Source organism: Agelaius tricolor, unplaced genomic scaffold (genome assembly GCF_023055355.1).
Source record: "Agelaius tricolor isolate 1412-34295 unplaced genomic scaffold, bAgeTri1.0.p SCAF_25, whole genome shotgun sequence".
Classification (NCBI taxonomy): Eukaryota; Metazoa; Chordata; class Aves; order Passeriformes; family Icteridae; genus Agelaius; species Agelaius tricolor.
In genome coordinates, this window is record NW_027269285.1 from 6262642 (window position 1) to 6829940 (window position 567299).

The 567299-nt window shown below is 45.7% G+C and overlaps 10 protein-coding genes across 28 annotated transcripts; 5 read left to right on the forward strand and 5 right to left on the reverse strand.

Moving 5' to 3' along the window:
* Nucleotides 1–446: 446 nt before the first annotated feature.
* LOC139599846 (uncharacterized) lies at nt 447–4564 on the forward strand. The gene is made up of 12 exons (XM_071447517.1): nt 447–501; nt 757–906; nt 1005–1224; nt 1317–1393; nt 1554–1683; nt 1909–2065; nt 2465–2663; nt 3244–3387; nt 3495–3726; nt 3815–3891; nt 4162–4291; nt 4402–4564. The coding sequence occupies exons 1-12, from the start codon at nt 447–449 to the stop codon at nt 4502–4504; spliced, it is 1674 nt and encodes a 557-aa protein (XP_071303618.1). The 3' UTR covers nt 4505–4564.
* A 2315-nt stretch (nt 4565–6879) lies between these two features.
* Nucleotides 6880–17156, forward strand: LOC139600040 (ras GTPase-activating protein 4-like). 3 transcript variants are annotated; one of them, XR_011682400.1, is made up of 20 exons: nt 6880–7008; nt 11338–11394; nt 11800–11913; nt 12268–12329; nt 12439–12568; nt 12829–12910; nt 13068–13199; nt 13279–13370; nt 13621–13744; nt 13839–13992; nt 14545–14609; nt 14805–14917; nt 14988–15174; nt 15347–15484; nt 15582–15896; nt 15983–16120; nt 16205–16340; nt 16408–16528; nt 16611–16757; nt 16813–16946. XR_011682400.1 is itself a non-coding variant. In XM_071447899.1 (20 exons), exons 1-20 carry the CDS (start codon nt 6944–6946, stop codon nt 17108–17110), a joined length of 2406 nt encoding a protein of 801 aa, XP_071304000.1. In that variant the 5' UTR covers nt 6880–6943; the 3' UTR covers nt 17111–17156. The 3 variants fall into 3 exon arrangements, 1 of the variants encoding a protein (XP_071304000.1); XR_011682399.1 differs by having other exon boundaries at nt 16842–16937; XM_071447899.1 differs by lacking the exon at nt 16813–16946 and adding an exon at nt 16989–17156 and having other exon boundaries at nt 16611–16669.
* Nucleotides 17157–17662: 506 nt separating this feature from the next.
* POLR2J (RNA polymerase II subunit J) lies at nt 17663–19378 on the forward strand. The gene is made up of 4 exons (XM_071447909.1): nt 17663–17819; nt 17999–18088; nt 18178–18352; nt 18859–19378. The coding sequence occupies exons 1-4, from the start codon at nt 17767–17769 to the stop codon at nt 18892–18894; spliced, it is 354 nt and encodes a 117-aa protein (XP_071304010.1). The 5' UTR covers nt 17663–17766; the 3' UTR covers nt 18895–19378.
* Nucleotides 19260–34737, reverse strand: LRWD1 (leucine rich repeats and WD repeat domain containing 1). Of its 2 annotated transcripts, none has more exons than XM_071447900.1 (16): nt 34599–34737; nt 32674–32816; nt 31387–31621; nt 30064–30183; nt 28674–28826; nt 27868–28008; nt 26885–27226; nt 26132–26258; nt 25776–25885; nt 25118–25325; nt 23579–23651; nt 23350–23490; nt 22594–22688; nt 21882–22043; nt 21119–21243; nt 19260–19660 (listed from the first exon to the last, which is right to left on the reverse strand). In XM_071447900.1, the coding sequence occupies exons 2-16, from the start codon at nt 32751–32753 to the stop codon at nt 19520–19522; spliced, it is 2253 nt and encodes a 750-aa protein (XP_071304001.1). In that variant the 5' UTR covers nt 32754–32816; nt 34599–34737; the 3' UTR covers nt 19260–19519. The 2 variants fall into 2 exon arrangements, with proteins under 2 accessions (XP_071304001.1, XP_071304002.1); XM_071447901.1 differs by lacking the exon at nt 34599–34737 and adding an exon at nt 34170–34306.
* On the forward strand, nt 34673–36859 carry ALKBH4 (alkB homolog 4, lysine demethylase). The gene is made up of 3 exons (XM_071447902.1): nt 34673–34798; nt 35447–35644; nt 36083–36859. Exons 1-3 carry the CDS (start codon nt 34697–34699, stop codon nt 36716–36718), a joined length of 936 nt encoding a protein of 311 aa, XP_071304003.1. The 5' UTR covers nt 34673–34696; the 3' UTR covers nt 36719–36859.
* A 1082-nt stretch (nt 36860–37941) lies between these two features.
* Nucleotides 37942–58178, reverse strand: ORAI2 (ORAI calcium release-activated calcium modulator 2). 4 transcript variants are annotated; one of them, XR_011682401.1, is made up of 6 exons: nt 55556–55727; nt 53779–53824; nt 50699–50939; nt 43628–44695; nt 38917–39031; nt 37942–38230 (listed from the first exon to the last, which is right to left on the reverse strand). XR_011682401.1 is itself a non-coding variant. In XM_071447905.1 (4 exons), the coding sequence occupies exons 3-4, from the start codon at nt 50924–50926 to the stop codon at nt 44150–44152; spliced, it is 774 nt and encodes a 257-aa protein (XP_071304006.1). In that variant the 5' UTR covers nt 50927–50939; nt 53779–53824; nt 56194–58178; the 3' UTR covers nt 39683–44149. The 4 variants fall into 4 exon arrangements, 3 of the variants coding, with proteins under 3 accessions (XP_071304006.1, XP_071304004.1, XP_071304007.1); XM_071447905.1 differs by lacking the exons at nt 37942–38230; nt 38917–39031; nt 55556–55727 and adding an exon at nt 56194–58178 and having other exon boundaries at nt 39683–44695; XM_071447903.1 differs by lacking the exons at nt 37942–38230; nt 38917–39031 and having other exon boundaries at nt 39683–44695.
* A 140-nt stretch (nt 58179–58318) lies between these two features.
* PRKRIP1 (PRKR interacting protein 1) lies at nt 58319–66789 on the reverse strand. Of its 2 annotated transcripts, XM_071447907.1 has the most exons (6): nt 66627–66786; nt 65359–65437; nt 63861–63961; nt 63032–63117; nt 61311–61378; nt 58319–59057 (listed from the first exon to the last, which is right to left on the reverse strand). In XM_071447907.1, the coding sequence occupies exons 1-6, from the start codon at nt 66744–66746 to the stop codon at nt 58942–58944; spliced, it is 570 nt and encodes a 189-aa protein (XP_071304008.1). In that variant the 5' UTR covers nt 66747–66786; the 3' UTR covers nt 58319–58941. The 2 variants fall into 2 exon arrangements, with proteins under 2 accessions (XP_071304008.1, XP_071304009.1); XM_071447908.1 differs by lacking the exon at nt 63032–63117 and having other exon boundaries at nt 65330–65437; nt 66627–66789.
* Nucleotides 66790–71754: 4965 nt separating this feature from the next.
* SH2B2 (SH2B adaptor protein 2) lies at nt 71755–96657 on the reverse strand. Of its 4 annotated transcripts, none has more exons than XM_071447695.1 (10): nt 96560–96657; nt 95405–95534; nt 85304–86191; nt 82957–83058; nt 78961–79052; nt 76754–76848; nt 76395–76577; nt 76089–76282; nt 74557–74728; nt 71755–74092 (listed from the first exon to the last, which is right to left on the reverse strand). In XM_071447695.1, exons 3-10 carry the CDS (start codon nt 86162–86164, stop codon nt 73776–73778), a joined length of 2016 nt encoding a protein of 671 aa, XP_071303796.1. In that variant the 5' UTR covers nt 86165–86191; nt 95405–95534; nt 96560–96657; the 3' UTR covers nt 71755–73775. The 4 variants fall into 4 exon arrangements, with proteins under 4 accessions (XP_071303796.1, XP_071303797.1, XP_071303799.1 ...); XM_071447696.1 differs by lacking the exon at nt 96560–96657 and adding an exon at nt 96340–96508; XM_071447698.1 differs by lacking the exon at nt 96560–96657 and having other exon boundaries at nt 95405–96015.
* Nucleotides 96658–105516: 8859 nt separating this feature from the next.
* CUX1 (cut like homeobox 1) lies at nt 105517–382249 on the reverse strand. 9 transcript variants are annotated; one of them, XR_011682422.1, is made up of 25 exons: nt 382107–382249; nt 331653–331763; nt 275307–275354; nt 261352–261430; nt 247039–247176; nt 243505–243628; nt 241575–241651; nt 240775–240841; nt 210932–210980; nt 196007–196111; nt 193370–193558; nt 187741–187799; nt 182625–182673; nt 181492–181588; nt 179738–180409; nt 178722–178787; nt 177262–177363; nt 174237–175063; nt 172681–172846; nt 171961–172017; nt 154606–154908; nt 150163–150351; nt 144175–144439; nt 128258–138558; nt 126860–128055 (listed from the first exon to the last, which is right to left on the reverse strand). XR_011682422.1 is itself a non-coding variant. In XM_071448036.1 (24 exons), exons 1-24 carry the CDS (start codon nt 382167–382169, stop codon nt 137856–137858), a joined length of 4299 nt encoding a protein of 1432 aa, XP_071304137.1. In that variant the 5' UTR covers nt 382170–382249; the 3' UTR covers nt 126860–137855. The 9 variants fall into 9 exon arrangements, 6 of the variants coding, with proteins under 6 accessions (XP_071304140.1, XP_071304137.1, XP_071304135.1 ...); XR_011682420.1 differs by having other exon boundaries at nt 126860–128206; XR_011682421.1 differs by having other exon boundaries at nt 128208–138558.
* Nucleotides 382250–499435: 117186 nt separating this feature from the next.
* Nucleotides 499436–513049, forward strand: MYL10 (myosin light chain 10). The gene is made up of 6 exons (XM_071447680.1): nt 499436–499517; nt 502200–502275; nt 503632–503736; nt 507195–507273; nt 512173–512221; nt 512951–513049. The coding sequence occupies exons 1-6, from the start codon at nt 499482–499484 to the stop codon at nt 513047–513049; spliced, it is 444 nt and encodes a 147-aa protein (XP_071303781.1). The 5' UTR covers nt 499436–499481.
* The last annotated feature ends 54250 nt before the right edge of the window (nt 513050–567299 follow it).

Genomic DNA, 567299 nt, shown 5'->3' on the forward strand with positions numbered 1-567299 from the left:
GGCACACGGCGTCCGCAGGGAGCTGAGTGTTGGTGGGGCGAGTGGGGGTCCAGGGTGACTCCGGGCCTGGCTGCCCCCATAGCGCCAACAAAGACTGTGAGTCCTGCCAGTCCATCCTGGAACATCGCCCCAGTGCCTCCTCTGCCTCAGTTTCCCCTTTCACATGACTGTCCTGTGCCCTGACTCCCCGCAGGTGCCTCGGGGGTCCCGCAGGACGGTTCCCAGCGGGGTTGGGACCAGCGGGTGACTCGGGGTGCTCAGCTGTCCCCTCTGCCCGCGGGCTCTGGCCGGGCCGGCAGAGCCGGTGCAGGAATGCGGGGCTGGGAGGGTCCGGCTCCGGGACAGGCGGTCCCTGCTGCGGGGGCACTGGGGGCAGCTCGTCCCCTCGGCAGTGGGACGGGGTGAGCCGAGCGGGACAGCGCATCCAGCAGCACCAGGAGGACGCCATGGAGCTGCCGTGGGTGCTGCTGGCGCTGGCTGGGACGGCAGCCGCGGACCTGGGTGACTCCCTGGGGACAGGGCAGAGGGGGACCGGGACCTGGGGGGGCTGCGAGGGGTTTGTGCCAGGGAGGGGTTATGGGGCTGGGCATGGCTGGGGGGTCCCAACCAGTGCTGGCACCTTGTGACATTCCCGTGCGCCAGCACCAGTGTGGATGCGGGCTCGGGCACTTGAGCAGTGCAGAACGGGGGTTTAGGATCCCCTTTTGGGGTATCACCCCTTGGGGCGTTCCCCTCGCTAACTGCCCCCTTCCCCAGCCCGGCTGCCCTACGTGCCCCAAGTGCCCCCCATGGCCCTGCTGGGCAAGGTCACCGCCACCACCTTCGCCCTGGAGAGGCCCCGCTGCGTCTTCGACGGCCACGCCGATGCTTCCGACGCCGTTTGGCTGGCGGTGGCCTTTGCCAACGGTGAGCACTCTCTGCTCCGGCCTCCGGCACGTCCCCCCCATGGCAGGGGACACGGGGACCCTCCCCGCAGCCGCTCACCCATCACCTGTGCCACACAGCCTCAGCCACCTTCAGAAACCCGCAGTGCCGGGCTGAGGTGCCCCCGTACCAGCAGCTGCTCGCTGCCCGCTCCTACATGACCCTGGAGACGGCGGCGGCCGCGTATTCGTGCTCGGCAGCGAGCCCGGCCGTGCTGCGGGTCGGGGGTGACACGGCGTGCAGGGACCAGCACAGACAGGACCCCTGCAATGGGCCCCTGCCCTCCCCGGGACCCTACAGGTAAGGCCAGGAGCCCCAAATCCCGGCTGGGGAGACTCGCCTGGAGCCGGGGATTGTTCGCCCCCCCGGTATCAGCCCCGTCCCCACGGCAGGGTGAAGTTCCTGCTGATGGGCTGCCGCGGCCCCAAAGCGGAGACGCGCTGGTCCGAGCCCATCCTCCTGCGCACAGGTACTGCTGGCGCTGCCACCCCCGCGCCGCGGGTCCCCTGCACCTCCTGGCTGGGGTGGTGGCACCAGCATCAGCCCTGTGCCATCACCCCAAAAGCTGCGGGGAGAAGCGATCCCCGAGCCCGCATCCACCCCACATCCCTCATCCCGCCTCCTCCCAGCCCTCAGCCCGAGCACCATCGAGGCTGCTCCCGCTCGCCGTGGCAGCGCCCTGGTGGTGATCGCCTCCATCCTGGCCAGCCTGGGGGCCGCGCTGGCCGCCGCCGTGCTCGGAGCCCTGGGGTACGGGGGGTACGGGGGGTACAGGGGGTGGGAGTGTCCGCAGGGGCCTCAGGAGAAGACCCAAAATCGGCAACCCCATCAGCAATGGAATGATGATCTTTTTAACGTTGAAAAAGCCTTTTTATTCCTAAATTGGGGCTTTGCCGTAGTTTGCAGGAGAAAAGGCTCCTTGGGGGTGGCTGGTGCAGAGCCCCACAGACCCCAGTTGATGCCTCTGTTTCTGTGTCCCCGCAGGGCCAAGGTGTGGGGCTCCCTGTGCCACCGGGGCTTGGGGAGCGGCGCCTTCATCCGCAGATCCTACAGGACCCACCACATCCCCCCGGCCCTGCCCCAGCCCCCGGCCCCCGGCTGCAGCCCCCCGGGGCTGGGCCCCTCTGCCCCCCAGCCCCCGGCTCCGTGTCAGAGAACCATGGAACAGTTTGGGTTGGACGGGACCATGAAGGGACCACCTCGTTCCAACCCCCCTGCCACAGGCGGGGACAGCTTCCACTAGACATGAGCTGTCCTGACAAGTAAAATCTGATTTTCCATCTGCAGCTGTGTCCTCCTGATCTTTGGCCACGCGGGGTGGGACTGTGAAGGTGGGGGACCTCAAAGACCACTTGGGGCTCTGGCTTGGTGGCACTTGGCGTCAGTTTGGGTGACATTTGCTGCCACGGGTGGGTCCGGATGCCACGGGCGCATCCCCACGGGACATCCCCTCCAGCCGGGTGACGCCGTCACCCACCCATGCCACAAACGCAGCGGTTCTCAGCACGCCTCACCGGCGGGCGCTCAAACATAACAAAAGCTGCCGGGGAAACGAGCCCAACCTGTTTGCCACGGGGCTGCGGCCGCTGCAGGAATGTGGGCGGATGGTGACCACAGGCGGCTCCCAGGGGACGCGGAGCCGCAGCAGCTCCCGCACTCCCGCCCTCGGCACCGCGGCGCCCGCACCATGATCCCGCTGCTGCTCCTGCTCCTGCTCCTGCCCGCCGCACACGGCATCGGTGAGTCCGGCAACAGCACCGGGACGGGCTCGGGACTGCCCTGGGCACCGCGGGGATCCCCCGTGCTCAGGCACCAGAACCCGATGAGCCTGGAGGTGTGGGGCAGCTGGTGCCCCCTTTTCTGGGTCCTGTTCTGGGTGCCGGTCTCTGGTGTCTGATGTTGGTTGACTGGCACAGTGTGGGCTCCCACTTGAGGCCACCAGGGCTCCCCTGAAGCTGAAGGCATAGGGCAGCTGATGCCCCCCGCTCTGGGTGCCATCCCAAGTGTCCCTGGTGTCACCCACTCTGCTCCTCCGGGTGTTCCCCCGCGGCCGGGAGCACGGAGTGGTTTTGCTTCCTCTTTTAATGCAACACGTGTCTGAGCCCACACTGGGGGTGCGAGGTGAGGGGGGGCCCCACTGCCGAGATCCCAGGTCTCAGCTGCCTCCTGCCCCTGTCCCTGCCCCTGTGCCTGTCCCCCTGTCCCTGCTCCTGTCCCCACCCCAAGCCCGGCACCGCCGCTGCCGGTCAGAGCCTCGGTGCCGGGGCTGCAGCGGGGGATCCACGCCCTCCACCGCAACCCCTCGGCTTCCCCCCGCAGTCGAGGTGGGGCCCAGGCCAGCCCTGACCCTGGAGAAGCTGGAGGGGGTGACAACCGCCTCCACCTTCGTGCTGGACCAGCCCCGCTGCACCTTCGAAAGCTACGGCAATGCCGTCATCTGGCTTGTGGTGGCCCTGGACAAGGGTAGGTGGGAGCAGCCCAGGGCAGGGGGCGTGTGGGGGTCCCTGTACCCCCCACCAAGTCCCTCCTCACCCCCATCCCCATCCCCATCTCCATCCCCAACCCTGCAGAAATATCCAACTTCAACAACAGCGCGGGGCCGGGGACTCCCGAGACCGCATTCCAGAGCTTCCCTGGGTCCGTCAGTGCCTACATGACCCTCAACGCCACCCTGGACAGCTACCCCTGCCCCAAACCCGCCGGGGACATCACGGTGCTGCGGGTGGGCAGCGAGACCAGCTGTGCCAAGGATGCATCGAGACCCACGTGCAATGGGCCCCTGCCCGGCCCCGGGCCCTACCGGTGAGCCTGCCCTGGGACCTGCCCCCCTCCAGGGCTGCCGGCAGCCCCCGGCCCACGGCACCGTGGCCAACCTCCCTTTCCATCTCAGGGTGAAGTTCCTCGCCCTGGAGGGCTCTGTGCCCGTGGCCGAGACACCCTGGTCGAAGCCAATCATGCTGAGGACAGGTACTGGAGCTTGTCCTGCCCCCACAGGGGGGATATGGGGCGCTCCTGGGCCTGTGGGGCGCTCCCAGGGGGCTGAATGCTGAGCAGCAGTGGTTTGGGGTGAGGGGAAACTGAGGCAGGGCTCTGCCGCGGGTGTCACCCGTGCACGGTGTGATGGCACGTGGGGTGGACACCCACGAGCACACGGTCACCCAGCCAGACCCCTGAGCCCCTCCGGGCTGTGTGTCCCTCCATCCCGCCATCCTGCTCCCTCTCCTGCTCTCTCCCCAGCCAAATCCCCCAGCAGCATCCCCACGGCAGGCAGCGGGCACAGCGCGGGCATGATCGCCATCACCGCCATCCTCTCCATCCTGCTCGCCATCCTCCTGGCCGCGCTGGTGGCCACGCTCGTCTTCTGCGGGTGAGTGCCACCCCCTGGGCGCGCTGGGCAGGGTGACACCGGGTGTCAGAGGGTGACACCGCCATCCCTCGGTCCCCACCCTCACCCCTCACCCCGCCTTCCCTCCCCAGCTCGGACTCGTGCGGCAGCAGCACCTTCAGCAAGCCGGAGTCGGTGACGGTGCGGCGCTACAACACCCACCACGTCTATGACCAGCCGGCCGCCCGGCTCTGAGCCCCCGCCGCCCCTCCCGCGTGTCCCCGTGCGGGGTAAATGTCACCCGCAGCTCCCTCCCCGTGCTGACACCGGCCCGCCGCCCTGGGGACACCCGCAGCGGGACATTAAAGGCTTTTCCCGTGCTTTGTGCCCGGCTATGCCGCCTGTTTGTGACCCTCGGAAAGCCCCAGGGTCCCCCGTGCCCCACTGTGAGCCCCAGCGCTCACAGAGCTCCTGCGCAGAGCAGGGCGCGGCCGGGGATGCTCACAGTGGAGCCGCTGCCACACCCAGCTGGGCCATCGGTGCCACCTGTGCCCCCTTGGGATGGGGGAAATTCCCCTGGGTGCAGGGCAGCGAGGGGAGCCCGACCCCAGCCCTGGTGCTGGGGTGAGGGGCACGGAAATGCCCCGGGAGGGAGGGGCGGCTGTGGGGGGTGCTCCTCCAACCCCTTTAATCCCACAATGATCTTCCCTGACCGAGCCCAGAGCAGGGGCTCCTGCAGCCCGAAACGACCCAACCCAGCCCGGGTGCAGCTCGGGGTCCTCTGGGAGCCAGGAGAGCCCAAAAGGGAAGCGGCACCCCGGGGTGTCTGATCCTGCACCGGGGGTGGTTCTGAGCCCGATCTGGGGGACGTGGGGCTGATCCTACCCCGGGGATGTCCCTAATCCCGATCTGGGGATGTGGGGCTGATCCTGCACTGGTTAGGGGCGGGCTGGGGTGGGGAGGGGAGGCTGATCCTGTACCAGGGCTGGAAGGGACCAGATCCATCATTCCAGCGGGATTTGGGTCTCTGGTGCTGATCTCAGGGCTGGGAGTGCCCTGATCCTGCAGCCCGGGCAGGATGAGACCCCGCTGGGGCTGGAGATGATCCCGTGGTGGGTGGAGCCGGGGCAGGTGTGTGTGAATACACCTGTACACATCATGTGCAAGGCCAGGTGTGTGTGTGAATACACCTGTACACATCGTATACCGGGCCAGGTGTGTGTGAATACATCATACACATCATGTACAAGGCCAGGTGTGTGTGAATACACCTGTGCACATCACACACAAACATTACCAGCCCCGTTTCTCCCCGCAGGCGCCACGCCAAGGGCAGCATCACCCTGACCCCCCCGGCCGGTCACAGCGCCCTTCGGGGCTGTGCTTGTGCTGCCCGGGGGGGGTGTTAGCAACCTGCCCCCCCCGCTGCCGGAGCCGCCTCCGTGGAGCCCGGCCAAGGGAAATCGAGCAAATCCAGCGATTAACTCCTGCCGAGAGCAGCGTGGGAGCAGCGGAGCGATGGTTCCATCCGGCAATCGCGGGTCCTCTCCGCCCCACACCCCGTAAATAAAACAATGCTTCACCTGCAAAGGGCTCCGGGGGGTGTCACCTGTGTCACCTGCCACCCGTGTGTCTCTGGAGGTGGCACATGCGTCCCCCACCGCCTGTGGGGCTGGGGATGGCGCATGGAGAGGCTCGTGGGGTGGTGGCGGGGACGGCACCTTGTCCCCTTGCTGTCCCCTGTGCGGGGGAGGCAGAGGGGCAGCGCGGCAGGAACAGAGCGGTGTGTTCACAGCGTGTTCCCAGCGTGTCCCCGCAGCGTCCCCACAATGTCCCCGCGGCGGAAATGCCAAGGACCCTCTCGGCCGGCACAGCCCTGAGCCCCAGCTGTGGGTGCCGGCCGAGTCCCCGAGCCCGGGTGGGTCTCGCCATGGGGGGGTTCCCCGGCCCTCCGCTGCTCTTTAGGGAGCCAAGCGCCCAGAAATGCCGCCTGTCCTCGGGTGCTCTGCAGTACTTTAAAAACAAACAAAAACCGGGTTAAAAATCAGTAAAACGTTGGAGGCTTGGGGTGCAGAGCAGCACTGCACCCCCCGAGTTCGGGGGTACGGAGGGGTCCGGTGTGGGTTTGGTCCTATCCAGGCGGGCGCTGGGCTGGGCAGGCTGGGGCTGAACTGCCCTGGAGCTGCGGGCGGTGCCGGGGGCTGACAGGACCGAGGGGGCCGAGGGGACAGCGGGGACACAGCGAGGGGACAGAGCGGGGGCACAGCGGGGACTCGGCGGGTGGACCGAGGGGACAGCGGGGACACAGAGGGGGGACAGCGGGGACAGCGGGGACACAGAGCAGGTACAGAGCGGGGGGGCCGAGGGGACACAGCGGGGACAGAGCGGGACCGAGGGGGCCGAGGGGACACAGCGGGGACACACCGGGGGGACCCCGCGGGACCCCGGCAGCGCGGGGAACCCGGCCCCGCCCACCTGCGCAGGCCACACCCCCTGGCCGACAGCCGATAGCATCACCCAATGGGCGCGGCGGATGCGCCCCAGGCAACGCCCCTTTCCCCGCCCCCGCGCGCTGATTGGTGGCCGCCGGCGCCGGCCCGCACATGGGCGCTGTGCGCGGGGCCGCGGGTTCGAGGCCGCGCTCGGCGCCGTTTGGCTCCGCTCGGCTCCGCTCGGCTCCGCTGCCCGCCCGCCATGGCCCGGCGCAGCGCCCTCTCCATCCGCATCGTGGAGGGCAGGAACCTGCCCGCCAAGGACATGTGAGTGTCCCCGCGGAGGCCGGGAGAGCTTCGGGGCGGGGGCATCCCCAGGGACTCGCCGCTTTCCCAGGGGGGCTGCGGGGTGTCCCCCCAACAGGTCCCTGATGGGGACACCACCCTCGGGGTGGCCTTGGAGCCTCCTCCCTGCTTCGGGGGCTTGCCCAGAATGGTTTGGGGGCCCCCCAGCCATGCATGAGGTTTAGGGGCTCAGCCCCAGGTGGGTTTAGGATCCCCTTTTGGGGTGTCACCCCTTGGGGTGTTCCCTCCGGGGTGGCTTTGGAGTCGCCCTGCATTGAGGATTCCCCCCAGGGTGGCTTTAGGGTCCCCCCCAGCAGTGTGTTTACTTTGGGGGTTCCCTTCAGGGTGGATTTGGGGTACCCCTCCAGCAGTGCACCTACTTTGGAGGTTCCCCATAGGGTGGCTTTGGAATCCCCCTTGCTTTGGAGGTTCCTCCAGGATGGCTTTGCTGTTTCCTTGCTTTGGGGGTTCCCCCAGTGCTGCTTTGGGGGTTCCCTTCAGGACATTTTTGTGTGCCCCCAGCAGTTCTTGGCGCTTTGGGGGCTCCCTCAGCAGGGCTGTGATTTGGGGACACCCCCCGGGATGGGGTTGAGGTTTCCCCCCGTGCTGTGGGATGCCCCCAGCCGTGTTTTGGGTACCCCAAGCAGCGCTCCCACTTTGGGGGCTCCCCCTGGGGTGCCACGGGGCAGGGCTGTCCCCACCAAGAGGGACCCTCGCAGGGACCCCCGGACGCGCAGCAGGACTCGTTACATCCGTCCCCAAAGGAGCAGGGGCTGCCCCAGGGCTGTGTCCCCGACCCCGGCTCCATCGCACCTGGCTGAGGTCCGGGGGCAACCCTTGGCTCGGGATTTCCCTCCCAGAAATTCCCGGTGCTCGCTCTCCTCATCGCTCTGGTCCTTATGGGGCGGGATGTGGGGACAGCACCGGGGTGGCCCCAGCCGCCACCAAGGCAGCGGGAAGCTGCTGAGGAGCGCTCGACAGCCGGAAAACCAGCAAAAATCCCTGCAGCCGTCATGGAAAAAGAGGATAAACAAGGAAAGAAACATGACTTTTTTTTTTTTTTTTTCTTTTTTTAAATCCCGTGTGTCAGGGCCTGATTTTTAAATCCCTTGGCACAACTCCCGCCGGAGCTTGACCCAGCACGGGCGGGCTCTGGGTTTTGGGAGGTTCTGGCTTTTGGGAGCGCCTGGAGCGGAGCTTTCCGGACCGGTGCCTTTGGGACGTGGCGCTGGGCTGGGACAGCGGGGAGGGAAACCCGAGCGCGACCTTGGCCGTGGCTGCCCCGGCCCCCTCCCCGCTGCCCCGGGGGATCCGGTTCCCTGCCCTGGCACCGCTCTTGGGATCGCTGCTTTCCTCCGGGGAGTTCCCTCCGCGGGGTGTCCCCAGCTCAGAGCCTGCTGGCAGCAGCCAGGGGTGATGGAGCACCCCCAAATCCCCGGGGGGAACCCCCAGATCCCACAGGATTTGTCTTAGGGAGTTACGGGAGCCCCCCCAGCTGAGGCTCCCAAATCTTCCCCCTGTCTTTATCCCAGGAAAGCAAGGGAAAGGGTCTGCCTGATTTTTTTGAGTGGCTTTTAATTTTTAAATTTGCTTTATTTAGTATCGAATTTTTATTGTGACGTTTACTTTCTTTTATTTGAATTTCTGCTTTATTATTTATTTATTTTATTGGATTATTTTAATGTTACGATAATAAATAACGCAAACATTTTTTAATCTTTAATTTATTCAATCTATTCTATTTTTATTTCAGTATTTTCACTTAACTTTTTATTTCATTATTTTTAAAATTATTTTTTATTTCATTTTTGCCCTTTTTCCTTTTTTTTTCACTTATTTGTTATTAATTTCTTCAGTTACTATTCCTTGTTTTATTTTATTTTATTCTTTTATTTTATTCTTTTATTTTATTCTTTTATTTTATTCTTTTATTTTATTCTTTTATTTTATTCTTTTATTTTATTCTTTTATTTTATTCTTTTATTTTATTCTTTTATTTTTTCTTTTATTTTTTCTTTTAATTTTTCTTTTAATTTTTCTTTTAATTTTTCTTTTATTTTTCCTTATTTTTTAAATTTTTTATTCATTTTTTCTTTTTAAATTTTTTTTCTACTTTAATTCTCTTTGATGTTTATTTCTATTTTTCTTTTCTTTTTTTCTTCTATTTTCCTTCAATTCCTCATTCTATTTTTTCTTTCAGTTTTAGTTCTTTTTTTTTTTTTTAATTTATTTATTCTCACCACCCCTCAGGGCAGACCAGCTCTGCTGCCTCCACCAGTTAATTTTTAATTCCATGCCTCCGCGGCTCTGCTGCCGGAGGGGTGGCTGCGGGTTCCTTCCCCCTTCTCCCAGTCCTGTCTGGGCTCATTTCCTCTTTCCAAAGCCCTTCCCCTTTCCAGCTCCTTCCCCGCACGCAGCGCGGTGCCCCAGCCAGCCCCGCACCCACCGCGCCACCAATCCCTCGGTGACATCCCGGGACAGGGATGCTGCGCGGGCGGAGCCTTTGGAGAGGGGATTTCTCCTCACTCGGGCACCTCCCGCAGCCCATCCTGTGTTTGGATGCCTGGAACACGCCGTGCCCGGGTGGCTTCCCGGCGCTCTGGATGTCGCCACGGTGGGGACAAGGGTTTGCCGCTGTCACCGCTGTCACCGCGCGTTGCCGGGCGCAGCTGGAGCGGGCAGCAGCTGCTGCCTTTCCGCCTGCCCGCTCCCGGCATCGCCCGTGGTTTGCACAAGGCAGGAAATGTCAGCGAGGGGCTCTGCTGGATGGCATTTCACCCGCGGCTCTCCTTAGAAATCCTCTCCTTAAAAATCCTCTCTTTAAAAACCCTCTCGGCAGGGCTGGCATGGAGCGGGAGCGGCTCTTGGCACCCTGCTGCATTCCAGCCCCGCGGGGCCGCAGGGGTGGAAGCGCCTGGGAGCGGGGATGTTGTTGTGGTACCCGGGATGCACAGCCCGGAGAAATCCCTGCTGCAGTGTTAGCGGGGCAGGGAGCCCCACAAAGCCTTCCAGCTCCCTCCAGCCTCTTTGGAACCCCCCAAAACCCCTTTCAGTCCCCTTCCAATTCCTTTTGATTTCCCCAAAACCCCTTTTGATTCCCCTCAAAACTATTTCATTTCCCTCCAACCCTTTTTGAATCCCCCAAAACCCCTTTTAGTCCCCTTCAAAACCCTTTCGGTCCCTTCCAACTCCTTTTGAACCCCCCAAAACCCCTTTCAGTCCCCTTCAAAGCCCTTTCAGTCCCCTCCAATTCCTTTTGATTCCCCCCAAACCCCTTTCAGTCCCCCAAAACCCTTCCAGTCCCCTCCACCCCTTTTTGATTCCCCCAAAACCCCTTTCAGTCCCCCCAAACCCTTTCAGTCCCTTCCAACTCCTTCAGTCCCCCCAAAAACCCTTTGGATTCCAAAGAAAATTCTTTCAGTTTTCCCCAAAGCCCTTTCAATCCCCCCCAGCAGCTGCCTCTCAGCCTCCCTGGATTTGGGATGTGGAAATCACTCGATGCCTGGGGTCCCCCCAGCTGTGCACCCTCCCTTTCCCCAGGACACTGCCTGAAGGTGCCCCTGGAGTTGGTGTTGATGAGTTCTCCATGCTCCAAGCTGCTCTGTGCCAGTGGGATGGGAGCCACAACCTTTCCATGACCTTGGCCACCCCCCAGGTCCTGGCTCCTCTGTCCCTGGCTGGAGTCCCCACCCCTGACTCTCTTTCTGATGAAGCATGGCAATAAGCTGTAAAACTGTGATTATTTTTTGGCAAGCATGACTCAGGTTGTCCCCAGGGAGGAAGCACGGTCAAAGCATGGTGGTGGCTGCCCTTCACACCCTCTGCATCCCCGGGGGTGTCCCTAGGGTTGTCCCCATCCCTGTGGGAGTGTTGGGGGTCTGGTGACACCCTGGGGCTGGAGGAGGCTGCTGTGGCCTCACTCCTGGTGGGTGAAATTTGGCTGCAGGTGCCTGAAGCTGTTTTGGGGAAAGGGTGGGGTTTGTTTGCTCCTTGCCTTCCTGCGTGGAAGAGGAAAAGCCACTTCTGGCACCGGTGGGACACAGCGGCCGGACATGGTCAGGGAGGAGTGTCCCCGGTCTGGAGGCCAGGCCAGGGTCACCCTGTGCAGGCAGCTGTGGCCAAGTGCCCCCGTGGAAGCCTCTGGCAGCCTCTGCTCCCCAGCCTCACCCTCAGGGCTTGGGCTCTGCAAGGCTCTGTGGGGGCTGCCAGGGCTGGAGGCTTTGGTCACCCACGGCCAGGAGAGTCCTGTGGGCTGGGTGGTGGCCAGGCTGTGGCTGGTGGCACTGACAGAGCTGTCCCTTGTCCTTCCAGCACAGGGAGCAGTGACCCCTACTGCATCGTGAAGATCGACGATGAGGCCATCATCAGGTGGGTGGCCCAGCTCCCTGGCTGTCCCTAAAACTGCTGGAGCCCCAAACCTTGCTCCTGGCAGGTGTCTCCATCTGCTGCAGGCACATTATTGTTATGATTATTGTTAAGATCATTATTTATTATTATTTATCATTCATTATTATTATTCCCTGCTTTGGGCTGAGGTGCTCCTGCAGACACAGCAGTGTCAGCAGCTCATGGCCCCCTCCCCTCTACCCCACCCCTGTGTCACAAGACAGGACAAGGACAGGGACAGAGACTCATATCTGCCCCAGCCAGGTTCCAAACTCTGGGTGCTGCCCCTAGCCGTGTGTCCCCAAAAGCTGGGAAGGTCCTAGGGCTAGAGAGTACCCCTGAGAGGGAGCCCTATCCCCCATGTCACCAGTGCCACCTGCCCCACAGGACTGCCACGGTGTGGAAGACACTGTCCCCGTTCTGGGGGGAGGAATATGAGGTGCAGCTCCAGCCTGGCTTCCACAGCATCTCCATCTACGTCATGGATGAGGATGCCCTCAGGTGTGCTGGGGGCTGGGCTTGGGGACTCTGTTGGTGGCTGTGGCTCCCTGCATGCCCTCAGGTGTGCTGGGGGCTCTGCCTGGGGGCTCCGTTGGTGGCTTTGGCTCCCTGCATGCTCAGCCTGGTGCTAACACCAGAGAATCCACACCTGGCCATGCTGCCCTGGCCTTTGGGACACAGATGGGTGAAGTTATCTCCCAAGGATATTGTCCAGCTGGCAGCAGAGGGTGGCTGATGTGCTCCATGGGGACAGACACACCATGGTGGCCCCTGTCCAGGATCCCCCAAAGTGGGGGCTGTCCTACCTGGGGACCAATCCCATGCCATGTCCTGCTTCCCACTTTTGTTTTCCAGCCGTGATGACATCATTGGGAAGGTCTGCATCACCCGGGACATGCTGGCAGAGCACCCCAAGGGTAGGGGAAAGGTGGCTGGGGGGTCCCAGGAGGGACCCACCCTTTGGACAGGCTGGTCCTGAGGGGTTCCCCAATGACCCCTTTGTGGGGATTGCCCCTTTTCCCACAGGATACAGCGGCTGGATGAGCCTCAGCGAGGTGGACCCTGATGAGGAGGTGCAGGGGGAGATCCACCTGCGGGTGGAGGTGCTGGGCAGCCAGGGCAGCCGGCGGCTGCGCTGCTCCGTGCTGGAGGCCAGGTGAGAGGGGACACGAGGGTGACAGAGCTGTGTGTGCAGCTAGGACATGCGTGCTGCTCCATGACTCAGTTTCCCTGATGTATCTGGTCCTTTGGGTGCAGAGCACCCTCCTCATCACCCAGCAGGTGCTGGGGCAGCGTCTACCTCATCTGCAGGTTTTTGGGACATATATCTTGAGATTCCCTGAGAGGGGAGGGGGTGTCATGGGTGCATGTAGGTATTTTGGGAGGTTGCTGGTAAATTCCCCCTCTTCTTGGCAGGGATTTGGCCAGGAAGGACCGGAATGGTGCCTCCGACCCCTTTGTCCGCCTGCGCTACAATGGGAAGACACAGGAGAGCACCGTGAGTGCGGCTGCGGCCATGCCCAGCCTGCCAGGGCTGCAGAGGGAATCCACCCACGGGGAAACCTGGAGCCATCCCTGTCCCCCAGCGTCCCCAGCCTGGTGTCCCTGAGGGACAGACCCACCCAGCAAAAGGGACAAAGCTGTTGCCTTTGCAGGTGGTCAAGAAATCCTGTTACCCTCGCTGGAACGAGACCTTTGAGTTTGAGCTGGCCGAGCCTGCTGGGGAGAAGCTCTGTGTGGAGGTGTGGGACTGGGACCTCGTCGGCAGGAATGACTTCTTGGGCAAGGTGAGCCCCAAACCCTTCCAGTGCTGCCAAGGATCCTGCCCAGCTGCACACCCAGCCCTCTCCTGCCTTCCCCTCCCAGGTGGTGTTCAGCGTGCAGGGGCTGGAGGCGGCCGGGCAGGAGGAGGGGTGGTTCAGGCTGTGGCCAGACAAATCCAAGCCGATAGAGGATGAGTGAGTTTTGGCACAGGGTGTTGGGGTGGGCTCAGGGTGGCCCCAGTGCCCTCAGGGGCATTAAGGAGGGGGACTTTCCTGGGAGCATCATCACTTTGGAGGGGTAGCCTGGGGTGTTGGGCCACCTCCTGCTGGGTGAAGTATCCATCCATCCATCCATCCATCCATCCATCCATCTGTATGTCCATCCATCCATCATCCATCCCTCCATCCATGCCCCCACCCACGCACCCTCCCTGTGCTCCTGCAGGCGCCGGGGCAGCCTGGGCTCGCTGCAGCTGCAGGTGAAGCTTCGGGATGAGACGGTTCTTCCCTCCCACTGCTACCAGCCCCTGGTGCAGCTCCTGTGCCAGGAGGTGAAGTCGGGGCGCCAGGTGAGGGGTCCATGCCCAGCCCTGCTGGAGCACCCACATTTCCCAGCTCTGTGCCTGCCTTGGGCTGCCACGTTATGGTGCCTCTTCCCTCCAGGATGGCCAAGTGCACCTGGTCACCCTCCTGGACGAAACCACCACGGCCGAGTGCCGGCAGGAGGTCGCCATCAACTTGGTCAAACTCTTCCTGGGCCAGGGGCTGGTCAAGGAGTTCCTGGACCTGCTCTTTGAGCTGGAGTTGGCCAAGCCCTGTAAGGCTGGAATGGGAAGTGGACCTGGAGGCTTCCTTATCATCTCCTGGGGCTGCAAAACCTCCAGGGCTTTTTGTGGGGAATTTTTGGGAGTGATGGTTGAGACTCAGCCATCACAATGTGGAATCTGTTGGGCTCATGCCAGCAGTTCATGGGCTGAGGTTGGTGGAGGAGCAGGTGGTCTGAGGTTAGGAAATCCCCATGAGCCCCATGGAAATGGCCAGGGGGGCAGGGCACAGCCTCTGGGAATGACCCCCATGACTGCAGCTGCGGGTGCTGCCCCGTGGGGTGCCAAGTGACAGGGAAAGGAGAAACCAGAGGAAGTTGTGACACCAAGTGCATGGGGGAGTCTGTTTTTCCCTTTGGGACGGCTAACTCTATGGTAAGCAGTTAATGTTTCCTGGGGAGGGAATCCCCAGGAAACATCCCTGGAAACATCCCTGAGGGCTTGGGGATTGACCAAAGAGAGAGAGTTCATGGGATGCTACATGCAGCTGCCCAGGGCTGACCTGTGGCCATCCCCCAGGCCATGGCCCCTCTCCTGTTTTGCAGGTGAGCCGAACACTCTGTTCCGGAGCAACTCTCTGGCCTCGAAGTCCATGGAGTCCTTCCTCAAGGTGCCACACCACCCAAAACCTGCTCTTCCCAGGTCATCCTGCCCCTGGGCTGTTCCAGGGGAAGAACTGGGAGGGCTGCTGTGCCTGTGCCTTCCCCTGGGGGTGGGATGCTGGACAAAACCCACTGGGTGACCCCGGGGGTGTCGGGTGCCAAATCTGCAGCCCACCCCTGTCCCCTGTGTGGTCCCTCGGCAGGTGACAGGGATGCCATACCTGCACTTTGTCCTGGGCCCCATCATCACCCGCGTGTTCGAGGAGAAGAAATACGTGGAGCTGGACCCCGGCAAGGTGGAGATCAAAGACGTCGGGTAAGGGGCTCGTGGGGTGGCAGGGCAGGGCTGGCCCCAGCGCTGGGGGTGACAGTGGCGGTGCCCGCAGGTGCTCGGGGCTGCACCGGGTGCAGACGGAGGGCGAGGTGATAGAGCAGGGCCGACAGCACCTCCAGTCCTACCTGGGCGAGCTCCTGGACGCCATCGTCAGGTCGGCCCCGGCGTGTCCGCCCCTGATCCGCGCCGCGTTCCGCCAGCTCTTCCAGCGCGTCGGGGAGCGCTTCCCGGAGCACCAGGTGGGGATGGAGCGGGGTCAAACAGGGACATCCCCAAGGGACAGCGCTCTCTGGGTGTGGTGCCCCTCTTGGGCAAGCAGCAGCCCCGGCCACCGGTGCATCGCTGTTTGTGGGGCTGTCCCACGCTGGGAGAGACCCTCACGTGTGTTCCGCACCCCCTCGGTGGTCACAGCACGCCAAATTTGTGGCTGTCACCAGCTTCCTGTGCCTGCGCTTCTTCTCGCCGGCCGTGATGACCCCCAAGCTGTTCCAGCTGAGGGCCACACACGCGGACGCTCGGACCAGCCGCACGCTGCTGCTGCTGGCCAAGGTGCGACACCGGGGCTGGGCTTTGGGGTGCCCGGCTGGCTCTCGCTGGGGCCAGCCGGGTGTCCCGGGGGTGACGCTGCCACTGCCGGGGTCCCCAGGCCATCCAGCTGGTCGGGAACATGGAGCCGGCGGCCGGGCGCGCCAAAGAGACGTGGCTGTCGCCGCTGCTGCCCGCCCTGCAGCAGGGCACCGCCCGCATGAGGGACTTCATCACCCGCCTGGTGGGCACGGAGGAGGAGCAGGGCGAGGAAGAGGGTGAGGGGCGGCCCCCGCCGGCCGTGCTGAAGGAGGGGCTGCTCCTTGTGCACAAGACACGGGGCAAGGGGCCGCTGCTCGCTGCTGCCGCCGGTAAGAAGCTCCATTTCTGCCTCACCGGAGAGTCCCTGAGCTTCGGCAAGAGCCCCGGAGCGGAGGTACGGGCATGCTGGGGGGGCGGGGGGCGGCAGCAGGGTGGCGCTGACCCCCTGTGTCCCCTGTGTGTGTGTGTCTCTTCCATCAGCGTATCGGTGCCATCGCCCTGGGCGACATCCTGGCGGCCGAGAAGGTGGAGGAGAAGAGCTTCGGCAGCTCGCACGTCATGCAGGTGGTCTACCTGGCCTCGGGCGGGCAGCAGGAGACGGCCTACCTGCAGTGCAAGGTGCGGCGGGGACAGCCCGAGCGGTGGGGACAGCCCGGGCGCTGGCACTGCCCGGGGTCGCTCTGAGTGTCCCCAACCCCGCAGTGTGTCAACGAGCTGAACCAGTGGCTGTCAGCCCTGCGCAAGGTGTGCGGCAACAACCCCCGGGTGCTCCGCTCCTACCACCCCGGTGTGTTCCGCGGGGACAAGTGGAGCTGCTGCCACCAGCGCGACAGGACAGGTACAGGGAGGTGGCCCCGGGGGCGTGCTGGGGTGTCCCCACGTGCGGTGACACTGCTGTTCCGCAGGGCTGGGATGCGACCGGACCCGGCACGGCGTCACCCTGCAGGACTGGAGTGACCCGCTGGAGCCCGCGGTGGAGGCTCAGCGCCTCTTCCAGCACCTGCAGGGCCTCCGGAACACCCTCAGGTGAGCCCTGCCCCGGGACCCCCACACGGCCCCGGCAGCCCCTTCCCCTCCTGCCACGGGCCCGGCCCTCTCCTCTCCCCAGGGACAAATACTGGGAGCTGCTGGAGCCGGAGCACGGCCAGAACGGACCCCGGGGTGAAGGTGGGTGAGGCTTTGGGGTCCTGCTGGGGATGGGAGCTGTCCCCAGGGGTCACAGGGGGCTGTGGTGGCTGGGGTGACCCCAGGGACTGTGGTGATTCGAGGTGACCCCAGGGGCTGTGGTGGCTGGGGTGACCCCAGAGGAGCTGTGGTGGTAGGGATGACCCCAGGGAAGCTGTGGTGGCTGGAGTGACCCCACAGGAGCTGTGGTGGTTGGGGTGACCCCAGGGGTTGTGGTGGCTGGGGTGACCCCAGGGGAACTGTGGTGGCGGGGGTGGCCCCAGGGCACTGCGGGCTGTCACTGTCGCTCCGTGTCCCGCAGACGCTGCCCTGCCTGAGGGGCTGAGCCGGCTGCTGGCGGTGCTGGCGGAGCTGGAGCGCTGCCACGGGCGGGCGCAGCCCCCGCGGTCCCCGGCCCCGGTGCTGCTGCAGCTGCAGACGTGAGGGCCCGGCCGCGGGAGCCCTGGCAATAAAGGCACTTTGTACCCACCCTCAGCCTGTCCGTGTGTCTGCTGGCCGTGGGGACGGGCCGGGCACTGCCCAGAGCCCTGCTGGTGGCACTGGTGCAGTTACACTGGGGACAGCTCTCAGGGGCCTACTGGTGCCATTTCGGGTGGCATCACTGGCGGCTAGCACTGATGACAGCACTGAGGGCTCTCTTGGTGGTGCTGCTGATGGTGGCACTGCTGCCATTGCTGATGTCCCTGCTGTGCCATTTCTGATGGCCCTGCTGCTGCTGGTTCTGTTGGTGCCATCACTGGTGGCTCTCCTGGTGGCCTGTTGCTGGCAATGGTGGCATCCCTGGACTCTCTGCCCATGATCCCAGCTGGTCAGCGTGGTGGTGTCTCCAGCGGGGACACGGCTGATGGTGTCGCTGGTGTGTGTTCTCCTCCCGGCCCCGCCGCTGGCCGCAGCGGTGGCTCTGAGGCGGGAGCCGCCCGTGTCTGTGCCGCTGTCCCCAGCCCCGCTGTCCCCGGTGCCGCTATTGCCCTCAGCGGGTCCTCCCGCCCGCCGGGGGGCGCTGTGGGGCCGCCAGGAGCACCGAGAGGGCGGAAGTGACGTAGCGGAAGCGAAGCGGCGGCCGCCATAGCAACGGCGGGATGAACGCGCCTCCGGCCTTCGAGTCCTTCCTGCTCTTCGAGGGCGAGAAAAAGTGAGGGGATACCCGGGGGGCGGCTAATTAAACCCGGGGGGCGGCTCATTAAACCCGGGAGGCGACGAATTAACCCCTAATCAGAGCGCGGGGAGCTGGGAGGGGGGAGCCCCGGCCTTTCCCCGCTGTTCCCTTGCGCGCACGGATCGCTGACATCCATGTATCCTATAATACCCCAGGATCACCATCAACAAGGACACCAAGGTGCCCAACGCCTGCCTCTTCACCATCAACAAGGAGGACCACACGCTCGGCAACATCATCAAGTCGTAAGTTCAGGCGGGGAGGAAATTTCTGGGGAGGTTTGGGGCTTTCCCGCCCTTCATTTCACTCTTTGGGGTTTTTATTCCCCTTCCAGGCAGCTGCTCAAAGACCCCCAGGTGCTGTTTGCAGGGTATAAGGTCCCACACCCTCTGGAACATAAAATCATCATCCGTGTCCAAACCACCCCAGATTACAGCCCCCAGGAAGCTTTCACCAATGCCATCACAGACCTGATCAGTGAGCTCTCCCTCCTCGAGGAGAGGTTCAGGGTAAGGGGATTCTTTTCCTTTTGGAAAACGCTTTGGGCTTGTTGTAATGTTGGTGTGTGTCTTAAAGCTGCTGGGGTTTAGGTTTATGAATTAATTCAAGCCACCCTCTTTGTGTTGTTCAGCAGCTGTCAAAGCCTGGCTGCTCTTGAGTGCATTTTATTTTAGTTTTTTACTTCTCCTGACAAAACTCTGGGCCTGTGTTTTCACTTCTCATTACTTCTGCTCAGTTTATTTATTGATTTAGCCCCTGAATGCTGAGATTTAATCTTACTCAGACAAAATCAGGGAGGCTGTGACTGAGATAGTACCTCTGATGTGCTGGGAAAAGGCACCAATTTGTAAATAAGTTTTGATTTTAATTCCAGTATTATTTTTCTGGTTGCTGTAGAGATTTCCACTGTGGGTTGATGTGAATAACAGAAGATTCACAGGAATGATTAAACACCAACATCCAGCCCAGTAAGAACTCCTGTCTAAGCATGTGTATTTTTGCTTTTGCTTTACAGGTTGCTATTAAGGACAAACAAGAAGGAATTGAATAAAATGGAGCAGACTGTTACTTCTGAGGCAGAATGACGTGTCTGTTAGTGGATGAAATATTTAAACCTCCACTCATGGCAAATATTTTCCCTCTTGTCCCACTTCTGTTTAATTTTTGACAGCAATATTCTCAATTTTTTTTTTCATAGCAGACAGGCACTTTGCCAAGAGGATAAATGTCGTGTTGGATTTAGTGGATAAGTCATTAAAGTGATTTTTAGTTTTCTAATTGGAGCCTTAAGGCAAATATTTGTCCTGTGCTGCTGGGGAGATTGTTGTGGGTAGGATTCCAGCATGAGAAGCTGCTCAGTGACAACTGGAGATGAACTCTCTGCTTTTCCTGCCAAAAAGTCCAGGCACTGCCAGCTGAACTGGTATTTTGTTTTATTAAGTGTCATTTCTATAAAGCAAATGCACAAATTGTGAAAACTTACAGTAAAAGGAACCGGATGTTTACAATGAACTGATGAGTTTAACAAACTCTTACCTTGTTTGTTTTGTTTGTTTTGTTTTTTTTTCTCCATCTGGCACATAAAGCTGCTCTAGAAAACGTTCATGGGCACATGGGGAACAGTCACTAATACTGCACTAGGTCAAAGCACGGGGGTGGAGCTGTGGCACAGGGCACTAGGATTTCTTCCAGATGGCTGTAATGTTCACACTGGTCAGCACAACAAGGTAGGTGAAAGCAGGGTCTGCCACCACGTTGTTCACCAGGATCTCATGGGGCTGCTCCCCGTTCACCCGCAGCTCCGGCCACGTCAGGATCTGTGGGAGAGCACAGGGGTGGGGACATGGGCACCTGGGGCACAGGCTCTTCCTGCTCCTGAGGAGCTGTGGGATATTCCTAAGGGCCAGGGTTTAGTGCACAAGTGAAATCAGCTGCACCTCAGTCCCAGAGGATCTGTGGAAGGATCTGTGGGAGTGCAGAAGGGTGGGGACGTGGCTGAGGGGGACATGGGAGCCTGAGGCGCAGGCTGTTCCTGCTCCTGAGGGTGCTGGAGCTGTGGGATATTCCTAAAGGGGCAGGGTTTAGTGCACAAGTGAAATCTGCACCTCAGCCCCAGAGGATCTGTGGGAGAGCACAGGGGGTGGGGATGTGGCTGAGGGGGACATGGGAGCCTGAGGCACAAGTTTTCCTTCTGAGGGTGGTGGAGCTGTGGGATATTCCTAAAGGGGCAGGGTTTGGTGCACAAGTGAAATCAGCTGCATTTCAGCCCCAGAGGAATTATTGGTGGCTGGGCAATGCATTTCCAAAGAACCTGAGGAATTATAGAATTGTTGAGGTTGGAAAATACCACCTTTCCTGAAGGTGGTGGAGCTGTAGGATATTCCTAAGGGGCCAGGGTTTAGTGCACAAGTTAAATCAGCTGCACTTTAGCCCCAGAGGATCTGTGGGAGAGCACAGGGATGGGGATGTGGCTGAGGGGACATGGGGGCCTTGGGCATCCTGAGGCACAGGCTCTTCCTTCTCCTGAGGAGTTGTGGGATATTCCTAAAGGGCCAGGGTTTCATGCACAAGTGAAATCACCTCAGCCCCAGAGGAATTACTGGTGGCTTGGCAATGCATTTTCAGAAAACCTGAGGAATTACAGAATTGTTGAGGTTGGAAAAGACCTCCCAGAGCATTGAGTCCAGCCTGTGACTGAGCAGCTCCTTGTGACCCAGAGCAGAGCTCAGAGTGCCGCCTCCAGGGATGGTGACTCCCTTCCCATACCTGAATACCTTTTCAGGGAAGAAATAATGGAACACTCTGCCTAATGTAGCTCCAGTGGCTGAGAGCCTTTGGAGTGTTTGATTGTCCTTTCAGAGGGACAGGCAAGGGGACAGTGACTGCCCAAAAGAGAACTGTCTCCAGAGGGAATACTGGGCAGAAAAAGGGTGAGTGAGTATAGGGAAGCAATGAGGCCTTTCCTATCAGGGAATGTTCACTCTGGCTTCCCTCCCCTCATTGGGGATGTGGTGCCTGCACGGCTGTGCCTTTGTGCTCCTCACCACTTTTTTAGGGCTGTTTTGGGAAGAGCTGCAGGGGGTGACAGATTTGCTTTGCAGCTCCTCCTTCCTGTCCCCAGTAAATGGCCTTGGCCACGCTCTGAAGATTGCTTGTAATTGTTTGTGAGGGTCAACTGTGGAAACACAAGGCATGCTCTGGGACAGGCCTGCTCAGGAGACTGGGATCAGCTGCCCTGGGGTGGAGGGGAGGTGCAGAGAGCAGCTCAGCCCTACCTGAGTGGGGGAGATCCTCTGCTCCGAGCGCTTTCCCTTCGGAGAGCCCCAGCTCGTGGTGTAGGTGGAGAGGTTGTACATCCACACACTGCCCTTCTCATCCCCACAGAACATGTATTCTTTTGCTGTGAGAGCAGAAGAAAAAGCTGGGAAACAGGTGTGGAGCTGGGAGTCTGTTCTGCTGTAAAGGACAGCTGCAGGATCCCAATGGAGGGTGTCATATTTCAGCAAAATTCCCTTACTGGCACAAGAATATAAATCTACCTTACTCTGAAATAATTCATTTGAAGATAAACCAGCTCTCTTTAGTGTAGAAAAGCTAGTGCTAAATGCTTTGGGATTTCTCCTGACTTTGTTTTGGGAAGTGCTGACTGGATCAGGTTTGTTTGTTCCTTGTCAGTCTCCAAACCCAGCTGCCCAGTGTGTGACATCCCTGATGCATCCCCCAGATGCACTCAGAATCCCAGTGGCTCCACAGGGCCCAGCCCTGAGCTCTGTGCTTTGAAAACCAGTGCAAGAAAGACCCCCCAGCCTCGACTGTCCCCCCTGATCAGGCAGATGGTGCAGCTGTAATTATTTATTACTGCTGTTATTCCACCCAGCTGCTGCTGGAGCTGCGCTGCAGAGCTGCAGGTGGGAGAGCAGAGCTCTGAAATCTTCTGAATTCCCAGGCCTCTGCCTCCAGCTCCAGGCTGCTCCCATGGATCAAAGGAGAACCATGGACCACTGGGCAAAGCATTTCCCAGGAAATGAGGGCTCCTACCTGGGCAAGTGCTGAGTGTCAGGTAGGACATGTCTGTTGTGGACCACTCCAGCTCAGCCAGGATAACTGCAGACATTGTCCTCTGGCATCCTTTTCCCTTGGCATCAAAAGACTTGCTCCAGCTCCACAAGTATATGCATCCTGGTTTGGAGCTCTTGGAAACTAGGGAAGAAAGGAAGGGAGAGGCTGTGGCAGCTGCTGGGAAGCAAAGTGCATTGAGACAGAGGTGCTCCATCCAGAATATGGATTTCAAGCCATGGGATCTGATCCAGCAGCAACTGTGCACCTGTTTTACCTTATTTCAGGATAATTGGAGGTTGCAGAGAGATTTTCAGTGCTATGCTTATGTTCCTGAGCTGCAGAACAAGCACAAGCTCTTCAGAAAGAGCCAGCCCATGATGTAAAACCCAGTTCCCCTGAAATGGTTGCACCAGCCCTTGAGCAGAAAGAGACTCTTCCCCCCTTCCACATTAGCACTGCTTGGCCATGTGTACTCTCAGGGATGTGTCCAGCTGATTTCTGGTCCTGTCCAAGCATGGGTTTGCACTCTAGGCCACATTTTTGAGAAAGACAAGTGACTCTGGGAGACAGCTCCATCCTGTGCAGCCCCCCAGAAGCTAAAGCAGCCCCTCTGCTTGTCATGCTGGCTTCACCCTGCACATGCTGAAGTGCCCCACTGTTTTTGGGATTGTGCTGTTGTGTTTATACTCACCAACAACATCATCATTGAGAAAGGCCAAACCATCAACCCTGTGAGATGTTGTCAAGCTCTCCTCACCAGGAAACTGGAATATGGCTTCAAAAGGCCTAGAGCAGGGGCGAAGGGTGAAATCAGCCAAGTCCTGAACAACCAGCAGTGAAAGGGCACCTGGCTGCAGAGCCCAGAAGGAAATCTGTGTGTTTGTGAGTTTCTTGCCAAGCTCAGGTGAATTCCCAGTTGAATTTACACTTTTGGTCACTTGAGTTTACTAATACAGCAGAAGCTTGTTTGCTCAAGAGATTGCTGCACTCCATCAGCAGCAGGATATTTGTCAGCAGGGCATGACTTTACTTGCTTCTTCCTCATAATTTTGTCCTGAGCTCCCACAGGGTCCCAGTTTCCTGGGTTACCTCACGTACCAGGAGCAGGGGAGGCCTCACTGTGAGACTGGAAATGGATCCAAAAGTTTACACTCCGTTACACTGCCTGGAGATGACACACCCTTAAGTTTTGGGGTATTGGATTACACTCCTGCCAGCCTTCCTGCAAAGCAGCCTGCAACACATGCAGCCTTAATACAAGCTCTGAACAGTCCTTGAGTATCATGCTCCTATTTTTTCTGGCCACTCTGGAAAGGGGAGGATGTTTTAAGTTTGGTAGGACGTGCTGCTTTTGCTCAGACCTCCTCAGTTAAAAATCAAACCTTTGCTAGGACTATCCCTTCTTGTTCTGCAAAGCAAGTGCACACCCCCAGCTTGTGGTTCTCACCTGCTTTTTTGCCCCTTATCCAGTTTTATGTTCCAGGCAAAACAGCCATCTTCACAGCCTGCCAGCAGGTACTGCTCTGGGCAGGTGGGGACCAGGGCAATCCGGAGGGGGATAGAGGCTGTTTCCAGCACCAGCAGCTGGCTAAAAAAAAGCAGAGAACAAGCAGCTAAGTGGTGCTGTGATAGTTACAGGCTCTTGGACTGGCCACATCTGGTTTTTTAACCTTTACCTTGCTTTGAAATTGTAGTCACAGTCTGGAATCCCAATATCCCAGAGTACAATTCGCTTGTCATAGGATGCAGCTGTGGGAGACAGAAGAGAAGCAGGTAGTGACACCACTGCTTATCTGGCTCTTCTCGTGCTAGCTGGCAATTCTGCCTGAGTCACAGTCACCCTCTAAGGCTCCAGAGAGCTCATTAAAGCACAGCAGCAGTCCCTGAGGCTCCTGGCCCAGCATTTCCCAGACACTGTCACACATGCACAGTCAGTGTTTAGTGTTCTTATCCTGTGCTCTAAGAGGGGCTGATAAAACACTTTGTTTCCTGGTGTCCATTACTGAGCTGTGGCTTCACGAGGTCTTTAGTTAGTGGCCCTCTGAGCCTGTTTCTGGTCAGGGCTTCTAGTGGAATCTAAAATACCAGCTCCAACCTCTACTCTCAGGCAGACATCACTTTATGGCACATATCCATGGCTTACTGTGTTCACATCCACAGCAGCTCCCACTGGGAAAGTTAGGCACTCACAGAGGGTGAGAAACATGTCACCAAGCTGATACACTGGAAGCAGAAACAGTTCTAATAGATTACTCTGAGTAACCTGGACCCTCATCAGATGGCAGCCCTCAAACTCAGAGTTTGTTGGTGTCCCCTCCTCCAAAAGGATGCAAAGAATCTCCCTTAATTACTCTAATTTTTTCTATTAAATACAACGAGTCTTGCTGTCCACACCATTATATGGCTGTGCTACCAACCTCCTTAGCCTTCCATCACCCTCCTTATCCTTTCCTCTGCTTCTGCTTTTGGTACTCCTGAGCTTCTTCTTGAAAAGTATCCCCTATTCTAAAAAAAAATTCCACTTTCAATGGTTCATGTAGCACTTTAACCACTCCAGGATGTGGGTAATTGTAGGCAAGAGAAACAATGTGCTGTGGGGTGCAGGTGTGGCCTGAATGGCTCTGTACCAGCTCACTGTACAGCCTGACAATGCAGTTACAATTTGTAACATGATGGTTCATTACCAGTCCATGAGCCACAGCCTCTGTGGGCCCTACTGTGTGTGGCAAAGCTCTCCTTGACATCAGGACCTGAATAGAAATCTCTGTCGAGGCATAGAACTCACATTTAAAAAATCAAAGTCAATTAAGCACATTGTTGGATAAAATGAAACCCAACAGCCCATAATAGGCTGCTGTGCTGCAGTAGAGCCCTGCCACTGCCTGGCTCCCAGCTGCCTGCTCTGCCATTCTTCTTACTCATCCCTGTGGAACAGATCCACTACTGGGCTTGTTTGTGGCTAATGTGTGTGTGACAGCCACCCTGAGAGCCACCAAGGGAGAAACAGGAGCTGCTGCACCTCAGCTAAAGAGGCAGGCTCTGGCTGAAACAAGCTGTTCCTGCTGTCACAGGAGAGTCACAATGTTCTCTCCCTAATGCCTGTCCGTGCCTTTTGTTCGTGTGTCCCTGCCTGCCCTGGTGACAATTCCCCTTGTTAAGGAAGCCCTGACTTTTCCACATGAGAACTAAAGCCAGGGATTCTGAGGCAGACTTACTGAAGAGGTGGGTCTCCTGGGTTGGGCTGAAGCAGACAGTGGCAATGGGCTTTTTGTGAGCTTTTATCTCTCCATAGCAGAAGTCAGCTGCCACGTGGATGAGTTTGACAATCCCTCTCCTCCCTGCAGCTGCCAGGATGTTGTGAGCTTTCTTGCGGCTGTCGCTGATCACCATTGTGAGGGTTGTCCATGCAACGCTGAAGAACTCCTGGGACACAAGGAAAACAAGGCTGGGGTGACAGAGAACAGAGAACAGCCAGCAGGGTGCTGGCTGTTAGCTCAGAGAAAAGACAACTGTCACAAGTGCTACTCAGGTGGAATGGCACCACTATTTAAGATGGAGCATTAAAACTCAAAACAGCTCTCAGAAGAGTATAAACTACAGAAAGAGGATGTTTATTCCTCTGTGCTGTCAAGGAGGCTCAGCAGCCACACACAACTCTGTGAGGACTGGCAGGCTAATCTCCTAAACCAATAAAAAAATAAAACCAAACCAGGCTAAAAGGACAAACAAGCAATGTTTATTATCTATCTTCATCTTAACACCTGTCCATACTAACACTTTCAGACCTCTTTGTAATATGTATTATCACTGATTGTAATTATTACAGGTTCTGGTATTCCCATTCAATGCTCACTCTTCCCACTTGCAACCCACCTCTGTAGCCACTTTATACTTTTTCAGCACTGTCCCTGTCTCACAATCAATCAGACAGACAGATTCTCCTCCGCAGGTTGCCACAGTTCTGGAGGAGCTCACAATGGGATCTGAAAGAAGGAAATAATGGGTAAGAAATTTCCAGGTTCAGGGATAACACACAAAGACTGCAGCTTATCACTGCCTGGTGCTCTCCCAGTCTCCTGTTTTCAAAGGCAAAGGAGAAATATGTAAGCAAGTCTCTTCCTGACAACGGAGACTACAGCTTGAAGGAGCAGGGGTCTAAGGCATGGATTCCGCTGGGATTCCAGAGCCAGGTGGTTCTGGGAATCCTGCAAACCTCTTTAAGAGCTCACCTTTCCTGGCTCCAGAGTCTAGCACTGGCTCGAAGACACAGGACCAGAGCTGCGTTTTAAAATCCTCGCGGCTGTTGCCTTTACTGTGACACTGAAGAAAATGCAATGGCTCTGCACTGACATCCTCCTACAATAAACCATCCACATTTAGAAAATTCATTCCCCTGACACGGTTTGCCTGTGATTGCCTTGACAGAACCCTCTGCTGAACACAGCAATCTGAGTTAAACTCAAGTATTTTTCAGCCCGTCTGTGCTATGGAGAACAGGAGAGACCGAGGTGCCACAATGCTCAAGACTCCTAAAGCAGCAGAGAACTGTTTAGCAAAGATGTGCCCAGCAGACCCCAGCAGAGAACCCCGTTTCCTACAGCAGAGAAACATGGAAAACCCTTTAGATCCCCACTGGCCTGAGCTGAGGGGGAAACACCTTTCCCCATGCAGCCCCTGAGTTGAGAGCAAGGCTTGCCAGTCCCAGTTCTAAGCACAGGTTTGCAGTGCACCACCTTGGAGTGCTGGTCCATCCATCCCCCAGAGGGGATCCACTGGGCTCTCCTGGGGGGTTCCTTCTCTCCCTTGATGCCTCTGAGAGATTTAAAACAATGACAAAAAAAAAAAACCAAACCAAAACTCACAATATATTTGGCCAACTATGAGCTCCAAGCTGTGCAGAGCTCTGAAGAAACCTGAAGGCAGCTCCTCCCACTCTAAACCAAGAGGCCCAAAGCCAGTCCCCAGGGGGCTGTTGGATGTACCTTGCGCTTGGAGTTCTTCACAGGGGTCAAGGTAACCACACTGTTGTCCTGCTCCTGGCTTTTCTGTTCCCCTGCCATCTGACTGGATCTTCTGTTGCTTTGCCCCTTGGGAAACTGCTCTCCATTCTTCTGTGTCCCTTCAGCTCCCTCCTCAGGGGTTGCCTCCTTGGCTGGTTGGTTTGATGTTCTTGGTTTATCAGGAGCTGGGTCATTCTTCACATGACTGGATTTTCTGGGATTAACTTCAGCTTCCTCCTCGGTGTTTGCCTGGGTCTTGGGCCTCTTGTTTCCAGGGCTTGATTTTGAACGATTTCTTTTCCTCTTGCTGGGTGTTACTGTGACCTGTAAAGCATGTTGTCATGTTGTCAGGTTCTGCAGAAGGTTTTTAGCTTTCCCAAGATGTGCAGATAATTTGTAAGTCAAAGACATTAATTATTCAAATGCAAGTATCCTCCCACAGTTACAGACTGGGTTCCAGGAATCAGACAGCCCAGAGCTGCAGTGTTCCTAGAGGCAGAAGCTAATGAAAACCACACATCCAGCCTCCTTTTCAGCTCCCTTCCCCCTGTCTCAGTTATTTGCAATTTACATTCAATGTGGAAAAACAAATCTGGTCTATGAACCACAGGGGTTCAGTCTGCAACCTTTTCCAAGCAAGCAAACACCAGCAGAGCCTGGCCAGGCATCAGCCCAGGTCTCTAATTAAAATATCTCTTCCTAGAGGAGAGGTGGAGTGAGTAGGACCACACTCATGAAATGTTTTTGGTCCCCTATGAGAATGGAAGGTCTCTCAGGGAGCAACTCGACCTTCACATTTCTGGGAAAGCTTCAATCTGGCTGTAAAGAAGAACCTGAGCTGTTGGATACAGGCTGGAGCCTGAGACTGCCCCTGTGGTTACCAAAGGGTCATAAATGTGAACTGACAAGAGCTGCTGAATCCCAGGAAACAGAACATTGCTAATGTAACTGGAAAAATCACCTACCGGAGCCACTTCTTCTGCAGCTTCCCTGGGGCTTTCTGTGCTTTCTTCCTCATTCTCATCTGTCTTTTCCTCTGGTTCAGTATCAGAATTTAACTCCAGACCTAGTGAGTTTGCCAGAAACTCTTCTGCAATCATTTTCACCTGAGAAGCAAATATGTGGATATGTTAAAAGAGAAAAAGACGATGACAAAAGAGCCATAGCATGTCAAGCTCTGATGTGTCATGGCACAAAGAGCTGCTTTGCTGAGGTTTTAATAACTGCTCCCACTATTCTGTGTGAATTTCACAAGTGGTGGAGGAGTCCCCAGCTGAGATTACATGACCCAAGAACTTCACTTTGTCATGGGCATTCAGAGTACACAGCTGTGGAAACAACAGCACAGCAATAAAACAACACAAAGGAGAGATGGAAGCCTCAATTGTATGTGTGAACAAACAAATAAAACAAATGTTATAAACTAAATGGTAACTAAACATCTGTCATTATCTTTACTCTTTCATCAAGAATAAAAGTTACTATTAAACTAATTTGCAAATAATTAAGTATTAAGGATACTGCAGTCTGATTAATTAGTACATGTATCATTATTGCTTATGAATTAAAAAGTAATATTTAATGACAGCCATTTCAACTTGGTGCACGTTTAGTCCTGGTAACTGCTTAAGAAAGCAGTGAAGAAAGAGAAAAATGATACCACTTGTCAGCAAGAGCACCCAAATCCATGGAGTGTTTTACTGCAGCCCTTGCAGAAGCAGGGGCGGGGTCCTTGCCTGGAGAACAGGGGGGTGGGTGGGACGTGACCTACCCGCCAGCGGGTGAACTCGCTGAGTGAGCTGGGCCCATACACCACGTTGGTCTGTACTGACTTCAGGAACTTCTTCTTGATGGACTTCACCTGCTCTGCTGTGTATTTCTCAGGGAGTTGGTCACTGAAGAATTTTTTCCAGTGAGCAGTAACCTAGGCAGAAAGACTGAGTTTATTCAACAGAAAAGCACAAGAGAACTTGTGAAAGCATTTAAGAAGTGGCCAACCCTATGTGATGGAACCACTTTAATTTATTTATTCATGTTCAAATGACCACTTCAGCTAAGGAGAAAGTCAGTTCCTCTGTAGCAAGCTGGAGTGAGTGTGGCTAAGCAGACACTGTCAGTATGGGCCCATTTAGAGAGACAGCTGGACTCCAAAAGGCTGCTGATACAGGATGCTCACCTGCCAGCACAGTTTCCCATGGGAGTTTCTGGTGGGCAGTAACACATCCACCAGCATTCAGACCCAACAGACATTTTTACATTGACACAGGACTAAGAACTGGGCAGGCAGGTACAAATAACATCAGGGCAGAGACATCACAAAAAGAACAGCACAGGGGAGTGTTTGATGTCTCATTAAACAGCCAGCCATGATCAGTTGTCTGGGACAAGAGGCTGAGCAGCTCTCACAGAGACCCTTGGAGATTCACGGGTTTTATGCAGACAACACTCAGCACAACTCATCCCGGTTTTCAGCATCTGAGTTTTCCCCACTGTTACACAGAAGGAATTAAGAAGATCAATTAACTAGAATACAAATGGTAAGAGCAGTAATACACAAGAACAGCCAGCCAATCAAATCTTTTTCATAATTGAACAATAATTTTGCTCAAGATCACAATGATGCCTTGTGGAGACAATCTGTCAGGAGCTAAATTGTGTAGACAAATGAGTGAAAATAGAGTTCTAAACATTCACAACTGAAGAAGAAAGAACAAATCCATCTTCCTGGTGAATGCTGGAAAAAGCAGGATTATCCAGAGGCTGGTTTTGTGCTCCCATTCCTGGGGCCTGGACAGTAACTTAAATTAGATGGGGAGGTGTTTGTAGCTGTTCTGGCAGCACCAGGCTTCTCCCATTCCTGAATGATGATCAGAGTGACCTGAAAAACTACAGGCTCAGACACAGACCTGGTTAGCTCTGCTCCTGTCACTTAAACCAAAGGCAAATTGCCTGCACAGAGCAGGTAGAGCAGATGCCAGCAGTGACCAGAGAAACCAGCTGTGAGATATTTCCTGGGTGGCCCATTCTGCAGGCTGGGCTCAGATCATACCACAGGTATTGCAAACCACTTGAAGCTTGTTTGCAGCTCTGTCACTACACTGAGCACAGGATTTAGTTATTTTTGAGGTGTTTAGAGGTTAAGGAAATATCCCACACCTTACCTTGCTGGTGAGCTTGTTGCTGTTGACACGCCTCACATGGTTGGCCAGTTTGGTTATGTCCTTGCCATTGAGCAGACGAAGATTTTGCAAAAGAAACATTACTTTATAGTCATCATTGAGCTAGAAAGAGAAAAAACATTGGAGTTACAAAATTTGTACATGTGGTACATGCTTTATCTTTAGTCCTTGATTAAAATACAGCCTATATAAGAATGATATATTTAGTAAGGAAAAGCCATTTCATAAAATCTCCTCAGGATTTTCAACTTGAATTTCACATTTTAGGTGTGAATTAATGTTCTCTGTGAGTTGGAATCTTAAACTGCAGACAGAGCTGCCCAGCCCTCAGGCAGTGCTAACATCCAGCACAAGGTGGGGGCTGTGTGACTGCTCATCTGCTGGGCCTGAGTGCAAGGCTGGGAGCTCTGTTCATATCCCTGAACTCTAACACAGGGGAAGGCCTGTCCTGCCTCCAGTCAAGGAATTCCAGCATGAATTCCTTGGGTCAGATAGTTCACCATAGAGCCACACACATACTAACAGTGTGCAACAACAAATAAGCATGTGGGGATGGTGAGTGGCTGATGCCAGCTTACAGCACAAGTAAAATCAGTTTTGGATGTTTGACTTGTACAGTCACCAGATCCTCTTGGGAGAAGTCAAAACCTAAACCAGACTAATCACCAAGTTTAAACCCTCATCTGAGGCCCCAGTCTGCTTTTCCAGAGCACAGAGGGCACTAAAACTAACACAGATATTAGGAAATAAAACTAGCATTAGATATTAGGAAAAAACTCTTTACTGTGGGGGTGGTGATGCACTGGCACAGGTTGTCCAGAGAAGCTGTGGCTGCTCCATCCCTGGGAGTGTTTAAGACCAGACTGGATGGGGTTCTGAGCAACCTGGTGTTATGGAAGGTGTCCCTGCCCATGGCAGGGGGTGGAACAAGATGAGCATTAAGGTCCCTTCCAATCCAAACCATTCTGTGATTCTGTGTTTCTGCAAGGACATCTCTAACACAGTCATTCCTGTATTTTACACTAGTAAAATTTTTAGTATGAGCATGAGGTACTGTACCTGATAAGGCACCTAAGACAGGACTTTGGCCTAGAGAATCAAGACACAGATTTTAATGTCTGAGTTGTTTTAAGCAAATCACTTCTGCAGATTGAGAAACAGTGGCACAAAGTGGTTAAATGTCACACAAAGGCTGGCTGCTTTCTCAAATGCCCTCGCACTTGCTGCCCAAGAACAATAAATAAGAACTTTGCACAAGTGCTGTTTGTTTTCCTCTCTGTTTAATGGAAGGAGGGGGTAACTCACTGTCAAGTACACATTGTTCTCATAGGTCAGCTCCTCGAGCAGAGGGAACTGTTTCAGAGCAGTCACATCTTCCAGCTTGTTATTGTTGCAGTTCAGGACACGCAGATCAGGGAGGGTGAGGCTGTTGGGAAATTTGTCCAGTAAATTATCAGAGAGATCAAGTTTCTGCAGGTGTCTCAGGCGGGAAAACAAGCGCGGGTCTAAATCTCCAGTCTTCAATTGCAGCTTGGACAGGCTGAAAACAAAACAAAAACCAAAAAACCAACCATGAACTATCTGTAGCTCACTGGAAGAACAAATGCTGATTTCATAGCACAGATAGTCCCACCTGGTGGCACCTCAGTCCAACACAACACATCACAGTACAAAGCTGCATGGAGAAGACCACACTCCAAAAACCCACAGCTTCAAACATCTCCCCACCACTCTGTTATTCAGATTATTGCAGCTGATTCAGAGGAACTGCAGAAATTCAAGCACACACCAATCAAGGACATCATTTCCTCATCAAGGAAAAAAAAAATCAGAGTTCTCTGTCTTGTTGGTCATTAACTGATGTTTCTCACTAAAAATAATTACTTTATCACAGGGCAAACTGAAAGAAATAACTTTAAGGAGTACATGTGAAACCCAAACCCCCTGACTTTAGCAATAAAAACAACAAAGGTGCCAGCCAGAAACTGGCCAGCTGAGCCACTTGGATTGGCCAGCTCTGTGTTAACTATTTGGAAGGACACATTTTTGCAATGACCTCTGTTAAGGACCTGAGTGACAAAACTGTTTTTAGTGGTTTTTAAGTGATTTAGAGTTTATTTTCTCCCCCTGCAATGTTTGAGGTAGTAGGATAACTGGGTTTAGAAGAGATGGAACGTAATGGAGGGAAAGAAAAATGGATGGGAAATAATGCCAAAAATACTTAAAAAACCCTCTGAAATCCATGCTGGAAGATTCTATTATTCACATTAAGCAATTGCTAGAAAAAATGCAAGGGCTTTGGGGGTAGGGATGATACCTTGGGGTTAGGAAATTGGGATCCAGCCGTGAAAAAATGGCAGCAAATACACAATAGAAATGGCAAAAAAAGGTGACATCTGCCAATAACCAATTAGTGAAAGCAGCAGCACCACTGCTCACTGATCCTGCACTGGGAATGCCCTCTCAGCTCTGTGCTTTGATGCTCTCTTCTTTTAAGTAAAAAAGATGTTTAGGGGAAGAAAGACACACAGATAAAAAGCCATTGCCAGGTTGAATTAATCTGGAATTTTCCAGGGGCCTGTCTCCACTTACTTGAGTGTCTCAATCTTTCGGAGCCTCGTAGATCTTGGAACTGCTCTTTCCAAAAGAAGTTCTGTGGTGATTTTGGACATTTTTAACCTCCACCTCTTTGCTGGAATCACCAATCAGTCAGCTGTAGGATGTCTTCTGGTTACCTTGATAAAACAAATGGGAATAAGAGAAAATTTTTCAACAGCTCCAAGAGAGGGGAAAAAAAAAATTATGAGGCTATCTACTGTTTTTGCTGCTGTGTTGGAAGTCACCTTTTTTACTTGGTTAAAATGAACATGGCAGAGATTATTATTGGATTGGGCACAGGCTCCCAGCACACTGATCCAATCCATCTCCAAAACAACAGGGATACATCCTGTGGCTGTTGGAGTGACAGACTTGCTGCAGGTGAAAGCTGTCCATGAGTGATGGCACTCAGGACCAGGACAGCATCACAGGTACCTGCTTGTGCCTCTCACGGGCTCTGCTCCAGGAATTCCAACATTTTTTCAAACAAAAAGCAGCAGTCAACACACCTGCTGTGAATGGTTTTCTCCCAAAAAAGTGACACTGAGCTCACTGGTCTGGCCAGCTGGACAGACTCTTGCCTGATGACTTCTAAGTTCTCAAAAATTTTGGAAAACTGAATTAACCAGCAGAAATTCAAGCACACACCAGTCAAGGACATCATTCCCTCATTAAGGAAAAAAATAAGAATCAACAGAGTTGTCTGTCTTGTTGGTGATTAACTGATGTTTCAGTAGACACACACACACACAGAGGGATATGCTGATATTTGGAATAACAGTGCTGACAGGGCCAAAAGAGCTCCATGAAATGACTGGTCCAGGGCTTCCCATTCTTTCTGACACAGATTCCAAGAGAGGGAAATAAAAGAGAACAGAGCTCCAAGGCCAGGCTCGTTTCTGTCTTTCTGTGTTAGATCAGTGCTGCCTAAATGCCACTCCAGCACATCGTGAGGGGCACACGGGGCATTGAGCTGTGCTTGGGCTTGGTTTCAGCAGCAGCACACACCTACAGCACCTGCAACATTGTGTCATGAGGGAGGGGCACAATAGTGTATACACTGAAATATCGTATACACTGAAATATCGTATACACTGAAATATCGTATACAAGCACAAAGAGCTGAACTGAAAACCAGCTCAAACAGCAGCTCTTTGGGATTTGATCCTTCAAACGACAGAGCTCTCCCTGAGAGTCCAAGCACAGGTCAGGTCAAACCTCCCTCAGGTCCTGTGTCTACAATAAAAATGTGACACCAGTGACTGAACGTTGCCATGGCCCTCTCTTTGGCACACTGGCACAGCCGTGACAGGGCAGGAGCTGCAGGGAAGGCCAGACACGGCAAGTCCCATGCCACAGCCCCGGGGATGCTGCAGAGGCACATTCCGTTACCGGGGGGTGCCGAACGCCGGGGTTATTGCACAGGGAACGGGCCCCTCCTGCCCCCCGCAGCTCTCGGGATGGAGCCCCAGGACCGGGCATCCCCTGACCTGAACATGTTCGCGTGGAGCTGCCCCGGGACGCGATGCCGCGGCGGTAACAAGGCCACGGATGTCGAGCTGTCTGCGCCCGCCGGGCGGCCTCCGGGCCGCGGGGTATCCCCGGCCGCAGGCCGCGGCTCCGCCCGTGGGCAGGGCCGGACCGGGCCGGGCGGGGCAGGTGCGGCTCCGGCCAAGGCCTCGCCCGTCACTGCCGCCTCCGGACACCGGGCACCGCGAGGAGCTGGCGCCGGCCGCGGCCTGAGGCGCCCCCGCGGGGTGTGCGCCGCGCCTACAACTCCCAGCGTCCCCCGCGGCGCCGAACAGCGGCGCGGAGCCCGGGCGCGCCGCGGGGGCTGCTGGGAGCGCGAGTCCGCCCGCACCCCCCTTCCACCCCCTCTGCCCGACCGCGCGGCCTGCGCCCAGCCCCGCTGGCCTCACCTGGAAGCGGCCGAGGAGGAGGAAGGGGAGCCGGGGAGGAAGGAAGGGCGGGAGGAGGAGCGGGAGCGGGGAGGGGGGTGCAGGCGGGAGCCAGCGGGATGCAGGCGGCGGGCGGCGGCGGAGGGCCGGGCTGCGGCTGCAAGGGGATCCGCTCCTGCCTGCTCTGCGAGGGGGCCACGCCGACCGCTCCGCCCCCGCAGGTACCGGGGAGGGGGCGGGCGGCGGGGCGGGGAGGGGCGGGCGGCAGGGAGGGGCGGGCAGGAGGGCGGGAGGAGCCGGGGGGCGGCGGGACCCCCGTGCCCGGAGCGGGGCCGGGACCCCGGGGCCGCAGGGTCACAGGATGGGGCCGGGGCAGAGCCCCCCCGGCGGCCGCCCCCCTGCTCGGGTATTATGAATTGTTCGCCTCAACAACGCTCAGAGTCGGAGCTCACCTGAGCCTCACGTGTTACGTTCACATTCGTTTGTTACAGCTCAGCCTTGTGGCCTGCGCGATTTTCATCAACTTTCCTCATTCAGCATTTATTGCTATGATAAACCATATCTCTGCAGCAATACCCACCATTAATCTCCTTATACCTGTGGCCCTAGGGATCATTGGTTCTTCCCTGCCTTTCCAGGATAAAGACATCACTAGGAAAAAAAAAAAAAAAGTGGCTTCAAACAAGCAGCACATTGATGCTGCAGCTGGAAAAAAAGAGCAGGGAATAGCTGTTCTCCAAAAGCAGCTGTAAAATTTCTCTGTCTGCAAGAATACTGTGCAGTTTTCATGCTGCAATAGCAAGGTTGTCGGGGTAAATAATGGAAATATCTTATTGCTTCTTTTTCCTTTTCCGTTGATATTTCCACAGGGAGAAGATAATTTCACTTACTGTCCAGCAACAGGCCTAGCTAAAGGAAATGAGCACTCGGAATTTGCTGGCTGGGCATTTCCCTTTCCAGGGGTGTTCCTGGTGGAGGAGTTCATTAGTGAAGATGAAGAGTGTGAGATAGTGGAACTGATGGATCGAGATGACTGGAAACCATCACAGTCTGGCCGAAAGAAACAGGTTGGACTTTGGAAGCACATCTGATCTTAGATCCCTCTGGAAAAGGAAAGCTGTTTTCAGTTAAAACCCACAATATTGAGATGTTTCATGAAGTGTTTTCCTTTGAAAGCTTTTCCTGAAATCAATGGCAAGAATTATCTGTAATTAAAATCAACTTCTTGCAAAAATACATGATAGTTACAATAAACAGTATTTGATGGTGTGTGTTCAAGCATTAAAGTTCACACAATCTCCAAGGGAAAGAAGTGGGTGTTCAGATTTGGTTTTACTTTACAAATCCAGAGAGATTAATGTAGATTCACCAAGTCCTTTTGCAACCTGGCAACCAGGTCACTGGAAGAGATGAGAACAGAACTCTGCAGGAACAGCCTCTCCAAAAAGACTTGTCCTAGATTTTTCCTTTACACTAGCTTTCCCCTCCTTCTTCTTTTCCAACAGGACTACGGACCCAAAGTGAACTTCAAGAAACAAAGGCTGAAAGCTGGCAGCTTTACTGGCTTGCCAAGTTTCAGCAGGAAGATTGTGGCACAGATGAAGGCCTGTGCTTTGCTCAGTGGTTTCTCACCTGTGGAACAGTGTAACCTGGACTACAGACCAGAGAGAGGCTCTGCCATCGACCCCCACTTTGATGACTGGTGGCTCTGGGGGGAGCGCCTGGTCAGCCTGAACCTGCTCTCAAAAACTGTGCTCTCCATGTCCTGCGACTCAGAGGACACCATCCAATTATTTCCTATTTCCAATAAGGAGGGATTAACCCCCCCTGCACCTTCCACGCAGACATCAGCGTGCAGAAGCCCAGGAGAAGAGGGAACCGAGTGTTTTTTGTCGCCAAGGCTGGTTCCGGGGAAGGAGGTGAGCGTGGCCATCCTCTTGCCCCAGAGGTCGCTGGTGGTGCTGCACGGGGACGCGCGGTACAAGTGGAAGCACGGCATCCGCCGCAGGCACATCCAGCACCGCCGCGTCTGCATCACCTTCAGGGAGCTCTCAGCCGAGTTCTGCGCCGGGGGCAGGCACGAGGAGCTGGGCAAAGAACTGCTGCAAATTGCTCTTTCCTTCCAAGGGAGACCCGTGTGACCGAGAGGTTGCGTTTGGTTGGGAGAGGTGTAAAATGAGGTACAGAATTTGTATGACGAGGTTTATTTCTGAGGTGGGGTAAGGAATCAGGTGTGTGCAAAGATAAGCTCAATAAAATCAAGATTTAACAAACAAGTAAAAGGGGTGAGCTTCGAAACCTCCTGAGCAATGGAAGCTTTTAAGCCAAAGTCAGAAATTATAGGTTGTATCCATTACCTGTTTTGTAACAAAAAAGCAAACAACCAGTTCCTAAACACTTAAATGAACCCAAGAAAGTTAGAAACATTAAACAGTGTATCAAACAGCCCTTGACACAGTTTCAGCCCAAGCCCTGGCACAGATTTTAAGTTTTCCTGGCCCATACTCGATACTGTCAGAGTGGTTTGAATGTTGCATCCAGCCCTGGGGGTACAAATATCCCCTCACCCACCTCAGCCAGGTCCTGTAGAGACCAGGTCTTGGGGGAGGAAGGTAAGCAGGTATCTCTCCACAGACAGTACAAAACACTGAGAACTAATTAAAGCAATTATCCTTTGCTGAAGATTCATGCTCTAACAATGAGGATTAATCATAAATTCCATGTGTGACCTGTATCTTCTGGGACCAAAGAGCAGCTTTTGCAGAGGACCAGTGCTGACTCTTCGGGCTTGGACAGAGATCAGACCAAAGGCCTGCACAGACTGTGTTATTTTCTGATCATTTGTCATCTCTGAACCCTGCTGTCAGCTCTCAGTAGCAGGAGTGAGATTTTGGGAATTAGCTGGGCAACAGACTGCAACCCTGGCAGCTATCATTTATTTTCCTGGCACCCCCAGCAGTCAGGTTTGAATCATGCCTCGTACCTAAGATTCAAGCAGTCATTTGCAGCAGAAGCTGATCTGAGGCCATCTGTCTGCTCTGAACAAACTTCTGTGCTCTTGAAAATGAAGTTGTGCTGTGGAAGAAGTGTGATCCTTTAATAAACACGGTGCTGCCATGGCAGCCCTTCAGCACAGTCTCACCTGCAGCAGGAAAACACCACCTTGCCACCAGCAGGCAGTGCTGCCTGGCTTTGGTTGGCAAGGAGAGGGACAGACAGATCTCAGCGCCCCTGCACTGCTGGGCTCTGCCCCAAAGTGCTTCCTTGGCACTGACTGCACAGGATTTGCTGCACAGTAAAGCACTCCTCTGCTTTTCTGCAGGGGAGGGAGCTCTTCACCCAGGACAGATACCAGGAATCAGGATATTTTTCATCAGTTTAAGCCAACAGATACAAGCAGACCCCTTTGTGGGCTGCAATGAGACAGGTTCAGTTTAGTGCTAATTCCAGCAGGGCTCCCATGGGCAGTCCCAAACTCCAAACCTCCATCCAGGTGGGCTGGTGAGTGTCCTCAAGGAGCTCCAGCAGCAGTTCCAGCAGTCACAGCACATCCCCTCTGATGGAAGCTCTTCACTGCAAACACAGACACACAACAGGCAGGCCACACCTGCTCACAGTGAGCTCTGTCCCAGGAAATTCCTCATAGGCTGCAACTGGAAGAGGGTAGATCTAGATTAGGTATTTGGAAGAAATTCTTCCCTGTGAGGGTGGGGAGGCCCTGGCACAGGGTGCCCAGAGCAGCTGTGGCTGCCCCTGGATCCCTGGGAGTGTCCAAGGCCAGGTTGGAGCAACCTGGACTAGTGGAAGGTGTCCCTGCCCATGGCAGGGGGTAGGAACTGCATGATCATTAAAGTCCCTTCCAAGCCAACCCATTCTGTGATGTGTCCAGCTCTCTCCCCAAAGCAGGCAGTGTGCTGAGAGCAGCAGTTCCTCCCTTTTTCTGCAGCCTGGCATCCACAGGGCTCAGCAGCACTGGGAGTGGAATATCCCCAGGACAGCACCTGGAGCAGAGGGGCTTTGTCCAAGCAGGAGGAGGAGCCTGGCACAGACACACAGGGAGGAAACCCAGCCCAGGCTGTCACAGAGAGAGCAAACACTGCACCTGGATCCCCCTCACCCTGCAGTTCCAAGCCTCTCCATGGATCTGCTCTCTGCTCAGCACACTGCAGCAAAGTGTTGCCATTAATGCTTGGCCCGAATTTCCAGTGCTCCAATTCTACATTTATATTGTGCTCTCAGGCTGCTAAAACACTTTCTGTGTGCATCCCTGCTGCTCCATTCTCTCCACAGTGAAAGCAGATGATGGATTCTGATGAATCAGATTGCCACAATAACTTACACAGTGTCAGTTCATCTTGTGCTCTGCATTTGCTGGCTGGATTTTTCTGCCTTGATTGAACTATACAGGAAGCTGCTGTTCTTGCCAGAAGATTCCAGCTCTTCCTAGCTGATATCTTAAATGTGAAAAAATGCAAATAATTAAATACTGAGCCAAAAAGTGAGGGCTTTTTCTTGGTGTTTTTGAATTCCAAAACTTAATCTAGTCACTACACAGGCATTGCTGTGCCAGTCTTTTGACATTTTTCACCTGTTAAACAGCCTCTTGGGCATCATCCTTAGATCAAAATGCACACCCATCTGTTCAGTATTACTCCTTAAAACTTCATGTACATTCTCTCCTAAAAAGCCAAAAAACAAAACAAAACAAAAAAGCCAGAAAATCCTGTTTTGCAGTGTCACAAAACATTAACAATTTACTGTCAAGTACCATAGAAATCTGAGAAAGGTATGAAGATGTTTTAATCTTAATGAGCTCTTTAAAATAATTTTGTCCACTAAGCTCATATTATAATTAACAGAAGACAAACTTTAATGTTCTTCCTGTTATAGGAGTTTCTTGTCTCCTTAACCTCCTTGTAAATGCCGTGCCAAGACCCAGACCCTCATTAAAAGGAAGTACATCTAATTGTTATCTCCTTGTGCATTGCAAAGGGAGAATGATCATATCTGACCAAACTTTTTTCAAAAAAGCAGAACCCAAGTTAACCCATAAGATGCTGGAGGACTTGAGCTGCCTTTCAAGAAATCAGTCTGAAATCACCAAGAAGCATAAAACTGAGCGAGTTTATCCAGTTTCTCTCACACAGCTGGACAATAACTGAGATACATTCGTTGTTCTACATTAAATATTGTTCATGCAGAGGTAAAACAAGAATAGGCAAAGCTAAAACACATTTTTTTTTCTTTTTCTTTTAGCACTTATGGCTGTTACACCTCTGGGCAGAAAGCAAGCTCCCAGCTGGACACACAGGGATTCGGGGAAATGCTGTCCAAATCCAGCCAGTCAATTTTAATTACTGAAACTGCTTTGAAATGGCTGTAGGGGAAAGAACCTGTGAGTTAACCAGAAAATATCCCCTCTGGCCCAGCTGAACTGCAGCTTGAGGGGGCGTTGAGGAAGCTGCCTTGGCAGATGATGCAATGAGATTTGAAAGATAAGGAATCTACAGCAGCAGGGAAACTCCAAGGCCTTCTTGTTTGTTAGAAGGCAAGAAAAGGAAAAGAGGGAGAGGGAAGGAAAAGGAAAAGGAAAAGGAAAAGGAAAAGGAAAAGGAAAAGGAAAAGGAAAAAGAAAAGGAGCACATTGTGAAAGGCAGGAGGAGCACCTCCACCCCCAGCCCAGCACAGGTAACCTCGAGGCAATTTGGGATTGCCCATCCCCACATCCCAGAGGAAGGATGTGGGAGGGAAGGATGTGGAGGGAGGTGGAAGGATGTGGAGGGAGGTTCTCTCTGCAGCTGCAGCCACCCCGGTGCTCTCCAGAAACACTTCCAGCCCTCCCTCTGCCCGGGGCTCTCGCACGGTGTCACTTTCATCCCTCACATGCTCAAATCCAACACGACTCCACCTCTCACGGTCACAAATTCTCCCCGAGAGCCTCCTCTCCACTGCAACAGGGAGCCAGCCCGGCCCCGGGGCGATGTTAAAAATAGGGAGACCACAGAGTGAGAGCTGCCACTGAATACTGCAAAGGGAGAACCCGATCCTGCTCCCTCCAGCTCGCGGTCGTGTCCCTTCTTTACTCCTGCCAGGACAGAAAGGGAGGGAGGAATTGCCTCCCAACCAAGGCTGGTGCATGGGAATGATACAAAGAATTGTTGTTCTCCTGTCCTTGAGAGCTCCTTCCCTGCTCCAGGGTGGGCAGGCAGGGTCTCTGCACCGCTGGTGCCTGCAGAGGCATTTTCCTGCTGAGCAAAAACTGGCCAAAACAAAATAAATCTGAAGCAAGATCATGGCTGTCCCTAGATCATGGCTGTCCCTGTGCTAAGCTCCACTGCAAAAATTGGAGAAATAGCTCAGACAAGGCAATAGCTGGTCCAGAGAGCCACAAACCAAGGGGGCTGAGAATTAGGACAGCAGTCCAGAGCCCAAAGCTGGGACAGAAAGCCAACAAACACCACAGGAGATCCTCAGCACTCATCCCCAGCTGAGAGTGGAACCCTTGGGAGAAGCATCTCCATGCAGGCATGGCAGGATTGCAGCCACACAAACCTGGGACATTCCAAGAACGACAGACACCCCAGGGACGACAGAGAGGTGACAGCACAGGACAGACGTGGCCAGGCAAACCCAGACGTGCCACAGAGAGCTGGCAGCCCTGTTGGGACAGCAGTGACAGTGTGGAAAGGCTGGCTTGACTGATGGGAATCCTGCTGACAGCCACAGGAACAGGGAGGATTTTGTGGTGCTGGAGCACAGAAACACCCAGCTGGACAAGTACAACATCCCCACTTCTTCCTTTATGGATGAACTCCTCTGCCTGGAACCATAGGTAACATATCTGCAACACAAGTCTGGACCCAACAGTGGTGAAAATGTAAATAAATTGCAGGAAGAGAGGCAGGAGCAAGAAAAGCAAGTGCTGTTGTTGTGAAGGGAGAGGAGTTACAGCATGAAGGTGGATGGGGGTAATCTTGAGCATCAAAGAGCAAAAATACCCCCATGAGCTTCTCATGGAAGGGAGAACTCAGTGCCTAGAGAGACACAAGAAACAGAGCTGCAAGCAAAGACAGGGAAGCAAGTTATTACTCTGTTTTAGGAGTATTTGTCCCTGGGACACTATCCCAAGCTGCACCTCTGATTCACCCCTGGAGCAAGGTGGTCCCACTCCAGTCACAGATGCACTGACTTGAGTCTGATCTTGAATGCAATCCCACCCAAGCCTGAATGAGTTATTCTACAAAATCAAAGCAGTTTTCTACAAAAATCAAAGTAGTATTCTACAAAATCAAAGTTCTTTTCTTAATTTGCTGTTGCAAAAAATTAAATGAATGATCTGGCTGTTTCCAGACAAGCTGAATTGCTTTTGCAGCACTGTATGCACAGGGTGAAGCTTTTTAAAAAGATATTGCAAAAATGGTACAATACTTTCCTTGACAGCCTTCTGAGCCCCTCAGCACACAAGGTCCTGCTATTACTGATATTAAAGGAGAGTGCAAAGTACAGATGAGAGATTCATCCCATCTGGTCTGGCTCTGGCCTCTCAACAGAAATTCTGTTGGTAGAGGAGCTGACACGTGTAGCACTTGGCAGAAAACCCAACTCTGATTCTGTTGTATAAACCTTTCAATTTTTATTATGGTAAAAAGAGGAGGGAGAAAGGGGAGAGTCCTGGGGAGTTCATATGAATTTCACGACCACCCCACTTCCTGGAGGACACTCCTTGTTTTTGCATATGCACATGAGTACAGATTAGTCATTTAGCACACAAAGACTATTTTCTTTGCTGCACATCAGCCAATATGGTACATGCCAACTGCAGCAAGAACAGCAGATGAAAGCCACAGACACAGTGCTAAGCAACTTGTTCAGCAGTGCTCACATTCCCATGTAAACAAGAGAGATGAGAGGTGGTTTCCCAAGGCCCCTGACAGAGAGGAATATTGGGATAGGCTCACCCTGCTCCCCTGGGGTTTGCATGTACTGTCCCTTCTGGGAAGCTCACATGCATTACACTGCCTCATATCCCAGTGGAATAAGAGCCCAGGGTTAAATGGAACATTAGAAACATCCTTAATGATTTGAGAAACCTATAAGGCCTCGGAGACTCTGAAACTGCAGTTTTGGAGTGAAGAGGAGGAAACTAGCACAGGATCAGGGCCAAGAAAATGTGCTTATGCTTCTTGCAGCCCTGTGTGTCAGAAAGCCTGACTTTCCCTTAAAAGAGCTGATGATTGCAAAACACTCTTTTCTCTCCACAAAGTTACCAAAAATAATAAAATCAGTTTTCTTTTTCACAGAAGTTTTCACCCACGAGGATGCTCTGGAATTTACAAGCTTCCCTTGCAAAGCAACACAGACATGCAAGTATCATTGTCTCAGCTGCTGAAAAAAGAAATGAGCTCAAAGGAAAGGGATAGCTCTTTAATGGCACACAGCATTCCTGCCAGATCCAGCTCCATCAGGCTCGCCAGGACAGCTCCAGGTTCCACCAGAGGAGTTGTCTGCTTTGGTGAAGGGAGAAGGAAGCATTCATTTCTGACAGAAAAATGCTACAGCCAATTAAAAAAAGAAAAAAACCAAACCCCCAAATGATGAAATAACACAGGACTGGGCTTGCTCTCTCTAGCAAACCGGGCAAAAGGCATCACAGCAATGCACAAACGAAGAAGACACAGTGGCAGATTTCTACAGTACTTGCTGTCACTCCTCTACCTCCTTGAAACTTGCTTTGTTAGTCCTTCAAAGTCTTGTCTCATTAAATTCCCTGGCACTGTTCTGTTTTAAGAATGTCCTTGTTAAATCTAAAACACCTGTAAGCCTTCCCTGGGCACTCTTGCCTGTTATTGGGAAAAACACGATCTTGGCACTTACTCAACCTAAGGTGACAGATGCCACTGAAGAAAGTGTGAGAGAACTTCCCAGCCTCCTGCAATTCAAAATTCTACATCCCAAGCTGTAAAAATACAGTAAAGGACGGCAAAAAAAAAAAAAAGAACATAAAAGCTAAGGCTGTTTTCTTTCTGGTTATGTATTTATGGAATACTTGCTTTGGAACAATGGTGATCAACATTCTCAGTTTCTGTTGTGCTTTCCTGGATGTCCTTGAGTCAGCTGCAGGTACCCACATTAATCAGCTCTGCTCTAGCAACGAGCTGCCAGTTAATTGTGGCTCACTGACAGCCAGGGAGTTCTGACAGGTAAGACAGGTCCTACACACACAAATACACGCAGAGAGGCCTTTGGGACAGCCGGTGCAGTTTCACTTTTGGCAATGGAATATTGCATTTGTAAAAAATACAGATTTTTGGCTACCAATATTAAGGTAGATAAAGTTTTGACCTTGAACACCACGGCAGTGTCGACTTAAGTACCAAGTGTGTGGGACCAGAACCAGGGCAGAGCCCCCAGCATGTGGAACAGCACAAGAACCCACAGCTAGAAATGGCAGGCAAGTAGCATTTACAGATTTAAGCCTCAAGAAAATCCATCCCTGGTGCGTCTCACCAAGCAGCAGACCAGGTATTTTGACCAGGTATTTTGCTCTCAGCCCTGGCTGAGCTGTGTGCAGGTCACACCACCTGCATGCCTCTGTCATGCCCATCCAGCTGCACTTTCAGTTTGTGGAGCTCCTCGATCTCCCGGTTGTGCCGCTCCGTTTTGTGCCGCACCAAGGAGCGGTAGAAATGGATGGTGAAGACGACAAAAATCAGACCCACGGGGACCATGATGATGGTGGACACCAGTGCTGACTGCCACCCTGCGTGGCTGCTGGGCTTCTCCACGTTGGTGGTCTCATTTTTCAGGATGGAGCCCACAGGCAGGAATTTTATCCAGCACAGGAGCACGACTTCAGCAAGGAACAGGAGGATCCCCAGGACGGTGGAGAAGCCCCAGGCCAGCTCGATGTAGGGGTGCATGCGCTCGTGGGGGGACTCACTGATGGAGTTCAGGTTGTGGATGTTGCTCACAGCCTCCACGTTGGGCAGGATGCAGGTGCTGATGAGGAGGGCGAAGAGGTGAACGGCCACCAGCACCGTGGTGCAGGCGCTGAAGGCGATCAGCAGCATCTGGGGGTACTTGTACTGCACCTCCAGCTGCACCTCCACCATGGCCACCTGGGGAAGGAACAAAGAGCTTGTCAACACCTGCTGGCTTTCCTCTTTTCAAGGCTTTCAGCCAGAAAAGCATCTTGATTCAGGAAGAACAACTAAGGTCAAGTACACACTCCAGAGCTTTTTGGAATGGCAGCCCAGATGGATCACTGCTGTCACCCACTGCTGTGGCCCTTCTGAGATCATGGTTTTCTCAAACAACACATCTCTCCTTGCCACCACAGCCACAGGAACAGCCCCAAACCCAGCACACAACACAAGGAGCTCATTAGATGCCACGTGGGGCTGAGAGGCAGCTAACAGCCTGCTATAAGCCACCATCACGGCCTCCAGTGCCACTCCCTCCTTGCAGCTGCAGCACAGGAAGTTTCAACTTCAGGCGTGTAAAGAAAAGCAAAACCAAGCAGCTCCTTGTGGCCAGCCACGTTTCACTGCCCACCATGGGAAGCACACAAGCTACTTTACAGCTTAAGTTAGCCCATAGTTAAAATAACTGCCTTCTACTCTCTGGACAGTTTACATTTGTTTTTATTACAAATATTCCCAGATAAATAACTTCTAAGTTATTTATATCCTCAGATTTCTCCCTTGAGAGGTAATAACTTGGTGATACACCCAGCAGAAGTGGACAGCTACTGGCTTATGGGTGTGCTCAGCAACTCAGGAGTCTCCTTCCCAAAACAAGAGATATCACACAGCAGGTCTCTAGAGCTATTTTTACTTTAATCAAATAAAGCTTAAGAAGCAGAATATGTGCAAGAGAGCAGGAGGCTCTTTTGAGATCAGAAGTGGAGTCCTGTTAACTGGTTTAGCTTAAGAATTTTTACAATTAAGCTACCTGTGAAGCAAAACAGTACTTCTGTGTGGTGGCATCCCTGAAAGGACAGTACAAACTTTCTGCTAAGAAAAGACCCAAAAGCAGTGGACAAGATTATCAAACATTTCTCTCTAGCAGCTGGCTTGCATCTGTAGCTGCACTTCATGATTGCAGAGAAGTTAACTTTCTTGGCAGCAAGGAAAACCGCTGGTGATCCCAGCTGACCTGCTGCTCCAGCACAGCACAGCTTGCTGGAAAGAAGCCCCTCTAAAGAACATCATGAGAAGGCAAAGTTTCAAATATGCACTTGATTCTGGGACACAGAAGGATTTTGTAGAACTGACTCACGATAATGTTATCCAGACTTCACATGAGACTTCCCTGAGCAGCCATTTCAGGCTCTATATAATCACCTGCACCACTTGCTCTGGCATTACTTGTTCATAATATTATTTAAGCACTTGAAGATTAGGGGTATGGTCATGTTGTCCCTGCTGGAAGCCCTGAAAAGGATTAAAGGGAATGGAAACCAGCTGGCATGACTGCTGCCTTACCTACATTTACTCTGAAAACCATCAGATCACAGTCAAGTCTGAACACATTTACCAGCAAGCAAGATACAACATGTGTGGAAAATGGTCAATCTCTACAAGTCTGGATTTTATAGCTACATCAAGTATTTAAGACATTAAAGACAGCAAAAATACTGTGACAGCCCTTGGGCATTCCCAGCCTTCTGTTCTGACCATGAGCATGTTGGGGTTTTACCTTTGTTTGTTTTTATCAGCTCCTGGTTGCAGTTTACAGTAGTAAACAGTACAGCAGTTCTTGTTGTGTAGCAGAGAAAACCCTAACACAGGAATCCTTCACTATCAATTGCAAGGTCAATTTAAACAGAACAGATTTCACGTTCCCTTGTGTATGTTCCCTTTGCAGTTCCCCTTGTATTGATTTGAGAGGGAGGAGATCAGACTCATTCTCTGCTTCACTGTACAGTGAATTTGTCCAGCACTGTGGTTGCCAGTCACGCCCCATCAGCCAGGAAAACCTGCAGGTACATTGTTCATTATGGGGTGCTGTAACACCCAGAGACACAGCTGAATGGGAATTGTACCTGCATGTCCAATTTATAGCTTTATATTAAAGCTGAAAGCCTGGCTGATGTCAACATATCAATTTCTGCTTGTTATCCTTCACATGAGCAGCACTTTTCAGCTAATTGGATGTTTCCTCCCAGACTAACCTATTCCCCAGGGCGAGCTTCAGCTGTGCAATGTGATGAATTTTTAACACTGACTGATGGCTCAGTAAGAGGTATTTCAGTGAAAAACACCAACAATCCAGATAGGGCAGCAAGGCAGAAAAGCAGTTCATTTAACCCAAACAAGTACTGAAAAGGTGAGTGAGCTCTTATTGCTCTACCCAGCACAGGCTGTCATGTCATTCCCTGACCGGGATAAGAGAAAGAGGACAAGCTGACATAACCCATTTAAAAAATCATTAAATAAGCTGTCTAGCCTGTAAAACTATTAATATGTCATGTTTGATACAATTATACTCTTCCATGTAATAGCCCCCTTTGTTTTAACCTCTTCCCAGAAGCAACTTTGCAAGGCTGAGCTCTCTGCCAAACTATGGAATATTTCAGCACAGACTTAATTTAAAGCTTGAGAATAACCCAGCTGAACTCCAGAATTACAGGATCAAGGGCTCACAACATTTTAGAATTAAACTGCAGTTAAATTAATGCAATGATTCTGGGGTTTAGACCAGTATAGCTGAGACTGTCCACAACAAGGATGTTATTCATTTTGAGAAATTTAGACCAAGACAGATAATATCAAGCAAAAGGATGACAAATGGCTTAACATAAACCATGACACATTCACACAGATGGTTTGGCAGACTGTAAAAACAACCACTCCAGTATATCTGTCAGGGTTTTTGTTTTGGTTTTTTTTTTTAATCAAACACATATCCTGTAGCAATTGGATAAGTATTGAGAAGATGGATTAGCAGTAATAGCTCTTATTTCCATGAGGAAAATTATTAAGCTCCTCTAAATTTCCTTTATTTGCAGCCTCCTTGGGGCAGCTGCCTTACAGCCCACCTCCAAGCAGAGCTGGCACTGGAATGACCCACATCCTCCTGACCTGCCCCAGGGCTCTGCCAGAAATCCCAGAGATGGTAACGAGGAAGGTTTGCATTATTCTGCAGCCTGTCCAGAAGGAGTTGGATCAGAGCCATGGCCTGTTGATCAAATATCCATCAGCTCACAATAATTTCAGCCAATATGAAGCTAGCTTGCATCAAACACACCGACAGGGAAGTAAATAAAGCAATAGCCAAGCCCTGGGTGACATTTGTTTACGTAGTCAAATGCACTCGAGGCTTTGGGGAAGTTGTTTAATAGGATCACGGAATGGTTCAGACTGGAAAACACCTTTTTAAGATCACAGAGTCCAACCATCACATCAACACTGCCAAGTCCACCACCAAACCATGTCCCTAAGTGCCATGTCTACACATATTTATCTCTAAGTAATTTCTTTCATCAATTGCCAGAGGTGTTCTTATTAGAGAGTAAACATCCGTGTACTAAACTCCTGCATACCCGTGGAGAAATAACCCAGGAGGAACAAACACCTCAGCTTTCCAATCAGCTGGGGAAAAAGCTAATAAAGAGAATTCCTTATTACAAGAGATTTTATTTCTTAGTTACTGATTTTTATTTCTTACATTAGGCTGGTGAGCATAATTAACACTACTTACACCTGTGTATATTCAACTGCACTTTAAAGAGATCAAAGAGAATGTAAAACCAGTGGTTAATTTTGTGTGTTTGCCAAGGACTTTCAGTAACTTTCTGCTGTAAGAGCTGAGAAAGCATGATTTGTTTTCAGAGATGTGGTTCAGCCCTGCAGTGTGGGTGGGCTGCAAGCCCTGAGTCCCAGTGGTGCCAGTGACAGCACACCCCAGCAGGGACACTTTGTGGGACCACGCTGGTAGATCAGTCCCCAACAATACCAAATGTTAATTTATTAATTGTATTAAAGACAACAGTCACAACAGAACTCCAGTAACCAGAGGCACACAGAGCATGCAGGTGAGAGGCTGTTTAGAGTAAGAAAACTCCTGCATGAGAGAAGTCTACAGGAGAGCACCCAGCATTCTCCAAAAGAGGAGGGACCTTCTGTCCCTGCAGCACACAAGTTTGGTTACAAACCAACACTTTGTGAAAAGCTTTTAAGAGCACCTTTTGCACACAGCCAGTGAGTGGAGAGCAATGACAAAGCAACTGAGCACCCTGTCCCCACTCCAGCCTGCTCCCACTGAAACCCCCGCCTGCAGCTTTCCAGCTTCACTTTGGGTGACCAACTTGTAATGTTATGGATGATTCATGGGCTGGGGGGCTGGGGGAGGAAAAAGCAGTGGAAGAAGCTAAAATAAAACAAGAAAGGCAATCTGGGAAGTTCCTGAGATCTGTCTTTCCCTCCCAGCTTCTGAGCTGCAGGATGAAACATCTTCACCTCAGGTCCCACAGCACCCAGACACTGCCCCTCTGCTGACAGACCTCGGGAACAGCCAGACCTGCCCACTTCCTGAACAGGAAACCTCCCCCAAACTGGTTCCAACTCTCACTCACTGTAAGCAAAAGCTGAGGGGAAATAAAGGGGCTCACACAGCATGGTGGTGTTTTAACACACAGCTCAGACAGGCCTGAGCACTGGACCACTGACTGTCTCAGTCTTGTTTATTTGCTCACCCCTGCCATGGTTCTGACCTATGCAAATCACTTCCAAATAACACCCAAGTGCTGCACAGCGGAGAGCAAGCACCAGGGATCACTTCCAATAGGCAGCACTGACAAAAATACACCAGGTTTGGCTCCCTGCAGGCTGCAGAGCCCTCTGACACCAGGTCTGAGGCTCAGGGCCTCTTCTCACACCTCAGTGGCAGAACACGATCTCCCTGATCACGCTATGCAAACTTCACTTTGGCAGACTGTGACCAACCTCCACCTTATTTTAGACACTGTGACCTGAGAAAACACGCAGAGAAATTAAAATAACGTTCAGGACCACAGCAACCACAGGGGCCTGAAAGTGCTCCACACCCAAGAGCAGCCTTGCATGCATGAGGGCAGCCAGCCTCGGGGCCAAAGGAGGTCCTGGATTGTTTAGCAATGCTGCTGGAGCCCTTAGGATCACTTGCAGTAGGGGATCAGTATTTTTAAAGGGCTGACTTGGGAGTGTGTGGGTTGGCTGTTAGACAGCTCATGTATCCCTGCTGCAGTGAGAGAGCCAGCCTCAAACTTTGCAGCAGCAGCCAAACAGAAGCCCCCAGGCAGATGCCTCCTGTTTCTTCAGGAAACAACTCCCTGCTCCTTCCCAGGAAGAAAACACTGATTAATAGTTGATTTGAGGCAACCCAAAAACCTTCACCATTCAAAAAGCTATAAAACACACATTACCTATGAAACATGCGTATTTTATGATTGGCTTTTCACAAATATTAAAATGAATATTATATGTGTTGTGTTAGAAATTAATGCTGTATTAATTCTCTTAAGTAGTGTGGTAAATACAGTTTTAGGTTATAACATAATGTTAAAATAAAAACTGCTATGTAGGATGCTTTTTTTTTCTAAAGAAAGGACTCACACCAAGATAGCAGCCACAGGACACCTAAATCTTTCAGAGAAAGAGAATTTATTGCACCATTATCAGAAGAAATTAACTTCTTCCTGCCTCACTCAGGTTTGAAGGCACCGTTTAGGATTCAGAGGAAGAAGTTGATGAATTTATTGCCCCATTATCAGGAGAAACGAACTTCTTCCTGCCTTGAAGGCGCTGTTAGGACTCAGAGGAAGAAGTTGATGATGACCAGACAGAATCCTGTGTTTGAATGGAATTCATGCATCATGTATGAGATGTATGAATATGCAACAGGCTATTGCTTTTAAGGGTTAATCCTCTGTTAAGGGGTGTCCTTTTTCGGGCTTATGCTGTCAAGAAAAAGGTACCTGGATGTCCATAATTCTTTGTTTCTATTGTCTCATATTATCCTAATTCAAATTAGGACAATATGAGACAATTACTCTAATTGTATTACTATTTTTATAACCATTTTATTACTTTTAAACTTTTAAAAGTTTGAAAACAAGTGATTGGCGTTTTTCACATTACCATTGCAAATCCAGAGAGCAGAGCAGAGGTTCTGCTGGAGGCTTTCAGTTTGGCTCGGCTCAGGTACAGTTTTCTCCAGGAAAGGGCTTGCACAGAGTGGTGGTTGGACGTGACCAGTTCCAGGTAGCTCCGTCGGACCCAGTCCCGATAATCCATGCCCTTGGTGCCAGGCTCAGAGCAGCAGGCAGGAGTGGAAGGATCCACCGGAACGTTTAATTCAGTACTCATGATGAGAGAAGTGCTGAGGGAACAAAACAGTCATGTTCAAGACAGGATGAGCATTAACTACTGGAAAAGCTGCAGCTGAACAAAGTTGCCCTTGGTCAGTGGAAAATGATGGACCAAATAACATCACACTTGGAATTCAGAACTGCAAAGGACCGTCCATAACTGCCAAAAATGACCATGAAAACTAGGAAGGATTACAAAGGTACACTCGGCAACTATGTCAGCAGGAATTCAGGAAGGCTGCACACCATCTGGATTTTCATTTCAGAGTAGGCACCTCAACTTTGCCCTTTAATTCCTTCTTGCTCATAAAAAATTGTTTTATATAAATACGCTTCACCTCCATCTTATCTTTGTTTTGGTTGGACAGTTCATGTCCCAGTGCACCACGGGCTGGCTCCAAATGCACCTCCTTAGAGCATCAAACACCACTTGAGGGAGTCACTTTTTGCTCCTTCTTTGGAAACCATTCCTCTGGGTTACAATGTGGGGTGTAACCAAACTGAGTGTTCTACTCCCATCTCCATTATTCCTGATGAACTGCTAATGGCCGCTTGCAGGAGCTGCAGGGTGCACACCCGACCCCCCAGGCTGCGAGCTGGCTGTTAGATAAGGGAAGGAGGCAAACCCTGCATTGCAGGGTGGTGTTTTATTGTGTTCATAAATTGCTTCACTCAGCCGTGATAGCTACACCCAGCCCAGGGCTCATCCCTGCCAACGGGCCATAATGGCACCAATGGGCAGCTGTAACGACCTCGGCCATAAAGGACTCCCCAGAATATCCCCTGACTCATAGGATCACATCATTCCATTGTGAAATTCCTCGCTCCGGGGGAGGTGCTGAGCCTTCCTGCCTGCATCTGACCGCATGTTATCTGGGGATACGAGCACCACCACCACTGGACATGCAGGGGAGGATCTGAACTTCCACAGGAGAGCCAGACCATCCACAGCACCACTGCATGTGAGAGGACTGCAACCATCACTTCAACAGCACTGCAGCCACAACCCTGACCAACACGGGCCAGGCTGTACTCCGACTTTGTGGGTTTAAGCCAGTTTTTCTGTAAAATTCCAATTCTGCATAATTAATCTACTGTAATCTTCCTATTAAACTGTAACTCCGACCTGAAGCCTGTCTCAAGGTATTTGTGTGGGGTTAATCTCTCCCCCTGGTTTACTTTCAAACCAGCACATCAGTTTTTCTCAACCATAACTCATCAAAGCTCAGTTTAGATGGGCACAGTTCTCCCCCAATAATCACAGAGCTGAATGCTGTGTAGGGTTAACAAATGAACTACCCAAGCTTTTGCAGTGGGAAGTTAAATTTCCTGAGCTGCTCACACTCCATTTATCAGCCACATCTGACCAAGAATCCTGTTCCCCCCTTACTTCCACCGGTGGCTCTGAGCAGAGGGCAAGGAAAAGGCAATTCCAAAGGGGAAAGCAAAATGCTTCCAGGAAATGTCATCATCTTCAGATTGAAGGGATTACACTGAGAGATGCATGAAAGCAGCAAGAGTACTTCAGGTGGTGGAAGATTACAGCACCACATCCCCAGGCTGCTGGCAAATGGCTCTGGTGATCCCCAGGCATAAAACAACATCCATGGAATGTTTTGTGCAAAAATTTCTCAACTCTGACACACATCTGAAACTAACTCAGCCTTCCAAAAAATGGAAATACAATTCCTTGTTTAATCCCCTCACTCACAACTCGGCCACTGAGGACTGTGGAGGTGGCAGACACCAGAGCTGCACCTTCTGGTTATAAAACACTCACCAGCTCCCAGGAGGAGGAGATGCTGCCCAGAATCACACCTGGTGTGGCATTAATTAGTCCCAGCACCACCTCTCAAGGTCACAGGCACCTTTCAGCCCTGCCTTCATCCCCCCAGCTCCCCATGTACAGGGGCCACGTGGGGACAGCTAATAAAGCCATGACTGCTGGGAGACTTGCAGAAGTGGCAAAGATCAAAAGACATCAACTGCCCACAACTCTGAATGCTGTTACTAAAAGGGAAGGAAGCTGTTTCAGGCACAATAACAAAGAATAGCAAATAAAGCACTGCAGGTTCAAGATTGTCCCTCCTGAACCTGGGGGGGCTTTTAGGTTCCAGTCCCCTCAGACACAACAAGGATGGCAGCACAGGATGATTCCTGGGCAGGTTTGACAAGGCCGTTATTACAGTCCCTGCAACACTCCAGGAAGGCTCCTGACCTGCTCAGGAATTTTCAAAATATTTAAAAGTAACAAAAAGAACCCAAAAAAACCCAAACAAACAAAAAAGAAAGGCCCACTAGAATATTCATGCCATAATAAAAACAAGAGAAACAATAACAGGGACAAACCTTCCTGCTTGATCTGTGTTTCCAGAAAAGGCAAGAATCACCTATTTTACAGATTAAAAAAACCTCCTGGGAGGATTGGAGGAAGAAACAAGTCTGTGAGCAGCAAAATTGTAAAGCTGTTTCCTGTGACAACATCCTGTGTGGGTCCTGCAATGTATAGTGTGGAGTGAATTCACTCCCTTTGTCCCCAGCTGGGACAGTGATGGCCTCTGCTCTGCCATTTAATTTCATAAAATACTTAGGAACTTTCTATGTAGGAAACTTGACCCCTGGGACAAATTCCATTAAAAAGACAAATGAATTCAGAGGTTACAGAGAGAGGGCAAGAGAACCCAATCACATCTGTTTCTTCCCTTAGAAAAATAAGCTAAAAATACCACAAGGCTGAATTTTCTCTCTGGAGCAGCTCAAGAGATGTTCTCAAATAAGTAAACAGCTTCAGAACGAAATCCATAAACACAAATGTAACCCAAACAAGCAGTGCCAGGAAGTCAAACTCACCTTGCTGGCTATGGACATGGAGGGACTGGGTGGAGGGCTCCAAGGGCTGAAACACAAGACCAAAGAAGAATTTTACATGCGCTGTAGCTGGAGCAGTTTTACTCTGCAAATACTTTTCAGCCTGTCATCTGCATCAGGGGAGGCTTATTCTGGAGATTTCACCTTCCTGCCTTGCAAAGTTAAAGGTTTAGGACACTTGTTCTTACAGAAATAACTATCCTACAGGGTTTGACTGCACAGGGCTGCTGAGCTCTGGATGGGCAATGAGGAATTCTCCAGACCTTTTCCTCAGGCAGCCCTGGCAAAGTCCATCCCAGCTGTGTCTTCACTGCACCACCGACGCATCTGACCCCACTTCATCTCGCACTGGGAGGACAGAAAGCTCTCTGTGATTGCTCCCTTATGTGGATTTTCTTAACCTGCCAAGTGCTGTCCTTTGGAAAAGGGAAAGCCTTTGCCTCCTCCCATCTCAGTGCATGTGTGGGGATTTCTCCACAGCTGGGGATGAAGCCGACAGAGCAGGTCCCCCTCCCACCACTGCCGTGCTCAGGCACCCACAGAGCGCTGTCTCTGCAGCACTGGCAGCTCCTCTGCCTGGTTTCAGATGCCAGCCCCCTCCTCAGTCCCAGGTTTCTGCCCCACACCCCCAGACTTATCTGTCGGTTTGTGCCAGTTCCTTCCCTCCCATTGTTCAAGCCCCTGCAGGCCATGGCTAAGCCCAATCCCGAGCCCTGTTACTCCACTCGGATGAGTTCCAGCCATCTTTGCTATGGGAAACCCCTTCCTATGTTCTCTTCTGGCTTGGGACTCCTCCAAGCAGCCCTCCTGGGGTGCCAGAGTAGCCAGGCAGGGTGTGAACACCACCCTTGTGGCAGCAGGGGATCACTTCCCAGGCAGGATGGGACCCCCTGGTCCCATGGCCACAGCTGGCATCCTCCTCACAGGGCACCTCCTTCCCCGCCACCGTCGGCACACCCTGGGCAGGAGGCGATCCCACACTGCCAGGATCTCCCCTCCAAAGCAGCCTCAGACAGGGCATCCCTCAAGCCAGGATGAGACCCACTCCCAACGAGGACCTTTCCCTCCAAAGCCAACCTGGACAGAGGATCTTTCCTAGGCAGGACGCAACCTCCTACCACTGCATCCTGATCCAGCATCCCAAGGATCCTCCCCAACTCCTCAGGCAGGATGGGACCCAACCTCTCGATCCGGTCTTCCAAAATCAGCCTGGGCCAGGCTCTTCCCTGCACCGTGTGCTGGAGATGTCCCCGCACAGCGCTCCAGCGAGAACATCCCTGTCCGGACATATCCCATGGGAGCCTTCTGCATCCCACGGCACCTCCGAAGCACGGCCGGACAGGACGGGACCCCCTTCTCTGCCCAGAGCGGACCCTCCCCATTCACCCCGTCCCTCCAGGTGCAGGGGACTGCCCCCAGCTCGGCGGGACGAGGCGCCCATCCCACCACCAGCACCCCGGCACGGCATTCCCCCCGCCCGGGCAGGACGAGGCGCGTCCCCCCACGCCGGCCCGGGCAGGGGAATCCCTGCTCAGGCAGGATCAAATCAACTTCCCCCAGCAGCCCGGGCAGGACGAGACCCCCTCCTCCCGGAGCCCCGCGGGCAGGACGCGCTCCCACCTCTGCAGGACGAGCCCGCCACCTCCCGAACGCGCCTGAGGGGAAGCCGCCCGCTGCCCCAGAGCGCGGGCCCCGCTGGGGATGAGCCCCCTGCGGGCGGGATGCGGCCCCGGAGGGGTGGAGGCGGGCTGTGTCTCACCGCAATGCTGTCCGGGGGCCGTGCCGGGAGCCCCGGGAGAGGGACCGGGAGCGGAGCCGGGGCAGGATCGGGAGCGGGATCGGGAGCCGGAGCCGCCTCCGCCGCTGCCACGGCAACGCCGGGCACCGGCCACGTGACCCGCAGGAAACGGGGGGGCAGCGCCGCCACGCCCCCGCACGTGACCACTCACTCATTGGCCCGCGGTCGGGCTGGCCACGCCCCCTCAGCGACGGGGGCGGGGCCTGGGGACGCGACCCCCGCCCTGCCGCAGCCGGCGCCCCCCGCCCCGCCCGCGGAACCGGGGCCGCTCTCGCCCCCTGCGCCCACCGGGGAGCCCTTTGGGGGTCTCACGAAACGGGGATGGACTCAGGGGTTACAGGGAAAGAACATCCCTCCGGCACGGAGCCGTTCCCGCAGCACTCGGGGGTCCCGCTGTGAGCATGCATCTGTAGGGGTAAAAAATGTCTGCGGTTCCCTAAGGTCGCAGTCGGGCTGAAAGCCACCCACCGGTAAAGATGTTAGTGGGTCTGGACCTTGCGTTATCCCTAAATCTTGCCACAGAGAAGGTATTGGTGCAATGGGATGCAAATGTGCTTTTATTACAATTATTAATTATACAGCAAAAAGTCGCCACTTACATAAGTCAAAAGGCAGCGCTGCTCTGCCTCCGCCGGGCTGAGGCTCCTCCGGCTGAGCACAGGCTCCCTGCGAATCCCGACTGCTATCTCCCTGCACTCCTCCGCTATTGACTCAGCAGGAAATCCTGTATAAACCCATCAAAAGGATAGGGACAGCCTTATGGGAAAGAGAGGGAGTTCCTGCCCTGGAAATGAGATAAAGAAAATGCTGAAAGGCAGCACAATGGGTCAGCTTTATAACAGGGTAATCCCATCTTCCTGAATTCCATTCTGCCTGGGGGAGGGAACAAAGGAAAACAATTCTTAAGTACCTAATAAAGAGACAGATACAAGTTATCCTGAGTGTGCTTTTCACCTCTGAGAGCAGGAACACCCCTGGCTCGGTTTCAGCCCAAACACTGCTGTCTCTCAGGCTCCCACAATTTGCACAAACACACGTACAGAGCAACTTTAGCCCTTGAGGGTTAATCTCTATCAGAGAAAGGAGAGAGACTCCTCTAGAAAAGAACCCAGAGCACGAATTTAGTGTAAGCAGGTCAAACTCCTTGGCAGTTTCAAGCCTGTAAGTTATTACTGCTTTCTTGGTGCCCTATTTGGAATAGCAATCAGTTGTAGAGCTGTTCCTATTTTACTATGCACAGGAGCACTTCCTCTTTTCTACTCCACGGATGAGGTTTTCCCCGTTTTGAGGTCACATAGTATTTGCATTTTATTCTAAACGAAGAAACATCCCTTGAAACCTCCCTTTGAAGTGCTTTGTATTCTCAAACAAGCTCGTACTGCCACGAACAACCACAACAGAGTGTTTATGGGAATTCACAGCTACACCTACCAAATGCAGCTCCTACTGCTACACTCAGCCACCCCAGCGAGACAGAGCGTGAGGCAGATGCCACCTTCACCAACATGCTCTCTTTGCTGTTTATGGATTTCAAACTCAGCATTCCCAGAAAAAACAGCATGAATAACTCAGCACGGGCATCTTAGGGACACAGGATGAGGCCACACAACCTGAATTTGTTCAATCACCAAGACAAACTGGAGTTCACCTTCCTGGTGGCTGAGGGAAATGTGTCCTCACTCTGCTTAATGCAGAGCAGCACTCAGCTCAAAGGCAGAACATTATTTGTGAGACTCTCAGTTCTTTGCCCATAAAAAAACCCTCATGTTTTTGTGGCTCATCCTACAATATCCACAGGGTTTGTCTGCCCTAAGGGGGATTTGTGTGAAGCAATGCTCATAACTAATCTCTCCACAGGGAAAATGGATCCTGCATCTGAATGAAACACTGCCACAACTTGCAGCACCTGCCTCCGTGGAGACTGAGCAGAAAACATGCAGATCTCTATCCTGGGGGGCAGTGGGGATATGGACCTGGCAGGTCAGAAGTTATCAAGCTCTGAAGCCCTTGGATATGTATGTACAGAGGAACTAAAGGCAAACATCACTTGCACTTGGTCACATCTGCTTCCCAGCCACCATGGTAATACCATGGAGAAGCCATTACATAAAGCCAGCTCAGACAAAATGCAGGATTTCTGGCAGCAATATCCAACAAAGGCGAAATCTAAAAAGAGATTCTCCCTTTTTACTGTTTTTGCTTAAAATAATTTGGCATTAACCAAGGCTTGAGAAGAAGTAGCACCGCATTCTGGATGCAAGGCTCTGGGATGAGCATGTCTGAAAGCCAGCAGGCACTTCTAATTAAAGATACACTGAAGAGACAAAAACCAGAGTTACAAGTAAAACCACCACTGCATATGCTTTAAGCACCAATAAGTAAATATATAGAGAGATGTTAAGATTCCTACCGGGGAATCCAAGGTGCAAAGCAGAGCGCTCAAGCAGAGAGAAAGGCAGGTGTCATCACAGGAAGCTGAGCACAAGCAAAATGATTCCATTCCAAGCCTTTCTGCCACAGGATTCGGAGGCTTTACACACAATCTTTGGGAAAAGGTATTGTTCCAATTCAAAAGCAAAAAGGAAGTGACATGCAGCTTACACCTTTTTCCATATTTTCGTGTGTGCCACATCACTTGATCTCTTTGTCCCTTCCTGCAGCACTGCAGCATCTCTTTATTTTACTGAAATCCTCTTCCAAAAAGAAAAATAGAAGACAGAACAATCCAACACATCCCTTTTATTAATTTAGAAAACATGGAAGAAAAGCAATAGGGAAAGTTTTAGCATTAAAAAAGGGATCCAGATTAAAAATCTATAGAACTTGTCTAGCAACATAAACTGATTTCTTTGGGTTAGAGATGACCCCATACAAAACCCCAAATGCAGAACACTCACAGTGCAGGAGAGTCTGGCTACAGACCACTTTTCTACTTCAGGTTAAACTCTTCCCCTAGATTCATGTATCCCACTGCTACCAGCTTCAAGATAAGTAGAATACGTAGCCTTCACAGTAATATTTCCCTTAAATGGTAATAGTTATGTTTTAGCTTTCAGACAGAAAAACACTCTGGGCCATTTTAGAAAGAACTCTAGGGTCATAGAGACTTATGGCTGACTCTTTAGAGCAAACTTAGAGCAGACTGCACAGCAGTTATACAAGCAATTAAGAAAAAATCTCTTATTTGGCATTTCTCTATCATTTTCTCTCAGGCCTGTGACGTGAAGGCCATGCCCCGTTAAGCAGATGTAACGTACGCCAATGGGTTCTGCTTGGCTGAGATGAAAGACTTTCATGCTCCTGAATATAAAGCAATGAACAGTGTTTCCAGCTGTCCCTGGAAGGCCTCATCCTCTTCCCATCACAAAACTTGGCTCTTCAGCATCATCTTCCTTCTCTTCCTCCTCCTTGCTATCCTCTTCGTCATCCTCGCTGCTGCCTTGCTCTTGGGATTGCCCGGGTTCTACAAACACAAACAGGATGAATGGATGAGGTGTTCCCACCTGGCTTCCCTGTCAAGCATTTCACAGCAAAACACTCTCAGGGTGGTCAGCAAATGTTGATTAGGTCAGGCTAATTAGCACAGAGGGTAACATATTCCCCTGTGTCTTCTTTGTTAAGCATCTCACAGCTAAGCAGTCCCAGATACTCAGGGAACAGCAATCAGGTTCTATTAATTCTACCAGGTGATGAGGAGCTCAGAATATCAAATTCTCCCTCGGGGAATTCCCTTATCTCCAATACCAAGTCCATCATTAAACAGCTCCACCTCCTCTGGAACATTATTTCTTTCTAACAGAGACAGTCAAACACTGAGGTGACATTATCTCATTCCCAGTCTTACCTCTGCAGGCTGGGATGAACTTTGAAGGATCACACACAGCACTGGGAAGGCACAGGCAAGACTCAGTGTATTCCTACAACCTATCCAAGTTCACAGAAACTCCATGAGGTGCCATAAACTTTTACAGACTGTTTGCTATACTGGCAGTACAAGAACTCATGAAGATATGCCTAAGGTTAACAAGGGTCACAGAAATCTTGTGAAATCTGCTAAAAAACCAGGATACATCTACTAACCGATAACAAAAATGAGGTATGGCACAAAAGGCCATTTTTCTGCTCTCTCCTGTTCCTCAGGCCCAGTCACACTCTGTGTCCTGACCAGTTCATGCAGGATTTAGGATCAGTGGTCTGATGCCACCGCGTGGTGAAGTGCTGAACTTTGAGCGTTAACTGGGAGTTTGCTCATCAACAGCTGACCTCATTCAGTGCCAACCCTTATTCTTTATGTTTTTACTGTAACAAAGATGAAACATGGCAATTCAGAGGTTTAATTTATTCATTCAAAAAGGAAGACAAATGTTTGCCTGCCGTATCCAACAAACACACTTTAATCATTTTGAAAAAAACTCTCAGATCACAACCCAGGGCACACAAAACTAAAAAAAAGCTGTTCCCAGTTGACTAAAAATGGCTAAAGAGGGACTTCACTCCCCCTTGATATTATTATTTTACATAGAGAACTCTTACACAGACTGCAAAGAGTTAAGAACTGTTACAAAGTCCAGGAGTTTGGATTCTGTCTTTCAGGAACTTGTGCCAAACAAAACCACTCCTGCCCCAGAATGGGTACAGGGCAATCCCATACCTCAGTGCCAGTCCCTGATCCAGCTCTCCTCTCTCCCAGCCACTCCCTAAGGGATGGGTATTCTGTTTGTTCACTCAAAATGAACAAATGTTGACTCATGCTTAAATTCTCCTCCCAGTTACAATTCATAAACGAGTAGCTTAAAAAAATAAAATAAAATAACAAGACCAAAACAAAACACCCAAAAAATTCACTCTGCTACATTCACTTGCTGTCACAAGTAAAATTAACCCAACAATTTGTCCTCCCATGTTTACATGGGAGGCTGGCAGTGGTTCAGCTGAAACAGATCCAATTCTGAAAAGCAAAGCACAAATAAGGTAGAACTGTCAGACAAGCCACTGTTCCAGCAGAATTACCAGAAACTGCTGTAACTTTAAGATTAACCATTTGTGTGCTAATTCACATTGAAAGAGGAAGCCAAAATATACTCACTGAAAAGAAGCAACAAGTATGCAAAAGTTTGAGCAAACAGTTACACTGACATTGCTGAACATTAATTTTCAAGAGAGAAATTAATGTTGCAGGAGAACAGAGGCAGTCAGGGTTTTCACCTTTATTTCTATGAAATAAAATAGTCCTGTGGAACAGATGGTACCAAGGTGGCTCAATTTCTTACACACAAAATTGTAACTCTGTTTCTTGCTGCCCAAGCTGTGCATTTTTTTTCCACCTGTTTTCCCATACACATTCAAAATACACTTTAAAAAAGCACAGCCTTGAACAATCCTGCCTTTCTAAACCTCAGGCGAGGCTCTGAATCTGCAGTTCATCAGAATAGTTGGGGCAAAATATCCCCAAACTCAGATTCCAGAGTTTGCTGTCCAAAATCCCCCCTAATAAATGGAAAATATTCACAAACAGCCAAGTTATTTGTAAGATTAAATCTCAACATAGATGGCTTTCAAAGAGGATTTTGAAACATCAGCTAAAATAACAAGCTTAAGGCTCAGGCTTTAATCCATGTATTGAGAATGCTTGGGATGGGGGGTGGGACAAAACCTTCTAAGCTTCAATGAGGGAACAGAACCAAGTCCTGAGAAAAATACACTAAATTTCACTGACCTTTTTCCTGCTTCTTTTGTTCAAGTTTATTTTTCTTAGCTTGCAGTTTCTTCTCTTTTAACTTCTGGCTATAAAGCAAAGAAAAAAGAATCTCTGGCAAATCCAGTGTTGTAAAGCTTCTGCACATTCATGCACTGATAAAGGACATATTACAGACATCTTGGAAAAGCTGATTTCAGAAGAGAAGTTCAATTTAAATTTGGCCTCAACTGAAAATTCAGCAAGACCAAACTTAGCATGTGATCAAGAGAAACTTCTATGCTGTTTTCAGATTAATGAATTTTTAAAAAGTCTTTCATGACTCCACTGCAACCAGAACTATGATACACAAGAATCTCCAAGAAACAGATGGAACAAGAATGAAACTGCCCTCGCATTTTATCTACCTAGGCTAATAAACACAGAAAGAAAATGGTGTTAAAACCCAGACTGCAGAAACTGAACACTGGGGGAAGAAACACCAGTAATATATCCTACAATTGAAGAAAATCAAAATAGTGCAGTATGCTCTGACCTTCCTCTTTGGCTGTACTTTCTCAGGATGTCAGGCCCTAGGAGTAGCACTGGGGGTAAGAGGGAATTTCAATTCATACAATCCAGCTCTCTTTGCCCAGCAAAGGCAACCAGGTAAGTTAATGGCAGATACAGGTAGAGTAGCCTGGCATTCACATGCTCCTCTCTCAACAGCAAAAGTGAATTCTCTTGAAACAGAGAGCCAGGAACTGAACCTGTTGGGTCAGGACAGAGAAGGGTGGTGAGGGAAATTAGAGGGGCTCCTGCAGGGCAAAGTCACACCATTAGAGCATAGCAGGGGGACATGGAAGTGTTGGTGTTTAGGCAGCATCTGCTGTTGGAACAGTTGTTTTCCATCTCAGCCAGGGAAGAGGCAGCAGGCCAGATCTGACTTGCTGGCCATCTGTTGGACCACATTAAATTAAACTAAGATGGCAACAGTGTTTGTGTTGTGCACTTTAGTGTTAACATGGCAGTGAGCCACTTTGCACAGGCCTTTCCACAGCAACTCTCAGCCACAGCATGCAAAACAGCAAGGGAGAGGCTGCTCAGAGTCAGAGCAGAGGCACAATTCTCTGCTTTTTCTGAAACCTATCCTGGACACAGGGAGTGGGATTTCAATTCTTGTGTCACTGCACTAAAATGGCCAGTCTATTTCTTGAGAGCATCAATCTTGTAGAGTGTTTGATTTTGTCTAAAATTTAGGCGAAATATGGATTTAATATTTTTTTAGTATTTCCACCTAACTTATTAGACTTCACCTGCCAGACATTTCAATGGGGTAGGCAGAAGCAGCCTACCCATGAAGCAGCACCCAGTTTTGCACTGAAACTGCTTGGTACCAAATGATTCAGACATAAACTCAAGCCAGATATAGACACAAACCTTTCCTGACACTGTTAAAACAAATATGCAGCAAGGCATGTTGCAGTCAAGACCACAGTGTCAGCAAAAGCAGCTCAACCGGTCCAAAGTTATCCTGCAAGCAATGGCACGGAAAAGAAACCACCCCAGCAAAGCCTGTCAGGTCTACAGCTACCTTTGGAAACCAAACATTGACATTGACAAATTTAATTTCCACAGCCAGACTTCCCAGCTGATAGATGCAGACACAGAATGACAGTGTTTATCCAGAGCATGCAGCTACAGATGAGGCACAGGGAGTGAGGGTTTCCATGTCAAGCCTCCTGGGAAAAATCTGCCCTTACCGCTTCCTTCTGCGTTTTGCTGTTTGCTCTTCTGCAATCATCTTATTCCTCTCCAGTTTCTTCTGGAATTCCTCATCTAGTCTTTGCTGTAATTGATCACATGTCATACTTTGGTCACAATCTAAATTAAAATACTTATTTTAAAAGTCATGTCCTTTTAGGGAGAAGTCTTTTAGCAAAATACAGAAGGGAGCTCTGCCAGATTTTGCCTGGCTTCTTTATACAAAGCGACGTTCCTAGGGATGGCTCCTGTACAGACAGCATTTTTAACCTGCAACCTGAGCCAAACATTGGAACCTTCTGAGGGAGGAATCCTCACCAGAGCAGATGAGGGAGGCTGGGCTTCTGCCCTAATTAACGTTTCAGTAAAAACAAATGAATAACTGGAGACACAAACATTAACATACGGGCTCATCTCGGCCAAGAGAGAGTATATCAATAGTGTTTTCTAAAAGAGGGGGCATTCTACTCAATCAGGACTTAAAAGAAACATCTGAACTCTGTGCACAGGCACTCACTTTGTTTCTGTTTGTGCAAGGCAGTGTTATCAAGGATTTCTAGCTTTTAAAGCATTTTCAAGTCAGCCTGAGAACACACACATTCCCATGAGGCCTTACAGCGTGCTAGGACCCCAGGGAACACAGGAGATGGAGCACGTCTGACACAAAGCACCAAATGTTTCAGTACTGACACAGACACCACGGATCACACACTCCTACAGACTCCTCTGACAAGGGAATTATTTGTACATGACTTTCAAAGAAAACACAGATTTGCAAAGAGCAACAAACAGCTGGGGTAGGGGGGAGTCATAAAGGGCTGTGCTGACCTTCTCAGCCATGGCATCCATGAAATCTTGCCTCTGGTACTCTCGCCGACGGAGGTGCCGGTACACGTGGAACTCCCCGCTCCCAGCCCCAGCACTGGAACCTGCAACAAGGGAGAGCTCAGTCTGCTAGGAAAGGAGGGAAATAGATGTTCACAAATCACTGCAGCTGGACACTGAGGGATGGGACACAGGAAAGGGCACTGTCAGATGAAAATCTACCAACAGCACACAGAGTGTGTCACCATTTTAAACTCAGCTCACAAGCAAAAGCAGAGTGAGCTGCAAACCCACACATTTTTGGGTCACTGCAGGTCCTACAATTACGCCCCTGCAGAGCCCACCCTTAGCTGCACAACAAGGCAGGCAAAAAACTGGAGATGAAATGCACTCCACAATTTCTTACAGGCAGAGGTGAGCTACAATACCCTGCTGATGTTGCTTCCAACTAATTTTCAGCATTTCTCAAATATAAAATAAAGGTCAACGGAAAGGTGGTAAAAGGTGATCTTGTACTTTCCCATGCAAAACAGATCCTCTGACAGTTTTCAACTGTTTCTTCATAAATTAAACTCCTACAGCTCTCTCTTCCTGGCATCAGCCTGCATGCTGAAGCCTTGCAGGAGCTTTAGGCATCGTGCTCCACTCTCTTCCCCTGCCTCCCAAGCCCTTTCTCAAGGGAAAGCACAGGAATACAAACCTCAAAGAAAACACCTAATTAAAACCCAGCAGCTGGGACTGCAACAGGGGTGCTCTTGATACCAACAGAGTCCTAGCATGTCAGGTACCCCCAGAAAAATAAGACCATTCACTCAAGCACATAGCAGACCTATTTGAAAAAGCCATGGGAGAATTACTATAAGCAGACTTTATTCAGAAGCATATAAAAACTTGAGTCCAAGATCAATTATTCTGAAATAAGAACAGGTCAACCTCTAGAAAGGATGGAGGTCTCAAAGAAAGACAGAACTTCTACATGCAGTTTATACCACAGCAGCTCCATTTAATCCCTGCAGGTAGAAGTAAAGTGTACACAGAGTACTTGGGTCAGGGTCCTGGCACAGCTGCCAGCTCCCTACCTGAGCACACACATTCACACCTGCTGCATGTGTCTGCTTCTCACAGCCTGAGGTGCAGGCTCAAAGCAGTCAAAAGAAGGACTTCACACTGCCAATCTTCCAGAGCACTCTCAGATCCATGGAGAGGACAGATTTACTCATCATCATTTACTTGTCATCACCAGAGCAGCAGCTTATTGCACTGCAGGCAGCCCACGTGCTGCAGTGCCACAGGCTTTGTTCTCTCTGCATTCTGACAGCCAGCAAAAAAGTGGAATCAGAGAACCAAATAAAACTTGAAAAATCAACTCTCAAAGCACATTTCACACCTCTCTTCTCCAGCAAAATGAGCAGCAGAAAACCACCTCTGTCCTTCCCTGCTAAACATTTTTTAAAGTTAATTGTGACTGATACCAGAGTTATCTGAAGAACAGAATCTTTACCCATGACATCTCTAACGAACTCCGGGGGAGGTCGAGGTGCCCATTCATTCAGTTTTTCAGGAATTGGTACAGTCTTTTCCTGCAAGAACAAACCAAGCAGCCATCAGTATCTTCCAGGAGCAAAGTCTGCAATTTTAACACTTTGTTGAAAGGCGGGATACGTCTGACAACAGCCTCTTCCACCAACTGACAGATCTCAGAAGGAGCACAGCTGCAGCAATTTCTTCATGCACAGGGATCAGGAGCAGGCAGAAGAGGAGAATCAGAAGGGATCCTCTCTGTCCCTCACATTCAGGCCTGCAGGTCAACAAACCCCAGGAGGATTAGGAGTGTCTGTGCCTCTTTTCAGCATAGGAGCTAGAAGGAAGCATGTCAGCACCTCCAAGCACTCGCAGGAACTGGTATAATTCCACTACCAGGTCTGGGAAATGATGAAAGGTGTTTGAGCACCTCCCATGCCAGAGCTAGAGGACAGGGAAGAGCAGGGGAGGGAGAACACATGGTGCAAGGTCAGAGGAAGAATGTGCTGCAGGGAGTCTCAGCCTGCTCCAGCACACACAGAGCGGGGGCTGAGTCTCCTCCTGGCAAAAAGCTCCTCAGGAAAGGAACAGAACACCCAGTTAGAGGACCAGGGTCATGCTCCTGCACGTTAAAAGCGGTGGACAGAGGAAAAAGCAGAGGGTAGAACACTGAGGGGCCCCTGGGTTCCCAGAGAAGCGTGTTTCCCCTCACAGCATCCGAGAAAAGACGGGTCCTTCTCCCCTCACAGCAATACAGTGTGGGGGGGGTCGGTCCCGCTCCCCTTGGGGACCCGGCAAGGAGGAGGGGGGCGTGTGTCGATCCCATCATGGAATCGGGAAGGAAAAGGGGGGATTGGCTGGTCCCTCTCTCTTCACAGACCCCCGGGAGGGGGTGTCGGTTCCTCTTCCCTCACGGACACGGAGAGGAGAGAGGGGAGGTTGGTCCCTCTCCCCTCACGGACCCCGGAGGAAGGGAAAGGGGGTGTTAGTCCCTCTTCTCTCACAGAGCCAGAGGTGGGGTGTCCCGGCGTCCTTCTCCCCCTCACAGACACCGAGAGGGTACCAGTGTCCCTCTCACCTCACAAACACCGAGGGTGGGGGGCTCGGTGTCCCTCTGCCCTCACAGACCCAGGGGGTGGTTGGGGTGGGGGGTCTCGGCTTCCCTCTACCCCTCACGGATCCCGCGGGGATCTCAGCGTCCCTCTCCTCTCCCGCCGCCCCGGGCCGTGCCCCGGAGGGTGCCCTCACCGGGTTCCTCATGAGGCGCTCGAGGCGGAGGCGCTGCTCCTCGGCCGCGCTCCTGGGGATGACGAGCGGCTGCGGCTCCTTGCGGGGCCGGGGCGGCCGCGGGGCCGAGGGCGCCGCCATGTTCCGGCCCTGGCCGCGCCCCGCCCCTCCCGTGACGTCACGGCGCGCGACGCGGGCGGCCCCGTCATGGCGGGTGCGGTGAGGGCCGGGCAGAGGCGGGAGCTGTGTGAGGGACTCCCGTGTGAGGGAGCCACGGAATTGAGTCCGTGAGGGGGCAGGGACACCGAGGAAACCCCTCTGGGGTCATCGAACCCAACTTCTGCCCTGTCACCACTCTGTCATCCAGAGCACTGAGTGCTACAAGTCGTTTCTTGAACATCTCCACGGACAATGACTCCACCACCTCACTGGGCAGCCTGTGCCAATATCTAATCACCCTTTCTGTGAAGAAATTCCCCCTCCTAATGTCCGTACCCTGCAGCCTGGACGGAGGCTGAAGGCAGAGTCACCAAACTGTGTAGTTGGAAGGGCCCTCTGTAGATCAGCCAACCCAAACCCCCTGGCAAGGCAGGTGACACAGGAATGTGTCCAGGTGGGTTTGGAATATCTCCAGATAGGGACACTCCACCGCCTTCCTGGGCAGCTTGTCCCAGCGCTCTGCCACCCTCAGTGGGATTCTTTGAAGGCACAGAGTCACAGAACAATGGTTCAGGTTGGCAAGGACCATTGGGGTCACCCAGTCCACCTCCCCCTAATCCAGCACAATCCCCTGAGCATGGCACTCGGGACTGTGTCCAGAGGACTTTTGGGGACACCCCACACCCTGTCTGTGCAGCCTGTGCCAGTGCTTGATCCCCCACACAGTGAAGAAGTTCTTCCTCATAGAATCACAGGATGGTTTGGGTTGAAAGGGACCTTAAAGATCTTCCTATTCCAACCCCCTGATGTGGGCAGGGATGCCACCCACTAGACCAGGCTGCTCAGAATTCTCTCCTACCTGGCCTTGGGCATTTCCAGGGATGCAGCAGTCAAAGAGTTTCTGGGCTATCTGTGCTGGAGCTGCACCACCTTCACAGCAAAGAATTTAATCCTAATACCTCATCTAAACCCACCCTTTCCATTTGAAGCAGTTTCCCCATTTGTCAGTACAAGTTTGTGTTCAAAGTCCTTCTGCATCCTTCTGTCCATTTGGGCACTAAAAGGCCACAATTAGATCACCCTGAAGCCTTCTCTTTTCCAGGCTGAACAATCCCAGTTCTCTCAGCCTTTCCTTGTAGGAGAGGTGCTCCACCCTGCCAATCCTCTGGTCTTCTCTGGGCTCACTCCAACAGGCCCCTGTCTCATTTTTGGGTGGAACTGCCTGTGCTCCAGCCTCTCATGCCATGGCTCAGCACCACTGAGGAGGGCCTGGCTCCAGCCTACCTCAGACACTCAAAAACTCAGATACAGCTTGTTCCCTGCGTCACTGCTCCCATGTCCCAGCTGTGGCCGTGCATCCTGCTCCTGCCCAGGCTGCGTTTGCTGAGCTCTGATGTCCCCTGTCCCCTCACACAGCTTCTCAGGGCTGCAGGCTGTCCCCAGCAGGCCGCATTAGCGAGGCAGCTCCGGCATCTGCCGCGCTCTGTCCAGCAGAGCCTGAGCAGGGTGAAAATTCAGTGTGTTTTTCACTGGTGCCCTCAGCCCTGCCAAATCCCTTCCCTGTGAGGGTGTAAGCGATACAGCACTTCCTGGTGCCCCCGTGGCAGGCTGCCTGCGCCATCTGTTCGTGTCACTTTGGTCATTAACCAGCGTGGCCCGTGGTCTTTGTCTGCTGACAGTGATGAACGGCAGCAGCGCTCCCCACAGCACCGTGTGGGCAGGTAGCAGGGGGGGAGATGCTGTGCTGTTTGTGAGAGGAATAGAGGATTTGTCTTTACAAACAAGCTGTGGGTCTGCTGGTAGATAAAACTAGCTCTGGGAGATAAAAGAAACAATGGGAAGGATTCCATTCCAAAAAGATATTTGCTTTTACAAATAAACTTTAGGTTTGCCGATAAATGAAATTAGACGTTGAGAGATGAAAGAAACAATGGGGAAGAAAAAGCCCTAAATTCCATAAGAATTAAAAATTAAAAGGGAGGGTTATGCATTAGAGGGAAATCTTTGGTATCAGGCATATTGGGAAGTCTGTACCTCTCAAGTACCTGAGCCAATGGGGAAAGAAAGAAGGGAAATGTGGCTGGGAAATGAGGATAAAAAGGAGGCTGCCTCCTCCAAAAATTTGAGAGATCCCAGAGGAATGCCCCATGGCCTCTCCCTTTATTGGAATAAAGTAAAAGGACTCCTCTGTCTCTTTTTTGGACATAAACCTCTGGTGTTTGTCGATTAATTTTCCTAACATTTGCATCCATATTCACACCTGGGGTTTGCAGGAACAGCACTTGGATGAGCTGAGGGCTGCTACACCCAAATCCAGGCTTGCCTGACGGAGCTGGAGGAAGCCATGGTGGGGAAGAGGAGCCAGAGCTGGCTGCAGTACAGGCCTCCACTGCAAGCCAAATTTCATTTCAAGTCGCTGTGGCCCTACAGAAATGGCATGGCATGTGCTGGGGCTGTGTGTGCGTCACAGAATTAGCCAGTAAAGGTCAGCTGCAATGGAAGAGGGGCATAAGCCTTTGTGCAGTTTATGGAGATAAGCCAGAGCCGGGAAGTTGGGCTCTGGGTTTCAGACAGCTTCGTGCTGTGCATGTGGAGAGGGTGACAGAAAGGGGAACAGAGAGGTTGGGAATGGCTCCTTCTGAGATTTATAGTGCATTTGTATGGCCTGAATTTATTAAGCCTCCATTCTCTTCCCCTTTCTGTGGAGAAAATCGGAGCTGATCCTCAGGTTCAGCCCTATGTTTACAAAAGACTTTTCAACCTCCGCTGAGGTTGCTATGGAAATCACACTAGTTTGTGTCTCGTGTTTTTCTTACCAACCTGATTTGTAAAAGAATGGTGTGAATTTAGTGCTGGCTGAGTTCCCAGCTGGCCGCTGGTCCTGGAAGGCATCCTTGCAGTCTCAGCCCTGGCTGGAGCAATGCAAACAGCTTCTTCCACGCTGTCTGCCAGCTCCCCAGCTCCTGTGCCTGCGGCTCTCCCAGCCTTGGGTCGTCTTCAGCACACCAGGACAGAAACCATCCAGTGCCAGGCTGGACTCAGCCCTGCCAGGGAGACACCAGCTCTGTTGCAGAGGCCACGGCAGGTCCCCTGTCCCCTCTCTGTCACCACAGACTGTTTCACAAAGCAGAATTGCTGCAAACCGACTGAGTTTCCTCTGCTGAGTCCTAAGCACATCTAATCCCTAACATTTCACTCTGTTTCTTCCTCACAGCCACTTCTGCAAACACCCATCTTCCCACAGCAGGGCTGTGAATGATGAGCTGCCAGGACTTGGCCCTCCCGTGCCAGTCCCCATGGGAGGAAGGCAGAATGGCAGCCTGAGGACTGCAGGGAGCAGCTGGACTCACTTGCCCAGAACGTGGCTTGTTCCAGCCACAGCTCACAGCCCCAGGAAACAAACAGGCAGCTGCTGTCATCAGGCAGAGCCCCTGCAAACTGTGGGGCAAGAGACCTGGGAACATCTCACTCTCAAACTACAGTTGAGGGAGTTGGTGCAGACTCTTGGTGTATTCTGCACGATTTACTTAGAAAAAATCTGGGGAGGGGGGGGCAAGACAGTTACTTAAGTCATATAAAAATAGAAAGTATTTCATCAAAACACAAAGCCCACAAAATCAAAGTGCTGGGCTGGGATCTGGGCAGGACTGGGCTTAGTGGGGTCAGCAGATTTGCATTAGAACAGGCCTGTGTTTTCATAGGTCAGTGCTAACAAAACTCAGCTCCCTGATCTTTATCAAAGAAGCTCATTTGTGTTTCTGAGGAGTTCTCCTACCAAAGGGATCCTTCTGGAAGCACTGCAATCCTTTGCTGAGACAGAACCTGCACGTCAGGCAGGAGCAGCCGTGGAGCTCCAACACCCACGAGAAACGTGGGCAGCTGCACTGCTGAAATCCCTTTGCATTTTTGTCCTGTTCATGGTGTGTGCCAGGGCACAGCTCAGCACCAGCATCCCTGCAGCCCAGTCCAGCATCCCTGCAGCCCAGTCCTTCTCCAGCCCTGGGCAGAGGGCACTGCTGGCATGGAATCCAGCCCACACGCTGCCAAGGCTGCTTTCCCCTTGTTTCACCATCAAATCTCTGCATTCGATGCTGCTTTGTCCTCCCCCTGCCCTTCCAGACACCCTGTGAAAGGAAAGGGATGTTTTCCAGCTAGACTGATGCTGTAATTAGTCAATTTGCTAATAAGCTGAGGTGTGAATGGCTTTCTGTGAGGCAGGAGGAGCAGCTGTCCCCAGGCACAGCCCTCAGTGTCACCTCCCCAGCTGCCCAGCTCCTGATGGATGAGCTCTCCAGGAGCGGTGAAAAGGCTCTGGTGACTTTTGGGGAGGGAATGTTTTTGTGAATGGATCATGACACAACCATGGCCTGATTACCGAGCTGAGCAGCTCCCTCCACCCCCCCAAAAGCCATGTGTTAGCTGCGTCTGTCACTGCTTAGCTGTCACAGTACAGTCTGGGACAATGCTCCAGTTTTCCCAGGGGATTCTCAGCAGAAAAGAGCACACTAGAAAGACATACAACGTCAGAACATGAGGCACAGTCTCCCAGGAGAAATGGAGGCAGAGGAGGAGGAATGACAGGCCATGGGAGATGCTAGCACAGGCCTTTAGCGAGGGAGGGGCATCTTCACAGCCCAGGGCTGCTCATTCCCCATTATGCTGCTGCTTGGGGGATGGACCATTCTGACTTGCACTACTGACTAACCAGACAAAGTAAATAACAGGCTGGAAGGAGAGGAAACCCTGTCCTCTACAGCCTGGACCCGCCCTCCTCCTCCCTCTGCTCAGCAGAGAAAAGAACTCTCCTCTCCCTCCTCTCTTCTCAGTGCACTCCAGCAGGCAGAGACAGACCCAGCCTGGCTCCAACTGCCCAGAGATACCGATGAGGTCTGCACACATGAGACATGACAGCATCCTCCCTCTGTTTTTCCTTTTTTTTTTTTTTTTTGTAGCAAATCCAGCAAAGCCCCAAGCTCTTGCTCACATGCTGTTGTTTTTGCAAGTGATTTTATTTTAAAACCGGAACTCGAGTTCTCCATTTTTTTAACAAGTCCCCCCCCTCCCCTTTCTTTTTTTAAATAAAATTAATTTATTCTACACAACAGTAAACTCTTCCAGACTCTTCCCTATTTACAAATTAACATTTTTTGCTTGCAGATCATCGCTTCCCCCTCATTTTCCTATCCTGTGACACAGAAAGTGAGAAACAAAGCCAAAATCTGAAGGTCTATAAGGCAGTGCTCCCATCCAGCCTTCTGGATCCCACCCTTGGGGCCTCAGGGCAGAACCAGAGTGATGATGTTTATGTCAGATCTGGACATCTCCCCTCATCCACCATGTGTGTTAAACCCATCAATCCAGAGCATCCAGCCTCTCCCTGCTCCTCTGAGCTGTGCTGTAGCTGGGCTGAGGAAGGAGAAATTCCCTCAACAGAGCAACCTGCTCCTGCTGCCCTCTGAAGGGAGGTGTGTTTGGGGAGAAGGTGGCATTTGCTGCAGGAATGGGATCCACCAGGATCATCTCACACATCCAAGGGCCAGAGAGGCAGCTCTCACATCACAGGAGGAGCCTTGGAGACACCTCCCCTCTCCTCCTGTGAGTCAAGCACTGGGGACATGCTTTGCTAGCTCAGGAAAGAAGGCACCTAATAAATAAAAATTTGGCCCAACCCAATTCCAGGCAAATTCAAGGGTTTTTTTTGAGGTTGTGGCTTGGCTTGTACCTCTTTGAACTAAGTGATAACTTCTAGCAGCAGGTGTCCTGGTGCTGGGTAACACAAGCTGTGTCAGCCAAACCAAGGTGATGTGCAAACACTGTGTCTGCAAGCAAAGCTGCCCTTCTGAAGCATCTCCCAACTCCCATGAGGCACAAACCCTGGCCTGTAAAACCATCCTCAGGGCTTCCCTGGCCTGTTGGAAAAGAATCAATGTAGTGTTTTTATTGCTGGGAGCCCAGCCAGGCAGGAATACCTGCTTTTACCTGCAAAGCAAAGCTGTCCCTCACCTCTGGACACAGCCCCTGGTCTCTGCCTGACCCCCCAAAACATCCCAAATGACCAAAACTGATGTAAAGAGGAAGTGTTGTCATGTTTCCCAAGGTTTGCCTTGAGCAATGGAAAATATTGCCCAGCTATGGCAGAGAGCAGGCAGAAGGCTGATGCCCTTGTGGAGAGCTTAGGTTTTGAAAAATCAAGGAAGAAAGGGAGGATGAAAGGGTATCCAGGGATTCTCTGTTACTACAGCAAGGAGAGAAAGGAAACAAAGGGACAGAAAAAGCAGGACAGCAGGAAAACCCTTCCTTGAATGCAATTCATTAAGCTTTGAGCTTTGGACAAAAACCTTCTTCTGTCAGAGGGTAGGAAACACCTAGAGGGAGCCCAAAAGCCAGCCCAGAAAAACCCTCAGGCCCTCTGAGTGCTCCATGTGTGTGAGAAGAGTTTCTGCATGGACATCTGACACACTTCCATGCTCATCCCAGCATGCCAGAGTCCCTTGGCAGCTGGTTTGCAGGGCACTGGTGCCAGAAGGATGTTGGCCATGCTGGGCTCTGGCCCCAGAGGGGACACAGTGCTTTGGCTGGAGGATGGAGCCTGTCACAGCTTCGGGTGCCATCCCACAATGGTCACACCCAGGAGGAGATGCAGGGAGCCCAGCTCAGCCCTGGGAAAGAAAGCTCTTGGTCCGGAGGGAAGGAGAAGAGGCTGCAAGCTCCAAAATGGCACTGACTCTGAATTTCAGCCTCCCACACCGCCAGCACTGCCCCAGCCGTGGGCTGGCACCAGGTCCAGCAGGGACATTGCCCAGCACTGACACAGGGCATTGCCCAGCACTGCAATTGCTCAGCACTGACACAGCTCAGGACATTGCCCAGCACTGACACAGCTCCCACAAGCCCCAGGGAGTGAGGAGCACATCCCATCCCGGCTGGGTGGCTGGTGGTGCAGGAGGAGGTGGCGAGGCCGGTGCAGGGTGAGGGGCACGGCTGCCCCGCAGCCCCCCATGCACGGGGGGCTCAGTAGAAGGAGTACTGGTTTTCCACGGCCCGGGTGCGGCTCCGGGCGCTGTCAGCCTCGTGGTAGTCCTCGGCACCGGCGGCAGAGGGCTCCGGCCGGCGCTCGGCGCTGTCGCTGCGGCTCCGGGGGCCCAGGGCACCCTCCAGGCGGTGGTAGGATGCGGGGACCGGGACAGCGGGGGCCACGGGCACCCCGCCCTCGGCGGGCGGCGGCACCGGCGGGCCCGGAGGGGCTGTGCTGCAGAAGTAGTGTGGAGGTGGCAGGTCGACCCGGCAGCCCGGGGGCTGTGACACCAGCGGTGGCGGGGGACCGGTGTCTGCAAAGGAAACAGGAGCTTGATCCCTCCTGTGCTGCCTGCGGGCTCGGCCCCCTCCCTCTCGGGTACCTTCCCACACCCCCTCTCCATCCCTGACCCTTTTCTTCTCCAGTTCTCCTTCCTGCTCTCTGCTGGCATAGCAGGATGCTCTGAGCCTGCAGACATCTCTGCTCCTGTCCTGTCCGAGCCAGGGCACTGTCACCCACAGCCAGGGATGGGTCACAGGGCACTGACACCCACAGCCAGGGGTCACAGGGCACTGACACCCAGACTGGCACAGGGGTCACACCAACACAGCCCTGCTGCTGCCTGGGCCTCAATGCCCACCCTCCAGTGGGTGACACCCACCCTGGCACACCTCCAGAGCCACACACATCAGCAGGGCACTGCTTTAAGGAGGGAATCCCACGGATCTGTCCCTTTTCAGGCACAATATCCCAGTCCCCGCCCCGCCTGGCACCCACCTGGCTGCGGGCTCTGTGCCACCACGTAGCTGCGCAGGGTGATGTCGGCGGCGCCGCCCGACTCCAGCGGGATGGGGTGCGTGTGGAAGTGGCGCAGCATGTCAAAGATGGTCTGGAACCAGAGGTGCTGCACGTGGCACTGCCCGCTCTCGTTCAGCGACAGCCGCAGGTGCTGCAAGTGCAGGGGGCACGGGGTGAGCTGGGGGTGGGAGGGTGAGACTCACCCTTGCAATCTGCACCTCCATCAGCCAAGGGAGGTTTGCTCCAAACAGGGTTGTTATGTTTACCCTGCTGCAGGGTGTTTCCTGTAAAACCTCACTTTTACCTCACTGAAGCCCCAGGAGGAGTTTGACCCCTCCTGGGGATGAACACCATAAAGAAACACACAGAGAAGGGTGTCTGGGTATAACCAGGGACAGCTGAAGCTCTGATTCTGGGGTCACAGACAGCCTGGGGAAGCCTCCAGCCCACCTGAACTACTTCTTGCAAGGTGACAAGAACAGGCAATCTCTGCTGGAAAAGGGACCCAGCAAAAACCTGCTTGTGGTTGGTTTTTCATAGGGCATCTGTGTATTTCAGGACGTGGAACAGACAAGGAGAGGGCAGGGGAACAGGCTACACTGAGCCCCCATGGGTATTTATCCATATGCTCACATGACAGGCACTGATCCAGTTGGGAAAGTGTAGAAGGGGCTGGCCAGGATGCAGAGGGGTCTTGGGGCACAAGGGCAGGTGGTCCTGAGGGAGGGGTGCAGCTCCCTGCAGAGCTGCTGCATTTGGGGTCACCCACAGAGCAAGAAGGAATCTGAGGTGCTGGGCAGGGCTGGCACTAACATGTTGGGGAAGATGAAACAGGAAAGCCTTATAAATATGATTGTCTGGCAAAAGATTTTGAGAATATAGAAACTATAAGTGAGATTGAAATGAAAGCAAGCTTTGAGATCCCTTAGTTACTGAACAACTGGAAAACAATGGTGTGGCCAGCTGAATGTAATCCCCTTTTGATGAAACAATACCCTCTGCTTGCAGACAGGCCCAAGGGTCAGAGCCTACAGCTTGGCAGAAGGGGTCCAAAGAGGAGTTTTTAGGGTTTAAAGTGTTACACAGTATGGTAATGTAATGATTCTTACAGGCTGTATGTAAATGCTATAGGGTTTGTATCTTGTACTAGATTGGTTAGTGAGAATTAGAATATTCAACACAGAAGGATTTATTGTATTGTAATGAGAACTTCGCTCTCTTACCCTTTTACTCTCTTATGTTCTTACTCTCTTACCCTCTCATCCTCTCTACCCCTCTCTTCTCTCAGGCCTGCTCTGAGCTGTGGCTGGCAGCTCCCAGCAGGGCCCTGCACCCAGGCCCTTTGCAATAAACCCCAAGTTCCTGACCTGGCTGCAGAGATCTCTCATCTCCGTCCATCCCCACCATCCTACCCCCGTCGCTCCTACACTAACATTCACAGAGAAGCAGAGGACAGGGAGGAGCAGAGGACAGGGAGGAGCAGAGGACAGGGAGGAGCAGAGGACACCCACCTTGGCTTTGCCCTGGAAGTTGAAGGTCAGCACGTACTCCCCCGGCCGTGTCTCGCTCTGCCGGATGACGAACAGGCCGTGGCTGCGGGTGCCCCCGAACAGCACCAGCTGGGCTGCCTTGATCCGGGACAGAGTCCCGTGGAACCAGGGGAAGTCAGACAGGTTGATCTCAGCCTCGGCCTCGCTGTCCTCCCCTGCCCACAGGGACAGCAGGTTTTTAGGGAGCACCTGAACATCACCCCCCCTCCTCCTCTCCCTCTGCGCACCCTCCAGAGTGAGATGGGTGCTGATCCTGCATGCCAGTACCTGTGAGGTGCCCACCAGCGGAGGGGGAGGACTCCAGAGTCTGCAGGAAGTTCTCCAGTGGGACGTGAGTGAGGAGCTCCCCCAGGGAGTCCCTGCCCCGGCCTGGGGGCACAGGGACAGAGGTGGCCATGGCAGCGTTGTGAGAGCTGGGCAGGGCACATCTGTCTGGTGGCCTGGGTACCTCTGGAAGGGAGATTGCAGAGGGATGAGTGCATGGCTTAGCATCACTGGGCAAAGCTGGGGGCCGTCCTGCTCTGCCGGCAACTGTGCTGGATTCTCCTGGAATTCTCCAGGAGACACCTGAGGGCTAAGTGATGGCTCTGAGGGAGTCCCAGACTTTCCCAGATGTAGTTCCTTACCATCATTCAGGAACTCGCAGCTGGACGAGGTTGTCCTGCCTGGCAGACAGGGCCCCTGTGCACAGGACACCAGCTCAATGTCATCCCCACTGTCCCTGGAGGAGAGCACAGAGACACACACATGTGGCACCTCCATTCACTGGCATGGAATGGGGATTACACCAAACAAAATTCTAGTGTGATCCAAGAGCACATCCTATTGCCCCTGAATTACTCCCAAGGGGTTGCCACTGCACCAACAGCATTGAGAGACAGAGCAGCCACCAAACATGACTTTTTGGGAGTGAGAAACCAGCGTGGGAAGGATGAAACCCTTGAAAGCCCACACTGCACAGGTCACCCTGGTCAGTTCCAGCTGCAGGATTTTGCTGCAGGATTTTGTGGGTTTGGAAGGAAAGCTGTTACCTTGACTCAGTGCTTTGCTTTGCACCCACACACCTTCCCACCCGAGGGCGCTTTCACTCTGACCCTCTGCAAAGGGAATTACCCACCCACAGGAATTACATCCCTACAAGACATAAACCACTAAGTCAGGAGGCCTGGAGCAAGGCAGCAAGTGGGAATAGAGCCAGGGAGCCACTCAGAACATCCCTGTTGCCAGCCCTCCCCGTGCACTTCAGCACCCTTCTTGCACAAGCATCCAACTTGCTCCACATCCTATTTTTATCCCAGCCACCAGCAAGAGCCCAGAGCTGCCCACAGCACTCGGCAGCTCTTGCTTCACACGGGCCACGTGGGCACAGGCAGCAGGGGAAGATGCTGAATTATTTAGTGGCCAGCGAGTGAATCAGCCATTGGGAGTCATTCAGCTGCAGCCAGTTAAAAACAAGAAGGGAGGAAGGAAACCAAAACCAACAGAACTCTGCAGAAAAGCCGTGGCTGGGCGCTCAGGCAGCGGCTCCAGCACGCAGCCCTTGGCAGGAGCATCGGGAGCTGATTGAGAATTCGCTCTTGGCGCCCGGCGTGTGTGGCGGTGTATTAAACAGCTCATTATTATTTGCTCTGCAGTTCATTATTATTTGCTTTACAGTCACGTCTGGGGGCCAGAGCGGGCTGGTGCTGGGTGCTAAGCAAACAGAGAGGCTGGGAGGCTGCCAGGGCCAGAGCCAGGGCCAGGGGCAGGCATGGGGACATCGGCGGCTCCTGCGGTGCAGCACAGCCATGGTGCTCAGCTCCAGCTGGGAAACCAGCACTGAAACAGGGACTGAGGGGAAAAAAAGGCCTTTTCCCAGCCTCACATCAGCAGCCCAGCCTCAGCAGTGCTTCTTCAGTAACAGAATCAGAATGGTTTGGGTTGGAAGGGAATTTAAAGCTCATCTTGTTCTATCCCCTGCCATGGGCAGGGATGCCTTTCACCAGCCCAGGTTGCTCCAAGACCTGTCCAGCCTGGCCTTGGGTGCTTCCAGGGATGGGGCAGCCACAGCTGCTCTGGGCAATCCATGCCAATGAATTACAGATTTCTGAAAACAGCAAAAGGAGCAAAGACCTGGAGTGCACCAGTGCATCCTCCACGGTGACCAAGTGCCTCTCGCTAGCAGGAGGGGCCAAAGGCAGCCTGGAGGGAGCAGGAGCCTCTCCAAGCCTCTGTTCCACATTTGAGTGATGTTTTCATTGCTACAAGCATAAGCACCTGGATTTTCCAAAACTGTGCCAAGAAAGGCAGTGCCAGGGTTTCCCCAAGGCTGGGGCTGTCTGAGCCAACTGAAGGGCAGCAGCACCAGGCACACAAACCTCCCTGACACAGCTTGCTGCACGTGCTGGTGAAACAGCAGATGAGAAGTTTTGGCTGAGTTATGACTCCAATGACAACACTGATGCCACTGTGATAGAAATACAAACAAATCAATTCAATCAGCAGAATCTTAAATATATCATGGATGATAAGCTGGAAAAAAACATGGAAAATAGCTCAAATATGGTATAAAAGATTCAGAAGGTGGGTGTTAGGAGCTTCCTGCTTTGAGGCTGTGTTTCCAGGTCACTGGCCTCTGCCAGGCTGAGGGGACATGGGGCAGAGAAGGGTGAACAAGTGGCCAGTGCTCTGCATCCCTGGCAGACACAGGCTGCTAACTCTGCCTCCAGACCTCTGCTGCTGTGAGCTGGGCACTTCCTGTGACAACCCAAGCGGCAAAAGTTGCATCTGGGTAAGAGCCCGTGCTCAGGCACCAGAGCTCAGCCCCACAGAGCCCCTCCCCAGCAATCCTTACCCAGGGTCGATGCAGTCCTGGATATCAGCCACCCACGAGTGCTTCTGCAGGGAGTCGATGGTCTCCAGGATGTACTCAGCCCCATTCTCCACCTGCAGGCCATGTGGGATGGAGTCAGCTGTGCCAGGCTGCTGCTCCCCACCCCTAGGCAAAACACACCCCAGAGCCCAGCCAGACCCCCTGAACAGCACCTCAGCTCAGCACGACAGGATTGGTGTCCATCCCAGCATAGGGGTGACCCAGGGGATCAGTGTCCCACCCCAATCCAGCACAGGGGTGACCCAGGGGATCAGTGTCCCACCCCATCCCAGCACAGGGGTGACCTAGGGGATCAGTGTCCCACCCCATCCCAGCACAGGGGTGACAAGGAGTGACCCAGAGGATCAGTGTCCCATCCCAGCACAGGGGTGACCCAGAGGATCAGTGTCCCACCCCATCCCAGCACAGGGGTGACCCAGAGGATCAGTGTCCCACCCCATCCCAGCACAGGGGTGCCAAAGGGTGACTCAGAAAGATGCATCCAAGATGACCCCTGACCAAATCTAGGGCTCAGAGGAAAACCCCACTGCACCATATCAGCAAAATACAAGTTTTTTACAAGGTTTTTACAGCCTCCATGGAAAAAACACACCTGGCTGGCAGCATTAGGGTACGTGGCACTATGCCCAAGCACAGACAGCATCCCTCACTCCTGGGGCACCTCTGTGTCCCCCCAAAACTACCTCTGCACAGGTATAGCAGAAGCCACACTGCTCTCTGCACCACAACCCTGTCAGACCCCAGGAGTTTTAAGCCTCTCCTCCATTATCTTTTCTGCCTGCTGGTCCATGAGGCTTCTGACTTCTGATTGCAACAGAGTGGGAGAGAAACCCCCTTTCACAGGGAAAAAATAATAAATAACAATTTAGGACACAAAAGAGCCTCCAAACTGTCCAGCCCAAAGGAACTGTGCCATTCTGGGGCCAGGCAGAACCAGAAGCTCCACATCAGTGGACTCAGATGCCATGGGATGCTTTGTGCCTCTGGCAGGTTTCCCTGCATCCCTCATGGAGCCTTAAACATCGTGTTCCCGAGGTGGCAGAGCAGCCCTGACTCTGGGAGAGTGTCACATTGCCAGCTGAGACACCCTCCAAGCAAATTCAATTAATCACAAACAACTGAATCACCATCCTGAAAATAAGCAGGGAGGGCAGGGAGCAGAGCTCTGGCTGGGGCTGAGCAGTGACCTGGACCCTGTCCCCAGCAGAGGTGGAGGGGAGTAGCAAAGATCCCCCTCCCCAGTTTGTTTAACTTCAGAAAGGATCTTCTCTGGCTTTTTGAGGGCAAGGCATGAAGCTGACGTGGGAGATGGGGCTGCTCACTCATGCAGAGCATGACAGCAAGCAAAGCACGTGCAGGGCTTGGGTATTTTGCAAGCACCTGCTTGTGCAATGGAAAAAACTGCATGTGCTTGGTGTCTGATGGGCTCTGGGGACACACTGGCTGCTCATTTTTAGGCAATCTGGCAGGAACTATTTCAGTGTGGCCTCCCCAAACAAGGCAAGGGCTTTTCCAGCCATAGTAACATCCCTAAATGAGGCAGAGGCTTTTCCACCCATCAAAACCTGTGCGTTGTGTGTGAAGGTTGAGATTGGGCTCCACATCACACAGAAAGGGAAACCACAGCACCCAGCTTGCCCACCTAACCTGCACCCCAGCACTGAGGGTGCTTCACCCCCTCTGCAAGTCCAGCCAGCAAAGGGGGAAAAGGGGGAGCAAAAAGATGTCCCAGCAAGAAGGACCCAGGCAGAACATGAACCACAATTAGTGGATGTGAGAAAAGAGGAGCAGCATCCTGTGCCAGCAGCTGGGAAGGGAGAGCAAAGCCTGTCTGGGGGGCTCCATGCTGTGCTTGCTGGCTCTGCTCACTCAAAGGATCAATTGTGATCAATTCCCCCATGGCAGGGTGAGAGCCAGGACAGGGCAGGAGCAGGAGGTACCTGGTAAAGCAGGTATTTTCCAGCTGGCAGGGTTTGGAGCATTCCAAAGTGCATTAAAGGAATGGCTGGAGCAGTCACCAAGCTGTTAGCAGTGGGAATGGAGAGAGCATGTCCCATCTTCAGAAGATGGGAACAGGGCAAGTGCAGGATTTTTCTCCAGCAGCCAGAGAAACCAACCCTCACAGGCACCCAGGAGGCATCCCAGAGCTGAAATCCCCAGAAGGGATCTGTCATGACCAAGCCCATCTGCTCATGCTTGTGACAGCTCCAGGGATAGGGAGAAGCCGTGGCACATCCTGGGTATTGAACATGCTTTGGACAATGATGTGACACATTTGAGGTGGGGCTTGTAAGGGCATCTAGAAAATGTGACAAGAACATGATGAGCCATGTTCCAAGAGCAGAGATTGGTGGCTGATGGGTTGTCAATGGCCAGTGGTCAAAGCTGAGGGATGTGCTCCTTCCTATCAAAGGCTCTCTGTGCCTGCTCCTCAGTGATGAGCACAAAAGGATGCGAGGATACCTCATCAATTCATGGATGACATCACACTGAAAATGTGTTGGAGGACCAGGCAAGAATTCAAATGAACTTGTCAAAGCTGAAGTGGAAGAAGAAGCTGAAACCAGCCTCCAGCTCAAGGACAGGGTGAGCCCTGGGCTCAGAGCGATCGCTGTGGGTGTGCAGGCTGGGGAACCACGGCCTGGGAGCAGTTCTGCAGAAACCATCCCAGAGTTACACCAGCCCACAGGCTGCATGTGAGTCAACATCATCATCATCATGGCATGAGGAAAGCACTGCATCTGCTTGGGCTGGACAGAGAGGAAGAAGAAAGGAGAAGCAATCCTTCCCATCTGCTCTGGGCCATGGCTCCATGTACACTTTGGGGCATTACATCTGTGGAGCCTGCAAGGAAAGCAAGGAGGACCTTGGGCTGGTCAGTCTGGAAAATAGGAGACACTTGAGGTTGGCCTTTGAGGCACAGAAAACAACAGCTGAATGAGCCTCTGTGCCCATGGTGGACACTGACCACTGCTGAGGCTGAACAGCAGGAAGTCCTTGGAGAAGGGAAGGTGCCAGGAGAAGTTCTGTGACCTTGAAAAGGAGCAGGATTTGATGGAAAGAAATTTCTCCTGGGAATGTGTGCAGGGGCCACGTGGATTTCAAGGCTTGGGAGCTTTCGCAAAGCCAGGCTCAATTTCCCCCCTCTTTTCCTTTCATAGTTTTCTAAGCTTTCAAGCAGGTTCATGCAGCTGGGAGGCCTGGCCCCTCTTTTCTGCTTTGCCACACACTCTGGGGGAGAAGCATCAGGGAGAGAGGTGTTTGTTTAGAAAAGGTAGAACACAAAGATGCTCAAAATCTAGTGGTCCATCACTGTCATGGTGTCCATGCAAAAGTCAGCCCTGATCTGCCATGACAGGCTGTTGTCTTCCAGCAGAGCAGGAGGCAGCATTGAGCTAATTAATTGCACGATATGGAAAATTCTGAAGAGACTCACTCTCTGCTCATGCTCCCCGACTCATGTGTGGTTGATCCCCAGGGTCTCATTTGCCCCACAGAGCTGCTCCCATAGAATCACTAAGGCTGGAAAAGACCTCCAAGGTCATCAAGTCCAACCTTTGACCAGATGCCACCTCATCAACCAGACCACAGCACTAAGGGCTATCACACTGTCAATGAAACAGCCACCACACGTCACTGATCTGGCTCAGCAGCAGCCACAAAACCACAAGCAGCTGCACCAAGGAGCATTTTCCCTTGCAGGTTGTCTCAGGTCACTGATTTAACCCATCTCCTGGTGACACAGAGAAGCCAAACCCCATGGTGAAAGCCAAACAACTTGATCCCAAAACACCCTGGTGTCAGCTGCAGCAGGCAGGGATCCTCTGGGGAGCATTTGTGCTGTTGGCATCTCAGCTCTGAAAGCCAAGGTAATGATCCCTTTGGGGTCTGAGCCTCCTGCACTGCAGGGTTCAGGTGCAGAGGGGGTTCCTGTAGGGATCCACACTCTGCTCTCACCTTTAGGACAAAGGTGTTGTCTTTGTCAGGCATCTCCAGGGGCATGGTGGTGCGCACCTCGATGATGGCCGACAGTGGGATGCTCACCTTGGGTTTGGAAGCCTGAGAAAAGGAAAAAAAAAATAGCAAAGAAAACAAATGAAAAGAAATCAATGAATTAAAAAAAAAAAAAAGTCACTCAATTGAATCAAACTGTCCCTGGGGACAATGCAGCAGGGCTCTCAGAGGCAAGATCAGCTCAGCCTGTGTGGTTATTACAGAGGGGGAATAAACAGCATTGATTTCCCTCCCGTGCCTGATAACTCTGTGCTCTGTGAATTAAACCAAGAGGAGGCCCAGTGGAAGACAGGGAGGTGCTTTTAACTGCCAAACCACCCTTCTTGCTCCAGCGCAGGCTGATGTGCCAGCTCTGCCAACACCACTTAATTTCTCTCCATTTTCCACCCTCTCCCGATGGAGAGAGCTGTGCTATCTGATGGGGGATGCTTCCCATGCAGAAAGCAGCCCTGTTTCTCCAGCACAGGAGCAGCATTTCAACTGAGCAGCTACAACACAGCAGCCTCAGCCATGCAGGGAATTTTAATTACATTAAAATCAAGAAAAATGAATTTCCCCCAGGGCCCCTGGCACCCGCCGGAGCCTCGGTGGGGAGGCAAGACCCGGTACCTCCCACTCCAAGTGTTTGCTGAGCAACAAATTCCCCAGATATTTGTTTTAATTATAACAAATCCCCACAAAGGAGCTTGTGGAGCTCCTCTCCAGGGCTGGTCCCCTCCAGGGCTCTGGGATTTGGAGCACTGCAGCTGCAGGAAGCAGAGATGAGATTTAGTCACCAAAACCTGCGCCTGGTGCCGTGGATGCAGTGGGTGGGATGAGGCCAGCAAGGAGCTCCAGGCTGCAAGTTACCAATAACGGGCTCAGTTCCCATTTTTATTGGGAAATAAAAATAAATAAATCCAAGACAGAACAGAAACTGCTTTTTCCCTTTCAGGATGTTTCGTTTCTGCCAGCCCCAGAGCCCCAGTGCTGCCTGCAGACACGTCTCAGCCGTGCAAGGCTCTGCCCATCCCTGGGGAATTTTTCCATCTCGGTGTTTGCACAGGAGAAGGTCAGAAAGGAAGCAGCAGCTGCTTCGAAAGGAAAGGAAACAAGGTGATAATTCACCCCTGAGCCAGAGAAGGGTCTTAGAATCACAGGATGGTTTGGGTTGGAAGGGACCTTGAAGATCATCTCATTCCAACCCCTCCTCTCCAGGAGGGTTCTTCCCTTTAAAGGTTTACAGACATGGCCATAGTTTTTGTAGGGTCTATGTAAAAACAAAGCTGTGGGCTGCTGAAGCAAAAAGCAGTTTTCTTCCAGCTGTGCCAGACTGGTGCCACTTTTACATTTGCCAGATGGAAAGCAAGATGGGATGAGAGGAGAAAGCTGTAAACCAAAGTGGGGTGTGATTATAACAGAAGAGCAGACAATGTTCATAAAAGTTGCCATAAAATAATTTCAAAATTGATTTTTAGAGGCAAATCAAGATACACTAAAAAAGGAATCCCTCTATGAGCTCTCTCTTAAATGTTTTAAGAGCAGCAGTTGTTCCATTTTAACCCAAGTTTATTTTCTCTTTGGTGCAGCTGACACACCAGGCTTCATCAGATCCTCCATCCACAGAATCACAGAATGGGTTTAAAGGAATCCTTTTCCACCCCCTGCCATGGGCAAGGACACCTTCCACTAGCCCAGGTTGCTCCAAGCCCCATCCAAGCTTGCCTTGGGCACTTCCAGGGATAGGGCAGCCACAGCTTCTCTGGGTGTACCAGGGTCTCATCACCCTCACAGGGAAGAATTTCTCCCCAATGTCCCACCTATCCCTACTCTCTTTCAATTTAAAGCCATTCCCCCCTGCCCTGTCACTCTCTCCAGTTCTCCCACAGGCTCCCTAGTGGGCACCATGGACATTGGGGTTGTTTCCTTCCAGCCAGACCCCATTCCTGGGTTGGGGAAGTTCCCAGTCCAGTCCAGAGCAATGCCCACCATCCTTACCCATGCTGAGCTGCTCTCCAGAGAGATGCATTTGAGTTCAAACTCCTGTTTTATATTTTCTCAGAAGGTGAGAGGCACAGACCAACACCAAGAGTGCAAGGTTCATTTTGGCCTGCAGGTTGGATGGGTTTCAAGCACATTTTCCAATCCATTTGCACCTCAGCCACACAGCACCAGATCTCCCTCTGGACCACAGCTGGATTTCAGCCCAGCTCAGCAGTGGAAACAAAAAAAAAAAACAACCCCAAAAGCAAAGCCCAAGAACTGCTTGAATTCCTCATAAAAACAACAGTGGGCAAAAACCAGGGCTTACCTTTGGAGGGACATAAAACTCCAGGAGGAACCTCTCCCCTTCCACCTTCACCGCTTTGCGGAGCAGGAGGCGGCACTTCTGCCACTGCGAGCTGCCCACACAGTTCGTGTCATCGGCCACCATGTAGCGCAGCGTCCCCTCCCTCTGGATGTCCACCAGCTCCACCTTGGACGAGGGCACCTTGGACAGGCGCAGCTTGTGCGTCCATTTCTCCCGAGGGTCCCCAGGCTCCTTGCCCCCGGCCGGCCACGGCTCCCTCTCGGCCCTGCGCCCGCCCAGGGCGGCCTCGGCGCCCGGCTCCGGGGAGGATTTGCGGTGCCACATCTCCTTCATGCCATCCACCACGCACAGGCTCATGTTCCTCAGGGAGAAACCTTTCTTGAACTTGGGCTTGGCAGCAGCGTGGATGGAGACATCCTCCGAGCTGCGGGACTGCCCGTAGGAGGAGACCTTGTGAGCCTGCACCTGCTGGGCCGGGGTCAGGTAGCGGCTGGCACCCAGCGGGGCGTCCATGCTGTCCAGAGACTCCGTGGACGTCTCCTCCTTCCTCGGGGTGACCTCCCGCCCGTAGGGCACGTGGCAGTTCTGCAGCCCCACGAAGGGCACGATGTTGTACTTGGTGGGCGAGTCAGACACGAACACCCTGCTGACCTCCAGGCTGAAGATGTCCAGGAAGTTGGCGGTGAAATGGTGGGAGAAGGAGGTCTCTGCCCCGGGGGTGTCGTAGTGGGGGTTCTCCTTCAGGAACTGGCAGAACTTCTGGGCGAAGTCCACGGCGGCTGCCTGGGCGTGCAGCTTGCAGAACTCCCTCCAGTCGGGGAGCGGGGAGGAGGGCTCCTGGCACAGGGCATCGCCGTTCATGGCTGCCCCATTCCACCTGCCGGCGGGCTGCAGGCGAGGACACGGCCTGAGTGAGGCATGGACAGGGACACAGACAGTGCCCCAAAAACAGGGACATGGCCAACCCACCCTGTGCCCCAAAAACATGGACATGGACACAGACTGTCCCCCAAAAACAGGGACATAGCCAACCCACCCTGTCCCCCAAAAACAAGGACACAGACAACCCATCCTGTTCCCAAAAACAGGGACATGGACAATCCAGCCTGTCCCCCAAAAACAGGGACATGGATATCCCACCCTGTCCCACAAAAACAGAGACATGGACAACCTACCCTGTCCCCCAAAAACAGAGACATGGACAACCCATCCTGTCCCCCAAAAACAGAGACATGGACAACCCATCCTGTCCCCCAAAAACAGAGACATGGACAACCCATCCTCTCCCCCAAAAACAGAGACATGGACAACCCACTCTGTCTTACCTCAAATGGGGACATGGACAACGACAACCCACCCTGCACCCCCAAACAAGGGCATGGACATGGACAACAACCCTGACCCTCAAAATGGAGGTCACCCCTTGCCATGATGCCAGAGCTGATCTGCAGCTCCAGTGCAAAGGAAAATGCTGTGGCAAAGTGTCTGTATGTTGCTCTCTCTCCACCTCATCCACTAGGAAAAAATCTTGGCCCCGGCAGCAGCCATAAATTGTACTTATTTTACGATTATGACCATGCAAAAGCATTATTGATTTCTCATGAAACCGCTAAGGAGTCCCCGAGCGGAAGAGCCCAGGGGCGTTTGCCTGCAGGATTCCTCTCACTCTGTGTCTGCCTGGGCATGGCACAGCTCTCCACAGGGGGAGGGAGCATTGGGAGTCCTGGAAGTATCCACCCAGGGCAGCACCCTCCCCTCTGCACCCCACGGCTGGTCCTTCTCTTTCTCTCCATGTCTCTATTTCAGCTCTCATCCTTTGCCACATCAATTTTGGGATTTTGCTCTCCCTGCTGTGCATCAGCTGAGAGAACCCAGGACAGGTCCTCAGCAGAGGCCCATGAGTAGGTAGGGTGCAGGGGGAAAAGGAACAGAAGCCAGACCCAGGAGCACACCAGAAGTTGACAGGAGCTGCAGAGCAGACCTGTGAGCCCTTGGGGAGAAGCATCACTTTGCCCAACCTCCACACTGGTCCTTCTCCCAGTGGCTGTGAGACTGGCAGGGCCTGTGTACAGTCCAGCTTGGTGCTCATATTGCACTTCCCAAATCTCTACCTGACGCTGGGCAGCATGAACAGCCTCCCCTGGGGAACCCCAGCAGTGACTGAGTGACTGCATCTCAAAAATCACCTCTCAGTGCCAAAACTGCCCATGGCTGCTGGTGGGCCTCGGCTGGGGCACTGCTGAGCCCATGACCCCAAACATCTGGTCCCTGTGTCCAGACACCCTCCTTCCTCCACTCCAAGGGCAGCAGTTTGGCAAATCCACCTCAGCTGCTCAAACACTGGGTGCCTGTGGCTGCTCTGCTCCAGGGGCAGGGATTGTGCCTGTGGGATCCATTTCTGGAAGGGCAGGACAGTTCCCCTGGGTTTTGCTGCTCTCCATTCACAGAGCAGCCCTTTCCCTGGGTTTTGCTGCTCTCCATTCACAGAGCAGCTCTTTCCCTGGGTTTTGCTGCTCTCCATTCACAGAGCAGCTCTTTCCCTGGGTTTTGTTGCTCTCCATTCACAGAGCAGCTCTTTTGCTGGTGAGGGATTACTCCTGCTAATAAATCACGCGCCGGATCCCGCCAGCAGCTTACAGGGCCAGTAATTAATTACTGCTCTGATGAACAGCACCAGCCATGGATCAGGGCGGGCACTGGGGACTGGCATAACCCACTCCTTATCCTCCAGACCCCAGCCATGTCAGTGCCCAGACCCCAGGCAGGGCTGAGCCCTGCAGGCTGGGATTCAGAGCAGCAGCTGTAGCCAGGAGCTGGTTGCCATATTCCCAGCACATCCCTAAGGAGATGAGCTCTCTGGGAGCACCTCCATCCCAGGAAGGGGCTCTCAACTGCCCCCAAACACTGAGAAACCCACACAGGCAACAAAATCCCACCAGAAACATGATACATGTGGCATTTCCTCAAAGATGCTTCACAGAGCCCTGGCTGTGCCAAGGAGGCACTGAGGACAGGCTACACATGGGCCTGTACTGGCTCCTCACATCCCACAACACAGCAGAGCTCCAGCTCCTGCAGAAATCCCTGGCAAAGCTCTCCCCAGCATCACAGGGATTTCCTGGAGACCTGAGCAGGGAACCATGCCAGCTGGGAAAAAACCCATCCCTGCAGTTTAGGAGCAGCCTCTGAATTTCCCCAAGAGACATCAGCAAAGCAGCAGAAAACGCAAAGCTGTTTGTTACCCGCCCAGCAAATGAAATTCCTAATTATCCATCCATCACCAAGCAGAGGATTTAAAGACTCTGCCCTTTGAATTGAAAATTCACAACCCCAGCTCTGCCATGGCCCAGGAGCTGCCCTGGCACCAAGCCATGGGCCAGGAGTATTTGGGCTCAGGGAGAAAACAGAGATTAAAAGGAATCTCCTGCTGCCAATCCAAGCAGTCACAGCCAGAGCAAGGGAAAGGGTGCAAAGGGAAAAGAGCAGAAAGGGGCTTGTGGGGGAAAGAGAAAGCCCCTTGGTGATGGGTTTATTTGCATCTGCCCAAGGGCTCTTCTGGTTTCCCTCCCATGAATTTGGGGGAAAACCCATCTCCCCATCCCTCCCTCCAGGAGGGACTGGTGCTCAGAGCCTGCCTGTTTGAAACCAAGGAATGGCAAGCTAACAGATTCCCAAGGGGTTAAGGGGAAAAAAAAGAAGAAGAAGGAGGAAAAAAAAGGCACTTCAAAAAAGATAAAGCCCCAAACAAAAAGCCTCAAGGAGATCCAGGGATGGCAGCCGGGCTCCGGCTCAGAGACGCGCACGCAGAGGCATCACAGCATCTTCCTTTCATCTGCATGGGGATGACAGACTTTAAAAGGCCAATTTATAAAAATGAAGCCTAGAGGAGAGACATCTGGCAGGTCTGAGGAGGCGGTGGCGGGGATTACTAACCCTGTGTCACATATCCAGGATATCCAACCGTCCCTGCCCAGAGCACAGCCAGGAGCCCCCAGCACAGGCTGGGACTCAGTGGGGTGGTTTAAGGGCAGACCCTGGGACTGCAGAGCCATCCCCGCCCTTGATTCACCTGATTTCTGCAGGAAGCAGGCTCCCAATTATCTGTGTAGATTTACCTTTAATCTGGATGCCTGCACTCCCCTCCATACCAACAGCTCTGCCCCACTTCTTGAAATAACTTATCATGCCACAGACAGCATCCCCGGGCAGAGCGGTGGAAGCGGAGACCAAAATAAGCTCAGAATGAAAATAAGCAGCAAATCTGCAATTGCTTTTTGGGAAGGGCCATCCCCTGCCAGCCCAGCTTCCTGAGGGCTGCAACACACTCCAGGCACCTTTCTAAAGAGCCAGATCCCATGTAAGTACCCTCAGCCCACTCCAGAAGTGGCTCAGGGGCCACAGCCTTGAGTCCTTGAGTCCCTGGCCTGGGTGACACATGAGAACAGAAAAATAAATATATAAAATGGGGTGGTTTGTTGTCATGAAGAAGCCATGGAGTGGCAACCACAGCATCAGGCTGGTGACAGGCTCCTAAACCCACCTGCACAAGTCCCCATCTCCTCCCAGGGCAGAGCTGTGCCTGCTGCCTCTGTCATTTGGGAAACTGAGTCAAAACTTAAGAAAAGAAGACAAAAATAAAGAACTTCTGGGGCTTGCCAAGTGGAAACCCAGGCTGGGATGATAGGTGAGAGCCAGCTGCTGGCAGTGATTTGGGACCCCTCTCCCACCAAGGTGTGCTGAGACATCCCCTGCTCCGGAGTGGGGGAGACACAGAGAATACTCTGGAAGTGGAAGCAAAGCTACTGACCTCAAGAAGAAATGAAAGTTAAACTGTCAGCAGAAGCGCAGGAGACCATAAAAAAACAACTCCCCGGTGAAGCAGGAGTCAGGGAGCAACAACAAAGCCACTGGGATTTGCTGAACCAGAGGCGTGGGGAGGAACCAGCATCTAATGAGGTGTTAATAACCCGAATGCGCCACACCGGTCATGGGATGGCCAGCACAGCCTGCCCAGCACGGCTGGCTCTGATGGCTTTATTTAAGGAAACAACCCTAATAAAGAGATGTTTCCCTTCCGCCCAGCACAGCGCAGCCAGGCTGGGACAAAGTAATCCGAAACTGAGAGGGGGAAAAAGTACTGTGTGCTGGAGGCTGTGAGCAGCAAACTGAACCCCTCCATCCCTCCCTCCACCTCCAAGCTGAATCCCTCCATCCATCCATCCCTCCAGCTGTGCAGGGAAACCGCCAGAGAGCGACGGGAAAGGAAAAGGCAGCGCAGGAGGCAAAGGAGATGCCAGCCCAGCCCCGGCTGTCCTGCTCCTGCAGGGCTGCTCGGTTTCCAGCAAGATCGATGCCACTCAAAGCCCCAGCTGGCCATGGCGATCCCGCGGGAATGACATGAGGAAACCCAGGCACCTGCTCCCCCAGAAAAGCGCCTGACCTAAGCGTGCCATGCCAGAGGAGATCCCCGAGTCACGAGCAGGTCGCAGAGCAAGGCGATACCCCCGGCCCCCCCAGGGGATGCTGCTGGCAGCGGCTCCTGACACACGGGCAGCTCCCGGGGGAGCCTGGAGCCCGCCTGCACAAAGCCCAGGCACTGCCTGCCCTGGGCACACGGGACAACGAGGGCCATTTCTTGCCCGTTTGCTCTTTTGAAGACGTGTCCCATCAGCATCTCCACCCCAAAACCTTGTCCTGGGGAAGGAGACAGTGGGGCAGAACGAGCAGGCTCAGCCTGATGGCAGGATATCACACAGAGCTGTGAGAACACCCTTATGTGCAAGAGGAGGAAAGGGTCATTTCTTGCCCATTTTCTCTTTTGAAGATGTTGTTGTCCCATCAGCACCTCCACCCCAAAACCTCATCCTGGCCACCCAGCACTACTGAGTGCTTTGGGGCATCCTTTTTGAGAGCTGGCCTGGCCAGTGGGGACCCCTCACTGGGCAGCAGAAAAAGGCACAAGGAGCCTTTTCACTCCAGAAAAATCTTTTTTCTGGGGTGAGGGATGAGGGATGCTAGGAGCTGATCTCCCCCCATTCTGCTGCTGAGACCTGAAGCCTGTGACCAAGTGACCTCCTCCCTTTGTCACCTCGAGGACCCTTCCCAGCCCTCGAGACCCACCAGAGCTTTAATGGCATGCAGAGGCTGAGCTGAGGAGGAGAAAACCATAAGGGACAAAAGCAGAAATCACCTGCCCTGTGCCTTTCACTCTCCCCAGACCCCTGACCACAGCCCTGGCATGGGAGAAGCTGATTTCCCTCCATCCTCCTCAGTACTCCATGCACTATTTATACTATTGTGATCTTAAATCAGACTGCCTGTCTGAACCAGACAGAAATGGAAACATTCCTTGTTCCTCTCATTTACTGGCCATCCCACTAAAATATTAATTGAACAGCATTTTGGCCTTAAATTTTATAGTCAAACCACCTGCCTTGAACCAATCCCTCAGCAGGAGCATGCTTTAACTCCCTGCCCAGATGCACTTCAGGGTCCACCTGTCACCTGCAGCTTAGAAAAGATTTTTTTGGAGTGAAAAGGCTCCTTGTGCCTTTTTCTGCTGCCCAGCCCAGCTCTCACAAAGGATGCCCCAAAGCACTCAGTAGTGCTGGGTGGCCAGGATGAGGTTTTGGGGTGGAGGTGCTGATGGGACAACATCTTCAAAAGAGAAAATGGGCAAGAAATGACCCTTCCCTTCTCTTGCACATAAGGGTGTCCCCCACAGCTGTGTGTGATATCCTGATTCAAGCCCCACAGGAACCAATGCTCCTGCAAATGAGCAGATGGGCCCATGAGAGCACCCAGTAAAATCTGAGATTTTCTCCATCTCCCACTGCTCTGACCATGCCACAGGGTTGTTCCTCTCCCTCCCCTCCAAAATCCCCCGCAGTGGATGCCGCACTTCCTGTGCTGACAGCTGCTGGAAAATAAAGACAAGTTCATAGATAAGATCCACTGGATCTTAGATAATCTTTTCTCTGGGTAATTCCATCCAGCTTGCAGGGAGCCACTCTGCCACAGGACTGGAGCATCACCCAAGCCACCCAACCTGCTGGTGTTGTGGGACCTGGGGGACACCTCAGCCATGGGGACAGAGTCCCCAGGGTGCAGTGACAATGATCAGCAAAGCTTTGGTGCATCATAAATGCAGCTTGGGGCTTGGAGGCTGTGTCTGGGAGTAAAGCAGAGACACCCCCTCAATGCCCCAAAGGAAAAGCTATTGGAAAAACAAAATAAATGAAAATCCCAGAGCTTTGGGTGAAGGAGGTCAGAGGCTGTTGTCCATTCCCCCTCATTGGGTGCCACCTCACGTGCCTGTCTCCAGCCAGAGAGCTTCCCACAGAAAACTATCCAGTCCAAAGTCTATTTTTAACCACCACAATAGCAGAGCCTCCCCCGAGGAGCAGCAGAAGCCCTGTCCCCAACCAAGCAATCTCACATTTCCCTCGCTAAGCCTCGATTTCCTTCCGCCCCTCAGCCCACAACAAAACCCTTCTCCTCCTCCTCCTCTTGCCTTCCCATCCTCAGAAAACTATTTGCACATCCATCCATGCCCCTCCAGGCTGGTGTGCTGTGGGTGCAGAGTGTCCTGCACACCTGTTACACATTAACCACTGACCTGGCACCTGTGGGCAGACCCTTCCTGCACTCAGGAATGCCAAGCAGCAGCAGCTTCATCTGCTCAGCCCCCTCCCCTGGATGCACCCCAAACTCTGGGGGTTTAAAGAAAAAGCCCTGCAACATCAACCCAGCTGCACTTTCCAAAGCAGGTGCAAACTCTTTAAAAGAGATTACTCTTGCCCTGGGGATTGCTGTGCCAAGGAGGAGCTCTTTGGGGGTTTTTGGGGAGAGAGCTGAGTGGGTGCTCAACAAAGCAAATCCTGATGGATACAGCACAGTCATCACTGGGGATTCCCCACCATTAGGTCAGAGAAACCCCTAAGATTGTTTTTCAATTACAGCACATAATAAACATGAGATAAAGTTACACAGTTCTGTAGGAAATTTTCTTATTATGTTTTTTTTTTATGTTGCAGATCTAATTCCCCACACGCATCACTGTCTCATACCCGCCTGCAAACAGCCTTAAACTGCTGCCTAATGGTATCTGAGCTGGGGAAATTCAATTCTACCCAGCGCCTCACCCAGGACTGCTACAATCACTGCTAATTGCTTAAGTGGTGTATTAAGCAAAATAAAAATTCCAGTGGGCTTTGAACCCCCCCCCTCCTCAACCAGATGATGCCAAAACACCCTGTTACAGCTGCCAACCCTGGCTGGAGAGCCAACCTCAAATATCCCTTTTCTTTTCCCTGTGCAGGGATGCCCCTGGGCAGGCAGAGCTTCGTACCCAGCATGGCCATGGCCACACCAGCGGGATCCACAGGCTGTGTCTGACTTTGCCATCCCTCTTGCCAGGGTTGTGGGTGCCATTGCAGCCCCTCTCCTACCCCAGGGTCCAAATGCTGCCAGGACCCAGTGAACAGGGCACAAACATCTGCCCAGTGGGACCCTGGGGTGGATGCACACTGGGTCCTCTCCTGTCCCCCACCTGTGGGTGTGGATGGATGTGGGGCTCCTGTCAAGTCTCGTCCCAAATCCAAACCCTGCACAAGACCAAGCAGATTCTCCAAGCCCTTCTGGTTTTCCCTTTAGCAAAAATCAGGTGTGGGATGTAGTTTTAGGCATGTTCTCTCCTCCTCTCCACCATGATGGAGCCAGCTGGGATTGAATTTCTGGGAGCAGGGTCCCCAGGTTCCCTCTGCCTGCACAAGGATGTGGATCACTGAACCAGGGACAGGTCTCCAACCCTATCCCAGCACCTCACTGGCATCCACGGGCAGGGGAAGCAGCTGAGGTCAAGTGAGGGCAGCCTCAGGCAGAAGGGGAATGATGCAGGAACCTCAGGGCTGGAAGGACTGCCCTGGGGCATCCCAGCCAGCCTGAGTCAGCAGGGCCAGCAGATGTGCAACCATCATCTGGTTTCTCTGCTTCTGTTAGGAAGAAGAGGAGGAAGAGGAAAGGCATCAGCCAGCAACATCCTCATCCTGAGGAGATGGGTGTTCTGCCTCCAAGGAGGAAGGACAAGAGGAGGCTGGACAAGACCACACTGTGCTCAGGACTGTGCTCACAGTCCAGGAGAAGAGGGGAGAGACCTCAGATCAGCCAGAAGAGGTGGCCCTGCAGTCAAGCAGCCACTGCAGCCCTGAACCAGCTGAGGAACGAGAGGATTTTAACCCCAAAGCCTTGACCAGGCAGGGCTGACTCACCCTCCTCAATGGCACAGGGCTCTGGGCACTGAGCTGGCTGAGACACCAGGCAGGGCTGGCAAACCTGGGTGCTCCCCAAGCTGGAGCAGAGAGGATTATGCAGCTTTTTTAAGGAAACACTCAGTGGTTGATACAGTGATGGTGAGACACTGGGAAATACCACAGAAGGACACAGAGAGAAGGTCCAAGGGCACTTGCCATCCCATCTGAGCAGATCTCCTGGCAGCACACACCCACCTGTCTGTACAAATGTGCCCTCCCCCAGGGAAGGGGGGCTGAGCACATTTCAGGACAGTCTGTGTTGGTTTAGGAGGATAATTCCTATTTAGAAAGGCATCCCCAGAAATCCATGGTCCTTCTCCACTCTCCCAACAAACCAAACCAAAAATCCTCATGGAGGGGAGCTCTGAGTAATCATAGAATTGTTTAGTTTGGAAAAGACATGCAAGATCACCCAGTCCAACCATTCCCCAGCACTGCCCAGGCCACCTCTAACCCATGTCCCCTAGTGCCACATCCACACCTTTGCTAAATCCTCCAGGGATGGTGACTCCACCAATGCCCTGGGCAGCCTGACAACCCTTTCAGCAGAGATTTTTCCTAATATCCAACTAAACCTCCCCTGGCACAACTTGAGGCCATTTCCTCTTGTCTAGTCAGCTGTACCTGGCTACAGTTTCCTTTCAGGCAGTTGTAGAAAGAGAGAAGTTCCCCCCGAGCCTCCTTTTCTGCGGGCTGAGCTCCCCCAGCTGCTCCTCATCCACTCAAAGCCACAGGAGCAGGGCCTGTGAGGGGTTTGGGGCAGGGTGCTGGGGGGACAGGGAGGTTTTACCTCCTTTCCCGTTCCAGTTCACAAGATCCCCGAAGCACCGGCAGCGTGGCTCCTGCAGGTCAAACGCATAACTCCAACCGATCAATTTCCACACTGGAAGGAAGTACCAGACAGACTGGGAGGGAGGGACCTGGAAGGCAAAGGTTTAGGCTGTCAATCCCTGGAGCCACAGCAAAATCCCCAGGCACATCTCACCTCCCCCAAGCCACAGTCCAGCAGGGCTCCGGCCTGACTTCACCAAAAGCAGAAAGAAGCAGAAGGGCCGGGCAGAAACTCCCCGAAGCCTCCCAGGGGCCTTCCCGCGGTGCTGCCCAGGCTCGGCAGGGCAGGGCTGGCCGGAGGCAGCAGCTGCCCCTCGCTGGCCCGGGGGCCCCGCGGCGATGCAGGGCTGAGCCCTCGGGGGAGCCCCTGCACCCCTCACGGAACGCCAGGCAGACAATACCGACCGAAAATAAGGGAGCATCCGTGCGGGGGGCTGCGCGTTGTGTGTGCCCCCCTTCGGGTCTGCCACCCCCAAACCCCGGGGGAAACCAACCCATGGCTGCAGCCCCGGGGGAAACCCCCATCCCCAGAGCAGCCCCCATTCCCGGAGCAGCCCCTGGGGCCGGGGGAGTCCAAACCAAGGCTGCAGCCCCGCTCCCCCGGGGCAGCCCCCAGGGCCAGGAGCAGCCCCCATCCCCGGAGCAGCCCAAACCAAGGCTGCAGCCCCGCTCCCCCTGAGCAGCCCCCAGGGCAGAGAGCAGCCCCCATCCCCGGAGCAGCCCAAACCAAGGCTGAGCCCCGCTCCCCCGGGGCAGCCCCCAGGGCGGAGAGCAGCCCCCATCCCCGGAGCAGCCCCAGCCAAGGCAGCAGCCCCCGCTCCCCCCCGGGCCGAGCCGGCTCTGCCCCATCACCGCCCCCCGCCCCCGCGGGCCCGGGGCCGCCCCGATGCTCACCGGGGAGCGGGGCTGGCCCGGCCCCGCCGTGCGAGGGGAGGGGGCGGCTCGGGGACCCTCCCGAACGCACCGCGCCGCAGCGGCGGGGGGCGGGAGCCTCCCCCGGCCGGGGGAGCCGCTGCTGAACGGGGGAGCGGGGGGGAAGAGCCGCCAATAAATCCCCGCCTAAATCCCCGCCCGCCGCTGCGGTGCCGGTGCCGGTACCGGAGGATGCGCTCACCCGGCCCCGCTCGCTGCTCGGTTCGCGGCGCGGCTCGGCTCGGCTCGGCTCGGCTCGGCTCCGGCCGGCCCGGCCGCCCCCCGCCCCGCCGGCAGCGCCGCCCCCCGCACCGCCCCCGCCGCCTTAAAGGGCCCCGCCCGGCCCCGCCGCCCCCGCCCGGCGCTCTGCGAGGGGCCCCGGGGACACCGAGCCACCCCCGCCCAGCGATGGGACCCCGGGGACACCGAGCCACCCCCGCCCAGCACGGGCCGGCCTGGGGCCGTGCCTGCGAGAGCGCCCCGGATAGCGCGGGGCACCCCAAATCCTCAGGAAAAGCCCCTAATCCTCGGACGGGCCCCCCAGCCCTCCTGGGAGCGCTGCAAATCTTTGGGCAGCACCCTAAATATTCAAGGTGCCAAGTGTTCGGGTCCCCGAGATCCTCGAGATGCACAAATGGTGGCAGGGCTCCCCCGTGCTCTGAAGAGGGGCTGCAGCCTTTGCTCACTGCTCACCTCATCTATCACCCAGCATTTGTCCTTGCAGCGCCCAGGGGAGGGCATTGGGGTGATCCCCCCACACCCGCATTCCCAGGGGGTGAGACTGGAGTGGCTCCAGGGGGAGTTTTGGGGTCTGGACCCATTGCCCACCTTTGTCATCCTGCTGATGCATTTTGGGCACATCCCAGAGCACTTTCCCTGCCAGGGGATTCAGGACAGACTGAACCCCAGGACAGGGTGGGTCAGGATGACCAAGCCCCAGGACAGGGGAACTGAAGCCCAGAGAGGTTTAAGGGATGGATTTGGGGGTCACAGTGCCTCTGGGACCCTGCACAGCCCCCCAGCCTCCCCATGGCGTGTCCATGCATGGATAGGGATGAGTCACCATTAAAAAAAAAAAAAAAGGAAAAAAAAGGATTTGCAGGAGGAACAAATCCCTTTTACTTCTGTGAAGCACCTGTAGGATTAAGACAATGCTGGTTATATAAGAGGTGGAGAAGGGTGGATTTCAGCATTATTGATATTATTAATATTTATTTATTATGCTTCCTCATCATCCCATCACCCTGACAGGTGTATTCTGGGGAGATTTGGGGAGAGGCTGGTTTGGGGGAGAAGAAGCAGATTTGTTGTAGGGCTGGTGCAGAGTGATGCATCATTTGCTTTTTCTTCCCCCACAGCAGCAGGGGCCAAAGTAGACAGTGCAAAAGCACTGCTGAGGAGGCACAACTGGGACAGGGATGGTTGATTTTCTCCGTTATGGCTCATTTGTGATGATTTTGGGTGGATTCTCTCCCTCCTGCTTCTGGCTGGTCACATTTTCAAGGCCAGGTTGGGCAGGGCTGGGAGCAATCAGGTCTGGTAGAAGGTTCCCTGCCCAGCAGGGGCTGGAATGAGATGAGCTTTAAGTTTCCTTCCAACCCAAACCATGAAACGTTTCTGCCATTCTGTGATTCCCTTCCCAGGGGCATTCTGGGGGTGAATGGATGCTCACAGAGGGGCTGGATCCCTCTGCTGAGTGCAGGTGACCCTGGGCCACCCACCTTCACCCACCTCCCACAGCAGCTGACAACGTGTTTCCACTCCCCCCCCTTCCCCTGCCTCCTCCTCTGAAAAGCCTCTCTCCCATTCATATCCATTTTTAAAGAAAACACACAATCAATAGTCTCTCAGGCTGGAATTTCATTAAGGTTTTCATTGCACTCGCTATCGATTGGCAGCAGGGCTGGGAGCTGCACGGGGCTGATGCTGAGCCCTGCCTGCTCTGGGACCCCCCAGACCATCCTAAAGGGACAGGGCAGTGCAGAGGGTCTGGCTGCTCCCATGCAGGGGGCAGAAAGCCCAGCATCCCAGATTTTACTGCATTTTACCATCACTCACAGCAAAACCAGGAGCCCGGGGAAGGGCTGGGATGCTGGGGTTTCTTTTATGAACCTAAACAAAGGCTTTGGTTCACAACAGGCTCACTCCTGCCTTCCATCCGTGGGATGCTGCTTGTTCCAGGATGTGTAAAACCAGGCTGGAATGCTTGGCCTTGCTTCCAGCAAACACGGGGGCTGCAAGAACACCCAGAGCTCAGAGTGTGGAAGGACACGCTTTGCTCCGCTGCTGGTCGGTCACTTGGAAAATCAAGTGAAAAATCCCAACCTCTAAAAAGGCTCTGTGGGCTAATTTTAGGTCTGGGCCTTGACCAGAGAGATTTACAATAATTGCCAGGGTGAAAGTTTAACTTCTCCCGCGACTTTTCTCAGCAATCCCCAAGGAACCACGTTCTGCTGTGCAAGGAGCATCCCCAGGCCAGCTCCCCAAATTGCCTTTTTAAGGCTTTATTTTTAAGCCAAACCCACAGGCTGCCTTCAACGGGACAAAAATCCTTCACGAGTCCCAGTCTAGAACTGGTGGGAGCTCCTGTGGATGGGGATGAGCTTTGGCTCAAATCCTTGTCCCCATTTTTTGGCCATGCTCACCCCTCAGACACAGAGCACAGCCCCCATGGCCACCCCTGTTCCCTGTTCCCACTCAGCCCTAAACCTTTTCAACAGGACCCACAACAGGAGCAAAGCTCGTAGAACCACGGCCTTCCTGCTGTGCTAAATGATTTAAAACTGGTGATGAATAAACCTAATATCTGCCCGCTCCTGCCAATTCTCATTACTCCGGGACTCCCTTGGAGCGATTAGCTGCCTTTAAAAAAATTTAAAAAAAAAATCGCTGGAAGGAATCAAGCGAGTGGCTCAGCCAGCGCTGGGGAGGGCTGCTGACAGCATCCCGGCTGGAGCCAGACGTGCCCTTGAAATCCTGTGCCCGGAGGCATCCGGCAGCCAAGCCCCGGCAGAGCCAGCCCGGAGCTCCGGCTCCATCCTCACCAGTCCCGGGGGGCTGGGGAGGGGATCCGGGGAGCTGGGACCGCCGTGCTGTGCCTGATTATCCAGCAAAACCCTCGTGCTGCGAGGCCACAACACCCTGGTGGAGAGGGGTTTGTGAGCATCCCGGGAAGAGCCTGGAGGGCAGTGCCAGCCCAGCCATGAAGCCATTCCAGGCACGGCAAAGCCGGGTGTGTGTGTGAGCTGTCAGCCAGGCAGACAGCCCCCAGGCACCTCCCGGGCTGTCACAGCTGCAAATTGTCCAGGAGCAGTCCCTAATGGGATGTAAGGGGAGGATTTTGTTGGAGGAAGATGTCACAGGGATGAAAGGGGGAAAGAGAGGAAACCTGGAAAAATAGCGGTTTGGGTTTGTGTTTATTTGTGGAGGAGAAACTGTTTTAAAATGTCCTTTGGTGTGTTGGAGAAGGCAAACAGGCAGTGACAGCCCAGCCACGGGGCTGGAGGAGCCTTCACTGATGGGAAGACCTTGATGTGCAAATTCCCTGCTCCTCCTCACCCTGCATCTCAGGATTTACCTGTGAGAGGGAGCAAAGCCCTTTCCATTCAACACAAAAACTGTGTTTAATATTTCCTCTGTGACCTGAGCTTTTTCTTCCCCAGGGTGTTTGTGCAGCCCTGGCTGAGTGGTGCTCTCCCAGGATGACCTCAGAGATGGACAAGCCCAACCACAGACCAGAGCAAAGCCAGACCAGCTGCAATTCCCTGGGGGAGGATGTACAAACTGAAAGGGATACAAAACCAGGACCAAAACCCATCCTCATCTTTCTGTGGGATCACCAGTGGAGTTTGGATGGAGGTAGAGAGCACCAGCTGAGGCAGGAGAGTGGTCAGCCAGCTCTCTGCATCAGTTCACCCCACACCCTTTCTGTGTGCACACAGCCTGTCCCTCACCACATGACAGCTCCTGTGTGCTCCAAAATCTGTCCAGGGTTGTGTTCAGCGACCTCTCAGTGTCTGGCTCAGATGGGAGGGAGAAATATTTGGGGTTGATGAGTGGGGAGGGAGTGCAATCCTACTGTCAGGTGGAAAAGGGTTCAGGGCTTGATCCTTCTGCATCCCTGATGGTGCTGGGAGAAGAATCAGGAGCAAAAAGGGGGTGTTCAGCTCTGTATCAGCAGACACAATTCAACATTTCCCATCTTACAGCGGTTTGTTCTGCCTGATCTTGGTGCCTCCAAGAAGGACAAGTCTCTCCTGCTGCTGGGATGGAGCTCTCTGGGCCCCTCAGAATGCACCAGCAGGATCTGTTTGTGCTCTCTCTGTGTCTCCTGGGAGCATGTCTGAAGGGAGATGGGTGCATCCCAACTTTCTCAACTGACCCCGTGTTGTCCTGTAATTCTATTTTATTTATCCTTTTTTCCTGCTACAAAATCCCAGAAAAAGCTGAGCTGGGAGGGACCCACGGGGACCCACATCGAGTCCAACTCCTACCCTTGCACAGCACCATCCCCAAGAGTCCCCTCCCTGTACCTGAGAGAGGATTGTCCAAACAGGCACCACCTCCGAGGACACCTCCTGCCCTCCCTCGGGGGAAGGCACCGGGGTCTGGCTCTGCTGCTGCTGCTGCTCTTCCTCCTCCTGCTGCCGATGCAAATGACAGGCGAGGCTGCGGCTGAGCTCCAGCCCCCTCCCGGCACCTGCTGGCAGAGCTCAGGTGCGGAGCTGGCCGAGCGTGCGGCGCCGAGAGCAGAGCCCCGTGTCGGGGCAGGCACTCCCACACCATTCCCTGTGCTGGGGGGATGTCAACTGGGGCTGCAGAACTGAAACTGCAGCAAAAAACCCCCCAAAACCCCAAACTACAGCGTGTTTGCTCCAGTCTCACCCCAGGGCTCTGCTCCCCACGGCTGTGCTGGCCCTGCTGGGGTCACCAGGGCTGTGCCTGTCCCAGGGGAACTGGCACCGTCTGCACCTCCTGCACCTCCTGCACCTCCTGTTCCTGCAGGCAGAGGTCAGGGGCTATCAGCTGCTCGTGGGTTGTCTCTTGAATGTCCTTTTCTTTGTGCTGCTCTGCTCTGCTGGGGCTGTGCCTGAGAAATGCTGTCACAGGCTTTGTTCTGCCTGCACAGAGAACATGGAGGGAAAGGCTTCCAAAACCTCCCCAGACCCCTCCGTGGCTGTGCTGCCCTGGCCAGGGGGGTTCCCAGGAGCATCATTCACCTCCTGCAGCTGCTCCTGTTTGTCCCCCTGCCTGGGGACAGCCTGGGGACAGCCTGGGGACAGCCTGGGGACAGCCTGGCACTCCTGTCCTGTCCCACAGCCAGCGTGGTGGAGCTGGGCACCTCAGGACCACATCCCTGGGGCTGTGCCAGGTCAGATCCTTCCCCTTTGCTCTTTCTGGGTGTCACAGAGCTGTGCACTCCCTCGATGCTGCTGCTGCTCCAGGATCCCATTGTGCCAGAGGCCCCTCTGCAGCCTCCAGCCAGCAGGAGCCAAACCCCTGGAGATTTCAGGCACAGAGAAAGGGATTCCACCTTTCCCACGTGCAAACACTCCAGCAACAGCAGCTCCTTGCACCTGGAAACCTTGGGGAAAACTGTGCTGCTCCTGCTGGCAAAGGGCTGATCTTTGCTGTGCAGGGTCCTCTCCCCAGCATTTCTTACTGTGCTGGTCCGAGTGGCTTTTTCATTGCAGTTTTCCAGGGTTTTGCTTTTCCTACAGGCTGGAAAATGCCCTTCTGGCAACCTTGGCTTTGAAGCAGCCCCACGCTGCTGGGTCAGGCTGGCCATGGTGCTCCTGCAGTGCCCAGCTCCCTGCAGCAGCTCTGAATGCTCCCTTGCACGTGTGTTCAATAAAAAAAAGGAGGAAAAAAAAAAGCATTAAATATTAAAGGAAAAACCATCGTTGCCTGGACTCAGAGCAGCTCTTAAAAATGTTAGCAGCTCCAAAATCCCAACCTTCCCTTGGCTTTGAAAGCTTCCATCTTTGCAGCAGCCTGTGGGGAGCTGGGCAAGGTGTGAGAGGCAAAGTGCCCCTAAAGAAGTTCCCAAAATGAAGCCACAAGGCCCAAAGCAGCAGCCAGGGAAATTCCATAACCCTGTGAACCCGCAGGGGCTGGTGTGTGGAGGGGAACTGGGAAAAAGCCCTGGAAAATCCCAGTTCAGCGCCAGTGAGGGCAGATTGTGCCACCCCAGAGGAGGGGACACCATGCAGGGATGATCCCTCCCTTCCCTTCCCCTGGGAGCTGGAAGAGCCTGAGCATCTCCAGGGAGACTCTGTAAACAAGGAGCAGGGGGAGGGAGCAGGGGGGCTCCATCTGCTGCACCAGCTCTCGGCCCCAGCCTGCCCTCAGATGTCTCACACAACAGGAAGCAATAAAACACAAATTACCAGCACGGGGGCGCCTCTTTCCCCTGCTGCAGAGTGGGGTTTTGCCCAGAATCCCACTTAGGAGTGGCTGTTAACAGGGTTAGGAGGCTCGGGTGTTATCAGAGCTCGTGGCAGAGGTGCCCAGCTCTGCTGCAGCAGGGGATGGGGCCAGCCCCTCGCTGGGATAGCCCCACGGTGATTCCCACATTGCCCCCATCCCTCTGCTGGCTGCTGTCCCCTCTCACACGGGACCGGGTGTCCCAGCTCCTATTGAATCCCACAGGAGCTGTGTCCATGGAGATACTCAAACTTATTCTATCCCATCCTGCATGGGCTGTGTCTGTGCCTTTGTGGAGATACCCAAACTGCTTCTGTTTCATCCTGTGTGGGCTGTGTCCATGCTTTTATGGAGATACCCAAACTGCCAGGCCTTTAATTTCACAGGTGGGAGTTGGGGGGATCATTGCCTTCATCCTACAAACCCCTTCTATCCCACCCTGCACGGGCTGTGCCCATGCTCTGCCCCTGCCCACGCTCTGTTTACCCACCAGGCTCACTGGGTCCCCGTGAGCTGGAATGCCCCGGGCTGGCTCTGCCGTGTCCCAGCTCTTTCCTGCCGGGTCTCTCTGGATGCTGCGCTGGCTCCGCAGCCCCGCTCGGAGCCATCGATCTCCCCTCCCACCCCCGCCCCGGTGCCTGCCCTGCCACAGCGGCAGGAAACCTTTAGGAAATGGCATTATTGCTTTTTTATAGCGCTGCAATAATTGCCGCTGCAGCTCGCTCTGCGCACTGAGCGCCTTCCTGCAACTGCCAGGGCGTTCAGCATCCTGAACCCAACCCCGGAGCGGGATCAGCCCCCCCAGCCCCAGATCACCACAGATTGGCCGCATCCTGGCAGGGATTTCTCTCTCTCGTCTCCTTTGCCCACGGCAAAAACTGAACTTGTGACCCAGATGTGAGCAGCCTGTTATCTCGTTAGCCAGCCCAGCTTCCCCAGCAGCCTTTTATCAGCAGATAAACCCCCGAAATTCAGGCTGGGTCTCTGAGATGGGCTGGGAGATTCGCCGGTTAAACAGATATAAGAAGCACAGGTTTGCCCATAATCATTTTCCTGAATATCTGTCGATACTAATTAAAATTGTTTCCCATAATTAAATTTAAAACAGCAAGGGAGAGCAAGGGGTGGCTGAAATCCTTTTCTTTTGAGTCACTCAGGGATAAAAGGGGTTTTCAAATCAAATTAGTAAAAAAAAAAAACAATTCCCATTTCCTCCCCCTGCCTCCAAGAGAGGGACAGATTGTGGGGTGCTTTGGGGCTGCCCCCTGAGCCTGGCTGGAAATGGGGTTTAGAGGCTCAGGGCTGTGCCTCTGTAGGTGGCTGTAAGGAGAATTCAGTGTGTCCCCAAACCCCAGCAGAGCCAGTGACACCCCCGAGCTGGATCAGGCAGGGAATGGGGAACTGGCTGTGCCCTAAATCCCACAGGTGCCAGGACAGCAAGGACAGTGCTGCTCCCCTCCAGGCAAACCCTGCCCAGGCTGAGCTGGTTTGGGGCTCTTACCTGAAGCTCCTGATTGCTTTAATTGATGCACAATGCCATTTTTCTGGAGGAAAGGGGTTTGGATACAGCACTTCCAGGCTTGGCTGGGGGCTGGAGGAGCCATCCCCCTGTGCCTGGTCACCCCAGGACACCCCTCCCATGCAGGGCATCTCCCAAGGCACCAAAACTGCAGGGTTTTGTTTTGTCCTGAGCAGGAACATCCCACTGTCCTGGCACACTCTGCTCTGCCTGGAATCACCTGCATCCCCTGGAGCCCAGCACCTCCAGCACAGCTCTGGGAAGCAGCTCTGAAGCCTTGGCTGAGGCTCTGGGCAGTGACCTGAGAGCCCTGCCCAGCTCAGGCTTTCCCTGCTCAGGGCAGGGTTTGGCAGAGCTGGGCTCTGGGAGTGGCTCTGGGGACATCCCTGGGCTGCTGCAAGGTCACCAGGGCTGGGGTGAGCCAGCTGAGGGGAGCAGGGCCATGCCATGGCAGTGGGAGCTGCTGGGAGCTGCAAAACTGAGAGATCAGGAGAGAAAACAACAACCCACATCCAACTCCTGCCCTCCCTGGGAGGGATTTTGGGACAAATCAGTGAGCTTGTCATTGTTATTTTGGACGGAAGGAGGTGACAGCTGTGCCTGAGGGACAAGATTCAGCAGCTCCAGGGGACTGGCAAGACCCAGGTAAAAAAACCTCTGGCACAGAGGCCTCTCGTGGTGGGGGAACAGCTCCTGGCCCTGCCCTGCCCTTCTTGCACAAAGGAAGCTGTGCCTAAAGCCCAAAGCAGCCCAGCTCTGCCAGCCTGGGGCTGCTGGCATCTCCCAGGGCTGGAAAAGCCAGGAAAAAGGAGGCTGAGGAAGAGGGGGATCGTGAGCAGCTCACCAAGATTAGCCAGGCAAACTGACCCCGTCCAGCTGGAGCGGCTGTGCCAGCAGCCACGTGGGGATATCCAGAATATCTCAGGGTTTGGAGCTGCCTGGGCTCAATTCCCGTGGTCCCTCCATCCCCAGGGGCTCCCTCAGGCCCCTGGGATGCTGGTGTTGATGGCAGCTGGGACGAGGCTGCAGCACACGGGGACAGAGGTCCTGCCCTCCGCGGCGCTGCGGGACAGCGCTGCCTTTAGCTGCTGTAATGGGTTTCTAAAATTAGCTGCACACTCTGCCCTTGGACTCGAGCAGGACATTTCTCAGTTGTTTAATATCAAAAGTCCAAAAAAAAAAAAAAAAGGAAACAGAGCACAAAAGCCAGCCAGTCAATGCATGGCTAAGTTTATTTTATCACTTGTCCAACAGAACTCGACATCTATTTTAAGTCATTTATGAGGAGTACAAGTGTGAATAGCTGCAGAAGTTTTGCAATTCCAAGACACCACATACAGCTGCTAAAAAAAGCAATTTTAACCTTCCCAACAAAGCCTCAAAAAGCAGCCCACCCTTCCCTAGATCATGTTTCCCATCTACTGATTTCAGGCAGCTAAAGCTCATCTCCCCCAGACCTGAAGTTGATTGGTTTGTGCAGAGAGCCCCAGCCATGGCAGCATCACCCCCTCACTGCTTCCCTTCCACTTGGGCTCATTTTCCCTGTGCTGAGCAGGACAGGTGCAGGTTGGTCCCTCAGGGTTTAGCCCTCCCTTCAATTTAGGAGTATTTTTCATTTTGCCATTGGCCACAGCTCCTATAAATAAACCCTGGCTGCCCGTGGCAGATGTGAGGCCTTTCCCTGCCTGCACGCTCTGTTAGAGGCTCTGGCTCCCAGCAACTGGAATGGGGATGGATGGGAGTCTGCAATGAAATATTAATTGGGAGAAATGCTGCTCTCCTGTCTACAGAGGGGAATTTTAATTGAGGGCCACGTTAACAAGACAATACCTACCCTCACCATGTGGTCACAGCAGGAAGGAGAGATTGCTGAGACCTGGTCTTTTTAATTGGAGCTTCTCTGATCACCTCTGTCTCCCCAGATCAACCCAAATTAGCAGCCCAGGGTTCATCACCCAGCAAACCCAATCACCAGCAATGGCTTGATTTGACTTGTGGTTTCCTAAGAGGCAGAAACATCTCAGCAAGGAGACCTCACAGCGTCCCTGTGAGGTCAGGTCTGACCAGCAGCACCTCCCTTCATGCCCTTTAAGTCCTAGATATTCCTAATTATTCCTAAACTGAGGGCTCCAGGTCAAGAAGGGCATCCGTGAGTGCCCAGCAGAATGGGCAGGAGATGCCCAGAGCTGGAGCAAAGCAGGAATTCTCAAACAGCACAACACATGACAATGCAAGTTCAGGAGGTTGCTTTTCCTCCCCATTTCTGGCTGGATTTAGCCCACCCAGTGCTGCACTGGACTTCAAACAGGATGGAGAGAGATGTGGCTCTGGCAGGAGGGGAACCCCTGATCTTGCATTTTCCATGTGTTCTGCTAAGGACTGAGCTCTCTGAGGAAAACATGGGAACTGCTGCAGCTCTCAGGGCTGGAAAATGATTCTCCTTTAGCTGAGGCTTTTAATTTCACAGGTGGGAGTGGGGGGGATCACTGCCTTCATCCTACAGAGCAGAAAGCAAAGCACAGCAAAGCAGCGGGGCCAGCTCTGGCTGCGGGGCCGTGTCCAGCTGTCACTGCCACATCCCAGCCACGTCCCCGTTGCCGTGGAACTCGTGGAGGTGGTCAGCATACCTGGGGAGAGGCCAGAGCCACGTTAACCCTCAGCCAGCCCCAGGGTGCGCGGGCACCGATTCCGAGGGGTTCCTTGAGGATAAGCGCTGTGCTCTGCTCCAGCCATGGCCAGCAGGGAACTGGAGCCATGGCACGGGTCTGCTGACACCCCCCAGGTCTCCAGGGTCATATTTATAAACCTTTATTATAAACCTTTACCAGGATTCCTCCTGGGCAGGAGAGGCTTTGGAGAACACCCAACCCAACACAAGTGGTTGCCCCGTTCCGTGAGCTTTTTCTCCCCCCCTCCTTCACTGGGTTTAAAGCCCAATTAACTGGCTTTGTTTCCAGCACTGGGGTGTCCAAAAAAATCTGCTGCAGACCACCAAGCCCCCCACCAACCAAGCCCTGAGGCCGGGCTGGCCCAGCCTGTCCTCACTCACTTCTTAGCACAGAAGGCAGAGCAGTCCCGGCCCACGCTCTCGCTCCAGGCGGTTTTGTAGAGCACCTGCAAGGGGAGGAATGGGATCAGCTCTGCTCCCATCTCCATCCCAGCCCCTCCTCACTGCAGCCTGTGCCAGCCCAGCCCTGCCATCCCATCCTGAGAGGCACTTGTGACATGGGTGTGCAGTGACAGGACAAAGGAATGGCGTCAAACTTAAAGCAAGTTTAGATGGGATGTCAGGGAGGAATTCTTCCCAGGTTTAGATGGGATGTCAGGGAGGAATTCCTCCTTGGGAGGGTGGGCAGGCCCTAGCAACCCAACCCCTGCAAGTGTCCAAGGCCAGGCTGGACAGGGTTTGGAGCAGCCTGGGACAGTGGAAGGTGTCCCTGCCATGGCACTGGAGGGTTTTTAAGGTCCCTGCCCATGGCACTGGAGGGTCTTTAAGGTCCCTTCCCACCCACACTGTGACTCTGTGGTCTCCAGCATGGGGAACCCCAGGCTGCTGCAGGGGTTGCCCTCAGGATGGTCAGGATGACCTTTCCCAGTGGGTTATTTTTACTGGGACAGTGCTGCTGTGGCTGGGGTGGTTTGGGATAAGGCTCAGGGCTGCACAGGATGGAGATGTATTTTTGGAACAGGCTTAAGGAAGGTCAGTGCTTGGCTTGGCTCCTTTTTACCTTGGTGCCTCCGTGTTCCCATTGCAGAACTGAGGTCTGAGGAGGCAGAGCTGGGGTTTGGGAAGAGGGAGAAGCTCTCCCATCCCCAGCTGATGGGCACAAACCCTGGGGATTTGTAAGCTGTTATCACCAGGGAATCACCCTAACCACACAAACACCACCAGCAAACCCAAACCAGGGTTAATTGAAATCTCCAGGATCAGTGGCAGAGATGTCACTCCTGCTGTGGGGATGGAGGAGCAGGGGCTTCCTCCAGTCCCCTGTGGCACACACAGTTCATCCCCAGCCAGGCACTGCTGGGTGCTGGATTTCAGGCTCTTTTGTGTCTAGATGATGTAAGATCATTCCAGCCATGTAATATTTATGAATTTTCCTTTTTTTTTTTTTTTTTGGGTTAGAGCTTTAAAGTTTAATGATGTTTAACTTTTTATTTCCTTTGCTCCTTTCCTCACCAAAATAACTTTGAGAGCAGGACAGAAATATTGTTCTGATTTGGCTTTCATCTCACTTCCTCGTTTAATTATTGATGATTTGTTTGGCTTTTTTTCCCCTCCCTGAAATGACAAACTCCCAGAAACTGTGCAAGGATACAGGAGGAGTTTGCACCATGACAAACTCCCAGGAGATTTGGGCTGACTAAAGCCTCCATTCCTCCCAAACCTCTGCTTCTCTACTTCCAACCCTAATGGGAAAACTTGAAAACCACAGAAAAATGGAGCCACAGGGCATGTCAGGGGCATGGGGAGAGCCAGAGCTCATCCCTGGAGAGGCAGCAAATGAATTCCACTGGGCAGGAGGTTAAGGATGCACTCAGGAATAGGATCCACGTGGTCTAGAACCAGGTAGTGTGGGCTCAGAGCCATGTATTTTATTCCTAAAATCACCTATGGGATTAGATTCATAATAATTAACCCAAATTTTGCTCCCCACTGAGCAGAGGCTTGCTTGGGAACACACTAAACTCAGTGTGAGCTCCTGGCATGGCACCACCACGACCCCAGGAACAACATGGGCACACAGACAGCTCCCAGCTCCTGCCCTTGGACAAGCCTGTGCCCACCCAGGGTGGGATTTCCACCCTGTGAGGCCGAGGGGACATCCCTTGGCATGTCCCTGTCCCCTCTGTGCTGCAGAGCCACCAACGCAGCAGCTGCAGCGCTCTGGCTTGGCACAGCATCTCAAACCAGCCCAAACCCCCCTGGAGGGGAGGGCAGGGTGTTTTATCTCAGTGCCCACCCCCGTGGGCAGCCCCTCACCAGGAAGACGAGGCAGTGCAGGAGCAGGGTGTAGAAGAAGGCCACGGTCCGAGCGGTTTTGTTGGACAGGATGAGCCGCCCCTGCAGGAGAGCAGAATGGAAAACCCCAGTTTAATGTGGAACTGGAACCAGCTCCATCAAACAGCCTTGGAGAGACCCTGGGCAGGCCTGGGAGCCTGTTCCTGCCAGACCCTGCAGGGAGGTGGTGTTTCCCACCCACCTGTGCCAGCTCTGAGCAGTGATGCTCCTTCAGAGTGGCTGCACAAGTGCCTCAGCTCTCAGCCCAAACGTGCCCAAACCAAGGTGGATTCAGTGTGGGCTTTCCCCCACTGAAAACCCTTCTGGGGACTGATTCTGAGCTGCTTCAGCCCAGCTCTCCCTGCTGCTGCTGTGCCAGCCCTGCCTCGGTGCCTGCTCCTCAGAGAAGCCTTGGCAGTAATTAAGCTTTGCACATTTTTAATTCCTGAGCTCAAACAACTTCGTGATTTGCAGCATCCCCTCGTTGCCTCCTGAGCAGGGCACTGGAGCCAAGGCTGTGCTGGTGCTCCCAGAGCTGGGCCCTGCTGTCCCCTTGCTGGGGCTCTGCAAGCTCTGTCCCCAAAGCTTTGTTCTTCACCCTTGCAGTGCCACCCCACGGGCTGGAAACCTGTGGGGTCAGGATGAATCTCCCTCCACCCCTCATTTTGGAGAGGCCACTGAGCCACAGCCAGACCCTGATGATGCCTGAGCCCTTTTGGCACACCACACCAAGATCCCAGTGGGAAAACCTTCGTGCCCATCCCTCCAAAAGCACGAAAATCAGCAGCAGCAGAGGAGTGGCTGGCACAGGATGGGCCCTGCCCTCCTTCACAGCCTCTCTTTATTCCTGCTGTAACCCAGGGACTCATTATGGACATAAGCACATTCCCCAAACACCAGGCAGGCTTTCCAGAGCTGGCATTAAAACCCACAGATCTCCCACCAAACCCATTCCGGGCTGAAATCGTCTTTGCTATTCACGGCCACGGCGGAGGCTGCTGTAACAAACAAGATTATGTTCTTAAATATTCCCAAGGAAGAACTCCCCTAAGTCAGTTTTTTTTTTTTTTTTGTGAATGCCTTTCATTAATTCTCCATGGTGCTGGCACGCCACACAATCCATATTCATGTTGGCATTTGCTTGGTTTTTATGCAAATGACAGCTCTGCCTTTATTACAGGATATCTCTGTGTTCTCTGCAGCCCCACGTTCACCTCCCTTGTGCTGGAGAGCTGGGGGTTAACTCAGCCAAAACCCCATCCTGAGCCTGCTGCTAATGCCACAAATTCCACTCTAAGTCAGATTTCCTCAATAATTTCCCCATTTTTAGCTCAGAAAGTTCTACCCTAAGAGATGGCAGCCCAAGCTTGCAGTGGCAGCAGTCACCTCTGTGGCTCAGGCAAGGACCCTCTGCTGCTGCAGACACCACGGCTCCCCCAGGATTTCCCCTGATGCTTTTTTGGAAGGAAGGGCCAGAGCAGGAAGGATCAGGGCTTGGGAAGGGGTTTTTAAGGAGAATGCAATGAGAAGCCAATGTGTGGAGCAGAGATCTTCCCTGGAGTGCTGGACCCCGTGCAGCCCCTCACACTCCTCCTCCCCACACGTGTGGGGTGCTGGGGCTCTCTGGGGGTGTCTCCTATGCAGGAGGCTTTGCCCCTGGCTGGGGGTGCAGCCCTGAGCCCCACAGCTTGTCACAAACCAGAGGAGAGGTGCTTGGAATCATAGAATAGAATCAGAATTGTCTAAGTTGGAAAAGACCTCAGAAATCCTTGAGTCCAACCAGCACTGCCAAGCCCAGCACTGCACCACATCCCCAGGTGCCACATGTCCCTGTCCTTGGAATGCCTCTGGGATGGTGAGGCCACCACTGCCCTGGGCAGCAAGGGAGGGAAGGGATTGCTCCTAACCCAAATTTCAGCATGGCCATTGTGCTCTGCACCCTGCCCAGGACAGCAGGGATGCTTCCCCTGCCCCAGAGCCCCATTCCCCTGCAGGCACTGGGCTGAAATCCCCTCAGCTCCCACAGTGCTGGCCCAGCAGCCACTCACCATGCTCAGCGTGGCTTTATCCCAGGGACTGAGGCTCAGGTACTTCCTCTGGCGTTCCTACAAGGAAACCATACAAGATTTTGAGGCTCAGAGGGCGAATTTGGGGTTTGCAAAACATGGAAGGAACTGTGTGCCACAGGATGGTCCTATTTTCCCCTTACCCCCATGTCGCAGACATCTGTTATGAAAAATCCTTTCCTTAGGATTTTTCCTCCTGAGAAGCTGAGAGGCCTCAGGAACAAAATGTAACCAATGGTTATCTGCTGCTGTGGAATGCAACAGGTGCATCTGGGATTGGTCTCATGTGGTTGTTTCTAATTAATGGCCAATCACAGCCCAGCTGGCTCGGACAGAGAGCCACAAACCTTTGTTATCATTCCTTCTTTTTCTATTCTTAGCCAGCCTTCTGATGAAATTCTTTCTTCTATTCTTTTAGTATAGTTTTAATATAATATATATAATAAAATAATAAATCAGCCTTCTGAAACATGGAGTCAGATCCTGGTCTCTTCCCTCATCCTCAGACCCCTGTGAACACCGTGACACCCCCAGCCATCACTGGGGCACAGTGACTTTTATTTATTTGTTTTTGCTTTTGAAAGCAAAGCATATTTGAGTGCTTTTCATTCTATCAGAGCTCCCTGGAGTTCATCTGGGCAGGAAAGAGGGGCTGATGCAGAGGGAGGTGCTGGGGAGCCTTTCTTACCTTCCTGCTGAAGGAGGAGAAGGGGTCCAGGCGCTCCTCGTACTGGGAGGAGTAGCGCTGCTCTGTGTCATCCCTGCTGCTGCCCTGGGGGAGCAAAGGCAGGGTCAGAGCCACAGGGACACCCAGCACAAGGACAGAGCCCTGAGCTCCCCCATCTGGGAGAAAACACCCCCAAAGGATGGAGCAGCACAGAGCTGACCCACAGGGCTGACAGCACCTGTCCCCTTCAGAAGGGAGAAGCACGACAGGAGCTGTGGAATAAAGTCCTTTCTTCACAGAACTGCGGAATGGTTTGGGGTTGGTTTGTCTCAGTATTTTGGGCCCTTTCCATGAGGTAATTGTCACCTGTGTCATCCTCACAGAGCTCACCTGGGCTACTGCAAATCCCACCCTGAATTTCTCTGCTGCTGGGCCAGGCAGGAGGGAGACAGAGGTTGAGGAAATCATTGTTCAAACACAGAGCTGGTATAGGCCGGGAAAAGGGCAAGGAAAATGAAGAAAACCCCTTGAAAGAAGGGAAATATTTGGGTGGGTGCAGACAGGATGGATTTCATACTTCTCCTGTATAATTCCCCTTACACAGCCTTGGCTGCAGTGAGCCCTGAGGATGCTCCTGCAGCTTCCCTGCTCCTCCTTCCTCCACCTCTGCAGGAGCTGCAGATTCCACATCATTCCTGCCCAAATCCAGCCTGGGATAAGCCCATGCTGTCACCAGCCCCGGGCACAGCCTGCTGCAGACTCTGGCTCCTTGTTCCAGTGCTGGTTCCCTGTGCCCTGTCCCAGCACGGCTCCGCTCGCTCTGCCCAGTGCTCGCCCTCCCCGAGGCCTTTCTGGACCTGCTCCTACTGCAGAGGGCCCTGCCTGCTCCCATGGCTGGCGTTACACCTCTGTGTAAACCTTTAGTAAGGCCTCACACACTGCAACCCGACCCTGGGGTCACTGTGATGAGCCCAGAGCCCGATTTAGGGGCGAGGAGCTGCCCCAGCCTGGCCAGTGCAGTGATCTTTGCTGGGTATTTTTAACACGTCACATGTACCATTAGGGGGTGAATTATGCAATCCCCTGTGCTGCTGCCACGGAGGGTTTTGCTCTTTAGCTCATGGCAATGGCATTCAGGGGTTGCCTTGTGGCAGAGGATAAACATGGAGATGATATTCCACAGGAGAAAGGGGAAAAAATGTCAGAGGGGATGACCTGGCGTCATCACGGGGACATAAAGAGAGGCACCAAATAAGGTCCCTCAAGCTGCAGGAGTTTCCCACCACCAAATGCTATTAAAATATCCCTCAACAAAACAGACTCGGTGCAGGCAGCACGGAGAGGCAGCAGCCAGGGGGAAGGGTGGCAGGGAATGGGTGTCCCCTCTGTGAGTGGCATTTCTAAGGAAAGCCCGAGGTCAGCAGAGCCTGGCTCTGACAGGGAAGTGCTGGCAGTGGAAATGAGCCTGAGCCTCCTGCAAAGCCCCAGGGAGGAACCCCTGAGGGACACAGCACGAGCAGAGCAGGCTGCAGCAAAGTCTGGTTCCCCTTCCCAGCCTTCTCCTGGCATTACTGGGATTATTTTGGGCTGGTTTCTTCTGTCTTCTGACTGCTCAGGGAGCAGCTCTCTGCTGGATACAACAAGTTCAGGAATGAGCTCAAGTGGGACAGGATGAATTATTTTCCAGGCTCTGCTGCAGGGGTTTGTTGCAGGAGGTTCCAAATTTAACCTCTGGCAGCCTGGTCAGGCAGAATTATCCCCACTTGCTGGCAGAGAGCATCAGAGGGGGGTGTAGCAGCTCTGTTAGGGAGGAAATTTGGTTTTCTGGCTTTGAAGATGCCAAAGATGCCTCAGCACTGCTCTAAACTGCCCTCCTGGCAGGGAGAACCTTTCCCACCCCAGTTATCTCCAACTCCCATGCGAGCTGCACATTGGAAATGTGCAATTTCTGTGTCTGGGAGCTGCCTGCTGTGTGAGCCCAGCCCGAGGAGGGGCAGACAGACAGACAGACGGACAGGCGGACACTCACCCGGCCAGGGTAGCTCTGCAGGAACTTGATCTTCTCGTAGAGCTTGATGTTGTCAGCTCTGAGGGTGTCCAGCTCGCTCTGCAGGGCGTGCACCATGTGCTGCAGCATCCTGTTCTCCTGCAGGGGTGGGGGACAATGGCATCCAGCCAGGGGGACCTGGGCCACCCTGACAGGGCCCAGTCCCCTTCACCCCGGGAATTAAACCCCCCTGGCCTTGAACTCAAACTGCTCCCTAATGAAAACTGTCCCAGCTGTGGCACAAGGGGGCTCCCAGTCCTGACCAAGAAGCCCAAGAAGGGCTGGGGTAGCCAAGGTGGCTGAGGGGGGCTTTGGGATGGGCTGTGGCTCCCACAGGAGGTGCAGGCACAACCAGACAGCTTGGAAAAGGTTATTTTGTGCTCTGCTTCAATTCATTACCCCAGAATGTATTCTCTGTGTGGTTTTTCCATGGCACCCCCAAACACTGTGCCAGGGACAGAGGGGCTCAGGGACAGAGGGGTTTGGAGCTGTCCTGGAGCTGCAGCAGCAGGGATGGGCTGGGGCAGGCTTTGCACAGGGACACAGGGACAGAGGGGTTTGGAGCTGTCCTGGAGCTGCAGGAGCAGGGATGGGCTGGGGCAGGCTTTGCTCCTGCCCACAGCAGGATGTGTTTTCCTTTTGTCTGGCACAGAGCTCCCTGCAGGCCAGCAGAGCATCCAGCCCAGGTCCCCAGCAGGCTCCTCACCCCCTCCAGCTCCTGGTTCTTGGCCCTGAAGCGTTCCCTCTGGCTGGAGATGATGGAGAGCAGTGAGTCCACCTGGCCCTCAGGGAATGGGGTGCCAGGGGGTGCACAGTGACCTGTGAACAAGGTTTGGTGTGAGACATGACCTGGCAGATGCCCACCACCCACCCCAGGGTGTGCTCTAGGTCCTCCTGCTGTGGGACCTTGGGGGCACCCAAATCAACCCCAGTTATTACAACATGGACTACTATTTATCTATATATTATTTTTTAAATTTATTTTTGAGGACTCATCCTCAAAGTGAACAGGAAAACCAACTGCATTGTTTGGTGCAACCCATGGCTGCCTTTCCCTGCCAGACTCTCTCCTCTGGCCTCTGCAGCAGCTGCAGCATTAAAGCAAAGCCCCAGAGCCACAATCCTCTCTCCCCTACCCCAACCCCTCATCCAGCTTGCTATGCCCAGGACCCCATTTTTTGGGTGTTCCACATGGGTTGCCCCCCTTGATGTGGCTCTGTGGGCGCCTGGGGGGCTGTGGCCATCCCTCCCTGCTCTTCCTTCCTGGCAGTGGCATTCACAGCCAAGCAGAAACGTGTCCCCAAGGCCATGACTCAACCAGCTGCACTGAGCAGTTATTCAGAGAGCAGGATGGGTGGCTGCAGGTTGTTTAGCTTGGTGGGACTGTTGCTGTGATAATGTTTATCCTGTGTTTTCAAAACCTTTCAAAACAAACAAAAAAAACCAAGCAAAAAATAGGGGAAAAAAGGAAAGGATTTTTTTTCCCCCAGAGGAGCAAGAAGTTGTTTGGTTTTCTTTTTTTTTTGATTCATTTTCTGCTGCAGACCTCAGCACAGGGGCTGATGCACAGGAAATGTTTCACTCTCTGGCTCTGGAGGGGTTTGGTGTGGAAGCACAGGAGCACAGAGCGTTGGGTTCAGCCTGGGTTCACCAGGCCTGGCACCTGCCTGCTGCACCCCCTGGCAGGACCAAAAGATGGGCAAACCCTGCCCAGCATGGAGAACTGTCCCAGTGGGAGCCACCCTGGGCAGGGATGGCTCAGGAGCTGCCATCCCTGGGGGGTGTCCCTGTTGTCATTATATTGCAAAGGTTCCATGCTGTTGTCTCCTCATCATAAAAGTTTCTCACCTCTTTGGTGTTTCCCATGGGCAGCTCCTCCCAGCACTGACTCTTTCTTCTTCACAAAGCAGCCAAATGACTCCAGTTCCCTTCCCAACCAGCCACCCCACTCTTTTATAGCATCTTCTTCTCATTGCTTACAGCTGTGGCCTGCTCAAGTCAGGCCTGCTCCTAATCTTTGCTAACTGACCCAGCTGCAGCTCCTTAGGGGTAAGATTACTTTCTACACCATCTTTATTTCCTTATATTCTATCCCTCAGGTGTCCCAGCCCAGCCTGGCTCCCCCCTCACCGTAGAACTGCGCCGTGGCCTCCTTGATGGGCTCGGGGATCCTCTCCAGCCCGGGGGTTGGGGCACCCTGGGCAGCACAAACAGGAGAAATCAAACATTTCCCACCCACCCAAAGGGGCCTGGCCAGAGCAGCCCCTCCTGGCTCCTGCAGCCTCATCCCTGCTGGACAGGCTCTGTGCAGGGATGAGGATTGACCCAGCTCCACCTCAAACCCCAGCCCTGGGAAGGGCTGGATGGTCCCTGGGTGCCCCTGGTACCACCCCCTCCCATGCCAGCACCTCCTCATGGCACCCATCTCTGCTGGGTGAATTGTCAGAAAGAAAAGGAATATAATAATAATAATAATAATAATAATAATAATAATAATAATAATAATAATAATAATAATAATAATAATAATAATAATAATAATAATAATAATATTAATAATGAGAAATAATAAGAAGAAATCGATAATGATAATAATAAATATTATTATAATACTATAATATAATATAATATAAAATAATACTATTTTAAAAATAACTAATTAATAATGAAATTATACTATAATAATAATAATCCAACAACTATTAATAATGATAAATAATAAGAAGAAATCGATAATGATAATAATAAATATTAATAATGTATGAATAATACTATTTTAAAAATAACTAATTAATAATGAAATTATATAATAATAATAATAATAATAATAATAATAATAATAATAATAATAATAATAGCCAGCCCAAAAACTGAAAGCAAGATGAGGTGAACACTCTCCCATTCCACCATGGTGAGGGGAAAATGCACCCATCTCTGCTGGATGAATTATCAGAAAGAAAAGGAAGGAAATTATTAATAATTTTAATAATTATTAATAATTAATAATAAAAATAAATAATAAATAATAATTAACAATATTAAAATTAGAAATAAAGAAGAAATAATGATTATAAGAAATATTAATAATTAATTATAGTGATAAATAAATAATAAATATATTATCGATTAAGAAATAATAATAATAATGATGACGATGATGATGATGATAATAATAATAATAACCACCACCCCCCAAAAACTGAGACCAAGAGGAGGTGGACAGTGTCCCCTGCCCCTGGGGGAGCTCAGAGCCCTCTGCCAGCTCTGGGAGCCAGCCCAGGCCCGTGGTACCTCTGCCTCGGGGCGTGGCACAGCAGACAGGGCCTGGATGGTGCTCAGGTCGTGCTCCAGCTTGGCCACGAGCTCCTTCTGGGCAGCCAGGGTGGCCACGGCCTCGCTCAGCTGGATCTGCAGCTCGGCACAGCGCACTGCAAAACAGAGCCAGGGCTGTCACCACCCCCTGACTGTGCCAGGGGACACCAATGGCCTGAGCAGCCCCACCTGGAGCGCCAGAGCAGCTCAGGGCAGCACCCCTGCTCTCTGCTCATGTCTGGGACCACAGCAGCAGTCCCTGCTCACACATGAGTTTTATTGTTTGGTCCCATTTTTTAGGGGTATTTTGCTTTTAAAGGACTTGTTTATTAAGGCTTAGGGTGGTGTTATGGGTTGCAGGATGAGATACAGGGTAGGTTTTTAACTATCTTGTGGTGGCTTTTACTGTTGTGAGCACGTAGGGCTTGCCTGTGTCAACAGTTGGACTAGTTATTAAAGAGAAGGGGAAAAAATAAAAAGTGTTAAACCATGAACCTTTCCATCCCGTGGAACAACCTGTCAGATGCTTCAAAATGAGAAAATGCACATTTGTCATGAAATGAAGGCATTCAGTAGCATTTTTAATAAGTGTCTGGGGTAGTGTGATGTTGTTAATTTAATTTGGGGATGCCCAGGGTGGGCACAGTCCCAGTGCCACCTCCCAGTGCCAGAGGCAGCTGCCAGCACTGGCACAGCTGCTTCAAAGGCATCATCACCCAGGGATTTTGGTGCCCCAGGGGTACCTGGCAGGATCCTGGCAGGCAGAGCAGGGGCACCCGGAGAGGGTTAAGGGAGCTGAGCCCATGAGCTGAGCCCAGGTCTGGTGTGCCCAGGAAAGGGGATGGCAGAGGCTGCCCTGGCTGTGGGGCTGGGAGAGGCTCTCAGAGGGCAGATGCTGGAGTGGGGGCCTGGGGCAGGGTGGGGGACACCCCGGGAGGGGCTCAGGGGGGACCAGTCCTGCCCCGGGCCCGGGCTGGGCTCTGCAGCCCCCGGCGTTCCCACCCTGCCAAGTTTGTACAAAGGATCCCTCTCTGTTCCCAGCTGCCCCCCAGAGTAAAACCCACACCCTAAACCACAACAGGCACTGCTGGAATGCTCCAGGAGCAAAACAAAAACCTCTTGTTCCCCTCACATAACCCCAGAGGAGCCCAGATGTGGAGCAGTGAAGCTGCAGCTCCAGCGAGAGACACGGGAGCAGCCCCGCAGGGCAGGCCCCGTGTTCCATTGGCAAATCCATCCCAAAACTGTCCTGCAGCAGAAATCGACCTGGTTCACCTTTCTCCCTGGCTGCCAGCAGTGTCTGGGCCTCTCCCTGGCTGGAAAACCTGCTCAGCTCCAGGTTCAGAGCTGGTGTTTTGCTCTGCCAGCACCTCCACTGCGGGGATGCAGGATCTGTCCCTCTGTGCCTGGATTTCCAGGTGGGTCAGAGCTCAGGTCCCATCTGTTCCAGTCCCTCCCTGATAATTCCTGTTGTAATTATTCCCCTAATTTCCAGACAGCTGGAAGGCAAAAAGATTTCCTCATTTACCAACAGCCAGGGAGCAAGAAGTGCAGGGGTTGCCTGGGGAGCAGCAAGGGCAGCCTCTCCTCAGGGCTCCTGCCCTCTCTGAGCCTTCAGACAAGGGGTGCAACATGTGCACAGCTCAATTCCAGCTCTCCCAGCCCTGCCAGGCTGGGAAATGCTCCCCACACCCAGAAACAGCTGTGGAGGGAGCTCCTTGCACAGGGAGGGATCCCTGGCCACAGGGCTGGGCTAAGAGCAGCAGTGATGGAGGCTCAAAGTGATGCCCAAAGTGACACTGCTTTCCCAGGAATCAGGGTCCTGGCTGGTGCAAATTCCCCTTTTTTTGGTAGATGTGGCACTTGAGGACATGGCAGTGATGGAGTAAGGATGATCTTAAAAGTCTTTTTCAACCTAAACAATAAGAAAGACAATTGCTGTGTTGGTGTAAGGGATCTCAGAGTGGTTTGGGTTGGGAACAAACTTAAAGCCCATCTCATTTCACCCCCTGCCATGGGCTGGGACAACATCCACTGTCCCAGGCTGCTCCCAGCCCTGTCCAGCCTGGCCTTGGGCACTGCCAGGGATCCAGGGGCAGCCACAGCTGCTTTGGGCCTCCCCACCCTCACAGGGAAGAATTCCTTCCCAATTTCCAACCTGAACTTAGATTGAATAAACTTCTTTCAGTTTAAAGCCATTCCCCTTCCCATGTTATTCAGAAGGACCAAGCCTCACTGCAGGGAAAGGGAGGTGGCATTTGCTTTGAACACAACACATGGATTTATTTTTTCCCCCCTCAGCATATTTACATTTTAGAGCCCCCAATAAGAGACTCAGGATCGAGCAGGAGTTGTGCTAAAGGCACATCCCACTGGAGGTCAGTGTTTCTCCAGGAATGGGGAATCCCTGCCTGCTCCAAAACATGGGTGGCCTGATGCAAAATATTTGCATCAACAAGATTTGGAAAGAAGAAAACCTCTTCCCTACGGTTAATTATTCAATTGGCTGTCTTTTAAAATTGCATTAAAATGTAATTGGGAAGCTATTGCTGGCCAAACGTGGGCTGGGGGGCCAATTCTGCACGAGGCATTGCTGAGCATCCTGTTCAAGGTTCACCCCACCAGGAGGTTACCTGGGGCAGGAATTGTTCCCTGGCCTCCCCCCCTGCCCAAAAATCCTCTGCAGAGCTGAGCTCTGGAGCCTGCAGGAGGAGACCCAGCTCCTGCATCTCTCTCTTCAATGAGCCTTTTAGCTTCTGAGTTACAGGGACTGAGTTTTTTCCATTTAAGAGAAAAAAGGGTCAGCAAAGCTCTCAGTTTTAAAGGGATCTGCATCCTTCCTTCCTTCCCTGAGGTTTCACTCGGCCTTGGCCATGAAACCATCCATGGAAACAGAAAAGGCTGGAACCGTGTCTGACACTGACATCAACCAAACACACAGAGCTTCCCTCTCATCCCCCTGTCAGTGTCACTCCTCACAGTTGGTTTTTGGGTTTTTTTTTTTAATCATAACTTTCCCTTTTCACAGGGGCCACGGCCACCCGCGGGCTTGGCACTTCTGTGCCAGAGACTCTTCACCTGCAGCAGCAGGAGCAGGGCTCTGCCAGAGCAGGGCAGCTCAGGCACTGGATCCAGCAAAAGGAATTGGCCTTTGTGCTCCCTGAGCTGCTGAGCCCTGCTCTGACCCCTCAGATGTGCAAATACCTCAAAGAGAAGAGAACAGCTACTGCACAAGGTAATGGGACAAAGAAGGTGAAGTCCTGGGGAAAATGGGTTTTAAAGCAAGTATCTTTAGCCTCAAACTCTGCCAGCTCTGGGTTTTAAAGAGCCAGGCCTGGCATTGCCATGGCCTTGTGGAGCAAAGAGCAGAAGTGCAGGGACGGGCAGCCCCACTCTGGCAGAAGCTCTGGTGCCACCCTGGCACAGACAGGGCTGGTTCCCCTTTCTGATGCACAGAAAATCAGAAGCTGGGACTGGACTATTCCCATTCCTGGAAGTGCTCAGGGCCAGGCTGGATGGGGCTCTGAGCAACCTGGTCCAGTGGGAGCTGTCCCTGCCCAGGGCAAGGGGTTGGACCTGGTGATGGTGAAAGTTCCCTTCCAACCCAAACCATTTAATAATTCTATGATACCCTGCCAAACACTGAATGAATCCTCAGAAAGAGGCTCTGCTCAAAGAAAATGCTCTATAGAAATGCCTTTTCTGGGAATTCTGTGTGCCCAAGGGGGGATGAGTATTTCAGGAAATAACATCAAGGACCTGTATGGACAGGCCACGTGGTGGGACACACAGTGAAGAAACAAAACCCAAAATGAGAATAAAACATTGACACAAGTCTTATACTTGTGAACAGCCCAGTCAGTCCCTTGCCATTCCAAAGCTGCAGGTTAAACCCTTGAAGTGATTATTGAAGAGAACATTGCTGGAGCCCCAGTGGCCAGGCTGGTGGGGCAGAGCCTGGCAGATGCAGGGGCTCATCAGGAGTGCCCCTGAGCCAGGAGCCCAGAGCTGCCACACAGCAACAGCAACTCTGACTCCTGGAACAAGCCCCAGCAACTGGGCTCCCTTGGCAAATCATCCAAAATAAACAGCATCTGTTTTCACAGATGGAGAAAATTAAGACATACTAGCAACTTGGTTTGAAGTTATAAGGCCAGACATAAATAAATGAGAGGCAATCTTTCCATAAGATGGTGGCTTGATTACTGAGGATACAGACAGATGAATAAATCACCTTGGGGTGAGATAGGCTGTGACTTGCTGCACATCCATGGGACCAGGGTAACTGCTCATGTGGATCCTCAGAGCCCTGAGGAGATGAGAGGTGAGTGCTGTAGCTGAAGGGATAGGGGTAGGAGCACACACATGGGCAGCTATGGCAAATTAGCTGATGCTCTGCAAGTTCACACCCTGATTTGCCTTGTGGAAATTTTTAATCTCCCTCCATTTACTGTCTGGCCTCCCTGAATTTACATAACTGTAAAAAAAAAAAAAGAAAACAAGCTGAGAAGTGATGTGGCACGCTCTCTTTGAAAAGTCAACTGAAGTGCATTGAAAGCCACTACTTCAAAGGTTTGAAGTCTATTTTATTGACTGGAAGGAAGATGATGGTGAGATAAGTAAACCTTGGAGTGCCTTGGCAGCAAGGCTCAAAGCTGGAAACTCACTCAACACAAACAGGGGTGTCTGAGAGTGCCAGGGCACGGAGCAGAAGCCAAAGGAAGAAGCAGGAAACTGGGTCTGCCACGGACCCTTTGCTTTTTCCAGCTCTTTCACCTTTCCCCATGCTGGGCCACTCCACTTCATGACTGGACAGTTACATCTGAGTTGAAATCATTGCTCTTCCCCATGAAAAGAACGAGCCAAGACTTCTTGGCAGGGCTCTGCAGGAGCCTTTCCAAGCCAACAAAGTCTTACCTCCGGCTCTGCCTGATGCCAGAGCTCCCAAGGTTTACACATAAACTCAGGCCCAATTTCAGGCTCTTGAAACACTTGGCATTTGGCTTTTAAGGAAGTCTGGAAAAGGCTGTTATTGCCCAAAGCCCTGCTCCCTTTCCAGGAGAATCAAGGGAGATGACTCGACCTTGACCCCTTGCTTTGTGGCTGGAGGGATGAGGAGCACTCGATCCAAAGGCTGCAGATTCAGCCCTGCATGCGCAAGATGATTTTCTCTGCCTTCTTTTTTTGGTCTGTGAAGATGCCAAGGCAGAAAGATCTGAGCCAAAAACCTTCCTGCAACAGGAAGGTTGTCAGAGGCCTTTCACCATTGCACAGCTTGATGGTTCCAGTTCTGTCTTGACCTTTTCATGGTGAGGGACAACATTTCTGCCTGGCCAGAGTGGGTGGGAGTCACTCAATCCACCTCAGCTTCATGCAAAGCCTTTTCCTTGGGGCCACCGCTGCTGGGAGCTGTCAGCAGGCTGAGGGACAGGACAAGGAGGCAGGGAATGATGGAAGATTTCTTTCTACAAGTCACCAAAACCATGTCTGTGGGCTCTGAGGTGCAAAGCTGCTCAGAAGGAAAGGCTGAAGAGGAGGTTGTAGTGCAATAGCCCAGCTGAGCATCTCCCTTCCCATCAGGCAATGAAAAATCAGTGTCATTCAAAGGGACTGTATTGCTCCAAAAATGTCCCCAGAGTAAATAAAGATCAAGTGCTCCAGAGATCTCACCAATGAAACAAACACAAAGGAATTGGGATTTTGGGACTTTTTAAAGCAACTTTTGTAGAAATCTCCAGGGAGGGAGGAGAGGTCAGGCAGCTCCAAGAGTTCCTGAGTAGCCAGAATTCCTGGATTATTAACCTGGGAATCATCTCAGGCTGCAATGCTTGCTTCTGGGCTGTCCTGGTCCATCTGTACCTGCCACAAGGGCATTCCCTGATCAGACCCTCTGCAGGGCTTCTGGAAGGGCAGAAAAAGCAAGGAGAGGATGAAAAGAAAGGAATGATGACAACTCTAAAAGCCATCTGTACGTTCTAGCACAATCTCCCTGTCTCCAGGCACAGGAATCAGGCCTGGAAAAGCTGCAGGAGTGCAGAGATGAGGTTCCTCTGCAGATACAGAGCTGTAAGAGAAGACATCAAGACCATCAGTGAGGTCCTTCAGGGATGAAGGAAGGACCTTGAGAAGATGAGCAGCTCCAGCCAGCAAGGGATGGCACTGGCACCAGGGAGGGCAGCAAGAACAGCCCTGCTCAGTTTTACTTTCATGTGCTGCCAAAGAGACAAGAGAAAACAGGGACAAGGAGAGAGCAGATCATGTCCAGCACCCTGAGAACATTTGACACTTACCTGCCCAAGTGGCAAAGGAAGCACAGGGAAAAGCCCCAGCTGCCAAGCTCATCCCAACATCAGCACCATTCTGAGCTCCAGCTGCCCTCTCCTCAGGGCCAGCTTGGAAAATGGCCTTGGGGAAGAGAGGAGGAGCCACCAAAGTGCAGCATGGCAGGACAAGGGGGGATGGTTTTCAGCTACAAGAAGGTGACTCAGGTGAGTTCTAAGGAAGTTGTTATTTTTATGATGAGGGTGGTGAGCTCCTGGCACAGAGCAGCTGTGGCTGCCCCTGGATCCCTGCAATGTCCAAGGCCAGGCTGGATGGGGTTTGCAGCAGCCTGGGGCAGTGGAAGGTGTCCTTTAAAGGTCCCTTTAAACCCTAAACCCAAACCTTTCCATGACTCTCTGGGGGCTCCCTCCTGTCACAGGCATCTTTTATGGAAAATCCTTTCCTTAGGACTTTTCCTCCTGAGAAGCTGAGAGGCCTCAGGAACAAAATGTAACCAATGGTTATCTGCTGCTGTGGAATGCAACAGGTGCATCTGGGATTGGGCTCATGGGGTTGTTTCTAATTAAAGCCCAATCACAGTCAGCTGGCTCAGACTCTCTGTCCAAGCCACAAGCCTTTGTTATCATTCTTTGCTATTCTATTCTTAGCCAGCCTTCTGATGAAATCCTTTCTTCTATTCTTTTAGTATAGTTTTAATATAATATATATCATAAAATAATAAATCAGCCTTCTGAAACATGGAGTCAGATCCTCATCTCTTCCCTCAGACCCCTGTGAACACCATCACCCCCTCCCACCTCTCTGGCTTTCTCTGCCAGAAGAGCTGCAGGTGAGATTTCTTCTCCCTCCCCTGCTTTTCTCCCTTTCTTTTCACATTTTGAGGGCCTGATGGGAAGGGAAGGTTTGAAGGATTTCTCCTTCCCCTTCCTCCTGGCCCAGCCACTCCAAAATAAACAGCCCCCAGCAAAGAAACCCAGCACTGCTTAATAAATTCACCCTGTAAGGAGAGAGATTTCATACAAGAAGGGATTATTTCCAAGGGTACTAAGATAATTACATGGGTAACTTGGAAGAGTTCAAGAAAACAGTTTGAATTTTCTTATCAGTTTCCCATAGCTTGGAGCAAAAAGAAAATAAAATGCTGTGCTGTAATCAAATCATGTTTTCTGAAGCCCTCTGTTGGCAAGTACACAATTCCTTCACCACTTCCATTAAAACAGAAATACTGAGGAGAAAACGACAGCATTTCCAGATGGAAAGAAGTGGGGCTCAGAAGCCCATGTCAGCCTCTCCCAGCTCCTTTCCTGGTGGGAACATGTGAAAAAATTTCCCTTTTCCCACTGAAACTCAACCTGGCTCTCACTGATGGTGGAGCAGAAGCACAGGCAGGGCCTTGGCACTGGGGTGTGAACTTCCTCCTGCACCCAAGGATGCCACAAACAAGGACTCTTCCCATCAGTCCAGCAAATCCCTGTAACATTTCCTATGCAAACCTCACCCATCCAGCCCCAGCAGCAGCTCTGTCCCAGCAGGAACTCCCAGTGATGTCCCAGTTCAAACCAGTAAAGGTCTATGGGAACACACAACATAAATTTTTTCCAAAAAAGAGAATTTTGACATCCTTTTGAAGGCTCAAGTTATGGTGGGAGATCCAACTATCTCAATGGAAGGCCATAAATATCTGCTCCTGTCCTCTCAATGCTTCCTTGTGTTTCCTTCCTGACTTCCCAGAATTAACTTTGTGAGATTTAGGCTTGAGAGAACCACCTGGCTTTATCCCAGGATGCAAAATTCTGAGCTACTGTGAGCCTTCTCCAGGTCAGTGCTTTCTCAAGTTTGACACAGCCTTTGCCTATGACCACGTGTGGCATTTTTGGAGTTTCATGCTGATACCACCTGAAGAAAAGTGCAGGTTACAAATACACAAATTAACCTACCTGAGGCATGGCATTTTAAAAGTCTAGCTGTTTAGCATCAGGCTTAAAAAAAATTATGGTCAAATTATACACAATAATACCATTTATAGCAATCAACAGTTGGACTAGTTATTAAAGAGAAGGGGAAAAAATAAAAAGTGTTAAACCATGAACCTTTCCATCTTGTGGAACAACCTGTCAGATGCTTCAAAATGAGAAAATGCACATTTGTCATGAAATGAAGGCATTCAGTAGCATTTTTAATACATTTTGAGGAGAATTCCCCCACAACTGAAGAACTAAAGATGGCAAAGACACAGCTGGACACCAACATGGAGCTGCACAAAGTGGGGTGGGAAATCCCAGCCTGGCTCCCTGCTCTCCAGCACAGAACCACAGCAAATACCCAGCCTGGCCCTCCAAAACTCCTGTTCCACAGGAAACTCCAAATGGGGGCTCATGAGAGCCTGGGAGGAGAAATGTGTGAGAGATGTTCTGCAGGAGATTGGGGAAACCAAGGCAGGTCCCCCAAAACAAACTTCAATCCACAAAAACCAGACATGAGCAGGGGAAAGAGAGCACCCAGGTAAGCACAGACACACACACACATCCTCTACCTGACACCCAGAGCACCCAAAAAATGATTTCTTCCACTACTTTTGAAAACAAAATCCCACTGACAGATTCCAGCATCTGCTCCTTACCAAGCTCCTCGCTCTGTAAATACTGAGAGTATTTATAGGAACATCCCATAAGGCACTAAATGAGGAATTTATTTTCCTGTAAAGGAGCTGTAAAAATAAACAGTGAGTCAAATATCTGGGAAAATTCTTTGACATTTTCATTTCTGAATCTAAAGCATTTCCAACCTCAGGTAACTGACATTTTTTTTTCCTTTTTAATTAGTTGATATGTTGCTGTGGTGCTCCAAACAATTCCCCTTGGCAGTCTCAGACCCCAAATATGTATTTTCTGTCTGTGAAGCTGGGTGCCCACCTCACACTGACTGCAGCTGGAATGGCCACTCTTGGATTTCACTGAGCATTTTGCACATCTAACAGTTCAATATTTGAGATACTGGAAACACACACACACTCTCCATAGGAACTGATATACAAAAAGTAAATTTTCCTCCCCTGGCCAAACACAAATCCCACCAAACCATCCCTGTGATCCCTGTGGGCATCACCAAAACCAGAAGCACAATGTAAATGTTTGCTGCTTGGACTCAGGTCTCACCTCAATAAAAGACAGCCCACACGGAATTGTGTTTGTATAAAAGATATTTACTTCAATTATCACACCTAGGGTGCTAGTGAATAATAATAATAATACATCGTGTGAGTTTCATACAGTGATATTGCTTCTCCATATCATATAGGGACCGTTGTACAGTGCTGAGAACAAACATTTTATGGCTAAACCAAACAAAGACAGAAACAATGCCTCTGCTGACGAGGGAGCGCTGCCCTGCACTGCCAGCCAGATAAACTCTTACTTTTTATGTTTAAACAAATACCAAGAAATAAAATGTTACAAAAGATGAGTCACAGCAACACAATGTGGGCTTCTCAAAGCTACTTGTACAAAAAAAATGACACTTTTTTTTCTTTTTTGGTCAATTGGGTCTTTGTGAGGATCTTTTTTTTTTTTTTTTTTCTTTTTTAAAATCCGTGATTGTGAATATAACAAACAAGCTCTAAAAACATCTAAGACTTAGTGCGTTACAGAAAAAAATATAAAATACTGCTAAAAATGTAAGACACCACAATACACTGGGGTAAAAACTGAGCTTATTATTTAAAAAAAAAAAAAAAAAAAAGTTCTCAGGAAAAAGTACACCACTTTCTGTTCGAGTTCATCTTGTGCTGTGTTAGTAGTCGGGGCATTTCCAAGGTCTGCCCATTCTCATGGCAAGTAGTTATTGCACAAATGCAAAGAGTTAATTTTTTAATTAAAAAAAATAAAAATGAAAAGGGACATGAGGGAAACAATTAAAAAAAAAAAAAAAAAAGAAAAAAAAAGAACATCCCCCCCTCCCCAGCCTCCATCTGCTTTGGGATCAACGTCCAAATTTGTATGTGTGACATTCTCACAGCATTTCCAGCAAGGAATGGGAGAAAATGCTTTTCACCACAGAAATGCATAGAGTATTCCAAGAGGAACAACCTTTTGTTTGGCAGAGCTGATCCAACACTTCCACTAGGGCTTTCTTTACTCTCATTTGCAGTTTCTTTTTGGACTACACCAGAAGGAAAAAGAACCTGATATAAGAAATTCGCCGGATGGTTTTTTCTTTTAAGTGCGACACCCTCGAAAGGCAAAGTGCAAATTTGCTTCCCAAGCCACAGAAGTGGCTGCTGTGCCCTGCAGCTGGCCCAGCACCTTCCCTCTGCCCATGCCAGGGGGGATTGGCACAGCTGGAGCTGCCCATCCCTTCCCTCTGCCCATGCCAGGGGCACTGGCACAGCTGGAGCTGCCCATCCCTCCCCTCTGCCCATGCCAGGGGCACTGGCACAGCTGGAGCTGCCCATCCCTTCCCTCTGCCCATGCCAGGGGGGAATGGCACAGCTGGAGCTGCCCATCCCTTCTCTGTGCCCATGCCAGGGGCACTGGCACAGCTGGAGCTGCCCATCCCTTCTCTCTGCCCATGCCAGGGGCACAGGCACAGCTGGAGCTGCCCATCCCTCCCTGGGCTCCTGCCTGCCTTTGGGGCTGCTCTGCTGCTCCCCAGGGCCACCTGGCCAGGGAAAAGCCTGTCTGAACACAGCAGCACAACTGAACAACCCCACACATAAAGCACAAGGTGGATTTCCAGAGCTCACACCAGGAAAAGCTGCTGCTGCACAAGGTGAATTATTATTTTTTGCCTTTTCTTCTCTTAATCAGTTTTTTTTTTTTCCCTTGACCAACTTTTGAATGAGAAGGAAATCAGCTCTGAATTCAGAAAGTCAAACATATGCCAACAAAGATGAACATCACAGGAAACCAGTCTCTCATTTTAAATGAACACTTGTGAGTTAATTGCAATGTGCTCTGACCAGGGGCTCTGTGTCTTTAGCAAATTCTCAGTAGAGGCTCTAGGAGGCTCAGGGTATTTTCTCTCTCTGTATATTTTAAGTCTCTTCTCTCACAACTGAGGCTTCTTATTCTCAGTCCTAAATTATTTTAAAAACTATTTAAATAATATTATTTATTAGGCATTTAGATAAAATACTTTTTTTTTTTCTTAAAAAAAAAAAAGGATTGCTCTAGAAAACACAACTGGGGCACAATGATATGGATACTATGAGCCAACACCACCTGCTCCATCTCTAGGGTATCCCAAGCTTTCTCCAACATCCATTTAGGGGACAGCAACCTGGTCTAGTGGGAGAATCCCTGCCCATGGCAGGGGGTTGGAACAGGATGAGCTTTAAGTTCCCTTCCAACCCAAACCAATGATATGTAAATACTCCTGCTGTGGTTCTATCCAACAAAAAAACCAAACCTCAAAAAAGAAACTGTTACAAATTAATCTCATCAATAGGAAATACTGGATTGTTGTCCTAATCACAAAGCACCCCTGTGTATTTCACCTTCTGATGCTGCAGAGAGAGCGAGCTCGGGGAGGGAGGGAGGGCTGGGGGTGCCTGCTGTGCACAAACCCAAACAAATCCCAGCTGGAATGACTGGACAGGGCCCCAGCCCCAGAGCCAGCAGGGCCCTGGGAGTGGCAGTGGGGACAGCAGCTGTGACTGATGGCACAAAGGAGCTGCCACGGGGGGTTCTTGGGCACTCACAGATCTGTGAGAGCACAGGCTGAGACTGAGCCCTGCGAGCACCAACTGCTGGGTGACAGCTCAGTCCTGGAACTGCTGGAAGGAACCCACAGGGATTTCCTCTTCCCCCAGGAGAGTGAATTCCCCTGAAGGAGAGCTCCCCCTCACTGGCTGTGGGACAGGAACCCCCCAGGCACGGCCCCAGAGTTTCTATTGCACAAAGACTCCTCACACAGTGCTGGATGTGCCTGGGGGCCAAGCCCCTGCCTGTGCTGGGACACTGGGATGCTCCATCAGTGTTTGCTCCCCCCCAAAAAAGAAATGAAAAGAGTCTGGGAATGCTGCAAGCCAGATCACTGTGCTTTAGATTATTCTCCACGAAGAGATTAGGAAATAAGGCACATAGCTTTCCAAGTAGAGAAAGTGAAAGAGTCCATTCCAGGAAGCAAATCCTAAAGACTTAATGGGAAATGTGGCAACATACAGGACTTTGATGATATGCCTATGGAGTGAAAATAAAATCATTTCAAACTCGACTAAAATCTTTCTCCCACAGAAAAAAAAGGAATGACCCATGAACTCCATCTCTCTAGAGAAGGTGAGAAGGAAATGGAAGCCCTGATCAAGGAAAAGGAAAAGTACAATGCAGATGTGACCTTGCTTATTCCCCACGCTCCTCCTTTCCAAACCAGATGCTCAAGTACTCCCTGTATCACCTGCACCAGCATCCAGAGGTAACCAGGTCCTTTGGAAACACTTTTAAAGCTAGTAATAACTTACCCACATATAAATAACACATCAAAACAGCACAAAGGGTCCAACACAAGCTAATAAAAGCCAGGGAAGTCTGATTGAAAGACTGATTGCAAAAATATTTTTCCTAGTTACTTGGAGACAAGATTGTACTTCAGAGCAAGTCAAGTGCCAAGTTTATTTATTCTCTTGAAAGCACAGACACTCACCTTCCAAGAGGAGCTGCCTAACAGAAAATTTCTACCTCATTCCTACAAATACTTGAATTTTCAGCTAAGGGAGAGCAAGGCTGAGCTGCTTGCTTTAATTCCATACTTGACTTGAATTCATTTCATCAGCTGGTTTTGTGATTGTTTTAAAAATGTCTTTACTGTCCACTGTACATTGCTAAAGGAGAGAGCACGACGTGTGTGCAAATATCTGGGATATGAACTTCCTGCAGGAGGCCAAACCTACAGACAAGGTTTGACCCCTCCTTTCCCATTCCTTGGCTCTTGCACATCTCAGGCCCTTGGGATGATTTTTATGTATTCTGAGCATGATCTTCCCCGTCCTCATTAGCTAAACCCATGCATCTCCAGCAGCCTGGCCTCTCCAGTGGCTAATCCCCTCTTTACAGCAGGGAATGGATCTGACAAGTGGGGAATGGCATCCTCTGCCCATTAAAATACATCTTGGTTTTAAGCCTTTGCTCACCTACATCCCAAATGATTTCACAAATTTGGCTGCAGCAATTCTGCTGCACCATTAAGACCAAGCACGCAAATGTTAAATACACAGAGGGGCTTTTCCATCCTGGAATGATGCACAGAGACACATTTCACAACTCCCAAAAATGCATATTAATTATCCTCACAGACAGAAGAGAACACAACTCTTCTTCTTGCTGCCAAGACAGAGGCTGTGCTGTTGTGACACTACCAGAATTACACAGGAACTGTGCAAAAATCAGGTGTGGCACCACAACAGCAGGAAATTCCGGGCATGATTCTCCATTTCCAAAGAACTTTGGATGAAGATTGTACCATGTATTACAAATATCTCTGGAATTCAAACAGAAGGCCAAAGACATCACAGGGGTATTCACTTTGCTGCACTGTTTTGTTATGGTAAAGGATTCAGCTGCTCTCTGCACTCAGCTGCTTCAAAGTCCAAAGGAACTGAACTGATGTGATCAAACCAACAGATTTAATAAAAGGAAATCTACAGAACTGTGGCTAAAATCTCCCAACACCACTGTGAGTAAAGCAAGCTTGAAACTGGCAGAATTGACCTTTATAGAAGAGCTGGACAAGGACAAAATACAATAATCTTAGTTTTTTAAAAGGAGGCTTTTCCTTTTAATGCACTTAGTGCCAGAAGATGTTTGTGAATAGCAATGAAAACGAAGTCCAGGAATCCCATCAGGGTTTTTTCTATTCACAAGAGTTGTAGAAACACAGATTTCACAGAGAGCTATGGATTTTGGGATAGATATGGATGCCCAGGCTTGGGAAAAGCAGGTCCTGGATTGTACCAGAGGATGCTGGCCAGGGACTCACCAATAAAGTTCAATGAATGACTTTCTTCCACTGGAAAATGACCTTATAACTAATAACTGCTATTAAATATGCCACAGTACCACTTGGCTGGGGGGAAATCGTCCCTGAGGACAGAGATGGCACCACTTACACACCTGTTTTTAAGGCTTTCTGAAAACTTAAGTGCACAGGCCTAACGCTAATCTTCTCCAAAAGGATAAATTTCACGTTCAGAGCATAAAACCATTTCATCCTTGCATATTAATAGGGAAGGGTATAGTCCATGACCTGGTCATGTAGGACAAATCCGTCCCTAGGCATGGTTTAAAGAGCTTTTCTTGCTATAAAGTCCATTATTAACTATACTTTATATATGGCATAGTCAATATATCCTATAAAAGAGATGGGGAGGAAAGAAGAAATTGGTGAAATTATATTTCTACATTTTAGAGCTCAAATATATGTGAAGGAGACAGGGACTGTTACATCCCTTTTGAACTACAAAGGTTACATCAGAAAAGAAATTCAGATCTTGTACTTCTCATGCCAGTGATTCTCCTTACAATTTAAAACCAGACTTTAAACTGCTGGGGGGAGTGGTTGGGGGAAGTTCTTCCTTTGTACAGAATTTTTAAATTCTCAGAAAAGTTGATTGTATATGCAACACAAAGAAAATGTTGATGTTCACAGAGCAGAAAGGGGAAGGCAGAACAAGACAGGAATCAACCCAGTCCAATGTTTTATATGAGTTAAATTTAGGGATAAGAGGCTACAACCAGCTGGTCACACCAGGGCCAGAACTGCCACACACTCACAGGAAAGCCTTGACTTGGTTTAGGGAATGTTCCATCCAGTCCCCACCTAAGAACCAACTCTCCTCCTCCTCCTCCTTTTGTTTCTGAGTCTCCAAGAGGAGCTCAGCCACGCTCGTGGCCAAAGACAGAGAACATCCACTGGGTGAAGAGGAAATCAGAGAGAATTTCAGGAACTCCTTTGTAGGAAGAGACACAAATGGAGCAGAATTAGTGCCCTCCATGTCCAGGTTAAAAATGTCAACACTTCACTTTCAGTCTGCAACAAACTGCCAAGCTACTGATCTCTCACAACCCTGCTAAAGGCACAGATTACTGTGGCATTTCAACTGAAATAAAACATTTTGGATCCAAGTGCAAAGTGTCCAAACCCAATTGCTTTTTTTTGTGTATTCTCATAATTTCTATATGGCCAAAATGTGATTTTTTCCCTTATTTCTAACCTGCCCTGTTTTTGCCAGGAGCATTCTTATTCATAAAAGCTTTAAGAATACTGGAAATTGTTAATTTTAAAATGGAAGATTACAGACTTCTGACAGCAGCTGTGCTTGTAGGGACTGCAACCACTGGTAGCATTTTCCATTATTTCATCACATTAATTTGTCACATTTCCCTCAATTCTATTTTATGTCAATTTATCAGCTTTGCAGTTTGAATTACCACCAGCATGATGAACTTCTCTAACTTACTATTTCTCCTGTTAAAGGATTGAAAAATAGGGACTTTTAAGTAATTGGATTGGAAAATATTGCATAGAATTCTGTGGTGGTCATGGTCCCCCTGCTCTACACCAATCCCATATCAACAAGTTACTTAAAAATAATGCAGAGATCTTTTAGCTAATGAGAAAGGCACATACTTTTTTTTCTTTTTAACTGTACTGTAATATAGATCTTTCCTATTACAGCAAGGAGTTTATTACTAAAGGACTCACTAATTCATGATATGGGCAGAGTGCACTGATATGGATTCCTTTAAAGGGTGGCTCTATTCATAGGCATTTCACTGATGAATAAATAAAATGGTCAAATTTTATGGCATCAAAAGCAACTGTAATTAAATGCATTTCTGCCAATAAACATCTACAATGCTGTTGTCTGAAATCTGTATCCTGAAAAATGGAAGTGTATTGACAATTCCACTGCATGACCCTTCTGCCAGGGGATACTCTCTCCTGGCTTTTAGCAAACAAAGCACTGCACTCTTTTTCCTTCTCTAATCATCCAGAGAGAAAAATCAACAATTTAACTGCAGTATAAACGTATTTCTATTCAAACAGCCCTGGCCCTTCATGCACAGCATTGGTAAGAGCATGGAACTGGAAACAGAGAGAGAAAATAAAATGCTTTTAAAGAACCTCAGGAAAAACAGAATCTGGCACGATGGATTTCCTGAAAACTGCCTGTGCTTTTATCCATCAGGAAAAGAAACGTCAGCAACGAGGGCTCTGCTGCCCTGGGAGATGAGCCCCATGCCACACCTTTCACACATTCCCTTCCCCTGGAATCAGCACCCAAGGGATGACAGCCACTGTGCTGCTCTTTGGCATTTCTTCTCCTTCAACTTTTTATCCTTTGAATCAAATTAAAAAAAAAAAAAAGTTATTCCAAAGCACATTTTCCTCCTAAAGGTGAGTTCCAAATTGATCCCAACTATCTCTCACACCCTGCAGTGTAAGTTCAGCCTCTAAACTGGGGGGCCTTGGCCAGAAACACCAGCAGGTAACTCATGTCCAACCCGAGAACATCAGCAGTAGTTCAACTAATCCATCCTACTTTCCACTGGAACAGAAAAGCAGCTGTGACCTTGGCTAAACACTGGGACAAAGCCCAGGAGCATCTCTGAGCTCCAGGTCTGAGGGTGCTCCTCGGCCCAGGGGGTCACCAAGCAACCCACAGGGACCCTGGGCAGGAGATCACCCCAACAGCATCTCAGCAGGCTAATCCACATTCAACACAGATCATTAAATATGAAACAGCAAAAGGAGCTAAGCCATTAATAAAGTGCCAAAAATATAGGAAATACTGACAGCATTTTATTTGATTAATTTTATAATAGATCCCAATGATAACGCTTGGCAGGATGGAGTGACTTCTGACTTGTGAACGCTGTCTTTAACCAGCAAAATTACATGACTCAAATGGAATAATGGAGCTTAGAATTAACAGTTAGTGTTATGAAAGAAAGATTTCCTCTAGGGCAAGCTACAGATATGCTTTTTAAAAATCATTACAGCATTAAAAACCGGGCAGACACTAAAGAATCCTAAAGAACTAGTGGAAACCTGAAAAGCATACCAAAAATAAACAGGAAAAAGAAAAAAAAAAGAAGATATGTTTCAAGGCACTTACGTATTGCTTATTAAGAAGAGAGATTGACCTTAAGTGCTGCATTTGTGTGCGACCTGTGAATACAGTTCTGCTGTCATACAATGCAGCCAGAGCTCTCAGTAAGCATCATGGAATGCAATCAGATAGACACAGGCACAAGAACAGTTTGGGGAATATTAACTTAAAAAACAAAATAAATCGTCAAACAGAAAAAAACCCCCTCACTATGGAGAAAGCTGAGAGTAACCACTTGACTGCATCCAGCACCTGGGTCTCAAATCAGCAGACAAGGACAGTAGGAACAGACTGGCAAATGTATTGCCTAGAATTAATCAAAAAACCCAACCTGAACCAAACAACAACGAAGAAAAAAAAAATAAAAACAATCCAAGAACCTAAGAAAATATCTGCGTCTTCTGGGCAGAAGTTTTGCTCTTGGCTGGAGACGCAGCTCGTTGTGACTTGTACTAAGGTATGTGAACTCCTACCAGGACGTGCTTCTCCACGGAGCTGTGCTTTGCAAGTCAGACCAGGACACTGGACAGGTACAGAGAGGTCACCCTTGGCTTCAGCCCGTCCCCAGGCACTGGCCACGCTCCCAGCAGTGCTGCCACTCCCTGGTGTCTGTCACTGCCACTGTCCCTCAGCTCAGCACAGAAAGGGGCAGCTGCTCTCTCTCCCTTCCTCAGCTTCAGTTTCGCACCACGAGTCCCCAGTTACCCAAGGAGGAATCCTGAAACAGCTAGCAGTGAAAATCAGAAATAAATCCCTGCCTTTCAGCCTCCTAGAGCCTTCTTTCCTTAGTCATGAGAAGGATGGATTTTAGTGTACTGATTCTTAAATTTGTGAAAACTTGCGCTAAGTGCTGCTGTCGCATGTTAAGAGACTGTAAATGAAATACGTAAGTTCTAAAACATCATGCAAGAAATGTGGTTTCACATCTTACAGTCAAAAATCCTACTAATGAATTAATACAAGCACACTGAGGTGTAATATTGGGAACATACCTTTAAAGTCGGAACTCCTCTCCCCCATCCCTCCCTCCCCCAAAATCAGAAAAGTAATATTAATTAAACTTAAGAAGTAATGAATGCACCATTAAAGTGTCATCAAAAAGATGCTGACCTAAGACAAAAGTTCAATGATACACAATACGGTCAAAAAAGTCTTCAATCAATAATATACAGTATGACAACTACATCTTGTAAATTATACCCAATACTGCCGGCAGTCTATCCCTCTAAAGAATATTTGCCCCCTTTCATCCCTTCCTAACAATCAGATAATAAAATACAGCACCTATAAATAAGCAAAAAAAAATTATATATATATATATTTATATATATATATATATTCCGAAATCATCTATTGTTAGTTTTAAAGATATGGCAATAAAGGAGTCTAAATTAGCAAACTTGTAGAAGCCATAACTGATAAAACAGCTTATTGAAAAAAGGTGGCAGTAATGCACTCTATGTGTGCACAAGTACGTAAGAAAATACACAGACGTATAAAATTGCACGCACACACCCACGCACACACATCCTTCCACGCACCTCTATGCTCACGCATATACATATAGACAACAGGAGGAGTTAGAGACAAGTTAGAATTGGATTTGTACTTTGATCAGCCCTAACCTGTGCATAAAATAATGGGAAAAGGCTGTATTTCTGCAGGGCAGAACGGGCTGCACTGGGACTCGAGAGCACGAAGGTTTTGGTTTCGAGCTTGGGCTGCTTCCACCCCGGTGAGAGCCTGTCTGGTCATTGCCATGTACTCTTTATCCACGCAAAAAAAGGAGCTTCCCACAACTAAAACATATTTAAAATCAGTGCTCGTGGTGGGAAGAGAGTCAGTAAATGGCCACCAACAGCAGGAAAAGGGCTGGGTCTGCGGCAGCTCCAGTCCCTCTTAGTGGTGTGTGACAGCGATCGGACACGTGAACTGCATTCCCAAGGATTCCAGGTAAGCTGAATGCTGGGGATACAGGCTGGGCCCCCAAGTAGCAGGCTGAAATGTTACTGGCCAACGTTTTTGGAGCGATCTGTCTTTGCTGAAAGGAAATCCTGTACACTACGAACCAAGTGAAATGATCAAGTACATGCTGCTTCTAAGTTGTCTCCTAAACCTCCCAGATATGAGGTCTGATCAGCGTGCTCTGTGGTTAGAGGTTAAAAAGCAGATTATAAAATACCTAGATTCAGATTTTTTTTTTGTCCTGATTTGGCCTAAAATGGAGTGTATTAAACAAATTCTGGGCTGCAAAAGACCAGAATCAGTTAAAGCTATGAAACAATGTGCACTACGTGTCAATATTCTATTTCACTTACAAGAAAACACTAAGTCAGCTACCACAAATTAAGATATTTTCCTGATGTGACTTTTTTTTTTGTTTTGTTAAAAAATATGTGGAGTAAATGTGTTTTTTTTTTTAATTCAAAGTTTCAAACAACAAGATTCTTTTCTTTTCTTGAAAATATGTAGGAATCCAAACTAGTGTGTTTAGAGTCGGTTGACTGTGCAATCTCTTAGTGGCAACTGAACAGCTACAAAAAACTTTCTTTTTTTTTCTTTTTCTTGAAAAATCTCCCCTTTTTTCCTGGTTTAAGAAGATAATAGTGTATTATCGCTCTGTAGCCATTAGATGGCAGATAAAAAGCCCCCTTTTAATATGTGGGTTTGATTTTTTTTTAAGATTTTTTTTTTTAAGGTTTTTTTTTTTCCTGTTTTTCATTTTTTTAAAGCCCCACACCAAAGAGGAGGGCACAAGGCAAAGCTGTATGAGTTATTCCAGAAATTGTGGAAATCACTTAGGGCAATAATAAAAACACTTCAGGGTACAAAAAAGCTTGACTACACATTTCAGTTTTCTTCCTCGAAAACACAAACATAAATTGGGCTTAACGCTCCTTTTTTTTCTTTTTTTTTCTTTTTTTTTTTCTTTTTTTTTTTGATTTCTATATGCACCTTGGCCTATGGCGTTTTTGCCCTGTGGCCCGCAGGGCGGTTAAGTGCGAACACAATAAAACCAGTAGAGGTCCAGTTTGACTTCCCAGCTCTCCCGAGTTGGGCCAGTTTAATCTCAAAACTCCCACTCGACGGCCTCTTCCCGACTGGCGGCCTTCTCCAAGCGATGGATGATGTTGTTCAAGTTGGCCGCTTTCTTTTTCCTCAGGGAGCTGTCTCGCGTGTTCCTGGAGCTCGCCGCCTCCGAGAAGCCGAACAAGCTCTGCAGAGAGTTGGATTTCTGCGAGCCTGCGCCCGGCGTCGAGCTCGTACTTGGCACACTGGAGATTTTCTCTGAACTTTCTTTTGACTTGTAGGAGCTCTCCCCCGTAAGGACTGAGGTGGAGGCAGCTGAGGTAGAGGCATCCCCTTCCGTGGCAGAGTTTGGCAGTGTCTCCAGAGCGTCTCCCGGGCGCTGTGGTGCCGCCGGGGAGCCCTGGCGCGGCGCTCTGGGCCGGCCCTCGTCGTCGGTGTCCTCCAGGCTCTCGGGCTCCGCTCTCTCCGAGGGCCTGGCTCCCCGCAGTGCCTCTTCCCCCGCCTCGAAAGCCGCCTCGGCGGGCCCTCCCTGAGACTTGGCGGCCGCATTGCTGAACTCGTCCGCCTCCGGGCCGCTCGGCTTCCCCTCGGGAGGGCCCTCCGCGTCCACGCCGTCGCAGCTGTCCCCCTCGGAGCTGTGGGCCGCCCTGCTGCTTCGGGCCGAAGGGGAATCGCTCGACCCGGCCTGGCTCTGGCTCCCGGCTTGGATCTCCTCGATGAACAGCTCCCGGCGGATGCGGGACCTGCGAGAGAGGGGACAGGGGGTGACTTAGAGGAGGCAGCGAGGCTGTTTTGGCCAGCTGGGGGCTGAGTACAAATCATAAATACTATGGGACTGCTGGGAACGTGCCTTGAGCTGTTTGATTTTCCAGCATCAGCCTCATTACATGGTTATGACAATGGGAAGATGCCATCAGCTCACATCCCAGGCAGCAACAAAGAATTCAATGTTACAACTCACTTTAAAAGTTTTTTGACCAATCACACAAAGCAAAAGCAGATTGACAGTAGTTCTATCTTTAACCTTTGGTTAAAACAATGCTTGCTTATTTCAAATACAATACCTGTTTGTAAGCCTTCAAACACAACGCACAGAGCTCCATTATTAAGCCTAGAACTCCCTAATATCTCACTAGATAAACTTTTCTGCAGCTTAGGGAGTTATTCTAGACAAGCGTTAACACACGGACCATTGTTCTATTTGTCCTTTTCTACTTTTTACATAATTTTTCTGCTGACTTATCTCATGGCTACTCTTAGCTCTAATCACAGTTCTGCTGTCTCTGAGGCCTGCCTTCTGCAGCTTTCCCAAAACCCTCTGATTTTATGGATTCCCACAGCTGGTGAGGGGCTGGGAACACAAACCCTGTGAGGAGCCACTGAGGGAGCTGGGGGTGCTCAGCCTGGAGAAAAGGAGACTCAGGGGTGACCTTGTCACTCTACAACTCCCTGAAAGGTGCCTGTGCTCAGCTGGGGCTGGGCTCTTTCTCCAGGCAGCACTGACAGAACCAGAGCACACAGCCTCAAGGGAAATACAGGTTGGATATTAGGAAAAAGTTTTTAATGGAGAGAGTGATAAAGTTCTGGAATGGCTGCCCAGGGAGGTGGTGGAGTCCCCATCCCTGGGTGTGTTTAACAAAGCCTGGATGTGGCACTGGGTGCCAGGGTTTAGTTGAGGTGCTGGGGCTGGGTTGGACTCAATCTTGAAAGTCTCTTCCAACCTGGTCATTCTGTGAATTCTCTGAGTCTGCCAGGGTGGCAAGGAGACACCCACCTCCACTAAAAATGCCTTCCCACGCCCCTTGTCCCTTTCCACATTCCCTTTTGTGGAATCATTCAGGCTGAAAAAGACTCCTGAGACTACTGAGTCCAATTTCCAACCAAGTCCCACCAAACCCTACTGCCAAGTGCTGCATTGACCCATTGTTTGAACACTTCCAGGGGTGGGGACTCCACCTGGTGAGAAGTTAGTATTTTTAACAAAAAATATGAATACAGTTTTAGGAGATCCAGAATGAAGTGGATTGTAAACACAAAACAATTCAGATTTCTACTAGAAATAAGCCAGTCTTCCTAAACAAAAAAAACAACAAAACCACAACAGGAAAAAGCTGGACAAGCCCCTTGGTGTTCTCCTGGACAGTGAGGAGAAATGAAGATGAAACCAAGCCTGTTGTGCTGAAAGCACTGTGAGATAGCCCAGCCTGTGACAGGCTGCCAGTCTGGAGCTAGTCTGACTTCTGCCTCATTTTTTATTTAAAAAATCAATTTCAGAACATGAATAGTGACAAACCAAGCAGTGCCTTCCATAGGAATGACTGCACTCCATGTGCAGGCAGAATTGCCTGGTGTGCAAGGACACCCCAACACACCACCCCTGCCATTTAACTCAGGCCTTCCTCCCTCTTCCTTCTCTGTTCAGGAGTTCCCAAAATCCTCACAAGTACAGAAAAAATTTATAGAAAAACCTTAGAGTCTGGGCTAACCCTTTCTCTGTCCTGCTGCATCCATGGGAGAAGTGATGAACACCATTTAATTCCTAATTTAAAACCAAGAGGGAGCCCCAATGATCCATGGTCAGGGATGATGGGACCACAGGCCTGGGGAGAGTTTACCAGAACTTACTATTTTTCACAGTGAAGATAAAAACCTCTTGGTTTCAGGCCCAGGGAACTGCCAAGGGGCTGCAAACCACAAGTGACACGCTGTCCCAGCACTGATGGCTGTAAGGATTTTCTATTTTCCCTTAACTGTGCTGTGGAAGACAGCACAGAATGGAAAAACATTCAGCTAAATGGAGAACAGCACCTGAATACTGCTTTTGAAGCTATTGATCTTATTGACTTACTTGAAATGCAACAGAGTATTTCAGCAGTACTCGCTGACTCCACACTTTGGAAGGATTTAGGGGGTCTGTAATTTTCCCTAGGAGAATATTACTCACCTAAAAGAAGCCCACAGGTGCTAACATTAATTTTCTATTACCATTAACTGCAGGCATCCTGCTACATTGATTATCAGGCTCTATTTATGCCTAAAATCTCCCTGCATGGACATTGATCCAGAACATGGTGCTTCTGTAACATTCCCCAAGTCAGGAAAGGAGGCTGGTAAGAGCTCTGTGCCTGCATGGCATTTAAAATACCTCAGCTCCAGCAGGTGCTGGAGCTCACTGAGAATCTGACCACAGCCCTACAAACATCAAACCCATGTCTGTGGAAATCCCTGGAATTCACACCCAATATATTGCTGCTGGAATCTGGTCTGGCTCCTGATTAACGTGGTAATTAAATTCTTATGGCAAAGAAGACCTGGTGACAGCAGCTGGAGGATTGCAGAGAGCATTCCTCTTGGGAAGGTGTTGGCCTTGACATCCACACACCCAGCTGGATTTCACCAGTGGAACAAAAAACATCAGAGATCTCCTGGGTGTTTGCTGCAGCTCCTCAGACAAGCCTTCATGCAACATCAAAACCAGCACTATGTAGAGTTCATTGAAAAATACACTCAGAATTTAGAGTCCAAGAGTGCTGGATTACAATTCTAGAAAGTCTGGTTTCATTCCTGATGTGTCTATAGTGTAATTTCTGTGGCATACTGAATTGATGTGCCAGTTTCCACAGGTGAAGTGGGATAGAAATTCCTCCCTCCTGCTTTTTTGTACCATTCTTAAGACATCAGAGCCTCAAACTCTGATGTGTCCTGTATGTGCTTCACTAGTGCAAAGCAAGGGATATTCATTGTATATTCTGAGAGCTCTGTGACTGGTATGAATGCAAAGCCATAGATTTGGAGAAGCTTGCAGACATGTCAAAATCCTTTATACCCATTTATATTCTGAAGTGAATTATTTCTTTGCCTGCTGAGGATATTTTTTTCCAGCGTTTCTTTTTGCTGTAGGAAATAAATGCTAATGCTGACTTCCCATCTGGTGGATATAAAGGTAGATCCTGCTGTAGCAACCACCTTTGGAAAGTGAGATTTGGGCTGAATCCGAAAGGAAAAGCATCACTAGAGCAGGATTCCCAAGAGACAGCAAGACAAACTTGTCCAAATCTGTGCCCTCCCTTATCTAAAGATACAGAAAAATGAGTATTAAAGCACAAGCAGATGGTCAGAGATGTGGAACTGCTTCTGTATAAAAAGTCTTCAGTTTGGAAAAGAAATGGCTGAGGGAGAGTATGAAAGAGATAAATAAAGTGTGGCCTAGAGAAGACTGAAAGAAGGACCACTCATTTCTTATAACATATGATCAGCAGAACTGTCAGACCCTGCTCCCCTCACAGAACATGGAACCTGTCCCTTTTCTGCAACACCCTCCATGTGATTTAAGAGAAATTCATGCATGACAGCTAACAAAGTTATTGTCAAGGGGAACAAAAACCAGGTTTGTGTTTTGATTTTTCAGTGCTCAGCGCACACAGGGCTCCAAACAATCTTGAAACAGCTTTTGAAAGTCCTGGAGTCCCAGCAGCACATCTGGGAGAGGCCCAGACCACTCAAAGCTCAGCCTTGTGCTGCCCCCAGCCCCCAGTGTGTGCAGGGCTGGATTTTGTGTCCAGCTGTCAGCACCTCCTCCCCGGGAAGGTGGGGCTGGAGGCACCCATCACACGCCCAGGCAGGGCTGGATCTCCTGCTAACGAGGGAGGTGACACCTGCCACCAGGGGGAGGTGACACCTGCCACCAGGGGGAGGTGACACCTGCCACCAGGGGGAGGTGACACCTGCCACCAGCGCTCCCGCTCGTCTGCCCAAGTGAGAACAGCACATTTTGCTGTCAGGCCGAAGGGAACATATTTTCATAGGCATCCCTCCAACTCGTGTATAATTGCCTGCAAGTGGGAATTGGAAGAGGCCTGCATTTGGAGAACTCTGAGCAGTGAAAAGAGGCTGCATCTGTACTGAATTCAAGGCAGTGAAATCCAGTGTAAATATGATTACTTGATTTTTTAAAATTTTGTATTGTTTACTATAAACATTATTTAACTATTGTGCATAGTATTTCTGAGATAGCTCATTAAACTCTGCTGCTTTTGCTTCAGTAACTTCCCTGGTAAAAGCTGAGAAGGGCTAAAGTGAAAAACTACCCTTTAAATGTTAGCAGTTTTTAAAAACAAACAAGTTTAGCAATCTGGACTAATTAGGAACATTACTGGCTCCGAGTGAAGGAGCAGAATAGTATTAAATCTGGTAGCTTAACTGTACCTGTTCAATATTCATTAGCACAAATTTCTTGGAGAAAAGTCTGCTGCATTAATTAGGACTTCCAATCCCAAGCACAGTTGATAATATGTTTATTCAAATCCCTATAATTCTTATGTGCTATTCCAGCATTGTCTCTTTTTATCACTGTCTCTAGGCCAAAACCTCCTTCAGGGGCTCAAATGTGGAGAAGGTTCCTCCTCAAATGAGAGACCAACATTTTATTTCAGTAGGACTCAGTGATTTAATCATACCAATGAAATAAATCATAGAATTTTGGAATGGTTTGGGTTGGAAGGGACCTAAAAGCTCACCTTGTTCCATCCCCTGCCATGGCAGGGACACCTTCTACTGTCCCAGGCTGCTCCAAGCCCGGTTCAACCTGGCCTTGGGCACTGCCAGGGATCCAGGGGCAGCCACAGCTGCTCTGAGCACCCTGTGCCAGGGCCTGCTCACCCTCACAGGGAACAATTCCTTCCCAATATCCCATCTATCCCTGCCCTCTGGCTGTTTAAAGCCATTCCCCCTTGTCTTGGCACTCCAGGCCCTTGTAAGAAGCCCCTCTCTGTGGCCACATCTGACTTCAGGGTTATTGGCTCTGCGTCCCTCAGGACTCCATGAAACTTCCCAGAAACACAGCACACTGTGCCTATTTTCAGAGCTTGGTGACTCAAGACCTAAAAGAAAATCCTTTTTTTCTTCTGATGCAGAAAAATGACACAATGAAAGCAGGGCAATTCTGATGGCATCCAATGAAGGACATTTCCAAGTACCCCCCACCCAGTGACCCAGGGACAACACCCACCACACACCCCACACGTGTCAGTGTGTGTGCACATGTGAGTCAGGCAGAGCAGCCTGGCCTGCTGCAGTGCCCTTATAAATATTCATCAGTGGACATCTCTACATCCACGCCCACCCCAAAAGCCAGACTTTCTGTTTAAAAGCACTACTCACATCAATATGTGAGTACAGCTGCTCCTCAGGGATGACTTAAAATTAGTCTGGAGCATTAGCACTGTGTTAGTGAGAACCTCCCTGCTGTCAAAGCTGCTTGTTTTGCACAACCATCCCACACAGTGTGCTGAGGCAGAGCAGCACTGCCAAAGCCAAGCCAAGCCAAGCCAAGCCCTCCCTGAGGAGCAGAGGTCACTCACCTGTAATTGTGGAACCAGTTGATCACGGTGCTGGTTTTCAAGTTGAGCTGCGTGGCGAGTTCCTCAATGGTTTTTGGTGATGGGTATGGCTTTTGCTGGTAGGCTCGTTTGAGAGCTTCTTTCTCCTCTGGTGCCAGCACCACCCGGGGCTTCTTGAGCTGGTGCTGGGGCTGGGGGCTGGCACCCTGGCTGTAGTCGATGCCAGCGGACGAGGACTCGCAGGACTGGCTGTCGCTGACGGAGCTGTGCCGCCGTTTCATGTAGGCTGCAAGAGAGGGACACTGGGTCAGCCCAGGATGAGTACAAATGTACAGTCAAAGGATTCTTATCTATCAGGGTCTTTGTAACTTGGGTGTAAACTTGCTGCTGAGAAGGAAGGATGGGGAAAGCGTAGGGATAAACATGGAGATGGCAGGTGGGTGTCACAGACATATTTTATGAAAAATGCCTTTGTTAGGATCTTTTCTCCTGAGAAGCTGAGAGGCCTCAGAAACAAAATGTAAACAATAATTATCTGCTGCTGTGGAATGCAACAAGTGCATCTGTGATTGGTCTCATGTGATTGTTTTTAATTAATGGCCAATCATAGTCCAGCTTAACTCCAAGATTAACTTAACACTTAACTCCAAGATTCCCCTCCTCTTTCTCTTTAAAAACATCCCAAGATTTTTGCCCTGGTGGGGTTTTATTTTTGCCTGTATGGGGAGAAGAGGGAATATGGGACCAGTCAGAAGCTGCAGAACATCCCACTCAGGTGTGTGGGGCAGGTAGGTCTGCAAAGCTTTCAGAGGAAGCAGCTGTCTTGGACTCTCTGCTCAGTCACAAGATTTTATTATCATTCTTTTCTATTTCTTGCTAGCCTTCTGATGAAATCCTTTCTCTATTCTTTTAGTATAGTTTTTAATATATCATTTTCTTTTAATATAATATATATCATAAAACAATAAATCAGCCTTCTGAACATGGAGTCAAGATTCTCATCTCTTCCCTTGTCCTGGGACCCCTGCAAACACTGCCACAGGTGGGGATGCAGGGATGGGCTGCTGGGAGGGGATGGGAAGGATGAGAGACCAAATGAAGGGAGGATGCAAGAGGCAGAAAGAGAAGAAAAGAGGGTAAAGTCAGCTGGAAACCTGCCAGAGTTTGCTGCCTTTACAATGAACGTGGGACACGAATGACAGGGTTCAGTTCACACGACTCATTTCACATTCACTCCTTCAGGAGGAGCGAGCTCCCACGCAGGGCCCTGACTGGGACAGTTGTGCTTCGTTTTGACTGAAAGGGGTTTGGTGGTTAAAACACTTCAGGTGTACATGGAGGTGTCTCTGACATGAAGGCAAACATGACTGTGGAAGTGGAGCTGCAGCATTCCCAGCCTTCCCCAGCCATCTCCAACACACGATGGCGCCTGGAGCTCGGAGATGCCAGGGATGGGCTGAACAACCATCGGGCGTTTGCTGCCTTTCCCTACAGCTCTCTGCTGAGGTGGTGACAGGTTAGGAAAGAAAAGCAGCCCCCAGCACCCTCCTCCCCTACACAAAGCTCCTTCCAAAACACAGACACTTTGAAGAAAGCTCTCCCTGCACTGATGGGCTCGGTGAGGCCGATGGCAGGAGCCTGTGATCCTGCCACTGACCTTCCTCCCTGATTGGGAATGAATTATCCTGGCAAATTCCACAAGGAAGGAGTCCCAGCAAAGGCTGTCACTGACTTGATTGATTTACACTGGGCATGGAGAGGTGGGATTTACTGCACCTGGCAGTATCATGCACAAGCATTGCTAATGAGGGGGCTGAAAACAGCAAATATAGATGAATCTTGTCAATAAAATATTTAATGGCTGTTAAATACCTTCTAGATATTAAAGAGTTTATGTATTCAAGAGCTAAAATTTGATAACCTCGGGTATTAAGTTGCAGATTACACCAGCCTGACATCAATCCAGCAGGCATTAAATCTCCAGAAGCCAGGAGCTCTGGTTGGAGCCAGGGACACTGTGGGGCCAGTCACACTGGTCAGCAACCAAATTCTTCAAAAATTCAATTTTTCTCTCCCCCCAGCTCTGCCTTCAGGCTGAGGCTGCACAGTGGATAAAAAAATCAGTGCAATCAAATCAACTGCAGTGTTCAAACCCCAGCCAGTGCCTCCTGGCAGGGCTCCCTCCAGGACTGGCTGGGTTTGCTGGCTCCAGAGGGTTCCAGCCCCTGCCCTCTCCATGGTGCCTCCAGTGGGACCTTTGGCTTGACTATCATGGCAGTGAATTCTGAACACACTCTGTAACCTTTGGGGGTATCTGCATGGCCCACATTTTGTTTTTCCTGAATATGACAGATTACCTGAGGATTGCCTACTGTGTAAGATCACTGATATGGAACACAACGTGAGTTGCTCATGATCCATCACTCTGACGTGATACAGTCCTGCACACGTTTGAAATAACCATAAAAAACAAAGTGGTTTTTTTTTTTTTCAAATAAATCTCCTTTAAAAATACACCTATTTAAGTTGTTCCAACCGGATGTAAAACTGCAAAAAAAATGCATTATTTCAAGATGACCCATTGGCCTTATTTTTGCAGTCTTCAAGGAACTGTTACAACCTTCAACCATGGAATTAATCATTCCAGCAAGATAATCTCATATTCCTATAAGGTGTTTCATCTCAAAACTCCTTCCTGGGTGTTATTTCCAACTTGCATTGACCTGCAAACTACAGCCAAAGCTCCCTTGTTTCCTTGCACAGCAGAACCAAGAGGCTGGAGGATAACATCCATCACCTCAGCAATGGGCAGCAGCTTCAAGGAGGCCCAAGACAAACCAGAACCTGGCATGGGAGATGTGACAGGGGCTCAGATCACCTCTGACTGGAGTTTCTGGAATTTGGCCAGGTCACTGAGTCAGCATGAGACACACAGGGATCAGGATGGGCTGGATCTCCCTTTGTCTGCTCTCCACAGGATGGGATTTCTGGCAGGGCAGAGCTCCTGTCCTTAAGCAGCAAAGGACAATGTGGAGCTGTGAGAGCTTGGGAAAAATGTCATTCCTTCCTCTGCTCCTGTAATCTCACACTGGGATCACAAAAGGTGCACTGGCTGAGCTGGGATGCTCTCATGAGAATGGAACAAATGATATAAAAGCACATTATTTCATTAAAATACAAAAAAAGAGGAGGATGTCCCACTGTTCTGTCAGAGCAATTGTTTTCTGGAGGACAATCTGCTATCAGGACAAATTTCCACTGGGCCAAAGGCAGAACTAGGACTCAGACTTCTGGCTTTAATGCTGGTCACTGGAAACTTAGATGACGTTTTTAAAAGCTTTTCCATTTTTATTTTTATTTTTAAACATATGTGCTGTGTGCAGACAACGTAAGGAGATCATTCAGCACATTTGCAGTGACAGCAAGGCTCAAACTGGAATCCAAGTTACAAACACACTTTATTTTTGGAGAAGTTTGATTTTTGTCTGTGACCAGTCTCCATTTCTCAGGAGATATATGAAAAAAAAGGAAACCCAGCTGTAATTTGGGCAAAAGTCTGGATCTGGGTCTGAGGCTGGCTGAGTTCCACCTTTCCCCCCCAATCCATGTGTGCCCAGCTATGGATGCCACAGACACCACTGCACAGCTGCCCACTGAGATAAAACAGAGCCCCTTTTAATATAATTTTTACCTTATGTGGTATTGAACAAGATTATTAAAAAGTGAAATAATGGGGAAATAAAGGGAATTCAATTTTCTCCTGACAGCAGTGCTGTTCTGTGAGGAGTGTGATGCTCCAGCAGCCCAACACCCCAGAGGTTATGAGAGGAATGGACATTTCCAAGGCAGGAAAGGTGTGCAAATGTCTCAGCCTGGTGAGCATGAAGCCCCAGCTCCCTCCAAAGAGGTTGGTCAGTGTACATGGCAAATTTTCAGAACCTCTTAAAAGGGACATTTATAGCACAAACTTCAGACTGGTGGAACAGAAAAAAAAAAAAAAAAAGAGATATGCAGTTCACCTTTATCATAATTATTAATTTACTCCCTTAATAAAATGTGGCAGAGAAATAATTGATAATAATGTTTCACTGGAAGCAGACCCAGTTGCATTGTTCTTTAACTGACATTAGCTGAAGGGAAAGTTAAATTCTTAATGTGGCTCTGGAGCAATTTAAAAGGTTAAATCACAGGATCCTTACCTGCATGAAAGGATTTTGCAGAAAATACAGGGCAGAATTCACTTTAGACTGTTCTGAGGACAGCACTTGCACAGTTCAGGAGCTCAGAGCAGAGTCTCAATGATTTATGGCCTTATCTCTATTCAGATGCCATCTACAGACCATATGTATTGCTCACTATTTGATAAGAATCCAGTTTAGAAAATCGTTTTGAAAGGATATTGTCAGTAGTACTTTTAAATTATTTTTATTTTATTTTGCTGCATTATGGGCAATATTCTCTGTGAGGCTATAAAAATCCAGCTAGTTGACAATTTTATTCCTGCCATGTTTCTAATACAGCAAAACTCCTCATGATTCCCTTTGGTTTACAGTTGTTAGTGGGAAACCCAAGTGGATTTTTCTCCCCATGGAAGATCATACATGTGCTAAGATACTGCACTGCTTTATTTTATACTGGTTACTGTGACAAGGACTTGAATTTCTTCTTAAAAGCCTGCAAGACTATCATTTTCCCAGAAGCTCCCTCACTGCAATTTTAAATATAATCACCAAGTTCTTGATCAAATGTGTAAATGCTTTCAGAACATCAGTCAACAGCAGAGCTTGCAGTGTACACGATTAATGATGTCTGAGCTAATATCATTAAGGGGTAGCTCCAGAGATGTATATATCATTAATTAGTTAACTGCTGATAATGGCAGCCCACGAGTCTCTCTTGTAAAATCACATGAACATACTAAAAACAGGGCTCTGCATAACCACTGGGTTTTAGTTATGAATTTAAAATGGAGAGACTTGGATAAATTTGCAGGATGTACTTCCTGCTAAGATACCCAGTAACAACTCAGAGCACTCACAGGTCCACCCCCATGACCCTGTTTTATGTGAGCATGACACAAATTTTATTTTATTAACACAATCACCTTACCCCTCCCTATAAAGGCTTCAAATATCATTATTCTGCAATAGCCTTTCATAAAGGCTGCATTTTTCTCTCCTCCCAGCAGTCATCAGTGCAGGACTGGCAAGGAGCTTTCCCAGGAATCAATGCACAGTTCTTCCAGCCCAACATCTGTGACCAGCTGCAGCACTATTAACTAATAACCCAAACCCACATTTCTCATTTAGTAAGGTAAGTTATCAGTGATACACCAGGGCCTCAGTAATTATCTATAGGAGAAAACAGCAATGATTCCCCAGCAGCTGGTGAATATTTAGGGTTTGGGGTTGGCTTTTTGTTGTGTGTCACAGACATCTTTTATGAAAAATCTTTTCCTTAAGATTTTTTCTCCTGAGAAGCTGAGATGCTTCAAGAACAAAATATAAACAATGGTTATCTGCTGCTGTGGAATGCAACAGGTAGATTTTTGATTAACTCATGTTGGTTGTTGCTAATTAATGGCCAATCACAGCCCAGCTGGCTCGGACAGAGAGTCTGAGCCAAAGCCTTTGTTATCATTCTTTCTTTTTCTATTCTTAGCCAGCCTTCTGATGAAATCCTTTCTTCTATTCTTTTAGTATAGTTTTCATATAATATATATCATAAAATAATAAATCAGCCTTCTGAAACATGGAGTCAGATCCTCATCTCTTCCCTCATCCTCAGACCCCTGTGAACACGGTCACAGTTGTGTGTTTGTTTTCCTTTTATTTTGAGACGTATCTGCTTGAGCAAGCATCAAATAAAAGCTCCAAAAAAAACCTGTGGTGAAGTCTTTTTGCACAAGCCTCATAACAGTGGATCAATGCTGCCTCTCCACTATTTCTGGAGGGTTCTAAAGCCAGGCTGAGGAGTGCAAGGTGTGAGTCAGCACTCTGCTCCTGTTACCTTTTTTCTCCATGCGCTTCATATCCATCAGCTTCTCCACGTTGTTGGGATCGTTGAGCCACAGCTGCATACGGACAAAGGGCTCCCTTCCCTTCAGACTCAGCTTGTGCCAGGGCTTGGGGCGAGCCAGCAGGTCTGAGACAGAGCCTTGGGTCAGCCCCAGGATTGTCTCCCCAAACAAACGCTGACCTGATGGGAAATTGAGAAGAGCATGAATTCACTCAGCTGAGACACGGCAAAGAACACGAGATCATTCCTCAATTATTCTGATTTCACAACTGCTTCAAAAACCCAGAAGAAACATTTAGGAGAATAAATGCTCTGCCCCCCACTAGAAGGGTAAATATTGAGCTTTGGTTTAATCCTCAGGATCTGCCTGGGATAAAGGGAGGAGCTCGACACGTTTGGGGAGCGGGACCTTACAGTGAAACAGTGTGCAAAAAATAAAATTAGGAGAGGAAAAATAAACTGAACTTCTAGCTAAGCAGGCCAACTAGTGAGAGCAGTGAGGCTACTTAGCTCTTATGCAGGAGGGCAGTGCCACAGCTTTGTTCCAACAGGGCAATCCAAACATTTCCAGCACTCAGTGAACCAAGAGCAATGCAACCTCCCCCTTCAGCAATGGCCATATAAATGTCCCCACAGAAACATGTATGGAATTTCTGTGCTGTGCTATCTGGGGGGATCTAACTGTGCCTTACTCACTAGAGATAATCAGAATTTGCAATACAATTTTTGTTTTACAATCTCCACAGTATTTCTAATTAAGAATAGTTAATTTTAGTTCTCTTACAAAATGCTGTCATCTGGCAGGGTAAAATCTGCAAATGCTTGACAGTGTACAGTGTTCATATGTGCACTGCTGACAATGATTTTATATGGGGAAGATCTAACTTATTAAGGACTAGGGAAAATGCCTGTGCAGCTCAAACCCAACCACAGAGCTGATTTTCTAACCCCCTTCAGTTCAGTGCTCTTCCTCAGCTGCACTGCCTTGATACCAACTTCTGCTGCAGGAGAGCCTGGAGTCATCTGAGTCATCAGGATTTAAGATAACAAATGCTGCTGCCATGGCATTTCAAGATAACCCAAAGATCTTTCCATAACCCCCAAATGTGGGGCTCAGGGTCCTATGTCTGATCTGCAGCTGCTGAGTGCCCTCACTAACACACAACTGAACATTCTCCCTCCACATCCCAGCACTTGTAGCCAGTGGTAACCAACAGATCCCTAAGGGACAATGGGGTGAGGGGGAGTTCTGACCCCACAGCTCTGCAGGAGAATCCCAAGCCTGCAAAAGCACCACCAGCTCTTCACAGCCTTCCCTGATCCTGACACAGACAGCTCATGGCAAAGATCTGCTCTACAGACTCATCCCCTGCACTTAACTCCAAGATTCCCCTCCTCTTTCTCTTTAAAAACATCCCAAGATTTTTGCCCTGGTGGTTTTTTTTTTGCCTGTATGGGGAGAGGAGGGAATATGGGACCAGTCAGAAGCTGCAGAACATCCCACTCAGGTGTGTGGGGCAGGTGGGTCTGCAAAACTTTCAGAGGAAGCAGCTGAGATATTGAGAGGCAGAGAGGTGAAAGGAGAACAGGGCTTAACATGACACACTGCTAATCAGCTCCAAAACTAGCCCTGAAAACAGCTCCTACAGACTGAACAGAAACCTACATTCAGAATTCACTCAAGTTCCTGAGTAATAAGTGATTTCCTACTACCCTCAGTATCAGGAAAATCAGACAAAAGAGGTAATTCAGAGGAAATGTTATCAATTTTATCTTTATGTTTTTATCACATGTCTTGCTGGGGTAACCTGCTCCCTATTTGTATTTAAAAACATCAGCAAGGCCTCATCCATTTCCCTCTAAACCTGCCAGCTAGTAACAAGATAACACAGCCACTTAAAAAATCTGCTATTGTGTTGCCACATGAACAGGAATATGGGCACAGATTTGCAAAAGGGTTGGGAATGAGCAGTGCTGGCAGTGCTGTTGAAGGAAATGAACCTTTAAACTACAGCCTAAAAATTAAAAATGCAAATGTGGAAGGAGGTAACATCATGTTCTCTAGGTGTTAAGAACAAAGCTAAAGATGTTTGTGTTGTTTATTTCATGTCAGGATATGGCAGGACAGGAGAAAACACCTGAAAGCCTCCCAAGCTAAGGGGGAAGGTGTCAGAAATCATCCCTGGGAGGGAGCAGGTGTAACATGCTCCATCTTCAGCAGAGCACCAGCAATAACAGCAATATTTTTAAGCACAGGTTTCCTAAACCTCCTCCCCACCCTTCATGCCTGTTCCCACTGATGTAGATCCTACTGGATCTCTCATGGAAAGTCTTGACCCTTCCTACAAAGTGCCCCATATGCCCTATCCTCAAACAGCTGAGTGCATCATCTTCCCTCTGTGAGCTCCTGCAGCCCAGCAGGGAATCCCTGAGCATACTCTGACTTTTGGAGCACATCTCAGTGTGAACAGTGTGATGAAGGCACAGAACCTTCAGAGGATGCTTTGGGTTGGAAAGGAACTTTAAGATCACCCAGTTCCAGCTCCTAGTAAAAGGAAAACCTTCCACTGGCCCAGGCTGCTCCAAGCCTTGTCCAAACTGGCCTTGGGCACTTCCAGGGATGGGGCAGCTGCTCTGGGCACCCTGTGCTGGGACCTCCCCACCCTCAGAGGGAAGAATTCCATCCTAACATCCCACCTGAACCTGCTCTGCTTCAGTTTGAAGCCATTCCCCTGACTGGTGAGGGGAGGAGAGACCCACCCAGCTCAGTCTGAACTGTTCTGTGCAACTGTGGCCTTTACTGGCTGGTGACACTGGGACACCTCAGCCACCACCAGCTGCCTGTGACAGGTTCACAAGGCCCCGTGGCCTAAAGCAGAGAAACCTGTGCACCAGAAAAGCTGGTGCAGCAGCACACTGAGGGCACAAAAGGAGACATTGAAACTGGTTCCACACCTAATGCAGAGTTTGGGGCACATTTCCTGGCTCTTCTGCTGCTTTTTAGGCTTGTCAGCCACACTGTAGGAAAACAAAATCATGGGAAATTAAAAAGACTAAGTAAAAATGGCATCAAAGCAAATGTAGACAAAAATATGTTTTTTTCCAAGCCTCTCTGGAACACCAGAGCAGGTACAGCACTCAATAGCATTTTGCCCAAAAACCAGGGGCTTGGATCTGCAAACCCTTACCATGATTTGGGGCTTTATCTCTACCTTATCTCCACTGAACAAGCAACCACCATCTGCCCCAGCTAAGGGCATGGGCAAGGAATTCTGCTGGGCTCAGTGGAACACAATCTCATTCATGCTCTGTCAGTCATCAGGGCCATTTCCTTTTTTTCCTCCCAAATGATGTTAAATGAGAACTTGGACCTCCCCCATCCCAGTATTTTTTCCCCTTAAAAAATATTTTAAGGAAATAACACATTCTTCTGTGTCTAGATGAAAAGAGGCTTCCTCACATACTAAAATAGAGGAGATTTTACTTTCACAGTCATCACGTTCAGATGATATGGATAAAATTCTTCTCTCATAAGTAACACCACCAGTCTAAATCTAAACTTTTGGTCCTATTTGTAGTGAAGGAAGAGGAGCTGGTACTTCTGGGGAGCACCAGCCATTCCCCTGAACACCTGATGCAGGTGGGCTGGATCCCTTGCTCAGACCCAGAAGCAGGAGCAGGTAACACTGGCACAGCCTTACTGCCCTCCTCCAGAGCCCTCAAAGGACCCACAAACACTCCCCAAAGCCTTGGGGGGGGGGAAAGAAGGGTTAAAAACATGAAGAACCAGTGATTTAGAGGCACAGTGACAGATTTCCCATACTCACATCAGGTTATTCCCTGTGACCATTCCAAACAGTCATGGCAATAAAGGCAACAGCCAAAAACCCATCTGTAGGCAAAAGCAGCCTGAGTTTTGCACACCTCTAAGCAGAAGAACTGAGTGGCCCTGCACATTTATCTCAGGCTCCTCTAAACCTCAGCTGAGTGTGGATTTTCCCTCCCAGCTCTGCAGGACACTGCTCCTCCTGATTGTGGTGCACCTTCCTCTCCAACCATGCTGGGCTTCTCTACTTCACCCAAAATGGGCCTGGAATTTACAAGTGTGGGGGAAAAAGCCTTTCCCAAGGGGAGATCTCCCTGGCTCTGGGGTTCTGGGGGTGCTGACAGCCTGCTGGACTCTGCTTTGGGAGGTGGGAGCAGTACCTGGCTGCTGAGCCAAGAAGAACAAGGGTGTGATGGGATCTGAAGTAGAGTGTGACAATCTGAAAGGAGTTTTCCACCAGTTTAAAAAGATTTTGTATCTTTTTAGCAAGTTAAAGCTTAGGCCAGAGTCAAAGCCAGGCATTCTCATTGACATCCACTGGAGCTAACAATAAAAACATGAACACTTACACATGATTTTGGTCAAGAAATGAGAATAAAGAGATTTACCAAGATTGTTGTCCGTGAGCACTTCCTTGACCCTCTTGGTGATGCCATAGGTGTCCAGCTCAGGGGACATGGCCACCAGTTCTTGGATGCTGAGTGCAGAGTGGCCTGAGAGTGGCAGAGGGGTTGTGGATTGGGATTCAGATGCAGGTGGCTCACTGGATTCCTGGGATTTGCCATCCTTACTCGTCTCTATGGCAGGGCAGGGCTGCTGTACCAACTCAGTCAGGCTTTTCACTGATTCACTGGAACTCATGGGAGATTCAGGAGCAGGACTGCAACTGGCAGAAGTCTTTGGAGTACTTTCTGTAAGTAAAAAAAAGAGAAAAAAGTCCCCACTTTAGCATAATTGTAATGTTTTGATTGCAGGATATTTAACTTTCCTCCTCATTTATATTCTACCTACTTAAAGAAATGCCTAAGTATGCAAAATGGTATTTGCTATGACTTGGGTACTAAAAAGCCTCTTTTTAAAAACAAGAATTATTTTCTAATTTTATCTTGAGTCGTCTCTGATTTCTTCTAAAGACAAGATGTACAAATACAAATAAAAATCAGGAAAAACTGAAGTGCAATAGTCTGTAAGTTTGCATGCAATTTCCTTGGTCAGGAAATCTCAGTTTTGCTTGTCACAACATTTTTATATAAGGATGGTTTTAAAGCTACCATTCTAGACTGGTTTAAACTTCCTTCTGTGACTTGTCAGAAACTCACTCAGCCACTATTTTGTTCTGTCAATGAGGGATTTTCTACAACTGATACAACTCTCTGTCTTGAGAGTGTTATTGATTTCATTTTGTTTCTTATCACACACATCACATTTCTGCAATTCTCTTTGTCCAGAAATAACAAGATTAAAATACAGTTTGTAATTATGCTGTATTAATTAAAGAATTTGAAAATCCAACATAAAGATATTGAGTGGGTCAGGAGACACCCAAATCTGTTATTGTGACACTTGGTTTAAAGGAAAGCTTTCCCAATCTGTTAATTTGCCAACAACAATAGGTTCTGTACAAACTGTTTCCCCCCAATAAATTTATCTCTCACAGAATGTACTGACTGAGCTTATTCAGAGATTCCAGACATCTGAGGGTACAGGCTGAACCTTTTTTAAAGCAACATCACAGAGGCACTGTGGTTTACAAGAACCACTGAGGAGATAAGGAGCACGGGCGATTTCTCCATCCACAGCTTTTCCCATTTCTGTGGGGCTGCTTCCTCCTCCTTGCTGCCTCCCACCCATTACCAGGGTTTATGGCTTGGATTCCAGCCTCACACATCCCTGGCTTTGGCTCCAGCTGCCTGCAGGAGGCTGACAGAGCCCTCAGCTGCACAAGGAGGAGCCCAGAGCCCATCTAAACCCAAGAGAGCCCAGAGTTTTCTCTGTGGTGCTACCACAGAGGTCCTATCAGGCAGTGGCTGCCAGCAAACCTCACTGTTTTTTGAATTTGTTATCCAGAATATTGTCAGATCATTCCAGAGCATGCAGCCTGTGCAGCATGGAAACATATCCCAAATGCTGAAGGGAAAGTCAGGCCCAGGAGGAGCAGAGTGCAGAGGATAATGGTGTTTGCTGTTCAGGGTCCTGGGAGCTTCCCCATGCTGCATTCAAGAGCTTCCCTGACACTTGAAGTTGCTCTCTCAAACCTAAAAATCTGACTTTTTCCTTAGTGCTTTATGTGAGATGCAAAAGAGGAAGACAACAACTGAGGTGCATGTAAATCTTTAAGGCAAAGGGGATCCTACAAATCCTATTTCTTCTCTCTGCTCACCCTGGGTCATCATACAACTGAACAGAAACCCTGGGAAATGTTATTTCTGTATCAGGAGCAGCAGAGGAATTGTACTGTAAATTTGCCCTGATTCACCCATGCGAGGGACCAATTTGGCAGCTCATCCATCTTGTTCACTGTACACTGTCAGGGATGGCATGAATTCCCCACATGATAAACAGATTTCTTCTCAGGTCTGTGTCCTTTAACCCACAGCAAGGTCAAAATTATGGCTGCCTAGCTAATAAACTGCACAGCACTCGTTCAACTTCCCTCTAATTTTGTCCCTTGTGCCAGCTTATACAAATCTTACTGAATAACTGGAGCAGCTGCAAATTTCCTATACAATTCCTCATCTGTGCACGGTGAGCCACACACACACACACACACAGGGGGAAATAAAGGACAAAATAATAAAAAAAAAACAAACCCAAAAACCAAACCAAACCCAACCACACAGGACTAAACAAAAGCATTTCCTAATGCCTCCTTCTCCCTCTCCTTTCCCTGCCCAGCCTAATTATGAACACAACAAAGGTAATCTGTGTTATCATCTATCACTGAGATGCTCTCTATTGCTCACATATTAGCTTATTTATTTTTTATATCACTCACCAAGAGCTTACTTGAATTTCATTTTTAAGACCAATCTGCTGCTCATTTACTCCAAAAGGTGGGATTATCTGAATCTAATTTTGGAAGGCAGTACAGATGACAAACTGCTTTTTTTCCCCACCAAAAGGCAAGTGTACAGTGATTTCAGGCGAGGCATTATGTACATGTACTACAAATAACTCAAAATATGTTCCCTATTCATTTTTAGCATTTTTCCCTTCTGGAAAAACATTTTCAAGATCACATAAATATTTGAGGGAAAGATCCATTATTTGGGACAGTAAATTCAATAATCAAATAATGCAAACATTTCCCGTTAATCTACTTAAAAAATTAAATAGACATTTAGAGTACAAGTGACTGCTGACAGAACAAAGGGGAAAATTGACTGTATTCACTATTCCAGATTTAACTGTCAATCCACAGCCATTTCACATGGTTTATGAAATAATTTGTCTGTATTCATTTCTCTCAAGTTCCTCACAAGACAAAGACACAAATTCAGGATATCTGAAAAATATACATTAAGATTTCCAAAGCAGCAATTGAACATTTCCAATGAAAACAATACATTGAAAGCTTATTTCTTTAAAACTTGCTCTGCTTTTTTAACCCCAGACTGCTCTGAAGAATAACACTAACTTAAAAGCAATCAATTTCCTTAAAAGTAATATTCAATGGATGTTTTCACATTTATGTTTAAGGAGGAAAGGACCATTTTGTCCATATAAATATAAAACTGTATTACAGAACAACCTGCAAACTCCATGGCCTCCATTTATTGATGAAATTATTTCAATAAATTCCAGGTAAACTTTGCTATACCAAAGAGGTTTGTTTACCAACAGCCTGCATCCAATATAAGATGTGAAGTAAAAGCTCCAAAGCTTCAAAAATGAAGTGATGGAAGAGCTGGAGAGATCAAGAGCATCACCAGTGACAAGGTCATTGCAGAACCTGGGAAATTTTTAAGTTTCAGTAGCCAAAGACATCAGTGGTGCCCTGAGTTTTACTGGGGGAAACAGAGTGTCCCCAAAAATGACTTCATGGGAAGATGGTGACCATCAGACCCTGCATGTGATGAAGACACAGCTTAACATGACATTTTAAATGATAAAAAACCCCATGTAACTTCTGCACAGTTACAGGCTGGTGTTGACAAATGCCATTAAAGATGCAAAGACAGCAGAAATGCACTTAAATCATCCAAACTTTTGAGGATGTAAGTAAAACTGAGCCATGAAAGGGCAAAGGTTCTGCCAGCACTTTTTACATTATTAATTCAAAATACAGTCTGGGGTATAGGGAAGTTAAACCCTTCCAAGTGATTTTAAGGAGCACATTCAAATACGCAGCATTAAAAATAATGATCAAAAATGTAAATCAAGTGATGTCTGCAGAAATGGGGCAGCAAGCTGAAATGTTTGGCAAGTGGAACTGGGCCCCATTCATGGCCAAGATGTGCAGAGAACCAAAGAGCAAGAGTGGCTATTTCAGAGCTGATAACACAGCTCAGACAGAGCCCCTGCACTGAAGGGGAGCTGCCAGACTTTGGAGGGAAATGCCTCTGAATAATACACCTGATTCAGTCTGCCAGCACAGATACTCTGCACATGTCACTCCTGGAAGAGCACACAGGACTTATTCTTAAGTCAGGAAATTCTTCCCTTCTGTTTTTTTCCTATAATACTAGAGATTATTATAGGAAAAACCAGAAAAAACAGTATAATACTGTGCATACTTTAGATGCACTCTAAAATGAAGATGTATAAAAGAGTGGAAGCAAAGTCAACTTACACAAATATCTCCTGTTTTCTTTTAAAACACTATTTTCTCTCTATCTCTCTCAAAATATTAAAAAATATAAATATATAAATATATAAAATATATAAAATTGCTGCTGGAATGACCATCTAACTGCAACAAAACCCCAAACCATCATCACAGCCTGCCCTTTCCCTCCCCATCCCTTAGTAGCTATCTGGTAAGAAACTAACTTTGCAAACAATTCAGCAAATAGGTCTGAGTATTTTACAAACCTGGTTGAGAACCATACTAAATTAACCCTGCCTTAATTACACAAACACAGAAAATCTTTAGTGGTCCTGCATTCCTTGGCACAATGGATGAATCCAAATGCTGCTCTGGTCCCAACCATCCCCTGCACCTTCCCCACAGCATCTGCCATGACAGTGTTTTGGAAAATGTGAGGAAATCTGAAATCAGAGTTCTTGTCTCAGTTCATTGATCACAGGTGGTTTTCCTGAACTCCAGATCTTCTTATTCTTCTCCAAGACTTCCCCATCACCATCTTCCCTTCACCATGTTGGGATGAGATCCCCAGTACTGGATCCTGGGGTCTCAGCTGCTTGGCCATCCCACTGATAGTCTGCAAATCAGCTGGAAACACTTACAAAGGTTTCCAGCACAGTCTCAGCCTGACACCTCCCTCTGCTCTGCTCTGCCATGGTCATGGGCAGATTCCCTGCAGAGTGTGAGGAACCCCAGCCTGACACCTCCCTCTGCTCTGCTCTGCCATGGTCATGAGTGTAAGGAACATGGTCATGAGTGTAAGGAACCCCAGCCTGACACCTCCCTCTGCTCTGCCATGGTCATGGGCAGGGTCCCTGCAGAGTGTGAGGAACCCCAGGCAGTGCAGGCTCCTCTCCTGAGCATCACCAGGTCTGCAGGAGTCAGGGACATTTAGAGCTGCAGGGCACTGCTCAAGGGGGACCATTTCTGTGGTGGCCAGGAGCTCTTCCCAAGCCCACAGGACGCATCCAACGGGTGAAGCACAGCTCAGATCCACAGCACCCTTCGGCTGGAGGCTCCTTCTGAAGCTCAGGACGTCTCAGATGCAAAGACCTGCAGGTGCCACCTGCTCCAAGCTCCCCAGAAGATCTGAGACATCTACAGGACGTGACACCAGTGCTGCTGTATCCCCTCCAAGGAGGCATCAGTGACAGAGCAGTGCTGAGACACAGATAAGGTTTCACCAGTCCCAGAGGCATCACATCTGCCAGCACACACAGATTCCTTCACTGCAACTTCTCCTGTGCATTTTGAGAGCTGCAGGTTTGCTGCTTTTGCTCAGACCCTGCCTCACCTCTGACAGCAAACTGGCTTTGCATCCAAATCCAAAGTTCAGAGATTTGAACTAGAGCATCTGGATCTGTGAGCAGAAAGCACAAGCCCACTCTCAGTCTGTCCTCCCAGCACATCTGTCCATCCACAGAGACACCCTGTACTCCTGGAGCTGCTGGGAGAGTAACCTGTCCAACCTTTGCTGATAACACAGGCTCAGCTAATAAACTGCAAAAGGAGTCATGGGGAATGAGGTACAGAACATGGTGAAGTTGAGGAAGACCATGCAAAACACAGAAGGTATTCAGGGCCCTCTAAAAGGATTATGAAAAATACTATATTCCAAAGACAGCAGGCAGACAACAGCTGCCTTAAGTTTCAGAGGGAAGTGGATTGAAAAAATGGATCCACTATAATTTTCAGAGACAAATCTCTGTAGTTTATCTGATCCACTATTTAAATTTCAATACACAGTCCTCTATCTGCAGTAATAATAACCAAAATTCCATTTAGTGTTCATTTGAGCAGTCAGGATAAAGTCATTTCTTATTATCTCCCCACTGTGTAAAAAACAGCTTGAAGGTAGGAAGTCAGCAAGCATTTTCACCAAAAAGTAATTATTGTAAGTGACATTTTTACTGCTGGCATGCCATAAGGCGAACTGCGCATTTGGAAGGACAAGTTGCTAAAACAAAATGACAGGGAACTCTGTGACATTCCAACGAGAACCCAAACATGACTGCACTGGGGCTTGCTTTGATGCACCACTTTTCCCACTGTCCAAAGCTCAGGTTTGTGCCAGCCCAGTCCCAGCTGGCTCCTGAGGGGCTGGGGGAACGGGCACATCCCATGGGACTGGGGGCATCCCGGGCTCTGCTTGCTCCCAAATCAGCACATCAGTGGGCAAGATAAAAGCAGACAAATGTGGACAGGAGATTTCTCAGCAACCTCTTAAAAGAGCATTTGCTACTTCAGGGCTGCATTTACCTCCTCATGCAGATGAGTTAATGGACAACAACAGGCCTGGCAGGTTGCCTGAGATCAAAGTGTCTCACACTGGGACTGGATTAGTTTCTGTTTCCCAATGATGAGGCTGCCCATTCTATCCAAGTTGTGGACCAAAACCTGGTGAATGCTGCCCTGAGAATCAGGGCCTGGTCACACACAGCTGGGCAACACCCCCAGGACAACCCTGGTACTCAGCTTCCCAGGGTGTGAGAATTTCAGGGAGAGATTTCTTCCCTCCAACCTTCTGTTTGATTTTACCTTCAGCTATGTCTGCCTTTGCAGGGTCTTATCAAAGAATCACAGAATGATTTGGGTTGGGAGAGACCTTAAATCTCATCTGGCTCCACACCCTACCATGGGCAGGGACACCTTCCACTACCCCAGGTTGCTCCAAGCCCTATCCAACCTCCTTGGACACCTCCAGGGATGAGAAGAAATTAGCATTCTAAAGTTAATCTTTTAAAGCACCATAACAGCAACTCTCCTCACTAACAGTGGGTGCAGCACAAGCCTGAACTAGGTCATAAAGCTGAGCAGCACTTGTGGGAGAGCACTGCAACACATCCCTCTTCTGACTAATTAAAGAAAATACCCGTGAAAGCGCCTTCTCCCAGGTAGTGCTTTTGGTGGATTTACTCTGAGTGAGTGAACCTTGCCTAGTCACAATTTGCAAATTGATTTGGCTCATGAAAATATGATCCTCCCTACAGTTATAAACTCCCCCAGTTCTGTGTAGGGAGTGCACAAAGCTCCCTGCAGTTTGCATCTCTAATGATGTCAAATATGGTGCAGTTAGAGTTGTGAGCACTCACTGGAGTTGCCACCACTCTGACTGTGGAGAATTTGTTTGTTTGTTTGCTTCATAAATGTTGTAACTTTGGGGAAAATGTTATTTTGGGTCCTGGCTCAGAGGGAAATTTTATGCAGATGGGGGGAGGGATCAAAGGAAAATCCCCTTTAGGAAAGTGTGCAGATGTATGTGTGTGTGCACGGAAAGGGGAGGAACCAGCCTTGGTTAACTCTGCAATTACTGGGGCAATATAAAAATAAAGGTTCCCACTCTGCATAGATGTTAAGTGTCAGGAGCACATAAAACTGAATAATCAGGATAGATGTTAGAATTACCTGAAAAAACCTGCTTTTGAGTATTGCTGAAGGACTGCTGCAATTTAAGTTGTAGTTTCAATAACTGTTTTAGCTTTGTGCCTCTATTAGAAAAATGTGTTTTCAGCTCTGGGAAGCAGAAGGAGCTGGAGAAAGCAGATGAAGTTGAGAAAAGACTCACGTAAGATGGGAGCTGGTGATGGACTCATGAGGAGAGATTTACAGCTGGATGTTTAAAACTTGGAGAAGTTGGGCAACCAATTCTCCCTTCAACAAACCTGCAGCCACAAACGCCTCTGAGCTTTAGAAATCCCACTGCTGTGCCCAAAGCTACACCAAGACCTATTTTAATGCTACATAAAGTGGAACCATCAGACTTCTACTGAGTCAGGAGGAGTGGGGAGCACAGATTGCTCTGAAGGATGTCTGGAATCTTGGGCAGGAAGATACAACTGGGGTCAGTCAGCTCCAGTGAAATTTATCCTGAGATCTGACTTTGGAGCAGGCACACCAAGCCCTGACACAACAACACCCCAGGAGAAAACCCTCAGAGGAGAAGAATTAAAGGACATTTTTTGCAATAGCCTGGGGGGAAGATGAGGCCTCTGTAACCCTAAGCATTACTTTACAAAAAAACACAGGGGAAAAAAAAAAAGGGGAAACCTAAGAATTTTTTAGCTAGATTTAGACAGACAGTTGAAAACATCACAGCAATGCCCAGGTCAGGCCAACAGCCCCAAATTATCCTATGATTCTGTGATTCCTGAGCAAAAAGTGGGATCTTGGCATTGAAAAGTGAATTATAATTTTTTGGCTTTACAGGTTACCCTTAACCAATAAAAAAACCCTTTCTAAAAAGACACTTTATTTTAAATTAGATGATTAATGGCAGAATCATGGCTGCTTTAAAAGACATTGCTCTACTCTGCCAACCTTTACTTAATATTCAGATTTTTCTGGTTTTCTGTAACTTAGCTAGAAATCAATATTTAGAAATAACTGCTAGAAAATATTTTCAATAACCTTATTATTAAAGCAGCTTGTGTGCAGATGCTTTATTAAGGATTTTCTGAATGCTAAAACAAATATGTCATGGAAGCAATCAATCAAGATGCCACAACCCCACAGTGTTATATTTTTAGTATCAAGACAAACGTGTGCACAATACCTTTTGGAAAACAGAGGGAGAGCCTCCATGAGGAGGTTCTGCTGCATTTTATGCTGCCTTTGCTGACCTTGTGATTTGATGTGTTAAACCAACTTGCTTGAATGTGGCACCAATTTTATGACTGTTTGTTGTCCTCCTGTGTCAGGAGCCTGAGTGTGAAGGTATTTCCACACCCTCCCCTGAGATCTGAGCCTCGTGTGTGCTCTGGAGCAGAGGCTGCAGCAGGATGTGCACATATGTGCACTGTGCACTGCATTTAGAGAGATCTCCCCCACTAAACAATGTGGACATTCCCTTGCCACAGGCACTGTCCACATGGGATGGATCCCAGGCTAATGACTGCCCTCCCTCCTTCCTTCCTTCCTTCTTTTCCTTCCTTCTTTTCCTTCCTTCTTTTCCTTCCTTCCTTCCTTCCTTCCTTCCTTCCTTCCTTCCTTCCTTCCTTCCTTCCTTCCTTCCTTCCTTCCTTCCTTCCTTCCTTCCTTCCTTCCTTCCTTCCTTCCTTCCTTCCTTCCTTCCTTCCTCCCTCCCTCCCTTCCCTCCCTTCCCTCCCTTTCTTCCTTCCCTTCCTTTCCTTCCATCTCTCACCATCAGCACAGAGTCCCTGCACTCAAGACTCTCCTTTTTTGGAGGAGTGCTGGGGAAAGTGCTGAAACAAAATGACATTTACATTGCACACAACAATATTATAAAAGCTATTAAGGTACATTATTTTACACATCCTCATAATCTCTCCATACTGCTTTACTTAATTTGTGATAAAATTGTTGAGAAAGGGTACTTAATGTAGGACAGTCAGTAAAAGTAATTTATCATCTTCCCGCTTCGGTGCTCACGTTATCAGTGAACTCATTTTCTGCATTCATCATGCAATCAGCCTATTATTTGCATATTAATCAGGCAGTGGACCATGAAAGAGCTGCATCCCAGCCAAATGCTGCACTATCTCAGGAGGAACACTCAGTAATTATCATACATCAGTGTTATGATGTGGTAATTGATTATAACATCTTTCTGTTGCCCCTGGGGAGTCCCACTGCTAACCCAGCTTCAGGCATTCTGTGCAGATTTTTCTCTGAAAATTACAGAAACCATTGCTGTCCTTTTATTAATGTTTTTTACCTTTACAATAGACAGCTCTCTGAGCAGTTCCAAGGTACTTTTGCCTTTTTCTTTCTTTTTATTTAATGAAACCTTCATTAGGGAAAACACCTGTCTTGGATAAAAAAAAGTTAAAAAAACCCCCAGAAACAACCAATCATCCCAATCAGTCCCCCCCCAGAAAACCCAGTTGGGCTCCTTCATATTTGTCCTCTCTCTTTCAAGGTCTGGTGGCTTTTTAGGTGCTGGTGTTGCTTATATAATGCCCTTCCCCATCAAACACAACAAAACGTTGCAACTTCAATAGACAGTAATTGCAAAGTTCGCATAAAGGCAGTTAAGTTGCTTTATTTAGGTGCCAAATGAGAGGCTAATTTTGGTCCTCTCATAAAGGACAAATGAAACATCTGCCAGTTCAAACTTGTACTATTTTTAGGACCCGAGTTCCAGAGGGGTAAAGCAGAGAAACAAGCACTAACCACAGCTGTGGTTACACCGTGGTCAGTCTCACACCTCCTTGGTGTGGGAACCCATCCCAGGATCCCTTGGAAAGCAGCAAGAAAAGGGGAGATGGCTCTCAGAAGGGACCAGATCATGCCAGAAAACAGAGAAGGATGCTTTGACAAGGGCATGGAGGGACAGAACAACAGAGGAATGGCTTCCCACTGCCAGAGGGCAGGGATGGATGGGATATTGGGGAGGAATTCTTCCTGTGAGGGTGGGAAGGGCCTGGCACAGGGTGCTCAGAGCAGCTGGGGCTGCCCCTGGATCCCTGGAAATGCTCCAGGTCAGGCTGGATGGGGGTTGGAGCAACCTGGGCTGGTGGAAGGTGTCCCTGCCATGGTAGGGGTGGGACTGGATGGGCTTTAAGGTCCCTCTCAACCCAAATAATTCAGTGATTCTGTGACAAGTTACCATCAGCAATAGCTTTAACAAGTATAAATACTGAACACATGTACTATTAGGCCTTTTTTACATTTCTTGTTGTAATTGTATTTTCTCCTTTCATTGGCTTTTTAATTGGCTGTCTTTCTCTTTTCACTTTTATTTAAATTTGATCTCAAATCCACTTTGCTTTGTTTTCAATGCAAGTTGCATTTCTCATCAGATTTAAAATAATCACTGGATTCTTTCATTTGCTGTTTCTCTGGAAGGTTGTTGGCAAGTTAAAAAACCCTACAACCCTACATGCATCAAATGAGGTGAGACAAATTCCTAAGTTTCTCTCACACCCTTAATGTAAAGGACAGGCTGGAAGGGAACTTAGAAGACATTAATTTTCTGGTAATATCCTTTTTTTTTTTTCATCTTGGGAATGATTTGCTATCAAGCAATATGTAACTCTGTAATCAGAACAGGCTGTTTATTTCCCTGTTTCAGAGCTGCTGGGTGAGGAGGATTTCCATCCCCATTAGAAGATGGAAATAACAACCCGCACATTTGGTGCTCACACACCTTTTCCCCAGTATTTTGGGAAGAAAATAGCCCATTATCTGTTCTTTGAATTGAAAGCAAGGTAATTTTCATCCAGTGGAGGAGCATTTGGTAATTTGCTGAGCAGCTGCTGCCCAGGGAGGGCCGAGGGTACCGTGGCCATCTCCACCCCACCGGTGGCCACAGGGCTGGACCTGCAGCCCCCCTCCTTTCACCACCAGCAGCCAAAAGACCAACATGAACTTCTGCCAGCTGCCAGAGTCTTCTATCCCCACCAGAAAATCATCTGCTCCCTTTGGAGAAGTGCCTTTCCCAGCTCTTGTGCAGCTGCCAGCCCAGGGGGGACAGAGCGCGGCCGTCACCGCGGCTCCTGACCCCGCCTGGAGCTGCACAGCCCCGGCCTCTCTGGGTGTCTGTGCTGCTCCAGTTGGGCTGAATTTGCTTTTCCAATCTCTCAGCTCCTCGTTTTCCACCCAGCCCCTCTGTGGCTTGCAGCTGGCAGTGGGGAGGGGGTGTGGGTCCCTCCCCAGGGGAGGCCGCGCGCCTCCGAATGCGCACGCAGAGGGGAAGGAAAATGCTGGTAATTAATGAAGTGAAGTAATAAGTAATGAAATTAACAACAGTGGAAGTTACAGAGCTCGACTACTCAATGGCCATGGTTTCTCTCCCTAACTACATCTCCTTTTTAGCAGCTCTCATGCTAACTGCTACTCTGTGAACTACCTGAGAAGCCTGAGGCAATAATGGTCAGGAAAGTTTCTTTTTTTTCACACAGCTTAAAAAACATCTTCACTTATTAATTCTGCTCTTTGAAAATAAAGACTTTAAGGATAAGGCATTGCTGTGCCTGGCTCAGTGCTGCTGCAGAGCCACACTTGAACTCCTTGCTTGGGGATCTCACACTAAGGGGGAGTGAGTGTCAAGGACCCACATTCCCAAATTAACTACAGAAATAAACCTAGCTGCAACCTGACTGGGTAACTTCTCCAAAACAAATGCTAGGAGTCCATAACTGCACTTAGGAGTGAATTAAATTTGCCTTTAGAATCCAGCACAGGTCTCCTCTTTGCTGTATTAACAGGAACATTGTAATTGAGTCACAAGGACTATCAGCCTAGAAAACAGTGTTCACTCTCTGATTTTGTGTTTTATTTTAGCCCTTCTAAAAGCCCTTTAGCCCTTTTCACAGCAAAGCTGTGACCACAGTGAGGACTGAGTTGTCTTCTGCAAATTTAACCACTGGGTGGTTCCATGGACAGAGAAGAATACAACCAGGAGAGGAATTTCTCCACCAATACTGACTATTTGCAAACATCACTGATGGAAAAGGAGCAGGGCTGTGGGAGGCAGCCTGGGCAGGACAGGTTTCAGAAGGAAGCAGGAATGCCCAGCTGATGGCCAGGAATTGGAGCCAATCCTGTACTCAGAATCAACTCGAGGCACTGACTTCTTGCTGCATTCCCAGGTCCCAGTGAGGTGCCTTGACAGCAATTCTCCTGGTTTTACTGATACCAGAAAGGCTGCCAGGGAGCTTTTCATGGTCCAAATGTCAGGGAAGTGGCACAGAAGATGATCACACACATTACAGACAGACTACAGCAGCTGCCCTTATGAGGAGCCAACTGATACCCTATGGTTTGAAATCAACACAGCCACAGACAACTGCTCCTGAGCCCAATCCCACACCACACAGAAAGAATGTGGAAACTTCACCAGGATGTGCTGCAGGGATAAGCATGAAGGTAACTCTTTGGCTGACATTGGAATTCAGCTCTGAACTTTAAACCACAGTTGCACCTAGCACAAAAGGCCACAACTTTCCCAAGTCCAAGACTTGGGAATTGGTCATCAAACACAAAACATCTCTGCAAGGAATTCCTGCAGTCTGCTGTCTGAGCCATGTGATCTCCCTTCTCTTCCATTTCACAGACTACATTAACCACAAACATTTCATGTCATACATTTTTATTAACCTGGAATGCCAGCAAATGACTGCAAAACCATTTTTCTCTCTTTTTTTTTTTTTTTTTGATTCAACAACAAAAACCAGCTCCAATTTGGGAAGGTCTGTCAGCATCACTGCACCAATCACTTTGGTGATGTCACAGTGAAAGGATTCAGCTCTTGCTGTTCTAATCCCAACTGTGCTCTGGAGCACCATTGCACAGCTCTGCCCACCCAAACAAACCAGAACAACGCAAGAAAAGATGATAAAACACAAGGAGGTGGCTTCTACTTTGCCACCACAAGGCTACTGAGCTCTTCTCAGGAGTACATCAGGATGGTGTTCCCAAATTTGGGCTCTCAGCCTGAAACACACTCTCTCCCTACTTTGTTTCTCCAATGTGACAGAATTCTCCTGGTACCAGGAAAATGGGAATGCCCACCCAGCACACAGTTAACTACCTGCCCACTAAGCAGCTCTGTACTGGCCAATGTTACAGGAATCTGTGTTACATAAATGAAAATACAATGGATACCTGGCTCTGCCATCACACCCTGATCTCTCTGTTAATATCATAACAACACAAAATCATCCTGAGGTTTTTCTGATTTGTGTTCCCAAGGGGTGATAAGAAGTAATCTCCCCGTTGTTATTTTGAAAAGAAAGCTTTTATGCATATTTTAGTTGATCTAAATACAGTAGATCTCGGGTTTTTAAATCACCAGATAATACGCAATTATCTCCAGCTAGATTCTGATTTTGAAACAAGCTCTAATTAGCTCCCCATTTTATGCTGCTATAATCCTTTCTTCAACTCCCATGAGTGTTACTATTGCTAAGCAGCATGAGGTTAGGAATGATGGATGATACCCAGAAAGGAAGACAAACAAAAGGGAAATTCAAAATCCCCTGAGATCACCCGCAGCTGTATCGGCAAATGAAGATTTCCACATTAGGTCATAAGACGACCCTTACAGAAACACACACCAAAAAGGCACGTCCTCTTCCCACTGAGTATTTGCAGCCCTTTCATGTAGTATAGAGAGAGTATATGTCCTTCACAGAGGATAAAGCAAAAAGTGAATGTAAAAATTCAGCTTTCCTGAGAGCAGCCACGGACGGAATCAACAGCACCAAAAAGGAAACTCTGTCTCAATCTCCTATAGATACGCAGCACAAACCCCCAAAATAAAACCAACTAATAAAAGCTGTGCACAGTACAAGCATTTAGAGAAATATCTGAGCCTTCTCCTGGCACATGGCAACTGTTCAAACCCACCCCGGCTCCCATCAGCAGTAATGCAACTAAATAAGGGCCAAATTCATCAGGAAAAAATGCTGATGCAGTTGGGTGACACTAATTCAACTTTTTTTTCCATGTGATTTGGTCCATGCTTTTGACACATAAATCATTAAAAAGGCAGATTTACCCAAGGGCATTAGAGCATTTAGGTGGAAAAAAATACACAGAAAAAATGTTAGAAAAGGCACAACAATACTATTTTTGACCACCTAGGGTACAGACACCATTTTTGTGTAAAACATGTTCCCTGAAACTTGCACAAAATCACCAAGCCTTGAGGGAAGCTCACAGGGAGGAAATACAGGTATATACCTGGCTGTCATTTTGGTATAGGCTGTTTTTTATGAAATCCAGCAATACAGCTTCCAAAGAAGAAAACCAAGCTTGGCTTCCCTTTGCCATCTCAACATATATATAAATATATAAGATATATGTATGTTTATCCATTCATTATAGGAAACACTGATGGGCCCATCTGTCTACACGTGAAAATGGAAAATTACTGGACAAAAGGTGAGATTTTCATGAATGAGGTGTTAATCAAAACTTCATGATGTAGAAGTGCAACTAACTGGGCCAGAAATCCAGAAAATCTTGTTAGTTTGATAGAATAGAGCCAAACAGTAATGAAAATATCCCAGCTAATGAAAGTTTGAGTCGTTACTATGCATGTTGACACTCTGTACACTGAAGACCTTCTTGGCAAAGCACTCAGGAGCCACTGAGTGTATTAGTTTAATTTCACTTCTTTTCCTTCATGCATTCAACAAGTTCCCAGCCAATTATATTACATGGAAAAGGCTCCAGACCTTTCCTCGTTTCAAAATTGTTCTGATTAATTTCTGTTTTAAAATTACAAGTATGCAACCTTCTCTGCCTTGATTTTCCTGGGAAACGTCTCAGAAGACCAGAAAATTGGAGCTCCCTCTCTCTCTTTTTTTTTTTCCTCCCTGCCCTGGAGTGATGGATCTTTCACAAATGCATAATTATTATTACCTTTTCCAAACTGTTTGCTGCATTTTTAATTACAGAACAGCTGCTAATAAAAGGAAATTACCAAACTGCCCTTCCTCACTCAAATAACTTGGTCTTTTTTGCTCTTTTGTTCTGCCTGGTGTCACAACCTTCCTTATGCCTTTGCACGGAGAAAGGCACCAAGAAAAGAACATTTTGTACAACAATTCTATTTTTAATCCTCCGAGAGGAGGTAGAAAAGGGCACGAGCCCATTTTCTCATTTGTAAGTCGGCTTTAAGGAATGAAGGAGGACAATCATCAATAACATGATTTTATTAGCTGATAGGAACGTGTCACCTCACAAAATATTAGCTCAAGGGCAGGAACTGACAAATGACACTGGGAGTGTGGGAGGGAACAAAATATCCCAGCAGCAAAACTGAACTTCCTGAAGGAAATCACTTTCAGCTCCCAGCGATCCCCCCGGGAATCCAGAGGGTGGCTGGATTTTAATACTATGGGCTTGTCTTTCCATCTTTTATAATTAGAGCTAGTCATAAATATGAAGATTAGCAATAACAATGCAGCATTTCCCAGCTCCTCTGATTTCAAATTCCCCCTAAAATGGCTACAATTAATTACTCATATTTTCCACGCCGTCTCAGGCGTTTGTAACTGTGACACTCTTGCACGGCATTGATGCCACAAAAAAAGTACTCAATGGCATGTTTTTAATGAACCATCACAGGAAATTTCCATGTTCCTTAAATGCTTGGCTATAAGTAACAATAGCCCTATGATTGCAAATAATTTTCTCCCATTTTGGTTTTGTTTTCATGGCTTGTTTTTACTGGGGGCATTTTTTTTTTCCCTTTCTTTTATGTATTTATTTTCAACTGTTCTCCTTAAGAAAAACGTGGACTGAATATCATCACAAATTTTCTTCAAGTAAAATCTTTTAGAATGCAAAATAGTTTCTCCAGTAGAGAGAAAAAAACCACTTTAGCTGGGATATTTAGAGTAAAGCCAGCAAGCTGCAGAAAAAAAGGAGTATTTCAGAATAGCAGAAAGGTGGAAGAAGAACACAACCCTTCCCTGTCTGTGCCCTGAAATGCAGCAGTTCTCCAGCACAGGGCACTGGCTGTAAGCAGAGAGCAGGGCACGGGTATTTTTCTGGAGTGTTTTACGTCAGTGAAGCATTTCATTGGTAAGAGGCTGTGTGGGTAGAGTTTGGTATCTAACAGCAGGAACACAGCTGTTCTCTCCTGTCCCAGCCTCCCTCCTATCCTGTGACCATCTCTAAAGCCTTCAGCCACTCACTTCCCTGACACTCAGCTTTGCTGCATCTGCTTTTTTATTTATTTTTATTTTTTGAAAATGGAAAGGAGAAAAAAATAAAGTCAGCTGGGAATATTTAACGAAGCTCGAAACAGACGTAACGTGGTCTGTTCCCCACCTTTGGATTAACAAAGCAGATTTTGTGCAAAGGAGAGTGGAAAAAAACCTACCAACAAGTGAGGCAGCTGCAGTATGTGGATCACATTACAAACCAAGGGCTTGTTTTACAGCCATTGTCACATGTCACATTGATAAGCTGAACTATGGCAAAAAAACACCCCTTACAGAGCCAATGATCTCTAAGATCAGACAGAGTCTCTTTACCTAATATATGCAGCTAAATATGTGTGCTCCCTACATCTGCCATAGCAACAAGGAGAGAAGGAGGAATTAACTGCATTAATAAAAAAAACTGAAGGGACTCCTGTATGATACAACAAAATGTGAGAAACCTCTCAGCATCAAAGCAAACGCAACAAAAGCACAGAGAATTATTTCAGAGCAAATCATTGAAACCAGCTGATTACCTGAGCTTGCACATCCCTGCTGTAGGGAATCCTGTAATGATGTCACAGAGTGAAGGACTAGATAAGAGAGGAGAGGAAAATCAGGGAACAATAAAAGGAGATGCCAAACCACAAACTAAACAGTAAGCAGGCTCAACAAATAGCAAAGTGCTGATCTCGGCAAGGGCTCGCTGCTCAGTTAACTCATGGCACAGAAAGGTGCAGCCAGGCCAGGCTCCAGCCTGGCTTTTCTGTGTCAATAGGTACTAGGGGAAGAGACAGCCACAATAAAAGTGTCATTGCAACCCAGCATTCCCCCTTTAAAGCTCAGTTTTCCAGCTCACCTCCTGAGACAGCAATCGATATTCTCCCTGGAACAATCCAAATCCCCTGTGCAACCCTAGGAAACAGCGCACAGCATTTTCCAGCTCTTTGGCCAAAATTTTTGGGATTGTGTGTCATATTCATGCCTAGATAATATCACCCTAATGAGGAACTTGATAACTGCTGCTTATCAATTACACATAAATGTTCATAAACATTCCCAGCACATCCCCTTAGGGACTGGCCGGGCTGCCAGGGTGGGATGGTGCCACTTCCATAACGCCTGGACCAGCACTGGTGCAAGGCTGGCTTACTGCAAATTTAAAAAAAATTAAAAAATACAGAAAATAGAAAAAGAAAAAAAAATAAAAAATCTCCTCCTCCTCAACTCAAACAACATAGTGGAATTTTAATTACCTTGTCCTTGTTGCTGCCCTTGTGCAGGCAGGACACACTGTCCCAGCTCACCATTCAACCAGAGCTGCATACGAATAAATGGTTCTCGGCCTTTTTGGGTCAATTTGCTCCATGGCTTTGGCCTGGAGAGCATGTCACTGACACTTCCTTGGGACAGCCCCAATACCTGAAGTGAAGCAACCAAGAATGGCACGTTAACACACTGGCAGTGGAAACGGGGGGAATTTAAATCATTTTGGTTTCCTTTACTGTATCGCTCAAATTGTTTGTATATGGGCAATTATAAAAGCTGTAAAAATTGGACAATTATAAAAACTGTATTCTGTGGATACTCAGATGGAAATGCTTTTCTTCCTGCCGTGTTGCCTTCTGAAGGAAGGTGGGTTTTTCCTGTAGGATCTGGGTGGCAGCAGCCTGGTGAGGGATTTGCATGCTTTTCATATTTTGTGTCAAACAGTTTCATCAGTTTTAACAGGAAAAACACCGAGTCCAGGCACACACAGGCAGATGAAACAGGCAATGACTGGCATGTATTTTGTTCTCAAACAAAAATAATTGGGACTTTTGAGACTAGGCCTATATTTGGTTGATTTTTGGGGGATGAATTATAACGATGTGTGTTTTCACCTGTAGCAGCGGCTGCTCCACATAAGTAAATATTTAAGAATACAGCTGAATGCAGGGGGGAGGGGGGAGAATTTCAGACAGGCAGAATGCAATTACTTGCCTGGTATTCAGCACAGGTACAAGAGTTAAAAATCATACTTAATGAAAGCTGCCATGGGATCTTTAATGACCCCGAGAGGTCAGACTTTTCATTTTACATCTTAGTGAGAAGGTAATAGTGCGATGCCAGCTCCTATTACACTTTTATATTGATTCAATTCTTTATAGGGAGAAGAAACAACAAATGTCCAACACTTTTTACAGCCTGGGAGGGGTTTTCTGGTGGTTAGGGACCCTCAAAATCCCACGTGCTCAGTGCTTAGGGCTCACAACGTGAGAACTTCAGGGAGCCTTATCTGTAATCAAACATTGCCCTAAAACATCTCAGAGCACACTGAGGTACTGAGCACCAGGTATTAGAAACGACTTGGAATTCTTGACTTCAGACTAAGGAGAGTTAGGGGATTTTCCATGTGTTTGTTTTAATGCCCTTGTGCACATTTCCAAATAATAACGAAAGAGGAAAAATGCTCTTGTGTCCATAATCTTTGCTTATAACAAAGTTAAGACTCTCCAGTCATGACAATGGCATTACTCAAATATTCCACGAATTCATTACATTAAGCATGAAATATTGAGTCTCAGCAACGTCTGCTTCAGCTTTCAAGCTTTCTAAACTCGGGGCCCCATTCCTAATTCCAAGTGGCTGAAGCCCATCCCTGTATAAAAACCCTTGCAATTCCTACCACAGAGGGAAACTAACACTTTGTAAGTTTTGAAATACTTCAAACACGGGGCAAAACCATTTTTCCACAGGACCCCTCTGGCTCTGTAAGGAGCAGAGGGCACAATCACAAGACTGGTGAAACAAGAGAGAACCACTTCTTTACCTTTTCCCCAAAGATCCTTTGGCAGATGCCATTCTTTGCTAGCTTTTCCTTGACCTGCCGCGTTAGCTCTATGGTATCCACCTCCTGGTACATATAAATCTCATACTGCTCGGGTGTCAGTGGAGGAACCGAAGGTTTGGATGGCTTGGACAAGGACACGATAGGGGATGAAGGGAGGGGGCTATTCTGTGGTGTCTCACTGCGACTCGCCCCAGTCATGCTCAATTCAGAACTCTGCGAGTACGGAGATTCCGCGTTTGGCCACTCTTTCCAATACTCGGAAGAAGACGGTCCTTGGAGCTGGCTACGATCTGGCCTAGTCTGATTGCTGACCTTTTCTTTTCCACCACTGGCTTCCTCAACTTTTATATCTTCAGGAAGAGCTGCATTTCTTCTCTCATGCTGCACAGTATTCCACCAATGGTCCTTCCAAACACCACCACGTCCCAACTCATTTTTAACATGCCTCAACATACCCTGGGCAGAATCACTTATTCCATGAAGCTCTAAAACAGGTGCCTCCTGAGGCTCCTTTTTGAGCCCAGAGAGGTTCTGCAATGCAGAGATACTGGAATCAGTGACAGATGAATGTTTCTTCAGGGATATGGCCAAAGGAGAATAGCTGGAAACCGAAGACATTGCAGGTGTAGACACTAGTTTGGGGGACAGGATAGAAATGTCAGCTTGAGATAGAGGTGGTGTTTTTAAGGCAGGTTCAAGGGCAGCCTGCTGTGCCTCCATTTCCCGTCGGGCTTGTTGCAGAATGGATCGAATTGCATCATCAGAATTGCCACTGCTAGAGGCAGAAGGCGGCTGAGCCGGCTCAGCTATGAAAAACAACCAAAAGACTAAATGCAACAGAGGAAAATGCTTTATATTCAACACGTGCTACTGTAAACATTTCCCTGACAGGGAAAGAAAAAAAAAAAAAACAAAACCAAAACGGGGCTGAAATACATTTCTGGATGGGAGGGAGGAGTTTTCACTAAGCAAAGATTTGCACTTTTCAAAATAATGTAAGATTTCCAAAGTCCTTCACTGGAAAATTTTGAGAGTTGCCAAAGTGCTGGATGTTTGCACGCACAGACTCAGCTGCACAAGTCTGGGATCACTTGCCCTTCCACCATTGTAAAAATTTTCAAATAAATGCCTTTGAAAATCAACCCTTCACTTCTTCTTCCCCCACCCCCATGTGGTCAATAACATTTTATAGCTGCATTTACAAAGTTATTTAAGCTTTCACTTCACTCTTTTCTCCACAAATGAATTTAACACGCGCTCAGAACTGAACACAGCTGCATTCACCTGGACAGACTATTACAGTATAAATAACCTGAGACCTTTTAACTTCAAAAACACAACACACACATCACAACAAAGACAGAACTTAAGGAAGACATGATCATCATTATTTCACTTGACAAACTAAATATGCTCCTGCTTCCTGATTTCTTGTACCATGGTCCCAACCACTGAAATAAACAGCTCTACCAGAGCCAGGCTGACACCTGGCCATCCCCCTCTCCCTTATCTGAAGCTCTAGGAAGGAGTCACAGGTGCTTTCAGCAGAGATAACCCCCAAATGCAGCACTCCAGTGGGGAACCAGGATTTGGGTGGCTGTGCTGCAGCAGTTGGGGATGAGCAGAGACTGGAACGTGGGTGGGGAATTATCTCTGCAGAGCCAGGAGGTTTTGCAATGGCATCTGCTTCTATTTCAGTCTCCACTGAGGTCCCCAGTGCTTGGAAACAAGTTCCTCTGAAAGCTGCTCTGCAGAGAACAGGCAAAGTGAGGCACCAGGTGGGAGCAGGGAAACCCACACTGCAAGGAGTGGCCCCAAAGTGAAATAAGATTTCCAACACTCTGTGTATCACTCCAGTAATACTCAAACTCATCTGAATGCACTTCTGAATTTGCCTCCCTACATTCCTTCCTGTCACACTCTGCAAAATACATGAAAAGCTAAGAAATAGGAAAAAAAGACAGTGAGACTATCTCTGCTGTTTTATCTGCTGGTTTCACAGGGAGTTTTGAGGCCAAATTAATATTTGAAAGGAAGTCTGAGACTCTCAGATGAAACATGCTACTGAGTAACATTCTTGCAGTTCCCTGTACAAAGCCCATATTTTTCTCTATGTAATAATTTCCTGCATAAAATCATATTATTTAGATCATATATTAACTAGTGTTTTCTACTCTGCCATGAGATTAACTTAGTTTTCATTTGAAAGACAACTATCCAAAACTGTAAACCAGTATTTACTTTAAAAAATGAAACAAGTATTGCACAGTAATTTCTACTTCAGCCCAATAGCACTACTGGGATCTCTTAAAACTGAGAGGGCCATGGACTAGACAGAAATGTTAATTACATGACAGCATATAATGAGAAATTAGACTTATCTCAGGCTAAGAGGGATTTTTTGGGAAAAGGAATATGTTTAGGATTTGCCAGCTCATTCACTGAATACGTTCTGTAACCAAAAATAAAATCATCTAAGAGCCAGGACTGAGTGTGCCTATATGAGTACAGGATGTACCATGGTGCTGGGACTGGTAATTGCTGCCTGGAGTGTGACCTTCACCCCAGCAAATCCATCCAGCCCCTCTCCCATGCAGTTGTGTCCCTGGGGCCTGAGTGAGACAGAAGAGAAGAGAAAGCAGGAGCTGTTCCCTTCCAAGGAGCAAACTGGGAGAAGAAAGGATTCTGTAGGTTCCCCTCAGTGACTCCTGCAGGTCTGGAGGGCAGGAGGAGCTCAGAGCTCTCTTTATCACAGGGATAAAGGTGTTCAGAAATCCCACAGGGAGCAGGGCAGAGCAGAGACCCCACCACGCCGTGTGTGACCTTAACTTGGGACGTCTCAGAGACAGAAACAACTCCGCTAAATAACAACAAAAACCTCCAAAAAACTCTTCAAACCTACACTGAATCTTTTAAGAATATAATTAACTGGCCAGAAAGCTCATGGCAATTGTTTTAATTAAATTCTGCAGTAAAAGCAGGCAGAGACAAAATGAGGCTGTACCTGTTTTCTGGACTTGCAGCTCCCTTTTGGCTTGTTCGAGGATGGATTTGATGGCTTCATCAGAGCCAGACTCTGCGGTTCGGATTCGTGTGGTTATGTTACCTGGGGAGGAAAACACAACTAATGACACCAGGGAAACTCTTATTTGGCTGTTTTTGTAACACAAACACATACTGTATGGGATACATGGCCAGCACAACCTGAGGACAACTTGCACAGGACCTTTACCAACATTTACATCACATAAAAAATGTACTTAACATAATAAAAGCAAAATATCCTTGTTGTGCCTGTCTCTAGCTGCCCCAGAATGGTGAGAACACCAGAGGAAGAACTAGGTGGTCATATATTCCTTTTCTATGATAACATATCTAGATCTATTCTTTTTCCTTTTCTTTTTGGTATTTTTTTTGGAGGGGAAGAGGAAATAGAAAGGGAAAAGAACTGGAGGGGAAAGGAAGAAAGCTAAAAAAAAATAAGCCCAGGAATCAACTTTAAAATGGCATCAGCTGCTAGGCAAAGTAGGATGAGTATACATTCAGCCCAAAACAGAATTAAAAAGTAACTGGATAAAAATAATTTTTAACTTTCTAGAGGTTAATACAGTAAGAGAAAGAGTAATTTAAATGCAGATACCACTTGAAGTACTCTCCAGTTAAGAGCTATTACTTGGTTGTTTGGTTTTGCTTCTTTTTTTTGTTTTGTTTTTTGTTTTTTAACCTCTAAGGGGAAGAAAAGGAGGGAAAACTGTGAATGCTACTGCACTTAACTGCATTTTCCATTATGAGATTACTGTTTGTAAGCAATTGAGGTAATTTGTGACTGGAGTCAAAATAACTACAGACTTTTGATGTACCTGCCTTTGTTTTTCCTTCTTTCTGGTTTCACTAAAAGAAAATTTCTGGAACTAATCTATAACAAAAATGTGCAGACTTCCTGTTCAGTGGTAATTTATGGATCTGATGTTCACTTATCTTGTTGCCTTTTTCATATATAATACAGAACTAAGCATCACACTAATTTAGCAGTGTATTAAAGTGGAATTTGTCAGCATAAGCCCCATGAGAAGAAAGAAGTAAGCCTAGAGCAGAAGCAGTATGCAATTGATGTTATAACTGTGCATCTTTCTCCCTCCAAAACCATAAAAATAGCAAAGAGAGCATTTCAATAAATCTGATGACTTTATAAAGCCACTTCCATCACTTCTCTCTCTTTATCTGTTTTGCAGGGGGGATGGGAGTGGAAGAACTATCCAAACAGGGTTACGTTAGTACAGCAGCAGCAGAATTAGAAAAAGCAAAGTGTTCATCTAACCCATGGTTTGTTTTATACTTACTGTCTGTTTTTCTATCAGATTCCAGGCCAGAATCAAACTGCACAGTTTTAAGGAAACACACAGCTAAAGCACACTCCACTTCCTAGGGATTGACTGCAAAGAAAAACACCTGCCTGTGACGTACCTTCAGCCCCATTTCTTCGTTTCGGTACTTCCTGAAATAGTCTGTTCAGGTTCTGGCCTGGATTCTCTGTTGAAAAACAAGTTTGGTAAGAACAAAACAATCAGGGGATGGTTGCTCTGACATCACGGGCTGTGTGACATGAGGAGCTGGCAGCCTGGCCCTGAGCTCTCCTGGCCCCTCGGGCCCCTGAGCAGGAGGAACTGGCTACTTGGGAAGAAGCAAGGCTGGCTGATTTGTTAATAAAGATTACAGCTATGTTCGGAAAGGAGATTAGACAGATATAAATAAATGTCTAGAGATACCAAAAATGAAGAGGTTAAAGATGGGCAGATAATCCCCTCAAGTACAATCATCAAAAGGAAGAACAGATTATAAATCTAACAGTGTGTGCTTCCAATTAAACAAAATCTAGGAAAACCCTGCCTGTCCTTTCCAATATTTCTTGACTGTAAACAACTTACTTTTCAGTTTCTCTAAATGTAAATCTCAGCCTTAAGATGAATCACAATGAAATGCATGTTACTTCTTAAAATCGCTGCCTTAAATATGCAAAGCTGCTTTAAACTGGGATTGTGTTTTAATTACTCATCTCATGCATCACCTACCCTATTTTGTCAGAACACTTTGGGGAAAAAACATAATCACACAAGACACAACAGAAGCCTGGTCTCAGTAAATAACCTCAAATAAAAACCCCCAAGTTTTTCTGAGGGCTGATACCCCGAGTAGCTGCTGACCCTTTTGGCTCCGTGCTGAGCTGTGGCACGGAGGGGTTGGCAAGTGAGGGCTGTGAGTGTCCCTGCTGCTCACTCCTGCTGACAGGCACCAACCAGTGGCTAAAAAAAGCACAAGCACAGATACGAACCTGCCTGAGTGCTGCAGAGCTGAACTTGCTGCACCTGGCACCTGACCTGGGTGAGAGCAGCAGCAGCAGTGCACAAACAGCCCCGGATGGAGAAGCTCCTGGTTTGGAATGTTTGGAACTAAGAGGAGCAGGGGGGCTGGGGAGCTCTTACCTCTTTGTCTGCCCTGGATGCTGCGAAGAGCCAGGATGTTCTGCTCGTCCGACAGGAACTGCTTCATCTTATGAAATGGCTCCTTGCCTCTCACAGTCAGTTTATTCCATGGCTTTGGCCGGGCCAGGATCTCACTCACAGACCCTTGGGACAGTCCCAACACATAATGTCCAAATATCCGCTGTCCAATATTGTGCTTGATCAACTGCTCTTTCACCTGACGTGCAATTTCGGCCGTGTCTATCTCCTCGCCTTCGGAGATGCTCCCAGCACTTTCTGACTGGCTGGGAGATGGGGCCATGCCATTTACATCCGGGCTTTGTTGTAATGGACTTTGGGAAGATATGGAGTTTGTGCTGTATGGACCTGTTGGAAAAATCATGCTTGTGCTTCCTGCTTCCTGCATTGCCTTGGAGTAGAAGGACTGCATTAGCTGTCGCTGGAGGAGAGAGTTTAGTGCAAATTTTCCTGTGGAGGCCAGGGGTAAGCTGGGGCTCGCCAGGGATGAGCTGAAAAAGTCTTGACTTAAACCCGTTGGTGAGAACTGGTGTGTACCATTAGTATTGGAAGCCTGCTCCCCCGCGTTGCGGAGCAACTGGGAAGGAGGGGAGGCCGGCAAGGTTGCAGGACGCTGACTCTCAGGCTGGTCTTTCCCTTTTCTCCTGGCTGACCCTACAAGGAAGGTCAAACATAATGCATTATGGGGGGTCAAAGAGGGAAAAACCAAGATAAAAAAATGCAAAGTTTGCCCCGCAAAGGGAAAAAGTGCAGATTGACATGGGCCAATGGAGTGGCGGTGGGAGTTTTGGTTTTGTTTGTTTTTGGTTTGTTTTCATTTGTTGGGTTATTTTTTTTTTTATTTTAATTTTAAATTTTTTTTTCCATGATTGAAAATTTTTAAGCCAAACAAGGCCCCCAAAACAAACAACATGCATTTCATGTTTGCACCTTTCTTGTATGTTGCAGCCTGGAGAATCCCCCTTACAGACATTAACACTAGAACAGTTACATGAAGTGCAGTGATACAGTTAAATAAATCCAGTTACAGACAGCAAGTCTCTCTGTTGTCTCTCATTCAAGATATGACTCATTGGACCTGACTGAACCCAAATGCAGCAAACATTTACATTTTGGAACAAACCAATTTGAATAAAGGAATAACCATTAGGTGGATGCACCAAGATCGCTCAGTTAAAAGTCATAAAACACTCAGAATTCAGTAATCCCAGGGCCAGTGGCAACTTTTAACTTTGTTCCAGCTGCAAAAACCATCATTCGAGAATCTGCAAATTCCATGACTTGCCATTTAAAAAATGTGCACACAAGATGTAAAAGCCCACATTAGGAAAGCCAAACAGCAAACACACTTCACTGGGAAGAAAGGATTTTGCTTTCCCAAGCTGACCTGCTGGTGGTAAATCCAAGTGTATCAGACAGGGACACTGTGATCTACATGCAAACACTTTGCATAACACTGTGTGTGGGGGAAAGAGATGGATTTGTTCCCAAACCAGAAGACAGCCTCAAACACTGGTACAGCCTGTAATGCCTCTTCCTTAACCTCTACAGACTCTCTAACTTTTACTTCATTATCCAGCCTATGAAACTACAGAAATCCAACGTTACGCAGTGCTCCTGTTGCTTCTCAATCCTCCTGCCGTGCATGAGCTCAGACACTCAGCTCTCACTCAGCCCTCCCTCCCATCACAGGCCAGCAGAGGCACCCAGAAGAGCCAAAATTTGGGTGGACCTACCGCTCAGGTCGCTGTTGGTGATGCGCAGCGTGGCGTTCTCCGACTGCAGCGAGCGGTTCTTCTCCAGCAGCAGCACCTCCAGCGGCTTGGATGCATCCTAAAGGAAACCAAAGGGGGAGGTTTGTTTCTCAAAGCACTGAGGATATCACTCAGGCACTAAAAAGGATTTCAGAGGGAAGAAAGTTTTTAAAAAACCAAGTGCTTGACTGGTCTGTGAGGGGAGTGAGGGAATTTGCTGGGCACAGAGCAGCAGGAATCACTCCGGGCTCTGGTGGGAGCCATGGAACAGATTCACTGTTTAATTTTCATTGTAAATCATTCATCAATTCTGCATTATTTTGAGATGTGTAACGGAATGTTTTCTTAATCCTACTTATTTTTAAATGGTCCTGGCACGCTTTCCGTTTAAAAGCTGTGGACTTCTTTTAATCTGATTAAAACAGGAGTTAAGATTATATTATTCCTTCTAGGTCAACTGACCCAAGCTAAGCATTTCCTTGACATGCTGCATTTCAGCAGAAACAGTTTGTTCAAAGTAACATCAGTCAGAGAAAACTGCTATTTACTCTCCCCTAAATATCTAACCCTTGATCATTAAAAAACCCATTGAAAATTAATCCCAGGATATCAATATTCAGTTTGGATTTCAGAAACAGGAATTTAATTCATAACCTTTAAACTGAAGTAAGATTAATTTGCTGGAACAGCAGAGCTTTCTCACTACTCCAAGGTTTGTTTTCTTTTGTGAAAAGAAATTTTCAAGGCTAACAAATACTTAAAAATGCTGCAGTCCTTGCACAGTGTGCTGCCTGTACAACAACTCCAATATCTTTAAATGACTCAACTTCACAACATTCTGGTTTACCCACTCCAGCACAGCTGAAATGTCACTTTGTCCTTGACCACTTAAATGAAATTAACAGGCAAAAAAAAAAAAAAAAAAAAAAAAAAAAAAAAAAAAAAGTCCAGTTCAGCTTTTTACATAAGAAAACATCAGAAAAAACAAGGATGGACCCAGAAACCTCAACATCAACAGGAAACTGTCAATGTCAACAACAAGGAATTGCAAGACAAAATTTTTGTTAATCAACTGAGCTACTGAATAAGTAAGAAAACAAAAGTAAGTTCAGTACCTGCGCACCAGAGCTTTCAGATGGTGCAAACTCCATGGATTTCAATATACTGTGGAAGGCAGAAAAAAGAAATTATTTTCTATTTCTCCCTTTTCATAACAACTCCACTAATGAGCATTAACATTATCATGTCCTGCTCTCCAGTAACACCACAAGTGATGACAACTTTCCTTGCAGTAACACAGTCTCCTAATGAATACAGAATAACTCCTCAAACCAGTTATTGGATAAGAAAATTTTCTCGAGCATCATCTAAATCATTCCATATGCAATCCCACCAGGCCAGTTTAAAGTGTAAATTTAAAGGTTAATAAGGATATAACATTTTAAGCTGTCAGAAACAATATAAATTTGTCTGTGAAGCTGGAAGGGAATGAGGAAGTTGTAGCAAAGCAGCAAAACAGGGGAATCACCACTACAGCACAGCACTTTACAGAATATACACCAGCTCACCAGCAAGGAAAATATGCACAAATAATCCTCCCAACCAAGGCACTACAGGCTAAAAGGCAGTTTTTCATTTTAATAACCCCCTCATTCTGTGGCAAAGGGAAGACAAAATGGCCCAATATTTCTTAAGAAATATGAAAGATCCAAATATTTATAAGTACATTAGGAGCAGAATCTGATAGTCTCATTGTCAATATTTTATACAAACAGCGAGCGGTCAGAGGATGTCTCCTTTCAGAGGCTCTCAGTTAGAGCTGTGTCATCTGGCAAACCAGAATCTTACAGGAATCCAGACTTATTACTGTACTTTGTTGGATAATTTTTTTAAAACCAGCCTGCTGCAGGCAGGACATGAACTTTCTCAGACTGAAGCAATAAATGATTTCAGCTTCTTACTGTACAAAGACAACATTCATTTGGTGAAGAAAAACACATAAACACATAGAGATGGTGTTTACACAGCATTTGTCATGTGTAAAACACCAAGAACTCTGTGAGCAGGAACAATCTGGTTAATCATGTATTAAATTGCATTAAACGCTGTGGATTATGTATTAAAGGTTTTGGAATTGCCCCTGGATCTCTGGAAGTGTCCAAGGCCAGGCTGGATGGAGCTGGGAGTAACCTGGGGTAGTGAAGGTGTCCCTGCCCATGGCAGGGGTGACACTGGATGAGCTTTAAGGTCCCTTCCAGCCCAAAACATTCAGTGATTCATGAAATGTGGAAAGTGAGAGGGGAAAAAAGGCAGAAGTCTAGGATTAAGACACAGGAACTAGTTCTGGATGCCATGAGGAGTTAGCCAGGCACCCATTAACTGCCTGAACCTGTTCCTGGATTAATCCAGAGTTAGATGTGCATTAAGTGACACTCTGGAAATCAGGTCTCTGGGCCATTCAAGATCACTCAAAGTCATAGCAAACCCAAAGGAAAAAAAGTCATTCTGAGAAAGAGACCTGATGTATCTTGCATCTGTGTATATTCATTGCACACAGGGTTAATTCTGCCAGCATCCCTAAAATACAGTAATTAATGAAACCACACATTTCTGGCAATCACTTTCATCACATGGCATCACTCAGTGTCACCTCCTGCCTGGCTGTAGGGTGGAGCCACCACCCCACATGGAACATAAAGTGATGTTGTGAAGACTGTGTGGGCACAACAGCTCAGCCACATGCAAAATCAACTTTTTTGTGCTATCAGTGGACTTGTGCCAGTCAAGGGGACAGGATGTGGACTAATGGCTCGAGTTGTCAGAGACCCTGACACCACTTTGACATCCCAGGTGTGTGACTCAGGTGGCAAATCCCCAAAAGCCAAAGTGTTTCTAGGCACAGCTCTGCATCCCAGGACCCCAAGGTGCTGGGGGAGATAAATGCACAGAGACTCATCCAGGGAAAACCCCAGCCAGGTCTCTGCTCCTATGAATTCTGCAGGGAATAACCTCTGCAGGGACAGCCAGTCCTAATGCACATCCTCATGATGCCCAAATGAGGGGACTCATTTGAATTTTAAACCCAGTTTGAACAGTAAATTATCACGTGGCAAATGTCCCATGGGAAATCCCATTTCAGCTCAGAGCAGTTGTGACCCCACTTACCACAGGTGGGTTTGCCATGGGGAGCAATCCAGCAGCATTCCAAACACCTTCCTTCCTCCTGGGTGAGGCCAAACCAGAAAAAGCTCCTCTCTCCCAAAAGGAGCAGGTGTGAGAGGTGCCCTGACCACACAGTGCTGCCCCCAGAACCAGGCTGACAATGGTTGGAAGCATGAACCTGGTTATGGTTATATTTGGTTCTCCACACCAAAAATCTGCCTCTAAAGCCCTGATCCTGTCATCCCTCTCCTTGCACAGATGATGCATTTTGGTTCTGAGCACCTGCTGCCAGCTGGGACCTTCAGGGAGGATCCTGAGCCTTGCAGCAGCTGTGTTTGCAGTGAGATTGGTGCTGGCAATGTGTATTCAAACCTTGGCTGGAAACCTACTGACCTCTGCCTACCTGAAGGGGATTCTTTGCTAACTGAATTAACTTTCTGACAATTTCACAGGTAATTTCCTACACAGTTGAAACACAAAATATACTAAAAATCAAGCTGATGGCACCTCTAATTGCCCTAAGAGGAATATTCACTCCAGCAGGTTCATTTTAAAAAGAATGTAAAAGTTAAACATGTCAAAAATGACTCTCCAAATGTGTCACAAAAGACACATTCTCCTCAGGTATATGAGGAAGCACAACATTTCTTCTTTGGATTCCAGGAATATCTTTGCCCATGAGATCTTGACTCAATCTGTGGCTCAAGATCAGTTACCTGCTTTTTAAAGAAATGATCTTGTGACTTGAATCTGCACATCTAAGAAGACTTGAAAGATCTGACTGTAAAGCAAAGTGTGCATTGGGACAGCTTGACTTTCTGTTCATCTGATCCCAGCTGCAAAGGCAGCAGGGTCAGCCCTGTCGTGCTACTTGAGAGGGAGCTGAAGGCACAGAGAGCTCTCAGATCTCAAAAATAGGTTTAGAAGCCATTGGGCACAAAAGCCAAGGCAGAAAGTGAAGAATTCTCCCATCCCAGATCTTGACATGGGCCCCCTAAGTTCCTCCAGGCAGGGCAGGGGTTGGCTGATATTGAGACCCTCAGTCCAGCTTGCCTCTAACATCCAGGAAGGGTTAAAGGAAATTTATCAGTGCCAAAACACCTTAAAAAATCATTCTATTCCTGCTCTACTGACAAGATCTCTTTTCTCTAGGTGCAAATGTTACGAGCAGCTCATTTCTGTCAGTGTTCCAGGGCACAAGGCAGGTGCAGCAAGATTCAGTGTGAGGGCTGCAGATTTACAGCAACAGGCTTCTGCAGCCTCATTTACAGCAAGTCTCAGCTCAGATCAGACTGTCACTGCCAGGGGATGCACACTGAGCCCTCAGCACACCACCTGGGTTAGATGGAGCATGGGAATGCTGTGAAGCAGCTGCTTGGAGGATGCAGCATTTTGAGATCCTCAGTGCTCTCTCGGAGGGTCTCAACCCTCAGACCAGCCCACAGGATGATGATGGACCCCAGGGCCTTTACAAGCCAGCTATCAATCCACAAATTAGGGATATAAAAGCTGGAACAGCTGGGAAAAAACAGGGTTAATTTACTGGCACCCAACCAGGGCCACTTCCAGCAGAGTCTCCCCTTTATTTCTCTGCAGGCTCACCCTGAGCAGAAGCACCATATGAAGCCTCCTGTGTCATAGCTTCTCTGATCTGCCTTTCCACCCCTGCCCTCATGTAAGTCAGTGTTGTAAAAAAAAAAAAAAAATTAAAACATTGGTATTATCACCAGGAATACAGGGTTTGTATTTATATAAAGTACATTATATTTGTACATTATTATATAAAGTACAAATGCAAAGTAAGCTTAAATGACTACATTCAATGAGTATATTGGGTTCTTGGCACCTTAAGTCTGGCTTTAAAGTCCTGGTGCTGTTGTATTAAAACTTTGCAATAAAGCAGGTAGGATTCAAAACTCATTTGTTGTTTCAGCACATTTACATTTAATATCTTATGCAAGAAGCTGGAAGGTTGTAGCCTCATTCCCATTCACTGCTTTACACATGAGGACATAAACTGGCTAAAACCTGAAGCTGTTCCCTTAACTCAGGAGAGGGAGTGGATGTATTTACCCCTAATCACTACATGATGATGCTATTTTGAGCCCAGGTAATAATCAGGTAAAATGACCAAATAAATGGTCAATTCATTTAATTCTAGTGAAAATTATACCCCTACATCAGGGTGTGCTGCAGCTGGTGGTGAACCAGAACCTCAGCCAGCGTGGCTTGAATAAATCAGCACCAGGGGCTGGGCAGTTGTGGGGCTTGCAAATCCAAATCTGCTTTCCATATTCTCCAGGGAGGTGTAAACAAAAGCACATGACTACCAGCCTCATCTGAAATACCTCATTAAACCAGGGAATGGGTTATTTCAGCCTTTTTAAAACACACACAGAAATGCCAGAATGATGAAAGAAGAGATGGGAGTTTCTCGCAGTTATTTAAACCTTGACACTAAACATATTTCCAGTCAGAAAAGTTCTCTTCTGAACCTGACAGCTTAACTTGTTATAGTTTAAAATGAGGCTCTTTTAAGTCTCTTAAGAAAATCCCTTGAAATAGGAAGAGGCTGTTTGTGGCTTTAGTTTAAAACCACAATATATTAGCAAAAATATACAGTGAAACAAGCCCAGCATTAAACTGGTAAGTGCTGAGCACTGGCAGGCAGGAGCAGAGAAAAGGTACCATGGCCAAAGGCTCTGCATGTCATTTTTGGTCCACTTTACCCTCAGCTGTTGGCTGGAGATTTTTAAAGAGTGGTCCACCTAAAACACCACAGATTTTGAAACTTTTTTTCCCTTTGTGGACAATAGTTTCAGTGGCTTTTCTTCGTGGACATGTGTTTTATTTGCTATTGTGATTCTCTGCTGCAACAAAAAGGAGCACTCTCAGATATAGCAGTTCCACTGTTTCTGGATGCAATTTCTGCCAATATTCCCAATTTCCTCGTCTTTGTGGTTTTGACTGAATTTTTTATTGTTCCAAGAACACAGATTTGTGGCTTCATTTAACAAGCACTGTTCAACCAGAGTTTGTGAAAAAATTATGTAAGCATTTAACACTTACTTTAATTCTTTCTTAACCTCTTCATAATCAGCCTGTCCTTTCAGTTTTTCTTCCAGTTGCTTTAAAAGAGAGAACATGGATTTAATTATTTACATTGTTTTTTTTTTCTGCAGGCTTTGAAAATCATCTTCAAATTATTCCATATATACAGCAGTGCACAAGTGAGGGTTAATGACTCATCCCTAATTTACATATATTAGAAAACAAACTATAACCAATTAAACGTAAACACAATTATACCTCGCTCATCCTTTGTTTACAGAGTGCCAAGAATGACAGAATTCAGTGGGTCCCAATTTGGCTGCTTGCAATGTCACTGTCATGTGCTCAGGGAAGAGATTGGGGGATGAAGGTATTAAAAAAAAACCAAAAAAATGGGGCAGCTGAAATTTTCAGGGAGATTGAGTAAACAAGCAGGATGCTTTGGCACACACTGTATTCTTAATAGGACAGTTCTTGATAACCTTATCTACATGATAAAAAGAGCAGACTGAAGAAGCTGCTGTTGACTGGAATGCTTTAGGCTTGGAAGGCTCCTACAGCACCTCAACAGCTGTACCAGGGGTTTTTTACAAGCATTACTGACCAGAGAGGGAGCACTGAGGCCACCCCAGCAGCTCTGCCCCACCCAGGGTGGCCTCAAAGGCTTCTCCTGGCTCTGAGGATGCCCCAAAGGCTGAACCAAACCCCCTGCCACCATCCAGAAGGCAATGGCACACACTTGGGCCTTACCCAGCTCCCACCAAAGTGCTCATCACTATGGGGTAAATGCTTCAGGAGGCCTAAAACATATTGATACATAATTGATGCAGTTCTGTTGCTTGCAGAAGCCACATTAATTCCAATAATTTCTTTGCTTAGTGCAGGCACACCTGATCTAAGCAAAGAACAGAACTTACTGGCTTGCAACTTCCATGGATAAATTCAGGCTAGCTCTGCTTCAGTTCATTTTTGGTGTTAAAATTGGCACAGAATCCCAAAGGTCACGGGAAACAGAAATAACACAAGGACATATCACCTCAAAGACAGAGAATCTACTTTGAAAAGGAAAGGAATATATGACATGAAAAAGAAAAATAGGACTTTATGTCCGAGAGAGGCTGCCTTCAGGGGAGAAGGGAATTCAAGATCCTCCACCCACTCTAGGGCTGCTCTTTGCATGCAGGAGGAGGGCAGGGGAGGGTTGTTGGAACTTGGATAATTTTAGCAAAGCTGTTTAAAATGCAGCCCCACACAGCTGTGCAGCAGCCCAGTTATGGGGCATGGAGGCAGGGCTGGGGAAACAGAATTGGGAGCCTGCTCCCTGTGCTGTCTTCCCTACAAAGTCAGAGAGTGGGTATCACAAAGCTGTACAAACCCCAAAATGATGCAGCACAGCAAATCCATGGGCTGAGTCATCTCAGTCATTTAAATGAGGCTTCTGCAGATGCCAACAGGAGCATGGTGGGGCTTTGTGGGACCTCCAGCTATTCTGCCATTTTTAAAGGATTTCCTACCCAGCCCTGTGCAGCTCTCACACTGCTGACAGGTCTGCCCTGCCATCAGCACAGCTGTTAAGGAGCAGTGACAAAGTGGACAGCAAGGTTACCAATCCACAGCCCTCTCAAGGCCCTGTTCCTGCTGTTTGCCACCACAGCCCAGCATCCTCAGCACTGCTGAGAGAGGAATCTCCTGCATGAAGAGCCAGGCTCAAGGAGCAGCTCTTAATGGATCCCAGGAGCTGCTGCTCAGTGTGGAATTTGCACTCTCTGGGACAGTGATGGAACGAGTGGCCTCTTAGAAAGGTCTTGTGTCTTTTGTCATCAGTGGCTGTGCAGTCAGTCAGTTGTGTTAAAAATAAAAATGAAGTGTCTGTTTTAGCTACAACCATTTTTTTTTCACCTGGAATAAATACAGGGCAAGTTTTAGTAGTTTTGTCTGGCGTGTCCTGCTTTGCCAAATTCCAGTTATTGTCTGGAACTATAGGAAGCACTGACTTTGCTTTAGATAGCAGACACAGTGCTTCAGGAAAATCCTGCTTGATGTGACCAGGAAAATCCTACAAAAAATAAAGATGTTGGAGGTTTTGACAATTTACAACACGTGTTGAAATCTCATTATGGGGATGTACTACACAGTCCCAGGGCCTGAGGTCTCACATTTTGAGGAGGGTCAGCTACAACAGGCCATGAGTTCAAGCAGCTTTTCAAGCTGCAGCTCAACACTGAGCAAAACACAGTGACTTCAACAAAGCATCCAGGTGGAGTTTGTAGTGCATCAGGTCAGGCTGGAGAGGGATCTTTAAATTAAACCAGTGAGCCAAAGAGCCCTTGGTACTGGGAGGAGACTCAGCATCAGAGCTGAGAGTTTTCCAAGTGGTCACAGGCAAGGGGAGGACCTGCCAAACCCCAAGAGATCCTTCTGCTCTCCTTGGTCTTGTCACTCTGTCCTTCTGTCTCTGTAAATCCACTGCAATTCACCCTTTCCTTAACTCTGTGACTGGTAACATTTTGGGTCTGGAGCAGAGGAACTTTTACAGCAGGAATAACTGGAAATATATACTAGTTCTCAGTATAAAAAGGACCAGAAGAAATTTAAAACAAGCAATACCCTGGATTAATATGTTAGTTACTTAGGCAAGGGTATGCTAAGAAAACAGCCTTTTGTAGAAACAGAGATAAACCACAAAAAAGCTAAAGATTCCCATTTAATTGGAATCTGTATTAAATGTAATTCTGTGCTGGGAAGTGCTATACTGTGCCAGAGTATTTCTGGAATATTTAGGTACAAAACACAGGTAGAAAAATAAAGAAAAAGAAGAGATATTGACAAAATGCAGCTGTTTTGGACTCTCAGGTACTTGCTACAGCAATATGACAACCAGCAGTATTTTACTTTGGATTGTATAAAAAACACAGACATCCATCATTCCCAAGTACCTAATACAGAGATTGTTGCCATGGAAAACCTGCACCTAAACATCTACTTTAGTAAACAATATAAACTAACAACTGAGGATGCAGTGCCTGTGTAGAAACAGAACATTTAGGCACTTGGCATCTTCCCAGTCAATGACTGTTTTAAAATGTATTAGTATGGTAATTGTCTCCAAGAACCCTGTAAAATGCACAGAACATGGGACAACAAAGGTTCAAGCTGTGAGACAATCTGGAGGAACTAATATCTTGCACTAAATATCAACCTGGTTAATTCAGACAAAATATATTCCAATGACCTCCAACACACAAAAATGCAGGAGCCAGAGGGCAGAAGGAATGGACTGGTGGCTTTTCTGCATATTAAATTTGCAAATATCCCACGTTAAAGAATCATCTTGCATCTGTGGTGTGAATAAACACATGTCAGAGCATGCAGGGATTGGGTCCCTCCTCATGTTATTTAGAAAATACAATCACTACTGTATTATTAACTGAACTGGCATAGGTAAATAGCAGGGGCTGTATTGAGGGGCTTAAAACATTTCAATAACCATTAGATTAACATTGTAGTTCAATTTAGAGTGATCAACTCACATTACTGAATTTTAACTGGGTAGCAGAGACATTCTAGCACCCAGCCACAAAGGGTTAATACAGTTAGAGTGAGAAAAGCCTTGTTACTAGAGGACATATTTTGATTATTAGATCAGATGAAGATAAAGAAGCAATAATTTTGAAAGTATTTCTGTATTGTTTCATTAAGTCATAGAGTATTAAACAATTCCCCCAAGATACAGGTTGAGAACATTGCTTTAATTTGTGAAACTGTGAGTTGTTTTCTGTGGAGGCAACCATTAAAATCTCTGTTATTTCAGAAGCAATTCCTCCATAATCAAACAGGAGATCAGCACATTATGACTGAGATTTGGTACTTTGTACAACCTGTGCCTGGCACAGGCTTTCCCCCAGCACTTTGGGGTGAAAGTAAGTATTTGGAAATATTTTTATAGCTGCAATAAATAAGGTTAAAGAGGGTTGAAATGCCTAAAACTTTATCAATAGAGGCACTACATCAGCCACTATCAACAGAAAGCTAAATACAGAGCATTAGCCAGGCAAGGCTATGAGAAAATGGAAGGAGATTACTGAAATGAAAATCAAAGACTTGCTCTGTCATTTCTATGATCCTACTCCCTTTGAAGTTAATGGCTAAACTAATACTGACCTCACCAGGAACATGCTTTATTCCAAGAAAATCTGTCAAGTGCAAGGATTCAAGATATTTTCTATCAGGCTTTATGAAAAAGTAAAATAAAAAAATCCCCTGAACATGGGTGCAGCCAGCAGAATGTGTCCCTCAAAACCAGGGCAGCTCCTTTTTCCCTCACTAAAAGTGGTGCCCACATGGTGCCAGGTGGGCAGAGACTGATACTGTCAATGGAGTTACATAATAAGTGTCCTTTGCTCCACTGAATTTTCATAAAAATTCTGCAAAGCCAGCTTAAAGCATGCAGAAAACACTGACTGCAACACTTCAGCTTTCATTCCTAACAGGTCTCTCTCCATGTGAATTATGCTCCACCACAGCAAAACCAGTAACTGCTAAAAAATGTCAGAATTAGAGCAATTTGTAAGAGTTTCAATTGAACATTAAATCATTCTGATAGAGCAAAGCTGCCCACGCCACAGTCAGAGCTGAGTGGGAACTATCAGCCTCCTGCTCTCAGAAAACTCTCAGACTATCAAACCTGCAGAACTACCAAGTCTTTAATGGAAGAGATAAATTTATCTTGTTTACACTTTGGAGCTCATAGATGGTGGAACAATGAAGGAGACAGGAGTTACAGGAAACTGATTCATACCCCACGTCAGGAATCATTTCTCATGCTCACTCAGACATCAGAACTGTGTGGGCTCAGCACAGGGAAAGTGAAACTGCCCAAGAGAGAGGTAAAAGGGTCATTCAGAGAATTCTTAGCTGTTCCTTCTGGTTCTAGTGCAGTGCTGCTCCCATGTAAATGAGTAGGGCCAGACTGCTAATTGTAAATGGGAATTATTGTGCAGCAAATACACAGTTAAAAAAAGAATTAAATGGTTATTTGTAATAATAAATAAATAAATTGTTATTATTTAAATAATTAAATGGTTATTATATAAATATATTCTTCATGTCCTGATTTTACTTGTTTCTATGCCCTAAATGATAAACTAAAATCTAAATGATACACCTCCCATTTCCAGTGGAGAGAACTGGAGGGGGTAGCAGGGACATTGAAAGATAAACCAATTCCTTGCAAATCTTCATTATGTATAACTGGAATGGGAATTAAAAGTTTGAAAATCTAAGAGGGATTTTTCTGTGCTTTTTCAGTTTGACTGTTTCATTGCATATCCATGCTCAGTGTCTGTTGGGGTTTGGTGGTGGTTTTAATCCTAAAGGTAGCCTTGTCCAATGTGCAAAAATACATTTCAAAACAGTAAGGACTGGGCCATTTAGAACTTAAAGAACCTGTGATCCCTTAAAAACCAAATATCCAGGGGTGGAATGGGGTGGGTTTGAAGGTCCCTTCTCACTCAAACCATTCAGTGATTCCATGAATGCCACAGAAACCAGAACTCAGACACACCCTGAAGAATCCAATGGCTCAGGACCACAGGAAACCCCAATATCAACATCTCTGAGACATCCTTTGGGCAGAACCAAGCCTTACTTTGAGTGTGCTGTTCTTGGCTGTCAGCTGCTGCTCCAGCTGGGAGATTTGGCTGCTGGAGTTCTCCCTCAGCTTGGTGAGGCTGCCCTGGAGCCTCTGCACATCCTCGACGAGCTGCGCGATCTCGCGCTCCTTCGCCGCCAGCTCCACTTCCAGGCTGGAGCGGGTCAGCACCTCGATGGCCTGCTCCTGCAGGGAAAACACCATCAGGGCACACAGGAAGGAAGGAAACTGGCAATTCCTAAATCTGGGACTCCTCTGATTGACATTGGGAATGTGGAAGATGGAATTTCCTCCACCCCAGGACAGCTCTCTGGGAAAGCAGGGATAACAGAGGGAATAAATTTCTCTATTTCGTAAGTGCACTGGAAAGATGCAGCAGTGAAAGTCAAAGGATTCTATTTAGATCTATTTATTATTAATAGCCCAAGTGCTTTGACAACTATGAAAATCTGTGCTTACAAAATACTAATCAGATAAAATATTCTGAAGTAATGGAGCAGAATTTCTTAATCAGGAACGGCAGAGCCATGTGCCTGTGGCTCTCTGCATGCACACTGCACGTTTCAGGCAAAATTGTCAAAAATTGCCCCAAACTGCTACTTCCAATGAACTTGATCCTTGCATGAAAATTGTTCATGTTAACATTATTGCAAGCATCCCTCCATGGGGAAGAAGAGAGATGTGACAGCTCTAAGACAAGGCCATTCTCCCTTTGGTCATCATTTTCAGAAATTCTCTTTCCTAAATCTTCCTTCTTCCAGTTTCCCACAGCTGTAAAATCTGTCCTCAAGTCTGAAACTTCCTCTCTGGACTGACTTCCTGGGAGGACAAGGAATCAGAGAGGTCCAGAAGGAGGCAGATCCATTCAGAAAAGATAATAGAGACTAATTGCACCATCTCTGTCTCCTTCTGTGCTGGGAGATTACAGCTGTGATGCACTGGGGAGCTCTGAGCCTCCTCCATGGATAAAGTGAGGAAAGCCTTGGGCCTGTGTGGGGGGCAGATGCAGCCCAAGGAGGGGCACACATTCCATTAAAGAGCCCAAAATGCATCTGACAAAGGTTAATGGCTGTTCCTCAGAAGCACCAGTGAAGGAGGAGAGAATCCATTCAGCAAGAGGCAGATGAAGATGGTGAGCACTAAACCAAAGATCTGTGGTGAAAGAGAGAATTCACCCCAGTGACACCCTGACAGCTGAAGGTGACACTGCAGCAGATTGAAATATACTCCATACCCTCTTTTCTGGGAATGCAGGAACAACAAAATCCCCTTTTCCATATCTTCTAAACATTCAGCTTGATTCTCAGTGACTACACCCCGCTGCACTCACAGAAAGCTGCATGTACTAACAGCAGTTAACAACACTCTCCTATTACACTGAATTATACTTTTAACTTGAAAAAACCTCTAATTTGCTTGCATGAAACATCACAAGTTGTATAATCATCTGCTGCTTGTGCCTATTGAGACTAGAACGTAGAGTCTGAAATAAGATAGATAATGATCATTTTCATCCTGCAGTAGTTGTCATATTAAATATAAATGAAGTGCAGAAGTACTATTAAATACAAGAAAGACCTAATGTTAAAATAATGATAAGACTAGGACACGAGATAGGAAGAGGCAGGTAATTCAGAGTTACAAGTGATATTCAGGCGCTTTATTTTCTGTTTTGCAGCCTACTTGCCTATCTTTTGACTTCTCTGAGAAAATACTGGGTTGTATTAATAGACAACCAAACAGATCTGGAGGACTTATGGTTTGTTACTCATTCTCTGCAAATGATTTTTAAAGGCAGCCATGTGTTCCTCTGCTATCAGTGTCAAGCATGTATAAGGCTTGCAAAGAAAAAAAAAAAAGCAATGATTTCTTTTGTTTCTTAAATCTGCTGCTTAGAAGTAGACTAAATTTCACTTAATTGCATCTTTACATTTAAATACTCCTATTTCTCCTTTGGCAAACAAAAATCAAAATAATCTGGCTGCTCATCTGTGATACCTGCTCCAGCTGGAGCCCTGGAACAGCCCCCTGTGCCTGCAGGTCCCATCAGCAGCCTTGGCTTTATTCACAACCACACAGAGGAGGCAACAAGCAGGAGTACAGGGGATCTTCTCAATTCTCCAGGTATTTCTAGGTGTAATTCTCAGTTTAGATACAGCCAGTGAAAACTGCAGTGGTATCAAGTTCATTTCCAGTTTTTCTGACAGCACAGACGTGGAGTTAGGAGGGGCAGGGAGCTCTGGGTGCCCTTGGGATGGAGCCACACCTCAGGGCCCCATGTGCTGATGGCCACCAAGGCTCTCTTGCTGCCTCCATTTCTCCTCTCAGCCATGTGAAATGGCTGATGCTGATGCTCTCAGCCCTGTGAAATGATTTCTGAAGGCTGTGCTGTCCATCTGGAGCAGGGAGTGATGGATCACCCCAGAGCCAAGTCACCTCTGTCCTTCCCGTGGTCTCCTCCAGCCACCAACCCCCTCAGAAGCTGAACCCCACCACAATCCCAAAGGAACACCATTCCCTTCCAGTTAAAATATGACTTCAAACAGCTGTTTTTATAGCTGTGGGCATAAATTGAAGGAGCTGTAGTGCAGGAATGTCAGAAACCTGTAAGAGTCAGTAAATATTTTCTCTCACCACATCAGGTGCCTTCTGGATCTGTGTAGCAAGTTGGAGAGATTTGTTAGCTGATGAGAGCTGCTCCCTTAAGGTCTCTGCCTCTCTCTGAGCCACCTCTGCCCTCTGAAGGAAATGAAAAGGGGTGAAAAGAGAAAGTACATTCAGTTTAACAACTGACAATTATTACAAGAACATTCATCAATTCATGCCTGACTGAATATAATTGATTTTCCTAAACACTCAACCTAATAAATGTTAGAAAAAAACATAGAATGTGATGGATTTTTATTTTAAACAGTACAAGGAAGAAATAATTGAGCGATTATGACAGTAATTTAACGCTAGGAGCAAGGAATCCCCTGCTGATACTAATGCTGCAGCCCACTGAATTTCCCAGACTGAATAAATACAAGTGGAAATGGAGTCTTTTTATTCAATTTCTTTCTATTCTCATAGACCAAGTAGATTTTATTGCAAGACTCCTCATGGGAATAATTCTCATGGGTAAATGCTGAATTAAAAGATATTCTGACCACTCTCTCAAACACACATACAATGTTGTGGGCTGTCTTTCTGCAGTAATTATTCCCTAAAACATGAATTCTTAGATTCTTTTCTTTCAGCAGGTCTATTTATTCAACAATATTTAACCCTAAAGTGACAATTTTGCACAGCTCAGGTACCAGCTGCTGAGGATTTATGTAATAGCTGATAAGCCTCTGATTTGGCCACTGGTCAAAATTCCCATCTAAATATTGAATAGTGATAGAAAGGAGAAAGACAGAATGATGAGAGAAAATTGTCTGTATGAGAGTTTGGGTAGAGACAGATGGATCAGTAACTTCAGGCAATAAATAGCAGCAAAGTCCTTTTCATAACTGTCTGTAAGCTTCTGTTAGAAATGGAACAAAACCTGGTTCTTTTACAATATACACTCCTCCTGGCAAGACTGTCTTCTCTCTTTTTAAAAAATGTATTTTATTGTTATAAAACCACACTGCTTTCCTCCTTGAGTAATCACTGCTTTTTGCCTGGGCTACTCCATGCAAATCATGCTGTGCTTTCAGAAAATAGCCAAAAATAATTTTCTATCTCCACTTCCAAGACCTATCCCCAATTCTACCAAATCCATCAGCTGCCACCAGTGAAGGTCACAACTTTTCTTGACCAGCTGATGGATCCCTTCCTTCATGGAATGATAAATTCCTACTGCCATTTTTGAGCCACTCAATCTTCCACTGACTCCTGGCTAATCCTTTGGAAAACCTAGGTCTAAAATCTAAATATAAATCTAAAATAATGAATATAGAACATAGAACAAATACAAAACCTGTAGTGAATATAAAATTACAGTGAATATAGAAGCTATAGCAAATATACAACTTATAGTAATATAAAACATATAATGAATATAAAATCTATAGCAAATATAAAATCTATAGCAAATATGAATCCTACAGTCAATATAAGCCCTGTGTGTGTGTGGTCTCTGACTTCCTCCCCAGTCAAAGCACTCTCTGCATGTTTAATCAATGAGTAAACTAACAGCAATCAAATACTAAATGCATCATCTGCGCTATTTGCTCACAACATTGTATTAAATGATTTTGCTTAGGTTCTACAGCTGTAATTAAAATGTGATTGTAAAAAGTACAGTGACGTGGCTCCAATAATCAGAGCAGGGGACACAGCCTATTGTGTGCTGAGAAAACGTGGAAACAGCAGCAAAAAAAAGGCACAAAAAGAGGGATTTATGTTGTTTATGTGGCTGATAATATTAGGATAAATACTGAGCTAACAATACACATTGAGATAAATTATTTTCTGGTGTTTTATTAGACGTGCAGCTACATATATTGATCTAATAACTGCAGAACAACTCCAGCAAAGCAGGACAAGTTACTACACTGTGGCACTTGCTCTTCCATCTACTGCTGGATAAGTAATGGGTTTTGCAGCCTTGAGCAATTCTGCTGATGGCTTCCATTCAGTGCAGCATTGTTTGGAGAATCTATTCAGCTCGCATGCAAGCAAACCACAGAGGATATTGCTAATAGGTGCTACATCTGCATATACAGTGAGCTGTCAGCTGCCCTTTCTGCACAGCCTCCCCAGCCAATTCCCAACACCTGTTGTGATCCTCAGAATAATACCAGACAAGATTTCATACCAGGCATTGTTAAAAATACATCAGCACAAACTCTGGGCAGTTCTATTTGGGCAATACTGGCCAATTCCCCCCCTCTCAGAGAATGGAAGCTTTTTAGAGGCAGAATTACAGATGTGCTCAGTGTCTGGAAAGCACTTTTGGGTGCTATTGCAGTATAAATTATAAATAACTCACAAAACCCTGTTAAAAGAATGCTAGCTCCAAATTTGAGCACTTACAAGTTTGGAAAAGCCAAGCCCAAAGCTGGTGCTCAGCCACCCTGTGTGAGGGTTCAGGAGTGGGATGGCATCACACAGGACCTGCTGTGGCTTTTCCAATGAGATTTCCCCAATGAGATGCCCTGCTCCACCAGCTCTGAGAGGAACAGGGCTTGCTGAGTGATCTTCTCTTTGTCCTCTTATTCCCTGTGTGATCTTCATTGGCTCTGGCATTAACCCCTTCCTCATGGGAGCTCTGCTGCACCACCAGAGTGCCTCAGGACATGAAGGACTGCACTGGCTCAAGCCCTGTGTGGGTTCCTGGACCCCTGGCACATCTCCCTGCACAGCAGCCCTGGCTGGAGGCTCCCAGCCTGGCAGGAGCTGCCCCTGCCCAGTGGCTGTGGAGCTGCTCCCCTGCCAGACCCTCTGGGTTTGTCTCTTCCACTGCCACCCCTCTCTGCTTGTCACTCTGTCCCCTTCCTAATTCATTTAGGAGCACCCTCTCTGTCCCCTCTGTGCTCCAGGCAGGCAAACCCAGATCGTACCTCACACCACCTAAAGAGCATCCACAAACTTCCAGAATGAGCCTTACCCCCACGATTTCCTCCTTCCTCTTTTCTTCCTTCCTCTTTTCTTCCTTCCTCTCCTTGTTGCTTCTTCAAATGTCCTCACAAAAGGTCCTCCAAGTGTCCCTGTCCTGCTGTCTGTCCCCATTCCCTGCTCACCAGGAGCCCCTCTCCCTGTCCTGCTCCCATGCTGATGTCTCCAGTCATGGCAGGGGCAGCCTGGGGAGTGTCTCCCCTCCTTGTGCTCCCACAAAATCTCACATCACACCCAGAGAAAGCAGAACCTGCCTGGTGGATGCTCACCCAGCCAGAGCAGTGACTGCAGTGTGCCTGGGACAGGCACCAGCAGCAAAGCCTGAACAAATTCAAACCAGATTCTGCTGAGTTTCTGTGAACTCTTTTTTCCAGACTCTTATAGGCTGGCCAAACTTGAGGCTGTTTTTTAATTATTATTATTTTTTTTATTTGTCTACTTGAAGCAACAGAAGATACAACCCTGAGAAAAAAGGGAACCATCCCTCATCAAACCCCTTCTATTAAATCTGGGCACAGCAGGCTCCTCACCAAAACAGCAAGAAAAACTTGTAACATCTGAGAGAAAATGGTTTCTTTTTTTCCTAATCTTGTTCTTAAAAATGGTTGAACAATTTTTCCTGAAGTAAGAAAAAAGAGAGCAGCCAGAGACAGGCGCCCAGTATGGAAAATGGCTAAATCTGAGGAATCTTGCACAACTTGGAGCCACTGCAAAGTTCACAAAACCTTCTGTTTGTGTGAAACTGTCCCACTTCAGCTGAGAAATACAGAGAGATTCATAGAATTACAGAAAGGGTTTGGAGGGGAGCTTAAAGCCCATCCAATCCCACCCCCTGACGCCTTCCCCTGTCCCAGGCTGCTCCAAGCCCTGCCCAGCCTGGCCTTGGGCACTGCCAGGGATGCAGGGGCAGCCCCAGCTGCTCTGGGCACCTGTGCCAGGGCCTGCCCACCCTCACAGCCAAAAATTCCTTCCCAATATCCCATCCATCCCTGCCCTCTGGCAGTGGGAAGTCATTCCCCCCTGTCCAGAAATTCCAGCCCTTGTCCCAGGTCCCTCTCCAGCTCTCCTGGAGCCCCTTTAGGAACTGGATATTCCACAGCACAGTTGCTTTTCACCAGTCAGTGCTAAAACTCTTGGTTTCCTGCTCCCAAATCCTATGCACAGCCTAAAAAAACCCCTCAATGACCAGTGACAGCCACACAATGGCCTTGATGAAGCTCATGCAAATCTAACGTTGCCCAAAATCCTATTTTTCAGCACAGTTCAATTGTACAATTCCTCCACCACTGTTTTCTAGTACAGAACTACCTCCCTGGTAACAAAATATTTCCAAATAGTTCCATTTTCCTTCATAGAGCAGGTAAATATTGTACTGCTCACAGTGGAGCCACGAGGTCACGATTGTAACGCTGCCATGTGCTTTCCAATTAAAAATAGAAAAAATAAAAAGCCTTACACAATATATCCAGTTTAAATTATTCTCCTTGTTTCCTGACAAGATAATGAATAGCATGAACTGAGTGCTCTTCTACTTACAGTAAAATGTTAATTTGATCAAAGACCAGTGGTGTGAACAGCAAAATGAGATACTAATGTGAAAAAAAATGTATAACCTTTCCCTTAAAGTTCCACCAGCCCAACTCTATTTCCTTATTCCATGCTAAATTCAGTGCTGGATGTGGGAAAATCTTCCTATGGGCGAGGAGGGGGTATTATCACAAGTAATTCTGCTGCAGTTAATGAGCCTGGTTATGGCAGCAATCACCACGCTTGGAGCTGACATTCAGACTTGCAAGCTGCTGCAAAAGCTGTGTTTCTTGGACTACAACATCAATTAAAACACACTGGTTCAATGTGCTTTAATTTCCTAACTTTTCAGATATAAAAATTTGCTATAAAACCTTTAGATAGCCCTAACTTCCACAGACCAGCAGCAAGGTTAGCAGAACATCAGGGACATGAAAGATTTTTCAGGGCTCTGGCACCTATTTTTTCCAACAATGGAGAAATACACGAAAAAAAAAAAAGAAATAACTCCACCAACCAGAAGAGAAGAGGTTGGGCTGTCTTCATTCTTGTCTTCAGGCTATTGCACTTTCCTCTGTGTGCTGAAAGGCTGCCAGATAAATGTATTCCCAACTGATAGCCAGGCATTTGCAGGAAACCCATGTTTGCATGAAAATAATATTAACCATATTTTGCCTTTATACAGAACTTCTCCGTGCAAGGATCTCAAATGCCCTTTGCAAAGGAAACGTTTTTATTCCCATTTTACAGACAGTGAAATCCCAGGATTAAGTGAATGCCTTCATCTGCCATGAAGCAGTGTAACTTAACTGGATCCATGGATTTGGGCTGGGAGGGACCTTAAATCTCATCTCATTCCACCCCCTGCCAGGGCAGGGACACCTTCATTACTCCAGGGTGCTCCAAGCCCTGTCCAGCCTGGACTGGGGCAATTCCAGGGATGGGGCAATTCCAAGGATGGAGCAATTCCCCAGGGATGGGACATTCCAGGAATGGGGCAATTCCTCGGGGATGGGGCACTTCCAGGGATGGGGCACTTCCAGGGGTGGAGCAATTCCAAGGATGGGGCAATTCCCCAGGGATGGGGCATTCCAGGGATGGGGCACTTCCAGGGATGGGGCATTCCAGGGATGGGGCACTTCCAAGGAGGGAGCAATTCCCCAGGGATGGAGCAATTCCCCAGGGATGGGGCAATTCCAGGGATGGGGCACTTCCAAGGAGGGAGAAATTCCCCAGGGATGGGGCAATTCCCCAGGGATAGGGCAATTCCCAGGAATGGGGCATTTCCAAGGAGGGAGCGATTCCAGGGATGGAGCAATTCCCCAGGGATGGGGCAATTCCCAGGAATGGGGCATTTCCAAGGAGGGAGCGATTCCAGGGATGGAGCAATTCCCCAGGAATGGGGCATTTCCAGAGATGGGGCACTTTGAAGGATGGGGCAATTCCAGGGATGGGGCAATTCCCAGGAATGGGGCACTTCCAAGGAGGGAGCGATTCCAGGGATGGAGCAATTCCCCAGGGATGGGGCAATTCCAGGGATGGGGCACTTTGAAGGATGAGGCAATTCCAGGGATGGGGCAGTTCCCCAGGGATGGGGCACTTTGAAGGATGGGGCAATTCCAGGGATGGAGCAATTCCCCAGGGATGGGGCAATTCCCCAGGGATGGGGCATTTCCAGGGATGGGGCACTTCCAAGGAGGGTGCAATTCCAGGGGATGGGGCATTTCCAGGGATGGGGCAATTCCTCAGGGAGGGGGCAATTCCAAGGATGTAGCAATTCCAAGGATGGGGCACTTCCAGGGATGGGGCAATTCCCCAGGGATGGGGCATTCCAGGGATGGGGCACTTCCAGGGATGAAGCAATTCCCCAGGGATGGGGCAATTCCAAGGAGGAAGCAATTCCAGGGATGGGGCAATTCCAGGGATGGGGCAATTCCAGGGATGGGGCAATTCCCAGGAATGGGGCACTTCCAAGGAGGGAGCAATTCCCCAGGGATGGGGCAATTCCCCAGGGATAGGGCAATTCCCAGGAATGGGGCATTTCCAAGGAGGGTGCAATTCCAGGGATGGAGCAATTCCCCAGGGATGGGGAAATTCCAGGGATGGAGCAATTCGAAGGATGGGGCAATTCCTCAGGGATGGGGCACTTCCAAGGAGGGAGCGATTCCAGGGATGGGGCAGTTCCCCAGGGATGGGGCACTTTGAAGGATGAGGCAATTCCAGGGATGAGTCAATTCCAGGGATGGGGCAATTCCCCCGGGATGGGGCACTTTGAAGGATGGGGCAATTCCCCAGGGGATGGCACACAAAGAAAGCCCCAGGCACTGCCAAGGGAGTCAGAAATCCAAGCCAATCCTGGGGCAGGGTCTGTGGCAGCCTTGGTGCAGTGCAGGAGTGGAGGCAGGATGAATTCCTGTGGGAACCCAGGACACTCCTCTGGCTGCCCTGGAGGACTCAAGACCCTGCCAGGGGGCTCAGAGACCTTGGCCCAGAGCCCAAGACCCCTTTGCCTTGGATTTTGACCCATGGAGCAAATTACCACCTTTATATGAGGAATTACAAGTCAAGAGAGTTTAAGCAGAATAACAGTTAGTTTGTCATGGGGTGAAAAATAGATTTTTGGGGTTTTAGAATGGAGGCTCGGGGTCCCAAGATGGAGGAATTTGGGTGTATCCTGTCCTTCTTCTTTCTTCTTCCTAACCTCCATGTTCTGGGTGATGCTGGCACTTTTGGATTGGTTTAAGGTAGGAACTCACTGTCTAACATAGGTGATAGGTGTTGGGAAGTTATTGTAAATAATGTGCAGGTAGTTTTTAGTGTAAAAGATAACACCAGTGTGCCTCATCCCGACCTGGCAGACAGACCTCAGTGGGTCAGAGAAAGAATTTTATAGATAAGAAACAATAAACAACCTTGAGAATGAGACCAGAAGAGCTCTGACTCCTTCTTTGACAGACAGGCTGGGAAAAGAGACTTGGACCTATCTCAGAGTGACTGTGACCAGCAGAGATTCTGAGAAATTCCCTTCCTGATGGAAGTGCAGAGCCAAGGATGCCTCATCAGGGCTGTGGTGGCCACAGCAAACCCTCCCCCTGAGCATCAGCACCACCTGTATTGTGCTGCACTTGTGCTGCTGAGCGAAAAGGGGAATTTATTCCATCTGCTGCTCAAAACCATACATATTTTATGGCAATCTCACTTAGCAGGAATATCTTTTCGAACCATTTTCCAATGTGATTTGTTGGAGACAGGAAGGTGCCACACACAAGGAAATAAAAAATAATCTTGAGAGCAGCATTTCTGCTAAAACACCCTGGTGAGGTTTTCTTTCTCCTTTTATAGCAGACACAGTTTTATGTATTTTAGTGGCAGTTTGGCTCCAAAAACTGCTTAAATTCACCAACTCTTCCTCTACAGACTTTAAAACCCAACACTACATTTCTGTGGAATAAATGATATTGATCCAGTCTAGATTCTTTAATAAAAGCTGCTATATTTTAGAAAGTACACTTTTCTTGATTTATTGGTATTAGAAGTTTCTATATTTGACTTTCTTTCCCCAGAAAAAAATAAGAACTAGAAATCTGGGAGCACTATCAGCACTGTGAAGATGGAAAGAAAACCAATGGAAACATCTGGCTTTTCCAAAGGGATAACAGAAGAAAAAATAAATTCATTCTTCTTCTATAGCTTACACAACATAGTCCACACACACACACAAAAAAGTCTCATGATTTCTTTCACTTACCACTCTCAGAATCTAAGGGCACCTATACTTGAGTCTGCTTTTCAAATCAATTTCCTCCTCTTTCAGATTAAAATAAAATAACCCAGGAGCAAACAGCCCTAACCAAAGTTCTTCTCTTTTTGTTTTAAAAGTGAAAAAGCACCTTCTTCTCTGCAGGAAGCTCAAATTACAAAGCCCATTAGATTTTAATTATTTTAAACTATGTGATCAATGTATAAAGGCAGAAAAGAGTTCTGGACACATCAGTGACTCAAAGCCACAAATTCAGACTCAGTATTAAAACCTTAAAACGAGCCCAGCTGTAATTAAAAAAATTAAATATATTTATATTAAATATATTTAAATATTCAAATATATTTAAATATTTCTGTTTTCACAACCTAGGAATTATTCTTCCCAAAAAAACCCTCTGTTTTTCTCAGGCACAACTGGATGATTCCAGGTTTCTGGATGAAGTACAGAAACAGAACAATAATTCATTTGAATAAATTTTTTGTCCCAAAAGATTCGTGACTTTGCTGCCATAAACACTGGGAAGGTGTAAACTTGAAAAGGTACAGGAAAGTGCTAACCATAAATATTTGTCTAAAATAAACATTCACACAACTGTAACTGCTGTGAATGCAGAAATGTATACTGGAGCTTCATTAACTTCCCCTGATTGGAAATTAGAATATTCTGGGAATCAAACAATAAAAAATTCAAAGATGCTGTATCCCAAACTATGATAAATCATTTATTTTGACAAGTACGGGTAGTTTAGTTTTAATTATTTATTCTTATACTTCGTAGCATATCAGAAAATATGCAGTGATTTATTGTGCAAAATGAAATCTTAATAAAACTAGTCCCTTCACCAAACTACAGCATTATTAAATCTTCATGGAAAAGCAGGGGGAACTCTGGGTTATGTTATCAAGTTTTGTCATTGAGCTGCTGGGTTAATAAAGTGAAAAGGAGCCCTTCCTATTGTATTGGATTTATTGTGCCCTCAGTAGGAACTGAGCCCCAGAGTTCCACAGGCCTGGGCATGAGCAGAGGATGGAGCAGGGCATGGACAGGGATGGACAGGGATGGACAGGGATGGACAGGCATGGACAGGGATGGACAGGGATGGACAGGGATGGAGCAGGGCATGGACAGGCATGGACAGGGATGGACAGGGATGGACAGGGATGGAGCAGGGATGGAGCAGGGATGGAGCAGGGATGGACAGGGCATGGACAGGGATGGACAGGGATGGACAGGGATGGAGCAGGCATGGACAGGGATGGACAGGGATGGAGCAGAGCATGGACAGGGATGGACAGGGATGGAGCAGGGATGGACAGGGATGGACAGGGATGGACAGGGATGGACAGGGATGGACAGGGATGGAGCAGGGATGGACAGGGATGGACAGGGATGGAGCAGGGCATGGACAGGGATGGACAGGGCATGGACAGGGATGGACAGGGATGGACAGGCATGGACAGGGATGGAGCAGGGATGGACAGGGATGGACAGGGATGGAGCAGGGATGGACAGGGATGGACAGGGATGGACAGGGATGGAGCAGGGATGGACAGGGATGGACAGGGATGGAGCAGGGATGGACAGGGATGGACAGGGATGGAGCAGGGATGGACAGGGATGGACAGGGATGGACAGGGATGGGCATGGACAGGGATGGACACAGATGGAGCAGGGATGGAGCAGGGCATGGACAGGGATGGACAGGGATGGACAGGGATGGACAGGGATGGAGCAGGGCATGGACAGGGATGGACAGGGATGGAGCAGGGATGGAGCAGGGCATGGACAGGGATGGACAGGGATGGAGCAGGGATGGACAGGGATGGAGCAGGGATGGAGCAGGGCATGGACAGGGATGGACAGGGATGGACAGGGATGGACAGGGATGGAGCAGGGATGGACAGGGATGGAGCAGGGATGGAGCAGGGATGGACAGGGATGGAGCAGGGATGGAGCAGGGATGGACAGGGATGGACAGGGATGGACAGGGATGGACAGGGATGGAGCAGGGATGGAGCAGGGCATGGACAGGGATGGACAGGGATGGACAGGGATGGAGCAGAGCATGGACAGGGATGGACAGGGATGGACAGGGATGGACAGGGATGGACAGGGATGGAGCAGGGATGGAGCAGGGCATGGACAGGGATGGACAGGGATGGAGCAGAGCATGGACAGGCATGGACAGGGATGGACAGGGATGGAGCAGAGCATGGACAGGGATGGAGCAGGGATGGAGCAGGGCATGGACAGGGATGGACAGGGATGGACAGGGAAGGACAGGGATGGACAGGGATGGACAGGGATGGAGCAGGGATGGACAGGGATGGACAGGGATGGACAGGGATGGAGCAGGGATGGAGCAGGGATGGAGCAGGGCATGGACAGGGATGGAGCAGGGCATGGACAGGGATGGACAGGCATGGACAGGGATGGACAGGGATTCTGCACCATGGCTCTCCTGAGCCTGGACATGATGGAATTGCACCTTTCACCCTCCAAAGGGGGTGGCTTCAGACCCTACACCCCTCCTAAAGCCCCATGGCAGGAGCCAACAGCTCCCCTCCAGGCAGCTGCAGCTGGACCAGACATTTAATGCACTATTCTTGTCTTTTTTTATATAAAAAACCCTCTCAAGACTTTCTAAGGGAAGGGTTCCACCCACATCACCCTCACAGGGGGTGTATCTTGGTGTACTCTGATCCCTGCCAGCCAGAATGGAGCAGCCCTGCCACAAAACCCCACTCAAGATCGTGGATTAATGGCACTGAGCACCTGGATGAGCAGCTGGGAAAAAAGGAGCTGTCACCTCCCCTCATCTGCAGCACCCAGTGAGGGATTAATTTCTCTCACTGTTGTGTTTTGTGGGAAAATTCAGTTTACACCTTGTGTTAATGACACAATGGAGAGGGAGGGAGCTTTGTGGTCACTACACCTCCCTCTCTCTGAGCAGAAAATTGCAAAGCTCACTGGCATTTAAAGGCAATTATTCTGATGAGGCACTAATTTGTTCTGGGGTTGGTATGAAGCAAAGTAGCCCAGAAAGCTCCTGCATGAAAAAACTTGAGGATCCAAGTGAGAAAAAAAACATTGGGAGAAGAAAGGAGATGGAGCTGAAGATAAGAATGGTCCCTGCTTCACCCCACAAGACACAGGGCTGGGGGCCACAACATCAGCTCTGTCCCTGTGGGTTTGATCATTTTTATGGACACCTGGCCCAAAGTCAGGGGGCACATCCACCCCCCTGTTCCCTGGGGAGGGAAGGGAAGCCAGAGAGGAACAGCAAGGGAAGCTCTGAAGTGCCAGCTCTGGATTTAAAAAGGGAGATAACTGGGAAAGGCATTTTCAAGAAATGTCAGATATATAAAAATTTACACCAATTTCTTTTTCTCATTATTTTTTAGTGGAAATATGTAAATCTGTGCTCTGAATCTCAGTCATTTGGGTCAGTGCTAATTCCAGAGCAGCAAAACATCACATCCACATCAGCAAGGCAGTCCCTGAGCAAAGCAGGAGTCGTGCTGAGCACTACTCTTTAAAGGTAGCCTTAATAATGGGGAATGAGCACTTACTGAAATGGTAAAAGGAAATGTTAATTTAACTATTAAATACATAATTAGGTTAAGTACTTGTTTCTGCAATTGTAACACTTCAGCCTGATGCAAACTCACTTTCTGGCCTGTGCAATAGATTTAATTTCTTCCAGTAATTTTTTTTTTATCAGCTATGAAGAGGTAAAACACAGGAATTGCTGCTAGAAAGATTAGATAGAATTCATCCAAGTGCTTTATAAAGGTAAAGCATCACACAAGGCAAAGACTCTGTGGGCAGCAAATGAGCTGAGGCACTGCAGCAGCTCCTGCTCCTCTCCAGGTGAACCTGCCCTTCCCTTCTGCAGCTCCTACATGGCCACAGGGTCCCTTGTGTCCCTTTGTGTCCCTCCTGGGGACACCAAGACAGCACAACAAAGACATGGAACTGTTGGAGCAATTCCAGAGGAATTCCATGGAGCTGCTCCAGGGCTGGGAGAGCTGGGGGTGCTCCCCTGGAGAAGAGAAGCTCCAGGAAACCTCAGAGTCCCTTGCAGGGCCTGAAGGGGCTCCAGGAGAGCTGGAGAGGGACTGGGGACAAGGATGGAGGGACAGGACCCAGGGAATGGCTCCCACTGCCAGGGAACAGGGATGGATGGGATATTGGGAAGGAATTTTTGGCTGGGAGGGTGGGGAGGGCTGGCACAGGGTGCCCAGAGCAGCTGGGGCTGTCCCTAAGGCCAGGCTGGACAGGGCTTGGAGCAGCCTGGGACAGTGGGAGGTGTCCCTGCCATGGCAGGGCATGGGACTGGATGAGCTTTAAGGTCCCTTCCAACCCAAACCATTCCATGATTCTGTGATTTGGGTGCTGTGGCTTCTCCTATGGTTTTTTGGGTTTTTTTGAGCTGCCTCAAGCTGCTAAACCCACAGGGAACAAACCCTTCATCCCAAATCCCAGGATTTCCTGCACTTGCTGAGCTCAGTGAACCCCCAGTGAAGGACCCCCAGGTGCCAGAGCTGCTGCTTGGGAGGGGATGGAACTACAGCAGCCAGAGGGGGAGGAGGAGGAGAGGAAGATGAGGAAAAATGAGACAGAATCCCCTCCTCTGGCCTTCCAACAGCTCAGATGAACAGCATGCTGGTTTTATGTACAGGCAGATTTTGCAGAATAATAACCAAACTAGGGGTTATGCACATCAGCAGTTGTAAATTTTACCTAATTACAAGAAAAGCACCACAATGAAGTAAAAAAAAAACCCCCAACCTCCATGGCAGCTTTGTATCAGTTAGATAGAAAAATAGCATTTCTAGATAAATAGGTATAATCCATTTTTGGAGACAACAAGGAATTTAGAAATACTGTTCTTTAACTATAGCCCCCTTTAGACTGAGGGAAAAAAAACCAACTGCTGGGTAAATCATTGCAAAATGTACTGCCTTTACAAAAATCACAAAATAATTCTACCAAAACATTTTTAACACCTACATAATTTCTAAAAAGTCTACATATTTCCAAATAATTACTAGCACTTTCATAAATATTTAATGCTGTCTACAAAAGTTCTTTGACAGAACTAAAAACCCACTGTACAAACACCAGTTTGCTTTTACTGACTAAATAATCAACTCGACAACTTACAAATATGATTTTGGCTTCATTAAAACATTAAAATGCTGGAATGTGTCCAGGGAAGGGAATGGAGCTGGGGAAGGGTCTGGGGTACCAGGAGTGACTGAGGGAGCTCAGCCTGGGGATAAAGAGGCTCAGGGGGGACCTTCTCCCTTCCCAAAACTCCCCTTTAGGTGAGGGCTGGGCTCTGCTCCCAGGTTACAAGTGATAAGACCAACGAGCAAACAGCCTCAGGATGCTCCAAGGGAGGTTTAGGTTGGATATCAGGGAAAATCTTTTCACTGAAGGGGTTGTTCTGCCCAGGGCACTGGTGGAGTCCCCATGCCTTGAGGGATTTCAGTCCCTGGGGATGTGGGTCAGTGATGGCCTTGGCAGTGCTGGGTGATGGTTGGACTGGGTGATCTTGGAGGGCTTTTCCAGTGGAAATGATTCTGTGATTTGTATTTTTCCAGTTTTCCAAGAACTAATATAAAAGCCAACAGCACTTGCTGCAGCCTTGACAGCTGCAGCAGGGGAGTGTGGGGGCTGAAAGCTGATCTGGCAAAAGGGAAAAGACAAAACAAAACAGCAGCTGGAGCAGGGGGTACATTTTCAACAGGATCAGTGACCTGGTCTGGCTCACACCACCACTGCTGACAGCAGGAGCCAGGCAGGGGAAGGAGCTGCCACTATTCCCCCTGGAAGGAGGGAGCTGCTCCAAGGCAAACTCCTTGTGGATTATAAATCCACAGCCTGGGAGATTGGAGATTGCAATCTCTGGTGGTACCTGGCAGAGAGATTAGTGAAGCTCACTGATAAGCAAATCCTGGCTGAGGTTTCCCTCAGTGGAACCAGCAGCCAGTGGCCTGTGGAATTTCCATTCTCATGGAATCCATAGACATCTCCTCCACCACCTCACTCACTCAGAAGGGTTCTCTGCATGGCTGCTGGGTTTGGGTTTGTTAAAACTCAGTGTTTCTGCCACTTGTGTCAGGAGTGTGTGCACTGAGAGGGGTGGCCAGAGAGACATTTCACAGCCCCAATTAATATCTACAGGAACAAATGGCAATTTCTTTGTGGTCCTACATAGAAAGAACAGTCTGATCCAACCCTTGCTAAAAATTAACATGCCAATAAAACATAGCAGAAAAGGAAGGGGGAAAAGAAGTCTGGAGAAGTCCCCACACCTGCAGTCCTGCCACAGCCACAGAGGACAGAGGTCCTTTAATTTGGACCTGCATGTCTGAGTAGGGGCCAACATGATGGATTTAGAAACATAAAGCCAAGAATAACTACAGTGGAAAACTTAAGTTTAAATTATTAGAAGGTAAATATATGGCAAGCACTGCTCTACTGTGCACACAATCCTTACAGAGCATCCCTAAAGAGCTGTATTTTGCTCAAAATTTGCATATTTTCTTACTCCACACAGTTATGGCTGCAAAATGAATATAAAAGAACTGTCGTGAAATCCAAAAGAGAATGAAAAAAGAATAATCAAAGTCACACTTAGAATTTTATGGAGGATTCATTTAAAATCCTACCTGATTTGCTCTTTCAAGGTCTGTCATGATCATCTCGATTTCATCAGCCCTGGGAGAAGAAGAGAGCAGAAGTTTTGTTATCACACAGAGAATGGCTGCTGCACGAGCTCAGGCACAGCAACAGGCACACAAACACCAATATTTATTGTCAATATTGATTTGTAAAAGGACACAGTAACACTGAGCTCATTTCCTGACTAGGGAGACCCTCTGGAGTTTTCTGGACCACTCTGAAAATCCTTTGCCTGTCCCCCTTTTTGCAATGAAATAGGAAAATTGATATTTGAGCATTTTCATTGGATCTTTGAAGGTCTTGCTCCCCAAAATTCCAGGCAGTGTCATCTTTCCTACATGTAAAGGTGCTTCCCAAGTGATAATTATGGAGAAATCAAAGACTGCAGTTCTTCAGTCAACTCCCCACATATACAAAAGCAACCAGCTACTCTTCTGTTTCAATGTGCCCAGAAGTTTGGTTCTTAATTTGGCTAAAAAAAAAAAAAAAAAAAGAATATCAAGAGGTCAAAGAGACCAAGAAATTCAATTTTACATTACGTGGAAAGGAGGGGTTTTTTGACATGAATTTATCAAACTCTAAATTTAAACCCCTAATGCACTTTGCAAAGCTGAATTGGAAAGTCAAAGGGTTGAGAATTATAGAAATATTCAAGCAAAAAAAGAGATCCTTCAGATCCCTGTGTTAGGGAGCAGCTCCCAGACCTGCCCCTTTAAAAATCAGCATTTTCTAATACTTCACTCACACAAATGGAGCCAATCCTTAAGCAATCTTTTCTTATCTTCATGTTCAATCATGGGCAAATATTTCCCACCCAGGCTCTCACCTGGGAAAGGTACCAGGAGAAAGGGCTGACAGCCCTAAAGAATGTTCTGTATCAATATAATAAGACAGATTATTCTCCTCAGACATTTTGCCTGTCTTGTATGCCTGAACCATATGGAAGCAATAAACACTGTCCTCATCTCCTCTGAACAGCAGCTTTACCAGCAAGTCCTTTTGCAATCTGCCAACACCATAATGTCTGGTTTTTGTTTTTAATCTGTAGCAGATCATTATCAGTAAAAGCTGTGAAATACTGGAATTCCCTTCCTCTGCCCATGCAGAAAAATCAGGGTTTGTTTTTTTGCTGATTCTCACAGAAGATCCATTTCCCTGTGCAGGTGTTTGTTGGGAAAGATGGTTAATTGAAGTACATCAGGGTTCTGGCACACTCCACACTGGATCATTACAGTGAATATTGACTTATTCCTCAACAGCATTTTAGGCTTTTGGGTGTACACTTAGGGAAATGCAGCAAAAGATCATAATAAGTAAATGTGCATGTATATAAATTAATGGAAAATTATTTTTAATTACAGCCTTTAATGTTGTTGAGGAACCATGAACTGCCTTCTGAAAAGATCTTTTGGACAATAATGGAAAACAGATTAACATGTGTTTTCTTGTGCAGGAGAAGCTAATGTGCTCTCACACTGGCCAGAAATCCTGCACACCATGTTTTGAATTAATAATAAATAATGGTCATTACTTACTGAACTGAACTGAACAACCACTGCCTGGGCAAAAAAAGGATTCAAGGGAGAAGCCACAAGCCTGACCCAGGCACATTAACATCAGCCTGCAATAACACTTTCCATCTCTTTAGCCTCTGCAGTTGTGAAACATCTTTTGTTTTAGACTCCAGGCCCCAAAAAACTTATTAACCCACTTATGGAAATGACAGTATTTCACATGAAAAAGATGTCCCAAAGCCCATGCAAGTGACCTCACTGTATATCTGGAACAGAGAGAAGAGGGAAGAAAGCATCCCAACACACTAAAAAGATGCTTCCCAGCATTTCACAAATATTTTTAGCCAGGATAGTTTAAGGATCCTCTTTATACAAGCTTCTGCATTCAGGCTCAATTTATGTGTGAATGCCTCAGGTTATATGGAGCCAGTAAATGATGTCTGGGTTATGTCAGAGAGCAGAGCTGGGAATGTCCCAGCCCACGCTGCCTGCAGAAGCCAATGCAGCTTCCTCTCCTTCTCTGGAGGCTGGGGAGAACACTCAAATCCCTGCATTTCCACCCAAACAGGGGGGCAGGTACCAGCCAAAGGTCTGGAACAACACAGCACCTGGGAGGAGTGAAAGGCTTGGAAGCAAGAACTCCTGGGATTGAGAGAGGGAGATTGCAAAGGTGGGGTTTGAGCTCAGCCAGGGAAACTCTCTTGTTTCTGGCAGAAAGGGAGATGGCTCTGATGGAGAAAAGATGAGTGGGAAGGGGGGGAAGTGAGAGAGAGTCTGCACAACCCCAGGACCTTCAGCCACCTTGAAAGGGGCAAGGAAAGGAGAGCCAAGGGTCAGGGAACTGGAGAAGACAGAGGAGCAAGGCAAGGAACAGAGGGATATCCAAGGCCTGGATATGCCCTTTGAGAGGGGCTCAAAAGAGCACTAAAGCTCAAGAGCACTAAACTCAAAAGCACCCTGAGCCAGAGGAAAGGTGGTGGCTGCCAGGGGAACACAAGATGGTGATGGAAAAATAAGGTAAAAAGACTCAACACTGCATTTAAAATGGAGAGAAATATTAATACTGGTATTTGTGTCCCATTTTGGCCGGGGTCAGGATTTAAGAGCTCTATTACAGCACTGGGATACACAGCCAATTACAAAAAAAAAGCAACTGAGGATATAGAATGCCATAAAAATGACATTTGTGCCCTTCAGCGTGCGCAGATAATTCTGACTGAATCCAGTAAAGTGTCAAACTGCAGCCAAAGGCAAAATTGTCCCTTTGTCCTTGTACCCAGACACACCAGCTGACTGATCCTCAACTCCCCTTTCCCTCCTACATTTTTTTCTCCCAAGCTTTCCAGCACACCTAATAAAAGGATGCAACATCTCCAAAAAAAATTCAAGTAAACATCTCCAGCCTAGAGTCTGCACACGGATGGAGGGTAATGCTGCAACCATAAATGCTATCTTTAAGTAAAGTAATGAATTAAATTACTCTGTATTCTTTCCTAGCACAAGTGTCAACAGCATTCAAGAGAATCTTCAAAAGGAATTCAGGCTTTTCATTTTAAAAGCTCAACTACCACATCAGTAGCTGGCACTCAGCAGCCTAAAATCACTTATTTGAGAAAGTCTCTAATAGCTGCATTCACTGTTTGCTTAGCACAAGTATTTATTATAAAATAAATTACAGTTCTCACACCTTTTATGCACTCACAGAAACAACCTGCATTGATTTATTGTTTACAAAGGACTGTGTCAAATTCAGACCTGTCAGACACGAGGCAGCTCTGCTTGGCTCACTGAGTGAGTCCCACACAGGTCATTTTTGATGTGTTCACCCTCTGCTACATTTGCTCATTTTCAGCCCTTCCTATTTCCATATTCCTCTTTATTTCAATAGAACAACTTGGCAGGCAAAGCATCATCCAGCTCTGGGCTTGTCCTGCAGGCTTGCACTGAAAATCTGATGGGAATCTTGAAGGGAACTTGGAAGGGACCTTGGAAAATCACTTTGTTCCAGCCCTGCCATGGCAGGGACACCTTCCACTGTCCCAGGGGGCTCCCAGCCCCAATTTCCAGCCTGGCCTTGGGCACTGCCAGGGATGCAGGGGCAGCCCCAGCTGCTCTGGGCACCCTGTGCCAGGGCCTGCCCAACCTCACATGGAAGAATTCCTTCACCTAATCAACAAATTTGTGGTTATCCAGAATCTATTTGTGACCAAAGTCACCCCATGTGAACTAAGCTGACTCTTAGGAACCAGAGATCTGATTATTTCACTTTTTACTTTCTTTATTCCTGAAGGAACACACACACACTTTGGCCCCTCATGAGTGTCTCAATTTCCCCATCACCCCAAGAGATGAAGGCAAGGAGAAAAGTTCTTTCTTCAGACAGACACAGAGAATGAGAGTAATTAATAACAAGGAGATATTTTGCTACACTGATTTTTATGGTGGGTTACACCAGATTTCCACATTGCAACCCAGCATTAATCAGGGTTTGGTCAAGGGTGATACTTTGTAAATATTAACACAGATCATGAGAAAAAGAGTGGGGAAAATCTGTTTTCAGGAATAAATGTTATCTACCCAGTGTTTTTGCATTCCACAGATAATATAATCATTTATCTGATCCAGTTTCTTGTAATCTCCGTGGTAGAGGAAAAGTAATCATGTAAGCAAGACAGTTCTTCAGGGTGTATTACAGCTTGTTCTAAGTTTCAACACTTTCAGACTAAGGAATTTAGGAAATCAAATTTTAAGCCCAAGCATTTGGAGCTACAAAATCAGCATCACCATGTAAAAGGAATCTGAACTGTTGGAACAGCACGACCATGCAATATTCTATTATTTCTTCTCTCAGTACTGTGTTTGAAGTGAGAAACAAAATGCATTAAAAGCTATGGATTTTACAAGGTATAAGCTTTTACCAGTCATGAAACAGCCCTCAAAGCTAACATGCCATCTATAAAAAACAACTTAAGGAGCTGGGAAAAAAAACCCAAACCACCCCACTTTTCAATTCAATTGCTTTGGGGAAATCAAAAGTGCAGAAAGGCTTGATTTTCATTTTAAGATCAAGAAAACAGATTAGGTTTGAAGAGCATAACAAGTCAGCAAATTCAAGGGTTGGTAACAGGGAAGAAGCTCAGTTCCTCTTCTAAATAAAATTAAATCAGATGAAAACCCTCAACACCACAAAGTTATTCACGTGCAAGCAAGAAGAATCTGGACTTCATGATTAAAACCCAGTTGATCCAAGCCCTTCATTTAGCTCCTAGCTTAAAGAGGCAGAAACAATTCCTTTTTTATTAACATGACAAGTGAATGGTTTGCCAAATCTTGTGGCTACAGCCCCCTAAACATTCAAACTTACTCAACCTTGAAGGAAACTGCTGTTGGATTCTTTATACATGGAAGGACTGAAAAATACAGATGACACTTTGGAAATTGCAGTCAGTGGCGTGGCCAAGAAACTTCCCTACCAGGGCAGATTAATACTTTGGTTTGGCAAAAAACAAACAACATTTTTTTTTTCCCACACATTTGTTTTCTTTAAAAACATGTAAAAGTTTACTAGTCAGAGCAAACGGTATATGGAGCCAGTGGGGCTTGTTAAAATGTTCTAATTACCCAAACATTTACGCAGGCAATTTCAAACTAAAAGCAGACATTATCAACTAATGTGCATTTATGTTTAATTAAGGGGAAAAAAAAAGAAAAATCCTCCTTGTAACGTATATCTGTGATCAGCATAGAGCAGATTTTGGCCAAATTAGGTAAACAGCTCAGCCTCTTAAAATTACAGGCAGTGTAACCCAGCACTTGGCCAGCACAAGGCAAAAAATGTGAGGTTATTTGGGATATCTGGGAAGGGAAGAAAAGAAGAGCAGGGGCCAAAGCATTTAAAGAAAGGGGAAAAAAAAAAAAAGAGCAAAAGGCAGCGCAGTGAGGTTTTTTTCAGGTTTCAATGAAATTTTTATCAGGGAAGGTTCCTGGTTGTAGGAATTTCGGATCACTAAACAATGGCAGAATTGCCTGCAGCCCAATGATCACGGCATTCACTCAGGGCACAAGAGCATTCCAGCATTTGAATATTCAATTTTACTTTTTCTTTAAGCAGAGCAGAGGGAAGACAAATTCCCTACCCACATTCAAACCACTTCCTAAGCTCTGCTGTGGATGCCCTCATCTAATCCCTGCTCCTCAGTGACCTGCCCAGGTGCCCAGGATTTGTTGCCTAATTTCTAGGAAAGAAAAAAACAACAATCACTTTCCTAGAAAGTTTCCAAAGTAAGATAATATAAAAAACCCACTAATTTTATTTTTTGGCATTTTTTGAGTATCACTATACACACATGTACATGTTTTTTAGAATTCATAATTATTCCAATCCAACAAACATCCACAGAGGATAAATTCACCTTTACTGCCAGTACAAGATGGAATAATAGGCAGAAGGGTTGTACTAAGAACAAAATAAAAAGTGATTTCAGCATAACATGTCAAAGGGGAAGATGTCACACACCTTTTAGTGCTAAGTTCTCAAATCTACTTTTCAAATTGCAAGAGCTATAGGTTAATATTTTCTTTCAGAGCAACCCCCTAAGGATCTTCAGATCAGATAATCCTTTTTCCAGTGTCATATAAATCCAGGCCTCTTGTAAAAGAATTTCTCTGTTCAGGGATTCATAAATCCACCAAGTTTAGTAATGAACTGGGTGTTTCCTTTCCTAGGAACTCAATTGAAGGGAAAAAATCCCCTCTCTGCTAAGCAGTGAGAGACTGGAGGCTTTAAATGGAGAGATCAAAGGCAGGCTGGGTTCAGGTGCTCTGGTGATTACACCCAACGTCATCTGCACTAAGCTGGGAGTGGGAAATGTCCACTGGACACTGCCCAGACCCCTCTGTGCAGACACCCTGCACTAAATCAAGTTCCTCCCTTGGCAAAAAGCAGAGAGAGCCAAGGCTTTTCCCATCTTTTTTTGTTGTTTTATTAGAATTCATCCTGGTTTCCTCTCGCCGCCCCCACGCGCAGATCCAGGCTGGGGAAATAAATCTCAGGGAGAGATTCCTCATTAAGCACACCAGGATCAAGCAGCCACACCAGCTGCAGGTATGATCTCCAAATAATCCAGGTGAAGGGTGGCAAGTATTCAAATATTCAATATCAAATATGGAAAAAGGTTAAAGAAACTGCTTATAAAGACCAAGATACTGAAAACAAGAATATTCTCAATCACTAGAGAGAAAAGACCCTATAGAATAAATCATCTTTCACTCCATATGGAAAGTCCTCTCCAAGAAAACCTGCCCAGCACTTTGTTTTCTCTTCATGTTTTAAGTCAGGGTTTCAAGGATAAGACAATCATGTTTGCAATTAGAAAGTTTTAAAGACAACAGAAATCAGCTTTATTCCAGTGATACACAAGGGAGCAGTTTCTAAAGATCATCAGTGTTGTCTTAATCATTTCTGGAGAGAAATTGATATGACTGACATTAATTGATATGCTCAGTAAAAGGCAAAGAGGAAAAATAAGAATTATATGTAACAGACAGCATCAAGTCACAGCACCCCAGAGCTGTAATTCCCACAGTGTCACACACACACAACCTTGGCACACTTGGCAAACCAGAGAACACTTAATGTAAGCAGCTGGAAGAAAGAAAAGATGTATTGCTTGGATTAAAAAAAACCCCAATATATAAACAGATGATCCATCTTTTTTATTTGATGGCAATACTATTTTCTTATGTGGCACATATTTGCACATGCTGCACCATGGCCAGTATGAATTTTGGCTCCCCACACTGTTCAAGCCTTCATTTAAAAACCTCTGACTCAGCTCTCATTGTGTTACTCTCTCCCTAAGAACAGATCTCTTGTGAACTCCATGACCAGCAGTCATGCTGCCCATCACAAAAAGGAAAAGAAATGCAATAAATCTTTATTTTCCTGATCAGATATTTTTCTTCTACAGTGTGCTTTTGCTTCACCCTGCAAAGCCCTGTGAGCAGCATTAAAGTCAGAAATTAACAGTGTCCAGATTTGGATCATTCTGGGTTTCCTCCTATCTCAGAGCACTGATCCCAATCCTTTGGGCCACAGAGGAGTTCAAAGAAGGTGCTGAAACTCAAGACAATTTTTGCACCTGAAATTTGCAGAAAGAAATAATCTTGTCTAAAAATCCATTTCCACCAACTTGTGAGGGAGCTGGTGGGAAATCTGGAGCCTCTGGAGCTGTGGGCAGGTTCTGCTGCAGGTGCTGCACTGGGACACAAGCAGAGACCCTGCAACTCCACTCTGCTGTGACCCCTCTGACCTGCCTTTGTGGACATGGAGAACAGCAAGGAAGAACATTCTGCTCTTTAATTTTTCATGCATTTATGCCAGAATCACACCCTCACTGAGGCCCTGAGGTTGAGGTGCTGCAGCAGCACCAGCCCAGCAGATTTGCAGGATGGAGTCCTTGGGGTGGGGAACAAAACCCACAGGTTGTGCCAAGTGTTTGTGCTCAGCTCCAGACAAACATTCCCAGCACTGCCAGCCTGCCCTGGCAAGCAGGAGCCACTCCTGAGGTGACAGAATTTCCTGACAATGTGAGGTGACATGGATGCAGCAAACTCCCAATTTCCTCATGGAACAAATTGAAAGAGCTTTCTGCAATTCCCCTCTCCTGACTTCAGCTGATTCAATAACACAGCAGAATTTAAACACAGGCACCCTTCCCTCTCCCCTCCCTGCACACACAGCATATCAAACCCATGGAATTACTCCTGACTTGGCCTTGAGCAGCCAACATGATGTCAATTTTACATGTTTTATAAAGCAACAGCATGTAGAAAGCAACTCAAATGCAGGTCATATCAAGCATGTGACCCACAGAGCAATCAAAGACTGCCTGAAACTGTCATTCAAGGTTCAATCAGCTTCTTGCAGGAAAAATGAAACATCTGTGGCCCAGAGAATTAAGTTATGTATTGCATAATTCATCTGGTGTCTGCCACAGCAGCCATTTTAATGCTCTAGTGATAAACATGTTTGATTATTTTTGTTTTGTTTCCTGTCGCCTCCATGGTATTTCTATTTATCCACCCATACCACAATGCAGAATGGAGATAACAAATATACAAACCAGTGTTATAGTCAGCTGATAAGATGTGGGAAATCAGCAGCCTTACTAATCACATCAAGGCAAGAGCACTGTAAAACCTTGTGTTCCTGCAACTGTCCTCATTTGGGGTCTTTTGGGTACACTCTGTAGTTAGATTTGCTGATGAAATCATTGTTTCCCAAGGATCCAAACATTTGGATTGAGCTTTAGAGGTTTTTCTATTAGGAAAGCTGCTCTCCTCATACACAAAGCAAGTTCCTTGCTGGTTCCCAGGATTTTCCTACCCTCAGTTCCTTCTGATCCTGACACAAGCAGAACAAATGTGCATCTCACACCAGACACTGGATCCTTTTCCATTCACTTGTTCCACTGGTGGGTTTGTGGTCCACACTGGCACAAACCCTAGTTCACCCTTTGCAAGTCATTTTGGGATGTGATTGTTTTATTAAAGGTAACTTAGTTCACTTTACTCCCAAATCTGTAAATCCTGACACCTTCCCAGCTGCCCTGCACCTCTCTGATTTCCAGAACACCTCCCTGATTTCCAGAACACATTTCTGCAGGGCAGGTGGGCATTTGGAGGCTCTGGGTCCATGCCCTGCTCTCTGGGTGTTTATTCCCCCTGCCAGGAGTTGAGCATTGAGCAGTCTGCTCACAGAGCTTCAGCTGGCAGCTAATTTGTTCCCCAATTAAACATCATCTGAGGGAGATTTAATAGACTTGGGTGATAGTGATTTACTCCAAAAAGCAGCTTTGGACTGGCTGCTGTAAGAAACCAAAGAGCAGCCTCTGAAGTGGGGGAGTCAGGTGGGTTCTGCCCCATTTTTGTGACTGAATCTGTGGGATTCCTGCAGTGAGGAAATCCTCCCTGAGCAGAGCAGCTCTGCTGGAGCAGTTTCACCTGACAGCCAGAGCAGCTTCCTGAGGTGCTGCTGGTGGAGGTGAGTCAGGGATACCAAACATCCTCCCCAAGCCCCAGGCCAAACAAAGCCCTGCTTCCCATGGATTGTTCCCAGAAAGTTGTTCAGACAGCACCTACTGTCCCAATATCAGCTGTGCCACCTGGGCTTTTTTAGCTGCCCCCCATTGCTGCTTCCTCCTGCAACAACCCCCCTCACCCCTGAGTGTCCCCTCTTCACCTCCCACCCACAAATTGTAGAAAATACAGATTAAAGACACTCTCCAGCCGTGGCTGATCAACCTGCAGCCCTCAAATGGGTTCTTTTGCCTGCCTTATTTTTCCTGCCGTTCCCAGCTCCACCAGAGCTCCCCGTGCCGGGGATTTCTAATGCTGTTAATTACTGCCGAAGTCAATCAGCAGCATCCAAGTTAATTTAGGAGGGGAACTGATGAGCTCCAAGCAGGCTGGCAGTAAAACAGAGCACAGGCTCCTGGAAGCTCCATTTCCTTTGGAAACTGGGATAAAAGCTGTGGATGCTGCTCTGCTCCCAGGGCACAGCAGCACAACCTGCCAGGTTTTCAGAACTTGCCCCTTTTTTATTTATTTTCTTTTTTTTTTTAATTTTACTTGAAAAAAACCCCATATAACAAAGTATAAAATAAAAACTTCCTAAAAGAGCAAATCTTATTAATTCTGCTTCTACAGCTTCTACAAGCTCTTTTACAAGTGTTTCTCCAACTAACTAAATAAATAGAATTTCTTTTTATATACAATATTTAATAATATTAATACTAGTATAAGTAGTAATAATTATAGTAGAAGTAGTAGTAGTTTGATATTTCGAAAATAAAGACTCTGCAATAATTTACCTCTTTATACTTATGGAGTTAAAATAGATGATTTAGCCAAAATTAGAAATCTTAATTGCAGGCATCTTAAGTGTCATTCTCTTTTATTGGAATGGCAATATTTTAGATTGAAGAATCAGCAGGAGGAATTGTCTATGCTTTGATTAAAGATCCTCTAAAAATACACACAAATATTTAAATTTACTTAATAATATCACTGCAGTTTCAATGTGTAAAATAAGCACAAATATCTTGTCAAGGATATAGAAGGGATTGCTGGCTTGTTTTGTTTTGTTTTGTTTAGAATCACCGTGTCACATTTGAAAAATCCCTTTAGGTTTTGAGCAGTTACAACCCCAAAATGAACAATCTTCCCTCATATTACACCACTGCCAAAATCACAGATTTCTGTATGTTTGTTTTCTTTAGAGCACAAACAACCTCAAAAAATTGGAGACTGTTCAGAATTTTTACTGTATCAACATTCATATTCCAGATTAATCTTTAGGAGCTCCTTTCCAGAGACACTCAGCATCTCCTCCTTAACCACAGAGAGAGCTGAGGAGCTCAGTAATTTGGAAAAATTAGGTATTGATTGATTTCTGCCCTTATTCCCCTTATTTATTCTGTGCCTTTGTCCATCACTGTAAGAACCCATAAAAGCTTTTCTCTAACTCCCCTCTGTTTATATTCAGTACAACAGCTTTAAGTCAGTTTGAAAATGAGCGAGCACAGGCAGAATTCTGTGTACAGGTGTCAGTGCACAGGCACAGATCAAAGGGAAATTCCTGGTTCCCAGCAGAGCAGTGACAAACCCCAGGGACCTGAACAGGGATCAGGGGAAATACCCCACCCCAAAGCAGGCAAAGGCACAACTGTTCCAATCCCAGCCCAAATCCTCAAGTTCACTGAATTATCTGTGCCTTCACCCAGCCTGAGCTGGTGCTGTGCAGTGTAAGACAACATCCTGCATGGCCTTTTGAAGGATTTATTGCCAGGAAACACAATGAACGTGTCCACCAGGCCAATAATCTCCAATTTACTATTTCTTTCCAAGCTGCTGATGTATGCCTCCAAGCACATAAACCAACAGGCACTCAAACACAACAATATCCTGCTTTCATTGTCAAAGCACCTGTAGCACCTGGACAGTGGTTTATGGCATTATTTAGGCATGGAATCTGCATTAAAATGCAACCTTTTGCCCTTCTCAGTGTAAAGGCCATGCATGTTGTGCAAAAGAAAAGCTCTGCAGTAACACAGCATTAAAAGATGTATTTGAAGGATGCTTTAGGTGCTCTTGGCTTAGAAGTGAACACAGGTGATGTGCCCATTCTCTGTTAGCTCCTCAAGCAAGTTATTTCCTTCTGGCTATTGAAAATAGCATTACATGGTCTTTGATAAAGGCAGCTGATGTCCTTCTATTCAATAAAGGCAATGAAAATTGCAAAAAGCATGATAGAGATGTGTTCATTCCATATTTTGAGTAGGTTTTACTTTTCCCAGGAGCTATGCTGAAGATTAACAACCAGGATGATTGCTGTCTTTATAATAATGTATTCAATTACCAATATGGTTTTTTCTCTTCCCAATTTGTTCCAGCTTTGCTCTGAGTGGAGACACCACTCCTGTCAAATGGCAATCATGTCAGCACTTTGCAGCTTCACTTCAGAGCTAGCAACAGCATCAATCTTGCTGACCCCACTGACAAAGCAGCAAAAAAAATAAAAACAAAACCAGGCAGAAAGAAACAAAGGAGGGAATGTGAGACCACAGAGCAGGGAAAACAAACCAGGGCAAGGAGGACAGGCAGGTGCTGTCCAAACCTGCACAAGTTCATTATCACTTCATGTGGGCAGGGCCTGGGACACTGAGCAACCTCCTGGGCTTTAGAGGAAGGAGCTGCCTCCCTCCCTCTCCTTTCCCTTCACTCTGTGGGACACATCAAAAGCAGGCTCAGCCCCAGAGCCCCCAGGAGCTGGATGACAATTTGGCACTGACCTCTTGCTGTGCTGGAGCTTCCCTCAAGCCTCCTGTGCCAGCAGGTTTTATTTTCACATCACAGCTGAATATTTAACTCTGCTCATTTTTTTCCAACTTTAGCATCCAGTTGTATTGGATTGTGAGGGATGCTCACTAATATGACTGACAGATTGCCTGTCTACACAGAATCCAAACTAGACAGCAAAATTACTTTAAATAGTTCTCCATGGCAAACCCCAACAACACCAGGTATGACTGCAAGCCCTTGGAGGACAACAGAGCAGGATTTTCTAATTTAACCTTTTAAAATGTTATTTGCAGAAATACTTTTCAAATTCTTTATTTCCCTTTCAACAGTTGTTGAGACTTTAAAATGCTGCTGAAATAAAACAGCCTCAGGCTTGAGTAATGCTGTACTCCATGGTAAGGAACTATTTGATTATTCTGTTTTGACAGTTAATAGAACAGATATAGTATTTCTATAGAAGGGGAGTTTGAACTGGAAATATTAGTTTTGTGTTGCTAATGACAATTCCTCAACATTTCTACTACAGCAGAATCCCTGAGTGGATGAAAAGACATCTTTCCTGCATAAACAAACAGCTGTAGGAGAGAAGGGAAGTAAGGAAATGCCAACCAACCTTTTGGACTGGCCTGGTTTTTGCTGCAGGGCTAATTCTGCAACCAACAGGTCCCAGAGCCAGCATTTGCTCAATGAGTAATTTCACCCTGCCCAGAGCCTCAGTGCCAAACACTGTCCCTGCTGCTCCTGGAGCTGGGCAGGTGCAGAGGTAACCCTGTCACCCTGTCTGCTGTCCCACCTGCAGCCAAACTCCTCAGTGTGGCTCCCCTGCCCAGCTGTGGAGCCCCAGGACTGAGCCATGGCTTCAGCTGGGCACTCGTGGAGCAGGAGGCTGGAAGCAGGCACAGCCTGGAGCAGGATGATTCCCCCCTTCTCTTCCCAAAGCACACAGCTTGTGCCAGCACTCCTGTGCTGTGGGAGTAAAACTTTGGAACTTCCCAGAAAGAGCTGGTTTCGTCTTGGCTCAGCTCCTTTTATAGCACTGGCCAGTAAATCATTACTCCAGGGACCCTCAATTTGCTCCTCCAGTGTTGTGCAAACACTGGGGATGGGGCTCTCAGGCTCTGTCTCCCTCCTCATCACCTTCCCTGGTGGCTGCAGCACCTTCCCAAGCCATGGGCTGAAGCTTTCAGCAGGAGTTTATCTGATGTTATAACAGAAATAAAAGGTGTGGGAGGAGAGGTCTGTATGGACAGGATGCACAAATACATTGTAAGGCTCACAAATTCAATCCAGGGATGTTTTTTATTAAATTTGTTCCAAAAAATGGTCAATGATTAAGTCTTCCACAGGCCCTGGCCATATAGGTCATTTAAGGGTACTGAAGACAGCTAAACTTACTCAGTCTCACTGCTATGGAAGTAGAAGGTGCAAGGGATCAGGAATTAACTGGAGACAATGTGAGTGTAAATGATAAATAATAAAGGTTTAGCTCACACAGACACTAGACAATATGTTGACTGAAAAACAGCAACAAAAAGTGCTAAGTTGATGCACCACACACTGCACAGAAGGATTGTTAAACACTGCCCTGGGTGAGGACAGGCACGTGCCTGGCAGGTCCCACCACTGCCAGCTCCCTTGATGGCAAGGCAGTGACAGAAATCAATCCAACAGGCAGCAAGACAAATAAGTCATCTGTATCACAGCTAAAATATGGTGTTGATCAATAACAGAAAATGAACTCGCACTCCTTTGCCAAGAAAATAGATTATTTAATCAGAGTACAGACAGATAGAGATGTTACATAATCAAAAATAGCTCCTGCTGCTATATTTAGTGGCCACTGTCTTTTAGAGAGGAGGGCAAAAGTACACCCATTATCAGCCACCAGCCCTCTGCTGAAATGGTTTTCTGATGAGTTAAGCTGGTCAGACATGCTTGACACCACAATATTGTATATTTAAAACTACAACAACTATGACAGTACAAAGGCAACAAACAGGAAAAAGACAAGGGAGTCACTGCTGTCCTATGGACAGAAATCCTCATGGTTAAAAGGATCAAGTCCCAGCCAGGGCTTATACACCAGGGGATCCCCAGCAGCCATTTCTAACTTGCAGATACCTGGAGTTTTCCTTCAAAGGATGGAACATTAGTACAGCCCATTTGCAGTTTATGACTGGTTGCCTTTCACAGTTATTGCTGTGGTTTCTTAGCAATAACCAGTGGAATTGCAGGAATTTGCAGGACACACAGAAAATCACTGATCAGGACCATCAGCACAGAGCTCATTTGATAGCACTGCAGCCTGCCTGGCCATGGCACAGCTGAGAGAGAGCCTTCCTCCACCCCTGACATCCACAGGCTCTTCATCAGAAGCTCAAAGGAAAGCCTGGCCTTGGATACTCCCCCAGGTGGGAACAACATCACCATCAACAGGATCATCTCTCCCCCAGCTTCCCCACCCAAAAATAAACACTGGGAAAAAGAGTGGCATTAATGCTGAAGCCAAGCACCTCTGGTTGTTTTGGTTTCAGGTATGGAAAAATTCAAGAAAGGCACCAGAAAAAACAGTAGTTAAACTAAGGGCTTCCACCCTTTCACATAAAAGTGGAAGAAAACTCCCTGTTCTGAACTGGAACATGGATAAAAAGAACATTTAGTAGAATAGCCAGTGATTAGCCTTGGTAATCACCATTTATTTTATTGTTTTAGGGTTCAAACCCAACAAGGGATTACAGAAATTGGGATTTGCATGAGGTTTATAGAGCTGCTTCACATGGGTGTGCAGCCAGAGCAGCTCCTGTTTAAAGCAGTCCTGGAAGGTGGTGATTCTGCAGGACCAAAGCTTTGCCATGTATTTTTCCCTGGGATATCCATTTTGCACATCCAAAGGAAGCAAAAACTTCATGAAGACAAAAAACTCTTGGTGAGCATTTTATAGAGATAAGAAAACAAACTGTCTAAGCAGGGATCAAAGATGCTGCTTCAGTGTAAGATACATTAAAGACCCCTCAAATGTTCAGAAAGCCAGAGAGGAAAGAAAGCACTATGCCCATTAATACTACCACTAATAAAAGATAATTATAGCTGGCTCCAAATGTTAACAATTTATTAGTTACAGGATCTAAGTACTGTAAATGACTAATGCAGGCAGCAAATGTATTTGCAGCAGTGTGCAAAACAAAGCCCTTAAAAGTAGAGAGCTCTGGGAAAGGAAGGATAAACTGCTTTATAACATCAGCTCTGAGCACATGACATGAAGAAGGGCTCTGTAATATCTTCCTTTGGTGAGTGGTGACAAGAACATGTCCTTGATTTACCAAGATGATGAAAACCCAATAATGCCTAATTTGGGAGTGTCAGATACCTGCATGATTCCAACAGCAATGTTGGATCTTTACTGTTCTTATCAGAATGATACATGATGGGTGATTTTTATCTACTTGCACAAGAAGTCACAGCATACTTCCAGACTTCATCCATATGAAAAGCCAAGGAAAGACTGCTGATGAATTTAAGTGACTACAAACTGGGATAAGCAACAAAACTGCTGATTATTTACTACCTGAAACCTCCAGGTTACATTCTCCTGCCAGAAATTGTGTTGAGTAATGCTTTCATTCGATTTGCTCACGATGTTCTCTGTTGATGAATATATCTGATTTCATGTAAATGTGATTAAATAAATCAGACAGGGTAAGGCTGTATTGAGTCTCAAGAGGCTCTAATTCAAGATGTGCAATGCTTGCCCCAATAAGCACAACTGAGCTAAACCTTGTGCATTATTACCTTCTTAACCTCAAAAACCCTCTGGTTGCCTCATTGTTGTTAACATGGGTGTAACATCAGATTTGGCATAAATTGCCCACACTGATTCCAAGGTATGTGAGGACTGAAGAGGAAGGGATGGGACATGAAAAGGAGAAATAAAGAAGGTGGGAAGATTTCCTTCAAAACATCTTGACTTCCTTGGAGCTCCCAGCTCCTGGCACACAGAGGGAGCAGGTAACATGGAGTGAGTGCTGGGGCTGACATTTGCAGGTAGCAGAAATCCAAGGGAAGAGCTCTGAAACCAAGGCTGTTGATAATCAGTTGTCTACATGTGATGCTACAAGTCTGATCTTACACAGTACAAGTGTGAGACCCTCACCTGCCACACAGAGCTCAGGTCACACCAATCTCTGAGCAAGGAACATCAGCCAAAGAACAGAGCGAGCCCACACCATATATTCCTTGTAAATTAAAAAAGGCTTTTTGGAAAGGCAGTAGATGCATGATTCAGAAGAGGAACTGTGTCTGCAAGTGGCAATGCTGCCTTGTTCTGTTAGTCCCCACCAAACTTGTACTCTGCCACCTGCAAAATTATCCTGAGGGTGACAAGGTTGTCACTTCCAGCACAACTATCCTACAGAACTGGGTTTCCAGGCTCTAGGGAATGAAGGATATGGGGGCTTTTCCTGACTGTCATTTACCCTCAAGTTCAGGCCAAACCCCTCACTTCTCCTCCAGCAGATCAGCACAAAATGACAGAATGGCTTGGGTTGGAAGGGTCCTTAAGGATCATCTCACTCCCACCCCCTGCCATGGGCAGGGACACCTTCCATGTGCTCAGGGCCTGGTCCAACCCAGCCTTGAACACTTGGGTCACTTTTTGTTCATGCCAGGTGCACCCTCTGCCCGGAGGCAGGAATTTTACCCCTTTGAGTCAGTCCCTAGACCTCTCCTAGGGTTTGGCAGAGAGGTGAAGGATCCCACAGCCTACACACCCTGTGGGAACCACCCCTGGAATTGCAGCCCTTGGCTGGAGCTCTTCCCACCCAAGGAACAGCTCCTGCCACCAAGGCAAGGCTGAGTTTGCATTTAACCAATGGATTAGGGCTCATCCATACCCCAGAAGGGTTTGTTTGCTCTACTGGAGACAAGTTCTGATATGAACTGGCAGACAATGCACTGGCTGAATGCAGGAACAAAGAGGCTCTTGGTGTCTCCAGCAAGTTAGGGACAACACTAAACAACTCCACTTGTAAGCAGAACATTATTTTCCCTGATATCATACACAGAAGCTGCTGTTTAATTAAAACTAAGCTGCTTAAGCCATTAAACTGGCAAATGGCTGTACCAAATGACTTGTCATTGTTAGCATTCCAGCAGCAGGAGTTGTTTGTTGTCACTCAGATGGCAACTTCCAATGCTAATGCACATTTCCCAACTGGCTCCACAGATCTAAACCAGCCCAGGACAGGGAAGTTATTAAAAGTGCTGCTGCATATTACCAAGGAGTACCTTCTTCAAAGACACCCACATCGTGTACTCTGCTGCAATTTAATTATTTCAAACTTCTGCCCTAGAAATATGAGCCATTCCAGGCACTCACTTGCATTTTAAAAAGTAGAACAATCACTTCTGTATCAATTCTGGCTTTGAGCCCCAAGTTTAAGCAAGTCCAGATACAGCCTCCTGATTTAGATCTTGCAGATCTCAGCATCAAAATCTATTATAAAAAGCATAACCTACTACAGCAGCTACTTTATTCTTATTACATGCAACTAAAAAAATAAAAATAAATTTTAAAAAATCAACACTTTATCTTGGGTCAGTAACAAAAAAAAATATCATTCTGGCCATGCAGACAACCTTCAAAGCCATGGACAGTGATCATCCAGGAGTCCAAGTGGAGACATTCCAAAGGACTCTGCTTATCACTTGGAATTGGGTCAAGACAGGGAGCACCAGGCAGAGGTGTCCTGGAATCCATGGCAGGACACTCTGCCTGTTCTCCTCTGCAATCTTCCCTTCCCTAACTGGGAAGGACTGTGGTGAGGAACAGAAATGGTTAAATGGAATTTGTCCATCTTTTTACTTCCTATGAGTCATGTTCCTCCACTCTACCAGTCTGCATATAAAGATCTGCTACAATAATAAATAAATATTTCCACTTTGGCTCAGTAAAAGCAGAGGACTCCCACAATAAAGCACCACACAGGTAAAACAATGAAAAAAGGGTAAAATGATTAAAACTGCCCATCCCAGTAACCTGAGGTGGGGCAGTCAGTGGTAACACAGCATTAATATTATGGCAGATGCCATTTGCATCCTTTTCCTTTGGTGTGGTCTCCAGGAAAGAATATTTCCATTCACCACAGAATGACCTAATGGATGTCCAAATGAATGATCAGCAAATGCATTTTATGTGCTTCTATTTATGTACCTTTATTTTCACAGCTACAATGCAAGCACCAGAGCAGCACTTCCACTCTCCTACCCAAGGGCTGAAAGACTGCCCACATTAATGAAGTCTGGCCTTACCCTGTGTGCCCTTTGCACATATGGCACAACTGAGTCATCCCCCTTGGTTTAGGTAGTGTGCTTGACACAACAAAAATAAGATGTAGAGCTAATTACCACTACAGCAATAAAAACAGGAGTGTCCTTTTCATAAGCCAGTCTCAAACTGAATTCCTATCAAAATCCAGAGGTTTTTTTATAGAAATGAAGTTAATAGATACCTAGAATTACTGAATGAACCAACAGGACCTCTCTGCATTTAGCAACAAACCTTGAAAACCTTAATCTTGTGAGTCAGTAATAACAGTGGAGGAAGCCAAGCCAATCTTAGGTCTATAATAATAAGACAAGCTGTTTAAAAGACCTCCTCTGAAACAAATGTGTAAATGTCTCACCAAGGCTGAGATGCTGATTTAAGATTAGACAGTGTAAATGTACTTATTTTGGTACCAGTAAAGAACAACTTGTGTTTCTCATTCACAAAGGTTTAAGGCAAATGGTTTAACAGCACTTGAGCACAAGCTCCTCACTAAGTCTTTCTCCAAATGCCACTGACACCTCTGCCTGTCCTGTGCCCCAGCTAATTCTCTGTTTTATCCTATCTCTCTGTTCTATTCTCTCACCTGTTCTATCCCAATTTAAATACATCAGGCTCCTTCTTCATTGTCAAAGTTCAACCTACAAATACCAATTTTCCCTTGACAAAATCCTGCCAAGGTCCCCCATGAGGCCAGTCCTGGCTGTGACACTGCTGCCAAAAAGAACCACACAGGAAAAGCCCAAAGGCTACACAGAGAGACAAGGGAGGATTTTGAGAGCAATATTCCTCCAGATAATGCATTAGGAGTGGTGTTGTTTCAGAAGGACTGATACAGAAAAGCTGATGACCAGCACTGCAGCACTAACTGAGGAAAAGCAGAACTATTATTGCCACAACTACAGAAGAATAAAAAGTCCAGACATTAAACCAAGTCAGGTGAAGAGGCAGCTTTACAGCAGATGAAATTCAACACTGACAAACATGTGCTAATGCCCTGAAGAGTATTTGGGCTACTTTTCTCCACCTTTGGGCCCTCCACTTCTCACTAGGCAAATCAGGAGATGGACTAACAGAACATCCACATCTAGTTAAGATCACATTCCAAAGAGAGCAAAATCCCCTCGGATGGACTATCATGATTCACTGCATGAACAGCTAAATGATCCAATCTGGAAGAGCAGGAACCTATGGCAAATTCATCTCCATGATGCATTACAGAGCTGATTTAATCTTTTTTCTCTCTCTGGCCATCGAGCCTGGGTTGTTATCAGAGCCCAGACAGTGGGCAAGACAGGGTCCTTTTATCCACTACAGAATGACTGCAGTGTTGTTGAGCCCAGGAAAAGGGAAGAGCCTCAAAAATTCCCACTTTTAAAAGAAGGAAAATATATCCTAGATAATTTTGGGAGTCAAAATCCCAGCTGTGTGGGTGCATCTGGAACCTTTATCCCATGTGTGCTAATCTAGAGGGAAATGAAGTGCTACACCCTGGGTAAGGCAGGGGTTAATTCCAACTGCTGTCGAATGCCCCAAGTCTGTGCTCTGTTCATCAGAGCATTAAATCTGAAAGCTCAAGAGAGTAGTGCAGCCGTGCTGCAAGGGCTATGTTATAAAGTTCTGCATTAAAAATTCATATCCTAGGCTTGCCACAGTACTCTGCTCTGGCTGAAAGGAGAGCTGGCGGGGAAATATTAGACACCCCACTGTCTTTCTGGCAATTGGAGACATTCCTCAACAAACAGCACCTCAGGAAGGGAATGAAAGGGCAAACAAACCGTGAAACAAATCAATGAGTTCAATTATCTCTCTCTCTCTTGGAAAGGAAACTTTTCATTTTTAAGGCTGTTTCATGAAATCTTTTAATGACGGCCCTGCACACGGGTGCTGGGCACTCTGGCTGCAGAGCTGGCTGCTTGGTAGGGCTTTTTATTTGTTTTACATGAGACACAGATTCCCAAACACAGAGGGTGAAACAGAGAGCAGGGTATAGGGATCTCTCTGCAGAACAAGAACTCTGCTTACCCTTTACATTACCACGACCACGTGGGATGAGAGGCTGTGGAAATTGTTCCCACTTTCCCTGAAGTGTCTCCAGCAAATAGTGAATTTAGATTTATTAAGATGGTTAGTTACTCCATGGTTAAGTTATGTGCTCCTCACTACTGGTTAAGGCTGTGTGCATTTCACAGCGATTTATGGCAGCCCAACTGGTGGATGACACAGTTCACAGTGATGGAAATGGGTGGTATACTTTTATGAAAGCCATATGTGCCCCTCAGGTTATCTGTCTGATGTATTCAGGCAGGTTAATAATCCCCATCCCATAAATGAGGAAATACATAGGAAATGAAACATCAGTAAATACAATTTCTTGAGGAAACCAAGCAAAAAAAAAGTTACCTGCCCACAATCATCCCCTGCAACTCTGCTTAGCACCAACTGTAATAGAAAGATTTCCTTTTCCCAGAGCTGAAGTTCAGCTCAAAGGAAGGGAAAGGAAGAAAATAGAAACCATTGGACAAAAGTTGCCATGGCACTTCACCAGTATTTTTTTATATATATATATACATATATGAATATATCTGGTTGTTAGTATAGCTGAAAACCCAAGTGACTTCAGCTCAGCAATCTGGGTTTTGAGGGGCTCAGCCCCATGAGGAGGGGCAGGAGGGCAGAAATTCATCCAGAGGGTGCAGTCCCCAGGGAACCCAGGAGATTTATGCCCAGCACAAAACAAATCAACACCAGACTAGCCTAAAGCCCCTCACTAATAAAAACCTGTGTGGGGGAGGGAATAACCCCCCACTATTCAGCTGAAAGTTCATTAGTTCCATGAAGGAATGAAGACAGGCTGGAGAGCTGGTGATCACCAGTAACCAAAGATCAGCTATTAAAAGGCACTGAAAATCTGCTCCAAAAGGTTAATAACCCCAAGGCAGTGCTTCAGTCAAATTTAATTTTTGCTCAAAATTTCTTACAAACAGGCACTTAGAGCTCACAAGCAAGACTTGATCAGCTGGGGTTTATTCTGGGTTTCAAGCAGCTGCAGCCAAGCAAATCAGGGGAAGCAGAAGTCCTTTCCTCTGTGTACTGCCCTGATTTCCCAGTTGTGATCCTTGCTGTAGTACTGGTTGCCTTCCAGTGCTCCAGCCCCTGAGCAACCTCCCTGTGACTCAGTTTCTCAAGGTGTTAAAACTCTGAGAGGCAAAGCACAAAATCACAGCCTCTGCTCTGTTCTGCTCCTGCAGGAACACCAGAGAAGCGTGAAGGGTTAATAATCTCAGGCTTACAGGATTTGTGTATTATGCATTTGTTTATTTAATGCTTTACATGAATGCTAATGAAGTTATTAACAGGCCTGCATGTTGTCTATTGTTTTTCTTGGGTTTAGTGTCTGCACTATCCTGCCTTATCCCTTCTGTTCCATGAGCTGGCCAACACCCAGCTCTTCCAAATCCCTGAATCAGTGTTCTATCCTGGATTCTCAGCTTCCTGATCAAAGGCAGTATTTTTTAAAACTCATTTGTTAAAATATTATCTTTTTAAAAAATCTCATCAAGATAAAGCAATTTTATTTCCCCCACACCAGATACCTTCTGTGACACAAAACTGCAATCCCACATGGCCTTATTGTCTTTTAATTAGATCAGAGATATGTAAATGAGACAATATTTCTTAGGTCCCATTAAGTGATGTCTCCAGGAGGATCAGAGGGGGCTGAACCAGGCAGGACACGCTCCTCTGACATCCACACCCTCACACTCCAACTGCTCCTCAGGAGAGTCTGATTTACTGGAAGTTCCACTGATTTATGGCCTTATTGCTGCCAGAACTGCCCCAGGTCTGAGACCAAACCCCCTTTTCTCCTGCAACCAGGGCATGGGATGAATGCAGGGTGCAGGTGCTGGGGTGACTCCTCCATGTCCAATGCAGACACCTCCCTCCCAGCCCTGCCTCTGCCACAGACACGAGGAAAAGGGCTCAGAGGAAACTCAAAGAATTATATGGGAGTGGGCAGGAGAAATAATTGGGAGTTTTAGAGCAGGGATGACCTGTACAGCAATTCAGGCACAGGACTTCATTCTGTAGCCTTTAGCCTGAGAAATGGGAAGACCCCTGAGCTCCCAACATCAACAGTATGAGCTGATGACACAAATCAGAAATACTTTTTGTTTTTAAAGCAGCTGTGGAAAGGATAATATCCCTGCTTCTGCAGTCAGGTGGCTGATAGCTGGGGCATCACAGCAACTTTTAAGGCAGGGATGGGTTTAGACCTACCTACATTTAGGTGTAGGTTTAATGAGAAGCTGAAAAACCTTGCTAACGAGGGAACAGCATAGGGATACTTCATTAAGGTAAGCTGTGCCAGATGCAGCCTCTGACAGTGATGGCTCACACCTTCCTGTTCTTGGAAAAGGCAAACAAAAAACCCAAATGAAAGCACTGGGGGAATGTGCAAGTTGTCAGTATGAAGCAATATGGGACTGGGGAGCAGGGCTGCCAGCCCTCACAGCAAACACCTGGCTCTCCAAAGGGACAGGAGATCCAGGCAGGAGAAAGAGGCTGTTTGCCAGGACACAGAGTTTGAGTGCCTGGGATCTCAGTGAGTTTCCTGAAGTTCCCCTCTCGCTCAGGACGTTCTCATCTCTCAATAAATGGAGCACACTGCACCTTCCTGACTCATTTCTCTGCCTGCGTGGGAGTGGGAAAAGCAGCTGGAATCCATCCCTGGAGCACAAGGAGAGTTTCCAGTACACACCAGGGCAGGAAATCACCCATTAAACACGTGGCCAGGTAGAGACAGGCACTGCAGCACCTGCCAGTGGAACTCAGCAGCTCCTGCAGAGCTCTGCTTTGGGGTGGGAATGGCTGACCCCACGGGGCAGGGCCCCATTGGAAACAGCTGAACCATTTGGTTTTGATGATGCCAGGGTTTCTCTGCTCCCCCTGCCATGCCAGCCCTGCAGGAGCTGGAGCAGGCACAGCCACGTGCCCTCCTGCTGTCACAGACAAGGCCCCTCCAGGAAGCAGTTCTGCACCAAAATAACTCTGTTGATTTGCTACTTTGCATTGTAAAAAAAAAATAAATTAAAAAAGAGACTGTTGTAATTTGCAGACACACATGAAAGAGCTGTGTGGAATCCAGGCTCAGCTGACTGGCAGATGCAAGCCCAAGGACCTTGTCCCTGCTGGGGGCAGATGTGCCTCTGCCAGGAGGTTTTTCCTTCCCTCTGACTCGCTCCTCTTCCTCACACAGCCCTCCCAGACACCTTCAAAGTTCAGCTGCAGGTAAAGGGACCTGCTGAGATGAGATGGCTCAAAAAGCTGCAATGTCCTTTATTTGGCTGGCCTCACAGGAAAGCCAATCCCTGCTGGAGGCTGGGATTGCAGGACACACTCGTGCTCCCTCTGTTCCTGGAGCCAGCCTGGAGAGGTCTGGCTCCACAAGAGCCGGTGGGGACACACAGGACAGGGACCCAGGGACACTCCTGCCCCTTGTCACTTCACACAGATCCTCTCCATGCAGCTGCAGTCCCATGGAGAAGCCCTGGCTGCACCCATGGCTGGGATGACCCCCAGCCTGGCTGGCACAGGAGCCAAAGTGCTTTGCATTTATTTAAAGATTTCCATCCAAGGATCTCACGTCAACCCAAGGTTACAGATAACAGGGTGATGACTAGAATATGCTGGAATACCCTAAGGCTGTGTTTTTCTACTTTGGGTTGTTAAATAACACCAGCTTTTAGGCTAGACTAGAAAAAGGAACTGAACAGTCTCACTGGAGGTTAAAACACAAACAAAATAAAAGGCCTGAGAGGACCTAGGGCACTTTGGTGCTGTCAGACAGTTACATTAACTAATTTGCAAGCATTACAAGTCTAACAAAAGAGGCAACAGAGCCCAGCTACAGCACGAACTCCTACTGACTCCAATGGCTCCATTTACATGGAGTTCTCAGAAATGCAGCCTTAGAAATGAAAAATGAAAATAAATAACCCTTTTGTCAGTTTGTGGTCTATCATTTGCATGTCTGCATATTTCTAGACTCCAGCCAAGGCTTGACTGTTGCCTTTGGGCATCAACCACACTCCTTGTGCCTCAGTTTCCCTATCCAAAAGTAAAGGTTAATGCCAAGTGTTTTACAGGAACTTTGAACTCTCTTCCCATACAACTTTGCAGCTTTTCTGGCGTGACTGCAGGCTGAACCAAAAATGTGACAAAAAAGGGCTGGCTTGCACATGGGCTCCCAAGCCCTCTTTCACACCAAAGCTTTTGGTCAAAATAAGAAGCAGATCTCCAAAGTGTTTCCATTCATCTTCACGTGTAGGTTTTTAAGCAAAATATCAATAGTGACTTTCAGCCTGGTGAGTTTTGCATAAGGCACAGTTAAAACTTTGAACCTCAAATGTTAAATGCAGACAGAGCTTACTGTAAGACTCAAAACATTCAATTTTTTTTCTCTCTTTTTTTTTTTTTTCCTTTAAAAAAAACAGTTTTCTGTAACATCTTCCCTGGTTTTTTATCCTCTCATTGCCACCAATCCTGGGGTTTCACTGGTGGCAGTAGGACAAGGAAACTGAGGGAAAAACTCTGAAAAGAGACATGGCCTATGAAGTTCTCAATCCCCTGTTTTTAGGGAAATCACTTTAAATACAGCAATAATTCCAAAGCTGAGCATTAGAAGTTAATGACTCATCAAAGGAACAGGAAATAGGAAACTTTAAGACCTTAAAGGCACAGCAAATAGAAGCTATTTCATGTCATGTCCAACACTACCACTCTAACTACAGTACTTCAGGCTCAATGGGGGGAAGCAGCATTGAGACCATTTATCACAGTAATTATGTGATGCTGGAGGGAGCACAACTTTATTTTTTATTCAGTTTGACCCTGAGCACCATCAAAATGGAAAACTACAAACATCTAAGAAGTGATATATTGGCACCAGCCACCACTTAAACAAGAAAGATTTGTTTAAAAAAAAAAAGTAAATAATTCAATTCTCACTGTATATTGGGAATTATTTCCCTGAAGTCCAAGTTAACTGAGATTTGCCCCAATATAACAGAAGATTTTACATGAATACTTCAACTCCACCACGTAACTCCAGGCAGAAATAACTCTTCAGGAATTCTCTAAAACTTCTGGTCCCCTGTCTCCTAATCCTGCACTCCTTCCATGCTGAAGAGCACATCTGCAGAACTTTATTTTACACTGATGCCTGAAGGACAGGTCTGTTTGATAATGTGGAAGAAAAGCATAGTTTACCCCAAAGAGCCAAAAACCACAGGCATCTCCTCCTGTTCCCATTGTTCCTCCTGTGTCACCCTTAGCTGTGCTGCCAAAATAAACAATAATCAGTCTGATCTATGGAAGGACAACAATCCTCTGCCCATATACTGGAGGCAAAATGTTTTCCTACAAGTTATTGAAAGTAGCTGTGTTTGGATGACAGCTTCAGTAAATATGAAAAGCTCTTTCTCCCTTGCATTCCTGTGCTACTTTTAGAAGGACAAAAAGTCTGAATCTTACAGAAAATCCACTGGTAGTGACTGACAACCTTAACCCAAACATTTTCTGGTTTGTGTTGTTTCTGAAGGTTTTTTATTGCAGAACTGGGGGGAGGGCAGGGGGGAGTGGGCAGTACCAGAAATCCTCACAAGACTACTTAAAGCTGGCTGGTGAAAATGGAGCATTTCAGTGAAATTCGATATTTTCTTTCATCAAAGGCAGGGAGCCTCAACCCACATGTTAACAGTAATGTAACAAGCCTACTGTATGTGCTGCAACCCAAGGTCCTTTTCCAATTAGAATTCACTTAGGTTGGGGGAGAGCAGGGGTCGGAGCAAAGAGGTGGCTCTGGAATTGATCTAAAGCTGGAATCCAACCATTCCAGCTGGGAATCCCAAGCACTTGCTTGGATTCTGCAGCAAAGCAGGAGTGAAAGAGCACTGTCAGAGAGAACAGTTTGTCCCTGGAAAACTGAGGAAATGTATACAGAATGTTTCTTTTTCTACAAAGAAAGAAAGTAAAAGGAAAGTCTGTTGTGCTAGAAAAAAACCCAAACAACCCCAATATTCTTTAATTTTGCTGAGACTCAGGTCAGAGTTTGCTTTTCAGTTCCAGGTCTGATAGAATCTCCAGATCAAACTCATTAGTGCTGGTTAAACCCAGTTTTGCTGATAGAAACGTGTGGGACAGCAAACAAAATCAGTGTCAGGCCTCGAGAGAGGATGTGCCTCTTTAATTGAAAAAGGCAGAGTAATCATTCATTTATTTAACCCAGAGATGATTATAATCTGAAAACCTTGAAATCCTCTTACACAACAACTGTTTTGGCAAGCCCCTCTGTGTTCCAACAAATATTAAACTGTGCTTGCCATTTGTCTAAGGAATCTTGTATTAATAAACATGAAGAAGAACACTTTTACCTCCCACACTCAATGACAGAAGAAAACAAAGACCAGCTGTATTCATCAATGGATCCTTGTTCTGCACATAAAGGCTAATTACATTTTACTTCAAGCCTACACATGGAAAACTTTGCTCCTGCCATCTTGTCAAAGGCAGCTTCTGATATTCCAGCTGACAGACTGCAATGACTGCACATAATAAACTTCTTTTTGTCATTAACACCTTCAGTGCCCGGCCCGGGGCTGTGCTGGGGCTCAGGGAAGGGGCAGGGGCAGCCCACACCCACCTGCTGGGAATTCTGTATATGTGGGGATGACAGAATTGCACTGGAAACTTTCATTCCAGCCACTGATCTCATCTGAAGGTGCCTGCCTGTGCCTCTGTCCCTCCTTTTGCACGTAGAGCACTTTGAATGGGACATTGTGAAAAGATAAAACAAACAAGTTGACATAATGATTCCCAACTTTTCAGATCACCACAACTGGGCTCCAGGATAAAATCCAGACTCCTTAATGCGGATAATGAAGACTTCTCACTCTGTATTTCTTCTGCTTCTTGGGGTTTTTTTTGCCTTGTTTGAAAGATTTTCAAAGTTTCAAGTAGTTGAAAGACAGCTTTATTCTGAGACTGAAAATCTTAAAAGCACTGTTAGCTTTTAAATATTGACAATTATCTGTTTTTTTCCTGAAGGCACTCCAATTCATCTGCATCAAATAAGCGTCTGTAAAACTAACAATTCTGGCCTAAGATAAAAATCACATGTTTTTAAAACATAAAATTAAAATTGGCAATACAAGTAGCTTTTCAGACTTAGATCAAAAGAGGGCTTCTTTTAAGAAAAGAATCAAACTGTCTTTCACCCTTTTTATTGGTGTTTTTTCAGCCTTTCTCCCCGTTTTTACAATTAAAATAGATGACTCAATTTCACTGTCTACATTCAGTTCCCTTTTCATGTTCTTCTAGATTTCCATATTGCAAAATTTGGGCTCCAAACACTACAGACAACTGTTGTTACGCAAGAACTATTCCTGCCATAAATATCCAAAACAATGATAAAATATTTCTGCTGTTATTAGGACCTACAAGTTTGTTTTCACAGTACATTAGGCTGGGAGATAAAGTACAAGCTTAATGGCTGCTTCAGGATTCAGCTCCATGACCACCATATTCCAGACCCAGTCTCCATAATCATTCTGCTACAGAACACAATAAACATCTTGTTAACTGCAGATGCTACTAATTTTATGTAATTCTATATAAATTAGGTAAGAGTCACTCTCAAGATCATATAAAAACCAAGTATTTCTATGTGAATCTCCCCAAAAGATTGAGATTAGAAATGCAAACAAATATTTTAGAGAACAGATTTCGTTCAGTGTAAGATAAATTACAGCACTTAGGGAAACAGTATTAAAAAATGAAGCACTCTGCAAATAAACACATTAAAAAGGGTGAGAGGTTATTAGGTTCAGTGCCTACAAGCACTGATCTCTGCCTGTTCTCCCAGAAGTGACTGCAACATGAAATAACAACAACAATATCAGTTATGTGCAGGAAAAAACAAAGTCAATCTGCAGGAATTTAAGGCTCCATCTGAACCAGCTTTTGTTTACATCCCTCAGAGAGGGATGAATCAATGAAGGAACAAAAATAGTTTTGATCCCTTTGCATGGAGCTCATCTTACATGGAGTTCAAAGGAAACTGGACTTCCAGAGCCAGACCAAAATTCACCTGAAAGATTTTCCTGAAGGACAGAAAAGGTGTTTAAACCCCAAGTGCTGATTGTTAAAACTACCATGGGCTGAATTTTGTGAACTCCAGCTGGGTTCTCAGTGGGGAATCAGATCCTCAACAGCCACAGAACCACAGGATAAGAAATTTGAAATTGGTGCCAGTTTGACTGGTTTTCAACCCTGGGCAGTGGGCACAGGGAGGTGACTTTGAGTCCCAGCCCTTCCCCTGAGTGTCCCAGCCATCTACAATGGCTGCTTCATTCCCATCCCATTTCCAGACACTGAAATGACTCTTTGTGCTTAATCCCACTGATCATGAGAATTCCTTCTCATCATTAGCTTTCCTTAAATATGAAGGGTTCAAAGGAAACCAGCAGCAGTCTGTCTCTTTTGTTGTTCCCTGCCCTGATGGTTAATAAAACCACAGGATAATTGGAAACAGTAGCTATTAACAAGACAAGAATATATATTTTTAAGACTACCTTCATGTTCTACTTGAAAACAAGGAAAATCTGCCCAAAATGCTGCTCTCTGTAATTAGGGGTGAACCTGACAGAGCAAGGACTACTACCCCAAAAGCAGAAAGAACCAGGGTGCCTAAGAATCAAACAAAAATCCTTTACTAAATGAAGCTTTGTTTCCACCAAGATGGGAAGATCACAATGAATACCTTATTTCTGAAACTGCTCTATTTCTAAATAAAATACAAGAGATAGAAAGGGTAAGAGATACACAGATGAAGCACCCGAGAATGAAACCAGGAATGCAGCAGTGTGTGTGTGCCAGAAGTGTCTTGTTGGGGAGAAGAAAATATAAAAACTAATACTCTCTCCATAGGAGGCCAAATTATGACCATGTTTTCCAAAAACTTGGATGCCTGAGCCTCCCTCATCTCATCTCTCTCCAACAGACAGATGCAAAACAAAAAAATCAGTGATACCCTGAAGGAAGACACAGAAAGAAAACAGGGAAATCTTACTTTGCAGTAGTTTCTTCATCGTATTTTGTTTTCAGATCAAATAGTTCTGTCCTGGTTTTTTCCAAGGCTAAAAGGCATAAACATGAAGCATTACAGTACTGAAATAGCAGTATTCAGTCATAAATAAGGCTGTACATCTCCTGATGAAAAAAAAAAAAAATAAAGCTATACACCTCCTTAGCTTTATCCTTCAACCTAGGCAAACCATTATGGCTTAGAAAAAACCATAGGGTTTTGGCTTTTTTCACAATTTCTTACAGTATTTCTGTTACATTGCAAAAATTTCCAGTTTCTGCTTAATCAAGCTAGACATTATTAGTTTCTTATTAAGCTGGCTAAACTGCTTATTCCTTTGAAATACTTATTGCAGTAGCTCAAGGAATAACATTTCTTCTGTTCTCATAGTAAATAAAGCCAAATGTGTCCAGACCTGGAATTTTGAAGTGTGCAGAGATGGAAATGAATGGCAAGTCATAGCAACAGGCAAGAAAGGGGTTCACACAGCTCAGCAGAGATATTTATCACAGTTTGGACATGTGTGGAAGCAGAACACACATGGAGGGTGAGTTCCATGGCCTGCTGTAATTCCAGGGATGCTCTGTGTGTGCTCCATGGCCTTTCCCTGTTATTTGCCAGCTCCAACAGGAGTGCTTGCTGTGATTCACAAAGCACATCTGAGCTCTGCTGGACCTCCCTGCACGCCAAGAGCTGCTTCACACCCAGTCCTGACACACCCAAGGATCCCTGTCCTCTCACTCCCACCTGATCAGCTGGAAAAGGTCACTAAAGCCTTGCCAAACCTGTTTGCAGAGCTTGAACTTTGTGCTCGGCTTCCTCCAGCTTCGAGGCTGTCGACATCTGGGTCTCCTGCAATTTTCTGTCAAGGGAAGAGGAGAGGTGAGAGCAGAGCAAACAACTCATCTGTGCCTTGCAGATTTGGGGGATGGAGCCATTCAATGTCTCAACTGGAATGAGACAACTGCCAACACCACACAGGCTTTGAGGTGCTTCTGTGGGACCCATAAATGCTGTCACTTTGGGAGATGCTGCTCCTACTTTGTGGTCCCACTTATTAAAATTTTAACAGTGTAGCCACCTCATAACATAAGCTGTGAATGTTATAAAGAGTTGACTGCTATATAAATGACAACTTCAGTGGAAGGTTTTCTTGAGCATAATTTGTTTTGGAAATGTCACACACATTGAGAAAATTGTCACCAAGCACCCTCTGTTGTACAAAGTTAGTACAAGAAGAATGATACATTTCCATTTTAGTGTCATAATGAAGGAATTTGTTGCCATAACTGATAGAGTGAATAGATGCAGCAGCTGTTTCATCAGAGCTGTAATGGGTGCCAAATGCAGAAATATTATTAGCTACTCTTTAAGAAAACCCACATATTTCAAAACAAATCTCCCAGTGATATATTTTCTATAGAACAGGAGCAAAACTTTAATATGCTCACATTTCTTACGTCCACAGGCAACATTTTCTTGTTTGTGTCAGTTAAACTCATTTTTACATCATCTGGCCAGGCAGCCACTGCACTCCTTGCTAAGGGCCAGGCTGCAGGAGTTATAAAACTCATCTTTGAAAGGAGCTGCTCCAACATCTCCCAGGAGCCATGCTTTTTACAACACTGCTTTTAGGATATTCTGCAGATCTCAGAATTGTGAAATGGCTTATGAAACTACCAGCATCCTGCCTGCACTCCATAGGGTGCACAAATTTCTCTTCCAACTGCTGACCAGGTTAATAACTATTTATAGCCAGAATCATGTGTCAGCTCCCCTCATACTGAACCATATACTTTGAAACCTCAAAACCTCTCTTACACAGACTTTTATTTGCATTCCACAGCCTGCCATTTTGTTTTATTTTTAAGTGCATTGAAATTGCAGTTTGCTTACAAGCTGCTTATCAAATAGGAGCCACAGGTATTGATGAATCAAAAAAGAAGCTTTGCATTCACTGGTAGATTCTCCTCATTCAGCCCTGAATTTAAACAAGCAGCCCTCCAAGTAAAAAGCTCACGTGAACTGAAGGTTTTCCACGCTGTGTTGAACACATTATAGCTTCAGTGTTATTGCTCCATGGGAGAAATAAATTCTCCAGGCAGGGAATGCAGCCTGAAAGAACTCCCTCTTTAGCCCCTGGTTTTCTCCTGGCTGATTTATTTGCCCACCAACCTAAAGATTCAAATGCTCCCTGCTCATTTACAAAAGATCAGAAATGCATCCAAAATGTTTTGGTTTTTTTTTTTAATTGATAGTAAATAATGAAAATCCTTCTTAATTTTGGCACATAGGAAGATGCAAACCTTGCCAGGATAATTCAGGAAGACATCCCCTGCCTCAGGCATTGCCAGGGGAGCAGGGGTGGTGCATCCCTGGCCCTGGCTGTGGGGGCAGTGGCTCATCTGCCCCAGCCCAGGGCTGCAGAGCCTGTGACACACAGGAATTGCCCTGGCCAATGGAGACAGGTGGGTGTCACAGAGCCAGGGAGGAATAAAAGCAGGTGTGCACCCTCCTAAACACACATCACAGAGACAATCTGTCCCAGGCTCACTTCCACACTCTCCTGACTCTTTTCCTGGGCAAAGCTGAGTATCAAATGATCCCATGCCAAACACATCAATCCCAGAATGGATCAGCTGTCTCCAGCCACCAGTCCTGGCTGGGGAGATTAAACAGAAAAACACCCAGACACACACATCCACCCACACTCACCTCTCCTTCTCTGCAAAATCATTTTGTAACTTTTGTTCCTTTTCAAGGGCTATGTTCTCTGCTTGGTTCTTCAGGGTCTGTTCATATTCTCGGATTTTCTCCTTAAGTGCTTTTATTGTAACCTCTGCAGGAAAACAATAGGGGAAGAATGAGTTTACACAGCTCCACGTGGTTCCACAACACAAGGCTTGCTTTACCCTGTAGGCTCAGTGTGTTTTAAACTTTAGCTCTTCAACTCTGACACAAAATCAATGGATATGAGTCCCTTTGGAGACCTTTTACTCCCTAAATGTTAAATTGAACTTTAAGTGTTTAGGTTGAGAAGGATCAATGGAGTTTGCTGGAAAGCAGAGTGAAGAAGGTTCCTCTAACATGAATTTTTTTTAAAAAAGAAGGAAAAAAAAAATCAATTGTAAAATATAATATCACCTTATTGACTAGCCTAAAATTAGCTGAGTGCTGAGAGAAGATTAATAAAGTCCCAGTGCAGGTTTAAGTATGCATTTACACACAGGACACTTCATTCACCTGACTGTGCTCCTGCACTAGGAGGCAGTTCCACCATGGCTCATGCACAGATGCAATCTCACACTAACTGAGCCCATCTCTGGGATACAGCTCTGCTCTGCTTCCCCAGCAGCTGGGATCCAACTGCTGCATTCACAGCAGCCACTGGAGCTCTGCATGTCCCAGTTGCTGTCGCTGCCTCGTCCTCCATCCCTGGGTTTACACACAAACAGTGACAATTTTAACTTTCTGAGACACTTGAAAGTTAAACCAGGGAATTTGCAGAACCCTTCCTTAGGATAAAGGAGCTCTCCTGCATTCCTCCATGCCCAGCAGGGGATGGGAGCAGATACAGAAACCTGCAGAGCTCCAGCTCAGCATCTCCTTACGTGCCCTGATCTGTTCCTGTGTGAAAGCCCTGAGATCCCACCCACAGGAAAGGACTGAATCCTTATAGGGCTCACAAGAGGAAAAGCAGCACATCCACCAGAGTATGCTTTGTAACAATAATGGAATTTGGAAAAAGCCTTGGACTGCCAGAAGACTCACAGCAGCAACACAGTTCAGAGTATTCACACCAGGATGCAGGGGGAGTTAAAGACATCAGCTTATTAACAGATACCATTAATAATACTTGAGGAAAAAAATAAAACTTCTGAACATGAAAAGTTTCATATTCTGCAGAAACATCTTAGGAAGACAAACCCTAATATGAAAAATAAACCCTATGGGCTTGGGGGAAAAAAAAACCTCAATAATATCACAAAAACCCACACATAATCTTTTCAAAATCCTGATGTAGAGAGTGGAGCAGGGAAGCTGTGAAGCAGACAGGAGGTGGCTGGTGACATGATCTGCTGTCTGGGCACTACCAAAGGCAGCTTGAGCCACTGTGACCACAAAAAAGGGGGAAAGAGTGGTAAAAATGCTTGCCAGCAAAGCAGCTGCCTCTGCCTGAAGGAGCAGGGTTTTGCTGGCTGTGCAGAAATCAGCTGAGGCTCATTACTGAGTAACAGGCCGTGAAAAGGACACGTCACCTCTTTTTTTTTTTCTTCAGCAAAGGGAAATTCTTCCCTGAGATCTGGGAAGTCATACAAATCCTGATCTCTTCCTGAATAGGCAAAGGATGCTCCTTTGCACTGACAGGAGGATGCTGCTCCTGTGGGCAAAGGGGGCTGCACTCCCTCCTGGGCCACCTCTGCTCCAGGGGTTTGTATTTTACACAAACCTTTATATTTTTGTATTTTGTATTTTAAAACCTTTGTATTTTATACAAACACCTTTCTATTTTTCAGATATAAATCTGCAAAAATATTCTGGTATATGAAGAAAACGAGAGCAAAATAATCTCACAGAAATGCAGCTTGACCAAGTTTCAATGTCTGATTTTAAAAGAAAACAAAACAACGAAAACGAACACAAGAAGTGCACGAACACGAGGGAAAACGTAACTTTTGTAACAAAATCTGATTTTACCTTTAAGCACCTAACAATAGATGTGCTGGACAAGTAGAGCTGAATCCTCTACATTGCTTGAAGCACTAAGTGCCTTCTGCAGTGCTCAGGTCAGCTACAGCTTGTCAGGCAGTGCCATTTATACCAGTTTTGGAAGAAGTTCTTCCAGGCACCGTAGAGCTCATACCAACCCTCCAAACAAAGAGATTAACTGATCAAAGCACCCTCAGCTAACAACAGCCTTTTCCCTGGATAGCTTATTAATCCCTGTTTGAAACTGAGAGTAAAACCACCGCACTGGAGTGAAAAACAACACAAAGGCTACAGTGGGGAAATGGAAAGGAAGTTCCAGCACACCAGGGAAAATAAAAAATGTCAGTTATGAGTGGTTGTAGCAAAAAACTCTACAAGTCAAGAGCTTTTCTACTTTGTGGGATGAACCCCTATGTCATGCTTGGATGTACTGGATGCACAGCCTCAGGAAAACTCTGCACAGTGAACTGCAATGATTGTACATTTCCAGTAAAAAATACAGTTTTGCTTAGAGCATTACAGTTCCAACATGACATCTCCTGCAGTCCAGCCCAAATCCTGGCATGCTGATACCTGTCCTCTCCAGGGGTCACACCCTCCACATTAAAAAATAAATATTACAGAAGATATAACTGCATAGATATTCCCTCAGCAAAAAATGACATTTAACAAAATGAACTTAGTTGCTAACGCAGCTTTCAAACATTACTTGGGTGCAACAGCTCCATAATATAAAAAATAAATTAAAATCTCAATTTTTCCAAATGGCAAGACAATTTAACTTACTACCATCCAGAACTGGGCATTAAAGATGGAAATCTTCATGGATGGGCAACAAAGTGTATGGCTGAGAATTTTTTTTTCCTGGTGCAGGAAACTGAATCACAAGAAAACTTAAGCAGCCTTAAAGCCAACAGGCTTTAAATCTCATTGAGATTTTCATGTATTTTCATGTACTTTAGACTCATTAAAACTTAAATAATTTAACAGTAATAGCTTGTATTTACATTGCTCTGTGGATGGTCTCCAGAGTAAAAATAAAGTGCATATGCTGAATGTACTCCAGTAGCACATTTAGATAAGTAAAAACAGTACAGAAAAAGTTCCATTTTGTACAGATTCATATGTGGATACAAAATACTGAATTTTTGTGTTTGTCTGTGCAATCTGCACATCCTGCAAGTACCAACACCCACAGTTCAGCCTGATGTCAGTACCACCACTGCCTCTCACAAAATGTCACAAGTAACATCAGCCAGGTGTAACTTTCAGTGCTGAAGGCTACAACCAAATATGCAGAATAACAACTCCATCCTCTGACTTGCTGCTACAGTAAATGGAACTTTCAAGAAATCCAAAGAATCTGCCCAAAGCCCAGCTCCACACACAAATACAGACGTGGCCCTAATAGACTATTACACTTTCTCTACTGAATTTCAACACTACTGTCACCTCTACCTTTAAGAAATAAACCTGAATTCAATCCCTGTCTTCAAATTTCAGTGTGCATTAAGAGCTGATAATATGGTTGCAACCTACCCTGATTTTTCACCTCGGCGAATTCTTTGTTGTATTCCTCCAGAGTTTCCCTAAGTTTCTGGTTTTCTGTTTCAATATCGTGCATGCGTTGAACCTTCAGCTGAAGCTGCTGTCCCAAATCCAAGGCTGGAACTGGATCTGAAAAAGAAACAGTAAAATAAAATGGGGGGAAAAAATTATATATATATATATAAAATAAATAAAATTTTAAAAAAAGAATAAAGGAACACTTCTGTGACCCAAGCAGTTCAGAGCACAAGTGTCCTTTTTTCTCCATTTTGGTCCCAAGCAGGGCCCTTTTTGACTTATTAGACCTGTACATTCCTCACATCATATATCCTGCAAACTTAAACCAGAAATATTTCATTCTATCTATGTTCCCTTTAAATGCAGAGCCAGGCTGATAGGCTGGGGGTGTTCAGCCAGGAGAAGAAAAGCTCTGGGGAGACCTTAAAGCCCCTTCCAGTGCCTCAAAGGGGCTGCAGGAGAGCTGGAGAGGGACTTGGGACAAGGACCTGGAGTGACAGGACAAGGGGGAATGGCTTCCCACTGCCAGAGGGCAGGGATGGATGGGATATTGGGAAAAAATTCGTGGCTGTGAGGGTCCTGAGGTCCCAGCACAACCTGTCCTGGTTGTAGCTGCCCCTGGATCCCTGGAAGTGTCCAAGGCCAGGCTGGACAGGGCTTGGAGCAACCTGGGACAGTGGAAAATGTCCCTGCCCAAAGCAGGGGTGGAACTGGATGAGCTTTAAGGTCCCTTCCAACCCAAACCATTCTGGGAGTCCATGAAATTTTGACACAGCTTCTCCATCCTGGCACAATCCCCAGGACAGGGTTCCTGGGCACAGACAGTCATGATATAAAGGCACTGAGAGTTTTAAGCTTCACATTTTTTATTGCAAAATGAGAATTTTTGGGTGAAAAGCAATCAAACTGCACAGCTCACTGTCAGCTACTGTCCCTCACTCTGCTTGTGCAGGAGTGAATTTCTGAAGCAAACTGTGCCCTACTGCACAGCAGAGCTCAAACAAGTTCTGTGACCGTGGAGATCTGAGTGGTACTTTTTCTAATTGACAGATCAATAATAATAATCAGAAATGTTGTGTGGATGTAATCAATTCCATGAACCTTGGATTTGGATCTCTCTTTCTCTTACACTATTAATCAAATGTCCTCTCAGTATTAATTCTCTGACACTCATCTCCTTCTGGTAAAGAGAGTTCTCAGCACACACCTGACATGTGCATGTGTGATTTATTCTGGGATTTCTTCCCAGTCAGGATAGGAAAACTCTGGAGTGTGATGGACTTATAAAAGATTATTGAATATATTTCTGCTATGGGCGCCAGCATCTCTTGTGAAATGGCTGCAAAGATTTAGTCTCCTGTTGAGGAATGCTAAACACCAAACTCAGTGGATCAACAACAGTATATATTAGGGAGTTCACTTAATTTTCAACCACCACAGTCATTAATTTTTCAGACCACCCTCAGTTCCAGTCTCTGGAAACACATAATAAGTCTATTGTACCTCTGTTAACACATTAAGCATGAGCCTGTGTGTTTTTTCAATATGCCAGCGTTGTTGCATAGTTTATAAAAGAATAGCACTGGGTTATGTTGAACTCAGAGACATTCTAAGTAGCAGCCTGCTGCATTTTGTTACTTGGGTTCTTCAACAGCTTATGGCATTACCCTGTTCATAATACAAAATCTAGGTTGCTTGTCATCTGTTCTCTGTACATACATAGTTTATGACTACATAGCTTTTTCATTTATGCTTTTTAGGCCAAATACTTTTCGTTATTATTATCTGTATTAAAATATTTATAATAAATCAAACTTAAAATGTTATTGTGGCAGAGACAGGGGGGTACAGGTAAGGAATTAAATCGAGAGCTGAAGTGGCAGCAGTAGCACGAGCTGGAGGCTCTGCAGTATTTATGGATGGTCCTGTTATGGTGTGGGCTGTCACAACATTCCCCTGCTCCCATGGAGGTCCCTGACCTTCCTCTGCAAGGAGCATTTTGTCACACTCCTGCAGCCCAGCATCCCCCCAAGAGCCAGCCTGGGACATTCATCTGCTGAGCACAAAGAGAGGCCGCATTGTCTCTCCCTGGCCACGTCTGAAATTGTTACAGAAACCACGGATCCCATCGGGCACGGGATCTTAAGCTTCAGCTGTGGGTATTTCTGTGAAATAGGGATGAAAGAAACTGAACTTGACAAAATTGTGGGTGCACTTTCCCCCACCCTCATTTTAACATTGTAAAAAGCCAGGACACGCACAAGAGGTATTTTGCTCCTAACACACAGGGCTTTTTATATTGAAATCAGCAAAGAATTAAAAGACAAAAATAACATGGGCATTATAAAGTGAATAATGACTAAATCTTTAGTCAAATTTGCAATCCCTGAGAAGCTTTGTGTACAAAATGAAAATGCTTGCAATCTCATAATTATTCATCAGGACATGTATATTTAATTTAGCTCTATTAAAGGTTAATGTTCAAGTAGCAAAACAGCAGCAGAACAAACAAAATGTAAAAAGAAGTCTCTGTGCATTAAACTTCAAACTTCACTAGAGCCTATTTGAAGGACTTATGGCCTGCAGCCACCAAATACTGCTGGAGGACATGTAAAAAAAACCCATGGGTGAAGCACCTCTTAGACTTAATTTTTATAAACTGCATTAAAGAAAACTAATCATTGCATGACAATAAAATGACCAACCAAGACATTTCTGGCAGAGAGAAAAATCATTTCTCATGGCAAGCTCCAACATGCTCTTTTAGCTTGAAAAGCCTAAAAAACCTGTTATTTCTGGAGTATTTACAAACACCAATTAACCTGAAACAAGTATAAACCTTAGAGTCACAATGGCTTTTTTCCTACCTGAGTGGAGCGGATTAAAAATAAATACAAATACTCTCCTTTTCCCAACACAGGCATGCATGGAAAAGCATACCTTTTTATATTAACCAGGTTTGCAAAGTATGTTTCATGTCATTTAACAGGAGGTCACTGAATTTTTAAACAAGCAATGGACCAAAACTTTCGTTTCATTACACAAACAACAGGCATGCACGGCTCAAAAAAATCAGCTGGCCCTGGCTTAGGGAGAGAGGCAGCAAAGGAAATGCCCTTTCTGTGGTCTGTAAGAGAGAAAAATCACCTCGCTGAGCACTGAGATATGGAAACCTCATCATACATTATTCCCTTGCTTTGAATTTTCTCTTGTGAAATTCCAGAATCCCTGCTGGGCACAGGATAAATAACAAAAAGGAGAAAATTAGTAAAAGGGATCCGATCATCCAGAACTTGAAGAAGCATTTTGCAAGATCATTACTGCCTAAGAGTAGATTGAGATGTCTATTTTTACACTAAATTTAGTGCATTTTTTCCTCCTGCTTCCTATTCTGCTCGTTTTTCCTAATCCACTTGTTGCACGCCATACCCACAGAGAAGCCCCCTGCATCCTGTGCTTGCAGGCAGCCCAGCACATCTGGATCCGATCCCTGACGAGGTTTCCTCCACGCCACCGCAGCAGAGACAGAAACCGCCGGATTTCCAACCCTGCAGAGCCATTTCTGCCTCTCCTTCCCCGGATTGCAGAGCTCTGGGCACATCCCTGCTCACTGCTGGCACACACCTCACTGTCCCCTGGCAGAGGGGCTTCTGTGCCCACGAAGGAGGAGGATGGACACAGACATGAAAACAATTAATGTTACAAATGTGAAGTGATTTTTATAGCAGTTAATACTTCACATCAAACGAGCCACAGCAACACCTCTCAGGCTGTTCTCACACCATGCACATGTCCTGACAATGAATCTTTTTTCAGCAGCGGGGCAAGGGAATCGTTTTTTTTTTTTGCTGCTGTTTAGGTATGTAAAGTACTGACTTCACAAACAATTTTAAAAGAAACACTAAGACTGATTTTACCTGAATTATGCGTTACACGAGGCAGCCCCTCGGCACCCTGGGTGCAGTTTTGAATGTCACAATGTAAGAAAGATAAAGAGCTGTTAGAGAGTGTCCAAAGGAGGGACAGAAGATGGTGAAGGGTCAGAAGGGGCTGAACAAGGAGTGGCTGAGGGCACTTGGTTTGTTCAGCTGGAGGAGACTGAGGGGAGATTCACTGGGGTCTGCAGCTCTGATCTCAGCTCTCTGTGACCAGGGACAGCAGGAGGGAACGGCTGGAGCTGTGTATGGGGAGGTTCAGGTTGGATATCAACAGAAAGTTCTTCACCCCGAGGGTGGTGGGCACTGCCCAGGCTCTGCAATGAATGGGCACGGCCCGAGGCTGCCAGAGCTCCAGGAGCCTTTGGACAATGCTCTCAGGGATGCCCAGGGTGGGATAATTGGAGCAAGTGGGACTGATGATCCTTGCGGGCCCCTTCCAGCCCAGGATATTCAATGACTCTACAATCCAACCCCCACCCCACATCGCTCATCCCAAACCCACCCTCAATCCCCGAGTTACAACAGGGCCATCGCTGACTGCGTGAACTTCCCAAGTGAATTTTGCTGAAGAACCCCCATTCCTCGCTCATCCTGCGAGCTGAGGAAGGCACAGCTCCCAGTGCCAGCGATCCCATCCCGTGTTTACACCGCGGGCGCTCTCGCAGCGTTGCCCTCCCCGATCATTACGGCCGAAATGGCCACGGCTGCCCCCGTGCCCCTCGCCCGCTGCCATCCCACTCCCGCCCGCCTTCTTTTCGCCAGGGCACTCTGGGCTAATGTAATCATACGATTACATAATTAACCCAGCTGTCTCATTAAGAAAATCAACTGGAATTCAGGGCATAATTAGTCATACAGCAATTAGCATGCTGATGAGCAACTGATGAAAAGCTGTCTCGATATAGAGTATGCTGGGACCACCCTCGTTATTTAAGGAGAGGGGGGAAAAGCCCACCTCGGCTCATGGAAAAGGAGCTCCTGCGGGACAGGGAATGTTTAAAGTTTATGTTTAACCCTTCGGCCGTGGCCGTTGCTGCCGTGAGGGGTGAGGACCCCCGACAACACCGAGGGGTTTGCCAAACGGAGTGGAAAAACTGTGTCATTGTTTAAATGTACAATTTGCAGCGCGCAGGGCCAAATTACCCTCTCTCCCCATATATATTTATATAAATATATATATTTAACCCCAGGGTTGCAGAGCGCTGCTGGGCGGGAGCAGTCCTGAGGGACGGGCTCCGACAGCCTCGCCGGGAGGGAGCACCGGGACCCCTGAGGGACTGCCCGGAGCCCCGGAGGAGCCGCCGGAGGAACGGCCCGGAGCCCCGGAGGTGTTGCCCGCACGCCGGGAGGGAACGCAAGGACCCCCAAAGCGGCTGTCCGGAACCCTAAGGGGGCTGTCCAGACCCCCGAAGGTGCTGTCCGGAGCCCGCAGTGACCGCCCGGAGCCCGGAGGAACCCCCGGCACCCCCGGCCGGCCCCGGCCCGGAGCGCGGCGGGGAGAGCGGCAAAGCCCGGCCTGGATCGCAGCGCGGGCGGATCAGGCGGCGGCCGCGGGTGCCGGTGCGGTGCTGGGGGGCTCCTCACACGCTGTAAAATCACCACAAACGGGGTCTTTCCGTGCGGTGAGACCCCCACGGATGGGCCAGGGGCTGCACGAGAGTGCAGCGCTCTGCTCTGTGCTCCCCGAGGTTCATTCTCGGCTTATTCGCAAAATACATTCATAGAAACTACAAAATCAGAATGGTTTGGGTTGGAAGGGACCTTAAAGCTCATCTCGTTCCATCCCCTGCCATGGGCAGGGACACCTTTCACTGTCCCAGGCTGCTCCAAGCCCTGTCCATCCTGGCCTTGGACACTTCCAGGGATCCAGGGGCAGCCGCAGCTGCTCTGTGCCAGGCCCTCCCCACCCTCACACCGAACAATTCCTTCCTAATATCTAAATTAAACCTCTTCTCTTTTCCTTTGAATCTACTCCTTTGATATCATAACATGGAGCTCCTAAAGAGCCTCTTCCAAAACAAAGGACTTGCCTTTTAATAACCCCCCTCCCTCCCTTCTTCATTTACAGGCCTGTAACACTGGAAACGATAAGAAAGCAAGTTATGAAACAGTGCCAGAACTACAGGGGCAATTAATAATTTATATCACTGGAAATGTGTTTCCTAAGGTTGGGATCTAAAAATAATTCAAGGAAGGCAACACGTCTCTTTCAACGCGACTGAATTTCTGCTGCCCAAACCCCGCTGTAAGCAAAGCTCTCGGTGATCGCTCACCAGAAACGCCCACACAAAACGATAAAGGAGGGGAAAAAATAATAATCCTCCTAAAACACAACTTTATTAACGCCATTTAACTTTTCCAAAGAGCCACGAGTTCAGCCCCGCTGTCACAATACTCCGGTCATGAAGTAAAAGAAGTTTTTCCCCCGTTCCTAAATGCAGCACTGCTCTTTGCAGGGAGTGTTCCTGCTGGAGAATGATCCCTGGATTACGGACACTGAGAAGCTCCACGAGCTTCTGGTGCAGTAACTGCTTTCGTGGGAGACTGCATGTCTGAAAATAATCTGAAAATGTGTTTTAGAAAAAATAATAATTACATTGTAGCTTTTGAATATTCAAACACCTCACAGCATACTTAATTAATTCATTAATTATTCCCCAGAAATTTCAGGGGTAAATTGAAATAGCCTAGAGAGACTGAGACAAAGATTTCATGGAATAAATGATAGCTTTGCTCCCGTTCCCCTATGACTCTGGTAGCCCAGGGACAGAAGAGTTATAGCTGTAATTCCATTTGAAACAAAGCTCATCATCTCTCCAACTCCTCACTTCATAAAAACCATGAAAAGGTTCTACCTTCAATCAAGAATTATACATATTTTCTTACTCTCCCATCCCACAGGGCTGGGATCTGTGACTTCCTTTTATTTTTTCCCCCACTTTTTAACAGCATTCTCCTCACCCTCCGGCTGTCAGAACGTTCTGTGCAGGCTGAACCGGGGAATTCAAAGTGCCCACAAGAGGGTGAGGGACTCTCATTTTCCTTACCAGAAAAAGAGGAAAATAAATAAAAAAAAAAAAAGCGGAATCCCAAATTCTGCCGACCTCTGGAAGCAGCAAAGGCAGAGTGATGGGACCCCCCTGCGTGGGGACGGGGGAGTGGCAGCAGACCGGCGCCTTTCCTCCCCATTAATCACGGCACGAGTTCCCCAAAGCTCGCAGGGTTAAATCAAACAGCACGGGATGGTGTGCAGGCAATGTGACCACAATCACACAGATCCCTCCCGGAGTGTGGTCCTTACGTCTTGTGGGCTATTATTTAAAAACATTCTTTATTTATCTCCCAGCTCGGGAATGGTTACTGCCAGAAAGATGCCCCAGATTGAAATGCATCAGTATCCTAGAGTCAAATAAAATCACGTAAAGCAGAGTAAATGATCGACTCCTTCACGAACTGCACCGCAGTTCCTTCTATTTTCAAAGGAGTAACCAAAGTACATCCTCAGAAAAGTTTTAAATATTAAACGTGGAGTTTGCATAATAGGTAGGGCAGTATTTGATGGCGCTTTGTCAGCTGAAAAAGAACCTAATGAGTTACAAGAGAAGCCACTGCAACCGAAAAGGCTCCAATTTGATTGTTAATGTTCTAGCAATGGCCCAGGACACTGGAATTTCTGCTCACACTTCGAGCTCAGTGCAAAGGACAGTTACAGAAAACCACTTGTACTTCAAGTTTCACTTCTGCTTTGAGATTACAAAAGAAAGAAGAGCCTTCTACTATGTTTGAAAGCATTTCTGCTATATTCATCCCTTCTTTCTCCTAAAAGCTTCTGAACAGACTTAGCAATAAACCCTCCAAAAGCTGGGGTTTATTCTAATTCCAGTTCACATTCCTGCAACCGAGAAAAGTCCAATACTCCCCCTCGCTAGCAGGCTCTGCCTTTTGCTCCAGCCACGGCCCTTGGGGCCGCTCTAATCCTCTCCCTGCAGCACCATAAGGGCTGCGGTGACACCCTGCAGGTGAGCACAGCCCCTTCCCGCAGGGATATCTGCTGGGATATCTCCCTCTGCCCAACATTCTTCCTGCCCCTGTTCACTGCATCCTTCCCCTTATCTGCACCTCCCCTCTTCCTTCCGTGCCTCCAGCCTACCAAGTAAAATAGGGCTTGACAACCGCACAATAAATTTTTTAAAGTGAATGCTTTAGGGATATTTCTTCCTCTGAATATTTATTCCGGCTTTTACAAAGGAATTTATCCAATTATTAATTCAACGAGAAAAACTAGAGAAATAAAGCATGTGATCAGACAAGCCCAACTTCAAGCCACATCTTCAGGTAACAGAAACATTTTCAGTTATTTTGACACGGGTTTCAAAACAGAAGGATAAAGTGAACGAGTTCTAAAGATGGGAACTGGCCAGGATTTTGTGCTCCATCTGAAAAAAGCTGTGTAACACTAAAAGTGCTGCCCTGCCAGCATGCACACACCCCAACGTGCACGTTGTGCTGTGGCTGAGGTGATCATCAGCTCCTTGCACATTGCTCAGCACTGGACTGCCGAGGTGGAGCAGCATCCCGGGAGATGTTCTGGAAAACCAAATGGTGGCAGCTCTGCCCCTCTGAGAACTCTGCTAAAATCTCCCCTCTCCAGTCCTGTTCCTCTCACTCCCACTCCTTGAAGATTTGCAGAACAGTCTGGGGAGAATCGCTAAATTTCTACAGTCCATAACTTTGTACGGTGCAGATTAGATTCCAGATTTTCCTGTTTGTGCAACTCTTTCTTTTTACCTGTTCTAAACACGCAGGTGAGAGCATCAAGGATTTTGGCTTCAGATGGGATCCACTCAGCAGCTAAATCACTGCCTGCAGCCACAGGGGTTTATAGCTTTTCACTCTTTCAAGTATTAACAATGCTCAATTTTCTGCTTAATTTTATCAGATTTTCGAGTGTGTTTAGAAAGACACCCGACTGCTGTGTTAGAGGGGTGTCTGTGCCACTTCTGTGTCTGTGAGCAAGTTCATTTTGCTTCCTTTCCCCCTGAGAGTACTCATTGTAATATTGTTTTCCTTTCCCTCTAAGGCTGAGAAAAGGCACATTATGAATATGCATTTCCCTTGTACAGTCTGGGGCAGCAAAACCATAAACTTGTTCATTTTATGGGTCTGTCCTTTGTTTTATTCTAACATATTTTATTAGGAAAGAAGTGACAGTTTTGACATGTATTATTAACAAATGAGGAACTGCCTAAAATTTTTCACACTGCTGTGATACCAAACATTTCTCAAAAATGTTCTCTGTGCTGTTCAGCCTCGATGTACCACAAACTCAGGGTTTATTATGACCTGATCTTGCTCTTTAGACAGTTTTGCCAACCAATTAACCATTATCTTAGACAAGAGTACTCTAAGTATTAACTTTTTCAAACTCTTTTTGTATTCCACTTTGGGATGTGCTTAAACAGTCCCTCAGAGTGAACCTCTTTTCCCTCACCTCTCTTAATTATCCCCTAAATTTACATTCACCCACCTCTCCCTACAGGCAGAAAAGGCTGGGGGTACCCAGGTTGAAATTTTAGCACATCATGAGTCATCTGGGTCTGTAAAAGTCTTTATTATACAGACTTTCTTACCATTAACCTTTCTGCTTAACATTACACTTTCCCAAAAAATCCAAACATGTCACAGGATGTACATAAACACAACAACTTCATACACATTTATCACCTCCAACATAAGCAGCAGATAATTTTTCTGGGGGAAAAAACCCCCAAAGAAATCCAAAATCAAACCTGTTTTTCTCTTGCACCACCTTTAACCTCAGGACATTGATCAAATACGCTTTAAATGAAATTTTCTCACAGCCCAAACAGCAGAGCAAGTCTGAAGAGGGTTGTGAGTTATAAATAATCAAAAGGCAAAGGCTGATAAATGTCTGATTATTTGCAAGCACTGCAAATAAATTTCATTTCTGCCATTAGAAGTAATTCCCTTGCACTTTTTTAGTGCTTTACTGATTATTTATTCAAAAAGAACTTTGTGTTTTCTCAGGTAAAGCATTCCTTGGAAAAAGAACACCCTGTGCAGGGCAGTTGGAATTTGCAAGGCTGAACTGGGGCTATGTGTAGACTAAAATACAACATGTAGTGAGAGATGTGTGGAAAACTCCTTTGGAAGGAGCCTGCTCTTCCTTCAAACCCCTTTGTGAGACACAGCCCCTACGGCTGGGTGTGCAATTTATGATGGCAAGGAGCAAGGGAAAGATAAAATTTCCACTTCAGCCATCTTTCACTGTTATTGCTTTTGATTGTTTTGACAGAGCACATTAAAAAAAAAAAAATCTTATTTTTACCTTCTCTGGTTTTTTTTATATTTCCCTTCAATAGCAGGTCCTCTGAGCTGAACCCCACAGCACACACATTATATAGCACCCAATCTGATCACAGCCCAGACCTGGGAAGAGTCTCCAATAAAACCCCACACACATCCCCTTTGACACCCCCAGAGTTGTTTCCTTTCCTGACCAATTTTCTCATTCCCATTAGGGAGAAACGAAACCCATTTCTGGCTCAGCCCTGGAAGGCAGCACAGCCCCTCCAAACCAAGAACAAACAGTTTGCATTAACCTTCCCTCACTCTCAAATGGCCAAATGCTGAAAAAACTCCGTGTTTTCCTGTTCTCCAGACTGAACCCAACTGGGTTTAATTGTGCCACATCCAGAGAGCAGATTTGTGTTTAAAGGCAGAATTGTTTCTCTGCCTACAGAGGAGCAACACGGAGACAAAATACTGAGCAAATCCAGCGTGGCTGTACTGGGCTGTAACTGCAGTGATCCCTTGCAGAAAGAACTCTCTATTAACCAATTTATCCAGACACTGACACCTGGCATTCACTTGGTCTCCGTGTTTGAACTTTTACTTGAAAATTACACCCAAGTTTTGTTTTAAAAAAATAAAGTCGTGAACACAGATCCTTTTTGAAATAAAAATATTTAGCGTTTTTAATGCTTACTATTTTTCCTTTAAAGATTTAGGAGAAAAAGAAAATTATTTTGAATATACTGTTTCTGCAAGGCAACACCGCTCCTCCAAACACACAACAAGGCTCCAATTTCACTTTAAGTGCTTGCAAGATTAAGACCCTAAAAGCTAAGGGTGTTAAGATAATACACTTATTTTACAAAACTGGAGACAAAGGAATCTTGAACAGATGGAAGAAGGCTTCCTCAAAACACAGACCCAACCTCCCTTTACTTCAAAATAAATATATTCACATTATTTTTAAAGGTAAGTTGTGACAACCTTGTTGATTAGTGCAATTCATGTGGCAGGATTCGCTTTTCCCTTGCTCTGTACTGCATACTGAAAATAAGGCAATTAAATGAGAAAATTAATTCCATTAATTAAAAATGTTCAGTCTCGAGCAAGACAGAATGATCTGAGCTGTATAAATGTACATAAACCAAAATGTTTTCCTTGACATGTGCTTTCCTTCAAGAAGGATAAATTTCACAGCACAAAGCAATGATACTGCTATTTTAACAGCATCATAAAGCTGGAGAGAGATATATAAAAGGTCTGTTTTATCTTTTAAAGAGAAACCCCCTGATGTACATAGGAAAATTTACAAGTAAAATACCACCCTTCCCACAAATTCCTTACTGGTGAGCCCGAGTGAAAACTCTGGTCAGGTCCGGAAAGAAAATGATTAAACTTTGCTGAATCCATAAAGCACTGTAGCTAGAGTTTCAATACAGATCATTTTATAGTAAAATTAAAATAGAAACCCTTTTTAATTATATAAAGTGTGCACATTATTACTGAGGAGAGAAATACACGCTTTCCTCAAGAACCATAAAATTGGCTGCTGGGAATTAGACTTCAGCTGCAATTATTATATGGTCCTATAAAGGATATTGAAAGTCTGATAAAATTGCACCCTTGTCATGTAACAGCGATGCTTAATGCTAAATAACCACTCTGCAGCATTCCAGGCATAGCTTCCCCCAAACATCATCCTCCCTTCTCACACCAAAAAGAAAACACAGCAGCATTGGGGAGCTAAAAGTGTACCTAAATATTTGAAATACCAAATGAACAGGTCAAAAGATATGTAAAGCCACACAGAGGCAAAAGAGCACGTGTGATAAATGAATACTGATGGCTGTTTATTAAGGAGAGCTCTCCATGGATACCCACCCAACCCTCCATGGACACTGCCCAGCCCTCTATGGATACTGCCCAACCTAGCAGACTACACAGGATGAGAAGGAATAAAAAAAAAGAGCAGCACAATGGAGCAGAGTGACAAAGAGCAGTGCCATACATTCCTAATGGCTGCTCTCCTGCTCCTTGCAGCGTGTGTTGTAAACTGTGAGTATTTGTGACGTGCACGCAGCTACAGGAGACTGACTGGACATCTCCCAGAGAACCTGGAATTTACTTCTACCTCAGACCTCCAGGTAAGAGCATGGGCATAAAACCTGGAGATATTTCCCATCCCACAGACTCCACTGCACTCCCAACTCTGCTAGGCTGAAGATTTTATGTATATTAAGAGTATCAAAGAAATATTTCTGTGACAGGTGACATAAGGCACGCGCAGGGGACGGCAGGGCAGGAGAGAGGCTGTGGGGTGTGGGAGCAGGGCTGTAAATTTTGCTCCTGCAAATGAAAGAAAAAATTCTTTCTCCTACAAAGAAGTCCTGACAAAGTCCCTCACCATTTCATATAAATCCTGGTGGGTGGGATATAAATCCTACCTTCCCCTCAAGGCTTGGTCTGATCTGCTGCTCAGATCCCAGCACCTGTGATGTGCCAGGCTTCAGCAAGAAGCCTCTGCACAAGAGCACACCAAGGATCCCACACAGCTCTTGTTTGACACCACTTCTCAGTCGTGAAAAAAGCCAGACTGTTCCAACTCAAACCTACTCAGCTTCCTACCAAATTATGGCAGGAAGCTGCAGCGAGTGTTGGTGTGGAGATGCAGGGGCTGCAGTGCCTCTCCCCAGCGCTCATGCTGGGCTCCCAGGCTGCAGATATTTTGGGAATGTTTCCATGGAGGGGTTTCTCTCCAAGCCAGAGCTCTGGGTGCCCATCCCAGGCCCACACTGCTCATGCCACAAACTGCCCGTGACAGTCAGGGCCCTCTCCCAGTTATCCACTCCTCCCATGGCATGAGGTGGGCAGAGGGAGCTGTTCTGTGCTCAGCAGAACGTTACTGAAAGTCTGAGCAGGAAATAAATGAAGGAAAACTCACAGACCACAGCTGACTAACCTAAAAACAACATTTCCAAGGCAGTTGTGGCCCAGGAAGAGCGTGGTGAGTCCCTGCATCCCTATACTGGGCAGTGCTCAACTATGAATGGGAAAGCATAAAAAAATACATTTGTTAGCTCACACTGAGCATCTGAAAACACTGACCTTTCAACCAGTTAATCATTAAACTAAAACATTAAAAATTTAATTTTTATTTGAAGCATGCATGAAATTAGCTCCTTAAATGGTAGAACCAGTAAAGGCCAGGGTACTATGAAGCCTTAGAAGTATTTAAAAGTACTAATTACACCTCAAAATCCCTCTTGAGGTATTTTGAATATTATATATATATGATGTTAATGTTTTATAAAACTATAAAATGACACAGAGTCATGTGCCAACAGCTCAGTCAGGCCAAGATGTGGCAGTGGAGACTTGGGCTCCTCACCCCCTCTCAGCTGTGGGTACAGCTGCAAAAAGAAAAATCTGCTCAGGCAGTTATTTATTTACCACTGGGGAAAACAAAAAAAATCAGCTCCCAAAATGTAAAAAGAAATGAACTGAAACCAAATGCCAAACAAAGAAAGTTCGTATGCCAAACAAAAGGGAAGTTGAAAACACATACAATAAAGGCCTTTGAATAAAATTTATGATCACACTTACAACTGCAGAGAACTGAAATTTGGTAGTGATTTACTTTTCAGTAAGACTTTTTCTTTTGTTTTTCTTGGAAGGAATGAAAAGTTTTCTCTATCCTTTCAAAGTACAAATATTGCTTTTTCTTGGTGAAGCTTCAAGATGCCTTTTTTTTTGTTAAAATTGTCTGAACCCTCTGACAAACAAAATACTGAGGATCCCAGAGTATCATAATAATATAAATTGATTAATAGAAACATTGACATGTAGATGCAATGAGAAGTCCTGAAATGTGCCACAGTTATAGTTCTCTCCATTAGAAACAATACAGGGGTCTGTCAGTTCCAGAACAAAGCCATTGCTTGCATTTACCTTATTAAAGGTAGGAAAATTGCCCAGTAGCATTCACACAAACATGAACCATTAGTTTCTCAGAATAAGGGAATAATTAACTTACCTGGAACATCAATTAATCTCTTATAAACATTCAAGAAGGCTGCCTCTGCTTCTTTGCTTCGTTTACCCAATGCATCAATCTAAAAAGGGAGATGAGAAAAGAAGCTTTAAGACTTGTTCCAACACAACTCTCACACTCAGAGCTATAAATGTAAATTAATAATTTCACATAAAACTAGTAAGTATATAAAAAGTGAACCCAAGTCTCCTGTGTACAGCTCCTACAGAAGCAGTCCTAAAAGACTGTTCCTGCGACATTTGTACTGAATATAAAGTCCATTTTTCAGCCCAATAACAAGCATCAATATTTTCATGACCCCTCCTGCCTGTTGTGATTCTTTACTTTAAATCTTTGTAAAAAGCCTGGTACTTGCCAGGCAGATTCTCTCCTCAACAACTGTTTTCTTTTACCACTTATTGGGATCTAGCACAGCAAACAGAACTGTGGCCACTTCTGATGTCCCACTCTGCCTTTATTGTGGTGAATAGATTTTTCTATTATTTCCAATAAGCCCATGAGGAGAGGCAAAAATGAACTTGTTGAGCACCCTGTGATACTTAACACTAAATAACTGTGAATCTTCTACATGCAAAGAAGTTTTCTAATACAGCTCAGGCACAGTCTGCACTCCTGAGCTCCTCTGACCAGCTTCTCCTTGTGCTCTGTAACACACACAATACTCATCTAAGAATTTATTTTTATCATTTTATTATTTTCCCCCTATGTCTGTATTTTCATCTAAAACTCCATTGTACAAGGAAAGGCAGCTTAATGGCTCTGAGAATAAAATACCTATTCCACAGCAACTTTTTTTTCTGTAAACATGTATTTTCCTATTGTAGTAGAAAGCAGAGGATTTTCTATTGCTTGATATTGACAATAAACAACCAAAGTGACTCAGGATCAGATCCAGTGAATTAAAACTCCAAAGCAGAGGGACAGAAAGGGAAACAGGAAAGCCTGACACAGCTCTGTGGCAGCTTACCCAAATCAGGAAACCAAAGGCATGGAGATTATCGTTCCCATATTTTAATAAAAGGCAAGGAAGGATCTGAAGAACTGCGGATACAAAGGCCTGATATCAATTCTTCTGTGTATTTGAAAGGCACTGAATATTATGGAACCATTAAAAGGTGCGGACGTCACCGCGGCCTAAAAAAAGGAAGGCCCTGTCTGAAAAACGTCCTTGAATTCTTTCTCTACATTATTGATTCATAGATAAGGCAGAAACAATGGCCAGAGTTTACTGTATCTGTATTTCAGGAAAGTATCTGATATTTTATTCTGCAGGAGGGGGATTTGCAGCACTGGGAAGCGTGTGACCAGGCCAGGGCTTTGCCAGCGCCGCGTACCCGGGAGAGGAAGAGGAGGGGAGATAAAGCAGGAGGGTGCTGCGGGGTCAGCCCTGGTGCCACTTGTGTTTACTTTGTCCTGAAAGGCCTCTGTGAGGAGAAGGGAAAGGTTTGGGAAGGGAGAGGGGGCAATCCTACAACCTGGGTGATTAAATAAAGCAGGGAGCGGGAGCGCGGCGCGGGACAGAGTGCGGCGGGTGCGGATCAGCTCACGGCTGGAAAGGGACTTGTCAGGATCATCACGGGCAGGATTAAGGCCACAAAACCAAAGGACAATCGTAGAAGTCACACAGAAGCACAATGCCCAAGGTATAAGCCAGGAAAAGGCCTGGAGGGGAGGAGGGGTCAAGGAGGGAAATAAGGACACGGGCAGCGGCCACGCAGCGTTTGGCAGCAGCAGCGAGGAAATCTTGGGAGATACGGGAGAGGCTGGGAAGAGACAACTTCTGGCAACACAATACAAGGCTGTGCTTAAAGAAATAAACCAAATTCCTATTCCACTTACATCCCCCCAGGATCTGCATTAATTTATGGAGACGGGTGGAGGTGTGGTGTAACTGACACCTGACCTATTTAGAGCTTATCAAAGGGTATTGGAAAAGTGATAAATGAGCATCAGATGTTGAAGAGATGGAGGATGTGGAGAGCAGATATAAATTCTCAAGAAGAGCTGGCCGTGCTGCTCTTTCAGAGTTTATCAAGAAAGACCACAGAAAGGCAGTGGAATCTCCCAGGGCATCCGACCTGCCACAGAGCAAGGGATTGATGGTTGTGAATAACCCACTTAATAATCTGCATTTGAGCAATCCCAGATGGACTGATGCTCATTAGGGAAGGAGAACAGAAGCAATTCGGAGAGAACATTTTCACACGAGGAGTAGCTGAGAGGAGCCTGTGGAAGGAAGTGCCAAAGGCAGGGAGGCCCTGGGATGTGTAAATCCATGCTGGGGAGTGTCAGGCACCGCTCGGGGATGGGGTGAGAAGGAAGGGGCAGCACCAGGGACGCTTGTGCAGTTGAGCTGTTCCATGGGTGCACAGAGACTCTCTGGAGGCCAAAGCACACCATATGTTACACTTCTGGACTTCAATGTTCCCACATACAATTTTCTCTCGCTGCTGCTAGGCAGAGAGCAGCCAAATTTAAATTACTATTATTAAATACAATTAGCATTACAGCACTGATTCTGTACTGTATTTTGAAAAATTCATTTGCCCCTTTTATGAAAAGCAAAGCACTTAAAATGCTTCCATTTCTGGGAAATAACAGGATGGATTTGTTTTCCTATTACAGTTTTTCCACATTTTAATAAAGAGCATTTGTACTTTTATTCTCTCTAAGTATTATAGAAGGTGTGGTTTATTTGCTCCTTACCAGTTATAGAGTGATGGAAATATAAACCAGATTTGAAACAACATCTTGCAAGGAGATCAGAGACTTTCCAAAGGAAGCAGTTTGTAAATCACAGGTATTTTACACCCTTTTTTCGCCCTCAAATTCAAAACCAGAATTCCAAACAATCCCACTAGGCAGAAATATGGTTTTATGTTTTAGTTGTTAAAAAAAATAAATCAACCTGTCTGGTTTAAAGTTTTGCTAAAAATGAGCACTGCAACTATTTTATATCTTAAAATAAAATTTAGAAAAAGCACTATGACAACTTTAACTGGAATAAAAAGATAATTAGGCATGCCAACACCCAGGTGCATAAGGAAATAAGGAAATATGGGAGGAAAAAGACATCAAAAATAGCGAAATATAAATGAAGTCCAGAGAGAGAGGAAACAGAGCACTGAAATGACATGGAAATATTTGGAAGTTCACTGAAAATTTTTCAAATCAAAGTAAAATTGTTTTAGGAGCCAGCAAGGCTGAGCTGCAATCAGCTCACATTAAAACTGTTGAACTACATTATAAAACTCTTGCTGAACATTTTTATTTGACTCTAAAAACTTCAGGGACCCTGAAAGAAGTCAACTTATAATTACACTCGCGTTGTCTTGACACGAGCTTAGCTCCAAATCTTAATTTATCTAAACCAGGCCCCATTATGTCTTCTCTGAGCAGAAAGAAACAACAGTGACCTCTGTATTCCCCACCACCCCCATAAACATATGTTCACTTTTAAGTTTTGGCATCCTATTTGTCTTGATAATACCACTGGCGCTGCAGTGAGATAACAGAAATGAGACACCAGGAATCCTCCCTGCTCAGCACAGCCTTCATCTCCCTCCTCATCCCTGAAACATCACCAGAGCTACACGGAGGAGCTGCAGCCAGACTGGGCTGAGACCAGTCCTCCCTTTGTCCACCTTGTATTTCCAGGTCAAGTGCTCTCCTGAGTTGATGCTCAGGGTACCAAGGTCACCCTGGAGACTGAGTGTCTCCCCTTCCCCTCCAGAATCATCTCCTTCCAACCTGCCATGAAGATCTCCATGGTCTGATCCCACTCTGCCTTTGCAGAGAACATGGACAGTTCAGGAGTACTTGGTTCCAGTCTCATACCCACTGCACCTGGCTGACATCAAAATATCATCCATGGACTGCACGGATTTATCTCCACATTTACATAAGCACCACAAATCTGGCACCCAGGCCAGGGAAGGTGCTGGACTCAGGTTTCTCTGAATGTTGCCTCTTTCAGCTCTGTGCAGCCAAGTTCAGAAGGACAGAAGCAAAGCCTGTGCCTTGAGTTTGGGATCTGTCAGTTTTGATGCAGTAGGAGATTTCAGCATTAATTCAAGTCTGATGTTTAGTGCCCCACAACCTCCTGAGCAGGGTCTGCAGGGCTGGGATGCTCTGGGCAGTATGAACCTGGTATCACCTCATGGGCTGCAGTCAGACTGAAGGATGCACACCTCTGCTCCTGAATTTCCAGATGGAACAGGATGATGAAGCTCTCTGCAAGGAAGCTGGACTGGAAGCCAGATGCCAGCACATCCTGCACTGACACTTGAATTCTCTGAACTGAGGGGTATCAGCACTTCAACACATCTCTGAGCACGAGAGTGGCACATGTGCTGCTCCTCCTGGATTCACTCAGCACCCAAAGACAGCTCCTTTGTGAGGGTTCCCAGTGCTGTGTGTGTCTGCCATTACCAAAGCACTGGTGATTTACTCTCAGTGCCACAAGTGTTCACACAACTGTGCTAAATGTGAACTTTGCAGTCCCAGCTCTTCCACTTATCCTCATAGTTCTCCACATTAGTTCCCACTCTTGTTAACCACCTTAACATGTCTTTTACTGTCCTGCACACAATCTGGAACTGATTTATCAAGCAAAAATAAATTATTTAAAAGAGAAGTTATTTTTCTGTTCTGATTTTTCATAAATGGATGCCTTAAGGAGACACCCATCCCTTTTCCCTTACACGTCTCTGTCGTATTGTTTTGCATCACGAAGTTTTTCCATTTGTCTTCAATTACTACAAGTTACCAAAACACCATTAAGAACTGGAAGAACCATATGAAACAAAGGGAAAAGCACAAGAACAACTCATTAAAGCACCACTCTTTTAAGCCATGCTGTATTCTTGAATAACTGCCTTGGAACCAAATGGTGGCTATAGCAGGAATATTAATGTATCAGTCTTGCTTTGAAGCCTTTAAATACAGTTGGCTTAATTTCCCTTTCTTAATACCAAGAGATACCTATATTAATAAATAAATTTATAAAAATAACATTGTAATTTACAAATTAATAAAAATGTATTCACCGTCTCTTAGTTTATTTTGCCACTGACAAAAGAAAAAGTAAAAAATTCTTATTTTTAGCTTTGTTGCAATTAAAACAGTTTTGAAGCAAAATTATAAAGAATTTATTTCTGTGCAGTTGCTTAAGGCATATGGCGTGGATTTTAGCTGGGCTATAAATTCTTTAACAGAATTAAGGACTTCAGAGTGGATCCAACACCAATCTGTTTAACAAAGCTGTTTGGGCTGGGACAGAGGTACCAGGAAAGAGCCTGGGAAGGGCACCCCTGCCTCAGCAACTTGTTGGTTTAACCTCAAGTTCAGCAGAGAGCTTTAGGAAAGACCCAAACACCTCAACTTTTCAATTCTGCTCCCTCCACTGTGAAACAGCTGCAACCTTGAACCCTTTAAAACCCCCTCTTCCTTTCATGCCCAGATAAATCCTGATTTTCCCAGACAAACCACGCTGCCATCCCCTGAGGAATGCTCTCACAGGACAGCTCCTTGCTGCTTTTCCAAACTTTGATCTTCCTTCCCAGTAAAGCAGCCCAGCCCAACGTGTGCCTGCAGATATTGAGAGCAGAGCCACAGCTCTGATTAAACCCTGTTTGCCACCCTGCCTTTGGATCAGCAGCTGTGCTGTCCCTGCTGGACCTGTCCTGGAGCCTTGGATACCCCACCTGCCTCCTCCTCAGCTGCCTCTGCCTTTCAGAGCAGGTTTCCCAGCCCCTGCTCTCACCCAGCTCCCAGCCCATCCTTGGGGCAGGCAGGGAGCAGCCCTGCTCCCTCCTCCTCCTCCTGGAGTGTGATTCAGCTCAGTGGCTCGGTGAAGAACTAAGGAAGGAGAGAAAGAATTTATTTTCCATTGTGCTGGCAAACTGAACTGACTCATGCTGTGCATTTGCTGGGCTCAGCACGGGGGAGGAGGTGGGACCCAGAGCTGGGGCAAGGACACCCCATGGCATGGGTCCCTCATTCCTGCACATCCCTGATCCCCTGATCAGCAGGAACAGCACAAAACCAGGGACAAGAATGGGTGGCACAAGGGAGCTCAGAGTGCCAAATGTTACCAAAAATCTCTTTTATTGATCAATCTTTACAGTGGATTAACTTTGTTCATGTCTAATTAGTTCATTTTATACACTCTGATGTAATGACATGTTACAATTTTCCTGGAGGCTTCTTGGTGTTTTTTCATGCTCAAGTAAAACCAATCAAAGGACAGCCTGGTCCTGGAAATAAGGACTTTCCTCATGGAAGGATAAAGGATACTCCTGAGCACCAAGCTAATGCCAACATCCCAGCCCCTCTGACACTTTATTCAAACCCTCACAGTGTTTTCTGGTGTCACAAACCAGTAACTCCAGCAAGCACGGATGCCTGGATCCTATTTCTGTGGAAACAGGGTTGATTTGCAATGTTTTACTCCAATTAATAAGTGTGGGTGTTAGTGATTAGTCAAATTGTGTTGTACCTGAATTGTAAGGGGTGTAAAAACCTTGTGTGAAACCAGATATGGGGTGCACTAATTTGGCTGCACAAGGAATAATTATTTACCTTTGTAATTCTACATTTTGCATCCCAAAATGTAGAATTTGGGATGCAAATTCTCTCCTTAAGTCAGCACAGGCCAGTTGTGAATTTTCTTAATGCCAAAAAGGTAAAACAAAGAAGTGCCCTCTGAACAGGGGACACATCCTTCCCCCAGAACTGGAAGATCTTTCTAATGAATAAATCAACAAATCATTTTTTCTGTCACCAAAGAGGGAGATGTCAGAGCTTGCCAGTTCTCATCCTCGAGGTTCTGGGAGAGCACAAGGATTGACAGCAACTCTGGCCATGCCAGCCCAGCCATGTTTGGGAAATGGGGCAGGGAGGAAGGGCAGAAAGCCAGGACAGAGCAGCCTGGGCTACCCCACATCAGCCCCAGCAGCAGGAACTCTGTGTAAGGTGAGCGGTGCCCTCACCTGCTCGTGCACCTCCAGGCTCTGACCTGGCACCCACAATCACTCCTCTCCCTCATGGATGATCCAAACTTCTGTTTAGGTATTTTAAAAAAAATTAGGTCAGAGCAATCTGTTCAAGAAGGAGCTCATTAACCACCTTTGTGCAATAAATACCAAGATGAACCCTTTTCCTGGTGTTTTGTACTGAAATCACCCTCTTGCTTCTCTTTTCTGACAAAGCAAGACCAGACACCAGCTTGTATAGAGCCTCACAGTAATAAAAATAAAATAGTGATAAAAACCTGTAATAAACAGAGGTAATTCTGTAATAAATACAGAGATAATTCTGTATTTGGAGAAACAGGGACTCAGCAGAATACCTCGCCCAGCCCAGCCCTCCCATCCCCATTCCTTCCAGCACACTTCAAGCTCTCTTTTTTTCTCCTGAGGATGAGAAGACACTCCTGACCCTGTGAGCTGCACCAGTGCTGCCTGTCGGAATCCTGAATAAACTGAATTTCCCACCACTGTTCCCGTTGCCCCCGAGCGCGTGGCAGCGGCACAGACAGCCCACCAGCTGCCAACAGGAATTTCAGCACTTTGTCAATTATGTAAAAATAAGAGAATTTGGGCTGATCCTCCTCAAAGTTACTCTGGTAGTCTCTGCTGTCTTGGTACAACTTGCCAGCAAGTTGGAGAGGAACCTGCAAGGGAAGGTGCACGGTGCCTGTCGCTGCCTCTGGTGGGATGTGCAAGGTTGGGGACTTTGAGAGCTGTCCCAGCAAGGAAAAGAGGATTATTGATATAATATTGATATAATATTGATATAAAGGAAAAGGATATTATTGCTATAATAAGAGAGGCTCTGTATTTGAGAGTCTCTGCAGTTCTGCCCCTCCCCTGCAGGTCAGTGTCTCCTCTTGGGGACGCTTCTGGCCCTGCAGCAGCCACCCCATGTGCTCAGCAGGGAGAGCTCATCTGCCAGTGAGATGCTGGAGTATATTTAAATCACCTTCCTCAGGAAAGATGTTGTTTAAACTGCAATCAAGCCAGCCAAAAATAAATAAATAATCATTTACACACTTCTGTAAACAAAGAAATGAAAGCGCTGTGGAGCTGCCGTTACCCCAAGAGCAGGTCACGACCTCTTCCTGCTTTGGGGAACGGAACTGAGATGAAAAGTGGACTTTAAAAGAGAATTAACTGCCAAAAACATTCACTTTTGGTAAATAGAAGGTTTTGATGATCCTTCCACTGGAAAGCAGGGAGGCTGTGGGCCCAAACACGAGCGCTGGATTTTGATGTATGCTGTTGACTTCCCCAACACAGAGCAATTTGTAATAGCTTTGCCACGCTGTTGTTTTCAAAGCTCCTGCTACATCACAAGCATTTATTTCTGACCACAAAATTACATTTATTCAACAGAAAGCAGCTCAGGGTCTTTAAGAGGTTAACTTCTGGAGTGCTTGGCTGCTCTCCAGCCTCCCTACGAGCATCAGTGCTAACGCAAGGCACACAACAGCACCCAGGCTGGCCGTGATTAATAGAGTGCTGAACACGCTGCTTTCCACATACACACACTTTTCATTCCCTTGCTTCCATAGATCATGGACTTATCCTCAAAATATCTGACTGAAATTGAATTTGGCTTCTCTCTCAACCGTTCATTTCCTATGTTATGCAAGGTTATATCCTTTTCTGCATGAGCAGAACCAAACCAGCTGCAGCTTTTGAGAAGAAAATGTGTTTTCAATTATGAAGTTGGCCTGAATATTGAACTACAGTTCTACTGCTGCTCTAATTGAGCCATCATGGAGTGAATGTACAGGAAAGAAATTGTATTAATTAGGTTTGGAAATTTAACATAAGGAAATTAAAGGGGGTAAAATAGAAAAAATATGAGTATCAGCTCAGGAATAATCTCTCAAAATGCAGAAGGAACGTAGGTCTGAAGTGGTTTAGGCACACACATTTATTAGAGTACTCCTTCAAAGACATGATTAGTAGTTCCAGCACATCAAACTGATTTTCAGCTTCTGTTGTCTGCATATGGAAAATTATTAGATTACTGACTGACCAAATTAATAGTTTAAAGAGCAATTCAGCTGAGTGGGGAGCCAGAGTGGTCTCATCAGAATGGCAATACCCTTAAAAGTACTTGCTCTGGGAGAAGCATATGAGAAATGGCTTTCACAGACATCAAGTCCAGCACGTTGTTTTGGAGTCTGTGCCTTAGAGGGTTCTCCAAATGAGGGATTACTGCATTACTGTTGGACAGTGCTCTTATGCCACATGAAAAGAATGCTAATGACCTCAGGAAATCCTTTCCCAGCCTTAAAATATCTGTCTGATGACTTTACAAATACAGATTCCAACATTAGACTTCCATACCACAACTTCAGCTCTGTAAATTAACATAGCCCAAGAACATCCCTTCTTTTTTAATTGGATTTTTTTTCAGATTTCATGTACAAATATCCATCCACTGATGTACCCATGGTAAAGCACAGTGACCTACCCAAACCACAGCTTATTCAGACAGCTGATGGCAGGGATGCCTTGCTAATTGTATATAATAATCATGTCATGATTGCATGGTGAAGCTCTTTAACCTTTCCTGATTCTGTCCTGTATTTAGCCCAGCATAGGGAGAGGGAACCATTAATAAGTTGCATCCTCAAGTTAATGGCAAGGAAAAGGAAAAGCAAGACAGAGATTTAAGATCAAAATGACAGGAATTTTACACTTCTGAAATTAATGACTTTTAACTGTCTTGCTCACAATAGCATATTTACACCACCCAGACCTTAAATCTTCCAGGGAAGGCAGAGAAGTTACCCACAGATTTCAAAAGAACAGTACCATCAGCTCTGAAGCAGACACAACATTCTGTTAAATTAGAAAACTGCCTTCAAATTTCCATTAAGATCCTAAATAAGGAAAAAGTACTATAATAAAACTATTCTCCAGTGATGAATTAATAGGGGCTCATGCTGAACTAGGAATGCATTTGAAAATTTGTAGTATGCTAAATTCCATTTCATAGTGCTTTCACTTTAACTCTTATCATAAAAATCCAGTTACTTAACGCACTGAGATCTATACAAAAAAAGTTATTTCCAAGTACTAATGGAAACTGAATATTTGATAACTGGAACAGTTGTTATCTGAATGAATGAGATAAATAACCAAGGAACAAAGAATGTTCTGCTTTGTCCGGTATTTATAAATTCATATGATATAAAGGAAAAATACTGGGGGGAAGTATCAACATTCCATGCTCAAACTGAAGAGAAAAATTGGCTAAAGTGACCTGTGGGTTTGTTTAAAAAAGCCAACTGGCCCCAGGTTTACCAGCAGCTCCCATAAATCGTGTTTGGGAGGGGACATAAATACCTGAGCTTAACTTCCCCTCTCTCCAAGTCACGTCAGGCTCACCCAGGCACAGTTCAAGGACAGTTTAAGTCAACCTGAGCTGACACATTTGTGCTGCTCCTGCCCCTGGCTTTGCTCTCCTGGCCTCTCCCCTGTGCTGAGAAGCTGCTCTGAACCCACCTGGTGGGAAACTAAGGCAGCAAAAAGAGGGGGAAAGACCCCAACTTTGTGCTGAACGTGGGCTCACAGCAGAAAAAGTGCTGAGGAAGGGCAGGGGTGGGGAGCAGGAACACAGCAATATCCATGAAAAGCTGCTTAAACACCTGGGCTTATCTGAGCTGCCTCCATCCTCTGACCTGCTGGCCCTCCCTGGAGCCCAGAGCCCCGTGGACAGTTCAGCCCACATGGGACTGGCAAAAGCCCATTTCCCTTCTGATGTGGAGTCCAGGTTATTATTTCATGCCAAAAGCACCTAATTCTGTCTAAGAGCAGAGTTTGGGCAAAGGATGAGGCAGCAGCAGCACTGGGGGCTGGACACAGGAGTCAGAGGGAGACTCTCCCACAGGGAAATGGAGAATTTGCATCAGGCAAGAACCTTTTCCCTCAGTGCTGAGTGAGCAGCTGGTGGTGCCCCAAATTTCCATATTGCCACCCACAATGCCCATGGAGGCTGCTCCTACAGCATTCCCTACTCCTGCTCCAGGACACTCATTCTCCAGCAGAAAGGACCCTAAAAAACATTTACTCTCACCACTTCACTGACCTCTGTTTTATTTATTCACTGCTGTTAATCTTTAAAAAAAAAAAAAACAAAAAAACAAAATCACTGAAAAGTTTGGTTTGGAAGGGACCTTAGAGCCCATCCTGTTCCAGCTCCCTTGCCATGTGCACCTTCCACTAGAGCAGGTTACTGAGAGCCCATCCAGCCTGGCCTTGGACACTTCCAGGGATAAACGTGGGGCTGAAAACTGATGTGTGTGTAGTAAAATAGGGGAACCTCTTGCCCTATTCCTCCTCCCTGCTCACATCCCATCCCACAGGTAGTGTGTGACCAAAGGTCCCTCTGCCAGCTCCTCCCAGGACATTAAAGATCACCTGCCAGGTAATAAATTTTTGCCAGGCAATCCCAGGGGGCTGCTGAGGTCAGTGTCTGTTCCCAGCAGTGTTGCTCCCTTAGCCTCTCAAGGGACAGGAATTGAGGCATCTCCTGTGGATTTGAAATGGAGAGAAGCCTATTTGCTCAACAAAACTTGTTTTTGAGATACCCAGAGCAGTTATCTCCTGATGTTTTAGAAAGTCAGCCTTAACAACAACCAGAAACCAGATCTATATCCTGAACAATCAAATATAACTCAACAGAACAGGCTCATCTCCTTGGTATTTTGATTTGTCTCCAAAACAAGATACAGTAATTACATCTATAATCAAATACCATAATTCACAGTTTAATGTGGTGCATTTATGTAGTCAATCATGATTAGTTCAGGTTTTTTAGGTTTCTGAAACCCTGTCTCGATTAGGGAGACAGGAATCACCAGCTCAGAGACTCAGCAGCACAATCTTTTCATGTATTTGTGCTTCATTTACGTAACAGGGGATTACAACAACAAATTTTACTCTGGTGAGGTTGAATTTATACCAAAATAAACTTCACTTTTATATCAGTGAAGCAAAACCACAGGAGAGGAGTGTGTGTGAGCCATGCCAAGGTAACAGGGAGCTGTCTCCACCAGGGAAGATCTAATGGAAGAATCTCCTTCACTGTAGCCAAATTTAAATTTATGCTTTTTACTTGATCCTCAGACATCCCCTTCATTAAAGAACAGTGCTGAAAGCACACATGCACTTTTCAGTCAGTGCATTGCAAGCTTGAAACTGAAGTGAAAAGGTTCTGAGAGCACTGCAATGCACTCAGAGCAATTTTAAAGTGTAAATTTCCATTGGCAAACGGACTCACACAAGTCATTCTTTGTTCTCACAAATGTCTGTTGGATGTATCAAGGACAAAGTTATCCTGTTTATTTATTTATTTCTAGCAATACTTGGGAAATCAGGTTGTAAAACAAAAAGTACCATGCTGCTTTTGAATGAGGGATTATTGCCTGGTTGGGACACAGATTTAGCAGGATGTAGAGGTGATCAGGATTGCAAGCCTCACTAAGGGGAGTTGTGCACTTAAATCCCTACCCTGCAAACATGCTCCTGAACTTCCCTGTGCTGATGGAACTGCCACAACCTAAAGTCAGGGAACAGCTCATGGGCTGAGGAAGTGCTGGAACAGAAATCTTGAGGGGCAGAGCTGTGCAATGTGTATCAGTGTGAGCTCAAGCTCCATCCAGCACCCTGGGCAGGCAGGGAGCTTTACAAGGACAAATGGAATTTCCACCTTCCTCCCTGATGCTTTCTGAGCAGCACAACCATGGCTCCCATCTGGCCACAGCAAGAATGGAAAACTCATTGGCCCAGCTGCCTTTGCCTGTAGAAACCCTTCAGAATAACAACAGTTGGCTTTTAAACCCCTGAGCACTCTGCTGGTGGGTTCTGTGAGGAGAAACCCGAGCGGGGGCCAGCAGTGGGGCTGGAGCCCCTGCAGCCTCCCCAACAAACCCCTGCCAACCCAAGGCTTTCCCTCAGCCCTCTGCAATACAGTGTTTTACAGCTGAAAAGCTTTGCAGGGAGCAGAATTTGCAGTATTTTGGTGTTTTTTGAGGGCACCACACTGCATTCAGTAACAGCTCAAGCTGGAGGGTCAGTGAGGCCCAGTGGGCTGGATGGGCCACAGTGACAGAGGCTCAGGGACCTCGGAGCAAAGTCACCAGTTCAGATTGTCCAGCACAAACCCTGAATCACAGAATGACCTGGCTTGGAAGGGACCTTAAGGATCATCTTGTTCCACACCACTGCCATGGGAAGGGACATTTTCCTCTATCCCAGGTTTCTCAGTGTTGCCATCTTATTGCAAAGGTTCCATGCTGTTGTATCCTTATCACAAAAGTTTCTCACCTCTTTGGTGTTTCCCATGGGCAGCTCCTCAGAGCACTGACTCTTCTTCACAAAGCAGCCAACTGACTCCAGTTCCCTTCCCAACCAGCCACCCCACTCTTTTATAGCATCTTTGTCTCATTGGTCACAGCTGTGGCCTGTTCAAGTCAGGCCTGCTCCTACTCTTTGCTAACTGACCCAGCTGCAGCTCCTTAGGGGTAAGATTACTTTCTACACTATCTTTATTTCCTTATATTCTATCCCCCTATAGCTCAGAGCCCCATCCAACCTGGTTTTAAACACTCTCAGAGATGGGGCAGCCACAGCTTGTCTGGACAACCTGTGCCAAGGCCTCCCCACCCTCACAGGAAGGAATTTCTTCCCAATATCCAATCTAAACCTATTCTCTGTCAGTTTGAAGCCCTCCCCCTTGTCCTGCCACTTTGTGCTCTTGTAAAACCTCCCTTTCCATCTTTCAGGCTCCCTTCAGATGCTGGCATTCCCTGCACACACAAAATGCAAAGGGCTGAGCCCTGGGGGCTCTGTGGCCACACCAGGCTCATGTGAAGCAACACTGAAAACATGAGAAGCAGCAGAAGCAGCTCTTACCTCTCCCTGGAAACTCTTCAGCAATGGAGCTACCTGTTTGCGCAGGTCCTGGAAGACACAAGCAGGGTATGCCATCAGAAACACTGGAAAGGACAAGTCATCATCGTGTTTTTCCTGATGTTATTTTCAGTTCTCAAGTGTTACTGAAATTCTGTGTTTTGTGGGAGATTAGATTAAAATAGCATTATACACTTTGAGCAGGTGTGAATTTCCAGTTTGACACACCCCTGCATGTGCTGCCAATGGTAACAATTACCCAAACTGTGGTGGGGCTGGCTAAGCACTGAATGCCTTCATTCCCCTAATTCAGCTGAAACATTCTTGAGATTAGCAATAAATGTCTCTATCCACCTCCACAGCAGCTACACCTCTGAACTTATGCCAAGGAAATTCCCACAAATGGAAGCCAGGCTTAAAGGAAGATGATTCTGGACCATCATTTCAACTACAAGTGTTGCCATTTTGAAAAATCTCTGGTTTATTTATTATTTTCCCAAGAGTGCTCTGGCTTTAGTCATCAGAGAACTGGAGCTCATTGAAGATGACAAGTATTATTTGTGTAACTCAAAATTTCTTCTTACAAATTACAACATACTCAGTGCTACAAAATTCATTAAAATACTGCCCACAAAATCACTCTAAAGGTTTATAGCATATTTTTACTTAGCAACTGAGATAATTTAGGACAAAAAAAGGTACATTTATTGTACATAAAATTTCCTATGGCTTCACTTCTAAGCTGGTTTGAGTCTAATTCACTTACAAATTCAATAATTCTTATTATGTGTGTGCCTGAAGAATAAAATCCAGTAACTTTGTAGAGGCCACTATTAGTCATGCACAGCCAAGGTGCTGATTCCTGCTTTTGCCACTGACAAGGCACAAGCAGCCACTTCATGGTGCACCTCCAGCTGGAAATGAATCTGGAAGAGAATTAAACCAATAACCTGAAGCTGCATCACCTGGGAGGGCAGCACTGATGCTGCTGCTGCAGGGAAAGGGGGGATTTCCCATTGCTGGAGACTTCCAAGGCTCAGCTGAGCAGAACTAGTGCTACATGAGTGCTAAAGAACCATTGTTAAGGCCAGGTGAGATTTGGTCAGGCTCTGGACAACCCCATGTACTGCCCACAACTGGAACAGTCACCATGAAATCTTCCTCCCTCCACACAGGCCAAGGTCCCTGAGCTGCCTGAACCTCGTGCAGGGGGTCACAAAGACATCTTTGAAGCACTTTTTCTATATACAGAAGGGTCTGTTGAGGCCTCAAGGTTTTCAGAAAAGAAGGTGACCTTAAAAAGTTGGTAAATTCTCTTTTCCAACACATTTACTTACACATCTACAGTCATGCAACATATTGGATGTTAAACCACTCACCAAAACACTCTCAGCCTTGGGTTTAATCTGATTTTCCTGAAGGAAAAGTAGGCTTTTGAGAGAAGTGATTTTTGTCATTTAAATGACAAGTCATGCAGAGAGTTGGAGTATCAGGAGTTCTCCCACTCCCTGAGAAATGGCTTAGGGGGCCCAAGGCAAATGAAGCTATCAAAGACAAATGATCAGTCAAATTTCACTTCTGACATGGTTATTGCACTAAAATACAGCTTAATCCCCATCAAGTCAAGGATAATATTGCAGCTTTCTGAGCTGCCTCTTTGGACTGAACCAAACTGTGCTTCTGTTCTTAGGCCAAGCCAAGTCACCCAAATGTTTCCTGGTAAATCCTGCTGCCTGTTTTGGGACACAAAAAGGTTGGACACTGTCCTTGTGGATCACAAACATCTACAAATTACACTTCTACCAAAGCAAACTGGCAGGTTGAGCAGCTTTTCCCCACTCCCTGCCTTCTCAGGGAGACCTGAGGGCTGTGCACCTTTTAGAACGTGTTTTCTTTGTAACCTGATGATGCTGACATTGAGGAAAGTAACAATAACCACTGATGGCAAAATAAATGCCCACATTCAAGGCCAAAATCTGGCAGAGGCAGTTTTAGTGCCCAGTGAAATTACAAACAGAATTAGATTTACAGCCCGGATACTGGCACCCTTTATAAAATCAGGAAAAATTATATCATCCAGGCAAAACAGCTTCTCTTGAAATAAAAATCTCAGCTGGCTGAAAATCACTGGGTTTAGGGGTTTTGTCCCTGATATTGCCTTTGAATTTACTGACTTGTTTGGCACCAGCCAGAAAAGTGATGTCAGAAGTGAAGGCAGAGGCAGGACAATGTCATCCTTGCTCCTGTGGCCATGGCAAGCTCTAGCCAAGATCCTGCTGTTTAATGCCTCCTCTGGCACATCCTGACTTCTGAAAGACAGGATTTGCAGCACTTTTGATTTCAGGATATAAACCATGTCAGGACTTCACCTTCATATTCATCTTGAATAATGAGGGATGTTGTTGTTGGCTGTTTGTAGCAGCAGAGAGGGAGAGAAGGAGGGTGGAGAGGAATAGAAGGAGCATCCCAAAGCCATGAAAACAGAAACAAAAAGGGAGAAAACTTTTCAAGTGAATTGATTTAGCAAACTCAGGATGCTAAACATTAATCCCAGCAATCAGAACATTACCAAGCAAAATTCATGCCATCATGGGAAAACAAGTGCTTGATTCAGACTGCAGCTTGTGCTGGGGGTGAAACTGATTTTAAAACATTTCCTGATGGAGGAGAAGGCAACTCAGGGTGATTCAGCTCCATTGGCAAGCAATGGTTTAAATCCATTTGGGGCAAGCCCAGGACACATCAGAGCACACACCTGAATGGGGTAAATGCTTTGACAACTTGAAATCCTCACAAGAACCTGAAATCTGCTGCAGCTGAACAACTGAGACAGAGATCCCACTGCCATTCCCTTCCCAGAGCAAACAGGCCAGGAAAGGGAACTGCAGCAATGTGAGCCAGTGTTTTAAACTCAGCTCCATGCAGGTGAGTGGGAAAATGGCACACACCACAGCAAAAGGCATAAACACCTTTTTCACACCAGTTTTTCTTTTCTCCCCTCTTTTCCTGCCTTGTCCTTGGAAAGAGTTTATAGGAAAGAGTTTATAGGGTACTTTTATAATTCCTTCCTCAGTGAAACAACATCAAAACTTGAGACAGCTCACAACCAAAGGGAAATAAAAATAAACAGACAGAAGTCAAGAATACATATGCCTCGAGTCACAGCTCTGCTGGGGAGATTTATTTTTGGCAGTTTGGAAAAATTTCTCATCAGACTTTGTCTCAAAATATTACACTGAACTTCAAACAGAATTTTACCTTCTTTAATACTAAATTGAACAGGAAGAAGGACGTTCAGTTCAGACCCAGGGGAATCTGCAGTGTTGGTTAGCAAGGACACTGGGTGATTTATTATCTGTTTAAAGTGTGGTGGCCTTTACTGCCTGGGCTGTGATCAAAACAGGAAAAGCATCCAGGCTCCAGCCCTCACAGAGCTACCAAAACACTGCAGCCAAGCAGAACAGCTGAAAAGGGTCCATGCAAATGAACATTAAAACAAATTGTAATTTATCAGCACAAACACACTGAAATATTTGAGTATAGGAATACAATCCCATTATTAGCCTACTTTTCCATGCCATCTAAATACATGCATTCTTCCTCTCTGGATGATTTATCAGGGGTAGGGCAGTTTTCTGAAAAGGGCTCTATCAGAGACAAACTCAGTGTCTGATAAAGAGCCCATGAATGAGGATGCTGTATCATTATCTGAATCAAATCTGATGGCTGAAAGCTAATATAGCATTTCCTCTTTACAAGAGTAAGAACAATGAGTTTATATTTTGATCAAGTAGCTAAACAATGAAATCTGAATCCACATAATTTTTAACTCCCTTTCCATTCTCATTAAAAATAACTCCATGGAAAATAAACCAAGAATAAATCTGTGTTAAAATCCTGGGCAACAAATGTGTCTTTCTGACAACTAAACTACATTATTTATCTAGATCTTAATACCCTGTGTACAGTACAAAGGACACAGCAATGGCCAGGCTACCAATGCTGTATTTATAATTTACTTGAGGTCTGAAGCTCCACAAGCACCCTCTGATCTCCTCACAGGCTGCTCCATCTCATTTCCCTCCCAAGTGCTTATCTCTAAATGTCACAACAAGAGCCCTCTGACCCCAGTTTGATAAATTGGCCCAGCAGATCTGAGCTTGACCTACACACCTTTATCATGTGCACAAGCACTGTGCTCCTGTGAAAGAACCCAGCCCAAAACCCTGGGTGAACATTCCAGTGTGGGGCTCCCTGGCCACATTTCCCACCAATTGTTCTGTAGTTTGTCTGCTGGAGCCAGGCAGGGGCTGGGGAATGTCCCTGTGTCTGGCACAGGGATCCTAATGAGGAACAGCCCGTGGGTGACATCACCAGTTCAGCTGTCACAAACCATTCTGGAGCAGCCTCATCATGGGAGATGCTGTGGATTCATCCCCTTTCCCTCCTGTGTCCCTTTCCCTGTCTGCCCACGTGGAATAAAGCACTGGACTGCCCTGTGCTCTGGATTGGCAGGGGCTGGACTGCCTGACCCCACATTCTTTCTTGTAAGAACTTAAAAATAGAAAGAAAAATAAAAAACCCCAACACAGAATAACCTCCAGACAACTCCCAGGGCGTACTGGCTGTGCAGGGGGGTGTTGGTGATTCCATCAACACCCAACACTTCCCATCCCTGAACATGTCCAAGGCCAGGCTGGGTGGAGCTTGGAGCAAACTGGGATAGTGGAAGGTGTCCCTACACATGGCAGGGGGTGGAATGAGGAGAGATTTAAGGTCCTTTCCACCCCAAATCATTCCATGATAAGAAATAGCACAGCTGAGGGGGAGCTCCCCTGTCAAAAACTGTGCCAGGTTTGTGCCCCTCTCTCCAGAGACAGCAGCCTGGGAGGGTGGGTGTCTGTTCCTAGGGACTGGGAGGATGTTTATCCCTCACAACCAGGGCTCTGCACACTCCATCCACCCCACTATTATCTCCAGAATGTTGCTGAGCTTCCCATAAATGCAGCTGAAAGGGGGAGAGGTGAGAGGCAGCCAAGCACGAAGGATTTGGGAAGAACGCTGGCATCAACTTCTGAGGTGTGTTTGATTATTGTGTGCTTCAAGGACACAACTTGTCACCACGAAACACACAAATCAGCAAGTTAACTATAATTAGGAGTAAGCAGTTCTGCTGGTTAATTAGAGAGAGGCAGCAAGCACAGATGCTTCACCCTGCTATGGGGAAATGGGTGAAGGGGTCGGGATCACTCAGACACCTACCAGTGCAAAATACCACGTTTAAATATTATTTCTTTGTATTATGAAAAAATCCAGAGTATTCCAATTTTTTTTTTCCCACCAGAAATCCTGAGCACATGTGATTGGGGATGTACTAAAGGAAACATTTAAGTCTTTATATTTAATTAGTTCCAGCAAGTTCGACTTTGCTTTAATCTAGAAGAGATGAAACTGAAATCCCAGCTAGTTGTTCAAACAGGTATTATACAGTAGCTTAGATGACTTACTTAATTCCTAAAATATAAGGCAAAGTAAATCATATGAGTAAACAATTTGTTGCTCAATTTACACTTTGATTTAATGAGATATAAAACCTCTTATTGCTTAAGGCTGCTGAAGTATTTACTTGAAATCCGATCATTAAAGAATGAATCACAATCATATCAATCTTCTGAGATATTTTTAGTTATTTCAATACACTAACATGCCAGTGTTTTCTCTGTACAAAAAAACACCCTTTTAAAGTCACATTTATAGATATGTTTCAACCTAGCACAATGATAAATAAAAAATCTTGATTTACAGTAGCAAAACGTACACCACAGTACTTTCGGAAATATTTCAAGCTCACAGATCTTGTGCAAATTCCATTAGCTTTAATTATTTATTAGCAGTAGATTTAGATTACTGTTCTTGACCTATTTTTCAGTGTATGGACCCACCCAGCAAGAAGTGAAAAAATATTCCATTTGTGAAGGGCTGATTTAGTGAGTGCAGATTCCAGCTTGGAGTGGAACATTGAGCAAAACCCTGGGCACTGTAATTCAGAGAGGTTCCAAAGCAGGGCCTGCAGAATAAACACTGATAGAGGCTCCTTGAAAAGAGACAGAATTTGTACTGTTTGACCACTTCAGACAATTTTGCAAGACTGTGACAATCCCAAGGGAAGGGACAGCAGATCCCATGGAGAAATTCCAAGAGTTTCTTTGTGGAAATTCCCTGGTGGGTCCCACTCAGCCATGGGGAAAGGGGTGAAGAGGGAGAATTTTGGGGCTGGTGCTGTGACCCTTTGCAGTGGCAAGGTGCAAAGTGTGCTCTTGCCAAGCTGGGGAAAACAGAGATTCTGGGAAGGAGCCTCCTCACTGGGCTGGGATTTTCAGTGGAATTTGCCTGAGTCTTAATGGAATCCTCTTATGGTTTCTTCCAAGTTCAAATAAACAAAAAGCTCACAGGTTTACTCTGGGCCTGTGCAGCCACATGCAAACAGCCTGGGGACCTTCCCAACTGTTTAAAAAGAGAGGAACTGTTGCACCATATATATGTATGGAAGTGTGTGTATATACACACACATACACTGTGCAGAATAGAAAAAGGATTTTTTTTTTAACTAACTTTACAAATTAACATGGTGAACTAAGCTTTTTAACATCATGTGGCAACCCTGGTGTCATTTATAAACCAGTGAGTTAACAGTGGCTAGGAAAGACATTGAACAGGAACCATGCAGAACTTTAAAAAGTAAGAGTTGCAAGGAAACAAAAAAATTAGTTCAAACAAAAATGATTCAGGTGGAGCTTTGGAAGGAGGTAATTCTAATGAAATGAAAGCCTGGTCACTAAAATTCCAGAAGGGAAAAAAAGGAAAGGATGACTTGTGTAACAGTTCACTAATACACATAGAAAATCAAGCACCACTTTAAACAAACATTAATTTAAAAAGCTTCCCACTGGACAGTGGCTCCATGGAGATTGTCCCTCCTGCTCTCTTGTTAAACCCAGTGGCTTGAGGTGACACCAAACATGCCATGACAGACCCTTGTCATGGGAAAAACCATGTCTGCATCATCCCAGGCAGCAGAACTCCTTATTTATGTAATGAAACCCCATCTGATACACAAAATAAATATTTCAGAACCTCTGAGGTGCACTGTTCTTGCCAGCAGGACAATCACATGGCAAAACCAGGAATAGCCATTTCTAGCTTAGGCCAGGATCCCTACACAGAGCAAAGATAATTGGAGCTTTATTAAGTACCTGCAGATGTTTTTAGATGAGCCCATCTGTACAAAAAAAAATGGGAAATAAACTGACTGCTTAGTTGTGCATCCCAATATAGTTTTACATCCCCAAAACCAGCCTCACCTACACTTGTCAAATTTTAACCAGAACTGCTCTGCCCCTCCATAAATTCCATGTTGTTCCACAAGTTCTCTGCCCCTGTGATTTGTGTTTTTCAGTGAAAAAGGTCCTGAACACTCTTCCCAAATCACACCCTGCAGGATTTCATCCTCCATCCACTGTATTTCCCATTCTGAAAGTCTGTAGAGGAAGTTTTCCTAACGCTCCCCTGGTCATCCAGAATTACAGCCTGAACATCAGAGGTTTCTCTGCAGTGTAAAATGGGGAACTTCTGAAAAAAGGTAACTATTATGAGCCCTAAAAAATTAACATGTCTAATGAGAGGCTAATGACAGGGGCCAGGACTGCAGAAGAGGCACCTAAGTGCTGTGGTCCAATTAACACCACCAGTTCAAACACAGCCTAATGCTTCACATGGCGGATTTAGACAGAAGAATATTTAATGTGAAACCATAATTGCAGCTGTAATTTTCCATATTCCCTCCCCACGAGCAGGGCTGGAACCAGAGTGCATCCTGCTGCAGCCTTCTGGGATGGTGGGTCAGGAGCTGGAGCTGTCTGCCAGCACTGGGCTCCTGGGACTGGGATTTCTCCTCAGGCTCAAGGAAAAGATGGGCAGAACAATTCCAAAATCATGAATCCCAATGTACTGCTTCATTTAGGAAAAGTGAGATTGCTAAAAACCATTCGTGTTTTAAAACCTGTTATTGATTTCCAGAATGCAAGGATTTTGCTTTGAAGTTTCCAAGAAGAATAATTCTGTGTTAAATATAATGATGAGGAGCCAGGCCCATCCTCAGGGATCCTTGCAGGATGTGGACTGGGGAGGAGGCACTGCTGGGACATCAGGTATTGCAAAATTGTTTTCCTTGCTTATCTTTTGCACAGAGATTACAAATGTAGCTGTGAGCAGCCCATGCATTAATCACACTCTGCCATACCTGCATGTAAGAACACAGGTGTATTTACTGATTTCTATCATTACAGTCAGCCTTCTGCTTTGATTTCAATGCAAGAAAATCCAATACTATGCAATCCACTACTAATCTTTTTATAAGATTTTCTTCTTAATCTTGATCCTGACCATGCAGTTTTATTCAAAAGCCAGTTGCTCCTACAGGAAACAAGTTGTTTCATGAGGACTTGAGTAAAAAGCCTCTTGTCCTGCAAATACATGTCCTATATTTGCTAAAACTCTCATGACCATCATCTCTGCTGTCTTTATGTTCTTTGTGACTTTTTCCATGCAGGGAGTGACTGGCTGTGGGTTCAGTGCAGCTAACATGATAACTTCAGATTCCAACAAAGATGAGAAATTCAAAGGGGGGAAAAAAAAAATTGACAACCTCAAAAACATCAGAATACAGACCCAAAGGTTTTTACTACATCTAATTTAGCATACCTGGTAAAAACACCTTGAAATTAATCTAACTGTCATCCTGCTGACCTAAATAAAAAAACACAGCACAGAGCTTTTCATGTTGCTTCAGTGAGTGAAGCAATTTGGAGAAAACAAACTTTTGCTGCCTTTACACTTCCTGGCAAAACTCCTATGGAAACAGGCTCAGGCCCATAATGCTCATGCTTTGGGAGCACACAGTAGATAGAAATGAATCATCCAGATGAAAGAAAGCAAGAGCTCACAACAGCCTTATTCAATGCATTTACTGTTTGTTAGTTGAACTTCAGAAATAAAAAAAACCCACATAAAGCTTTGGAGCAGCAGCATCCCCTCCCAAGTGTAATATATACTCTCAGCTGGGATTAATTCCCAAATTCATGTGCTGAACTGTGAACTGTTGCAGTGTTCAGAGGGGGTGGGGAGAGAAAGGAGATAAAAAGAGCAGGAAAAGGAGCCCAGAGGATGGGAGATGAGGAAGGGAGACACGGGGAGCTGGAGCTGGAGCACAATCAGCTCGATGGCAGATTAAAATGAGGCACACTTGTATAATAATAAATCAGCAGAATTAATACAGGCTTATCTTCTACCAACTTAGAAGGGGGAGGTGACAAATTGCACTTGAGGACAAACAGTTTGACTGTTGCCAGCAGAAGCTGAGTGTCTATAGGAAATGGCTAAATTTAGACAGCCAGCTTTTGATGAGAGCAACGGAAATTAATTCAAGTTTTTTGTCTGTGGTTTGTGTTTTGTTTTGTTTTTTTAAAGAGCTCTAGAATGTTACTCATCTCTTGAAACTCTTACCAAAAGAAGAGACTTCATAATGTACCATCCTCCCTGCCTACTCCCTCCTACTCTTCCCCCTATAAAAGGAAGAATTGCTCCTTTGGGCTACAGCAATTTAGGAACTTAATGCAGTTTAACAAATTCCCTATCTCTTGGCTGGAGCTGTTTGGCTCTGACAGATGAATCAGAGAAGTCCATAAACGTCTGGAGGATTCCTACAGACTTTTTCTTGCATGACTATATATGGAAACTACAGATCCAGTTATCTGCCATTGTTTTAACCTAAACTTCAAACTTTTTACCTTACTCCTGGCTTTGTAGCAAACTTCCCTCAGCTGCAGCACTGCTAAATTAGATATAAACTGACAACTGCTTTTCTCAAAAGTATTTTCCCACTCATTTCAAGGCAGTAAAAAAACTTGAATTAAGATACACTTAAGTAAAAATTCACTTTTGTCAGTGCCTCTTGCCCCTCAGCAATGCATTTGTGTGAGGAGTGACCCAGACTGTGATGCTGTGGAGCTCATGCTCTGTTCACTGCTGTCACTGAAGGTGCCACCTCACCAAACAGCAGATGTTTTCCATCACTTATTACCTGAAATACCAAGTAACACCAAGTGCCATGAGAAGTCAAGCACCAACTGGCAATAGAGGCAAAACCCACACTTAAAAAAAATTAAAAAAAAAAAGGTCAAAACTGCCCGACTGATGTACAGAGGGACTTACAAAAGAATTCCAGAAATGTCTGCAACACCCTTTATCCAGAGAAATACTCAATAAACTTCTCCCTACCACCATCTTTTATACATCTGATCATTTTTACAAGATGCTGAAGTGTACACATCAAAGCCAGCGTGTGATACAATACCAAAGGCTTTTAGCTGCATCCAAAGCAAAGGGTACACCAAGTTCAAGCACCTTCTTTAAGCTAAATATTCCTAACATGCCTCAAAGTGGACATCCAGGGCCACTGAGGGCTCAAGGCAGGAGCTCCTCAAAGCCAGGAGTGAAACAGGGTGAGCAAACTTGAAACACTGGAAGCCAACACTGAGTTTTGGATGCAAAAACCACTACAGGGCTCACTTTTAAATGACATTTTAAGCAAATATCCAAACCCAGGCTCTTCCTGGGCAAGAGGATTTGTATTTCTACAAAGAATGGTCCTGGTGAAATCTCAGCAGATGATGAAGGCTGCTCTGAACTGTGGGACAGAGGCACAGAGGGCTGAGAGCTGCCAACACAAAATATAAGCACGGTCATGCTCCGTCTGCTGAGGCACTCCTAGGAAATGCAGACAAAATAGTGAAAGAAAAAGCTACTGTTCAGAGGAGATTGTATCTTACCCAGCTGCTTATTAACACCGTGCAGTTCAAACAAGTTATTTTAAATTCCTGCAGGCACGCCGTGTCTGGAAATGCAGTGTTTGAATAAGCACTCCTAAGACCCAAAGCATATCAGGTTTTCCCACCTGACTACAGCCTTAGTGCTGATATTTTTAAAGCAGGGAGCTCCCTCTCAGCCAGGTCAGGACAGACACTGAGGACCACCATGAGGGGGCAAAAAAGGTAAATTTTGGGCAAGTGACATCATAGAAATTCATAGAATCTCTGAATTGGTATCGATTAATCAAACAACTTATCTGATTTTATAACTTCTATATATTGGATCCTGATCATTCACTTATAAAAATATGTAATTGCTCATTTTTAAAATTGGTTTTGGATTGGCTTGTGCAGCACTTGATGGTCCATCAGACCTGAGGACTGGGATATTCACCCATGCCAGTGATCCATCAAAACAGACAAGATCATTTCTGACGCTGCTGCTGCTGCTCCCGAAGTTTGTATGAGAACAAGGAAACATTTTCGGTGCCACCATCAGATAGGGGAAGCATAAACAACTGTTAGCACCTCTGGGGAGGGAGCAGGTATCATCCAGCTGCATTCCAGGAGTGGTTTTTCCTTAGGGCAGGTGTAGGGAAAGCCCAGCAGACAGAAACTCCAGCTGTGAGGGTGGCTGCACAGACCAGCTCCCTGCACTGCCACCGGATTTTTTCCAGCCATGTCAGCCCTACAATCGGAATTTTTGGGGTGGTTCTTCCTGCTGCCCTGCTGGGTGAGCTCCCAGGGCTGAGCAGGGACTCCTCAGAACCCTCCTGCTCCCTGTTCCCCCAAACCCAGGCTCAGCACCCTCCTTTTGACCAGGAGTTCACTTTTGGGATAAAGAGGCCATTAGTGGGATCCAAACCAGCCAAGGTCGTTCCCCCCATAAACAACTTGTCCAGTATTTCCTCAAGGACTTTGCTCTCTTTCATTTTTCTGCCCGATTTTTTAAACTGATGCTTGGGAGCATTTCCCATTGAAAACCAGCACGCTGAAGTGTGTAATATGTCCCTAAAACATAAATATTTGCCAGATTGTCATACAGAAATACTTCATTATCTTTCCAGTAAATGGGTAAAATGCAAAAACTTAGTTTGCAACAGCATGAAACACTCCTGAAAGTGTGAAAATTATTGCTTATTTTCATGTAAGCTGGAGTATTAAAGTATAAATCACACTGTTTACATTAACTGATCAGAAGAATTCCCGTTGATTCGAGTAGGAAGCTGGAATTATTCACATTTTTTTCTCAACCCGGGTCTGTTAACTAATAGCTTTTTCACCCCTTATCAGCTGCACAAACAACAATGGATTTTAAATCAACTAAATGAGCTGTGAACTTCTCCTAAATGGGGGGCACATAATTTAAGGCAGCCCAGAAAGTTTTGCAGGAGTCAGGAGGGCTCCTCAGAGGGGCACATGTGGAGAGAGTTAAAGCTTCAAACCGCTATTTTCTCCCCCCTTACTCAAGTGTCAGCTGTGATAAGCCAAAATTAACAACCCTACACTGAACCACTTCAAATGAAGGGGAAAAAAAAAAATTTCTTCTTGCTATTCTAGGTATTTTAAGTTGCATATGAGCACGGTGGCTAAATATAGACAGTGACAACAAGAGACAGCATTGTCCCTTTGGGCACATTGAATATTATCTCAGAATTCCCATCTTCCTGGGCTGAGCCTCCAGTGTTGGGCTGGGGCTTTTTTTTTTTTGGTTGTTTTTCTTACTTAGCAAAATGTGTATTAACCCCTACTTCGTTTTAGCTGGAGCAGTTTAACAAAAAGTGTATTTTAAGAGGGAAGAAAAAAGGAAATCCTGATTCTGTAAAAGCACTAGAAAACTTTCCAATAATTTCCCCGTGTTAGTGCACTTAGAGCAGATGCCTCTGCTTTCAGAGAGGACTGTCACTCTGTTTTTAAAACCAGGAGGGCATCAATATGAGGCTTTTACAGCTTATAAACCACGAAGCCAAGCTGGTATCTTTGGACATAAAATTGTCTTTTTCTCCAGAAGTCATGCGCTTCACTTCCAGGCTTCAATCAGAAGTGTAAGGGACAAAATCAATAATTACTCGTTTCAAAACACTTCCTAGGAGTGCAGCTACATCATCTGGAAAGCAGCAGACTCACATGAGCCTTTAATATTGAACAGGAGCAGACTTTCAGAGGACACAGCTGCTCCTGACTTCTGCAGTATTTAAATACCACTGAGTGACACGAACGTTTCTGCTTAATGTACCCAATGCACTCAGAACATTGACAACACTTCATTTTTAAGCCAGCTTCTATATAAAGTTTAATTTTTAAAGCCATCTATAAATTATCAATGACATCTGTTCTGAAAAATGTCAATTCCTATTCCTTAGGCTGGCAGAATCCATCTATTTCGTGTAACGTCCTCTTCATATTTGAGCAATTTTAAAGCTCTATTGACAAATGGTTTTCAGGGGAGATATTGCTCTTGTAGGATTTCATTATTAAGACAAGTCTTGCTCTAATGTAAGGATGACAATAAATACACAGAGCTGTTCTGGACTATATTCCCTGGCTCTGACTCCCCAAGGTTTGAGGGGTGACCCAAACACCCCATAAATACCCCAGTGCAAGGCTCCCCTTCCACATCACACAAACCCATGGTGACAAGAGCCAGCAGCTGCAGAAAACAGTTTGTATTTAATCTCCTGATCAATAAAGTGTGGGGGCATCATCAGCACTAATTCCTGCAACTCAGACTCGTTTATTGTGACAATGTACAAGCACGGGGCTGTCACCACGGACCCATCCCCTCAGCCAAACCCTGATTTTGGTTTTTCCAGTCCACCTAATTGTACAACACAGGCACAATTTAGCACGTCAGTCTTTCATTTCTTCAGCTGCTGGGCACTAACACCATGGCTTGTTAAAATGCAATTAGGGCTGTTTTTATGCCCTTTTGATGTTACAAAAGGAGGGATAAAAATAATTTTCCAATATCCACAGTCATCTTCCAAACCTTGTACAGTACACACTGCTTCCACTTTTTAAAGAATACACACATTAAAAATATCTCATCTTTGTTTTCAAGTCTAATACACTCTTTTTGCCAATTTTCATTCCCTCACCAGTAAGTTCCCGAGTCCCTGTCTCCGAGGCATCCCCTAAAATCAAGAATAGGTTTCAAGAAAGTCTAATCTTGAAGCAACAATTGCACCACGTGCTTTGGTTCTATATGAACACATAAACTGTCACCAGATCCTCTGACAATATTTGTCATTCAGCAGCAAAACAGCCACTGCCTGCTTGTGACTCTGTAATTGTGGAGCAGCATCTGCTGGATGCTGAAATCTTGCTTTCTGGTCATGGCAAACATAAATCAAGGGAAAAAAAACATGCTCTATTAAATCTATTTGCTCTGGGAGAACAGGGATTTATCATCCTGTAAAACAAGTGGTCAATAAGATTCAGAAGTGCTTAGAACAGATCTTGATGAATCAGGATGCCACAGGTGACATTGAAATTGTATTTGAAAGCAGAAAGGTGAATGCTCTATTTATTTCAGTCTATAGACAGGCTGGGGATTAAAAGCATCACAAACATAGTAGGATTTTCCCTCTCTATCTCCTCGGGGAGGATCCTTAACAGACTGTCCCAAGGGGCAAAAGCAGTAAGCGAGGACACGGGGCTGCTTTAAGTAAATCTAAAATGGAGATTCTTTAGGGAGCCATCACAGAAGAAACGGTTTGCAGGAGTTTTTCAACACCACAGAAACCTTGAGCAAGTGCAAAAACCAAGTTTCAGCAGCAGCAGGAGCAGGTCAGGTGCAGGGGCCCCGCAGGGAAGCCTTGAGTTGGAGACAATTCCCAGGGAATCCCATTAATGACTGGGGAAGGCTGGGCATAATCCCTGCTCACATCACACGATGATCCCCAACACAAAAGGGAGCTTGGTTTCTCACCCAGGACAAGAATTTGGTCCCAAAGGACAGAAAGGAAGCTTAAATAGCACAACCACATAATTAATAAGGAAATGAATATAGGTGTATTGTAATGGCAACTTTGGGAGTTGTTAAATTAACCACAGACTAATCCCTTTTTTTTTTTTTTGCCGTTTTTAAACAGAGAATCCAATTCTTCTGCTTTATATATTTGAATGTTGTTCCAGCAACTTATTGTGTGGAATCAACATCCTTCCCTAGCACAATGAGCAGCTTTAGTGCAGACACAGAGCACTCCCCAAATGATAAAAGCTGGGATCTGCCACGGCACGCAGCCAGCCAGAGGCTGGGCTTGGATGGCCGAGCTGCATCTGGTTTCACTTTCCAGTAACAAAACAAAACTCACAGGCACCATTCATTATCTACGAGGTCCAACAGCAAGGCTTTCAAATACACTTTCAGAACTAATTAAATGCTTGTTTAAAGCTGAAGTGAATGTAAATACTAAAGTGAAAGTGAACTGATTAACTTGCAGCGTTTTGTGCCTGATTATCTCGGTGAGGAATGAGCTCCTGGCACTCCGGCCTTGTGCTGGAGGATCAATTTCCTGTTCACATCAAGGCTGCTGAGCAAACCTTCCCCACATTTGATTCAATTCAAGTGTCTGCTTTGCCTTGGACACAGAGAATGTTTTCTGACTGGGTAGGATATTTTGAATTTAGGGGCTAAACGGTGTCACCTTTGCCATTAGACTTGAGCCAAAATTCAAGGATGCTCAAGGCAGCCAGACCTCCCTCCTTGTCACCTTTGCCATTAGACATTAGGTTCCACAACGCCTCCTTTGGGTTTGAGTTTTAACTCACATTAGTGAGATCTACTCATCCTCTGCACTCGATGTGGCTGAGGAGGGAAATGAGATTCATAAGCTGCAGCCTTCATTCAGTTCCAAAGTATTATCTAGTAGCTAAAAAAAGACATCATTTGCTCCTACTACTGTTCCTTTTGCCAGTTCCTTATAAAGCCAGCCTGTCTTGCATCTTTGATGTCAGGAACTCTGTATTTTAAGTCCTGTAACAATCATATATTGTTTATTTCTGTGCTTCTTTCACACAAAGGTGAAAATTCCTAAATTTTATGAACTCATACTACAGTAACACGAAGAAAAATCCCGAGGACACTCGAGCTCTCTCTGTGCTGGCCTGTGCCAGGCAGGGATGCAGCCTCGTATCAGCCAGGATATAAGAGCCCAGACAGATGCAGTCTGAGGGAGAGGTACAAGCAAAGAGCATTCAAAGGGAAAACAGGAGAGGCCGCCTCTCCCGAGAGCCAGGAGACATTTTTACACAGCATTCTTCACTGGGAACATCACGGGATAAAAAAATAAATGAGTCCAGTGTTTGCACTTCCATAGATATCCAGTTTCAGGCTGTCACAGAAGAGGCAGCACAACCCAAATTCAAAGCACTGCTAACAGCACCCGCTGCTCTTTTATTGTGATTGTTACAAGTCACATTAGTATAAATTTGTGAAGTGTTTTAACACTTTTTCATTTGAGCTTAATTAATTTTCATAGGAGTTTCAGCTTAATTAATTTTCATAGAAGTTTGAGCTTACTTAATTTTCATAGAAGTTTGCCAATTTTCTCATTTGTTGTTGAAATCACAACACGACTTTTCCATATGCAAGGCAAATATAATAATATCAGCTCAAAAAGTCATTTTTGGACTTGTTTTTGTATTTCACAACCAAAAATACTTCCAGTGTAAACTGTTAACCGGAGCTCTGACAAGTTTTATTATAAATATTCCCAGCTTTAAAGAGAAATTTGAATATATTCACTTAGTGTATGTTCAAGACAGTTTAGGTCTGACAGCTTCAGATTATGCCTCATTTATATGGAGCAGTGATCAAACTCGTTAATATGTGAGAGAACTGAAGAGGCAGAGGATTGTGAATCAAACAGCATGAGCAAAGTTGTCGAGGAACATGAATAGCTTATGAGGATTTACTTAAGGTGATCGTTTTCATGGTCCCCTGTGCCAGGGCCTGTGGGGGAGATGAAGAAGCAGGGAGGAGGAGGAGGAGGAGGAGGAAGCTCTTAATCTGCCCATGATTCACCCCATGTGCTGCCAGAGATAGGACCCTCTCCCCCCAGCCAGGGTGAGCCATTTGACAGGACAGGTAAAGCCTGCTCACAACTTTCTCCTCTTGGCTTTCCCACTGCCAAGTGCTGTCTGTGCCACAATGGCTCAATAATTTAAGAAGCATTCGTGCAGGGGAAAATCAAATCTCACTGTGAAGCAGCATCTCCTTAAGATTCATTTAATCTTCTGATAACACAAGCTGTGCACACACAATCACTGAAGATGATAATCTCCTGTATGTAACACTAAGTCTGCTATTATTCCATTTATTAAAAAGTGCTATAATAATGTTTTGTGCATACATGTACTAAAAAGACAAGTGGATTAGGAGATGGAAATTCAGGGTGCTTCTTCCTTACAGAGGATGGCTGCCTAATACCTCCACTTTCTTATGTACAGACATGGTTTAGCATGTTTTACATGAGAGCCCTGCCAACAGCAGCTCCTCCAGCAAGAGCCAGAGGCCCCCACACCTCTGATTTTTGGGGGAAGGATAACCTCAGATCACAGACATGCTCAACTTGTTATCAGTTGTTCTTTTTTCTAAGTAAATAAATCATCATCAGATGCAACTATTAGGGAAAAAAGGGAAGGGAAGGGAAGGGAAGGGAAGGGAAGGGAAGGGAAGGGAAGGGAAGGGAAGGGAAGGGAAGGGAAGGGAAGGGAAGAAGAAAAGGAAGGATAAACAGAAAGAAAGCAAGAGAGAGAGAAAGAGAGGAAAGAAAGCAAGAGAGAGAGAAAGGGAGAAAGGGAGAAAGAAAGGGAGGAAGGGAGGAAGGGAGGAAGGGAGGAAGGAAGGAAGGAAGGAAGGAAGGAAGGAAGGAAGGAAGGAAGGAAGGAAGGAAGGAAGGAAGGAAGGAAGGAAGGAAGGGAAAGAAAGAAAGAAAGAAAGAAAGAAAGAAAGAAAGAAAGAAAGAAAGAAAGAAAGAAAGAAAGAAAGAAAGAAAGAAAGAAAGAAAGAAAGAAAGAAAGAAAAGAAAGAAAATAATACTCTTTTTTTCTTCTAACTGGGAGAACACCAGGCTTATTTTAGCACCAAAAATATCTGTTTATTTCTTCATGTCATCTCTGTGAACTTTGAGGAACCAGAGTTGTGGTTAAAGACAACACACGGCCCAGTGCAGGTTACTTCTGTTCTGTCTGTGTGTGCAGATCTCCTGATCCTCCCCTGCTTTCTCTCCCACTATTCCCTCAGCTGAAGTTAACCCTGGCTGCATTAGCACAATATTCCTTGGGGCAAGAGCCAGTAAATAAAGTTTATTAACATCCCTCAGCACTGACTTCAAACCACCGTGTGCTCTGCTCCCCCGTGGGCTGATCCCACTGCTGCAGCTGCTGATGCAGAATTCTCCACCTGACCACTCTTTTCTACCAGAAAATTAATGGTTATCACATCTTGAATTTTCCAGACAAGTGATACTTAGAACCTACTGACAAAAGGCCACTTCTAAATTACTCTGATGGCAGCTTTCTCATCACACAAGCTGTGTAAAGCTGGTCCCAGCAAGTTCTTTTAAGCACACTTACTGGAGACGGGTTTTCAGCTGAATTTTCCTGCTTAAGCTCTACAGTACAAACTGCTAGAAACTGGTTCCAGGTAACTTATTAAACACCCCAGCTGATATATGTGAAATGGCTTTCCCAACCATCTTAACCTTTTCTGACCTTTCCTGTCCTTGTCAATGGCCACACTGAGTTCCAGCCCTGCTCTCTGGGTGTTCTCAGTGCTTTATCTCTCTTAGCAGTGCTGCAGGGCCACACAAATTGCTGTAATGTGCCATTTCCTGACATCAAGCCAAAAGGGGAAAAGTAAAGGGCAGGATTTCTGTTGCATTTCTTCACTGTTTTGAATACAAGCTACCAGCAGGACAACCAGAAAAATTAGGGTACTATTAAATTAGAGTACTATTAAACTAACCAACTCAGATTTTTAACCTGGTATTTCATCCCAGCAACCTCACTGCTTTATAAAAAAATATAGTTTATTAGTAGTCTACAGTCAAGGTATGCAATATATAGAATATTATATTGCATAATATTATATATATAATATATAATATATAATATATAATATATAATATATAATATATAATATATAATATATAATATATAATATATAATATATAATATATAATATATAAATATATAATATATGAATATATAATGTCATATATGAATACATAAAACAATACATTAATATATAGTATATAATATATATGATATATAAATATATCATGTATAATGTATATTATATCTATTATATTTAATAATAATATATATATGTATATATGTATTTTTATATATATATATGTATATGCAGTAGGATATAGAGAACTTTAAGGACATCAAGATTGAGTAAGTAGCAATCTCTCATGCTTCCAAGGAAAAAAAGGATTTTGAAAGCATGACATCATTTTTTAGAGTAAGAGTTCTTTTGAAAATTAGTACTAAAAATTTAATCCTATGATCTACACAATTTGGTTTTGAACAATTAATGTCTCTTATGAAATAGCTGCTGTTTTGAGCTTGAAGCCCATGTATTTTAACTGTGTGTGAGTAACATGATTTATCATAGAAGGATTGTGAAAAGCCAAATACTCATTCTGCCAATAGCAGCAGCATTTTGAAGTCCAGCAATGGCCTCACACCCACAAGCTGTGGAGGACAGGCCTGGCTGTGATCCCTCCCTTTAGCCTCCTGGTTTCTTCCTCTTTCTGCTTTTAAATGGAGCTTAAAGTGACTCTTGATCCAAATATTACATGTAAACCTTAGCAGAGAACATTTAGAAGTGGTAATTACTAACCATTTCCCTCAATAATTAGCTTATAAAAAGGTGTATTTTTAATGTGGATTGCCAAACTCTCCACTAATCATCTCACACCACTTCCCCACAGTAACAATTATTGAAAAACAGTTTAAAAACGCATAAACAAGAGCGTTTAGCACTCATTTACTTCAGACCAAATGTCAATAAAACCTCAAGACGCTGCTGTGGACTGGCTGTGTTCAGAAACCCAGAGCAAGGAAACAGCTGGGGCTGGGCTGGAGCCGCCTGTTGAACTCCAAACCATCGCTGCTTTCCCCAGTGCTACCACTCTTCCCATCTTTCCAGGACTTCACCTCCAGCAGCACCAGGGAAGGCAGCCCAGGCTGCCAGAGCACGCTGGGACAGGAGGAAGAGCCAAGAACTTCTGTGTTTATCCTGCTCAGTTGTTCCCAGAGTTTCTGCAGCCTTTTCCCATCTCCAGCGCACCTGGAAAAATAGGTTTGGGTTTCCTCCAGCTCTGGCTTTGTCCTGGGAAGAGCAGCAGTGCTGCCTCTGCTGGGGCTGAGGAGGGGAAGGTGGAGGGAGCTGAAAGGCAGCTCTATATCCAGTACACACACAGCAATTTGTTACTGTGAAAAACCATCTGTTTCTCGGTATTACAATCCTCAGAGGGGAAATTATAGCTAGCGTTCAACATAAAACATCAATTTAAACCATCAACTATTCATAATTTCAATTCTTTATTGGAAACCAAGGACATAAATGTCAGGGAATAAAGCAATATTTCTTTTATTAACTGTTCCATTCATCTGGCTATTAAATAAAACCAGGACCTTAATAAATAGCATTAGCCTTTGTACTGACAGCCACCCCAACTAGCACCATAATTCTAAATAAAATGCATTATATTTCTAGTTTCAAAGTAAAAATCAGGATTAAAAAGCATTTCAAAACATATGCAGGGAGTATTTTTGCCGTGTTGCTGCTCCTGTGTGGTTAAATGCTTTAACAAACAATGCTGACCAAATAACCCCCCCCACATTTCTCTGCAAGTTTCCAGTCAACCACCTCCCCCCTGATGATATTCTACAACATTAATATTACTAAAGAGCAGACAGGATTCCAGCACTGATGCTGCCTGCCTGTTGCCAAATGGAATTATTCATTTAATCCCCTGCTCCCAGATACGGCACCTGCTACAAAAAATAATAACAATAGTAGTAACATTAAAAGGAGTGGGTGGGTGGAGAGTGGGAGAAAGGAAGAATGGCAGAGACAGGGAATGTGTTCTTCATATAGCCTGTCATCACCCTTTACTAATGGCACAAAAGTCTGTATTTATGTTGACAGTTATAGACTATTTCTGCAGTTTGGTATTTAAGAGTTACACACTAAAATCCTGGAGTCCAACAGCCTGGGACAGGGAATGCAGAATCTGTTTGTAATTCTGTTTGTGGAAATGGAGACAGAGCTGCATCTGCTGCCAGCTTGATGGAGAGCTGCAAAATTGAACTTGGTGTGATTAGATAAGGCTATTGGGGAGCTTCCCTGCACCTTCGAGGAAAAGGAGAATTCTCTGAGAGCTGAGGAGTCCTGAGAAGTCCACAGACTCGCTATTAATGTTCAGATAATTGTCCATTATTCCTCCTTAAGAATAGCTCCCCTGCTCTTAGCCCGACCAGCATGGGGTACTCAAGAACACCATTACAGGGGAAAGGAAGCACAACTGTAATCAAAACAATGATTACTATCACCTTCATTTAAATGCAGAGTGAGAAATGAATACAAAAATATTCACTTGAAAGTGAAAGCTAAGAAATTAACTTTTTCCCCATGGACATCAGAAACCTAACCTCAAAACCAGGAATTACTTGTAAATTTTTTACATCCCTTTAGAGCACACATTAGTTTCTCCTTCTGCATTTAAATGAAGGCAATGGTAATCATTGTTTTGATTACAACTGTGTTTCCTTCCACCCAAAATGGGGTTCTTAAGGACCCCATGCTGGCAGTTTTAAGAGCAGGAGAGCTGTTCTTAAGAAGTAGTAATGGACAATTATTGCAAGTGTTAGCAGTGAATCCATGGACTCTATTGGTCCCCCCATCTACTTAATGCAGCATTTCCCTACAGTTCCTCCCAACTCCACACACAATAAAACCCATCATGCCAACATTAAGAAAAAAAAAAAACAGCGTGATTAAAATACACTTGTCATTGTGATAGGATAAAAACATCTTTCTGCTTCTTGTAAGGTTTATTTATGAAGGTGGAACCAGGAGTGTAAAGTCAGAATTGGAGCATAACAATGAAGTTTATACTGAGTTTTCATAAATGAAAACTGATAAATGCCTGAACTCGCCTCACATCCCAACTTCAGCATATCTTCTTTTGTGTTCAGGCATTTCCACCAGCCTTAAATCATTTAAGCTTATCCTTATTCTGTGTCCTGGCAAATGGCCACCCCCTCCTCCTCCTCCTCCTGCTCACTTTCACCATCCTTTTCCACTCCTGGCCCTGAAGTCTGTCCCTGCTCACTGTGCCTGGGCACATTAAAATTTCCTTACATGAAATACCTGCCTGCTGTTTCTGATGGCTCCCCAGCTGCCCACAGCAGGACTGAGTTCTGCTGGGAGGGATTTCCAGCAATATCCTGGTTTGGGGATGATGCTCAGACTCTCACAGCCTTTTTTCTTTTACCAACCTTAATCCCACCTGCTTCCCAGCACAACTGGGCAACACCAATTGCAGCAGATATTCCTATTCTACATCCCCAGAGAGTCAGAAATGGGGTTTTTGAAGGCAAGTGATGCTCAGGCTCATCAGCCAGGGTTAAGCACCAGCCACAGGGTTGGACCAGAGTATCACAATCCAAGCAATTGCTGTGGTGCTGTCCCAGGGAGAACTGACACCTACCAGAGCTGGGCTTTTCCTCCAGGTACCTCCTCCAAGCTTTGTGATATCTGATTATCAAATTTCACCTCCTAACAACACCTTCCTGTGAGCACTGGGCAGCAAATGATACTTGAGGAATTGTCAGCATGTCTAGTTAGCCCAGTTTAATAAGAGACTTCATTTCCTTACAGTACCTACTGCTAGCATTCCCCAGAAAGTTATCAATTCTGCCCTCCCACCCCCTGTCTTCATCAATTATGATCAACCAGCTCCTGAATAAATGCAAACACATCCACAGTCCAACCAGGGCTGCAATACACACAGTCAGGACGGATTTACATCAGTGAATTCAGTAAATCCAATCACAGTGTCAGTAGCACTACCACAGACTTGACTCTGCACATTTTTAAGGAGTAAAAATCAGGGCAATCAAGTTCTGTCACACCTTGTTACTGCTGCTTTCAGGTTTCCTGGCATGTATTGAGCACAGAGCTGGGCAGAGCCCTGGGATGCTGCTCACAGTGGGAATGCCTTGTGCAAAATGCACAGTGAGATGGACACAGGGGAAAGGGGCCAAAAAAGGGGAAGGATTGTGTCAAACATCAAGGATTGTAAAAATCTACTCCAAAATTTAGATATCTGTAGGAAACAGAAGCCTCTAGTCATAGCTAAAAGCAGAGAACAAATATGGGAGCTTTTACAGTGGGAATTTATTCTGAACTCCAAATGAGGAAGGTTGGGGAGAGGGTTTTGTGAGACACACAGAACTCAAAACAACAGAGTAACAAATTCACAAAACTGGGAGATCACAAACCTAAGGGGAGAGAAGTTAAGCAAGAGCTTACCAGAATCTTAAATAGCAGCAATTAAAGACAGGTCCAAACCTAAAGAGAAGGAGTGTGAAAAGGGCCCAGTGGCTAAAGCAAAGCTCTTCCCTGACCTCAAATGAAAGAGATGAAACACTTGGGTGAGACTGCCAAAGGCAAGAATAAACATACAGCATAAACATCTGGAAATGAAATCAGAGGTGTTCCAGCACAGAATGGGAGAAAACCAGCAAGAAATCCAATAAGCAGCAAGAAACACCTTTTATAAATAAAGGAACAGTGGAATGACAAGGAAAGGGACCCCTGGCAGATCATAAAGTGGAAAAGGGACATCAGGAGCACAAGGGATGTCTTCTTACATCAGTTTTTACTAAAAGACTGTCAGTAACTGAGGAGAGAAGAGGGGAGGGTTTCAAACTTTATCTGGAACAGATTACAAAGATGTCAATTAAAGGGCTTAGGTATTTTCAGACTGGCTTTGTCACTGTGCGTGCTGAAAAACTGGCAAATCATTCAAGACATTTGTTGTTACCTTTAAAAGGACCTAAAAAGACCAAGTATACAGCACATTTTCAAAGTGGCAGGAAAAGGAGCAGAGGACAGGGAGGGCTGGGCAATTCCTCAGAAATCAAGGAAAACGAACATAAATCACCACCTGCTTATAAGCACCAAGAGGAAAGCCCATAGGTGGCTCTAAATTGCCAAAAAAACAACTTGTTAAAGCAAGTTAAAACTGATTTCCTTCTCTGATATGCTAAGGAGCTTGAAGGACTGAGGAAAAAGCAGGGAATGCCACAATTTGAGCAGAGGGAGGCTTCAGTGAAGTCTTGCTGAGCACACCCTGCAGGAAGGTGAGGAAAGCTGCTCTGGACCACAGGGCAGCACAGTGAGGAGTTACCAGCAGGGTTTATCAAACCCTTTGGTGGGTAGGGAGAGGTTCTTGCCTGGATCTGCCCCAATCCACTGTCCCCAATAACCCTGTGACAGATAAAGTTCTTTAATCTGCAGAGAGCAGGAGCCTGCTGTGTACAGCAACAGTGACATGAGGGGGTTACAGCTCCAAGGGAACTTCACAAACTGAAAAAATCAACAGAAACCCCAACAAGCACAAAAACCCCTAAACCCTAAGATTCAATATAAATGTTTAATGTAAAAGACTGCACTTGAGCAAGAACAACTGAGTACTCAGCAGTTAAAAAAAAAAAAGAAAAGTAGTGATAATGCTGGATCACAAGTTGAACATGACTCAACAGTGTCCTTCTGTTTCAAAGGAGGGAGATATCGTTCTGAGGAGAGCAAACCCACACAGAAAGCCAATAAGATGTGAAATAATTCTTCTGCTCTAGTGAGTGTTGGACAAAATCTTCCAGCTGAGGCTTTGCTGGCTTTGGGTATTGCATTTCAAAACTGATATAGCTCAATTTGAGAACCTCCAGAGCAGTGGAAATGATCAGAGAGGCCCAGGAAGCTTCATCTGCAGGCAAGGCAAGGCAGGAGGGTAGCTCAGGAATCAGGAAAATGAAACCAGCTTCTCTGGCATCAGCATAAACCAGGCCAGGGAGGAACAGGGGCAGTTCTGGGATGCAGGAGAAACTGGATAACAAAGCACAGGATGCTTCAAAATAATCCCTGGTTAAAATCATCAAAAGAATGCTGGTTTGGGAAAGAGAAAGTGATGGAGAAAATGGGATTTCAAATATAAGGCACTGCTCCAAATAGACAGGTGGCAACATGTTCTCCATGTTATGGACAGAGCACAGAGAAAAGTGGTGCCTTGTGAAGGCTGGCCTAGAACAGAGGCTGGACAGAGTTAAATAAAGTTGATTTATTAAAAGGATCTCCTCAATGGATGCACCTTGGGCAGCACAAGAGCCCAGCCAGGGCTGCACCCACGATGAACCAAAATGGTCACAAAATGCACAACTGGGAACGGGGTCTCTCCCTTGGATCAGTTCTGCTCCATTTGCATCTTGGAGCTCATTGTCCAATTCCAGCCCATGCAGTCCCACCCTGCTTGTTTTTCTCTCTTCAATTCACCATTATTTATTATATTATATTATTATCACCAATATTTAAGAGTTATTTATGCTCTTGGGACTGAGATCTGGATCCTTTGTCCTTGTTCCCCAGTTGGAGCAGGAATTGTTTTGTCTCCCTGCTCTGTGCACAGAGCTCAGCATCCCCTCATATGAAGCTCAGAACTGCACACTAAAGCAGCACAGAATCTGAAAAATACAAAAGCCAAAACTTAAGGCATCAAAGGAACTAAAGGAACTAACTAAGACATCACTAGGGCTCAGGAACAAGGCTGTTCTGTCATGCAAGATTAAAGCACCAGAAACAACTGTTTGTGACCCTCCATCAACATGGGAATTAAAGGTTAAGCAGACATCTGCCAGGTACAGCTGATGGACCATGGAACCTGAGCTCTGTCCAGCTTTTCTCCAAAACAATCAAGCTGAGCCTCCATTTCACACGTGTGGTAATGCAAGGTGCTGATTCCTCTCTGCTCCACCCAACACAACTGCTCTGCATGCCCTGAACATCCCTGGGCAGGTCATTCAAGAGAAACACTAAACCAAGCAGCCCAGAATTACAGAGACCTTTTTCCCTGGACTTTGCTAAAAAGTCCTGCAGAAAAGTCCAACAGAAGGATGAACCTAAACTGAAATAAATGCTTAAACACCTGGAATTATGGAGCAAGGTCCTCTTTTCTCTACTCGATTCCTACTCTCTCCCTATATTGGTGTTTCCAATTTCTACCACTAAAGTGGAAGTTAATTCCTCAAGCACAAGATGAAGCTCATTTATTTTCTCCCAAATGCTCCTTTTTAAAAGCATTTCACATTGCTTGGAGGAAGGCTTTATATCCTAAAATTCATCACAGTGATGGGAGGGTTGCAATTTCTCATGCCTTGCTCAAACAGGAATGACTTCTTTTTTTAATTGGAAGAAAAAAAAAATGAATTTATTTGTTTTGAAAGCATTAATGTTTTAAATCTGGCAGGGAAAACTGCCTGAATCTATTTGCTCTCAGCTAAGCAACAAATAATTTGGACTTGGACCTGCAGTCACGTACAGGGAAGATGCAGGGGAAGAATATGCACTTTTGGCAGGAATTAAGGCCATTAAGGAGTGGGAAGCTTCATGCTTCTTTGATACTTTCTACATTTAATAAACCTGAAGTAAAGTTCAAACAATTGCTTCAGTCATACAGGAAGAAAATCAAGACTAATGGTGCATTGAATTCTAGGCACTTTTTTCTTTTTGAATATTCCATTCAGAGCAAAAGGAACATGTTCTAAAATGAAATAAAAAGGGGGGAAACCCACCAGGTCTGTTTTGAAGGTCGTTTTGTTGTTGTTTTGTGGTTTTTTTCTTTTAAAGTAGAAGCAGAAAAACACTCTAATCTTCTCCATTACACAAAACATGGTTTTCCACTCTGGTGTGGACAATGCGTTTCCTCCTGGAGTCTGGGGACATCCTAAACAGCAAAAATCTCATTTTCCTTTGCTTCCAACCTAGACCTTTCCAGTCAGTGTTCTATCTCCCAGGACCAGCATCAGGAACAATAACATTTGCACAAAGGGCTTCTTCTTTGGTCACTTTTTGTTTTCATTACCTTGATCTGACCTGAAGCTGCATGGCCAGAATTCATTCACCTTTTGTCCTGCTTTGTAAAATCTGGGTGCCAGGCTGTAAACCCCTCCTGCAGATAATTCTTATCATGTGGATGGAAAATGGAATAATTTTAGAGACAACTGAAGTGAAACTTTTAGAATGTTTAGTACTAAAAAGCATTTCAACATGATTTTATTGCACAACTGAAAAGGCTGTGAAAAATTAAACAAGAAGCTGACTCATGCACCTGTATAATGACAAGAAGAAGCTCCTGTTTGATTCCTGCATTTTGAGCCAAAGCATATGAAGCCATAAAAACAAAGCAGCTCCTTGCAACAGGCTCATAATGAAGCTGGGACTGTCCTCCCCTCTCACTTTGCAAAGCTGCTTTCACAACGAAGCCTTTGGGATTCTGGCACAGAACTTGCTCTGAACTATAAAATTCTGAGCATGATTTAACATGAAAATCTGAGGACATCATGGCTTTTGGAGGCTTCCTATATGAAGCTGTAATTTCCTCCCAGCTCCTTGTTGGGAAAAGAGAGGCTGTGATTCTTCACTCCTGCTCGTAGGACAAGAGGAATGGCCACGTTGCTGTGTATTATTAATTCTCTCCACTTCCCCTTCCTCTCTCCCCTGCTGCTGGTTATTGTCAGCACTGACTGAGATAATACATGCTGGCATTTTTAGGAACACAAAAATATTTATAAAATCTGCCCTAATTACAGCCTCCCAGAACTACCTGCCTTCCCTCCTTTCTCTCAAGACCTCTTTGCTAACTGGGTTTTCTGCATTTTCCAGGACCTTGTTCAGCACCTCTGGTGGCACTGCTAATGCTGCTGTGAAGAAAACTAATTTACCTGCTTTTTCCTTCTAAGAAAAAAAGCATCCAAGTCTCTTTTAAATGCCAGAATAACAAGAGCTGCTTTGTGATCTTCAGATGAGCATGAGAGATCCATGTAGCTCTCTGCAATACAGCAGGAAGGAATAGATACCCCTACAAACTCACCAGCAGGTTAAAAGACAGGAATTTGAAGTTTTTGCTAACATACCAGCTTTGATCCTGAACAACAAAAAAAACCTGGTTTACAGAATATTAATAGATGCATCTTCCATGTGTGCAGGGAAGTGTTTTACTTGCCAGCACAACACAGGCAGCCTGTAACATGAATATCTATAATCATGTCAAATGTAACATGCAAAGAGCTTTTTTAAGCAGTGAATTGATGGCCAAGGAGAGAAACTGAAGACTCCATTCACTTATAAAATTCAAATACTCTAGAGAGAAAAAGCTTGGAAAGAAATAACCCCACAACATGTCTTAGCAAAGCTGAGCATTGAAGGCACTGCAAACTTAACTCCAAGAGCTCAGCACTTCTGCTGTAGGTTTTGCACATAAACCAAACTCTAACAGATCAGAAACTACTGCTGACATAATGAGTCTATCCCTAAAATCAGAAAAAAAACCCCTTTCTTGAAATCATGCCTATTTTTGTGAAGCTCCTTCAAAGCAATTAAACCCATCCTAATTTGAGACCCACACAGGATGGGACTGTAAAATGATGTTGCATTTGGTGCTTCAGAGCAGAATATAAATACAATTTCTAAAAGGGGATCAGCTGTTAATAAAAGGAGTTGTGGGTGCTTTCTAAACTTTCACTCTCTCTCTAATCAGTACCAAGAATAAATGAAATCAGAGGTGGGGTGACTGCCCCAGGGAAGCCCCTTACCAGAAAGAAAATTATCCCAGAACTCATAATGCAGGAAAAAACCTCATGTGACACCTCCAGCAATGCCTACAATCTCCTTCTATCTCAGCCAGGTTTTTTGTGAAAAGAGGATCCATTTAACAGAACATACCTACAATTCCTGAGCCACTCCAATTCCAACAGGAAAAATAATACATTCATCTCCCATGCATGTGGTAGGACCTGGGAGGCCATTTAGGAATCTTTCCTGAAGAAAAGTGCTCTATAAATATGAAATATGTCATTGACACCTCAATGACCCCATCATGGGGAGCTATTGTGGGGAAGTCTCTTCTCCAGCTGCATGGAAGCAGTTTCCATCATCCTTCTTGGTACAGAAAGAATAAGTTTTCATCATCATTGAAAATAATGTACTTTTTAGGGACATCAATTCAGAAATCTGCTTGATGACCTTTAAATTTTGATTGTAATAGCCTTTTTGTAATTATATATACATTTTTATTGGAGTATTTAAAATGCTATTGAAGATGAGATGAACAGCAGTTAAAAGAGAATGAAATCTATATGGTTACCTATGCAGGTAATCAGACAATTTTTTTAAGGCTTCTTCTTTTAACTATAAGGATTTGGAATGGTTTTTTGGCTTTTTCTGTTTTGCACGAGGTAATTTCTGTTCTAAGCTACCTAATGTCATAAAATTTCCTGAACAGCACAGCTCTGTATCACGTAACAGAGAAGTATTTTATAAAACAGAACTGAAGAAGATACCAGAAAAATAATTAATCTCATTAAAAGACCTTAGAAATGAGGCCCCTTGCAAACTGAAAAAGGAAGTGATGTTCAAACACAGGTTTCTTCAGTAATAACAAAATAATGTGCAAGTAATTAGGATTTGGTGTTTATTGCTGTATGTCAGGATGTTAAGTACTCCCACTATAAATGCTCTCAGAATCACTAAAAGGATCTTTTCCACAAATGAAACACATTTTTAAGTGAGCCTCAATATCACTGCTAGAAAAAATCTGCTTGGCACAAGGACTGGGATTATACAGAAAGAGGAAAACTCCTACAAATTTCAACTGACAAAGAAACATGATTTTAATAAAAAGGGGATTTGCTTGAGAAATTGTCCTTTTATCAGCAGTAAAAGTGCTGCAATTTTAAGATGTTGCTCAATCATTTTAAGATTTTAGGAAACTGTTTGAAAGAACTCTCTAATAAAAATATAACCAATAATAGAAGGATGTTGTAGCAACTAAAAGGGTATTAAAATTGTGCTTTTGTTAGTTCTAAGTTAAGGAACAATGGCAGGATTAGCAGGAAACTATTATGAAATTAATCTGATTAATGCCTTATAAATAATGAAGCTGTACTTAAAAGGGTCCACAAGCTCCACCATGTCAGAACATGGGTCTAACCCATGATGCAAGACTAAAAAGGAGGATATTTTCCCTACTAATTAAACAGCAAAAACTGAATCCTCCCAAAAATCAAGTAAGAACAAACAGGGAAGGGAAAATAACAGTATGACTTGTAAAAACACAATAAAATTAACTGCAACCAACTCCACCCTCCTCATAATCAGTCTCAGAGGAAAGAGCAAGACTTTATTCTTGTTGTGTTGCACACTATCACAATTTCTCCTCACACAAATACCTCTTCCCCCTGATTTTTTTTTGTTAGAAGGATGCAAAACCCTTCTGAGCAGAGCACCAGCATGGGCAGCAGAAGGACACAAGGCACAACCAGTTTTTGGCACAGCCTTCATCCAGCCCTCTTCAAAACCACGGCCAAAAATCCATTTGAGTTGTTTCAGGTCCATTTTAGGGACCATGGTAAAACCCAGTTCAATGCTGTTCATGTGTTCCTTGCTAAAATAAGTCTAAAATCAGTAATTACAGTGATCATTCCAGCTCCAGGGAAATGAGCTGGGATAAAGTTGGCAGACCAGTTTCCAGTCTGAATGCTGGTCCCAATACTGAATTAAACTTGGTGGTGCTATTCAGTTTGGCCCTGGCTCTAAAAAACCTACAATGGGACTGAAAAAAAAACCCCACCCAAACCCAAAACCACCCCAACAACCTTTTCTTTATTAAAAAAGTAAAGCAAGATTTGTTGTGAATTGTAAAATCATAGAATCCCAGATGGTTTGGGTTTAAAACCATCTTGTTTCACCCCCTTCCTCTGGCCCAGGTTGCTCCAAGGTCTGTCCCACCTGGCCTTTCCCCTCCTGCTCCATTACTACCAAAATTATAATTCACATTGTACCTGGTATTCAGGATCCTAGAAGATAAGGCTGATTTTGAACAACACCCATAATAAATGACACCTACACAAATTCACTTTCTGAATAAGCCAAAATCAGGGAAGAGAAAACAATTTAAACGTTCCCATTACTGTAATCCCCTTTAAACCCAGATCTTTGACAGCACTGGTCTAAATTTGCTTGGAAGGAATTGGGATTTTACAACAAGAAATTACTCTGAGTCATGGAAGGCAAAAATTGCAGATTGCCACTTACCAGAAAAAACCCATCCTGGTGCCACATTGCTGCCTCTTTGGGCATGGGCCAGATGCAAAAAGGAGGAGGTGTAAAGAGGGTGGGTGTACATATATGTGTGTGTGTATATATATAAAGACTATTTCTTTATAGGGTATTGCTGTTGTGCCAATCAAGAAAAGTGCAAATATTTAATTTTGGAAAGTTTTGCAGAGTAAGAATTTTGCATTTCATGCCCATGGACTTCATCAGCTCTGGCTAAGGACAGGGTGAGAATCCATGGTAGTTAGAATAGTTATGGCAGGTTCATTAATGGCAGTTATAAGTCACAATCAAAGTACAAAATTTATTTTTTGCAGTTGGAATTAAACCAAAGTATTAATCCTAAGGATGTTACCTGGGAACTCAAAGTAAAGCTACAACTATAAAAACCCATCAGCAAATGTGTTTCAATGAACTCCTAACATAACCAATCTTCTTGTCAAAACCACTATCTACCACTGAATTAAAATACCCAATGATCTGGCCCTGGAGCAAATGTTTGGAGAAATCCAGGGGAACACATTAATTCACTTCTCCATATCAGATTATTAATAGGTGACAAACCAGGAACTCATTATGGCACTGAAACAAGTTTAGGAAGAGATAATCACATTAGCTGAATACTCAGAGATAAAAGCTGGATCAGATTGGCTGGGCAGGATCTCAGGAGCCCAGAGGATGGAAATGCCTCCTGTTAGAGCCCTCATCCCAGTCAAGGTGTTCCAGAGCACACCCAAAAAACTAAAAATCCAAAAAACTAAAAATCCAAAAACTAAAAATCCAAAACTACAGATCCAAAAATGCCAGGGGTTACCCAGGCTGTGCTTCTGCACTACAGCACTGAAAGCTGAGAAACAATTTGAAATGCATTATTCTGTCATGTAGATTAACTCAGAAATTTCTTGTCTCAATTGCCTGTAACTCCCTGAATTTGGTTGTGGAATGTTTGAGAAAACTAATTCAAGAGAAGCCAAAAAAAAAGAAATTAACTATTTAAATATGGAACCAGATATTTGTTTGGAACCAGGACAGCAAATGCAACAGTCTGAGAGGTCCCATAAACCAAGTGATGGAGGAGAAGAAAAAGCTGGGATTTTTGAAGATATTTTAATTTGCAGCACTGCCATAATCCCACAATAAGAACCCTTCATTTAAGTGCAGACACACTTTTGATCAATCTAAAGATGATCTTTGTGGGTTTTGCCCCTTTGATCTGTATTAAACTATATTAAAACCAAGCACAACTCCAGACCTCCTCTATTTCCATGGTATCCCTGCAATGATCAGATGAGACTTTTCCAGGATGATCCTTTACTCTCCTCACAACAGCAGTTTAGTGGGGCCAAAAAATACAATAAGAGAAAGAAATGACAGAATAAGAAGTAGAAAAACAGTGCAAAACCAGTGATTTTGCTATGGGAGGTTGGGACTTGCCACCTCAAATTAGTGGGAGCTGTGAAGTGGCATTGGTGACAAGGGGAATGCAGTAATTGGGGCTGATTTCCTGGAGCTGAGCCAGAGCTCTGTGAGTTAATTACAGCTCTGGAGGGAGCAGGGACACTTCCCAAGGGTGCAGGGACACTTCCCAATGGAGCAGGGACACTTCTAATGGAGCAGGGACACTTCCCAAGGGTGCAGGGACACTTCCTAATGGAGCAGGGACACTTCCAATGGTGCAGGGACACTTCCCAAGGGTGCAGGGACACTTCTAATGGAGCAGGGACACTCCCTAATGGAGCAGGGACACTTCCCAATGCTGCAGGGACACTTCCCAAGGGTGCAGGGACACTTCCCAGTGCTGCAGGGACACTTCCCAATGGAGCAGGGACACTTCCCAATGGAGCAGGGACACTTCCCAATGCTGCAGGGACACTTCCCAGTGCTGCAGGGACACTTCCCAATGGAGCAGGGACACTTCCCAATGGAGCAGGGACACTTCTAATGGAGCAGGGACACTTCCCAATGGAGCAGGGACACTTCCCAGGGGTGCAGGGACACTTCCCAATGGTGCAGGGACACTTCCCAGTGGAGCAGGGACACTTCCCAATGGAGCAGGGACACTTCCTAATGGAGCAGGGACACTTCCCAATACTGCAGGGACACTCCCCAGTGGAGCAGGGACACTTCTAATGGAGCAGGGACACTTCCCAATGGAGCAGGGACACTTCCCAAGGGTGCGGGGACAGTTCCCAATGGAGCAGGGACACTCTCAATGCTGCAGGGACACTTCTATTGGAGCAGGGACACTTCCCAATGGAGCAGGGACACCTCCCAGTGGTGTAGGGACACTCCCCAGTGGAGCAGGGACACTCCCCAGTGGAGCAGGGACACTTCCTAATGGAGCAGGGACACTCCCCAGTGGAGCAGGGACACTTCCCAGTGCTGCAGGGACACTTCCCAATGGAGCAGGGACACTTCCCAATGGAGCAGGGACACTTCCCAGTGGAGCAGGGACACTTCCCAGAGATGCAGGGACACTTCTATTGGAGCAGGGACACTTCCCAGTGCTGCATAGACACCAAGGAGCAGGGACCTGCAGGAATTCTGTGAGAGAGGAGAGGCAGCAAAACTTTCCTGCTCAGCCCAGTACAGGAAATCCACATGGAAATTCGGAGTTAAAAGGGACAGGAGGGAGGAGAATACTCAGCCTGACAGGAAATAAAAAGAGTCATCATTCACCCACTGAAACAAGTCACTTGTAGCCCAAATTCAACAAGATTCTTATCACTAACCCTTGATTTTAACCAGTAGTGTTTAATTAATTTGGCAGAGCTACACAATGCCTTCCTGAGTGATATCCAGCTCCCCTCTTGGGTTCCTTCTGTAATCATTTCCTTTGATTAACTTGACTGTATTTACTCAAATTAACCCATGTATTTCATACATGTTGCAACAAATTAGAAGAGAAGAATTAAAAAGCAGCCTGCCAACTTAAAAACTGAGTAAGTGGAACTCCTTGAATTAAAGCAGACAGAGTTATTAGCTGATTATTATATGGAGAATGTTCAGAAGAAAGAACATGCCCTTTCCATTTTCATTTTGTATTACTAGTGATTACATGATATATCTTAAATTATAATTTGAGGTAAAACTATGATTAAAAATAATTTAAATATTGCACAACAAGTTAATTGCTCTGGAATTTCTTCATCTTTGTTCCTGTTCTTTGATTCAAAGATCCTGTGTTCAGGGTATCTGATCCAGGAGTCTCACCTGAAGTGGGGGGCCAGGACCCTCAAGCACTTCCCTTTGTGGCCTTTACCTCAACAGGGGACAAGGGGACACCCTCAGGTGCCACTTTTACATATCCCACATTTGCTGCAAAGCAAATTCCTGTGTGCTCTGGGGCAGAGCTGCGTGGCAGCTCCCCTTTCCCACAAAACCTTTCAGAATTAGAAAGGAAAAACAGAATGAAGGGAATGACCAACCCTCTCCCAGCCACCAAAACTGGGTGAAGTGCAAAGAGGGAGAGGTGGAAACCAGAGCCTGCTTGGTCACTGCCACAAACCAAATGGGTTTCATCACAAATCCTTTTGTTTTCAGGGTTAGACTGACTTTCTGAAAGAGTCCAAGAAAGTCTTCATAACTCAAGTTATAATTCAGCTTAAAACCATAATCTCCCTTTGCACTGCAAGTGGAAAAGCTTTTCCAGTGGAAAGCACCTCCATGGATCAGAGTTAACCCTCTGTGCAGGGCATGGACAGCTCTTGTTTAATTCCACAGCATCACTTCAGCAAAGGGATCCTGACCCAAAACCTCAGGAAATCCAGATCCTCAACCCAGACCTTTTCTCAGGCAATTTCCTTCATGGTGGGATGAGCTGTCTGGGAGAACCATTCCCAGTTAAAACTTTACCAGAACATCTTCTCATGAAAAGCCATTTTGGTCACCTGGAGCTTCAGGACAGCTCTTTTATGGGAACCTTTCCCCAAAAACCTCTGCTTGGGGAATACTGCACTTCCAGCTTGGAGGCCAGTAACAGGCTTGCACATGATAAGATGGAGCCAACCCAGAATAAGGCAGTTGGTGAAATTCAAGAGTCCTGTTAGGACCTGCTCGCTGCAGTCGATGAGAAAAGCAAGAACTTCAGGCAACTTTCTGCAGTTGGGGTCAAATCAGGGGAAAGGAGAAGCTGTGAGCTTGGCTGAGTTTTTCAATGCAACCACAGAGAATTGGTCTCCTCAGAAAGAAGGAATAAAGACAGTGATTTGTGCAAGGGAGGAGCTGAGGAGCTCTACTCAAAGTTCTTCTGTTCAGTTTTTATCCTGCAGGATCTGGCTCTTGAGAAACACATTACACAAGCATGTGCAAATAATCCCACACAGCATTCCTGATCCCTTTGCCAGTCTTTAACTAAATACCTGACTTTTAAGCACAAACAGGTATAAAATTACCTGCAAGCAAGGGGGAAGGGTACATGGGCAGTGCAGGGTGAGACCATCTCCTGCAGCAGCACTGCAGCTTCATCTGCTTAACCCAGCACAGAGATTCTACCCAGAGGTTTGTTCTTCCAGTTTTTCCTCTGCTGTGCCTTTCTACTTTGCTACTTTACTTGGATTGAAGAGAACCAGCCAGAAAAAGTACAAACTAACTTCTTGTATAAATAAGCCACCAGAATTACTCAGAACTACCGACCTGACAGAAACAATACTGAAACTTCAACCATCTCCATGGAAAGAAAACACCACCATTAATCTTACAAACAAAACAAAACAAAACAAAAAAACAAAAATAAAAGCTTAAGCTGTTAAATTTCTGGTAAGAGATAAACTCATAAGAGACTCATGATGATGCTGATCTGATTAGTTGGAATCACTAAAGAGTTGAGGAAAGAGATGGTCAAAAAAGAGAGGCCAGGCCAGGAGGAAGTGCTCCCCTTCCCTGAGAAACAGATTTTCTGTGCCCACTTGGTTCTCAAACCTCTGCTCATCCTCACTCACCATTCTTAAGAGAGAAGGAATTACCTTGTCCTGCCATCCATGGGAAATTCCACATCTTTGCAGATGAAATCTCTGCTTGGAACTGGCTGGATCACACAGCAGTCAGTGCTGCACAGAGCTGCAGTCTCTTTGGCAGGGGAAGGGTTAATTACCACTGATGGTCAGCAAATCCAAGTTTCATCCTGCAGTCATTTCAACCCATACCAATGGCAGTGCTTCTTGCAGACCTGTCCTTGGAGAGCCTTGGGTGACCCTTCCTGCTCCTCAGCAATGGGAGCAGAATGAAACAAAAGGAGCTGGACTGAGAGCTCCTGCTTGGTTCTTACAGTGCCAGAATGAAACGCATGGAACTGTAACCTAGAGTAATTCTAACAGGACACTAAACACAGACAATAAACATTCAACATCATACAAAACTTGTGCTGTCATCCCTGGCAGAATTCCCCCAGCACAGAAATGTCCTGGATGTGAATTCTTCCTCACAGAAAGTTCCCTTTTGATCCCACTGCCATCTCCACCCCTGCTCAATAATCAGGAAAATCCAGCTCCTCTAAACATTCCTCCTTCACAGGGAGGTTTTTTGGGAATTCCTTGGTTTCCTCTATGGCCAGGTCTAAGCTAAGGACCAGAATAAACACAGAATATTCAGAGAGTGTTCAGTAGTCCCAGCAGAAGAGTTTGCTTTAAAAGTCCAAAGAAGATTTTCATGATCCAGATTCAGAGATTTCTTCCTCCAAAAGAAAGTGTCAGAGGATATGGGGTAGAGAGCATTTTATTGGCATCACTGAGGATAGATTTGAAACAAATGAAGGTAAGTGGGCAAGAATCTACCATCAGCCATTAATATAAAAACTTAAGAGTAAATTCAAAGTAAACAACAAACCAGCAAATTCTGTACAACAAAACACCAAATTTATACAACTAGGAATTTTCCTCAAAGTAATTAAGATGCTTTCCACCAAAAAAAAAGAATATTTTTGGTAAATTCCAGATTTTATAGATTATCAACCCTAAGAATTTAATTTTGAAGAAAATAACTGATATTGTGTGGAGAACAACCTGGTTTTTATTGTTCTCACCAGCTAACCATGAACCACCTCCTAATTAGCTGGTGCTTGAAAAACACAATAGAAAGGTGCAGCTGAAATTTTAAAAGCCTGAAGATTTACTGATGGCAAGACCACAGCTTTCCAACAATCTGGTCTGTCTGGAAAGTGTCTATCTACAAAGCATTTTAGTGTTTATCTAGAAAGCATTTTACAAATATTAAAGCAATGGCTACTGCTCTCTTCTCCTCCATTGACTCACTCTGTCACGTTGGACATAAAAATCTGACATTTACCCCCCACTTCAGCAGAAAATACAACACTCCACAAGAGTTATTGAAGAATCAAGATACTCATACTGGAAAAGGTACTTTTGTTATCTCAGTATGTCACCAAAATGCAATTTTACACTGAACGGAAACACAAAAAAGGGAAATAATAGAAAAATATACACTTTTAAAAAAAACCCTAAATGTTTAGACTGTTTGACCTTTCTCAGTCTTTCCTCACAGGAAGCAGTCTGTGTTGTAGTACACCTAATTTAATTTTCTGTTTCTTCCTTTCTGCTCTTAAATACTAAAGAAAAACCAAAAAGCATCATTGCTGAACGAGCATGACACACCTGCCCCAGTAAAAACAACTCCTGTTCCTCAGAGTTCTGGGAAACTGTCCAGGATATTTTTAGAGTATTGATAAGTGAATAATCTTTGGGTGAAAGAATTCCAATTAAAGAGCAATTGTTTTCCTTTCTGGGAATTTGCTGGTACCAGTCTAGGAACTCCACCCAGGGGCTTTGGGAGTTCTTTTTTCTTACTTAGTCATCCATCTTTGGAAAGTCTCCAACCAAAGAGCCCAACCTCAAAGACCCTGATTTTAAAAAGATACATTTCATTATATTTATCTGCTAAGTCCCTTTATTTATTTTTTTTTAATCCACCCACTGCTATTAAGAAAAGCCACTAGACCTCTCAGAAATAGCTCTGTTTTAAAGATTTAAATCCCTTTCTCTTACTTTGGCTCCAGAATGTTCAGCTCATAAATGGCTGCACTGGAGACCAAACACCAAGGTGTCTTTTTACTCAATCTTTTATTTAACAAACACCATTCTGCTGCTGGCACCAGTGATTGCAGATCACTGTCTAAAATCCTTCCTACAAACACAGGATTTGTTCCTAAACAAGAAGGGGGGAAAAGAGGAGCAGCAGCAGAATAGTTGCAAATAAACCTCCTTGCCATTTGGAACCCAGGTTGCACTGACATTTCCAAGTGAATCTTTTCGTTTTTAGCTGTCAACACAGGAGAAAACGTGCAAGTTTTACTAATAGACACTTCAATATTGTGTCCAAGAGTCTTAAATAATTGAATTAAACCCCAGGATGGTTCAAGCACAACATATCTACCAGTTATCCCTTCATTATCTTCTCTAGTCAATAAATGCAGCTGTTGAATGTCCTGAACTTTAATTCCAACATTAGATTCTGATTCCTGGCACAAATTTTAAATGATTGAACAATATTAAAGCATGGAACACACTAGGTTTTATGTAATATATAAATTATAACATATCTAACAACAGGCCAATCTTTCCATAAGACTGGGTTATTGGAATATTAATTGCCAATTTTCCTACTCTGAGAGCAAGAAGAAAATCAGTACACTGGTAAAATTAAATTATTCGTTTCAATAAAAAAATACTTTATTTCTTAACAGCAGAGATTTGGCAATAAGATTTTATATAACATCATTTACACCTGATTGTATTTCACTTCCAATTTTTTTTAATCCTGCAAGGTACAAAGCAAATACTTATGAAAGGGACATGCAGCCAATGCCAAAGTTTCAATTATAGCCTTTCCTATTTGGCAGCAGCAAGTCAGGACTTGTGGGCCTTGTTCTCTTCCTTCAGATCATTGCTGAGGGAAGAAAGAAACCTGGAGATGCTGCTGGCACTGAAACATCTACTTATCCTTAAATGCTGCAGATGATGCTGTGGATGGTGCCAAGCATCAACAGGGGAAAAACCCCACTTTTTCACCCTCTTTTCCAGAGCTGAAAATAACACAAACCATCAAAGAACTATTACTGGGAAAAGTCAACTTACAAGGGTTCAAATTGTATCTGTTTTTTCACGTTGCTCTCCCCATCCCCATCTTCCAGGGTCGTATGTGCAGGTATAAAGTAGGGGTGTGTTTTAAAAGGTTACACTCTGAAAGGATTGTGTGATTTAAAGAAGTGCAGAAAACAGAAAGCAGTGCCCCCAAATCCCCCAAAATATCAACTCTCATCTGTGCTCTAAAGTAGGAAGGTATTTTTAAAAAGAAACAGAATGTGCCTAAGAACTTTCTGAACTTTCTGTGTGATCACTGCAGTAATAAAGGGATTTTTGGAAAAGTTATCCATGTATTTCATCCAAGATTTGTGACTAGACAATGCCTGTTTTAAGGTCACAGAAATGAGTGTTATCAGATTTACCAAAATGCTCCTACCCAACGAGAGCTGCTGCTGTTTCTGAACAGCAGGCCAACAACATGCACTCTGCCAACTCATCTGTCTCCCCAAAATACTTCTAATATTTCAAAAGATACTTCTAATATTTCAAAAGCTCACAGACAAAATATGTTGTCTCTTTCATCTTGTATGAAAAAAAAAAAATAAAAGGTATGCAGAAATCTTTTCTTTCCTTGTTCCATAATTACACTGATTTGGAAAAGAGAAGAGTATTTAATTTTGGACCAGCAACAGGTTTTAAGAATCAATGCCCCACAAGACATGCCATCTATCCTTACATATTTTACCCAGTTACTGCTCACTTAAAAAATTCCTTACCAGTTGCTATTTTCTAAGTCTTATTTATATGTATTCACACATCTAAAAATGTGCCAACACTATTGTTGAGACAGAATTCAGGGGAAAAGCCTGTCCATTGGAGGGATTCTGTAGCCCACTTGCTCCAAGACACCATCACCAGTTTCATCTTTGAGTAGAGCTCCTTTTGTTGCGTGTACATACACATAAATATCTATATGCAAATATGCACACACAGAGAACATCTGAGTGCCTTTTTGCCAGCTCACAGTTGGAGAATTCCAACAGAAATTTAAAGAAACAACATGAATTCACAGATTACTTTCTTTAATAAGTAATCCTGAAGGCTGGGGTTGGGTTTTTTTAGAGCAAGTTATCACTTCTGGGAGATCTGCAAGCAGCATCCCCCAGAGCAGATGGGGTGAGGGCAGAAGGCTCTGGAGATGCAGCTGAGCATCCAACGGCGCGGTGCTCACAGCCCTCACTCCTCACACCCAGGGCTGACCCAGCACAAAGGGCTCTGCCACCAGAGAGCCACTATTTTAAGTGTAAAGACACTCCTTTTTGGCAAACACTAAGTGATCAGTGGGGTTTGTCTTTCTGTGGCACCATCCATGGGGAGGGAGCCCTCCTGCACTAATCTCGCTAATCTCCGGAGCAGGGGGAATTTATTAAAAATGCTATTTAGACAGACAGGCTTCTCTGCAAGTCTGCTACACAGGCTCATCAAACTCATTAAACCCAGCTTTGAATCCCAGGCTTGGGAGTGTAATCCCTTTTAAGAAGCCTGCTAGACTAGGCTGAGAGAATAAAAACATGGGAGTTCCTGCACTGAAAGGTGCTCGAGCAGAGCCCAGCTTGTGGGCAGTGTGGGAGATGGACACCCCAGCTTGGGCACCACCAGTGCCAGGCTGCTGCCAGCACTGGGCAGGGAATAATCTCCTTGGAAACCACAAACAGAAGTTGTGTCTTTACCTCAGTAGCAGGAAGGATGTTGGCCTGCAGCAGCACCACCCCTTCAGCCTCTCCCAGCTCCCTCCTCTTGTCATCCGTATTACAGGAAGGTGAAAATGCTGCTGCAGCTGGCACAGCACAGAACTGGTGTCTGTCCTTCATGGAGGAACAGGAGGTGGCTGCAGTGCTCTCAGGATCTTTTGCTGGTTGCTGAGAACCTGAGAAATGTTAAAAGTCTCTTTTCCCAGCCTGGTGCTTGAAGAAGGAGTCAGGGCTCTTCATTTCTCACTCTCAAGGTTGTTTATTGAATCTTATCTATAAAAATTTTTCTCCTGCCCTGTGGAGATCTGTCCAGCAGGACAGTTCCAGGCACTCTGCCTGCCCCAGGGCAGTGTTATGTCTTTATACTAAAAACTACATCTACAATGTTTACAATTCCTTCCCAATACCTATCACCTATGTTAGACACTGAGCTTCTACTCTAAACCAATCTAAAAGTGCCACCATCACAGCAGAAGATGGAGGCCAAGAAGAAGAAGAAGAAGAAGGAGAAAGGCTGGACATGCCCAGATTCCTCCATCTTGCCTCCTGAACCCCCATACCAAAAACCCCAAAATCTACTTTTTCCACCCCATGATAACTTCACTATTATTCTACTTAAACTGTTGTGGCTTGCTGATCTTCATCTAAGGTTGGTAATTTGCTCCATGGGTCATAATCAAACCCACAGGGGCATTTTGGGCTCTGTGCCAGGGTCTCTGATCCCCCTGGCAGGGGTCCTGGCTGTGCCACCTCCTACTGGCAGTGTTTGGGTGGGCAAGGTGGGCTCTCACACCATTCCACACTGCCTTGGAAAAATCCTCCCTGGGAGCTCTAAAATGCTGTGTCACCTTTGGACACCCCAATACCTGACCTTCATCACCGTGCACAGGTGTAAAGCAGCTGATTTCCAAGTTTTCTGCTGCCTACAACCTGGAAAAACCCACAGTGAGTGCTGAGGCTGTGAGATGACAATGAGCAACACCACAGGCATTGTATTTAGGGTGAGAAAAGCAAAACTGCACCTTAAAAAGGCTGCAAGATGCAGGAATTACAGAGAGAGGTTCTCTGCACAGCACAGCCCAGCAGCAGGCTGCCTTGGGGAGTTCTGCTCAGGAAATCTTGGCATTGGGATGTTTTTAAGCACCCCAGGCCTGAGCAGAGTGCAGGACTGCAAACTGCTGGGCACCTCGTGTCCTCTCAAGTGACCATCAGCTGAAGGACTGCAGGAGAAAAGCCATGGCACTGAACTGCAGGCTCCTGATTCCTGTGTGTTTGGCTAAATACAGCCTGGAACTTCAAAATGGCACCAGGAGACTGGATACAAAGCTTCCTAGCACAGTGACTAGACAAAATGTAAAATAAAATGAAATTAGATGGTTCCCTATGGGGTCAGAGCAGTAAAACTGATTCTGATTAAGTTGCATTACCAGATAGAAGCAGGATCTCAATAATTTACAGCCAGAGACAGGATAAGTGTCCATTAGTATTAGTGTCTATGGATGTACACTTTCTATTTTTCCACATTTTTAAGGCCTCTGAGACCATGTCTGGGCCTCCAGCTTTCCCTCTCCCTGGCTCCAAACCATTGAAGTAAAACCCTTTTCCCCCAGGCAGAAGAGGAGCCTCCCTCATCAGCATCCTCCCCACCCCCAAAGGGAGGGTAAAGAAGAATGCAGAATTATTTGAAATCAATCTGGACACAGTAAATGCTCTCTAATGGTATCTAGAACACAAAATTCAGGATAACTTGAAAAAGTTATGAGGTTGGACATGATCCAAATTCAGATGAGCGCAGCACAGCAGGATGTTCTGCAGATGTGTCAGTGACTCTTAAGTTTAGCAGTCCCTGATTATTTTTTGGGGTTTTTTTTGTTTTGCTTTTTTGTTTATTTTTCATATTCCTTTCAGCACCAGCAGTCTTGGGGAGGGCACACTTGAAGCCAAACCAAGAAGTACTAAAGGAAATAAAAAACAATAAGCCAGATCAATGCTTACAGAAACCTGGGCTCATTATATTAATTGTGTCTAAACCTCCATCAATGTGTTCTTGGCCATTTTCCCTTGGAGAACCACTGCAGAGTGGCTGCTCTCACTTTGTGCCTCCTCCACTAATGAGCAGCCTCATGCCACTTCAATGCCTCTTCCCTCCCAGGAATCATTACCTCAAGAGTTAGAACTAATTTGACAAAAATCTGTTCTGCACCATCATCCCCAGGTTCTGGAGGTTTAAAGAAACCATGGAAGGCACTTGCTGACAGGTCAGAACAGCTCTCCATCAGTCTCCAACAAAAACAGATGACTAAGAACATCTGGGTAGAGGTTTGGACTCTTTTTTTTTTAATAACTGCTTTATATTCAAGGTACCTACACTTTCCCCTGTACATTTTTGAAGGGATGGTACAAAGTTACTCCTCTTGCTGCCTCAAATTCCAGATACAGGGATTTTTCAGGCTGTGAGTACAATGAAATAACAAATAAATCAGAAAACAAACCAGCAAGGCTGCAGTGATGGTTGTTCTTTACTGTGTCCCCAGTTTTGGGGTGGGCAGGACATCCCAGCAGTGGTTCTGATTCCCTTGGGATGCACTGGGATCCCCTCCTTGTCTTTTACCCCTCCCTGGTGCTTTCAGGGAGTGGGGATGGAGGGAAAGGAGCTGCCAGACACTCCTGCAGCTGATGAGCAGCAGCCACCCAAGAGGTGCTTGCATGATTTTGTGTATAGAAAGCTTGTAAAGCACTTTGGGAAGCTGAGGGATGAAAAGGACTATATAAATGTAAGATATTATTATTATTAAACCAGTGATCTGACAAGAAGAGACAGCTCTTCAAATCTCTACAACAGCTTGAGCTGAAGAGATCAGGGAGTCCAATTTGAAAAAATAATAATTTGAAACGAATTGGAGGATTAGAAGTGGCAGCTCTTTTGTGGATTCTCCATGGCAGGTAAATTTAGTAGGCTACTTTAATTTTGCATCGTTTTAACTCCTGGCAATGTCCTGTGCATTGAATCTGACAGAGAGACAGAATGTTTGAAGCTGTCGTGGCTACATTTTAGTCTCCCAATTTTACAATCAGTGTTTGAATCTGCTACTACAACTCTGGGTACAGAGATCAGAGGCTTATCAAAGAGGCATCCATTTCAAAGACAAGCAGCAGCTTTGACTTCATTCCTTCAATGCTTAAAATTCCTGAAAAAGCAGATGAGCATACCACAAAACAGGTCTGAAGGAAATCTCTCTATCGGCTCTAAACCTATTTCAGTATTAATTTTTTAAGGATCTATTTTGGTCTCAAGTAAAATGAGTGTGTTTAGCAGAGATAATCCTCTCAACAGGTGAGCTTAATATATGCCTTTTCCTGTGACAGACTGAAAGAACATTTTAAACTTATTGCTTTTTCAAGCATTAATTGAAGAACTACTTCAACCAGTTAGCTGATTTTGTTGAAATCTTTTTTTAGACTAATAATGTCTTCCCTTTCCTAACAAAGCAGCACTTCATTTCTTTATTGCTGCCCTCATTTTACCTGCATGGATGAACCAAGGACACTGTGGGAAGCACCACGTGCACTTTGCAATGAGAGGCCAGGGTTTAAAGGTGCATCACACACTGGAGTGCTGATTTCCACACCCAGCTCTTGGTTTGAAGCTGAGTTTAAGCATTCCCATGAGTGATAATATGGAAGTGAGCCTGGGTGATTTTCTACCTTCTGAGCTCTGCCTGTCATTGAGACCATTGCCCACCCCCTGGAACCAAGTGCCAGGCTGAGTTTGGCTAGAAAACAAAAAAAGTGATGTGGGAATCTGATTCCAGTTGCTCCAGCTGAGCACTGCCCAGAAGGCCCTGAAAAGCTCATGTGGGAGCAGTGGATGGTTTCCCACAGCCAATGGACAATTTCCCAAAAAACAGTGGATATATTTTCAATGGATAGAGCTTCCCAAGGAGCAAGGGATGATGGTTGCAGACAGCCAAAAGGCATTGCAGGCAGGATAACCTGGCTTCTGCCAGGTGTGGGAACCCAGCACATCCCTCTGGCTGTCCTGGATTGCCAAGACCCCTGCCAGGGGGCTCAGAGACCCTGGCACAGAGCCCAAAAAGCCCCTGTGGGTTTGATTGTGACCCATGGAGCAAATTACCAACCTTAGATGAAGATCAGCAAGCCACAACAGTTTAAGCAGAATAATAGTGAAGTTATCATGGGGTGAAAAAGTAGATTTTAGGGTTTTGGTATGGGGGTTCAGGAGGCAAGATGGAGGGAACTGGGCATGTCCAGCCTTTCTCCTCCTTCTTCTTCTTGGCCTCCATCTTCTGCTGTGATGGTGGCACTTTTGGATTGGTTTAGAGTAGAAGCTCACTGTCTAACATAGGTGATAGGTATTGGGAAGGAATTGTAAACATTGTACATGTAGTTTTTAGTATAAAGACATAACACTGCCCTGGGGGCAGGCAGAGTGCCTGAACTGTCCTGCTGGACAGACCTCGGCAGGGCAGGAGAAAAATTTTTACAGATAAGAAACAATAAACAACCTTGAGACTGAGAAATGAAGAGCCCTGACTCCTTCTTCAAGCACCAGGCTGGGAAAAGAGACTTTCCAACTTTCCTCAGGGTCACTCTGAGCAGCCAGAGACCCCGAGAGCCAGGCAGGGCAGGTGAGTGCAGCCCCAAACCCACCTCTGGCTTCTTGGTTTCACTCAGTGCTGCTGGACTGACCCATCCCAGTCCTTCAGCACCTCATCAGCAGGAATTAGGGGCCAAGGGGATAATCAGCAACAGGTTAATTTGTCAGATTAAGGCCTGGGAGATGTGGCACTGGGTGCAGCAAAGTCCCAGCTTGAAAGGAGCCGCCTGTGCTGCCAGCCAGGGAAGGAATTAAAGCTGCCTTTGAAAGCCATGGCAGTGCCAGCAGCCTCAGCACAGCTCCCCTGCAGGTGTGGACATGCCCCAAAGTGCACAGAAAGTGCTGAAGAGTTGGGCTCAAATGGCTCCTGACAAACAGGACTCAGGAGTTTGAACACTTTGGGGCGTTTTTGGGAGCACTCCCAGCGCCCTCTCGCAGAGGATGAAAGGTTTGGATTAAAAGCAGCTTTGAACCTGCAGAATGTTTGCAGAATGTTTTCCTCAGAGCTGTTCGTCTATCAGCATTCAGCCCAGCAACACAAGTATCTTTTGCAATATTTTATTAAAAGGTCCTTGGTGCCCACACACAAGCACTGACAAACCTGAGATATTCTTCAAAATACTTTAAATTATTGGGTTTTACCCAGTAGGAGACAAAGCACATAGAAAACCACAGCAGAAGCTTTTTATGAGATGTGATGGTGATCTACCATCCAATTCCACACTGCTTTCATTTATGAACTGAGCATTCTTCATTGCTTTCTCCATTTCAGAGAACCACAAGAAAACCATTTTGGGGCAGAAATGTCTCAGGTTTGGGTCCTTTAACAGCTTTATTCTTAATAAATAATAATAATGGAATCATGGGATGGGTTGGGTTGGAAAGGACATTAAAGCTCATCCAGTTCCAAAGACACCTTCCACTATTTAGGCTGTTCCAACCCATCCAACCTGGCCTTAATTTGGTTTGTGAGTATTTTTACTCCCCATATTAATAGTTTCTGGTTTTCTTTCAACTTCCAGGGATTGGGAACACAACCCCAGGGTCCCTGGGTGACAAGAATGAAGAAATCTGCCCCAGGGTATCCCCAGAGCTCATTCCCAACTCCTCATCCTTCCTGCTCAACACTGGCCTAGCGCTGCTGCTTCTGAAGAAAAACTTCCTTTTTAAAAAGTCACTGGATGTTCAATAGATAAATAACCACCTCTGTACTTAAAAAGTGCAGAACTGTGGCCATAAATAAGCATTAGTGCTTCAAAAATTGTGAAACCACAGCTTTATGGTTTTAAACAGAGACAAGGTGGAATCCTGAATGGTGGCAATGTATTTCAGATGAAAGCTTTCAAGGGGATGAGGAATAGTTACAGGAGCTGGAACCTGAGTAACTACAGTTGCATTAAATTATTCCATCTGCAAGTCCATTAAAAATTGTTAATGGCTTTGTATGGCTTTTATATTTATTGGGTGGGTTTATTCCTATGTGAGTCATACATATTTATTACCACAGGCCAGATAATGGTTATTAATAAAACTTCTTTTATTTGCATACTGTCTTGATGCTGCCCTAAATATTTACAACTGGTCTATAAAGTATAAAGAATCCTCAAAAATTCTAAACAGCACCAGGGATGCATCACAACTTCGCTTTTTGTACTTTATTACTTTTTTTGTGTTTTGCTTTTTCAAAACTGGAAAAAACCCTCAGCCTGGTAAATCCATTTCTTTTCTCAAGTCAAAAAAAGCACTAATTCTTTCAAAGCTTTAAAGCACTATTTGTATGGAGGAAGTGAGAAGAGATCCAAAGTAAAAGCAGGCTGGTTTTTTTATAATTAAGAAAATACATATATTTCTACACATAATTATGAACAGCAACAAAAGCTCAGTATTAAAATAGGTCCACTGAATCCCTGGAATTGTGCCTGCCAACTAAAACACCTACTATGAATTTAGTAATGGGTTATGCAAACATAAATTACAAGGCCAGACGTTTTAAAAGGAAAAAAAGGTGATTTATTGTCACACTGGAGACATGGCAGGATAGAAGCACAATTTCATTTTTCCATATATTCATCAACACTGCAGATGTGTTAATGCAAAAAGAATTCCAAAATAAAAAAGGACTCTCAACTGCTCTAATTCTCATCTGTCATTTAATTTACTTTAAAATTGTTACCAGGAAGCATTTTTTTGTTTTAAGCAAGCAAAACACATTCAAAATTCCTGGAAGAAAACAGGTTTTAAGAGGATTTTATAGACATTTCTCCCCTTAAAAATCAACTTCATCCAAAACTGACAACAAGAGAGTGGCTCTGCAGAAACTTGGGGCATTTGGGAGGGTGTTTAATAGAAAAGCTTCAAACTATTATTTGTACTTTGGGGATTTGGTTTGTGAGTATTTTTACTCCCCATATTAATAGTTCCTGGTTTTCTTTCAAGCAGATCCAACTATTCACTTATCCACCATCAGAGCAACAAGAATCTCTCCTAACTCAGTTAAGAGAGTTATTTGTGACAACATTGTGATTTTAATGAGAACAACATGTTTCTTTAATTACACCTGAGTCACTTAGAGGTGGTGCAATGAGCTGAGGCTTACAGACAAAAAAAAAAAGGAAAAATACTAATTGAAGATGTTTAATTATTTCTTCGCTTGGTAAATACACACAGGAAGGAAGAGCAGGGATATTGATGCCTGTTATTTTTATAACTCTTGAAAATGATAAGTCAAACTGTTCTGATAAGTCAAACTGTTCTGATAAGTCAAACTGTTCTGATAAGTCAAACTGTTCTGATAAGTCAAACTGTTCTGATAAGTCAAACTGTTCTGATAAGTCAAACTGTTCTGATAAGTCAAACTGTTCTGATAAGTCAAACTGTTCTGATAAGTCAAACTGTTCTGATAAGTCAAACTGTTCTGATAAGTCAAACTGTTCTGATAAGTCAAACTGTTCTGATAAGTCAAACTGTTCTGATAAGTCAAACTGTTCTGATAAGTCAAACTGTTCTGATAAGTCAAACTGTTCTGATAAGTCAAACTGTTCTGATAAGTCTTGAAAATAAGGCAAACTTATTGAGTTGTTATTGTTCAGAGGAAATTTAGGAGCTGAACTTCAGACTCGCTTTGTGAGTGATCTCCATATAAATTCCAAGTTTTACACTTAGCTTACCTAAAATAGAAAGTAAGAATGGCTGGTAATTGTTGGGACCACAGTGAGAAAAACCTCCATTATTCAGCTAAAAAAAATGGCAATATTTTCCCTTAAAAGCCAGCCAATGATACATCAATAAATCAGGTTATATCTTAATGCATGCTACATAAAGCCCAACCATCCTGCAGGAGGAAGGATGACAAAATGCTCTGTCAGACTCAGTTTTTTCCCTGGAGTTGTGACCTTGAAAAGCTTCTCCTCCTCTTCCAGCCCTCACCTCCCCTGCTCTGGCCACTTTCCAGCCAGGTCAGCCCTGCAGGGTCCAGGCACAGGCAAGAACAGCCAGGGAAAAAGGAAAATAAACTGTTTGCTTTGCCTGCTTTCAGCCCCAGTGACAGCAGAGCCTCCCTGCACCATCAAAGGCTTAACAAGAGAGATTAACTTGTAAATATTTGCTTACAAGTGTGTGTCCCTTTGTAAACCACAGTAATACCCCAAATATCCCCTTTTCTGCAATGGAAAATGCTGCACCCTTGGCATTACTGAAATCCAGTACCTGCAGCCAAGGCTGGGAGAAGAAAAGTGAATTTTTCAGCTCTCAAGAATGCTCAAATGAAAGGAATCTACATTACTAACAGCAAGTGACTTCAGAGAAATTAATTGGTTCAACTGCTCCAATGAGTTTGGTTGCATCAGATGTGTCCCCCTCTTGAGTATTTTTGGAGCTCCTGAATAAAGTAATTGCCTGTATATTTTCAGATTTACAAAAATACTTTTGAGGTAAATGTGTTGTAGAAAATTGATTTAAGGGTATCTTGAAAGCAAATGGAGTAAGAGTAACTCAAAGTGGCCTAGGTCATGTGGCTTCAGAAAAATGCTTTAAATTAAACTTCTCTGTCTAAAAACACACAACACAATCTGCAGGTCAGGGGAACTCCTTTCCTGGGTTTCAGACCTCTCAAATGGTGTTTGAAAATCATAAACTGTGAAATCCTACATAGCAACAATCCCCAAAATATGGCCTCATTTGCTAAAAGAACTTTCTCAAGCCCTGTTATTCCCAAATAAATTGCACAGATTCTGCTGCCACCCTGCCCTGCTGGGAACAGCACAAGTAAAGACAATAAAGACAATTATTAAAAAAATTAATTAATGAGGTTTACTGTATGGTAGGAATGGTCAATGGAGGCCAGTTTTAGGAGAATCCTAGAAAAATACAACTGAATTTTAATTGTTTTAGTGTCCTCTCACTTCCAATAAAAAGGCAGCAAGAGATCATAATACAGAAATAGATGTTAGAAACAGCAATGGGTTTCCTGTGAACAAGGAGATTATGCTAAAGTGAAACATGTATTAAATAATCCATCCCGGATAAGGTTGGACCTGATTTAACCCCTCTGACTCCACAAAACTGGTGTTTAGATCACATTTAAAAGATATGGAAATAGATTTTATAGCTTTTCTGGAAAAGTCACATAATAAATAAATAAATAAATAAATAATAATAATAATAATAATAATCTTCTCCATTTAGCTTTTGAAATGCCAAGCCCATGTAGTACAAATTATCATAAAAATCATTTACCTGGCAAACAAAGCTCTTGAGAATAAAAGCATGGGAAGGAAGGACATGGCACCTAAATATTATCCTAAAGGAGAGGTATTCATCAAAGGGGCAAAAAAAGAGAAAACTGGGAGGGAAAAGGGAAAAAAAGAATAAAAACAAAAGAAATTTTAAAAAAAGAGGAGGAAAGTGGGAAAAGGAAAAAGGAGGGGGGGAAGGAAAAAAGAAAACAATCAAAGGAGTGGAAGAACCCAGCTGTAGATGGCAGCAAATCAATAGTCACCCCTCTGTACACAGACACTGAGAACATCAATTATCCTCAGACAGACTCTGTGTTTTCAGTAGATTTTGTTATCATTTCCACTTTGTCACACAGACTAGACCAAAGTTGACTGAGCAAAGTCTCTGGGAATCAACATTACCCACATACCCATTCTGAAGATCCTGCTCTCATTTCAAGAACTAATTCAAGCAGCAGAATTTTATTTTTTTTTTTACCCTTAATTATATTATACTTTGCTGTAGAGACTGGCTGTTTCAATAGAATAGTCCAGAAACACTGGGGACAAAGAATTTAAGAATTTTGCACTTTGAAAAACAGAGCCCTTCCATAATAACTTAATTTCCTTCGGTTCTTTATGACTTACAGTCATAATTTTAAAAGCTTGTGGATCTTAAAGATATGCATCACTTTGATACAACATGATGAATAAAACCATTACTTGTATAACAGAAGATTTTACAGGCATTTTTCTTCCTCTTTGGGGCACTGCAGAACTGTGATGGTTTGGGTGACACTGATGGAAAACAGCTTTGATGTAGGCAGGTAAATGTCATTTATTTGAGGGTAACCAATGGCTTGGGTCAGCAGGCTGCCCCCTCCACACAGTGTTCAGGAATAATTTTGTTTTCTAGCATTTTCTCATATTCCATTTTCCAGAGCATCTTTGTTTGAGAATTTATGTTTCTGTGCTTAGAGGTTCTCCCACATCCCTCCATAACTCTGCCCACTGAACTTTTCATCTTCTTTACAAGATTCAGGTGGGAATTTGGGCATTTTAAGGTAATTGTGACTCTCTCAATCTCACCAGCTGAATTCATTTACAACCCAGAAACTGCAAAGGGCACAACCACTGAGGAATCACCCATCCAATTTATGATTTTACCCATCAGGATAAAAAACCAGGGCCCACAGCAACAGGGCAAGCTCCTGCCTCTAATTCTGGCACCTGCCTGATTTTGTAGAGCTCATAATCTCCCATTACAAAATTAGTTGCTTATTTCATTTCCCAAGAGCAGCTGACCCCAGGCTGGGCTTTTGTCTTGTGACCCCTGGCTCAGGTGAGCCTGGTAAAAACCCCACAGCTCAATATTACCTGGCTCACCTGGCCAAATCCTGGAGGAAAAAAGCAATGGAGAGTTACAGGTTAAACAGGCTTAGAAGTAAAAGTATTAGATAAGCTTTTCAATGTTTAAAACAGAAATATGTAAGCAAAAAGTGGTTACTGAACTAAGAATCTGGGTAAAAACAAAAGCAACATTAGGAACTACCTACACTTCATGCCAAAAATTATTAACCTGTGCACCTGGAATTATTTAGAGACTAAAAAACCCCAATTCTCAAAGGTGGCAATTCAAACATTCTGTTATTCACACCAGAACTGACATATGAGGACAGGATTAAGTAAAACAAGAATTTCACAGAGGTTAAAATACCCCAGAAATACCACAGTTGGTCACAACAGTTCAGGATTTGTCACTGTAAGAAAATAATCATCTGATGAAGGCTGGCAATTCACATGATATATTTGGAGATGTCTTCCAAGTAACAGTCATGTAAAATTGATGTTTCAAGTAATCTCCTGACCAGACTCAGCCTTCCACAGTAGCTGCTCAGGGGGAAACAAACTGAGGCTGAAAATCCTCCAAAACATCTATGAGCAGCAGGTCTGACATGACCTCCTAAAAGCTGTGAGGAGGTAAAGAGTATTTTTGCAATAACAGGTTAAGAACCCTTTCTGAAAGTTTCTGCACAACCACTGCTGAATTTTCTGTTCATGTAAAGTTCCCAAACATGAGATCCTTCTTCCCAGAGTCATCTCCCAGTATGCCAAGACAGAAATAGTATTTTAACATTTTTAAATACCAAAAGCCCTAGGGACATTCCTCCAAACATGAAAACATTGTATTGCTTTTTTGCAGCAATTTGATAATTTGCAAAGAAGGCAGAAATGACCCAAAAAGATCTGTCACAACTTCTAAAGTAAAAAAGAAACAGAAGTATCCTCGACTTCATTAGCAATTTTTGGAATCCTTTTCTGCTGCACAGGAGATAACTTTCAAGGGGATATTATGGAAGGTCCAGAGGCAGCAAGGAATAGGAAAGTCAAGGCAATCCACACTTGTCCCCTGATTTATGGTGGGACTGGCAAGGGCAGAGGAAAAGAGATGCTGGCACAGCCCAAACCAGGGATGCAGGCAGGGTGAAACACAAAATGGAAAGTACATTTCTGAAACAAATTGTTACATTTAACAATTCCATCTTTGTGGCTTTGTTTCTTAATGCCAAGGAAGTTGTTACTTCATTGTGGAAACTGAAATTGAGCTGTACACTGGGTTTTTTTATCTAGCTGAAGAACATTCTGCATCCAGGCTGGTTTTCTCCCACAGAACTGTTTTGTTATGGAAAAGAGCACATGGGATGTTTTAGGAACTTCAATGTATCAGTTTGGAGATGCCAGTGTCCCCCTGTGCATCCCCTGTCCACCTCAAGGATGTTTCCAGACAAAGCTGCAGTTCCTGATCCCTCCCCTCCTGATTTCCCACTGCCCCCAGAACTGCTGAAGCTTGGAGGAATGTTCACAGACCTTCCTGCTTTTAGAGAGTGCAAAAAGCAACTGCAGGTGAGCACACACTGCAGGAGCTGTAAGGTTTGTGTGAGGAGGAAGCCCAGGGCAGTCTCCCAGCTGGACAGCAGCCCCATCTCCCACAGCAAATCCCTTGGACAGGACAGACCTTCCACAGCTGAGCTCCCTCCGTGCCCTTGGGAGCAAAAACCACATCTCAGCTTGGTTACAGCTGCCTGGTCCTACAGTTCAGATACTTGCTTCTAATTCTTTGATCCCTTTTGCATTCTTAGTCAGAGGAAGTAGAAGTTGTTCCTCAGAAACAAAGCTGCAGAAGAGCACCATGGCAGAGAAGGCAGACAAAGAACCAAAAAAATTCATGCAAGGTTCTTAGGAATGTGCTTTCATAGGGGTCCCAGGACAAAGATGAGGATGTAGAACCTAGCAGAGATCCCAATTTCCTCAAATACTGGACATGTTCAGTGTGCTGTTTTTGAATAAATAAAACTCATGTATTCTGGAAGAGAATAGAGGCTCCAGAATTGTATTTTGTAAAATAATACTTAAAACCTTCCCATCAAATGATTTAACTTCTGTATCCTCCTTACTAGAAAGGACTGTTTGCATATCATTTCCCACTATATCTCTTGAAGTAATTACAAGAGGATCTGTTTGCCTCTACATTCCTCTCCCACTGAGTTACCAAGGTGCTCTCACAATGCACTCTGAAAGTGTAGGGTCTTGGGGGTATTTGTCTGTTGCTCCCCTTCGGCTCCACAGAAATAAAACTGGCTTAAAGAAATCCTCCTGAAACCTGTAACATGCCATCAGATGGGGGCTGGCAGCTACAGTGAAGAATTTGTCATTTTACTTATAGGAAAAAAAGGAAGGCAGCAGGAAACAAAAGTTAGGTTTTGTAGTATGAACTTAAGCTTCTAGCAAACAATTGAAAATATGGCCCCAGAATTCCATAAATTTCCTAGATTCTGTACAATTTCCTATACTCTCCATATTCTTTCACTTCTCTCCTTCCTTCTCTTCCCAATAATTTGCAAAGGGAATCAACTCACCCTTCAAATTCTTTTCCACCTTTTAAATAAAAGTCCTGCTCCTTCAAAGCTGCCCTCCCCAAATTCTCTTTTCTTCAAACAGAACTGACTTCTGCCCCACAAAACCCCCTCAGGGCAGCAGATAAACAACACTGCCTCTTCCCCAGGAGTCCCTCCTGCTCCCCCTGTCTGGGCCAGCATCCCCAGGATGCTTAGTGATTATCACTGTGAGATGTAATGGACATGAGATAAGGCAGGGGGAGTGAGGGAAGGAGCAGCACTGGTTTGAAGAAGCCTTTCCATGGCCACAGCCTCCAACCATGGTAGCCTTGGGGGGTTAAAGGTGATTTCTGCAGAGCCTGCACAGCTCCCAGGGGCCTCCTGCCCTCCAGGGACTGCCCGGAGCCTGGGGGAGCCCTGCCACCCAAAGCCCAGCTCCAACACTATTTCCAACACCAAACCATCCACGTTTTCCCTGCCAGGCTCCCACCCTGCTGCTACTTTCCCTTCTCCCCTCCTTCCTGACCCCTCAGATCCCACACAAATGCACTTCCAACTCTTTCCCAGGCTCTACGAGCCTTTTCCAAAGCACAAGCTTTTCTCCAGTTGTCCACTCTCCTTAATCCCCACAAGTCCTGGCACTTCCACCTTCTCAGGCTTAAGATGAATGAGAATCTGAGGTGCCAAGGGATTTGCAGACAAGTCCTGCTCTGCTCTCTGGGGTGTTTATGTAAGCCCAGAGAACTGCCCTTCACAGCAGAGCCAGGCTGGGTGTGACAGAGCATCACCAAGAAAAAACCCTGGGCCTGCCACAGAGAGACAGAGCCCAAAGAGCTGGATCCCAGTGAGCAGGACAGACCCCAAAGAGACCCCTGGATCCCAGGGATCAGTGTCTCTGAGCAGGTAAACCCCAAAGAGCTGGATCCCAGTGAGCAGGGCAGACCCCAAAGAGACCCCTGGATCCCAGGGATCAGTGTCTCTGAGCAGGTAAACCCCAAAGAGCTGCATCCCAGTGAGCAGGACAGACCCCAAAGAGACCCCTGGATCCCAGGGATCAGTGTCTCTGAGCAGGACAGACCCCAAAGAGCTGCATCCCAGTGAGCAGGACAGACCCCAAAGAGCTGCATCCCCCAGGGATGCAGGGCAGCATCTGCTGCTGGAGAAGCAGCACTGAAGGTTGGGAGAGCTGCCTGCTGCTTCCCTCCCAGGAAGAGCCTTGGAAGGAGTTGGTGCTGGCATATCAGTTATCTGGAACTGGCTTTGAAATGCCACAACATTCCTGGATGAACAGATTGCTGGCAATCAGCAGGGGAAAAAAAAAAAATACCCAAATCCACAAAACAAACAGAGGAGCCAGCCAGCCCTGAGCACTGCTCTGCTTTCAGCAGGGAACCAAGTGAGATTATCTGTGGGTTTGAGGTGACTGCTCAGGAGGAGTTTAAACATTCCCAGCTTCTCACAGATCATGTTCACCTCTCCCAGTTTCCCCACTGGTTTTACCCCTGCTTTTGCCCCACACCTGTGCTCCATACACATCCTCCCAGGGGAGCTTGGCTCAGCCCTGACCTTGTTGTGTTTCCAGTGAAATCAACAGTGAAAATGTGATTTTTGATGGAAAAATGAGCATCTTTGAAGTTATGCCCTTGATATAGATTTATTTAGGCAGCAAAATGTCACTTTCTACATCCAAGTGCTCCGAGAGTTTGGATTGGTGAAGAGTTTTTTTTTGCAATTCTCCAGGTTTTACATTATTATATAATTTAGAGCAAGCCTGTCTGAAGGCCAGTGTTGATGCTTCCTCTAAAAACATCAATCCACATTTCAGTATTTACAGAATGCAAAAGCTCCCTGATGAGGAAAACATCAGAGATAAGCAGATAAGGACCTGGCAATAAATACAAGAAAATTATAGAAATAAACCATTAAGAAGAAATCACCACTTCCACGTGCCTAAGAGCACCTACTAGAGCAAGAGACTGGGATAGCTTTTCTCCTTACCTCTGGAGTGTTTTTCTTGAACTCACGACTTTGCTCAATAAGTTTTTTCCTGGACTGCTCACTTTCATCTTGCCGGTTCGCCAATATTGTTGCTGTGGTATCGAGCTCCCTCTGTAAAGGAAAAGAAACATAAACAAAATAAACAACACAAACAAAAAAACCCACCAAGAAAAAAAACCAACCAAAAAAAAAAGAAAAGAAAAAGGTAAAAATTCTGTCAGAGCTCTGTTCATCACAGAAGTACAAAAATTCCCAAATGGAATATGGAGATGGAAGGGTGAGGGAGCAGCACAGAACAAGCACCAGGCTTCCAGAGATCTGACCTCCTGAATAACAGCAAATGAAGGGCCACAGCCTTTTGGATTCCATCTTGCACACAGAACATCACCATTTTTCTCAAAACTGGCTCCACCCCAGCATCACACAGCACAGGAGCAATGGCACACAATACACACCTCCTAATAAATTCCCACATCCAGTGAAGATTACAGATCTTGGACATATTCAAACCAGGTTTATTTTCACCTGCCTGCTCTTTTTAAAGATACTGGTTTTCCCCATTTTGAGTTATCCTGTTATAAAAATTTATTAATTCAAATATTGGTTAACCTTATACTTGAATCTGGACTGGTTACACCTCAATCACTCTTAATTTCCTATGACATGCTGTATATAATTCCATATATTCCACTGTGTGTATATATATATATATTCCACTGCAGTGCCCTTTTCTATTTAAGTCTTGCCTTATTTGAATACAAAATTATCTTTTTGGAATCTATTCCTCCAAGGTAATTAGCAGGTATGTCCATTTCTTCTCCAAAACATCTCTTTTTTTAAGCACCTGATGAATGCCAGATTATCTTCCAACAGTTTCTGCTAAGCTGAAGCACAGCTCCCACTGTTTTCCAGCTTTTTCCAAGTGTTTTATCCCCATCCCAATTCCTCCACTCAGTGCTGTGCCTCCAAATGTCACCATAATAGATTGAACGGGTCACTTATCGGTGCATAAACCAACAACACTCAATCTTCTGTGTCACTTTGTGCTGCTTCTGCAGTATTTCCACATAGTATGAAAAAAATAAAGGCAAACCTCTCCATTCAGCTACAGACATTGCTCCCCAAGTCACTGGGAGAATCAAGAATTCATAAATTTGGCACTGCTTTATCCTCTTATTAATTCAAAAAGAGAAAAATGTGGCTGTGAGAAAAGTTCATGAAAAGTGAGAACAACAGGCTAGAGCAAGGCTACCTTCACCTCATCCCTCCAACCTGCCTGCAAACCCCCCAATATTCTCCAGTTTTCTACCAGAAATTTGCCACATTTCTGGAATTTGTTCATTACTCAACCATCTGAGTAAGGGACCAAAAGCACAAGCCTGGGACCTCCTGTCAGGTCTAATACCAGACCCCAAATAGGAGGTCAAGTTGCTGACTTGTTACTAGATACAAATATTACCATCTAAATACTCTGAAAACACCCAATTCCTAATTTTGGATACATTTTTGAATGTATAAATCCTGGATGGATACATATGTGTCCTACGGAACTCCATAGTTTGACCTCTGGATGGAAAATGAAAAACCTTTTGAGCTCCCAACTCAAGAGGACCAATATTTTTTTCCTCATTTAGGATGATTAACACAAAATTAAGATTTTTAAATAAATATATGGACCATAGTTATCCTAATACTTGGAAACCAGCTCAATATGACAAATGGATTTGAAGCCAAGCAGCATGCTGGAACCAGTGACCTAAATATTGTCACTGAAATGCTTAAAAATCCTTCTATATCTGACTTTGGGTAAAGAAACAGGGCAATATGTCCACCAGATCTTGGTTTGGAATTCTGTAACATATGTGAAATCTATTGCAGAAAAGTGGGAAATACTTAACAGTTGGATAAACCACATTTGAAATTCATCCCAGCTAAGTTTATGCAAGAAAAAAGAGCAACAGAAACCAATGTGGTTAAGCAGAACTATAAAGAGCAATATAACGGCTAAGCAGAAGGCTTTTAAAAAATATAAACAATCTGGTACGGCCAGAAACTTGGAAAACTATATTTAAAAAGGAAGCACACATTTAGAGCCAAGCAAAGAAAACACAAATCATGAAGTAAGAGGGAATTTCAGTGGAGCAAAGAACCAAGTGTTTGGTTTCTGGTATCAATCCCTAGCAAGGAACCTGAGCAATGGTGGTTTTAAAGACCTGTGCTTCCAAGTTTAGAGACAAGAAAGAAAAACAACTGGATAAAAAAAGGAATAAATTCCATATTTTGTGCTACCATGAAGAGTCAGGGGGCAAATGACAAAGGACTTTTTCACCTCACTGCCTGATTGGTACCAGTGCCACGGTGCACTTACACCAGAATCTTTCCCTTCACCTTCTGAATTCCTTCTGGGACAGGTCTGGTCATTCCTGCCCACAAAACATTTCCTCCTGTGGCACACCAGGCACAGCTCACACTGCACTGAGCTGTCTGACTCTGGAGCTCCACACCTTGCACTGATGGGCAGCTCAGAGTGTGAGATGCAATTCCAGGTATCTAACCCCATGATCTGATACAAAAGAAGGCATTAAATCTTCAAGCCATGTCATAGGTAATAAGACCCAAATCAAAACTGTTTGGAAAATTGCTGATCTTTTCTTCCTTACTTGATCTGAACAGTGTACAATGCCAAGTTTCATTTATTTAAACCTAATAATAGATACAGGTTTACAACCCACAAGGACTAATGACAGATTTTTCATACTTTTGTGATTTAATCTTATGAGATAGCCTAATCTTTTAAAAAAAATTTAATGTGGCCAATGCATTATTTCTGCAAGCAAGCTCATTTTAAGGAGCAAATAGTAATAACATCAATATTTCAGACCTGAGTACTTTGTAACACTCAGACATAAACACTTCCCCAAGCTTTGCAATCACTCTCTAAGTAGATAACAAGTAAAAGGAGACATAATTCTGCACAGAGGTGTGTTGGAGAGTCAAAAAGAGGAGCCTGTGTCTCAGTATCATCCTTCATCCCTTCCTTTGAAATCAAAAGGACTCCAATGAAAAGCAAACAAAAACCAGGGCTCAAAGGTGTTGCAGCAGTGACCTGGCTGTGGAAAGGATTCAAAGCCTGGAAGCTTCAGTTCTGAAGCTGATGATTCAACACTGGCTAATGAACTTTGTGGCCCAAAAAGAGCCACCTGCAGAAAGGGAGCCACTGCTTGGAGCACATTGGAGAGAACAAGCAAGACCATTATCCCTCCCCCTGCCCCAAAGTCCCATCGATTTAGGGCAGGCACAGTTCAGAGATAACTAAAGAACTCTCTCCAGGGTTTCTACTTTGACCCATTTCAGTAAATTTACTGGGGGTGGGAGGGAGGCAGTGGGAGGAGAGGAGACAAGAAAGTCTCATGCTCCTAAGTGTGGGAGTCATTAGAAACAGTCCCCAGAAAACAAACACTAAAGGTTTTCTTTCAGGCAGTATAGAAATAAAAAATCTAAAACTAGGAGGGTCAATTCCACTATGCAGTGTAACAACAATCACCTTGGAGTGAATTTATGTCCTCTTTTATAGAAATAAAAAATCTAAAACTAGGAGGGTCAGTTCCACCATGCAGTGTAACAACAATCACTGTGCTCTCTTAACTCAGGAACCTCCAGGCCCTGCTGGGCTCCCTGCTCACCCTGCCTCAGTCACCCCAGGGTGAAGTGGCTGCCAGGGACCCAGCAGAGCAGGGGGATCCTGCTGGAAACATCTCACCCTTCCCTTCCCACCTTCTGCCCTGAGCCAGCTCCCTGTGCAGGGCCAGCTGTGCCCACGGGAGTGGCAGCACTGCAGCAGGGAGGGGGGAGAGCTGTGGAATCCCCCTTTGGGCACCAGCCTGCAATTAGCACGACCCCAAGTAATTATGAAACTGCAGGCTCATTGCAGGCGAGTTTCAAGGTTGTTTTCCTTTGCTGCTGACATGTCTTTGCCTACCAGATGCATTCTTTGATAATCACCCAGCAGCAGGGCTGCACCACTGACCAGTTAAACACAACAAGGCCTGTCCTTTCCTTAATAAGAAGATTCAAGTCAGCTCTTCCATTCCTGAGACCTGGGAGCTGCTGGGTGGCTGCTCTCAAAGGTGAATCCTAAAAATTACTCACTTAGGAAAACAATTTTGGAAAGAAATTGAACTTGCTTGGCTATTAATGAAGTTTCTGTTCCCTCACCCACTTCTACCAGTTACTGGCCACTGCCCTGCCATGGGCATTTCACAAACAAAGAAACCACCACACTTGAGCATCCCAATTCCCCCAAAAGCTGCTCCAACAACCAGAACTAGTCCTCAGTCTCTGCTTTGAACCAGTACTCCCATGGCCCACATGGAAGAAGTGACAAAAACCTGTAATAACCATCTCTAAGTGCTGTGACATAACTGTATCCCAAAGTTTTGTAATTCTCCCATATTTAAATGTTTAATCCTTGCTGCATTTACCACAAAGCTCCTACAGTGGAGCAAGAAACACATATCACAACTTTAGGACAAACTGATTATTTATTCCATGGAATGCAAAGCCTAAGCTGTGCCTTTGAAAGCCTTAAGCATGGCTGCAGAGATTAACAGGACACCAAAAAGAATCTTTTCATAGAAAAGGTGGTCAAGCATTGGAATGGGCTGCCCAGGGAGGTGGTGGAGTCCCCACCCCTGGAAAGGTTGAAGAAGCAACTGGACATGGCACTCAGTGCTCTGGTTGAGTTGGATTTGATGATCTCAGAGGCCTTTTCCAACCTTAATGATTCTGGGATCCACCATAAACTCATTTTACTTATTACAATGAGCAACATAAACCACAACTTCATGTAGATCAGGAATTTTCTACCAGTAAATGCAGCATTAACCACTTCCCCTGAAATCCTGTTTCTGTGTACTTAAGGTATTTCCCTTTATCACCAGTTCAATCAGTTCCCCAGTCTACTGATAATCTGCTACTGAAAGGAATTTTCAGAAGTTTCATTTCTGTTTTCATCCTCTCACAGGAGTGCATTTGTCAGATGTATCAAAGCTCTCAATGTAGCTTTTTGCAATTTTTAATTTCCTATTAAAGGAAAATTTCCTGGTGCCAGGATGACACCAATGTAGAAGCATCTGGCACAACTCTGCACACTCCCAGCCTACTTGTCTTGGGGAAATTTTACATTTCCCTGACTGCTCCATGGGGCAACCCACCCTTCAGTCTCAAAACTCCATCATTTGCACCTATCCAGAAATCAACATACCAATTATGTAAGTATTTCAAAATAGTTCAGAAATTATAAACTGCTTTACAAGCTTGGTGTGTTACTCTGGAAAAACAAAGCCATGTTCACCTGATAAAGCTCTAGATTATGACTGGGGGAGAAACCACAGAGCTGACACTGGGAATTTTCATTAATGTCTGTTTTGACTGTAAAAGGCCAGCCCCAATTCTGAGCTGAAAGTGCTTAGAAAGGTAAAATATGGTAAGGATTCTGTGAGCAGAGTTTGTGCGAGCCTTGGTGTAAAGCCTCTCTCTAAAACATCAAAAGCAAAGACCAAACAGTTCAACAGGAGAGCAACATCTCAAAAACCAGGATCCCATCTTACACCTCAGCAGTAATTGCTGAACAAATAACAAAGAGCAGAATACCTGTAATTTACACTCCCATGGGAAGGAAAAAAATAGTAAAAACCCACAAGCGTTAAAACACATTTCTTAGAAAGCATTTTGCCACTTGGCAAACTGATGCAAGTACCTTTCACACACAGAATTAGTTAGAAAATTTCAATAAACACATTTTATTCCGCATACTGAAGTAATTTGACTCCAAGTAAGTTTTTAAACAAGCTTTAACTGGAACAAATTTAGGGCTCTACTCAATGCTTTTGGGACAGGGAGTCAACGTGTGTGTGGTGGCCACTGCATAAGAACAAAGGGCAAGAACAGAGGTGCCAATGGAGCCATCAATAAAATTATCTTAATTAGCAGGCTACTAAAAAACAAACAAACAACAACAACAAAAATACCCACCAAAAAAAAAGTAAAAAGAAAGGGTGTTGTGGCTTTGTCTGCTCACAACAAGAACAGCCACTGCCACAAATGCAGGCAGAGCCTATCAAACTATCTTGCAAGAGGGGAAAGGTAGCACTGGCTCTTCAAAAGGAGCTGCAATCAGCAGAAAGAAGCCACACAGATATTGATGCCAGCAATAAATGCACTGTGAGAGGAAAAGCTTGGCAGTGCCAGAGTTGAGATGATTATTCCTGTCTTTTCTTCTACACCTTGAATTCAGAACTTTTTAGAAAATGTAAAGAACTGGAGACTATCCAATGCCAAAGGTCTGTACTGAACAAACCTTTTCTCTCACTCAAGAAAATAATGAAACATTGCCTATTTGTCTCAAAAGGTAGTTTTACTTCTTCCAGCATTACTTACTCTCTTTCCATCCTCCTCAAACCCAGGTGCAGAATGACTGCACAAGTCCCAGGCATGAGGGTCTCCAGCCCTGCTCACAGTGGCACCAGAGGGGTGATGTGAAATAAGAAATAAGGCTCAGGCTTCATTCACAGCACCCTCAGCCTTCACCCCAAAGCTCCTCTCCTGCTGCTGCTGCTCAGTTTCTACCCCAGAGTATCACCACTCCCTTTGTTCCCACCAGGTCCACCCTCCCCTCAGCCCTCACCTTGAGCACTGGGTGAGCTAAAACCCACCTGGGAGGGTGGATTTTCCCAGAGGCAGCAGCGCTCCCTGCCCTCTGCATCCCCCAGCCTTGCCCCAGGAATTCCACAGTGTGAAACCACCGGCTTCCATCACCTCACCCAAGACCCACAGTTGGGGCTCAATACCCAGCAGGAATCTGTCAGCAAACCCACTCCATGGTATCTTAAAACTCTGCTTGATTTTGCATTGCACTTCATCACACTTTGGACATAAATTTCCTAAAAAGTGAAATTTGTGAGTGTAAAAGTGAGTGTTTGCTGGGGAGGGGGCTCCCTAGGTTTTGCAAGCACAGCACATCCCCAGCCAGCCACAGCTCCCATCCTGCTGGGGAGCTGCCTACAGCTTCACCCACTTCCCACAGCACCATTTCACACTCTTCCACTTAAAAACAAAAGTTCAGACCCGTTGCTTCAATACCCACAACAGAAAAAAACCAAAAAGTAATGAGTTAATTTAAGTGTTGCTGCAGTGAGGCTCCCCAGAAGGGAGGATTTCAGATGGATATAGCAAGGGGACAGTGGGAAGTGGTGAGGGCTGCTCCAGCTTGGAGCAATCTGCTCACCCACCATGCACTGGCTGTGGTGTAAAATCACAATACAACCCTGTGAACACCTGCTCAACTGCCCTGTGCTGGCTTTCTACGGCTAAAATTAAGTTCATCGTGTACATGCTGGTTAATCACTGTGAAAGAAACAAAAAAAATGCCTTAGCTTAATATGTGTGACTTTGAGGGCAGCTACAGGGCGGTGGGGATTCAAACTGCATCTTCTTCTGCCAAATGAAATAAATTATGGGAAACCAAAGGAAAAACTCACTGCTGCTTGCACAGCCCTTGCCTGGGCAACACCCAGTGCCAAATCCATCTGCTTGGTCTCCTGTGTGGCTGGTTGATCAGAGGCTGACCAAAGCACAAAAGCAGTGGCCATGCTGACCACAGCTCTGACCACACCACAGCAGCCAACTACCCATGGCTGAAGGGGCCACAGAGAACATTAAAAACCAGTGTGGAGATGATGGTCTGAGCAGGCCAGGCTGCCCTTCCCATCCCCTCCGCTTCTGTCACAGGCAGCAGGGACAGGAGGAATGTCCCCTGTCCCCTCCTCAGCCCTCCACACACACAGGGAATGGAGAAGGACACTGAGGGAGAACAGACAGCTCCACCATGTTCTTATCTTATTGCAGAAGTTCCACACCATCTTGGTGATTGCTCATGGGCAGCTCCACACAGCACTGACTCCTTCTTCTTCACAGCACAGGCAACAAACCTCAACTGTCTCCTCACCCAGCTACCCCACTCTTTTGTAGCACTCATCCTCACTGGACACAGCTGTGGCCTGTTAAGGGCAGGCCTGTTCCTAATCTTTGGTAATTAGTGCAGCTGCAACTCCTCAGGGGTGAGATTACCTTCTGCACTATCTATTTTCTTACATTCTATCCCTCCACACCACCACGTTTGTGATCCCAGCAAACTGGGAGCCAGGAGGTGCACAGCACCCATGAACCAACCATAAAACACCCTCACTGTGCTCCTGATCCCAGCAAACCACACAGGAGGTGCACAGCACCCATGAACCAACCATCAAACACCTTCACTGTGCTCCTGATCCCAGCAAACTGGGAGCCAGGAGATGCACAGCACCCATGAACCAACCATCAAACACCTTCACTGTGCTCCTGATCCCAGCAAACCACACAGGAGGTGCACAGCACCCATGAACCAACCATAAAACACCTTCACTGTGCTCCTGATCCCAGCAAACCACACAGGAGGTGCACAGCACCCATGAACCAACCATAAAACACCTTCACTGTGCTCCTGATCCCAGCAAACCACACAGGAGATGCACAGCACCCATGAACCACAAATGAAATTTTTTGGTAGACGATTTTAAAAAGAGTTTTGGGCCTTAAGTTGGAAAAACATATAAAAGAAAAGGCAATTAAACTACTACTTAATTAAACAAACTACTAAATGCACTACTCTTGCCATTTGTATGAAGCCCAAGAGCAGCAGCCCATGCTCAGCAGGAAGGAGATTATTCTGCCATTTTGTAATAACCCACCTTCAGCAAATGTCTTACTTCCAAGAAAGATCAGATTCATAAGCTGCATTAAATAATTCTTTTGACCACAGATCAAAGTAAAACCTAGTCTTAAAGGAGTGGTTTAAGTATCATAAAGTTCAACTCTTTAACTAAGCTCTGTTACATCATTTAAAGGATTGAGTTACTCTGGTTTCCAGCCTGAGCTGTGCTGGTAAATGAAGCATGACCAGGCTTTAAGCAAGACACGTCCTGTAACACAGCCCAGGATTTATAACTTGCTGTACAGGTTGCCACCAATAAATCAATAATATATACACACACACAGGTGTGTTTCAGTGTGAGTTCTGGGAACGTGCTGTTTGAAAAAGAAAAAAATAAACAAACTCAAGGTTTTTATTTTTATTCTAAAGGAAAACGAACTCGTCGCTCAGCTTTTAGTTAACTTCTCCCAACTCCTAACTATGCTGTCTTCTAGAACAAAAATTCACAATTTTTATTTGATTAAATGTGTTATTAATTTTAATTTTTTAAACAAGGGTAACCATTACAGACTGAGTCCATTCCAGACACCACTCAATAATCCCTCTACAATGTCTACAAATGCAATTTCCAATCTCAAAGCTACTTCAGCTGTTTCCTAACATTGGGATATAAAATATTTACCAACAAAAGTATAAATACACACTGAAAAAGCAACCTAAAAATACTTTTAAAACCACATTTCAACAAAGTAATTCCTTCAGGGATGGGAAAAAATTACCACGGACTTGAACTAATCACCTCGTGTTTTGCTCCCTTTTCATGTTTTTGGGCATTGCAGAAATGGGATAATGGATGAATAAACTATCCTACCATGACAAATATGGTTTGGAAAGATGGGGCTAGGCATAACTTGGAATTTTTTGTTGTTATAAGTTTAAAATCCTAAACCACAGGCATGTGCACTAGGGAAAACCTATAAAATATATAATGGAAATGCTTCCCTTCTAGCAGGCCCAATTTCACCTCCCCTTTTACTGCTGATCCGGGGACACATTTAAATTCTGATTTTTTCCTTCACTGGAGGTCTTTGCTCCCTGCTCAGCAGCCCCATGGAGCAGTGGGCACGGGACAGGGACACAGAGGAAGCTGGATGGGGAACTTGTGTTAAGAAATCAGTAGTGACAAAAACAAGATCAGAAGAAAATTACTGGCAAATGAAATTGCTGTTTGATAAACAATTTAAGCAGGAAAAGTATTTGGCAGAGGGTTTCCAGGGAACGGTCCTTGACTCCTGACTAACATGCTTCCTCCCTTGGTCTGAGTTTGTTGACTTTCTGGGCACTGCTGTAAGGTTTAGGCAGTTTCCCATGATGGGAAAAAATACAGCTTTTTTTTGAGAAGTTGTCTGTGAATGCAATTGGTGGATGTTTTCTAAAAAATTATAGATATAAATAGGAAACAAGAAAGCAACAAATTCTTTATTTAGGCTTTTCCTACTACTAAAAAGTCCCATTTAGGCATCTTAGTGTCCTTTCTGATCTAAATCCCAAACACTGACTCAGTTTGGCATGACAACACACGATGAGAAACGTCTATCTGGCATTTAATGCCAATAGCAAACGTGACATATTTTGGACAATTAAAGAGAAGACCAGATTTTGAAGCCTTTCAGAGATTTTTTACAGCTTTTTCTGTTTAATCTGGATGACTACAGTCCAGCATAAATAGACACCAAGCCCACTTCACACTGAAGTGAAATCAAGAGGCAGAGGCGGTGGAATGCAGAATGCCTTTTCTAGGTGTTTCCCAACAACATATTGCAGTACTTAGTTAAGCTCATTTTCTGTGACATGAAAAGGAAAATAGCAGAATTGACTCATGGAGTAAAATTAGCTGGTGTGCAGTCACAAGGAGGCTGGATTGGAGCTGACAGCAGCCAGAACTGCATTTAACAAAAACTAACATGCTTCATGCTAATAATGGTGCTGGTTCAGAGCCACAAGGACTATTCTCTGTATTTTTAACATGGACTGACTGTTTTTAAATCAACATTTCTAATAGCATACCCTAAACTGTACATCAGGAAATATTTAAAGACCTTCCAGAAGTGATGCATTAAGAAAGGCATTTATAAAATAGTTTTTAAACACTGCAAATCTGGCATTTCCAATCAGGAGATGCCTCCAAGCCATGGACAGCCAATATCTATTTGCTCCATGATCACAACTAAGGTAGACAGGACAGCTGAAACACTTTTTTAACCAAGCAAAAAAAAAATGTTTGGTGATAATTTACAGAATTCCTCCACTATTCACTGTAACAAATCACCCTAGAATGAAAACAACAGATTTAGCTGCAGTGGCACTGTCAACCTCGCCATGATACACTGGCACTAAAAAGTCCTTAATTTTGGCTATCAAATACAATTTCAATTTCTTGCACTTTAGGGCAGTAAAAACAATTCTGTGAAGACTCTGTGTTTACAATCCCGCAGTAAAGAATGCAGCTGTCTCAATCAGTGCTGATTGTCTGTTAATTAGCTCAGTTTTACAAGCTGATGGAACAGATTACTTCATTCCCTCCCCACGCTCAGAAAGAAACTACAAATACAGTTCTCTCCAATACAGTAATTTTTGCTTGCCATCAGTTTGGGGAGGTAGATGATGTACCAGGGACACAAGTGATCTCGTTACCAAGAAATCATTTATGTTTGTGTCTTTGCCAGGCTCTCTGTCATACAGCAATTTTCAGTCCATATATAAATACACACACATCTCTCTATCCTCTATGAAAACTGAAATAAAGAGAACCACTTCCTGATAAAATGGAAATACCTCCCCTCTCTTTTGCTGTGGCTGAAACCAAGTAGATGATCTTCAAGGTGCCCTCCAACCCAACTGTTTTATGATTCTAGGATTATCAGAGTCCTTCAGGAACAAAAGTCAGGTCCTCATGAACAATGTCCTATCTATATTATGTATTTAATCACAAACACATTTCTGACCCCAAACCAATACTGAATTTTGTTACACAACAGCAAACTGCAGGTTTTTAGTGAAGAGCCTGAAGTTGATGTTGCCATTCTCCATCCTCATGTGCTTTTTCAGCAAACCACAAATAAATAGCTGGATTACCTCTGAGCTCCTCTCTCAGATTCACTGCCTCTAGTACCTCCATCATTTATCTAGACACTCTTGAAGAGAAGCCAAATTTTAGCTTTCAAATATGCAGACAAGAGGTTGGACACCCTCATCCAAATGCCAGCAAACACTTCTGCTGAGAAAACTGATGGAATACTATAAAGCCCCAGGCCTGACAATATGAAACTGATCCAAAAATGCCTTTTTTGAGATGACACAACATGCTACACATTGTATCAAACAACAGAGGTTTCACTTTGAAACTGATTTTCTTTCTTGCTCAGTTTAGATCCTTCATGATTAGGAAAAGACGAAAAAAAAGATGTAGCTAAAGAACATCCATGTATTTAAAAGAAAACTCATTTCTGGCTGTACATGTAGCTACTAAGCTTATTGCAAAAGCAGCAAGTGAACAAATATGAAACTCCACAAAACCATGGAATTATCAGACCACCAGAGCTGGGTTTTGGCAGTGTATCTGGGCGATAAGTACAAAGGATAATCTAAATAAAAGAGTAATTTTTTTCTACACAAAGACATCTGTAGACATCTGTTCTAACAGCAGCATTCCAGAGTGCCTATAACCTCTCAAGGATTTTCAGATTTCAGTACACAAAAAAAATGTGAGAATTTAATTTTTGCATTATGGACAGGCATCCAAAGCAGATGAGTGAGAACACCTTGCAGAAAATTCTCTGATCCACAGAATCAGCACTGGGGGAAGAGAAAGCCTGAAATGCAGCAGTCACCTCAGGTTAGAGATGTAAACCTGGGCAATGAGGGAACCAAGACCAACAACCACCAGATAATGCCTGAGTATTTCTCCAGCTACAGTTTTTTACTTAAGTTTAGCTAAATCATATTTCTCAACCCTATAAACACTTCTTTCACAACACCTAGCAAAAAGACATTTAGAATATGATCCTGGCTTCCCAAAGCTCTTCTGCAGACCAGAATAAAAATGGAGGGGTGTGTTAGGTTTTGTTGGGAGCTTGGTTAGTTGCCTTTGTATGTTTTATTCTGGTATTTCTTTGGTATGTTTTGTTGTCTGTCCCATTCTGAGAGCTGCCTTACCTTAGACCTGAGGACACCTTGGCTTCGCCTCTACACACCAAACAAAACACCTTGGCTGAACATGCAGCATCAAGTGCTGCATTTACATCCCTGCCTTCTGCTGCTGCTCCAGTGCTTCCTTGGCTCTCACGTGCCAGGGCACAGACAGTTACAGCCCTGGGAAGTTTCAGCAGAGTTCCTCTTGAACTGCTGCCATCCCCTTGGCTGCCTGGCATTGCGACATCCCCGTTGCATCCCATCCCTTCCCACACGGGGAGGAGGCAGAGGTGTGAGAACTGGGGACCAGGCCTTGGGGCTCCAGGGGAATCCAGCCAGGCAGCCACAGGAATGTTCAATTCCTGCTAGAAAACAGCAGTTTGGGGAGGGAGAGCTGCCTGCTGTTTGATGTAAACACAGCACTGCTGGTGATTCCTCAGCATCGTCTCTGGGTGCACGAGTTACGTGACTGGAAATCAACCTTTAATCTTTGTGCTCCATGTGCAGCCATCCACCTGCAACTGCAGACAAAAAAATCCCCAAAGGACTTGCCAGCCTCTCCTCAGTCTCCCTCAGCACTCAGCAGGACACTGTGTAGGGTTGATGTGGCTCAGGTTTGCTGTGGGATGGACCCTGAAACGCTGGGAAATGTTTGGGAAGGAGCAAAGCTTGTTACCTCAGCTCCTTCTCCAGGGCACCACCATTACAGAAGCTACAAGGCAAAACAAACACCTACACACACTTTCCTATTTTTGTGTAAAGCCTCACTTGATCTGCTGCTCTATCCTCCATGCTTTGTATTTGACACATTTCTAGACAGATAGATTATGCTTTAGAAAACTGTCCATGATAAAAGGGGAGAGGGTGAGGTTGAGAATTTTGCTTTCAAAGCAGTACAGTTTCTACTGTGTCTCTGCCCAGACAATACCAGAGATAGCAAAAATCACCAACAGCTAGATGAGAAATAGACTCCTCCTTGCCCATCCATCCACAGGGACTGCATCATTTCATTTCAGTGCCCTGCACTGCTGGTCCTGCTCCTCCATTGCCACAGGTAGAGGATATTTAGAGGAATGATGCCAAATGCCTTTCCTTCCTTTGACACTCCTGCAGTGTGCCCTAATCTTGTGCTTTAATCCAGCCCTTTGTGGGAAAAGAATAAAGCTACTGCTGCATTTTTATACTGCACATCAGTCAAAAAAAACAAATATACAAATATACAAAGCCCTAAATAGTCAGTCAAAACAGAATGACAAAATTACACATTACTTCTGCCATTACATGCTCTCCTTTACCATATGTCTAAGGTAAGCAAATGCCACCTACATAATGGATTCAGCCCTGGAGTAAGGCTGGACTGCCAAGGCTGCTGAACCTGAGGTAACACTCCATCACTTATTTACTGCATCTCTAAAGCATTTCAGATTCTAAGCTGAATATATATTTCACACAGTACCAAAACTTTTAAATATCCACAGGAAGATTTCATTTTTATAGGCAATAAACATTAAATCTAAAGGACTGGAACATAAAAAGTGTTTTAATACCATATAAATCACCTTTCCCTAGACAGAATAAATCTCTGAAGGTTTTAAGGACTGCAATATAAATTTTTATGGCAAATTATCTACATAGGAATTACTTGCACGAGATGCACTTTCACTTCTCCCTCTCATTTGCATAGTGCTGACAATCTTTTCAATCAAAACCTCCAATCCAATTTGGGAAGTCCAGAACACAATGTGCACCAAGCTGGGCTAAATGCTGGGTGGTTGGTTCCTCCTCCTCTTCATCAGGAGTTTTCCAGCTCCCTCTGTCAAATTTTGCACAGGTAACAACACCAACAGGTAAAAATTAAGGCTTAGATGAGTGGCTACGTCCTTGTGCAAAGCATTTGTTGAATTTACTAACACAGGGATGCTCTGTAAGGCCTGGCAACTAAGAGCTCATGTCACACTGCAAGCAACACTCTGCTAAAGCCAAGAGTGGCCCAGTCTGAACTGGCAGGTCTGAATTAAGGAGGAATAGCTCCAATCATTCTTTGGGATGCTCAGAAGAGGCATTTTCATTGCATAGGTCATACAGCACTGAGAGGTCATGATGGGGGAACTTCATGTGTGGGGAGCCCCAATCTCTGCTAGGACAGGGACACTGTGGGTGCCAGGCCCTTCTGAGGCAGGACCCTGAGCATCCTGCTGGAGACTCCTCCCAGTGTGCCCACAATGGTTGGATCTCTCCTTTGGATGCCTTCAAAGGAACCCAAACCCAAGGAGATGACACCTCCAGTCAGGTTTCACAGCTCTGACTTCCAGCTAGCCAGGTAATGACCACAGAAGGTGAGAGGCTGAGCATTTTTCCTGGTGAAACAATAAGAGCTCACTCCCCAGAGCTTCTGTCCCGGCCTGCTGGCACAAACACTTCCTCCTGACTGAGGCACAAACGTGCACAAGATGCAATTCCTGAATCTCCAAGCACACCCATCCTCAAAGGACAGGCTCCCTGGAGGTGTGGTGTACCACTGTTACCAAAAATACCTGGGTTTATTCACCATTCCAGCAAAAAAATGTGCTGACAAGGACTCTCACAGAAACAGCCAGAATTAGTTCTTGGAAAACCTCCTGCTGCCTTGGAGTCGGGTCTGAAATGAGCTCAGGACTTCACCAAAGCCTCCCCTCAGGGGAAATCAGGGTACAGACAAAGTTAAAGCACCTGAAGAACAGCAAAGTCACAAGGGAAAAAAAAGAGAAGTTAAAAAAAAAAAGTTTTAAAAAAGTAGGAAGCTTGCAAAGAGATCTAAGAATAGCACTGCTTTATTTCCAATGTATATTTCCCTTAGAAAATATTTTCAGGACTTCTGTCCTACCAATCAAATTAAGATAACAGAGCAGAGGAAGAAACACGAGTCAGTTCCCAGACGGTTTCCTATGCTTCAAAGGTATTTATTTAATAAGTACCATGTATGGATAAAATGAGATCATCAGCCCAGTCATAAGATGGTTCTCCAAATTTTTAATGAAGCCCTGCAGTGTGTGATTTACAGAGTGATGGTTGGTGCACACTGACTGCAGGAAGCAGCAGCCCCAAGACTCAGAGGGTGGGAGATTCCTGCTCCAGGAGGGGAGGGAAGACACCACTGAAATCCATGAAAATCAGGGACTTGCCAAATAAAAAATTACAGGGTCATTTCCAAGACACAGAGTTCTGGCCAATGAAATGAGGTATTTGCTTTCTATCTGATGAAGAAGTGAAGTGACATAAAGCTTTGCTCCATATGATTTCACAAGCTTTTATTACTTTCCTGAATTATCTTTGAATCTAGAGGATGGAATATTATTTTCTTTTGAAATATCAGGTTGTTGCTAGTCTTCCCACTTGTACAATCCACAAAACCTATTAACATTTTCAGTAATTAATGCTAATACTTGAGAAAAAAAGCCATTGTGTTAAGAAATGCTTTAACAAGATCAAGAAAGAAAACAAGTGCTTCTCAGACTGTACATAATTTCTTTTGCTACATAATTATTTTTTTCCATAAAAAACCAAGCAAGAACCACATATCACTATGTTCACACTGATATCTTTTCTCTCTTTCCCACAAGTGCAAATTTTACAAAAACATTTATTTTCTTCACCACAGAAAACTAAACACTTACACAGACCAGTTCCTCTCCAAACTTCCCTTTTGGGGGCAGGAAAAAAAGAAAAAGAGGGGGAAAAGAGCTTTTGGGCTTTTCCCTGCCATGCTCCTAAACAGTTTGATAACCAGATTTTTCTTTTTAATACTTTGAATCCAGGCCTAATTTATTTAATTGCAAGGATGAGTTTCAGATGCTCCAGGATCACAAATATTTCTATGTAAGGCCCACAGTGATGCAGCTTTGCCAGGGGGATATCAAGGCTGGCTCACCTGGCTCCACAAACAGTGCAAGGGCACTTGGATGAGTTCAGCACACAGGAGCAAGAACCAGGACTTCACTTTCAGCCAGGCTGATGAATTTAATCATACTGGAACCAACACATACTGAACTGGAAAATCTGACTCAAGTTGTGGCTTCTTTCACAAACAGATCATGAAAGAATATTCAGCCCTAAACTTAGAGCAGCTCAACTATGTATTTTATAGGATATTTATCTATGAATCAGCAGATCACAGACTCAAAGGCCAGACATTCTTCCCACTCCAGCCTTTAGTCATTTGATCAGGAGAGCCAAGAAAGAACATGCTGAAGAAGTTTATACCAGTTCTTTTCAGAGGGGAAGAAAAATAAAGGGTTAAAAAAATTAAATAAATAAGGAAATCAGCAAGCCTGAAGCTAGCAAATAGAGAAATTCCAACAGGAAGAAGCAGGGATCTGGAATGCCAAGGCAAACCATGCTTGCTGCTTTGGGGTGGGGTGGAGGGCATCTCTAAAATAATTACCTTTTAAGTAGGTTGAGCTCACTGTCAAAGCCCCTGGCTAAAGCACACAACCAAAAAGCAAGTGAATTCCTTGGAAAATGAATAATTTTCAATATGAACTGAAAGTTGAACAAAGGTTGGGTACATGGGTCACAAGAGGCCCTTTAAGCCCACAGAATTCACAAGAATTGCACGAGCTGCACTTGGCAGATGTGGCTCTGTTCCTCCAGCCCCTCTCCTCACATAAACTCACTGCATTCCTTCACCATAGTGAGGGTTTTCCCTCACAGTAGAAGAAAAAAATAAAATCCACACACTATTGTATATCCTGCTATAATCTGGCAACAGAAGGTGGCACAGACCCCTCAGCATTTTGGGAAGTAAGTTGTTTCTGTCCACTAAAATATGATTTTAATGTTGTAAGTTAGAGCCATTTGAACTTAAACATTGCTGAAAATTAATGGAAACCTAAGCCTGCCCCCAGGCACCCCCAGCAGCTGGGAAGTGGCTCCTGAGCGTGGCTGTGCACACTTGGTGTGTGGATGGGGATTGCAGGGACCAGGGCTGGCTGTGTCCAAGTGTCCCCAGCAACACCACAACTGCAGTTTGGGCACAGGAGGACAGGACAGAACTCCAACACTGGCACCTTCCTCAGTTCCTTACCCTAAAATAATGTGGGTGTTTGTGGAAACCTGCAATGCAAAGCCTAAACCACAAGGCCTTTCTGGATGGTGCTGACAAGACCAGAGCATCTGCTGGCAAAGCTTAATGAGTTCCCCCAAAGCTACACACAAACCTCATCTGTAAAACAAATTTTTTTCCCTTCTGGGTCAGTTCTGCAGCTGAGTTTTCCACAGACTTTGCCCCTAAGGAATGCCTCAGCTGCAAAGAGGAGGAATGGAGATGCATGGCATAAACATGAATGTGCTGTCAGAGGACTCTGCTGCTCTGAACTTCAAACATGTTGCCCCATGGAAAGGATGAAATTTTTAATCCAATCCCACCTGTGAAAAGATAAGGTTTGCAGTGCCATCAAAACCCAGACAGGATACCCAGTGACTTCTGGGCAACTCATCTGGTGTGGGTAGGCCTGCTCAGCCCTGTGATCAAACTCCATTATTGCTCTTCACATCCATGCAGTAACTTTTCCTCAAGCAGCAGCCTGAAGGTAACATCCTCTGGTTCTAAAGAACAACCCAAATGCTTCATCCCCTCCCTACACACCACTGAACACCCCAGACTTCAGGGAACATCACAGACCCAGCAAAAACAACCTTAAGTCTCCCTGGCACAGCTATGTATTTTGGATATAACAAGAGGATTAGAAGTTCTTGCTAAGATTCAGGGTGTGCTGTTCAGTACTTTAAAAATACATATTATCATCTAAAGAAACCCCTATTTCTGTGTGAGTAATGGCACACTCTGCCCTTGGACACCTGCCAGCTCTGGGCTGGGGCTCTGAGGATGAGCTCCTGGCCAGGCTCAACCCTAGATGGCACTGCTTATCACTGCTTGGCACGCTCCTGCTGCCTGTGCCCTGCCAAGGAACAGCTCAGCACGGCCACATCATGCACCAGAGCTACACAGACACCTCACACCTGCAGGGCTGCTGAGCACTGTCCTGCCAGGGGACACGGTGTCACTGACACGGCCCAGGGCTGCCAGCACCTGGGGACAGCCACTGCTCAGCCCAGCTGAGCCAGCTGAGATCTGCTCCTCATACCTGCCTTTGGCACAACTATCAGAGGGGATGGGTTTTCTAGAAAGTCCATTAATAAACTCCCAAATTATTTCTTAAATATTCCACTGCTAAAAATTACCATCACAAAATATAAGAACTCTGATATCACACACGCCCCAACACTGCTCTTTTCTGTACGGCAGAAGGTGCCAGAGAAATATTATTTTCAATATATTTTACTCAAATACGTGCCAGAATTATCCTATCTAAACCACTGTGAAAAATCAAAACCAGATTTGATCGTGGCTATTTTCAGAATACCCCATGAGTATTCTGGGGTATACTGAATATACCCCAGAATATTCAGTATTCTGGGGTGTATTCTGGGGTATCCTGGTGCTTTTCAGGTAACACAGTTACAGCCCCCATGCTAATCCCTCCTCCTTCCCCCTCTTCCTTTTTTAAATAGTTGTTCACTTTTCTACAGAAGCAAAGGATTTTGTCATTTCAGGACAGACTCTAGGGTTCTCATTATTTTCTGCAGAAAACTCTAAAGTAGGAACAAACAAATCCTCTCCTGTTGCTGCCCTGAAAGGATCTCAACTCCAGCTGACAGCACAGGGCTCTGCCCTCCAATTTAAAAACGTCCCCTCATCCCTGGGTGTGCAGCACCAGCAGCACTGGGCACCATCTGAGGAAAAGGGGAATTTGTTGTTTCCCCCATCACATGCAAAAATTGAGAAAAGGAACTTAGTGTGATGCTTTTTATAACCCATGATGTTGTTAAACTGTCAGAGATTATTATAATTCCAGCTAGATTTGATAATAGTTTTGACACACAAACACAGGTACTTTTTTGTTTTCAGGAGATTTGAAATGATAAATCCACCCACTGTCAGTTCATGGTCTTGCCTCTCTACTCTGATTTATTTACTTATTGCTGCTGTCAGTGAGCCAAGCACTGGGGAACAACTGTAAGGGTGACCCTGGAAATAGGGGAGGACTGGGACTTGCTGGAAAACAAATCAGGAATGCCCAGTGCTCCCTTCAGACGTTCATCACCATCCTCCCCTCTGCACTTCAACATTACCCTTCAGCAAGAGGGTTTTTGTTGCCAGCAAAGAAATCTGGTAAGGAAAAGGAGTTCATTACACTCTGGTTCAATATCAGGTTCAGCACCAAGATGCTGACAGGGGACTCTGTACAGGTTGAAACTGAGAATTGTCACTCAAATTTGGCACTTACAACAGAGCCCTTTTAAGATTTCCTAAATGTGGCCCTCAAATGGTTAAAACAGTGCTCAAATATGGCAGGGAAGTATCCCAAAGGTTGATAACTGACAGTGCTGTTTAAGAACTGAAGTTTGAGAATTACAGTGAAGTTTTAAGGAGATGATTTCTGTTCTTCTCCATAAAACCAGAAAGTGGATTGAGTTAAAGTCCTTCCAGAGAGCAGGGTGAATTCACAAGCAAGTCAATATCCCTCTTCCTCAGAAAAACTAATTAAAAGATGAATTGGCACTACTGAGCTCTAGGGAGAGGTTTAATGATCCAACTTAAAATATCTGGTTAAAGGAGATATTCTGTTTACAGAAAGATCCCAGGGTTTCTTGGTTTTTCTTTTTTTTTAAGAGACTCACACCTACATTAAAACATAACATGATCTCCCTTCATAATTAACACTGGAGTGACTAAGTCAGAATTTACTTCATCCAAAGCAGGCACTGTTTTTTAAGCCCTGTTTACAAGAAAGGTCACTGATTTATCTGGGTGGATGGCTGCCCCAGTGACCCATACCCACACAACACCATGGAGCAACCCATGTCCAAATATAAATGGAAAATATGAAACAACGTGGAATATCTCCTACTGCTTGTATCGAAATCAAGAAATATAGAAAAGCCAAGCAACAAATGCCAAGTTTTTCATTTGACTAGAGCACAGACAAAAAAGGCATCGTTAAAACAAAAGAAAAAAATGGCACTAGATACACATCACCTAGCAGGAAATCCTGCCAGATAGCATCTGCTATACAAAACTGGGATTTTTCACTGCAACTACATCATTTGCATAGGTTGTCTTAAAAAAAGAAGATCTTTGAAGAAAAATAATGTTATCCTACCTGGCCCAGTGCACTGCACATTGCAGGGCAAAGAAAAAAAGAAAAGGATTCCTCTGACAAATAAAAAAAAATAGTTTTTTTTTCTTTAATCCCTAATGCTTTATATTTCAGTACAAGAATGTGCTCAGTTTAACTACAAAGATAAGGAGAAGTTGAGAAACCTGTTTACATTTTTGCCTTTGCACAACCCTGTGCATGAGCAGCCCAGCAATAGTAAGGAAAGTAACTCGTCACAAACAGCTCGAGCCTGCCAGCAACGAAAATTAATGGGAAGGCAAGGATTTTCTTTTGATGTTGGAAAGACTCCAGTAAAAACTGGTTTGTACATGGGAACATGGTGTCAGACTAGAAGAGAATCAGCTTGTCTGACTTGTGGTTTTCTTGACAACATTCATCTTCTCTTGGCCTGATAGAGAGCAATTAGTGCTTGTCAGTTGAATCATGTGTTATTAAGATCATTCAGGCATTTTTTAATTATGATTACCTAAACAGACAGCAAAAGAAATTCTCAAGCAACTCTAACAATCCACTTCCTTTTCAGATGCTTCCAAGTCTTTTTTCCTTTAATGTTTTAGAGTATGGTGCTGGATTTTACCTGCAAAGACCTCGGTACCTTTTCTATTTTAAATACAATTTAAAAAAAGGCACTGTAGCCTAAAATCCGTGCACTATCACTTTACCAGATGCTCTGAGTAATGATTTTTTTTCCAGTTAAAAAGTAGATCAGTCTTCTCTAAACCCAGTAAGCTGCTCTATATGCCAAGACTTGTTTTAGAACACCTAAAACAATGCTTAGTAAGTTTATAAAGATACAGCATTCCTAATACATACTGCTTTCTTTCACCATTGCAGATCTCCAATCAGGATATGAACAGTGTCAGGAATGACATCATTCTTGGGTGGTGTTTCAAACTCCTCCCCAAAGAAAATGGTTCCTTATCACTGACTTGGACAGTTTTTCCCACTGTAAAGAAAGCTAAAAGCAAGACAAGACTAGACATAAAGTTTCTAGTTATTTAAATTCCAGCTATCAGAGTAATTGGATTTTATAGATTTTGCACAGATGAGATCAGGACAGCTTCCGTCCTAGGTCTGAGCTTAGAACACCACTTTTAGAGCAACACTATTGTTTCTTCCCTTTGGCATTTCTCCCTTCTCTTTATCAGGGGATTTTTTAAGTTCCTAAATTAACATTTCCTTTTTTTTTTTCCCTGCTTGCTGCAAGCCTTGGCCCCCAGAACTCGCAAGCTCTTCTTGCTGTACCATCTGCTCCTGCACGAGGCCAGCCAAGGCCTGCACAGCATCATTTGTGAATTGGGAAATGAAGGTCCCAATTCAGTGGAAACCCTGATATCCCTGTGAAACACTGCTCAGTGCTCTGGTGAGTTGTGCATTTCCTCTGCATGAGAGGCTGTGTTAAAAGGAACACACATTTCCAAACAAACAGGGTAAATATTTAGCGTGTACCTTGATTTTAATAGGCATCAAAATCCTGCTCCTAAAATGAATGATATTCAAGTATCTATTACCAATTCCCAGGAGTACATCTAATGAAGGATCCTTGAGGATTTTTCTTTTTGGAAAGATTCTTCACATTTGTTTGCAGCAACAGCAGGAAAACAGAACAGGCACAAGATGACTCTGCCTTCATCAACACCATATTTAATACCATATTTAAGGGGGTAGAGTCTCATACAGGGAATAGCCAATATTTTGGGAAGAAAACAGATGAGAACAGCCAATTTCCTGGAGTGGAACAGATGCAAGGTAATGGCATATATTCTAATAAACAGCTAAAAGCTTATTAAATGGCAACTGAGCAGATGAAGGATGTAGGGACAACTCTGCACATGTAGGAAAAAAAACCCAAACTGTAATTCTTAGGATTATTTGAATTTAATTTTGGTTCTCTTATGAGCCCTGGTTCCAGTGTATTACATGTCTCATTCTTCCATTGGGGAGAATCTTGCAGACTAATTCTGAGGTACTGTGGAGAAAAAAGGAAATTACTCATTTTTGGCTCAGCTCAGAGCAGACCATTATTTGCAGGTTTATGAACTATTATGGAAATATAAAGGCTGAAAAAGGTAATGCTGACCAAACCACTTAAATCCCCAAGCACTATTGCTGAGCCCTGGGAAAGCAGACAGAAGACTAAAGCAACATCCAAGACTGCCATCATCTTGGTTTCTGTTTGCTGGCCAAGTTTATAAAAAAATCAGCATTCTGCTTCCTAAATTAAAAAGCTGAGTGAATCCTTTTGCTGCAACAGCTGATCATTATCCACAGTAACTACCATCATCAACATCAGATTGGATATATTCAAGTCATCGTGAAATAGGTTTGAAAAAACTAGAAATGAGAAGAAACAGGAGTTTTTACCTTGGATTCAGCATCCCTTAGTAACAGGCTATTCTGAGGAACCTGATGTCCCCATTTCATTACTCAGCCTGTGCCTACCTTTAATAACTTCTCCTACTCATGGGTGATATAGTATTTTTATACAAGGTTTGTCTTTTGCATCGACTTGAAATATTTATATGTTTAAAAAAAAAAATCATAGGAATAGAAATTTCCTGCAAGATGCTGCTTTATGGTTTAAATAATTTAGGCCTATGATAACTACACCTAGAAACAGTGCACACATGAAAGTTACAGAATTGTTTTTTTATTTAGGAAGAAACTACTCCTGGAATGACACCTTCTACCGAATCCGTCAGAAACGTGTACTCAGGACACTCAAGTCACTTAAATCCTTATTTCTAGAACCAAGCATAACATTAAATATGAACAGCAAGACAACAATTTAGCTGCTGCAGGGAGTTTCTGGATCAAAATGTCTTGTAATTTTTGGTTAAGATCTTTCTGCTCTCTGCAAGAGGGCTAAATGACAAAGAAACATGCTCCATGGTTTAAATGCTGTGCTTGGCAGACAAACACACACACAACAGCTCTCACTCAGTGCTGCCAAACCTATTTTGAGTCAAAACCTCAAGCTCTCTGCAATGCTGTCCAGTAATGCCACCTTTGAGCAAACTGGTTCTTAATACAGTGGTGGGGTTTGATTGTAAGATAAAATTCCTCCCTCTGCCTTTTCCTGTAAATATTCACTCCCTTTGGCTACCAGTAAAACACTTGAGCAAACCAATTCTTGCTGAAACAAATTACATTGCTCAGAAATTCTTCATTTGCAAGATACAAAGAGCTGTGCCTGATGTTACCACCCCCAATGGTAAACCCAACTCACCTTCTGGTAATTAAACCCAGCTGTAACAAATACTTCAACTCCCTGCTCAAAACTATTTCTGTTCTCCAGAAAATTGCCTAATATTTGCTGTCATCCCTCCAGTAGCTTCTCCCACCCTTTCTTAGAGAAATTACTAAAAGGATATCAAGTATACAACAACTGTGAACCCTACAGTCTATAATTCCCCTACTTTTCCTGTTCATTAGGCACTTTTAGTTAGTTGTTTAGCATGTTATTCATCCTTGTTTCCAGTCCTGCTGCTGCTGCTGCTGCAGATAATCCACTGATGTTGATATAATGCACAAATCCCATCAGTCACATCAGTTTGTGCTGCTGCCTTGAATGCTGCAGCAGAACTCTCCAGGATGCCACTTAGATTAGCCCAGGATGTTCAGGGGATGGCTCAAGGGCAGGCACCTTGCTGCTCATTTAGGGGGGTCAGACACAAACCCCATGAGCAGGTTCTGCCCACTTTCAGCAGCCTGGCTCCCAGGGGACCTGAGCACACCAGAACTCACAGCTCCCAGAGTATCAACAGGGGCAAACACTCATTTTGGATTATTTAATGCACACAAATTCATCCCTCATTTTAACAAAATGCACCCAAGTCAGAATATCTGTAATAAAGTGCACTCTAAGAAATAAAGTTAATTTGATACCATGTGCTGATTTATCTGGAACAACACAAGACCTTAAAGTACAGCAGGATATTTCCACTTACAAATAAAATAAGTCACCCCTTGAGCACTATTTCTATGATTTTCCCTAGATTCATTTGGCAGCAATGTGTTCCTAAGGTGGCAACCAACCCCCAAAAAAGTGAGGTAAGCAGAGATAACGGAAAAAGATAAGAGACATTTTTCTCCTCTTACTTTACACTCGCAGGAGCTGCAGCACAGGCACAGCTCCCTGCCTTGAAACTCCTCTGCACCACAACAGTGGAGAGAACTGCATTTAAGAAAATGTAATTACAAGACCACAGAGAACAAAAGAACTGACTAGAAGGCAAAATTCTTAACGCTGGAGATGTCTGTGTTCTTTGTGTGAAGCAGAGTTGGGCTCTCGGGTCAGGACAGACACTGGAGAGAGCTGAGGGTGAAGGAAAAGCTTCACTGAGGTTGCCATAAATGCCACCCTGCATAAACATGCAAAAGCATCTGCTAGTCCCATGTTGATTCAAAAATATATTAAGATTATTCACAATTTTAAGCTGCCATTTTTTACATACTTTATTAATTTAAATATTTTATTTTAAATATTTTGTTTAATATTTATATTAATTTCTGTTTATGGTTTTATTTAATAATTTAATATTTTAAAAATTTTATTTGATAATTTTTAAATTAGTGTTCTGTAATAGTTCAGACAGCTCCTTCTCAATAATCTATAGGATTCACTAAAATAGCACAATTATTCCAGCATTCCTCAAGAATTTTAAAGTATAGTTTCATAGAAAAACTGAAATTTGTACAAGTAAACTTCTGAGAAAGTACTGAAATAGATTTGGGGGTTTTTTCCCCTCTTCCTTCCTCTTTGCAAAGGGTAGAAAGGAGAATTTGTGCATTGTGCCTGTCTGAAAATTTGACACCAAATTTGGAAGAGGTTCAAATTCACCTGTTAACCAGCTAGAGCACGAGATGTATGAACACACAGAGAAGCCTTGTCCCAATTTAAAAACTACTGCTTTCAAAATAATTTGCTTACATATATAATTTATTTGCAGTGCCATCAAGAGCAGCTAAGTTGAGGCAGGCACGCAGAGCTCACTCTGCAGCCTTCTGGTAGGTACAATTTAGCAGTCTGAAAGGAGTCCTCTAACTAATTTTGAAATGTTAAGCACAACCTCTTGAAATCTAAAGAAAACAGTGAAGCAAAGATAATCAACATAAGTATTTCTTTCACAGCTGAGAATCAGCCAACTCTACAGCAGCCCCATAAGAAAACTCCACTGTATTTTACAGAAAACCCAGAAATTTGAGCAGTATAGAATTAATGGATGGTCTTACTGCCTAAAATGAATGACACCAAACATACCCACCAGCTAAAAATACAGCAAGTCATCTGAAAATATATGCCAAGAATCTTCACAGTCCCCTGCCCTCCAAGCTCATCCATCCCCTCCTCCCATGTTACTGGAAAAATTCAGGCAGTTTTTAGGGTCTGGGATCCTTCACTGGCTTCGTTAGGATCCACAGATGTTCCTAAAATGTGTTAAAAAAAGAAATCCAAGTAATTAAATATCTGACTCTGTGTTTTCTTTAATAATAAATGCTTCTGCCGAAACCAGAATTAATTCTAAGGATGACTAAAAGCCTTAAATATTAAGGGCATGAAGCCTGTCACTTTACTGTATTTATATTAAAGGCTGAATCACCAAAATTAAAATATTACTGAGTTTATGGGAAGAAGCCATTACTTATTCTTACCTAGAAAATATCAACCAACAAATCCACATCTCCCACTGCCAAAGAAAAACCATCCAGTGATTGGGAGCATCATTTTATTCACCTCAAGACATTACTATTTGAAAACATTTATTCCTGCATTGCAAAACACAGAATTTAACTCACTCATCACTTGATAAAACCTTTCTAAATCTGTTCTAAAAGGGCCTAAAATTAAAAATCTAAGCATGCAGCCAGCTGAGCTGTAAGAACAAGCACGAAGGGTTGGAAATTTTATTCCTTGGTATGGGACAATAGTTGGGCAGATATCCAATAGCCAGATCAGCTCTGCAATTTATTTTTATGAAGGGGGTGAAAAAATAGCAAGGCAGAAGAAGACTAAGGGGAAAAAAAATGTTTCAGGGATTTGCTTCAGGAATAGCAAAGAAATCCAAAGTTTGGCAGGGAGAAGGGGACAGGTGGTGGAACAAGAAATGCAGCAGTCACACAGGCATTGAAGGACCTCAGCAGCAAAACCAATTTTCTATCAAACAGAGGGACAGCAGAAAAAAACCCTGTGATTTCCAACCTTAGGGAGGAGAGGGAAAATACCTTCCTGTGCTGAGAACAGAGTGAGTTTAAAATTAATGCACAGTTCCCGTGAAAATTACAGATTTCCAGAAGAACTGATCACTTTTATGTAAACAAGTGGCAATATAAAAGTCTGAACTGACCTGCATCACCATTACTCATTTGCCATGGAGGAAATGGTGTTTTCCTTACTGGAAGAGGAGAAAAAGAAAAGAAAAAGACAGCACATCCTGAGGGGGGGAAAAAAAAATGAAAGGGCACCTCTTGTGCTAAGTATTATTAGAAAATAGATAAACATTAAAGTGAGTTACAGTTGGAAAAATTATGCAAAGAATACCTTTAAAGGCTGCACAGCATCACAAGACTATAAACAAGTAATGAGAAAGAAATAGCTGATTTCTGAAAACCAGGCAGTTGTTCTCAGCAGCAGACTTTATTTTTCACTTCCTAAGCATGGTCCAAATCACACAAGCTCTCAGATTCTTCAATACTTCTTTCCCAAGCAGTTTGCTGTAAGAATCATTAACCCTAATTCTTGCCACTATTGCTGTCTGATGACACAACCAGCAAAATGCTGGGAAATGGCAAAGAATGGGAGAATGGAGCAATACTTGCTAGATGTGATGCAAAGCTGATTATTAGAGTTTTTCAGCTGGAAATCAGCTGGGGGGAAGTTCCAGCACATCTGGGGGGGTTCCAGCACATCTGGGGGGGGTTCCAGCACATCTGGGCACTGCATGGCCCTGCAGCTCCAGGCCATCAGGAGCTGCCATGGGATCCCACAGGCACCCAGGAGGCCTCTGGATGCTGCTGGATCTGCAGGCATCAGCAGAGCCATGGTGTCCATGTCTGAGCAGGGCAAACACAGCATTAAACAAGACACAAAAAATGTAATGGATCAAGGAAGAGGAGAGCAGAGCCCTCCTTTCCCAAGCTGCCTCTCTGCACTTTGCAAATGTCTTTTTGTGGTCAAGTCGAGGGTAAAAGCTCCACCATGTGGGAGAAGCTTAGCACTAGCCCAGGTGCAGGTGGAGTTTACTCCAGGGAGCATCCTGGGAGCATTGTGCTGGCAGGTGGCACAAAGCAGCAGGGCCACCAGGACACCCACAGCCCCTGCAGAGCCAGGGAAGGCTCCCCAGCCAGAAACACCCCCTGACATTCATTAATTTAGAGCACATTGTCACTGCTCTGGGCACCCACACAACATCAATACCTGTCAATTACAAAAATGAGGGAGGCTCAGAACACTTCCTATGCTTTTGTTTTGTGAAGGAGTAACTTTTTCCAGGGCCATGAATAATACTTGGTGCTGTATGACTGAAAACAGTGAATAATAGCAAAAAAAGGAACTGTTCCATGTTCCAGTGAAGAAACAGCCTGCCAAAACAAACATATTATGGCTGCAAAGGAAAGTAATGTGTCTGTAATTTTAAACTATGTCCACTTTAGTAGTTCAAAAAGTTTTTATCTCACCCAAACAACAGAAGCAGTAAAACACAGCACAGAACCCGCATGAACGGACCTGTATTGTGTGGGTGGTGGTGGGGAGCAGCAGACAACTCAAATAAAATGATACCCGTGAAATTTCAAGATAAATCTACCTTCAAAGCCCAATAAAGTTATGCTACACAAGCAGGATATTAATTCTAAACAATTATGAAAAAATATTTTAATAGGAATAGTACCAGTATTTTATTCTCTCAAGTAGTCACGTAATTCATTGGTAAGCCCCACCCCCCCCAAAAAAATGAAATACATACAATAATAACCTTAAAAATAATATTAGAAAAAGTGTCAGTGTTTCAGGATTGCATTTATACACCAGTAGGAGGGAAGAAGCATTAAGTATTCTTCAGCATCAGAGCAACCAATCTTAAAAGTGTATTTTAAAAGAAAATAATTAGGGAAAATATCTTAGTTGCAGAATTTAAACATATTCACTACAAGTTTTTTAAAAACAAGAGCCTAATCAGCATACAGGGACTGGGGTTTCAGCAGTGACTACAGATTTTGCAGGTGCTTTTCAGTAGCTCCATTTGAACAGCTCCTCTATTTATCCAGTTGATTAAGCACATGTTGGGAGCAAGGCAGTGCTGCTGTCAGGATGTGCATTTGGGAGATGCTTCCCAACACTGCCCAGATCCAGAAATTCCCATTTTCCAGCCTCACTATTGAAGCACAAAAATGGGATCACCAGGGAGGGGTCCAACACAGTGGGACCCCAACATGGTGAGACAGCAGAGCATGGAATGGTCATTCCTAAACAGCCAAAGCTCTGGGAAATTCTGCATTCAATCTCAATTTGATTTTGGTTTTGTAAATGTGGGTATCAAGATCTGGGAGATGGCACCCTGAAGGGGCTGTGACCCTGGGGACCAGTGGCAGGTCCCATCTTGCTCTGCAGCAGCCACAGCCCTTTCCTGACCCCTTCCACCACCCCAGCTCCTCATCCATGCCTCCGCTTCTCCCAGGGAGCAGAGCAGGCACGGAGATGTGCCCTGCCCAGCCTGGGGTACACCCCTGGCACCTGCCTGGCCTGGCCACACCAAAGCTCCTCTGTCCCCCACCACAGCCAGGCCTTCCCAGGGCAGGTGGATGAGGCAGCCCAGCCCCAAGGAGCTGGTCAGCCATGGCCAGGAGCCCGGCAGAGCCAGGAGCCGTCCTGCCCTGCGTGCGGAGCTCGCGGAGGCACCGCGGTTAGCAGGCAGATCGAGACAGGTTCCAAGCCTTTGGAGAGGTGCTCTGCAGTTTTCAACACTGACATGACAAGCTGGCCTGGAGCCACCAGCAGCAAACCTCGCTGGGGAATCACGTAATGCAGAGCTCAGGGTGCTGGGACAGACATCCAGGCACCCGGCAGGGACAGCCACCGCTGGTGTCCCCTCGTCTGCTGGACACCCCCAGGGCGAGATCCGTGTCTGTGACACCACCCTGAACCAGCCCTCCCTCTCCAAACCTCCTCCCTGGAGCCTGCTCCAGGCTGCTAAGTAGGTTGATTTTCAAGTATTTAATATCCAGTCGGATATTCAGCACTCTGGGTGGGAAAGTGGGGGGGTGGGAGGGAGGGAGGGAGGGAGGGATAAAAATCAGGCTCTGTCATCGCTCCCAAGAGCGACTCTTATACCCACACAGGCAGTTGGCACCAGCCAACCGTATCTCTGAATTTATGCTAATTCTGTCACTCATCATTACCAGTCAGTCACTCCGAAACCAGCTCTCTGGGAAACACCCCAGTTAGGCTCTATCCTTCCTGAGGAAGGATGAAGATAAATTTTAAGAACTATTTTTTCTTCAATAAGGCTGAAACAGAGCTGAAGTTCTTGAGGCTGGTAGAAAAGGACTGTTCCAGTAAACACTTCACACAAGCACCTGGTTTTTTCAAAGACAAACTATCTTTTCAAAAGTAACTGAAACATTTTAAATGTCTATGAGCTAAGGCCACTTTCACCAGACATATCCCTCTCAACCACCTGACTTTTAGAGTCAAATCACCTCAGCTGGCTGCTCCAGGACCATTAATTTGGAGGCCTGCACTCTGAGGTCAGCTAATGGCCCTGCCTCATCCACGTAGGATTTGGGTGTCTTTGTTTTCACAGTGCAGAGGATCATTTCATCAAAGCTCTTACACAGCCATGCTCCATTTTAAATTCATGCTTCCCTTTCATCTACACATCCCTCCAGCGAGCTCCTTCTCCAGGCATAAGTGTCCCCACTGCATTCCCTGGAAAAAGCTGCTTCCCACAACACCTCACCTGCCCTTTCTGCTTTTATTTGCCCAGAGAACAGTATGCACCATGTCACTCTTGCTAAGTTTATCACCATGGACAGCCCTCATCCATCTCTCTTATCAGCAGGGGTGGAACTGTCCTGCTCCACAGCAGCCATGGAATGGGCCAGGCTTCTCATGCCCAAGGGAACAGAGTTCCAGTGCCCCATCCCAGAGCTGGGGGTGATGGACCCAGCTGGCAGCTCCATCACAAGGGCACTCTTGTGAAATTTTCTTCCTGTTTAGTAACACAGGAGCTTCTCTGCATTAAGAATATGAATTGTATAAAGAGTATTGACTAAAGCATTGGTGAAATATATGGGGAAAAGCCTGCAAAACAAACTATTTACACGTACAAAAAAAAACTGTGTGGCTATCTGGATTAAAAGCCTCCATGCCCATGGAATAGGACACATTCAGAGATAGATAAACCTATTTTATGTCTCATCTCAGGAATTACCATCATGCCAGCATCTGCAGTGGAACTGGAGCAAATTCAAGAGACATGTATGTTGAAATCACCATCAGTACCTCCTACAGCAGTGAAATACTCATTAAAGATTTGCCATCTAAATACTGACTTGCACTGATCACACTTAACTTGTCAGATGTCTGATGATCCCAGAACAAGGCAATATATCCATAATCACTGATTTCAGTGGTCTGCAAGTTTTGGACTCAATACACCAAGCACTAGGGCATGTTTTATTTATATGCTCAGTGGCTATAGAGCAGAATCATGTCGTTGTTCAAACTGCTTAATCTGTCTCAGCATTTAAAATTAAAGTTGAAAAGAACCACTAGTGCTTTTAACTGTCCTTAAATTACATTAATTGTGTTGTTAAGCACTTTAACAGCCTTATGAAGGCACCTAAGTAAATCACTGCTCTAAAGTAAGCCTGTACAAGCATCTCCCCAGCTCCACACAAAGGACAGAGCTGTCAATGCCCCAGCCTGAAGAATGAGGATCTCCCATTCATGAGAAATCAAAGCAGAGGCTACTTTTGCCCTTTGCCCAGACAATCTCTGTGTCAGCATCCACTGCTGGAACATTAATATGTGGTGTGCACAGAGAGCACTCAAGTTATGCTGTCATGATTCTATTTACACCCTGTCCTGCCAGCAGGCAACTGATGTCATACACCTGTATACAACAGAAAAATTCCCAACCTAGAAATTTCTGCTGGCAAGAGATCAACAGGCTGTAATGAGCACTGAAACTATCCAGCCTTCAGCCAGAGCTCGCTGATCTCTGCCTGAACTATTGCACAGGGCTGAAACTTCACTGCTCCAAGAGCAAAGATGTCACTGCCAGGGTCAGCAACACACTGAACAAAGTTAGTGCTGGTGACCAGAAACTTTGGATTTTTAGATCTGCAGGCTCTCTCTTTGGGATGTGCTTTCTATGTCCCATGTAACTGGAGAATGTACAGGTGTGGTGGTCAAACAACTCGGCAGAAGTATTTTTGTGCATTATAAATAAGCACACCTGTACTGACATGCAGAACATGGAACTTGCACAAAATAGCAGCCAAATCCTTACAGCAACGACAGGCACAAGCTGAACCAAATACAGATCAGACTGTTTTAAGAATTGCAATGATATATATATATCTCTCACATACATATATATATATATATCCAGAGATACTTGATATACCGAGAAGAAACAATGGAATTAAATAAAGCAATGTGAAAGTTTTGAGCCATCTGTATATATCCATGCTGAGTATCAAACCATCTGTATTATATTCTTAGATCAGCTAAAGCAAACCACTGGCACCAGTGCCAAGATTGGCAGCAGAGACGATTTGGACCGCCACCAAGGAGAACGAGCTACCATGCCTTTTAGAATAAATTTTGTAGCAAACACCAAAAGGGTTGATCAACACAGATTATCACAGCTACAACAAGCCAACTAGTTTAAAAAACAGCCTTTGCCATCCCACAGTGTTTGATTTTATGCTGTATGATAAACTCTACGCCTAAAAAGGAAATTCAGCTTCTCACTGTCCCGGTCCCGCAGGGAAATGGCTCAAACCTCTCCAGCAGGTTTTGCACAAGAGCACCAGGCACCTGCACAAGGTGACACCAAGCCCATGCCCCACACCAGCGACTGCAGGAGTTCACAGCCACATTCAAGGCCACCAGAACCCCACAGGAGTCAGGTGAGAGGTAACTGCACCCCAAACTGAACCCTCAGTAGCATTTTCTGAGGCACATCCTTGGAAGGTCTCCTGCTCCAGTGTGGGACAAGGCTTGGCCTCCTTCATTTGAGAGACACCAGCAGCACCAAGTGACCCACACTCATTTACTTCATCTTCTCCAAGCCCAGTCTCCACCATTCTACAGCACCCCACTTGTCCCAGGAAATTTCATCGATCCTTTGAAGTCTAGCCAAAATTTCACAGGCAAAAATGCCAAAATATCCTTGAGGATCAAGTTGCTGATGTAAAGAACATTGGCTAACCCCAATAATTTTATTTTCATATTTTAAAAGAGCCCAAAAATAACTATTCACCACCTTTTCCTCTGCCTGAGATTTTGAGAACAACCCGCCTACCAAAGAGTGTAATTCTCTTAGCACTAAGAATTTTGCATGGGTGGAACTCTTTAGCTAAAAGTGATGATAAATAACACCTCCTCAATCCTGCAATCTCCAGAAACAGTTTACAAGAACTAATACATTAGGCTGATTTGCAATGTTAAACTAGAATTTCCCAACCCTCTGATGTCCACCTGAAGGATGCCAGGGGAGACATCAAGATCAAGGGAGCACAACACGAAGTTCAACTGTCTGAGGACCTTCCCTCCTCTCTGCCTTTGCTCTTGTGGGAATATCTGACTCTGTGATAAGTTTCTGTGTGGAGAATTAGCAGATATAACACATTGCCACATCCTGAAAGCTCATCCATCACCCCTCCAACAGCCTCGCAGGACCCTCGCTCTGCTGGGAAGCACAACACCAGCCTGAAGCTGAAGGTACAACCCTCTAATGACAGATTTTTTTTTTTTTCAGCATTCACACAGCCCTTAGGTGTTAAATCAGCAAAATTAAGCAGCATTTTTTCAACCTTGTGTACAGTTTATGTGCAAATGCTGCTAATTGATAAAAAAACTGTGTACACAGGTTCAAGAACTTGCCTGCACGTTCTTGTTACCTCTAGACCTGCCATGCAAAGGCCCACACACGCTTCCATCAATGAAATGGGTCACATACGATTTTTTTTTAAAACTTATGCATACACTCAATGCAAAGCACCTTCTGAAGAGTCCAATAAAGGTATCAAAGAACAGCAGAATAATATCCTTTCCCCAATAAAACATATTTGCACTTTGAACTATGCATATTGTTTAACTCCATTCGGAATCCTATTATGAGAAACTTATTTTATGAGTCTGCCAAAAAGCCTGGTTACCAGAAGCGTAATCACAGTAAGCAATAAAGGCTGACATGGAGGATATTTCTAGGCAATTACAGCAGGTGTTTTAAAGGCATAAAGCTGCAGAGTTATAAATCTATTTAGAGCCACAAACACAGAGAAAGTAAAAGGCAACCAGAAGGTTCAAACTCGCACAGCAGACAAATATTGTTCCTCTTCCCCTGCAGAATACAGAGGCTGCAGGAACAAGTCCACTTCCAAGTCAGAAGAAAACAATATAAAATGCTGAGGTACAACAATAACTGCAAAATGAATGCAATGTCTTCAAAGGAGGATGCAGCATACATATATATATATATATATATATATATATATATATATATATAAAAGATACAAAGCTCAAAAAAATCACTTAAGGACTGCTAGATTGCTTTTAAAATGTTGGTTTTTTTCAACTCAGTTAAGCAGGGTGTAATGTCTTCTGTTGCATGAAGAAGTTTGAAAAGACAGTCTAATGGGGGGCGCCTACAAAAAGTAAAGTTGTAGATGTGACAAATCCTATTCAAAAACTTGCACATGAGCCATATCTACAATGCAGAATTGGTGGAGGGAACTCAGGGAGAGCTGACTTGCCAACACAACATGTAACTTTACAGAATGATTGCTGGCTATCAAAGTTGCATAAGCCAAGAGACAACACCAACTATAAATATGACTACCAGCTATTCCACACAACCCCAAGCGTCCTGCCAAGCCCTCCTTCATGTTCTCTCTCACACAGACAAAGGCCTCAAAGCCATGGGACATCTGCCAGGGAAACAAATGAAGTTAAAAAACCAGAAGAACATGAACATGTACTAACCTAAACTTGTGTGTTCTTTCTTCCCAATTCCTCCCCCTACAAAGACAACGTCTCAGTTTACTGTACTCTTTTCCTTCTCCCAACCAGTCTTAACTCTTGGACCAATGTTTTAAAGTTTCCCTACCTTTGAAAAAATAATGTTCAGTTCTTAAATGTTTTGCCAGATCTGGACCACACCCTGCCCTCTCCCAAAATCTTGGTTGTTTGTCTCCTATTGCACATAATCAATTATAGCCCTTTCAGGTTTGTATTTTGCATGGTGGGAGCTGATCCAGAAAGGAGATTGTGCTTGTGTGAGCTTGTGTGTTTACACAAACACACACACACATGTACACACACCTTGACAGAACTGTTTTGTCTCTATAGAACTTAAGGGGATTTTCCTGAAACTGAGTTTTTCACTCGTAAGCAGATAAGCACTTGATAGAAAAAAAGCAGCTGAAAATTTGACTCTTACCAAGTCATGTAAATCACTTAAAACACAAAAGGCAAGAGCAGAACCCCCATCATTCTATCACCACAAGAAGTGGGAATCAATCACAAGCAGTAACTACAGAAAAATGCACAGAGACACCCAGCAGACCTCTCCAGCTCCGCTGTACATTTCCCTGTCCCCGTTGTTCCTCCCGGATTCAGTGTCAGGCACCAGCTCGGATGTTTGACAAAAAAGGGATGCGGCAGATTGCCCACCAGCCGCAGCGTGTGCTGCCAAGTGAGAAACACAAGCTTGGAAACAGGCTGGAGATTCCAGCCAGGACAGCAAGGCTCAGAGCATCACACCAGTGACATAACTGAGCGTGGTGGGGAGAGGCTGGAGGGGACGTGGGAAGTTATTGCATGAAATAACTCTGCAGTGCATGCAAAGGAGCTGTTTTCAGTACCCAGCAAGACAACTACATTGCCAAGAAATAGCTGCAGCTTTCTTCTTTCTGATTTTTCTTTTTTAACTAGTTTGAACAGCTAAATTCCCTTTACTATTCAAATGTGAATTTTCCAGCATAACTTCCCTGTGGATGTTGTGTACCTAAATTTTCTTTATTAGCTACAGTAAAGTGACAATCAGCTTTCAGAGCACTTGGCAGAACAAGGATCACCCCGGGTCTAGTTCACAACAACTTTGGGCTCCTACAACATTAGAAAAGAAAGTTTACATCCTAGAAAAGACAAGAATCATCTTGTTAATTTGTTTGGTACAACAGTGTGAACAGCACATGTAGACAAATACTCAATTTGTCTTCAGACAGTTTTTAGAAGACAGACATTTTATCAGCGGATCTGTTAACACTTTCCTTCAGAAAATATGTTTCGCCTGCCAGCAAACAAACAACAAAATAATGTGTCATATCTGTAAAATGAGGGAGAGAAATAATCAAGATTAGCTTCAAAGTGTTGCAATAAAACAACAATAATCAAAGGCTGGAACACGGAACTCGTGTTTCAGCCGTGCGCTCACAACCTCACATTCGCTCTTTTGCTCTGCAGTACCTGCAGACACGGTGCCATTACACGGTGATTCTCTCCAGTTCTGCTGTTTAACAACAACCAGGGGAATGTGATGCTCATGAACCCAGCGTGCCGTGGGTTGGAAGGCACTGCTGGAAACCAAAGCACCTCACACCGGCTGTGCTACACCCAGATGATCCCAAAAGGCAAATCAGCCCCACGCTGGGAAAGGCACTGGTGCTGTTTGTTCCAACCCTTCTCAAGTCAAGAAACACCACTGCAACTGACTTACCCACTGACTTAAACTACAGGAAAAAACCTGCAAAATTCTGTTATCTTTCTGTTTAACTTGACATAATAACTGCTAAATAAGTTCTCTATTTTGAATTCAGGGGTACAGAGGAAACTTTAACCAGTAAACACTACATGGAAGCATTTTGAGTGAGTCTTCCAAGATCCTAAAAACATTTTTAGTAAGCTCCATAAATTGTAGTTCTAATTAAGGATTAAATTTGGAGACTAAACACCTCTTTATTTGAGGGCAGGGAGGCTTAAATCTTTTTGTATTAATGCTGAGCTATATCATCTGATATTTTTGCTATGACCAACCTATAAAACCTGTCAGCTTCACTCAGTTTACACAGGGCTTTAATTATGTTTAACTAGAATCTGAATGATCTAATTACTTAACATCTTACAGCACAAACTACTGAGGACATCTGGTTGAGCAACTGGCAAAGGAGTCGGGGAAATAAAACCACTCTTGTGTACCCTGCTCAGGACCCCTGCAAACAGCTCTCCCTCCAGACAGCTTCCTTCTTCCATCCCACCTGGAATTTCTGCTGCCTGAAACAGCTCTGTGGGAACAAATCATCCACCAGCTCAAAGAAAATAGTCAGGAGAAGAAAAACTCTTAGTGCCATGAGCAGGATGATGGGACTTCGAAGAAGTTTTTCCTTTTGCTTTGTTCATCGTCTGGTGAAAATCCAGATCATGCTCTTGGCCTCTCTGGGCTCCTTCTCCCACCATTCTCCAGGAACTGAGACATGGGGGATCACCCTGAGCACAAAACCACTAAAACTGGTGTCAGCTCACCGACATGAAGAAGCTCTCACACCTGCAAGCCTTGAAGATTTTGAAGAGTTTAACCTCTGAGAGAGCAGATCTCAGTAAAACCAGGGAAAACGCCACTGAGGGAACTATGAAGTCACACAGAGAGCCCTGAGGTTAAACTGGGAATAAGCAGCAATATGAGCTGAGGATCCTTTTGGCCACGAACACTTAAATGGTTTCCATAATGTCAGCCTTGGTCAGAGTCTTTCCCTTGGCCTGGCTCCCTGCCAGGGTGATATCACACTTCATACCTGAGGACTGTTCAAAGAAAAGGGTGCCCAAAACACAGGAAGCTGCTGTCGTGACCCGTATTGAGCAGACAAGCTCCCACTTTAATCTCTTTGCCTTGAAACCACAGCGTGCTCACCCAACACATTAACCTGATGTGGTCAAAGAAGAAATAAAACCTGAAAGTTCTGGTTAAAAACCCAGCTAAATCTGCTGTTTTCTGTCTTTACTTTTCCTTAATGAACAGATGGAAACCAGCAATAACCATCTGGGTAAAGCAGCAATAGCTGTAAAGCACAATAATTCCACAAAAATACACTAACAAGGTCACTTAAGTGTTTCTCTAATTGTCTCTTGCCCGTGACCTTTTTCAAAGATCTCAGATGAAAAAACAAAACCAAAACAACTTATGAAAGATCCTTTGGCATCTCTGACGGAGTCACAATTTGATTCTGTATCCTGGGGAAATTCCACTTGGGGAACAACATTCTGCCTTCCCAGATTTCCCCCTGCTTCCCCCCGACCTCCCAGGAAGAACATCCAGCTTTCCATGCTCCACGACAAAATTGATTATCCCTGAATGAGCAGTAAAACTAAACCATTCCTGTATGTGCAATGCAGCAAATGTTTTGGAATCCTTCAAGATCAAAGCCACTCTATTAATAAACTTATATTTTTATATTCCTTGCAGCTGAAAAATCCAATTAAAACACTACAGTGACCTTTTAGCAGAGAACGACTGTCACAGTGAGGACAGGATCAGAACACACCCGAAGCAGGGTCCCAGCAAAAATGGGATAGACAGGAAAAGAGACTCTTGCAGTTGTTTTACTTCAGTCACTGGGGTGGTAAAGGGTGGCCTAATTCAATAGGAAGATCTGAGAGGCTTTTATTAGGTCTCCCAAGTAGTGTAACTGACAGTTAAACAAACAAAGTGTCAGGCCTTAAGTCAGCATTTAGAAAGTAAATTTATAATGAAGAGCTGACAATCAAGACACCGTACAAAGGGGCTGCTGCCAACCAACAACTTAAAAAAAAAAATAAAAGGCAGCTAGATATGGAATGAATATTTCTTACCATTGAAATTAACTTCACAACTGGTTGGTAAAATGATTACAGCAGATAAATAGGGCACAAAACACTATGAAGTGTGACTGCAGTTTGCCATGGCATCCCTGGAAGCAAGGCAGGAGCACTGGATCCCAGCCCAGCAGCAGTGGCTGTGCTCTCCCACCCCAGGCATCCCCACTGCCTCACCAGCTCCCATCTCATCCACCTCATGCACAAAACCAAAAAAAATGCACCCAAAAAATGAGAACTAACACACAGAGCCATCATCTCCTGGTATCAGGAGCTTTCACACTGGCAGGAGAAAGCCTCTCACCCCAATTCCTGCCATCACCTTTCACCAGGCAGGCTCCTGGCAGCTATCAGGAGTGCAAACCAGGAGCTGGAGACACAACAACCTTTGGCACACAGGCAGCAGCCAAGCACCTTTCCAAGCCAGCAGGCTGTGCTGGATGGCCAAGCACAGAGTGCTGCAGCCCCAGAGTAACTTTTCAGCCCTTGCAGTGAAGTTAATTTTTAAGAAGATGGCACGTACAACAGCTCTGGGGCATAGTGACCACTTTCTAAGATCCTGAAATCAATCTGAACTATTAAATTCTTCTTCTAATCCCAGTTAAAGTAGGTTTTCACAGTTCCAATTTTAGACTTCAAGTTCTATTTACAGGACAGAAAATCCCAGATAGTGACACTAATCAAGTTTTACTTAGCTTGGCATATTAAAGAACTAACTATTCTCAGGATATGCCAGAACATCTCAGATGCTAACAGATTTTAATTTATCATCTAAACCAAGCTGATCACAGCACAGTGTGTGTGATGTTTTAATAATTTGTGCTGTATTTAACACATCACTCCAAGAAAAAAAATCCCACACAGTTCTGGTCTCACTAGCTGATGGCCTGAAGCACAGCAAAGGCCTCACAAAGAGAAAAAAATGTGTATCACAAGTTGTACAGAAGAACTCAGCTTTTACAATAAAACTTTCCAGCCCTGGGACTGACCAAAACTCTGCCTGCACTTCAAAGAAAACGTGAAACCACCTCCTCCTGATGAGCATGGAAACAACAAACTATTGGACATAAAACTGAGAGCATGGCTTAGTAAGGCAGTTTAATTTGATTCAAATCCTGACCTAAACTAGGGAATTAATCCTCAGTCCTGCAGGGGTGAAGGACTGTCAGTAACACTGATGGCACCCAGAGTCTGGCAGGATCAGGAAAGTACAGAAATAAAATTCTCACAAAGTACAGAATAAATTCTTCTAGAACAATTCTTCCCTCCTTGCTGTCTGCTTCATCTTGGGAAGCAAGAGCACAGCAGCCCCTGAGCTCACCCCTACAGGGCCACAAATATCCACTCACCTTTGGGAGGAATGGAAAAGAGATATTCTGAGTTTCAAGTGGTAATTAGGAGTACACATTTGTGTACAAATGTGTAGTGCACAGAGGCAGAGAGATGAGCTGAGGACACAATATGAGCAAGCTGCCCTTTTCCAGCATCCCAAGAATTTCGAAAGCAACGCTCCATGGCAAAGAAAATGTGCAGAAACTTATAAGCAAAAGAAAACTAGAGCTCCTGAAAGAGGCAGGGCAGAGCTGGAAGAAGGGAAGGGAGGAGAAACCAGTGCACTCAACTGTATTTTTTAAACCCATGAAACACTTGCACTCACCTAAAAGAAACTGAGGTTACAACTGTGTAAACAGCTCAGCAGAAAAGCCTCTCCACAGAAAATCAATTGCAAGACTACTGGCTCCTTGTTTTTAAATGTTTAATATTATCCCATCCCCACAATTAATATCAGAACAGCAACTATGCTCATACCAGACATACCAAACCAAAGCTGAGTTTTATCAATATTAACACACACAGATCTGCAGCAGAAAAACAGATATGTAGTTCACTGACAAAATTAACATTCTCGTGTTTCAGATCCTAGACAAAGGATACATTTTATTTATGGATGAAAATGAAACAAACATCTTTAAGTGACAACATGATACAAATTTACTTTGACATGAACATGCAATAAAATGTGTAAACACCCAATAAAAATAAAATGAAAAATAATTACAGAACAAGACACAAGTATAAATTTTATTGAGCTACTGTGACAACATTTGTGCGTCACATCAACGAAATAACAAGAAACTGAATGGAATTGATTAGAAACATGAGGTAAAGGCAGAGATGAGAGGCTGCTGGACTGGGATGGAGACATTCATCTTTGCTCACAACTTAACTGTGGGCTGGGCAAAAAGGGGCAGCTCCTTCAGCCAAGCTCAGCCAGAAACTCTGACTACACACGAGCTAAAACTTCAGCACATGCAGCAATGCTCACGGGGTGCTGTGCTGAACAGGGATAAAGTTTATCCACCTGTGCCAAGCTCAGGGAGCCAGGAGCACAGCCCCAGCATGGAGCAGGACACGAGCAGGAGATGGATATTCCTGATGGCACAAGCAGCACAGGTAAAGCAAATCCCCAACATCACTGACAGGCCAAGCAGGCTGCTGGCACACTACAGAGCCTGGGTAATTTGGATAAAAGGGAAAAGCTGAGAGAAAAGGTTCCAAGTTAGCCCATGCTGGGTGTTTGGTGAGTTATAAATTTCAGCCTTCAAGTACAGGTGCAGCACATGACATAAGAACTGCTCTGCACATCTCTCTTTGGCCATCCAGGGGGCTCAAAGGCTCCCAGTTACTGCCCTTAAAACCACCAGAGTGTGGCTTGGGATGGAGGATCCTCCCTGCCCCTGGCTGGCAGAGCCTGGCCTGTCCTGCTGGAACAGGGAGCTGTTTCAAACCTTGGGCTGAAGCTTGAAATGATGCAACCACAAACTGCTGAATTTTTAATTCAACGTTCATATCGCTGGCTTCCTATAATGTAAATTTTAAACAGCCTTCAATATACAGAGAAATCTGAAGGGAAACTTGATAAATTGTACATTACACCAAACAACAGGGAGGTCTGTTTTAAAGTAAGAGTGTGTCAATGTATGAGTAACTCTAGATTATAACTTTATAACCAAGGGCAAGAAACAATTTTTCCAGTGATTTAGTACTAATCATTCTCAATATTCTTTTAGGACAACCAACACTTTTTTCACATTTATTTCTGTAGAAATTGTTTTGAGCAACAGCCTGAAAAGCACCTACAAATCAGCGCATTTAAAATATTGAGAACAAAGGTGCAGAAAATGGAACCACTGAGACTTGTTTATCCACAAGACACAATTAAGTAGCAGCAAAACCCAACAGTAATTGCAAAGTCACAATCTCGTATCTCAAAGAGGGGCTGGGAGCACTATCAGTGTTTCCCAGATGGAGAAGCAAACCAGTGCAGCAAGGGAGGTGCTCAGGGCACGGGGCAGCTCCTGGCAGTGGGACTGCAGCTCCCAGCTCATCTGAGAGTCACTGCCACCTCCTGACTGTGCTCACACTGAATCTGAAACGGCTCAAGGCTCTGGGTGCCAGCACCACTGCCCAAAGTGATGCTCACATACAGAGGTTTTGGAAGGGCTGATACACACCAGCTTCAGCTCAGCCTTGGTAAAAGAAATCTTTCGTTTTCTTTAGAAGATTGGTTCAGCAACACCGTGAAACCACAAACACCTACCAGAGATACTGAGAGCAGAAGGAACAAGATTTAACCCATCAAACTTCCACTGCATCTCATCGTCTGCAACGCTCCCTTTTGGTTCTGCAGTTTTGTTTCTACAGGAATAAGCCAGGGCATTTCCACTCAAAACATACAAGCTTTTGCCATCTAAGATATACCTAGTCTGAGTCTTCATAAAAAAAAAGAAAGAAAAAAAAAAGGCAAAAGCTATGAAATTCCCTGGGTTTTTTGCCCCCTACTTTATTTTTCAGTAAGAACAATGAGAATGCTTCTCCTATTCATAATACCTGAAAATATCATGCAGGTGGATAGAAAGCTACCAGGAAACACAAACCCTTGATTGTCACAGGGCAACACCAAAACCTGCCAGTGCACTCTGCAGTCACACCATCACCTCAGCATCTCATGGACAGATTTTCCCAGGATGTTCCCACAAGGACAGCCTGGAGCAAAGCCCAGGTGATCTAAGGTGAGCAAGGGCAGGTGAGGTGGATTTGGTGGTAACACCACAGCCAGGCATTTGTTGGGAGACCCACCACAGTGCCCTGTGCACTGCCCACTATTCATATAAAGGCTAAAACAAGCTCTCTTCTCCCAACTGTACTGCAAGGAGTTTCATTTCCAAGTCCTAGGTTTATGCTCACTCCTTACCTCCTTCCTTTCTTTACCACTTCCCTCTACCCCTCCACTCCTTTAAGCAGTGTCACTTCCCCCACACCACTTGTTTTAATTTTTACTTCCCTCTAACATTGCTGCCCTCAGCCAGTCACACGTGAGCCACAGACAGAAACCAACATTTCTCAGCAAGGAAAGACCTCTGCAATGTGTCAGAGCTGCTCCTGCACACACCCTCCCCAAGCCCATAAAAGCAATCCCACGGTGACGTGACAGAGCAGCAGCACTGGACCATCCCACCTCCACAGCTCGAGGGATGTGATAAAATGTTTCCAGGAATCAGACCATGCCTTGGAATCACCTGAATTCCCACGTGCAGTGCACACCTGGGCTCACCTGTACAAAATCAGTGGATTCAGCAAGAGGAATGGTCAGGCTCCTATGGGATTTGTGCAGCCATTTAGCCATATTTTATTCTATCATTCACAGAAAGCTTGTGCTGGCACTCCAGATGCTGCAGTCTCCAGGCTTGCTCATTCACTAAGGTACATTTCCACACAAAAGAGCAGAAGCACAGGATCTGCTCAGCTCTGATGTATGAACTCCTCTGAAAAGCCTCCGAGACAGCCATGGCCTACATCCGTACGTGCCTCAAAGTGCTCACAACCAGAGACACAAAGATACGGGGGGATTCAAAGCATCTAAACACAGCAGCTTAAAATACTTCTGTGCATCTGCTTTTGAGCCTTTCAAAAATGAGTGATCTTCACCTCTGTCTTCCCAGAGCAGATCACGGGGGTCCATGAGGAGGAGGAGGATGAGCAGCACCCCAGCTGCCCTCCCTGCTCCCCAGGAAAGGCAGCACAGCTCCAGCCCCCACAGAAACTTCCTTATTGCCCCAACTGCCAACACAGAAATCAAATTATTGCAAGGCAAGGGGGCAAGTGAATTGCCAGGGAGGCCAAAAGCTGTTAGAATTAGTGTGACAGGCTCCAGCTGCAAACCCCTGCCTGCTGTAACACACACACAGGAGCTGTCGGGCACCTCCCGGCTTTAACACCTTCATACCAAAAATTATCTTTATTCAGGGTAAATGTTTAACTCTGCTAAGTCACAGGAGGCACAAATAACAGTAAAAACTGCAGGGTCTTTCTAGAGACAGAACAGAAGCATAACCTGAGTACAGTGGTGGATCTACTGCAAATTCCTCACTGCCTAGTGCTTTCCTGGAAATCCAAATTACTGTTGGACAGGAGTGGAGACCTTTGTTACATCCAACAACCGACACCCAACTGTGTTTAATCTTTTATAAAAACTTAACATCCAACAATCTGTCTGCATTCCACATTCTGCACAATCCAACCAGTGCAATAGCCTGTATTTTCTTCATTATAACTGCCAATAAAGGCAGAAATCACTGGTTTGCCTTGTCAAACCAGAGACAACAAAAACAAGCTGAGAACATATGTCACAAAATGAGTAGGATTTATCTTATGTTCACTAATTTAAGGGCACTGTTTCTGACTGTGAGGTCCAAGTTTCTCCCATCTTCCCTGGTACGTTCAACTCCATGTGTGAGCACTCCAGTACAAGCCTCTTCATCCAACACTCCTTGTCTTCTGCAAACAATCCCATTTCAGCTTTTCCCCTCTCAGCCTCAAATCTTTCTCCTCACTCCCCCATTCCAGCAGAGAGAAACACTGTCACTATATTCCTAATACAGAAAATATTGTATTTTCGAGGCCTTCCCACAAAGGATATGGGAAAGAACCAAGCACACCTGCAGGAAAAACCTGGATACACAAGATGGGAACTTACCACCCTGTTACAAGTGGACACTGCCTGCTTGGTGCCTTAAAAAATTCCAATCATCCACATATGTGTCTGTTCTCTACCCAATAAATAAACTGCCTTTATTCTCAACCTCAGTGTGATCAAACTGAAACTCTGGATTATGCATTTTTCGACATCCACTTTTTGCATTACAAATCAGCTTGCAAATAAAGAATAACTGTTCACTGGAATTTTAGACCGCATGCAATTTCTTCTCTAGAAAATGTTTCCCCCATTACTTATTTTGTATTGTTACATACAGCCAGCCAGTGTGATTTTTCTTCAGAAAACTCCCAACCATTACCATATCCCAAATACTTCTCAATACATCATCCAGTTCACCACAAACTTGGCACTAGAGCAGAGTGACCGACGCACGCAGTGACTCTGCCACATTTCTGATGGGCATTATTTCATGGCAGGAATAGAACAAGGGACAGAAAAGCTCCCAGAGATTTATTCCCAAGGAACAGAACTCAAGCAATCCCATGAAAGCCCAGTTCTTGTGCCAGAAGTGCATCAAGGGCCTTTCTTCTGGTGTGTCACGTGTGGTGGGTGTCCAGGGACATCCCCCTGAGCGCCACAAGCTGCCAGAGCTTTCCTGCTGTGATTGCTCCCAGAGTATCTTGGCAGCAGTGCCCTGGCTTTGCCATCCCTCCCTTCCTGCAGGAACACACAGCTGCTTTCACCTCTCCTCTCCCAGCAGCTGAGGGGAGCAGACATGCGGCTACGGCAGCTGGAGACTTTTCTCCACGTGCACATTCAGCTACCACTATAAACAAAGAACCACTGACTACTTTTGGGACAGAAATAATTCTACAATGACCTGCACAGATACACAAATTAAACACTCAGACCTGATCACTAATTCCACTTCTGATGAAGCATACAAACTCCTTCACACATCAGCTTGTGCTCTGGTACCATCAGACCCAACTAAAGGATGCCAACAACTCCACCTGTTTCTAATTTAGTAACAGAAGTACTTCAGTATTTAAAAGCTATTCATTACAACTTAGTTTTTCCAGATTTTGTTGTAGATTTTATAAGATCAATGGTTTACCCTAAGCAATTAGTCACAGCCTGCACAGAACTAATATTCTATCCTTACTTTAATCATATATGATGCAATACCAGGATGAGATTTTAAAAAACAGACACATTAGCAAGATTTCCCTTTAGATTTTCACTCCTCAGCTTGATGGTAACAAGTTCTGCCATTCTGCTCAAAAGCAGTAAGAAACTGTACTTTCTACCAGAATGTGAGCCTGTCCTAAAAAGCTACAATGACATTTTGAGAACTTGTGTTTATTGTCAAAATAACTACAGATAGTTTAAGTTTTCAAAGGGTATTAACTTCTTCCATTTGTCCTCAGAGCTGTGGCTCAAGCTAGACTTACTCCTGCTGGTCAGAGAGACCAGCTGCCTCCTCTGATACTGACACATACACCCATATTCAGAAATATTAAGCAAGCTGTCAAGGAGAGCTGCCTGCTGTGCCCACGGGAACACAACGCTCCTTTTCCTGTTCTCCAGCAAAAGGTTGTTTTCAGAGTGAAGGTGATGGGGACACCAAAAACTACAAACAAACCAGGACCATGGAACAGCAGGTTACCTTCACGCTGCTGATCTGATTCCAATCACACAACTGCTTCCAGACAGGACGTGCAGCTCTGGCTGGAGGGCAGCAGCATTCCTCCAGTGGTTTCACCTGCATTGACTGCCACAGCAGTACTCACTGTTTGTGAGGGGCTGCTTTCTCTGAGCACTGCAACTCCTCCCCATCAAACACGGGTCCAGCTGCCAGCACACAGCACACTGAGGCAGTAATGCCATGCCTACTCCAGTTTCTTTAGGAGACATGCCAGCTTTGACTCCAGAAAAGGGTTAATGTTCAGCTGCGTGCCTCGCAGGTACAGTCTCCAGTGAAGAGCCCCGTTTGATACCTGTAGGAAGCTGCCATTTTTGCATCTCATATTCCATTTGTGAACAGACCTTTTTGTTCTTTAATCCAAGTTCTGAATTATTTAATCCTGTCTCCAACACTTGAAACATCTTTCCCTATAAACAAGGGGTTATTTAGCGAAGGGAAATAAATAATTTAAAAAGTCAGACCCTAAAGTGTTGCTGGCTCTGTTTTTAATTAATATTGATACAATCTGGAGAAACCTGCTGCTTAATATTACAAGGCAGGTCGAAGCTCATCAACAGTTAAACATCTCCTTCTAACAGAAGGTGGAAGAGGAAGTTGGGAGCAGCCGGGTACGCGGTGCTGGCTGCCAGCGATCCGGGACTGCCCAGTCCCAGCTCCTCGCGACTTTCTCGTGCACACAGAGCTTCCAAGCCCTCACACCCTGAGCTCCACGAGCTGGAGCTCTGCAGGGCTCAGGTGGAATTGTGTTAAGCATAAATCCTCCAGGCTTTCCTGCTGGAACAGAGCGTACACGGAAGTATTTTTATTTTCTACAATTCCGCGCTCGAAATACGTCAGGGCAGGCGAAGGACGGGGACGGAGGGAGGCATGGACACTTCTGTGGGACTGAACTTCATCCCTGGGAATGATAGTTTGATGCTTCATCTGCAAGTGGGAGTAAATATTACGCTACTTCTTGGTGCAGATGGGTGGGTAAAAATAAATAAATAAATAAAAAGCTAATTTGAAACAAATTAACTATTCTGCATAGGGAGGAAGGCATTCTCTCCCTCCCCGGCCACTCCAGGGCTCTCTGCAGACAGAGTGCGTGCAAAGTTAACAAACTCTGTGCTGCTCACAGCCTGCCTGCTGAACCTGCCAACAGGTGAACAGCCTCAATCTGCAGCACGGATAAATAATCACCAGTCCTCAAAAGCAGGTAATGAATATTGTTCAAACAACTCTAAGCTGGCGTTACCAGAATGCTTCAAAGGAGAAGCTACAAGCTGTTCAAGTCAGACTGTCACATTTAGTCTGCAAAAACGAGATTAAGGTTTGTACAGTGCTACTCCACAACAGGTTTTACAGTATGCACAGAAATTAAATTATGATAAAAGTGAGCTATTTTTTACTAAAAACAGAATAGAACAATCTATCAAAATGCCATTTGGCTGTGTTCATTACATTTTAGAATTTAATTTACATGATAGATACTTTAGCATAATATGTTTTAATCAATAAGCATTTCTGAAGGCTTTATTTTTATAGGCGATATTTAGACTTGTTCACCGTTAAATGTAACGCCACGGCAGCGATGTTCGGAGCGTTTATTTTCCTATGCTAAGCAAGTACAGCCACACGTACACAGAGGCAAAAGCAAAAGTCCACAATTAGAGATGTCAGACCTCGTTTAACTACATCTTAATTTAATCCATTTTATTTTATACAATTCTACATCTGGATCTCATTTTCTGTATTCCTGTAGGTATTCCGGGTCACTATTAAGAACCCTTTCAAGTTAGCAAAGTTCAGCCAAGTCTACCTTAATCCAAAACCTTTAAAAGAAACAATAAAACGCGAAAGGGGCTGGAAGACGACAGAGAAACCTGAAACAAAACGCTACTTTACCCCACCTCCTAATGCACCTGAAAGTCGGAAGGGACCGGCCTCCCAGCACAGATCCCACGCAGCACTTCCCCTTTCGGGGGCTGCTGGGGTGGGAGTTTTGAATATTATACATATATTTATATTATATCGCTCCCGCACGCCCGGCCGAGGGGAAGGGAGGGCGGCAGGACCCGGGTCCCGCTGCCGGCCCCCTGCGAGCATCCATCCCCTCACCTCCAGCGGGAATGCGGCTCTGCCCAGCATCAGCGCACCATCCCTCCGCCTGCCGCAGCCTCCGGCCGGCTCCACCGCCGCCTCCGCGGGGGCCAGGGTGGGCAGCCGCCGGCTTTCGAGCCAATTTATTTAAACGGGAGGCAGCGGCGGCTTTGGAGAGGCAGGGCAGCGCCTTCCTGCGCCAATCAACTGGGAGACACGCGTGTTGCAATCCCATTCACGGCGGGAGCAGCACCGATACAGCGTCTGACAACCCCCCCCGGCCCGCCCCGGCCTTATCTGTAGCCCGGCAACTCAATTAAACCGTGGGGCCGCAATTCCCCCGGGGACGCTCCCCCGGGGCAGGGGGAGGGAGGCCGGTCTGCGAGGACTTTCCCTCGCAGGAAACGGCACTTCTGGGCTCTCCCGAGCCAGCACAGTAAAGCATCAATATTCCGCTCATCTGTCAGATCCTGGACAGCAGGAGAGGCTGGAGAGCCCGTGAATTATGTAACGTGCCCTCCCGCCGCCGCGGGGAGATGCGGCCGCGATGCCCCCCGCCGGCCGGGACGCCCCCGCGCCCCTCCCCGCGCCCGGCGCTGCCGCTGCCCTCCCGAGCCCCCCTCTCCGCGCACCGGGCGCTCGCCCCTTCCCACCCACCCCGCGGGACCCTCCGCCGCTCGCTCGCTCCCTCCCTGCCGGCCGGTGTCCCCGCGTCCCCTCCCCTGGCGGCCCGGCGCGGTGCCCGCGGCGGTCGCAGGGCGGCGGCCGGAGCCCCGCGCCCGGCGGAGCTGAGCGGAGCAGAGCGGAGCGAGGGCCGGCACCCCGCGGCGGCGGCGGGGAGCGCCCGCCCGCCCGGCCGGCACCACAGCGCCCCCAGCCCCCGCCGCTCCGCGCCTGCACCGCCAGCCCGCCCGGCGCCCCCACACAAAGTCCCAGCACTCGGTAAACTTTCCCCGGCTCCCGGCGGAGGAAAAGCGGCGGGGACGCGGCGGCGGGAAGGGGGCAGGCGGCGGGGAGGGAGAGGGAGGAGGCGGGCGGGGGATGAGCGGCGGCCGCCGGGAGTCCCGCCGCGCCCGCCGCCCCGCACGGCCCCGCCGCCGGGGGGGAGCGCGGAGCGGGGAAAGAGCAGCCCGGGACGGAGCGGGCGAAGCGGCGGCAGCCCCGGCAGCGGCGGCTCCGGCGCCATCTTGGGCTGATCGATGAATTGAACAAAGAGGATCAATTTCCGATGGGGCCGGTGATCGATGGCGGGGGGGGCGGAGGGAGCGGAGCGCCGCGGCCGGGCGGAGCGGGGGGTTCCCTTTAGGCGGCGCGGGCCGGCAGCGGGAGGAGGAGGGGGAGGCCGGGCCCGAGGGAAGGCGGAGAAGGGAGGGAGGGGGGGGGTCCGGCGGCGCGGCCCGGCCGGTGCGGCGAGCGGGGGAGCCTGACCTGCAGCTGCTGTAAATCAAAGCGCTTCCAATATTGAAACATCGATCCCACATTGGCCGCCATCTTGAGACATATTGAGACAGAGTGAGCGGCTGATAGAGAGAGAGGGGCTGGAGTTCAGGAGCCGGGAGGGAGGGGGAGGGAGGGAGGGAGGGAGGGAGAGAGGGAGGGAGCCGGCGGGAGGGGGGAGGAGGGGCGGGGGGGCAAGGGGGAGGGAGGCGGGCAGGGAGCGCCCAAATCCCGGCCTGGAGCCCGCCCGGAACACGGACTCAGCCCGCGCGCTCCCGTGGGGGGGGGGTGGAAGGGGCGCCGCGCCCGCGCGCTCGCGGCGACCCCGCACCCGCGGGGACAGCGCGGGGAGGGCACGCGGGACGCGCGGGGACAGCGCGCGGCCGTGCGGGGACAAGCGCGCGCAGCGCGGCCGCGCCGTGCGGGGGGATGCGGGGACAGCGGCGCGGGGCGGGGGAACGCGGGGACAGCGGCGCCGGGGGGGGGACCCGGCCCCGCGGGGATGCGGGCACGGCCGGGCAGCGCGGGGATGCCGGGCCGGGAGGATGCGGGGCGGTGCGGGGACAGCCGCGCGGTGCGGGAGGGGTGCGGGTTCACGGCAGCGCATCGCCCGGCGAATGGTGCCCGGAGCGGCGGCGCGGGGGGAGCCCGCTCGGGGAGCCGCGGGGCTAAAATTAGCCAAGTGCAGAGAGTTTAGGGGAAACAACAATGAAAAAGTGCATCGAGGGCAGCGGGTTGCCGGTGTCCGGGGCGGTCCAGGAGCGCCTGGAACGGGATTTCTTCAGCGCGGACAGGCGCTCCCTGCCAGGGCCGGTGCCGCCCGCCGCTGCCGAGGGGACGCGGATCGCACGGAGGTTGGAAAATCGGATCCCAGCCCCGCGCAGGATAGCCATAGAAACGGAGATTAAAAGGATGGAATAACTTATTTTGTTCTAAACAATAACGTTGCTATAAATACGAACATTTTCCTTGTTCCCTTCCTGAAAAGCGCAGAACATTTTAGCAGGCTCATCTCCTAGCAAAACAAACCAGCCTGCACATACCTTGCACCCCTCGAAATCATTCCCTGTTTTTACTGGGAAACGGGCAAACCCGTGGTCTGTACCTGTCCCCTCTGGAATCAATAAACTGCATGGTATTTTTCCAAATACAGCTACTTTTGCTGTTTTGCACTTCATCTGTAAAAGGAAAATATCTCTTCCCCCCCAAGTGAGCGATTGTAGATTTTTTCTCAAATTGTATTTGATCACCGAGTGAATTTAGTGCTCGCTCAAGTCCGTGGGCTGACTGCTTGGAAATGGCTCTGCCTGTCTTTGGAGAAGTTACGGCAGAGACGGCAGAGACAGCGGCAGAGCAATTGCCACAGATTATTTCCCAATCTGCTGCCGGCCTCCTTTGGAAGAGCACCATCATTTCAGCCTCCATTTCCACTTTTTGCTGAGGCTGCTGCTTACAAAGATACTAATTGCGATGGCGGGTTTTATGTTAATGGGTTCCACGTAATGATCAGCCCGGCGACTCCAGACCTTCAGATTGTTGGTTGGCTGTGCTGGGAATAAAACTAATGGCATTTGGTTATGAAAATGTCAGACCTCTACGTGGTGATCTAAACTGGGGGCCCAACGAGACCGAAATCCAAGAGCCTCCCCGCGACTGCCATGGGGCTGGACCCAGGGATGCCCTTGGAGAAGGGAATTCCTTCTCCCCCAGAAGTGCTTTGAGGGAGGGCAGCTCCTTGCTGGGATGATGCTGGAGAGGATTGGGGTGCCCGGCTGGGGTACCCCCTGCTCTGGGGAGAGGGTGTGGGGTGCTCGGAGCGACAGCCGGGGATGGAGCTGCGCGAGCCTCCGAATTCTGACTAACGCCGTAACCGGTTTGGTAGCTCTAAAATAGGATTTTAATCCTGGGAAGCATCATTTCACATTCCAGTGATCTAATCAAAATCCTTTCCTCTAATCTCTCCATGGTCCCCCCTTTCTAGATGAAAGAGGCTGGAGTTCCTGTCTTCACCCTTTCTCCGCTGCTTCCCTGTTCTACCAGTCTGTTCTGTGTCCAGGCAACTGCAAAAAGACATTTCAAAGGCTCCTGCCGTGCCATGTAGATGTTTTCTCTTGTTAGTTTGGACTGCAGGTGTGTAAGCCTCAAGGATGAAGTATCGTGGTGCTGTTTTAGGTTCGGGGCACACAGTCATGGCACAATAAATCACATAGGAACGCTCCGCTTTGAACGCGCGCGCACAGAAAAGGGAAAAGAAAAAAGCATCTGACCTGAATCATTTTCTGGAAACACATCTGGTTAAAATCCAAAGTTTTAAATTGAGTAATATTTTAAAATACATTTGGTAGGTATTAAATTACAGTGTTATATCTGGTAATATTTATGATACTAATGTGTTAAGCGGAGGTTTATATCTGTCAAGAAATATGAATGATTGTCATATGGGGTAACAAATGAATCCTGATATAAATAACATTTTATGATATTTTTAACATTATTGTAGTCTTTTTTTTTTTGCAGAAGTTACATTATTGCCAATTTGAAATAAAAGCTCTGTGGCTGCATACCAAAGCTTTTAGCTATGTAATTTTGAATAAGTATAAAGCAGTACGGCTGATTTGGGGAATTACTGAGAAACCTTAACTCTGCTGGAAGATGAATGCTGAGCACCTATCATTCCTATTGTCTTCCATGCAGGATCAAGTCCCTCATTTGCCATTTTGCGTGGCAGCAAGCCCAAGGAAATCTTGCTTGACAGCTCTGTTTTCTCAAAGTGCTGCATTTCTTCAGGCTGGATTCTGCAAAGATCCTGCGGGCTACAGAGCTCCTTGGAGCAAGTGATAATGTGCTTTGTGTTCCTGCTGAAATGTACCTGTGTACAGTGGGAGAGGGAGCTTGGAAAACTGGGTGCAGCCTGGCAAGAAGATGGTTAGAATAAAGTTTTCTTGGATTTTTATGTTTTGAGGAATCATTCTCGTCTGTTCGTTTGAGGAAGGTTTTTCTAAAGTTAGATTTGATCTGTGTAAATGCTAACTTCTTTCAATGGGCACTAATAGAGCACTGAAAAAGGAAGCACAGTGGATTTGAACTTTAAATCTCAAATGGTGGCAGCAACTAGTAGTACGTGATCCATCCAAAAATAATTTTAAGTATGTTGTACAGATTTCTTTTTAGGAACTGGGTGAAAATCACATTAAAATTTGTTGCCTGTTAATGTCATAAGACCTCACTGATACAGCTCATTAATGAACATATTTGCACTTTGGACCATCACAGAAAATTATTTCTTGTGATTCTTAATGTCATCATCTGGAATACTGAGGAAAAGGGATCTTTATTCTAAAGGTCCCAAACTGTTGGGAACAGTTCCCTAGCACAGCTGCTGCCCTGGGCATCAGTCTGCATTCATGAGGATATTTTGGACAATGAGTCCAGTATTGATCACTGCACTTGGGCTTCTCTTTGCCTTAATGAACCTGGTTGATTTTCTTGGCCAGGACACTGAAAGATGAGGTGCTGCTTCTCCCAGCACCTGTTACTTTTGGGTCTCTTCTCCAAGGATTCTTATGGTTTTTTTCTTCTCATTTTTCATGTAAAATCACTCCCAAATTTCTATCAGTGCCCCTAGAAGTGTTCCTCCAGAGCCTTCTCTGTACCCCTGTCTGCTCCTTGTCCAGCCCCTTCCCTCCTCACTTCATGGCTCATCTTTGCATTTTCTTCAGCTGATTCTTGTCCCTGGCTGCCTGTGCCTGCTGGAAAGGAGCTCCTCATCCAAAATCCCAGCCCTCTCCACTGTGGAAATGCCCTTCTGTACACCTTAAATTGGATTTGGGATATCCTTTACTGCTCTGTGCCATTGCACAGCCAGATTCCACAGGGATGGCAGGAAACAGCCAAACAGATAATTTATGTTCCTGGGAGATTTAGTCCAAATTAAGATCAAAACTCATATATGTCTTCCAAATCACAGATTTTTTTTTTCCCAATTATTGTCAATGACTCTAATTCTGCTTGATTTATATCCCTGGTAGTAGCCAGAGGTTTTGCAGCACATAAATTGCCTGAGGGTTTGGCCAGTGATGTGGATGCTGTGACATGTAGAACTCAGGAAAGCCCCTGAGCAGAAAATGGTTGGAAACAGGGAAAATAGCAGGGAGAAGTGTCCCCCATGCCTGCACACCATTACCTGGGTGTCCAGCTGTGGTCACTCAGCTGGATGGACTCTTGTTTTCTCAACCAACATGGCAATTCCCACATTCTTTGGTAAATTGGGAAAGTTTTAGCAGAAATCGTATAGATGGCAGCACACATGATCCAAGCTCAAAGTCCTGTGATTCCTGTTAGCCTGTGAGCAGTGCACAGCCACAGATACACTCTGGCAGGTGGAAGAGAAGAAAGCAATTCTCAGAGAGGGCAGGAAAAGCAGCCACAATTAAAAGCAAAGTAAATTTGCGTGGTGTGGTTACTTGCTGGTTAACTCTGGAGACGTTTATGAGGATCCAGCATAACCCACAACAGATCTTCCTTGAGGATTTGTGGATGAACCCACACCAACACAAACATGGGGTGGCACTGCAGGGGTGTGTCTGCATGTGCAGCAGGAGTTACTGAAGACCCCAAAAGAGCTCCCATAATATTTCTCTCAAACAAGTGCTTTTCTCACCAAATGTTCCATCCAGATGCATGGTGGTGTTTTGGCCAACATCTGGAACAGCAGAAAAAAAATTAGAGGAGGAAAGGATCTATTGGGTTATGCATTCCCTGGAGCTGGAGTGAGTCAATTTGATACTGATTTCTCTCAGGGTATGGTTCACCCCAGTTTTAATTCTTGTCTTCTCATCCTCTATCCCATGCACAGGATGGTACCAGAGCCAGGATTTTGTTGGATGGGAGGCACATCCAGTCCTTTTCTGGCCTCATGCTCCATGCAGCACTCTTCTCTCTGACTTAGGCTGCTCTTGATTTGGGAATTCAGCTTTTCTGCCCTCTAAAGGGATCAGCAGACAAGTTAGTAGGTTATGTTCCCAGGAAAAAATTCCCACCTTTTTTCTCACTTGAAAACTTCCATATTTTTTACTTTTTACTGCTTTCTCTTAGAGGTTTGGGGGTTGGGTTTTGCACATCCTTTTTTTTTTGGTGGTATTTAACTTTTGCTATTCCTATCATGAACCCTCACCCACTTCATGCAGCCACTTCCTCACTTCAGGTTCTTGCTGTTCCCCTCTCCCTCCCTGCTCAGGTCCATTTTGACCATGCTTTTCCTCTACTAACTCTGTCCCAGCCAGGTATTTTCCCAGTTCCTGCTGAATCTTCAGCTCCAATATTCCACGTTTTGCTTTAGGAGCCTGCATTATTGGTTTAAATGCCTTTTTGTATTCTGAACCTCACCCGGGCTTATTCTGTTTGTTTGTGCCACTCTGGCAGTGGCAGGGGAGCTGGTTTGGTGGCTGTGGCTGGGGACAGCAGCTGTGGCTGGCTGCTGGCACAGGGCTCTTGGTGACATGAAAGGATGCCTGGATCCTCCCTCAGTTTCTCCATTCTGTGCAGCACCAGTGGGCACTGGGAGATGAAAATCTCGTGGTGGCTGTGGGGCACCTCGAGGGGTGCAGGGCAAAGGAGGAGGAGGAGTACAAATAAAGCAGCTCAGAGCTGCTCCCTCACCTCCAGTTCCCCTTTCCTTCCCTGCACAGAGATGGTGAGTGCAGAGCTGAGCTGCCCTGGCAAAGGAAAGAGAAGAAAGGTTTTCCTTTCACTTTCCAGACACAAACACTTCACGTGGGACGGAAGGAGGGAACATCCCTGTGCCCCTTTCTGCTCCCACTGTCCCCCCCACAATGGGTGGTCCTGTCCCCTGGTGGGTCCCCCGTGGGCACCTGAATTGTGATCTGAATTGTGGTGGTTTGGGTGCCTGAGGTGGTTTGTGCTCCAATAATGAGGGTGAGGTTCCATTTGGGGAAGCACATCTTTTCTTAGAAATGAGAACACTGTGACTGACTTAGCACAACTGTGATTTTCTGCAAACACAACTGTGTTTGGGGTGGTTGCATGCGAATGCTGGGGAAGGAGAAACAGTAATTCTGAATTAATGCACAAAGGGAGAAAATAGACTCCCTTAGAGGAAGCCCTGAGTTCACTGCAGCTGCCACACACTGGCAAAACTGATGCTGTGTCCCACAGGAAACATTTCAGTGTGGAGAACCTCCTGTTTGAAGAGATCATACCTGTGCCTGTTGTGACACATGAGTGAGCCAAAGTGCTTGGGGGAGCACATCAATCCATTCTTTCTTTAGCAACACGGATGAAATAAATTGGGTTTTTCTCCCCCTGGTGTTGCATCATTTCCTATTTGGTGTCCAGATGGTGACAGATTACCAAACAGGGTGAAAAAAATATCCATGTAATATTTTGTATCTAAACATTACCTTCTTCTTTGGAATAAAGAGATCCAGTTTTATTCTGGCCATGATTCTCTACATTTGTGTGCTGGCCCTTGTCTGCATCTGCTTGGCATTATCCTGGATTGGGGCTTTAACCTGCTATGAATCCAAAGAAATTATACAGAATTGATGGGATCAGTGTGAATTTCCAGGGGTGTAGGCTAGTGCAAACTCCATCCTATTAATCTTATTGTGTTCTTTCTGTAAATAACAAGCTGGATTCAGCCCAACAAGAGTAAAACAAATTGGAAGCATTCATAAAGAGAAGTAAATGGCTTTAAGATGTAAGAACAAAGTATTGGTGGGTTGTCTCCAAGAATCCAGTGTTTAAAGGTACCAAAGCACACACAAAACTTTAGTTTAATGTGTTCCTAAGTGGCTGCTGTGTGGGGCTGGCTGCTGAAGCAGGGCCATGGGCATAAGACCTGCTTTCATGAAGGGATTATATAAAAAAGCAAAAACTGCAAGAAGGAGAAAAATGTTCAAGGGCAGCCAACCTGGAGGAAACAAATATAATTTAGCTGTGTGAAGTGTTTATAAATGCAGTTTATGAACATGTATGAAGGAGTAATTTTTTACTTTTCAGACTGCAACTGTAACACAGAAAAGAAACAATTGCTTATTTGTCCTTTTCAGGGACTTTTAGAGAATACTTTGCAGTTTGGCTACGTATTTTGACCTGCTTTTTCCTGTTTAATAGCTTGTTATTCTGTTGATTATTTCAGATTAGCTTTTTGTGTGTGCTCTTCTTTATTCGTGATTGATAGGAAAACATTTCCATGATTTATCTGAAAGTGGAAATTGATTTTAAATTTTGTTCGAAGTTTCAGACTTCTACATGCATGGGCTACCAAATTTGATCTATCAGTCTCACTCCTTGGTTCTCTTGCATCATCAGAATAAATGTGAGATGACACAGAATGCCTGGAATTGCAATAATGCAGTGTAACAGAACTGACTATCAAGCTTCATGTATAGATTAGATTAATGCATAAATCTAATTTGATATTTTACATTACTGAGCTAATATTTTACAAATGTAATGCCAAGTTGTTAAGTAAATGAAAGTCACGGAGAGTCCAATTCTGAAAGGATTACTCAGGCAAAAATCCCTGCAGTCAGAGGGAGCATTGCCTGAACGAAGTCTGCAAAATTAGAACTAGAGCCATATTCCCAAAACAGACAAGCAGATTTATCTGTGAGATCTGCCCAGGAGTTGAATTCTTGTAACAATGAAAGATATATAGGGAAAACGAGCAAGTAGGTAACCTGAAATATAAGGAGAGACTGATAAGATCTGAGCAAGCACTTGTGTGGTTGGTGATGTCAACAGGAGCCCAAGTTGTTTTAATAAACTTGTTCATAGTTGTCCTATAGTGTGTTTTATATACTGAAGTACATAGATCACGTAAGAGTTTAACAAGAAGAGGATTCATATTAAATTTGCACATAAAATACCTCCATGAAATATGTGAAATGCTTTTCTTTTTTTTATATGATTCCAATAAAACATCTATCATAAAACTCTGCCCTCCTGCTTCTTCATATCCAGTTTCAGCTGTTGCTTTGTGTTTAGACTTGGAGCTCACGACACTTGGCAGATATAATTGTGGGGCACTTCTAATTGGTGAAGAAAGCCCCTGGCTCTGCTTGCTCACTGGGGGGGTATAAATCAGGAGGAACCCCACCAGAGCTGGTGAAATGTTGCATCTCTGCAAGAGGCTCTTGGGCCAAGTGATATAAATGCTTGCAGCTCCTGTGGAACGTGCAGTCTTGTGGCTGTTTACAGCTGCTCAGGGTCTGCCCCACTGGCTCGGATGGAGCAGAGCCAGGGATGATTCCTGCCCTTTACCATGAGTTTTGCTCAGTGCTTTGCACTGTAAATTCTCCTGACTCTTGCTGCCAAGCTCGGCTCCCTCCTTCACAGTTTCATACTCTGAGTGTGAACTGATACTGGTGGAAATCCAAGGGTAAAAAAGTGGTGAGTGTAAAGCACAAATCTGTAGCCTGGATCTGAGAGGAACAGCTTGACCACAGAGGAAGTTATTTGCACAAAAAGTATTCAAACAGATACGCACGGTTTACATGTGTTTAGTAAATCTTGTCTGAAAACTAGAACCAGCTGTATGGTGTGTGGAGGCCCCGAGCCCAGCCCCTCCTGAGCACTGCTTTCTACATGTGGATGATACATTTCCAGTCACTTTTTCCATCTTTCCATTTGGGGGCTGTTGGGGACTGAAACGTGAGGAGAGTGATTTCCATCTCGGTCTGTGGTGCTTGTCAGCATCCTCAGGTGGCTGTTCTGAACCCCTGCCTGGGGAAACATCCCCACCAAACCCTTCCCTCCTCCTCTCCACCTGCAGCCCAGGTAGGGCACAAACCCCCCTATGGTGCTTAGGGGCATGGAAGGAGCTTTTCATACCAGGCTTGCCATGATCCCAGGGCATTATCCTGCATGACAGCAGCGAAATCGATGGAGCCACTTGGGTTCACTCCTAAATGAGAGATAAACCAGGCCTGAAAGCTAAATTTGCATGCCAGATTAAGAAAGTTGTAGATGCAAGCAAGATCTTTTTCCTTTTTTTTCCCCCTTCTTTGTGTGTGTGTGTGTGTCTAACTATGCAACAAATTTTGTAGCTGAAATTTACATACTTCTTGATTCATGAAATTATGAGCAGCTGCTATTTTGCTACATTCTTAAATTGAAAAGGCAGCGAAGAAAAGAACAGACACATTAGGCAAACTCCATCTGCCCCTCATGTCTATCACTTCCCTTCACTCTCTCCTTTGCCAAACAGGATACAATGGCATAATCAGATGTCTTGGTTTGCCTGGGAGAGTCCCCAAATTCATATAGCTGTCGCCTAAGATGGGATTTTTATTTTTCAGACAACTTCTTGACATGGTCTCTTGTTCCCCCCCTGAAACGTGGATACATATTTACAGAGGAAACAGCAGAGCACAAAAGAGCTGCAGGGAGAGAATAACCTTCAAGATGGTTTACAGGCTTTTGGAGGTTCCTGGAAGTCTTCAGAGATCATCTCAGGGACCTAAGGGTCACTGAGAATTAAGAAGCTTCCCTATTTTTTTTTTCTCCCATCTTTTTATTCAAATTACAGCATGGAAAGATTTTGGGGTGAGAGGGTAAAATGCAGAATTCATAAATAGAACAAATGGGGTTCACTGCTACCCTTTGCCATGACTCTGAGGAAATCCAATCCACAGGTAGCTCCATGCTTGGAGAGAGAAGCTCTCTTTGGAGATGAGAACTTCTATTCTAGAAGTCTGGCCCTTACTTCTCACTAAATGCCACTTTACAGATCATAACACTACATTTCATCATGATGCAAATGTTTTAATTTTCCAGTTTTGAATTAAAAGATGGAAGCTCAGAATTTTAGACCTATTTAACACCTGGTTAAACACTTTACAAACTAGTAACAGCTGAGTGCATCCCTGTTAAGTGGAGTTTTTTCCTTTTTGTTGCCCCACTTAAGAAACAGTCATTGTCATTCAGTCTCATTAACATAAATAGGTTCCCTAGGAGATGTCCCATTAAAGTGGCCATCCCTATTAAGCATGTCCCAATTAAGTAGTGTTTATTGTATGGCAGGTTCCAGACCTCAAAGCAGAATAATTTTCAGTTCCTAGAGGGAAAAAAATAAGTCAAAGAAATTACATATTTAAAAAAGGCTTAAATTGATACAAACTGATAAGAGCCCAAAAATGAAAAATGAGGGCTGACACTTCAGCCTTTTGTTTACCCTGTAATGCTGCTTTTCTGGTTTTGAGTTAAGAATGTAGCCTACACCCTAACTATGAATTTCTTGGCTTTGATTTGATTGTGTCATAACTTAATGTTTTATGACTTACAATCACATTAGTCATAGGAGTCACTCAAGTTTAGAGATGATGGAAAAGACATAGGGGATGGACAAATCCATACTGGGGAATAGTCTTGTGACTGAAGCAGTGGGCTGGGACCGAGCTCACTGTCCAGGCCTGTGCCAAACGGTTCTGCCTCACTGGGAGCACAACTGCCAGGCTCTGTTCACAGCACTATTTACATACCTGAACAGACATTTAAATATTATTTTGTGTGCTCCTGTGCATACATAATCTATTTTGCTCTTAATCAAGGTGGATTTAAGTCGGGGGCTTATTCAAGGTGTTAAGAGACAAGCTCTGGAAAATCTTCCTGCGTTGGCTGGGGATGATACAACTCAGTGTCTGCTGCCAAAGGCTACCCCTTATCCCCCAAATTATATTAGTGTCAGCCACTTCAGCATAAAATCCAGGTCTTTAGCACAAACCTGCCTTCAAAGAGCTGAAATTACCTGCCTTGATTTTGTCTCAAAGCAGGGGAGAAATGAGCAGGTTCTCCTGTCTGTGCCGTGGGAGCTCCAGCGCAGCGACTGAGCAGAGGAGGAGGAGGAGGAGGAGGAGGAAGAGGATTAATGCCATCTTCAACAACTGAGGGGAGAGCAGCACATTTACACTTTCTGCCAGGGCATTTGCACCTGCAGGAACAAGACATCCCTTGTGTAGATTTACCCCAAATTAGACAACCTGTCCTTCCTCTGAAGGAGAAGTTTGTACCTGGGTGGAGCTCAATAAATAAATAAAATAATATTCGTGTTCCAGGGCCACAAACTGAAATTTTGTCATGACAGGGCCTCCAGAATTTCCCTCAGTACAGGTAAAAATGGAAATACAACAGATTCAAAGCTTGTCAGAAAATGAAATTTGATGTGTACAGAGAGATGACTTCTCTGCATCACCTTATTTTGGTGTTTCAGAGAAACAGACAGTTTGAGTCATGCCAACTTATTTTCTTTATTTAACAGAATCACTGAATCTTTAAGTTGGAAAAGAACTTTGAATCCAGGTGTAAACCCAACAGTGTCAAGCCCACCATTAAACCATGTCCCTAAGCTCCGTGCCTGGAAGCTTTCATGCTTCCCTGAAAAGCAATGTACACTTGTTAAATACTTCTCCTTGGTCTCCATAGTCACTTTTTTTTAAAAGGAATTATCCCTGGAGTACAGTTTCATATCAAAAGATGTGATTTGCACAATGGTACACAAGTGGTTCACACATTTTAATACACAGCCCACACTCTGAAGAACTTTAAGATTCCTTGCATTAAATAAGAGGCACAGCACTTCAAAATGAGGGTTTGTGAGTAGGTGGTAAACTTTTTTCTGGGTCACTGAGTAGCAACTGGGTGCTTTGAAAGCATCTTGCAGGAGCCAGGTAAGCTGTGGTTGAGAGATGCAGGTGTCCTACTGTGGTCAAATCACAAAGATTTCTATCCTTAAGGCAGTAAAGCACTTACACCTGGTATCCTCATATCTCACTCCCAGTAAATAGGTGTAGAACAATGTGGCTTTGTAGTGCCCAGTAATAATATCAGGAGTTGGCAGCAAGAGGCTCTGAGAGTCTTTGCAGAGTTTGCTGGAGCCCAGCATCACTGTGAGCAGGAGAAATGGTTCAGGCCCAGTGCTCAGGGGCTCATCTCAGAGCCCAAATCCCTGGCTGGGTGTGGAACTCCAAAGCCTGCATGGCCAGGGTGAGGATCAGCAGGGGAAGTTCTCTCTCACTCCTCAGTGTCTGGTTTGAGGACAGAGGCTGTGCTCACAGCTGTGCCCGTCTGCAGGGAGTGCAAAACCAAACCCCAAAGAGCTGCTGCCCTGAAGACAACTTCAAACCCAGATCTGAGCTTGATGTTTTGGCTCCCCAGTTCACCTGCTCTTTGTTAAACAGCAGTGCTGTAACAGCACTTCCTTCAGCTCCAAGGAGAAGTGGTGTCAGTATTTCTGGTGTGAGACCATTGGTGTGGGGGTTACAATTGTCCAGGACATCCAGAGCAGGAGCCCAGGGCAGCAGAGGAGAACTCCAAAGGGCCCTGGTGCAGGAAGGAAAGCTCAGCCTGTACCTGTGTGGGACTCAAGTGTATTCTTTCAGCTCTGACACAAATCAACTGCAGGGCACTTTGACACATCCCAGCCTTTCAGAGTGTATTTTTTGAGCTCAGCTCATTATCTGAGCCTCCATTCAGATGCTCTCAGCACAGATGCCTTCCTCATCAGCTCTGCACTAAAACATACAGTAAGTGAAATTCTGCCATATGTTAATACATATGTTTCAGTTTCAATAAGCATTTGATGCAGGGCTGTTTTTATTTTTTTTTTTCCCAGGCAACAGAAATTACAGAGTTTATACTATTACCTTCCCTCTTTATTTAAATGTACTAGTGAGCTTAAATAAACTAATTAAAGTAAGGTTAGCTACGTGCAGCATAACCTGTCACGATGGTGGAAACATGTATCGATTCTTAATGGTTCAGCATTTATCTGGTTGGTCCAAACCAGCTGGGGATGGCAGAGTCAAACTGTCTGAGACTCTCTGTGATGTTGTAAAATGATGGAGAGGCAGATAGCCTGGAGAAAAGGTGTAACCGGGATTTTCACTTCATCCCCACCTCAAATTTTCCCATCTGGCATATCACAACATAATGATGTGAGTGATGTCATCAAACTGGGAGAGAGGATCTGAATGGGGCAGTTTTCTCCTTTACTGAATTTTGTAATCTGGCCACAAATTGTAATTAGCAAGTGTCTACAGTTTATTCCTGGCAGAGGCTCAGTCCGTTTTGCACGGGCTGGAATCAGTCTGTTTAGCCACGATGATTCTTTTTGTTTGTTTGTTTGCAAATAAACTCTTGGAAAGATCCTGGGCACATTATGAGATTTACAGATCAGTTGCTCTGCACAAGCACAGTGCTTTTACAGCAGTGCAATACCTCTGAGTAATGCTTTTGATTTAACTAGAGCTACCCTAGATTTGCACCATTGTAGGAGCCAGATTAGGCCCCATAACTCTTGCACACAGACTTGAAAGCATCCAAGCAGTTATGAATGAGAGCAGCATTTACAAGATAGAACAAAGTAAAACCAGCCAAAAAAAATATCCAACTTACATCAGCTTTGCCTGCTGGATTCTTTGCTTTACAGCTAGAGAAATATCCAGGCAGACCCTCAGCTAGCAGAAGCTGGCACAGCTTTGTTAAAAATCAGTGGAGCTTTGCTGATTTATATCAGCTGAGAATCACTATCTGCCCCGATGACAAAATGAGGCATTGAAACAGAGTGGGAAGGCAATAGGGTTTATCTATGGTAACAGCATTAAAGCAGTATCATAAGATAAACTAATTCTGTGTAAAGCTTTCAAAAAAAAGAATAAATAAAAAAAAGAAGGTGTCTGTGGGGCTACAGTACTGACTTGGCTTTCTCAGTGTTAGCTTCTGATCCCTGTGCCAAGACTGGCATCTTCCCTTCCCTCAACAAATCAGCTTTGCTTCTTCAAACTCTTCATTGACTGCCAATGCTGTGCTACCAATAATTTACCACGATTGGGAAACGTCTCTGCTTTCGCTCTGCACAAGAGAGTTTGCTCCTGCATGCCTGGATCTGTTCAGTTACTTACTTTATGAACTTTATTAAAAAGAATCAAAGGATTCTTCTGGGTTCATTTTTCATAAAATGTCTCAAGCACTTGATAAATAAATAATCTACTTAAAATGGGCAGGAATTCCCTAAAGACTCAGCGTTACAAGCAGGCATGTGCCAAGCCCAGCTCTCCTCCAGGGGGATGTATATATCTATATACCTGTAATTATAGGCTGATAATTATATCATTCCCTCTCTGTATATCATCATTTGTGAGGAACTCGGTAAGCTGGCAACACAGAAGGGCGGGACTGTATCATAAGCTAATAAAAAAAAAAAAGCAATTATATTTTCTTTCTGATCCAGTTCTCACCTTCAGAGTGAGATTGGGGCATTGTGCAATAAGTGAGAAATGAGGAACCTCGGAACACTTGGAAGCAAGATAAGCATCCAAATGCCTGACTCTGTCATTCAGAGCTCAGCTGAACTGTTTCACTCAGGAAATTATGGGCTGCCATGGGAACAAAGGTCCCTTCCCAGATTACCAAAAGGAGTCTGAAGTGGGTCAGAAATGCTATAAGAATAGGCTTTCAAATGGCATTTATATTATTTCCCAGGTTAATACATGTTTGAATCTAAGCACTGAAGCTAATGTGAGCAATGTCATTTCAGCTTTATGCAACTCCTCCCTGCTGTACATGCAGTTCACCCCCAAAATGAATCCTGGGAGAAGCTCTCTCCACAGTCCAGCCTGCATCTCTCACCTCCTGTTTTATAATAACTTTGCAAACAGCTCAAATAGGGACAATTTGTCATGTGTGTTGATGCAGAACCCTGCAGAAGATGCTTTTAGAGCTGACATATCAGAAATCACAAAATTTTACATAAGCCTTAAAAATTCAATAAATTATGAACAAGTGCTTTTGTTTTCTAATTTACAGTGCTCGTGCAAGTCTCTAATTCCTTTCCAAGATGCACAGCAGTGTGTCCTCAATTGAACCCTCCTGTACAACCACTATCTTACCCTCCAAATCCTTGGGATGGCTCATCCTCTGAAAAGCCTGGAAACAGAGCCCAGTTCGGGGTAGGATTGAGCCTCCAAAACCAGAAATGGAACAAATCTGGGCATGTGGGAGATCATTTAGTTGTGCAGAATGAAAGCACCAAAGTTTCTCAATTCTGGTGAATTATTGGTGGCAGCACTGGCAGTCACTGCCAAAATTGTGTTGATTTGTCAAAGGAGGAAGAGAAGCCAATCCTGGCAGAAGAATTCTGTGCCATGGAAAAGAGAGAAAGGCAGTGTTGTACTTTTACAAACAGTCTGTCCTTAGAGCTCTAAGATAATTTTTTTTTGGCGTTTCAGATACTGGGAGCACAGATCACCAAATTCTCTGTACAATTTATTACAGCTTTCTGTGTCCCTGTGTCCCAGGCAGAACTGCTTTACATGTGAAATGAAAATGACTGGAGTGGGACAAATGTAGATCCAAGCTCTCTGTCTGAAGCTGTGCTGCTTATCTCACTCCTAAGGTCCTACTCAGCAGAAACCAAATCAGTATCATCAGAGAGTTTATTTGCACTGGAGTCTCTGTGGCTGTTGCACACTCCTGAGAGGACTCTGGGATGCTTTTCCTATTGTGTCACTATTACTGCTTTGCCCTGCAACCAGAAAAATCGTAAATGAAACATGGCTCGATCCTAAAGGTTCTGCCTCTGGTTCAGCAGAGGGCACATCCTGAATTAAACACCCAAGGATCAGGGAGGCTCCTCACCAACTCATAGCTGAGCATGTGCTTGTTGCTTTGCTCTGTCAGAAAAGTTGGTGATGGGAGGTTTGAATGAGGCTCAGATCAAGTTTTTGCTTTGGGTGATTTGTCCTCTATTCAAGAAGGTTCCTGAAGGGAGAATGCACAGAGAGAAGCAATAAAGGTGCCTGAGTTTTGGAAGTGGTAGGACCCCCTCCCTCACATGGTTGTAGTCCATAACAAGCTGACAAGGATGACCCCAGCTGTACCTGCAAACAGGTTCTGAGTGTTTCACTCACCTTTGGAAAGGTTTCTCTCCCCAAAGAGCTGCCCATGGTCAGTTCATACCTGTGTTTGTGGGCTCCTGCAGTGGTGTGTGTGAAAGGGAACACTCAGCCACTCCTGAGTGCTGCAAAAGTGAAATGGGTCCATTTTCCCTGCCTTTGACAAAAATGATTGCCATGCTTTTCTACACCTCACAGATAATTAATATATCAAAGGACTCTGAAAGCCTATACTTGGAAAATAAACAGTTCTCACTGAGGAATATGTCCACAGCTCTACAGGAAAAAAAATCTTGTTTGGATAATATTGAAGTCTGAAGGACTGAAAGTTGGCTGTTGCATGCAATAGAGTAATTCAGTGACTGAGAGAAGTCTGTGTGATAACATCTGCTGAGAGTGGTGTACTGTCAATTCAGAGCTCCCCAGGATAGGTACTGAAGTGGGTTTTATTTGAGAGAGGGTTTTTTTTTACTCTTTGGGTCAATAAACCTAAGTTGGCCTAAAATAACTTAAAATCTTTCAAAGGAGTATGGTAGGCATATACTTGTTACCCTCCCAGAAGTAAATATGGTACTCATTGAACAGGAGTTAAATACTGTGCTGGAACAGGGCTCACGTGTTCTTGTTCTATAAAACTCTGCTTTTTGCTCCCTCCCATCTACAGGGTAGTAGAAAATGCCACAGCAGCACTTTCCTAGTGCTCTATGGTCAAGGACACTAAATGTCTTCACAAGCAGGAATGAATATTGGCAAAAAAAGAACTCTGTAAAAAGGTTAGGAATTACTACGACTGTATAACACATGGGGAAACAAAAATCAGATTCAGTTAAGAAAGTTTGTGAAGTGTCCCAAGTTGTATTTATTTCTTTGTTCAAACTAGATTAGATTAGTAGTATTCATTAGATTTTAAGAGATATTAAACAACCTAGAGCTCCTGTTGAGTTTATAGCAGTAATAATTCCTAGAAAAACGTATATAGTCACCATAAATGTGGAATATTAATGTGCTATTCTACTCTTGAAAAGGGATAATACATATCCTAAAATACCAAAGTTTTGGGGGCTGTCAGTATTTTTAGTAAACAGACTAAAATTTGGCTGCAAAAATTGACTATTGTAGAGCCAGTGCAGCTCTGGAGAAGTGAGAGGGCATTTGCAGATCTCCTGTCTCACAAGCAAAGTGATGAATGTTCTCCTCAGGTACATCTGGTGCTTTTTAGTTTTCAGCTGTCCAAATTCAGTTAACCAAGCCTGGCATAATTCACCCCTTTATTAAATCACTTACTCAATGAATTTCCAGGCCAAATGAACTTTGCATGGCACTAACAATTCAGCATTTTTAGCGGAAATAAAGGAGTGAGGAGTGAACACTTGCAGAAATAACTGTGTTTTCTGCAAAGCTCTCTCTGCAATTCCCTCCTGCGGCGGTGGCAGGAGAGAACGATAGAAATCTATCTGCTCCCAAGGTGAATTGCTTGAGAATCTCATCTTAATAGGGTGGGGGCATTGCAGGATGGGGAAGGTGAGAAGTTTCTTGCATTTCTGAGGGCTAGTCTGGGCTAATTCCTTTGTGCTTGTCGGGAGGTATCAATTCCTGAAAAGGGAGTTTCCTTTCTCTTTCCTATGACTCGTCAGGACGGTGCCTACACGTTTACCATATCTACATACGGGCTGGCTTCCCCGCCTGCTTGGTGCCTACTGGCCCCACTCCCTTATCTAATCAAGGTTCAATCAAAGTTAATTAGGGATCTAGTTTTCTGTTCCTGCATTAGGCGTAAAGCAAAAGAAGCTCCTGGGCATATCTGATCAAGGAGCTGATCTGTGTTATAACTATGTAATAACTGGCACAACTGTGTAATTACAATACAGCCCTATCTCAGGTTACATCATTATCATTATGCTTAACACTGAAACAAAGTGTGGTTATCATGATTGGTGTCAACACATTTGTGATGTGCCACCCAGGAAGGGGAGGATATTCACATGTCACCCAAGCCTTGCTTGAGTCTGGAAAAAAAGTTTGTTCCTGCAGACAGGGCATAAAGAGAAAAAGAAATGCACAGAACAGTGACTATTGGGGGTTAAATTTAACCTTCCTTTACCCTTCCTCTTCCCTCCCTCAGCCAAGACTTTCACTTGTCAATGAGGACTTGACTCTGCAGTCACTGATAATAAAATGTAATCTACCTCCGGGTGTCTGTAGTCTATTTCCACAGGGGAGAGATCTGCAAAGTTCCAAGAGCAGTGTTAACTCAAAGGCTTTGCACTGAGAATGTATTTTTTTTAGTTCTATTTTTCTGCTTAAATGATAGTTTAATGAACTAATATGTATCTATAAATAGGAGATGCTGTGGAACTTGTAAGAAGTGCAATTCACTTGAAGGAAAGCCAGTATTGAAAATACCATTTCTGCATCTTCTGCTTCTTGCTGAGTTGAGTTATAAAATATTAGAAAAGCCATATTGCACAGCTTTTAGCCACTAATATTTATGTGCAGTCTTAAATATCAGCAGCTCCAGCCATTTTTTGTTAATGTTAGGTCTGGATGTGATTTCTTAGCTAAGGACAGCTTCCTTAGCTTACCTCATATCATGGCATCTGGTATCTCTAATTGGAATCATTTTCATAATAACCATGAGCAATATACATTACCATCTAAATATGAAGGCTGACTGCAATACAGACTTGTCTACAGCTTTTTAAGTACCCAGGATCCTGTCCAAAGCCCCTTAGACTCGAGGGAAAGACTCCTGCTGATGTGTCTTATCTAAATTAGCTGCAATGTATCAAAAAACTCTCCTAGACTCCATATAGGAAACCAGGAATCTATTCAATAATAAAAAGTTTCAGTGCAATTCTGTCAAACCCCTCCAAAGGTGGTGTCCCATTGTGTCACTAAATCAGGCCTAATTCAGTCAGGATTTAGATACTTGCACAACTTGAAATGCCAGAGTAGCTCTGCAGATTTTTAGGGAAGTTCAAGGCATTCAGTAGATTGTCTCTCACTAGTTCACTACTTATGAGTGCTTAATTGTTAAAAAAAAATTTACTGTTTCATTAGTAGTACTAGAAGATTACCTAATTCATACAGAAACACATGCTCAATACTAATTTTTATGGTGGTATGATGTTGTTTTGAATGAATTTCAGGAAAAACTTGCACCTATGTAACAATCATAAATTCCTAGGGTATCCACAGCCAAAGTTTACAGCCACTCATTTAGCAGCAGACATTTATGTTATGTTCCAAGTGTGATGTTTTATATTCATCACAATCAGCAGTTCTCAATAAGATAAAAATACATCAATTCACCTCAACCTGGAGAGTTTCTCCAAAAGGGACAAGAAATCCTACAGTCAAATTAAAGAGAAAATAAGTGATTAAAGTCCCCTAACAACTGCATGCACAGTTTGTTTAAACTGAAATTTTACATAAAAAAGTGCAAATGCTTTTAAAGAGAACCATCCCAGATTGCATTTTCTTGCTCTCTCCCATATAATTGTAAACAGCTTTGATTTCAAAGGGAAAATCAGACAATTATTTTATAATGAGAGGTGTGGTCTAGTGATTCGAGCATCAGACTGGCAGCCAAAAACCACTGGAGTTTTAATCCTGGCTCTGACACTGACACCATCTACTGCCTTGGGCTAATCACCATGGGTTTGACTGAGATCTGCTCCCTGTGGCTGCAGGAGGCAGGGACAGCTGCAGAATTCCTGATTCAGAGCTCCAGAGGTGAGCAAGAACCTTCCTTGTGCTGCTCCCAGCTCCTGCCCAGCACGTCCCTGAGCTGAAGGGCACCAGCCCTGACCAGAGGAAGACATTAAACCCACACAATTTCACCTCAGGCAAGCTGAGGTTCAGGAAAGCCATAGCTGCTAAGTGCTGTCAATAAAAGCTTTAAAAGCTCTTTGCATAAGCATATTTGAGTAGGTCTGTGCTTTGAAGAAAGCCTGCTGCTTAGGTCGAGGGATGAGTAAAGCCAGTCTTGCCTTTAGAACACTCCCGACACCTGGGGAGATTTTTATTTCCTTTAAGCACCTTGTAGTTAAATTTTTAGTCATTGTTTTCTTTCTTCCTGTGTTCACCCATCCCCCAGTGACCCCCAGCTTTTCCCTGTCCTAAGCTTCTCACTGCAGTTCCTCCTGTCTCATTGAGTTGTCTGATTTCTTACCCTTGATTAATACAAACACAGACAAAACCCACATCCTTGGGGATTTTAATTGGAAGCTTGATAGCCTTTTCTTCTCTACTTGTACATTTTCCATCGCTTCAGCTTCCTTAAGGTCCACAGACAGATTTTCAATCTCCTCCTCACATTCACCATCATGTTCTTGATCTCTGCTTGCTTGGGGCTTGACTCCTTCTAATATAAATGCTAGGCATCTTGCCATTTCAGATGACAGATCAGCTCTTTGATGTGTCTAATTATGATGGAGAGGGGGCAGAGAAAGCAGGACCTCCTAAAGCCAGGATAAATTTGCTGTCCATATAAACTCTGAGCAGCAATGTGTCCCTCTGCTTCCCCTCTGGTTGTGACAGCACGCTGGCCTCAAATCCTGCTCAACCTAAAGGAGTCCCATGAACATCCTGTACAAGGGAAGATTTTACTTTTGAACATTTTTGATTTGAAAGAGGAAAGCTGGCAGCAGCCAGGATGCCAGAATGATGGGGAGGGGTAGCAGAGTGGGGAGTTCCACCTCAACTTTGCATGGCAAAAGCAGAGGTGGCTGACTGAAAGCAATCCAGTGACAGAACCTTGTTCCTCCACCTCATCTCACAGTCCCCCTTTGTTGCCTGCACAGAGTAGCAGCAAACTGATACTCAGTATTTATGCTGGTGCTTTGCAAAAGTCATCAAATTCAACCCCACAACACACTTCTACACTGAATTTTCAGTTTGGATTTAGAGATGCTGCTCAGAGAGAACAGGTGTGCTGCTCTGAGGGCTGGAAGCTTTGGAGCACATCAGGCTTCAGCCGCTTCTCTTGCTCTGAAGTCATTGAGACACTTTCAGGGCATCCCATACCAAGTTCTTCCACTTCAGTTAAGACCCAAAGCTGTGGTGAAGCAGGAATATGGGCCTCACTCTGGAGTCTGTGACAAGCAGAGCTGAATTCAGCTCTCAGCTGGTGTTCAGGACCCTACCATGATCCCTCTCTATGTTTGGGGAGAAGCCCTTGCTTGGTGGAAGGGAGAGAAGGTTGGACAGGCCATTTAAGACTGAAAGCTGTCTGAGGGCTGTACTGCTGAGCTGCACAGTTCCTCTGGCACGTGTGTTTGCCCACAGAACTGATGTGCAGCTTCTACCTGTGCTGCAGAGATGTGGCTGCCCTGCTCAGAGCAGAGCTCAGCTGAGTTCTGTGCTTTATAAACACATGAAAGGCCATGGTCCCGGCCCTGAGGTACTTGAAGTCGTTAGTAAATCTCACAGACACTTCTTAATGTGAATTTATTGTTGATCTGTCTGCCCCAGAGCTTGAAATTCTTTATCTGCCAAACAGGCATAGCAGGAGTTTCAGCATTTCTTCCCATTATAATACCCAGGTAATATGCTTCAAGCCTGACCCACAATGATCATCTCTGAGAAGACAGTTTGGTTTGTCTTCCTCCTATTCAGCATTCAGCCCTTGATCTTTCTACCAAAATGGGATATCAGTACTAGTGAAATGAACACTGATCAACACTGACAAAACCTTTCACCTCATTTCTTGTGGTAAGCTGGGGTTGCATTCGTGCTGCTGTCCTTGAGCAAAGTCTTGAGTGGAAATGTTCCTCCAGCCTCTCTTACCCCTTCACTTTTCAGAGCAAATGCAGAAACCTGCTTTAAATGAAGCAGCCCTCAGGTGAAGGGAAGCAATTCTCCAGTGTGCAGAGTGACAGTCTGAAAGGCAGCAGGGAAGGGGATCTCTGTGCAGCAGCACTGGAAGGAGAGCAGGGAACATCTATCAATATTTACTGAGCAGCATTGCTTTCCCATTTGGTGTTTCTCAGCCCTTCCTCTTCACAGAGCCCTGCCCTGTAATGGCTTTGTCATTATTCCTGTGCATTGCCAAGCAAGAAACCCAGTTTCTGGGTCTGATCTTTGTTGACAGGGCTGAGGAAGATTGTGGAAGCCTTTCTCTCCATGGGTTCTCTCTACATACCCTAGAGAGGAGATAAATAGTTTCTGAAAGCATGTCCACCCTACAGAAAGGTCACCAGAGTCCTGGGGAAGATGAATAAATGGGGGTTCATCAAGGCTCTGTAGTAACATGGGAAGGACCTCTTCCAACAAAAATATTGCCAAAAAATTCTTAACAGTGGCAATTTCAGAGGAGCTGGAGGTAGGCAGGTGATGTTCTGGGTTGTCATTTTTCACACAGTGCAGCACAGTCCAATCACTTCTACAGGTGTATTATTTTAACAGTTTTGTTTGCATCAAGTGCTTGTCAACTGTGTGTCCTGTGACCTGTGGGACGTGCTGATTGAGACTGTGGGAGAACATGTCCCTGTCACCTTATCTTCCATAGACAGCTGTCTTTTGGATTCACTTGGAGCTGTGAGTTTGGGCATGATTTTGCTTTAGTTATTTTATGCCAACTCTATCACCTTAATATTTATTGTTTTGGCTCTGGACAGTAGAGCTAATTAATGTGTTATGTACTTTGAATATCCTCCTAGTGTTTCACACATCTTTTGGGGTCTGATAGACTGAGACTCTTAATCCAACAGTATTTACTTCACCATAAGGTAGAATAAATCTACCAGGGAAACCAGCAGGAGTTCAACTAGAGAAGTGGAAAAATCTTCTCTTTAGGTCTTCCATTCCCTGATTTAGGCTGGGGTAGCTACATTGCCACGTGTGTTCTTTCTAAGTAGATTCCATACATTTGATATGTACACACAGATATGTGCAGACACACAGTGTAGGGCATTATCCTAAATAGCAAAATCAAATTACCTGTGCTAATATTCATTTAAAGACACAGTGTTAAATAGTCGTGTTGCTGGAAAGAGAGGGAAAAATGTCTGAAATGGACGATGCAATTTTGTCAGATTATCATAAACTCCCAAAGCTAAGCTACAAGAATAGCTGATCCTGACAGATGCTTGCGGTTGGAGTGCCCACATAGGGAGAAGTCTGATTATGTGTCGGGTGGGAGGCAAAAAGACAGAAGAAAGTTGATTTGCTTTATCCTGTCAATCTAATGATTCACTTTGCAGGTCACACTTTATCTACACACAGTGTTTATTTAGACAATGAAACCATCAGTGTCATTGATAGAATCTAACACGCCAACAGAGATATTTTACTTTCTTGGTATTTTTTATTGTTCCTGGAAGTATGCAATCCTGCCACAGAAGTCTTTTTATGGAAATAATATTTTGTTATAAGCACTATCACCGTGTATTGTAATTATTATTTTGTTTTACCCTGCCCACACACAAAACTGTTTGCATTATATTCCATTGAAAGATACATTTTAAGTTCTCTCTGGTAGTCATGAATAATGTAAATTGACAAGAACTATTATGGAGGCAGGTAGACAAAGAAACAGAAAGTTAAGTGGTTTCCTTTCTTTTTCTGGCAGAGTGACATTTACCGGTAAGTGCATTTGATTTTAACACAATAGGATGAGTCTCTGCTGTGCTGGATTAGGATTGAGGCATGCGGAGGAGTTCAGATAAAGAGTGGGCACTGAGAAATGCCCTCGCCAGACCTCTCCAGGGAGGGTACTTCAGCAGCAATAGCATGTCAGAACGTCTTTTTTTTTTTTGAGTCCTTGCATCCAGCTGACAAAATCTTTCCTTGTTTCTGTATCTGTAATTCCAAGAGATCTCTCAGTGCTTCCCACAGCTGTCTAATACTTTGTGCTTGTCACATCACTTTCCAAAAAAGGGTCAATGTCACTTTCCCACCCTGACAGACAGAAAATCCAAGGGAAAAAGAAGCTGTAGATGAATGAGGGTCACTTGGAGGCCCAGGACCAGCTCTCCTGGTGTGCGTACCCACAGCCCAGACTGGTACTGCCTCTCACATTCCAGCTACAAATTTCATCAGTTCCCCTTTTCTTCAGACTTGCCAGAACTGCACTAGCTGGGTCTAACTCTCCCGCAGTTACACTGAATTTAAATCAGAAATAACTCCAGTGGGTTGGATTCTCACTTTTGCAAACAGGAGTGTTCCCCCTAAAACAAGTAGAGCTCATTTTTAGGTCTGAGAAGGTGTAGCTGCTCTCACATCTATAAACATCCCACTAAGTATAAAATACTTTATTTCTCTAGTGTGACACATTTACCACCCTCCTCAGCCAGCTTTTCCCTGCAGTGTAACTTTCCATGTCCTCAAGGTTACACGGGGTAAGAGGCACAAAAGCCACTCAACCCTTGTCTCCAGTAAAAACCCAACCAACCAAATAAACAAAAGCAAACAAAACCCCAAGTAGGCATCACACCGTGATGGAGACATTCCCTCCCCAGGGGAGTCACAGCTCTGCAAGTGGAGAGCTGAGGTCCTTTGGGAGAGCTGCCACCCCTCTGCTTTTACAGAGGAGCAAAAAGGATGAGTGTGGTATAACCTGCCCATATTCCTTGAAGGAAAAACTTCAGAGAACATTGTCCAGGCTGCCTCCCAGAGCTTTTCTACTTTTGTGATCTCTCCTTTAAGTTTCTGTGCAGGAGCAGGACAGGCTCTGGCTGATGACAAATGTGACCTGTCCCACCGAGTTATTGTTGCTCGCTGTGGGGGATGAGCTTTTGCAGTCCTCTGGCTCCTGGTGACGTAGTGCAGGGTGCACACACACCACAGTTGTGTCTTGGGGCTTCAAATGCCTTTATCTATGTCATGCATTGGCTTTTACAGTTTGCTATGAATCACTGATGCCTGCTGGGAACACATACCCGCTTCTGGTTATTTTTATTACAATGTTATAATGGGCACAAGGACACTTAAAAGTGGAACAACTGAGCATCTCTTGGTAGCCAGTGCTGTGCAACTCTCCTGGGATGCCTGAGAACACTGAGTTGTGCTGCTGAACTGTCTTACTGTAGTGAAAAGAAATTAATTCCAAGATAGTGAGTGTGCTGTGTAGTAACTCTACTCATGTGAATGATGGAAGAGTAGAGCCCTGTATCAAGTCCTGGAATACGTGCTCAGAGCCCTTGCTAAGCTGCAGGTTTCTTCAATAAGGGTGGATCAGTAATTTAGATATTCTGGTTATATTTCAGCTGTGGCACAGCTCTCCCTATTACATGATTCCATGTCCTGGGATGTCCAGGAACTAGGGTGGAAAGTTTGTGGCTGCCTTCTAGCCAGAATCCCTTGGTCTGCTGGCTTTCTCACCAGCAGTAAATCAATGGGCAGAGCATGAGATGAGTGTCAGGATCTCCTTCTGATAGAAACTGAGACATAGCTTGGAAAAACTCCTGGACAGCAGGTGAAGAAAAAGGGATTAATGGCATGCTGGGTTATTACACCATGCTGATGTTGTGTGGTAATGCCAGGATGAGTACATTAAAAGATGTAAGAAATCCAATATGAGGGGCAAAGGGAACATATAAACCTCAAGTTTGTTAATAACTTGCTTGTCAAAGGAGTGAAGGTTTCAACTTTGAAGGTCACAGTATTTGAAGGACAAATATTTCTCTTCTCAGATAGAGAAACAGGGAGCAAAGAAACCAGCCTGAGAACTGCTGGCTACTCAGCTCCTTTGATATGAGGGTTTAGCATTGGGTGATTCCTTGTTATGGGCCATGAGCATGTTAGAAAGACATCAAGATGCTCAGAGAAAACAGTAAAGGGAATGGCTGAAACAAACAACACTCGATATGAAATACCAATATAATCTGGACTTCTATTAGCTCTGGAGCTCTCAGAGCTTGGGCTTCATCACCTCCAGTTTAGAAGATCAGAGACAAGAGAAGAACTGATTTGTTCACAGCACACGGCCAGCAAATGGTAGAATCAGGACTAGAAACCAAATCTTTTTACTCTTTGCAGGAAGTAAACAAATAGGTTTGTGGTAGTTTAAAAAGGCATGGCTACAAGAGGACTTGAAATAACTGAACTCTGTTTTCTAACCCCATTGCACAGGCTTTGGCCAGGTCTTTGAATTCTGCTTTGTGCTTTAATTCTCCTGTGGAACTGCACAGAAAGTGACAGTCACTTTTACAGGAAAATGTTAAACCCAAACTCTGCCTTTGGGTACAGAAGGAAATTGCAGAGAAGAGAAGCCACCGTGTCCAGCTGATCAGGATAGTGGCCATGTGCCAGGCATCATCTCTTGTGGTAATAATTCCTTCCCAATGGCAGCCTGAGCTATTTGCCTGTCATGATTTGTCTTTTTTGTGCTTGGGGAATGCTGGCTGACCTTTGTCTTTGATGTTGCTCGGCCCTTTCCTTGCAATAGGGCAGTTCAGGAGGCCATGACCACATCTGCTTTGGCTGGTTCTGTTATCAATTAATTTGTCCTGCCACATCAAAGAACAGAGATAAAGCTGTAGCATTTCCTTACCACAGATTTTTATCTTCACTCCCCAGTTCACCTCACAACACACGCACCTTCCACCTCCACAGCAAGCGGAGAGAGAGAGAGAGAGAGACAGACACAGAAAGAAGCTGAAATGATATCCTAATAGCCCCCCTCAAGGGCTGATGGCACCTGGGTCTCTGTGTGCTGAGCCTTACACCCACTTCCAATCTGGCCTGGCCACAGCCAGGCAGTTGCTTACTCCCCCAACAAGTTATTTGTTTTTCTCTCTAGACAAATCAGTGATGTTAGAATGACAAATAGCAGTTATAGCTTTGCACTTAGCTGAGTATAATTTCAGCCCATCAGTACCATCTGTCTCCTTTCTTGGGCTGCAGCTCCATTAAGTGACAGCCAGAGATCCTCAAGGACAAAGAGCCCAACTCACAGGGACAAATATTTGAGGGATCAGAATCTGTGACTCTTTCCCTCTGAGTTTCATTGCAGTGGTGTCCTAGAGAAAATGAAGGTGGGACAGGGAACCTAACCCAGATTCAAACTTCCCAAGCTGTGCCATGCTGAACCTCGATTCTCTTTGTCCAGGAATTCTGTGCTGAGATTGGTACTAAACACCATCCAAACTTATCTGAAGACTTGCTGGGGTGGTGATGTTTTTTTGGCTTTGGGACAGCAGTCAGGCTTATTTCTAGGAAATTTTGTATTCATTTACTACAAGTCATAGAAGAGATAAGAAAATGCCTCTGCATAGTAGGTATTTAGTGTTAATATTATTAATACTAAACTTTAGTATTAATAAACTAACCTAATCTGTTTGTGATAATTTCACCTTGTAGTTCTTGAACTGCCTTGTTTTCTGAGGAGCAATTCCTCTTGTCTCATGGCACTCACCAGGAAAAAAGATGCTTAGTGAAGATTCCAATCTCTGTCAAATTTTAGGAGAAGATTGCTTCTATCCTGATTAGGTCTTTCCCTGTCTCCAGAAGCATCCTCTTTTCCATTTATGACCTTTCAAAGCTCCTTGTTCCCATTCTGTATGAAGCTCAAACTCCTCTTCTTGTCTATACTGTCTATCAGTAATTTATCTGTCATCTCCTCTGTCTCTGCCTCCTGTCCACCCTGTGCCCTGTGGAAACCTGGCCACAGGTTTTATAAAGTGAGGCATTTTAAAGAGTTTTTAGAATTACTGTAAGGTGGTTCTGTCACAGTGAAGTAAAAAGGCCAATATAAACTACTGGGCTATGAGCAATAAGCCAAAAGGAAACACCAATGAAAAGGATTTGTCTGCACAAATATAAAATAATTTGTTCATAGTCTTTGGGCACTCTCCTTTTAAGAGCTTAATTCCTATTTAACCACACCAAAAAATGATCAGATTTGCAAAACAGCTCAATTTGCTGAGCACAGTCAGAGTGTTATATGTGTAAGAAAATCTGATCCTTCTGTCACCAGACATGATGGGGACTAGATAGGGCAGCTCCTAGAGATCTGTATTCCAGCTTTGGCCTCATGTCCTCAGACTTTCCTGATATAGTTGTTTTCTCTACAGACTTTCTTTCTTTCTTTCTTTCTTTCTTTCTTTCTTTCTTTCTTTCTTTCTTTCTTTCTTTCTTTCTTTCTTTCTTTCTTTCTTTCTTTCTCTTTCTCTCTTTCTCTCTTTCTTTCTCTTTCTCTCTTTCTCTCTTTCTCTTTCTTTCTCTTTCTTTTTCTTTCTTTCTCTCTCTCTCTTTCCTTCTCTCTCTTTCTCTCTTTCTCTCTTTCTTTTCTTGTTTATCACGTTTTCTGAGGACTAATTTGATCACATCCCAAAACATGGAGAAAGGTTGGCTTTGGAACCATTTTGCATATGCAATGAAAAGCCCAGTCTTCCCCAGTGTGGCTGGGAATGTCCTTCTCTCTCATTGACTAAAGGCCCTGTGTACCTTGCAGGATCAGTTGCATTCAAAAACCTGTCCTTTCAAATTTGTTTAGGTAAAGTGCAGAGTGCAGATGATTCCCAGAATAGCTCTTCTGGCTTCATTTGGAATGACAGCAAAAACAAATCTGGACTTGGCTTTTCATCTCAATGGAAGGGCATAGGAGAAGCAGTGAGAATATGTCATTGTTCATAAAGGACAACGTTACATGGGAGCGAGCACAGGAGAAAGGCAGGAGAAAGAGATTTTTCCTCTCTGCTAAATAAGGGCCATTTTGAGGTGTGTGAGGACAGCAGGGGTCAGTGAGTGCTGGAACTGACTCTGAACTTCTGGCTGAACAATCTCCTGGAACTAAAACCAAGAATGCCTTTATCTTCAGCAACCTGCCGGGAGATGTTCCATAGCCAGCTTTCTCCACAAGAGCCAGGTTACAGTGTCTGTACATGACAGCAACTGAAGCAAAAGCTTTTGTCTTTTAAAACAGACTGGCTCACACACAGCAGAGTAGACTCAAGCCTGATATTTAATATCAAACAGTGTGCAAGAATCCCTTTGTAACACAAGAGCCATAAATCCTGAGATTATTTGCCACATAAGAGGGAGATGGTGGGTGCAGGTCTTCACACACCGTGGCTAATTAGAGCAGGAACAGATGAGTCACAGGAATTAGAATTCCTTCAGTCAGGATCTGCTCTGCACACTGCTCTGTTTTACCTAGCAGGTACTACCTGAGCCACTTTCCACCATTAACTCTGTCTGTTTGGCAGACACTCCTTCAGCCTCACCTCTTCCCTTAGGAAGGGAGGAAAGGCTGAGGTCCCCATTTGCCAGAGAGGTGCTTGAACTCAATTCCACATCAATTGCTGGCATACACAGTCAGTGTCAGAACCAGAAATAAAGTCCAGGAGTCCTGATTCTTAGTCCTCTCCCATCAGCCATATTCTCCTGAGCTTGCTTTACCTGCATATCAGGGATTTTGTGGGCAACTACACAGACAGAGAACAGATTGCCCTCAAATGGGGTCTTCAATCACTCAACTTTTATCACTGAGAGACAGTAGCTTCCCTCCCTACCTCCTTGAAAAGCTTTTAAAATAAACACAGGTACATTAGAACAACAGCCCTTCAAAAAGGGTCTCTTCCTCCCCCTTACCTTCCTTGCTCTCCTGTCATTAAGCAGAGCAGAGCCATCCTTACATGTGACATTTGGACACATTGACTTAAACTATTTACTTTAAGCTTTTCCTCCTCCCATTTAGGATCATTTTCATTCATTTTTCAAGTGTTTCAAAATTTCTTTTCCCAAATCCCTAGATCAGGTGATTCAGAATGAAGCAATGGGACTTGTGCCATTCTGATAAAAGCACAACCCTGAAGCTTCCTTACTTTTCCCACAGCCCCCTTCTGTTTACTCCTTAACTCACTAATTATGCTGACAAAAGGAAAATACAGCAGGAGTCATAAAGGAAATATCACTTTTAAAGGCCAGTTTTATTTCTTTACCACAGATACTACCTTGCTGGTTAAACCATTGAGTAATTGTGCTCTGGGCTTAGAGTCAGGGTCAGATTCTGGTTTGAATTTTATCAATAAAAACAACCACTCCAGGGCAACCTTTCATAAATATTCTTGTTTTCAAACCAGTGTGCTCTGCTGCTTGAGGATGCCTTCCTAAACCAAATCCTAACCCAGAATTACCACATTAATGCCAGTGGAACTGACAGGTGACAGAGTTCAGGCTTGGAACTCCCTCACAAGGGTCCTCTCTCTCTCCCAGCAGTGGAAAGCACTGAGCAGCTTTAACACAACCCTCCTGACTTACAGTCCCTGCTCAGCAGAAGCCTGGGAGCTTTGAGGGGTGGGTTGAAGATGCAATGGCACAGATGTGTGTGTGAAGTGAGGATGTGCTGTGCTGCTGTGGATGCTGCAGTGGCAAGGACTGAACAAAGATCTGCTTACTGCTCTCTTAGCGTGAGCTTGGGCAAGGCATTCTCTCTATCAGATCTTTTGTTGTTGTTGTTGTTGTTCTCTCATTCTTATCTGTCTTGCTTAATGGCAACAGGAATATTTTGGACATTTCCTCAAGTTCTCTGTTAGCTCCATCTAAAGAAAATCCAAGTCACCTCTTTTCAGAGTACACAAAAGGTGGTACAGAGGGAAAGATTCAGGGATGAAGGAACAGCTGAGTGATGTCAAGTGATGTTCCCATTAGAGAATGGTCACATCAGTTCTTGGGTAACTGGAACTGCAGTTTGTGGCACCCCTGGGACAGCAACTCACAAGTAAGTTAAGGCTTTTTCTGTGCATATAGTTTGAATTAGGGGAAATGCTCAAAATATATAAACAGGAACTAGTCTTGCAGAGAAGATAAGCTTTGGAGTAAGGGGGCTGTCTCTTGCAATCTGTATTTAGTGTCTACTGCAGTGGGGACTAATCTCATGTTGGGCCTCTGGATCCTGGGCCTCTCTTAATGTGTGTACTGCTGTAATACACAGAACTACTTCCTTCCATTGACTGTCTTTTTGTTGCATTGTTTTATGTAATTGACTCCCTTTTCCATCCAGAAGCCAAAAAGTGATTATTGGAGATTGCCAGCTCCAGACCTGAATTGTTTCATTCAGGAAGTTAATTAAAATCAACCCACCTCTTCAGAAAACCTTTTCGAATACAGTGTGGATGCTCCTTTCATCTCTGTGTTACTCCTTTTTTTTTTTTTTTTAATCAGTACTCCTTAAATCATGGAAATAACTTGGCAAAGGAGCTGAATTACAAGAAAAATCAGTTAGGAACGTAGGTAAAGGCACATAATAGGTCTTTAGAGGAGAGGAATGAATTTAATTGAGTGAAAGCTCAGAAAACCCAAAAGTAAACTCAGGGTCATCAGCATGCTTCTTTCACTTATCCCTCAGTTGCACTTCATAGATCCAGGCTTCCTTTTGCTCTGCTGTTATCACACTTTCCTTTTGCCGTGATTTATTAACTGTGGAACTGTCAAATTATGAAACTGAGGTTCTAGAAATACTTATTAATGTTTGAGAAATTCATTTCACACTTGAATACTTTTTCTAACACTTACTAATGTCCCTCATTTTGGTCATGTGGGTCTGCAGGGCAAGAAAACAAGGTATCTTATTATATATTTAGCATGTGGAGATGAAGGATGAAAAAAAAATGTATTTTGAAACCCCCTCAAACATCTCAGCAGCCTCATGCATTTGGTCCTTGTGCTGCTGTATGTGGTGGCTGTGCACAAGCAGGGCAATGTCTGTACATTCAGTGACACCATTCCAGCTCCCTTTCAGTCACTATTAAGAAAGAACTTCTAATCCCCTCTGAGAAGCTCGAACATAAAATTCCTTTCATGCCAGTTTTGTCTTCCTCAATTTGGCGAACACTGACCTTCCCCCTGTGATTCCAGTGGAACTTGTAATTCAAAAGGCATTTCTGTTTATTATTACCCTGTTAGTGTACAAGAATCATCAGGGATGCCAGTATTGCTCAGGCAACAAGGTTACTCACTGAGCTCTCTGTTGAAGCTTTGTACTGCAAACAAAAATACCGAGGCCATAGATAAATTATGATTACTTTACTCACTATTTAATAAGAATAATGAGCCGAAAACAATTACTGAATAATTACTTGCCTCAAGATCCTTTGCCACACTTATTTCCCACACAAAGTTTTCCAATGGAAATTCATTTAAAAAGTAGAAACAAAGGCCACCAAAAATGTCAAAGTTTATGAATTTGCTCTTACAGGACTGGAACATTTCTACCTCTTGACACTCAGTTTTGAAATGTGTTATGTTACAACAGTATCAAATTTAACAGTTCTGTCTGGTATAGTCTTACATAAAAGGAGGTTTTCCTTCAAAATATAATTTTGCACAGAATACTGAGCTCTGTGTTTCCATCAGCATTAATGAAGTCAAGTTTTGTATTTAACCTAATCTGCTCAAAGTAGTCCTCTTACCCTTCATACTTAGAGAGACATCATCTGATAGGAAATGGCTGCAATACCTCCAGCTTTCCTAAAATACTGACAGTTTCAACCGTTTCTTAAGAAATACTCACTGGGGACTGCAGCTCTAAACACACTTCTGTTTTAAAGTGTGACCATCTTCTTCAGCTTAAATGGGGCACTCCTTACAACTACAGCAGTGGTGGTGCTGGCCACCCAAAGGCCAGCCAGAGAAAGGAGTGACCACCAGACGTTTTTCCTTGAGATGCCTCTCCTCAGTGCTTTTCCCCCTTTGCTACCTCACTGGTTCCACCTATGATTTCTAAATGACCATAACATCCTTTCCTCAGGCAAGTATTTCATGCCAGCATTGGGAACATTGTTTTTTCAAAGGAAACTCCAGTAACATTTATAGTCTTTCACATTTGGTAAACTGCTCCTGATGAAAACTGTGTGCAGTAGAAGCACCTTCTCCAATGCACAGGTGTCCACTGCATGCTCAAATTATCAGACTTAAAGATAAAAGGAAAAACCCCCACCTTTTTGGCAGAAGTAACATGGAAGATATAATTAATTTTTTTTTACCTGTAATAAGAGGAATGAATTCTGGTCTTGTTTAATCCAGCACAGCAGCTGACAGTGGGGTGGGCTGAAGTGTTTGCTCTGCTGTCTCTTCTGTTTAAGCTGAGGACAAGAAAAAATGTTAATGCAACAGTGAATCCTTGCTGGGACGTGACCCTGACTGCAGCTCTGCCCCACGGATCTGCAGGCCCCTCAGTGCCCGTGTTTTCAAACCTGACAATATGTTAAGGCTTAGTTTTGGTATGTAGGAAAATGCTCATGTGTGAGGGTAACCCCCCCCTAAATTCTGTACACACAAGTGCAGCAGCTCTTCCAGATCAGCATGTGTTCATTTCAAAGTTTGTCTTTCAGCACCTCTCCTCTTTCTCTTTCTTTGCTACTGCCCTTCTGTAGACTTGAAAACTTGTGTCATGTGGAAGTGCCCCAGTTACATCAGCTAAAACTACAGTTTCTTCCTTAAGCTGTACATACTGGCCAATATTCACTTTGCAGATAATTCTGCTTTTGATAAATGCAACTTAATTTTTGTGTGGAACAAATTTTGAAATATTACCTCCATGGATATTTTTAAACTTGACAGGTCAGTTCTACAAATCATTTATTTGTTTTAATGGTTCTTAGCATCCCTGAATCTAAAAGCATTTCATTGATACGTTCCCCTGACCATTTCACTAATAATGATTTTGCTCATAATTAATGCTTCCCTTTCACAGAACCAGAAACTGAGATGCAGGTATCTGAGAGAAGTGCTATTGTTTTTAGAAGCATAATTGGATTCTTATTTCTAGAACTCACCTTGCTGAGGGCTCAGCTCTTCTAAAAAAAGCTGTCTACAAGGGTCAGAAAGAAACTATTAAATTGCCTGACACCTATTAATCTACTCCTCTTTTAGGTCCATAGCCGTGAACTGAGCTCATTGAAATAAAATCTCTCATACTTGTGAGATCATGTGTTAGAAAATCAGTCCTGGTGTGCCCGAAGAGTTGGCCCCACATTACATTATTTCCTTGTACAAACAGTAACAAAATACTTTCCCCCCCATCCACTGTATTTTATATTAGGGAAATGCAACAGGAAAGAACAAAAGTAAAATTCCCATTTGTGAAAGCACAGCATGTGCAACTTCACTGTAACAGGCAGCAAAAGGTCTAAGAGCAAAAAAAGGACTACTGAGACCTGCACACAGAGAGTTTCTCATAAATTAGCTCAGAAAACCAAAGGTAGAGAGAGCACTGCATGCTAGAGAAGGCTTGAAGCACAAAATATTTTGAAAGGCCTTTAGCAATATTAAAATTCTGCTCAGAAACAACTACTGTAATGTGATTTTCACCTCTCCTTGCTTGCGAATCAATTGTGCAGCCATTGTCTTTGTTAAAAATTTTCAAAACTCTAAAAAAATGGATTTAGTTCCCACCCTGGAAAAATGAAGAGAAGTGCTTAATGCATTGGTGTTGAGGCACAAAGTGCATTTGTTGTGCTGCTGAATGTAACTCGATCTGAACCAAGGCAGGAGAATGAACACTTTGCAGCCCCTGATGGATTTCAGATTTATTAGACACTGGAATGTTTTTTTTCCCCCTTGTCTATAAGAACATGGTGTGTAAGATGATAAAGGGCAGGAATAAAGGGAGCAGACATTGTAGCCCTTAAAATTAAAAGAACTGTTTCTAGATTTTGAAAGTGTCAATGTATGAAAAAGCAGCCTAAATAGAAGTGTTGCATTATTCAGTATGCTTTCCTCTTGGAAAGAAAAACATTCTGCAACCACTGACAAAGCTATGGACGTGTGACTAATACTACTTTTATTTTCCTATATGGAGAAAAACCCCATCACAAAGCCTAAATGGAATATTTATGCTGTAAGATAATACACTCGTACCTGTAAATTATGAGTGCAAGTTGTAATAATTCATCCTTAGTTTCATTACTCATGCACTGTGGATCTTTCAAGATTAGGGATGGATTTGTTATGCCACTACATTCCAGTATATGTTTTCCCTTTTTAACCCTGTCTCTCTTCTCTGGCACACACATCCTGTACAGTAGGAGCAAATTTTTTTGCACCAACACATACAGATTGTATGAGCTGCACAGAACTGGCATCACTTTCAAAGGACATATTAATGATCCATTTTATGATGTTAACCAGGCTGAAAAAAAATTAGCTCAGGGCAGAGGGATATAATTTCAAATAAATTTGGAGGAAAGTTTCCTATTCAGAGAAGAGCTCCAAGGTGTAACATTAATAAAATGCTGTTGCAGTGTAATGTTACAGGATAGTTCTCTTGAGCTTCCAGGATGGGAACCACAGTGGTCTGCTTGTAGTAGCAGGAGTTCTGTTCCAGTATCTATGCATTGCTTTGTAAAAGGGAATAGCAAAAGTCTGGAATGAATTGCTTCAAAGATTAGAATTCCCATGAAAACATAAACAACAAAACTATTCACTGAAAGTGAAGTTATGTTTAATATATAAGCAGAGGAATAAACAAGTTCTGTTCTATTTTTGACTGTGTATTTTAAGTGCCTGAAAGTGATGTACATCTGACAGAGATGACAAGGCCAAGGAGACATTTTGGGCCAGGGTTCTGAGCACTGGCACTCCAGGCTCTTCTGGGGTCTGCTACGGAGTTATTGTGTAATCTTGGCTGAGTCATTTAAATTCTTTATGCTCTGATTTCACCAGTCTGTAAAATAGGTGTAATCCTCCCCCATTTACCTCAGACAGCAAAAATATCTATAAAACATCTTAGATGGCATGATATGTTCAGGCAAATTTCACTTCAGTAAAACATTCTCTTTATGAGCTGTGTTTGACCACAGATCTTTTTGTCCTGCAAATCTCTGCCCCCAGACACACACATACACAGCCATGTCAGTGTCACCTGAAAGATGAGAAGATCATGCCTTCACTGTGAAATCAAAACCATCATTCTGCTGCTAAGGCTGCAGAAATTGTATTAACTTTAAGTCTTTTCAAAGACCAAATCTTGCTTGTCTTAATCAAGTGAGAAGTCCCAGTAAAAATCAGTAGGGTACTTCAAGCCATTAAGGAAAGCAGGATCTGGCCTCTTGTAGAGCATTGAGGTAAACCAGACACACTAGTGGAGTTTGCATTGGACAGTTCTCAATTAGAATGTCAAGATTTATAGTGTATTTTATCCGGTTTTCATTCTCCACTGCTCAGTTTAACTTTTGACCTATGGTTATTGGCAGAAGAGGGCTTGTCCCACAGGGCCATTAGTCCCTTCCAAAGAGGCCTTCTAAGAAGTGCCAAAAAAGAGGGTGGGAAACAGGTCTCTTTGTAACAGGACCCCTCCTCTGAAATGCCCACCATCCATGGGACAGTCAGTATACAAGAAAATAGAAGATCCCACCGGATTTTCTGTGCTAGGTAAAGGTATTGCATTGTTCCTTTTCTCTCCTGTCCTGCCAAAAGATCAGATAGAAACAAGCCCTGTAGAAAGGGTAAAAATTAATTGTGTCCAAAAATCTGCATAGAGTCAGAGTAAAAGAAAATGGAGGTTATAAATACAGGGAATATATGCTGATATATAAGAGACATAGTAAGGTGTGGCATCCAGGGGTTCTCCAGAGGGCTGGAGTTCATAAAGCTCTCAGCCAACATGGGACACAGCATCCTTGCCAATATATGATAGAAGAACATGAGTTGCAGATACATCCTTGATTTTGAATGAAAAAAAAAATGGGGATAAATAGATTTACCCAGGTTGGATAAGCTCTGCTCAATGCATTCCCTTCAAAAAGGGAGATGAGAGCTGTGCTGAAGGGGAGTCTGCTGGCATGTAACTGGAACAGTTTCTGAAGGCAAAACCTTTCGACTGATAAAAATATCAAACAGAATCAATGATCTTGCTGTAGGACTGTACTGGTGACACAAAATAAGGGCAGTGCTGTAAATGTGGAGATGTGGAGGGCCAGAGTATTCCAGGGGAAAACTCACACGATCCTGGGCATTCCAAAATTAGGAATGAAATGTTATAGGATTCAAATCAGGCTGCATGGTTGGAGATTAATAACAACAATGCTCCATGGTGAGCAAGATGCTCCTCGGATGAAGATGTCCTTACAGCAGGGAGGTTCTCCAAGGGCCTTCCCATGGACACAGGGGGACAAAAATAACCCAGCTCGCTTTAGGATAGAGCCAGCATCATTTGCAAAAGGGATTATATAATGTAGTTGCCTCTAACAACAGAGGACTAGTCTGATGAACCAGAAGGCCCCTTCCAGTCCTATTGTTCCTGCTATTCCCAAAGTTAAATTAACACCAACCTTGCCTGGCAACATTGTCCCTGTGCCTGTGGAGAAGGAGTTTGCCCTGAAGCTCCTGGGATGAGATTTCTCTGTAAATGGGAATTGAAAACCCTGTAAATGGGAACCAGAAGAGGTGCTAGGTTTGTAATTTAAAAAACCCAATAAAAACAACGTAATGGAAGTAAATCCTCCTGCTTAGTGGCACAGAAAGGCCTGTGAGGACACAAGACAAGCCTTAAATCCCCCTCAGAGCAGCTCATGGCTGACGACACAGCACCAGTCCCCTCACAGGGTACCTGCTGTCCTCTGACAGCCTGAAGCCATTGGGGCAGAAACACCAAGTTTGGGAAAATTACTTTTTTTCTAGACAGCAGGAACTGAGTGAGGGTTTCCCACATTTTTCCTCCAGGCTGGCCTTCTCACAGCCATCCCGGCCTGTCAGGATGTCAGGGCCTACATACCCCAACAAACCCCGGCCTGGGAACCATCTCTCCCACATATATCATATATATATATATATATAAGAACATATATGTATATACATTTTTTAATATAATGTGTGTGACATGAGGTGAAATTCAGCTGCTCAGGGCTCCTGATTGGCACCGCCATTGCTGAGGGAAGGAGGCACAGGCCTGAGTGAGGCTGAGGCCTGGCCGCCGCCATGAGGGCACCGCTGCCACCTCAGGGGAACAAAGCTGAGTTAAAACAATACCAAAATGGGGTAACACAGACCAAGGTCTGTGGGACAGTGGCACTGCCTCTGAGTCTGTCTTCAGTGCATGATTTTAGGTGTAGAGCTGCTCAAGCTGAGTAACAAAATGGAGGGAAAGCTGTTTGACTGCCTGAGAGCTTGAAGCGCCATCGGAGCACACAGTCCAGAGCAAAGGAGGGTGAGTGAAGTAACAGCAATTTAAAATGTGTGGGAATAGAAATTCCCCTTCCCTAACTTCCCAACCCTGTGGAGCTGAGGAGAGGCACTTGGTCTGGCAGGACTCTGCCCTGCCAAGGGTGAATGTCAGTGCTTCACTTTTAGGAGAGTCCCTTGTGCTGCCTTGTCACTGTCACTCTTGCTCCAGAAGCTGCAAGGTGGAGGTGGTGTTTTAGCCTATGTGTATCTTTTCCTGGAAAAGTATGATTAGAGAACCTGTAGAATCAAATTGAGAGCCTTTAGAAATGACCAGCTGGCATGTGGGTTCCAGGGCAGTGCCTGGCATTCATCGGCTGGCACAGGCTCAGGGGCAGGGGGTAGGAGCAGGGTGGGGATGGATGTCCCCCTCCATTTTCTCTCTCCATCTTCTCTCATCTCCAGAACAGCAGCTTGGGAAGGGGCTGTTGCAAAGACACACGTGTCTGCCAGGTGACATGTCCCTGGAGGGGAGCTGCAGGGGGATAAACTGAGGATGTTTTCCTCCTGGGAGCAGCAGCCCCAGCCACCAGAAGGTGCCAGGTCCCAGCTTTCTGTTGAAAATCCCAGTGTGGTTCAGCAATGCCCCAATTTGCTCACAAGACACAGAGCAGAGCCCACCTACTCATTCCCTCGCACAGCCATCCAGCAATAATGACTTTCAGTCAATGGCATAGCTTGGAACAGATGCCTGGAGGTGAAAGGATCTGTATTCCATTACTAGCCCCTTCAACTAGCCAGGGTCCCCCAGGTTAAATATTTTTAGCAACAGCTTGTTTACATGTCAAACTTGTCAATGAGCTTCTGGGGCACTGCTGCCACAAAGCTGTGTTGGTGGCAGCCCGTAAGCTTTCTCTATGCACGGAGATAATGCCTTCTAAAGGGCTTGTCAGATATTTTCTTCCTACCATGTCACAGGAGCAAGACTAATTTCAAAGAAATGCTCTTTATTTCTACTTAAAACTGCTAAAGAAAATATCCAGCACTGTCTTTTTTCTTGTCATCTGTTCGACAAGTGTCTCATAAAACAAATTGAGAGGTTTAAATCTCTGAGACAAAAATCAATAAGAGGATAAGTAAAGAATAGGAGGAAGTCAGCAGGCTGAGATTTATTTCATTGGAAATGTTTTTTCAATGGATTTACTAATAAATCTAAAGTGGCTGGTGCAGCTGCCTTTGATATGCAGTATCTCCTTTACTTAGATGGAAGCTGCACATGAAAAGGAGCTTTGAATACTGATTTTTACAAGGGTGTAAATCAGCAAAGCCCCACACGTTACATGTACCACCAGCATCTGCTTCAGGTAGACATGAAGAAAAAGGATTTGGTTTTGTGCCAGAGTTTTCTTCTGTTGCTTTGCCATTTCTTCTTTAATATACAGCAATATTTGTGATGAGGTCCTTGCTGTGCTGGACACTGAATAATTCAATGTAGTAAAATCATCTCTGTCCCAAAGAGTTGATGGAGTTTCAAGGGTATTAAATGGCATTGAAATAACAAATATAGGCTGACCACAAGTGAAATCACAGGAAATAAAGTTTGTGATGGTGGAACAGAACTGTGGTATCTCTTGAAAATCTGCTCCAGTGAGTGGTGATGATGGGAAATTGGGAAAATTTTAAATTAAATGAATGATTTGAAACACACTTACAGATAAGGAAAATGAAATAAACTCTTGAAGCAGTCCAGAGCAGGTCAGGCTGGATTGCCTACCAGTCATAACAGGGTTCCAGGAAGAAGGGATGTGCTCTCCTGGGTGACAATAATAATGGTTGTCACTGAAATGCCTGCACTTTGATGTGGACAGGAAGCAATGGAAGAGACTGCACCCCAGTCCTGAATGCCTTCCCTGGCTGCTGCACATTGGCCCTGAGTGTGAGCTTTTCCAAAAGCCCCGTGGATGAAGAGGAAGCTATAATGAGCTCCTTGTTGAGTTATAGGAGTGGTTTGCTCCAGTTGGCACACATGACAGATGGCTGTGGGTAGGGAGCGAGTTGCTGGGGTCTGTGTATGTGCATATGTGCTAGGAGGGGTTCCAGGATGGTTCCATGGCTCACTATTCTATTTCAAATTAAACAAATAGTCCTGGATGCTTTTACAATGTCAGATGGGAAATCAGCCAGAAACTCGCTGATATCTTACTGTTCCTTGTTCTTCAATCGATTCTGCATTTTTCAAAGGATTTCTCTGCACAGAACATGTATCAGAACATGGTTAAGCTACGTTGTTCCAGTTCACAAATTTGATGTTAGGAAGAAATGTTGGAAGTGAGAGTAAATCAACAGAAATGGCCATTTTCATCCCCTTATATGGCTTTTCTCAAGTCAACATGAGAAACATTTCACAGCTAACTGTGAAAACTGGCACCTCATTACCTACTTTATTATTTCTTATGACTTATTAAGGGTTATTATCATTGTTCATTATCCTTTTTGATAGTGCCTACCCTGGCTATCCTATCGTGTTATTACTGGGTAGTAGCAGCAAACTCTTACATTTAGGTCACTTTAACAGCTTGTATTTAAAGATTCCCATGGATATTAGTCTGAAGGGTGCAACCAGTGCTGTGATTTGCACAAGGTTCTGAAAATGGAAGCAGGGAAAATGTGGAATGAAATCTGTGTGTGGTTTTATGCTAAATGACTGTGTCATGGAGCCATACCCACTGGGGGGGGGTTGAACTGAAGTTGCATGAGCTACCTAAAATCTGTAATTTCCATCATTTTTGAACTCCCTGCATTGCATCAACACAGTGGTTTAAATGCAGATATGTTTATTCACACCATAGAAAATCCCACACGTGATTGGGGAAAAGTCAGACAACCTTCATAGTAGACAGTGCTGCCACTGTTTTCCATAATACACCTTCACAGTTGAAATTGGGATAATTATCCCTATGTCACAGAGCTTTAAGGATATATTATATGTTTACAGATGGGTTTCACCATGAATTCACCATTTTAAATGTCATAAAATGATGGCCATATTTCATAGAACCCTAATTCCATACCACACAAGCTAAGAGGGCAGAACAGTTCTCCAAAGCAGGCAGGTGTGATCTCCATCTCCTTGAGGAGGATGAGGAGAATTGACAAAATCCATCTTGTGAGTCATCAGCACAGCTAGAATCAGAACCAAGCTTTCAGTGTCAGCTTTTGTCAAAACCTGCCCAGCAGTGTGTCATGATGAGGACTGGGCAGACCTCCTCCCAAGCCAGGAGCAGAACCCTTCATGTTTTGGCAGTTTGCACACATGGATTTGTTTCTCAGATTCTCCACGATGCCTGCAGAGGGAAGAGGCTGCACTCTGTGCTCCACACCTCACCACCTCATCTCCACATCATGATGCCCTGGCTGGGTCTGCATTCAAAATCTACCATCCATGACCTGATCCTGTTCGATCTCTTGCAAGATCAAAGTCTGAGGAACTTGAAAGACACACAATGGCATGATTTATCCTCAGGGGAGCACGATGGCTTCTGAAATTGCCTTCTCCCCTGGATGCCACACACTGTCCCCCTGCCCAGAAGATGGAAATACTGATTTTGTTTCTGATCTGGCTTGTGTAAATATACGTGGGAGAATAGCAAATGTCATTGCACAAGGACACAGAGCAAGAAGTTGCAGGGAAGAGGGGATATTAACTCTTCCGTTCTTTTAGATTTCCAGGCTGCAGGATAATCCTACAAAATTAAATAATATGATCAGGATTTCCCCCTTTCCTCTTGACCTGACTTTAAAGCTAGGGCTAAGAATTGCAGCACATTTCTTTTCCCAAAGCAAAACACAATCCTGGATAAAAGTCAGTTTAGTTGAGAGAAAAAAGTAAAACAAAAATAGATCTGTTCCATAAACAAAGCTGCTTTCCATTTTGCTAACATAAACAGGCAGATGCATTAAGAGATCATGCCACCCAGGCCCTGCAAAAAGAAGCAAGGAAATGTATTTCTGAGTATTTTTCTGAAGGTGCAAGGATGGCTGAGTCTAAGGCAAGCAGAGCAGGAGGACAAAACTTTATAGACAGGGAAGCTTTATAGTTTCACCTGAGACTCAGGAGAGCTACACTTCCATAGATTAAGCCAAGTGCAGCATCATCTCCTTCCTGAATGAAATCTCTACCTTTTACAGGCACCTGTGCACTTGGTAGGTTCCATATTCTCACTATAATATAGGGTTTTGCAGCAGTCTCTATGGTTGTGCTAACAGAAATTCAGGTCCCTGGGCATGGACCTGGGCAAGTACTGGCAAAAAAAGCCTCTCAGAAATGCAAGTCTCACCTTTGCAGACTGAGGGGCTACCATAGGTGTGCTCTAAGTGAATGAAACCCCTCTCCCCAGGGACCAGAAACAAGGGGATGAAGCAAAAGAAATAAGAAATGAATGGTGTCCTAATTATGGGCTGTTTTTTCTCACAACCAAGTTGAAATCAGGCAGCTGGGATGGACCCTATTACATTGGAGCCCACATGTTTTACTCTTCTCTCTCACTTAAAGAGCAATTGGTGAGAAATTCATCCATCTCAACTGAAAGATCCACATTCTACTTAAGCCATCAAAATAATTTTTTTGCAATTGTCTGGAGATGCCCACTCTCTAGATATCTACAGTCTGTAGGCATCTGTATTTAAGTGATGCTTTGCAATAAATCACACCCAGGAGATGTTGCAGCCTTCTGATAGGGCTGGGCTGTGACACATTTCATGTGCTGCAGAGCACAGCTCTTCCCAAGGTCCTCACAGAACCCCTTTTGTTGTGCTTGCTTGTTCTAAAATCTCTGGTTCTCTTACTCAAAGCAATCTGCTAATATCAACCTCCCAACCAGACACTGCAGGGCAAATTCTGCCTTCAGGCATCCTGCATCTGATTAAAAGCAGGGTGTGCAAAGCTCTTCCAGGGCTTGGTACCCTGGAATTTCTGATTCAGATCAATTTAACAGACAATGAATATACCCAGTGCAAAAACAACTTCTTCTGTTTTGGCTGATACCAGAAAGGAAGATTTGGTGTTTGCTTTCAAGATTTGGATTCAGCCTAAACATATGTCCAGTTAAATGTTACTTCTTCAAACTGTCTCTTTGGAAAACTACCTTCAGGATCTCAATAAAACAGAATTATTTCTGCATTTTCTTGCTTCCTCTTGGGTCAGTAATGCAGCAAGAAGGGCCTTCTGCAGAAAACTTTGTCCCTCAGTACAGGAAGTTCAAGTCTATGTGCAAATGAAAAATATTCTAGCCAATATTCCATATCTTGGTTGTTTTGTTTCTCATCCCCCATGTTCCCCCCTCAGTCTGAGAAGAGGATCTGGTTCAGCTTTTGCAGGAAGTATCTTTGGAGTAGTAGTTTCTCTGATTGATTTTTGGTAATTTTTAGGTACATCTACCGCTTGTCTCAAAAAATAAGTTCACGGGAAAGAACTAGTTTAGATTATTTTATCCTTTCTGCTACTTTTTGCTCCTTTACCCCCTTATGCCTTTATCCTTCCCTGTTCCTCCGCAGCTGCCATTAAGAACAAGTCAGTGACTCACAAAGGCACATTTTCACTCATTCACTACATCACAGCCCTCCACGCTCACCCACCCCAGGGCTCCGTGACGCTTGATCTCTGCCACCAGGAGCATCCAATTCTGCGGCCAGCGCTAAGGCCAAAGGGAACTCTACAAATCAGTTATTCTCTGTTTCCCCCAGGAACAAAACTGTGGCGATGTTACTGCCCTCTAAAGATGTGTGGATCAGCATTAAAGTGCTGACCTGTTCAACACTTCTGGCACCCTTTGAACCGGGGAGCTTTGAAGCCAAGGCTGTAACGAACTCGTGTATAATAAGCTGCTGCCCCATGCCAGGCAAGGCAGAGGTATCAGGGACTGATGGAAGCTTTTGAAGGCACAAAATGCTATTAAAAACTGCGAGGGACTAGAGAAAAAGAGACAGTGAAAAACAAATCTCCCTTCCATGCAGCGATACGTCTAACTTTGGCAAGTTAGAACTAGGGTCACTAAAGCAGATTTAGAGCTTAAAAATTTTGGGGTGCCTGGCTTATGGTTTTGGCTTTTCAACTCCTGTTGAAACTGGTGCTCTACTGGGAGACAGTTCAGTTCAGGGCTTTCCTTACCTTTCTGCACCAGTAAGTTGTTGGGGAAGGGAGAACCAGTCTGCATAGCAATAATTATTATCAATTGTATTGTGCTTTTTATCTTCAAAGTGCTTTACAGACACAAACTAATTATTCCTCTGCAACACCCCTGTGAAGAAGATGGTAAGTATCATTATCTCTGTTTTACCAATGGGGAGACTGAGCCAGAGCATTTAAGTGATTAGCCTGGGGCCACAGGGGCAGTTAGTGTCAGGGCTGGGAATGCAGGAGTGTCTCTGCTCCCAGTCAGCACTAGGCAACATATCTCTTTAGTAGGAACAAAAGGGAACCTTTCTCCAGACTTGGAACCTAAAAGAAGCTCATTTTTTTTGGCAAGGGATTATAAACTCTTTCTTTAAAATGTAATCATAATTGGAAAAAAGACTGTGGAGTAAGGGCACTGAAGAGGGTTGAAAGCCAGCTTTATGTCTGCTTTATAGGTAATCCTAGAATCTGGAAATTTGGGAAAACTCCTGGAAAATTTATGCAGGGGATGTAGAGTTCTATTTTAAGGGGGGAAAAAAAAGTGACATATTTGAAATTTCCCATGGAAGGAAAAGTAGATTATAATAATTTTTAAATATCAAAATGTTTCATTACAGACGTTTTCAAAATGAAACTGAACCTGAAAGTCTGTGCTCTGAAGTTCTCAGTTCAGACATGGCTTGAGGGCTTTTAAATTCCTCCATGCCTATGGGCTCTCAGTGAGGTTCTCAGGGCTTCCACAGGAATGTTACAGCTGAGCCCTGCAGTGCCTCTATTCTACCCCGTGAAAAAAAAATCAAACTTTTTAAAAGCCATCAATAGCTTGGCACTATTTGCACTGGAACAGAAAAGGAGCAGGAATGGTTGGAGGTCCAGATGGGAAGCACCATGTCCCATTCTAGAGACATGACCATGAGGGACATTACATCACATGGGACACTGCCTCCCTCACTCAGGGACCTCAGAGTTAAGGATTAGGGACACTGGGAAGGAACAGACACACTCAAAGCTCCCTTTTCCACGAGGTTTCCTTTGGCCTGGCTATGAGCCTTAGGAACTGAAGGGCAATCACCAACCTCAGGCTCTGCCTAAGGAGGAGCTGAGTTTTCAGGGCAGGAGAGTAGGAATAAAAGGCATCCTTTTACACTGAGCTTTACACTTTGGTTTGGAATCAAGAGCTAATGGACAACACAAGACCTTTTTGCACATCTCATCTCACAGTACCTAAGAGGGGCTAGAACCTGGAAAAAGAACAATACCCAACACTGAGTCAGGACAATGCTTTTCACACAGCCCTGGTTCCTTTTCAATCTGAATCACTGAGCCAGATCCTCAAACACTCACAAGCTGCCATGAGGGCTGGATCTTCTAAAGAGCTCTGTAGCTCACCAGCTTGGCACTTCTTTAAATCTAGGTAGTGATTTTGGTGCCTAAATGGGAGCTGAGCCCTTTTGCAAACCTGCTTCTGATCGTGCATGCTGAGCTGCTCTGCAAATCCTGGCTATCATTGCTCTGCATTCTTCTACTTCCTGGTTGTGAGCTGTGCTGGGAGCAAAACTATCAAAGCACCACAAGGAAACCACTCCTGCTATAATCAGGAAGCATAAAAAATCTCAGGAACCAAACTGTTCAGCCTCTATTACTATTTGGGCAATGTCTGTACCTCTGGTACTTCTTTATCCTTACATATATCAAGGCTGTGTGATGGCAGGTACTATAAACCCCTCTAAAATAGAGACAATCCCAGCACTGAATAGTTTATAATCAAAATAGAAGATGAGGCAGAAAGTGTGTGCAACAGATGGACAGATCTGGCAGAAGGAATCCACGGGGTAAGTGTTCTAGTGAGTGCCTCTAGTTTGCAGAGCAGAAAAGAGCAGTCAAGGATAAGCTTTGCTGCTTACCTTACCTGACCCCTAAACCTTTTGAGATTTACCCACAACAATTAATTATTCCTTTGACTGGCCAAGATGATTCACAGCTGCTCATGCCATCCCAAAGCTCAAGATCTAAGTAAATGTATTGAAATTAGTGGTGGCTTCATTCCAGGAAACTTGCATTTAGTTTTGATTCAAAGAAGATCCGCACCCTTCCCACCTCTTGTTTCTTCCCTCTTCCAGCCCTCAGCAAATGTGGAGCTCTACAGCTTCAATCTAATAGTGGTTAAGACTCAGGAATGGGAGTCATGAGATCTGAGTCCTATTCCTGTCTCTAATACAGGGTGGATTTCAGTGAGTCACTTCCCCTCTGCCTTACTCAATATCCTTGTTTGTAAATGGGGTTAACAATACTGACCCATCTCACGGAAAAGTTGTGAGTTCATTAATATCTATGAGCATTGCAGTAGCTGACATTTTGGAGCATCTCCTTGGCTTTAGTAGCTCTGTGTCTGCCACTATCCGTGTACTTGTGTGGTGCCAAGGAAGTTCAGGTGGTAATAATGGGACTCTTATGGACTGTTAGGGGGCTCTGAACTGACTTCAACTCCTTGATAATTAATATTGCCAGGAGGGCAAACAAGAGGAAAAGCAGAAGTTAACTCAGTTCTCATTTGCTAGAGGGTTTACCAGCTCCTTACAGAATATACTCACTCTGGTATTTACCATTACAATGCTGTCTGCAATTTCCCGGGCACCTTCCTCTTTAGGATCAGTCTGGTTTCAAGTACAGGCCCACCCTCATTTCACTCCTGACCTGAGCTGTTGTTTCCAGTTGGTAGATGCTGATGCAGAGTTGCAAATAGGTGAAGCCACTCATCAGGCTCACTCACTGTCAGCTGTCTGGGACAATCTTCCCTTGATGACACTCATTGCACAAAGACCCTTCACTCCTCCCCTTTGATATTTTAGTCATTTATGAGAACTAGAAATTATCAATGCCAGACTTTAGTGAGTTGAAAATAGACATTTCAGACTTTTAAATAACACTGTCTTTGAAGCCCTGATCTCACTTCTTCCTTCACAGCTTTCAGAGCCCCGTTCTCCCTTCAGCAAAGTCTGTCCCAGTAAAAGCTGACACTGTATCCATCACTACCTGCCTTAAATAAGGTTTTTCCATATTGGGTCAGTGGGCTAGACAGCTTGGAAGTTTGCTTTGCTGAACTGTGCACAAGTCTTTTGAACAGAGACTGTTGGTGGGCTGAGAGGGCTTGAGGATGGCTCAGTCCAGTGTCTGTCCAACCTCTCCACCTGTGGGAAGGTAAAGGAAAATTCTTTGAGGTCCTCAAAAAGACTGAAACCCCTCACTTTTTCCAGGAAGAAGTAGGTTTGTGTGCATTGCCCTGCTGGCCAGGCCTTTCTGGGTACTTCTCTTTCCTCTGAGAGTTGCCACCCAGCAGCCTTGGCTGGCTGGTAGCTCCAGCAGCTGCACCCTCATCTGGAGTGTCTCCTCTTGATGGAGAGGCTGACAGACCTCAAGGACAGGAAAGGGATGCTGCAGAATCATCACCTGCTACAGCCCACGGCTGCCTGCAGGACACACAAGGATGGAGTGAGGCCTTTGACTTCCAGAAGCAACCCTGTCAAAACTGTGGAGAGAAAGGAGAATCACAAGGAGGAAAGGCAGGTAGAGGAACTAAAACTGGTGGTTTGGGTCTCTACCCAGCCCAAGAGAAACCACAGTGCTTTTCTTCTGACAGTGACTCCCTGTGTAGAATTGTGGTCCTTAAACACTGGGGATTTGAAGCTGCATGCAGGAAGATACAGGAGGCAACCCTGCCATTGTAGAGTATGTGTGTGGTCCTTGTTGGAAAAGTATATGAGGCAAAAATAAGCAAATGTAACAGATTTTTTTCCTTTGACTAGATCTTGCTGGTTTTACTATCTTACTTCTAGACTTGCTATATACAAAAAGTTCACAGGCTTGTAGGATGGTTTGGATTGGCAAGGACCTTTAAAGATCAGCTAATCCAACCCTTCTGCCATGGGCAGGGACAACCTGCACTAGATCAGGCTGCTCAAAGCCCATCCAACCTGGCCTTGAACACTTTCCTTGATGGAGCATCCACACCTCATCTCTGGTTTCCAAAGCCAGCCCCACAGCTGTGGTTCCCCTGCAGCAGGCAGTGACACAGGGCTGTTCAAGGGGTTCCACGAGCAAGGGGCTGATCTGTGTGCATCCAGTGCCATGGGACACACGGAGCTGTGCTGCAGGAATGGGCATTTGGCTCTGCTCCTCTCTGACTACCTTCCCCTCCTCCAGTGTGACTGGCACTGCTCAGCTTCTGTGCCCACAACCTGGGCATGTTTCCAGACCATTATTAGTCACCTTATGTCCATGTTCTTGAGATCAGCTGCCCCAGTCTTCCCTTATCTTTTCTCCTTTATCATATGTTATTTGGAAGGCAAACTTTGCGAGAAGGATCATGTCTAGCTTAAATTTCTTCATTGCATAGCACATAAGAAGCATTAATAATAGCAGCAGTATAATAAATCACAGCATCACAGTAACACATGAGTTAATGTTCCCTAAAATCCTATATCAGCTTATTGAATTACAAGCAAACATATTTGATACATGAACTAAAGGACTCATGTACTTGCCAAGGCTCAAGGCCAGTTCACAGATTCACATCTCTCTCTGACACTGCTGCTCATTGTAAACCTCCCCACAGCAGTGTAGGGTGCTCATTGTTTCCCTATACCTGGTGCTAGAGGTGTTAACAGGTTCAAGAAATGCACCCAAAGAGAAGAGCTAGAACTTGGTTTAAAGGAAGCACTAGTTTTAAAGAAGTTTTGTATATTTAATGTTTTAAAGTTTGGCTTTGGGATGTCAGCATTTTGGAATTGTGGAAGGGGGCCTTACAATTTATACTTCATCCACTCAGAAATAGAAGACTACATTCTCAAGGAATTTCAAAGAATACCTACTGGTATAAACCACTGTAACTCTGCTGATTTGAAAGAGGAAGGAGACAAGAAGGATGTCCTGGCGGGGGGTAGGTTAATCCCCCTGGGGTTGTCAGACTGATGAACTATTCCCCGTTTTGCTACAGATTTCTCGTGTGACCTTGGGCAAATCACTCTCCCTCTCAATATCACAGTTTCCCATCTGTAAACTGGTGAGAGCAACAACCGCCCTGCCCCAGAGGGGTGTTTGGAGGATAAATATGTTACAGGCTTGGAGCAGCCGGAGCACAATAGTGACAAGGTTCCGACAAATCCTGAAGATAGATAGAAGCTGACAATCAGGCAGACTGCTATTAGCAGCTGATTCATTCTCTCTGCTTAATGCATATTTTTAGCAGGCTGTTATTGACTAGACAGGCATACAAGTCTGTCAATTAACAGTGTTATAATAAACTAAATCTCTGCACCGGTAGCCTTTTTAGTGTGAATTCAGAACTCCTCAGCCCTGTGGCACCACACCTGCAATACTAATAAAGGGTGAATATTTTCCTGTAAGTCAAGTGGAGATGCCATGTGCTGTGTCCAGGCACCACGGGCATTTCCACCGAGGGTTTCTGAGCAGCTTCGTGTGCAGTACACTGACAATTAAGGAGTCTTAGGTGGCCATGGATTTATTACAATGTGTTCATAAACCCTTGTCAGGGCACCATTTCAATACAATCATGGCCAGACATTCCAGTGATTGGTGCTTAGAGCCCCTCTTGCAAACTGCAATATGATCAGGGAACACTGCTTAATTGTATTTCTTTTACAAAGTGATGAAATGTAAAGCTCTGCTCCCAGCTCGCTGGCTGGCACAGGAGTCTCAGCAAATACGTGATTCTCACACTGCAGCTGGACTCTAATGACATGAAAGGTGCTAATGCAATGCAACTGGAACCTTTAATTATCCTGGTGACTAATAGGAAATCTCTCAAAGGGTCCAGGAGAAAGGGCCTTATTCTTCACGGAGAGTTCTCTGAACTGTGCTTAGGAACGGGGACAGACAAATGGCAAATCTAAATAGACCTGAGTCCCAGAGCTGCAGTGTCTGGGAGAAGGTTTCTCTTTCCTTTGGCAATTAGCTTGTCAGACGTTGTAAGTAGAGAGAGGGAGAATAACACTGGACCATTACTGAGTTACAAGAATTGGTACCTAAACTTGTTCCACATCCAGCAGGTAACTGGCTAAACCTGCTGATGAAACAAAAAGATCTGGATTGACTTTGAATGTGTTTGTGCTCAAGGAAGAGAAAGAGTGACAGACAGACAGCTGTCTCCCACTTCCTAATTGAGTGGTGGCTGTCAGATCTTAATGTACCTTGGGGATCATTTCTGTTTGATACAGACTTTCAGATCCTATTTCTTAAACTTTCTTTATCAAAAATCTTTTTATTGCTGAGGCATCCAAGCCGAAAACCATGCAGGCCACATTGCCTGGATTTTATGGAGAAATGCACAATGTATGTAGGGTTGGGTAGTTTGTCACGTTACTGAGTGCTATTGCTGCCTGGTTTTCAGACTGATGCAGATTCAGCCTTGTGTCACCATCAGCTACATCAATTTTTCTCCACTAATTATGTCAACCACGGATAGAAAGGGAACAAGGGCTAATATGACTTATATGATATTACCTGGCAGCTCAGAGGTAGGAGTAGTCTGCAGACATAAGAGGAAAACTGTGTCTGTGTCTTTATTCACCCTTTCTCTCAAGCCCTTGACAAAACTTGGCAGTGCTGGATAATACACATCAGTTACAGGGATTTTAAGGACAGAATAAATCACTTTCCTGAAGAAATTAAAAAATCAATGCCATTATTCAAACCATGGAATTTAATCCATGCCCCAGATATTACAGAAGTTAGGGAGCTGTTGAGCTGCTGAAGGAGCCCTGGTGGTGCTGAGAGCATTAGGGGTCAAGGCAGAGGGACAAATGCAGATCAAGCCTTGCCTCTCACATCGTGTTCTTGTGGCATGGCACAATTGCACTGCAGCAGTGCAGTGTGTGTGTGTGTGTGAGTGTGTAAGTCATTGTGTGAGTGTGTAAGGGTGTGCAAGGGTGTGTGTGAGTGTGCAGCTGTGTGCACATTCATGTCTGTGCACAGATTACTTCGCTGCCAGGTTCACAACCGTGCCGTGCAAGGCATGGCCTTTGATTTCTCAGGTGAAAATGCTGCTGCACTCCCTTAAACTAAAGCAAACCAAAAGAAAAGATTCCCTGTGCATTCAAAATCACCTTCTGCCAGCCAGTTCTAGTCATGAGCCCCCCAAAATGCAGAAGGAGCTCCATCAGTGCCTTTGAAGCCTGTAAATGTATTGTTGCTGCCACCATGCAAGCCCAGGCAGTCCTAAGTCTGTTACTTCTCTCTGTTCCTGCTCTTCTGGGAATAAGTAATTGTTAATATCATAAAAAATTCATCATAAACAAATGGGATGGGCAAGCCAGCTGAGCAAATGCTGGCGAAATGAGTTAAAAAACCCTGGGATTGGTATAATTGGTAGTGCACTTCTCGGGATCAGGATGAAAGCTGCGTATTTTATATGAAAGTAGAAGAGGGGACAGGCACTGTGTGTACCTGGAGAGAGAGAAAGCATTCCATTTGTAACTGTGGCTTGGCAAAAGCATGGGCACTGTTGTTAGAAACACACAGAACAGATCACTGGCAGAGCAGAGGAGTGATGTGATAAGAAATTTAAAGGCCAATTTTAAATCTCTCGCAGCGATCTCTGATTTACATCAATGCAAACAAGGGCAGAGACATGGCCTAAGTCAGAGCTGTAGGCATTGTTCAAACGTCTCGGTTGTTTTGTTTTTGTTTTGTTTCCTATATAGATAAAAGATAAAGAAAGCATATATTCTTTGTTAAATAATGCTCAGTGCTAAGGGACTTTCCAGGTCCTAAAGCTGAGGCGGAACGAGCTTGCTTACATGTGGAATTGCAGCTGATCCAAGAGCACAGAAAATAAACAGTGCATGCTCCTCCATCCCTTGAACCCTGTGAGCTACTTTTGTGGTTATCATCCCCTTTGCTGTTGCCTTATCTCTTGCCATGTTTACAGGATTCACCTTGTCTGCTGCCCAGAGCCTCCTGCCAATCACAGAGGATCCGGGAGCACAGGGAGAGAGAGGTTGGATAAGTGCAACCCTTGGAGCGGCGGCGGCTCTTTGATAGCACCAAACAGCGAGGTGAGGGGACAACAAATGGCAATGTCAGTGGGGCTGTGCAGGGCTGGGAATTAAAGAGCCCTGTAACAGTGGACTGAGCAGGGAGGCCATTAACCAGAGGGAGTGTGTGCATGGGAGACCCACTGAGGCATCTGATACTCAGTGTTGCTGCGGGTTTCCAGACAGACTCAACTGCAGCATGATTAAATTTAGACCATTTCTTCTTTGTCGTTCCATTAGCAAGCAATAAAGCATGATGAATGTGCATGAGAAAAACTAGATCTGGGCTCTAAGGCACCCAATCATCTCTGCAAACCTCGACCCTCCCAGGGCAGGTAAGAGACTTCAACCACTGCCTTGCCTTTTTTTTTTTTAATTTCCTGACTGGGTCAGAGACAGTTGTTATTATGGATGTCCAGCATTTGTACCATGGTGGAGTTCCCCACTGGTGGCAGCCTCTTCCAGACTGTTGGCCAATCTCTGTTACCATTCTGTCACTCCTGTCATGGTCCCAAATGGATAATGCACACACCAAGCTGTAAACACATTTCTTAGCAATTAAGTGTCCTGGCTAGAAAAAAACCCAATGGCAATATTACATAAATTTAAGTTGCCCAGGAGGTAATCCCATTTTCTTATTTGGCTGCCTATCATTTTATAATTGAATGTCAAGAAGTTCTTGTCATTGCTGCACGTTACATTTGTGTAACAACGAAGCGGCCGCCAAATGGCTGCAAATCAAAAAGCACATTGAGCCTAATCCTAGGAACTACAGACCCAGTCAACCCAAGAAGTATTTGGTAACCCTAAAATAACTCTGAGAAGTTAAAAGTGAGAAATGTCTGCTAAGATAGAAATATGTTCTACATTGTAAACAAAAGTGAAAAAATGCAACTTGCAAATGTTTGCCTGAAGATCTCTGGGTGCTGCTGGGTGTGCTTCACTTTGTGATTGGAACAAAGAACATTCTCCAACCAGCCTGAACCACTGCAGCATTGCTCTTGTACACTATGGAATTTGGATTTCTTTTTGGATTGCAGCCTTTTCTGTTGTTTGCTTAAACACCTAGCTATTGACATAAGTAATATAGCTGCAAATCTCTACTTTCCTGGGAAAAAAGTCCTTCAAAGGCTGCTTAAGTGCTTAAAACCATGGCCTCAATACTCTCCCAAGGTTGCAAAACCCAGAGGAAAATAACCCAAACCCCTTTAATTTAATTTGGAAGTTACAATGTTTTCTCAGTCTCATGATTTTTGGTGAGCTTGACCCATTTAGAATGCTTCAGCTTTGATGTACCCCATGATGTAGACAGCCTCTGCAAGATGGGTCCAAACAGCCTCTTAAAGGTCATTTATTAGTTCTCCCTTCCATTGTCCTCCCTTTTGCTGAATGCATTTAATTAATTATTTTTACCTGATCTTTCTGCCTGTAATTTTTTTTCTTTTTAAGAAATACTTGTGGATTTAGGGCACCAATAAAATATTCTTCAATTTTAAAACTGAAAGATGAAAACCAGCATAATGAACTTGCCACTTCCTTAAAGTTCTGGTGACTTGGGTGTGATCTGATGGTACAGAATGATTCATGGGATAAAATTATAGACTTATGCAGGTGTGTACAAGAGCCTGGGTGGGGTGTAGTCAAACAGGGAATTTTATATGTCAATAAACATGGGCATGTGGTATAAAGAAACTGTACTGCCTTCAAAAAAACCTTTATTTTATTTTATTTTATTTTATTTTATTTTATTTTATTTTAATAAGGGCAAATTGAATGACCAGAATGGTCAAATATAGACATTGCTTTCCTTGCAGAGTCCCACAGAGATAGTCCAACTCTGAGCAGGTGGAACATGGGTCTGATTCTTAGCAAATGTGCAGCTCATGCCTAGATACTCATTCCTGAAGTTTGGCTTTATTGGAAGTGGATGACATGGAGGATTCTTAACTGAGGCAAGCCTTCCTCTGAAGAGTGGTTTGGGGCTTTCTCCTTGCTCTGCCATTGCCACAGTGAGTGTCAGTCTTGCTCTGGGGAGCCCCATCTCATCTGGCTGCTGGACCAAGAGGAAAAGCTCTGCCCCTGTGAGCAGGGAGCTGCAATCTCACACCTGATCAGTGCCAGATACAGTGAAGGTCAGAAGGCCAAAGGTTGAGAAATCTGGCTTGCAAAGCAAATAGAAATGTTTCTGTTTGCAGACAGAAATGCTGACTGTACACAAAGCCACAGGAACTTCCAAACCACAAGAATTGCCTCTCACTGCTTCCCTCTTCATCTTCTTTTCCTCCACCACCAACCTTTTCTCTTTCTTGCCGCTGTTGGCCTGAAATTCTTCTTGCCTGAAGCCCCTGCTGTCTGAGACAGCCTACACACGTCTGCCTGAACTCCTCTGCTGCTTTCAGACTTTGTTAGAAGAGAGATTTTAAAAAAAGAGACACGAACTTGGAAGCTGGTATAAAGTTATACAGCTCTGCTGAAATCAGGGGAGTTAGGCAAATAAGAATTTTTCAAATGTCAGGGACAAATGTTTTGCTTTTTTTTCCTTCATGCAGTTTCTCTCTCTCTCTGTGGTTTGTTATCATTCAGCTCTACAAAGCTTTGTTTAACTCTAGGAAAGGCCATAGGAGTTGGAATTAGATCCAATTTTGTTTGTACAGGAGTGTGTGGCTAAGGCTGGGCCTTTGAAAAGGGTGCATTATACACTCTGGAGGTTTGGGGAGATCATTGTAACTATTGCTTGAGGGTCAGACAGTACCAGACTCATTCTTCTCTTGTAACATCTTACTCCACAGACAAGTCCCATTTGCCACAGTAAAGGAGTATCCATAGGAGTAGGAAGGGTATCTGTCACCTGTGCTAAGAGAATTCTAAGAGAGGTTGTGTTTTATGGGATGCATGGGGCCCACAAATGGTTCTTGTGTATTAACCATTATCCCTCTGCACTCCAACACTCTCCAAATCATGACTAGAGCTGTATGGGCCTTGGAACTTCATGGGCTCCTTAGCAAGGAGATGACAGAAAATTACTCTACTTTGTACCTGCCAGGTGTAGCTTTTGGGCTCTTGACAAAGTTGGGCTGGGTGGAGGAGTGTGTTCATCTACAGCAGCAGATCAGCATTTCCTGATACCTGGACACCTTCTGCCAAGGAGAAGAGATGAGGTGCTGAGGACACAAGTTTAGAAGTACAGATCTCTTCACATGTCACTGCTACCAGCCCAGCATAAATCCAGCATAAATCTATTCATGTGAGTATAATGCCCACCCCAGACTGTCCAGAAAACAAAATCAGAATGCAGTACTTTCTCTGCGTAAATAGCTAGCAATTCCTGAGGAAATGGGTCCCAGATTTCCCTATGAATTGGGGCCTTAAGTTCTGACATAGGGAGCTATTCATGGAGGAAATTCTAATTGAGTCAGGTTGTGCTTTTTCCACAAATTGTTTACCCTCTGTCTGGGTCTTTGCTGGATTCCTGAAGGGACCTGTGTTGCACCCAGGTGCTGTAGGGGGTAGGCAGATTTAGGTGAGCCCTCTTTGCAAGCAGAAGTCAAATTCTAAGGGTAGGAAACGTGTCTATGGTCCATAAGAGGGAAAGATCATATGGTCACCATCTGGGGCTCAGGGATGGCTCTCTGCACTGAAATAGCAGTTGCTGTGCCTTGCTGTGTTTCCACAACAGCAACCAAATTGGTGACATTGGAGAAAATTAATGCCACCTGCCCACTAATTTCCTGATTATTTGCTATACATGCTGCAGTGTTTTTAAAAAGAGAGACTGAACATAATGGATCTGTAATCTCATCTCTAACAGGTTTGTGTTGAAGTCAGTGGAGTTATCCTGGTATAATCTAAGTTAAAAGGAAGAAACAGGCCCTGTACTCTATGTTGAAATTCTCTCATGAAACGTTTCCCAGAAATATCAAAGAATATTAAAGTTCTTTGGGAGCAGGGACTCTCTCATACTGTGTGTGAACAGTGGCCAACACAATGGGGCTTGCTTTTGGCAGAGACCTCTAGGAGCTGCAGCAGTGCATGTAGTAACACCTAACTACACCTCCAAGACATGGTGCAGGGAAGTACATCGTGTTAACTCAGTTGAGTGCCTGCCTAACCTGTGATTTAGAGGGGCCCCTCCCTCAGTGTTCAAAGGAGGAAATGAAATCTTCCCCAGGGAAGAAGGATTCCGACCTTTCAGGGTCTGTGCGTATCGGCTCTGGGGGCGGAGCAGCAATGAGGACGCTTGGGTTCAGCTCCCCAGTTTGGCTACCTGGCCTTTGGCAAATCACTTAATTACTCTGGTTTACAATTGCCCAATTGTCATAATAATTCTTTTCTTTCCCATAGCAGGGTGGAAAGCACATTCTTCCTACATTTATGATTACAGAGTGCTTTAAAGCGCTCTGGAGAAAGGGCAAAGGGGCAGGAAGACACCACATCCATCTCTGCTAGCTGGTCCCTAAAAGCATTTACTTACAGGGCAGGCTTGCCCACTGCCTTCAGTGGCAACTCTGCAAGGACACAGTTGCTTAAGGTAACCTTTTCCAAAGCATCCCAATGAGCATCCCAAATCCCTATGAAAGTGAAGGAATCTCAGATTTTACATTGCAGAAATACACCTGAGCCCACCTTGCATTTGAAAACATCTGCATCAATTTTTTTCCCACGTGAAGAGTATGAAATTCTAGGGCCGTCAATTGATGCAAGGAATTTAGCACTCATAATAGTAAAAGCTAGAAAATGAACATCCCATAACTGACATGTCACTGAGTAAAGTTTTCTCTTTATTGTAAAGATCATATCGAAATCCTCCACAGACTTGCCTGATTCACTAGCCATGAAATCTTGGTCTCATCCTTTGATCTTTCTTCAGATACTTCTTCATGTAAGAATAAGGCAGACTGCCTTGGCATGCCTCCAGCAGGGAGAGACTAAGGGAATTTCAGTGCTTCCCTGGGCTAATTAGCCACTTGCAGGACCCCAGAGAAGTGTAATCCACAGTTTGCCTTCACTACATCCATTCCTCTAAAAGACTGGATCTTGGGCTTTACTTCAGCACTGTGACTTGTGAGGCTGACAGAGATTTCTAATTCCAAATTACAATAAACTTCCAGCAAGGCCCAGTTCTCATGGAAGAGTCATTGTATGGAGATAGGTGAACAGTGTCTAAGGAAGTGTGTAGACACCTAAAGTATTGGATGCTATGGAAGTATTTACTTTCTTCTCTTAATTCCATGGGCTGCACATGGGTGTCTCAGGAATGGAAAAAGGAAAAGTAGATAAACTGTCCGTGGCAAAAGCTGCATTCCATACCCTGAACCTCCACAACACAATTTTTTTCCTGCCTGCCTCCAAGTTATTTTTCTTTCTTGCTGTATATCTAACTCCCAGGAAAGATCTTGCTGATTCAGCCTGAACCCTCTTCTGTTGAGTCACCTCCTTTAGCTTCCAAATTAAAAGGCCAATAATTGCCTGTATATGAAGATTTAGACAATTGCTGCCTTTTAACCTCAGCATGAGCTGTATGTGAATTTCCTGCTGTTCTGTGTGAAAAGCCTAATTTAGGAGACATTGTAGTTAGAGACCAAACTACTGGATGAGCTGTTCTTCCCTCCATACATGGAGCCAAGGCTCCAGACACCCAGGTCTCCTAGTGCAAGATAAACCCTGCTGGAATGCTGCATTCCACACCAAACACTTCTCAGGAAAGCCAGGATCCGATGCCAGATCCCAGCTGCAGCTAGGAGCAGGAATGTGTCTAACACCAGGCAAAGGACAACCTGGCTCTTTTTGCTGTGAGCTCTTTGCATCTCACATCTTCCATCCAGCACGTGCTCAACCCATCTGCCTTTCTGAGCCCCAAATACCAGAGCTGCCCTAGAGCTTTGCTGAGCCCAACACAAATCAGTTCTCAGGAGCAGCATGTGCCTCCCCTGGCTGTCCTCCTGGGTAATCTGACAGTGCTTCTCCTTCCCAGGTCTCTGCCTTTCCTTCCTGTGCTCTCAAGCCCTCTGCTGTGATCACTTCCTCCTGCTAAAGCCTGATTCCTCTTAATTCTTCTCTTGTCAGCCAATATTTATTGTTCTCAAGAGACACTGATGCAGAACATGACCCTGATTCTATAACCCCTTCACTGTCTCTTGCTTCTGCCTTGTGTTGGGGCAGGCAATGCTGCCATCTCCAATGGGAAGTGGGAGGCAGGACATGCTTAAAACACAGAACAAAGAAGAGTTCCAGTCTGAATTGGTACCTTATTTCTCTCTGCCTATGTTCCCTGATCAAATTAACACATGTGGCATTTCTCTTCCTGCCCTTGGTGCTATGCAGACAAGGGAGACAGGGTGGTGTATTAGGGTCATGGCAAGGTGCAGCAGGAACTGTCTGCTCCCAAAGATGCAGGGAACTGACAGGGATAATGTGGCTGCAAGGTCAGGGTCCTCACCAGCCAGGGCTCATCCCACAGCCCTCAAGGGAGGCAGGCAGGGCTGGCCTGGGAGTGGCAGCCAACCTCAACCTGGAGTCCAGAGCATCAGACAATTTTGTGGAGATGAGGCAGGTGCTCAAGCCAGGAAGTGAATCCACAGGTCAGGATCAGGCCTAGCAAGGCTAATAATGGTCAAGCACAGCCCAGTTATCACCAGGCAGGTCCACAGTGATGAGCTTGACCTGAGGTCAAGCTGGGAAATTAGTGGGCCAAGATCAACAAGGTCCCTGGACAGGCACAGGCACTTCTGTGTGTGAGCTGGGGACAGGCACTCAGCTTTGCTCATTTGGTGACTAAAAACCCAGGGCTGAGCTTCAGTGAGGCTCCTGACCATGGGCAGAAGGTGGAGGCTGCAGGTCAGATTGATTAGGGCCATTAAAACTTACTAGTGCTCTCAGGTCCCTTATAGACAGGGCTCTATATATTTCTGGCTCTGCCACTGACTTCCAGGTGATCTTGAACAAGTCCCCTCCTCTGTGCTTCTCCATCTTACCCGAGTTTAAGCTGGAAGGATGTCCAGGACTGTCTTCTTCTCCAAAGCTTCAAATTAGTAAATGGGAGCAGTGAATGTAGCATTATTTTTCAGTATGCTTGTAATTGCAAGATGTTCACCTATTAGCAGCATGGGAGTCACAGTAGCTCCACCACACAAGAATCTTTTATTGTTCACATGAGTAGCTTCTCATATTTTCCTCTAACAAGCTTCTGAGTATTTCCGGCAGAATTCCTGTGAGATTAAACATCATATAAAATGTATTTGTCTCACGCAAGATATGACTTGCTTTTGAACCATCAGCAATCATCCCAGCAATTGCTAGGATACCACTGCATTTTTTTATTGTTATTACTATTTTTCCATTTTCTGTCCTGGATCTTGTAAGCCACCAGTCCTATCACTAATTATGCTAACAAGGTCCTGAGGTTGATTTAGAGGCTGTGTTATAATGCCAGCCTCTCAGTTTACATCTCAAGTATCGGCATGTTTATTGTAGATGTCTGTTAAGAGAAGCTACTTTTTCCAGGCTTGTATGAGGAATGAGAGCAGGAGCCAGAGTTGGGGGGGAGTAGTGCAAAATGACACACAGAAATGAGAAAAAGCAAATATCTGCTGCATCTGCATCCTTCTGGCAAAAGGACTGACACTGCCATGGCACACAGAGGTTTGCCTGGAGCTCCTCACAGACACCTAATGTTCAATATTGTACAATTTTCCCCCAAATACAGACCAGACTCCTGAAAGCAGAGTGCACTCCTGAGGGCCAGCCCCCTGTCTGGTGTGTTGATAACTTCTCAGGGCTGATGTGTGTATTAGTCACCCTTGCTGGTTCATTGCTGATCTGAACGACAGAGGTTAAATAATTGCAAAAGCAGGGCTGATGTCATCATGGCGCCTGACTGGAGCTGCTGCTTGGAACTGTTGAGAGAGATGGATTTGCTTTGCTTTTGCTCAGGAAAGGGGTCACTCTGGGCAGGGGTTGTCACCCTCCCTCAGCCCCACAGTCCAGTGCACAGAGTCTGAGTGCCTGAGTCACCCCCACCTTCCCCAGCCGCTCACCACCAGCACCGTGAGGAGCTCAGCTGGACACAGCAGCTTCCCTCTGCACTCCTCCTCCTCCTGCTTCTCCCTGTTCCCCCCAGTCTGCAGGGATCCTGGGGACTTCTGAAAATCAGATGCATGAACAAGGCCCTCCTGTGTACGCTGTACCAGGTGTGCAGGCCCCAGCACAGCAGTCAGGATCTGTTTTGTTGTGTGTACATGGAGACTTTGCTTGTACAGACCTGTTCTACTGACCATGTCATGTGTGTATCACAGATAAGCTGGGCACCTATCATGTAGCCTTGTGAGTGTAGATGGGCCTTTTTAACTTACTGTTCAACAGTGAGAATATGTCTTGGCTCTGTGTGAGACATAAAAACTAAAGACAGAGCCTGCCCTAAAGAGTTTGTACTCTAAATGTCAGAGAGAGAAAAGACAGGATGCGCTGTGGTGAGTGAGACTTCTGATGTGTTTGTAATTTAAATAGGAAAAAAACCCCTAAACTTGCTTCACAGGAAAAGAGTGCATGCCTGTTTGTTTTTAAGAGGACTTGAGAAAAGAAAAAGTAACAGTTTTATGACAGTTTGCTGGGGGTGAGGCTTCTTTTAACACCTGCACTGAAGCTCAGGAGAAGGAACTGAGTGTACACGCCTGTGTGGTCTGGAGTGTCTGTGCCTATTGTTCCTCTGTTCTTTGAGTGAAATTCAGTTCTTGCTTCTGAGGGCACAACTTGTAGCTGACACCAGGGCTGCCTTTATTGGCACATGTGCCAATCCCTTTACTCCTTGAGCTCTTCCCTGTGGCTCTGTTGCGTTTGCCTGCTCTGTGTCTAATCCCTGTCTTGTGTTGTGTTTTATGCTTTTAATGAGAAGGGATAGACAGCAAAGCAAAACTTTCATGCTGTGATCATAGAAGAGAAGCTATTTATTTCTGTGTTTCATGTGATGCCATGAAAACAGTCAGCAGTCTTACAGGAGAGCTCTGCAGCATCCACAGCACCTCTGCTGATGCCAGCTGACATTCTGTAGCACGTGCCCCTTGGACTGCTGTTCTGCATCCTCAGGCTGTGGAATCAGAAATTAGTAGTGCAAGGGGCACATTTTATCCTTTTTTTAGGTGCACAGGTTTCCAGGTCTAAAACTTCTTAAATTCTGACTAGGACTTGTCAACGTTTTTATTATACATATACACATTTGTATTTTAGGAAAATGAAGTGCTGGGTGTGGGTATGTGCTAATGCTAAAAAGGAAACACAACCATATGAAGCTTCCTAAAGCCTTATATTAAAATACCAGAAGGGTTTGACTGGGTTGTAGAGGTATGTGGAAAAGCCTTGGTCCACCTTGCTGCTAAAAACAGACACTCCCCTAGATTTATTTCAAAGTGGTCAGGACCACAGATGTAGGCAGGAAAAGTTCTGTGGGCCACACCACCTTAGTGAGACTGTCACAGCTGGAGAGTCCCTTGTGGCATTGGGATTTAATTTCACCCAGGAAGCTGTTTCAGGGTACTGGAGCCTGTCAGAAGTTTTAATTCCCTCAGTGGTGTCTATCTTGTCAGCTGGAACCTTTAGGAGACAGTAAAGGCCCAACCCCCAGCTTGTTCAAACTGTCTTCACACTGGCTTGGTTTTTCTGGGAGGGAGACTCAGTTTCCCTGGCTTGAATTTTCCTCCACAGCTCCAGAGGAAGTGTGAGCACAACTTGGGCAGTTTCTGTGGAACAGAAACAGGATTGAACTCAGGATTCAGCACTGTCCTGAAATTATGTGTGCTTATAGGACTCCAGACCAATCATACTGCAAATTTAATACTAATTACAGCAACAACATCCTGATTACATGGGGGGGGGGAGTAAAAAATAGTGCAGTGATACCTCCAGAACACAGGGCAGGTCCCTGACCCCTCAGTGCTGGCCATTTCCAGCTGCTGTGCCAAAGTACAGCTGGTTTGGTGTGGTTATGGCAGAGAGCACACAACAGTCCAAAGTCCCCATGGGAAGCTCTGGTTACAGCCCCTCATCCAGCTGAGCTGGATCTGCCCAGGAAAAGGTGGAACCAAACCCTCCTTGCCTGTCTCCCCCTGCAGCCTGGCAGTCAGACCCACTGTTCCACTTTGGGTACAAGCAAAGGAGCTTTGTGGCTGGGCTGAGCTGGAATCCAGGGCTGCTCTGGCCATGGCATCTCTTCTGCATCCTGAGCAGGATGATCATCCACCTTGGAAAGAGCTACGTGATTAAGGGAAGAATGCCCTTTTGAAGGAGCAATTGAAAGAAATGTCATTTCCCTTAGCAAATCATCTATTTTTTTGGTCCTTATGTTCTCATCTACTACCCTTGAATATACAATTCAGTCCTGTAGACTTCAATTTGTTACTGAAAATAGTGCTTATGACCAGTTTTGATACTTTTTCAATATATTTTTAGAGGAAGTCATAAGACTCTTTACATGAATAACTGGAATTAACCTTCATTTGTGCCTTAATTTGAAGTTCAAACTTAACATAATCAATATTTTGTGGTCTACTGCAATCTGTTCAAGTCCGTTTATCCAAGGAAATTATTTGTTCCTCTTCTGCATTTGAGGTAGAAGTGGACATAATTAATTCCACAAACTATAAGAAATTCAAAGAACCAGGACTCTGAATATAAAGCAATATACCATGTACAAAATTCAATACTTGTGAAGTGCATGCACACCTCACTTAATTTTTAGCATATAATACACGAAGTATTTCTCAGCAAAGTGTTTCAGTTCAACTTTTGTACAATTTTAGCTCCTTTGTGAAGCCTGTTTCCCCCTGAGTGAAGGTGATTGTATCAGGTGAAAATGGTCATATTTGCTGACATCAGACACTGAATGACTGAACAGAGTTCATGTTGTTGTCATGAGGTGTTTTTGGATGAGCTACATTTATAACCACGTAATTTGCTACCAATGTTTCATTGTAATTTACCCTCTAGAGAATTCATCATGTCATAAACTTCAGTAGGTACGAGATCAGTTCGTTCTAATTTTAAGATTGTATCATAAGAAACATTTAGCACGTTGTGAAATAAATCCAAGAGGCATTTAATCACCACCAGTCTGTCATGCTCATCTTTGTCATCCTTAACAAACTTAAAAACTGCAACTGGGCAATTCTTAGCTAATGTAAAAAGTAACATCTCATGGCTTTAACTGCAAGCCAGACAGATGATCATCTTGTGGGGACATGCCTCAACATTTCTGTGCACTGGAGGTTGACAAAATGATAGAGCTTCCGTGAGGCTGAAACTCTTGGCAGCTAAGGAGAAGTGATTGAAAACTTTGATTACACAGCTCTCAAGATCAAATGATTGTTTGATCAAATGCTTATTTATAAAATAATTTGCTGTGTTTTACAGAATATGAGGATGCTTATTTTGCTCCCAGATAATTGCCCAGCTAATTTTCCTGTAATTTATTGATGGCAATGTGTCAAAAAACTAACATTAGTCTTATTAGACAACTGTGAATTACAAAGCTCAGTCTATTTGACTTTTTCAATACTTCTTACATTTTCAGATATTCTCATACAGTTTCACTGTTGCCTTCGATAACAATAGAACAGATTTGTTTTTTACTGTAGAGCTGAGAGAAAAATTATTATCAGAATACCTCATTATTTCCACAGTTTAGAATTTGTGTGTGCAGAGTAATGCTAGTGCAAATCACTTAGAGCTAGTCAAACTTATTTTTGCATGTTGTGTTACTATGCTATGTTTAAAATTTGCAATTAATTTTTTGAGAAAGCAGAAGTTCTTGCTTTTGAGTGAGTGGATGGAATTTGATCTCGTACAAAGTGGGCAGAAGATCTGAAACATTCTGCTCAAATATAGTTCCAGTTAAGTCAGTCAGCAGCATCCCTGTGGGAGTGAGTACCCACATTGAGTCTCCAGGTTGTTCTCGGCTCTCAGCCTCACTGTGGCACAATCTCCAAGCAGTAAGAGCAGTGTAGGAGTTTACTCCATTCTCCCTCAGTTCTCCTGTGAAATTATAACTGGGTTTTTGTGCTAAACTCAAATGCAGCCATTTCCCTTTTGGTTTCCACCATACACTTCTGATTTTACCTTTTGTAATGCTTTTAGAAGCTCGGTGCACACCAGCAATGCAATAGAGAAAATCTTTTTATTGAGTAACACAGCAGCTGCTGTTCTCCTGAGCAAACTCAGTTTCTGTACTGCTAGGCTTCAGTAACAATTTCTGAAAAGCTCTGGGAAGACATTAACCTGGAAACATCCCCACCTCTGCTCTCTTCTGCTTCAAGGTCTTGTGTTATAGCACTGTGACTTAGTCCTGCTTTGAGCAGGAGTTTGCACAAGGGATCTCTGAGGTCTCTCCTAACCCAAGTGCAAGGACACTTTTCACTGATCTTCTGCAATAAAAGTCATTAGTACCTGTGTACGTGGCTTAACAAAACTTTCAAACTTCGTGGTGGCTTAGAAAAGTTCCAGTTCAACAGGAAGCTGAGTCCTCACTTTAGATTCCTCATTTAGCTTTTTACTTCCCAAGGGCTGGAGATAAAATTGAAGCTGGATATGCAAAATTCCTACCACAGTGGTGAGTTGGCCCCACAGCATCCCCTCAGGTTATCTGTGGAGAAACTGGAAACAGGACCCAGGGGGACCTTCTTTACAGGATTTGGGTTCCTGGAGTGGCTTGATTTTGCTCAGACTTCTGATCTTTAGGGAAAACTAGATCTGGGTGAGCTCAGCTGTATGTTCAGGTGTAGCATTATGTGTCATGCACATCTAATCAGATACATGGGTTTGTGTATTCTTCTTCTCTTGCAGCTGGTAAAAATCAAAGGATAGTAAAAAGAGTCTGACAGCAGATGTAAGAACCCAAAGCATTTTGAAATGGGACACGCTGGGTGTGGGGAGAGATGTAAAATGGGGGCAAATGTGATAATTTTCAGGGCTGTACAAGAGAGGCAGAGAAACCCCTCGGGGGCAGGGGTAAAGTCATCATCGCATTAAGTGAATAGTCTGTTGTGATTGCTCTCTGATGTGAAATAGAGTGAAAAATGACAGGATTTTTTCCCTTTAATTTATTGGAAATGTGAATGACTCAGTCTTTCTTTAACTTATTTCGTATCTGGTTTATTCGGTGTGTGCTCTGGATGAACAGAGTTTTCTGTTTTCCTGCTTCTGGAGATTTTGCTTCTTGCCTCACTTTTTTCTTTTCTTTTTAATTTTTTCCTTTTTTCTGAAAGTAGAGCTTTGGGTGAAATGTAGCCATAACATTTCTGTTATCTGGTATCAGAAACATACTAAGTTCATTCCCTTTAGCCAGGTACTATTAAACTCCAGAACTCTTCAGAGTCACTCAAAAGGTTCTGCTCATGAGAACTGTATCCAAGCTTTTCTTCCCAGCTCCCTCCTGGATGTTCCCTGAAAAGCAAGAATTCTTCCAAATCTTGCTAAGCTCCTGTCCCCTTGCCCAGCAAAGGATGTAGCTGCCTGCAAACATCTGAAAGGTTGAGTTTGTGAATCACAGCACGCTGTGGTCAGCCGTGAGCCAGCCTGCAGCGCTCCTGGGAGCTGGGCAAGGTGGGACTCACGTGGTTTTCACAGATGGAAGTGACCTCTGGGCCAGCCCTTGCTGTCCACTCCAATGTAATAGAGCTAAACAAGCTCAGCAGCTCCAGATTCTGTGTCCAGCTCTGATTTTTGGGGTAGAAATCAGATGACATGCAGCTTAAGGCTTGAGTTTGTGTTTAATTAGGGGATTATCTCAAATCTGAAATGGAGCTGCTTTGAAGCGTGTGAACCAAAGCTAGATAAAGACTCCCACAAACCCCTGCACACTGGAAATTTATAGGGTTCGCCCTGTATTTATGTGCCGTGGCTCACTTGGAGGTGAAAGGTAGAGCTCAGCTGCCACAGCTGGACTTTTTTTCTGGTGCACGTTTCTTTCTGCAGGCTGCTCTAATTTGTTTGTTGAGCAGATCATCTGCAATCAGATTGGCCGGAGCTGGAATCGCTCCGCTCCCTTAGCAAACACACGAGGTCTGGAGAGGTGTCTGCCTGCATGGAACGAAACGAGCTGGCTGGCACTTCAGCATTCCCCTGTGTACGAGCGTCTTAGGAGTAAGACACTTAATTATTATTAACATTCTAATTGGCCTGTGCGAGCGCGGATGGTACAGAGTTTGCATTCCTCACTTTCCAACCTGAAACCAAGCAGAGCCTGCATCTTCTAAAATTCTAATCAGCCGGCTCCAGTAGCAAAACCCTAAACGGACTAAACGTGAAGGGAGAGGGAGAGGAAAAAAAAAAAAAGTAACTATTTTAAGGAAACATTAACGGGAAAAGAACACCCTGCGAAGGTCTGCAGATAAGAATGGTAAGAATTGTTCCCTCCGAGCGGTACAGCTCGTCCTGTGTGCCAGCGTGCGGGAGGACATTAGCCCTTAATGGGAGACATGAGGGCTTTAAATCAAGCCCGCTCCTCCCGCAGCGCCTCGCTGGCGGCTCCGCTCGCCACGCCGCTCCTCGCCAGCGGCCTGCCACCACCTAGTGCCGTCCCTGGGAACTGCCCGGGCCGCCTGGCCTCTGCCACAGCCCTGCCACAGCCCGGCAGGGAGAACTGCTCATTTAACAGCGGCAGCAGCGGCCGCAGCAGCAGCAGCGCGGTGCGGCTCGGTGCCGGAGCGGACGCGCTGCAGCAGCAGCAGCGATGCCCCCGGGGTGACCGGGATCGTGTCCTTGCACACCTTCCGGAGAAAGAAGCACCGTGGAAAACAGTGGCTGTAGGTTCCAGCAAGGTGCTTGCCTCAGCGGGTGGCTGCCAGTGACAAGCAGTTCTGCAGGGTACAGGGGCTTTTTTGATGCATCCTTGGCTGGCTGATGGAGAACAAATTCTGTTCGTACAAACTCACGCTCTGGAAAAACACAAAAGAAACTGGCAACTTTAAACAGGCCTCTGTGCAGGCCTTCTCTCTGAAAGACTTCATCTGACCATTCAGCTGTATTTACAGCTCTCACCTGCTGAAATACACTAAAAACACAAGCGTTTTCTTCTGCATTTAATTAAACACGAATCCTAAAAACATCCCATCATTTCATACTTAGGAGTAAAAAAAGTAAAAAAAAGTAAAAAAAGTAAAAAAAAGTAAAAAAATGCCCTTCTCAATCTGCTTCTTCCTAGTAGCCATCCTCTTCCTCCTGTTCAACTTAGAAATCACCCTACTCCTCCTGCTATCATGAGCCACCCAACTACAATCTCCTACCACCACCCTAACCTTTCATACTACAGGAATTATTTCTACTACTTTTAGCCTTGTTAAGAACAGCATTGCACACTGAGCTGTTTTTACAGAAATCAGGGAGACTGAATTACTCTCACAGTGAAGTTTAGGGTGCCAGGATCTGACCTAAGGTCGTCTTGCTAATGGAGTTAGTGCTGCTTTGGCAGCACCAGTTTTCTCTCTACATGTTGCAAAAAACACTTGAACTCAGCTTCTAAAAGGTGCTGAGCAGCTGAAGTTCCCACCAAAGCCAGTGACTGTTGGATTTGTCCCATGTCGGTCCAGACTCTGCTCATCATGTTTATTTGACAGGCAATAACCTTTTTATTGAACCCAGCACATTACACTGATGATCCTCTCGTCAGCAAATATGATTGCAATAATCACTTGGTATTTATTTAACAGCCAATTGCTGTCTTTTGGGAAAAAGTCAATTTACATAGTTCCAAATTAAAATTAATACATTTTGTAATGGTTATTTAATAAAAGCCAAGGTAGGGGGTTTGTCTGCTGGTGAGAGGTGAGGGTGGGAGACCAGGAATCTGCATGTAGTACTTGGTTCTGCCACTCGCTGCATGACCTTGGGCAAATCACTTTGCTGCCACATTCTTTTTATTCCCTTGTAAAACTGGTATAATAGTACCCTGGTGCCACGAAGCTTAATTACTGTTTGTAAAGGATTTCAACCTCCCCAGCAAGGAGCTGCATGAATTCCCCCATTGCAGCCTGCTGACCCTGGCTGCAGGAAATGCATGCAGCTGTTTATCTGCAGGGATGTCTAGCTAGAAACACATTTGAGGCCAGTGAAGTATCTTTCTTTTAAGATAAAAGAAAACCTTCTTCCTCCTACGCTTGCCACCAATGTCAGAACTTCCTATTGCTTTTAAGTGCAAAGTCTCATTTTCTCTGAATATATGTATTCAGGAGCCTGGCCAACCCCCCCTGGTATCGATTCCCATTGATGAGGCATGTAGGAATTCTTTTCCCATCCCCAGCCTGGGTTTTCCTCCTGTGATAGCATCAGACTCTCACTCCTTGTCCTGTTTCTTTCCTCTCCCTCTCCCACTCCTCCTTAGGAATATAAAGCACTTCAGAAATGGGACTGGGTTTGCAATAAGTTACTTTAATTGGATTTCTTTTTTTTTTTTTAGGGTATTGGTATGCACAGGTTATCTTTAAATGATTTACTGATGTACTGCCAAGCAGTGCTCATTTAACCTCCTTCCTGCTCTCTTTGTGTATGGATTCCTCTAACGATACTGGCAAACAATCTTTTAGAGAGCGTGCCACACATTTCTGCAGTGAAAATCCCAAATGGAAAGCTACAGCCCCTGCCACTGCAGGGATGGCACGTCCCAGTCTCACAGCTTTTGGCACTCAGTCTCCAGAGTCCTGCATGGGCACCCAGGACCTTGCAGGGTGGGCTCTTACCCACCCCCAGCCCCGGGAAGGTAGAGGGGAGCCTTTTTTCCCTTTCTGCTTCTTTTTTATTCTTTTCCTTTTTTTTCTTTTTTTTTCCCCTCCCTGTGATCGTTGAGCCACTCCGACGTGAATTTATGTGTGTAATCATCTGTGTTGTAATTGGCAGCCTGGCATATGAGTCACTAACCAAATTAACTGAAGTTTCCTTTGGGGAAAAATGTAATCAGTTACTACACTCAGATACATTGCACCAAATTAACTCTTGCTGTTTGTACGGGTTTGGGCTGAGCTGCCTGATGGTTTCCTTCCCCAAAACACAGGGGAGAAGGCCAAGAACAGAGAAGGGTCAAAAGCCCCAGGGATGGAGATTTCTTTCTAAAATAGCTCCTGGAATGTAATTTACAGGAGTTTCTACCATAAGAGTTCAAAAATCACAAATTATATTTGTCCTATATGACGAGATTGACTTTAAAATCAGTAAGATGGAAAAACAGATGTTTTGCTTGTTTGGGGCATTTAGTGCTTCACCATGTGAGTTTATGTTTGCAACTCAAATTGTCAGGCCTCTACTTTCAGTGGGAAAGCAAACTGAGATATTCATAGAATCATATGATTCAAGAAGCTGGAGCTTTAAAAAAAATCCACTATTGCAGAACTAAGAGTAAGCTGGTCAGAGTTAGCAACACAGCACTTGTTTGGTTTTTGTCTGCACTAAAATCTATTTGGTGCCCAAATCTAAGCAGCACTGTGGAAATAATTGATAATAATTTTTTAGTTTGCTGGCTGAATAAAAAAAAATCAATAAAAACTTTAGGTGGAATGAAATGTTTTATTTGATCTGAAACGAAACATCAACTTAAAAATATTTTTCTCTAAGAAAAAAATCAGATGTCTAAATTTAAAGTATCTTCATCTTTCAAGGGTTTCTTCCCCAGTCTGGTAAATAGATCCAGTTGAGCTTGATCTGCAACTGTCAGAATAAAAAATATTCTACTAAACAGGTCAGAGGGGCTGACCCAAGAGATCTGGTCTAGTGGGTGACTGAGATGATGGAAAACTCAAAAAAAGTGGTAATTGCTGCTTTATAGTGTCAGGGGCCCATCTATACAAACATGTAGGTACCAATTCTTCAGTTTTAGCCTCTGGAGCTTTGGTATCTGGAATTTTTGGCTTTCACTTCTTGAGGAGTGTAGAACTTCTCACTGAAGTGTTGGTGGCAGGTAAATCCATGAATCAGTGTGAAGGGATGTGAAAGGAGGTAATGGTGACTGAGGGATCAGGACAGCATCCAGGAGGAGCCTCTGGCCCCTGGCCTGGGACATCCAACCACAGCCCCCTGGACAATTCAGATTTTTTTGTGTCTTCTGTGTAGGATTGAACTTGGCCAGTTGGAGAAAAACGATGTGTGGAGCCCTGTGGTAGAGGGAGGAGGAAGGCTGCTAGGAGAGCATAACCATGCTGGGCAAAGTCTGTAACTCAGGCACAGCCCCCACACTGCTCAGGGGATGCCCTACAGCACCTGGAGGTATAAGCACAAGATTAAAAAATTTTGGCCCTTGCTCCCACTGAAGTCAGTGAGCTGGTGCAGTGCAACTGAAGTTATGACACCTGCTTTTATTTTAACCTTAAATTCTCTTCAAAAAGACTCTGAAAAGGTGTGGGATTTTTCTTTTTTTTTTTTCCTTTTTTTTTTTTTCTTTCTTCCATGCTACCCCTGCAGAAAGATAGCACAGGTGTCTCAGTACCACTGGGATTCTTTAGCATGACTCCGACTTCTGAGTACACTAATATTTCCTTTCTTTTTCATGTTCTCAATTTTTTTTCTTCATATATTTATTTTAATAGCCAGAACAATCTATTTTTGCAGTTGGAAGAATGCAAAACTCAATTTATCTCACAGAACACCTAAAATGAATTCAGGCAGAAAGGGGGTGGTGGAAGATTTAGGTCCTGACTGTAAGCTTTTGACTGGAGCCATTTGTCATTTTGCTTCACGGATTGGAGCAATGAAGGTTTTATAGTGTGAGCCCTGAGAGTGACAGAGCTGGAGGTGATTTCCCACTGTTGAGTAGGGTTCACAAGCAGCCTGTGCAAATCCACACCTGCCTGAGACTGTGTGGAGAGGGGCTGGGTTGGACACAGTCCTACTCTCATCCTCTGTCCTGGGCGTGGAATCAGCTGGGCATGAGCACTGGGATCCCCTGGGCTGCCCATGGATACCAACATCCTGCACACAGCACATTCCTGGGAGCTGCTCCATGCCCTGACTCGGGTCTGCAGGATGCTCACTGGTACCTTAGTGCTGCAGAAATCAGAGGGAATCACCTCCTGGAGGTGTGCTCAGTGCTGCAATTGTGTGAGGCCAAGCTGGATGTCCATTCCAATCTTTTAGGGCATTGTCTGGGATTGCAGGGCTGAATAATCCTTTCAAGGGGTTCTGTCACTCTCTGCCTCCTGCTAAATGGTGACAGCATTTTCAGCTGGGGGGATCAGCCTGCTGGGGCAAAGAACCAACTATAGCAGAGGCTGTGGAGCCTGGCTTTGGTGGAGCACAGGGCTGGGCACATCTTCATGGTGCCACCAGAAATCCTCTTTGGAGAAGCCTTGGAAGGAGCAGGTGTTGAGGGTGAGTTGGTTCTTTCAGCCAAAGCAGAACTTCCCCAAAATGCCTTTTCAGTGGAGCACAGAGAGCAGTGATGCTCTGATGGTGGGGATGATTTTTGGCTGCTCTGGGAGTGGGGGGAGCTGGGTGTGCAGACTCCTGATCCTTCCAGTCAGTTTCCACAAGTCTCTGCTTGTCAACACCCCCTTTCCCAAAGTTATTTCTCTTCCTGTCTGTTGCTGAGGGCTCTTGGATCCAGCACACTGCATTAGTTCTCACCTGCCATAGAAGCCAGCAGTGCTGTAATAAGTGGGTGGGCTTCACTGCTCAGAGCTGTGCTCAGCTGGGCTGGGGACCTGGGCCAGGCCTAACTCCTGCCATGGCTGCACAGTCACTGGGAGCTTTGGAGGGACTGCAGGGACACCTTCCTGCCTTGGTGATCACAGGGCACTGGTGATGGCAGGGGTGGCACAACATCAGCCAGACATCCCCCTGATGCACTTCCTTCCCCTGACACTGGCCAAGGGCCTGGCCCCAGCACATCAGTGCCAAACCAAGCACCCCAAACCCTCCCACTTCTACTGAGGGCAGGGGATGGAGGCAGAGCCAGGGAACAAGAAGGAAATGCCTGGGAAATGCTCTGTTGCTCACACAGCCTCTGTCGTGCTGCAGCCTCCAGCCTGCTCTGTCTGGGTGTTTGTCAGGATGTGTGAGGTGCCCCAGGCTGTGAGGGGACAGGGATGTGCCAGCTGATCCTGCCCAAAGTGGCTGCAGCTTCCCTTTTCCTCTGCCTCTGCATTATTAGAATGATGCCAGAGCTGCAGAAAGATCTTTGAGACATGAATTGTAATCGATGCAAGGCAAAATTTGCACTTGGAGTGGTATAAATAGTGCATAAATATCCCTCTTGCTGTCTGCACTGAGGTGAGTCTTGTCTTCAGAGCTTCCACTGTTTTTATTGCCTTTTCCCCCTCCCTTCACAATACTGGATTGACTGACTTTATCTTGGCACTTTCTGTGTCTTGCCAAAAGAACAAACTCAAAATAGCTTTCCAGGGTGCATTTTGGATGGTTTTTTCTGTGCCACTGAAAGAAGAGATGGTTGTTCCAAAGAATGCAATTTATTTTACCCACTTTCATCCCGAGTTTATACATGGGCCATTAGCTGCCAGCTGAGTGGTAAATGGTGGAGGTAATGCCTACATCTTGGATCCACTTGCTCCAAAAGCTTTTCCCCTTCTCCCTAGCTGTGGTTATGAGCTAGCAAAACTCACTAAAACCTTTTCCACCAGCAGAATTAACTTCCATTAATGTTATGAGTGCTTCAGGCAAAAGAGCATTAGTCTGTTACACCTCCTCTGAGAGGCCTCCTCTGAGGGGTTGAACAGGTTGAATGACAAAGCAGCCATTTAAAAACCTGTCTGAAGATCCTTCACCAAGAAGGGGGAGTTTTGTAGCTAAGTTGTTTGGGAAGTGGAAAGTCTCAGTGCAATTCCCAGACCTTCAGGAGTCTTTTGGCATCAATGTGGAATCTGCAATCTCTGGTTTTTCTGACCCACATCTTTGTTTGTAGCACCTTTTTCCTCTGGAAAAGGCTACTGATGAGTGGCCATGGTGGTGGAAAATGGAGACCTAAATCTCCCTGAACTCTGATGGTTTGGGTATGGAAAGGGAGGTAACACCTCTCCCTTCTTGTGCCTTCCCTGCCCTTATTTAGAGTGGGAGACCTGACTTCAAACATGAGCATAAAGTGCAGCACAAATATGAAATGTAAATGGTTTCCAGCATCTTGTAATCTCTTTTCCATGTAATTTCAAGTTAACTGGTGTTGGTGCAGTGACTGCAATCTCATCCTGCACACCTTTATAGGTTTCTGTGCAGGTCCCAGTGAATTTCTGCATAGTTACAGGATCCCCAGGAACAGGCAGAGCCTACTTTACTTAGTAATGGAGTAGCTTGTGAACAGGTCTGTTGTTGAAGCATTTATTGTTTTTCAACTTAAGTTATGGTTTCATATAAATAATATATGTAGCTAGTCAATGCTTGGGAAATGCATTCTTTTCCTTGTGAAATATTTATGGACTTCAGTGCCTACTAAGTACCCAGTCAATTTTGAGAATACAGCTCTAGTGAGAAGGCTTGGTTGCCTTCAAAGTCTTGGCCAGGGTGGGACAGACCTGTTAGCTGAGAGATACTGGAAATCTGAATTTTTTTCTATTGATTTGTCCCCCTCCTTCCCCCTCTCTGTGTGGGGTCTGTCCATGCCCCCTCAGATTTGAAAATAGAATTAATATTGGTGGAGTTTTTGTACTGACAGAAAAGACAATGGAATCCTCTACATCATTACATGACCTGGTAAAAAACATAATTCACACAGAAATAGCAATCTGCTGGGATTTTCACCTGTCAATCAAATAATAAAAATTATTGGAATATTTTCTATAACAAATTATAACCTCCAAAATGCTGTCACTATTCACATGTGGTGCTATTTTTCCCTGTGCAGAATTCCCATATGTGGCTTCTGCATTTCTCACATCTTCTGAGGGAAAATGAGAATTACCCCAGATATGGATTTACTGAGGGGATTGTCCAGAGTGATTTGGGAGCTCCCCTGGGAGCTCTCCAGCCTGGGGAGAGGCATTCCCATGGAATAACTGGTGATTTAAGACAAAGAAACAACATGCTCAGCCTTTACCTCAGGTAATAATTCAGCCTCCTGATTCACTGGTGGGAATTATCACCTTTTTGTCACAGGGCACTGTCCTGCTCTTAGACTGGATGACAAGACTTTGGAATACATGAGACTTCAAACAAGTGGACACTTCAATTTTATTTAGGTTTTTTTTTCAAGAAATAAGCTCATCAGGACTTGAAAGAGGCACTTGGGGGGTAGTGGTGGGTGGGGACTTTGAAGGACAGGAGCAGAGATGGCTGAAAATCTGCCACGATGGAACTCAGTCCTGAAAAATCCACCCTGAACCCAACAACTTGCAAATCTGTTTGAATTGATTCGAGTCATCTGAACCATTGAAATAAAATCTAATTTTTTTTTTAATTGTCCAGCTCTGACTCCTGCAGGCTGGAGCAGCCAGCACTGCCACAGACCAATGAAAATCTGCTTTTGCAACACTTACTGCAGTTTCCTGCTCTGGTGGCCTGTGAATGGGTGATTTTTAGTTTTATTTTTGCTTAATAAACAGCCCTCACGTATCTGTCTGAAAGCCACACCATTAAAGCCTTTACTCAGCAATCTAAAATGACATATTTTTCCCCCTTACCTACATGTCAAATCATAAACATCAGCCTCGGTAATAAATATTTCTATTTTATATGTATATTTTTATGCCTTTATCCCAGTTGGATTTTCAAGGCTAAGGGCTTCAGTGTGAGATCCTTGCTGCATGTTTAACAAACAAATAGTGAAAAATACGGTATGCTGATGTGGAGATTATTATACATAAATCATTGAAAAATGCTCTTTTTGAGAGGAGAGAATCACAAAAAGAGTCATTGACCTGAATAAAAGAAGCTCAGCTGTACTCCAGAGAATTTGCCATTTTCGATACATGTTAGTGCTTGCTAACAATTGTAATTTATTAATCCTGTTCTCTCTTCTTTTCCCCCATACTTGCACATTTGATTTTTACTGTAAGCAAGAATTGTATTTATTTTCTAAGCGTGCAAATTGATCTTGTGGTCACTGATAAACACTAAAAGCTACTTGATAGTCAAGATAATCTCTCAAAAGACCCATAACCAAAGTAGGTAGAAAAGACCTCCTCACTAGATCATTCAATTTTAATATTTCTAAGAGAAAAAGCAGTATTTGCATCCTGAAACAGAGCCAAGGATATTCTGCCTGATTTGCAGGTCATAACTCTGCTCATGGTCTGTTTGGAAACAGAAGCTCCCTGCTTGTGCAAATTGATGGAGCTCTGCTGCCCCAAATGAAATACAGCCAGGATGCAGAGCAGGGAGAGGATCTTTTTCATAATATCTGCAAAACCAGGATGTCTGTTTTGCTATTTAAATGGGAGCTGAGCCCTTGGAAATTGTGTTTCTCATGCAGAGAAACCAGAAACAGTTTAGAGAGCCCAGGTACCTTATTTTTACTTCCATATCTAATGTACCAGTAATGCAGAGCTGTTGTGCAGGAACTATCAGGAGCTGCTTCCACCCTTGGCATCCCAAAGCTCCCAACTCATGAATTCATATCCATGTACAGGACATACATATATAGGTGTGTATATATTAAAAAAAATATATATAAAGAAATAGAAATATATATATATAAAGATAATCACATCTGCTGATTTTATATACACATATATATATATAGGCACCTTCACATACCTACCTACACCAGCAGACTTAATGTCTTTCTCCTCATGTCACTGTTTTCCACATTTTTGGAGTATTTTATACAGCCAGAACTGAATTGTGCAAAGGACAGGACAGGAATTAAACAGAGTCCAGCGTGAGGTAATCTTACCTCAGTAAATATCCAGTTCTGATCTGTAAGCACCAGATGTGTGTGGGAAATAGAAGTTTTCTCTCTCCCAACACTTCTTCCATGTACCTGTAGAATTGCCTTTGAATTCAGCTGCAAGCTCAGCACCATGTTTTGTTTTATTTAACAAATGTTGACTTTTTTTTTTTTTAATAAGAGCTGTTTTCTTCCTTTTTCTTTATTTTCCTTTGACAACTTACTCAGAATTTGTCTGAGGAGTTTTTTTTGATGTCTTCCTTGAGTATGTTGTGAATTTACTGACAGAAGGAACTGAGTATTTATCTGCTCATTATTTCTTGGGGGTCCCCCTCATTTGCAGCCACTGTCTCTGAAGGTGGGCTCAGATGTGCCTGCCACTAAACTCAAGTTTTAAATCTTGCTCAGGTTCAGTAAGTGCTGAGCAAAGCTTAGTTCTTCCCTAGTCTGGAAATGATTTTTTTCCCCTGTTATGTGGTTAAGATGAGGTCCTTGCTTGCTAGAACACCAATCTCCCCCCACTGCTCCTCTTCAGTGCCTGTAAAGAGTATTGGTGGGAAAAGAGATTAAATAAACCAGCATGCAAAGAGAAATATCCAGGAAATATGTGGTATATTTCTGTCATATATTTTAGTAAAGTCTTAACGTGGACACAAGAGTATCTGTCTTTGTAGATAAATTTCTGTATTCTTAGCATTTATTGAATCAGCAATGTCCCCATCCATTATGTAACAGGAGCAGCTGGTCAGCCTTTCATGTGATGTACAGTTTCCTTTCCTCCTCATAGTAATGACAGAAAAATGCCATTACTCTTCAGCACCTTTCAGCTAATATTCTTTCAAATTGTCATCCTTACTTCTATGTAAATGTAGACCCTAATTTAGAAGAATTAGCTTTGAGTAGAGCATTATTTTATACTGGTAGGGTTGGGAAAGAGCTTCTTTCCAAAAGGGAACTTGAACAGGTTAAAGAAACTTTTGTCAGCATCATCCCTCCTGTGTGCCTGAGCAGTTTTGGAAAGATGGATCTAACTATTGGCTTCAGCTAAAGAAAGTGAGCTGAAAGTCTGTATTTTACAATCCTCTCCACCAGTGGAGGAGGCACTTCTTTTACCCTCTGAAAAAAACCTGCCACATCCTCCCTCAATTATTTGGACAGCAGAGGATCCTTTGGCACATTTCCAGGTTATGCCTTCCTTCCCTTCTCTCTGGATTTATTTATTATGTATGTTGGGGGAAATGTGACACTAGTGAAAATTTGATGTTGGTGATTTGAAACCTTTCTTGCTGAGAACTCCCTGATTTCCCCTCACCAGGTGCATCCCACAGAGGTTTGCAGTTGCTCACCCACAGTGAGGAGCAGTCAGCAGCTGAAGGGATTTCTGTTCTCCAGCAGCAAAGGGATCACCTGCTCCCAGCTCTGCAAGGACCTTGCACAATTCCTGCCAGTTTCTCTCCAAGACTAGGAACAAAAAAAATCAACAAACAGCAACATACAAAAGGCAGAGCAGCAGCCCAAGCACCTTTCCTGTGTAGGCTCCTGCTTCTCTAAATGATGGTTTAGTGTAAAGAACACACTTTTATTTTCTATTAAACAAGCAAACAAACCTAATGACACTTTTTGGGAAATTATTGGAGTTTGGGGTTTGATTCACAGCCTGGTAAGGTAAGAGAAAATGCTTCTCATTCTGTGTGTATTGTTTGGGGGTTTTTCCCCTTAGATTTGGTGTCAGTGGCAACCCCAAAGTGGGGCAGATGTTAAATGTCTGGTATCAGACCAAGGACTCTCTTCTAAAATGCTGAGTAAAGCTGGCTAGAAAGCAAAAGATGTTTTAAGGAAAATGAGGATGTTTCAGAGTTTTTGTCTCATCAAAATGAAAATAAGAAGGAAGGAAGAGCAAGTGAGCAAACAGGTTCAGCTCCCAGCATGCCAAAACCTGAGGATATTTCTATAGGATGGAGGAGACCAGGGTTCATGTTTATGGTCTAAAACACCTCCTTGAGTGGGATCAATCTGTTGAACACAATTGCTCTTGTTGGGTTGGTGCTGACTTCATAAAAATCCCATTTCTTGGGGCAGAGGAGAGAGGATGACCCCAAGATTGAGATATTTGCAGTGGCTGTGGAAAGACTGTGTCAGATCCTTGCTCTGCTTTATTTGGAGCCAACTCAACCTTTCCTGTATCACATGGTGTAAATCCACATCACCAGGGAATGTGCTGACCACTGGCCATGCTGGGATCCTTTCCCAATCAGTTTTTGTCCATCAGTCTCAAGCTGAGCAGGAAGATTCTTCACAGAAAGCTTTTTGTGAAAATGATGTGTTTCCCGCAAAACGTTTCAGTTCTGAAAAAATCAGGATTTTCTTTCCCCCTGCCCCCCCAAAAGAATGGAAAAAACCCAAACCCCTCTAGTTGGAAAATGCCTGACTAACACCAGCACTGAGCTCTGATGAGGTCAATTGCCCACTTGCCTCCTCCCAGCATTTGTGTCTTTTTATTTCAAAACAGCTTGAGAGCTGCTCTTCTGGCAGGAAATTGCAAAAAAGCCAAGGCTGCATTTAAATTCAGCTGCAGCTTGCACCGAGGGCAGTTTTGAAATAATCTTTATATAGAAGATGTTGTCTCAACTACCTATTGAACATATTGAACCTCCCCCATACATAATCTCCCTGCTTTGCACAAAACATAAAATTTATCTCATAAACACCAGAACCTGTACCTAAGAAAGAGGCCTGGAAAAAGAAGCTTTAGCAATAGAAGCACTAAGTCCATCCCAGAGGGACTTTCACTGTCACATGATGGCTAACTGGGAATGTGTATGCTGAGAAGGGAGGGAAGAACTGATAAGGGGGTCACAGAGGTTGAAAACACAGATTTTATTGGCATTAGCAATGTGACCACTATAAGCAGCATGTCCAGGGATCAGCTTTCCTAGACAGCAGATTACTGGTTGTATTCCTACCTCTGCTGTTGGTCTCTTGAAGGGTTCTCAGATAAATAACTTTCCCCTTTGTGCTCCTGTTTCCCTCACTGTAATGTGCTGTCAGTGATGTTTGTTGCCTTTGTAAAGCACTTTGAGTTCCATGGGCAAAAGGGAGGTGTTAGAGTTGCTGTTAGCTCCAAGAGGGAAAAAGCTGTAAAACTGAGGTCTGAAGTCAACCTTATTTTTCTGTGTCTTTTTCCTCTTAGTAACATTTTATCTTTTGGGAAGAAACTACTGATTGCAAACTAGAGAATTAACAAGTAGCCAACAACTTTGACTTCTGAGTCAAGAGCGAAACTTTCCTATGGCTGAGTTGTGTGCAGGTAGATGGAAAGTCATTTCCAGGGGACACAGGGTGACAATTCTCTGGGTGTCCCACTGGAAACCTGGGTCAGGGGCAAGCCAGGGATGCTGAGCTCAGAGTCAGATGTTCAGATCCCTCACCAACACTGTCCTGTGGCTGGTACAGGATTTCTCCTGGCTGTCCTGGGACACATCTCCTCTCTGTGTACCCCAGATCCCCAGCCCTGGGCACGTGCTCACTCTGCTCCCTCCTTCAGGTTATTGCAGCTTGTGCCATGGTCAGAGCTCTCAGCCCCCCAGGAGGCAGTGCCCATCCTCAGAAGCTTCTCTGTGCACAGCCAGGGCAGGCACAAACAAGAAATGTGCTTTGTTCATGAGCAAAACCACACTGAAACAAAAATAAGGTGTATTAAATAGAAATCGTAATATATGAAAAGTTCTCCACGTTTTTGCCATTTCGTATACACAAATTACTGCATTTAGGTCACAATAAAAAAAAAAATCATGCCTTGGAGCCCTCATTACTATTGCCATGGGCCTCACAGCAATCAATACTACAGCCAAAGCAGCTGTATTTGGAGACTTTGTTCTGCCATTTGATTCCTAAACAGATTTTTCATGACCAAATTAGAGAATGAAACAAACAGCTATTCAAGAAGGCTTGTTATTGAATGAGGTTCTATAATCCAGTGCCACAGCTTATGGTCCATATGGAAGCCCAGCTGAGAAATCCAGCACTGCTTTATCAGCAAAGCTACAAATATTTACAGAGAACAGAAGTCAAATGGGAAGGACTGTCTGATCCAAGCTATGCATGTGTGTAACTGCCCAAAGCATGAAAACAACAAGTTTTTCTCAATTTTTCTTGCTGTATGGGTGGTCCCCAGTGTTATCCATAAATAATCTTTTTTTGTTTTTAAACTTTGTACAGGATAAAGAGGATAATAACCGTACCAGCTTCACCAGCCCATGGAGAGAACAGCTGAAGAGAGCATGTGAAATTGCTGTGATGAATAGCAGAAGAGGGGAAGGCTTCTGGCAGTGAGAGAGATCTAAGCAGCACATCAGGCCAGGAAGCAAACTGAGAGAAAACTTTTTTGGCTAGAATTGAGTTAGGAGTGGTGTATGGTGTTAAAGAACAGAAGGCCAACAGGTTCTCTGTGCAAAAGAAAACTAAAGAAAAACGAATGCATCAAAATACGTGACTTAAATCTTGTCTAAATTAAGGAAGAAACACTAAAGTGCTGTTCTGAAGAAAGAGCTTGAACTCATTTAAACCTTGTCTAAATTAAGGAAGAAACACTTAAGTGCTATTCCAAAGAAAGTGCTTGAACTGAATCAGAGAAAAGAGATTCTAAAACAGTAACAGAGAACCTTCCTCCTCTTTAGAGACAGTGAAAGAGAAAATAGCATGTGCCTTTCTATTAAAAACATGTCTTTCCAAGGAGAAAAGGCTTGAAACCTGAATACTTCAAAAACATTAACCCCAGTGTGCTCTAGATAACTCTTACAGTGATGGGCAGTGATGGTGGTGTCAGAACACTTGAAAACAGTGACCTGGAAGCCTCTATTCCAGAGGGAAGACCAAGCTCTTCTGTCTAAGACACTGAGCACATTGCTGATGTAAAGATGGGATATGTACAAACCACACCTGCAGCACCCCAAGCCTCCCCAGTGCCTCCAGGAGCTGCTGAAGATCCAGGCAGCTCAGCCCAAGGAGGTCCAAGCTGATTGACCCCTTCAGCTGCAGATGCCTCTGGACTCTTGGCAGGACTTGCCAAGCTGTAATCTGCCTCTGGCCACACACCACACTCACCTTGTGAAGGCCTCAGGCTGGTTTGAATCCCTGCTACCAGCAGCAATCCAAATGTTAAAGATCAGCACATTGGATAATTATTAACAGAATTTTAGGCCAACTGCTCAGCTGTGAAATGCTGCCATGTGCTGAGATTTTCTTCCTGATCTGTAGCTGTCAGTGGTGTGAGCTTGTATCAGCAGCCTCTTCTCCATTTCACTAATGACAGCTGTAAACCTCCTCTATCAACAAGCTGGCTCAAGCCATGACATGACTGCCTTTGTTGTCTCTGTGCACTTAGCAATCTCTTCCTCCTACTGAGAGAGTTCTGGAAGCTCACACACACCATGGGGGACACTGACTCCACTGCTGCCTTAGTGATGAACTATCACAATTGAGACAGCCACAGCACACAGAGTGCCATCACACAATTTTGGAAGGCTTTAAGCATTCACCCAAACACCACACCTCATCAGAAGGCTCCAAGCATCTGCCCAGACAGAGTAACATCATACCAGCTCAAAAGGCTGCAAGCATCTGCCCTTCCTGTTCTCCAACCCTTCTTTCTACCCCTCATGGTTCATGCATTGCACCTGTGTGCCCTCTGTTCCCTTGGGTGGTTGCTCAGTGCACCTGGGCACTCCATGGCTCATTGCTTTCAATCCTGCTCACCTGCTTCTCACAGCTGTACCCACTGGGGATGAGGCTCAGCCACAGCCCCATCCCAATCACCCCAAACTGTGTGCCTACAATGAACAGATGTCAGGAAAAAAACTGGTAAAAAAGCATTTTCCATCAGAGGCACTAGAAAAGTGCAGGAGAGTCTTTCCTCAGGTTGTTCAACAGCAATCAGTACAATGTTGTTTAGGTCATTCTTCTACTGAGGTTTCCTCAGGCAATAGGTATGGGAAGTTACTTTCCCATTAGAATATTGATGGAGCTCCTGTAGGTGACAGTGTGGCCAATCCTGGACTGGAATTTCAATATATTGAATTTTCTCTGAGAGAGGCCTACAACATCTGGGTAAGTACGTTACCAGAAGGGGCATCTGTACACCATACCCAGAAAGTATTATGCATTTCAGAATACACTTGATTTTTAAGTAGTTCTTGAACTCCCAAGTGCTTAAATCACTTCTGAAAGTAAAATGGTGACTCTTGAGTCAGAAGCTTTTGAAAGTATTATCCTCTGTGTTTTCCAGTTATGTTCCTCTTCAAGCACTTAAGTGATTTTTAAAGACACTGATCACCCACAGGTTGTGTTGCTGTTCCTGACAGTTGTGAGCAGTCAGCACCTCTGGAGAAGTTGAGAAATTCGGTGCCTCAGTTCATTTGCCTGGATTTTAAAACTGTGGCCTCTGCTTTTATTGACTTTTGAGACAGGTGAAGTTGATAAAGTGAACAATATAAAAAGTGCAGCAGAGCATTAAAAAGCAGGAAAGATGATGAGAAGAGATTGCGGCCAAGATTAAAAGACAGGATTTCATTGGGATGTTTTCCTTATGCCAAGACTTCCTTTTTATTGCCTTTTTTTTTCCCTTCATGTGGAGTTGCACTGAAAAAGCTGCATCCTGACTCTCCCACACCCCTGTATTTTATCATAGTCAGTGATGCATTTCCCTGTAAAAAGCACCTGAAATATTTTTGTGGTTAAATGTCACCTGGCTTGAGGGAAGCAGAAGCCTCACATACAGGGCTCATATGAATGAATAATTTTATAATTTACAATCTCTGCAACTCCCCCTTGTCTGGCCCTGTTCTCATCCTGAACCCAGCCAGGGCCTGTCCCTGCAGTCACTTGGGCAAGTCCCTGAAGTCACCTGGGCTGGAGGGTTGGGGCCACACCACACTGCTCTGGTGTCCAGTTCTGCTCTGGGTCGGTGTCTCTGGCTGCAGCTCCTCCTGCTCGGGCTCCTCTGAGGCTCTGGGGGTTTCATATCAATATTCATATTCACACCTCCAATTCATAATCATTGGAGGTCTGGACAATCCTGCTGCTTGGATCTCCCAAGTTACACAGGGTCAGACCTGGTTAGCTGTTGGATGGAGAGACCTCCAAGGAAAACACCTGCAGGAAGTGTGATGGTGATTCCTGAGGTGGCTCAGTTCCCTCACTTAGGATTGAACTGGTCTCTCCAGGGCCAGAAAGTGCAGAACTGGCAGAGATGACAGCTTCCAAAGGTCAGGGCAGGATGGAAAACCAACGTCTGTTTGTTTTTTTTTTGCAAGGACATGAGGAAAGTTCCTGCCCTAGAAACGAGGCGCCTCTGGTTTGATTAAAGAAGTCAACAAAACTCTGCTTCTTAAAACTGGGAAATCACTCTTTGAAAAGATCACACCTATGGGATTCCAGCAGGTCAGAAAACATCCTTAGACTACAGATTCTTAATTTCTCTCCTCCACTCTGGCCGTGCAGTCACATTCCCTGCCCACAGGATCAGTTTGTGCAGTGCTGAAAATGCTCCTACCTGCCTTCCTGACATTGCTTATCTAGGAACTGTTCTGCACTATGTGGAATGAGAACAACTACTGAAAGGTATTTTTCCCAACCAGGATTAAAGCAATTACTTCCTGTTCATGGCCAATTGTTTCAAGTGTCACTTAGAAGAGGTGTAGGAGCAATCAGGTCCATTGGAGACCTGATACAATCTGTGGCTTGTCTTAAATTGTCACATACCAGGTGAACTTTGGAGTGAAAACCTGATTCTTGTTTTATCAAAATCAGTTTGCTCTTTCATCATTTTAGGTCAAACTTTTTTTTTGCGTAGCACTTTTTTTAAGTGCCCAAATAGCAGTGGATGAGAGTCCTGTAACATAAATCTTTCAAACTCTTTGGACACTTTCCTATGTATTACACCTGGCTCAAAGCTTCAGCTCTTAAAATGAGAAAAGATGCTGTGGTTCCTCCCACTAAAAGTGGTCATTGATCTCACTAACGTCAGATTTACTCCTGTGAAATAACTTTCTCAAATCAGCATGTTGTTGCAATAACATGTCCTGAGGTGAAATCTACTTCTAAGGTAGATTTTTTTCTTCATGAAGGAGAACTTTTTGCTGATATTCCTCACTTGCACAGTCTATTGATCATTAATTTATTGCATCTTTCTGTGGGACAGGGCTGAATGCAAGCTGGATTATAAGGTATTGAGTCACTGTTCATTACTGATTTATTGAAGCCTGTAATGGGAACAGAATGAAACAGTGCTAAGCCTGTTTGAAACTAAAGCCAAATGAATGTAAAGCATATGCTCAATGTAAGTGCCTCTTTAAATGTTGTCCTAACAGAAGGATGGATTTCACATCCTTTAGGATGTTGCCTTAAATCATAAGGGTCAAAATTCAGGGTTTGTTTCAATGAATCAGTCAGGGCAGTAGAAATGAGCTATTTCTGATCTCCCACTGATGGCATTTCCCCTGCAGACAGGCACTTGGGTGCTCCATCTCATCTGCTGCTTCTCTTGGTTAGTGCTGCAGTTCTTCATGTGCATTTTTGCCAGTTGCAGCTGGAATTGCCACTTCCTATTTGAGAGGAGAAGGGGGGAGTAAGTGCAATTTCTAGATTTTTTTGTGGGTTTAGGCATTTTTATGACAACTTTACTGAGCTAGCTAGTATTATGCTCTTCCTGGCATTTCCTCCTTTTGAAGTCATTAAAACCAATTTCATATTTATAAATAAAGTGTCCTAATGCATCTTATATATGATGAGGTCTGGCTGCTGCCTGATTTTCTTTTTAATGTTTACGCCAGGTGCCTCTTGCTTTCAAGGAACCAAGCAATGAATAAATTTAACAGATATTTCTTTTAATTAGCCCCCAAAGAGCTAGCAATGAAAAACACTATCAGAAACATTCTAGTGCTTTAGAAAATATAAGACTTCTTCACAAAGCCTCTACACAGAATTACAGAACAGCAATAAAATCATCACTTGCATGCAGAAATAGATTGTTTACACAGGGATCTCTTATGAACTGGCATTTATTATGATTAACTTCTAATCACACAAACGTTTCCACACATGCATCTGAGCAGAGCCACTGAAATCAGTGGGACAGCTCTGCTGCCTGACATTAGGTACAGGCATTAAAGTTGGTGGGATTAGAGCTCCATTTGTGTGTATCTCTAAGAACTTTGTCTTCTCCCAGAAGGGGGAAGGAAAATTTATATTCCAGATTGGTGTAATTACTGTAGGACATACAATATTGGCAAACTAGATTCTCTGAATGTCTGCAATATTTCAAAGTAGTTTAAGATAGAGGCTAAAGGCTGACAGTTTCTTATTCTGACTTACATTCTGCCCCCTCTGCTTTTGATTCTGCATTCAGAGCTGCCACAAGAATGTCAGCACTGCAATAAATATGCATTTATGTAGCACCTTTTTTTTTTGAAGTTTTCTAAACACTTTACAGACAGCCCTTTATATTCACAGATCTCAAAGTATTTTAGAAATCTCTGCTAGTATTGTTTTCTTTCTTTTACTGAGGGAGCAATGGGTGTGTTTCCAGGGGAGCAACTGATCCAGGAGCCAGTGCTTTCAAATTAGCTAAATTAGAGTTCTCTTATGAAAATTTTCTCCAAAAGGTCTCAAGTGGCTCTGAGGGAAAACATGAAGTTTTTATTTCCATCTTTCAGTGTGCTGGTACAGGCAGGGTTACACAGGGCTAATAAACCTCATGTATGACAAGAGTCAGCCCAGAAAATTCCTGTCAGCCAGACACACAGTAATTGTGTCTGCCCTATGGTTGGGATATTGGGAAGAAAATCTAAGAATCCTGGCTCCAGAGTTGTTTGTTGTAGGTAGATCATGGGGTTGAGGGATGTGGTGATTCTGCACTGACTCTCTCCCACAGGTCAGTGTTACATGTGGCTTTGGGGGAGACTGAATCTACATCCTGGAGTCTATTTTTTGTGTCTGGTTTATCTGGGTTGCAGCTGAATTGTCCCCAGATGTCCATATCATACAGCCAGCTGTGTGATTCCCAAAATATCCTTAAAACCTGGAGCCCTGGGCAGGGGAGAGCAAGGACCAGATCTGCAGGAACCAGCCTTTGGTGGCTGCTGCTCTGTATCCCAGGATCCACAGTCCTTCTTTAAGGACTCACAATCCCCAGATAAGAGTGTACAGATCATCCCATTGTATTGATCCCATCCCTGAAACAGCCAGCTGAGGAAAAATCCTCCCTTGTCACCCCCAGCCACATGGAAATTCCTTCATTAGAAACCACTATGAATCTACAGAAATATTCTCTTCCAGCAACATATTCCCCATCATGTTGTTATGGGAAGTGCCTTAAAAGTGGCAATCAATTCTTCTTTGAAGTCATTAACAACCAAAAACGAGTGCAGGAGTCATGAGAGGGCTGGAAACAGGAGAAGATTTAAAGTTTATCTCTCACATGTGCTCCAGCAGAGAGGAGGAAAGAGATCCAATTGCTTTCTTACCCTTGGAATTTCTCTGTTGGTTTTAATAGTCTGATACCCTAATGACAAACTCCACACACACTCTGGGGTATGTTCTCAGCTAAATCCATGGGGATACATGTCTGTAATACTCATTAACGTCAAGGAGCGTTAGGAGGAACATAAATCTTTGCTCACTAAGATGTGAATCTAGACTCTGATGTTCACCACACAGCATCAGCTGCTGACTGAAGAATAAGAGGAATTCCAGCACCTAGAAAGTCTCCTTGAGAGTTCCTAGACTAAACAATCAATCCAGCCAAAAAAAATCAGGGATGAAATTTCTACTCCACACTTTTGGTTGAAAACACCAGCTGTGATATGGAGTGATGCATATCCAACAGGCAGGCTCCAGCTCACACAGGAAGTCCATAAAATCCCTGTGAATCCCCAGCTGGCTAGACAAGCTCTCTAGTTCCACCAGAAACCCTGGAAAATAGATAAGCAGTGCATTTCTCAGTTAATTGTTAGTGCCATACAGCCCAGGAAAACATCACACTATGCACATACATAAAGAGGAATTTTGATGCCAAGAAATTAGAACTACTCTATAACAGACTTCTGATTTGTGATTTCTTTGGCACCAAGCCTAACACAAAATCACTGTGATTTCCAACTACAAATATTTTTGGAACCACCAGACTTGGTCCCATGTGTATGTTAAATGAAATGAATGTTCAAAATCCACAATAAAACTCCAGAGGGGAGACTCCGATTAGAATATTAACATTAATCTTAGGAAGTCACTAGGAACCATTCAAGCTATAATAATAAATTGCAATAAAGAAGGAATATAAGGGCTTTTTTTGCTGTCTGTTCAGTAAGCAGGTGTTACTGTGAACACTCTAATCTACACAGCACAGAAGTGAAGTGGCTGCCCTTAAATTTTCCAGTTGTGTAAAATAAATAAATGACATTACCATAATATGTACAACAATCCCTCTTATAGGAGCTTAAGTGTAGCTCAGGGACTGGTGCAGATACTGAGATAACGTCATGCAGCTCCCCAGGATAAGACTGGAAAGTTTTCAAAAGCAATCCTTCTCTCAACAGCTCCAGAGGCAGGAGCAGGAGCCTGAATTCACTCTCAGTTTGTGGTGGGAGCCATCCCTGGGCCACTTGCTGGTGACAGAGCCCCTGGACCTCACCCTGGGAAGTCACAGAGTAAGGACATGATGCTGTCATGCTACTCTACCTGGACTGACTTTGGTGTTATTTGGATCCAGGCTGAAGTGCTTAAATTTAAATCTCTGAATTGTACCTTAGCAGTGGTGGTTTGATTGTCAAAATGAATGCTCACTTCCAAAAGCAGCTTCCTTTGACTTGCAGCAGTTAATCAGGACTTCTCAGCTCTGTCACCCAGATGATATGGATATACATCTTCAGTGTTAAACCTTTGTGTTTAGAAGCTTTCACCACCATCTCTAACATGGCAATAAAACTGTGCTTCTCAGCTTGCAATCTTGGCTTGCAAAATTCAGGAATAAGGATGATCAGGAGGTGAACCAAACCAAACCAAACCTTTGACTTAGACTGGAGTATTTTTAGGTTTGATGTTCTGAAATTTAAGTGGTGACAGAAACAATTTCTCATTATCATTAGAAAATTGGACTCAAGTGGGACTAGCACATGATTCATTGTATTTTCACAGAGAGGTGAGAAATGAGGTGTGCAGGAATTTCCTAATTCAGTAAAGTGCTGCTTTCCAGTTCAGGCACTGGCTTCTGGTGGTGAACATATTTCTTTTGTTCTGGAGAAGTCATTTTTCACACCTGGCTATTTTGTGGTGTTCACTGGACTTCTGATGCAACTTAGATTCCAGGATGTCTGGGAGCTCCCAAAGCAAAGTCTGCTCTGCAGGATCTGTAGCTCAGCAGCAACAGCAAGGAGCTGGAAGCTACTCCATGCTGAGCAGGATCATTGATTGAATATTTTGGGATTCACTCAGAGCTTGTCAGGAAACAAACTCCAACCCTGAAATGCAAAGCAACAAGATTCCTCAAGGAACTTTTTTGCTCACATGTATCAAGCAATTCACAAAGAACTGACCAAACTCTGGCTTTGGTGTGTTTGTGTGTCCCTGTGAGGAGTTTTCTGTGTGCAGCCCCACAGAGCAGTAAAATTGTCCTTCCAGGTATGACACTGCTCTATTAATAGTCTATGAGGTACTAGGAGCACATGAAAGACACTTCAGATGACTCTTGAAAAATGAATCAGTATCTGCTCTGAAATTGGACCCCAAGTATGGAATAGGATGTGTCTGTGAGAGATTATTTTGGGGCCATATGGTTTCTTACTCTGCTCCACCCTCCTTTTCAGGAAACTAACAAGTCCCAGCACCCTGTACTCACTGCAGATGGATATGGGCATCTTCTGGGAGCAGACTTTTTTGGGCTGTTAGGAATTTTGTTCTTTCCTAACAGATAACTGCTCTGCTAATGCCTCCTGGCTTGTCTTTGTGGAAAACACTTGTGCAGGGAGAAGCCCTTATGCACCAATTCTTGTCTTTATCCTACAAATAAGTTGCTGGCTTTTCTCTTCACCACTCTGCTTTTATCTCCTGTCTGTCCTGTCTGCCACATCTCTCCTGCTGGCTGCTGGTGGGACAAGCCTGTGATTTGTTCCAAGCAAACACATGTGCTCAGCTCCCACCATTGTGTGGTCTCCTGCTCTGAACTTACCTGTGGGTGTTTACTTTGGTGCCATGACCTGGTATTTTGTAGCTCTGTATCTTTTTTTCCTCCTTCCTTGATATTTTGTTCCCCTCAGCCACGCTAACTCTTCGTCAGAAGCTGCTGCATTTCTGCTTTGATCATATAGAATGCACTGTATAGCCTCGGGTAACACAGTGCTGCTTCACACAGATGAAATAGCTACAAACCCTCTTAGAAGTGGGGTTTAAAAAGGGATACCAGTGAAATCAGATCCCTCTAGCTGGACAGCAGTCTGATAGCAGAACAAGGGCTGTTGTGGTATTTGGCAGCCAGACAGTCTTTATTGTTATTAGATGAAACAAAGCTTGTGATCTTTAGTCCTTGACCTTCACTGCAGCAGCACACTCTTAATCAGACCTTAATTTAACACCTAACATGGGCACAGAAAGGCCCAGCCATGGGCTGCTGGTTTAATTACAAATAGCTGATATCATCCAAACCAATTTAACCTCATTGCTGTGTGCTGGGCACGGGATGGGAATCACAGCACAAACCAGCAGCCAACAGAAACAAACAGCAATGGGCTGCTCACAGTTTTGTTTGTTCACTTAAAAAAGAAATAATTACTCCTCTGGATACTTTGCAGGTGAAGTTAAAACATTTTCAGGGAGAGCTGGAATCAGCATGATTTACTAAATCTCTTTGCCCTTTATGCTTTCACTCTGGCATTTTAGGTATTTCTAATATTTAAAGATCAAACCTCCTGCTGATGGCATTCTCCCATGCACATTCATGGGATCTGTTGCTGTGTAGTAGCATCTGTGTAGCTGGGTAAGAAGGAATATTTATGTGTTTCATGATAAGATTTTCACATTTTGCTGCTGCTTTGTGCTCAGTTCTTCACAAACTGACACAATATTTATTTTTGACATTTAAATCTGAACAGTCATATTTTTACATGTTTTGACACAAAATTTGGTCTCTTTCTGATTTAGTCTGAAAATCTGAAAACATCCAGTCTTCTTTCAGAAACAGGATTGTTTTGATTAATCAGGTTTCACTCAAATTTTTTTCACCAAAACCACCATCAGCAAACCAAATAAACAACAAACATTGTAAATAGTCTGCAGCTTTTTAGTGAAATCCCAAATTTTCTATGAAATCTCAGTTAACCACACAAAGATTGTTGCAAGCATCATAGGTTTCCTTGAAAGAGATTGCCTTGAGTTTGCAAGAAGTGGATGTCTACCTCTGGCAGAGCACCTTAACAAAAATACTAATGAATAAAAATGATGTAAAATATTAATGAGCTGCAAGAGCTTGGTCTCTGAGATGTAGAAAACACAGGTTCCACTGTCAGTGTTTGCCACTGGCTGGCTGAAACTTAGCTCGAATAATGTTGCTTCATTCTACAGATGAACTCTGGTGGCCCTTAATGAGGTTGGGCAAGAAATGAACATTCTGTGTGCTCTGTCCTACCTGTCTGCAAGAGGACACATCCCCTGTGGCAGGGCTGGCAGAGCAGGACAGGTGCCAGCACCTGTGTTCCCGTGGTGGCTGCATTGCTGCTGGAGGTGGATCTGCCCTGGGACACTGGCAGGAACAGGCAGGCACTGGGATGTGCACGTTGTGCCCATGGAAAGGTGAGTGGGGATTGCCTGACACTCTCAGTAGGAAGCTTCTTACTTCTGCTCTGCACAGACATGAAGGACTTCTCAAGATGTAAGAATCAAGCCCCAAGATTTCAGGATGAAAGGAATTTAAAATCAAAATGAACCCAAAACCTCCAAGGGAATTTCTGAATAAAATTTCTTGTGTTGCAGAGGAAAGCAGGACCTTGCCCATGGAAATGCTTTTGTGCTTTAAAGGCCAGATCACAGAACATCTTCTCTGGTGCTTTCAGGGGCTGTTTGAATGTGAGCTCCAGCTGGACTGGTGAGTACATGTTGATCCCCACTGTCCCAGCTTTGGAAGGGGACAAGGCCTTTGTGAGTTTAGCTCTCAGTTTGGTTTCTACATGGTGACTGCTGTGTAGTCATGTTCTGGTTCATTTTGCACAAACTTTCCATTGTAGCCCCCTCACACTGACTGAGCTTTGGCTGAGACAAAAGAAGGACTCGTAGTGTCAGAGCCATGGTGGGACAAGGTTTAATCTCCAGCTGATGCTGTACTTACCCAAAATCAATATGAACAGCAGGCTGTCACTGCAACTGGAAAGAGACTCTCTATGACAGGCTTATGCTTTTTTAAAAACTATTTCAGTTTATCTTGTGCAGCTCTTTTGTATAGGTAATTCTTTCTGTTGCAGGGTCTGCTGAAATGTTCCCAGGCCTGGCTGGAGGATCAGTGTTGCTTTAAAACCTGAACAAACAGTTATATGCCCTGGTAGCTTCAGATCCAGTAGCCAGAACAAATGACATTTTGCATGAATTCTTCCAAGTGAATTGCTCTGTGACCACTGTAGGCTTTTGAGTTTTTGACTCATGGTATAGAGTGCTGCTAAAGCTTTTCTTGAAGAGCTCTGAAATGCCCTTCTTTCACCACCCCGATTGTTTCCCCAGTCAGTGCAGTTAGCTGGGAGCCCAGTATGGTTTCACTACTCCTGTGAGTTATGTTTTGACTTGGGGTTTGGACTTTTTTTGTGATTGAATGTTTTTACAGGGCTCCCTGTGACCTCATGCGAGGGCAATCGCTGTGTTGATTTGCAGGAATGTAGATGGGCCTGCAGAAATGTCAGGGTCTCCCATTAAGATGTTTCTTTCACCTCAGCAGGGGGACTGGGTTACTGGAGTGTTGTTACTGCGATGCCCTGCAGTCAGTAACACAGCACGAGAGCACAATTGCCCTGATGTATTCCAGCAGCATGGTGTTAATGTGCCATTGCTTCTCGGGATTTCAGCACCAAGGCATCACTTCTGTGCATTACAATAACACAGGCAAGTGGGCTTCTGCTCTAGCAAAACAGCACCAGTCCCTGCAGCCCTTTGTGCACTGGGGTAGTAGGATACAACCAGCACTTTCCCCATTGTGCCTGGATGCAGGACCTGCTCTCAAAGTCCTGCATGCAGGATCTGGTCTCAAAGTCCTGGATGCAGGATCTGGTCTCAAAGTCCTGGATGCAGGACCTGCTCTCAAAGTCCTGGATGCAGGATCTGCTCTCAAAGTCCTGGATGCAGGATCTGGTCTCAAAGTTCTGGATGCAGGACCTACTTTCCAAGTCCTGGCGCAGGACCTGCCCTCAGAGTCCTGGATGCAGGACCTGTTCTCAAGGTCCTGGATGCAGGACCTGGCCTCAGATTTCTGGAGCAGGACCTGTTCTCAGAGTCCTGGATGCAGGACCTGCCCTCAGAGTCCTGGATGCAGGACCTGTTCTCAAGGTCCTGGATGCAGGACCTGTTCTCAAGGTCCTGGATGCAGGACCTGCTCTCAAGGTCCTGGATGCAGGACCTGCTCTCAAGGTCCTGGATGCAGGACATGCTCTCAGTGTCGTGGAGCAGGACCTGCTCTCAAAGTTCTGGATGCAGAACCAGCTCTCAAAGCCCTGCAGAGCCTTTTTCACCTTTTCCCTCTGAGGACTGGATCCCAGCTCAGTGAAGTCAGCTGCACACTCCCATTGCTCTGGGACACATCTGGAAGAAGCTGGCTCAGTGCTGCATTTCCCTCTTTCACAGTGCCTAAACATTTGCAATAACATTCCCAAAGTGCAGTAAATGTTCTATAAATGCACTCATATATGTGCAGTACAATGTGGGTGCCCTCACAGAACATGTTTTGACTGCAGTTCTCTTTCTGTTGGCATTTGTCTGTACCATCTGATGAGTATTTGCTCTACAAAGGCACCTAAAAGAGCAATTATATTTTCCAGAAAGTCTTAGAAGTTCTCTTTATGGGCAGGTATTTGTTATGCTGGGGATTGAACTCTTGCAAAGAAAGCAAAGTTTCAGTTTTCTTGATAAAGAAAAGCAACACACCTTGTTCATGTTTTTCCTGATATTTTTGTGATTCTTATCGTGCTTAGTGTTCTTCTTAGGTGTGGAGTTCCCAAAGCTGGATGGTTAGAGAATCTTAGCTTGTGTGAAATTCCAAACAGGAATTTTTGAGCTTTCATTATTGTAGAGAAAAGCTTGAGAAAAAATGCATGTGGAAAACAAATACCAGAATGGAAAAAAGGGACCCAAAGTCATGAGCCAAACTGATGCAATATTGTGGCATAGAGATTACTTTATTCCCAGGTTCTCAATGAAAACTGCTGCTTATTCAGCAAAATAAAAATGTTTTTCATTTTATTGCCTTAAGTATACTTAATCCACATCATAATGTTTTTGCTTATAAGATTTTTTTCAATGTCACAAATATGACATCCTATATGAAAACATAAATTTTCATTAGGAGTGAATTTGATACAAAATTAAATATTAGCCTTATTCAGAGATATTTGTATATCCATGTGGGTGTGTGGGTGTCAGTTTGTGTCCATGTCTTTTTATTTTGAGTTAATACTGGTATTTTCATGCCTGATTCATGATTTCTGAATGCCTGAGCTTGGCAGCACTGAACATCTGCCTTAATTGTGGGTACTAAGCTTCTTTGAAATTCTCACCTAAATTTAAAATTTCAGCCATAAAAAATAATCCTGGACCAGACAAACCCCTTGCCAAATGCTGGGCTATAAATTACAGCCATTTCTTTTTATTACAGAGTTATACAGTAAATAAAATAAACCCCAAACACCTAAACCCACAAATCTAATTACACCAAATGTGCTCCTCGTCCAAAGCTGAGCTCTGAGCTCAGCCTAGCCCCAGATGGGCCTAATGGTTTAGCTGCAAACTAAACTTCTGTAAAAACAGGAGCTGAAATAGCAACACAACAGTAATGCTGTATTAGCCCTCTAGGGAAGTATCTAAATAAGCAGTAAAAGTAATGAAATAGCATTTATAGCCTTTGTGTCATAAATGCACTATTTGTAAATAAAAGCAAAGCAGGTTCATGGTGGTAAACTGGCAGAGCTCTGCTCCCAGCTCTGCTCCCAGTTCTGTTCCCAGTTCTTTTCCCAGCTCTGTTCCCAGCTCTGTTCCCAGCTCTGTTCCCAGCTCTGCTCTCAGCTCTGCAGGGCAACCCCTGGGATGGATCCAAGCTGGGAATGAAGGGCTCAGGAGCAGCCCTGAGTGCTGGGCTCATCCCCCAGCATGGGCAGCAGGTGAGGGGGGATCCTGCCCCTCTCCTGTGCTCTGCTGGGCTTCCCACCGGGACCTGCTGGAGGAGGCCAGCCACAAAAGTGCTCTGAGGGCTGAAAAACTTCACCTGAAAAACCCCAACTCCATCAGGAAAGGCTGATGGAGCTGGGTTTTTCAACCTGGTGAAGGCTCCAAGGAGACCTCATTGTGACCTTTTGGTACTTAAAGGGGACTTATGAGAATGTTGGGGTAAAACCCTTTAGCAGGTCCTGTTGTGACCATGTAACACAAGGAGTGCTTTGTCTTTGGCAGTGCTTGAGGGCAGGGAGAAGGGATTTTACTTTCCTAGCACAGGAGGATAGAGCTGTGCACATTTGCATGCACTTTGCATTTTCCTGGTAAATGTCCCTACACTTTGAAAAGTTTAGCCCAGGAAGATACCTAAGAAAAATCAATTTTTATGGAATTTATACTCAGCATGTGAATTCTGTTCCAAGAGGCCTTTTAGAGATGGTCATCTCCATGCATTTGTTTGTTTTGCTTCATAACATGAGGCAGGAGTTGTGTCTTGTTTACTGACTATACCTGGCATAGCCACAGGCTAAATTTGCAAGAGAGAGAAAAAAAAGGTGGAGGCATTAATTGTTCATTACAAAGAGCAAAAAATTGTAACTAATCATGGCCCAGCACTGCTGCTAATGCATTTGAAACCTCCCTCCACCCCCCCCCAAACCATATGGGGGTTTAAAATGTAAATACAATTTGTAATTGAGAGCAGCATTTTATTACTTGCTTTTAAGAGGCACAGGACGCCTGTAACCCTCAATATGAAATTTCCGCTGGCTGGAAATAAATTCAGCTCCGTGTTTTGTTTTTATTCCCGCCTGGGAAAGGTAAGGGCCGGTCTGCAAGCGCTCAGGCTCTCACTCAACACCCAGGGAGAAGTGGCTGAGAGCTGTGGTTTCCAGTCACACACTGCCTTCCTCACAAGCAGCCACACTGCAGAATAAATCCTCTGAGATGCTGAGAGCTGCTGAGCTACCCCAGCCCGGGCTGGAGGCAGTGGAGCTGCAGGCACCCAGCCCTTGTATTGTATTTGCCCCATGGCAGGAAGGAAAGATGAATCTGATTCTATGTTCTTAGAAGGTTAATTTATTATTTTAAGATACTGTATTATATTAAAGAATACTATACTAAACTATACTAAAGGAATACTTATAGGAGGCTACAAAGATGATAATGAAAACTCGTGACTCCTTCCAGAGCCCTGACACAGCTTGGCTGTGATTGGCCAATAAGTTAAAACAATTAATATGAAACCAATGAAACAATCACCTGTTGGATAAACAACCTCCAAACACATTCCACATTTGAGCACAACACAGGAGAAGCAAATGAGATAAGAATTTGTTTTCCTTTTCTCTGAGGCTTCTCAGCTTCCCAGGAGAAAAGCCTGGGCAAAGGGATTTTTTGGAAAATATGACTGTGACACCCTTGCCTGCATTTGTTCCTCTCCAGGACTGTGCTGCCCTGCAGGGGCAGGGGTCATTCTGCCCCTGCACTGGGCACTGCTGAGGGCACACCTGGAGTGCTGTGTCCAGTTCTGGCCCCTCAGCTTGGGAAGGACCTTGGGACGCTCGAGCGCGTCCAGAGGAGGCAACGAGGCTGGAGAGGGGCTGGGAACACAAACCCTGTGAGGAGCCACTGAGGGAGCTGGGGGTGCTCAGCCTGGAGAAAAGGAGACTCAGGGGTGACCTTGTCACTCTACAGCTCCCTGAAAGGTGCCTGTGCTCAGCTGGGGCTGGGCTCTTTCTCCAGGCAGCACTGACAGAACCAGAGGACACAGCCTCAGGCTGTGCTAGGGGAAATACAGGTTGGATGTTAGGAAAAAGTTTTTCACAGAAAGAGTGATAAAGTTCTGGAATGGCTGCCTGGGGAGGTGCTGGAGTCCCCATCCCTGGGGGTGTTTAACAAAGCCTGGATGTGGCACTGGGTGCCAGGGTTGAGTTGAGGTGTTGGGGCTGGGTTGGACTTGATGATCTTGAAGGTCTCTTCCAACCCAGTCATTCTGTGAATTCTGTGAAAAGCAGCTTTCACTGCTGGCTGCAGTTATCCCTCTCTCAGCCTTGCAATAGCACCCCAGAAATCAGGTTGTGGGCTTGGGGTCTGTTGTATTGAGTGCTGCACAGCTGTGGGACAAGGAACAAGCTCCTGGCACAGGGAGAGGCAGATGAGAGTGCAAGGCAAGTGACAAGAAAAATACACAGAAAAAGGATGTGAGGCATTTTTCTTCTTTTGTGAGGTGGGAGATGTCACAAGGATATATGATTTATAGTTAGATCCTTTAGGGAACCAAACACTCAGGCTGTATTTGACTTAAATTAACCGTAGCAGGATTCCACTTCAAACTTTCAGGATTTTAGCAGGTTTGGGAATGCAAAGTTCTTAAATGGAGATGAAGGGTTTAGAATGGCACCACCAAAGGTGTTACTCGTGGGTACCTCTGTCAGCCTGAAAATAATCCCCTCACACTTCCTGTCCTCTTTTCTGTCAGCTCTAGCTCTGGGAAGCAGCATGAAAAGAGATCCTCATAAAGAGCACAATAATCCTGCCCTGCAGCTCCTGCAGGACATTGGAGGGAAAGGAGAAAAGGAACTTCTTCACATTTTGGCTGGAAGGACTGGTGACCTCCACCTGTGCAGAAGTCAGGAAGGTCCAGAAAATTAAAGCACAGTGAGGGTACAGGGATTTAAGCAAAGATGGGGAAAAACCTCTGGATTTTGAGGTAAGCCATTACACCAGCTCATGTACTGGTTGCTCACTTGTAAAAAGGACAGTTCAGGGCAAAGTGGACATTTCCACAAGAACTGTAGGGGAAGGTTTAGGGAACTGTCCAAGCATGGGTGTTCCTGGGCAGAAGAATTCACATCTCTGATAGAATTATTAGGGCTTATTTTTCAAGAAGGTGAATCATGCCCCACAGTTCTAGGAAAAATACAGAAAATAATAAAAAAGAACTGAGAGTGAAATATGTACTGCTGTGAATGGCCTAGGCTGCAATAATGCAAGTTTTGAGACCTTGTGAGGTGCCTCATGCCTCACAGGGTTTAACTCTCATATATTCTTCTCTGAGAAATCAAGAAAGTATTAATTGTAAGAGTAAAGGGAAGGCAGCCATGCCAGTGCCTGCCACTTCAGTGAATACAAACTCATTCTGCTACTTCAAGACTTCTCGGCTGAATTAATGTGTAGGACATAATAACAGCCATGCTGAGAGTGAAATATTCCCTCTCTCATTAGAAACCACTTCTATTCTTGTTGAGCTGTATCCTCCCACCTTCATCTGCTCTGGGTTCTATCCAACATTATTTACAATAATTGTATCCACCTTCGCTGTTGGATTTCTCAAAGGAATTGTGGCTAAGAGGGATAAAAGACGTCTACACACTCAGTGGCTTTTTCCTCAAACAAATCAGGAAGTCAAGCATGGTTTACAAGGAGAAAGAGCTACTTGAAGAGCTCTGGGGTGTATTTTTTTTAACCACTTAACGTTGCAGGACACCTCGACATCCTATCTTATACACGAGGAACTAAAATTGTACATTCTGTCAAGTAGATAAGTGAGTTGATTAAAAAATCCCTGAGTATCCAAGAGCTCCCACTGAAATCTCAGGATACATAACACATTCCTTGACCTAAAGACCAGAGTGAGGTAATGTAGGAGTAATGTACCCAAAGTTTGTCCTTTCTTCCATGATCTGTCAGCTTGCTGGTAAGAAGCAGGCAAACTGTCCAGGACAAGCGTGGAGTGATGACTGGATTTGCTAAAGGCAGTTCTTTGCACCTCTATTAGCCTTGAATATTTGTCTGTTTCCTTATATAAAAAATAAAATTATAAACACCAAAAGCAGGATGACATGCAACTGATGCCTCCTTGCACAGAAACTCTTTGCATGTCACACTGACAAACACCAAAATGCAAATGACCTCTCTCTCATCAGTAACCCACATTTATCCACGTGGCTTCCTCCACAAGTGCACAGCTACAGTGGCTGAATGAGTGAAGAGGGGTTGGTCACATATAAACACATAAAACAAGAGATAAAAATAGGGTTTAAACAGACTGTACATTTACCTGCCTCGCTGAAGTGGGCACTCAGCAGGCAAAAGAGTATCTGGATTAATGAGGATAATGAAAATTGGATTTCCTTGTGCCTGGCATATTTAAGAACCTTAGGTTAGGTTAGGAGTTCACAGCAGACTTGCCTGGGGGACTTTGTTTGCTTCTGTGCTCTCAATAACTGATACATACGTGTGATCAGTGAGTTCTGAAGGCCATCCTTGTGTCTGAAAGTGAACACAGAGAATTTCCTGGGTTATTTTGCATTTTCCCTTTCAATACAGAATGAGTTCACTACCTGTCACTAATGAGGGAGAATTACTCACTCACTGTAAGAAAAGTAAAAACTTGAAAAAAGTGGCTATTTGTTAATTCTGTCTCCTGAGGAGCTTGTTGAGTTTTTGGCTCCCTGTGGGAAGTTCTGGTGGCCCTGCTCTGCAGTCATTGCCATTCCCTGTATTCCAGCTGCTGGTGGAAGTTAGGCTGGGAGCCACAGTTATTCATGGTAAGCATCTTCCAGATTAGATTCCAAATATTTTTCCTTTCCCAAAGGAGATTTTCCTCAGTGCATTGCTCTGTACTTTTTCAGTGAGGAGCTGCAGCATGTCCACCCCAAGCTGTGCTGAGCAGTACCATGGAAATGCCTTTCCCAAATGATTTTGCTGACAGAGTGTGTGCTCAGTGTCCCCCCTGTGCAGGGACCAGGCTCCAGCTGACCCTGCAGCTGCCTGGGCTCTGGTGGAAGAGAGGAGCCAGCAGCTCTTCTCTCCTGAGCTTGTTTCCTCAGCAAGGAGCAGCTTCCATCCCTGCTGAGGGGACAGCAGATGGTTTGTGAGCAGTGTCACCACAACCTGCACCCACTGGTGAAGGATGTACCTTGACCTGTTTGCTGCTCCTCCTTTCAGGAGAGATTTTGGCTTCTAGAAGCCTTGGTTTTGACTTCTACCAAGGTACAATGTGTGTCAAGTTTGTTCCTTACAAAAGTTCAACCCTCTGTGCACCCAGATCATTTCAGCTTTGTTTGTTCTCATGTTCTGGGCTTTAGGCTTTGGGATTTAGGGAGTCTCTGTCTGGCCAGGATGTTCATGGCTCAGATTGCTTTCAAACCAAAAAGCTCAAGTTAAAGATACTTCCTTCACAGACAAGGGAGGAAGACTAATTCCTCAAAGAGTAATTCAGCCCACCTGAGAGGCAATTATTACAGTTTATTGTTATTTTTCAAACCTTGTGTCCTCTAAAACATGACATTTGGGATGTGGAGTCCTGCTTTTGGGATACTTGTATGGACTAAATAGGAATATGCCAATGTGTCTGAGTGTGGCATTTGCATTTCCTCCTGTTTGAGTGACTGTAGTGTGTATTTCAAACTACCAGGGGATTTTGTGTTGCATTTCTGAGCACATTGGGGTTGGCTCACATGCATACATAACTAATGTCTGTGTTTTGAAGTGCCAGGAATATAAAATGGGTTAGCAGGAGAACTGAGTCGAGGAGCAGGTCGAGACATGTCACAACAGGGTAATCCATCCCACAGAACCAGGATAGCTTGGGGGGCCCTAAGTTAAAAGAACCTGATTAGTCTCAGCTCAGAGTAAGGATTAGCACAGACTGGCAAAGGCAGGAGCAAAGACACTCAGGCACAGCTCAGAGTGTTGGATCTGGGGGTTCTACCCACAGCACCAAAGCACTCAGGCAGAAAGTCCCCAGTGTGAGGGCTGAAGGTGCTGAAGCATCATTGTGAATGTGTCTGTCTGTTTTCTGAAGACTTCTACTGGAGGTTCTCAGCTCTTCTCAGAGCTGGTCACTGTCAGGGTCCCACCTGGAGGTCCTTTAGTGGCAGGATGTGCTGTCACCCACTGTGACCACTGAGCCTCCACTGCCAGGCCAATCCTCCCTCCTGCCCATTGCACCTGCAGCTCCTGCACTGCAGTGGAACCAGCACTATGGACAAGCTGATCTTCAAAGCTCCTTTCCAACCCAAACCATCCCATGACTCTGTGAATGCTGCCAAGGGTCCAGATGCTGTCCTCAGTCTCAGGATGGTCAGTCCCAAATAATCCCACTTTTTCTAAGAGGTGACAAAGGGTTTATGCTGTTGTTTGTGAGATCAGAATATGGCACCTTTCTTATGTGCTGTGCTCCTTTTCATTATTTTAATTCAGGTTTAGGCATGTGGGCTGTTTCATTAGCACAAACAGGGGAGGTTGTTACTATGCCATGTGATGATTCCCCCATAATGATTTTTTAGAAAAGTGCCAAGGATTGAATTAGGAACTTGTGACATTTACAAAAAGTTGTTAAATGCCTTTGTGGCTCCTGGATTTACAGTTACTGTGCTGGAGGGATATTACCATGTTCTACATTCAACATCTGCAGAGCAATGCCAACCTACTACATCCATAATTTCCAAAGTGACTATTTCAGCTGGCATTTTCCACTGCATTTAAATTCTTGAATTGTCCCTCGCTTGGCAGTTCTTTTCCTAGTGCTTTTATGGATTGTGTAGCCTAAAATCTGTGCTGTACTCTGAGGTGGTCCTGCTGCCTGTGTCCTATTCCACTCTGTGTGTGTGTGTCTGCAGTGGAGCATCATTGGCTCCAAATCTCTGTGTGATGTGACCCAGCCAACTCTGAGATTCATCTGCAATTAAACCACAGATACCTGCCATCAATTTAGTCACTGGGCCAATATTTAGATACTATTTTCTGTAAACAAAATTGGATTTTGCTATGCTGATTTTTTTTCAGAGGAGGTAGAAACTTACATTGTAAAATTTCAGGTGAAGAGTTCCAATTGCTCACCCCAAAATTTTAGGAAGCTCCATACCATATTGTAAATGTTTGAAAAAAATATGCATGTTTATTGGTACAGACAGAAATTACAAATGCAGAAGATTAATTTAGAAAATAAGATCTCATCCTAACAGAAAATGGCATAGTAGGCCCCATCAAAAGCTGCATAAAAGACAGAAATATTTAGTAAAATTTCTGACAGGGAGAACCATTTGTCAAGTCTTGTTCCTTCATTCTTTGAAAGTTTTAAGTGAATGTAATTCCTTTCTGTGGCCAGAATGTTGGCAGATGTCTAAACCTCACCTGGTTTCCCAGAGCTCTTTAGCTTTCCTTTAACCTCCCTCCACTCCTGACTTCTGCTTTGCTAAACCTGAACTTCTCAGCAGGGTTTCTGGCCAGGAAGAACAGGCTTTGCCAGCAGAAACTAATTACATTCTCATCAAATCCTATCTTGCAGCAATAGTGTAGCAATCTGTCCCACTGCTTCCAAGGCCCCCCAAATAATCCATGCAGAGACGGAATGAGCAGAAGCAAAAAGTGGGAGTGCAGGATGGGCTGGAGTGTGGAATGTGAGGCTGAGTCCACTGACCACCCTCAGAGTCACTGGGAGCTGAATTCTGTCACTGAGGAAGCCATGGCTTCAGTTGGCTTGGCCAACCACCATCAACACCATGTAATAATAATAATAACAACCACAACAGCAATGCTTAAAAATAGGTTCTAGCTCAACCAGAAGACATGGGCTGGAAATTGATATATAAAACTCTATGGCCTGTGTTAGAGAGGAGAAGAGGCTAGAGATGGTTTTTTTGATGGATTTTTCTGTAAAACTCTAGTGGAAATTGCAGTGTGTTTCATTATAATCCATCAGCTCAATTATTTTGGTTACTGTTGGGTCTCCTGTTTTGGTTCTGCTGGATGGATTAATCACCAGAACAAACTATTTTCACCTGTTGTTGCCCAACAATCCATTTTCATCTGTTTGTTTCACAAATGAAGCCCATGCCTGCTTTTTCCACTGAGGACCTGGGCAGGATAAAGTAGCCAGGGGATAAAAATAAAGAATTAATGCAAAAGGTTGGGATTTTGCTGCCTTGTGCTGTAGCCTTGTCTAGGAGAGACTTCCCATTGGGACTATAGATGCAATTTTGTGCTTCTGCTCCCTGTCTGTGGAACAAGGAAGGAATAACAGTGTGTTTCAAACTTGTGGGTATATTGGGAAGAGAGATTCAGCCTTGGTTTTGAAATACACATCTACTGTGGTAATTAGAACAATACAATAGCAAATAAAAACAGGAAGGAGAAAACTACCTAAGCCACAAAAGGATTTATTTGATGTGCAGCAAATGAGATATGGGACCACAGACTACATGAAGAAGTTAAGAGAAATATTGAACAGCTGCTTTGCTCCACAGTCCTACAAAATGAAATGACATCCTGCAGGAAAACCAGTGCAGGTCCCTTTACTGCCCAGGAGGGCAGAGCTAAGGTTACAGGGACTGTAACAGGGTTGTCATTTCCTTACTCCCAGGAGCTGCATTTTCCAACTTGATGGCTTTCCTAAAGTAATTGCTCTTTATGTGATGATTTTGTAGAGCCTGATTCTTGCTAGTGTAAATCAGGAGGAACCCCCAGCAAATCCAACCAAGTGATCTCAGTGTAAAAATTTTGGGAGTCACAACAGAATGAGGAGTGCTCAGTCTGTAACCTTTTTCTCCAAATTCTGCAACAATTGCCCCATGCTGGAATGGCAAATAGGTGTCAGATGAAAACACAAAACAATGACAACAGTGCATTTCTCAGTAGCCACATCATATTATGTCATTGATGTCAGGTTGAGTTATATTAGTCTGCTTTTCATTATGTTGTGTTATGCCTTTTGACATTATGCAACACACTGTAAGTAACATAAAGCGACCTCCAAGTATAAAAGAGTACACAGTTTTTGTCAGATTAGATAGTGGCTATGAATTCTCAGAGAGGGAGGGGTAGCTCAGAGAAGGGGGTTTGCATTTACTGTCCTGAACAGCAAATGCACAGAACTTAATTAACAGTTACAGCAGCCCTGGCTGTTTCCAAAACAGTGTTTGTGTCCCTGCTCAATGGAGAGAGGAGATTCACAGTGGGATTTGCACTTTTTAATTTATCTAAAATTCTGCAGAGGTGTCTGTAATAGCTTCTTCTCTGTACCTGTACTGCAGGAGCTCTGTACACAGTGAACATAAGGCTCATTTGCCTGAGATTTGCTTTGTTGCCAGGCTCCAAAATTCAGTATTGAGACCAGACTTCCTGAGCAGCACGGGGTAACCTGTCCCCTGTATGAAGAATTTCATCAGCTACTGAGAGAACAACTGTAAGGAGAAAAGAAAAGGGCATCATCATGGCTCCTAAAAGAACAGGAGCTTCTGATAAATTTAAGGTGATTAAGGAAAAGTGGGTGGTTCAAGTTGCTAATTTTCTCTGGAGGGCTTGCAATCTACCCTAGCTTGGTGGTTGTGCCTGGTGGCTCTGTTGGAATTAGCTGATGTTCTCCCTTTCGTGCTTGGTTTATTCTCCTGACCCAGAATCTGCTCAGCTCCAGGACTTGCACAGAACCTGGAGTCCTGTGGTGTGAAGGATGGAAGGGAGCTCTCCTAAAGGTCAGGGCATTGTCCCCACCTCTTGGCAGGATGCTCCCAAGCCTGATTATCTGCCCCGGATGTTCTTTTGAAGGCATCCCCTCAAAGGCAGGCCAGGAGACTCTCTGTGGGCAGGAGCACAGTCATGTTGTGGTATAAAGTTGGTCTCAAAACTTGCAATAACCTGCAATAGCCCCAATACTTCCAGAAGTACTTATTACACATTTCCTGCATAGCATATTCAGTATTAGTAGATTTTTTCTGGCTGCAAAAAAAAGGCCACATCCCAATTGGCACTGCTTCTGGCATCCCATCTCCCCACAAGGATTGTCCCCAAGACCTGTCATCTGCCTTTTTAGATCCTGAATGTTGTACAGATCAGAAACGTTCTCATGATCAGTCTCAAAGCTGGAAATTGCAAAGGCACCTGAATATGTTTGATGTGGGCTTCCTGAGCAGTAATAGATGTGGAATCTCACTTAAAAAGGTCTTTTAAGATTAAAATTTAACATTACTAACAGGAATAAAGTGTAACATTTGTGTGAAAATGCTGCACAGGTGAGCACTTAGAACAGCACAGGAAACCAGAATCCAATGTGTCATGTGCAGTTTTCTTTATCATTTCTCCAACTATAAATGTAGCATAAATTATTATCTACCTAATTTCCAGGTACACAACATTCCTTGAAGGTGTGTATGGGATGCTACCCTTGTTCATTAGGCCATTAAATACCAGAGAATGAGCAGTTACCTCTCCTGAGCAGTGCAATAAAGCAGCTCCTCTTTCCACCCTGCCAAGAGACCTGTGCAATCAGACCCCTGTGACACTGACACCCACAGGGCTCTGCAGGACTGCACAGCTCTGCCTTGAAGTATCATTTCATGACATCAGAGAGTCCAGAATTAAACATGAAACATTCTGCTAATCCTTGTTAAGTTGACAAAGAAAGCTGTTACCCTGTACTTGATCAGCTCCTAAAGAAAATGTTCCCCTTGGTAGGACATCAGACTGTGCTCGTGGCCAGACACAGAGACTCAGCACTGGAAATCCTCACTGAGATTTGCAGCCAGGCTGCATCTCAGGAGACTTCCTATTATTATTTTCTTCACTAATAAATCATTATGTTGTCTCCTTCACAGCACAGAGAGTTCAAATAAACCTGTCCCTGTGACAATCTGATTTTCTGAAGGAGTGTCCTGTTCTGTTGAGTCATGTGAGAGGAAAATACAAAGAAGTAGAAAGACAGATCAAAAAGGGGTAGCAGAAAGGGCCCTGGAGGCAGACTTAAGTTTGGTATTTAATATTTCAGGTAAAATATTCACTTAGCATCAATTATCTTGTTGGGCTCTTTTTTTATTTTTTTTTTCCAAATGAAATTGCTTTCTGAATCAGCCAGCTCTCTAATTACCAGATTGAATGATTGAAATTTTTAGGGCAATTAAATTCAAGCCTTTCTTTTTCAGTCCTTATGTTATTCCCCCCTTCTCTCCCTCCCCTCTCCAGTCTGGAGCCTTTCTATAATTTGGAGGCAGTTGCAGAAGCAAGCAGACCTTTAAAGCCAAGATGTATGTCTCCCTTAATTCCTCTGTGGATTTGTTTCACAGACTAAGCAGAGAGGGTTCTGGTCTCCCAGGACATGTGCATTACAAACACACTGCATTGTGTGGGTTTTATCCCAGTGTGTCATGTCATTTAAAAAAAGCTTGGAAGGATTCATTTAATATAGAAATTCTGTGAAAAGATAAAGATCAATGCAGAAAATACAGGCACTATTGGAAAATGCCTGCAGATCAAGCTACAAGACTAAGGAGCAAATTGATAATAACAATGGTGATTGATGGTATACTAGATAAGAGAAAACAAAACTCCCAATAAAACAATACAAAAGTCTGTTAACAGAGCTGCTAGGGGAAAACCAGGAAATGGCTGGGTGAAAGGAGAAGGATTCTTCCAAGAAAGGACACAAAATTCACAGGTTGGAATCCCAGGCCCAGGTGACAAAGCTGCTGCTCATTTGTCTCTATTGTTGGAATTGGGGCATTAATCCTGCAGAATGAGTAACCACATTCTCACATAAAGGTTTGTGAGCTGTTCTGTGGATTTCAGTGGGACTATTTCTCCCTAAAAGTTAAGTGGATTCTTAACAACTTTGATGAATCAGGATCTAACCCAGTGAACATGACACATCTTTATCACAATGAACCTTGGAAATTGTGTAGGATTTCCCTCAGGAACCTCACTGAGTTTTTCAGGTTTCTAGACCCAGCCTAGGACACAAACCTGGGGCTGCTCTCCAGCAGGCACTTGCAGGCAGAGGGACTGAGGGATTTCTTTTCATGCTCTGTTACACTGGGGATTGGTATAATGTCACTAAGTCAGAACAATGAACACCAGGCTACCTTCCAATGTGCATCCACAGCCATTTCACTAAAGCCAGATGAGCTGTATTATGCCTATTTATTACTTAATCATCCCTGTAGGTGTTTGAGGTGCCCCACAACAGCTAAAGCAGTCCTTGCCCTGAAGAGCATGCAGTCAGATCTAAGATTAGAGATGACAGCACTGCAAGGGGCTGGGCCTGGAGAAAGAACAAGGTTCTTGTTCAACCAGAAACTTGAATGCACATCTGTCTCAAAGTTCAGTTAATTGATTGAGCACTGCTGTGACTCAAGGTTGGAATGACTGATGGAGAGAAGAATTTCAGATGCAGGTTCCTGAAAAACCTACTGTTTCTGCTGAATTGAATGTTCTGATGTTCTTGTATGGATACTCTGAGAGACACAGAGATCAGACCTTTAGGAACCATGATTTCATGTCAGTGGAATTTTGCAATTTCATAGTGGTTAATGTTTTGGCTCATTGCAGTAATTCCAATGGGATGGAATGTGTATTAATGTCCATGAGCATTCCCTGGGAGACACAGCCCCTGTGGCTCCTACGCTGCCTCCTGTTCCCTTCCTGCTCCCACTGCCACATTCATTACCACACACCTCTTCTTTCATGCTTTGAAGTCCATGACTCTCCACCACTTTGCAGTATTTTGGGATATGGCCCCCTCTTGTATTTGTGGGGTTCCCAGATGGAGGAAGGAATGAGGAATCTGACTCCATATTCTTAGAAGGCAAATGTATTATCTTATGATACTATATTATATTAAAGAATATGGTACTAAACTATACTAAAGAATACAGAAAGGATACTTACTGAATGCTAAAAAGATAATAAAAAACTTGTGACTCTTTCCAGAGCCTCAACACAGCTTGGCCCTGATTGGCCAATGAGTGAAAACACTCACACCAAAAACAAATGAAACAATCACCTGTGGGTAAACAATCTCCAAGCTCATTCCAAAGCAGCAAAACACAGGAGAAGCAAATGAGATAATATTGTTTTCCTTCCTCTGAACCTTCTCAGCTTCCCAGGAGAAGAATCCTGGGCAAAGGGATTTTTCCAGAAAATATGATGGTAACAGCCCCAGACTTCAGGCATGTTTATAGATTCAGGGAAAAGAGCCTTGACCTGAGTCACTTTATTGCCATCTGCAGAGAGGTGATTTTCCACCTTCCAGGTACAGATGCAGTTCTGCAGAGCCTCAGATGCTTTGCTGGAGCTCTGAATGCCTGCACCAGGCTCTGGGGGTACTGAAGTGGCCAGGATTTATTGCTGGTTTCCCCAGCATTTTATCAAGGATTGTGTTTCCCTTCCTGCTTTTTCTAAATGCCATGTCCACTTAAAATCTTCCAGTGCATGCCCTGTGTTCATTATTTAGCAGTACATGGGAAAACCCCTTCAGCTCAAGCTTGCTGTGAGTGCTGTACAATTGTATCCCAACTGCCTCCTCTACTTATCTGCTGCATTATTTCTGTGAAAGCAAAAGCTGTGCATGGAACAGATGCTTGGAATGGTATTGGGATCCAATTACTGCACTTTTCCAACCTTACATCTATTGTCTAAACTTGGAGCAGGCATATTTTTATTCCTTGGTGACACTATATAAAGAGACAATTGGCATTGTGTTTGTTGGCTGACTGGTTGGCAGAGGAGGGGTGGAAGGAGCAGCAGCACCATGGTAGGTTTTATCCTTCCCCATGTCTGTTTATCTCTGTATTTCTTTCTGACTCTTATGATTCAAACAGAGCAGGAATGATCACACAGCATCCCATGAAATCTCATTGTAGTATCACATCCAGAATGCTGATATACCCCACAGAGTGAGCTGGGAACTCCCAAGGACTGCTCTGCATGTATTTCACAAACAAGGAAGGCACAGAATATAGATGGAATTGCAGAAAGGAAGAGCTTGTGCAGTTCTGTCCCACATTCACACTCCTGGCATGGCTGGTGTGAGATAGATTTAAGATCTGCTGTGGTGTGATAAGGACCGAGAGAAAGGGATTTCTCTGGAATTGTGACTGTGCTGCTCTTGTGACCATGAAGAGAAGTAGGAAGCTCTGTAGAAATTTCTGTGTCTTGTCTTTGCCCTGCTCACTGTTGGCTTTTAGCTCTGGGACTCCACCAGCCACCTCACTCGATGTGATTCCAAGGAGCAAAGAACTCCTGCCTAAGGAACTGTGGGCAGATCTTTGTCTCCTGCAAATTCAGAGGAATGACTGCAACATTATTAGGGAAAAAAAATGAGCAGGTGATTTTGTCTTTGTTTATTTTGCTCCTTTTTGCAGGTCCTTTTCAGGCTGTCTAAAAGCAATGCTGCCCTGTGGCTCCCTGGGGCTATGGAATATTTCATTGTGGAGAACACCAGCGAGGGAGTTGCATATGAAAAGCTTTCTCAAAGCTTAGTTCAAACTTGATCCTATTTAAGCAGGTGATGAATGTGATCCACGTGCTGTGGCAAAACCACATTCAATGGCATTTCTAAAATCCATGCACAAAACAGGCTCCAGTTTCAGCCAGTGCCAGCCCAGTGTCAGTGGTTTCACATTTATCATGTTCTTCACCAGTGCTTCAGAAGAGACCAGTGCCTTGTGCTGATTATGCCTCTTCAGGTGTGGATTTACAGGTTTCCCTTTAATCAGCCTCAGTAAAGTCTAAGCCAGCCCTTTTGTGAGTGGGGGACAAGTGCTGGCTCTTAGCTTTTCTTTCTCCCCTTTTTTATTTTTTTTCCCCAAGATTTCACTTATCAGTTTTTTCCCTGCCTACTTAGTTCAATGACACACCAACACTCATTGATGTTTGAAGATGTTCCAGGACATTCTGTGATGAAATGCTTAAGTTAGGAGACGTGAAAATATAGTGAGAGACTCGTCTGTCTCCTCGCTCCCAGCTCAACTGACGATGCTCTGTGGTGGTTCTTTTCATTGTGCCTTTTGTTTTGGGAAAATCTCTTCTGAGGTACCTTACTATACAGGGACACATGAAACAGATTTAAAATGGAAAGAAAAAAATAGCCTTAATGAAAGAAAGCTGAAGAATATCTTTACATAAGGAAGTGATCATTTTTTATTAATCAGAGGGAAATGTATATGTAATTATGCTAGATGAACTCTGTGGGGAGGTTTTTTTCTCTCTTTATGATGTCTTAAGGGATTTATAAATATTACAGAGGTTTTATAGCATCATAATATTTCAGATGTGCAGTAAAGCTACTTTCAAAGGATTAGTGCAGACAAAGCAGCATAGTAAAAAATAATTACAAGTCAGCCAGTGCTACTAGGCTCTGACATCCAGGGCTGATGACAGTGAGAGAGGCAGGGTTCAGGGAGATAATTTTTCTAACAAGAGCAGACCACACAAGTGCTGTGGAATGGAGTTCTGAGAACTGTCTATGGCTCTCTGTTAATTCCAGGGAATTTCAGACAAGCTGGGTCTGTGATGTCTCCCTGCCTGCTCTGTGCTGGTGGGCAGCAGGAAGGGCAGCGGCACAAGGAAGGAGAGGGAAGCCTTTTTCTTATTCCCCAAACATCGCCGTGTTTGTTCAATTCCAGTGACACCTTGTAGCACATTTCTGTCTGCTGAGGGGAGCTGTGTGCCCAAAAATAGCCTGCATGCTGATCAGATGTGCTCTGCAGGCTGGAATGTGCCACCTGCACCGAGAGTGGCACCGACCGACGACAGCATGGCCACGCTGACCGAGCCCCGCAGCTGGAACGGGGCTGCTGGTGGCACTGCTGCCATGGCTGTGTGTGACACTGTGTGTGTGACACTGTGTGTGACACTGTGTGTGTGACACTGTGTGTGTGTGACACTGTGTGTGTGTGACACTGTGTGTGTGACAGTGTGTGTGTGTGACACTGTGTGTGTGTGACACTGTGTGTGTGACACTGTGTGTGTGTGACACTGTGTGTGTGACAGTGTGTGTGTGACAGTGTGTGTGTGACACTGTGTGTGTGACAGTGTGTGTGACAGTGTGTGTGTGACAGTGTGTGTGACACTGTGTGTGTGACACTGTGTGTGACACTGTGTGTGTGTGACACTGTGTGTGTGACAGTGTGTGTGTGAGACACTGTGTGTGTGTGACACTGTGTGTGTGACACTGTCTGTGTGACAATGTGTGTGTGACACTGTGTGTATGTGTGTGACACTGTGTGTGTGACAGTGTGTGTGTGTGACACTGTGTGTGTGTGACACTGTGTGTGTGACACTGTGTGTGTGACACTGTGTGTGACAGTGTGTGTGTGTGACACTGTGTGTGTGTGACAGTGTGTGACACTGTGTGTGTGTGACACTGTGTGTGACACTGTGTGTGTGTGACACTGTGTGTGTGACACTGTGTGTGTGTGACACTGTGTGTGTGACACTGTGTGTGTGACAGTGTGTGTGACAGTGTGTGTGTGACAGTGTGTGTGACACTGTGTGTGTGACAGTGTGTGTGTGTGACACTGTGTGTGTGACACTGTGTGTGTGTGACACTGTGTGTGTGTGACAGTGTGTGTGTGACAGTGTGTGTGTGACACTGTGTGTGACAGTGTGTGTGACAGTGTGTGTGTGACAGTGTGTGTGTGACAGTGTGTGTGACAGTGTGTGTGACACTGTGTGTGTGACACTGTGTGTGTGTGACACTGTGTGTGTGACACTGTGTGTGTGACAGTGTGTGTGACAGTGTGTGTGTGACACTGTGTGTGTGTGACACTGTGTGTGTGACACTGTGTGTGTGACACTGTGTGTGACTGTGTGTGTGTGACACTGTGTGTGTGACACTGTGTGTGACAGTGTGTGTGTGACAGTGTGTGTGTGACAGTGTGTGTGTGTGACACTGTGTGTGTGACAGTGTGTGTGTGACACTGTGTGTGACAGTGTGTGTGTGACACTGTGTGTGTGTGACAGTGTGTGTGACAGTGTGTGTGACAGTGTGTGTGACACTGTGTGTGACAGTGTGTGTGACAGTGCATGTGTGACAGCCCTGGGAGTGTCCCTGTCTGTGTGTGTGACAGAGTGTGTGTGTGTGTGTGTGTGTAACAGCCCTGGGAGTGTGTGTTGTGTGACTGTGTGTCCTGTGTATGTCCATTTGTGTCTGTGTGTCCCTATATGTGTTTGTGTGTCCTTGTGTGTGTGTCTGTGTGTGTGTCCTTGTGTGTGTGTGTGTGTGTGTGTGTGTCCTTGTGTGTGTGTGTGTGTGTGTGTGTGTGTCTGTGTGTGAGTGTGTGTGTGTGTGTGTGTGTGTGTGTGTGTGTGTGTGTGTCTGTGTGTGTGTGTGTGTGTATGAGACAGCCCCAAGTGTGCACACAGGGACTGCTCATCTCGTCACATGAAGAAGAAGAAGATTTGCTGGGTTGGGAAAAGCAGCTGTTGAATTTTGGCCCATCTGTTAAATTTTGGCCTGTTGGATTATGGCCCATCTATTGGGCTTTGGCCCATCTGTTGAATTTGGGGTCTTCAAGGTGGAGGAGCCTGTGGCTGGAGAGGCTGGGGAGGCTCTGCTGCTCCAGGATGAATTTGGGAGACAAGGCCTTCCCTCTGTGTGCCTGCAGGAGGGGAAGGGGCCTGTGACAGGGAAGGGTTTTCTGTGAGGCAGAGGAGAACCTGGAGTGTCCAGAGTGTGAAGCAGGGAGGCTGCAGGCCAGCAGATTTCTGCATCTAGCAGGGATCAAAGGTGTGTCTGTGTGGGTGTGTGCAGGCTGGGACTACACACAAAATGGAGTGAGGATGAGAAGGGAGGGGTCTGTTTATGACTGCAGAGCAGGTAATAAAAAGATCTTCTCTTTCTCACTTCTGATAACGTGGTTTATTTGAATGATCTGAGGCTGCTGCCTGTTTGAAATGCAAATTGTGCCCTTAGAGCAGTTTGTGTTGCTTACTCCTCTAGACTGTTCCCTCCAAGGCATGCACTTGGGTTGGCCTTGTGCTGCTCACCTGCCATGGAAAGGACCTCAACCACTAAAAAATGGTGGCTTGTCCATAGCTAGGATGGTTGCTGCAGATCCAGTGTAAATTATGTCAGCAGAGCAAACCTGTGAGACAAAAATCAACAAATATCCTGCCCCATGCTGCAGCAATCCCTTGTCCAGGCCTGAGATGCAGCTCCTGATTCAGAAGCTGTATTTGATGATAACAGAAATTTGAAGACAGGAAATGTCAGCACCGAGATCCCAGAGTGGATGAAAAACAAGGAGAGAGTGTGATGGATGAAAAAGTAATAGTAACTGAGAGTTGACATCATACAGTGGATCACAGCAGGGGACAAAGTCTGAGCAAAATGATGGATGATTCTGTCTTTTCTGTAGTTGTACATGTAGTTGCAGAGGAAGGAAGTACAAAATGTGAAACAGTAAAAACCTGGTGGTATCTTATGTCCACTTTGTCCTGGACTGAATAAACACTTATGGGTACAAGACAGCAGAATCAGGCTCTTAACAGTGTCCACTGCTGATTCTCCCTGCAGGGCTCTCTCCCTGCCTATCCACTGAGCTGTCTCTGGTAGAAAAATTAGAAGAAGACACAATAAGTGGCTGAGTAGGGAAGCGTTTCTGCTTGTGTTTTTTACTTTGCTGTCAGGAGCACCACACTGCATCATTGTTAATTATTAAGAGCATTTTCTGAGGGGCTTAGAGCATGGTGGGCTAAACAAGGGAGTGACCAAACCAAACCAAACCAAACTAAACTTTGCAAACCAAAGCAAAGCAAACCAAAGCTGTAGCTTGTGGCAGAGTGCTGCCCATCTCTCCTGACTGCCAGTGGAGATGTTCCTCTGCTGCAGGAAATGCCAGGTGGAGGTTGGTTACTTCCCACTTACTGAAGGGTACAAATGTGCCCCTGAGCAGCCACTGAGGGACCTTGCTCACCCTGCTGCAACTTGTCTGGTTTTCCATATTTTTCTTGGTTGTCTGCAAAATGCACTGAGGGGTGGAGATGATAAAGCTCTGCAATAATCCAGTGTCATGGATCTGCTCTAGCATCACCTCTTTATGAATTTATCAGGGCAAACAATGCCTCATGTTCTGAAGTAAGAACAAGGTATCTTCATCTCCCTCCTCCTTTGTATGTAGAGGCAGAAAATGATTCCCCACCCCCTTTTCTTCTAGGTCACCCTGAAATCAAATTTCCTTCTGATTCCCTTGAACATCACCCCCCTCCCACCTTTGCAACGTATAAAAATTGGATCCCTTTTCTTACATCCAGAGAGGCAAAGGCCACACACACTCATTGTCTCTGCCTGCCTGTGTCCCTGCACACCCTGGTTCTTTTGGGCTCCCTGACACTGCCAGAAAGGAGAAATATAAAGAACCTCAGTGAGGGAAACTCAGCTCAAAGAAAATATCTGGTACAACAGAGTTTTCTTGGGACCAGATTTTGGTATGGTTCCATTTCTTCATTTAAAGCCTCTAAAAAAACCAAAACCGACCAAACAAAACAACAACAACAAAAAAAGACCTTTTAAAATCCAGGCTAATTGAAAGAGTGCTAACACTGGAAAGACAAATGAGTGATATGCGACAAGCCTGTGGTTTCTCCTCTAAAGTGAAGTGTTGTTTTCTTCACAATGGGATGATTAATACTCTCAGGCAGGAATATTAATAGGCTTGTTCAGTTGTTGCAACATTCTTCCCACTGCTGTGCTATTGAGGCCTTGGAATCCGAGCCCAGGGGACCCTCAGCTCTTCAGTTTCTCATCTGGCACGTTTTGTATGTCAGTCTCACAGCACATGTTGCAACGAGAGCCGCTCTATCTCTGCAAAGTGCAGCCTGGCACACTTTGGTTTCAAGAGTGGGGAAATCAAGGCAGGCAGAAGTGATGTGTCAGTCACCCACTTTCTCCTCTGTGGGTCACCTACTAAATCCTTGACATCTTAGAAGCCATATGTTTGCTCAGCTCTGTGATGTTCCTTTTAATTTGTCATTCTTTCAGAGAGAGACTCTGGAGTCAGAACCATGATTGTGTTCATTAAAAAATTCTGGAGTGTTTGGGATTGTCAGACAGCAGCATAGAACTATTCTATTCTGAGTTGTTCTTTTCTGTTCTCTTAGAGCTGTCTTTTAATTCAAGTAACCCTCCAGAAAAACAATGGACTCTGTTCTGTTCCTGCTCCACCTACTTCTCTCTCAGCCTTCCCCCTCATAGCACCTCCCTGCCCACACCTTGTGCAAAACTGGGGTGCAGTTCTCTCTGTGATTATGAATTTTCTGGCTTTTTAGGGCAGGGAAGCTGCATTCCCAGTACTGGGAACTGATAATCCAAGATGCTCTATGTTGGATGCTACAAGACTTAGCTTGAACCTGGTGATGGAAACCAGCCCCAGCTGGCAGCTGTCCATGGGCCCCTGTGAAATGTATTGGTGGTCTCAACCCCCTCTTATTTATGAGCAGGCCATAAATGGGATCCATATCCAGACCTTCAGCAGAAAAACTAAAAATTGATTGAGCATCATGGGCACTGATGTCCTCTGTCATCCCTGGAGACAACAAACCAGAGAGTAACAGTAAACAAATATGTTAGGATGACCTTTTCTAGTACTTCTTCTAGGCTGGAAGTAAATTATTTTTAAGGTCCCACCCAACCCAAAACATTCTATGATCCTGTGATGCTACAATAATTGTTCCCTGTATAGTCAGTTTTCAATCTTCTTTGCCTTGAAAAGAACTTCACTAATGTACAGAAGCTTTTGGGGTGGTTTTTGATTTGCTGGTCTGTTTCTAATTGATACTGAGCTGCAGCTTTTGCATTTATCTGATCCTTCCTTTCAGCTATAGCCCTTGCTTGAGGACTTACAGCCCAGAGAACCCAGGAAACTGAGGAATAATGGAGGAATTGCCAGGGTTTGGCATTTAGAAGAGCTGGACCCCACTGCCTGTGGCTGTGGTGATAGCTGAAAAAATGCAGATGGTTTCCTAGCATGGGGAATATTTATCAGGCTGAGCATGGATGCTGTGTTTGGCCCCAGCAGAAGAGACCATGAGGAGGGCAAAGCCTGTTTTGTGTCCAGCAGGAGCAGCTGCAGGAGCCCAGCAGAACCAGCCCCACTGCCCTGCCCAAGCCCCCAGCCCTGCAGTCCCCTCACAGCTGGCAGTGCTCTCCCCTGGGTAACATCTGCTTCCCCTTTACCTCAGGGAACAAATCCATGGAAATACATAGGATTGTTCTGAATATTTCCATTCGATCTGGAAGTGTTGAAAGCCTCCTCCAGGCACCTCACGTTATGTGGAAGATTGCCCATTACTGCTCAAAATAACACTTATTTCATGTGGAGGAGGAGGAGGGAATCTGTTTATTCCAAAATCAATATTTCTACATTCATTAAACATTCCACTTATTAACTTCTTTTTTCCATGCCTGTGGTGGCATTCTATCCTTGTTTTTATCCTCACTACAAGTATATTTTTCACTTAATTTCCATTCCTATTTCCAGATTTTAGTTCTTTGAATTAGCTGATAGGAGCTTGACAGGTCTGGAGTGTGGGTATGTGGGAGAGTGTCTAACATTGCCCTAATTTCCCCCCTTCCATATCCTGGGATCTAAACCAGGGTGGCTGAGTGCAGAAATCTGCCTGGCAAATTAAATTGATCAGACAATGTATGCTTCAAACAGAGTCAAGTGGGAATATTTTCTTGAGCTGCTCTGCTCCTCAGGATATTTGAAATCAGTATTGAATTTGAACTTTCACAGGTTTTTTTATTTTGATGAAAGGAGACAGTAGAAGTTGCCTTCTGTTTCATGCAGAATAGCCCAAACTAAGTAAGACTAATTTTCTGTGACACGAGAACCAGGTGGGACTATGATAATGAAGTTTAAAAGTAAAAATGATAAAGAAAAAAGTAATCTGTCTGGAAGGGAACTCAAAAGGCATTGCAGCTCATTATCCTGCCCCAAGTAAGGATAACACTGTGGTTAAAACACTTCTGTAATCCTTTGGAATCACAGATTTTATTCTTTACTGCAGAACAAGAACTATATTGTCTTAGGCAAGCTGGTTGGGCCCTTATTCAAAGATATTTAATGAAGCCTAGTTCTGACTGATTTTTAGTGAGCATTAGATTCTTAGATATCATTGTAGCTCTTTCCCCAATCTTGCTCTGTCTCAGCCTCCAGACTTGAGAATGGTGATAAAAGCAGTCCTGCCCTTTCATTTGAGATGATTATCTTGAATATTAAAATAACATGGTCTGGTAAGGTACTGCACTGCAGTGCCATAGGTTGGTGCAGGAATAGAGGCTCCAGGAGTAGAAGGTGTTCCTGCTTGGGAAGGATTAATCTGTTCTGTCATTGCTGGTCCAGACCAAGCAGATTTCTAAACATTTCTGTGTGAGTAGGAAATGATATAACTTCCCTTTCTAGTTCCTGAGCTGAGTCTTCATGCAGGGCCTTGTTTGGAGTCTGGCTGCCAGTCCCAGCATGGGAACTGGGAAGAAGGAGCCCTTGGAGGCATTTACCTGAATTCTGGAGTTTCTTGAGAACAGCAGGCTGGGAATTCTAGCTCATATCTTCAAGTGACACCACTCCACACCAAAGGCTGTCACCCCTGAGCTCTGCAGAGCCAGCATGGAAGGGGAGAGGTCCCTGTGTGACACGGCCTGGGATCCTTTGAGCTGGAGGTGACCCTGCCCAAGGAACAGGCAGCTCCTGGGGGAGCCAGCAGTGCACCAGGCAGGATGCTGGGCCACACTTTGGGTCCCTCACCTTTTTAAAGGCAGCACAGTGACAAACTGTCCTGGTTTGTCTGAGCTGCCAGGTTCCAGGACACAGCAGGGAGTGCAAAAAGCCTCAATCTGTTAATAAGGCAGCAATTTTTATCCCTTGTATAAATACATATATATATATATATATATATATATATATATATATATATATATATATATTTTCAATCTTATATATAAATCTAAATCTATCTGTCTATAAGATTGAATTTTAAAACCTTGGAATAACAAAGCACAATCCTCTTGTATTACTTGACTGTGTAGTTTTTACCTTCTGTTGAAGATGTAATTTGTTTTGATGGGCGCTTAACAGACAAAGGAATATATACTTGATCTTCTTATTTGTATTACAGGCTCCCAAAAAGGCAAAGAAGAAGATAGAAGGTGGTTCCAATGTTTTCTCTATGTTTGAACAAACCCAGATCCAGGAGTTCAAAGAGGTTGGTCACTACTCTGCTGTTCTCTATAGTCTCCTGTTTTTGCTAATGAATAACATAGGTTTTGTTTGTAATCCTTATTCAATTCTCCATCTGCTTTAACAGAACACACAGTTGTTTTCTGAATCATCCCTGTGGTTTTGGCTGGTAGATCATTTTCCTTGTGTGTTTGTTTGTTCTTTCTTTCATTCTTTCTTTCTTTACTTCCCTCACTCACTCCCCTGTTTCTCTCCAGACTTATTTGAAAAGCACCCAAGCCCCCACCCCAAAATAAAGGAAAAGCATCATCTCATCCACTTCAGCCCTGATTCAGGAAAGCACTTGAGCACATGTTTAAAGTTAAGTGGTATTTTAAATAAGAATAGTCTTATGTGCTCAAGTATTGTCCTGAATAGAGATGCCAGGCTGAACCAGGGCTTTCATTACTGCTCTGTTCCACAACAGCAGCAGAAAATATTCATCTGTGCCCTTCTAATGCTGCCCACACAGGAGAAATGAGAATGCCAAGAAGCCCTCAGCTTTCTCCACAAATGCCAATAAAACAAGACAACTTGTGGAGATGAAGTAAGCAACTTTCAGCTCCCAAGGGATTGGTGTTCCAGGCACTGTAGGTTCTTTGACCAGTTACCTGTGAGGAGGTAAAACCGATGGGTGGCCTAAAAGCTGGAGAATATTAAAGACAGATAATCTGTTTGTTGAGTTTCTGCTCTTTTTCTGTGGGGACAATCTAGAGAGTCCATGAGACCATCACATTCTGCACTGGTTTGTCATTTTAAATTACTCATTAATTATTTTTCCCCCATTTTTTCTAACTCATGTCTCCAAAGCAATTTCCAGTGTGATAAATGTCTGCTCTTTTGTGTTGTGCTTTCACGTGGCTTTCAAGTGTACTTTTCTTGAGGATTCCCACCAGGAAAGCTCAGTGATGGACAAGACCAAACCCAAGGCAAGGCCTGGGAATATGACCCAGCTAAATTCATTTCCCCACAGTCAATGGGAATGTTTGACTCCCTTCTCCCACTTCTCTATATCATAGGAACCTTCATTTTATTTTCTCCAAGAATTACTGTTTGAAGATGGACCAGCACAAAGAACTGGACAGAATGGCATTATTTGATCTTCTTTAAATATGATAATACCAGGAGCATTTCTAGGGGGATGGTGGCAGAATAATGGCAAAGGCATGAGGCAGTGGAGTGGTCGAGTGAAACCCAAAACCATGTTGTGTCTAAGAACTGCATATCTGGGACACATATTTCTGAAAACCTGGTTTGGATTAGAATATTTGTATCTAGAGATTTCAACCAGCTCATCAGCAAATGTTTCAGCGTTGCTGTTATGTTATTTAAAATTCATCCATTACAGTGCCTGATGCTCATCCTGTCTCCTGTGAGCTGCCTGGGTTTGGCTTTGCTCTTCATATCTTCTTTCTCTTTTGCTTCCCAATTATGGGGGATCACCATTTAAAGCAAGGGCAGAACATCTCTAAAGAGTTGGGATTAATTTTTTGTAAGGGGATGGTTTGGAAGGTAAATATAAGATTATGAACATAAAGCTGAGTGGAGCCTCATGGGCAAACTGGGCTGTGAGCAGTGAGGCTTTGTAAGAAACTGGAGGAGAAAATACCTGAAGATATGTGGAGATAACTTGTTCATGGGAAGAAATGCACCCTGTAGGGCAGCAGACTTTAAAACCCTGCAAGTTACTGCAATCTCAGGGGCACACTGTCTGAAGAAAGAATAATTCCTGGCCATTGCAAAGATACTGTCCCATATTGATGTGCCTGTCAGACAGATAACCAGCTTCAGAGTCATGCCAGGATCAGCAAATATTCCCCATGGCATGACCAGGGGAATTTCAGGTCATTAAAATCTTTCCAAATCAATGAAACATTATAAGTGTGATGGCAGCCAAGAGATGGACACACAAATGAGTAAACAGATAGATGAGCAGTTAGCTGGCTTGGTAAACAATGGTTAGAGTACACCAAGTCTGTGTTGGCTGAAAATAAAAAAACCAACTGGTTTTTATCTATCAAAAGTTAAATTTTGCCTGACAAGGGTATTTAAGGTCAGCACATCAGTGTCAGTCAGAGCACACAGCACAGTCTCAAAGATGCAGTGTATTGGAAAAGGGAAAAAACTTTGAATAAACAATCTTATGGAACTTACATTTCTCTGTACTTTTGAAAGTTCAGCTATCTCTGTGTGATGGATCATTCTAAGGCTCAGGAGTAATCGACTTCAGGTTGATAGCAGAGAGATATCCACAGAAATGAAATGTTTTACAGAAATATTTCAGCCTCATTCAAAGAATGGGGTATGGGGAAGGTATAACCACAGAGCAACCTCTGGCTAAATCTACCCTGACTAAAGCCTCCCTAATTCAAACTTTTATGGGTTAAGAGCTGAATGGCTGGAGCTGCCAGCATTGGCTTCAGCCCAATGCACGCTGCACTGAGCATTAATTTAGTAAGAAGAAGTTTGGGTGGGTTTAATTAAGCCCCTTGCCAAGATACAGTAATGTGTTGAAAGTGAGGAAAGTGCAATGATGTGGAGGAATCAAAGGAAGTTAAATATTCCTTTTTACAGCATGAATATCATCCTTCCATAGACTGATGTGTGTGACTGGAGCACTGTTCTGTGCAATGGAAATGGCAATTCCTGTTCCTTTTCCTTCCCACAGGCTTTTACCATCATGGATCAGAACAGGGATGGCTTTATTGACAAAGCAGATTTGAGAGACACATTTGCTGCACTAGGTAAACTAACAATTCAATACTTAAGAGATATGCTGTCTCAATTTCAAGCCCAGAAGAAAGGTTGGTATTAGAATGACAGTGGGGGGAGAAATGAGACACACAGGGGGCAAAAGGAAACCTGTTCTGTTTGACCTTCCTCCCTGTGGTGGTTGGCATCTCACTGCAGAGCTCCAGCTGGAAAGTGTCCTGAGCAGGGAGTGGAATGAAGGTCTGATCCCTCCCCTGCAACTATTTCAGAAGAAGCCCACCCAAGCAGGGGTCCATGCCAGGCATTTCTGATTTGCCTCTGAATCCAGGCTTTTTCATCTGGGAGCCATGGAATATGCACTGATTAGCACTGCAGTCATGGACTAGCTGCCCCTCTGCCCACACAAACCCAGCAGGCCTTCATGTGAAGTTCTGTGCTGCTGGGAGTTTGTGTGGGGTGAAATGTGCATGTCATGAGATTAGGTATTGTCCATTCCATGGCTATCACAACCTTGATAATATCAAACAGATTAGAGCAAATCTTCCCAAGGAAAGAAAAAATTCCAGCCCTCACGATCCCAAACCTGGAGTTGTATCCTTCTTGCGGCATTTGAGGCTTGAACAGTGATGTAGGCATTTGGGCTTTTGCCATCTGGAGCTTATTAAAAAGAGCTTGATAAGAATCTTTAGTGCTCCCCGGGGTGGAATCAGACGCCAGCAGAGTCAGTGCAAGGAGCAGAAGCTCCTGAACTCTTTATTGTGACAATGAGGTTTGCAAACTTTGGCCTGTAGCTACTGTTACCCTGAAATATTTATTTCTTAAGGCCAAGTTCTGCTATCTTTCCTGTTCAGTGAAGCCTTTCAATGCCTATAAAGTACATTCACAGCAAATTACCACTCAATTTGAGGAGGGTTGCCAGGGTCTAAATTCTCATCAATAGGGCTGCACAAGGATGGGGAAGGGATCTCATCCATCTGCCCTCTACTCAGAGAGGTGTCTCAATATCCAGGAGGGCAAAGACTGAGACCTTGGATTCACTTCAGTCACTTTGATCTCTGCTATATTAATATCAGTGGGGCCCATATTTCACCTGAGGAAAAAAAAAAAAAAAGCCCCAACTCAAAAAGCATTTTATTTGGAAGTTCCCCTTCTCTCGTCCACTGCTGGCCATGTCTGTGTTATTTATCCTTCTTGCTCCTTCAGTCACCCTTTGATCTCAGAGCCAGCTCTGCCAATTTCTTTTTCACTGGGGTATTTGGGAGTTGTGTTCTACCATGTTATTAGCAAAGTTGCACAGAGCCCTGAGCTCCCCAGTGGGAGGAGATGAATGGGAACCGTTTTTTGAAACACAATTTGTGATTTATTATGAAAAATGATCTCTGCTGCAGGTCGTCTGAATGTCAAGAATGAAGAGCTTGAAGACATGGTGAAGGAGGCGCCAGGTCCTATTAACTTCACTGTCTTCCTTACTATGTTTGGGGAAAAGCTGAAAGGTAAGTACCTCTGGGGGATTGGAGAGGTATCTGTCAAAGATCCTCAGCGCTGAAATATCTCAGCACCTTGCAAATTACAATAATGTCTCCACAGAACAGTGCTTAGAGGCAAGGAGGGATCTCCAGTTTTGCAGACAGAGGGGAAGAATGAAAGGCTGAGGGACGGTGCAGAGGACAATTCAAAGGTGTGATTTAGCTTACACAAGCTAACATGAAAGGGCTGAGTTGGGGTCCAGAAAGTGATGAAACCTCAGCAGCCTGGAGCACAGTGCAGGGGAGTTATTCACCATCAGAAGGCTCCTGGGCTGAACTCATGCTCATGCTCTAGTCATAGCACTCCCAGTATTAGCTGCTTTTAAGTTTTTTTAAAAAAACTTACCCTTTTTGCACTCCTTTGTCACATTAAGCAAACATGGGCTTCCCTCATTTTCTGTATTAATTGTAACTCCATGGCCCAGCCTCAGTGTCACTTGAGGTGATTTTGCCATTAGGTGAAGATTTCACTGAATAACCCTTAAAAAATTTCACAGAAAAACTCTTAACCCTTAATGGAGTGGATAAATTGAAATAATTAAATTTCAGTGGATTCTCAATGATAAGGGAGGGGGATTTCATTGCCCCAGAATATATAGGGAACCCTGTGGGAAGTTCAGGAAATGTGGGTAGTAAATTTGCTGTGTGAGCTGGTAATTTAATCATGTTTCCTCTCCAGTTAATGGATGGAAACTGCAAGAGGGGGGGTGTGAGGCCAAGACAGAACTCCAGTCATCTTCCTACAGGCATAAGAGAAAGGTGAAAGCCTCCAAAGCAGGGCTGGCCTTAGCCAAGCACATTCCAGAAGTTTGTAAAAATAACTAATGAATAGAAAAATGGAAAAATCTGATCCTATCTTCTTAAAAACATTTATTGTTTGGTTGATGGACTCTGGCTTTGTATTGCTGAACACAATTCCAGCGAAGGGTTTTCTATGCTTGGAATAGAAAACAGAGTGGTCTGAAAGAAAGAATTCATGTAGCTGGTTCTGGAAGAAAGACACTCTTGCTAAAGAGGGCAGGAAGTCTGGGAAGCATGAGGGGTGATGGAGAAGGCTGGCTGAGGAGGGGATTTTACTGCCCAGACATCAACCTGTGTGTGGTACCTCCACCAGGACATTCCAGGTGTCTTCTGGCAGAGTAGGGAGCGCCCTCCTCCATATTCTATCTCCTGGGATATGTGAATGTTTGTTATGGGCTGCCCTGCTGCCCATTCCAATTGTGAGCATGGAAATGAGCTCTTCCTCCTCTCCCCTCTTCCTCCTCTCCCCTCTTCCCCCTTGCTCCATAGAGTTGCTGGAGCTGGCAAAGCCTCTGGCCCTGCCAATCCTGTGGCCTAAAAGCAGAGCCAGCACAGGAAGGTGAATGGCAAAGCAGAGCCCTCTTGTCTGCAGGTTTCCTGTTGGCTACTAGCAAAGGAGGAGGGTTTTTTTTAATTTCCATTTGGTGAAGGGAAAATCACAGCTGTGCTTGTCATGCCCTTCTGGTTGGGTTTGTCATGCAAAGGAAGCAGAGCCAAAAGACTGCACATTCCCAATCAAAACTAATTGGGATGAAGAGCCTTTGTAGTGCAATTAGAAAGGGAGAAAGGGCTAGAGGAAGTGGATATGGCAATTTTGCAACACTCTTTATTAGCTAAGTACCACTCAGAGAATTTGGTGAAAGGTGCTTTCTAAGTAAAATTTGTTGTGCTATAATTGATTTCTGTCATAAAGGGGAAGCTGGGATTTTCAGGATGAGCTTTAGCTTTGTATATTGAGATTATGATGCCAGATGAACAGCTAACAAAACTCGGTTTATGTTAATGCCAACCACATGGAGCTGCTTCTACAGGGAGTCAGAATAATACAATTTGTACAGAAAACAGAGATGCCGCACATCAAAGAAACCACTTTATTTACCAGCTAATCAATAAAGAATGCCTGCTGCATTGCTTCTCTTCAAAGCCGAAGTCCAAGGATATGACAGAGTAGAAAATGTAAAACACAGTAAGGAAAAAAAAATCCCCCCCACAGCGGTGACTACTTAAAATGCAGCCCTCTCCTCAGAGCTGGGGGATGTTTCTCTTCATGGGACAATCCAAACACTCATTAAACACCAATGCCCTTTGTATTGATCACAGATTCATGGCAGTTTGAATACACTGCCTACAGCTTGGCAAAAATAATGTACATGGCCATTGTGTGGCAAGGAGGAGGCCACATAGCCCGAGGTGTGTTCACTATTATATCCTGCAGGACCCTGCTAATCCTTGTGAAATCTTTCAAACAAAGCAAACTGTGAAGGCATCAGGAGAGTCTGTAGAGCAGGGAACCTTGGCTGGGTTCTGTTCTGGTTCTACCTCTGCCAAACTTTGAAACAAACTTTGAATCCTCAGCCCCTTTGTGTTGTATCCTTTTTTAATCACTCTTTCAGCATACCAAATAGCTTCATTTTGTCCATGGAATCAGTTCATCTGCTTGTAAATTTGGTTTCCTACAGTTACAAAGATTTGTATTGTGTATACTACGGGAATATTTTGAAATATTGGGGAATAGTCAGGAACAGAGTACACAGTGTATCTTTTGGTGTGGGTTGAAAATGAGTCTACTCAGAATCTGCAGCATTACAGAATAGTCAGAAGCCCCAGCCAAGATTAAGGCACTGTGAAAACGAGTCCCTGACACAAATGTTTTCCAGTCTAAAGAGATGGGATAGATAATGGAAGGAAGAAAAGGAAGACCATTACAATCATTTTACTGCTGGGAACAGAAGGACAGGGATAATAAAGTCATACCAAAAATCTGTGCCCAGCTAAGAGCAGAAGCAAAATCTTCTGAGTAGCCACAGTCTAATTCTTTAAACCATCCTGTTCCTGTTTCTGTAAGTAGCACTTAATGAAGAGACACTTAAGGGGAAGGGCACAGTGGGATTTAGGTGCAGATCACCATCTCAAATTGATCATCCTGTTTCCATTGCATTCCATTGGCATTTGGATTTTATGATGAGCTCCATTTCCCTTAGTGAGGGAAATAACCTCTTCTCTATATGGCCAAGAACAAGTAACATCAAAAAGTGTTTTTACAAGGAACGTACAGTGCAAGATTAAAGGAAGCCAGTGAGGGAAACAGTTTGTTATATTTTCATTTCTGAAAGCCACTAATCCTCTGGGTACTGATACTGGAGACCAGTTCCTGGAAGTTTTCTCTCCTGCAGACATAGAATAGATATGAGTTATTATTTTTAAGCTTCTGAGCATTGAACTATTCACCTCTATTGTTTGTCTGACATGACAAATGCTGCCGACTCAGGGAACCTTTGTCTTCAAACCCACAACTGCAGAATTCTCCATTCTGCACTGTTTTCAAGCGAATGTAATTACTTAGCAAGTATTCTGCAGCCAGAGAAATACATCCAGGCTTCTAAATTATATTTCATTAATTTTAGGCACGGACCCAGAAGAAACCATTCTGAATGCTTTTAAGATTTTCGACCCAGAAGGAAAAGGCCGCATAAAGGCAGACTAGTAAGTTTATTTCCAATCTTTTAGAAGAATAACAACAATAATAATAATTGCAGAGTTTTAAAGAACTGCTTAAAAGCTGCATTTTTCACAGTATTTTAAGAGGCAGAGAAACATTTAGCTTTGTAAGCCAGAGTTAAAAGTCTGGACTGTTGTATGAATGTATTTGTATACCAAAAAGAGATGTTATTGTCTTCAGACATTGCAAGAGCCAACGGAAATATAATCACATGTAGGCCATTAGATAGCCTCTTTTTGAAGGTCTGGATATAAATCGACACATGACTCTTTGTAAATTAACTCCATATGTAAAATTAAAATGAATGTCTGGTGCCTAACTCTCAGTGCTTGACTAAAATGGGAAAGCTACTCCCCTCTTTAAAAAAGTGATCAATTTAATTAACTCTGAGACATGGTTTTAGTGCTGGACATTTTCCTTTTTATGTGTTTATCATTTGAGCCTTCTGCTTCTAGAAATAATTTGCTGTAAAATTCCACTAGATACAGTGAGAGCCAAACCAAATAATACTATTAATAATCTGGCAATTATTGTCAATATGGCTATTTTTAAATAAGGAGGGAGAACTCAATTTGTATTCATGTCCTGTTGCACCAACAAAGCAATGTAAAAGGACTTTAGGAGGTATTTGCACAAATGCAAACCCTCCTTGCACTGCCAGAATGGTGCAAGCAGGACTTTCAGCTGAGTGAGATAAATTATATCAAATCAGGGCAGGAGATGAGGATATTGGACCTATTGCTCCAGAGAAGTGGTTTATATACCTAGATTTATGCATATGTTTAAATTTGTTCATATGCTGAAATTTCCTGCTGAATTTGTGGTCTGTACTTCTACTGCAGCAGCCATTTCAAGTGGATTTTATAAAGCATGATATGTATAGGAAATCTATCAGGGAACCATGAGTTACAAAATTGTATTTACATCAATTATTGCTGCTTATGTTGTGATAGCCTCTGACCAGAACCCCGTGGAGATTTCCATGACATTATCTGCAATAATTGATGAAAGTTAGTTGAAAATGCGAGATTCATGTACAATATTTCTTTCCTTTACCAAGGTGGTTTTCTGTGGCAGTACCCCAGTGGGTCTGAGAACTTTTGCAATATGCAAAATAAGAGACAGTCCTTTGAGTGAGAACTTCCAAATTAATTAAACACAAGTGGATATAGCAATCAATCAGAAGGAACAGAGGGTTAAGAGTTGTCCTGATGGTTTTGAGGTTAACATCACCCAAAGAGCTTGGGAAGAACAGTCAGGGGATCATATCAGAAGTGACTCAAACAACAGAATTAATGTAGCCTTTTGCCAAATAGGGCAGATCACACAGTAGTGAAATCCCAGCCATGAAATATGAACTTCTGATACTCCAGAACTCATGAAATGTTATATTTCCCACCACTATCTGTAACAATATCCTGCATACAAAATCTGCAGCTTGCCACCCTGTGTCCAGATCTACATTCCTTGGATGCTGGAAGCCAGTTGGAGTTTGGGGCAAATTAGGAATGCAGTATCACACTCCAAAATGAAGATGAGAGAGAAATATTTTATTTTTCCTTGATGGAAAAGGTCAACCTTGTCCCCACCCCCACTGCACTGCTAACATTAGAAAATTGTTTTAGTTCATCACCACAACAGAGCATAATGTTTACTTATTAGACCCGAGGGTAATGTTGATCATTACAGAACAAACCATTAAATCAATTCTGTGGATGTCTTTGAGGTTTAACTTCTATTCATATGCTTCCAAAATGTAGACATTTGAAGTTTTGAAATCATTTTTCTGTTGGCTCATGAAGCCATTTCAATGCGACAGTTAATGCTAATAAATAATATTTCTCCGTATTAAAAAATCCTGGAATGTTTCTCTCAAAAACCAGTCATGCTGACCTTTTAATCAGAACTTCATTTTTATGTTCATGGAGTTAACATCCTTCTGGGGATTTTTATGTCTCTTCCCTCTGCGTGTTTTCACCTCTAGTCTGGAAATGACTCACTTAGTCCATGTGATGGTAGCTGGGATGGAGCCTTCTAACCTTTCCAGAAGATCCAGGAGTTTATAACTTACTTCCAAATTCAATGACAGACTTTGTTTGTCTGCATCATTATACCACACATAAAACCCTTCCCACAGCATGATGTCAAAAAGAGAAAAAGCTCCCAGTCCCATCCTCAGCTGGTGTAAACTGGGGCAATGTTTGGAAAGGTTGGATGATTCAGTCCCAAATGCCACTCGTGGGGCAGAGTGACTCAGGCCAACACCAACCATGCCTGATGCTGAGGCCAATGAAACTTTTCAGATTTGGGCCAAATGAAAATGGGCCCAGGGGGATGGAAGAGGTCCCAGGCATGCTGGACTTTGGAAGTGTTTGGCTGAGCTGGAGATGATTCTCCCTGTAGCTGTAGAGCTCTGCTCCTTCCCACTCACCTGGTTTCCTCCAAGACAGCACTGTAGGAAAGGCAAACCCAGAGGAAAACCAAAAATGCCCCAGGGATTTCATAGATAATTTTTAAAAAGGCTTTTAAAATATCAGAATGCAACAAGATATTTGTCAATGTAGAAGGAATTGATGTGAGCCAGGACAAGGGATAACATTTAGACTCCTAAGTCAAGGTAAATGGATTTTTTTTTGAGGGGGGGTTTGGTTTGGTTTTTAGGGTATTTTTTGAGAAGAATATAAGATTTCTAAAGAAAACAAGATACAAAACCAAAAAAAAAGTACATAATTTCTGGCTTTGGAAACGGTGAGTGTTTGTTTCCCTATAAAATAAATAATGGAAAATGTGCATAGATCCTTTAGTCAGTCCTTCTTCCTTGTGAGTGTGCCAGAGCCTACTGGGCTGTGCATCAGAAGATTATAATTAGATATTTGATCTTTTCTTTTCCCCTAAATACTTTAAGCATGTGAATAGAAGACACACAGTGCCCAGATCTCTTTTTAATTCAGGCTTGTTTGCAATGCAGTTTATTTGTGACTTCTGACAAAACTGCTCTAAGTGCTTCCTTCTATTCACCAAGCTCCTTCCTGGATCACACTTTCATTTGCATTTGCTAATTCTGTTTGTCCAGGGCATATATATCCAATAATCCATATATATCCAATATATCCAGTAATTTATGCTGAGGGGAATGATCTCTCTACTCTTGCAGCCACTGATCATTTGAGAATTTGCCTTCAAAAAATGCAGTCACATACCAAATGGCCAGAGGAACAGAACAGAAACAGAAACTTGAGACAAAGAGATGAAGAAACTTAGCTAACTACAGAGAATGGTGAAGTAATGCAGGAAAAAATATACCCAATAGCTTAAGTTCTGTCTGTTCCCAAAGCTTGCACAGATATATTCACACTTGTCCTTCTTCATTGTTTTCAATTTTCCCTTTCTGAGCTTCCAAATGTGCATTTATACCAACAAGAGCTGCAAAAGTGTCTGTGCCCCTGCCACAGGCTGGGATGTGTAGCCTTTTCCTGGAAAAAAAATCACATTTGTCAGAGCTGTGAGTGCCATTGTAGCTTTGCCACCCAAACTGTACTTCTGTCTGGGGGACTTTTCTCATGTGCAGAAAGGGAGGATTTACTGTTTTGCCTGAACATCTGCACCCATGGTAGGTGAATTTTGCTCCCCTGCAAGTGTTCCTGGTCAGGCATGATTTCTATTATAAATAGTTTTAAATATTCCCTTTAAAAAGCAGAAAGGACTTCTTCTAGAAGAGCTGCCGTTCTCACTCCCCCCACAACAAATTCTTGAGAAAAACAGCCTTTTTTCAAATCCACAAACCAAACCAGATTTCTACATTTGCCTCAGCTTTTGGTTTTTTACAACAGACTGCTCACCTGTTATCACAGCTTTACAGTTTGTTTTACTGCTCCAGAGCTGTGTCTGATAATGTATAAATACATTTGGTAGTGACAAAAGGAGACAACTCTGCCTCTTCAGCGTGAATGAAAACTGTGAGATTAATATAGGAATTCTTCTACAGGAAATTATTGGTGTTATTGAAGGGATGTTTATGTGAATATAGGTGAGTTTATACTGGTGGATGTCCCAGCACGTGGTGCATGTGCTGCTCTCAGTACATGAGAAACTGTGGGAGGTATAAAGACATTTTATGTACAGGGGTTAGACTAGAAAAGAAAATAATTCTTCCTGGCTTTTCTATTCACCTCTAAACTTAGGTTAAAAAAAAAAAAAAAATTACATGCTCGACTGCCTTCCCACAATGGGTTTAAAACAGAGGCTAAATCAGCTGAGAGTCTGCCCCCAAAATATTCTCTTTGATGTAATTGCACGGGATGCAGATTGTGTGTGGGATAAGCTCCGTGTTCCAGTGCTGTGACTCCAGATCAAGACAGGGCACCGTGAAATACAGCAGGGCTCATGCAGCTCCACAGCTCCTCTGGGAATGGCTGCATGCAAATAAAGCATTCTCGGGTGATGACTGGCAATAGAGGCTCCAGTTCTCTTTCAAGTCCTCTTTCTCATTTCATGCTCTGTTCCTTTCATCCTCAGATTTTACAGAAAATATTCTCTCTTTTGGGTTTGTTAAGTGATCCAAACTTTAAGCAGCAAGTGAGGAAACCTACCATTTTAGGTTAAGATAAGCATACAAAATTGCTGTATTTCAATTACAGTAATAACCTTAAACAATTTTAAACCTCTATAAAGTGTCACAAAAGAGAAATAAGTTGGCAGAGCGAGGCATTGACACTGATGGGTGCCCACAGAAAATCTCTTACAATATCATGTAAGGATTAACAGCTCTAATTTATGCGGTCACACAGATTTTCTTTCATGCAACTTCAGGAGGGATCTTGCCATCTGAATTGTCATGTGCCATTATCACCCTTTAATCAGGTTATTTCGTTTTATTTGAACAGCATCAAAGAAATGCTCATGACACAGGCAGACCGGTTCAGTCAAGAAGAGGTAAGGAACTTTATTCAAAACAGGAATCCAGCTCCAGCTCCTGTTCAGCACTAAGTCCTTGCCCCTCTTTAAATGCATGGATTTAGCTGAAATCCAGCCTGAGAGGAGGTTGATGCCAGCTCTGGCAATTAGAAACAATTCAAAGCATCTCTTCTGAAGAGCTCCATGGCTAAATCAAAGTCAAACAGATTCTTTGGACTCCCATCCAAGTGCAAGTGTGGCCTATCTTGTGCTGCTCCTCCCCATGGGCAGCTGGGCAATTGATTTACTGGAGTCCAAGTGGGTTTGGGTGGGCACTGTGTTCTGGTTTCCATTTCTGTGAGTTACTTGGTTTGAAATCCAAAATGAGGTACTGACTTGGTGGTTTGTGTGAGACTGAGCATGGATTCTGCTGGCTGGGAGGAATTTAGGGGGACTTTACTTTCAGAAGAGGAGATGGAGTGGAGCTGGGCTGTGAATAGAATGGAGACTGGACTGGACATTTATCCACCAGGGCTTACCTGGGTTTCAGGGGGAGAACTCTTTTCAACAGGAAACTTGTGGGATTCTAGCAGGACTTTATTAACCAGTTATGTTCCAACTCTGGTTTCAACTTTACTGAGCCAAAGGTAAACTTCTCCATGGTGGTCAAAGGAGCAGGGCAGCAGGGAGCTGAGCTGGGTGTAAAATGAAAAGCTGTTCATGTTGCTGTCCCACAGACTGTGACACTTCTCTCTGTTTGCTTGGCAGATCAACCAGATGTTTGCTGCTTTCCCTCCAGATGTCTCTGGGAACCTTGACTACAAGAACCTGTGCTATGTTATCACCCATGGTGAGGAGAAAGACTGAGAGCAAAGAGAGGAGCTTCTCCTGAGGTGATGCACCCACTTATTTCATGATGCTCTCATGTACAAGCATCCAGGATGTGAAACCACGTGGTCATTGGAAGAGAACCAATAAAATAATTGAAAATAGATTAAAGTTATTTAATGGTCCTGTTTTTATAAAATATCAAAATACCAATTTTGTGAAGGTTTTTTCCCCATCTTTTTTTTTCCCTGTCAGTGGTTTGAAATGGAATTTTCTTGATGAACTGGTGCTTTTGTGATTTATTGACAAACCTAATGTTCACCAGATGGTCCAGTGGGCACTGCAGTCTTATTTAACCTCTTGTCTTTTATCCATAAGCTCCATGTATTAATTGAGAATTCCTCTAGCTTATTGCACCAGGAAGAGTGTCTGGCAAATAGAATTATGTTCCATTCCACAGCCCCTAGCAATGGAAGTGTAAATAAAACAATCTTAAGTTCCTGTGAATATGCAATATGCCCTCCCCATCTCAGTGATGTGGCCAGTTCCTGAAACCACTTGACTCATTTGCTTTGGTGCAAAAGAGCAGAAATAGTGGAATATTGGCTGTTTTTCTCATGGTAAAGTTCACCTAGGTGCACTGAGAATGCAGGAATAATGAATTTCCTCCTTCAGAGACATCTTTATTATGTGGAGGAGGTTGTCCATGACACAACAGTAACACCTGGTATGTCACCTTTGACCATCATCCTTGTGTTTCAGGTGAGACACACACACCAAGGATGTGTTTGGCCAAAGATCATCAAGTCTAGGGACAAAGAGGACAATTTGGGAACTGCAGCCCATGAAAGCAGATTACCTCTCACTTTTCTAATCCAAGAGCAGCCTGGGTTTTAAATGCCCTACAGTTTCTTGTATTTAGACTTCTAGGAACAGGACATATTCTGCCTATGTGGAATATTGCATGAGCACTTCCTGCGTGGGAGGCAGAAGGATGCTGCAGCCAAAGGAAAACAAGCTTCTGCTGTTTTAACAGCTCATGAAAATGCTTTCCTTGTGCATCAGTGCTGCTGGAGCCACAGTCCCACAGACACTGAGAGGAAGAAACAAGCCACTTATTTTCTGTTTCCATCTTCTTATGCTTTGTAGGAAGAGAACTTGAGGGCAATGTGCTGAATGCTGCCCTCATCAAGAGGGGCAGAAATTCCATGAGAAAGCTCTAACATCTGCATGGTTCAGGGATGTGACATTCACCCCTACCTGCATTTTCTGCTGTTCCAGCAAAATCCTGCACTGTGCACTTCAGTAATAGAGAACAACTGGACTGAGAAGGCTCTTAGCACACAGAAAATTAATAAAATAAACTTCCCCTTGCCCCTGCGTGCAGAAGCTGTGTGAACATTCCTGCACCAGCACAGTTTTTCCAGTATAACAAGTTGATTCAAAATTTTATCCAGTAGGAATTAATCTCTTTTAAATATATCAGTGGACACAGCTGGGGCACAACTCACTCCTTTCCTGCAGGAATCTTGCTGAAGATGTGGACAAGGCTTTAACACTTCTTGCCACCTGTTCCTGTGAGAACTGAAGCATCACCCAGAGCTCTCCCTCCCATCACCATGAGCAGCCTCGCTGGGCTTTGGTGACTCAGAAATCTTTTTGCAGTACAAGAGTCCATACAACCTGTCCTTCCACCTCCTGAGCTTTCCTGGACAAGCCCAGCTTTTACCACTGTTTTTTCTCCCCAGAATGTTTTTCCTCACAGGTCTATGACCACTGTCCATGGGATGGAGTTGTAGATTGGCAGTGGGAGGTCATGGAGATTGAGGATTTTCTGTTGGCACAATCAAAAAGGTGATTTATGTATTGAGCTTCTGCTTTAGGCTCTTCTGCAGACCCAAGCAAGTGACAGCTCCTCTCAGCAAAGGACTGAGCTGCTCATGGGGATGGATGGGGTTTCATTTGCAGACCTGATTTAGAAATTTTTTGAGAAGTGGGTCTGTAAAATGCTCTTTTGTGCACAAACACATGTACAAAGTGTAATGCTACCTTGCATAAGCCCCACAAAATCACATTTCCCACCAAGTGAGTACTGAGCTGCAGTCACTCAGGCTCATATGTCAGACAGTGCTTATGGTTTTTACACTGTGAAGATTTCAGAATGAGGCTGAAGAGGAGATGAAACAGCACTCAGGCTTACCTTTGGCCTTCAATCCAGAGAGATTTACTTTTCTTCATGCAAGCTAGTAGGCAAAACCGTGGATGATAATGCTCTTGAAAGATGAGGTCACACTTTTCCATCAAAGCACAGTTTTTGATGAGTCCTTTTTCATCTGTAACTGTTGCATGACTTCTTCCAGTGCAGCTTCTGTGACTTCTCAGGCTGATGGGAGTCTGGTCTGAGCAGTTCCACATTTTCCCCTCCCTCCAGTCAGCACTAGGGCTCAAACACACACGGCAGGTGCTGACTGAGAAGAAACCTCCTTGCTCCCTAAATTTCCTTTCTGGACTCTGGGAGCTGACATCCCTCCCTCTTTAGCTCTGCCTTGTTTGGATCTTGCTGAGGTCACTTTACCTTGCCCTGCTGGAGGCTCCCTCACACCTGCAGATGGGGCAGGAGCAGGGAGCAGTGGGGAGGATTCAAAGCAGGACCACCTGAGCATGGATTAGGTTGAGCCAGGCTTTACCATGAGGAGAGGTTTAGTTTGGATTGCAATTTTGAAGCAAATCACTTGATTGCTCTTACTTACCTTGAGCAACCTGGGCAACTTTTTTGGAGGAAGCTAAACCAGAGGCTCTGCTTGGAATTCAGTCCAAATTCCCTTTGGTTCCTGCTGGGACCAAAGCAGGGTGCAGCTGTGATGCCCTGCAGCACCAAGCAGTGAAGCACCACCAGGGTGCTCCCAACCACCAGAGCTCTGCAGACCCTCTGAAGTGGTTTGTGGCTGTGCAGAGCCCCAGGTTCCAGCTGACCCTGGGTGCCTTCAGGCCTTTTGCAGTTCTGCTCCTTCCTTGTTGCTGCACTTTTATCTTGCTTCAAAACCCATTTCTTACTTTTTTTTTTTCTGTCTGTTACCCCAGAATTATGGCACTTGAAGGGCAGTGCAGCTGAGGAGCCTGTTGCAGATTGCTTGAGATCTTTGGACTGGGCTATGCCACCAATCTGGTTCTACCTTGGACCCTTGGACCGACATGAAGACAATTTGGGATTGTCATGCTTCCCCTTCTATAAAGGGGAAGGACAAATGTTCAGATAAGCATGATGAAAATATTCAAGATTCAAAACAAGCCTGTATCAACCCCAATTTAATTTCAATCTCCACTTTCACAGGGGGACATAGGGCTGTGCTCATGGGGTTTGGATGCAGATTCAAATAACCAAAGGGAACAAAGAGCAACGATTAATTCCACAAAACAGATTTTCACCAAGCATCATTAAAACGATCAGATGGGAAATGAACTTGCATGAACCCTGGCAGTTGCTCTTCAGTGTCAGCCCTTTCACAAACAATTACTATTTGGATGGGAAAAAACAAAGAAGCAGGGTAGAATTGATAATGTATTTTATTAACTCTTGCAAGTTTAATCCCCTAAACCTTTCTGAAACCTTGTGAAAGGGAGAGCAGCCTTTGAAATAGACTGCAGAGAAAGGTTCTCATGAGTTCCCCCAGTTTGTTGTTCTGCTTAGAGGCAGGATTGTTGTTACAAACGTTTGTCTGACCTGCCTAAACCTTGTAGGTAGCCTCAAGTCCAAAGCTAGCCTTAGATTTATGCATTTTTTCCCCCTAACCTAAATCTTTCTGTCTGCAAATTAAGCCAATTTCATCCTTTGCATCCTCTCTGTAATGACGTTAGCACAGTGGAAGCCTGTTTAGTTTTCTTTTTTTTCAATAATCTTTTTCCAACTTTTCCTCCCAGTAATCTTTTCTCCACTCCTATTTTTACTTGCTCTCTTTAGGATTGCCTTAAATTTGTGCGTATTTTGTTTTTAAACATCATATGCCAACTTGGACACAAAATTCCAGAACCAGCAAGATTGGAATAATTATTTCAGAGGTTGGTTGTCTGTAAAAAGCCAAACAAACCAATCCCCCCCCTGTGATTCAGCAGCACTGAAGGTTATGAATGTTTCTAGGCAATGTAGGTAGAAGTTTATTCCAGACCTCTCTTCCTTAATAACTGCTTGTTTCTGATCCCCCTGTAGCTTCTTCTGTCTATCCCAGAAAGTTCCTCAGATCTGATTCCCCGTGCCTCTGTTACCTTGGTAATGTGCCAGCAGGAGTTATCTGAGGACATACCTTGAATTTCCACGAATGTTAACGAGGTGTAGATTGTCTGGAGCCTCCTTTTTCTGTTTGAAAACAATGCCAAGAGCGTCTAACATTTTTATCAATAACTTGGGTGATGGGACTGAGTGCAACAAATCATGCTCTTCCCAGCAGTGTCCATGCACAGGATGAGAGGCACTGGACACGTTGGAATAAGGAAAACCCCTTCAAACTCTTGGATTGTGAATGTGGTCAGATATCAGAACAGCTTGGCCAGATGGGTTGTGGAGCTCCCAAATATTGCTGGAGGTATCCCAAACCCAGCTGGATTTGGCCCTGGGAATCCTGATGCTGCTCTGAGCAGGAGCTTGGTCTGGACAAACCCCTGGGATGCTGATGTTACTGGTGCCAGCCCCGGTAGCACAGCCCAGGGGACATTGCCCTTGCTCTGGGGTGACACCTGATCCACCTGTCCTGCACTTTGAACCCCAGATCCCTCCTAAGCAGCCACACCCTGACCAGTTACTGACCATTACTCCTTGAATATTACTTTCTTCTAACAGGTAACAACCTTCACTGATCTGGTGGTCACCAGCAGGATGTCCATGAGCCACATCTCTCTGAGCCAGCCTGGGACAATGCTCCTGCCCAAGTATGGAGGGACAGAATGTAAGAGAATAAAGATAGTGCAGAAGGCAATCTCACACCTGAGGAGTTGCAGCTGTACCAATCACCAAAGATTAGGAACAGGCCTGCCCTTAATAGGCTACAGCTGTGTCCAATGAGGATGAGTGCTACAAAAGAGTGGGGTAGCTGGGTGAGGAGAGAGTTGGAGTTTGTTGGTTGTGCTGTGAAGAAGAAGAAGGAGTTAGTGCTGTGAGGAGCTGCCCATGAGCAATCACCAAGGTATGGAACTTCTGCAATAAGATCATAACACCCAAGGAGAGGGGATTTCCCTCTGTGAATGGGGGAAAAAACAACTTCAGTCCATTTGGGTTATGTGCAAGAGTAAATCCACTTGGATTCCTGGAGGGGACCCCAGGCTTGCACCAGGAAATCTCCAAATCCCATGGGTTATGAACCCAGGATAGGGGTTCCTAGCTGATGAGGGAACACTTTGGGATGCTGGTGCTGTGCAGAGCTCTCTGTCCAGCTGCAGCATCTGAGGGCCCTTCCCTGCTGAGGAGCCCTTTCCCAAACTCAAGGCTTTGGGAGCCGCAGGAAGGAGCCAGAATCTGGATCCTTGAGGGAAATGTGGGCACAGTATTTGAAACAGCAGTTTCCTGACACACAAATCTGGGAAGTTTTATCAGGTTGTGGAACTTGGGGGATTCTCACAGGTATTGAGTTCATGTTGGCCATTTGGATGTGGTGGAGATTCAAGGAGGCTGCTCTCTGCAGGACTTCTGAGGCTGAAGGGAGGGAGGTCCTTGAACAGGGATATTGGGGCATTTAAGCTCTCCCCTGATTCAGCCCCTGCAAGCATCTGTCCAACCCCAGTGGCTGTAAAGCAGGAGCCCAGGAATGCTAACTCAGGTATTTGGGGTCAAGCATGGAATACCTCCTTGAGTCCTTATCTGGTGAACTGCTGCCATTTGTTACTGTACCTTTCAGTTTAAATAATTGCTTAATGTGCCTGTTGACCTGAGGAACATAAATTTTTTTGCAAAATATATGAGCAAGCTTGTGTTTGGTCAGCTGCTTCAGCAGGAATACAGAGCTCAGATGCCAGGCAGGAATTTTTTTATAATGATTAAAAGACAGCAGCTGCCCTTTCCTGGGGTAAGAGGACTTATTAAAAGTGAGGGGAGATCCAAACAGCTTTGTCCCTTTAAGGTTTGGAAGCTGCAGGTACCACCACAGCTGTGATGAGTAGAAAGTTCATGACCAGAGAGTAGGGTGGGATGGGGAGAGGCTTCCTCTAACAGGCCAGAAAAAGATAAATCTCCATGAATTTCCTGGTGAGCCAGTGCCTTTAAGATATCAGTGTAAAAAGGATGCAGATTAAATAGCAGCCAGAAAGGATTGGTTTGTTGTTGGTTTTTTTTAACTGTAGAACAGGCATTAGCCAGTTTCAGCAAGGATCATGCCCCTCCCCAGCCAGGCTGAGAGTGCAAAGGCTGTGATAGAACTTAATGCTTGGAAAAATAATCCTGGTGTGAACCAAGTGCTGAAGCAGTACAAGTATCCATATTTTGTCTGGAATTGCAAAAAGCCTTATGGAAATACTGGTGATTTCTTTTTAAATTGGTGTTACAGTTCACCCAGCTTTGTACAAACAGGTAATGCTGAAATACAGTGTGTTACTGCCCTGGAAAAGGTGGAAAAATCCAGTTTTGTTCCAAGGTGAAACACTTATGTGGCAGTGAGGCTGTCACAGCCTGGCTGCTGGCAGTGACCCCCAGTGTCCTCTCTGCTGTGGCACCAAATGCCACCAGGTTTTACCTTCCCACACTGAGCTACAGCCACCAGCTGGGGGCTCTGGCCAGGGCCCCTCTCCCTGAGGTCAATGTGAGCTTTTCCACCTGCATTTTTACATTAAACTGCAGCCTCATGAGCCCCTGTGAAATAGTTTCAGGTTTGCCAAATTCAAATCCCGATTTGTTAAATGCTGTAATGCCTTTGAGCTGCTGCTGAAGACAACTGGCAAGTTTTTAATGCAACCTGTTTGAAACCTCTTTATTAGCTCCAGTGTTTCTGTACCTTGGGAGACAGAACAGGGGGAGGCACCAGGAGCTGTCCCACAGCTGGAGCTCCTCCAGCCCCAAAGGTTAATTAACAGGGGGTGTTAATGCCAAGGGGCTGCCCTGCCCCAAGGGAGCAGCCAGAGAGGATGAGGAGGGCTCATGCCAGGGCTGCTCCATGTCCTGCCCTGTCCCTGCTCCAGCACGGCCCAGGTGGGGCTGAGCCCTTGGGGTGCCAAGGTAAGCTGGTGGTTTTTTCCAAGGAGGATTTTTAATTAGGAGGCCTTGGAACAGCCCAGGGATTGTGCCTGGGGAATGGGTTCTTTGGGGAGGAGGGACGGGAAGGTTGTGGGGGTTTTGTTGTTTTGTCTTCCCTTGGCTGTGAGTGACTTTCAGTGCCCTGTTTAGTCAGCTGTGGCTGATTATATAAAGAAACCCCTGGCTTTTCATATAGCACAGAAAGCTTATCACCTTTTCCAGCCACTACAACACTCATTAGAGGCCCTGGAAAAACAACCACCTGCTTTTACAGCTAGAGATCTCCTGTGCTTTGTGCTGCTGGGATGGGTGAAGTCCTGGGCAGTGTGTCCTCATGGCAGGGCCTCTCCAGGCTGCCTGACTGTGTACCTGGCTGAAGGAGGGGAAAAAAAAAATCCTTATTTTTATTCCAGATGGATCCCTCTAGTTGTTTTTAAATCTCCAGGTAAAACAGTGCAAAAAATGGGGCAGAGCTCCTCAAAGCCCTCCTGTCATTGGTTTTCCATGTTAGGACTGGGAGGAAAAGAGGCCTGGGCCAGTTTAACTGCTGTGGGTATTGGTGGCATTTTGTGGGAGGGCTGATGTGAGGAACAGGATTTTTGGTGCTTTTTGTTGCATTCAGTGTAGTGAGGGACAGACCAGAGGCCACTTCAGACCTCTGAACTACTTCCTTGAAGAGATCATCCCTCCTCTCATGACCACGGTGCTGGTGGCTAAATTCACCAAAAAACTGGGGAACATTCAATGTGTCCAGTCATTCAAAATTCCTATGGTATCACTCAGTGTGCTCTGTGCAAGGACCAAGGCATATTTCTTGAACTTTGGGTTAAAAATAAAGCCCCAGCACTGTATGGGAGCATGGGGGGCTCTGAGGAAATGCCCCTCAGCCTTCCTTGTGCCCTCCCACCAGCCCTGCTGGCTCCCTGTGGGCAGAAAGGGGCAGGAATGGGTTTGGGAGCAGCTGATGGAGAAGAGGCTGAGGCACAGCTTCAGCTGCTCTCACCAAGACAGGAGCAGATGTTCCCAATAAAACCTTGACTCCTCAGATGTGGGTGCCTGGCTGATAGCAAACAGCAGGAGGGCCCTGTGCTATGAGACCACAATGAAGGCTGGGGTGGATTCTCTTGTGTCTCATAAACATTTGAGTTTGGTGGAGCCCTCGAGTGCATCTTTGTCCTTCACCCAGCTGCCTGCACTGTGAAACCCACAGGAACTCCATATCTTTGAAAGCTCTCCCACTCTGTCAGGCTTGGCTGGAGTTTGCATGTGGTTATTAGAGCAGAGGACAGGCAAGTGCATGTTTTATTGTTCTCCATCCCCCCCAGTGTGCTTTTTCATGTGTGTGCATATATCCTGCCACTCCCAAATCAATTTGCTGTTGAATCCTTGCTTTAGTGTAATTTAACTGGCAGGGTTGGGAACTTGGAGGTTTTCATTTCTTTTTCTTCTGGGTTGTTTCTGTCTACTGTTTTAAGAATATTCTGTTGCTCAATAACGGGAGGTGGAAAATGAAATCCCAAGATCATCTTTTAAAGGATGTTAATGACCATGAATGTAACCAATATAGTTAATAACAGTCCAGGCAGAGATGGAAGACCATTCCCTTCTTTTGAGTAAGGGCCAACAGAGCTTTCTGATTATCCCTGCTAGAGAGGGATCTGGATATTAAAGGATAAGTCATGCTAAGTATTTCCTTCTCAGACCCCTTATTCATTTATGCCTACTGGGTTCTGTCATCTTTAAAGGTGTTGTTTAGCCTGGTTTGAGTTACTTTAAACCAAAAGTTTTAAAAGACAGCTCTTCAATCCATGGAGATGTTTGCTAAATCCCTTTATTAAATAGATGGTGGTTTTCATCTTTAAGCAACATTTGGAAACAAAAGTAAGAATTATTCTTAATTTGAAGTGTGAAAGGGAGGGATGAAGACTTCAGATTTCAGAAAGCTCTGCTTGGTGGAAGGGGTAGCATGTGTTTGGTTTTCTTTAACATTTCTGATTTAAACATTGGGAGGCTCAACAATGATGTACCATGTTCATGGATCCCAGCATGGAATTCTTGTGGGGGGGAAAAAAAAAATTTCTTTCCATAAAGCAAAATCCAGTAGAAACTCCCCATATTTTACCCCTGGAGCAATGAGAAGATAAGGAAGCATCGGGCAGAGGGAGAAGCAAAGCCCTTTGGCTAAAGAGGCTGTTGCCTCCAGGTTCCTTTCAGCTCCACCTCTTTCCTTTGTCCCTGTGTTCCTCAGTCTCCTCCTCCAGCCTAGCTGCCTCTTAACCTCATTAATACTTTGCTTTGATGGTCTTAAATTCTTGACAATTTATTCCAGATGTTTGCTACTTTGAGTGAAATAGATTTCCCAAATTTCCTGTTTACTCTTAATGTCTTTTGTCTTTTTCTGCTTTGAAAGTGTGACATTTTTTTTAACCTCTTAGCAATCCAGACATGTTAGTTCACTGTTCCACCCCCTCTTCCTCCTGGCATCTCCTGAAGTTTGTGGTGCTTTCCACAGAATGCACACTCCTTTTTTTTGTTGTCTTCTTGTGGGGCAATCTTGATCTTTTTCACCTTCCTTAATTCTGCACAGATGAAAGTCTGACTCAAAAGTTTCTTAGGTGTGTTTGGTGTTGCCTTTTTTCCTCTGTGTGTGCACACCCAGAGGAGAGCAAGAAAATTATGGAGAGAGAAAAAATAAAATTCTACTTTTTGACAGACTCCAGACCAAATATCCTTCAAGCATGGGTCTTGCTTGTTCCTTCAGGTGCTTTTCATGAATTACCTGGAGAGCTTTGAGCAGACTGGCACTGCTCCTTGAGCTGCTCAAGGTGTAGAAGTTGTGGCTGCTGTTAACAGGGTTGGCACAATTCCCTGCACCAGGAGTGCAGTTGGAGCAGCACAAGTGACCTGGGAATGGCTGTGCTGTTGGAAGTTCCCCTTACAGCAATAAAAAATGCGTCCGTTTTCAAGTGGGTGTATGGCTTTAATTATTCTGTTGTTTTCTTTAAAAATAAAACCAAAAACGAAACAAATCTTTAATTGAACCAGGTTTTCAAGTACAAAACCTGTGCCTAGACCAGGCCTTAGGCCTCAGTCTTGCAGACACTTTCACAGGTGCTTAACTTTACCATTATGAGTAATCCTATTGATTTTCAACAGCACTGCTCAGGCAATAAAGAGTGGATTTGTATGATCTGGGGCTTACCATGGGGTATATCAGAAGTCACTTTTCTGAAATTAATGGTTACAGGGGTGTAAGAGGAGTGTCCAGCCCAGGATTTAGTTAAAATTAATAAGAGTTTTGCTTGTAGGCTTCCTTTGAAGTATTTAGCTCTCCTGTCTGCTCCTTTGAGTGCTGTATCTTGAAGGCCAGACATTTTTTTGACTTTTGTTATGATAACCTTCAGAATAAATATTCAGGTAGGACTTGGTGTACTGTGACTTTCTATCTCTTGGCCACTTGCAGCATTCCATGGAGGCTCTTCCAAGTGTCAGTGCCTTTACAGTGTCATTTTTGTAGTGTCTGTCTGACACTGGCTGAGCTCATTTCCAGCCTCTGGATCTCTCTTTTCCATCCAGTTGCTTGTTTTCATGAAACTTGTGGCAACGTGACAGCTCTGAAACTCCTGTCTTGCTCTCAAATTGGGCTGAAAGCAACCAACTCATTCCAAAGTTATTAAAGATGCATGCTCATGCACACCATGATCATATATATGCAGTATTTTTGAAAGAAGTCAGGCAGAAAAAATAAAAAGTGATTTGATTAGGGATGGATGCATTATAACATTTCATGAGCTTGAAAAAAATCACTTTTCTGTATGGCTGGTCTTACAAATATGCTTTACCCCAGCTTATCTCTTACCCCTCTTAACAAAAACAGGCATAAGGCTGCTGTTTATGCAAAATATTAGGGAAGGGTTTGCCCCCAGAGGGTGCTGGGGACAGCCCTGAGGCTGCCAGAGCTCCAGAGAGTTTGGACAATGCTCCAGGGATGCCCAGGGTGGGATTGTTGGGCCTCTGTGCAGGGTTAGAGGCTGCACTGGGTGATCCCTGTGGGTTCCTTCCAGCTCAGGACATTCAGTGTTTCTATGACATAGAGATGGGCAAACCTTTTTGGGACCAACAGAAGGAAAATTTCTCTCTTCTCTATCTCAACAATATAAATGTAGGCTTGGCACCAGGGCTGAGAGGGCTGTGCCAGTTGCCAATGCAGTGGGTGAGTCATTTCTGCTCAGGTGTTTGCTGGAGAGGGAAATCTTTGAGTTCTTAGAGAAATACTTGGGGGGAAATGGCCCTGTTGTGTTAAAGCCCCAGGAATCTGAGATACCAGCCAGCTTTGTCCCTGCTGCCTATGCAGCAAACCACCAAAGGGAACAGGGATTTGACTCCATCCAGCCTGTCTTCCCCTTTAAAAGGACAATTTCAATTTAAGGAGTTTCAAAATAGGAAAAGAAAAACAACAGAACCCCCTCTCCCAGGTACTGAGGTCAGGAAGAGAACATGCAGCTTCAGCTGGAGCACGCAGGGAGGGATGTTCAGGGTCAGAGGGTTTGTTCTGAATGGCTGCAGTGCCTTGTGCTGCAATCCCAGCTCCCCAGCTGCTGTTCATGCTGCAGTTGTGCAGGGAATGCCTCAGCTTTGCCTGGCAAGAGCCTCAACTGCAAATTTTGCAGAAATCCTGGTGAATTTCCATTGAGCTCAGCAGGAGCAGGTGAGCACAGGCTCGGTTGGATCCTGCCCTTTGGCACTGTGGGATGCACTGGGGAACCAGGTGAAAATTAAGCATCCCAAATTCTGTCACTGACTCAGTAAACTCCTGAGCAAGTTGCTTTTGCACCTGCACATCTGATTTTCTTTGGAATAATTGTGGCACTTTGTTAGGATTCCTGGCACTGTCCCACTGGGTGCTTTGCAGGAGCCTTCAGGACCCCCAGGAGCTGCCAGGTAGATGTTGATAACTTGAATATCCATTATTTTCCTGGCCTGTGTGGAATTTCCTTATCTGAGTCCAATCTGTATTTAAGTTCACAGGACAAATGTCAAAAATTCAAGCTCTGGAAATGCTTTGTTTTCCCTGCTGTTCAGCAGTGTTTGCTGCTGGTGCCGTTGTTCTGCCTCTGTTTGGGGACATCTGTGGGGCTTTGGAAAGGGATAAAGGTTGTTACAGTTGGTTTTTCTCCCTCCTGTAGGTTGTAAGACCCCACTCCTGGGTGCTGCCAGGAATCTTGTACCTTCCCCAGGGAGAAAGGTGGGATTTCCAGGTCTTGGACAGCCCCAGGGGCTGCTGCCATTGCTTTAGTCCTTCTGAGTGTTGTTCTTGGGGCACTGCCACTGCTACTGCCAGGGCCTGGGGCACAGCTCAGCCCCTGCTGGCTCAGATGCCTTTTTTGCAGCTCTCTGGTCACAGTTGTTCACTGCAAAGCTGGGGCATGGGAGATTGGGCACTACTTGTCTTAATTTCTTTTCTCCTCTTCGTTGGCTGTTCACTGATTTGGAGATGAGTATAAAGGGAGACACACTGTGCAGAAATAATGTTTATTTGGGGAATGATCCACGAGGTATTCTTTCAGGCATAGCCTTTGGTTATGATTAACCAAAGATTAGGACTGAACAGTGTGTCCATGTGAGGCCAAACCAATGAATTTGGGTTTGAAGGCACCAACATCCCATGAGAAGATCTGGTGAAACTGGAAGTTGGGGTAGAAAAATGTCTTTTTTGGGTTGTTGCAGCTATGCAGCTATTCTAGGATTTTAGCCTAAAAAATAATTAGTTCCTTCTCCATCTCCAAGATGCCCCCAGGTCCTGCCTGCAAGGAGCAGGATCAGCCAACATTCCCCATGCAGGACCTTCCTCTGTCCTGTGTCATTTGGCAAAACAACAGATTCTGGTGGAATCTCCAGTGCTGGTTACAAAATACTCACAATGGGCATTGAAACACACTGAATTTGCTAATGTGTCTCTTCATAACTTTTATGTCTAGAAGCTCCAGCTGTGATCAGGGCCTTGTTGTGTGAGATGTTATGCAAATACATATTTTGTACAAACAGGATGATGAAACCACATGGAAAACTTCATAATCAAAGCAGAAAAAAGAGCAAGAGGGGAAAGAAAAAGACCACATGGAGCTGCTTCTTCAGGGTCATGTGGTGGGCCACTGGCAAAGGCAGGAGCAGCAGTGGCTCTCCTGGCTTCCAGGCTGGTCCTTATCTGCCAGGGCATCCTGCCTCTTCCCATCTGTGCCTTCCCACAGCTCCCTTAAGCTCTGCTGCAGAGCTGCAGCACTGAGGGGGTTCAGAAAATTCAATTTAGCCCTGGTTTGTCGATCTGCTGCCCTCCCCAGAGCCCTGTGGCTGCTCTGTGCTGCTGGGAACTGAGCTGGGCTCGTTTGGTTTCCAGAGAGGAGATAGAGCAGAGCTGGGATGCTGCAATGAACCCTGGGGATGCCATCCCAAAAACAACTTGTGGTCACATGCCGGGCTTACCTGGCTTTAAATTGTGTCCAGCTGCTTGAGCCAGGCAACTAAATACTTCTGAAGCTCATTAAATTAACCAGTTAGACCAAGGCACTATACAAGGTACACAGGCCAAAGAAAGCATTGTGGGTGTGACCTTTTGAAGGAGAATTATAGTTGCTGCTGATCAAGCTGTTACAGTAAATGTGGTGTCAGTGTTTCCATATTGGTCTCTTTTTTTTTTTTTTTTTTCTCCTTTCTTTTTTTCCCTGTGTGAAAACGTTTGCACCTCATGAAAAGGTTTTCATGTGCTGTGAAATGCAACGTGAAACCACTGGACCTTTGTTACCCAAAGAACCTGATCTTTGTGTTACCCAAAGAATCTGGGCTGCTTCTACAGGGAAGGAGCAGTTTTAAAACTGGGATTTGAACTGGGGTTTGATGCCAGCCACCCAAATGTTTGGGGGATTTCAGCTCACACTTGATTCTCCCTGTTGTGAGAAGCATTCCCTTTGGTTCAGCACTGGAGAGGTGGCAATCCCAGGGTCAGGTACCCCCGTGTGGCTCAGCTCTAGGGGCACAAGCAGCTTGGCAGTGTTTGTGATTTGTCCTGGTGTGGGGTGGCTGGGATGAGGGCAGGATGCTGCTGCATCCCCACAAAGGGCTCTGTTACTGGGCAGCCTCTGGCTCAGCCCACACAAACGTGCAGCACTTGATTAATCACCTTCATTATGGTCATGTTCTCACCCAGCCAGGAGCAGGGCACTGTGCAGAACCAGCCTCCCTTTGTTTCCCCTGGAGCTGCCAACCTGTTCCCCCAGGCCACGCCTCCTTTCTAATTTGAGTGACAAAATTAGGGAAAAACTGGTTTGCATCTTGCTCTTCTATCTGCCTGGGCATGTCTGGGAATCCCTAGGAATGACTGAATTCAGTGGTTTGAACCATTTTCTTTTTTTTTTATTGCACACCTCCCACAATAACTCTGAAGTAGCTTCATAATGGAAATGCTGACACGACTCGATCGCCTCAGCCCCGGGAGTGTGTTCCACCTTCTATTGTTTGCCTTGGCCTCTGTAAATTGTGTATTGCCTCAGTTTAATTGGTTAATTTAATAAACTTCTGCAGTGCTGTATCAGTTGCCTGGCTTAGCTTTTATCCACCAGGCTGATGAAGAAAGTATAAGTTTCAAAAGCTTTCCTGTATGAAGTTAATCAAATAAAAGGTATCTCCTACTATACTTTGCATGTATGTCTTGGAAGGATGGCTTGAATTGACACATTTTTGCAATTAAAGCATTTAACAAAACCCTCTAAAAATCTTTGTGTAGCTTAAAAAAAGGGAATATTGCACTTAAGGCTGTGCAGTGCTTCAGAAGCCACATGTGAATGATACTGTGATAGATGAGCAATGCAATGGTTGACTCTTACAATTAAAAGGCAAATATCAGAAGCATTTTAAGTTTTTGGAAGTGAGTATAATTTCTCACAATACCTTATGCCAAATGGTATTTTAGATGGACTCTTGGGACACTTGGCATTTTATGCCAAATGGTATTTTAAATGAACCCTTGGGACTGCAAAAGGAGGGAGAAAAGTGGAGAAAACACAACAAATGTTCAGAGGGTATTATGAAATGGAAGTCTTACTCCCCAGCCATGTGTGAGGCTTGGGTGACCTGTGCTCATTTTCTGGTTCTGACTGAAGCTCCTCACAACCCTGAGCAGATCCTTTAACTCCTCTCTGCTTTGTTCCCAGTCTTTCCCATTCTGGGAGTCTCATCAATTCCAGTTTGGAGATCTGGGGCTCGCATGCTGCCGTGGGGCTTTTCCTTCCCTGAGCTGGAGTAACAGAGCTCAGTATTGACCCTGTAGGCACAGCAAAGCCTCTGGCAGGGAGGCAGAGAGCCCTGGAGAGGCCCCATGTGAGGGATTGTTTGTCTGTGCTCAGCACAGCCACGCAGCCCAATGCACGTGTAACACGAGCCCATCTTTATCTATTTTAATCCACAGCTCCAGCATCCCAAGATTTAGGGGTATTCATCTATCAGGAGTGATTTAGATATACTTGATCATGCCTCAGGGCAGGGGGACAGCCTAGGTTACTTCTTGATATCCCTTCCAGCCCTGCTTTTTTATGGCTCTATTAGATCTGACAACAACAGAATCGCGTACTTTGTTCCAAAGGCTCTGTCCATTAATTAGTACTTTGTGGTGCACAGCTCCTCTTCCCTTGAGGAGCTCTAAGAGGTTGACAAGTGCTAATTAAGTCCTACAAGAACTGGTGTGTTGGGTAATTATTATTTTACAGGTAGAGAAACTGAGGTGCAAATGTAACCCACAGGAAGTTTTGGGACAGAGTCTCACTTCGGTGCTTAGCATTTTAGCTGCTTAAAATTCTGGCTGGGCTGTGCCTCTGGGCTGCTGTCCATGGAGAATAAGGTGGTGTTTCCCTCCTCCTGCCCACATCTGAGCCAGTCAAGGCTGTAATGGGCTCACCAGCCACGTTTGGGCTGCATCAGCATCAGAGGGGCACTGCTGATAAAATGAATCTGGCCCGTGTGCCAAAAATAAGTTTATTTCTTCTCTATTCCGTGCTTCCTGGACTTGCAGAATTACACTGGCTTTGAAGGGGAGCTGCCCCAGAGCCTTGAATCAGGCCCCTTGTACGAGAGGGAGGAAACCTCTTGTAGTCCAGGCCATTTGAGTGTAATTTTCAATCAAACATTTGCCAGTGTAATTAGCCTGCTTCAGCGTTCTCCGGTGTGGAGTGACGCAGCCAAGTGGCATTTGAGAACCCTTGACGAGGAAAGGGGCTAATTAGCTGAGCTCTGGGTCAACAGCACCTCAGGAGCCAGCCTGGGTCTCTACCTGGGTTGCTCTGTTTGAAGTTCTCTGCTCACTCAGCAGTGCCTGGGGTCTCTGGTGTGGCTGGAGTTTCTTTTGTCCTACAGCAGGGTCATCACCCATTCCTGGCTTTGCATCTGTGTTATTGCACCCCTAAGAGAGGTGACATGTGGCATTCACATTTTCTGGAAAAATCCCTTCACCCAGGATTTTTCCCCTGGGAAGCTGAGAAGGCTCAGAGAAAAGGAAAACAATAATTATCTGATTTGCTTCTCCTGTGCTGTGCTCATGTGGAATGTGTTTGGAGATTGTTTACCCACAGGTGATTGTTCCATTGGATTCTGCTGTGAGTTGTTTTCACTCTTTGACCAATCAGGGCCAAGCTTTGTTGGGACTCTGGAGAGGTTCACAAATTTCCATTATTATCTTTTACCCTTCTGTCAGTATCCTTTCTGTATTCTTTTGTACAATTTGGTTTAGTATTCTTTAATATAATATAATATCATAAAATAATAAATTAGCCTTCTGAGGACATGGAGTCAGATTCATCATTCCTTCCCTCATGTGGGGGCAACACAAATAGAATAATGACAGGTGCTGGTTTTTCCATGCTGCTTTTCCTGTGTCTTCTGCATCTCACAACACCTCTTTGCAAGGTTAGGTTTTGTGTAGAATTCCAGGAAAGCTCACCAATTCAAAAAAATAATATTTAGTGTCCTTAATCAAATTCTGTCCTGAAGACTCAGTGATTCCACTGACTTCTTTGGGTCTGTGAAATCTGCACAGGGATATGAATTTGATCAGCTGTGGATTCTGATCCAGCAAATTTCATTCCACCCCACCAACCCTCAAACCTCCCATTTGTAAATCATCCAGCTGAGTTCCCACCTTAGTTCTGCGCTCACAATTAAAGATCAATTTTAGGAAAGCCCTTCCCGGCTCCACCTGAAACACCCATTAAATGTTGGCAAACCAGGAATGCAGACCTGAGACTACAAATTCCAGGGTGGTAGCAAATTTATCCTTGATGTGCTGCAGAGGGGCTGGTTAGACAAGTTAAACTCCAATTAGCAGCTTTCGTGTGATGGCAATTTTTGTCTTGCTGCCTCTGTCCAGCCCTGTCACGCTGCTGCACATCAATTCCTCCCCTCCTCCAGGGTGTGGTCCCCATTTGCACACTGTAATTTGTGGTGCTGCTCACTTTAAAGGACCCCATTTGCCAGTCCAGGCTGTGCCTTGGTGAGAGGGTGAGGTGCCTACAGCAACCAGGAGGGTTTTCCCCCTTCACACACGGTCTCTGCTGATCCCACAGGGGAGTGATGCAGCTTTGCAGGGCAGCACAGGCTGGGAGGGAATGCCCTGGTTTATCAGGAGGAAGTGGTGGGAATGAGCTCCAGAGATGGTTCTGCCTCGCTTATTCTCCTTGATGAAGAGATTTTCTGGACTAGGATTACACATTTGGGCTTTGCAAGTAATCTTGTCCCAAACCGTGCTGGACATGCAGGTGTGCCCTGAGCTGTGTGAGGCTCCTGCTAGAGCAGCCACACCATGGCTGGGCAGATCACACCCACAGTGCTGCACAACCCCTCTGCAGTGCCCATTTTTGGGGAGTTTTGCCATCTTAGAAAAACTCTTTGTGTGGTTGGGATCATCTCTCCCTGTATGGGATGTTTCAGAAACGGGGCTCCTTTTCTTGCAGAGGTGGCTCTGCAGAATGCACAAAGGAGAGCTGGCATCTCCCAGCTCTTTCCAAGGAAAAAATCCCAACCTGTTCTGCTGGAGAGGGATGGAGAAGCATTGGGAGCAAGTAGCAGCCCATGTTTTTCCCATGATTTCAAGCCAAAAAGGCTTTTGAAGCAATGAATCCTCCCCTTCTCCACTCATTGAGGGCCAAACCTCCTAAACCTGTCCCACTCTGTTGTGTGTCCAAATCTGGAGCCTCTTCCCACCAGGACTGGCTGCATTTCTGGCTCTGCAGGAGGATGGGAGCACTAAGGGAAGGTTCAGTGGTCAAGGGCTGCAGTTCAGAGCCCGGCTGAGCAGACTGGGCACTCCCCAGCTGCTAAGAGAGCAAATCAGCGAGCAGAAATGTCCCTGAGCATTGCCAAAATGGCCAATGGATCATGTCCCAGCAGGGCTGGGCATTTCAGCCTGAGTGTTCATATGGGATCAGAGGTGAAGGGCTGGCAGGGGACAGCAGCAGAGCAGCCAGGGGATGGTGGACACCCCCCTGGGCACATCCCTGTCCATCTGGCAGGCAATTACCTTAATTAGCTGCAGCTCTGGTGGGAGCATCACTGAAGGGATCCCTCTTGCCACATCTCCTCCTAAAGTGACTACTCTAATTTTTGTGACATCCAGCTGGAGGGGCTCTGTGGCTGTCCTTACAGACCATTAAACTCCTTCAGCTCCATCTATATGTTTTAAGTAGTTTCTGACCCCTGGGTGACAGTGGCTGAGGGGGATCTGATTTTTTAATTTCTTTTTTTTTTTTTAAGGAACATCTTCTTGGATGGAATGAGTCAAAAAGTTTTTGGCTAAGGAGGGTGCATGGTCACAAGCTCCTGTCCCAGCAGGCTGGGCATGGGCAAAATCTGCCTTCCACAGCAGCTTTGCACTTCCCAGAATAAAACAAAATCTGTTGGATTGTCCCTGATCTTACCAGCAAATGGGACAGTTTTGTCTCCAGCAAGAATTCCTCCAGTTTCCTAATTACAGTGGTCTTGATACTGGTAGGCACAAATTTTCCTGGAAGAGGCAGTGAGGAGTTGAAATGCTGCAGGGAATAAAGAGGCAGAGCAGTCTGCTCCAAAAAGCTGCAAGGAAAATGTTTCTTAAAAAGCTCCTTGGATTCTGGAGGGATGGTGATAGCAGTGAAGGGACCAAAAAGGGGAATTGGTTCAGGTTGAATCAAATGCTGTTTGATTCAATACATAATGCCTCCTTTCATTAAAGTGCCTGCAGTTTTTTGTTGTTAATTGAAATTAATTTATTAATTTCGGTTTGAAAATGTGTAAGCACTTTCAGGCTGATGACTTTTATTTTTTCAGCTGAAGTGACAAATCCAACATAAATTTGCAATTTATATACCTGTTTTCTTTGGGCTGGGATAAAAGTTAGAGCTGAGAAACTCTGCCTGCTTCTGATCTGGACAACACCTTCTGCCTAAGGATGCTTTCATTCATGAATAAAGGGGTAAATAAGGGGAATCAAAGCCCAGGGAAGCAGTAGATGCTCTGTTAGGGCTGAGGATTGCACACAAAGAAAGAAAAATTGAAAGAAATGGGCAGTGCAGATATGTTGAACAAAATCTTTTGTCCTTGTGCAAGGTTTTGTTATGATTTCTCTGATGGTGAGCAGTGGTGAGCTTTTGTAAGTTACCTGAGCTGGAGATTTACATAAATAATAATGTATATTTAGCAAAGTGTGGGGCAGCAGAGGAGTAGGAGACCTGACCACTCCAAACCACCATTTCCAAGCCATCTTCATCCTTCACCTTCTAACCAGTGGTGGGAATGAGGTCCCAGTTGCTTATTAAGGAGCCTTCAACCCTAAAAGTAGTGCCCAGCCTATTTTTTTTTTCTTTAGCCAAAATAAAGGGTCTTTTTTTTTTTTTTTGCCTTTGTAGAACCAGGAATGAAAAGGTGAAGTATTCTTTAGTTGTTGTCCAGAACAACAATATTTTCTTCTTGCAAAAGGACAAGAGGAAAAGTTTACAACACTAATTGTCAGTGGAAGCAATTTTCTAGAAAGGGGGGTCTGGGCTCAGCTGTTTAAATGTTTACTTGCTGGTGCTTGATTAAAAGCTAATTAGAGAAGTATGATTTTATGTAGTTTCTAAATCTGTGAAATCTGGTGTCACTCAAGGATTGAGCTTGTAATTATATACCATGTGTGGGAAAAGTCCTATTGACAGTCCTCACTGGTGTCCAAAGAAGCAGCTGGAGTCAGTGTAAACATGGGACTCTGTGGAAAGGATAACTCACTGGGGGCCTGGGGGATTTTTCTCTAATACATATTAAAACTTATATAACAAGTATGGTGTATTAATAGATCATATTTGTAAGTTGCTATATAAACAAGTCCATAAATATATATTACCTATATATTAATTTGACTTCATAAACAAAACTAATGAGCTGAAACTTGAATTCCTGCTTCCTGAACTACTTTTTCTCTGCTGGAATTTTGGAGGCTTAGGGGTCTCTCGTGAGAGAGGCAGGACATTTTTCTGGAAGATGTTCAGAACTCAAGTGTAGGTAACCAAGTAAAAGTTGGATTATCCAAAGCCTGTGTCGAGTTTAGTGTTCAATAGCATTGAAACTTTTCTGGGGTGTCCAAGTGCAGACCCAGCTCCGGAGCTCCAGCTCTGGTGCCATCCTGAGTCCGTGCAGGGAAGTGCCTTCCCCAAGGGCTCCCCATGCAAGCCGAGCTTTGGAGCCTCTCCCCACAAAGAACTTGTGTTGCAAAGCTTCAGAAATGACTGCATGTGCATTTCTGCTGGGCTTTAAGACACTTCCTCCTGCCTGGAAATCTTCCACTGAGCCCCTAAAGGCACAGAATAAAAAAGGAGGTAAAAAATCAGTTGGTGCAGGATGGAAAGGGAAGGGCAGGGGAAATATTATTCGGTAGGAAATCAAAATGCACCCACCTTCTACAAATCCAGAGCAGGAGAAGAGTTTGCCAGTGACTACCTAGTTGGGGAGAGCAATGGTATAATCACCAAAGCCATTTTGAAATACATTTCTAAATAAAAAAGCGTTTTGTGCAGTTGCAGTAATTACTGGTTGCTCTCTTGCAATAGCCTGGAGAAAAGTAACTCATGCGTTTGACAGCAAACATGAATATGCTTGTAAAAGTGAGGGCAATGTCAGGCTTGTGTGAGCTTGAGCTCCTCAGAGCAGCCCAGGAAGCTGAACAGGCAGCAAGTCACAACTTAGGGCCACGACTGGAGTCAAGGGGAGTTTGTTGGGATTAAATCCTGCAGAGGGAAGGCCCAGCTCATTTCCATGAGCATGGGCACGTTGCACCTGAGACCCCAAAAAGCACAGGGATGTTTGGAATTGTCACAGCAGTGCTGCTGTGGAAAAACACAGCTTGGTTTCTTGGGAAAAACTCAATCTTGCTGTGGAAGATGGTGATTTGAGATTGTTGTCCACACCTCTGGTTTGGGTCTGCCTCTGACTTGTACATCTTGTCCCATCCTGGGATTCCTGCAGGAGGAAACATCATTTATTCATGAGGGTAAAAAGAGGGAGGACTGGGACAGATTGTGCAAATAGTAAAAATTTCAAAAAAGCAAAGAAAAAGGTGATTCAGTTGGCTTCTTGCTTTGCATGTGCTTACCCTGATTATTCCATCCAGTGAATTTGCAGGCATGAATTTTCAGGAGTATTTATTGGAAGGGCTTATAGGGAAATATGGCAAAGCTTGCACAGGGAGCGAATTAATTTCAAGAAGCTCTGTGTGATGCTGATTCTCTTTTATACAGGGACAGAGACACATTACACGACCACCCAAAGTTTCTACTTTGGCAATTTGAATATTTTAGATTTTGTTTGGGCATTGGGAAGTTACAAATAGCAAATATCAGTTTACAAATTCTTCCTGAACTGTGGAAAAATGAAAGCTGGGGGGAAAAAAGCCTTACTGATTTGCTGGAATTGTGTTGACCCGTGGGGAAGATAACGTGCTGACTTGTTGAAGGTGAGGTGTGTGATGTCTACTGAAAATTACAATTCGTGCTATAGAAATTAAACATCTGATCTCTCCCCATTTTTCATTTGCATCACAAGGTGCAAAACACAGCTCAAATATCCCAAACTTCCTAATTGTTGGTCAATTTTAAATTTTCTATTTACAGGATGAGTGTTTCACTCCAGTTCAGGAGGAACAAGCAGATTTTGCTCTGTTTACAGAGACAGAAGCTCTGCTGCCTGTTGGATCTACCCTTGTGGATAGGGAAGGACAGTGGGAGTGAGAAATGAACTCTTTTCTCCCTAGCAGGGCTGAGCAAAATCCTTTTGGAGCAGGATTTTCATCTGCTTTGTGCTTGTGCTCTCTAATGTCATTTCTAGCTGCCTCCTGCACTGTGTAGGATTGCTCAGTCCCTGGCATTACCTCAGTTATTAATATGACAATTTCCTGATAGATTGTTTATCAAAGAAAATATTATGTCAATAATGTCTAAAAGCTGTAGCAACCCTGCTCCCAGCCCTGAGATGTAAATACTCTGTTATCTCATGGCACAGCCTTAAATGACGCCACACATCTTGAAATAACATGTTCCAATGTGTCAGAGGAAGAGATTGTTAAAGCCTTTGCCTTATATTACGTGCCTGCTAGCAAATGGGTGGTGAGAGACCCAGAGTTTAATTTTTCTTTTCTCTCTCTCTCTTTTTTTTTAATGTCTGTTAGGCAGATCATGCAACTATCTAAACACAGTTCTGGAAAACCTGTTTGCTGGCTTACTCACAGCCCCAAATGGCTTTGAGTTGCAAGAGTGTGGTGCCTAACCCTTCAGGGGAAAAGAAAAACAGAGCAAACCCAACCCAGTGCACCTTCTAGAACAACATCTTCCGAATTTGTGAAGACTGGGGGGGAGGAGGGAAGGGAAAAATGGTCTGTGTGTGAAACCACGAATTATATTATGTCTGCCAAACCCCTTTGAGAATTGGACCAACTGTCGGTTCAAATGATTTGTGCTTATCCAAACTTTACTCATCAAAGGTTTTTATGAGTTCACTTTGGCAATGGTTGTGTTTTTCCATGTGGTGAAATCATACACCTGGAAAACATGCAGCCAAAATGGTGTGGAGCCTGAATAACTCCCCTTGTTCTCCAAATGCTCTTGAGTTTTAAGCATCATGGTAGTTAAAGTGTTTGTGGTCCTATAAAATTTGTACAACTTTACAGTAAACCTGACTCTTGCATAACCCCCTTGGCCAGATGATTGGCAGCTTGGTTGTGATCTTGTAACACAAAAGGGAACCAATATTGGGCTTTAGTTTTTTACTGTACAAAGGGAAGAAAGCTGAAAATCTTTACCTTGGTACAAGCTGTGCATGGTGGCATGGAAAACAGCCTGCAAAGAGGCAGCCTAGGAATAATCCTGTTTTGTGGTGTGCTTCACTAACAGTGCACAGAACCCCACCCAAAAGCAGTTCTGGGGTGGACAAGAGCCACCAAGGTGATTGCACTTGCCAGAAGTGATGGGGAGAGGCTGATGGAAGATACCAGCAAAAAATCCAAGAGGAAGGGAATGTCAACAGCAGCTTGATGTTGACCTTGAAGTCACCTTGAGCAGTCTGTCTGTTGTTTCTTGCAGCCTGCAGCCAAGCCAGTTTTGTTGCCCTCCTCATTTGCAAGTTGGGCCCTCCTGGGACTTGTTTTGGGGCCAGGCTGCCTTTCCCGTGGGCAGGAGGGAGCAGCAGAGCTGGGGAGGAGCAGGAATGGTGGGATTGCTGTGGGCTGGCTGCTGTGCCTGGGCTGGCCCCAGATGTGGCTCAGGAGAGCACCAGGCTGTGGGACTGGCAGCAGAGGGGAGGTCTCTGACCTGTGACTGAGCAAAGGTTGGAAGTTCTTGGTTGCAATTTGTGGCTTTGGCAACCTCAGGGTTAATCTCATTGGCATGTTGGGTGCTGGGGAAGGTCTCTGAGCATGGATGAAGATGTGCAACACTTTCTGTTTAACTGGAGGGCATCCTTCCCCAGCAGTGTAATGGGTTTTTTCCCAGCTGTAATTAAGCTGGAGTTGTCTAAGAAAAAGGGCGCAGCATAATTCTCAAAATGGCATCATGAAACAAAAGATACATTAAAGTGATGTAACAAATCCAGTGAAGTTGCAAAGAATTCAGGCTACAGTGAGCATCAGTTTCTCGCCTGCAATGCCCAGTCGCTTGTCTTTCTGTTTACACGACAAAATAGCCTGAAGAGAGTTAATATGTTTAGAAAACGGCACTTGTGTGTTTTTCTAAAGGGAGAGGAAACTCAGCAAATTGATGTGACTCAACAAATTGAGGATACAGAGCCGACCACAGCTCTGATTAGGCCGTGTGCAGATGGGTTTGAAGGGCACTGGCCTCTGGCCAGGGCGAGCCCAGGACACTGAGCTGATGCTGTGCTGAGGGATGGGGATCCCAGGAGTGGAGCCTCCACCACAGCAGCACTGCAGAGCTCTGCCGCAGGGGCCTCGGAAATGGCAGGGATTAAACATAATAGGGGCAGCCTAAAAAAGGAATTTAAAAGAATGGGAATGGCTTAATGCAAAAGCCATGAATAATGGTGCCTGAAACACCCCAGCTATTAGTTCACTTCCCAGCAGTGAACCTGGGCACAAACCTGGGCTGCTCCTGCCTGCTGCAATATAAAGGTCTTTGTTCTTGCCTTTATATAACAAGACACCACCTAATATCCAGGCAGCCTTGTGTGTTTTATGCACACATCTAATTTAGTTGTTAAATATTGCTCCAAAACTCACACGTACACCAAATAACCATGTATTGTCAAACTGGTTTGGAATCCATAAAGAAGCGGTGCCTGGGAAGGGTTGAAAGCTGAAGAATTAAAGAGCATTCCTTTTCATTTAGTGGCCTTGTAATATGTTGGGAGGAGAAAAGAGTGAGCCTCATTGGGGTCTTGTTTCCTCTGTTGACCTGGGATGGGTGGAGCAGGATGGTGAAGGTGTCCCCAAGGCCTGGAAAGAAGACCCTGGGACAGAGCTGTTGGGTTCACCACCCAGGCTCTTTTCTCCATTCCAAATAGGTATTAGTGTTTCTTCCCCTGAAGCTTTAACCTCACAGCCCTGAGCAAAGCCTTCCTTGAAGGGTCTCACTGCTGTGAGGTGTGGGACCCCTCCTGTGTGTGTGGGTCTGGGGTCCCAGGGGAAAGGAACAGCTGTGAATTACCATGGACTCTCAATAAGGCCAAAACCCTTTGGTTGTCAGAAACCCAAGGGATGTTCATGAATATCAAGGCTGGAATGGTGATTTTTAAATTCTTTTTTCTTGATATCTCCTATTGCATTAAGGCAGGAATCCACAGAGAAAACCCCAAAGGCCCAGCCCTGAGGAGCCAGCAGAGTTAAACAGTTCACACACGAGCTGCCCTGAGAGCAGAGGGGAGGGGAAGATGCTTTTTCATTTTGTGCTGAGTTGTTAACTGGGAGTCACTTTGCCATGTGCTTGTGGGAGAGCCCAAGGAGGAGGCTTTGAGGACAGCCCATGGAGCTCCCACTGCTCCCCCTCCTAACCAGTCTGCAGCATGGAAAGCTGATCCTGCTGTGAAAGCACCACATCTTGGAAGTCTGCCACATTTGATGGGGAGTTCTGAGGGAAAATGCTCAGTCTGTGTCCTCATGTCCCTCTGCACTGTGGGGACAGCCACTGCTTCCCTACTACATGGTGGAGTTTGCAGGAATTAATCTCATTATTATTTTTATCATTATTATTATTTCCTAGGTGTTTGGGATGCTGGAGTGGTGGGAAAACCTTCCCCAGCCTTGGGTGATGGGTACAGTGGGTCTGGGGAGTTTTTCCCCAGTGAGCAGAGGTTTCTCTGCCTGCTGAGGGGTTTTTCAGAATTACAAACTCTGCAGCTGTGTGGCTGTGGCCACCCCTAGGCTGGTTTAGCTCCTGCTGAAGCTGTGCCCTGCTCCTCACCTCCACATCCTCTCTCTGCCCAGCCAATTCCCCACAGAGCTTTTCCCAGAGGCTGCAGAAAAGTTACTCTGCAGCTTCAGTTCTCAGGTGCCCATTACAGATATGTTAAATACATAAATTAAAAACATCCTCCCTGCTCCTGTCCTCCCCCAGATCGTCTGGAGCACCCATCACATGACCTCCTGCTGGCTGGGGTGGTGATGCAAGGAGAGGGATTACTGCTGCTTGCAGGAATTGCATGGCAGCTCCAGCCATGTATTGTAATTTTGTGCTGCTTGGCGCCAGCACTGTAATCTCTGTGATAGCCTTAGGAGCAGCTTTGCCATGAGATCTCAGGAGTGATATCTTGTCTCCCTGTGAAAGTGCTGAATTAAACAAGTATTTGCAAATTTTCATGAATGCGAAATTCCATTCTCCCCCCCCCGCCAACAAAACTGGGGAGCTTTCTTGAATCTGTGGAGATGACAGATGTGGAGAAATCCTGTGGTTAAAGAGTCTGCCCTTTTAAAATACCCTGCCCTCTGTTACTTTTGTGTTTCTGGGAGAGATAATAGTTCTAAAAATTCCAGCATTATGGTTCAATACATTTTGAGGGGAAAGAATCTGTAAATCTTTTGTTATGAACCCAGGAGTTTTGCTCAGTAGTGTCCCAAAGGTGAGCACCTGCCCTGTGCTTTACTGAGTGAAGGAGGTGCAGTTTATTAAGCCTGTCTTGTTGTTGACTTTATGACTCTGATGTCACCCAAATTATCAAGTTCTTTGTATTAACATGATAATTTCTACCTGTATTGATAGACAATTATAAATGCAACTGCACTATATCACATGATGCTAAATATGTGATTCATCCTTTGTTTCTTGTGAAAACCTGGATCTCCTGCCTTCCCAGGCTGTCTCTAATTTAGGGACTACAAGCTTAAGGCATCAAAATCTGCTCTGCTCTATCTGTGGTTGTCACAAGGAAGTGGATTCTTCACCCAGTGAGGGGAAGAGCCTCCCTCCAACCTGTAGCTCCACTGGGGAAGTGCCTCAGCCAAGTCCTCCTGTACCTTTGGCTCTTGTGAGGACAGTGGGTACATTCCTCCATTTAATGTGTATTTAGAGCAGTGCTGCCTTAAGATCAAAAGAATTACTCTGGATTTGTACCAGGAGTAGCTAAACATGGAATCATACATAATTCCCAAGCACATTTGTGTTGCAAGAGCCACACCTGATCTGCCTCCGAGCTCTTATTTACATAAGACATCCTGGCTGTGTTGGGAACATCTGGGGTGGGGCTGCCCTCTGCCAGGGTGGGCAGAGCCTGGACCCCACCTCTCTGTGCTCTCTGTGGATCCTGACTGCTCCCAGCCCTTCCTCAGACAGCAGGAACATCCCTCTGCTGGGCTGTGCATTCCTGTGGTCGTGGCACTAACCTGTTTTATCCCTGAACACAATGGGCTCGAATCCTCCACAAGAAAGACGTGTCTAGGATGTTTCCAGGATGTGTACATCAGTGATGCATGTGTAGTTTCTAGCACAGAGAGGATTAGAATAAATGCATTCTTAGTAGATACTGTTTTAATCTTCCAAGCTAAACTTAGATCTCGGACACCTGTCTCTGCAGCAGTCTGTCTCTTGAGCTCATGAATTTTGTGCACAGCTGTCAGTGCTGTATGTGGGGTTCTCTCTTTTCAGCTGGCTCTATTCCCAGTTGGCTGAAAAGTAGGAGCCTGTCTTAGAAAGAGAATTTCCACTCCTGCATACTTTGATGGAAACAAGAAGATATAAAACAAGATTTAATGACCTAGGGTTTTTTTTTTTTGAACCATTTATTAGCTGTTCTGTACATACTCAGTTTCTGGGGAACTAAGTTACATATTATGATAAGTATAGAGTGCCTGTTCCCTATGGACTTTGTTTCATGATTTATGTGGATAAAATAAAGCATATAAACCACATAAATTACCTTGGATAGCTTACTTTGAAATAGGACTCTGAGAAGTGCCACGAGGTGGCCAGATGAAATGCTGACCTGAATCAGTGGTGCTAAAATGGGTTCAGCACCTCCTGGCCCTGCCAAGCCCTTTCTGTACCTCTGAGATTGAAGGTTACAAAAGGAGGAGAAGGCTTGTTCTTGGGAGAAACATCCACCTGTGTCACCTTCATTCCTGGGGGACTGATGAGATGGGATGTGTCACAAATGGAATGGCTTCACCAGGAGCTTAGTGCCGAGAGGTGTCTGCAGAGTTTTGCAGTGTGGTTGGCTGGAACTGGACTTCAGTGGGTCTCTTCCAACTCAGGAAGGGACTGCCTCTTATGGTTCTGTGACTGCCTCCTTTTTTTTCTCTGAGAATTGCTCTCTTTGGATGGGAACAAAAGCAAAGCTGCCCAAAGTGAAGAGTTGCCTGGTTGGATCTGCAGTTTGTGTGGGCCTTGCTCGTCTGCCTTGGGAACCTTCAGCCCTCCAGGCTGGGTCACCTCAGGTGTAGCTCCAGACAAAAGTCCAATTCAACCTCCTCAAAAGCAGGAGTAACTGTGTGTTCCTGCTCAGAGGGAAATCTCCCTCTCAGATTGTTTGCAGAATTTAAGGAGCCTGGTGCTTTATGAGGGAAAGGTAAAAGCCAGGCCTTGTCCTCTGTGGGCAGTAACAGGGATGCATTTCCAGGGGAAGGCGTTTCCAGGGAGAGGCTCATGTGGAGATCAGGTTTGCAGAGGTACAAATAGCTGAGATTTTTTACCAACAAGTCATCCTGTGAGGAGCAACAGGGAAGTGGAAACAGGGCCCAAAAGGCCCCAGTGCCATTTTCTGCACAACATGAGCCAGGCCTGGAAGATGTGGCAAAGCTGGAAGGGTTGGCAGGTTTAGCTGGGCTGGGCTGTGAGGGGGTGCCAGTCATTGGTTTTTCTGGGTCTGGATTGAAGGCTCTTGAGATGATAGTTCATGTTCAGACTCAGGTGTTTATTGTTTCTTATCAGTAAAACAGTCTCACTACTATGAGTGTGGCAGCTTTTCATTAGAAGGCACAAAATGGCCAGCAATCTCTTGGTACAAGGTCTTTTAAGACTAAACTATCCAATTAAGAGCTGACACCTGGATTATTTTCCCTTTTAACCCAATAACTGATCCCAAAGAGCTCCCAATGTGGACTTTTCTGCCCAATTACAAAATGCCACCCAAACCCAAGAGGAAGAAGGAAGAAGAAGCCCAGGATGACACCCTGTGCCCTCCATCTTGCTTCCATCCACAACACACTAAAAATTCCAAAACCTCAATTTCTCAGCAAGTGACACACCTACACTGCTCTCCATAATCTATTTCACACTTTAGTGAATTCCAGTCTATTCTGGAGTTTAGGAAACTTTCTCCATGAATGAGGGTCAAAGTCAGTGCTGCCCTGTGGGTCAGGGCACCCCAGAGCAGACAGAGAAACATTCCCAGTGCCCTGGGTTTCCACAGTGCTGTCTCTGGAAATGGAGATTTTGGTGCTGAGAAGAGATAACTGTTTTTCTCTCTTCTGTTTGCATATTTTCTGTGATAGCACTGTGGGCACAGGAACCCTTTTGGGGAAGCAGAAAGCAGGGCCTGCCCTGGGTGAGCACGAGCCCAGCTCCACGGGGAAGGTGCCAGCCCCAGCCCTGTATCCTCCCTGGAAAGGGAAGCAGCAACTGGAGGAATTTGGCTGGTGTTAGGTGATACACCTACAGCAGCAGATAATGATTTGATCAATCGGCAGCCTTGTCAGATCAGACCCCAGATAAGGTGGCTTCGTGCCAGGAGCTGGATCAGAGAGACTTTGTTTGATGTTATCAGAGCACAATTAGGTTACATGCTTTGCTCCGTGGCACAGGCCAAGTGCTGGCAACCAGGAGGTGAATTTACCTGCCCTGGGAGGCCTGGGCACACCTGGCACCCCTGGTCACCCTCTGCCATGGCTGGGAGTTGCAGAAGGGGTGGCAGGAGGGCACCCTACGGTTCCTGCCCGGGTTTTGGTTCCTGTCAGCCAGCAGATGAGAGAACAAGTAGATTCAGTTTCAGGAGACCTCGGGGCTTAGTAAAAAAGAAAGCTCAAAGGAATTACTCTGTAGAAGAGTAAAATACCAGGTGTAACATGCAGCTAATTATGCCACTGGTTTACAGGATGGATTTTAAATGTTTCTTTCTGAAAAGCCTGAAAGGAAAAAAAAATCAAAGGGGAAAGATTGAAAAACAAGTATGAGAAGATATAAAACAAGATTTATATCTAAATAATTTCCTCTAATTGCTGTTAGAAGACATTAATTTTCCTTTTGATGCTCCACTTTACCTTAGGCTTTGCTGTACCTGCCAGGATGGCAGGGAGTCAAAGAGGATTAGCTCAGCAGCTCTCTGCCTTAGTAGCCTCTGTAAAAGATTTAGCAATGGGAAGAATATACAGGTTTTAAAAAAAATCCTAATTTAAACAGGCCAACGTCAACCTTCGTTTATCCCGTGCAATCATGATGACTTCTCCAGCATCCTATGGGTACAAATGAGGAAGAAGCTGGGTTCAGAGTGCCAGGGGTGTGTGTGTTGCCTTTTTAAAATACAGAAGTACCAGGTGTACCTGTGGCTGCAGAGGTGTCAGTGGTGGTTTCAAAATAATTTCAAGTGGGAAAGGTTTTGTCCTTACAGCCAGCATAAAGAGCAGCACCAATTAAGGTCTGCCTAAATCTTGGTGTGGAAAAGACTTAAATAATGTAATGCTCAGGGATGAGCTATCCCTTTGCCAAGAGGGGACTCTGCCTGGGGAGAGTCCAGACAGAAGCAATATGATGATATTTAATTTGCCCAGATTTTTATAAGCTTTTTGTTCTGGTTTGCACATGCATGGGCCATCTCTCTGTATCTACGGTGGCATTTGGGCTGTGATTCCCCTGTTGTGCCTTTTTCTGTCTCCTCCATCTGAAGATTGCACAATTTCTCAACAGAGACTGGGAGTGCAGAGGTTGCAACTCGCCTCAGAGTCTGCTGCCTGAGCCTGAGCCTGGCACTGCTGCCAGCTGGGTGGGTCAGATGCTTTTCCTTTCACCTCTTGCCTTGTCAGAACTTTTCAGTCCAAGGGCACTTCTTGATCTCTGAGTGCACCTGAAATGTAGGATTGCTTTTGGTGGTTGTGGCAGCCACTTCCCAGCTTGGCTCAGAGGCACCGCTGGCTTTGACGGGAGTGGGAAAGTCCACATTCCTCAGGCTGTGCTGAATATCTCAGCCTGGAAGTGTTGTTTATCAAAACTTCTCTTAGATGAACCTTGCGGTAATTCTCCATTAATTTATTTCCTCCAGTTATTACAATGAGTTCTGCTCAGGGGTATCCTAGAAAACCACTTGGAAGCACCAGGGGAGAGAAATGAAGTGCGGTTGGCTGGAAGGAGCACCCTATGCCACATCACAAGACTTGATCTCTTCTTTTCCCACTGCTTTAATCTATTCTGTTCTCTGTGTAGGGCTTAAACAAAAGTTACCTAAGAAGATCCTGTCTCTTTGTTTTTATCCTGCATATCATTTTGTAGGAGGCAGCAATTCCTGAACACAGCTCACAGCTCAGCAGTGGTGCAGATGGGCCTTCTGGGTGAACAATAAAACCAGTGCAGAAATAATGAGACTCAAAAGCTGCTTTTAAATTGCAGGTTGAAGTTATGAATAAATCCCCTCCTTCAGATGGAAGTATAGAAATATATAGTGTGTATTAACTGTCCAGTTCACCAAGGGCATGGTTTTCACGAGAGTCATTCTCATTTAAGCACCAATAAATACCCAGGCTGTCCAAAGGAGTTTCAAGTGTGTTGAAGACAGACACTGGTTGGTGAGCTCTTCTAAAAATCTGGTCCTGCTAAATCAAGAGCAGACAGTCTCTCTTATTCATCTCCTTGTCTGGTGGTGGTTAAACAAATGCTTTTGAGTCTGAGGAACATTAAAATTCTGCAGCTTCCATAAATGACTTTGATTTCAAGATGAATAATGAGATGTTCCAATCAAAACCAAAACCACTGCAGAATGTAGCATTTGAAGGAAGCTGTGCTAATTTCTTCAGAAACAAATGTAGAAGTCAGTAACATGAAACAGCTGACCACGAGCCAGATGCTGCAGAGTGATAACAAGGAGTGCAGGAAGCCCCCAATAGCTTTGGCTTTCCAGAGAACTCGAAGATCCATATGTGTACCTTTAGGGCTAGAACTCCTCCACTACATGCAGTGGTGCTCCAGACACAAAAATAAGAGCAGACTGTGCTTGCAGACACCAGGGAGAGAGCATCTCCTCCCTGTGGGGAGTAGTACATTGGTCCCTTTGACTATCAAGTTAGGAATTCAGTTATTTTGCACAAAAAGCAGCTACAGAGTACAGGTGATAACAGCTAAAATACTTTCATCTGCTTTGATATGTTTCATGAATTCCCCTTGTCGTCATATTTAGAATAAGCTCACAACCCCCTACCAAAATTACAAAATAACTACTGAAGGAAATGTATACCATTTTAAATTCTGCATTCCTGCTCAAGAAACCATTCAGTGCCCCCAAATATGACCGTGCCCTCTATTAAATCCATTGCATCTTGCCTGTATTCTGACCCATTGCACACTCTTTAATCACAATTCGACCAAATTTGACACTGAGTAATGGTGCAGACTCTGAACCAAGGAACAGTGGTTGGAATCTTAAGCAATACCAGAGCTACTGTGACTTTCTCATATCAGACGTGTTCTTCTAAGACGTCCTGTTCTGCTGTCAGGCTTTTCATTTTCAAAACAACAGATGAGTGTTTGGGAGTTGAGAGAAAGAAAACCAGTCTCCTACAGGAGATAAGATCTGATATAGAGACCTTGGAAAGAAAGTATGGCTAAATTTATGTTTGCTGGAGTGGCTGCTCTGGATCTTATTTATCATTTTTTACATTTATCCCAATGGATATTTATTGTTTCTCAAACAATTTTGTGCTACTAAAAAAGTTCTTCCCAGCGAATTCAAGCAATGATTTAAATATTATAAAAAATAGGCAGAATCTCATAGAAGCTCCTACCTGAAGTTTTAACTGTTGAGGGAGGTGCTTTAAGTTGTTGATGTGTGACATTGAGGTTTCTTTGCACTGGAGGATGGTGGCTGCAAATCCATCCCTTGAGGGGCTTTGTTCAGGATGGGTCCTGTCCAAAGCAAAGGGAATCAAAAGGGAACCACAGCCACGAGCCCCTGGGAATCCACGGGGGCTGTGAGCTCTGGTGTCACACCTGGGATCACACACAAACCCAGGAATTTGCCATTTTCCAGGGCTGCTCTGTGTCCCATCCAGCTGGATGATGCACAAGCTGCTCATCTCTGACACCCTGTGTGTGACCCCTTTGCTGGGGGAGGGAGGGGTGCTGGACTGGGAGCACTGGGAGGAAGACCTCACATTCCAGTAGATAGGAATGTGCTAATAACACATGTTCCTTTTTATCTTTTTTTTTTCTTTTTTTTATCTTTTTTTTTTTTTTTTTTTTAGGAGGGGCAGCTGCCAATCTTTCTCAAAGCAAAACTCTCTGCAGGACTCACCTTCCTTCCCAGCTCTGAACATTATAACTATTATTTAATCTTTCAAAACAACACTGTGGCTGAAATCCTCACTCTCAGGATGCAGTGCTTCTCAGTCTTTATCCAGCCTGCAGTATGGGTCTTTTTACCATGTTTTTATACCACAAAAATGCTGTGCTATCTCCATGCCTTTGAGCCCTTCTTTTTCAGAAATTTACCCCAGCTCCCCTCAGCTTTATCCAGAGCCATGAACACTCACGACCTTTCAAAGTCAGTCCCAGGCTCTCTGAGTGACAAAAAACAAATTAGGGAGTGATTTGATTTGATTTTTAAGTAGAGGTTTATTTACTTGCCTGGGAGCCTGGGGCATAGCCAGGGAGAGACCCAAAGGTGTTCACAGCCCTGGTTGTGCCAGCTGTGCTAGACAGTGCTGCTGCCTTACATTAGAAAAACTTGATGATTAAAAAGAAACAGCTAGATATATCTAATTTAATAAGATACAACCCATGTGGATCATAAAAGGGAGATCATAGCTGATTAAAACTGCATGAATTGTTTTAAGTGCATTCCTCAATTTTTAGACTAGAACAAAGGAGATGACCTGATTTATCCTGGAATATGGAGATAGATAAGAGCAACTACCTCGACTAGACTTTTCCTGTGCCAATTCAGGATTGTATATTTAAAAACTAGTCTGGACAAACACTAGCTGTGTGCCAAGGAGCAATGTTTCCATCACTTCCCTTGGAAGATTATTCCATACACTAATAGATCTTGTTGTCAGGAGGCTTTTTCTTACAGCCTAAATCATTCACCTCAAAGCATTAAGGAACTCAGGCAAGAGTCTAATGGGTTGGGGTTTTTCCCTTGTGCCCTGCTCCTCTCCAGTGTCTCCAGGCTGTAGGCATGGTACATGGAGCTGCTGCTGAGCTGGATTACCAAGAGTTTGGGAAGACTCTGTACAAAACAGGCTGCTCTGAAAGGCCAGCCTAGAGACTGGTAAAAAATTGGCTTTTGGATGGAAAACAGGGGATGTCGCAACCAGGAAACAGTTCAGGATGGGGAGGTGTGGCAAGGTTCACTTTTAGCTACACTTTTGTTTCCCTTGTACATTAAAATGGTCTTCACCCATTTTGGGGCTTGAAACAAATTGCTGTTGAAGAAGAGACCAGAGAGAGGAGGTTTTTCAGTAATACCAGAGCAGTGCTTGACTGACCTGTCTGGGTGTCTGTCCTTATCCCCAGTCAGTCCCTGTTGTGGTGCAGGACCATCAGCCTTACCTGCTGTGGGTTATCTGTAAACAAACACAAGCAGAGCAGAAGTAGTTTGAATAAGCTGCCCTAATGTATTGGTCTGATAACAGATTTATGGGACTGTTTCCACTGCTGTGAATTGGCCCAGCTCCACTGACCGAATTAGGGCTGTGCACATTTACACCAGCGAGGATGTGGCTCATTGCATTTAATATACCAGGAACTCTGGGGCCAAAAATAGCCATGGATACCTTGAAAGGAAATGCCATGTGAAATGCTGACTGAGAACAAGGCTGTTGGGAGGAGGAGGAGGAGGAGGAGGAGGGGAATGTTGGGGTGACTAATACTCTGCGGCCATCTGCACAAATTGGCAGCTGTAAAGTAAAGCAGCAAGGTTATTGCAGTATATATGTATATATATAGATAGACACAGATATTGCAGCATTAAGTGTAATGCATGTGGATATTCTGTGTGGAAGCATTCAGCATTAATCAGTGGGGAATGTGAAATAAAACACGTAGGCCATTGTGTGAGGGTTTAGTTCCCTCGTTGCGGGGAGCGCGGCGCACGTCGGAGTGTGCGGAAGGGGCAGCGCGGGGCAACCAAAGTTATTCAGGGATTTGGGGAATGAATTCTAAAGAAAGATTAGCTAGGCTTGGCCTCTATAACTCTGAAACAAGAATTGTTGAGTTGAGCAGCTTGCTCAGGCATGGTGACACTGAATTGGGAGCTCAGGGAAATAATTCCTTATCTCAGCTCTTGGACAGACTTGCTGGAAGAAGCACCATGAAGGATTTGGAGGGTGAAGTTCCATCTCCCTGTGCTGAGGCTGACCCTGGATCCATGTGTGGGATTTGAGTGCAGGGATAGATGAGAGAGCAGGGGGAGTTTAGGCAACTGAATTTCATTCTGCTTTTGAAGTTGTAGGATACTTTTCTGGTGTGGGAACTGAAAGAAAGCGAGACCGTGGCCCTGCTGAGGTTTGGTGGTGCTGGCTTTCACCAAGGCACTCCACATTCCTGGTTTTGTACTGGAGTCTGTCATTGGCTTTTCAGGATTTAAAAAGGGTGACCTTCAGGCCTGGCATCAGGTGTGTTTTTATTTTCAGCACATTGTAGCTTTCATTGTGGTATTTCCAGCTGGATTTTCTGGAAAGCTTTTTGGAGAAGCCATCCTGGTTTAACCTTTCCATTTTGAGGACCTAATTTCAAGCCTACCCTTATTATTCCTGGGAATCACACCAGAACATTTAACCTGTCCATGACATCTTAGATCCTGTCTATACAGTGAGAACAGAGATGTGTTTACAGTGCTGTGCTGATCTGGATATTTGTGATCATCTCCACATGTGTGGAATTTGTGGTGCAATGAACACCTGAAAAGGGATTTGAGGTCCTTGGGTTAAAGGCCCATCTCCTGTAAACACCCCACTGGGGTTTTTATGTTCCTCCTCGTGATGAGCTGTCTGGGACACAGAGTCAGAGCCACTTGGCTGATGAAATGGCAGAGCCCCAGTGCCAGCCCCACTCCATGGAGCAGCTTCCAAGAATCCTGCAGGGCACAGCTCTGGGAAGGACCTGGCACCAACACAGGCAATGGTGCTGCTCCATGATCAGCTGCTCATCCCAAGGCCCCAGAAGTGCTCTGCCCATCACTGTGGGCTCCAGAGCCACTCAGGAAACTCCAGGAGATCCTCATCCCCCTGGTGGGAGCCCTGTCCCAAGGCTGGATGGACAAGGCCTCCATGGTTTATTTGGTTTCCTGATTTCCATCTTGGCCATGATGGAAAATGCTGCACTGGTGCAAAATTGTCCCAAGGCTCTGTCTGCTTTTCTGGGTAATTCCCACCATCCCCAGCCCTCTGCTGTCCCAAGCAGCCCTAGGAAAGGCTCTTGCAGAATTGTGTGGATGTTCTGGGGATCTGTAATTGCAGAAATTCCTGTACCACCCCACGGACAGGCAGGAATAAGTGTTTAATAATAATGGAAATACAGCAGTGTCTGCACATGAATCACAGCTTACTGCTTCCAAGGCTGGTGGAAAGGAAGTTGATCTGAAATGGAGTCAGAACACACTGTTGGTGTTTTAGCTGGGGACTCTCTAAAAAATGTGCTCCTTTCTCAGGCCTGAAGGCTCCTGAGGAGCACAAAGTGTGCTGCTGGCAGAGCCAGGCAGGAGTGAGCATGGGAGATGCTTTGGCATGAGCTGTTTGTCCTGGAGTGCCACTGGAAAAGAATTGATGGAGCTGTTGCTCTGTTGTATCCCGTGGTAGCCAGTCCCACCTCCCCTCTCTGGCTGGTTTTAAGGTTTGTTTGTTTGTTTGTTTGTTTGTTTGTTTGTTTGTTTTCTTTACCTCAGAGTGGCCATTTTCAGAGTTCAGCAAAGCTTCTCTGCAATAAAGGGAAGCCCACACAGACTTTGGGCTCTTCCAGTGAGGGGCACCCAGCAAACCCATCCCATGATCTCCTGGCTTAGCACTGCATGGTGAACTTCAGGTGTCTGGTCTTTACCTGGTGTTGAGGGTTTTTTCCATTTTGTTTTGGTTTTATACTTTTTTTTTTTTCCCTTTAACCTCAGAATAGTTCAAATGTGTTAATTACTCCAAGGTAAAGGAGACATCTTTTAATGTGAAGGCTACCCCTGCACATGTGAAATATTTAACACTTGGTATGCTGAGACTTGCTCTTCAAAGCATTTTCGTTAGCTCCAGGGGTAAATAATGTTTGGCAAGGATGATTTAGCAGGCACCAGAGGGAAGGTGCCACCAAACAAGGAAATCACTCAGACACCCCTCCAGTTTTCAAACTCATTTCAATACACCCCATACACCTCGTTGTACTGTGCTGCTGGAAGGTGCAAAGGAGGGGCACACACTTTTTATTTTCACTTTTTATGTTTTTATTTTCTGATCTGTGTCCGTGGCAGGAATCTCATTTCATCTTATAAATTTTATTAGCATCCTTTAATATGTACCAAATATTCTACTGGCATTTACAGAAAGAAACCCACTAGATTAGATTGTAGAGGCGTGATTTGGGATGTGCATATGGTTAAATCCCTGATGTTTTCTTTACAAACTAATTCCTGGCCAATTTGGCTACGTGAGTCAAAGCCTTAAATGGCTCCCCAGCATTGAAACTTTGTGGAAAATTTTAGTCTCCTTGATGAAAGGCTGTATCCACAACACAGAGATCTTCAGAATCTCAGTGTAAGTGCAATGCTGAAGAGTTTGTTTCTTGAAAAAAAAAATAAAAAAAGCTCGAATGAATGCCATAATAAAGCAGACAATTTAAATGCAAACTAAAAGGAAATTAATTTTAGGGGGATTTTTTTGATCTGCCGTTCCCAAGAAAAGTGCTTCTTTCATGGTTCAGAAATTCAAATACTGAAAAACTCAGGGGTTTGGCCAAAAATACTTTTGTTTTTAGGTATTTGGTTTTTCAGGAAAAATAGGACAAAATTTTTCCACCCAAACCAGCACTTTTCACAACCTTTCATGTTTCCTTGGAAATTTTCCTTGCAATTTGTTTTTGTTGGAGGAGTTGGGCTCCACCCGCCCCCGGGGAAGGATCCGCAGCCTACCTGACTGGAGTCCTCAAAAGCAGGTTAATGCAGAGTTCCTGCACCTAGCCGAGCTCTGTGGGCAGGGGAGGGTTATCCTGAGCACCAGGCACGGGTATTCCTGCCTGTCCTTAACCCTTCTTTTCCCAAGCTTTTGCTGTGGCACCCTCCCTGTTACCCCTGCACAGATGCCAGGTGGGGGCTCTGGGCATCCCATGGGAGCTGTGCAGGGCTGCAGGAGGGCTGGGGGTCCTGCCTGGGAGCTCTATCCCAGCTCAGGCTTGGAGGGCACCCCCAGGCATTCCCAGGGTGGTGTTTCTGTCAGTCCTGTGCCCCAGGACAAGGCTGGCTCAGTCCCTGAGGGGCAGCAGGGTCTCAGCACAGGAGCTTTGCATTTCTGGAAGCTGGAGGGGAAAGGAGGAGCCAGGAGGGAATGCAGAGAGGATTGTTCTGCTGCTGGGAAAAGGTGTTCTGCAGGCAAAAAAAAAAAAAAAATTATGGCAGTCCCCAAAAGGTTTAAAGCTGTGGTGTTCCTGGAGGAGTTATGGCTCCAAGGAGTTTCTGATGTCCCTTGCAGGGTACAGAACAGGTATCAGAACAGGGTGCAGGTGTCATGCATGGAGATGTGCAGAAGGCAGCCTGTCCCCACAGGGGTTTGGAGACTGAAGAAGGGCTGTGGGGACTCCCAGGTGGGTTCACCTGGGCAGCAGGAGGGGACAGCGTGTCCCTGATCCTGTGCTGATGCACAAGGGGCTGTGAGCCTGCAAGTGCCCCTCTCCCCCTTGTTCTCCATCCTCATTCAAGTTCCTCTCTCTCCCTTCCTCTCCATCCTCATTACCTGGCCCTAACACTGAGCTTTCCATACCTGGATTCCCTCTGTGCTCCTTTGGCTTTATCCTGTCAGGCTCCAGGTTCCAGAGTGTGTGGAGATGTTTGTCAGAAGCACCAAGATGTGCTATTTTTACAGAAAATCAATGGGGTTTAGCTATTAAGTGCTTTCACCTGAGTCTTTTGAACATGTCCCCCATCAATAACAAAACAAAAGCAGAACCCCATGTGTGAGGGGGCTGGGGTTTTAGAAACTGTCTCTGTGCACAGGCCTGGCCCTGAGGAGCCAGGAAGGGCACGAGGACACAGCTGCAGCAGGAGCTGCATTAGCAGTGCAGGGATTTCCACCCAGGAAAGTTCACACTGCTCTTAAAACGTTTATTCTCACAAAGTGAGGGTGCTGCAGAAGCAAAACACTCAGCCTTTTAATGTCTTGTATAATTAAGGACCACTTTATTTTCTCTTTTTATTAATGACTTACCTTTAATGTTAGCCCGATGACACAGTTGTGTAATTTAATGTGAAATGTATTATTCAGCTCGCTGCTGCCTTACAGAAAGGTTTTGACAGGCTGGAAGGGGCTTGGTTTGAGGACAATAAACCATCTTTTTTCTACATGTTGGGAAGAAACTTGAAGGAAGTGAGGTGGTTCTTTCAGTAGTTTGATGGGATTAATTTTTTTAAAAGAAAGTGTAGCTGAAGGAGAAAAATCCAGTAAAGGCCCTATCATAACAAAGGCCAATTAGTTGTTCAGTCCCCAAATCAGAGAAAGCATTTAGGCATATCCTAAAGTCTCACTGGGGACTTGCCTCAATGAAGCTTATGCTCTCTTGACTAAACACTGAGTTTAAGCAATTATTTACCCTTTGCATGGTGAAATTTGGAGAAGGAGATACAACATCTTTTATTAAACCAGTGTTTTGTAAGGCACACCAGCATGGCCTCTGTCTTTGGAAATGCCACTTGGAGGCAGCTGAATATTAGCAGTTGCCTCAAGTTAAACAAATATAGGAATGTTCCTGTGATTTTGTGGAACTGGGGGGCAGAAATATTAATAATTAAATGGGCTACATGAAGAGGCTTCCTGTGGGAGCAAGCAATTTGATTCAGTGACCCAGTCCTAAATTCCATTTGCTGAAGCAAAAAATCGTATAGGGAAAAAATGAGAGAAAGTTTGTGGCAGTCTTGTGCTTTAGACTCCCTTCCAGCTGAGTGAAAATGTGGAATCTTTTTTCTGATGCCATTTTCTCAGGAAGCAGAGCCAGAGCAGTCAGCCTGTGGTGCTCAGTGACTCTGGATCTGATGGCTGATTTCTTCCAAACTGGATGCAGGTTTTGGCAGAAAGCTGGTTCCTGTGGGATGAGGTGCCTGGGAAAAGGAGAATTCCCAGATCCTGGTCAAGGTCTGCCATGGGAATCTCATCCCTGAGACACCAGAGCACACGTGGGGCACAGAGCAGAGGACACCTGGCCCAGGGTGAAGCCCTGGTGGGGAGGAGCACTGAGGCCATGGCACACACCCTGTGTGCAGGGGCTCTCCCAGTCCATTGCACTCTTTTCAGGCTGCCTCAGCTGCTGGCCTTGATCTCTGATTTCTATAAGGCAAGAGACTTAGCTGGACCTATGAAAAATCAGATTATTTTATCTATCCCTGCCTGCATGACAGGGGCAGATTCCTGAAAGAGAGAGCTTAGGAGCAGTTCAAATGCAGATTTCTGTCCAAACCCTGAGTCTTTGGTACTGCATTGTCAATTCCTCCAGCACCCCAGCCCTGATGTAGGTAATTTATATTTCCCTACAAACCTGGTCCTAGAGTGTTCATCCATCCCTGGAGTGTTCCCTCTCTGCACAGAGTGTCCATCCATCCCTGGAGTGTCCGTCCATCCATCCCTGGAGTGTCCATCTATCCCTGGAGTGTTCTTTACTTGCACAGAGTGTCCATCCATCCCTGGAGTGTTCTTTACCTGCACACAGTGTCCATCCATCCCTGGAGTGTTCCTTATCTGTACAGAGTGTCCATCTATCCCTGGAGTGTTCCCTCTCTGTACAGAGTGTCCATCCATCCCTGGAGTGTTCCCTGCCTGCACAGAGTGTCCATCCATCCCTGGAGTGTCCGTCCATCCATCCCTGGAATGTCCATCCATCCGTGGAGTGTTCTTTACCTGCACACAGTGTCCATCCATCCCTGGAGTGTTCCCTGCCTGCATTCCAGCAGCCTCAGCCCAGGGGAGGATGCATTATTGCTCTTGTGCTCAGGCTCAAGGAGTGACCAAAGGTGCACAGAGGGATCACCTGAACACAAACACCTCTAGCAGGAGGTTAACACCTGAAGCACCAGGGTTTTTCTTCATGCCTCCATGCAAAAAGCAGATAATTTGGAGTCCAACACATAAAGGAGGGAAGAGAGGTACTGCTCTTAGGGCAGAGTTTGCTGCCTGCCCTGCAGCACTCCCAGGCCCTCCTGGAGCTGGATCTCAGGTATGTAGAGGCTGTAGAGTGGAGTTGGTCTCACATCCCATCTGCATTATGCAGCACTGATATGCTTAAATTATGATCTTGCAATTAAAAACTGTATTAAAATCTTCTGCTGCTTCTGGAGTGGGAAGCTGTAGTAAATCAGATAGCTACATGGAGACTCTTAGACAAGTTACAAATTATTCATAACCAATTATGTAAATTCCTCTGGAGCTGTAATAGTAAAAAACATCCCAGAGCCCTGTACAAAAAGTGGGTTGGTTTGGGTACCCCCAGAGAAGGAGCAGCACTATTATTGTTTAAGTCTACTCTGTAAATGTGTTAATGGATCCACTCTGAAGTATCTGAGGGGAGAGAGAACAGACTCAACCTATTAACTGCCCATGTCCTAGTAATCATCGAATAAATTGACTTTTATTGTATCCAAAAGTAAGAAATCTTTTGGGATAAAAAACCTTTTGCTACTTGGCTGCTGATAATTGGAATCAACAACTCCAGGAATTAAGGAGGCTAGATCAGCTACATGCTTTTAAAATGATTTGTAGCTGATGTATTGCCAGTTATGCACTCCATGGGCTAATCTCTAATTGTATTTTCATGTATAGCTCTGGACTGAGTGGGTGATTTATGTGACACATGGTTTGATCTACTCATCACCAGCCCTTAACATACAGGGTTTGCCATTCCAGATTGAGCTCTTTGTCCAACAAGTCCCATGCCCTGCCTTCAGCAGTGGTTAAAAAACACTCTTGCATGGCAAAGGGCTTGGCTGTGCTGGAAGTGCTGGTGGCAGGGATGGATCCTGGTGGCAGGGATGGATGGATCCTGGTGGCAGGGATGGATGGCTCCTGGTGGCAGGGATGGATGGCTCCTGGTGGCAGGGATGGATCCTGGTGGCTGGGATGGATCCTGGTGGCAGGGATGGATCCTGGTGGCACAGATGGATCCTGGTGGCACGGATGGATCCTGGTGGCAGGGATGGATCCTGGTGGCACAGATGGCTCCTGGTGGCACAGATGGCTCCTGGTGGCTGGGATGGATCCTGGTGGCTGGGATGGATCCTGGTGGCTGGGATGGCTCCTGGTGGCTGGGATGGATCCTGGTGGCAGGGATGGATCCTGGTGGCTGGGATGGCTCCTGGTGGCAGGGATGGATCCTGGTGGCTGGGATGGATCCTGGTGGCAGGGATGGATGGATCCTGGTGGCAGGGATGGATCCTGGTGGCACAGATGGATCCTGGTGGCTGGGATGGCTCCTGGTGGCAGGGATGGATCCTGGTGGCTGGGATGGATCCTGGTGGCAGGGATGGATGGATCCTGGTGGCAGGGATGGATCCTGGTGGCACAGATGGATCCTGGTGGCAGGGATGGATCCTGGTGGCACAGATGGATCCTGGTGGCTGGGATGGATCCTGGTGGCAGGGATGGATCCTGGTGGCTGGGATGGATCCTGGTGGCTGGGATGGATCCTGGTGGCACAGATGGATCCTGGTGGCAGGGATGGATCCTGGTGGCTGGGATGGATCCTGGTGGCAGGGATGGATCCTGGTGGCACAGATGGCTCCTGGTGGCAGGGATGGATCCTGGTGGCTGGGATGGCTCCTGGTGGCAGAGATGGCTCCTGGTGGCAGGGATGGATCCTGGTGGCACAGATGGCTCCTGGTGGCACGGATGGCTCCTGGTGGCACGGATGGCTCCTGGTGGCACAGATGGATCCTGGTGGCACGGATGGCTCCTGGTGGCACAGATGGATCCTGGTGGCTGGGATGGATCCTGGTGGCACAGATGGCTCCTGGTGGCACAGATGGATCCTGGTGGCAGGGATGGATCCTGGTGGCACAGATGGATCCTGGTGGCTGGGATGGATCCTGGTGGCACAGATGGATCCTGGTGGCACAGATGGCTCCTGGTGGCACAGATGGCTCCTGGTGGCACGGATGGCTCCTGGTGGCAGGGATGGATCCTGGTGGCAGGGATGGATGGATCCTGGTGGCAGGGATGGATCCTGGTGGCAGGGATGGCTCCTGGTGGCAGGGATGGATCCTGGTGGCAGGGATGGATCCTGGTGGCAGGGATGGATCCTGGTGGCACAGATGGATCCTGGTGGCACAGATGGATCCTGGTGGCTGGGATGGATGGCTCCTGGTGGCACGGATGGATCCTGGTGGCTCTTCCCTGTCCAGACACCCTCTTGGGGCCTGACCTCTGTGTGGCAGAGAGCAGAGGCACATCCCAAGGCTGCTTCAGAGCCAGGAGCTGTTGCCCTTGTCAGTGGCTTGGGAGCCAAGAGGCAGCAGCAGGACCCTCCTGAGTGAGGAACCTGTGTGGCTTAGGCACCAGTTCAGAGGCCAGGAAACTTGGCCAGCTCTGCTGTGGGAGATATTGAATCACTCACTCTCTCTCTCTCTCTGAACTTGTTTCCACCCACTCCTTCTCTTGCATAATTAGTCAATAAGCTCTCCAGGGCAGGGACCATCTTTTTATAACCTGTTTTGTGTAACACCTAACACACAATGGGGTGCCAGTCTCACCTCAGGCCTGCAGGCACCACGCTGCTGTGGATAATTAGTATTTTTTTAGGCACCACTGTAGTACAAATAACCAGGGTGTTTTGTTGTTGTTATTTATTCTTGGCCAAGGCCTGGTGAAGGCAGCAGATCACAGAGGACTGTGTACAGGCTGAGTTTAGAGAAGAGCAGACACGTGAGCTTGTGGTGAAGATGGAAGGGCTCTGCAGACCTCTGCTTTATTCCCAGCTCAGCTGCTTCTCAAGTTACTCTTAACTGTCCACTTCATTACTTCTCACCAAAGTTTCCTTGCTATGAAAAGTGTAATTAAGGACCAGCTCTTTTGTGAAGATCTGCTAGAGGTTTGGCTAGAGCAGAAAGAGTAAGAAATTAGACATGGCAAATTCCGTTTAATTGTTCCTTGCCCTTGCACAGACCAGAGGATGTTCTTACAGCACTTCTGTAACGTGTTTTGCTGTGGGTGGGCAAAAGCTGGGAGAAATCACAGAAGATCAAGTGCCAATGTGTGTGTGTGTGCTCATCTGACCAGCTGGGTGTGCATCACATGCGTGAGAAATGCCTTTTTTTTTTCTTTAAATTCACAGAACTGCTCTTTGTTTCCTTAATCTCACCGTGGATGGCTTCCTCTCTGCGTGCCCATGCTGTAATTCCCCCAGTAGACATCTGTCAGGAATACACAAAAACGAGCACAGCTTTGATGCAACAACAGAATCCTGGAAACTAATCAAGAAAAAAAAAATTGCCCTTGTAAAACTGGGTCTGTAATTATTATGGGAGCCAAGATATCGAGATAATAAGGAGACAGCCCTAAATAACTTGGGGGAATTACAGAAGGTAATAATGTAGTGCACCACTGCCAGACAGGGTTAGACAGACAGAGTGGCTTTGGGTTTTGGCCTGGGTTCTGCATTGTGTTAAGGCTGCTCCAGCACTGCCAGAGCCAGGGAGGAGTGTGAGGAGAGGGGCCGAGCAGGCTCCTGCCTTGGGCTGAGCCTTCCTGGGCGCCACCGGGGCATCTGCAGCTCCTCACCCCCCTCATCCTGCAGCCTGGGGAGGCTCCAGCCCTGCACACACCCCAGAGCTGCTGCAGAGTGAAACCTGCTCAGTTTGGGGGGGATCAGCTTTCCCTTCCTACGGCAGCCTGGCCTCAACATCTCCTACCCACGAGATGCTCCACTCGGTGCCAGCAAAGCTGCCCTGAGCACACAAATCTCTGCAGCTGCCCCCCTGCAGTGTGATACCAGAGATGCAAAATAGGCAAAGGGTAACCAAAACCAAAAAAAAAAAACAAAAAAACAACCCAAGCAAAACTGTTGCTGTCTCTGAGGGAGGGAGTGTCAGCTCGGCTTTGCTGGTTATGGTAAACTGTTGTACACAAGCTCCTAGCCTCAAACAGGAATCCCTGTGCCAGAAAGTCCATGTACTCTTGGAAAACAGATGGTGTGGGAGCGAGCTAATCAGGAGTGGTTGCCCTGCTGCATTTGTGTGTTGCCAGAAGAGTCAAGCCAAGCTCCTGTTGCTTTTTCACAGCCACCTTCAGCAGGGCAGGAGCAGCCCAAATTCTCCTGCTGAGGAAACGCTGCCGGAGCCAGGCTGCTTCCAGCTCCAGAGAGCTCAGGCTTGGGCAGCTCAGCCCTGTGGTGTAGACATATCCTTTGGGTGTAATAACCATAGAAAGATGAGATATGTCCTTTTCAGAGGGTTTGGAGCAACAGGGTGTTAAGATAATACAGGCAATCAAGCTCAAAATATATCTGGTGGTGGTTTCTAACCCTGCTGGTATTTCTCCTCGGGGTTCAGTGTGTTAGAAGAGATCAGGGGTGTGTTTTAAAGTATGCAGAACCCACAACCAGGAGTAAAGACTTCCAAGGATCTTAACACTCATTTAGACAAACAGAAATCACTCTGTGCTATAAAGCTGCTCTGCAAACTGGGGGGCTGAATTGTTTGGAAATTCAGCTTTTAGATGCCATGGATTTGCTAATCATCAAGACAAGATCTCTGCATCTTTTTCAGCAAAGAAAATGCAATTTAAAGACACAAATCCACACTTATATTATTAAACTTAATGTTTCTGTTTTGCAAGGATATTCCAGCTCCAGAATGGGGATGTAGGGCTGTTATCCCTTCGGGCTGACTTCAGCCCTCAAAACTGAATCTTAAACAGCAACCTCTTCACTTCTCCACTTAATCTTGGAGATGCACTAAAATATTCTGTGCCTTCCTTAAACAGAAGATGAAACCCCATGAGTTTCAGGTGTGTGAGCACTGAAAATCCCAGTGAATTCCACTGAAGAGTCCCCTGTATAGCAGCACTTTCCAGGGACACTTCCTACCTCTCCTTTAATGCCCTCGTACTCAGAACCTGGAGGAGCATAGCATGCTACTGCTAAGTGCTTTTAAATCAAGACTTTAAAATTTCTCCTGTGGTTGCCCCTGTTGATTACAAATCTGGGTTTTTCCTCCCCTAAAGACCCAGTGTTTTGGCTCCAGCACCCTCATCAGTTCTAATTACTGTGCCCTTTTACATGGAAAATGTGATCAACTTCAGCTCCTCTGAGCTGCTTCATCCACCTGCACCTGTGGCTATGGAGGGAATGGCTCATGCTGGAAATTCTGACTCTATCAGAAAGGCAATTATTAATCCTAGGAACTGCATTAAAAATATCTCCCTTTTTATTAACACTATTAAGAGAAGTCTTATTCTTGATGATCTGCTAATCGCTTGTCATGATAATTCCAATGTAAAGTATAAAAGCCCTTCTTTAGTTTGAGTCAAAATCACGTGTTTAAAGACACAGGAATATAGTTGATGAATTAATATGGCTGGCTGATGGTAAATATGGCCAGGGTAGATCTCTTCACTCCCTGCTCTCTTTGAATCCTGTTTAATTCACACAGCAAAATGGCCAAACACACTTTGGATTTCAGTGGGCTGTGCTAAGCACAAATGGCCTTTGCAAATCAGGAGTTTGAGCTGAGCTTGATGGGGTGTTGTGTGGCACTTACTCTATTTTTGAGTAACTGTGGGTTAATAATTCCAACACTTCCTGTAAAATACATATTTGAACGGAAATAAAAGTTGAAAACATCCCTAAGGAGGGGGCATGATAAGTTCTGGCCGTGGTTTGTAATGGCAGATGGTCATACCTGGATTTACACCTGGTTTGTGATGTGGGCTGTGATTTTACTGAATTTGAATGATTTGGAGAGTGAGAGAATTCTCTTATCAGGCACCTTGTGGACCTGATCTCAGATTGTCATTCCTCCCACACTGCTTGCTTCTGCCATGGCTGTTGCCTCTATCCTGAATAGTCTTGTAATACACAAATTATATTAAGAGGACAGGGATATAAATAATTAATTCTGGGCTGCTGGTATCATCCAACTCTGCCTGTCCTGTGTCCTGCCACAGCTCACAGCAGGGCTGGGATTCTGCTGTGGCTTCAAATTCAACAAAAATCTCTCCCAATGAGACCAGGAGGAGCAACTCAAAAAGTCTGCTGGTTTAAATACCTGCTTTTGGTACTTCAAATAAACTGAAGGTAAAAAGACAAAAGTTCATGGTGTCTATGAACAAGAGGAGAGGGAGACGGGAGCAGTTCCCAGGTCCTGCAGCAGCCCTGCCCTGTAAGGCACTGAATGTTTGTCCTCCTCTGCAGCACCAGTTCAGAACCAGAGCCAGTGTTCCCTGACTAAACCCTGTGCTCAGGTTAAACCTGGCCAGGGGGCTGGGATGGATGTGCAGATCAAGCACCACTTGTGACCTTGTTTCCATTCCCACTGCCCTGCCTGTGTCTGTCCCAAGTCCCTGTGTGCATCCCATGTCCCTGAGGCTCCTAAATCTGCTCGCATGGAGCAGAGGTGGGGCATGACAGCCCCTTTTGCAACCACCAGTTTTTCTGCCTCTGCTCCTGCCTGGGTGGCTCAGCAACCACAGCTCTCATCATTAGCAGCCACTGGTGGGTCCCAGATTTAGCCCTGTCACCACAAACCCTCTGTTTTGCTCCAGCTTTAGCAAGTGGCAACTCCCTTAATTACACATTTTTCTCTTCTCCACCCCAGCTACTGCACCCGGGGCTGGGGGAAGGCAGGGGAGAGCAAAAAGAAGGAATCAGAGGGGGAATGTTAAATGAAGATCACTGTGGTCCATCCTGCTGTAGCATAACTGTTCCCTGCAGCCTGAGTTTGGCAGGAGCCCTGGCCAAGTGTGTTGCAGCTTAGGGCTGGATTTTGGGGCTTCCCCCACCTCTGTCCTTTTCTTCCTACTCAGGGAGGCTCAGAGTGTGACTCCCCTTCTCTGGCCTGCTTTGGGGTGAACCCAGCTTTGCCCTAAGCCCACCACCATCTCCTCAGGCATCCTCCAGCCCTGGCCGGGGCTTTCCAGGTCCCTTGTTCCTCCTTGCTCCTCTTTCTCTTTCCTTTGCTGCCCTCTATCCCCCAGCCTTGCTCTGCTGCCTGGCACATAAACCTCGAATTTGCTGCATAGGCATAAAATCCTTTTGCACATGGATAGGTCAAAAAGAAGTGTAGCAATTTGCTTGAACATGTGCACGGGCACTATTAATGCAGATCAGTTGCAAGAAATAACGTAATACAGATTTGCCAACGTATGTATTGCATAAATGCTGACAGGTGCTGACAGAAGTGTGTGCGTAAACATTTAATAGCACTGTTAATTCATAGCACAACAGTTGCTGTTGGCATGGTTTGGAATTTATTATATTTTGCTATTTATTCCTAGTCAGCTTGTTGTCCATCATCCTCCCAGATGGCATGTCTGCCGCCATTCCTTCCTCCTCACATTTGCATGATGCTTTTCCTGGGAGGAAGGCAGGGTGGCTGAGAGCTCAAGTTGTGCTTTGCAGGCTCCAAAGCCTCCTTTCTTGTTCAATATAAGCCCACTCAGTAACTGTGAAGAGTTCCCCTAATCTCTTTATATCTTAATTGCTCTCTGTGAATCGGGGGAAATAAATATTTCATTCCCTTATAGATGTGTTTCCCTATTCCGTTTTTCTTTTCTAATCTGTTCAGATCGCTGTGGTGAAAACCCAGCCCCACCGAATGCAAAGGCAAAACCACCACTGATTTCAGTCCAACAAAGATTCACCTTAACTGACTCTGCCTAAAAGTCTAAGATAATTATCAAGGCTCCTTTTACAGTCCCTGTCGAAAGACATTGGCACCTCCAGCATCAATCCACCCTCCCTGTCTCAGACAGGTACCTTGGGAAGGGATGAATGTCACTCCAGAGGTGCCAGTTTCCCTCTCCATTCACCACAGCAGAAAGTTCAAACTCAAACTAACTTTTAGATGGCTGTTTTTCGGTTGGGAGTGGCAGGGAAGAGTCCTTGCATTGTTGCAGTCCTTCTTCTCTCCCAGAGCTGGGATGTTCCCTGCTACACGTATTTATAGCTGGGTCCACGCTGGTGTGAGATTTGTCCCTCAGGTATCCCCTGGGAACAGCACCCAGGTGGCCTTGGACAGTGCCTGGCTCTGGCAGCCCTGTGCTGATCCATGGCAGTTTTCAGGAGCAGCAGGAGGAGGTGTATGGATACACTGAGCAGCCTTCAGCTGGGTATTGCCAAGGGAAAAACTGAACCAGCCCGTAGGTTTCACATTTGGCTTTTCTCAGTGGAAAAACTGGACAATATCAAATGACAGGAACAGCTTTCCAAAAACATTTTCTTTCCAGCAGGGAGTGAGAGGAGCTTTTTCACTATTAATCTCCAAAGGTACACAGTAATTGGTCGTGTTTCAGGTGTGAGGGGCAGTAAATGGGGTCTCTGTGGGTCTGCTCATGGTGGTCTTCAGACACATGGGAATAATGAATGGCCACGTGTGACAGCCTCTAGGACATGTTCCTCATTGTTTTCCCCCAAATTCAGGATGCTGCTTAGGAGGTGGCAATAGCAAGGGCAGTTTGATGGGATTCATTCCTTTGATGTCACCAGGAGCCCATAGGAGCTGCAGTGTGGCCTGGCTGTGGCAGGGAGTGGTGCTGCCAGGCCAGGGTGGCCATAGGTGCTGAATCCCAGCCCTGAAAGCTGCTGGGGTGTCCTGCTGACAAGTGAGAGGGAGAGAAGTTTCTTGGCTTCACCAGTCACCCCACAGGAAAAGTCAACACGCAGAAGAAAATAAAGCCCTTGTTCCTCTGAATTGTGAAAATTGTTTCCTCTGTGGGTGTAAATGGATGGGGGATATTCTGATTTATCAGGTAAGGATCTGCTCGAACGTGCAGTAAAAGCTTCAAGTTCTGGCTGTAAGTCAGGGGTTAGTCCTTTGGGTAGTCACAGAGGAGGTTTTGCAGGGGGATCAGAAGGTAGAGCCCTTGGGAATCCCAGGAAAAATAAACATAGCCCAAAAAGCTGTGAGAGATTGTGTGACAGCCTCTGGTGAATGAGAAGTGACTGAACACCAGGTTTTTCTCTTTCACAGCCATAAACCCAGGCTAAGGAGCCTGTCCATTACATCTCTGCTGTGGTATCACTCCCCGTGTTTGACACTGCTCACATGATCTACGAACTGGGGCCTGGTTTTGATTTAGCTCTGTTTATTAACTGAGCAGTGCTGACATATTTTAGTGCAACATATAAAATCTAAGGCTTTTTCTTAAGCTGAGGAAATGAGGTTATGTGACATTGATCCAAAATGGAGGGGAGTATTTTAGGTTTCATGTTAACAGACAAGGGAGCAGAGACAGGGGAAATGCAGTTTTTCTCCTGTCCTCCCTGCCAAGTCCTCTGCAAATGGGGCAGAAACACCAGGTTTCAGTAAAGTCCAGTGCAGATTTAAAACCAGCTGCAAATGGCTTTTGATCATTTTGTCATGTGTGTGAAGGATTGTAAGAATCAGTTTAAAACCTAAATTGAGACAATAAGAAATTCAAAATAACATCTGCTTGAGTTATTCAGCTCTGAAAAGAGTTGGACACGAATGTCCCATGGCTACAGTGAAGGTACAAGATGTTGTCCCCATTAAATGGAAGAGGAAACTGAGGCCAGAAATGCAGGAATGGTGATTCAGTGGGAAGAGAAGAGGTTGGTCCTTCAGATTTTAGGACCTTATGGAATCCCACCAGCACCAGGAATGTCGGCTAAGGATCACTGATTAAGGAAATCTAGAGCTTTCTGGCACAAAACAGTGATCTGCAGACAGGCAATGACAGGCCATTAATAGGCCTGGAAATATGGATTTGCATTAACTTTTTGAGGTGTTTTGTAAGGCCCTTGGCTGCCTGTCAGAGCACTGAAGCTGGTGCATTGTTCCAGCACTGGAGTTGCTGCTGTTGGTGTGAGTCCAGAGCTGCTGTGGTTGTGCAATGCTCCCAAGTCCTTGCTTTTCTCCTGATTACCTCCTGAATGGAAGTCCTCTCCTTGGTTTTGATGACAGCTATTAAATTTGGCTGCACCCACTCAACATTGCTGTGCTTCTTGGAAATAGGGCAGGGGTTGTGTAACTTCCATTCATCTGTCCATGCAGAGCAGTTAATTTCCATTATTGAGGTTTCCCAACATCATAAGAGAGTTGCATTAATGGGGCTTATCTGTGATAACCAGTGCAAACTAGTGCAGGAAAATCTGTGAACAGAGCCAGCCCTGTTTAATTCAGCCTGGTGAGTGAACATGACACCATTACCCTCCACCAGCATCTCTCAGCTTCCTGCTCCTCCCACGCCTCTCCTGACCTCTGTCAGGTGGTGCTTGGAAACCCACTGGCTGTACTTTGGTCCCTGTTTCAGCTGGAGCTGCCTGTAAGAGGTTCCCACCATCAGTGACTCTGGGATCTGAGCAAGCTGTGCTGTCATTCCACCAAATTCCCTCAGTTCCCTCCAGGAGTGTGGGGTTGCCCATTTCCCTCCTGCAGGCAGCCCAGGCTCACTCTCATCTCCCCTGTCCCATCCCTTTAGTCTCCCCAGGAAGAAGAGCTGAAGGAGCTCACATGTTGCCCCATGTAATCTCACTGCTAGCTGACATTTCTCCTCCTCCTCCACTCATTTATCCCAAATCCCTTCCTTTTCAGATCCCTTCATTTCCTCCTGCTCTTGCTTTTTAAGCCTTCTCTTATGTGACTTAGTGTCTAGAACAGTTTCCTTCTGTACTTCTCTCCCCTTTCAAATCCTTCCTTAAACCACAGCCACTTCAGCAAGTCCTCCTTTTCAGAGCAGTAATCCCCAGTTATGCCAGAGCCCACAAACATTATCTGGTGTCATGTCAAGCCTGTGCACAGCCTCTGAGGGAGGCTGGGCAGGTTTCTGAGAGGGAGCAGAGCTTCTAAATCCCTTTGAAATGGAACACAAATCAGGCACCTCGTTCTCTTTGGTGTCAAAGCCCTGTTCTTGTCCCAGGGCAGGGTGTGGATTTAGGGACAGGATGCAGCAGCACCATGCAGAGTGTGAGAGGTTTGTGTGGAACCACAAATCATTTGGATGTGTGAGTTAAGGGCATGTCCCCAGAGCTAAGATGGGCTGGTTTAGATGAGTCTCGTGGGGCTGGTTCTTGCCCAGTTGCTCATTTCCAGATGTGGATTTTGAGAGGCAGAACTCACAAGTGCTGTCTCCTGTTAGGGATCCCCCCACTGTCAGTCCCCATCTCTGTGGAAGTAACTGGGATTGCTCCCAGTGGGATCAGCAGCAGCAGGACTGTGGAAGCTTTGCTTTTTGGTCACCAGCTGTGGAACAGGTTTGCTACCAGGGGCAGTCCCTCTGTTCCCAGTGAGGCTGATGCTGTGAGAGTCCTGTACAAAAGTGACATTGAGCATCGTGGAAATGTCAGGAATACTTATCCTGCTGTGCTTCTCAAAGGAAAAGATGTTGGAGCTGGGATTTAGCATGAGGGTAGTGTAGTCAAAAGGGGGTTTAGGACTAGGACTAGGTATGGGTGTGACCATGGGGCAGCATGTTGGTTGCTGTCTAAAGGGCAGAGCAGAGAAGTAATTCAGGTGGTGGAGAGTCTGCTCCTACATCCCCAAAAAGCAGGGATCCCAGCAGGCCTGCACTGGGCTGGTGAAAACCCTGCTGAGGGGCTTCTCAGGTCTCAAGCCCTACACATGTTGTGAGCAATTCCATTTGCTCCTCATGCTGTGATTTCATTCCCAGCATTGTTAGGAGCAGCCTGTGAGTGGATGGGACTCCTGTGGCTGCTCCTGGTGCAGCTCCCAGGGGACTCTGCCTGATCAAAAGTGCTGCCCAAGATAATGTGAACTGTCAGTCATGATCAGGCCTTAATGAGTGCTGCATTCAGCTCAGTTAGAAACCCACTCTAAAGGGGGAAAACCCCTCCCATGGCCATGTCTGTCCAGTGGAGTAAAACACTGGAAGGGGCTGTGGTCCACAGGCTGACACACTTGTGGGATGCATTCTCCTCCTTTAGAAAGATGAAAGGTAAAAGAAGGAGGAAAGCCTATTCCTGATCAATTGCCAAAATCATAAAATGCAGAGAGAGGGAGAGGGGAAGAAACCAGCTGTAAATGTAAAAACCAGCACAAAAGCCCCGTGGAGCTGGGGGTGAGCCCGACTCTGCAAGCTGCAGTCAGCTCCTGTGCCCTGAGTGAGGCCCCTTGCATGTCTGACTCCTGGCTGGGGTGGCCAGGCTGGGGCTCTCAGCAGGGCCCTGTGAGCAGGGCAGGTCCTGGCAGCCTGGGGACAGCAGGGTCACCTCCCCTCCTGCTGCCACGGGCACTGGGAACAGCTCAGGGCTCCCCTGGAACCCCTGCCCTGGGCTGGGGTACTGCAACAGGAGGAGGAGGAGGAGGAGGAGGAGGAGGATGGGTGACTGGAGAGGATGAACACTGAGTGGGGCCAGGCTGCCCATTCCAGCAGCTCTGGATTTATTTCTGTTCATTCACTGCAAGTCACAATCCATTCTCTTCATTTTCATTCTTCCATGCTGTGACACCCTTAAAATCCGTGGTACATTTAACTTTTTATTTCCATTTAATACCTTTTAAAGTGATCTAATGCAGACAGATTACAGACACTGAGGG

Excerpts from the sequence above, each read along its gene's own strand:
- LOC139599846 (XM_071447517.1), top strand. The coding sequence starts at position 447 with ATGGAGCTGCCGTGGGTGCTGCTGGCGCTGGCTGGGACGGCAGCCGCG. Across the intron at positions 502-756 it reads GACGGCAGCCGCGGACCTGG|CCCGGCTGCCCTACGTGCCC; the intron begins GTGACTCCCTGG and ends CCCCTTCCCCAG. Across the intron at positions 1,684-1,908 it reads GGAGCCCTGGGGTACGGGGG|GGCCAAGGTGTGGGGCTCCC; the intron begins GTACGGGGGGTA and ends GTGTCCCCGCAG.
- LOC139600040 (XM_071447899.1), top strand. The coding sequence starts at position 6,944 with ATGGCCCGGCGCAGCGCCCTCTCCATCCGCATCGTGGAGGGCAGGAAC. Across the intron at positions 13,200-13,278 it reads GGAATGACTTCTTGGGCAAG|GTGGTGTTCAGCGTGCAGGG; the intron begins GTGAGCCCCAAA and ends TTCCCCTCCCAG. Across the intron at positions 13,371-13,620 it reads TCCAAGCCGATAGAGGATGA|GCGCCGGGGCAGCCTGGGCT; the intron begins GTGAGTTTTGGC and ends GTGCTCCTGCAG.
- POLR2J (XM_071447909.1), top strand. The coding sequence starts at position 17,767 with ATGAACGCGCCTCCGGCCTTCGAGTCCTTCCTGCTCTTCGAGGGCGAG. Across the intron at positions 18,089-18,177 it reads CTCGGCAACATCATCAAGTC|GCAGCTGCTCAAAGACCCCC; the intron begins GTAAGTTCAGGC and ends TTCCCCTTCCAG. Across the intron at positions 18,353-18,858 it reads TCCTCGAGGAGAGGTTCAGG|GTTGCTATTAAGGACAAACA; the intron begins GTAAGGGGATTC and ends TTTGCTTTACAG.
- LRWD1 (XM_071447900.1), bottom strand. The coding sequence starts at position 32,753 with ATGTCCAAAATCACCACAGAACTTCTTTTGGAAAGAGCAGTTCCAAGA. Across the intron at positions 25,886-26,131 it reads AGACTCTGGAGCCAGGAAAG|ATCCCATTGTGAGCTCCTCC; the intron begins GTGAGCTCTTAA and ends TCCTTCTTTCAG. Across the intron at positions 23,652-25,117 it reads CCAGGAGACCCACCTCTTCA|CTGCATCCTATGACAAGCGA; the intron begins GTAAGTCTGCCT and ends TGTCTCCCACAG.
- ALKBH4 (XM_071447902.1), top strand. The coding sequence starts at position 34,697 with ATGCAGGCGGCGGGCGGCGGCGGAGGGCCGGGCTGCGGCTGCAAGGGG. Across the intron at positions 34,799-35,446 it reads CGACCGCTCCGCCCCCGCAG|GGAGAAGATAATTTCACTTA; the intron begins GTACCGGGGAGG and ends ATATTTCCACAG. Across the intron at positions 35,645-36,082 it reads AGTCTGGCCGAAAGAAACAG|GACTACGGACCCAAAGTGAA; the intron begins GTTGGACTTTGG and ends CTTTTCCAACAG.
- ORAI2 (XM_071447905.1), bottom strand. The coding sequence starts at position 50,926 with ATGAGTACTGAATTAAACGTTCCGGTGGATCCTTCCACTCCTGCCTGC. Across the intron at positions 44,696-50,698 it reads TGCTCTCTGGATTTGCAATG|GTGGCCATGGTGGAGGTGCA; the intron begins GTAATGTGAAAA and ends TTCCTTCCCCAG.
- PRKRIP1 (XM_071447907.1), bottom strand. The coding sequence starts at position 66,746 with ATGGCGGCGCCCTCGGCCCCGCGGCCGCCCCGGCCCCGCAAGGAGCCG. Across the intron at positions 63,962-65,358 it reads GTTCGTTAGAGATGTCATGG|GTTCCAGTGCTGGGGCTGGG; the intron begins GTAAAGATTCTG and ends CCCTTGTTGCAG. Across the intron at positions 61,379-63,031 it reads GCAAAACGCAGAAGGAAGCG|CCAGAAGTTAAAAGAGAAGA; the intron begins GTAAGGGCAGAT and ends TTTGCTTTATAG.
- SH2B2 (XM_071447695.1), bottom strand. The coding sequence starts at position 86,164 with ATGAACGGCGATGCCCTGTGCCAGGAGCCCTCCTCCCCGCTCCCCGAC. Across the intron at positions 83,059-85,303 it reads AGTTTTATGTCCCTCCAAAG|GCTTCCAAACCCAAGGTGAG; the intron begins GTAAGCCCTGGT and ends TCCTTTTCTCAG. Across the intron at positions 74,729-76,088 it reads ACTTCCAGGGCAAAGCCAAG|CACCTGCGGCTGTCGCTGAA; the intron begins GTGGGTGTCCTC and ends CTGCACTTGCAG.
- CUX1 (XM_071448034.1), bottom strand. The coding sequence starts at position 382,169 with ATGGCGGCCAATGTGGGATCGATGTTTCAATATTGGAAGCGCTTTGAT. Across the intron at positions 150,352-154,605 it reads GCTCACGGACAACAATCTTG|GTCAGCGTTTGTTTGGGGAG; the intron begins GTAAATCTCTTT and ends ATTTCCCATCAG. Across the intron at positions 144,440-150,162 it reads GAAGCGCATGGAGAAAAAAG|CCTACATGAAACGGCGGCAC; the intron begins GTAACAGGAGCA and ends CCTCTCTTGCAG.
- MYL10 (XM_071447680.1), top strand. The coding sequence starts at position 499,482 with ATGTTTGAACAAACCCAGATCCAGGAGTTCAAAGAG. Across the intron at positions 499,518-502,199 it reads AGATCCAGGAGTTCAAAGAG|GCTTTTACCATCATGGATCA; the intron begins GTTGGTCACTAC and ends TCCTTCCCACAG. Across the intron at positions 503,737-507,194 it reads GTTTGGGGAAAAGCTGAAAG|GCACGGACCCAGAAGAAACC; the intron begins GTAAGTACCTCT and ends CATTAATTTTAG.